Source organism: Crinia signifera, chromosome 6 (assembly GCF_055691185.1).
Source record: "Crinia signifera chromosome 6, ASM5569118v1, whole genome shotgun sequence".
NCBI classification, from domain to species: domain Eukaryota; kingdom Metazoa; phylum Chordata; class Amphibia; order Anura; family Myobatrachidae; genus Crinia; species Crinia signifera.
The window spans coordinates 90,038,146-90,504,849 of NC_139222.1; the positions used below are offsets into that span (position 1 = coordinate 90,038,146).

A 466,704-nucleotide genomic window follows, 5' to 3' on the forward strand; every position below is an offset into this window, starting at 1 on the left:
GCTTAGATAGAATGACCATAATATAGTACAGGTACAATAACCTGTGTGTTGAACATATAGTAAAGGGGAATACACATGGTGAGATATGGGCTATGGCCATTTTTGCCCTTGAAGTGCATAGAGCCGATCTGGACTATATGCACTTGTGTTTGACTTTGCACTTGACATTTTGTGGGATTTGCCCTATATGACAGTCAAAATTGACTTTCCTGCACAGTCTATTTTTAGTTGCGACACCGACATTGCGGGACCGCACATCAGCATGACAAGAAGCACAAACACTGTGCTATTTTGGCTAACTCTTATTACTATATGACTATAGTCAAAATCATTACCCAAAATTCGACCGTTTGTATGCACCTTTATGTGCCTCTTCCATACCGGCTTTGGCAATAACAATGAAAGAGACGATCACATTCCAGAACTGTATTTATTAGTAAAAGCAAATAAGATGGAAATATAGCGAAAGATGTTATTCACAGGACATTTGATCATCATAGGATTGGTGTTGATGGCAGGATAGTTGTTATTCCCAGCAGCATTTACAGGATAGTGCTCTTCATTAGGGGCAGGTGAGGATGGGCAGGTGCCATCATACTGGGCGCTGCAGTTGTGCTCCACTAAAGAACATTACTGCGGCATTTGTTCATTACGAGCAAAAGCCACAGTATTGTACTTACTGGAGCACAACTGCAGCATCCTATATGTCACTGGCACCTACTGGCACATGCACAGCCAGATGACGAAACCCCTCACAAGATGTTGTTCGTACAGTCCTGGGTGACATAGAATGTTACTGTGTGTACTGTTCTCATACACTGGGCACTGCAGTTGTGCTCCACTAAAGAACATTACTGTGGCATTTGTTCATTACGAACAAAAGCCACAGTATTGTACTTACTGGAGCACAATTGCAGTGTCCTTTATGTCATTGTCACCTACTGGCATATGCACAGCCAGACGACGAAACCCCTCACAAGATGTTGTTCGTACAGTCCTGGGTGACATAGAATGTTACTGTGTGTACTGTTCTGATACATTGGGCACTGCAGTTGTGCTCCACTAAAGAACATTACTGTGGCATTTGTTCATTACGAACCAAAGCCACAGTATTGTACTTTAATGTAGCACAATTGCAGTGTCCTTTATGTCATTGTCACCTACTGGCATATGCACAGCCAGACGACGAAACCCCTCACAAGTTGTTGTTTGTGCAGTCCTGGGTGACATAGAAATGCTGCTGCTGTGTGTCCTGTCCTGATAAATCCTCGGGCTACTACCTCGGTGACAGGTAGTGATATATCCACCTCCATAGCTGCCTGTGTCCTTTTTCTAATAATACAGTAGATCTGTTGGAAAACAGATGACATTACTATATAATACACATCTTTCCTCTTTATGTCATCCTCTTTTTCTCTCTGATCATTTGTTTCTGTTTTGCATCCTCATATAATTATCCTCCCTCCTAATATAGGCCCTCATTCTAATTACATCAGTCCCCCGCGTGTTCGCACTGGGGACCGATGTTAGTGTCGTGCGCATGTCCATAATCATTCCCATGTAAATCTGGCCGTGACGCAGGGTGCCAATTGTTACAGGACGTCAGCCACCTGCCTGTCTACGGTCTGGAGCCGCAAATATAAGACAGTGGAGACTGACCTATATTTGCGAGCCCAGAAGAAGTCATATGATGGTCGCCGAGCATTGAATGATTTTTCCCGCTGTGGGAGGGGATACAGCAGCTTTATTTCGGCAGGGCGGGCCCTCTGCGAGCTTACGGAACAGGCTCTTATCATTTTCCCAATACTGGATGTAATATTCTCTTCAACTTGAACCTCGGCAATGTTGGGAGCCACCTGGTTACAGTTGGTGGCCCATATTTTGGCCACAATGATATTAAGCGTCTCAGTTTACAGCTCCATACACAGTAACTAGATCAGTGGTTCCCAAACATTTTCTGCGCCCTAGAGTATCAGACATTATTTTGTGGCACACCTAGGCCAACATTTTCTTACTGAGTACTTCAGAAAAAAACATATGAAATAAAATAAATTGTGTTTATAGCTCATCCTTATGTGGTTAATTACAGGATTTGCTTCTGTTTGTCCACATATTTTTTGTTTGCAAGCCGCCATCACAGGTTTTGCCAATTACATTCACCATAAATAGTTTGAATTGGTCCTCGACCACCAACTCAGGGCACCCCTGCAAGTGCTCGGCGGCACCCCAGGGTACCATGGTACACATAAAAAGGTAGGAGAGGGGAGTGCTGGCGCTCGGGAATTTGGTAAGGATAGTTAGGCGTTGCCATTGAAAAAGTCCTAATCCAGGATGAAACGTGTTTGGCTACATCCCTCATGGTAATTATTTGCTACCCCACTTTTTGCTTCCATTGTTCCAGTTGTTACTGGTAAAACCCTTCACTGGTAATACTTTTATTGTTACTAGCTATCTGTCAATAGTCACAATAAATAGTACCTTTGTAAATACACCAGTTCACCTCTCATTTGTTATACGTGCACCCCCAAGTCCCCTTCCACCCACTACACGGACACATTAATCTCTGGAACCGTGTCAGCACATCAGGACTCGGGGAAGTCACGCATCATCATCCACTGATACATCGGAACCATACGGTAAGCTACTACCACCTTTTTCTACATACCACCTGCATACCCTGAACCACTTACGTTATCTTCGGAGGTTCATCATCTACTCCAGGACTTGACGTGAAGGGATCTGGGTACCGTGACACCACCACCTATCGGTGAGACAACAGGCATTGCCTCACCGTGGGACAGGTTAACATCTACCGTAGTCGGGGATCACCCTCCCATCACCTCCATCATCAACATCCTGCCTACAGATATGGCTCCCAGTTTATACATCATCCCAACACCCAGCCTACAGTTATTGCCCCCTGCTTTCATCATCACAACACCCAGCCCACAGTTATTGCTCCCAGCATCTGACTTTCCATACGCCTAACTATCCTTACCAAACCCCTGAGCGCCAGCACTCCCCTCTCCTACCTTTTCAATTGTACTACTAGGGGGACCGAGACTTCCCCCAAGGAGTGAGGGCTGATAGGGGTTTTCCCTCTGCGCTGTGCAGTCTTTTTTACTATTACCATGGTACACAGTTTGGGAACCACTGAACTAGATGATATATCCTTAACAATAACAACAATCACAATATCAATAACAATAAGTTGTTCATATTGTCCAGTGTGTACGCTCAGTATCGTTATCGATGTATACAGGTCAATGTTGACTTTATTATCAAGGATTGCATGTGCAAGGGGGGGCTGGGTGACATCACTGACTATCGGTAACTATATTGTTCAGCGTCCGTCACTACAGCTGCCCTGACTCAGTGCACAGCAAGACATACATTATATATTGTTCAGCATGTATGCACTTTATCGTTCGCCCGGGAGCTGCACCAATATCGTTTTTTCTGTGTGGTACTATTGGTGACTGCTTCATTTTATTTACTCATTTTTTTTTACGATACTGGTACACACGACTATTGTGTTATAGTTAGGTACACCAAAGATACTGTAGGCCCCCATACACTAGTACAATTTTGGCCGATTTCACCCGATCCCGATGGATGTTTGACATTTTTTTAAATCCCCTCCAAACCGATCAGGGTCCCGTGCGCATCGGGTTGGACCCTACATATTGAACCTGCTGCAGGTTCACTCTATCGGATCAGACCCATCAGTGGCACAATGCAGGTGCTTTTTAGCACCCGTGATGTGTTGGGTCTGATTCCATAGGTATGTGCCATAGGTGAACCCATAATTGAAATACTGAGCATGCGTGCAGTGCGCTTTTGCATGAGCAGTCCATCCAGTTATTAACACCCTGCGGGCATTTGGGGGCCTCCTGACAACGTTTTCTGGACGTTCCCCGACCATCAGGTGGGAGAGGCGCTGACATCATCATCAGCGCCCTCCTTCTCCACACGGCCTTTGCACCGCCGAGCGAGTCCTCAGCGCTTTGAGCAGGGGGAAATCATTGAATGGTGAATGATTTTCATCATATGCATGGCTGTGTACACATTCCCAGCCATGCACAGGGGCAGAGACATGCCGGAGTGCTGTCCCCAGGGAGCAGAATATAGGCCGCAGCCTCTGTAGCAGTGCCAATGGCCCTTCAGATTTGTGAGACTACAAAGTACTGCATGCCAGGGGGTACTTGTATCACCTTATGAAATGGACTGTTCATCACTCTGTTTTTCACCCTCAGGCTAAAACCTGTATGAATAGTACATCATCATGGCATCTGCCTAATGTCAGTAAGTTTATAATATGTGCAATGGGGCTAATTCGGTATAGCTCGCAGTAGTGCGAAAACCGCAATAGGCCATTTTCACACTTCTGCACATGTGAAGTGGCCACAGGGGTCCTACGCAAAGTGTCAAACTGCAATCGCTTTTGTAGGGCGCGGCCTGTTTGGACCATTTTCAGGGTGGCTGTATGACATCACACGCAGCCGCTGTGACCCGAAACATGACAGCGGTGCACCTGCCTTCACAATCCGGCTGTGAGTGCACGTGGGTCCATAATCTCTGTGGTCACAGTGATTTCTGTAGTGCGATCTCAATCTAATTGCGATCACAGGGCAGGACTTTTCATGACAGGTGGCCTTACTCTGTGTTGCATTTTAGCAATACAGCATCTGAAGCTGAATTAGCCCCAATAAGTACAAATGGCTGATTGGGCACTACCCTGTAAAGGTTACTGCTTTATCCATATGACAATATCTCTGTCACTAAATGTTTTACATCTAAAAATAACTTTCTTTTAACCAGAGAAGGAATAAGAACGGCAGCTCAGACATGTCATACTGATAGCAACTGTGATGTTACCTTTGCTGCCTGGGTCAGCTTCAGTCTGATGTTCAGAATCTGTAGGTGGGCCGGAATATCTCTGGGCCGATGCATTCTGGTACTGATATTGCAGGAGGCCTATATTCCAGCAGGGGTTGCATTTGCGTACTGCATAACACAATTAAAATAATTAAAATAATCACAAACTATTAAAGTGTGAGTGTTCAATCCCTACAAAAAGATGTAACCGTACGATTGCTCAGTGGCTAGCATTGCAAGGTCATTGTCATGTGACCTCCCCATATTTGCCCAGGACCCTGTAATATGGGTTACATAGACTTGGAGGAACTGATCTATTTTAACTATAAAACTCCCATTTATCTTACATGCTTTGGGAGTGCACGGGAATATAACATGTATGTGACATGGTCAGTACTAGGTGCATGGTGCCGCTGTTCTGCAGGGACCCCTATGGAGGTGGCTTCCCCCTGGACCAGCAGGTAGGAACTAACAAAAGCACCAGAGCCAATCCCCAAGGGTCAGTAATGTCCCCAACATGGATGAGGAATAAAGAGAAGTGGGATGGGACACGTGGAAGCCTCATACCTTGCTCAGCAATCTCCTCCTTCTCTTTTTCCTGGCGCAGGTATTTTTTCAGTGTTGGTAGATCAGTAATGCACCCGTCCTCCCAGGTAGATGTTTGACCATGGGGATAGGTATAAAGCCTGGATAGCATATATAGTTGTTCTTTGGCAGAGTTGTTGTTATTCACCTGGAAGCAGAAATACATTTTGTAGATAGACCGGAGACGGAATATAAATATGTTCACTTCAAGACTAATGCCAAAGTGTAGATTTGTGGGGATTGCCAGAAGTGCCAAGAGTTAGCGAAGGTAAGCAGTCATTACGTCATCAGTGCCAATGTCAACATTCATGGTGTTGATACCAGAAGGTCACCAATCAGGATGTTTTATTCAATGATAAAATGTCAACATCATTATGTACATATGTAATGCCGATATTGTCATAATACCAACATGTGCATTGTGCTTAGAGTAAGGGGTTAGCGTTTGATTACTCAGTTCAAATCACCGGGACCGAGTCCCCTGTGTACACCCCTTTACTGTTAGGGATAGTAGCAAGGTTAGGGATAGAATCACGGAAAAAAACATTTCATCATTATTAGTGTTGTCATGCTAAGGGATGACCAGCTCAATGCCAACACTATGCACATGTTGACATATTCATTGTAGGTATAGGAATTATGTCAACATTGTCATGTTGACGTTTAGAAAAGTGACATAACACAATGGGTTAAAAATACATCACTGCCCCTCGCCGCGGATCGCAGAGATGCTAGCGCATATGTATTAACATATGCAGCTAGCATCGCAGTTCGGTGATGGAGGCCTCCCGCGATACCTGTTATGTGGTGTATGGGGGTCTTTGTCATCTCCCTGGGTGGCTCCTCCTCCCATCATGCTGGGGAGCCTAAGCAGGCTGTCCCCGGGGTCTCCTCCTCCCACCTGCAGCAGGAAGGATGTCTGGCTGCATTGCTAGGGGGGGAGGAGTTCACCTTCCGGGTCCAGGAGGACCTGGAGGAAGGTAAGCAAGCGGGAGGGGGGTCGGTACCTGCGGCGGGGGTCAGAAAAGGTGGCGTGTTTGCGGTGGGTGGTGATAGAAGCCCATAGGCTTCTATAGGGTATTGTCAGCCAAAGATGGCGATACCCTGCCCTGCGATGATGCATCGGGCGGCTATTAGTACATTAGAAAATGCAGTAAAACCCCAGGAAACTGGGTTTTTATCGCGTTTTTAGCTTAGTACATTCGCTTAATATATTATACCCAGGTGCTCTATTTTCTGTGTCATTCAACCATGAGATGCCCCTGGAAGTTTGCAGAGCCCCTCCAGAGAAGCCCATGTTTGAAAAGAGGAAACACCTGTGTATAATAACATTAGAATACATATATCTGTGTGTGTGTGTGTGTGTGTGTGTGTGTGTGTGTGTGTCTGTGTATATATATATATATGTGTGTGTGTGTGTGTGTGTGTGTGTATTGTAATGTTTTTAAAAATGAATATAAACTAGTCTGTGAACAATCCCATAATCCCAGAGTAAATGTGCAATTGTTACCTCAGTGCTGCGTCCAGTTGGTAGGCGTCCTGTTATAGGCTTGTAGAAATATGTGTATGGATCAAATAAATCCGCTGAAAGAGAATAAACCAATAAATAGGACAAACAGTAAATGTGATATCCTTGACCCTGTGGCCTTGCCTGCAGTTCCTGGGCCCCTACACTGTGACAGGAGCAGAATGTTGCACGTAATGTTACAATGTAGTTCCCGACACTTGTCACTAAGCAGGGGCCGCCATTTTGCTATCATTCCATGGCAGTTGACACCCGGGTGTGTGGTCCACACCCCCTTAGAGCAATTGACAATTTAGACCAGTGCCCCATTGAGGGGGCTTGTCATACTCCACCCAAAGGGCGTGTCTAGTTCCATATATGGAGAGAGTGTGAAAAGAGATTGTGAACGTGGCACCTACAAGTGTGGGTGTGTACTGCTACATAGAAACATTGAAACATAGAATTTGACGGCAGATAAGAACCACTTGGCCCATCTAGTCTGCCTACCACCTCTGATGGGAGGCTATTCCACTTATCTACTACTCTTTCTGTGAAGTAATTCTTCCTCAAATTTCCCCTGAATCTTCCTCCCTCTAGTTTCAGTGCATGTCCTCGTGTTCTGCTGCTCCTCTTCCTGTGAAGAATGTCTCCTACCTGTACCTTGTTAAAACCCATGATATATTTGAAAGTTTCTATCATGTCCCCCCTTTCCCTTCTCTGCTCTAAAGTATACATATTAAGATCTTTTAGTCTTTCCTGGTACGTTTTGTGATGTAGGCCATGCACCATTTTAGTTGCCCTTCTGTGTACAGTCTCTAATGTATTTATATCCTTCTGGAGATATGGCCTCCAGAACTGAACACAATACTCTAGATGAGGTCGTACCAATGACCTATACAGTGGCATTATTACTTCTTTCTTTCTACTGCTGATACCTCTCCCTATGCAACCAAGCATCTGACTTGCCTTCTTCATTGCTTTGTTACATTGCCTACCTGCCTTTAAGTCCCCTGAAATAGTGACACCTAGATCCCTCTCTTCCTCAGTAGTTTCCATTATAGTGCCATTTATACTATATTTAGTCTTTGGATTTTTGCAACCCAAGTGCATGATTTTGCATTTTTTGGCATTAAACTGTAGTTGCCATGCTCTTGACCATTCCTGTAATCTACCTAGATCATCAATCATTTGTTTTACCCCTCCTGGTGTGTCTACCCTGTTGCATACCTTTGTGTCATCTGCAAAAAGGCACATTTTACCCTCAATTCCATTTGCAATATCACCAATAAAGATATTAAAAAGCACTGGTCCAAGTACAGATCCCTGGGGTACTCCACTTGTAACCTTTCCCTCCGTTTACTACAACTCTCTGTTTTCTGTCCTGCAACCACGCTCTTATCCATTCAACTATCTTAGAATCCAATCCCAAGCTTTCAAGTTTATTTAACAGTCTGCGATGTGGGACAGTGTCAAAAGCCTTACTAAAGTCTAGATAAGCTACATCTACAGCCCCACCTTGATCTATTACTTTAGTCACCCAGTCAAAAAAGTCAATAAGATTTGTTTGACATGATCTTCCCCCAGTAAACCCATGCTGTTTTGGATCCTGTAAATTGCTGGTTTTTAGATATTCTACAACTCTTTCTTTTAAGAGTGTTTCCATCAATTTCCCTACTACTGATGTAAGGCTCACTGGTCGATAGTTGCTTACCTCTTCTTTGCTTCCACTTTTGTGCAGTGGGACTACATTCGCTGTTTTCCAGTCCTCTGGGATTACTCCAGTAGCTAGTGACAGGTTGAATAATTCTGTTATTGGTTTTACCAGCTCCCCTTTGAGCTCTTTTAGTATCCTTGGATGTATCCCATCTGGCCCCATTGATTTATCCACTTTCAGTTTTGAGAGTTCTGTGAGGACTTTCTCCTCTGTAAATGTACTTGTTTCTCCCTCAGTTTTCTGACTATACTTGCAACTTAATTGTGGCCCCTTCCCCTCTCTTTCAGCAGTGAATACTGAGCAGAAATAATTATTAATATTATCTGCTATTACATTGTCCCCCTCAAGAAAACTTCCACTCTCTGTCTTTAGTCTTATCATTCCACTTTTTGTTTTTCTCCTTTCACTTATATACCTAAAAAAAGTTTTCCCCCCTTTACCCACTGATTGGGCCATTTTCTCTTCAGCCTGTGCTTTTGCACATCTGATTACCTTCTTAGCCTCCTTCTGTCTAACAAGATACACCTCTTTGTCCTCATTTTTCTGCGTCTGCTTAAATTTCTTAAAGGCCAACTTTTTTGCTTTCACAATACTTGCTACTTCTTTTGCAAACCACAATGGCTTCCTTTTTCGTGTGTTTTTCCTAACTCTTTTGACACAAAGTTCTGTTGCTTTTAGAATTGCACTTTTTAATTTTTCCCACTTATCCTGCACTCCTTCCAAGTTAATCCACTCTGCCAAAGAATCCCTTACAGAGTTTCCCATCTCTACAAAATCAGCCTTCCTAAAATCTAACACCTTTGTTTTTGTGTGCGATGAGTCAGTCTCTGTCTTTATTTTGAACCATACTGCTTGATGGTCACTGGATCCCAGGTTTTCACCCACATTTATGCCAAATATTCTGTCACCATTTGTAAGTATTAAGTCTAATATTGCATCCTTATGAGTGGGCTCCCTCACCAATTGCTGGAGGGATGCTCCTTGCAAGGAATTATCACCTCTCCTTTTAATGCCATTGTATTGATGTCCTGCAATAGGCTCTTGTCAAGTTCCTCTTCCTGACCTGGTGGTCTGTAGATCACCCCTATACGAAAAATCGCCTTCTCCCCTGTTTCTATGGTCACCCAAAGGGCCTCAGTTTTTTCTTCAATACTTTGTATTAAGGTAGTCTTTATACCTTTTTTCCACATATATTGCAACCCCTCCTCCAATTCTTCCCATTCTGTCCTTCCTAAATAAAGTATATCCTGGTATAGCTATGTCCCAGTCATGATTTTCATTGCACCATGTCTCTGTAATAGCCACAATATCCAGTTCATCCCTTGTCATTATTGCAATTAGTTCTGGGATTTTATTTCCTAAGCTTCTAGCATTTGCACACATAGCTCTTAAAGTTGTGTTTGTGCTTCTCCTGCTGCTAGCTATGTTCATCTTTCTGCCTATATCTATTCGGTTTTGATTGGCATTATCTTTTGTTGCAGTGGATAGCTTCCTGTTTCATTTTCCTGCTGAGACAATACCTCTAGGTTGGGGGAGCAGATTTCTTCATTTGGTTCACTGCCCCCCTCTGCTAGTTTAAATAGTTGCTTATGAAGCTTCCAAACTTGTCACTTAATATTCTCGTTCCCCTTGAAGATGGGTGCAAGCCATCACTTTTATATAAGGCTCTGTCTTGCCAGGTAGCTTGACTTTGACCTAAATATCCAAATCTCTCCTCATTGCACCAATTCCTTAGCCAAACATTGAAATTTCTGATTCTCAGAGTTCTATCTTCCCCTTGGTGTACTGGCAATACTTCTGAAAAAGTTACAGTGGTTGCCACCTTGCCATTCTGAGAGGAATCTTTTAAAATGACTTATATCCAAATGTAAAAGCGGTTAGTTAGAGCTACTATACTTGCTAAACTGCTAGGAAATGGTGCTGATGATTCAATGTAAATGTATCTATCTCTCATTCCTTTTTTCCCCCAAAATGTAACAGTGTAATGTGGGCTAGGTGACATGAGGAAGATTGCTAGACTAATTAGGGAGAGAGGGAGATTGCTGCTATTTCAGGGAGTCTCCTGCAGAATGCAGGAGGGGAGGTAACTATGCCTAGCAAGAGTCCTCCATCAGCGGAAATTTTTGTTCACTTTAAAGTATATGTCTGATCATAGGCGTGCGCAGCACATTTTTATTAGGGGGTGCACTGTCAAAACGGTATGCCAAGCACCACCTATTGGGCATGTCTAACACCGCCATTGGGTCTGTCTAACACCGCCAATCAGGCGTGCAATCACTACAATATAAAATGTCTCTCAGCCACACCATAATTCACCTGCCTATTTCAGGTTTAATCTTCAAATTACTCTGTGTAACAGTATGTGCAAAAAAGTCAAAATCATATCTGGATGACACAGATATGTAGTGATATGACAATGGTGTTATACAATTAATAAAGCAAAACACACATAATTGATTGATGGGCGCTTATTTTAATGGAATACAGGTCTAAAAAACAAAAGTCTTTGGTAAAAGGTATTGCTGGTATTACTAGCAGAAATAAGTGTTGGGTGGGGGCACAGCATTAGGGGGTGCCTGTGCACCCTTAACACTCAATGTGCGCACGCCTATGTGTCTGATCAGTTTAGGGTTTTGCAAGTCTGATGATTAATAATCTCCTTTGCCTCCTCCCATATATGTGTTTTGAGAAGGATTATATGTGTTTACAGCCCCCTGTAGCTGGTCTGAGTGGCCCGCCCACCTGCCCGGCGGCTTTGACGGGAGTCAAGTACAGGGGAATTCTCACAATAGGTCGGTAATTCTTGAGAGATTCCTCTTAATCAACAGCAGCCGGAGACTGTCAGTCCTATTCAGCGGCAGCCGCCGGACGTGGGCCGGCTGCAGCAGGACAATTTGTAAGATGCATTTTTACATATGGACCCCGAAGGATTTTTTCCCCATACAAACGGCCCTTGGCACACACACTTCACACTTCTGCACATGTGAAGTGGCCACAGAGGTCCAGAGCAAAGTGTCAAACTGCAATCGCATTTGTAGGGCGCGGCCTGTTTGAACCATTTTCAGGGTGGCTGTATGACATCACACGCAGCCGCTGTGACCCGAAACATGACAGCGGTGCACCTGCCGTCACAATCTGGCTGTGAGTGCACGTGGGTCCATCATCGCTGTGGTCACAGTGATTTCTACAGTGCGATCTCAATCTAATTGCGATCACAGGGCAGGACTTTCCATGACGGGTGGCCTTACTCTGTGCTGCATTTTAGCAATACAGCATCTGAAGCTGAATTAGCCCCAATATGTACAAATGGCTGATTGGGCACTACTCTGTAAAAGGTTCCTGCTTTATCCATATGACAATATCACTGTCACTAAATGTTTTACATCTAAAAATAACTTTCTTTCAACCAGAGAAGGAATAGGAACGGCAGCTCAGTCATGTCATACTGATAGCAACTGTGATGTTACCTTTGCTGCCTGGGTCAGCTTCAGTCTGATGTTCAGAATCTGTAGGTGGGCCAGAATATCTCTGGGCCGATGCATTCTGGTACTGATATTGCAGGAGGCCTATATTCCAGTAGGGGTTGCATTTGCGTACTGCATAACACAATTAAAATAATTAAAATAATCACAAACTATTAAAGTGTGAGTGTTCAATCCCTACAAAAAGATATAACAGTATAAATGCGCAGTGGCTGTAATTGCAGGGTCATTGTCATGTGACCTCCCCATATTTGCCCACAGAGCCGGCCCTAGCCTAAATGATGCCCTTGGCAAGATTTTGGCTGGTGCCACCTAGCACCCTGCTCCCCTTTCCCAGCACCATCAACCCTCATCATAGCAGTCATCATTTTGGTGCTCCTACCCACAATATTTTAATTAGAAACAGTGCACACATTCGGTACGCAGCCCAAACAGGGGTGTGTTCTTGCTGGGGAAGGGGCATGGCCACACAATAGTACCCCCGATTCAAATTATGCCACACATTAGTGCAACTTTATTCACATTACTGTATATCATGCGATGGTGTCCCTTATTCACGTTACATCACACAGTAGTACCACTTTACCTTTTATACATTACTCCTCACATTATTCACATTATACCCTTAGAAAAAAAATCCTGAGAAAATATTGTATTTTAAGCACCTCCATGGCCACACTGCAACCCAGCACAAAGTAGTGTGTGCTGGGCAGAGGAGAACAACTGCAGCTGCTGCTGTCACTTAAGGGGAGGGGGGCTGGGGCCCTCACTGGGCCCTTCCATCAGACTTTGGCTTGGGTAATTTGTACCCCCTACCCCTTTCTCTCAGCACCCCTGATAATACCACACAGTAATGCCCCTTACACATGACACACATTATCAATGTCCTTATAAACATAATGCCCCTTACACATTATGCCAACCTTTATTAATGCCCTTCATACACATAATGACACATAATGCCCCTTACACATACTGTATGTTGCACATTATTACTGCCCTTATACACATGACACACATAATGCCCATTACACATACTGTATGTTGCACATTATTCATGCCCTTATGTAGGAGAAGGCTGTATGAATTATACTTGTCAGTATACATGCCCCTCCTGTTATATTTACGGTTTAATAAATTCAACTATTTTTTTAACATCTGCCTGGACGTCATCTCATTGAAAAGAAACCACTATATGAGGATCCACCGTGAGGCTAATGTAAGCATACAAGTGAGCACTTAAAAGATACCTTGATGTTTTCTACCATCTCTATGAATGTAAGCTTATTGTAAGCACCATTTTTTACGGCCTGCACGAAGGGTGAACCTATAAAGAATAGAACCACCATCTCATATAGGAGGATTCCACATATCATATTTGGGAAGATAGCCCCAATATGAACTTTTGAGAATATATTGCGCTATGTATTTTTCTGTTTATTTGTTTTTTATGTATGGATTGTCCGTGAGAAACCTGATGTGATACTTCCCACTTTTGGGCCACACAAAGCAATGAACACGTAACTATTTTTTTATCATTTGTATCATATTGAGCGCTACTAGGATCGCATCATAAGTCTTTGTTTGTTGATTATTCATGTGGAGGGACTGAACTATCCCTCATTGTTTGTTGTGATCTTTATTGCTGCTCAGGGCGCAGTTGTTACAGTAGAGAAACTTTCTTTGTTTATCATGACACACATAATGCCTGTTACACATGTCGCACAATATTAATGCATTATGCATTTAATGTGTAAGGGGCATTATGTGTGTCATGTATAAATGCATTAATAATGTGCAACACATGTGTTGCACATTATTAATGCATTTATACATGACACACATAATGCCCCTTACACATACGCCGAACACTATTGCACAACTAAAATTTCGTCTTATTTGCATTGTTATGTGACCAGCACACACAAGGAGCTTCCAATGATTAAAATGATATGCCGCATGCCTATATTCTGTGTGCGACTGTGGCTGTACCTGCAGACGGAATGCTATGTTAAAGTGATTTCCATGAATACACTATTTCATATGCAGATACAGCCTCACTCACACACAGAGAATACGCATGCTGCATATCATTTTAATCAGCAGAAGCTTCTGGTGCCCCTAGGCATGCCAAACACCCTAGACATTTGCCTAGTTTGCCTATGCCTAGGGCCGACTCTGTTTGCCCAGGACCCTGTAATACGAGTTACTTAGTCTTGGAGGAAATGATCTATTTTAAGTATAAAACTCCCATTTCTCTTACATGCTTTGGGAGTGCACGGGAATATAACATGGTATGTGACATGGGGCGGGATGTTGTAACATCCGCGCCCATTATCGTCGGCTACCGCATTCTTAATGACGGCATATGCTGTAACATATGCCGTTATTAACGCAAGGGACAGCTCTTGCGATAAGAGCTGTCCCTTGTGATGTGGTGCCGGCACTGGACTTCCGGGTCTGTGACCCGGGAGTCCATCTGCGCATGCGCAGACCCCGGCGCCGGCCGCAGGGCATGCTGGGAGGGATCCGTGACGGATCCCTCAAACAGCGCTGCGGTAAAAAGCCCATAGGCTTCTGCAGGGAATCGCCAGCTTTTGCTGGCGATTCCCTCCGCAGCGCTGGCACTGCGGAGGTGCCATATAGCATATGGAAATGCGGTAAATACCCCGAAAACGGGGTTTTTACCGCTTTTCTGCTTTACAGAATCTCCCCCCATGGTCAGTACTAGGTGCATGGTGCCGCTGTTCTGCAGGGACCCCTAAGGAGGTTGCTTCCCCCTGGACCAGCAGGTAGGAACTAACAAAAGCACCAGAGCCTAAATCCCCAATGGTCAGTAATGTCCCCAACATGGATGAGAAATAAAGAGAAGTGGGATGGGACACGTGGAAGCCACATACCTTGCTCAGCAATCTCCTCCTTCTCTTTTTCCTGGCGCAGGAATTTTTTCAGTGCTGGTAGATCACTAATGCACCCGTCATCCCAGGTAGATGTTACACCATGGGGATAGGTATAAAGCCTGGATAGCATATATATTTGTTGTTTGACAGACTTGTTGTTATTCACCTGGAAGCAGAAATACATTTTGTAGATAGACCGGAGACGGAATATAAATATGTTAATTTCAAGACTAATGCCAAAGTGTAGATTTGTGGGGATTGCCAGAAGTGCCAAGAGTTAGCGAAGGTAAGCAGTCATTACGTCATCAGTGCCAATGTCTTTTGATTACTCAGTTCAAATCACCGGGACCGAGTCCCCTGTGTACACCACTTTACTGTTAGGGATAGTAGCAAGGTTAGGTATAGAATCACGGCAAAAACACATTTCATCATTTTTAGTGTTAAGGGCTGACCAGCTTAATGCCAACACTATGAACATGTTCATTGTTGGTATAGGAATTATGTCAACATTGTCATGTTGACGTTTAGACGAAGTGACATAACACAATGGGTGGGATGTATTAAAATACATCACTGCCCCTCGCCGTGGATCGCAGAGATGCTAGCGCATATGTATTAACATATGCAGCCAGCATCGCAGTGCGGTGATGGAGGCCTCCCGCGATACCTGTTATGTGGTGTACAGGGGTCTTCCTCACCTCCCTGGGTGGCTCCTCCTCCCCTCATGCTGGGAAGCCTAAGCAGGCTGTCCCCGGGGTCTCCTCCTCCCACCTGCAGCCGGAAGGATGTCTGGCTGCGTTGCTAGGGGGAGAGGAGTTCACCTTCCTGGTCCAGGAGGACCTGGAGGAAGGTAAGCAAGCGGGAGGGGGTCTCTACCTGCGGCGGGGGTCAGCGGAGGTGGCGTGTTTGCGGCGGGTGGCGATAGAAGCCCATAGGCTTCTATAGGGTATTGCCAGCCAAAGGTGGCGATACCCTGCACTGCCATGACGTGGCGGGCAGGTATTAGTACATTAGAAAATGCGGTAAAACCCTGGAAACGGGGGTTTTACCGCATTTTTAGCTTAGTACAGACCGCTTAATATATGATACCCAGGTGCTCTATTTTCTGTGTCATTCAACCATGAGATGCCCCTGGAAGTTTGCAGAGCCCCTCCAGAGAAGCCTATGTTTGAAAAGAGGAAACACCTGTGTATAATAACATTAGAATATATATATCTGTGTGTGTGTGTGTGTGTGTGTGTGTGTGCATATATATATGTTTGTGTCTGTATATATATATCTGTGTGTGCATGTTTGTGTGTGTGTGTGTGTGTATTGTAATGTTTTTAATAATGAATATAAACTAGTCTGTGAACAATCCCATAATCCCAGAGTAAATGTGCAATTGTTACCTCAGTGCTGCGTCCGGTTGGTAGGCGTCCTGTTATAGGCTTGTAGAAATATGTGTATGGATCAAATAAATCCGCTGAAAGAGAATAAACCAATAAATAGGACAAACAGTAAATGTGATATCCTTGACCCTGTGGCCTTGCCTGCAGTTCCTGGGCCCCTACACTGTGACAGGAGCAGAATGTTGCACGTAATGTTACAATGTAGCTCCCGACACTTGTCACTAAGCAGGGGCCGCCATTTTGCTATCATTCCATGGCAGTTGACACCTGGGTAAGTGGTCCATACCGCCTTTGAGCAATTGAAAATTTAGACCAGTGCCCCATTGAGGGGGCGTGTCATGCTCCACTCAATGGGCGTGTCTAGTTCCATATATGGAGAGATTGTGAAAAGAGATTGTGAACGTGGCACCTAGAAGTGTGTGTGTGTACTGCTAAATCTGAGAGGAATCTTTTCAAATGACTTATATCCAAATGTAGATGAGCCCCAAAGCAGTTAGTAAGAGTTACTATACTTGGTAAAGTGCTGGGAAATGGTGCTGTTGATTCAATGTAAATATATCTATCTCTCATTCCTTTTTTCCCCAAAAATTTAACATTGTAATGTGGGCTAGGTGACATAAGGAAGATTGCTAGACTAATCAGGGAGAGAGGGAGATTGCTGCTATTTCAGGGAGTCTCCTGCAGAATGCAGGAGGGGAGGTAACTATGCCTAGCAAGAGTCTTCCATCAGCAGAAACTTTTGTTCACTTTAAAGTATATGTCTGATCAGTTTAGGGTTTTGCAAGTCTGATGATTAATAATCTCCTTTGCCTCCTCCCATATATGTGTTTTGAGAAGGATTATATGTGTTTACAGTCCCCTGTAGCCGATCTGAGTGGCCCGCCCACCTGCCCGGCGGCTTTGTTGGGAGTCAAGTACAGGGGAATTCTCACGAGAGGTCGGTAATTCTCGAGATATTCCTCTTAATCAACAGCAGCCGGAGACTGTCAGTCCTATTCGGCAGCAGCCGCCGGAACGTGGGACGGCTGCAGCAGGACAATTTGTAAGATGCATTTTTACATATGGCCCCCGAAGGATTTTTTCCCCATACAAACGGCCCTTGGCACACACACTTCACACTTCTGCACATGTGCAGTGGCCACAGAGGTTCTGCGCAAAGTGTCAAATTGCAATCGCATTTGTAGGACGCTGCCGGCTTGGACCATTTTCAGGGTGGCTGTATGACATCACATGCAGCCGCTGTGACCCGAAACATGACAGCGGTGCACCTGCCTTCACAATCTGGCTGTGAGTGCACCCACGTCCATAATCGCTGTGGTCACAGTGATTTCTGCGGTGCGATCTCAATCTAATTGCAATCACAGGGCAGGACTTTCCATGATGGGTGGCCTTACTCTGTGCTGGATTTTAGCAATACAGCATCTGAAGCTGAATTAACCCCAATATGTACAAATGGCTGATTGGGCACTACTCTGTAAAGGAACCTGCTTTGTCCATATGACAATATCACTGTCACTAAATGTTTTACATCTAAAAATAACTTTCAACCAGAGAAGGAATAAGAACGGCAGCTCAGACATGTCATACTGATAGCAACTGTGATGTTACCTTTGCTGCCTGGGTCAGCTTCAGTCTGATGTTCAGAGTCTGTAGGTGGGCCGGAATATCTCTGGGCCGATGCATTCTGGTACTGATATTGCAGGAGGCCTATATTCCAGCAGGGGTTGCATTTGCGTACTGCATAACACAATTAAAATAATTAAAATAATCACAAACTATTAAAGTGTGAGTGTTCAATCTCTACCAAAAGATGTAACCGTACGATTGCGCAGTGGCTAGCATTGCAGGGTCATTGTCATGTGACCTCCCCATATTTGCCCATTACCCGGTAATATGGGTTACATAGACTTGGAGGAACTGATCTATTTTAACTATAAAACTCTCTTACATGCTTTGGGAGTGCTCGGGAATATAACATGGTATGTGACATGGTAAGTACTAGGTGCATGATGCCGCTGTTCTGCAGGGACCCCTATGGAGGTTGCTTCCCCCTGGACCAGCAGGTGGGAACTAACAAAACCACCAGAGCCAATCCCCAAGGGTCAGTAATGTCCCCAGCATGAATGAGAAATAAAGAGAAGTGGGATGGGACACGTGGAAGCCACATACCTTGCTCAGCAATCTCCTCCTTCTTTTTTTCCTGGCGCAGGAATTTTTTCAGTGCTGGTAGATCACTAATGCACTCGTCATCCCAGGTAGATGTTACACCATAGGGATAGGAAGAAAACCTGGATAGCATATATATTTGTTGTTTGACAGACTTGTTGTTATTCACCTGGAAGCAGAAATACATTTTGTAGATAGACCAGAGACGGAATATAAATATGTTCACTTCAAGACTAATGCCAAAGTGTAGATTTGTGGGGATTGCCAGAAGTGCCAAGAGTTAGCGAAGGTAAGGAGTCATTACGTCATCAGTGCCAATGTTAACATTCATGGTGTTGATACCAGAAGGTTACCAATCAGAATGTTTTATTCAATGATAAAATGTCAACATCATTATGTACATATGTAATGCCGATATTGTCATACCAACATTTGCATTGTGCTTAGAGTAAGGGGTTAGCGTTTGATTACTCAGTTCAAATCACCGGGACCGAGTCCTGTGTGTACACCCCTTTACTGTTAGGGATAGTAGCAAGGGGATGCAGTTACGATCCCGGCAGTCGGGATCCCGGCATTCAGAATCCCGACCGCCGAAATGCCGACACTTTCTCCCTCCTGGGGTGTCCACGACACCCCTGGAGGGAGAATAAATTAGTGTGCCGAGCGTAGCGAGGCTCCGGGCCCGCTGCGTGGCGAGCGCAGCGAGCCCGCAAGGGGGGGCGATCCACGTCCCCCCCTTGTCGGCATTTCGGCTGTCGGGATTCCGGCGTCGGGATTCTGAACGCCGGGATTCAATACTGAATCCGTAGCAAGGTTAGGTATAGAATCACGGCAAAAACACATTTCATTTTTATTAGTGTTGTCATGCTAAGGGCTGACCAACTCAATGCCAACACTATGAACATGTTCACATATTCATTGTAGGTATAGGAATTATGTCAACATTCTCATGTTGACATTTAGAAAAGTGACACAACACAATGGGTGGGATGTATTAAAATGCATCACTGCCCCTCGCCGCGGATCCCAGAGATGCTAGCGCATATGTATTAACATATGCAGCCAGCATCGCAGTGCAGTGATGGAGGCCCCCCGCGATACCTGTGATGTGGTGTACGGCGGTCTTTGTCACCTCCCTGGGTGGCTCCTCCTCCCCTCATGCCCTAAGCAGGCTGTCCCCGGGGTCTCCTCCTCCCACCTGCAGCAGGAAGGATGTCTGGCTGCATTGCTAGGGGGAGAGGAGTTTACATTTCGGGTCCAGGAGGACCTGGAGGAAGGTAAGCAAGCGGGAGGGGGGTCGGTACCTTCGTCGGGAGTCAACGGAGGTGGTGTGTTTGCGGCGGGTGGCGAGAGAAGCCCTGGAAGTTTGCAAAGCCCCTCCAGGGAAGCCCATGTTTGAAAAGAGGAAACACCTGTGTATCATAACATTAGAATATATATATATCTGTGTGTGTGTGTATATATATATATATATATATATATATATATATATATCTGCGTGTGTGTGTGTGTGTGTGTGTGTGTGTGTGTGTCTGTATATATATATATATATATATATCTGTGTTTGTGTGTGTGTGTGTGTGTGTGTGTGTGTGTGTCTGTATATAAAGTATATATGTCTGTGGTGTGTGTGTGTGTGTGTGTGTGTGTGTGTGTGTGTGTGTGTGTGTGTCTGTATATATATATATATATATCTGTGTTTGTGTGTGTGTGTCTGTATATACAGTATATATGTCTGTGGTGTGTGTGTGTGTGTGTGTGTGTATTGTAATGTTTTTAAAAATTAATATAAACTAGTCTGTGAACAATCCCATAATCCCAGAGTAAATGTGTAATTGTTACCTCAGTGCTGCGTCCGGTTGGTAGGCGTCCTGTTATAGGCTTGTAGAAATATGTGTATGGATCAAATAAATCCGCTGAAAGAGAATAAACCAATAAATAGGACAAACAGTAAATGTGATATCATTGACCCTGTGGCCTTGCCTGCAGTTCCTGGGCCCCTACACTGTGACAGGAGCAGGATGTTGCACATAATGTTACAATGTAGCTCCCGACACTTGTCACTAAGCAGGGGCCACCATTTTGCTATCATTCCATGGCAGTTGACACCTGGGTAAGTGGTCCATACCCCCTTTGAGCAATTGAAAATTTAGCACAGTGCCCCATTGAGGGGGCGTGTCACGCTCCACCCAAAGGGCGTGTCTAGTTCCATATATGGAGAGATTGTGAAAAGAGATTGTGAACGTGGCACCTAGAAGTGTGGGTGTGTACTGCTACATCTGAGAGGAATCTTTTCAAATGACTTATATCCAAATGTAGATGAGCCCCAAAGCAGTTAGTAAGAGCTACTATACTTGCTAAAGTGCTGGGAAATGGTGCTGTTGATTCAATGTAAATATATCTATCTCTCATTCCTTTTTTCCCCAAAAATTTAACAGTGTAAACAGTGTAATGTGGGCTAGGTGACATGAGGAAGATTGCTAGACTTATTAGGGAGAGAGGGAGATTGCTGCTATTTCAGGGCGCCTCCTGCAGAATGCAGGAGGGGAGGTAACTATGGCTAGCTAGAGCCCTCCATCAGTACAAAGTTTTGTTCACTTTAAAGTATATGTCTGATCAGTTTAGGGTTTTGCAAGTCTGATGATTAATATGTGTTTTGAGAAGGATTATATGTGTTTACAGCCCCCTGTAGCCGGTCTGAGTGGCCCGCCCACCTGCCCGGTGCCTTTGCCGGGAGTCGAGTACAGGGGAATTCTCACAAGACGTCGGTAATTCTCGAGAGATTCCTTTTAATCAACAGCAGCCGGAGACTGTCAGTTCTATTCAGTGGCAGCCGCCGGAGCGTGGGACGGCTACAGCAGGACAATTTGTAAGATACATTTTTACATTTGGCCCCCGAAGGATTTTTTCCCCAGCACAAAAAAGATTCCCCACCCCTGGTCTAGGGTTTACTACCGTAATGCAAACTATTGTCTTACATCTTTCAGATTCCGCTTGTACGGAATTGCCTGTCATTTACAGATGTGCCCACCTACATTTTGGATTTTTTTCTCAATTTGTCACAACATGTAAAACACGGCTTAGCTGTTTTTCCAAATGTAGCAAGTAGATGGATTCTAAAAAAAAAAATTTTTGCAGCAGTAGAATTTGTATAAAGTAATAGATTAGAGAAGCAAATGTTTACAAAAATACCAAAGCGTCCAAGGTTGCCAAATTGTGCTATACAGTACATGGCAGAATAAAACCAAGATGTATGGTTATTTCTATTCTCCTTATACAGTGACCTGCCATGGACACACATCTTCTTACACCCCCTTTCATCAATCTACTTATATTCATCATTACAGACATTAAAGACCGCAGTTACTGTTATCAGCGGATACTTACTTGGATGTGGGGGTCTTGGCACAGGATGGATGTACATTTGATAATTAGCTTTTACCATTATCAGGGTCGATGTTGCCCATGAAAGTAGATCTTTCATTATTAGCACCGCAAGTCCAAGTCCTGGCAAAAGGAAATAACAACAGAGGACATGCTTGCTTAGATTTTAGTATAAATAACAGATATACTTATAGGAAATACTCACGCAATCTAAGCAGTGATCGCACTTTGCAAAATAACTTGTGAGTCCCTGAGACCCCACATTGGGCTCCTACTCCACTGTTTCTGGGTCCTATGATATAGTAATATTTTTGAGTTCCCCACATAGCATCAGACCACCCAACATGCCACACACACCATGTTTTACTTCCCATGGTGGTTTGGGGCAGGCAGTGCTTGGAGTAGGTATCAGTTGGGGGTTACTGGGGGAAAGGGAAAATGTTTAGGGGCAGACAGTTCTGAGGGAAGGGAATCATTTGCTGGCTGAATGTGTAAGACTGTAAATGACAGAGCTGTGGGATCCAACGATTTACTAAAAGTGAGTTTACTGACAACGATTTTATTTATTTTATTTAAATAGCAGTTGTGTCCTCCTCCAAGCGAGCCAGCACATTGATTGATTGCAGAGTGTTAGCTTCTATGACACCTCCAGCCCCTTGTAGTATGAGAAATGGCTCATGGAGGAAAATACACTATTATATGCTATACAGCTAAGATGACACAACATAATAGTCCAATAAAACACAATAGTCCACTAAAGGCCCATACACAGGGCCAGGCAGGGGGGACGCCCCGGTGCTCACCTGATCCACGAACGGAGCTGGGGTTCCGGGGGCCGGGTGATGGGTGCTGTGGCGTGGGAGGGACCTGGGCTCTGTGGTGGTCCCTCCCGCACCACGGGTGAGGGGCAGGAGGGTTTGCCGGGCGATGTAGAGAGCTGCTGGACACATAACCATTCCACGGGGGCATTAGGAGTTGTGCCGGGTGATGGGCGCTTCGTTGCGGGAGGGACCTTGGTTCGGCCGCATCGCTCCACGGGTAGGAGGGGGCAGGCAGGTTTTGCCGGGTGATGTAAAGAGATGCAGGAAACTTACCCCTGCTGCCGGCGTCCCTGCTGCTGCTCAAAGGGGGGGTGCACGAGTGATGCTCCGGTGGGGGGAGAGAGTTGTGGATGGCGCTGACCTCCATCCAGGGGGTGCTCCAAACTGCCGCCCTCCAGTGGCCGACGCCCTAGGCAAATGCCTAAGGCTGTCTAGTGGTAGCGCCGGCCCTGCCCATACATCAGCAGAAAATCACCTGATGGCTGATTAGCAATGATGCACGCTCCCCCATCACCACTAATGAGATCCCCCATCGGCTGGTTTTACCAGCATATCTAGCGATGGTGGCTGGTTTCTCAGCCATCATCGCTGAGTGTGTGCACACGGCAGCCGGGCTGAGAGATGATACACTTTCAGCCCGCCCGCATGGTGAATGGATTTCTCCCTACGTGCACAGCTGCAAATAAAATTGTAGCTGTACAAATGGGCGGGATTTCACCCAGGTGGCGTAGCATGGTGTTTACCTGATTGCTGGGCTCCGAATATAGGCAGCCCAGCAATCCGTTCTGAATCAGGCCCCAAGAACAGAAATGCACTGAATAAAATGGCTGCTGCTTCCACCCTTGGAATTCAAACCCCATTGTGTAAATAACCTTTTATATGAAAGATTTTCTGCAAAGTCTTTCGCGTCCCAAAAATCTCTTGCTCTTTGGGAAAATAGCGATGTGCGGTGAAAGATATACCTTTCAGAGATTTTGGCAAAGTCTTTTGAAATGAAAATCGGTACTTGTGTATTTTCTGCGTCTGAGTCCCCTTGCGGGGCGCGCTTTGCTCGCCCACGCTGCGGGCTCGGTGGCTCGCTACGCTCGCCACGCTATTTAAAATCAACTCCATGCCAACATGGCGCCGTGAAACTACACAAGTACCTGAAAATCTCCTAGTGTGTATGGGCCTTAAGCTTTGTATGTTAGAAAACTAAGAATTTTTGCCTTACTAACTAGTGGAGCCTCATTATGTTTTAATATAATTTCGCCTAAATGTTTTTTTTATACCTATTGATGGATACTACTCATTTGTTTGGTACATTTCTAGCCAAAAAACTGGAGTTGGGGGCAGGTATAATGGCTGTGTTGGAAGCGTGCAAATGGCCAGTTAGCATACAGTACTTTAAGTTTAATTCTGATGATTTATTTACCAAGTTTATCATTCTAAATGATAGAACTTGAATTAATTTTGCATAGGGGGCGTGGTCACACTTCCTATAATTAGGCCACACCTCCAAACATGTAGCATCGCAGATATTGGTGGCGCAGGTCATCCAGTGTGTATAGGGCTTTTGGAGTCGATTTATTAGAGGTCTGTTTTAATCAGTTCCATATTGAATAAACTTGATCTTAATCGATGTTGGACTTTTTTTCAAAATAAATATATATATATTTTTTAAATGTTTGTAAATGTGAGTTTTAGCCCTGGAAGTCCAGCATCAATTCAGATCAATTTTAATGGATTTGGAATCGATTAAAATCAGCCAAAATCGTCCTTTAGTAAGTATACCCTTGTATATGAATATAGTCTGCCCACACTATACATAATACAGTATAATGCTTTGAGGTGATTATAATAGAATGAACCACAACTTACCAACACACCATGTCAGCAACGTTATAATCCAAATGATGACATCTTCAAATATTCTGAAAATAAATCACAATATTCAGTATAAGTAACTTAGAAATCCAATAAGGTGGTAAGATTTCCACATACTGTAACACGTATAACCACAGCACCTTAGTATTAGATATATGGAATTTGGCACCACACAAGGAATGATCATCTACTGTAAATACATATTGTATGACACAGGGATAATCTAACATGTTATATTATAAAGTAGTAAGGTAGAGGTAGTGATTCATTAGGATTATTTAACTCACGTTAGCACCAACAGGACCAAATTCACAAACTGTAGAAGTCCGATAAACAAGGTTAGGCATTTTTTATCCATTATTGGCAGACAACAAGGGAGGGTCCCCTCCGCTGTCCAGCGCTAACTGCCTTACTGTCCTAACTGACCGGGGGCCTGAGAGGGCAGCAGCCAGTGATCTGTGATGTCACAATCCATGGATGCAGCCTTGCACTGATACAGTAAAGGTGGCCATACACACATGCAGATTTATCTTCAGATCTGGCTGGTTGGAGCAAAAACATGGTTATGGATGAGAGCAAATGACAGTTGACCATATGCTTGGAAATGCTGGGACACTGACAAACTGTCACTCATCCATAACCATGTTTTTGTTCCAACCAGCCAGATCTGAAGATAAATCTTACTAGTCTATGGGCACCTTAAGCCACAGCACACACCTAGTGGCCACAGCTTTAGTATTAAAAAAAAACTCCTACTAAACTGTAAATCAATGTGATATGTATCAGCTTCACCAGTGAATGTCAGGTGGGCATTTGGTTTCTGATGGAAGTTGTTGTGTCCTGACAACTAATGAGCATGAAGCTGTGTTTGACACATAGGGCTATAAATGGTGTTTCATATAGAGTAGCTCAAATTTGGTGCTTGTCAGCCATCATAGGCTCAATGGCAGATACTGTATGGGCCTCTTTCCCCCTGTTTTGGCAAAGAATAAGAGCATCTTTCAGGGGCGTAACTAGAACCTTGTGGGCCCCATAGCAAAAATCGTGAAAGCCCCCCCCCCGCCCCCCCTATTATTGGCATCAAAACGTTGTGTTTTTTTTTTTTTAAAGACGTTGGTCCTCATATGTAAAAAAAAACTGTTCCAACAATTAGTTAGTGACCCCCCCCCCCCCCCCCGTTATCTGTGCATATACAGGCGAGGCAGTGGATTGTTACACACACACACGCCCCCCCCCCACCGACCCACCTCTCCTCACTGCTTGCATCGCCAAGTGTGTATGCATGAATATGGTGTGTATCTCTATGAAAGCCCGTACACCAGTGGCGGTTTTACCTTTGGGCTGCAGCCCCCCCCCACACACACACACACACACACACTGTCTCTGCCTAAGTGAAGTCAGATGCAGTCTGTGAGACTGCTCTGGCTTCAATGTGACTGTCAGTCCGACCTGCCAGTCACTCAAGGCAGTCCCATTAGGAGGTGTTCCCACCCTTCTGGATGCCTCTCTGTGCGCAAATGCGGGGCAGCCCCCAAAATGAGTCTTGCGCATGCACAGTAACGCGTACGATACTACGCATGCGCCGGACCCGGGAACCTGAATAAACCTCCGGGGCTGCTGCAAAGGCAGCCCATGGAGGCGTGAGCCAGCGCATGCGCAGTATGTATGAAGTTACTGCGCATGCGCTGGCCCCGTTTAGGGGACCAGTGGCTGGGACCGGCGGGCAGGTGTGAGAAGCGCAGCATTTAACAGCCCCCCTCCTCCGAAGAGTAAGAGCCACCACTGCCGTACACACTGGCCGATTCTTGCGGGCTGACGATATTGACAGTCCTTGGCATCAGCAAGTGCATACTGTAGTGTATACACTATTTGATGCTACTTGATGTTGGTGGGGAGGCAGGGTGTTAAAGGCTCTCGTTAACAATATACACCCTGCTCAGATGACAGCGGGGATTAGCGCATTCTCAGCTCACAGCACATCAGAACTATACTCCCAGATCTTACTGCTGCTGCTGCCTCTTCTTCAATATATGAATTCTCTTGTCACCACTGGGGCTCCCTCCCTCTACTGAAGCCTACACCCACCCTGCTACCTCCGGTAATCTCCAAACACTACTCCCCAGCCGGCACGCTACACATCCAACCTCCCCACCCGCCCGGCACGCTACACATCTCTCCCTGCCGAGCATGCTACCCATCTCTCCCCAACCGGCACGCTACACATACCCTCCCCTGCATCCCACTACCGCCCGCTACCTCTGGTGAAAAATAAAGATAAAAATAAATTAACTACAGACGGGTGTAGGAGATAGCAAGCTGGTCCTGCTATGGGGCCCCCCAAGCCCCGGGGCCCCATAGCAGCTGCATCCCCTGCACCTTCTGTAGTTACGCCACTGTTTAGGGTTCATACCAGTGTTAATATAGAATGTATGTAATATATGGAATCTGTTGAACTAAATGTGCCCATACACCTGCAGGCACAAATCCCCCAAACTGCTAGCAGACTGATATGTGGGCAGCAATGATTGGTGATGTGTTGGGGGATTGGGAAACTAAGCATGTTAAAAATTCTAGATTCTGTGATCCCTGCAGGATTATCCCCGATCACCCATCAGGCATTCAGGGATTACTCCTGCACACAGTAGGTGTATGGGCACTTTAAGGGGGGCTATCCGGCGGATTGGGATTGAAAATCAGCCTGGGAAAAGTATGGTAGCAGCCCTAATGGGGCGGGTTCTTTTTAGCGGGTGGGGTCTGTTGGCTGGAATTACACCTCCTAAGGCCTGTTTTTGAATTGATCACAATTGCAACCTTCCTTGCATCTTCACTAAAGTCGCATCTGCACTTCTTTGTGCCTGTGACAGAATCCTCTACCCACCACTACATTACTGACCTCTCTGTACCCACCACTACATTACTGACCCCTCCGTACCCACCACTACATCACTGACCCCTCTGTACCCACCACTACATCACTAACCACTCCGTACCGACCACTACATCACTGACCCCCTCCATACCCACCACTACATGACTGACCCCTCCATACCCACCACTACATCACTGACCCCTCCGTAAAGACCACTACATCACTAACCCCTCCGTACCCACCACTACATCACTAACCCCAACGTACCCGCAACTACATCACTAACCCCTCCGTACCCACCACTACATCACTAACCCCTCCGTACCTGCAACTACATCATTAATCCCTTCGTACCCACCACTACATGACTGACCCCTCCATACCCACCACTACATCACTAACCCCTCCGTACCCACCACTACATTACTGAACCCTCCGTACCCACCACTACATCACTAACCACTCCGTACCCACCGCTACATCACTGACCCCCTCCATACCCACCACTACATGACTGACCCCTCCATACCCACCACTACATCACTGACCCCTCTGTAATGACCACTACATCACTGACCCCTCCGTACCCACCACTACATTACTGACCCCTCCGTACCCACCACTACATTACTGACCCCTCGATACCTACCACTACATCACTAACCACTCCGTACCGACCACTACATCACTTACCCCTCCGTACCCACCACTACATCACTAACCCCTCTGTACCCGCAACTACATCATTAATCCCTTCGTACCCACCAATACATCACTAACCCCTCCGTACCCACCACTACATTACTGACCCCTCCGTACCCACCACTACATCACTGACCCCTCCGTAATGACCACTACATCACTACCCCTCCGTATCCACCACTACATCACTAACCCCTCCGTACCCGCCAATACATCACTAACCCCTCCGTACCCACCACTACATCACTAACCCCTCCGTACCCGCAACTACATCATTAATCCCTCCGTACCCACCACTACATTACTGACCCCTCCGTACCCACCACTACATCACTAACCCTCCGTACCCGCAACTTCATCATTAATCCCTCCATACCCACCACTACATCACTGACCCCTTCGTAACGTCCACTACATCACTGACCCCTCCGTACCCACCACTACATCACTAACCCCTCCGTACCCGCCACTACATCACTGACCCCTCCGTTCCCACCACTACATCACTGACCCCTCCGTACCCACCACTACATCACTAACCCCTCCATACCCACCACTATATCACTGACCAATCTATAGCCTACACTACATCACTGACCACTCCATACCCACCACTACATACCTGACCCCTCCGTACCCACAACTACATCACTGACCCCTCCGTACCCACCACTACATCACTGACCCCTCCGTTCCCACCACTACATCGCTGACCCCTCCGTTCCCACCACTACATCACTGACCCCTCCGTACCCACCACTACATCACTAACCCCTCCGTACCCACCACTACATTACTGACCCCTCCGTACCCACCACTACATCACTAACCACTCCGTACCGACCACTACATCACTATTCCCCTCCATACCCACCACTACATGACTGACCCCTCCATACCCACCACTACATCACTGACCCCTCTGTAATGACCACTAAATCACTGACCCCTCCGTACCCACCACTACATTACTGACCCCTCCGTACCCACCTCTACATTACTGACCCCTCGGTACCTACCACTACATCACTAACCACTCCGTACCGACCACTACATCACTTACCCCCTCCATACCCACCACTACATGACTGGCCCCTCCATACCCACCACTACATCACTGACCCCTCCGTAATGACCACTACATCACTGACCCCTCCGTAACGACCACTACATCACTGACCCCTCCGTACCCACCACTACATCACTAACCCCTCCGTACCCGCCACTACATCACTAACCCCTCCGTACCCACCACTACATTACTGACCCCTCCGTACCCACCACTACATCACTGACCCCTCCGTACCCGCCACTACATGACTGACCCCTCTGTTTCCACCACTACTTGACTGACCCCTCCGTTTCCACCACTACTTGACTGACCCCTCCGTACCCGCCACTACATTACTGACCCCTCCGTTCCCACCACTACATCAATGACCCCTCCATTTTCCACCACTACATCGCTGACCCCTCCGTACCCACCACTACATCACTAACCCCTACGTACCCACCACTACATCACTGCCCCCCGTACCCACCACTACATCACTAACCCCTCCATACCCGCCACTATATCACTGACCACTCTATAGCCTACACTACATCACTGACCACTCCATACCCACCACTACATACCTGACTCCTCCGTACCCGCCACTACATCACTGACCCCTCCGTACCCACCACTACATCACTGACCCATCCGTACCCGCCACTACATCACTGACCCCTCCATTTCCACCACTACATTACTGACCCCTCCGTACCCACCACTACATCACTGACCCCTCCGTACCCGCCACTACATCACTGACCCCTCCATTTCCACCACTACATGACTGACCCCTCCGTACCCGCCACTACATCACTGACCCCTCCGTTCCCACCACTACATCGATGACCCCTCCGTTTTTCACCACTACATCACTGACCCCTCCATACCCACCACTACATCACTAACCCCTCCGTACCCACCACTTCATCACTAACCCCTCCGTACCCACCACTTCATCACTAACCCCTCCGTACCCGCCACTACATCACTGACCCCTCCGTTCCCATCACTACATCACTGACCCCCCGTACCCACCACTACATCACTAACCCCTCCATACCCGCCACTATATCACTGACCACTCTATAGCCTACACTACATCACTGACCACTCCATACCCACCACTACATACCTGACTCCTCCGTACCCACCACTACATCACTGACCCCTCCGTACCCGCCACTACATCACTGACCCCTCCGTACCCACCACTACATCACTAACCCCTCCGTACCCACCACTACATCACTAACCCCTCCGTACCCGCCACTACATCGCTGACCCCTCCGTTCCCACCACTAGTTCACTGACCCCGTTAGGCAGCTGGAGGGGATGGTTAGGGTTAGGCTGCCAGAGGGGAGTGATAGGATTTACTATGGGAGCTGATGTTAGGGTTAGGATGCGCAAGGGTAGGGTTAGTGATAACCTACTGGAGGGGAAGGTTAGGACACGGAAGGAGGTTAGGCTACTGGACAGGAGGTTAGGATTAGGGTACTGAAGGAGAGCAGGGGCAAACGCAGGATTTTCAGAAGGGGGTTTCCAGAGGGGCGGAGCAAAGCACAGAGATGGACACTTAGGTGACCCTGTATACACCGGGTCAGTTAAAGTATTATAGATAGACCAAATGTATATAAATAATAATGATAATAATAAAAAATATATGTATACATATATATATATATATATATATATATATATATATACACACAGACACATATATATATATATATATATATATATATATATATATATTATACACATACATATATATATATATATATATATATATATATACTAGAGATGTGCGGGCTCGGATTCCTCAGATCCGAACCAGCACGGACGTCATCAATCCGGGCCCGGATACGAGCAGCGCTCAGCGCTTCCCGCCTTACTCGAATCCGGACGCACGGGCAAAACGTCATCGCCCGGCTTCGGATTCTCGCGAGATCACGGAACACTTAAATTCCGCAACCTCGCGCCGCCATCTTCACTCCAATCTCGGAGAAGGGAAGGGTGTGCTGCTGCTGTGTGTGGTCTCTGCTGGGGCCTGTGCTGCTGTGTACTGTGTCTCTGCTCAGTGATCAAGACATCACCATTGCAAGGATGACTGGTGCTGTGTTCTGTCTCTCCTTTGTGCTGGGGCCTGCCTCTGCTGAGTCTGCTCCTGTATAGTCAGTCACAGTGTAATAGTCCACTGGTGCTGCTAGTGCCACTGCCTGCCCTGCACTGCCTAGTGTCTGCTGCAGTCTGCTCTCTGCTGTTGCCACTGGCTAGTGCCTACCAGTACCTATTGCAGTATATAATTCCAGTGTGCTGTTGTCCTTGGCTATCAGTACCTATCACAGTATATAATTCCAGTTTGCTGTTGCCACTGGCAGTGGCTACCAGTATTTTATTTATTGCAGTATATAATTCTAGTCTGCTGTTGCCACTGGCTACCAGTATTTATCGCAGTATATAATTCTAGTCTGCTGTTGCCGCTGGCTACCAGTATTATTTATCACAGTATATAAAAATCCAGTCTGCTGTTTCCACTGGCTACCAGTATTTATCGCAGTATATAATTCCAGTCTGCTGTTGCCGCTGGCTACCAGTATTATTTATCACAGTATATAAAAATCCAGTCTGCTGTTTCCACTGGCTACCAGTATTTATCGCAGTATATAATTCCAGTCTGCTGTTGCCGCTGGCTACCAGTATTATTTATCACAGTATATAAAAATCCAGTCTGCTGTTTCCACTGGCTACCAGTATTTATCGCAGTATATAATTCCAGTCTGCTGTTGCCGCTGGCTACCAGTATTATTTATCACAGTATATAAAAATCCAGTCTGCTGTTTCCACTGGCTACCAGTATTTATCGCAGTATATAATTCCAGTCTGTTGCCACTGGCTACCAGTATTTATTGCAGTATATAATTCCAATCTGCTGTTTCCACTGGCTACCAGTACTATCAGTCCAGGGGTGCCCACATGTGTGCTGTATCCATCCAGGGGTGCCCACATGTGTGCTGTATTTGTCCAGGGGTGCCCCCATATGTCCTGTATCAGTCCTGGGGTGCCCGCATGTGTGCCGTATAATTCCAGGGGTGCCCCATGTGTCCCATATCAGACCAGGGGAGCTGCCCTTTTTTTTAATGAAAATAAAATTAAGGTTTATTTTTTTTTTTTATACTGCTAGGGCTGTTAAATGCGCTGTAGTCCAGGGGTGAGCCAAGAGTGCTGTATAATTCATGGGGTGTTGCTAAGTAAGGTGTGCTGCTCTTTTTTATAATTAAAAGAATACACATTTTTATTTTTACTGCAGGAATTTGTCTGCCGTATAATTCCATGCCTGCCGCCATGTGTGCCGTAACAGTCCAGGGGTGCCGCCATCTGTGCCGTATAATTCGATGTGTGCTGTATCAGGTCAGGGGTGCCACCATCTGTGCCGTATAATTCCTGGGGTAAGCCAAGTCTGCCGTATAATTCATGGGGTGCTGCCAAGTGTGCTGTATTAGTCCAGGGGTGATGCTAAGCGTGCCATATCAGTCCAGGGGTGATGCTAGGTGTGCCGTATCAGACTAGGGGGATGCTAAGTGTGCCATATCAGTCCAGGGGTAATGCTAAATGTGCCGTATCAGTCCAGGAGTGATGCTACCTGTGCCATATCAGTCCAAGGGTGATGCTAGGTGTGCCATATCAGACTAGGGGGGATGCTAAGTGTGCCATATCAGTCCAGGGGTGATGCTAAATGTGCCGTATCAGTCCAGGGGTGATGCTACCTGTGCCATATCAGTCCAGGGGTAATTCTAGGTGTGCAGTATCAGCCTAGAGGGTATGCTAAGTGTGCCATATCAGTCTAGTGTTTGTGCCGCACACTTGTGTGGCTTATCATAGTTATCCAGCTACCTCGGTGCAACCTTTTGCCCTAAAAACAATATTGTAAGGTGTGAGCTGTTCAGAATAGACTGTAAATGAGTGGAAATTAATGTTATTGAGGTTAATATAGCGTAGGAGCAAAAATAAATAAAAATTATGCGATTTTAGCAGTTTTTATGCTTTTTTAACAAAAAAATCAGAACCCAAAACCCAAGAAATCCAAACACAAAACACTTAGGAGGTGTTTTGGCAAAACCCATTAGAACCCAAAACCTCAAGGTAATCAGAACCCAAAACCCAAAACCCGAAAAGTGGCCGGTGCACATCTCTAATATATACATATACATACATACAGGGGCGTCAACAGCAGTGTAGACCCCTGGGCATGGCAATGTATTGGGGCCCCTACCGATCCTCCAGCGGTAGGGGTGGGGGAAGATTTGATGTCCCGCGGGTGGTAGGGGGTATTATATCAACCCCTCAGCATGTAGGACCTGGATCAGTAATTTCCACTTATTACCCCTTTACTGCACAGATGGTGGGACTAGGGGGCATTGGGCTGAATGAAGGGGCCCTGATACATAACTTCAAGGGTGGTAGAGGATGTTTAATATGCAGAGGAGGGGTGTATAGTGGAGTGGGCTTATTATTCATAATTTTCTGGTGGGAGGACAGCTTGCTTGACTGCAGATATCTCCAATTCCCGTAAATAGATTTCTTAGATTTTAATGGAATTAAGAACTAGAGAATCCCACCTACCAAATGATTTTGGGGACTAGGGGATCAGTGTTCAGGAGGCAGAGCAATCTGCCAACGAGCATATAAAACTACATACCGGAGAAGTAACCAGCTGCTGGAAGGCTGAGATCTCTGGTTCTGGGAACAGTAATGACAAGCTACTAGTGTCCATCAAAGGGGGAGGGTCCCAGATTTAGGAATATACCCTCAGAAAAACTGTAAGTCAGACAGAACCTGAAATATCTGACTGGGAAGAGCAATTAATAGGCTTGGATGGGAACCACTGCTTTGAAGTCAGATATCTCTGGTTCCCAAGGGCCGATTTTTTTTAATTCTTATACCCATGGAATGAGGGGACCCTTAGACTCCTGGGGGGTTTCTGGGTACTCAGAACCCCCCCCCCCCCCCCCCCTGCGTGCGCCACTGGAGAGGTATACACTGTGGGAAGGGAGGGGTTGGGTTAGACTGCAGGAGGTGCTAGGGTTAGACTGTGGGAGGGGGGGTTAGGGTTATTGGCGTAACTATAAATTTTGCTCCCCCCTGCCAAGAAAAGTATTTGGGCCCAATACTCCTCCTCTCCTTCTATTCCCAGTAGTGCAGCTTGCCTCCTGTACTCTTTCTTCCCTGCTCCCTGGGCAGTCACAGGTGATGTCTCTCTGTACAGCCTGTCACCTCCTAATCACCCTCCCTGCTGCGGTCACAGTGCAGGGATGGATCCCAGCAGCATAGCCATCACCCCCACTCACCTTGACTGTTGCTTGTGGACTGTGTTCAGGAGAGGCGTGTGTTCCCGTGATGGTCCATGGTAATGTCAATGAGTCCCTGTAGCTGGCGGTGATGTGCTGTTGGTTATGCTCCTCAATGACGCTCTTGCAGTGCAACAAAGAAAAAAATGCTTGAAATATGACAGACCTCCACTGCACTGACAGCACGCAAACATACACACTGACAGCACGCATACATGCACACTGACAGCACGCAAACATACACACTGACAGCACGCATACATGCACACTGACAGCACGCATACATGCACACTGACAGCACGCATACATGCACACTGACAGCACGCATACATACACACTGACAGCACGCAAACATGCACACTGACAGCACGCAAACATACACACTGACAGCACGCAAACATACACACAGACAGCCCGCAAACATGCACACTGACAGCATACAAACATGCACACTGACAGCCCGCAAACATGCACACTGACCCTACCTGCCTACTTTTGAAAACTCCTCTCCGGGCTTAGTGAAAGGGGGGCTGGACGAGGCTCCGATTTGAGGCCGGGGCGAGGCTGATGTCACTAAGCCCCACACCCACGACAGCCGCATTAATTCACGGGTCCGTAGATGGTGGGAGGGGCTAAATGATGCAAAATGACGCGATTCGTGTCATTTAGCCCCACCCCCTCCCTGCCGACCCGCAAAATTTTGTAATTTATACCGCGGGGTAGGGGGGAGCAGGGGTTGTGGCTACAATGCGGGAGACTTGCCCACCTTCCCGGGGGGCCTGATTTGCTGTCAGGCTGCGGATGCTGCATGAGGGACTGAATTCTGTGTACATCATCACACAGAATGGGCTCATGAGGGGCGGAGCTTAGCGGGTCATGAAGGGGCGGAGCTTAGTGGGCCATGAAGGGGCGGAGCTTAGCGGGTGAAGGAAGGGGGGTTGGGGCTGCCCAGCTTGTGTTGAGCACTGACTGACTGGCTGTTGCGTGCAGGCACATTCCTTTCCGAGTTCTCTTTAAACTCCTCACCACCACCTACAAGGCTCTCTCCTTCTCCACCGCTCCTTACCTCTCTTCACTGATCTCTATCCACACTCCCTCCCGTCCTCTTCGCTCCATCACTGACCGCCGACTGACCTCTCACCTAATCACCTCCTCCCACTCCCGTGTCCAAGACTTCTCTCGCGCTGCCCCCCTGCACTGGAACAACCTCCCGCCACCCATCAGGCTTTCTGATTCCCTTACCTCCTTCAAGCGCTCCCTCAAAACCCACTTTTTTCGACTAGCCTATCCCTCCTCCTAACCTCTTTTGATCCTCCTATCCTGCCTCCGTTCCCCTCCGTTCCTACTTATCCTATTGTTTTTCGTTCGTCCACCCACCTATTTTTAGTATGTTAACTCTTATGAGTAGGGCCCTCCTTCCTCACGTACTCACCCTACCTCTTTACCTCACCTGTGTTCCTGTCCTGTTCTTCCCTTCCTCTACTTCATCTTCAGTCTCCTCGACAATTTTGACACCTACTTCTGAACTGATGCTGATTTTAGTTCTACCAGCTATACCCCTATTTATACTGTATTTTTCAACACACCCTGTACGTTACCTCGTAAATTTTTTGTTTGCTATGTACGGCGCTGCGGACACTTTGCGGCGCCTTATAAATAAACGTACTACTACTACTACAAGCCTTTGTACAGTTCTCCTCACCTTCCTTTCAGTTTCCACACAAGTCATCAGTGTTAAGCTCCAGCCCCAAGTACCACAGAGGAGCTGATGCTGCTAAGGCAGCTTATCAGTGCTGCTTCTACTGCAGGGCCGTAACTACCTTTGTGTGCCAATGGTGCCTTGCCCACAGCGCATTAGCACTGGGTGTGCACCATCTGGCAGAACCACTCTCCTTCTGCCCACTGCTGCCCTGTATGCTGTGTGTGGTGGCGCCATGTATGGGGACCCTGCTGGCCCTCCGCAGCCATAAGTTACTTGCTTTCAGGCAACAGGGCACCCTCTCTTCAAGGAGGAGCCACAGACTGCCAGACGCCAGCAGCCGGGACAGCATCCTGACCACGCTCTCCCCCATTAACATGGAGAGGCAGAAGAAGATCAAGCAGTTGCACATTATACACCTGGAGGAGAAGTTGCGGGACCTGAAGAGCAAAAAATGGCGGCACCCTGGAGGAGAAGCAGCTGAAGGACTGGGTGCAGGAGCTCCCCACACACAGCTGCCAACTGCTGCTGGGGGGGAAGGGACACTCAGTTTTCTGAGAGCCCCAGCACAGCCTGTCCCGGTGTCTACCAGCACCCCCCTCAGGTGGCCCCATCCTCCAAACCCCAAGGGGGTAGAAGAGAGGGGCAAGAAGCTCAGCCCACTGCAAAGATCTGAACCTACTGAAGGGGGTAAGAACTGATGCCATTGATTGTTGAGGGGGGCCAAGAACTACGGTGTGTGGCATAATGTGTAATAGGCATTACGGTGTGTGACATAATGTTTAATAGGCATTATGGTTTGTGGCATAATGTGTAATGGGCATTACGGTGTGCGGTACAATATGTAATGTGCATTACGATGTGTGGCCTAAAGTGTAATGGAAAAAAGGGTGTGTGGCATAATGTTTAATAAGCATTACAATGTGTGGTATAATATGTAATAGGTATTGCAGTGTGTGGTATAATGTGTAATGGGAATAACAGACACTGCTGTACGGTGTAATGTGAATTGGTACTGATATATGGCCACGGCCCTTCCCCACGAAGTCTTGGCAAAGTTTTGCTCAATATTTAGCGTATGCTTTCGGAACGCTCTGGCCCTATTCTCAGTATAGGGGGCACCAATTAAAGTGGCATGCAAAGGAGTTCGGCTGCATAATAGTGGCATGTGGAGAAGGTCATGTCATATGTGCTATAACCAGAGCTGTTGATACTTAAAACAATCCTTAGCATGTATGACAGCAGATAACTGTCACGCTCCCCCGGACCGCGGGGGTCTCTTACCGGGTCCGGGGTCCAGCGTGGGGCGGTAGGCGAGTCCGGGGCCCGGGCGGCAGCGTCTCAGCGGTGATCTGAGACAGCCGTCTGGGCAGCAGTTCCCTGGCAGCAGCAGGGATCTCCGTGCGGCGTTCACCGCCGCGCACACTTCCGGGTTGGCGGGCGCGCGTCCACTAGGGGCGCGTGCGCCGCGCCGTGCACAATTTAAAGAGACAGGCAGGAAATTAGGGGTTTTACCTGCAGGGATAAAAGGAAGTCCCTGACAGGTAAACCCCGCCAGAGTATAGGTTCACACCTGCTCCAGCGTCCTTGTGCATTGTATCCTGATCATTACTATCATACAGACCCCGGCTTGTTTTCCTGACCATTCTCTTGTCTTATCCCATTGTACCTGCATCCGAGTTACCCCGTGTATGACCTTGGCTAAACCTCCTCGACCATTCTCTCAGTCTCATCCCTTTGTCCCGCGAAAAGTGCTTCCAGTGTATGACCCGGCTCGGCTTTGGATTCCCCCTTGTCTTCTCCCTCGTGTACCTTCTGACCCTACTGTGAACGACCCGGCTAGACGACCACGTTACCATATTCCCATAACCACCACCAACTCACACGGGAAACCTGACCAGAGGGCCGCGACCGACGTGTCGGGCGCCTCTGAAGCCCAAATCCCGCTTGGAGGGGTCACTGGCAGAAAACCCCCGGCACGGTTAGACTCCGCGCCTCTGTGTCAGGTCAAGCCAATTCCCGAGTTGGTGGGAATCATACTATTTGTGACAATAACATAGTGGAAAATCTATGGTTCTGCAAACCTCTAAGCATTTTGCCATCACCATACTATTGTATGGCGACAGAAGATAATTCAGATTTATCACAAAATGATAAGCGCACTTTTGCTGCTTATGGCTTTTCACATATGGGCAGGAGATGTGGGCTGGTAGAGAAGCCAGGGCCACTTGCTTGTGTTTGGCCCCTGGGCTGAAAGTTGCCAGCCAGCCCCTGCAGACAGCATTACACTGTGTTAAGGCAGGGGTGGCCAAACCTGTCCTCAAGATCTACCAACGGTGCATGTTTTCCAGGCAACCTATGGGTCTTTAGTAGGAATGAATGCAGCAGGTTTTACAATGTGACAGTTAGTAATGACTACAGCTGTGCACCAGCTAGGTTAACTGGAAAACGTGGACCGTTGGTAGATCTCGAGTTCCGGTTTGGTCACCCCTGTGTTAAGGGGTGTACACATGGGTCGATTCTTCTAAGTGATTTTGACTACATTGTCAAAATTCACTTAAGGTGCCCATATACGTGGCGATGCCGGCGTGCGTTTTGTGCTAAAATAGCATTGCATCACATTGCATGTCTTGTGCATGCCTTGTGAAGGTAATGTGATGCGATACGATAAAAAGACAGTACAAAAAGTATGTGGGTACTTGTTTCCTAGCACGGCGCCCACGATTTTCAATCGTATGGCATCTTATGCATTGTATCGCATATAGCCGCGATATGCGATGCGATTTTTTATTGTATAAGCACCCTAATGGTTGCTTACAATGTTAAATGCACCCCCACGCCACCCCCACTATCAACGCCAACCCGAAGCGTGGCGAGCGTAGCGAGCCCACGAGGGGTGGCGGTACGCGTCCTCCGACCTTTTCATACCCCCACTATCCATGTCGGCGTGGAGTTGATTTTATATAGTGAGCGAGCGCAGCGCAGCGAGCCCCGCGAGGGGATGCGTATTACTTTACATGTATTCCGCATCCCCTCGCGGGGCTCGCTGCACTCGCCACGCTTCGGGCACGGTGGCTCGCCACACTATATCAAATCAACTCCACGCCGACGTGGATGATAGGGATATGAAAAGGTCAGGGGACGCATTCCGCCGCCCCTTGCGGGCTCGCTACGCTCGCTGCGCTTCGGGTTGGCGTTGATAGTGGGGGTGGCGTGGGGGTGCTTTTAACATTGTAAGCACCTATTACGGTGCTTATACAATTAATAATCTTATAGGGGGGCCATTTAACATTGAAAGCACCCATTAGGGTGCTTATACAATTTAAAATCGTATCCCATCGCATTGTATACATTGCATCGCCGGGATCGCTATGTGTATGGGCACCTTTAGTAGGTTTGCCTGAAGTGTCCCATGTGTACACAGTGGGCGATAGCGATGCAAGGCCCCGCAGCGTCACTGTAGCCCAGCCAAATAGACAGTGCTGGCAGGAATATTCTTGCTACGCTGGGTATTTGGACATGGATCCTGAGGTTGGCAGGATGTAGTTAGCCATCTCTCTGACCGCTTAACTACATCTTGATACACACACACAGGGCTCAGCTGAAATTGTGAGTCCTGTGTGTACATGACTTAATATAGAATAACCTAGTGGGGCGACGGGAGGTTTGTGCTGAGCGATCTAGCTAAGCACAGATCACTAAACACACAGAGCTGCACCAGCGATGTGTGCTGAGTGATCTGTCACAGCCCATGTTCTCAAAAGACAAAACAAGGAAAATGACAGTGGCGTAACTATGCCTCCGCAGCCCCCGCCGTGGCGGGGAGGCGCAGAGTAACTATGGGCGCCGGGGGGGCTGCGGTGCTATAGTTACCCGCTGCGCTGCTGCCCGGCCGCATCTGTGGTCACTGTCCCGTCACTCGCTCCCGGCGCCTGCTCCTGCTGATAATGAAAACTGACACTTAGAAAATGTCTGCCCCCGTATTGCAGACAGTTTTGGCAGCCATTTTCTAAGAGTCACTTTTCATTATCAGCAGGAGCCGGCGCCGGGAGCGAGTGACGGGACAGTGACCGCAGAAGCGCCCGGGCAGCAGCGCAGCGGAGACTGGAGCAGCGCAGCGGAGACTGAGGGAGACTGGACGGGACAGTGACCGCAGATGCGGCTCTGTCAGGTATGGGTATGGGGAGGGGAGGGAGAGAGAGAGGGGGAGGGGGGGCGCCGAAAAAGTTTGGCGGGGGGGCGCAAAATATATAGTTACGCCACTCAGGGGCGGATCCAGGATAAAATGACAGGGGGGGCACCATGATAAAAAAGGGTTTGGGTGGGGGAGGGGCGGTGTTAGTGGTGCCAGTGTACATGCTAAGAGAGCGGCAGGAGAGGGTGGGAATGGAATTAAAAATAGGCCCTGGCATTTAAAGTACGCAGTCCCACCATGGCGACAAAAGTGAAGGATGTATTTGTGCGCGCGCCAAAGGCGCCATTATACTTGCCCCTTACACATGATGCCAAATGGAATGAGCCAAAATTCAAATAATGAAACATGGATTGTGTCAAAATTCACATAATGCCACATGGATTGCGCCAAAATTTACATAATAACACACACGGATTGAGCCAAAATTCACATAATGCCAAATGGATTGTGTCAAAATTCACATAATGCCACACGGATTGAGCCAAATGCATAAAATGCCATACGGATTGAGCCAAAATTCACATAATGCCACACGGATTGAGCCAAAATTCACATAATGCCACACGGATTGGGAAAAAATTCACATAATGCCACATGGATTGAACCAAAATTCACATAATGCCACATAGATTGAGCCAAAATTCACATAATGCCACACGGATTGAGCCAAAATTCACATAATGCCACACGGATTGAGCCAAAATTCACATAATGCCACACAGATTGAGCCAAAATTCACATAATGCCACACGGATTGGGAAAAAATTCACATAATGCCACATGGATTGAACCAAAATTCACATAATGCCACATAGATTGAGCCAAAATTCACATAATGCCACACGGATTGAGACAAAATTCACATAATGCCACATGGATTGAGCCAGAATTCACATAATGCCACACAGACTAAGCCAAAATTCACAATACACTTCATAAACAGGGACATTGTCCACCAAAGGCGCGCATTAAACATTTACACCATAATGTCCATTACACGTTATGTTACATGCCATTATGTCCATTATGTGTTATGCCAAACACCATAATGCCTATTAAAAAATTATGCTTCATAAGTGCTGCTTCTCTACATGCTCATTGCCAGAGGTTCCATGCTCGTTGCCATGTCGGATTACATGCTCATTGCCAAGGGGGAATACATGCTCGTGGTAAATGGGGAACAGCCGCCGCCAGGCAGAAGTGATAGCCACTGACAGTGTCAGAGCCTGGCTGTATTCAGAGCACTGCAGGTCCCGGCTATTTGAAATAATACCCCTTTCACACCAGAAAATGCATTCCCAGGTTGGCCCCTTTTACACCAGCCTAGTCCCTGAATTTTCTGGTGTGAGGGGGAGAGAAAACCACCCCTCCCCCTTTAACCAGCTATCTCATTTAACCGGCTATATCTTCGAAACCAACTAACCCATTTACATGAGACAAGTATTATATTGAACAACTTTTGAGTGGGCTTTGAATGATTTTGGTCCAGTGAAACTGGAACGTTTGGTTCCAGAGTAATCTGCCCTCAAAAACATGAACAGCCATGAAATTAAATTTCAAAAATAAAAAAATCAGTTTACACGCAATATCTCTGGAACTGATTAACCGATTTGGACCAGCCTGGTATCATATTGAAGGCCTAGCGATTTGGAATTGAATTAAATCAACCACAAGCTTCTGTGATGCCAGGGCGGGAACTGGAAGCCGTCGGAACCGGGTGGGGGTCGGAATTGACAGGTCCCATATTATCCTATGGGGAAAAAACATTACAGGTTTGCCAGGCGATATCTCCGGTTCCCGGGGGGGCTAGAGACACGGGGCTGGGCTCGTTGGAAAGCCCTGGTCCTCAGCTACAGAATAAATGACAGGGGGGGCACGTGCCCGGGTGCCCCCCCCCCCCCCCTGAATCCGCCACTGACGCCACTGGGCAATGAGTAGATATTTCACGCATGCTTGAAATATCGAGCCCGACGATAGAGGCCAGGGGGGACGCGCATTGCAATCACTATGGTGCACACACACACACAGCGGTGTGCATACACACAGTGGTATTTATTGCTTTTTACCAGCAGTAAATAAGTTAGTTGGATTTGTTATGTAATAGCTGATGTAATGCTAAGGTAGAGGAATGCCGGTACCTTTATATACTGTAGATATCAGAAAGGATATACAGGCTGGACAGGAGCTACTAACTTGTAATACACATTAAGCATAAGCCACCTTTCTACAGGATGCAATCAAAATCCTTACATAATCCCTATAAATCCCAGAGGTAAGTATGGAGGTGTTACGGTTTAGCACTAAGGGGAATGTTAGACTGTGGGTGTGTGTATGAGGTGGGGTAAGGGTTAGGCTGCGGGTGGGTGAGGATTAAGATTAGGCTTCGGAAGGAGACGGTTAGGGTTAGGTTACAGGCATGGGCGCTGACAGATCAGCCTGGCCCGGTAAAATTATGGGGCCTGGCCAGGCCTCCTCCTTAAAAAAAAATGACATAGATGGAGCGGCCATTAGTGCCGCGCAGGGTAGACGTTGGTGTTTCCGCATGCAGGGAGGAAGACAAGACAGGCTCCCACTGCTTCTATTCCCCCTTAGCACATAGCAACTGAGCAGCATGTGCTGGGATGGAGAGAGAGGCTGCTGCAGCAACAGTTCTCTCTCAGGCCCTGCAACACATGAGGGGGAGCAGTACTGGGGCTCCTCCAACAAACCAGGGTCTGGGTAAAGAGTACCTGCATCCCCCCCTTCTCAGCACCACTGGTTACTAGAGGAGAGGGGAAGGTTAGAGTTAGTCTGCAGGAGGAGTTGGTTAGGATTAGGGTGAAAATACTTACTGGGATTCATCATGATTCCGCTGTCAGCCTTCTAATTTTGTACCCAACCCCCATTTTACACATCCATTGCTGATTCACTGCCTCAAGCATAGTAGGGTTCTTAAGCTGTGATGACAAGGTATGCAGAGGCTTGTGGTTCCAATTCAGCTGGACAATCTACACAATGCCTATAACATACTTGCCTACCCTCTCGGAATGGCCCAGAGGCTCCTCTGAAAATCAGGTAGCCCTCCCATCCCCCCCAGAGAGGTAGGCAAATCTCCAAAATCTCCCCTGGACCCCTGCACCCCCCTTGGACACTGGGATACCGGCAATCACAGCAGATCTGGGAGGGGGCAGGGCTAGAAAGACTGGGTTATTTTGTTTCATTTTGCACACTCTTCGTGGACCCACAAACCATTCCATTTGGCTGGAATGGGGGTGATGCTTGATGATATCAGCCCGCCACGCACAGTGCACATCATGAGTCCTCTCCAGCCTTTTCCCAGAGAGGTGTAAAGTAGGTACGTATTGCTTCTAAATTAACCTGACAGGAAGTAATGGCTTCTGTCAGGCATGCTGGGAGTTTGCTGTTTCCATGAATTCAGTCTAGTCTATTCTGTGATGCTGAATACATGTTCTGCTTCAGTCTTGATGTCGTTCCAGTCCTTCTAAACATCTACAGTGCTGACCTTTGCTGTGTAATAGAAAAGTGTGAGGGGTTGGCTATCTTTTGCATGTGAAAACTTGCACACAGGGCCGGCGCTACCCACTCAGCGGCTCCTGCGGTGCAGGGAGGCGCCGGACTGAAGAGGCGCTCAAGCTTCTCCCTGCACTACCACTCTGCTTATGCCGGGACACGGTGCCTCCAATACTGCGCCTGTCATACAGACAGCGGTGCCAGAAGCACAGTAACAACGCAGAGCTGATTACCGCATCGGCTATCGCTTAATCGGGTCTTCCCCACCGCGAGTGTCCCAGTTACCAGTATTTTCAGCAATAACCTGGACACTGCTGGGGCAGCTGCATTGTTGCTGTGCTTTGCGCTGCCTGTGTGACATGCGCAGGACACGCCTGGAACTGCAGCTACAGCATGGACCAGCCCTGCTTTCTCTTCACTGCATGGGGTATGTGTACTGGGCTGTCTGCCACCAACCCCAAAACTGCTGGGAAAGGGGGTAGGGGTAGGTTGTCTGGTAATAACCACTTGCTGAGTGCTTGTAATAATATGTAATAGGCATTACGGTTGTGGCATAATTTGTAATAGGCATTACAGTGGGTTATAACATGTAATAGGAATTATGGTGTGTGACAATGTGTTATGGGCACTACGGTGTGTGGCAATCATGTGTAATAGGATTTACAGTGTAAATTACAGTGTAAATTTTGCCACGCACCTACGGCGCGCACTATCACTGGTTTTGGTGTCTGTGTGTGGGGGGGGGGGGGGAGGGGGATGGTACCAATTTGTTTTCTAACACAGGGCATATCTACATATGGTATTGCTGCTACTAAGCCCATTATGTGTTTTTTCATCATGCGCCTTCAGCAGGCATTGAGGGCGCAAATTTTTAGTTTGCAGGGGGGCGCCGAACACCCTAGCACCGGCTCTGCTTGCACACAAAAAAAATCAATACTTTATACAATAAAAAAAATCCCAATATTTTGTTGGAGAGAATTAGTAGCAGGTGCCAGTGATATATAGACCACGTAACTCTTCATGTGAATATAATGAGGAGCGGTCTGGCTGATTGAGGAGTAGTTCTAATATGTTTATATAGCATTACATTTTGTGCTGAGAAGATTTATTTGCAGATATGCAATTACATAGCTCAAACAAGTGATTCATATGCAAACTTTATTTTTCATTACTCAGTTAGAACTCACTGTTTGAATATCAAATAAAAAGAAAGCTCACTGAATTTCAATTGGAGGTGATATAGGGGGAAAAACATTCAGTTATTTGGAATCCTGCATAAACAGCAATGTCACGGGCAGTTAAGGAACTTTCTGAAGCACCTAGGAGGTGCTTCAGAAAATATGCAATTGAAGGTAAAAAACCTTAATATTAAAGTGACCAATCGTCCTCCTTTAGGGATGACAGTCCTTCTTTTGTAAGTTCTGTCCTCCCTCTAAAAGTGTCCTCCTTTATGTCCTCTTTATTGCCCTATAAATGTCTAATTAGCCCTTAATACTATTGCTGCGGTGATGGCTTCTGCGATCAAACCTCTGTGATCGCGCAGTGCTGTTCCTTTCTCGGGCTCAAACAGTAGCTTCTGCACATGTGCACTAGCACTGTACGCGGCCATAATATAATAGTCACCCGCCCGCAGCAGCAGCACCCAGACTCCAGCTAGCTGCACAGCATGCCCAGGCCCTGTCTTGGAGGAGGATGTAAGAGACAGCTCAGGGCACAGTGAACATATTGGAAATGGGGGCAGCAGAGAATGGGGAAAGGGGGGAGAGATATGTCAGTGCTGATATGTGTAAAAATGTTTTAAATGGGGATGTACAAAATGGGGTTGGCTTTTAATTTTCACTGTCTGGGTCCCATGGACCTTTCACAGTACTGCTGCTTCAGTTCCATATGGTCCCCAGACTGTCACATTGGAGATACATAGTCAGATACTGCTGGAGAGATGCCAGACACAGATGTAGTCTCTGAGATGGTAACTAAATACTTTGTAAGCTGTTGTGTGCCACCTACCCCCCACCTTTCCCTGTACACACCTACCTCCATTACACCCTGCCAATAGGTTCTCATATCCCCCTCCTTCTTCGCTGTTGCAGGGCCGGATTAAGGTTTGTGGGGGCAATGGACAAGATTGATGCCCCCCACCCACGGGGGCAGGTGGTACCTGGGCAGCGGGGATCCATGCAGCGCTGGGGATGCAGCAGGGTTCCTGCGGCAGATGGGCAGTCAGCTGCAGGGTCCCTGCACTGATGGGAACAAGTAGCGCTACTAGTTTCCATCTACCGCAGGGACCCTGCCGCTGACTTCCCATCCGCCGCAGGACCCCGCTACTGACTGCAGTGCCCAGTTGCCGCAGGGACCCCCTGCCCGCCCTGCACTGCCTGACCCCGCTGCCTGCCACCCACCTACCACCGCCGCAGCATGGCCAGTGTAGGGCCCTTTGATGTGTGGGGGCCCCGGGGCAACGGCCCCTGTCGCCCTGTGCTCAATCCGGTCCTGCGCTGTTGTGAAGTGAGCACAGCCATGGGCACTCATTGCAACAACATACTACTAACTGTCTTGTTTTTCTTTAGTGTGGGTGGTGGGAGGCAGGTTGCTGGGGGCTCAAAGCATATGCTTGCACCTGGGCCTACAAGTCGCTCATTCCACCACTGCCCACCCTGCTAGTCTGTATAAGTTTGTTTCTTGTTTCTTTTATTTATGATTTTTTTTTCAATGTATTTGTGTCCTCCTTTTCATTGTAAAAAAAGTTGGTCACCTTATTAATATTGTAATCCACATATTGTAATCCACACGTGCAGGACTGTCAAGAGATGAGATGGACCAGGGTACTTGGGGGTTTGTGGACAAATTGGCCTTTTATGTTTTATGGTGTGTACACACAGTGCGATATGGCTTCCGATGTTGCCGATATAGTGCACATCAGAAGCTATATCGCATGCCGATTGTGTACTTTTCAGGGCTTGCGAGCCTGATGCGCTGCCGATGCGCGCTCCCAAGTGAGCGCAAATCAGCAGCGACATAGTGAGGTCAGGCAAGACTATATAGTGCAGATCTGCACTATATTGTCTTTGTGCCTTATACTCACATAGCTCCGCGGCCAGAGGGGCTTCTCCTGGGGCTGCAGGGCTGATGCGCAGTGACCCGTAAGTCCGCCGTATAGAGGAGGGCGGGGGGTGTGGCCTCTGATGTATGCGGCGGGGGGAAGCTGTTGCTGTGCTGCGGCCCCGGGTGTCGCAGCACCCTGCCATCTGTGCCCCTGTCCGGCTCCTGGTGACAGGTACTGTCCTCTCCTCTTCTCTCCTTCATGCCGTGCGATGCGAGTCCCGATGCGATCAGATCGCATCGGGACTCGCATCGCACGGCATGCCGACCGTGTGTACACACCATTAAAGTAGTATGTGCTCTGGAAGAGCTTAAGAAAGAGGCTGCTGCTGCTCAGTGCCAGCAGCCTCCATGGACTCTCCACAGCCCAGAGCATTGTGTGCCCCTTACCCAAAGTGCTACTTCCCATGCTCCTGCAGCCAGCCTGGGTAAGTATTACCCACTCTATGCTATGCCTGAACACCTAAATTAAAACAAATGTTTTTTAATGACCAAAGGATTATGTTTATATGGTCGATAGACTGGTACTTTAAAAATACAGTTCTTGAGACACACACATGTACATTTATTACTGACTGACACATTATAAAATATCCACAGTTCTGTGATGAGTCCTAGAATGCAGGTGCTGTTAGTGTGTCCCGAGGACTGGATTCAATGAGTACTCTATAGAAAATGAGGTTAAAATGACCTAACAAAAGCAGAGTTTCTCAACATCAACTCTCACATTTTTTCAACAGTTTATTGTATTAGGGATTTCGGTCTGTGGAAGTAGGTGGGTTATTTACTGACCAAGCAAAATGGATTAATTTACCTGTGCAGGATTAAAGAAATCCATTAACAATGACCTGTTTCAAATTTAAAGCCTACACAACTCCTACTGAATTCATAGGATGTGTATTTTACCGCAGCTGGAGTGCCACAGGTTACCTTCCCCTGTTGAAGTGTATCCAAGTTTATTTAATCCTGATTTTTGTGGGATTGCTGGTCTTTTATTTTCTTTTTTAAACAACATATTGGAACAAATTTTTTGTGATCATTTAGTGGAAAACACTTTTCTTGTATTCAGCACAATAAGCCATGAAGAGAGAAAAGTCACCTCATTTACATCATTGAAGGAATGTATTTAGAGAGCTTTCCAGGATTTTATCAAGATGTGTAGCTTATATATGAATGATTACACTCTGGGAGGAAAGGAGCCTTCCCTGTGATATGCTCACTCCAATGTCAGGACTCCTGCAGATTAAGGGCCTTTTATGAGAAGAAAGTGATCAGGCGTGCCAAGGCACAAGCTGAGGAGAAAATGGCTCAGTCGGTAGATAAAGGAAACAAAACTTTTTTTAAGTATATAAATGAAAGGAGAATATCAAATGGAGGAATAATAAGACTGCGGACAGACACTGAGAATTTGGTGGAGGGAGACAAGGCAATTGCAGATCATCTAAATAATTACTTTTGCTCTGTATTCACTATAGAAGGAGAAGGGAAGGGACCACAGTTAAGTTGCAAGGACATTCATAAAAATAAGGTAGATGGAGGTACATTTACTAGGGAGAAAGTCCTAACAGAACTTTCAAGACTGAAAGTGGATAAATCAATGGGGCCAGACGGAGTGCATCCAAGGATACTAAAAGAACTAAAAGATGTGTTGGTAGCGCCATTAACAGATTTATTCAATCAGTCACTCAGAGGCAGAACTCTGGGAGGCAATGGAGTCATCTGCCGCCGGGCTCCTGCTCCCAAGGGGGGACCTCTCCTCCCCATCAAGTTTGAATCAGTTAATTGAAAGCAGTTGATATTGCTAATGTGGCTGACTCCTCCTTCTGACATCATTTTTGCAAGTATCACACCCTGTATTAGATACCATGACCTTACTGGAGACAGACACCTTACTGATTGAGCTACTTGGGGGGGGGGGGGGTACCAATACTTATCTTGCCTCCGGGCAACTTGGATGAACTTACGCCACTGCAGTCACTAGATACAGGTGCAGTTCCAGAGGACTGGAGAAAAGCAAATGTAGTTCCACTGCACAAAAGCGGAAGCAAAGAAGAAGCAAGTAACTACAGACCAGTGAGCCTTACATCAGTAGTAGGGAAAATAATGGAAACACTATTAAAAGAAAGAATAGTGGAATATCTTAAATTAAACAACTTACAGGATCCAAAACAGCATGGTTTTACTGCAGGGAGATCATGCCAAACAAGTCTCATTGACTTTTTTGACTCCGTGACCAAAATACTAGATGAAGGGGGGGCTGTAGATGTGGCATATCTAGACTTTAGTAAGGCATTTGACACTGTCCCACATCGCAGGCTGCTAAATAAACTTGAAAGTGTGGGATTGGATTATAAAACAATTAAATGGATAAGAACCTGGTTGCAGGATAGGAAACAGACAGTTGTCGTAAATGGAGTGCATTCTATGGAGGGACATGTTACCAGAGGAGTACCCCAGGGATCTGTACTTGGACCAGTGCTCTTTAATATCTTTGTTAGTGACATTGCAAATGGTATTGAAGGGAAAGTATGCCTTTTTGCAGATGATACAAAGATATGCAACAGAGTAGACACACCAGGAGGGGTAAATCAAATGACTGATGATCTAAGTAAACTTGAGAATTGGTCAAGAGAATGGCAACTACAGTTTAATGCTAAAAAATGCAAAATTATGCACTTGGGACTCAAAAACCCAAAGGCTCAATATAGTATCAAGGGTACTATAATGGAAACTACTGAGGAGGAAAGAGATCTAGGAGTCACTATTTCAAGTGACTTAAAGGCAGGGAGGCAATGTAACAAAGCAATGAGGAAGGCTAGTCAGATGCTTGGTTGCATAGGGAGAGGAATCAGTAGCAGAAAAAAAGACGTAATAATGCCACTTTATAGGTCATTGGTACGACCTCATCTGGAATACTGTGTCCAGTTCTGGAGACCATATCTTCAGAAGGATATAAATACATTGGAGAGTGTACAAAGAAGGGCAACTAAAATGGTGCATGGCCTACATCACAAAACTTACCTGGATAGACTAAAAGATCTTAACATGTATAGTTTGGAGCAGAGAAGGGAAAGGGGGGACATGATAGAAATCTTCAAATATATCAAGGGTTTTAACATAGTACAAGTGGGAAATTTTCTTCAAAGGAAAACAAGTAATAAAACACGAGGACATGCACTGAAACTGGAGGGAGGTAGGTTCAGGGGAAATGTTAGAAAGAATTACTTCACAGAAAGGGTAGTGGATAAGTGGAATAGCCTCCCATCAGAGGTGGTAGAGGCTAAGACAGTAGAACAATTTAAACATGCTTGGGATAGGCATATGAATATCCTTACAAAGAAATAAGGATTAAAAAGGGTTGAGTTTACCTGAAGGGTAAAAAAGGGGCAGACTAGATGGGCCAAATGGTTCTTATCTGCCGTCAAATTCTATGTTCTATGTTCTAAGTGAGGCTAATGTCATATAGGCAGGGCCGCCAATAGGGGGGGTCTGTGGGGACTGGAGTCCCAGGCCCTGACAGACAGGGGGCCCGGGTGTCAGACTCGACCATCCTTCAATAAAAGCCTGGGCAGAATTTTAAATTTATTGCCACTCGCAAGCTAACTCAATGCGGCAGCCAATCAGGATCTGCCACATTGGCGGCTGCTGATTGGCTGCCAGTTCATGAAGCTCAGATTGGCTCATTGTTGGCTCCGTATTTAATATGGTTACAGCCCGCCGTCACTCTCTCAATTGCAGCTGGTGCGCGGTTGAAAGCCCCTGATCATAGCACGCCGGCTGCTCTGCGACACCATGAGAGATAGGGGGCTCGTAGGCATTCAAAAGTGCCCCCTTCTCTCCTCCATTCCTTCCACCCACTGGTCATGGGATACGGAGATAGCCAGAGCAGGGAGGAGAGCAGTGTTATCTGGCAGAAGTGGACGGTGCGCCTGAGGCTCAATGACGGAGCCTCAGACGCAGCTGGAGTGTATCACTCAGCTGATACAGAGGTGCTGATTCATGGCAGACTGAGCCAGTGATCCTTCCTATAATGTGCTGCCCAGCTCCAAGGAGTAGCCAGATCAAAGGCAGCAAACAAGTGGCAGAGAATGGAGTCCAACCCCGCAAGGAAACAGAGCAGAGACTGCAGAGGACTGCAAACAGGTCTGTAGAGTTTTGGCACTTCATACACACATTTCTGAGGAACCATTCCCTCTAGTGCCTAACCTCCTACAGCCTAATCCCCACCCAGTGCCAAACCGAACACTCACTCTAGTGCCTAACTCTAAACCTACCACAGCCTAACCATCCTCAAAGGCCTTACCCCCTTCCCATAACATTATTGCCATGTTTCCAAGAGGGAACTTTTGCCTTTTTAACTAACATTTATAAGATACATGTCTGACCCTGCTTATATGGCCTACTTCTTAACGTCTGCAGAGGCTGCTGGGAATTGTGGTTGGCCTGTGTAATGGGTTGAGGCTATTTTACCTTTCAATGTATGATCTGAACGAATTTGTTCACTTGTGGGCTTGCTTTGCTTACCACAGGTTATTATTTCCATAAGATGATCATGTGCCAAAGTCCTTTCAGCGAATGGGATCTGGTCTCTACCCTGTATAAGGACATAAACATGCACAGTGTCACGTAATACTACCAGGTGGAAGTCATGCCCACATCAGAAGCTACAAAGGTGAGAATGATAGGAGTCTGGGGGGAGCGGTGTATGTGATCCTTATAAATCCTACCTCCCATCTTTGATACTTCACCATGTTCTAATGGATGTGGGTCACATTGCCAAAGGTGTGTTTTGTGCATTTCACATTCTAGGCAGAGCGTTAATGTATAGGAGATACTGCCAACCTTCCAAGCCGTGGGATAATACAGTCCAAATACACAACAACAGGTCGGAGCTCTTAAATCATGATTATAATGACTAAGCCCAGGGTTCTTAGGTTCTAATCCTTTCTCATTACATTACAAATTGTAATTTCAATGTATATTTTATTACCAGGGAATAACATACTTAGGGCCAGATGTACTAAGCTTAAAAAGTGATAAAACGGTGAGTAATAAATATCCAGTCAATCAGCTTCTAACTATGATGATACAGGATTGGTTTGAAAAATGACAGGAGTTGATTGGTTGGTGGTTTATCACTCTCAGTTTTAGCACTTTTTAAGGCTTAAAATACCTGGCCCTAAATTCTATATGACCTAATCTTGGTGTTAGTACCTACAGTGACAGATTTTGACTGTTGGAACTTAAAAAAATGAGTTAGAACCTAATTCTGTTACTTTGGCTGACCTGTGGAAATGTTTGAAAAAGAAAGTTTCATATGTAATTCATACAGGTATATGCAAATGTGTCCTGTTACAGCCCTGCTAAGTAGTGTGTGCACAGCAAGTGCCGGGTCCAGAGACAGATTTAGACCTCCTTGGCCCTAGGCAAGATACCGGCTTAGGACTCTCATCCCTCAAACAATCCTTAGCACTAGTTTTGCTGCTGATTGCAGCTGTCGCCTACTTTTGGAAGTAGGATTAATACCTTTGTCACATTTAAAGTAACCTGACTGCCCACATACAGTGTATGAAGCCATTTTGTGTGTCAAAATTATTTATCCTTTCAAAAAGATTATGGTAGTGTGGGCCGGTCCATGTGATGTAATTATGTCACGCGGTAGTCGTGCAATGCTCATCTGAAAACATTTTGTATGGCCAAAATATCTTCAAAGGGCCCTTTGGGACCAGTTGGTCCTTAGGCAGGTGCCTAGGTTGCCTTGTGGAAAATTTTACTCTGGCTGGCTACCAGAATTTGTGGGTGTGAGCACACACACACACACACACACACCCATAATCCATTCACTTCTTGGGGAAAAGAACGGTTGCAAATTATCAAAGCATAGCAGAAGCAAATGCTGCAATGTTGTAGCAGTACACATCTATATTAAAGGCACAAGGCTCAGATGAAGTCCGTGTGATGAAACGTGTTAAGACATGGCCCAGCACTGACGTTTTGTCCACCCGGTACTGGGAGTGCACAAAGTTGCACTGAGTGTCACCGCTCCAACTAAACCGTGCTGATTGCACTGTAATTATACGCTAGTGAACACAACAGTTGTGCTAACCAACTCTGGACGGGATGTTCTGACATCTGCAGCCCTGTTTCACCCCCCTTTGCCGGCCACCGCATTCTTAATGATCGCATATGCTCTAACATATGCAGTCATTAACGCAAGGGACAGCTCTTGCGATAAGAGCTGTCCCTTGCGATGCGGCGCCGGTGCTGGACTTCCGGGTCTGAGACCCGGGAGTCCATCTGCGCATGTGCACAGCACGGCACCGGCCCCAGGGCATGCTGGGAGGGATCTGTGACGGATCTCTCACACAGCGCTGCGGTAAGAAGAGCATAGGCTTCTGCAGGGAATCGCCAACTTTTGCTGGTGATTCCCTCCGCAGCGCTGACACTGCAGAGGGGGGACAGAGCATACAAAAATGCGATAAAAACCCTGATAACGGTGTTTTTACCACATTTCTGCTTTAGAGATTCTCCCCCTCTATCTGTACGCATCCATTACCTTTGATTGTTGTGGGATCCTGATATTTTTCTAAACTATTCTTTTGATAAACGCACTATGGAGTGCACTTGTTCTTTTTAGAATATATATGTGTGTGTGTGTGTGTGTGTGTGTGTGTGTATACATAGCTTGGCACCAGCAATAATATTGCAATAAGTGGCAATAAAAAAGAATACACTTACCACTGCAGTTTCATAAATAGGCCCAACTGTCTTCGCAAGCACATTTGGTACAGCATGTTTCTGCTGGAGCACCAAGGTCTCACTTTATGATATACTTCGTTTCATTAACTGGTAAGCGGCCTCAAGCCTCCTAGACAGCATTATCAGCTAAGAGTAATAACACAGTACAACAAAAATTCACTATTGAAACAGGTGGGGGAAGAACAACAGTAAAAACAATATCAGTCGAAAATCTCTTCAAGAGAACAGTAAAAACTGACTGTGAACACATTACCCACAGAAGATTGCTTTCTGCTACACATTTCTAACAGTTACATAAATGTTACTTACATAAATGTGTATACTTACATTACAGAAAACTACATTTTCAATGTTCCTTGTAAAACAAGCCGCTAATTTGCTGTCTCGCGTCTCATAATTTGGGTACTTGTCTTAGAGTTAATGATTTTCTATAAAAATAAAATAAAATCTCGACTGGTTTCCCAGAGAGTGCAGAACTTTCATCTTGAAAAACATGTTCGCAGATGAAAAAAAAATTTTTTTTCAAATTTATTTGCCAAGAAAACAAACAAAAAAAATCTTCCTTGTAACAGGCAAAGTAAATAGAATAGTCAAACAACAGACACATTTCGTCCTCTACAGAAGAAAATGTTAAGTTTTTGTACAGTATATTAGCTTTATTCTTTGCAATTTGGTCAATACAATAAATAATCTTTAAAAGTTTTTAATTCGGAGTTTATAGCTTTCTAAATTCTGCAATTTCAATTTGGAATGAATTAATTGCCTACTATTAAATACGGTATAATCTCTTCAACATATAAAATAAATGGTCTTTGTGGAGCTTAATTGAAACGGTTTTCATTAACACAATTTTGTGTAATCAATCTGAGCTTTGGCAAAAACAAAGCATTCTCCTGAATTGTTGCTGAATGCAGGGTGACTAAGGCTTGGTGTTGAAAAAGTCTATTGGGAAAGTAAAATGTAACTTAACAGCTCCTGATTGTTAAGCTACAGTCTGTGTTTAAAAAGGGACAGTTAGTGATAAAGTACCAGGTACTTTGGGGCAGATGTACTATCCCCCCCCCCCCCCTTTGCGCTTCTGAAATAACGTCCCGCTTCTCCTGCATAACGAGGAGAAGCGGGCACTCGTTATGGGGAGATGTATTAACATCCCCCATGCCGATAAGGAGAGCCGTTATCCCCAGCGTTAACGGCTCTCCTTATCGGCTCCCTCGCCGCCCCGCACATGCACACTCGCCGTCGCCCCCCCTGCCCGGCTTAATGGGCATGCGCAAGATCTTGCTAAAACCGCGAGATCTCCAGCGCAGCCCAAGCCAGACGCAGGGCTAGCGTTGTCCCCATAGTGGGGGATAGGACAACGCTAGCCCTGAGCTGGCGAAGCGGCCGGGGCGAATTAACGCCTTGAAGTCTGTTAATACATCGCCCCGGCCTTAATTCCTGGGGGGGATTGCAGGGACAGCCCCGCCGAGCGTAACTCGGCAGGCTGTCACTAGCGCACGTTAGGTGCGTTAGTAATACATAAGCAAAATCGTAATCCCCCCCCAGTTAACCAGCGTTAAGTGCATTTTTGCACTTAACGCTGGTTGATACATCTGCCCCAATATCACTTATCCTCCCTTATCACTGCTTTATACATCTACTCCAATATCACAAGTGAATTAATTAGCTCCATCTTTTCAAATGTGTCTGAATAATGAGTGCACCCGTGCACCTGCCGGGTGAACTAAAACATGAACTGTTGGTGGTAGTTCAGGACCAGGGTTGGGAACCACTGATATAGAACCTGATTACTTGGCCTTAAAGTTAAATAATTTCATCCATTTTTGGAAAGAGATCAAGAAATCTGAGGACAATTTAAGACTGAGGGGGCCTTTGTACAGATGGCCTCAGACCTCCTGGAAGAAAATGGCAAAACATCCCATTCTTATGAGCATTCACCAGTCTCTTTGGCAATATGTCAAGTTTCTGGTGACTGTTCAGCATCCAGGAGGCAGAAAGAGAAGGGCCTCTTGAGAGGATGAGTACTGAAACCTCTGCACTGAGGATCATTCAGGAAAAGATGGAAATATATAATTGTAGACATATTTACAAATATCAGAGATATAAAGTGCATACACATGGAACTATGCTGGAAGCGTTCCGACATCGTTGACAAGTGTATCACATTGTTCACTGTGCGTACATGTGGAACGATTTGATAGGGGATCAATGGGGATTTGATAGGGGATTTCAATGTCCATGTCGACTGTGTCGACATTCGGGTGAAAAGACAGTGAAAAACCCCATGTCGACCTTATGACCCTGGCAACCTTCCCCATGTCGACCTTATGATCCTGTCAACCTAATGACCATGTTGACCTAACCCATGTCGACCTTCAGTCATGTTGACCTTCCTGCATGTCGACCTTCATTAATGTCGACCTTCATGCATGTCGACTTAGTGGTGTCGATCTAATGCTTGTAGACCTATTGCTTGTCTACCCAATGACCCCATTCCATCCATGCATTAGGCATATCTATACATGGACCTACTTCTTCTTTGGAAAAGTGCAGGATCCTGGAGGCTGGTCTACTCTTCAAAGAGCGCAAGAAAGTTCCAGAAATCCACCACATTTGGGAGTCTCCCAGATATTTAAGTATATTAGGCGAGTATACTGTAAATCACACTATTTATTATTATTATTTTGAATTGAATTGCCCTATTTCAGCAGTCAATGGGCCAGATTCTCTAAGCTTCAAAAGTGATAAAATGGAGAGTGATAAACAGCCAGCCAATCAGCTCCTGTCTGACATTTTTCAAACACAGTCTGTGACATGGCAGGTAGGAGCTGATTGGCTGACTGTTTATCACTCTCCATTTTATCACTTTTGAAGCTTAGAGAATCTGGCCCAAGATATGAGATTCCCTATGGGTTTCAGATATAAGATAATAAAAAAAAGTGCTCCAATATGTGTTGTCACAATGGCCAAGAACCAGGCAATAATTGTGTTGGTTTTTTTTGCGTAGTTTTGTGTATCAGCCTGCTACAATAATTATAGAATATTGCTATCCCTATATTTGGAATAGTACATATGTGAGTAGTGGGGAAAATTCTAATAATCTAGCATATTTCGTTCTTGCCTTATTATTGTCAGTCACAAGCCATATACAGCAAATCTCTCCCTGTGGGACGCTGCTCTCTATGATTTAATATATTCCGCATGGAGAATATATACAGAATTTATTATAAGCCCTAATGACTTATTAAATAGGTTTGCATCTGCCAAAGCTGTCTATTTGAATACATCTTGCTATTTGTTTTCCTTTTCTAGGCATGTCATTTCTGTTTCATTATTAATGACAAGTGCTGGATTTGCTAAAATAAATATACAATAATTGTTAAATGAATACACACGTCTACCATATACTTAAATAAAGCAGAAGCCATCGCCTTTTATCAGTTGATTTCCCAGCTCACAGATGCTGCAAACAATTGCTCTTTGTGTTGTCTAAAGTCAGCCGTGGTGCTGGAACCCGTTAAACAAACTGTTAATTGGGTGACAGTTTAGCGCCGTGACACTATGTACAGCAGCTTCGAAAGCTGGTGAATCTTTTATTTTGTATAGGCATATTTGGAAACACTCTCTGTCTAGCCACTGATTAATAAGGAATGAATTCATCTCGGAAGTTGGTTTCTTATGGCAAATGATTTATTGAAAACCAAAAAAAAAAAAAAAAAGATTTGCTGATTCTAAGAGCGGCTTCATCCTGACTTAACAGCGGAAAGATACAGTCCTAAGACGCCGCAGATAAATCTCTATGACAAAAATAGTAAAACTCTTAAGAGCTCGTTTAGAGTAGTCCAGTAAATACCCCGGCAGCAGAACTTACTTATTTCTGTGGTCACACTAAAAACACTGTTATTTATAGTCACCCCCCCCCCCCCCCCCACACACACTCTCACTTTCAATCTTTCCCATTCCATCTCACTATCCCTCACTGAAATACCTGCATTTGACCAACTTGCATTAAAATATGTTTTACTGTAGGTAATTTCCGGGGATGTGGTTGGCAGGTCAACAGTAATATTGACTATTGGTCGATAGGCCAAAGGTTGACACGTGGAAAATGTCGACATACTTTAGCACGTCATGTTCAAAAAGTCAACACTAGCAATGTGTCGACATGGAGAAGGTTGATATTAAAAAAAGTTGATGTGAGCTTTTCAAAAAATTTCCAAAAAAGAAGTTTTGTCATACAGTACTTTAGTATCCAAGTGGACATAGAGTCAAATTATAATAATGTGTCTGAAGCATGTAGAGCAGGGGTGGGCAATAAGTGTCCCTCTAGCTGTTAATGAACTATACATCCCAGAATGCCTTGCATCAGCTTCAGCATGGCCAAATAGCAAAACTAAGGCAGGGCATGCTGTGATGTGTAGTTCATCAACAGCTGGAGGGCCTCTTATTGGAGGGCCACTTATTGTCTACCCCTGATGTAAAGTACACTTATATGGTGTCTATGTCGACACAAAAAGACTGTGAAAAACTCCTTTTCCATGTCGACCGCATGTATCGACCTTTTGACCATGTCGCCTTAAGGTATGTTGACCTTTTTCATGTGTCAATCAATAGTGGTCAACTTATTGACTGTCGACCTTATTACTGTCAACCCTATGACCCATACTCCATTTCTAAACCACAATAAATGTATTTTCAGAAGAAAAAAGATGCTTCATTTGACTGTCAGGCATTGATTAGTGCAATCAGTAAGGGGTGAAAATGATTGCACACTGTGATGGACATAGCTTACGGGATGTAGTCCAAAGGTTGACAGTATCGACGTTGATAATGTTGAAAGCTATGGTGTCAACAGGCGACATGTAAACATTCTCCCAATGTTGACAGGTGAAATATCTACATTGTCAGAATTCCGACATTAGGGTTAGGATGCGGGTGGGAGAGTCAGATTAGGTTGCTTGGGTAGGTTATAGTTAGGTTGTTATGGGGGGGGGGCTAGGTTCTGCACTAAAATGAGTGTTAAGGCAAGGGATAAGGGTTAGGCATGGGGGAAAATGCTCACTTGAACACCGGAGGATCAGTGGTCTGAGCCAGCATTGGTGGTCACATGACCACTGGGACAAGGAAGCTGTCATGGAGCTGCTGCAGTTTTTAGGAACAGAAAAGTCACTGCTGGGCCAACAGAAATTATATGTTGGCAGCGGGGCTGGCACTGCCAGCTCAGCTCAGCCTGCTAATCAGGCCTGACATCCATATATGAATTACCATAGAAATAGAATTTTTGAAACTGGCCTCAGTCATATACTAGTATTTTCTGTCTCACATACAATGTATTACATGTTGTGTGGCTTGGAATCTCGTATATTTAGATGTATGGCAAATACAGTAAGCTAAATTAGTGTTAGAGATATGAAAGGGGGCAGTATAATAATATACAAATAAAGGTTTCTAGATCTGACATTTTATACAAGGCATTCATAGTCGTAATCCTCTATAACTATTAAATGGCATACACATTTGGGGCCAGATGCACTAAGCTTCAAAAGTGATCAAATGGAGAGTGATGAACAGAAAGCCAATCAGCTCCTACCTGCCATGTCACAGGCTGTGTTTGAAAAATGTCAGGCAGAAGCTGATTGTTTGGTTGTTTATCATTTTCCATTTGATCACCTTTGAAGCTGGCCTTAGCATCCTGAAGTAGCTCCAAAACTATGCATATGCCGATGACCTAGAGGCCATTGAGGTGACATGAACCATTGAAAAATTGACTGTATGTATATACCGATGTTTGGAACTTTTTGATTCTGATTGCTATCACTGTAGGAGACAGAACTACCTGGCTAAGGTGCATCGTTTGTTGTTATTTTTTTAGGGAAAAAAGCATCAGTTTATTTTGGGTACATTCGTTGTGGCCTTGTATGACTAAACCCTTTTCTACACGTTATTTCTTTGGTCACTATTGGTACACTATTTAGGATCTATTTCTCAATCTGCACTAAATAATTAATTCTCTGATTGCCTTATCTCTTAAGAGAATTTGTTTGAAGAGACAATTGCCCCTGATGAAGTCTGTTACAGATGAAATGCATTGGGTTTCCTCTGCTATGCACTTATGAAGTGATTGAAGAATACTCCTCTGTGTAATTATATTATATTTTATATTGTATGTAGATAGATAGATCGATAGATAGATATATAGATAGATAAATAGATACATAGTATACAGGGCAATACGGATAGTGTAATGGTCAGCATTACTGCCTCACAGCACTGAGGTCATGGGTTCGATTCCCACCATGGCCCTAACTGTGCGCACTTTGTATATTCTCCCAGTACTTGCGTGGGTTTTACTCTGGGAACTCTGGTTCCTCCCACAATCCAAAAATATACTGGTAGGCTAATTGGCTCCCAACAAATTAACCCTAGAATGTCTGTGTGTGCATGTACATGTGGTAGGGAATATAGATTGTAAGCTCCACTGGGACAGGGACTGATGTGAATGGTCAAATATTCTCTGTAAAGCGCTGTTGAATATGTATGCGCTATATAAGAAACTGTTAATAAATAAATAATAGTATATAAGCCAGACAAACTGGCCACAAGTCAGTAACCACTAAATCAGCGGCCAGAGAAGTACAGTAGGAGAGGCTCTTGTCTTGTTTGCAATGGCAGAATGTCCTGTGGTCACTTCTGGTGTAAATAAATCATAAAGCAAGAAATAGCTTAGAAGGGGCTTTTTCTGTCTGTATGAGCCGGGCTTCTTTTGAAAATCTGCCATGAAAAACATTTTTGGGTACTCTTTACCTAGAACGGCGCCCACGATTGAAATCGCGGGCATCGCGGGTAAAATCGCGGTAATCGCGGGCATCGCGGGTAAATCGCGGGTACATCAAAATCGGGTACCCGCGATTACCGCGATTTTCCCATAGAGAACAATGTTAAAAAGCCTGATTGACCGCGATTTTAGCGTTAAATGCCTCAATGCCCGCGATTTTCCCATAGGAATCAATGTTAAATGGGCTACAGAGCCCAAATAGCCCCAATTAACCCTTAAATGTCCGCCCAAATTTTTAACGCCACCCCACGATCAACGCCAACCCGAAGCGTGGCGAGCGCAGCGAGCCCGCGAGGGGCGGCGGTACGCGTCCTACGACCTTTTCATGCCCTACTATCCACGTCGGCGTGGAGTTGAGAATAGAATAGTGTGGCGAGCGCAGCGAGCCACCGAGCCCGAAGCGTGGCGAGCGCAGCGAGCCCCGCGAGGGGACGCGGATACCTTCACAGTTATACGCGTCCCCTCGCGGGCTTCACAGGTGTCCGCGTGGCCACGGACACCTGTGAAGCCCGCGAGGGGACGCGCTTACCTGTGAAGGTATCCGCGTCCCCTCGCGGGGCTCGCTGCGCTCGCCACGCTTCGGGCTCGGTGGCTCGCTGCGCTCGCCACACTATTCTATTCTCACACCACGCCGACGTGGATAGTAGGGCATGAAAAGGTCGGAGGACGCGTACCGCCGCCCCTCGCGGGCTCGCTGCGCTCGCCACGCTTCGGGTTGGCGTTGATCGTGGGGTGGCGTTAAAAATTTGGGGGGACATTTAAGGGTTAATGGGCTCTGTAGCCCATTTAACATTGATTCCTATGGCCAAATCGGGTGGATTGAGGCATTTAACACTAAAATCGGGTCCATCGCGGCTTTTAACATTGCTTCCTATGGGAAATCGGGAGCATCGCGTCGCGGGCATCGCGGGTACGTTTATGGCCGGCCGCGACGCGACCGACGCGATTTTTCAGGTTTAACATGGTTTTCAATGGGAAAATCGCGGGCATCGCGTCGGTCGCGTCGCGGGCAGGCATAAATGTACCCGCGATGCCCGCGACGGGCGCCGTTCTAGGTAAAGAGTACCCATTTTTGTAACTGTCTCTAGGAAAAATAGGTCATCTGCCAATTGCGTAATCACAGCTCCTGTGCAAGGCAATGATCTTTTTCCAGAAAATATTACTACTGACTATGTTACCTTCAGCTTCAGTCCTTCAAGGTCTAATTACCGCTAGATGAGAAATAAGAGTTTACAGGACATGGACCTGATGGATGAAAGATATGAATACTGTATGAGGAAAACCAAAACAGCATCAGTGTGACAGCTTGTGGCATAATATGAATGGTATGTATATGTTATTTGCATATTACATACTAAATCGGATAGGTAATGTCCTTTGTAAAAGAGCCATGGTGTATATAAAGGACAATAGTGGTGGCTGGTGTGAGTGTACGCATAGACATATAATTATATTCAAGATTGTCCAAGGCAGGTCTTGAGCGATGTTGAGCCGATTTGCCATATCGTAAAGATGAATTACCTACATCGCTCAGTGTGTATGCTCAATGGGGGGTGTTCTGGTTCATTTGCTCGGATGGGACTTTGCATCCTTGCGAGTGACCCAGATCCTGCCTTGCGAATGGTGGTACGTCGGCTCACTATTCGCAAGGCGCGTATGTTCGCAATGACTGTGAATGGATGTTCTACATAAACATCCTTTCGCATGCCACTGGGACCTTCCCACATCTTTCGATGGTCGGCGACCATCAAACGATGTGGAAGATGCATGCATATGTAAGGCTGCTCTGAGCAATATTACATATATAGCAGATGCTTTGCTTTGAGCAAAGAAAAAAATCAATATAAAATAAAATATAATTTTAGCACTCTTAGCTTGGTTAGGCATGCATAGGGTTAATCGTTTTATCTCCCTTTAAGCAACAAGGGTTAGTGACAGTCTCTTGTCAAAGCACTATTATTTTGACTGTTTCTAGCACAAGGTGCAATTCCAATCCGTGCTTGGTATATTCAAAATACACTGTGCAAATCACATACAGGTATAGTATGCTTGTTTATAACTCAGCTGTTAGTTAGTCATTCAGCCAATAGCAAGCTTTGTTAGTCAGACAAATGCAAACAAAGAGTGGTATACTTATGCTCTGTGGCTTGTATGATACTGTATTTGTACTCCACTTTTTAGGGGGATTGGATGCCCCTGCCTCGAGCGGGTTCCTCGAGAGGGATAAATCAAAATGGCACTCCAAAGATAAAGGCAGCAAATCCTGTAAAGAATAAGTCCCTACTAGGACTTGTGGTATATTGTGAAGCAAAAATGACAGGCTTATTGCGCCAACTGGTATCTCACACGACAGAAAATGTCCCAGACGTTCAAGGGTGGATGGTCAGAAGAGAATTCTTGATGATTCCGTTCCCTCCCCCCCCCCCGATGCCAATATGGCAAGAAAATATATGGAAAAGTGGGTCAGTAGGGATCAGGAGGGATGTCAAACTCAAATAGAAGTAGGATAGATCCACCCAAGTGTAAGGGAGGAAATGCTTACATAAGCCAAAGAATGGGTGACTGTTATATTAGTGCTCACTTTCCCCATTACTGTAGAGCAGGGGTCTTCAACCTTTACGACAGTGTGGGCCACATTGAAAAATTCAACGAAGCCCGAGGGCCACTAATTTCTACTGCGGTATTTAGCACAGCCTTTCATAGATAGACATCACAGCCCCCGCATACATAGTTGGCACAGCTGCCCATACACATAAACCCTGCCCCCAATATATAGTCAGCACCAGGGCTATTTCTAGACAATTAGGGTCCCAGTGCAAAAAGAAAAAAAATGCAGCTCCCCCTTATATAATATTAAATTGAAGAAATTCTGTGCGCCGTAGGCGCGCGTTCCCCAAAATGGGCATGGCCTAATTATAAGGGGCGTGGTCTAATTATAAGCATGTGAACTAGCAGGAAAACCATTGCCTGACATTTCACTTTTGCACCCTGCATGACCAGACATTGGTTACCGCAGGAATGGTTGTTGTCCTTCCACGCTTAAGTTGGCTGGCTAAAGGCTGCACAGTGACATATAAACATGAAGGCCCACACAGTGACCTAGTACTCCTCACAAATCAAGCCCAAGCAATGACAGGCTACTTAAATCAATATACACCGTTTATCTGTAATGCCCATTACACATTTTGCCACACACCATGATGCCCATTGCACCTTGCACTATAATGCCCCCAATACTCCTGCTTATACATATAATGCCCGCAGCAGTGCCTCTCATAAAATGCCACCAGTAGTGTCCCTTATAAAATGCCACCAGTAGTGTCCCTCATAAAATGCCACCAGTAGTGTCCCTCATAAAATGCCACCAGTAGTGTCCCTCATAAAATGCCACCAGTAGTGTCCCTCATAAAATGCCACCAGTAGTGTCACTGGTCAGAAAGGGGTAATTCTAGATAGCCAGCACAGCCCCCATAAAGCACAGCCCTTCATAGATAGACAGCACAGCTTCCCCCCAAACATAGGCATCTCCGCACAGCCACTCCCCCCAATTGATAATCAGCACAGCACTGCCAGCCCCCCTCCCCCATAGTCAGCACTGCGCAGCCAGACGCTCCCCTCCCCCAATATTCAGCACAACATTGCAGCCAGCTTACCCCCCCCCCCCCCCGAAAGTCAGCACAGCATTGCAGCCAGCTCACACACCCCCAGTCAGCACCACATTGCAGCCAGCTCACCCCCCCCACTCAGCACCGCATTGCAGGCAGGTAGCTCACCTCCCGCGTCCCCTTAAGAAACCTGCCTTAATCTCCGTGTCCCCTTCAGAGGGCTGCTCCTGCTGGCGGCGGCTGTCTTCAAAGAGAAGGAGGCAGGCAGGGACGGGTGCGCAGCGTCAGAGGTCTGGAGCCGGTTGTCACTCGCACGGCTGTCTTCTCTGAAAGGGCGCGAGCGGGACGTGTGCGCAGCTTCAGGAAATCCACAATGCGCATGTCCCGTCTGCCCCAGCCACTGCGCGTCCTCCTCCGCCGCGTCCCCCATGTAAAGGGATGAGCGCGGAAGGTTTTGGCTTTTTTAAACGGCATTTACAGGCGGGCCAGTCAAAACAACTCAGCGGGCCACTTGTGGCCCGCGGGCCATGGGTTGAAGACCTCTGCTGTAGAGCATGTGTGGGTTAAAAATTAGTGATATACTTTGAAGAACTTGATTCATACAAAAGTGTTTGTTATACAGTATATGTTTTTCCTCTATTTTTTATTTGTGTGTGTTTTTGAGGCATACTGTTGTTATTATTATTTTTTTGTATCCAGTGCTCAATATTAGTTTCTTTTTGACACTTTTTGTGGCATTAAGAAATCGTTATTCAAAAGAATGTGTGGTTCATTTATCGTGACAGTGCTGTTCCGTAAGAATTACAGTGATCTTGCTTTTTCCCCCTGCGCTGGCATTGCGCATGTGCCAACATCTGTCAGAGCATGTGCCAGTGTATGCATCCTACAGAGCCCTCTACCAAGGAGCCTATAAGCTGCAGTGGTGAATGCTCTCTGAAGATGGCGTTTGTTATCTTGGTAAATTTAGCATTAGCCCTTACGGAAACATATGTGAGCTGCTCATTTAAATGAAAGTGCCCCATATATGCAGATGGGGGTAGTTAAATTCCCCGGGTAACCCCCTGAAAAAAGGTGTTGTTATTGTCTGTGCTGCAAATATTATTTAAAAGTCCCCTTTATCTGTATGGTTTGGATAGAAATAAAACATACATAAACTTAAGTTATCGGATGTTAACCTAATAATTAGAATAAAACAAACAAACTTAATATAAAAAGTCTGACTTTTTCTGGGTAATATATGCAGTGATGCCCATAATGACAGAATGTATTATTGCTGATTGCTCTGTATATAATATATTAGCATAAGGCTTCTGTACAGAAATGACAGCACACTGAGGAGACAGAGATTTTATTGGTTGTGTTGGCAATTCCTTATAGCTGTGGTTCATAACTAGCACAATGAATGATGACTTAAATGCAGTCTATTCTTTTACAGTATTATCTGAGTAAAGTCCCTTGTATTACGCATGACTGTAATTTAATAACTGATGCTTGGAAACTACCTGAATGGATAGCTGGCCACAAGGGAGCTTTCCTTCTAAATAAGAGGTGCTCAAATGTGCTTGTTTGACAAAATTAAGATTGCTGCATAAATTGTGACTTCTGTTTGCCAGAAGAAAATCGGAGAAAATACTGCATATTGCTTAATCTTCTTGGCTCAGGAGAGCGTCAGAACAATAAAAGGAGATTGCTCGCTGATTCACATAAAGTAGAATCTAATACCTAATATTCAGTTTTATTGTCACTGTTTATCATGAACATTCCACCGATGTGCCCATTATACCAATGAAATGTTATAAAGAAAATCAGGTACAGCAGTCGCAGGAAGCCATAATAATGTATTTCATTTAATGTATGCCTTACTATTCAAAGCACCATCTGTCTGTTCACATATACTTTATCCATACTGGTAATCTTTACATATCTAGAAACTTTGTAGTGAACTGTAATCAGGGGCTTCATTTGCCCCTATGACACCTGATGCGGCCATAGGTTTGGAGCACAGCTTCATGGGAGGGGGCGTTGCCTTGCAGGAGAGGGTTTGGCTGTGAGCACCACACCTCCATTTTTCATCACTACGAGGGCCAGAAGGTGTGGGCTGCCCCCAGGGTGAGTGCAGATGCTTCACACTGACAGGAGCCAGGTGCTGCTCGCAAAGTAACAGTTCAGCATTTAGCTCCTGTCAGTGATCAGGAGCCAGTACTTTGGCCCAAACCCCTCTAGTGACCGCACTGACTGCAATAGCTATTTTCTAAGAGACTGAATTCCCCTGCAGTGTCCTAGATTCCTCCGGCATGTAGTGTGGCTAATGTAAGTCTTCCTTCCATTCAGGATACTATTACTTATGAGTAGGGAGGCCAATCCCGGGATCGGGATCGGCGGGATCCCGGGATTTAGGCCTAAAATCGACAGGATTTGAATCCCGGGATTGAAGCTTTCAATCCCGGGATTTCGGGATAAGTACCCCAGTGCAAAATGTACTTTTTTTTTTAAAGTCGGGCAGCGCTGAGCACTTTAGAATGGCTCAGATGCTGCCCAGCTGACTGCTACGTACTGTGCCGGGGACCCCCCGGTGGCCGATTCCGCTGTCACTGTGTGCTCTGTGATGACAGGCATGACGGTGCCCAGGCTGCTTAGCGTGACCCCTGACATCACGCCGCGCTGCGCAACCCATCCGCCGCCATGCCTGTCAGTGCACTGAGCAGCACACTGTCGCTCAGCATCGTGCCCGCTGTGCTGCTACCGCCTGCCCGCCCCGCCGCTGGATGGATGGACGGATATCGCTCCTGCTGCTGCCTGTCACCACTACCTCTGTAAATGACAGTGCAGGGCAGGGGGATGGGGTAGAGTGGCGGGCAGGCGGGGCGGAGTTAGAGGGCATTTATATTGATATTTGGTGGGCGGGTCATTTTTTTTTTAATAGGGAGGCCAATCCCGGGATTGAGCATTTTTTCAATCCCGAATCCCGGGATTGAAAAAATGCCCCGGGATTGGCATCCTTACTTATGAGGCCATAGGGTCAAACTGAGTGGAGAAAGAGGGCCTGATTCTTTTGCAATGGTGATGATGGAATGGGTTGATTATTAGCCAGCTGTGCATGCATTACATTCACACTGTGCATACATCATGGTCGCACTGCGTATGTGCCAAGGTACTGCAGATTTGCGATTTCACTCAATAGAGAATCCCGGGACTATTTGCATATTTTACACAGCTGCTGCATATGAGATCAAATCTTTTCCAAGTGGTACATTTGTCCCCATCAGCAGCTGGGACCATCATACAAGCCAACGCCTGGGCCATCAGTACATGCCCCCAATCCTTTTGGGGCCCCTTGCTCTGCATGTAGAAGCAAATGCATAGTTACATTTAAGTTGCCCGTAATTGCTTGTGCATTCTCAGATCTAATTGTATATATTCACCCCAATTCAGAGTTTTACAGCTATCTGCATATAATATGTTTTACATACATTTATCACCATCAGTTGCTAAATAGGGGGCCCTTACAAACCTTTGCTATGGGGCCTACGAATATCTAGGTACGCCTATGGTACTGTATAAAGTATTTAGTGAACCCTACATCTAAACTGAACTACGGAGGTTTGCTTATCTCTATTGAGGGTTACAAATGTTGTATATTTAGAGAGTGAGAATTTTGGAATGCCATAAAACACAACTTTTATTTTAAGTAAATACAGTTACTTTTTGACATTGTATATTTTCTATTTTTTTTAAATTCCTTTGCTATATTTTATTATTTACATAGATCTTTCTTGAATTACTTGACCTACACCAAATGTCGCGGGCTTGTACAAAGTTGAATTTTCAGCAGCTCGACGTTGTAAAACTTCACTAAGGAACTGAAGCAAGACGTCAGGCTGCAAGCTGCTGAGAACATACGCAGTTGTCCTTGAATCCTCAGGATCAGTGACACAGCGCTGAAACTGGTCCCAATAGATAACAGGCAGCTCCTACAAGCAAATAAAATCTAACATTATCATGCAGAGGCAGAACCAAGCTGAGCCGGCAACGAAACCTCTATTTCACCTACAAAACCGATGTAAAGACTGAAGAAGAAAATGTGCATTTGTTTGCCCTGACATCTGTAGCAGAGGAAAAGGCTGGAGGCTTCAGAGTCTCCGCACAAAGCACCATTATCCCGCTTTACCAGAGTTCCATCAAGCATAATAATAGTGAGGCCAGAATGGGAAGTGACTCTTGCAAAAAGCTTCATCCTACATGCACGGCTCTTTAAATGGCCCAAGAGTTACAGCCAATTCACATTCATATGGCCATGGATTCGCCAGTAGAAGCAAACCTTTTGTGGTTCTCATTTCCATAATGTCCTATTGGTAACGGAGTTTTCCATTTAATGGTGCACTTCGAGGTTACTAACACCCTAATGCAGCAGCATCTCACATTGATGTGAGCAGCTAATATACAGGATTATGTGCATCCTGTAGCTAAAAGCAGCAAATACAGTAACTGGTGTATTCCTGAAAGATTTCATTAGATACAGGAGAGAAAACACAGAACTATTCCGTGCACCTCTCTCTCTCTTTAGAACCTGGTAGCGGTTTAATGATGATGAAAAATGACTTGTGTGTTGGAAGCTCAGGGACTCCTATCCGCCATAAATATTCATGTGCTCTCCATCTGCTGTTCTCTCTGCTGGGCCTAGGGTCTGCCACACGATTGCTTAGATGCAGAAAAAAACTTCCTGAAAGTACATTCTCTGAAGTCACTAAACTTCCCAGAGTGACAGCTTGTCTTTTTTATCACTCAACAAGCTTAAACATCGATCAAATTGGAGGGTGACTATAGGCGTTACACTCATATGACATCCCTGAGTTACCCTGTCCCTGTTACACAATTCAAGTGTAGCTCTAATTGACTGCCGGCCGGCACCACATTTGAAATGTGCTGCCCAGGAGATAGCCTTACATGGCACTGCAGCAATATGTTGTGGGGCGGGACATATTGCTGCGAGTGGGTGGTGATGACATTCTGTTCAGTCTGCAGGTCCATGTCGTGGATGTGTTTAGTAATAATCTCATCTAGACTTCACATCTAACGAGATTCGTACAATTGGTAGTTAAAGGAAAATTCTCTGTTTTGCCAATACCTGGGTCAGAGAATTGCAAATAAAACCTTGAGTGCAGAATCCAACGATAGAATCGATGAGGATCAGCAAATCCGGGATTTTTTTCTCAGTGTTTTCCCGATCCACCAATGTTGTGCTCGATGTCCGCTAATTGGAGGATTGGATCACCAACCGATAGAACTGGGAATCGAGCCATAGATATATGGCCGGTGTAAAGCCAATGCCACTTGAGTTCCTGGGTGGCAGAATCGCATGCGATATATCGTATGCAGTCTTTTGCATGTGATATATAACATGCAATGTCATTCCCTGCTGCCAGGAGCCTGTCCAACTTGGAGGTCGGATGTGCAAGCAGGTCCAATCTCGGATCAGATCAGATGTTAAAGACCTGCGATTTGGCTACTTTTTACCTTATTTGTGTATGGTCTCCTGAACACAGCAAGCACAAATTTTGCCTTATACTTGGCATTGCACTAAGGCACCAATACATTAAGTTGTTTGAGTATGAAAAATCTTTTTCTATAGCTACAAACACTTGGCTGTATTTACTTGCGGCAAAAAATCAAGAAAATTAAATAATCTATATTTTGCCAGACATTTACTGGTTAAGTTCTATAGCCAGATGAGGGGAGAAGGGTGATAGGCATTTTGTTAAGAGGAGAACATACGGGAGTAATCACAAGTACATGTTGAATTGAAATATATGTTAATCTCCTTTATTACATTTTGTTTTGTTTCTGTGGTCAGTGTTCGTCAGCTAAAAGCCAAACCTTATCTTAGAAACAGGCCTTTATGTAAGATTCCCCATTTGATAAGAAGGAGTTTTTCCCTCCGCATACAGGATGAAAGCTTAGACAAAAGGAACGTCAGCATGCATTTAAATTAGCCTAAAGCCTCACATTATGCACGCTAAAACACACACCAGATGAGCATTATTTTATCCAGCATCTTCGCTCACTAAGGACCTTATTCTGGTTGATTTGCAAGGCTGCAAATTCAAAGCCTTGTGAGTCCACCAGACAGGCCCTACGAATGCCAATAACCACGCCCCCTCGCACACCGCGTTCGTATACATGGGCTGCAAACAGCTGTTTAACATTAACATCCATACGCAGGCTGTGGGTAAATATCCTCATCATTCGATGGTTGCTGACTATCGAATGATGTGGAAGGCACACGCACATTTAAGGTTACTCTGAGGCAACCTTAGATCAGGCATGTCCAAACTATGGGCCTCCAGCTGTTGTGAAACTACACATCCCAGCATGCCTTGCCATAGTTTTAGCATTCCCTAATAGCAAAATTGTGGCAAGGCATGATGGGATTTGTAGTTTCACAACAGCTGGAAGGCCAGAGTTTGGACATGACTGCCTTAGATGCGCGTGGGCATTCTGAAGGAAGTGGGCAGGCAGATGCCATGTCACAGGGCGATTTCCATGGAAAATGCTGGGCGTTCCTATGGCAGTGACCCCAGGCCACAGCCTTTGGTGCGTGCACCAAGCGAATGAATTTTCACCGTAGCTGCATGCACCCGGCATATGCACATGTGCAAAAATTCTGTACCCGTGCAAACAAATGGTCCTTGCGAAAGGACCAGAATAACTCGGAAATATTACCAGTGCCACGCGCTAGCTCAGGGAGGCAGAGGGAGATCAGGGAGGTAAATGTGTGGCTTAAGGATTGGTGTAGGAAAGAGGGATTCGTGTTCATGGAACACTGGGCGGACTTCTCGGTCAGGCGCCATCTTTTTTGCCGTGATGGATTGCACCTGAACGAGGAGGGGGCTGCGGTGCTGGGGGGAAGGATGGTTAGAGGGTTGGAGGAGATTTTAAACTAGGCGACGGGGGGGTGGGGGCAGCAAGACATTATGGGACCATCAGGGAGAGAAGCCGGACTGGGATCAGGAATCATATGGGGGAAGGAGATGATGGGGGGGGACGGAGACATAGACAAAGTCCTGGGACATAACAAGGGTATTATCGGGGGTAACTCTCAGGGTGCATCAGGAATGTCATGTAATAAAATGTTATGTTGTAACAGTCACGTTACCCCACTACAGTTCTTAGGTACAGATGATCTTAGTATACAGGAAGGAGGGAAGGACAGAGGAAGAATTCCCAGAACTATAAAGAGGGCAGGCAGTGTGCATGGTGGGGAGGCCTGTAGAGAGTCTATTGAAGGGGAGAGGGGAAAGAGGAAGCTAGTAAAGAATTCAAATGGGTCCTGGGGTGAAACTAATCACAATATTAGAGCCATATCTAAAAATAAACATAAATTAAAATGCTTACTGGCTAATGCAAGAAGCTTAGTGAGTAAAATCGGGGAGCTAGAAACGGTGATCAGTAGGGACGACTACGACATCATTGGTATTACAGAAACATGGTGTAATGAGTCGCATGACTGGGCATTAAACATGGAGGGATATACACTCTACAGGAAAGACAGGGAAAATAGAAGGGGCGGGGGTGTGTGCCTATATGTAAATAATAACTTAACATCATGTGAGAAAAATATGAGCACAGACCTGGAAGATGACAACTCGGAGACAGTGTGGGCAGAGATAACCGACAATAATAAAAAAACAAAAAACAAATTTATAATAGGGGTATGCTATAGACCACCAAATATAAACGAAAGGGAAGAGTCTCTTCTTTTAAACCAAATCAAACAAGCATCAAATCAGGGTCAGGTATTAATTATGGGGGATTTTAATTTACCCGACATTGATTGGGAAAACGAAACAGGTAAATCAGCAAGAAGCAATGGGTTCTTAAGCTTACTTAAAGACCAGTTTATTACACAAACGGTGGAAACTCCAACTCGTGATGAGGCACTCTTGGACTTAGTTTTAACAAATAACACAGACTTAGTTTCAAACACAAAAGTAATTGAACAATTAGGGAACAGAGATCACAATATGGTTTCACTGGAAATCAACTTCAGTAAATTACATCAAAAAGGATCTGCAAAAATACTAAACTTCAGAAAAGCGAACTTTGAATTATTCAGGGAAGCCCTAACAGGAATTGGGTGGGAAATGGTTATGGAGGGAAAAAATGCAGAGGAAATGTGGGATACTCTAAAAAAGGTGCTTGATTCACTAACTATTGAATACATTCCTAAAGTAACTAAAGGTAAATTCAACAAAAAAAAGCCACAATGGTTGGACAAAAAAGTAAGGTCAGCTATCAACAATAAAACCAGAGCCTTTAAATTCTATAAAAATAACTTGAATGAGGAGGGGTTCGCAAAATACAAAGAATCAAACAAAACTTGTAAAGGGGTAATCAAAGCAGCTAAAATATTATATGAAGAGTGCATAGCCACTGAAAGCAAAACCAACCCAAAGAAGTTTTTTAAATACATAAATAGTAAACGTTTAATTAAGGAAAACATAGGCCCACTAACTGATACTAGTGGAAAAAGTGTTACTGAGGACAAGGGAAAAGCAAAACTGTTAAATGAGTTCTTCTCATCAGTATTTACTAAGGGAGAGCAGACTGTGGAACGAACATTTACCACAAACGGGACAAATAAGCCAGATCTCATTGTGGATTTCACACCGAAATAAATAATACTGAGGCTAAGCAAACTCAAAACAAATAAATCACCAGGGCCAGATGGGATTCATCCGAGGGTATTAATGGAATTAAGGGATGAACTAGCTACCCCCCTACATTATATCTTTAGCAAGTCACTATCGTCAGGTATAGTACCAAAAGATTGGAGAATAGCAGAGGTAGTGCCAATATTCAAAAAAGGAAAAAAGGAAGATCCCGCTAATTACAGACCCGTTAGTTTAACATCAATTGTGGGTAAACTATTTGAAGGATTTTTAAGGGATGGTATCCAGAAATATTTAGATCATCACAGTCTACTCAGTGCTAACCAACATGGGTTCGTGAAAAATCGTTCATGCCAAACTAATCTACTAGGGTTCTATGAAGAGGTTAGCAAAAACCTCGATAATGGAAATGCTGTAGATGTGATTTTCCTAGATTTCGCTAAAGCATTTGATACTGTCCCACACAAGAGATTGATTAATAAAATGGAGAACCTAGGATTGGGTGAAAATATCTGCAGATGGGTAGGAAATTGGCTATGTAATAGAGAACAAAGAGTGGTTGTGAATGGTGCCGTATCAGATATGATACCGGTACTAAGTGGAGTGCCCCAGGGTTCGGTTTTGGGGCCCATTTTGTTTAACATTTTTATTAACGATATTGGGATAGGGTTACTCAGCAATGTATCCATCTTTGCGGACGATACAAAACTTAGCAAAGTCATCAAATCATCAGAAGATGTCACCATGCTTCAAAATGATCTTGCAATTCTAGATGAGTGGGCAAAAAAATGGAAGATGAGGTTCAATGTAGATAAATGTAAGGTTATGCACCTTGGGAGACACAACCAGTGTGCAAGTTACAACCTTAGCGGAGAGGAACTGGGTAATTCCATACTTGAAAAGGATCTAGGAGTCCAAATAGACAGCAAACTAGGATGTAGTGCCCATTGTAATGTAGCTACAAAAAAGGCCAACAAAATTCTGGCATGTATTAAGAGGGGAATGGAAACTAGGGACTCGAGGGTAATTATGCCACTATATAAAGCATTGGTGAGACCTCACCTAGAGTACGGAGTACAGTTCTGGGCCCCACACTATAAAAAGGACATCATAGAATTAGAAAAAGTCCAAAGGCGAGCAACAAAGCTTATTAGGGGAATGGAGAATTTAAGCTACGGGGAGAGATTAAGCAATTTGGGACTATTTACATTAGAAAAGAGACGTTTAAGGGGGGACATGCTCAACATGTACAAGTATATCAAGGGCCAATATAAGGAACTGTCACGCACCCTCTTTTCTACTAGAAAGGAATCTAGGACGCGAGGGCATGAGTATAGATTAGAAGAAAAAAGATTTCATTCAGCTAGTAGAATGAATTTCTTTACGGTCAGAACAGTCAAACTCTGGAACTCTCTTCCCAGAGAGGTGGTAACGGCTGGCTCATTAAATGCGTTCAAGCCAAAGTTGGCCAAACATTTACTGGAGAAAAACATCCATGGGTACAAATAAGAAATATAATTTGTCTGTAAAATATCAGAACCTACCAAATCAGCAATGGATATCTATACCAGGTTGAACTAGATGGACGCAAGTCTTTTTTCAGCCTTACCTACTATGTAACTATGTAACTATGTAACCCCCTAAGTTACAAAATGGAAAACCACTTTGAAAAACACTGTACCTTATTCCCATATTTTATATCTCTTAAATTCGCCTTGTTACCAATGCAAAGTAGGGCGCTTTGGTATCATTAGTACGAGACGTGAGTGAGAAGTGGTTAGCTGTGTGTTTATTTTTTTCCCAAAGTTTTTCTTGAGATGGTTCATGATCTATCTCCAGCTGCCGAGTACGAGGGAAGATTTACTAACGATGACGTTAAATCATTGTCTTTGTCGCATGCTTGCTAGAAATTAAAAGCGTAAAGGACTTTTTTTTCTCCCCTTTCCTTTTAGATGCAATTGAACAATGATGTCTCTCTGAAAATCTAATTAAACGGAGACACTCTCTGGGTTTAAACAAGCCAGCGAGGAAAAATGAATGCATTCAATTTGCCTGATATAGCTGCTTGGCATAATTAAGGCATTTTCTGGTCATTTCGGAAAAATTATTTTACCTCTCTTCATTATCCTTTGCCTGTTCCTCGTAGCAGGTTATTACAAATAAAACACACAAAGACATTTACCGGGGGCAAGGAGAGTATCCACCCCATTTAAACTGGAGTATTTAGCATATCTGAAATGTGTTTTGCTCACGTCCATTCACTATATAAAAGAAACCTGCATTTGGCTGACACATCATTAATGAATCCTCTAATAGCCCACAATTTCGGATGCTGATCAAAGGCATGTGCAGGGTCTTGTTAAAAGGTATGTGTGAACCAAAAACTCCATACACACACACACACACTCTGTGGCCAGTCCTGGTATCTCCTCCCCCAGGTTCCCTGCTGACCGCAGATGGTGTGCTTCTCCTCCAACTACAGGTTGAGTATCCCCTATCCGAAATGCTCGAAACCACGAGCATTCCGGATAGGGGAATTTTCCGGTTTTTGGAATAAATTTTTGTAGCCATACTTACCTGTCCCCTGAAGGTGTCCGGTGGTCCCTCGGTGTCTGCGCAGTCCCCGGGCGTCCACAGCAGGCCTCCGGCATCTTCTCCTGGTCTCCAGCGGTCCCAGGAATGCATTGCGCGAGTGTGCGCGCGCACCGGTGACGTCACCGGCGCGCGCGCACACTCGCGCAATGCATTCCTGGGACCGCTGGAGACCCTGGAGAAGATGCCGGAGGCCTGCTGTGGACGCCCTGGGACTTGGTAAGTATGAAAAGAGGGTTAGGGGGGGTTAAAAAAAAAAAAAAAAATTCGAATGATTCCAAAAACCACGGTTTTTGGAATAATTCGGATAGGGGATGCACGGATAGGGGATACTCAATCTGTACTACATGGGAGCCAGTTCTGAATAATTTGGTCTCATTGTAGTAGCCCCTTGGCTTGCTGCATTCTTCTGCTGCATTGCTTTGACTATGCCTTTCCACACAGATAAGGAGACCTTTTTGATCAGTGTAGGGTTGAAAGAGGCTGCCATAATGGGATTGTGGGGCAGGTACACAGCTTGCACACCCTGTGCACACGCCTACGTTGAAATCTAAACTTTGTTCCTGCTCTGCTCATAATTTGTAACCAAGGGCCCATATAAGATCAAGCCATAACCCCCATATAACAACAGACCATAAACCCTTTAGTATTCGTTGAATGGGTTATGTCCTCCTTTAAGCATATAACAATAGTAAACTAAAAGTGTTTGTCACTATGGCCCACAGCAAGGATGGTGTAATGGTTAGCATTACTGTCTCACAGCACTGAGGTCATGGGTTTGATTCCCACCGTGGCCCTAACTGTGTGGAGTTTGTATATTCTCCCCATGCTTGTGTGGGTTTCCTCCAGGTACTCCAGTTTCCTCCCACAATCCAAATGTAAATGGGCTCCCAACAAAATGAATCCTAAATTTAATGTAAGTGCGTGTACATGTGGTAGGGAATATAGATTGTAAGCTCCACTGGGGCAGGGACTGATGTGAGTGTTCAAATATTCTCTGTAAAGCGCTGCGGAATATGTATGCGCTATATAAATAACTGTTAACAAATAAATCATAATAAATATGTAGCTCTTACTATCAATAGATGACGAGAGCGATACTGTTCCCAATACTGGCAATGGGGATCCAGGGCAGCCTTTCCAGCTTCATAGAAGACTTCTGGACATTGCCGAGTCCCCACCAGTAATGCACACGGGCAGACTGTCCATCGCTCATGCGCATGACACCAAAAGCCCATTGCTGGCAGGAATAAGCTGGTATCAACAAAAAAGAGGATGCCAAGGAGGAGGGAGACATTGCTGGACCTCGCCAGAAAGGTAAGTAGATCTGTATACCAGCTGCATTAGCATCACTGTGATATTAATGTATGTCACTGGTATTAAGACACGTTCCTAAATGGGGCCCTAAATTACTGAGTTATGTATTCTTTCCTACTGCATTTATGCATGAGTAGATACTGTACTGCCATGAGCCATGGGTACAGTACTATACCCTGCACCACATTCCTTTCCTCTTCTGCCATTTTGCTATGAGCAAAATAGCTGAATCCACAGTTTCTCAGGTTGCTGCTGCTGGCAAAACTGAGGCCCGTGTAAATATAGCCACTTTTACCATTGGGAGAACTGTACGTTATGTGTCAAGTATTCAGAGCAGCAGAGGGTCAGTATAAATATTACAGCAAGGGGACACACAAATTTGGAATTCTGCACTTACTATACAGTAGCGGACACTTTCTTGAAGGATACAGCTCATGGATGTAGGTTCTGTGTGAAGATTTAATAGTCTGAGGACACCAAAAACAGGTCACTATTACAGAGCCACAGCCAGCGAAAGAATATTGAGCTGTATTTATCATTATAACAAGTAAATGTCCCAAGGTAAAAAGTCCTATGCAATGTATTATAAGCAGCTAGTAGAGAGTTAAGTCCAGGGTACGGTGTCCCCACACCGAAAAACAATGGATGGGCAGGTAAGTATTGGAGATACTTACAGATAGGATTTATCCCACCACCAGCACCTCGAAGGAAAATATCCACCATACGCCCCTTAAGGGTGATGAACATCTCCTCTTCTCCAATATAGAATGCTTAATGAGGATCATTTCATATACACCTTCCCATCAATATGGATAAAGGACTCCGTGGAGTAGGAGGACCCACATAAAGAATGGAGAAAGTGGAATTTAGTGTAATAACATATTTTTAATGACATCATGGATGACAAATGGTAAAAACAAAACAATGGTATCCTTTTCCTAAAGAAAGGGGTAGAGTTTACCAGAATGGTTGGTGAACCAGGTGAACAGGGCTCTCAGTAGGGCATGGGTGGAGATAAGGTGGTGTAAAGTCCCGGGAAGTCCCCACTCAGTGTAGCTGCTGAGAGTCCCCCTTTCCAAAAGGCTGTGGAACAACTCCAACGCATTTCAAACCTTTAACCAGGTTCTTTTTCAAGGAGAAAGTATGTCAGTATGTACCCTCTGGCTTAATAAACACCCACAGGAAACGTCTTGACAAAAGGCTTCCACAGGTGTGGGCTTTGCAAAGCGTGTAAAGAAGTTAAAAGTAATGGTGCCAGTAAATTAGCAGACATTGTAATTAATGGTGCTAAATTTATCTTTGAAGACTGCATGACTCCTATATTGCAGAAGAGGAGACGCTCATCACCCTTAAGGGGCGTACTGTATAGTAAATATTTTCCTTCGAGGCGCTTGTGGTGGGATCAATCCTATCTGTATTTCTCATTAGGCTACAGATTGCAAATATACTGTCTCTGTATTGCCCTGTCAGTTCAGATTAAGTCTGTCTGAGCAGTTGAAAAATATCCTTAACCAATACCTCGCACCAGAAACCTTAGATCTGGTGTAGTTACTCATCAAGTTTAGCATATTACAGAAAGAAGACAGGAGCTGAGATTTTATCATCTCTTCAGATAGTCATTGCTCTTTATTTCCATTATCAGGAGCCATACGTACAGGATCCCATAGGTGGCTAGGTCAATGAGACCCCCCTCACATTTTCTTATTTGTTTCTAATGAGCTTCGCCAGGCAGTTTTGTGTAAGGTTCATGAGAATTGGTTATCAGTACATCTTGACATTCTTAAAACCATTTAGCTATTGTTTCCAGTTGTATGAGACCTTCTTTTAAAAAAGGATTTTAGGGAATGTGTCAGTTGATGCTGTTATTAGTCTCCAATAGACCAGAGACACCATTTATCTCTGGATTTTTGCCGTCGAATTGTCTCCTTGTATAGATGTTCTAACCATCTTATTAGTCACAGGTCATAGATTCATTACAATAAGTCGATCTGTGTCCCTCATTGTATTACTTTACTTTTTGTTCAGTAAGTAGTTATTTGCAGATTTTGTAGAACTTGTTGTTTAAATGTAATATTCAGCTTTTTCTTCTCTCTATCATACACAGAACGAACTGACCATCAAATTCTGGAACAATGCTAACCACATATTCTTTGGTATTTACTGTGATGCTAACCAAAATATGCCACGTACTATCAAGACATGTTCTTTTTTTTTTTTTTTTATTGAAGAACTGTACAAACATACAATAATCACAGTGGAAAACAAAAGTTTTCGGTTATGCACATGTAAACAAATATTCAATTGTAAGCAAATGAATCATTAAAATACAAAAAGAAGAAAATTGATGTTCAATTGTTATTTGAGTGGTGAACTATACATGTAATATAATCAGTCGAAACACAACAAGGCACTTCAAAGAGGAGAACATGGGAGAGCTTATGTATTTCACAGAAAAGAACAGATTTAGAATGGAGGCGTGCCCAAATGTAGGGTCTCTGGGTTATACCAAGAGGTTAGTTGCCCAGCTTGCCTAAGGGGGTCCTTCATTATGGAAGGCAATGACTTAACATGGGGCATCCAGATGGCAAAGAATTTTTTTGTTCTTATTTCTTTATTCAGAGACATTTCTAGCCAGTCCATTTGAAAAAGGTATGTAACCCTAGGCTCCAGCAGCTCTAAATTGCTAAGTTATGTATTATTTTCTATTTATATATTAAACATTTGTCTTCTGGTCCATTGCTATGAGCAATATGAGAGGTGTCTGCCTTGGGGTATTAATTGCAGTGCAACCAAATAAAGTAGGTAGCTCTATTTTTTCACATATATAGCTGTAGTTTAGGCTGTGAGGTTGTCTTCTCTTGTCATTCTTGCATAATTCTGACCCTACTGCCTTGAAACTCACTTTCTTGATTGCCACCTGTCCTGACCTTTTGCCAAGAATAGTTTAAGCCTACAATGTAAAAAAGAGGGAGATGTTCAATAAATATGATATTTAAAACCATGCTATTTCACCTTCAGTGGTGAATACGATTTAATGCCCCAATGTACACAAAAGGAGTTAACCGTAACCTGCGATATCAGTAATAGGTGCACAGTATAGGTGATTGAGACATTTTACTGATGTCAAGCAATTTACTTAAAAAGTGCACAGTTATAATAAAAAAAGGGGGGCATACAGATAGAATTGCATAAAATATTCATCTAGTGCTCTCAGGCAATGATAACAGAAACAAAAAATAAGGTGTATAACACAAAGTGCCCAGTGTAACCTTTACAACATATATCAATTGAATTCTGAGTCACCGTTTTTTGATGTACAAATGGAAATAATTTCACCACATAGATACTTGGATGTCTCAGTATTCAGAAATGATGGATGCAATATGCAGATGATAACACAGCATAAAAGATAACCCCACAGTGGCAAGCAGCTGGGTCAGATGTAATAAGTAGGCTCAGTCACAGGTCCATTAGCCAGTCTGGAACAGGAGATGGAGTCCGCATCTGAAGCATCGCGATGACCAATAGAAGCCTTTCTCTGAGGGACAATCCTGGTAACTCTCAACGCAATTCAGATCTTCCTTATGACACCATAAATGGTCCAAAAATGGAGCAGCCTCCTTGAAAGTCAACCCAAGAGTATTCCTACAGGAAGAATATAATAAAATAAGGATATGGTACCCTCTACTTATACCCTGTATCAATAAATGTGACATTCTCATAGTCATGAGAATATTGAAGATGATGAACGTCCTGGAAGGCCTTGCACATCAAAGACAAATGAAAATGTGGAAAAAAATTAGAAAATTGTTTGAATTGACTGTTGGCTCATCCCAGTGATAGCATATCTCTGAAATATCCACAAATAAACTGTTAGGTAGGTTTTGCATCAAGATCTTAACAGGACAAATGTTTGTGCTGAGATGATTCCCAGGCTTCTCAGAAGGATAATCAGAAGTGAATTCAGGCACAAATTTTCGAACAAATTCAAGCAAATTCACATTTTATGTGATGAAACATAAATCTTCAGTACAATCCAAGACAAAACATCAATCCATGCAACACCATAATCACCAAGAATGAAGAAAGCACGTAAAAACAAATCCAAACTCAAAGCCTTTGTATCTTTTCTTTGGTATTAATGATGTTATTTTAGCAGACTGGGTACCGAAAATTGCAACAGTTAATTAGCATTACTACAAAAATGTTCTAGCAACTTCATTAGAACATTATGGGAAAGCAGCAAAGGAAAGACCGGAGTTGTGGAAATCTGGTTTCATCCTCGCTCAGCACCAGTGCATCGGCACACACAGCTCTATCTGTTAAAAAGTTCTTGGCCAGAAACAGATTGTTGTGCTATAAAATCCTCCATACTTGCCAAATCCAGCCTCACCTGACTCCTTATCCCATTAGTCAAATCTGTAGTCAAGCAAACCTGTTAATGGTGTAAAGAAGAAAACAACTGAGCTGTTTGGGCAGCCGACAGATAACGAGCAACAGTACGGCTTTGACCGATAGGAAATATGAATGCGGAATGTGTATATAGGATAGGAGTACATAGAATTCGGGTGGAGTTAAAATGTACTTACTATAATTAAATGTAAATAAGAGCCCCAGTCTCATTATTTAAAACTAATACATCAATATTACATTTTCATTTTTAGCACCAATGCGTGCATTTAGCCACAAGGATCAAGGGCATATCTAACATTTATAATTAAAATCAATTTACTGTAAACTACAATTCTTAAATTATAATGATATGCTTCATAATTAAGACAACTGTGCAGGAAACTAGCACAGAGACACACACTTAAATGATGAACCGCCTGCCAAGAAAAGGAATGTGGTCATCAATGTGATAATCTGCTCAATACCATAATTTGCATGTACTGTACTGTAATTTCCAGAATTTAGAAGTTCCTTCAGGTGTGGATTGCCTATAGGCCATACTGGTGTGGTATGACTGGCCTAAAGGGGGGATCCCGACGGTCAGAATCCCGACATCGGAATCCCAACTGCCGGTGCTCCGACAGGGGTGAGTGCAAAGAAGCCCCTTGTGGGATAGGTGGCTCGCTTCGCTCGCCCCAGGTTCTATTCTCCCTCTATGGGGGTCATGGACCCCCACATGGAGAATAGTCCTTGCCAGCTGGGATCCCTCCTGTTGGAGCACAGACAGTCGGCACTTCGACGTCGGGATGCTGACCATCGGGATCCAACCTATTGGGCAGTCATCGGGCACCCCATCATACTGGTACTTTTCCCAGTAGGCTGGTAATATGGGTTTTTCCATCAAGTACCGTATTTTAATATTTACTTACTTCAGTATGGGCAGTAGGTGACATAGACAGTCAACGCTCAACCAACTGGGGGTATATTTGCTAAAGTGCAGTTTATAAAAAGTGTAGCTATTGCTCATAGCAACCAATCAGAGTCTACTCATCATTTACCTAGCATCATCTAAAAGATAATAGCTAACATTTGATTGGTTGCTATAGGCACATTCAAAGTTTTTTTCATTGCCACTTTAGGTTCCCAATCCACGACGAGTACCTTCTACACTGCACCACTGCTAAGTATTAGCAGATGCTGTGGTTATTGTGAAAGATCACAAAACGATCACCCTAGGGCAGGGCTGGGCAACACCGGCCCTCCAGATGTTGATGAACTACACATCCCAGCATGCCTTGCATCAGTTTCAGTATGGCCACATAGCAAAACTAATGCAAAGTATCCTGGGATGTGTAGTTCATTAACATCTGGAGGGCCGGTGCTGCCCAGCCCTGCTCTAGGGTCTGGTTGGCTAATATGCATGACTAGTTGGTGTGAAACTTGTGGATGTTGCTTTATTTTGGCCTCTTGCCTCAAGTCTCCAAATGAGTGTCCTTGGCAGAGGATTCTGGGTATTTTGTCATATTCTGGTTGAATGCACAATAGCATAACTGTCATTTCAGTGGATGTGCTGGGCTCTGCTCACGTCTATATTCTCTCATTCAATGTTGAACAGTAAACAAATTATGAGTTAAAGGACAGAATTTCTGCTTCAGCGGACATGAGCATTTGCTGTGTTTCCTGGCCAGTGCTGCAGATCTGACAGTGGCTCCTGGTTTTATTTTTACACATCCCGCTCGCTGAATTATTTATTGCCTTGTTTCATTCTCCGAACCAAAAATTAATAATAAAACTTCTATTTTTGGTACCGGTGAAGCAAAAGTGACGGGATGTTTTTTCCCCAAACAGTGTTGCATATAATATGACTGCATTGACCGCATGCTTGGCGTGTTTAGCAATAAACACTTTAAACTAACTGTATGCAAAGACACGGACATACTTCTGCATTTCCAGAATCTAGAAATCTGCATCCAGCACTTTTTGCCTCATACTGATAGAAATGGTCCACCTGTCTGCATTAAAGCTGTTTATATATTTTATTAAAAATCATTTTGTTTCATGGGAGTTTATTTGCCGTGTCTCATAATTATTTATGAGACCTATTTTTTTGGCCCTAGCAGCGTTGTGCTGTGTAACAAAAAAATACAGCGGCACTCCACTTTTACCACTTAAACTCTAGGGTAAGGGTTGACAAAAGGTGGTCCCCCAACTACACATCCCATCATGCATTGCCTTTGTTTTGCTATTTGGCCATGCTAAAATTGATGCAAGGCATGCTGGGATGAGTAGTTCAACAATATCTGGAGGGACGCTTATTGCCCACCCCTGAGCTAGGGTGTACAGTACAGTATCTACCATAATGGCAGGGGATGCAGATATGTAACTTCTAGGGTGTACTAGGGTATACAGTATCTACTATAATAGCAGGGGATGCAAATATGTAACTATCATAGTAGAAGTCGAGGTGGCTGTATTACTAATACCCCTTTCATTGTGAGAGACTTAAGCCAGTCCAATAACTTGGGAAAAAGTATAAGTGTCGTGTACACTTTGAGTTGCATTTTGGAAATTTCTCCATGGACTTTCTAAATATAGCATATATTAGATATCTGACCCTTTGCTCTATAACTTTTGTGAGTCCTTATCAACTTTCAAATGAACCTTTGATGAACCTAGTCATACTACAGCTACTTATGTTATCCTTTAACAGTGAGACAGTACATTACTGTATTCTGTCCTTTGGTGGATCTTTGGTGGAAAAATGAGGCCTCAGTTTTTTTCTTATAAAGTTTTAATGATATGTTGAAATATAATTGGCTGCAAGAGACCTAACAGAAACCTTCAGTGAATTACTTTTGTTATGCAATAAGGTTGACTTACATTTTTAAGAAAGAGTAAAATAAAAACAAACAACAAAGACCCAACTTTAAATTAGATCATTGCTTCACTCTTCTTCAGCCCTCTACTAAAGAAGCAATGCAACTTGGGCATGCACAACTAAGCCTCAGGCAAAGAGCACGAAGACTATGAATTAAACTTTGCCCCTAATGCACCATTTCTTTTCATCTTCTATCTGTGCCATCTGGCTGTAAAACAATTGTACCTACTGTAACTTCTAGAGGGGTTAAATTAGCATTTGCTACTCACTCTCCACCAGGTCCAAGCAAACGAGATCTGTTCCCATTACTGTAACATAAACCATAGTTGCCTACCCTCCTGCATTCTGCAGCAATCTCCCTCTCTCCCACTTTAGTCTAGCAATCTCCCTCATGTCACCTAGCCCACATTACAATGTTACATTTTTGGGGAAAAAGGAATGAGAGATTGATACATTTACATTGAATCATCAGCACCATTTCCCAGCACTTTACCAAGTATAGTAGCTCTTACTAACTGCTTTGGGCTCATCTACATTTGGATAGAAGCCATTTTACAAGATTTTTCTCAGATGTAACAGTACACACCCACGCTTCTAGGTGCCACGTTCACAATCTCTCCATATATGGAACTAGACACACCCTTTGGGTGGAGCATGACACGCCCCCTCAATGGGAAGCTGTGCAAAATTCTACTACCAACTACAATCTCCCTGAAACTGGTTTTCAAAAGTAGGCAAGTATGACATAAACCAATGGTTCTATATTGGCTACAACAACAAACAAAACATCATCCACATTATGACTGGAATACTGTACCTCATAAGTGTTAGCCTGGGAGAGTTGTTTTAGCCATTGTTTCCAGAAGGTAGTGTAAGTTCAAGTGATTCTTCTCCAGTATTCCACCACATAACCTACAGTTCCCTGATGTCTTCAATTAGGGCTTGTCAAATTGACCTTGTACTTAGGAAAACACTACCAAGAGGAAGGGTCTACCATCTTAACTCCATTCCAACAAAAATGAATACCCTACATTTCAAATCACTGAAACCTTTGACTGGAGAAAGATTGTAAAAATCTTCAGTAAATTAGATTTGTGAGGAGCCTACAATCAGAATTTGTGAAGAAGAGTGAAAGAATGCATTGAATACTTGCAAGTACCTTGTAATGCCATTTGGACTTTGCATTGTGCCATGGGTATTCCAAAGCTTTGTCAATTAACTATTTTGTGATCATCTGTATCAGGTGTGGTCAAATTGGATGATATCTTCATTTTCGCTCAATATTAACACACTCAGAAGATACATTAGTGAAAATTTATTTTGCCTATCACATATCCAACTTTATTTCAAATTGGACATGTCTATTCAACTATCTTTCTATTCCATCGCTTGGCTATTTCATCTTGGGAACCAGCCTTAGTACGGACTATGATAAGTGCAAGCAATTGTAATCTGACCGCAAGCCAACAAATTTAAAAATATCTCAATGCTTTCCTATGGTGCTCCAATATTTACAGAGTTCGTTCTTCTTAAAAATGCCAATACAAGCTTTAACCAGAAAGAGATCTAATCCTAAATCAGGAAATCATGTCCAGAAAAGGCCATAAAAAAGAGGAGGAAAGTCAAAATGACCATTCTCTCTCCACTCCCAGTGCTACTGTATCTTTATAGGCATAAATAATTTGAGAGACACAAACCTCCAGCTGCATGTGATAAAAACACTTGTAGGGATTTGAACATAAAAGTAGCCAAAGTGAAAACACCAATTCACTGTACTCGGGTTTGCTCTGTATTTGGAATTAACCGTCATTTAAAATAATAGGATGCTCTGATACGCATAGTTGAAAAACACAGATTTAAACAAAATTTCAAATATGATATCTACAGTATACAGTATATAACCACATACAAATGAATACAAAAAAATTATACATTTAACAATAATACATATACAAAAATAAATGGTAGGTTTGCTGTCTTTCTTTCATCTGATAAGGCAAGCATCAGGTTAGAGTATTGGTTCCCAAACTGTGTGCCGTGGCACCCTGGGGTGCCGGAGAGCACTTACTGGTGTGCCCTGGGTTGGTGATTCAGGACCAATTCAAATTCTTTGTGGTCAATGGAAAAGGCAAAACCAGTGCTTGTGGCTTCTAATCATAAAATATGTGGACAAACAGAAGCAAATCCTGTCCTGTACCACGTTAATGAATCTAAGGATAACATGCAAACACAATTTATTTCATTGAATATTTTATTCTTAATTTATTAATAAGAAACATTTGGCACAGGGTTCCACAAAAAAAATTCTGATAATATGATATTATGGGCGCTGCGATTCGAAAACATTTGGGAACCACTGGGTTAGAGGTGTCACAAAATGTGATATTTGTAATAATGACAATTCATTACTCTACCTTCTATGCATATGGTAGAATAGCAGGTGATAGGAATATAGGAGAATAACAAAAAAAAGCCCTCAGTTGGGGCTGGGTAGTACAGGGTGGGGGGTTATAGGAGTGGTTTGTTTTGGTCGTTTGGGGTGGGGGGTTGTTTTGGCTTAAAATACAAATGATGGACAGACTTATTTAGCTACTATAGTTATTACTGGTACCGTATATTACTATTATACTACAAACCACGCAAGAGAATGGTGATTTTGTTCTTTTTGTGTGTACATTTTAAGTGTAAACATTTCTTTATTTTCTCTGGGATGCTCTCACAAATTTTACCCGAGTGGCGCCCTTGGGTATCTACATATCCTGTACTGTTTTAAAGAAATGCGACAGTATAGAACATCCTGTTTAAAATCTCCTCTTGTAATCATCACCATGCTGTATATGCCTAACTTTGTGATTCTGTCTGATATACTTACTACCTATGATATATATGTGTGTGTGGGAGGGGTGGGGGGTTGTTTGTTATGTATGTTTGTTTGTTAAAAATGTAATAAAAAATTATTGAAATAAAAACAAAACAGTAACAAAAAATCAGGGTCAACCGGTGAGTCTGTCCCAGATGCTCCTGCAATAAATATATATTTTTCCACCATCTCCAACCAAATGTGTAAGATTGAAATGTTGTGATAGTATTTTCGTAGTAAGACAGTAGTTCAAGAACACCTGAAGAGCAATTTATATTGGGTCTCTATTAAGGAAATACTGAGAGAGTAGAGTAAACAAGCATTCATTTAAAAACTTTAGTCTAGACCAGTGGTTCCCAACCCTGTTCCTCAAGTACCCCCAACAGTGCATGTTTTCCAGGTCACCCGGCAGGTGCACTCATTATTCAGACACATTTTAAAAGATCCACAGGTGGAGCTAATTATGTCACTTGTGATTCTGTGTGGAAACCTGGAAAACGTGCACTGTTGGGGGTACTTGAGGACCAGGGTTGGGAACCACTAGTCTAGACCATTGGTTCCCAAGCTGTGTGCTGTGGCTCCCTGGGGTGCCCCGAGTTGGTGGCCCAGGACCAATTCAAATTATTTATGGTTAATTATTTATAGGCAAAACCAGTGCTGGTGGCTGCCAATCATAAAAAATGAACAAACAGAAGCAAATCCTGCCCTTTACCAAATAACTGACCCTAAGAATCATATATAATGTTATATTTATTCTGCTTTTTTTTGGCCTAGGGGTGCTGTGAAAAAATTCTGACATTCTAGGGTGCTGTGATTCAAAAAAGATTGGGAATCACTGGTCTAGACATAGGCCCTTATTCTGATCGGTGCGGATATTCACGAATTCTTACGGTGCGGGCCGCACGCCACGCTGTGCGGCGGCGTGCGTGCATCGTCCGTAGAAACGCCCACGTGTCCTCCGCATTCGGACGGACTCACTCTTTAAGAACAGGGCGTGTGTACGGACGACATACAAACCGTGCGTGTGTGGTGGAAACGTACAGATTCTTGCACGGTCTTCCCGCACAAGCACGGTCTTACCGCGTCAGAACGTACGGGAAGCTGTCCGTACGCCCCGATGCGGAGTATTTACGCACAATCCAACACTTTTGTACTGAGTACACACAGCGATCACATGACCCACTTAGGCTATTAGGCAACCTCCTGAAAAAGGGATTGTTAGCAATTTCAATCAATTAAATGCTCATCTATACTGACCCACATTCCTACTACATTCATGACACACATTAACCCTTACAGCATGTGACCCTAACATACATCTAGATACACTATGTACATTTTGCTTATTTTAAACATTTTAAACAAGTTACACATATACTTTAGCATGTTAGAAAAAAACACTGACAACTTTCAACTTTAAAGAACGATTTATTAATTACAGAACGGTAAAAAAAAAAAAAAAATCAAATTTCCCCATCAATTATTTCGTCCATTAGGACCAACATTTCCCTCATCAGGCCTCTGACTCTAAGGAGGGCCCCACGGCGACCCTCCTCTGCTTGGGCAGGCTCATCTGTGGAGGAAATTCAAAATGAAAAATGACTAATGATATTCATGCATACATTTAACATAGTCAAACCTACATTTTAAACATGCCTTCTGAGAGGTGTGTGTGTATATATATATATATATATATATATCTATATATAACTATATATATATATACACACATATCTACCTATATATATGAGACATACACCTATACATACATGCATACATACTACATGGAAAGCCTGATTTTGGCCATCTACCCTTTACTCTGTAGAACACCTCACAGTCATACTGCTCCTTCTCAATCCAAACCCACCCATGACTAAGCTCTGAGAAGCATGCCACGCGCTGCACCAATCACAATTCTGCAAACAAAGTTCAGTGTCGGTTATATGATGGAGCCTGGCAGGGGAGTTACACAACTCTCCGGAATGCTCAGTACATTTGTGCAATCAAGCATGGCTTGGCTGCTGATGGTCTGCTCCAGAAATCATTGTCAGAATGCCAGTTAGGGGAAGCTGCAGCACTAACCCACTCCCATGCTCAAAAGCATTACTAAGACCAAATACACACACAATTATGGTGAAAAACATACATGCAGACCGCAGGGGGTGGTTAGCTAGAGGAGGGCCCAGGGGCACTCACCACTTGTTACTCTAGTCTAAGCCACGCCTGGCCATACTCCATTTATGCCATACTGAATCTAGTTTACAAAGATCATTCACCAGTAAACTCTACTCACCTATATGAGCCTACAGATTGTATGCAACCAGCAGGGACATGTAACCCTTACATGAGCAAGTCATCACTTTCTTCCTGGATACAGATTAACTACACAGGTTCAGTGGCACTTCAATTCGACCTGAAAGCCATCCGCACAACCTGTGTCATTAATATGTGTCCAGGATGAAAGGGATGGTTTGGGCACCCTATCTAACCCCAAAGTGTGTCTGTTGCTACCCAATTTGTTGTTTGCCTTTATAGTACAGGTTGAGTATCCCGTATCCAAAATGCTCGGGACCAGGAGAATTTTGGATAACGGATTATTCCGTATTTCGGAATATTTTAATATTTCAATGATGTATTTTAAAGTATCTTGCATTTATGCTGTATAAACACATAATATACACACAAATATATTTTATTACCACATAAAATACACACAAACATATTTTAATTGTTCAAAAAACAAGGTTTCAAAACGTGAAACAAAATGTGTGTACTATCTCAGCACTGAATTTGAATGCCAAGCAATCATTGTCTTGCACATATATAGTGCCAGTTACATATCATGTCCCCAGTGATGCTGTTACATATGTCCCCAGTGAGTTTTTAGCAAAAAAAAAAAAATTTTTCACTTTCTGGAATGTCCGTATTTCGGAATAATTCGGATAACGGATATTCGGATACGGGATACTCGACCTGTATTTTCAAACACATTTGAATCAACAGTGCTACATATCAAATAGTGGATGACAAAAGGAATAACGAATCTTTATGTATACATACCACTTTCGGCCGCCTGCTCCACCTCACAGGCCTCCTCATCCTCCCCCTCTTCCTGGGCCTCCTCGGCCGGCACGACCTCCTCCTCGGCTGCCACCTCTGCCTCCACTGGCCACTCAGCCTCCTCCACTCCATCACTTTCCTCTGCCACCCCCTCTGCATTCTCTTCCTCCTCGCCCATCGCTGGCTCCGCCTCCTCCTGGGCCTGGGGCGCCTCTGCCTCCTCCTGGGCCTGGCCCGCCTCTGCCTCCTCCCGGGCCTGCCTTGCTTGTGCACGTGCTGTGTTTTGGAAAAATCAAAAAAGTGCCAATTAGTGGTAATTTGTATTAAGCCTTATCAACCTATAAATGCAAAGGTTAGAGGTACTGATACTTGTACATGCAAACAGCTCCTCAGTGGCCTTTACAAAACACAGCCTGTAACATGGCAGGTATGCTGTGACATTTGGGCCATTGTAAGCATCACAAGCATTAATCCTCCCCAATAACATATTTTATGACCATTACAGGGTGTCAATCAGGAAGTAGCACTAATATATTGTATGCCATGTTTAACTCATGATCAGGCTGCTGACCTTAGTGGATTAAATAATGTCAGGTAAGCAATCATGTACAAATCCACATTTACTGTTGAAATACTCACATCTAGCAATGCTGGCCCTTATGGTTTGAAGCCTCTCTGGCTCCCTGCGCCGGAGGTCGGACCACCGCCGCTCAAGCTGAGCGATGGTCCGCCGCACATGGGTGCGGGCGTATATCCGCTGGCGGGCCACCGCATAGGCAGAGCGTTTCTGCCTATTCGTTATGAATGGGCCCGCACGACCCAGCCTGGTCTCCATAACGGAGACCAGTGTCCTCAGCTCGGCTGCAGAAAAGGGTGCTGCTCTGCCATAAGCCGCCATCTTAGCAATGGCACAAATCAAACAATCATGTGCTGTCATTGGTTGATCAGAGTGATATTTGGTATTAACTTTATTGTTCATTTGTACACTAACAGCGTGTATGCGCCCGAACAGACGGCTAACCCATTGCATCGCACACCCATCCTAAACAGTGTAAAATAAGATGGAAACACATTATATCTAATCTATAACATTCACCAAACATGGGTCTAAGCAACTGGTGAAATAGTGTGCATCTCTAGACACTTACACCTAACTCCACATGCTGCCATGTGTACACTTACCTTCTACTGGCCCCTACTACAGAGGTGGAATGAAAAGTAGCTAGCATCTAACCTGAATGTGGAGTGCTTTCACATGTGATTTGGATGCTAGCACTGATTACTTGTGGCTAAGTGGTGGACTGGATTGACATATGGAATGAGTAGTGTCAGTTGTACTACATAGCAAACAAGTGCACAGTACAGAAGTACATTCAAATATACATTGCATGTCTGACCTCAGTTGTATTTGGTCATTGGTGTTGGAATCTGCATTTAGCAAATAAATCAGACTTACTGAGTTTGCCATGTTTTTGGGAAATATTTTTCAACACCAAGGGGCAGGACGTATGCGCCGCACGGTTGACGCTGGCGTACGGGACGCGGCCGTACGGAACGCAGGTTGCAGCTGATAAACGCCAATTACAGAAATAGTATTTAAAGTTGTCCTAGAAAGGCAAACAGTTGTTGCAAACATGCCAGGCTCAGAGTCAGAGGAAGACCAGGTGGTGCAGAATCTCTTGGCACGCATGGAGGCCAACACCACCTATGTCCCCCTCAACCCAGAGGACCCAGATGGCCCATCAACATCAGGCCAATCAGCAGCTGGGCCATCCTCAGCTTCAGCAGAATCATTGGGAACACAGCAGGTGGCTTCCCAACAGAGTAGCCAGCCCAGCACTTCAGGTACAGCAACCGGTGGCCGTGGCCGTGGCAGTGCCCGTGCCCGTGGCCGCAGTGGGGCAACACGGGAACCAACAACACGAAACATGGCATATGAACTGCGGGAGCTTGACATCCTGGTGACCCGGGCACGTGATTTAATTGAGTGTCCAGCGGTGAAGTTGACACACACAAGGAGATGGAAGATCTGGGAGGAGATAACGGCGGAGATTAATGCAGTGGCTCCACAAGTTCGTCAGACGGAGCATGTTAAGAAGAGGCAAGTACATGTGTGTTACATTAGAGTAGTACAAGTCCAGTAATGTTTACATTCAATATTAGATGGAGTTGGGCAATGGGTGTTCACGTTGCTTGGAGGCACAGACATGTTGGCCATGACATTGAATTGATAGTTATTGGAGGGTGACTGTTTTTGTATCTTCTAAGGGTTGGTATGAAAAATGAATATAATGTAAGTTTGGTGTCAGTAGGCACATGTTGTATTATGTTTCAGATTGCAATGGGTGCTACAGCAAACATGAGGAGTTACATGTATTAATATGTACACTTTGATTGCAGGTGGCACGACTTCAAAGGCAACCTCAAAAAGAAATTGACCGAGCGGTGGCAACACAGCCAGACCTCTGGGGCTGGCCCCATGCCATCCAAGCTGGAGCTCACCCCCCTGGAAGAGATGGCCCAGTGCTGTATTGCAGTGGAGGAGGTCCGGGGGGTGAGCACTATAGACAGCGAGTCCCCAGCGGAAGTGATGGCTTCTACTCTTGAAGGTAATTATTTGCCAGGCCATAAGTAGATGTTTTAAATTTGGCATGGAATGTGTGGTAATTGGTAATTTCTCGTTCAACAGCATCGCCACCGCTTGGTCAAGATTCTCTTGAGGAGGTTGTGGAGTCTGTGCCACCTGGCCCCAGTAGCAGGCCCGTGCAGCAGCAGCCGGGATTGTCCCCGGCTGAATTGTCCATGTGGGGCCGTGTGCTGGATAGTATTGTGCAGCAGGGAGAGTCGGCATTCGAGCGGGTGCGTAGGGCCGAGGAGGTGCTGCAGGGTTTGACCACCAGCCAGCAGAGTATTGCTGAGAGCCTGCAGGCTATGAGTGCCAGCCAGCAAGCTATGGCTGCCAGCCACCAAGCTATTGCTGGTAGCCTGCAGGTGCTGGCTGATCAAGCCCTGCGGCAAAACGACCTCCTCCTCCGCCATAATGAACTTATGGTGGAGCTAGTTAACAGCAATAGGGCCCTAATGTCACCCGCTTCGGGTGCATTACCAACCTCATCACTCCCTGCTGCCAGAGGGGGAAGAAGATCCACCCCCTCACCAGCATGTGCTCCACATGAGCCACCATCGGACTCTGGCCGTGGATGAGGCAGAAGAGCTGCTGCACGTGGCAAGGAGCCTGCCAGGGGCAAACGTGCTCGCAAATGAACTTGTGTCCCCATTAATCTCCTCCGTTATGTCTTCCCAAATCTTCCATTGAGCTGTGTGTGTCAGCATCCTGTGTCCAAATCCGTGCCCAGGGTCACCACTTTTGCCCGCGGTTCAAATGTCATGTTTGGTTCACCTGTTGCCCTGTTTCGGCTACCATTACTGTGTGCTGTACTTGAAGTGTTGGTGCTGTACTTTTTTGTTGTGAAGCCACCTGATGTGTTCCCAATGATTCTGCTGTGGCTATTTATTATATATTATGTCATTTTTGTCCTGGTATGGTACCATTTGTTTTGTTATGGTTTTGAAATTTGTACCAAAGTTTCTTTAATAAATTTTATGTTGGCCCCCCAAATGTCTGTATTAATTAATACATGCACAAGTACCATGTGTATTAGTATTATTAATATTAAGTTGTGTGCATTATTTGCAGTGTAAAAGTGTGTGACAAGTGCAGCATGTAAAGTTCCCTTTAAGCTGCAATGCTTCCAATTGTAGCAGTGAGAAGCGTGTAATTAACAAGTAATGGGTAAAGTATGTGATTGTATTGTGTTCAGGTGACATTGGTTGAGGTGCGTTCGTCCTGATTAGGCGTTCCGATTGCCTAGCGCATGACCGAGTGGTGTCCGCAAAGCAAGAGTAACCTTTTTGACACCGCACATTTCTTGGTACTTATGTAGTAACTGGGCTGCCGATTTTGAAATCGGGTCCATCGCATCGCATCGCACCCGACCAAATCGCATGCGATGCGATGCGATGCGATGCGATGCGATGGACCCGATTTTTCCATAGGATTCAATGTTAAAATGGACTGAGTCCATTTTAACATGGAATTCAATGGGAAAAAGGGGTCCTTTTCATACCCCTACTATCCAAGTGGGCATGGAGTTGGATATAAACCTGTGGCGAGCGTAGCGAGCCACCGAGCCCGAAGCGTGGCGAGCGTAGCGAGCCCCGCGAGGGGACACAGAATACCGTCCCCTCGCGGGGCTCGCTTCGCTCGCCACGCTTCGGGCTCGGTGGCTCGCTACGCTCGCCACAGGTTTATATCCAACTCCATGCCCACTTGGATAGTAGGGGTATGAAAAGGACCCCTTTTTCCCATTGAATTCCATGTTAAAATGGACTCAGTCCATTTTAACATTGAATCCTATGGAAAAATCGGGTCATCGCATCGCATCGCATCGCATCTGATTGTATGCCTTAACTTAAGGCATACAATCAAAAAATCGGCAGCCCAGATACTACATAAGTACCCATTTCTTTTCTTTTTGCTCGCGTGCATTCGGCGTGCTGTCCGAATGCACGCCTACCAAAATGTGTGTACTCCCCCGTGTCCGCCCATGTTTCCGCCCAGTTTAGCCCACTTTGAAACTACGCCCCTGTGTCATTCCGCATGATGCCCATAACACACCCATATTGCCCGAATGATTGCGGTGCACATTTCTGTACGGTATTAGTGAGAACAAGTACGGAGACCATGCGTGGCACATGCGCGTCGCGTTCGCCACGCATGCGCAGACGGCTAAAAAACGCCATCCGAAAGAATTCGGAAAAGTCCGCACCGATCAGAATAAGGGCCATAATCCGATAAGCATGCAGCTCTCTAGTCTATGCTTCTAAGCAATGGGGAAATGTGACAAGCATTACATCCATTAGCAATTCACAGATAGATGAGTTTCTGAAAGCACTCTGACATGCATAAGATCTTAAATGGTGTGAGGACTATGTGTAAGAACCCCAGCCTTCATATTAAGGGGGAAATTTACTAAAGGAAATGTGTAAAAAATAGGTGTAAAAATAGGTGAATTTGTACCCAGAAATACACTTATTTTTGACATTTTCTATCCCGAAAATATGGCAATTCGTATTGATAGCACATCAATACGAATTGCTGTATTTTCGGGATAGAAAATGTCAAAAATAAGTGTATTTCTGGGTACAAATACACCTATTTTTACACCTATTTTTTACACATTTTCTTTAGTAAATTTCCCCCTAAATGTCTAATTTGTATATAGCATCCAGGTCATAAGCAGTGCCGGATTTGCCACTAGGCCCGTGAGGCACGGGCCTAGGGGCGGCACATATTAAGGGCGGCAGCTAGGCTGCCTAGTCTGGACGGGTGGCATTTAATAGTCAGGGAACATCGGGCAGTCACACAGACCGGCAGCCCGCAGCCCCAGCACCTGATTCTCCGCCGCCACCGCCGGCGCTCACATTGAACATGATGTGGGGTGCAGCGCAGCGCTGCTGCTGAGACACGGCAGACTCTGCAGAAGAACGCTGTGTGTGCGCACCCTGGAGCCGTTAATCAGCCTGTGCTTTTAAGCACAGGCTGGCGGCGACGCATGCACAGGAGGACATCACGGACGCTGAGGCTGCACACAGCGCTGTTCCGCTGCCGCCGGAGAATCGGTTGATGGGGCTGCGGGCTGACAGTCTGTGTGACTGCCCGATGCTCCCAGACTATTGAACGCCACCCGTCCAGACAAGTCCCAGTGCCTCCACAGCCCAGTGCCTCTGCAGCATCAGTATATGTACTGTAAGTTCCACTGATAATTTGTGGCAAAAAGTGCACTTAGAGCAGTGCAATGCTGTGTGTGGGGCCCAGCATACCCTGTGGCTCAGCTGCCGTCACCATGTGGCACTTATAGACTGTGAGGAGCCCTTGCGTCCCTGGCCCCTGCTGCTCCCAAGGGCTCAGGCTGCCCTAGCAAAGCCCGGCCAGGCTCCAGCCCTGTGATTGTGGGCCCACCCTCTTGAGTCCTGTGGCTCTGAGAAATTGCCCCCCTGGCCCCTGCTGCCCTAGCAGGTACCTCCTACTTGGCCTGTTCTCCACAGGGAAGGCTGAGTGACACTGACACCACACAGGTGTCACTGGCTACCTGTCACAGAGACCCCAGACAAAGCATGAAACCCCTGGAATCAAGCATGAAACCCATAGCAACGAGCATGCAAGTAAGTGGCACTTATGTGGCATAATATGTAATAGAGAGTATGGCGTGTGTTATTATATAATGGGCATTACAGTTTTGGTATAACATGTAATGGGCATTACAGTGTTTGGTATAATGTGTAATGGGCAGTACTGTGTTTGGTATAGTGTGTAATGGGCATTACAGTGTTTGGTATAGTGTGTAATGGGCATTACGGTGTTTGGTATAACGAGTAATGGGCATTACAGGGTTTGATATAACGAGTAATGGGCATTACAGGGTTTGGTATAATGTGTAATGGGCATTACAGGGTTTGGTATAACGTGTAATGGGCATTACAGGGTTTGGTATAATGTTATTGGGCATTACAGTGTTTGGTATAACATTTTTATGGGCATTATGGTGTTTGGTATAGCGTGTAATGGGAATTACAACATGTGGTGTAATAGGTATGGCGTGTGGCATAATGTGTAATGGGCATTATGGCATGCGGTATAATATGTAATGGGTGTGTGATGACATCAAGTACATGGTAAAAATAGTTTTGTTTTAATTCAGCATGGTGACTCCTGGAGACTGCTGTCACCATGTTGAATTAATACAACACTATTTTACCAACATGTCAGTCAGTCTCCGAGTGCCGCTGATTTAGGTTTCTATTTGTATATTATCAGGCAGGGTCCGGTTTTAGCTCTACTCTAGGCATATTTTATTATTACAGTATACTGGCAATTGCATAGTTAGGACTTAATAATGAATATGTTAAAATGGGGGGAGGGGGGCGGCCAAAAATGTTGTGCCTAGGGGCGGCCTGTCCAGTAAATTCGCCCCTGGTCATAAGTCAAGAACATGCCTTGCTTCTGTTGAAACAAATAAAAAAACAATGATGTGTTTATTAGAGGAATTATGTGTACATATGCCTCTGTGTCCAGGTGGGCCAGCACCGCACACCTCAAACCCATTTCTTCTGTTTTTTTCCCTGCAATTCATGGGGAACATTTCTGGCATTTTTTGAATTTGCAGTAATGAAATCACCGGGAAAATGGTCAATGTGCCAGTTGTATGGAGTCCTGCACACAGTGTGAGTCAACTAGCGCTCAGAGCAGCTGCCACCTACAGACTAGGGGTGGGGCCCAGATGCCAAAAGCACATTGGCCCCCTCCTCTCTTGATATGCCACTGAAGAATAACTGTAAAATCCGTATTATGGATGAGAGGAGACAGAATAGATGATATTCCTTACCTTTGCAACAGGCAGACAGTCACTAAATTCAGGAATGTTGAGATGCTTGCATTACATTCAGCTATACTGTAAACAACCCAGGTCTATTACACCCAAGCTTTGAGCTGTATTTGTGTGATACACTTTATTATCCTGCGGAACTCATTTTCAGTGATCACACATTGCCAGCAAATGCCAGCTCACTGTTTTGTTCACTCCTAGTAGCTATGGTGAAAAAACAGGTTTCAGTGTACAGCATATTGCAAATGTGAAAAGAAGAACATTGCCCGGGTGTCTATTGCAGAATGCAGACCATAACCCAGGTGCTTGAAAAAAAAGCGGTCGTTTGGCTAATGTGAAAAGAAGAGCCCAGTGCTGGTGACTGTTTCACCATATAGTATTATAATTCATGGCACGGCTAGGCCAAAAGTCTCTTGCTAATAAGTCAGGAGAGAAAAAAATTGTTAGATAAATTGTGTTTAAATCTCTGTCTCCTGTGCTCATTCCAATTTTAACTAAAATCTGTAACCTCTCTTTCTCTACTGGTGTCTTTCCTTCATTGTTCAAACAAGCAGTTATTACTCCGATTCTGAAAAAACAGAATTCTGATCCAAGCTCTCTCTCAAACTACCGTCCCATTTCTCAACTTCCATGCACCTCCAAACTACTTGAAAGACTTGCTTATACTCGCCTCACACACTTTCTTAACTCGCACAACTTAATGGACCCGCATCAGTCAGGCTTTCGTGCCCAACACTCCACAGAGACAGCACTGACTAAAGTTGTGAATGATCTGGTCACTGCTAAGTCTAAAGGCCACTACTCACTACTAATTCTTCTAGATCTCTCTGCTGCTTTTGACACTGTTGATCACACACTTCTCATACAAACACTACAATCCATAGGTCTTAAAGGTACAGCCCTCTCTTGGTTCTCATCCTACCTCTCTAACCGCTCCTTTAGTGTTCGTTTCTCTGATTCTACCTCCTCTTTGCTACCTCTTTCAGTTGGAGTACCTCAGGGTTCAGTTTTAGGTCCCCTGCTTTTCTCAATCTATACCTCATCTCTTGGCAAACTATGGATTTTGGATTTCAGTATCATCTGTATGCGGATGATGCTCAGCTCTACCTATCCTCCCCGGACCTGTCCCCATCTGTATTGAGCCGTGTCTCTGAATGCCTTTCTGCTGTTTCATCCTGGATGTCATCTCGCCACCTCAAACTTAATATCTCGAAAACAGAATTAATTATATTTCCGCCAATAAATAGTAGTTACCAACCTGATATCTCTATCGCTGTTGAGAAGATGACAATCACTCCTACCTCTCAAGCTCGCTGCCTAGGTGTTATCCTTGACTCAGAACTTTCCTTTGTACCCCACATCCAATCTGTCTCAAAATCATGCCACATGCACCTAAAAAACATATTTAAAATTCGCCCTTACCTTACACAAGAAACTGCAAAAACTCTAATCCATGCTCTCATCATCTCACGCATTGATTATTGCAATAGTCTCCTTATTGGCCTTCCCCAATACAGACTCTCACCACTACAGTCCATTATGAATGCAGCTGCAAGGCTAATCTTCCTAGCCAGATGTTCATCGTCTGCAAAGCTACTCTGTCAGTCACTTCATTGGTTACCTGTATTCTACCGTATTCAATACAAAATTCTTCTACTTACACACAAAGTCATAAACCAAACTACACCAACATACATATCTTCTCTTATCTCAAAATATCATCCAACACGACCACTACGCTCCTCCCAAGATCTGCGTCTCTCATCCACACTCATTACCCGCTCCCATTCCCGACTGCAGGACTTTCTTCGTGCTGCACCCACTCTGTGGAATGCCCTCCCAAGCACAATAAGACTCTCCTCCAGTCTCCAAACCTATAAGCGTTTATTGAAGACTCATCTCTTCAGGCAAGCTTATCAAATACCAGAACCAGTCATAGAACCTTGCGTTCTGGTGGAATCGATGCAATAAAGAATACAGTATCTATCCTTATGTATCAATGCCTATTTCCCTATAGATTGTAAGCTTGCGAGCAGGGCCCTCCTACATTTTGACTGTCTGTAAATACCCTGTTTTGTTGTATCACTGTCTGCTATTGTAAAGCGCAACATGCTGCGCTATATAAGAATCTGTTAATAAATAAATAAATAAATGTCATTAATTGTGTGGTGCATTTCAAGATGTGCTTCAGGCTGTCCACATATTTGATAATTGGCAGCCACAAACACTGGTTTTACCTTTATTTATTTGAATTGGCCCTGGCCCTCAATCCAGGGTACCCATGCAAGGGTCCCAAGCCCCCCCCCCCCCCCCCCCCCCCCCTGGGTGCCTATGCATACAATTTGGGAACCCCTTGGCTCAGTGGTGTAACTATAAATTTTGCTCCCCCCCCTACGAAAAAAGTTTGTGACATCCCCCAAGAGGCAGTGCTTGAGCGTGAGACAGAGCAAAATAGAGGAAAGAGAGATTGATTGAGAAGAGGAGCTGTGAGGGGGAGAATGAGAGGGCAGGCGAGATAAGAGAGTGTAAAAGTTGAGAGAGAAAACAAGACCGATGTGTGTGGGAGGGAAAGCAGGAGTTTGATACCTCCAGTAGTGGCACCGGATTTCCACATCAGTGCTGGGTCTCCTTAGCGGAGGTGGGTTCAGCTTGTGGGACCCCTTAGTGGCGCTGGGTCACCACATCACCGTGAGTCCTGCCAGCGGTGCCAGGTCTCTGTCTAACCAGCGCTGCCAGCCTCGGGTCTCCTGCTCAGCACCAGCCACAGCACACCTTCATTTTTCATGCCAGGGCTGGTCAATGTGACATTGAGCCCCAGCAGTGTCAGTGAGAAGAAGGAGAGCAGAGGCTGAATTAGCCAAACAGGCCCCTCCGCCTTCATGGTCTAAACCATAGGCGCTGGCAGCGGAGAGGGAGAGAAGGTGCGGGAGGTGGGGGCAGGGTAAGAAATTAGGCTGCTCAAGTTCTGTAACTTCAGTGTGCCCAGCAGGCGCTGGTTCCCCCAAGTCACCACGGAGCTGCGGCACCAGAAATACGCCACTACCTTGGCTAGTGTTTGAAGCAGGCCCAAGTCCAGGTGTCTAATACAAAAAGAATCCCCAGTCCAGATGGTTATTATTTATTGACTTTATTTATATATATATATATATATATATATCTTTGTTGTGCTTTACTTTGGAAACAGTGATAAAACAAACTGGGTAGCTACAGGCAGTCAAAAATGTAGGTGGGCCCTGCTCGCAGAAAGCAGACACCACCCTAGGTGGTTAACGTATAAAGCAAACCCCAGTCCAAGTAGTTAGTGTAGAAATCAGACCTCAGTCCAGGTGTAAATGTGAAAAGCAGACCCAAGTCCAGGTGGTTAGTGAAGGAGGCAGACCCCAGTCCAGGTGGTTATTTTAGAAAGTAGACATCAGTCTAGGTCAGTGGTTCCCAACCCTGGTCCTCAAGTACCCCCAACAGTGCATGTTTTCCAGGTCTCCGCACAGAATCACAATGGACATAATTAGCTCCACCTGTGGATCTTTTAAAATGTGTCTGAATAATCTGTGCACCTGCTGGGTGACCTTGAAAACATGCACTGTTGAGGGCCAGGGTTGGGTCACCTGGTCTAGGTGGTTAGCGTAGAAAGCAGATCCCGGTCCAGGTGGTTCTTGTAGAAACTGAAGCAGACCTCAGTCCAGGTGGTTAGAGTAGAATGTAGACCTCAGTCAAAGTGGTAAGAGTAGAAAGTAGACCCCAGTCCATTGGTTTGCACTACAGTCAACACTTTTTGACAAATGTAATAACAGTATGTGACTGTGTTATTGCTTTCTTTAATAAACTATTTTTCCAGCTGCAGAAATGTTTTGATACAAAGTTTAGTTTATTTTTCTAGTTGTTGAAAACCCACAAACATTTATTTAGCTGAGACATTCAGCAGGAGGACTATCCATGTTTCATATGTGGATGGAATATAATAACCACAAAGCAGCTTGTGTCCTGAACAATCACATTCGTGCGCCATCAGCCGGCAGACTTATTTTCTATACCGCTATTCAATTATTTCCAGAATGCTTTTTAAGTGTCCTGTGCACTGGTAACGGTGACCTCTCATATTAGTTTTTGCTGTGGAATTATGATTGTGTGTTACATACCCGGAGCTGTCTGATGCGGTTAGTGACTGGAAATAAATTAAGCGCAGTAAATGAATTGTGTATTTTCATTCTGTGAACACACTGCGGGTTACGGAGCTAAAATCAGGCAGCGATTCTCCATTTCATGTTTGAAGTCAAATAATTCAGTTTCCAGATAGAAGATCTTGTTACCTAGCAGAGGAATTCATGTGGAAGTATCAGAATCTGTAATGAGACAATCCTGGTGTACAGTATACAGGGTTTATAGCTTTTAACAAAATGTTCCCAATTGCAGAGAAAAGTCTGAATTTCATCAGCACCTATCGCAGCAATAAAACTGGCATTTATCACGACTTAGGGGTTTATTCTAGTTCATTCTTTCTGACAAAATCCTTCTTAGATGGACAAAACCATGTGCACTGCAGGGGGGCAGATGTAACATGTGCAGAGAGAATTAGATTTGGGTGAGTTATTTTGTTTCTGTGCAGGGAAAAAACTGACTGCATGATTTTACACTTCAATATAGATCTCACTTTGAAGAAAAACCCCATCCAAATCTAATTCTCTCTGCACAAATTACATCTGCCCCACCCGCAGTGCACATGGTTTTGTCCATCTAAGAAGGATTTTGTCAAAAAGAATGGACTAGAATAACCCCCAATGTAACAAATGGTAGAGCAGTGATACTTACAGTGGCGCACACAAGTGGAGTTTCTGCTTGCCCATTAAATCTCCCTTAGAATGACCTTTTTTTTAGTCAGACAGCTTTTTTCCACATCATAATGAATGGGGGCTTCACAATCGGAGCTGCTGTGGATGTGCCAGGGTAAGATACCCCCTTTACCTCTAAAGTAGGTACAGGCTGGTTGGCAATTGGCTTATGCCCCTGTTTCTTCCCATCCTCACTATCTTTTCAGCCTCATTCCTTCCCTGTATTACTCCAACCGTATCCTTACCTATTGCTCTTCAGCGCCATCCTTCTCATTCCTGTTTCTCTCAGCCTTTCCTCAGAATCTAAGCGCCCATCACATATGCTCCTTACACCCTTCTCTGTCACAGGGCCTGGAATGTGTAGCAGATCTTCAGAGTTCTGTGCAGTCAAGCTCTTAAAAACCCACACCTTTGGTTCAACCACCAAATATGCGCATACATTAGAAAGCTACATCACACCCAATCAGGGGCATCACTGGCCTTGGTGAAGCTAGCCTTAGCCTGGTGTGAGTAAAAGCCTCCTTACCTCTAAAAAGGGGTCATGGCAGCATGGCTTTATAGCTAGGGGCCTGTCTTCATGGCCCGGTCCCTATTGTCTTCATTCTCATGCTGAACCATTTAGCTGTGAGATCATGTTGGGTCTTGCAGTTCCAAAATGGTTGGAGAGCCAGACATGAACTACCATTGATTGTAATATGCAATGGTTAAACAGTAAGTAAACTGTATTTGACATTAATAGATTTGACAAACTATGTATGACTGAGCTGAATATTTGACATGAAATGTGTCCAACATGTCAAGTTGTCATATCAGGAGGTAGCTATCTCAACTAAGACAGAGGGCCAGATTCTCTAAGCTTCAAAAGTGATAAAATGGATGGTGATAAACAGCCAGCCAATCAGCTCCTGCCTGACATTTGGCAGGCAAACGTGGCCAAAGCTGTTTGCACCCATTCGTATAGCAGTTTAGCCGTTACAGCTGAGCTTAGCAAATTTCCCCCTCACTGTTTTTAATTTGACGATACTGTCCTGAAGAAGAGGGAGAGCTTCAGCTATCTTCAATATAGTGGGTGGGGTAATAATTTACTTTTTAATAAAGTTGCAGTGGAACATTAGAGTAACACTGATTGATGTATCAGCAGCTAGACAGTTAAAGCAGTAAGTCTGAGTGACGTTGTACGAAGATTTCCATGTTAGCATCTGAATGTCAAAAACAAGATAATAAACTAATATTAAAGTGTTTCCTCTGCCAGTACAGCCACTGTGGGTGTATGTTTTTCTCTGTTTGGCAGTCAGCCACTGACTTCCCAGTAAATACATAAGTCCGATCCTGCCTGCGGGTATGGCAGTGCATCACTTAGGGAAAGTGCTGTTGTCGAGCTGAAGGTAAAGTAATCCATGCCCTCTAATGTGTCCGCTGAGGATGAAAATCCTCTGACTGTCAAGTGCTAGCGCATGCAGAGCCTACGATTTTTTTCTTACTGTTAATACAAATGACCTTTCTTATATATCCCCTGACTGTTCTTATGTCCCAGAGAATCATCTACTGTACTTAGTCTGAGACACCTAGAGATGCTGGGACATTAATACTGAGCTAGCACACGGAGATTAATCAAAGTGGTTATTTTTGTTTTGGTTTAAAATAGATTATTTTGCTCAGAGGCAGTTTTGCTGCGATGTATTTATATCATAGCTATGCTGGTACCTTCTGCACATACAAGACACTTGCCAGTCCTGCATCTTCCAGCAAGCTATATACTGCAGACAAAGTTAAGCAAAGCTGAGGGTACTTGAACCCTGAGGTTATCAGTTCATCAGTGGACATTGAGAATGTTATTTTTTTTTATTTTACGTTTTTTCAGCTAAGTGGTATCAGGGGAAATTTACTAACGAAAATATGCCTAAAATAGGCGTATTCGTATAAGAAAATATGCCTATTTTATGCGTATTTGTATTTTCGGCATTTACTATGCCGAAAATATGTCAATTAATATTCGTATACATGGCACATTCGTATTCGTATTTACGAATACGTATGTATACGCCATGGAAATAATACGACTAGGAATCACCATTCATTCGAATGGCGATTACTAATTTTCTAAGCGGCCGTATGTAAATTATTGCCCCTAATTCCCGTGAAACTACACCTGGCAGAAGCCTGCATGGATCAGTCAGATCTGAGCAGGCTTCCGTGTAAAGAAGTAGGGAAAATAAATAAATAACCATAACCAGCCCCAGGCTCAAAGAGGTTGTAAAAAATCAGGGAACAAACCGAGTAGGGATTCCCCGTATTTTGAAAACCAGCACCAGGCCCAACCAGCCAGCAGGGCAATGCCACAGACAGGGGAGAATTTTTATACAAGTCCCCCCGGTCGAGCATTAATCCCCTCACCAGTCACAGCCAGGGTAGGGATCCTGGAGAAGTGGAGACCCCCAATGAAGGGGTCCCCCCTCCAGAATTTACCTGCCCAGGCTGAAGCCTGGGACTGTCCCCGGTGCACCGGGCTGATGTTGGTGTAAAAAATTGAAAAATCCATTGTATATTGCTGTGGAACTACAAGTCCCAGCAAGCCTGCAAGTCCCAGCATGCGGGACTTGCAGGCTTGCATTAAAGGGCACACTGGGACTTGTGGTCCCACAACAGTACAATAGATATATAAAAACACACACACCATTAAAGTACAACTCTATTACATCCACAGCCCACACATACAGATACTTACCTACCTTGACACGTAGGTAGGTTTCCTCTGTCCGGCAGTCCTGAAGAAAATCCATATGTGGTACCTATGGAAGGAAACCATACTCATGGGGGTGAGTGTGAATTATGAAGATGAATATACAAATATATGAAGATCATCTTTAAAGAAAAGAGGATGTTACATATAGTTACATAGTATGTGAGGCTGAATAACGACTTGCGTCCATCTAGTTCGACCTATGTTTATAGTAGCTAATCCCTTGTTGTATAGTATGTTATGATATTTTAAAGACATATTTTGTTACTTATTCATACCCATGGATGTTTTTAACCAATAGATGTTTATCCAACCTTATTTTAAACATATTTATAGTGTCTCCCGACACCACTTCTCCAGGAAGAGAGTTCCAAAGTTTGACTGCTCTGACTGTAAAGAAATTTTTTCTTATAGATGAGCAATATTTTTTTTCTTCTAATCTAAACTCGTGCCCTCGCGTCCTAGATTCCTTTCTGGTAGAAAAAAAGGTGTTTGACAGTTCCTTATATTGGCCCCTAATATATTTATACATGTTGAGCATATCCCCCCTTAAACGTCTTTTCTCTAGTGTAAATAGTCCCAAATTGTTTAATCTTTCCTCATAGTTTTTAGTGCAGGGCCCAGAACTGCAGGGGCCCAGAACTGCACTGCATATTAGAGGTGCGGTCTAACCAATGATTTGTACAGAGGCATAATTACTTTTGAGTCCCTAGTTTCCATGCCCCTTTTAATACATGCAAGAATTTTGTTGGCCTTTTTTGTTGCTATATTACATTGAGCACTACACCCCAGTTTGTTGTCTATTTGGACTCCTAGATACTTTTCGAGTACTGATTTACCCAATTCATCCCCACTTAGGTTATAACTAGCACACTGGTTATGTCTCCCAAGGTGCATGACCTTGCATTTGTTCACAATAACTCTGCTCAGTTTTGTATCGTCCGCAAAGATGGATACATTGCTGTGTAACCCCATCCTAATATCGTTAATAAAAATGTTAAATAAAATGGGCCCAAGAACCGAACCCTGTGGCACTCCACTTAGTACTGGTATCATATTAGATACAGCACTGTTCACGACCACTCTTTGTTCTCTATTACACAGCCAGTTCCCTACCCATCTACAGATATTTGCCCCTAATCCCATGTCCTCCATTTTATTTATCAACCTCTTGTGTGGTACTGTGTCGAAGGCTTTAGCAAAATCTAGGAAAATCACATCTACAGCGTTTCTATAATCAAGGTTTTTGCTAACCTCATCATAGAAACCAAGTAGATTAGTTTGGCATGAACGATTTTTCATGAACCCATGCTGGTTATTACTGAGTAAACTATGAAGGTCTAAGTATTCCTGGATACCATCTCTTAAAAATTCTTCAAATAGTTTACCCACTATTGATGTTAAACTAACAGGTCTGTAATTAGCGGGATCCTCCTTTTTTCCTTTTTTGAATAATGGCACTACCTCTGCTATTCTCCAGTCTTTCGGTACCTTTCCTGATAATAGTGAATTATCAAATATATAATGTAGAGGGGAAGCTAATTCCTCCCTTAATTCCATTAGTACCCTAGGATGAATCCCATCCGGCCCAGGTGATTTATTTGTTTTGATTTTGCTGAGCCTCAAAATTATTTCCTTAGTAGAGAATTCAATATTGAGATCCGGCTTGTTCATCCCATTTGTGGTATGTGTGCGTTCCACAGTCTGCTCTCCCTTAGTAAACACTGATGAGAAGAACTAATTTAACTGTTCTGCTTTTCCCTTGTCCTCCGTAAAACTTTTTCCATTGATATCGGTTAGTGGGCCTATGTTGTCCCTAATTATACGTTTACTATTTATGTATTTGAAAAACTTCTTGGGGTTAGTTTTACTTTCAGTGGCTATGCGCTCTTCATAATCCCTTTTAGCTACTTTGATTGCCTCTTTGCAAATTTTGTTTGATTCTTTGTATTTGGTGAACGCCTCCTCATTTAAGTTATTTTTATAGAATTAAAATGCTCTTGTTTTATTGTTGATTACTGACCTAACTTTTTTGTCCAACAACGGTGGCTTTTTTTTTATTGAATTTACCCTTAGTTACTTTGGCACCGTGAACAAGCCCACAAGGCGAAACGATATCGTTGGCAGCAAAATGGTCCCACTGTGCGCACAGTGGGGACCGTGAGGTATTTTTTCCGACATTATCTCCTACAGCAGCTATCAGTAGCAGTCCAATCGTTGACCTCCTGCAAAGGACACAGCCGCTACAAGTTGCGGGGCGGACTTCCAGCCGACTGCAGCGGGTTCTCAGCGGGAAACACATACTTTGCAAATTTACCTACTGACGGGTAAACTATCAGCCGGCATAGACAGGACGCTGCGGCATAGAGACACAGCGCAAGCCAGCGGGGACCTAGCCATACTGTGGCGTACACTACCCCTGTTTAACATCACACCGAGAGTGGTAATGTAAAAATCTACCTAACTGGCTATACTACATACGTACATTTGTGTGTGCGAACCATTTATAAAATCTCCACAAAAGTATAATTGTTTTACTGAAGTACTGTTACCCAGTTGCTGATATTTCTAAATGTTTGTTTTCATTATTAAGGTCGGATAGACTGTTACTTAAATGATTTTGCTTTTTTCCACATATTTCACAAACTAACTATTGATGTTTATTTGAGAAACACACTTCAAGAATCCTGGTGTATTAAAAATCCTGGTGCATCGAATGGTCACAGTATATCTTATACAGTGGAATATATCTTTAAAGAATCCCAAACCTGGCAGACAGACAGTCCAGTCTGATGCAAGGGGGACACATAGAGATTACACGCTGTTTCTATAATCCATTAACAGTACCCCATATGACGTAATATAAAGGTTTATGCACACGTCTACTCAATTACATGGTACTCAATTGAATTCTTCTATCATTGTATTTCTCTCTGAGCATCTTTCTCTGAATATCTTGAGTACACTCATCGGCTTCGGGCAGAAAAATAGGATAAGCCGAAAGCAGTAACTCTCTATCCCTGCTAAAGAGTTCTGAGACAGAGTACAGGCACCAGAATCACCCTCTCCTCTATAAAGGTTATATGAGAGAGTTATTAAGAGTGCTATATGGCTAGCTCTACGCAGGTCTTTTCAGACTGTATTCTCCCTATACTACTTCTTTCTTTCTTTTATATAGACTATTAGGTGTTTGGAAGAAACTCTTGCTACATCTGATGTAATTACAACATGATGTTGCACAGCAAGTATTTCTGCACCTGCACCTGGGTCAGTACCCCTGGGCCCCCCTCTTCTACAGAGTAATGGAGTAAGGTACATAGGGACAGACAGAGGCTTTTCATGTGGTATTTATATATATATATATATATATATATATATATATATATATATATATATATATATATATATACAATACCAACACCAGTGGCACTCGGGTGTATCCAATAATGACAACACACAGCGGTGTTTTAACGACGTTTCATTTCTCTAAACGGAAATTTCATCAGGTTACAAACAATGTGCATACACGTGCTTACCTTATACCCCTCCGATGGTCACACAGGCAGCGTCATTCGGGGCGTCATCCGGCCTCTCCGGTAACGTGCGTCGCCAGTCTGACGTCACCGCGTTCCCTGCACGCAGCGGGGCTAGTCACAAACCTCCGCCAGGCTCTGGGTCCTTTACTGATGACGTCATTACGCTTCTTCACGCAGCTTGGAGTTGATTGGATCCTGCACCCGACGTGCTGTTACCCTGTCGCCATGGAAACATAAATACATACAATAAAATATACAGTACACAACAAACAGTGATACAGTGCTACAAGTTAATGAAATGCATAAGGGCAAAGTTATTTAAGCAATACAAATTACGCAAAATGCACAAAGATAAATCAAATTAACACCGCAACATCACATCCCCCTTAAATGGAATGTGATGATGCCGCTGGGTTTCTGGAACTATACTCATACAACCAACCCTCAATATGAAATATTATTTAAAGAGGTATCGTCTTTTACAGAAGAGACACATACATATACTCTATGGTTCCCTTGTCAAAGGCAAACAGAAGTAAGTATCTACATACATCAAAGAAAACAAGATAATGGAACCATATCATTTAAACCCTTTGGATGTAGCACGTTAAGGCGATGGATCCAACGTGCCTCACATCTCAAAAGGGCTGCACCTCTATCGTCACCTCGAATTGATCGTTCGACATGGTCGATCATTCGGTACCTAAGGCTGGTTAAATTGTGTCTCGCCTGGGCAAAATGGCGGGCAACAGGTTGCTCGCTACTGCCCGAAAGGAGAGCAGCCTTGATGGCAGAGCGATGCCCTGCCATACGCTCTTTGAACTTCCTTGTGGTCTTACCTATGTAGGTAAGACCACAAGGACAAATGATTTGGTACACCACGTGACTGCTTTCGCAAGTCAAGTGGTGTCTGATCTGGTAGACATTTCCATCATGGGGGTGATGAAATTTGTCCCCAGTAATCAAAAATTTGCATGTAGTACATGAACATTTGAAACAACCCCATCTTTTCTTTAAGAAATTCTTTGATGGAGGTACTCCTTTCCCGGCTATGTCGGATCTAACTAGAATATCTTTCAAGTTTTTTGGCCTGGAGAAACATGGCATCAGCCTTGTCTGTTCCAGACCTAGATGTGGATCCGATTGTATGATCCTCCAGTTAGCTTTGGCAGTCTTGTTCAGTTTCTCAGTAAGAACATTATATTGACAGACCCACGGTATGATTTTTGATTTTGGATCTTCTTTTCTGTTACTTGTTAAGAGTTGCTCACGGGTCTTGGATAATGCTTTATTCTTCGTATTCAACAAATCTCGCCAATGATAACCCCGTTCAATGAATCTGGAGATCAAGTCGTCGATGTGTTGGGTAGCCGTGATGATGTTAGTATTAATACGGATTATCCTTAACATCTGGGAGTACGGCAGACTGGACTTGAATTTTGTAGGGTGGAAGCTCCTATTATGTAAGAAGGTATTTCGATCAGTGTCCTTTGAGAACACCGTTGTCTCAATTCCTTCTGCACCTAAAGAGATCCGCACGTCCAGGAAATCGATGTGTTGTTGATGCATCTGGAACGTGAATTTGACTGGACTGGTGCTGTTATTATGAGCTTCCATAATAGATTCAAAATGTTCCTTGGTGCCACTCCAGAAGATCAATAGGTCGTCAATATAACGGGTGAAAAAAATAATATTACTGGAAATATTGCTATCAGAAAAGAAAAGTTCCTCCTCGACCCCAAACATAAAAATATTTGCGTAGGTCGGTGCTACTGATGACCCCATAGCACAGCCTCTTGACTGAAGATAAAACTCATTATCAAAAAGGAAAAAAATTTTTGTTAAAATTAATTCTAGAAGATGCAAGAGGATATTAATGGATTCTGATGAAAAGCTGCTGGAAGAGGTTAACAAACGGTGCACTGCCGCTAAACCCTCTACATGTGGTATTATAGTGTAGAGACTTGAAACGTCGGCAGTGATGAGCCAGAGATTATCAGGAAGATTGGTTAATTTCTGTCATTTTTGTAATAGTGAGGTTGTATCCAATAAAAAATTTGGATGCGTTTGAATCAGGGGTTGTAGTACAGAATCCAGAAACACAGATGATGGCTGAAACAGGGATCCACGGGCTGATATTATAGGCCTGCCTGGTGGTGGCAGGCCCTTGTGGACCTTCGGAAGAGTATAAATTAATGGTACCAGAGGAAATTGAGGAATAAGAACATCATAAATTTCATCGCTGATAACAGAAGCATCTCGAGCAAGGATCAGGGTTTCTTTTAATTCTTTAAGAAATGTTGGTGTTGGATCTCCCTTTAATTTCTGATATACACCTGGTTCTGCGAGTTGTCTCTGAATTTCTTGTCTATAATCTGTGATATTCTGCAAAACAATGGCTCCTCCTTTATCCGCAGGGCGAATAATTAGGGATGTGTTCTTGCGGAGACCAGACAATGCCTTGCGTTCAGAAAGCGATAAGTTGTGATGATGTTTTGTTTCCGATGTTTGAATCTCCTTTGACTCTTTATCGATCAATCTCATATAAGTCTTGATACTTGCGTTGTTTGAAAGAGGATCGAACTGGGATGGAGCTTTAAACTGTTTTAATTTCTCTGGTAACTGTTGTTTAGGTATGGTCGTTATGACTTTATTATTAAAAAATTCCTTGAGCTTCAGTTTCCTTTGTAACTGCATCTTCTCCACTTGCCAGCGTAGGTCATCAAATTCATGTGTCGGAATAAACGACAGACCTTTTGATAATAATGATTTTTCTGGTGCTGACAAATCATGGCTAGACAAATTGAAGATTAATTCTTCTTGTTTAAGCTTGGTGGTTTTCTTGTATTGACTCTGGCGCTTCCACTGGCCTCCCCTTCTGGTTGATCGTTTTTTGGAGGACCGCGGGTACGAGTTATCATGCTGAGGGGTGCTGATGGACCTCTGCGACGTCTCCTCCTCTTATCGCCATCACTTGCAGAGCTGTTATCTCCCGCAGATGTATCGGTGTCGATAGTTGTTCTGGGGTATCTTTGGCGGCGAAAGGGAGGGCGTCTATTCTCGTTATCAGTAACATGATTGCCGGAGAGCCATCTATAGACCTGGTGGTTCTCGTAGTCCTTAGTGACTTTGGTCAACTTTTCTTTTTTAAATTTTATAAGGTCTCTTTTATAGATGGTGATTTGGTTACTGAGTTTCTCCAGCCAATCAGTATTGGAGTCAGACGTCAATATGGGCATATTGATTTTCTCAAATGCATCGATCTTGGCTTTAGTGCTGATTACCTCTTTGTTGGAAAAGTCAATAACTAACAGCATCAGATCTGATGAGCACTTATTCAATATGGAAACCCATTTACAACAGAAATTTGGATCGAAACGGCCAATCGTGGGGCAGTTACGGATCCGGAAGCCGCGTGGGATCATCCTTGTTTTAAAATAATCACTAAGCGTGATGGCATGTAACTCAAAGTCAATTTCACGTTTTTTCAGTCTCATTAGGTCATTATATATCGATTCCGGTGAATGTGCTTCCTCCATGTCAACAAATTTACCCTTGCGCAGGATGCCCTCTGTCTCGGATTCCGAGTAACTGAAGAATTCCTGTACAGGGACTAGAAGAGGATTGAAAACATCATGGTCGGCTGCCTGTGAGGCCGTCATCTTCCCACTTCAATCCAAAGTCCTGCACTGTACCACTGTCTATCACAATCACCCGTGTGTTACACACAACACAGTGATGAGGGTATGTGAGAGGACAACAGGAGGAGATATAAGCCTGAGCAATCCAGTGGAAGATATAAACAAATATACAGGTGCCTTGCTCTGGTCCAGTCCAGCGGGCTGTTCCAATAATACTTCTGCAGTAGAGCTGGCACTCTTCCAATGAAGAAAACTTGGCCCCGGTGCCTACAAATCACAGCAGCGCTGTGACCAAATATACAATACCAACACCAGTGGCACTCGGGTGTATCCAATAATGACAACACACAGCAGTGTTTTAACGACGTTTCATTTCTCTAAACGGAAATTTCATCAGGTTACAAACAATGTGCATACACGTGCTTACCTTATACCCCTCCGATGGTCACACAGGCAGCGTCATTCGGGGCGTCATCCGGCCTCTCCGGTAACGTGCGTCGCCAGTCTGACGTCACCGCGTTCCCTGCACGCAGCGGGGCTAGTCACAAACCTCCGCCAGGCTCTGGGTCCTTTACTGATGACGTCATTACGCTTCTTCACGCAGCTTGGAGTTGATTGGATCCTGCACCCGACGTGCTGTTACCCTGTCGCCATGGAAACATAAATACATACAATAAAATATACAGTACACAACAAACAGTGATACAGTGCTACAAGTTAATGAAATGCATAAGGGCAAAGTTATTTAAGCAATACAAATTACGCAAAATGCACAAAGATAAATCAAATTAACACCGCAACATCACATCCCCCTTAAATGGAATGTGATGATGCCGCTGGGTTTCTGGAACTATACTCATACAACCAACCCTCAATATGAAATATTATTTAAAGAGGTATCGTCTTTTACAGAAGAGACACATACATATACTCTATGGTTCCCTTGTCAAAGGCAAACAGAAGTTAGTATCTACATACATCAAAGAAAACAAGATAATGGAACCATATCATTTAAACCCTTTGGATGTAGCACGTTAAGGCGATGGATCCAACGTGCCTCACATCTCAAAAGGGCTGCACCTCTATCGCCACCTCGAATTGATCGTTCGACATGGTCGATCATTCGGTACCTAAGGCTGGTTAAATTGTGTCTCGCCTGGGCAAAATGGCGGGCAACAGGTTGCTCGCTACTGCCCGAAAGGAGAGCAGCCTTGATGGCAGAGCGATGCCCTGCCATACGCTCTTTGAACTTCCTTGTGGTCTTACCTATGTAGGTAAGACCACAAGGACAAATGTAGGTAAGACCACAAGGAAGTTCAAAGAGCGTATGGCAGGGCATCGCTCTGCCATCAAGGCTGCTCTCCTTTCGGGCAGTAGCGAGCAACCTGTTGCCCGCCATTTTGCCCAGGCGAGACACAATTTAACCAGCCTTAGGTACCGAATGATCGACCATGTCGAACGATCAATTTGAGGTGGCGATAGAGGTGCAGCCCTTTTGAGATGTGAGGCACGTTGGATCCATCGCCTTAACGTGCTACATCCAAAGGGTTTAAATGATATGGTTCCATTATCTTGTTTTCTTTGATGTATGTAGATACTAACTTCTGTTTGCCTTTGACAAGGGAACCATAGAGTATATGTATGTGTCTCTTCTGTAAAAGACGATACCTCTTTAAATAATATTTCATATTGAGGGTTGGTTGTATGAGTATAGTTCCAGAAACCCAGCGGCATCATCAAATTCCATTTAAGGGGGATGTGATGTTGCGGTGTTAATTTGATTTATCTTTGTGCATTTTGCGTAATTTGTATTGCTTAAATAACTTTGCCCTTATGCATTTCATTAACTTGTAGCACTGTATCACTGTTTGTTGTGTACTGTATATTTTATTGTATGTATTTATGTTTCCATGGCGACAGGGTAACAGCACGTCGGGTGCAGGATCCAATCAACTCCAAGCTGCGTGAAGAAGCGTAATGACGTCATCAGTAAAGGACCCAGAGCCTGGCGGAGGTTTGTGACTAGCCCCGCTGCGTGCAGGGAACGCGGTGACGTCAGACTGGCGACGCACGTTACCGGAGAGGCCGGATGACGCCCCGAATGACGCTGCCTGTGTGACCATCGGAGGGGTATAAGGTAAGCACGTGTATGCACATTGTTTGTAACCTGATGAAATTTCCGTTTAGAGAAATGAAACGTCGTTAAAACACCGCTGTGTGTTGTCATTATTGGATACACCCGAGTGCCACTGGTGTTGGTATTGTATATTTGGTCACAGCGCTGCTGTGATTTGTAGGCACCGGGGCCAAGTTTTCTTCATTGGAAGAGTGCCAGCTCTACTGCAGAAGTATTATTGGAACAGCCCGCTGGACTGGACCAGAGCAAGGCACCTGTATATTTGTTTATATCTTCCACTGGATTGCTCAGGCTTATATCTCCTCCTGTTGTCCTCTCACATACCCTCATCACTGTGTTGTGTGTAACACACGGGTGATTGTGATAGACAGTGGTACAGTGCAGGACTTTGGATTGAAGTGGGAAGATGACGGCCTCACAGGCAGCCGACCATGATGTTTTCAATCCTCTTCTAGTCCCTGTACAGGAATTCTTCAGTTACTCGGAATCCGAGACAGAGGGCATCCTGCGCAAGGGTAAATTTGTTGACATGGAGGAAGCACATTCACCGGAATCGATATATAATGACCTGATGAGACTGAAAAAACGTGAAATTGACTTTGAGTTACATGCCATCACGCTTAGTGATTTTTTTAAAACAAGGATGATCCCACGCGGCTTCCGGATCCGTAACTGCCCCACGATTGGCCGTTTCGATCCAAATTTCTGTTGTAAATGGGTTTCCATATTGAATAAGTGCTCATCAGATCTGATGCTGTTAGTTATTGACTTTTCCAACAAAGAGGTAATCAGCACTAAAGCCAAGATCGATGCATTTGAGAAAATCAATATGCCCATATTGACGTCTGACTCCAATACTGATTGGCTGGAGAAACTCAGTAACCAAATCACCATCTATAAAAGAGACCTTATAAAATTTAAAAAAGAAAAGTTGACCAAAGTCACTAAGGACTACGAGAACCACCAGGTCTATAGATGGCTCTCCGGCAATCATGTTACTGATAACGAGAATAGACGCCCTCCCTTTCGCCGCCAAAGATACCCCAGAACAACTATCGACACTGATACATCTGCGGGAGATAACAGCTCTGCAAGTGATGGCGATAAGAGGAGGAGACGTCGCAGAGGTCCATCAGCACCCCTCAGCATGATAACTCGTACCCGCGGTCCTCCAAAAAACGATCAACCAGAAGGGGAGGCCAGTGGAAGCGCCAGAGTCAATACAAGAAAACCACCAAGCTTAAACAAGAAGAATTAATCTTCAATTTGTCTAGCCATGATTTGTCAGCACCAGAAAAATCATTATTATCAAAAGGTCTGTCGTTTATTCCGACACATGAATTTGATGACCTACGCTGGCAAGTGGAGAAGACGCAGTTACAAAGGAAACTGAAGCTCAAGGAATTTTTTAATAATAAAGTCATAACGACCATACCTAAACAACAGTTACCAGAGAAATTAAAACAGTTTAAAGCTCCATCCCAGTTCGATCCTCTTTCAAACATCGCAAGTATCAAGACTTATATGAGATTGATCGATAAAGAGTCAAAGGAGATTCAAACATCGGAAACAAAACATCATCACAACTTATCGCTTTCTGAACGCAAGGCATTGTCTGGTCTCCGCAAGAACACATCCCTAATTATTCGCCCTGCGGATAAAGGAGGAGCCATTGTTTTGCAGAATATCACAGATTATAGACAAGAAATTCAGAGACAACTCGCAGAACCAGGTGTATATCAGAAATTAATGGGAGATCCAACACCAACATTTCTTAAAGAATTAAAAGAAACCCTGATCCTTGCTCGAGATGCTTCTGTTATCAGCGATGAAATTTATGATGTTCTTATTCCTCAATTTCCTCTGGTACCATTAATTTATACTCTTCCGAAGGTCCACAAGGGCCTGCCACCACCAGGCAGGCCTATAATATCAGCCCGTGGATCCCTGTTTCAGCCATCATCTGTGTTTCTGGATTCTGTACTACAACCCCTGATTCAAACGCATCCAAATTTTTTATTGGATACAACCTCACTATTACAAAAATTACAGAAATTAACCAATCTTCCTGATAATCTCTGGCTCATCACTGCCGACGTTTCAAGCCTCTACACTATAATACCACATGTAGAGGGTTTAGCGGCAGTGCACCGTTTGTTAACCTCTTCCAGCAGCTTTTCATCAGAATCCATTAATATCCTCTTGCATCTTCTAGAATTAATTTTAACAAAATTTTTTTTCCTTTTTGATAATGAGTTTTATCTTCAGTCAAGAGGCTGTGCTATGGGGTCATCAGTAGCACCGACCTACGCAAATATTTTTATGTTTGGGGTCGAGGAGGAACTTTTCTTTTCTGATAGCAATATTTCCAGTAATATTATTTTTTTCACCCGTTATATTGACGACCTATTGATCTTCTGGAGTGGCACCAAGGAACATTTTGAATCTATTATGGAAGCTCATAATAACAGCACCAGTCCAGTCAAATTCACGTTCCAAATGCATCAACAACACATCGATTTCCTGGACGTGCGGATCTCTTTAGGTGCAGAAGGAATTGAGACAACGGTGTTCTCAAAGGACACTGATCGAAATACCTTCTTACATAATAGGAGCTTCCACCCTACAAAATTCAAGTCCAGTCTGCCGTACTCCCAGATGTTAAGGATAATCCGTATTAATACTAACATCATCACGGCTACCCAACAAATCGACGACTTGATCTCCAGATTCATTGAACGGGGTTATCATTGGCGAGATTTGTTGAATACGAAGAATAAAGCATTATCCAAGACCCGTGAGCAACTCTTAACAAGTAACAGAAAAGAAGATCCAAAATCAAAAATCATACCGTGGGTCTGTCAATATAATGTTCTTACTGAGAAACTGAACAAGACTGCCAAAGCTAACTGGAGGATCATACAATCGGATCCACATCTAGGTCTGGAACAGACAAGGCTGATGCCATGTTTCTCCAGGCCAAAAAACTTGAAAGATATTCTAGTTAGATCCGACATAGCCGGGAAAGGAGTACCTCCATCAAAGAATTTCTTAAAGAAAAGATGGGGTTGTTTCAAATGTTCATGTACTACATGCAAATTTTTGATTACTGGGGACAAATTTCATCACCCCCATGATGGAAATGTCTACCAGATCAGACACCACTTGACTTGCGAAAGCAGTCACGTGGTGTACCAAATCATTTGTCCTTGTGGTCTTACCTACATAGGTAAGACCACAAGGAAGTTCAAAGAGCGTATGGCAGGGCATCGCTCTGCCATCAAGGCTGCTCTCCTTTCGGGCAGTAGCGAGCAACCTGTTGCCCGCCATTTTGCCCAGGCGAGACACAATTTAACCAGCCTTAGGTACCGAATGATCGACCATGTCGAACGATCAATTCGAGGTGGCGATAGAGGTGCAGCCCTTTTGAGATGTGAGGCACGTTGGATCCATCGCCTTAACGTGCTACATCCAAAGGGTTTAAATGATATGGTTCCATTATCTTGTTTTCTTTGATGTATGTAGATACTAACTTCTGTTTGCCTTTGACAAGGGAACCATAGAGTATATGTATGTGTCTCTTCTGTAAAAGACGATACCTCTTTAAATAATATTTTATTGAGGGTTGGTTGTATGAGTATAGTTCCAGAAACCCAGCGGCATCATCACATTCCATTTAAGGGGGATGTGATGTTGCGGTGTTAATTTGATTTATCTTTGTGCATTTTGCGTAATTTGTATTGCTTAAATAACTTTGCCCTTATGCATTTCATTAACTTGTAGCACTGTATCACTGTTTGTTGTGTACTGTATATTTTATTGTATGTATTTATGTTTCCATGGCGACAGGGTAACAGCACGTCGGGTGCAGGATCCAATCAACTCCAAGCTGCGTGAAGAAGCGTAATGACGTCATCAGTAAAGGACCCAGAGCCTGGCGGAGGTTTGTGACTAGCCCCGCTGCGTGCAGGGAACGCGGTGACGTCAGACTGGCGACGCACGTTACCGGAGAGGCCGGATGACGCCCCGAATGACGCTGCCTGTGTGACCATCGGAGGGGTATAAGGTAAGCACGTGTATGCACATTGTTTGTAACCTGATGAAATTTCCGTTTAGAGAAATGAAACGTCGTTAAAACACCGCTGTGTGTTGTCATTATTGGATACACCCGAGTGCCACTGGTGTTGGTATTGTATATTTGGTCACAGCGCTGCTGTGATTTGTAGGCACCGGGGCCAAGTTTTCTTCATTGGAAGAGTGCCAGCTCTACTGCAGAAGTATATATATATATATATATATATATATATATATATATATATATATATATATATATATATATATATAGAGATGAATCTTTTCCTGCTTACTCTATTCTAATAAATGTATCAGTATTAATATATCACTTTACTCACAGTAAGGTAATTACCTGCTATATAGTCAGATCAAGTGCATATATTAAATGTAACTTTAACATACAGCACATAGGCCCTTATTCTGATCGGTGCAGACTTTTCGGAATTCTTTCGGATGGCATTTTTTAGCAGTCTGCGCATGCGTGGAGAACGCTACGCGCATGTGCCACGCATGGTCTCCGTACTTGTTCTCATGAATACCGTACATAAATGTGCACCGCAATCACTCGGCCAATATGGGTGTGTTATGGGCGTCATGCGGAATGACACAGGGGCGTAGTTTCAAAGTGGGCTAAACTGGGCGGAAACATGGGCGGACACGGGGGAGTACACACATTTTGGTAGGCGTGCATTCGGACAGCACGCCGAATGCACGCGAGCGAAAATGGAAGAAATGTGCGGTGTACAAAAGGTTACTCTTGCTTTGCGGACACCACTCGGTCATGCGCTAGGCAATCGGAACGCTTAATCAGGACGAACGCACCTCAACCAATGTCACCTGAACCCAATACAATCACATACTTTACCCATTACTTGTTAATTACACGCTTCTCACTGCTACAATTGGAAGCATTGCAGCTTAAAGGGAACATTACATGCTGCACTTGTCACACACTTTTACACTGCAAATAATCAACACAACTTAATATTAATAATACTAATACACATGGCACTTGTGCATGTATCAATTAATACAGACATTTGGGGGGCCAACATAACATTTATTAAACAAACTTTGGTACAAATTTCAAAACCATATCAAAACAAATGGTACCATACCAGGACAAAAATGACATAATACATAATAAATAGCCACAGCAGAATCATTGGGAACACATCAGGTGGCTTCACAACAAAAGTACAGCACCAACACTTCAAGTACAGCACACAGTAATGGTAGCCGAAACAGGGCAACAGGGGAACCAAACATGACATTTGAACCGCGGGCAAAAGTGGTGACCCTGGGCACGGATTTGGACACAGGATGCTGACACACACAGCTCAATGGAAGATTTGGGAAGACATAACGGAGGAGATTAATGGGGACACAAGTTCATTTGCGAGCACGTTTGCCCCTGGCAGGCTCCTTGCCACGTGCAGCAGCTCTTCGACCTCGTCCACGGCCAGAGTCCGATGGTGGCTCATGTGGAGCACGTGCTGGTGAGGGGGTGGATCTTCTTCCCCCTCTGGCAGCAGGGAGTGATGAGGTTGGTAATGCACCCGAAGCGGGTGACATTAGGGCCCTATTGCTGTTAACTAGCTTCACCATAAGTTCATTATGGCGGAGGAGGAGGTCGTTTTGCCGCAGGGCTTGATCAGCCAGCACCTGCAGGCTACCAGCAATAGCTTGGTGGCTGCCAGCCATAGCTTGCTGGCTGGCACTCATAGCCTGCAGGCTCTCAGCAATACTCTGCTGGCTGCTGGTCAAACCCTGCAGCACCTCCTCGGCCCTACGCACCCGCTCGAATGCCGACTCTCCCTGCTGCACAATACTATCCAGCACATGGCCCCACATGGACAATTCAGCCGCAGACAATCCCGGCGGCTGCTGCACGGGCCTGCTACTGGGGCAAGGTGGCACAGACTCCACAACCTCCTCAAGAGAATCTTGACCAAGCGGTGGCGATGCTGTTGAACAAGAAAATTCCAATTACCACACATTCCATGCAAAATGTAAAACATCTACTTATGGCCTGGCAAATAATTACCTTCAAGAGTAGAAGCCATCACTTCCGCTGGGGACTCGCTGTCTATAGTGCTCACCCCCCGGACCTCCTCCACTGCTATACAGCACTGGGCCATCTCTTCCAGGGGGGTGAGCTCCAGCTTGGCAGGCATGGGGCCAGCCCCAGAGGTCTGGCTGTGTTGCCACCGCTCGGTCAATTTCTTCTTGAGGTTGCCTTTGAAGTCGTGCCACCTGCAATCAAAGTGTACATATTAATACATGTAACTCCTCATGTTTGCTGTAGCACCCATTGCAATCTGAAACATAATACAACATGTGCCTACTGACACCAAACTTACATTATATTCTTTTTTCAAACCAACCCTTAGAAGATACAAAAACAGTCACCCTCCAATAACTATCAATTCAATGTCATGGCCAACATGTCTGTGCGTCCAAGCAACGTGAACACCCATTGGCCAACTCCATCTAATATTGAATGTAAACATTACTGGACTTGTACTACTCTAATGTTACACACATGTACTTGCCTCTTCTTAACGTGCTCCGTCTGACGAACTTGTGGAGCCACTGCATTAATCTCCGCCGTTATCTCCTCCCAGATCTTCCATCTCCTTGTGTGTGTCAACTTCACCACTGGACACTCAATTAAATCACGTGCCCGGGTCACCAGGATGTCAAGCTCCCGCGGTTCATATGCCATGTTTCGTGTTGTTGGTTCCCGTGTTGCCCCACTGCGGCCACGGGCACGGGCACGGGCACTGCCACGGCCACGGCCACCGGTTGCTGTACCTGAAGTGCTGGGCTGGCTACTCTGTTGGGAAGCCACCTGCTGTGTTCCCAATGATTCTGCTGAAGCTGAGGATGGCCCAGCAGCTGATTGGCCTGATGTTGATGGGCCATGAGGGTCCTCTGGGTTGAGGGGGACATAGGTGGTGTTAGCCTCCATGCGTGCCAAGAGATTCTGCACCACCTGGTCTTCTTCTGAGTCTGAGCCTGGCATGTTTGCAACAACTGTTTGCCTTTCTAGGACAACTTTAAATACTATTTCTGTAATTGGCTTTAATCAGCTGCAACCTGCGTTCCGTACGGCCGCGTCCCGTACGCCAGCGTCAACCGTGCGGCGCATACGGCCCGCCCATTGGTGTTGACAAATAATTCACAAAAACATGGAAAACTCAGTAAGTCTGATTTATTTGCTAAATGCAGATTCCAACACCAATGACCAAATACAACTGTGGTCAGACATGCTATGTATATTTGCATGTACTTCTGTACTGTGCACTTGTTTGCTATGTAGTACAACTGACACTACTCATTCCATATGTCAATCCAGTCCACCACTTAGCCACAAGTAATCAGTGCTAGCATCCAAATCACATGTGAAAGCACTCCACATTCAGGTTAGATGCTAGCTACTTTTCATTCCACCTCTGTAGTAGGGGCCAGTAGAAGGTAAGTGTACACATGGCAGCATGTGGAGTTAGGTGTAAGTGTCTAGAGATGCACACTATTTAACCTGTTGCTTATACCCATGTTTGGTGAATGTTATAGATTAGATATAATATGTTACCATCATATTTTACACTGTTTAGGATGGGTGTGCGATGCAATGGGTTAGCCGTCTGTTCGGGCGCATACACGCTGTTAGTGTAAAAATGAACAATAAAGTTAATACCAAATATCACTCTGATCAACCAATGACAGCACATGATTGTTTGATGTGTGCCATTGCTAAGATGGCGGCTTATGGCAGAGCAGCACCCTTCTCTGCAGCCGAGCTGAAGACACTGGTCTCCGTTATGGAGACCAGGCTGGGTCGTGCGGGCCCATTCATCACCAATAGGCAGAAACGCTCTGCCTATGCGGTGGTCCGCCGGCGGATATACGCCCGCACCCAAGTGCGGCGGACCATCGTGCAGCTTGAGCGGCGGTGGTCCGACCTCCGGCGCAGGGAGCCAGAGAGGCTTCAAGCCATAAGGGCCAGCATTGCGAGATGTGAGTATTTCAACAGTAAATGTGGATTTGTACATGATTGCTTACCTGACATTATTTAATCCACTAAGGTCAGCAGCCTGATCATGAGTTAAACATGCCATACAATATATGAGTGCTACTTCCTGATTGACACCCTGTAATGGTCATAAAATATGTTATTGGGGAGGATTAATGCTTGTGATGCTTACAATGGCCCAAATGTCACAGCATACCTGCCATGTTACAGGCTGTGTTTTGTAAAGGCCACTGAGGAGCTGTTTGCATGTACAAGTATCAGTACCTCTAACCTTAGCATTTATAGGTTGATAAGGCTTATTACAAATTACCACTAATTGGCACTTTTTTCATTTTTCCCAAACACAGCACGTGCACGAGCAAGGCAGGCCCGGGAGGAGGCAGAGGCAGGTCTGGCACAGGAGGAGGCAGAGGCAGGTCTGGCACAGGAGGAGGCAGAGGCAGGTCTGGCACAGGAGGAGGCGGAGCCAGCGATGGCCGAGGAGGAAGAGATTGAGGAAGGGGTGGAGGAGGCTGAGTGGCCAGTGGAGGCAGAGGTGGCAGCCGAGGAGGAGGTCGTGGCGGCCGCGGAGGCCCAGGAAGAGGGGGAGGATGAGGAGGCCTGTGTGGTTGAGCAGGCGGCCGAAAGTGGTATGTATACATAAAGATTCGTTCTTCCTTTTGTCATCCACTATTTGATATGTAGCACTGTTGATTCAAATGTGTTTGAAAATACTATAAAGCCAAACAACAAATTGGGTAGCAACAGACACACTTTGGGGTTAGATAGGGTGGCCAAACCATCCCTTTCATCCTGGACACATATTAATGACACAGGTTGTGCGGATGGCTTTCAGGTCGAATTGAAGTGCCACTGAACCTGTGTAGTTAATCTGTATCCAGGAAGAAAGTGATGAGTTGCTCATGTAAGGGTTACATGTCCCTGCTGGTTGCATACAATCTGTAGGCTCATATAGGTGAGTAGAGTTTACTGGCGAATGATCTTTGTTAACTAGATTCAGTATGGCATAAATGGAGTATGGCCAGGCGTGGCTTAGACTGGAGTAACAAGTGGTGAGTGCCCCTGGGCCCTCCTCTAGCTAACCACCCCCTGCGGTCTGCATGTATGTTTTTCACCATAATTGTGTGTTGATTTGGTGTTAGTAATGCTTTTGAGCATGGGAGTGGGTTAGTGCTGCAGCTTCCCCTAACTGGCATTCTGACAATGATTTATGGAGCAGACCATCAGCAGGCAAGCCATGCTTGATTGCACAAATGTACTGAGCATTCCTGAGAGTTGTGTAACTCCCCTGCCAGGCTCCATCATATAACAGACACTGAACTTTGTTTGCCGAATTGTGATTGGTGCAGCGCGTGGCATGCTTCTCAGAGCTTAGTCATGGGTGGGTTTGGATGGAGAAGGAGCAGTATGACTGTGAGGTGTTCTACAGAGTAAAGGGTAGAGGGCCAAAATCTGCCTTTCCATGTAGTATGTATGCATGTATGTATAGGTGTATGTCTCATATATATAGGTAGATATGTGTGTGTATATATATATATAGTTATATATATATATATATATACACACACACCTCGCAGAATGCATGTTTAAAATGTAGCTTTGACTATGTTAAATGTATGCATGAATATCATTAGTCATTTTTCATTGTTAATTTCCTCCACAGATGAGCCTGGCCAAGCAGAGGAGGGTCGCCGTGGGGCCCTCGTAAGACTGCGAGGCCTCATGCGCCTCATGCTGGAGGAAATGGACCGCCTAATAGATGCGGAGGATTAAATTATTGTTTTGTTGGCATTTGTTTAATAATAAATCGTTATTTAAAGTTCAAAGTTGTCAGTGTTTTTTTCTAACATGCTAAAGTATATGTGTAAGTTGTTAAGGTACTCTTTACCTAGATGGGCGCCCGCGATTGAAATCGCGGGCGTCGGGGGTAAAAATCGCGGTCATCGCGGGCATCGCGGGTAAATCGCGGGTACATAAAAATCTGCTACCCGCGATGACCGCGATTTTCCCATAGGGAACAATGTTAAAAAGGCTGATTGAGCGCGATTTTCATGTAAAATGCCTCAATGCCCGCGATTTGGCCATAGGAATCAATGTTAAATGGGCTACAGAGCCCAAATAGGCACAATTAACCCTTAAATGTCCCCCCACATTTTTAACGCCACCCCACGATCCACGCCAACCCGAAGCGTGGCGAGCGCAGCGAGCCCGCGAGGGGCGGCGGTACGCGTCCTCCGACCTTTTCATGCCCTACTATCCACTAGGGCGTGGAGTGAGAATAGAATAGTGTGGCGAGCGCAGCGAGCCACCGAGCCCGAAGCGTGGCGAGCGCAGCGAGCCCCGCGAGAGGGGACGCGGATACCTTCACAGGTAGACGCGTCCCCTCGCGGGCTTCACAGGTGTCCGCGTCGCCACGGACACCTGTGAAGCCCGCGAGGGGACGCGTATAACTGTGAAGGTATCCGCGTCCCCTCGCGGGGCTCGCTGCGCTCGCCACGCTTCGGGCTCGGTGGCTCGCTGCGCTCGCCACACTATTCTATTCTCACTCCATGCCCTAGTGGATAGTAGGGCATGAAAAGGTCGGAGGACGCGTACCGCCGCCCCTCGCGGGCGCGCTGCGCTCGCCACGCTTCGGGTTGGCGTGGATCGTGGGGTGGCGTTAAAAATTTGGGGGGACATTTAAGGGTTAATTGTGCTTATTTGGGCTCTGTGGCCCATTTAACATTGATTCCTATGGCCAAATCGGGTCCATTGAGGCATTTAACAGTAAAATCGTGTCCATCGGGCCTTTTAACATTGATTCCTATGGCAAATCGGGAGCATCGCGTCGCGGGCATCGCGGGTACATTTATGGCCGGCCGCGACGCGACCGACACGATTTCCATGTTTAACATGGGTTTCAATGGGAAATCGCGGGCATCGCATCGGTCGCGTCGCGGCCAGACATAAATGTACCCGCGATCACCACGACGGGCGCCCATCTAGGTAAAGAGTACCGTTGTTTAAAATGTTTAAAATAAGCAAAATGTACATAGTGTATATAGATGTATGTTAGGGTCACATGCTGTAAGGGTTAATGTGTGTCATGAATGTAGTAGGAATGTGGGTCAGTATAGATGAGCATTTAATTGATTGAAATTGCTAACAATCCCTTTTTCAGGAGGTTGCCTAATAGCCTAAGTGGGTCATGTGATCGCTGTGTGTACTCAGTACAAAAGTGTTGGATTGTGCGTAAATACTCCGCATTGGGGCGTACGGACAGCTTTCCGTACGTTCTCACGAGGTAAGACCGTGCTTGTGCGGGAAGACCGTGCAAGAATCTGTACGTTTCCCCCGCACACGCACGGTTTGTATGTCGTCCGTACACACGCCCTGTTCTTAAAGAGTGAGTCCGTCCGAATGCGGAGGACACGTGGGCGTTTCTACGGACGATGCCCGCACGCTGCCGCACAGCGATGCGTGCGGCCCGCACCGTAAGAATTCGGGAATATCCGCACCGATCAGAATAAGGCCCATAGTCTGCGGTAGATTGGATAATTGACTACTTGATTTGGAGGCAGTAAATTGGTAATACCATAGAGATATATGAAGGATACCTCACAGATCAGAAATTGGCACATTATTGCTTAATCTGTTAATTGCGCTATATTTTTTACAGCAAAACGCGGTGTCTTAGGGCAGTATTCAATGAGAAAATTGTCCGTGTTTTATGGAGAATTTTTGCTTTTTTCGCCTTGGACGGAGCATTTTGCTCTCCAAAAGCGAGCAACCCTATTCAATGTGAAATATTCTCCGTCTTTCTAAGTGATTTTCTCCGTGTCTCTCCGTGTAGCAATTCTCCATCTTTTGATGGGGAGCTGGAATGTGAACTTTTAAACTAAAAGGTTTTTTTTTTTAATTTTGGTGTCAAAAAATCAGGGTTTTTTTTCTGTGAAGGGGCATGTTATTTTTATTCATGTGCTTATAGCACATGAATATATATTTAATTTTAAAAAAATATATATTTTTTAGATATTCATATATTCACTGCACCCGATCGTTAATATGCACGATCGGGTGCAGTGAATACTGGGCCCCCCGCTGGCTATAGGGGGGGGGCAGCCTGTGCTGCCTGGGTCCTGGGGAGCCCCCCTCCCCACCACATTCCCCTGGAGCAGCCAGGGAGACTTTAATCTCTCTGGCTGCTTCCGTCCCCCGGCTCCCTGAAAGCTCCCTGCCGCGGACGCTCGTCCGCTGCAGGGGTTAAGACTCGCCGCGAGTGGCGGCGAACATCAGCCACATTGAATAGTAGATAAAGTGCCGTGACGGAGAATCTCCAAACATGGAGAATCTCCGCAAAAAACACTGAGAGTGCATGGAGAGCGAAATAAAACGCTCTCCATGCACGGAGAATTTTCTCATTGAATACTGCCCTTAATCATTGAATCTAACATAATATATGAACACTGTTTGTATTAAGTGTTATATGTTGTTTTATGTCCGTTTTACTAAATGAAATTTTTTTTTTATATTTGATGATACAGATACTTATACAGTATCTTGTAGATAACAAGCAGGGCCCCAACAAAAAGAGTTTCTTTCTGTCCTTTGTTTTTCACTATTGATCAAACTCTAAGGGAGCACCACCAGAACACAATATCCCACGTCCTAATTATATAATAAGCATGGATGGGGTAACCATAGCATCACATATATGTTTTTCCTTCTTGAATTCTGGTTTAATAAATTGATTATAGCTTGTGCGACGTAGCAAACCGCTTTCCCTTACTGTACTTACTTTAGGAATGTATTTAATAGTTAATGATTTGAGTATATTTTTTAGAGTATCCCACATTTCCTCAGCATTTATACCCTCAAAAACTGTTTCCCACACATGTGATGTTAGTGTATTAGAATGCTTAATATTTGTAGACACTCCCTTACTAATGTGTGTAAGCCTTAATCTTCGGTGATGGTCCCTATGACCAGGAGAATGTTGAGAAGCAGGGCCGCTAACAGGGGGGTGCCAGGGGTAAAATTGTCCCGGGCAGCTGCCCACAGTGGCACGCCCCCCCCCCCCACACCCGCACAAATGCCCCCACCCAGCTAGGGACGGTTTATAATTGGGGCACAGGGGGTCATTACCACTGGGCCCCCCTCTTCTACAGAGTAATGGAGTAAGGTACAGAGGGACAGACAGAGGCTTTTCATGTGGTATTTTATATATATATATATATATATATATATATATATATATATTAGGGGGATGGGGGGGGCGGCGGCACTCAGCAAATGAATAAGACCAGGACTCTGGTAGTAGTCACCAACGTTTCTGAGCCAGTGCGGCTCTTTTATCAAGGTGCAGAAGACGATATATATATATATATATATATATTTAGATGAATCCCCTTCCCCCTGCAGTTGACCATTGACCAAGTTTATACTGATTTTACTCTGTGTTTTGACAGTGTATTATTCTCCCATGCAGTTTGCGGCCAGTAATGACAAGTAGGAAGGGGCCCCCTTTCTAAAGTGCCCAGGGCCCCCCAAACGCTTAATCCGGCTCTGCACCCGGCGCTGGCGACCAGGCTTGCACAATACACAGTGCAGCCTGCAGAGCCTAGGATACAGAGGGGCTCGGCAGGCTGCACTGTGCAGTGAGTGCTCCGAGCCCCAAGTCCCGGGAGAAGATGCTGCTGCGCCGCCGACACAACCGCTGGTAAGTAATTGGGGTGGGGGAAGCAGGGTGCCGGCACGCGAGGGGGGGGTGCTGGCACGAGCGAGGGGGGGTGCCGCCATATATATATATATATATATATATATATATATATATAGAGAGAGAGAGAGAGAGCGCAGCAAACATGGGTTTGGCACTCCCTCTAACGAGTATGTAATGGGGTCGGTGCCTTCACTGAAGAAAGATGCAGGGACGCGGTGGTGCGACACTCATAACCAGATATCAATCAATGGAAGCAATGCCAGTGGAATAAATTTTTCATCAGGTTACAAAATTGGAACAAAATAACACATACCTTTATAGAGCTATAACACCGGGGAAGTGAAGCTGAGATGCCCTGGGCTGGAGATCCACCCACCCGCCGTGTGAGAAAGACGTCACATGTCGGGATTACGTACAGCACAGGAAGGGGACCTAGTTACCATAGTAATGATAACAACAACAGGGAGAATAATGATATATTGGGTAAAACCAGATACACATATAGTTAAATGTGCATAAAAGGAGCTGTGGCATATATTGATTTGTCAGCTTCACTTGCGCTCGGAACCAACATATAAACATTACAGTCTCAACATTAATGGAAGCAAAAGATTACTGTATTTGCATTATAAAGTACATTGCAAAGTTAACCCTTTAAGCATTGAATATGAAACATACAATATAACATGCTACATAGAATACACTAGCAGATTACTAAAACATGTTAAAGCTATAATCAAAATCAGGCTTTACTAGGCAGAGGAGGAAGAGTCAATGTCTAAATCTGCAAAAGAGATCTGTTCATTAAGGCCCCTAGGGCAATTGTTTCAAGGTAATGTATCCATCGTGCCTCGCAGTGCAATAGCTGTGCACCACGATTGCCACCGCCAAGATTTGCGGGTACGCAATCAATCGTCCTATAGCGTAAACTATTTAAAGTATGCTTGTTCAATTTGCCACTGGAGGTCGTCAAATGCTACCATTGGCACAAAAGAGAGACCATGGCTAAGAAGAAGAAATATTAAAGATTAAGCTTTCTTGTTACTCGGTGGCCAGCCTGGACGACCTCTGCCTTTTCCACTGTTGGCCACATCTGGTGTAGCGCCCTTTTTGCCTGTTTTGACACCACTGCGTCTTGCCCACATAATAACCCCTAAAGGGGCATTGGAAGGGTTAACTTGATGGAAATCGCTGTTAAAGCTGGCATTATTCTGTGAAGATTCGGTTTCAAACTGACTAGCAGGTTTACATGATGATCGTTTATTGCGGCAAAGAAAGGCCTTTTGCTGTCATCACCAGAATTACCAGCCAGCCATTTGTAGACTGTGTGCCTGTCATAATCACCTTATAAATATATATGTATAATATATATATATACACATATACAGATATATACTGTGTATATATATATATATATATATATATATATATATATAATGTGACAAGGAATCAAATACACTGGACACAGATGCTGTCTGAGGCTTTATTTGCTGCAGGAAACAGCATTCCACTATGTTCACAGGGTAACAGTATAGCACCATACAGATGTCAGCAGCACAGTTGACCAAAATCCTCACAGCTTCCCATTGTCCTATTATAGCCTGCACCCCCAGCCTGTCACCTGGGCAGCTATTCCACCATCAGGAGCAATTACCCTCTGCCCTGGATACTTTTCTGCAGGTCCTACTCTATTGCTCAAAATAATTACCATAAACATAGCCGTCACATTAGTGTTAGAATTCAGGCATGCTATCTGGTCTAAAGCTTACAGCAATTTTGCCTTTTAAAGGTGAAGCAATTACCAAAGCATTGATCAATACATGAGCTAAATCTCCAGTGTTTATTATTGTTAGTTAATTCAGTGAATGCAGAGCACCTGTAATTTATATTTAAACAATGTCACAAACCATAGGGCACCCCAAATCTAGGAATGGTGAATGCCGATGATAAATGTTTGATATACAGTATATACTGTATATATGAACAATCCAGAAAACTATCTTTTATTAAACAGCCTGAATATTAATAGAACAGAAGGTTCCAAAACTCCCCCATTATTCAGTAGTGCAGGTTTTAATGATATCCATGGTTGGGCACAGTAAGTTTGATTTAACCAACTGGACTAAAGTATGGACATCCTTCAATCTGGACATTAATGGCAGAGTTTGGGAATCCCTACACTGGTTGTACAGTATGTTTCTGTCCCTGTAGGCTTTGTGAGAATCAGTATCTTGCTTTCAGAAATTACATCCTTTCCCTCATTACCATCTCCAAATAAAAAAATTCCCAGAAACCTTAGTAATGTTAAGTCTAATTGACAACTGTCAGCCTGGCCTGTAGTAAATGTGTCACTGTACAGGGGTTACTTGTAACATAGAGCACCAAACGACCCAACAGGAAACATCACTTGTCTGCATTATTTATTATGACTCATTAACCATGGCATGCTGAGTTTTCAGCTTTAATCTAATTAGTGGACTTTAAACATCCTGTTATTATGACAGAGCAATGTTCTGTTCCATTTAAAAAGAATAAAATACATGAGCTGAATCCAAAACCCCTTGCCTTTCCCACACAGAACATTGCAAAAGCATGTGTCCACCACCCATACTAAGCAGAGCTACCGCAAAGGAGCCTTCACCAGAATCTGTTTTTAATTTTTTTAATACAAAATATTTTAAAAATTAAGACTATATTAAGACTCTGTGAAGATCTATGCAAGACACTTGTTTGTTCCTGCTTATCTGTACATGTCAAATTGCTTGTCACATGCCATTCACTGATACCGTTACACTGTACCATTCTATTTACAATACCTAACCTACAGTAAATGTAAGCCAGGATGGGTGGAGTTTCCAATGTCAATCTTTTGGACCGGCATAAATCTATTTGTAAAACCAGAGGGGAATGGTCAGGGACTGCACACAGCTTATAGTCTGCATATAAAAATGTTGGGCGCAAGACAGGGGAAGCAAAGGCTAGGTCAATATTGGATGACCTTTAATAAAATTGGACAATCCCGATGTAACCTGATCCCAACTACCTTGAAGAGCCCCCTATCTATCAACAGTTGGGTCCATTACAGCATTGAAATCTCCAAACAAAGTACCGGTGTGTTGGGGGACCTGGCCATAAAGGAAGCAGCATGCTTGAGAACATCAAATGCAAATCGCAGGAGATACACTGCCAAAATAAATAAAGGGGCCAAGGAAATAGTAAATTCAAGAAAGACTAACCAACCATAAGGGCCAGTTAGCACTGATTTCAGTATAAACAGCACCAACTTATTAATTAGAATAGACACCCCCCTAGAAGTGGAAGTATAGGTGGAGTGTTAGGCCCATCCTACCCAAGGATGTTTAAGTATAAGGGTCTTACTCCCCACTAGATGTGTCTCAGCCAAACAAGATTTATCAAGGCCATATTGAAGAAGCAGTTTGACAACTAGGGACCGCTTTAGACAATCATTAATACCCCTAACATGTAGTGTATATCGGCAAAATAGAATAGTTGAGGTAAGGGGTAAGAGAAAACAAGACAAGAGAAAAAAACACTACCACAACAGGACAAAGCTAACAGAGTCCCCACCATCCTCCACGCTGTACACCACCGGAACCATGCTATTCTTAGCCTCATAACTTAACTAACCCAGAATCCTTCAGGATTCAAACAAAACAAATACAAACTATAGCCATCATTGCAATGGGGATCTCCATCATATAATAGAGAAGAAAAGACCTTGAAACCCATAATGTAAAGCCAACCTACAGTAGGATGGAACTCAGAACCTTTTAACAACTTGATTGTAGCATATTGAAAGAGACTAGAGACATTTGCTAAATCTAAATCAATAGTACAGTAGTGAAATAACAGTTGCATGAAATACTGTAATGAGCATTCAACTTCATGGAGAAAAAAAAAATAGTGAGCTATATCATCAATCAGTATCAAGTTGTCTGCGTCCAGGCATATGGAGGTTCTGCCAGGAATTTTGGGTACTTGTGTAATATCTGGGCGCCTGATATTAAGATTGTATGCCTTCACTTAAGGCATACAATCAGATGCGATGCGACGCGATTTGCGGCAAAATCATGTCGAATCGCATCGCATGCGACCAAATCGGCCGCGATGCGATGCGATCGACCTGATTTTTCCATATAATCAATGTTAAATGTTCCCAAATGGTCCCTGAGATCCGATTTACCATTAGGGGCAATGTTAAATGCCCCACATGGCCCCCCCATTAGGTGTATTAGCCCAAATGCCCCCGCATTGTTAACGACACCCCACCATCAACACCAACCCGAAGCGTGGCGAGCGCAGCGAGCCCGCGAGGGACCGCGGTATGGGTCCTCCAACTTATTTCATACCCCCACTATCCACGTCGGCGTGGAGCTGATCTTATAAAGTGTGGCGAGCGCAGCGAGGGGACGACGAAAACGAGCCCAAAGCGTGGTGAGCGTCCGCGAACTACATGCTAAGTAATCCGCGTCCCCTAGCGGGGCTCACTGCGCTCGCCACGCTTCGGGCTCATTTTCGGCAGGGGCTCACTGCGCTCGCCACACTTTATAAAATCAACTCCACGCCAACGTAGATAGTGGGGGTATGACATAAGTCGGAGGACGCGTACCGCCGCCCCTCGCGGGCTCGCGGCGTTCGCCACGCTTCAGGTTGGCATTGATTGTGGGGTGTCGTTAACAATGAGGGGGCATACACCAAAATGGGGGGGCCTGGGGGGCATTTAACATTGCCCCTAATGGGAAATCGGGTCTCAGGGACCATTTGGGAACATTTAACATTGATTCCTATGAAAAATCGTGTCGATCGCATCGCGGCCGATTTGGTCGCATGCGCTGCGATTCAACGTGATTTTTCTGACCCGATGAAAAAATCGGGCGCCCAGATATTACAAAAGTACCGAATTTTGTAACATCATCTGCCACTACTTGCAGTTCGGAGGGGAAGATTATGGCATATGGAAGGTTTAACTCCCGGAGACGACACTTGATGGGGAGGAATTTAGCCCTATCTTTCTGCACCTCCATAGCAAAGTCTGAAAACACTGAAATATTTGTCCCATTATGATTCAAGGGACCCTTCACGTGTAACTGCGTCCCGATCTTGGTACTGTAACAACTTGGCAATGAAGGTACGAGGAGGAGCTCCATGAGGAAGAGGACGGGATAGGATACGATGTGCTTGTTCAAGAGCAAAATGTGGGGTAAAAGAGTCCCGACCATAAGTGTCAATGAGACATTTTTCCAAAAAGAATTCTGGTGTGCGGTCACACCAGCAGGGCACCGGGTAAGGAGATGTGCCAGAGGAGCAAAGGAATGCACCCCCGAGCCATCCAACAGTGCAGCAGTGGTTCCGGGAGCAGTTGCATGCACAGCCAGCTCAAGGGGACAGCACACTGGATCTCAGGAGGTCAGGGCAGAATATAAACGTAGAGAGCCCACAGGAACTGCTGCCTACTTCATTGCAGACGCAGCCACACCTATAGTATACAGGATAATGATAGTACAGTGTTTGATATAAAGATGTTAACCCATGGGCACAGAGTGCAATAGTTCTTATAGTACACTAGAGATATGATACATGTGGCTTATGAAGACCGCGCATTTCAATTACAATGGTGTCTGTGTATAGTTCTGTTTAACAGCACATGATATAGCAAGGACAGCAAGCAACACCATACACAGTGGATGAATATATAGCTAAGCATAGGTGAGGCACACCTCTATACTAACTTGCTGTAACACATCTGTACACAACACAACAGGCCATAGTGTGAACAAAGAACCTTTATGATAGATATACAAAACATACAAGTCACTTTTACAAGTACAATAGGCCTTGCCTGCTCACACCCATACAACATATACAGTATATTGTATGAATGTATGTAGTGTATGTCATATGTTGGTGAATACATTTGCAATGTTAATGTCATTTGCGCTCTATAGAGGAAAATGATGTAAACAATTGTCTTCACAAAGAAACTGGTATTGTAAAAGATTGTTATCATCCTAACCATGGTGTATTTTGTTTTCTTTCTTCTAAGAGATGGTTCAGATGTACTAAAGCCCTAACATTGCGGTATATGGTTTTATTCCCTCTGTTATTGTTAGACTAACCCTGAATGGTGATTTTTAACTTACTGTATGTGGATGACCTAGATTGTAATTTGTATTATTAAAGTAATAGTAGTGATAATAATAATAATAATAATAATAATAATAATAATAATATTAGAAATAATTATTACATGGTCATTTATATACTTATTTCACTACTATGAAATTCCCTACCCTTTGACACAGTTCCAGAATTAAATTAATAGTATTCTCAGTGAATTCATAGGCTTAGCAGCTTGACAACCAGCCCAGCATTACTTTTAGTATTAAATGGAGGCCAATTTCCCCTCAACAATATCCAACAATAAAGTAATATCAATCACATCCATTCATCCATACAAATTATTATTGTTTCTTATATAGCGCAGCATATTCCGTTGCGCTTTACAAAAGGAGACAGTGATACAACAAAAAGGGTATTTACAGATAGTCAAAAGGTAGGAGGGCCCTACTCGCAAGCTTACAATCTATAGGGAAATAGGCATTGATACATAAGGATAGATACTGTATTCTTTATTGCATCGATTCCACCAGAATGCAAGGTTCTGTGACTGGTTCTGGAATTTGATAAGCTTGCCTGAAGTGATGAGTTTTCAGGGAACGTTTATAGGTTTGGAGACTGGGGGAGAGTCTTATTGGGCCTTATTCTAGTTCACTCTTTCTTAGATGGACAAAACCATGTGCACTGCAGGGGGGCAGATGTAAAATGTGCAGAGAGAATTAGATTTGGGTGAGTTATTTGTTTCTGTGCAGGACAAATACTGGCTGCTTTATTTTTACACTGCAATATTGATCTAACTTTGAAGTAAAACACCACCCAAATCTAATTCTCTCTGCACAAGTAACATCTACCCCACCTGCAGTGCACATGGTTTTGTCCATCTAAGAAGGATTTTGTCAGAAAGAGTGAACTAGAATAAGGCCCTTTGTGGTTGGGAGGGTATTCCACAGAGTGGGTGCAGCCCGAAGAAAGTCTTGCAATCGGGAATGGGAACAAGTAATGAGTGTGGATGAGAGACGCAGATCTTGGGAGGAGCATAGAGGTCAGGTTGGAAGATACTTTGAGATAAGAGAAGATATGTATGTTGGTGTAGTTTGGTTTATGGCTTTGTGTGTAATACCCTATTCTCACTGCTGCAAAAACCTGGGTATTTCCAGGGGAAAGCAGAAAATTCCCGTGTTGTGTCTCTGTGTGAAAGGTCTTTATGAAATTCCTGGGTGTTATGCCCCTGGGAATTAGACACAGGTTTTTTGCAGGGTTTTTCCTGGGTAATACACAGGTGTACGACAGTCTGAACAGCACAGACCCGTGTTTTTCACACATGATGCCAAAAAACAAGCTCATTGGGGGATGTAATCAGGTGACATGTGACGTCCATTATAAAGGAACGCGTGAGGGTCCGGAACAGCCGGGACTCAGGAAAGTACGTATATAGTGAAAAGCACTTTATTGTACATATGAATAAAATATGTTCATAAAAACAGAAATGTCTTGTCATTATTATTATTATTTTATTAAATGGGGTAATAGCCATGATAAAATCTATGCAGTTTGCTGGGGAACAAAGGCCTATTTAAAATGACATCATCTTTAGCCAGCCAATAAAAGCTGCTTTTTAAACAGCCAATCACAGCAATTTTTACAAAATTCCCACCAGCAAATCAAAGCTGCTATTACATTCCACACACTTGTTGGAAGACAGACCATGGAAAGCAGTGTGAAAGGGGTAGACACGGGAAATTCCCATGTCTGAGGTGCAGTGTGAAGGGGGTCTGTTGAGCTGACAATCTATCTCCCGCCAAAAACACGGGAACAAAAACCTGAGATTTTGCAGGGCCGGCAATAAGAACGCAGCATCAGTAAAATAATTTTGTATTGAGTACGGTAGAATACAAGTAACCAATGAAGTGACTGACAGAGTAGCTTTGCAGACGATGAACATCTTGGTAAGAAGATTAGCCTCCCAGCTGCATTCATGATGGACTGTAGTGGTGAGAGTCTGTGAGATGATGAGAGCATGGATTAGAGTTTATGCAGTGTCTTGTGTAAGGTAAGGGCGAATTTGAATATGTTTTTTAGGTGCATGTGGCATGATTTTGAGACAGATTGAATGTGGGGTACAAAGTAAAGAGTCAAGGATAACACCTAGGCAGCGAGCTTTAGAGGTAGGAGTGATTGTCATATTCTCAACAACAATAGAGATATCAGGTTGGTAGCTACTATTTAATGGCAGAAATATAATTAATTCTGTTTTTGAGATATTAAGTTTGTGGTGGCGAGATGACATCCAGGATGAAACAGCAGAAAGGCATTCAGAGACACGGCTCAATATAGATGAGGACAGGTCAGTGGAGGATAGGTAGAGCTGAGTATCATCCGCATACAGATGATACTGAAATCCAAAAGAGCTGATTAGTTTTCCAAGAGAGGAGGTATAGATTGAGAAAAGCAGAGGACCTAAAACTGAACCCTGAGGTACTCCAACTGAAAGAGGTATTGAAGAGGAGGTAGAATCAGAGAAAGGAACACTAAAGGTGTGGTTAGATAGGTAGGATGAGAACCAAGAGAGGGCTGTGTCTTTAAGACCTAGGGATTGTAGTGTTTGTATGAAAAGTGTGTGGTCAACAGTGTCAAAAGCAGCAGAGATCTAGAAGAATTAGTAGTGAATAGTGGTCTTTAGACTTAGCAGTGACCAGATCATTCACAACTTTAGTCAGTGCTGTCTCTGTGGAGTGTTGGGCATGAAAGCCTGACTAAAGCGGGTCCAGTAAGTTGTGCGAGTTAAGAAAGTGTGTGAGCTGAGTGTAGGCAAGTCTTTCAAGTAGTTTGGAGGTGCATGGAAGTTGAGAGATGGGACGGTAGTTTGAGAGAGCTTGGGTCAGAATTTTGTCTTCCTACCAATTAATCCTAAATCATAGGTGTTATGAAATCGATTTTTTTTGCTGCAAGTTCATCTTTATCTACTGAACTGATTCATTGGAATGTTACTGTAGACAGTTTGATTGATGATCATTGTTGGTTAGTACATACAGTAGCTATATACATTGCATTGTATTTTCTCCATAGGATCAAATTTGCCATAAATCAGATGGTGAGATCTTCACACTGACATATTAAGATGTTGACATTACTTGGGCCAAATCTGGTCCCCATGGCTGTCCCCCATGGCTGTCCCTATAACTTGCAGAAAGAAATAGCCATGAAATCATAACATTTTTTTAAGCAGAATTTGTTATATACCCTTACCAAAGAAAGTACACTGTTGAAATAGTAATTTCTAGTTATAGTACACAATTTTCTACAGCTTCTGCTGATGATATAGTATTGTGAATAGTGAAGTCACATCAATGGTGCAGAGTAATTGTCTTCCTAGTTGATTGATTATAGATAGTATCCTTAATATATCTGTAGTGTCTTACGAGTACTTTAGCCAATATATTGAGACAAATAGGAAGTTAGATAGGTATTATGTGTCTATCAGTGGTTTTGTTGTTTTTATGTATTTTTGGCAAGCAGTAAAAAACTGGGATCACTGGACGTTTGTTGAAGAGAAATCCATACTCCTGTGTTGTGAGTATGCCTTTTGTTTGACCTTAATCTAATAGTGTTTTTAAGACTTTTTGAAAGTCCTTTGTTGAATCTGTGGTAAGTAGTTTATATGGTGTTGTGCCTCTTAATATTATACATACAGATAGTGGTAGATGCTCAAATTAGTTCAGTAAATCTTTTCAGGTGCATGCAAGGGAGAGGTTAATACTTAGTAAGTAACAAGACATTGGTTCCCCCGACACACTGAATAGTTTTAGCAACCAATCTTGAACACTACATGATAATAGAATTCAGAGATATTGGTTACATATACCTGCGCAGGTGTATGACATGCCCCCAAGCCGCGTCAAGGCTTCTCTGTATATTGGGGGTCCCTAGCGCTATATCTAGGTGCAGGGTGTGGCACCCCAAAAACTATCATAAGCTAGGAGGCCCAGCATGGCATGCCAGTGAGATACTAAGTGTTAATAATTAGTGATAGGAAGCCGAAGCTATACATAAGGAGAGAGATAAATGAAATGTAATTAAAATAAGAGAGAGATAGTGTTAGTGAGGGAAAAGTGTTAATAGAATGTAAGGGCATGCCACACTGAAGCCACCCAGCCCAACCAGTCCAGGGGCACCGCACCCCACACCACTGTTACCCTAAATTGGGTCTACAATTATATTATTGTATAATATATTAATAAAAATATTATGTATGCTTCTTGAATGTAATCTCTCTTGTTAAGTAGTTACTATTGCCACACCCTGCTGGTTTGATTGTGACATTTTTGCATTTACTTACTAGATCCTCTAGTGCAGTGGTTCGCAAACTCGGCTCTCAGGACCCCACACAGTTCACATTTTCCAGGTCTATCGAAGGGTGCATTCATTACTCACTGACACATTTTAAAAGATCCACAGGTGGAGCTAATTATTTAACTTAATTCTGTGAGGAGATCTGCAAAACATGCACTGTGCAGTGTCCTGAGGACTGACTTTGAGAACCTGTGCTTTACCGCAACTTGTTTTGCTTTTGTGATGTTTGATTTTAAGTGTATTATCTGTGTTTTTGTCTTTTAGTACCATGGTTTCACATGTACCTATCAGGTGCCTTAAGTGTAGATCTGAATGAAGGTAGCCTCTGTCTTTGGTTTGTACAGATGGAGCCCCTCTCATTGTTGTCCGGCTCTCGCCAGACTGTCCCCACTGGCGGAGAGGGACTCCATTAGACTGGGACGCGCACACGCGTCCCAGTCTCTCAGTGGCTGGGCAGCAGCATCCTGCCCTTCTCCACTTCGGGGAGATGGGCAGGGTTGGGGGGGGCAGCGGGGGAGGCGGTGGATGTCGGTGGGGAGCTCCGTTCCCACAGCGCGTGCGCCCACCCTGGTGGGAGCTGGAGGCTGGAGACCTGCTACAACTGATGTGGGATTGTGGTTGCTACGATAGTACTTTTTCAGTGTCCTTTGCCCAACAAATTTGTGTATAACAAGATATGTTTCCTATTTGTTAAATCCTTTGCTATGGGCGAATTTCAGCGCCTTCTATAAAAGTGAGGTAGGGTTTGTTGGTAATGTTATAACAGGTACATTGAAGATACCTGTTGTTTCAGCGATATTACTGGTCTTTCTAGTGCCGTGTTACCTTTTGGTGTCACCTCCACTGCATCCTCTTCTAGTTGGTATAACTTTTTTCGTTGTTGGGGGTTTCTTGGTTCAGATGTGACTGTTTATACATTTTATTGGAAACACAGAAATAAAATGACAGTGACAAGATTGTGACAAGGAAATAATCTCAATGTGCATATTGGGGTAATTCAGACCTGATCTCACGGCTGCAAATGTGCAACGGCTAGCGATCAGGTAGACGCCGTCCCGCTATAGTGAAATCCCACCTTGCAAATGAATGTGTACGCTGTGCGAATGGAAGTGTATGCCGCACGAAGACTTTCCAACTTTGCAAAAATGTTTATATCCATTTGTAAGACACTCGCCAGCGAATGATTTTTTTTCACTTGTCACCAATTATCTCCGGCTCAGAGTATTCAGGGACTTACTCAGTGGCTGTGATCAGCCTGACTGAGGCTGGGGCTGACATCACACACCCTCCCCTAACAGGTTTTGGCATGCCTGCGTTTCCACTGTCCCTCCCAGCATTTTTTTCCATCATGCCTAACGTTTTCCTTAACCCCCACAGATGTCTACTTTCTGTCATACTCCTTGCAGGGTGCTAGCGAAGGAAATAAGCAGCAACATTTTATCACAGTCATACGATCAGGTCTGAATTACCCCCATGGACTGTACAGGTCTCACTGTGATCCTCAGTATGACTTGCAGCTACAAAAGTCCCACTTCTGCAGCTCTCCAGAATCCTGTGGTTATTTGCAAACAGACCATGTTACACTAAAGCTGACTACACACTTGTCAATCGTGGATTGTGGCCGACAGTTGGCAGACAGAATGATGTCAGTCAGCTGTACACACTACTAATCATTATTATGCACGACCACACAATATATATTATTCAGTGGCCACATATTGGAGAATGCTATAAGGCGCCCAAGGGATTATGGGGGCAGATGTATTAAGCCTGGCGAAGAGATAAACTGGAGATAAAGTGGAGAAAAAGTGGAAGGAGATAAAGCATCAGCCAATCATCTCCCAACTGTCATATTTCAAACACTGCTGATTGGCTGGTGCATTATCTCCTTCCACATTTTCTCCACTTTATCTCGAGTTTATCTCTTCGCTAGGCTTAATACATCTGCCCCTATGTTGGTTGCCTTGCGTTGTTACCCTTACATTACTTCCTAGAAATAATTCACACGGACACCTTATCTAAAAATAAGACTCAGACAACCATGGCATAAGTTTAAAATGGTCAAGTTATTTATTTAGGTGGTATGACCCTTGTTAGTCTATCAAAGGGATGGCCAAGAAACCACTTGAGACCAGCACCAGTCTTAGGTGTATGCCAATGGCAGCGACTGCATCGCTCCAATCTAACAAACACACCCCTTACGCCAGGTACAGCCTGCACCGTGACGGCTCCCCGCCCCCTCTCAGGTAGGGCGCGGACACCTCAAGGAAGTGCCCACCGTCCCCGCTCAGTTCGGGACTCGCCCACCGTCCTGGCAAGGGGGGGTAATACCGCACGGTGACCACCTGGCACCTCACCCGACTGCTGGTCGAGAGCGCCTTCTCGCCGATTTTTAAACTAAAATTTAATTTCTGAATTGTTTGGACAGCCCGAAGGCAATGAGCACCAGAGAGAAGAAGGAAAAGAAGGGATGGGAGGGTGGGGATCCGGATTCCAAGAGGAAGTTCCTACCCCAGAGCTGGACCCTATATACCCTGCTTAAGCTACCTCCCCTCTCGGTGCTGATTGGCCCAGATGCACCACATGCTAACCTGCCTATGAATCACACACTGCTCTGTGCTGCATTACAATCTGCGTTTAACCCCCAAATCCCCGGGCTCTTAACTGCACTCTGGCCTATGCTGCCCTCGTTTTGCCTAAGGCGCCCAAGGGATTATGTTGGTTGCCTTGCGTTGTTACCCTTACATTACTTCCTAGAAATAATTCACACGGACACCTTATCTAAAAATAAGACTCAGACAACCATGGCATAAGTTTAAAATGGTCAAGTTATTTATTTAGGTGGTATGACCCTTGTTAGTCTATCAAAGGGATGGCCAAGAAAGCACTTGAGACCAGCACCAGTCAGAGGTGTATGCCAATGGCAGCGACTGCATCGCTCCAATCTAACAAACACACCCCTTACGCAAGGTACAGCCTGCACCGTGACGGCTCCCCGCCCCCTCTAAGGTAGGGCGCGGACACCTCAAGGAAGTGCCCACCGTCCCCGCTCAGTTCGGGACTCGCCCACCGTCCTGGCAAGGGGGGGTAATACCGCACGGTGACCACCTGACACCTCACCCGACTGCTGGTCGAGAGCGCCTTCTCGCCACTGCCGAGGTTCCCAAGACATAACACAAGGTCGCCCGGGACCAGGCCCGCCACCCCTCAACTAGACCTACATGCCTACCTATTGCTGAGTTATGCAAGAAAAGATGTCACCCAGGAAAACCTCCATGCCCGCGTCAGACAGGTGAACCCCGTCAGACCTGAACAGATGGGCCGACTCCCTGACTATCGTGGGGTGCCGTACTGCCCTACCCCCCATGGCGTGTACCCTCCGGAAAACAGCATGGTTAACCTTCCACCTTGCCCTATCCATGGCAACTGCATTCCTGCAGCCCCGCCACTAAAGACGGGGGACAATGTCGGACCACACTATCAGCACACCTGGCCAAAGGGCCGCAATGCGCTCTAGGTCTGCAGTTATGCTGCAAATGAGGGAGAGCCCCGTATTTTTAACCAGGTCGTTGCCCCCCAGGTGTATTATCAGTGTGTCGGGGCGCCCTGAGCTGCGGGCCTTGGCAACCAGGAGGCTATAAAGCCCAACCCACCGAAGTCCCCTAACCCCAAACCACTGGACTGAGTCGGCTCGTAGAAGGCCTGAAGCCCTGGAGGCCATGGGATGCCTGGCCGCCCAAAAAATATAGGAGTGATCCACTACCCAAACTATCCCCCCGAGGTGGTGAGGAAAGGGAAGGGGCTGAAAAAGAAGAAACCTAACGTTAACATCAATATAATTTATACTGTAACACAACCAGAATGCAAGATACAGCCCAAGTGAAGGTGAAAAACTTAAAAAACCTTCGGTGAACTTTGGTGACAGCCGAATTGAATTAGTTCTACCTCGAAGGAAAAAGTAAAAAATTCACTCCACACCGTCGATTCCAGAACGCTAGCCGTTCCAGAACCGATTGTAAACTTACGTTTTTGGGCTGGCGCAACAGGCGCATACTACAACTTATCTACCTTATCTATCTTATCTAATCTTACATATTTCTTATAAGCCGATGACTTCCACCTTCCGACCTTCTGTACGCACGTTGCAGCCCCTATGCGAAAAGAGTGTGTCCCGTAGTCCTGTGCCCGCAGGCCTAGGTCGGTCAAGCACCGCCAAATGGCTTGGTCCACACTGGCTCGCTGGGTGGCCCAACTGCCCTTCCCCAACTGGTCAGTTTTGGATCTCTGAATCCTACACAGAACATGGTCCTCATGGAGAACCACGTCCTCAGACCGCAGACCAGACTGGGCCTTCTTACTAGCAGCTACTAATTCTCCGATCCTGAATGCTCCAAAGAAGGCGAATGAAAAAGCAACCTTCAGCAGCGCAGCCTCGAAAGCGCTGTCAGCCACTTTTTCCAGACAGGCTACTAATTCACCCAGCATGCGCTCATCTATTGGCCGCCGAGTGTCAGGAGGCACTGGCCGCTGCTTTGCCCAGCCCCTTAAAGCCTTTGCCAAAATAAATGACCCTGTGTGATCCCGCTCCCCCCTCAAACGGGCGTGGAAAGCTATACCTGCCAAAGCCGCCGCCATAGCCGACTTCGACCTGCCCCTTCTGAAATGGCCCCAGACAAATGTGAGCAACCGGTCCTCGACCGACTTACCGCAAGCGTCAGGTGCCGACTGAAACTCCTCCCAGTCCCTCCAGGCCACCGTGTAAGCCCTGCGTGTGGAGGGCGCCAGTGACAGCAGTGCCAAACCCGTCATGCCGATTCTATGATCTGCCATACAAGATTTGGACACCTAAGCCCCAAGAGTGACGCTTCCGGAGCCAGCTCCCGAAACTTTGTGAACTGAAACCTAGACAGGGCGTCAGCTATGGTGTTTTCTATGCCGGGGACATGCCTAGCTCGGAAATGAATGTTGTTCCTCAGGCAATGGAGCACAAGGTAACGTAGTAGCCTAAGTGCCTCCGGGGAAGACGCCCTCTGATTGTTGATGGCGTGAACCACCCCCAGGTTGTCGCACCAGAACACTATGTTCCGATTCGCCAATGTTGGGGCCCATAACTACACCGATACAATAATGGGAAACAGCTCCAACAGTAAAAGATTGCCCGTGAAACCCCTGTCAATCCATGACTGCGGCCACTGCGAGACACACCATTCCCCTTGGAAATAGGCCCCGAATCCTGTGGATCCAGCAGCGTCTGTGAAGAGCTGCAGCTCCTTGTTGGATTCCGGGTCTGTGGGCCATATTAGCTCTCTATTGAATTGCCCCAGAAATGCAGACCACACTGCCAGGTCGTCCCGCATTTCCCGCGACAGCCTGACCATGTGGTGGGGGTCCCGTACCCCCGCCGTGGCCCTCTCAAGCTTGCGGCAGAAGACCCTACCCATGGGAATGATGCGGCAGGCAAAATTAAAGGACCCTAGCAGGGACTGTAATAGTCTCAGCTGTATCCTCTTCCTTTGCAAGCACTCAACTATTAACCCTTGGAGCTTTGTCACCTTATCCTCAGGTAAGCGGCAGCATCCCGCGGCCGAGTCTATCTCTATACCTAAGTAAGATAGGACCCTCGTGGGACCCTCCGTCTTGTCTGCGGCAATGGGGACCCCCAACTCCGCCAGCAGGGAAACCGCTCGGGACAAAATATTTGCGCATGTGCTGTCGTCTCCTGGTCCCACAAAGAGAAAGTCATCCAGGTAATGGGCTACGCCCGCACATCCAGTACTGCTCTGTATGCACCAGTGCAGAAACGTACTGAATTTCTCGAAGTAGGAGCAGGAGACAGAACAGCCCATTGGTAGGCACTTATCAATGTAAGAGCCCCCATCTAACCTGAAACCCATGAACCTGAAGGAACTGGGGTGCAATGGGAGGAGCCTAAACGCGGACTCAATATCCAGTTTGGCCATAAGGGCTCCCTGGCCAAAACCCCGGACTATGTCCAGCACCTCATCAAACAGTTGGTAGTGGACACTACAGAACTCGTCTGGAATGGCGTCGTTTATTGACGCACCGTGGGGGTGTGACAGGTGTTGTATTAACCTGTATTTTCCTGGGGTCTTCTTAGGGACCACCCCGAGTGGTGAAAAACACATGTCCGGTAGGGGGTCCCCCTGGAAGGGGCCCACCATCCTGCCCAGGGCCACCTCAGCCTGAACCTTCTGGCGGACCACCTCGGGGAAATCCCTGGCGGACTTGAGATTCCTGATGGAGGAAACTCTGATTCCGTCGGGGATAGGGAGGGGAAAACCGAAACTAAAACCGTCCAATAAAAACCGTGCGTCTGCCCTGTTGGGGTATGCCATTAACTTGCGTGCCAGGGCTTCTAACACAATGGGGGATGGGGCCTTACTTTCCGCTAGTGCCGGTGTCCCCTTGGTCACCGCCTTTGCCTGCCGACCTGCAAGATTTGGAAGGGTGCCCCCCCCCCCCCCCCCCCGCAGTTACTGCAGTCGTGACGGAAACGGCACTTGGCGCCCCTGTCACATTTGCCCTCGTTAAATGCAAAGCACTTCCCTTTGCCGCCGGCTTTGGAACCGGGTTTCGTTGCTGGAAACGGCTTCCTGCTTGAGCTTTCTGAGCTATGCTGCCCCTTCCCTATGACCTCGAGCCATATCTCCACGTGCTTACAGCCCATGGGCATGACCCTGGACCCGGCATGGGCAAGGCGGAATTTCTCATCGTAATTCCGCCACGCTTGACCCTTATAGTCTATGAACGTCTCGTTCACCAGAAACAGGTAGCGCAAGACGTTCGCGTGTTCACCCGCCCGTGTGCTTAGGTAACAAGAGGAGAAGATCAGGAAACCTTTAAGCCAATTGTGGAAGCCTTTGAAGGCCGCCTCACTACCGCTACCCGCCTTCTTGGCTGCCTCAAAATCTTTTTTCATGTCGACTGTTAGTGTGAAAAAGTCGACAAACTTACCCCTCTTGATTTTGTCCTTTACCCCTTTACGCATGCACCGAGACACGGCGGTATTGGTGCAATGGACCATATCGCCTGCCGGGGGAACTACTTCCTGCTCCGCCTCCTTCCTAGCCCGCTTAGTGCCCCCTACTTTCTTAGCTACCGCGCGCGCAACCATCTTTGCAAACTTGCGCGGGCGCTTGGGGGACCCAGACTCGTCACTGCTAGCCGACGAGTGGGAGGAAGAGGATGCACACTCAGAAGTATCATCATGCTCACCGTCTCCTGAAGCCTCGCCTTGAACCACGGGGTCCTCCCGCGGCGTGGCCACCGGCCTTGCGGAAGTAGATGCTTCTGGTCCGGATGTAGAAGCCGGGGTCTCGATCCGCATGGCAGCGGGCGCTGGACCCCTGGATGGGGCTGGAGCAGCCACTGGTGTTGCTGGCCGAGATTCAGGAGCACTCCTGGACCGCTCTGTGTCTTCCTCTTGAGACGACCCTCCGAAGACGACACTCGCACCACCGACTGAGGATACCTCGGGAGACAGAGGGGCAGTGTTAGGACCATATCCTGAACCCGTCACCCTCCCCGATCCCCCTGCCGTTGTACCAGAGCTCCCCGGGCCCCCAGTCGCATAAACCTGGTTGACCTGTTGAGCCTGGGTATACATACTGGGGTGCGTATAGGCCACCCCTTGAAACGCCTGCTGTTGCCCCCCCAGGACCTGGGGGTTTGGTGCACCAGCACCCTGCCATGCCCCCCCAAAATACCCCCCCGGGGAACCCCCCAGCAGGCCCAGCTGTTTGGGGGAAGTAAGGGAAAGGGGCCGGCTGGTTCCCTGCATATGGCCCATACTGAGGGTTAGGCATGGGATACCGCGAGTACCCCCCTGTAGTCGGGGCGGGAAACGCCCACTGCTGCTGCTGCTGCTGCAAGGGGGGTTGCATATATGCTTGCTGGCCCGCCCCGAAACCTGCCTGGCCAAACCCCTGGGGTCCCCCCTGCCCCGCCGGAGCCCCGACGAAAACCTGAGGGGCCGCAGGGAAGGGCTGCTGGCCCTGATGCCATTGCTGCTGTGGGGCCTGCCACCCCTGAAAGGGGGCGGCACCGCCGTCTACCCAGCCGCCGACGAAAGCGCCCCCACGGCCACCGTCCCAGCCCAGGGGGAGGAGGGGCCCCCTCACCGGGGCCATGATGTTTGCTAAGGAAGCCAGAGGGACCTGCCCTGCGACGCGCTGACCCCCTGCCCTTACCGGAAGAGGGCTCCATGTGGGGCCCCCTGTTATGACCTGCAGCGGGCTTCCTGGCCCCTGTGCTAACGGGGTACTGGTTCTGGGGGGCACCCCCCCATCTGCCCCGCTGCGCGCAATCCCACTATCACTCACCCCGCTGCCTGATGCATGCGGGGTGACGTTCACAGCCTCCCCAGCCTGCCCTGGCCTTAGGACGCCAGTAGATGGCGCCAAAGCTCTGTCCCCAGCAGCGCTACTCGCTGCTGGGCGCACTGTGTGCGCGGAGGAAGCAGCATGCTCCCCGCTCACAGCATAGCCCTGCTGAGCCGGGGAGCCGCTTCTGCGTGTGGGGGAAACCTGTCCCCCTGTGCCTGACAACGCAGGAGACGGCGCGCGCACCCGCGATGACGCGGTCGCGGCCGTCCTGCTACCTCCCCTCCCGCCGCCGCGCGCTGGCACAGTGACCAGCGGGCGGGAGGCGTCTGCCAACCACCGTGGAGGTGGTGCAGATCTCTTGGGGCGGCCGGACATGTTGCAGCTGCGCGAGGGATACAAGGCCTACAATAACTAAAAGGTACTTAGCTTCGCGTGCTGCACTGTGTAGATCCGGATTCCAAGAGGAAGTTCCTACCCCAGAGCTGGACCCTATATACCCTGCTTAAGCTACCTCCCCTCTCGGTGCTGATTGGCCCAGATGCACCACATGCTAACCTGCCTATGAATCACACACTGCTCTGTGCTGCATTACAATCTGCGTTTAACCCCCAAATCCCCGGGCTCTTAACTGCACTCTGGCCTATGCTGCCCTCGTTTTGCCTTGTTACTTATAGATATGTTCAGATCTTCCTGTACTGCAAGGATGCAAGGAGCGAGACTCGAGAGTGTGTAATAGTGAGTACACACTAGATGATGTGGATGATTTGTAGTTCCAATTAGGCTCAAATCAACAAATCTTCCAATATACAGTATCAAGTAATGTGTACCCAGCTTTACAACAACCGCACTGCTAACAAGAGGATGTTTGAGGTTCTGTTTCTTCATCGATGTGGCAACTCTGATAACAGACAGAGAATTGCATTTAGCCAAATGGCATTTAATTCTGAATACACATCTAAGCTGGGTACACACTGAAGCGATATGTACCCAGCTGATATGTCAGAACGACATATCAGAACCTAGGTACACATTGAGCGATGTTAGAGAAGGACAGAACGATCGCTGTTCCATCCTTCTTTAACATGGATTGTGTTGCACGTAAAGTCACTAGGTGTTATATGCGGCACATCAGACCTAGCATTATCGCAATCAACCGCAGAAGCGTATACACACTTAACTGAGTGTTATGCGCAATTGCCAAACTGTCCGATCGGACAACATATTGCCCAGTATGTACCCCGCTAAAGTGTTCTGTGCATATCATAGTTGCCGACTTCTCAGCTCTCCTTTGCTGGAGAGGGCAGCTTAGATAGCTCCGCCCATGATCCCGCCTCCTTTATGATACATAAATGGGGCGGGCCATGGGTGGAGCTATCCAAATTACATTTGAGAGAATACCGTAGCTCACGCTCCCCAGTCTCCGCGGCGGCTGTCATTTAAGAGGACAGCGACGCCGGGTATGTCAAGATGACATCATGCTGGTCGCTGCTGGCACCTGCCCCCGGTACTTTAAGCATGCGCAGTCCAATTTTTCAGCAAGAAGGCTGAAAAACCGGGAGGATCCCGGGACTTTCCGGGGGACCGGGAGAAAGATTAAAAAAGCGGGACACTCCCGCTAAAAGCAGGAGGGTAGGCAACTATGGTGCATATGCTTTACATACAGTATACTGTTTTCAGTGGTTTGACTAGATATTTGTAGGCCCCATAGCAAAGGTTTGCATGGGCCCCTTTGTACAACCCAATGTTGAAAAAATGTATATAGCACATATTACTTTTATAGGGAAGGAAGGAGGGCCCCATAGCTGCTGCACTCCCTGCACCTATTGTAGTTACGACCTTGGCTGTTTTTTTTACTGTATAAACTGTGTGTTCTGTGGATACATACCCTGCTTGTTTTCTATGGCTGTACTACTATGTTCAGACCCCCTACTGACCCTCTACACGGGGGACACAATGCTCTACACCTGGACTTTCCTCTCAATGTATAATTGCCATCACTTGCTTTTAAACATTTTTCTTATCAATTAACCTGTTTGAAACAGGTGATGGCAATCATGCATTGAGGGAAGTCCAGGAGCAGAGCATTGCGTCTCTTCTGGAGAGGGTCATGTTGGGAGGTATGTTATTATCTATACACATTCTTTGTTTTACATGCACTTGTCCTTCTGTAAATAGGCGATATATGTACTGTTATTATTTTGAATACTGTGCATTGACTGTGTCTGAACCCCATACCGTCCACACCCACACAGCGGCCAGAGACAGGTGGATACGCCTTTTCTCAGGAGGTGCTCCATGTCTCCGCCTAGTGGGCGGTATGGGGCGGTGCTGCTGCCGGTAGCTGCTGCCGGGGATCTCTCACACACAGCAGCAGCCGCTGGGCCGTCAGCTCTCCGGCTCGTTCTGTTCAGTGACGGTGCCCGGGCTGTGACACCTGCGCCGAAGTTGGGCTGCACTGATAGCAGCCGCGACTCTGCACTGGGTGCCGGAGGCAGAGTGCAGGGAGCTGCGCTAATTGGGGGAGCTGTCAGATCATGCAGGTACTGTACCGGTGCTATATACATCTGTAACTAGCAACAACGACTGCATACATCTGTGTATATACATACTGCACTCTATACAACTATTGTGTGACTGTGTACATGTGCAGCTACAGGGACTGTATAAAACGGTATGCATGCATATATTGTGGAATTGTATAACTATAGGGACTGTATAGCTCTGTACGTATACATATACTGTAGTATTAAAGTATAACGCTACCTATGCAGTTATAGGGACTTTATAGCTATGTATGTATACAGGTATGTATACATATATTGTATAACTACATATGCAGCCTTAGGCACTGTATAGCTCTGTATGTATGTATACATATAGTATAACTCCATAGGGACTCTATAGCTATCTATGTATGTATACATACTGTATACAACTCTACAAATGCAGCTATAGGGACTGTATGGCTCCGTATGTATACATATATAATTATTGTATAACTACATATGTAGCTATACGGAGTGTATCAATATACTGCTAGTAGCTGTATTGAATAAATGATATGCAGCTGAGCTGTATGAACTATATAACTGTAGATATACTGTATGACCGATTGTGTATGCACCTATAGGAACTGTGTTACTGCTATATGAGTGTATATATTTAAGTGTATTTGTGTACATATGCAGCAATGGAAACTATATAGCCACATGCAAGTATATGAACTGTATAACTATGCAGCCATGGGGACTTTATAAGTTTGTGTGTATTTCAGTGTATAGATGTGCACAACTAGGAACTGCGTAAGTGAATACTCAGACCACTTGGCTGTAGAGAAATATATGATTGTGTAAATTAAGCTGCAGGGACTATAACTTAATGTTTTTGAATATATTATAATTGTATATGCCGCTATATCTGATTTTTTTTGTGTGTGTACATACAGGGATGTATAACTTTATATACAAAATGATTGTATAACTTTGTATATGCAACTATTGGAACTGTAACATTTTATAATTGTGTATAGAGTAAACAGCATTGGCTTTTTTTATGTGCACTGTATGAATTACAGTATATATGCAAACTCTATTATACACTTGAACCATACAATAATGGGTTCATACCCTATGTTGCATGTTTTCCTGCAGACTCTTCTCCTCTTCCTTTATTATAATTTAGAACACTTACTGTATATATACTGTAATATCGGTTCACCGCTGTGTTTTATTCCAGATACAATATTATACAAATGGATGATTCCATGGTAACAAACGTTACATGTTTGACTAAAAAGATCATGTGAAATGTATTAATTGAGCATGTGTCTGATTATTTTGTGCAAACTAAAGGTTGTTGGTGTGGTACGTTATGTGCTTTAATTTTGATGCAAAGCTTGTCATGAAAACTGGTAACAAACATTACCCGAAAAGGACTTTTTCACGGAATGACCCAAAATACATTGTGCTCAGTCTGTCTATCTCCCCCCCCACACACACACTGTATTGATATGAACCCCATTTTTCTCTTTACTCCTATACTATCTGCTTGTCCCTGTTTTACCAAAAGTATTTTAACATTGAATAATTTCATCTTCGCGTGTTGAAATTCTGTATAGACACTCTCATTCATCATGGCTTATCAATGAATAAACTCTGCTGCTGCTATACAAGTCCATTGAGTGCACCGTCTTATTGATCTCTACAAATTGGGGCTCTCATGGAAACATTTCTTACAGATAAATATACACATGCACCATCTCATATGGCTTACATTCTAATTATATCAATACTACATCCTCTATAGTTACCATCCTCTGACCAATATATCCCCATAAGGAAATATTATCCAGTTGCTATGAAGTGAGTAAAAGGTTATACACCTCAGTGCTGTTCCTTTCCAAGCTTCATGGGGTAAACCAGTGATGGCTAGCCTTGACACTCCAGCTGTTGTTGAACTACACATCCCAGCATGCCCTGCATCAATTTTAGCATGGCCAAATAGTAAAACTGTAGCAGGGCATGCTGGGATGTGTAGTTCAACAACAGCTGGAGTGTCAAGGTTAGCCATCACTGGGGTAAACATACATTTGTCCTTCTGCTGCACCCATATTCTGCATTATTGGTAAGTTAATGATAATTGTGCTTTTAAAATCTGCAATACAGTATGCAGGTAATGATAATGTTTGATAGCAAAGTTGTGTGCTGTTTGTATTAGATCTTTATTCAACGCATGAAGCATTCTGTTGGCTTCATGGCACTGGAAATCATATTTATATGATGTAGAGCAGTGGTTCCCAACCCTGGTCCTCAAGGACCCCCAACAGTGCACATTTTCCAGGTCTCCACACAGAATCACAGGCAAAATATTTACAGTAGCTCCACCTGTGGTTCTTTTAAAATGTGCCTGAATAATGAGTACACCTGCCGGGTGACCTGGAAAGCGTGCACTGTTGGGGGTACTTGAGGACCAGGGTTGGGAACCACTGATGTACAGTAGAGTGAGAGTTTGTTTGATCACAAAAGGCTTCAGTGTTTTATAGTGTGTGGGAACATGGAAGGTTGAGATCATATTTTCTCAGGCAGTACAAATCTGCCCATGGGGCTTCCAGTTGTTTGCACATTAGCAGATCGCCATGTGCGCTATTCCATAGACACTAATTATGCACAGGCACTTAATTGCCCCCTGGGGTTACAGAGGGGTGAGCAGGGTAGTGAGATCCAGCCACAGTATAAATGGTTAATGCGCACATGAAGCTGGTTCCTACTGATGAGAGCAGTTAGTTTATAGAAATGGGACTCTATGCTCATAATGTCAGGGGTACTATCTATTTATGTTTTAGTACAGTGACATTTTTACTATGTTTTTAAAACATCTTTAACAAAAATCATATTTATTTATTATTGAAAGAAATGGTGGTCTGAAATTGTTCTCACTGTAGATGTTTTCCTTCTGTTTGTTTTGTTGTGTATTTATGGAAAAAAATGTTTTCTCATTATCAGTAATTGTATCTGGTTGTTAGGTCCAGTCAATAGGTGGACCACTATTGGTCGACAGGCAAAATGTTGACATGCACTAGGACAGGTTGCTGCAAGCAATATGTCGACATAGCAATGGTCAATGCATGAAAATGTTGACATAAGTCACATCTCAACATATATCATTGATAATATAGTGGGTACATACTTAACGATATGAATGATGATATTGTTAACAATATCCTTATCCTGCATATCGTTCAAGAACCTCGTGTAGTTTGTACCCAGCTCCACAAAACTTTGATCAGAGAAAGAGAAATCACCAGGTAGTTAGGAGGTAAGTACATTTTCTAAAAGTGAATGGGTTGGGATCATTGGGTCGACCATTGAGGGTTGACACAAGCTTTAGGTCGACATGGGATGTTCAGGTTTTTTGTACCGAATGTCGACACAGTTGACAGGGCAACTGTATCGGTGCACTGCGCACGCCATACTCCAGGGCATGGTTTCTCGCTACGCTCAGCACACTATATTTTGTACTTCCTCCACACCCTAGTGGATGGTAGGGCATGAAATACTAGATGTTGGCACATGTCGGTTAAAAAAACGTGAGAAACCCATGTCGACATAATAACACGGTCGACCTAATGAATGTCGACCTAGTGACCGTGTACAAAGTGAATTTGGACTTTTTGTGAAAGTTGATATCTGTAACACACAGCCTTGGATATTTCAATCCTCTAATCTTCCTCCTTGTAAAACTGTTACAACATTATTGCGAAATTGACACAAAAATACTGTAGCTGCCTCATTACTTATAAAAATGTTCATTGGTGCAGCATCTACAGTTTGTCAGTTGTCTTCTGATAAGACACAATGGTGATATTTTCTACATTTAAAAAGTCTTGATGTTCCACAAATGTCTTTCATGACATTTAAAAAAAAAAATTAATTATTATGGACCTTATTCTAGTCCACACGCTGCGCTGCGAATTTTGGTACCTTAGCTTTGTGTGTTCCCTGTACATGGACATGGTGGGCAGCTGCCTGCCCCCTCCAGCTGCGTCACTGCCTAATTTCCTTGGGAACGCCCAGCGTTTTCATGGGAACACCCATGAAATGCTGGGTGCTCCTGTGGCTGCGTCCACTCGCCACCGCCCCATGCCTTCCGCCCGCACTGGTGGATGCGAACGGTACGGCAAGCTAGTAGTTCGCCATTCCCGCTCGCACCTAGTATATGCACATGCACAAAAATGCGCACAGCTAAAACATCTGTTCCCCATTGCAATGCGTGTTGGACCGAGCAAATCCGAATAACCCCTTATATCCGCGCAGGTATACCTAATTGTGTGACATAAACATCAAGCACTCCTAGTTCTTGTGTTTATGTAAGCACCCCATAAAATCATACTTCTCTTACATTTGTGGATACTGTTGTCAAAAAGAGGGAGGAAAAGGGAGGAAAAAGTATATCAGGAAGATTCTGTTCTGCCTGCCCAAGATCACCACTTCCTTGGTTTAAACATTTCCATATATTTGTTTTAACTACTGCTAATGGCTAATGCTAGACATACACTAGTGCGATTTGGCCACTTTTCACCCCATTTCGATTGATAAGGCTTAAAAATTAGGCGAAAGTGGACAAAGCCCATGCGTTTAACATCCGATGCGCGGTCGGAGATCTGAGATGCTGCACGTTCGACCTCCGACTTGAATAGTCTCCCAGCAGCGGGGATAGGAATGCATATGGGACCTTATTCAGGTTTGTCTGTGCATATGGACCCCTTCATTCTCAAGGGGTCCGATGTTTTGCGTCTGCAGATGCCTGTGGTAATTTCTGAGCATGTCCAGACGCAGGTCACGTGTACCCACCCAGTTTGCTGGGTGCACGCACCTGTCCCTGGTGGAGGGCGTGGTTGCGGTCCATTAGCATATGGGAACACCCAGCATTTCATTGGCGTTCCCATGAGACATCACTGGATGTCAGCTGCCTGCCCACTTCCCTCCCGAGCGTCCACGTATATATGTAAGTGACTTCAGAGTCACTTTTATATGTGTACGCCTTCACCGTCATTCCATGGTCGCCGTCACAAGCCTGCTAATGGATGTTACTGTGCTCGCCCTGCGAGCGAATCACCCTTTCCACCTGTACCACCATTCACAAGGCGGGATCTGGTTGACCGGCAAGGATGCGAATTCGCAACCAGAATAACCCCCAAGATATATTGTATACAAAAGGACCACATACGATATATCATATGTCATCTTGCTGCCCAGGTGGTTCAAGGGGGATTGGCTGCGACTTCTCCCCATGGAGTAGTCGAAGTAGTGTATGGGGCCTCAAGACTTTTGAGTTGTTCGTAGCATTCTTGTGTATAATTATTATTATTATTTAATTTTTACACTGATTTAACAAATAATAGAAATATGCCTTTTTTTTGTACAACTGCAACTGGATAATGCAACAAGGACTCCACTCTATCATTCAAGGTACAGTATGTAGATGTACTAACAGAACCTAACAATAGTGTTCCTCTTTAATGGAGTGAGTAATACTGTATAAGAAAGCACCATAAGGAAATCCATAAATATGAAATATTCTATAAGGTAACATTTTCCTTAATCTCCCCACAGTGTGATGGTGAGAGTTGGTTATAATGGAGGAACTAACCCCTAGTAGTAATGTGCATACTCCAGATAAGCTTACACTGTACATGCTTATAAGGTGTGTCTGTTCAGAAATACGTCACTCACTGTTGCTTTCACAAACAGAATGCAGACAGACTGGTACAGGAAAGACATAGTAGATTATTCGGTACTCTTTACCTAGAAGGGCGCCCGTCGCGGGCATCGCGGGTACATTTATGTATGGCCGCGACGCGACCGACGCGATGCCCGCGATTTCCCATTGAAACCAATGTTAAACTTTGAAATCGTGTCGGTCGCGTCGCGGCCGTCCATAAATGTACCCGCGATGCCCGCGACGCAATGCTCCCGATTTCCCATAGGAATCCATGTTAAAAGGCGCGATGGACCCGATTTTACTGTTAAATGGCTCAATCCACCCGATTTGGCCATAGGAATCAATGTTAAATGGGCCACAGAGCCCATTAACCCTTAAATGTCCCCCCAAATTTTTAACGCCACCCCACGATCCACGCCAACCCGAAGCGTGGCGAGCGCAGCGAGCCCGCGAGGGGCGGCGGTACGCGTCCTCCGACCTTTTCATGCCCTACTATCCACTAGGGCGTGGTGTGAGAATATAATAGTGTGGCGAGCGCAGCGAGCCACCGAGCCCGAAGCGTGGCGAGCGGACGCGGATACCTTCACAGGTAGACGCGTCCCCTCGCGGGCTTCACAGGTGTCCGTGGCAAGGTGGACACCTGTGAAGCCCGCGAGGGGACGCGTCTACCTGTGAAGGCATCCGCGTCCCCTCGCGGGGCTCGCTGCGCTCGCCACGCTTCGGGCTCGGTGGCTCGCTGCGCTCGCCACACTATTATATTCTCACACCACGCCCTAGTGGATAGTAGGGCATGAAAAGGTCGGAGGACGCGTACCGCCGCCCCTCGCGGGCTCGCTGCGCTCGCCACGCTTCGGGTTGGCGTGGATCGTGGGGTGGCGTTAAACATTTGGGGGGACATTCAAGGGTTAATTTGGCCTATTTGGCCCCAAATCGGGTCCATTGAGGCATTTAACAGTAAAATCGCGGTCAATCAGCCGTTTTAACATTGTTCCCTATGGGAAAATCGCGGTGATCGCGGGCATCGTGGCCATCCCGATTTACCCGCGATGACCGCGATCACCGCGATTTTTACCCCCGACGCCCGCGATTTCAATCGCTGGCGCCGTTCTAGGTAAAGAGTACCGATTATTCTTCTAGAATGAGTGGTATAGTTTGTTGCCATTCTCTCACCCTAAGAATGTCCACATGATTGTAAACGTCGCCAGGCAGAAGCCAAAAAACCATCCCTGGTGGTCTAGTGGTGTCTTATCTGGTCCAACGGGTCTGGCAGCTCCAGCAGTGTCTTCCAGCATCGGTGGTTAGGTGATGATGGCCCTTCTGGTAGTGATTCTGACTAATCCTTACCTACCCTCCCACAGCCTATGCCTCACCCTAGTGCACACACACTGACTAATTTGTTTAGAAATGGAGGACAGATCCCTCCGTGTGCATGCCACTGAGTGATGCGCATTGCCATTGCCTGACTAGATCTTCACTACATGTAGGGGGTGATTCTGATTCATGCGCTCTCATGCGAATTCCCTTGGGAGCGCAATATTTTTAATGTGTGCATACGCTATATGCGAGCGTCCATGACGAACAGAATGTTCGCTGGGCTCTCGCACACAAGACTGCGGCCGAGGGGAGCGGGCCTGGGGATTCACCCGTAGGAACGCACAGCGTTTTCATGGGCATTCTCATGAAAATGCCTCGATGATGACATCACGGGAAGTCAGCTGCCCGCCCTATCCTCCCACAGTATACACGTAAAACTAAGACACCTGAGAGTGTCTTAGTTTTGTGTGTACTGACCACATCATTCGATGGTCAGTGGCTGCAAAACGATGTTTATGCAAAACATCCATTTGCAGCCATACATGGATTGTGGCGTGCGAGGGGGGGGCAGATATCCCTGCAGTTGGGCTTAAAAAGACACGCAGCACTGCGAACTTCGCATCGCTACGTGTCAACCAAAATCACCCCTGTAGTCAGAATCTAGTCAAATCGCCTTTGTTTTTAACAGAGAACACTGGTTAGCACAGATCGCAAATACACACATCGCTATGTGTGTATGGAAGATCTAGCAAGCCCTGTGTGCTGAGTGATCGGACTGGACTAGATCGCTCAGCACACAAGGCTTATATACATTGCCCCGTGTGTATGAGCCTTTAGCCTATCACACACATGTTGCCATTTCAGACAGCTGTGAGAACATATCAACTTTCTGCACACACAGAAATGCTCAATGTCAACATTTCAACAATGTCCACATTCTACATTTATGCAACGCTTCATAGTGCTTATATTTTGGGCAAAAACCACTAGGGGGGTATTTAATCCCGGGTTACAACTGTTGGTACCCCCTGACAGTCATGCTGACAGTCATGACAATGGCCCGTTTTTGGCCCGCTCGCCTGTTTATCGGCAGGCGGGATTCAATGTCCCACCTGCTGATCTGCGAAAAGGGGGCATGTCCGCATATACGGCTGTGGATTGTCGAGATACAGCCGTGATCTCCACAATCCATGGCCTTCTTGGCAAAACAGGCCTGATGGCTTTTAAAGTCTGGTCCGTTCTGACGCAATGTTTCTTCAATGCTGTCGGGAAAGACTGCATTGAATAGGGGCCAGACACTATTTCCCCCATCAGAAATATTGGCGGGGATTGAATACCCCTCTAGATGTGAATAACTCTCGCCTTTAGGTGTGGTAAGCATATGCATTGCCTTTTTGTATTTCTGTACTACCATAAGACTACTTGTTCATCACTGCTTTGTGGCTGAGTTGTGAGTCTGTGATCAGCTATTGAGTCTTACTGCATCCTGGCCTCCCTTATATTCAGTGATCTTGTGATTGTCGAGCTGCGGCTCCCATTTATACTTAATCCATCCTAAGTCAATTTCAGGATGAATTGTGCAGTTGTGCAAGCCAGGAATAGCAGCCTTACTGCAATCTGCAAATGATTGGAAACCTCTATATCACACATACAGTTGTCCCTTGTGTACGCCCAGTGACAAGGCTGCATGGAAGCCTCTATAAATCACTACGTGCAGGGTAATGCATTTTAAATATTTGGGATTCATAATCCCTGGGAGGCCATTCATGAGGTTTATGTCCAAACACAGACCTGAGTTCTTGACCTCTTCTTACAGATTAATTGATGGATGTTTAAGAAAACAATACCCTGCGGTGATGTTATATAGTCCTCTTATGTTCTGTTGATTCACCACAGCTTGCCAATCATACTGGATGCTCCGTGCCCTAAATACTCAGACAGAAATAGCATACTTTGATTTCTGGTTTTTGGATCAAAGTGGATTTTTATCAAGTCTGAATCATTTATCGTTTACTAATGGCTGTCTCTAAATTAATCTGAGCATACTGTAGCTTGCTGGAAATACTGTAAGTGCTCTGTCTACTACAGATATGAGCTGAAATCCATCCCTGTATATCATTGACTGTATCTTCTATCTACGCAGTCAATAGAAATGTGCCAGTGACTATGCACCAACCGGCCTGTCACTAATATTTCAGGGATTGTTCACCAAACCGTCAATCAGAAGTATTTCTTGGTAACTTGAGACACAATCATAAGTTAAGGAAGTACAACGATGTGCTAATGTTACAATTAATTACAACTTTGTTGTAAAACACACTATATATTCATTAATTAATCTAGAATTGCTTCTATTTTTAAACACTATTCAAGTTTTGGTGTCATGGTAAATTCAATAGGCACTTGTGACATGGTGGCAGAGCGTGCACCCGTAAATATGAAATTCAATTAGGACTTGCACTATGAATGTGCAACTTTTTTTCATAGTAAGTAGGCAAAAGAGCATGAAACAGTAGGGGAAATTGTGGACCTCCAGAATGATATTCAAATAAGACAGCAGGACCATATAGAAGGCTGTCATTGACCATAAGGAAAGCACTGAAGGTTCCTTTTAGGTTTCAAATGACTGATTATAGCATTTTTCATTAACACCTTCACTAGTGTGTGTAGTGTGCTCAACACAGGGCAGTTTTTTTTTTTGGGGGGGGGGGGGGGGGCGCGCTCCCAATAAAAAAAAAAACCCACAGTGTTTTCCAGGACCGGGCAGCGCTGCTATGCACTAAATCAGCCACGGCCTATCCCCCAGAACACCGGCTGTGTGACCTTAGCAAGTTCACGCCACACACAGCCAGGAGGGGGAGACAGTGGCAATCCCGGGAATGCTAGTGTTACCACTGAAGCCTAGCCCGGAACATCTCCAGGATTGCCAGTGAAGGGGTTTAATAGTAGATCATACTTTCATACTTTTCTACTCCTTTGTCCGGGAGGGAACATTCTGGTGAGTGCATGGGGATGGGACCAGCAGGACATTGCAGGCATTGTAGAGCGTGGATCAAAACTATAATAAAAACTGCGCTTATAGTATAGGTGCATGATGGTCTGAATCACTGCTCAACACAAGTGTAAATTAATTAATAACCTTTTAATAGAATCAATAATAATTTCCAATGAATAGTCGGCCGCCTATCATTAAAACTTCAAATATATTATATTATTGTAGAGCGTGGGCTAGGATGAAAGCTTACATGGACAATGCCTTACCCACATGCAAAATGAATTGTCCAATGGTATCATAACTGTTGTATGGTGTAGACTGGAAGGTGCCATAAAGTGATTGCAAAAAAGGAGCTGTTTGAAAAAGCATGTATTGGGAGTATCCAGGCCCTGTCTGGGAAAGTTGCTGCATACCCAATAACAAATACACAGCTTCAGAGTCCATGTTTGGTTGGATTTGAGGAGAATGGATGAAGTCGACCCAAGGTTACCGCAACTGTTGATGGTTGCATCGATATTGCAGTGTGTGCAGTTTCCATCGATGTTGCACAGACCACCGTAGTGAAAGTGGGTGTCTCCGCACTCCTATACCTCATCGCTTTAGTGGAACACAAAGGGAAGGCTGAGATTATCATATGCATATTTCGGCAACTGCTGTTGAGACATCAGCTGCAGTTGTGGCTGCATTACTAACCATCTCTGAATGAGGCCATGTCCCCACATTTTTACAATAAAACAAAGATTTTTTTCCTACCTGTTCATCTCCACTTGCTGGGAAAAGCACTGCTACTTTTACATTCAATTGCAGCTGCGATGTGATTGCAAATTCACTGCAAAAATTGTTTGGGGCAACCAACTTGCATTTAATTGAACTCATTTGATGATCCATGTATAAATATGTAAAAATGTAATTGAAAATCTACTGGCCGCACCACGGTTGGTGACACCAGGTACAAGTCAAGAATCCACCTGCTTACGCAGAGGGAGGGTAAAAGAAATCCAGGGGTGTGGCTTCACGTTAGGCCCTGTTTGCATAGGAATTGGAAAGTTGCCTCATGGGAAGCCCATCTCCTATTTACATTACTCTGGGTTGTTCCCAGAATCACTGCCTGCTCCTTCTCAGTGACAGAAGCCAAATGCTGCTGTATACTGTCACACTGCTCCTGTCACTGCAGAGAAGCTGCCATTTTTGATGCCTCTGGAGAATCTCACCCAAAAAAATCATAAATTTGAAATGACACCAGTATCGCTTGTTGTCACAGACAAATCTGAAATATAGATGACCTAACCAATGGTAAAGGGAAAAATCTAGAAAGCAAAAATAGATCCTGTCTTTGTGGCAAATGAACATGTATACCCAAGTATTAAATTTATTAAATTTATTACATTTATTACATTTACATGGATCTGTAAACTTAAAACTGGCCTTTGTTCAGCCCCACTGAAGCTACTGTATGAACAAACACTGACTCATTTCAAACTTGCTGTATTTTTTTTTTTTTAGTTATTTATTTTTAACCCACGTCAGCAGTGTATTAGGTTCTGTTAAACGAAGATGCTTTTTGGCAGAAGATTCTATTTTAGTGTAGCAGAAATGCAGCTGCAAGACAACCCTGAAAGATAACCAGTTCCTCTGTTGTGCAGGGTGAATTTGTGTGGCGCTGAAGATATTTTTGATATTTGCATTGCATTGCATTTTTGATATTTGTTTGATATTTGCTGTTTTCCTGCATCTTTCATTATGGTAGAGCATTCTCACTTGTAAGAAGAAAACGGCAGGGTATTATATGATGTGTTCTTGAGGTCTATACTCACTCATATAACTCGCAGCGAGTTTAATGTAAGTATTGGGAGCATGCATCATGCTTCCTTACTTACTTATCACATCTGAAAAGACTGTGCAGAGACACTGTAAGATAGATTCCCTGCTTTTTCAGAGCCATACACTACGGCAACGTTTCCAAGGGAAGAAGTCACAACAGATCCCCATTGAAGAGAATCTCATACAATATATTGTATGCTTTCCAATTCCCTTCTGTTGAGTCGGATGTGCAGCATGTCCAAACATCATATCTGATATCAAACACATGTGATTTTGCCACTTTTCACATGATTCTTGGACCCAACAGTCAGGGTGAAAAGTAGCCAAATTGCACTAGTGTGCAGCCAGCCACAAGATTTCACAGAGTGTGGGGGATCTGATTTTGCTTCTCATTCCCTCTGTGTTTTCTTGCCACCACTCATTTGCTTAGGCCTTCTCATTTTCTGGATGCTTGGATCACCACAGTACAGGCACAACTTACTCTTTAACCTCCTTTCCCTCTCCTTGAGAGGTAGACCTGACTTCCCCATCTCCACAGGTTCTTTGGGCAGTTCAAACGTGCATTTAAAATGAGCAGCAAGCTTAAAGCTGAAGCAATGAGAAACGGCATACCAAACACAGGTCATGTCCTCTGTCTGGGTTTAATGGTACAGGCATTGGTATACACGGGGTAGAGCTGGACGTACATTGTGCAAGGTAGAGATATAAAATCGGCAAGCCAGGTCAGAACCAACAGTGGCATACCTGGGAGGAGGCAGAATCGGGTCTCAAGGAAGCCAAGCAGGAACCGGCAAACAGTAGGTGGAGTTAGGTCACTAAGATCAGTAACAAGTAGCCAATAGCAAATACGCTGGAGCTATTTGGAGGTATGAGCGTATACTCGGACACAGGTGTGATCCCAGGTACTTCCTCTTATAGGCAGAATACAAATCTGGCACCAATAATAACTTTTGGCTCATCTGGCCCTTTAAATGTCACACTGGGTGCTATGAAGCTGACGGAGGTAGGAGCCAGAAGAGAAGACACTAGCAGCAGGAGGTGGCGACTCCCTGCCCTTCACCGGTTGGGACACCAGTGTTGCCATACCCGGAAAGTTGGCTCCGTGATTGGCCACACTGTGACGACAGACTTGCTTTAAAATCCAGTCTGGCTATGACTATGGAAATGATAGTAAATTAAAATACTCCAAAATGATACAGAAAATGGACATCGCAGGTTATTAGCAATAAAGGAAATCTATCCATGTAATTAATTTACTTATGTTCAAAATGAAAATATTGCTACATTTATTGGCTTATTATTCATAATACAATGTACAGTATCATAACTTTAATCTTGATGAAATTTGAAAATCCGTTAAAACTGTAGTCCTGACCCAGGAGCAGAAAAAAATATGGTATAAAAGAATCTTTACTACCACAGGCAGCAGGTTTCTTCATGGCTGGACCAAAGCAACACCTCCATGAAGCACATCCAGATAGCACTGCACACGGCATGGTTTGCGCATTACAGTGACCGTGCATGTACTCAGCGTGATGGTGTAGTGAGGTGAGAGTGCATAGTTATCATGCTGTAGTGAAATGGTATATACTGTGTAGCCCTGTGCCACCTACACACTAGTGAGCAGCAGATACCACAGTGTGTGTAACTACAATGGCTGCACTCAGAATGACATTTGTCTGGGGGCTGCCCTGCGGGAGGGTTTGCTTTTCGAATTATACATTTTTTTTTTTTGGTGGCTTTAGTTGAATAATGGTTAAATTGTTTTGATTAAGATGTGAGTTTTCAAGGTGCCCCCTTCTCCACCCTCCCACAGATCGGATTATACATTAAATACACAAACATTCCACACTTAAAAGGGATTTGGGGCATTTTGGCTGGCATTAAATGGTAAAATGACATGTTAAGTGGGGAATGTAAATCTTGTGCTTTGTTACCTGGCCCCTGGCATGAGTGGCGCGGTCCCAGCAGCTGGGTCTTTCATTGCATTCTCTTCACGTTGGGAGGAATGCCGGAGCTGCTTTGCATAGCTATACATATCTTGATTTGTCTTGCACTGCGGCTGAACTGGGATTTGTCCTGGTTTTGTTCAGCGAGTGCTCCAGCAGAGATTTGCAGAAAGGAGCCCTGTATTTCCAATTAACTCCTTCTATAATCTCTTTTTAGAACTTCATAAGCATGCCCGTTGAGAGGTTGTAATATCAGCGAGGCCATGTGTAAATCGGCAGGCATCTGCTTGACATCATTTTAATCGCATAAAAGGCTTCTTGGGTATAAATCATGTTTCGCTGAATTTGCTGGTACAAAAACTGTACGAGCGGCTCTCGGAGTAGCTGTTTCTATGTTCGAAACTGCACATTTCATTTAATTATTTATTATTTTGGGACAAATTTGAATAAGCATTCCAGTTTATTTTAGCAATGCCAGTAGGTAATTCTGGGGCAGATTTATTAAGCTCGGTGAAGTGATAAACTGTCTGGTTTTTATCACAGGCCAATCAGCTCCTACCTGTCATTTTTCAAACTAAGGGCGGGATTTATCAATACTCGCATTTCTGTAGTGAAGTGGAGTCCTTTTTTTCGTGCTGTTTTCGCAGGCTTTTTGCGGAGTTTTCCGCGTTATGTATGATTTTTCCCCTTGTTTCTTAGGTCTGCGGTAATGCAGACCTCCGTCGGAATCTTTTCGGTTTTTTTTTTGTGCGCATGCGCAGATGCGTCCTGCTGCTGGCTGGGTTTCCCCGGCTCGCAGCGCTCAGCTTTTGTTTGACTTGCTGGCGAACTGCAGTTGTGACATTTCAATTATTAAAGTATAATGTATTTTTACAGTGTGTTATTTACCTTATGAAAAAAGGTTGTGCTGTGGGATGTATTTTACTTGTATGGGAGGCAAGATTGGTTCTTTTTTGGAAGGTGTGAGGCACAGATCATCAGGGCTAGGCAAGAGGCAGTGTGCCTCACACCTCACTGCCTCTTGCCTAGCCCTGATGATCTGTGCCTCACACCTTCCAAAAAAGAACCAATCTTGCCTCCCATACAAGTAAAATACATCCCACAGCACAACCTTTTTTCATAAGGTAAATAACACACTGTAAAAATACATTATACTTTAATAATTGAACTGTCACAACTGCAGTTCGCCAGCAATATAAGGCGAATTATATGGAAGAGAAGCTGAGCGCTGCGAGTGTTAATACATCACACAGCGCTTCAGCTACAATGCTGTCCAATGGGAGGATGTTTCGCGCCGGAAACTCCGCGATACTTCAACCCGGCGGAGTTTTTTCAACAACAGAAAACGAAAACTTTATTAATACATCAGGCGAACAAGTGACGAACGCGAAAACGGGATGTCAACGCCACGGTAAGCGTTGATACATCCCGCCCTAAGCCTGTAACTTCACAGGTAGGAGCTGATTGGCCGGTATAAAAAACAGTTTGTCACTTCACCGAGCTTAATAAATCTACCCCTCTGTGTTTTTAGATATTAAGTACGTGTTTACTCTGCAGGGTAAATCTACTTATATGGGAGTTCTATAGGAGTTGGGATGTAGCCCATAGCAACCAATAATATTCTGTTATCTTCTAAACGGTGCTAAATATATAAGAAGTAGGCTTGGATTGGTTTCTATGGGGAACTCCCATCTCCGTAAACTTACCTGCCTGTCCAGAGGGGGCAGTCACAGAGAAATTTAGAACGTGGAAGGAGCCACCTAGGCAGAAGTCTCTAAACCGGGGTGGTCAAGTCTTTGGGATACAGTAACTAGGTTGGCACTATTTAAGGTTGACATGCATTGGGTCAATCACTGAAGGTGGACATGAGTTTTTTTCATATATATATTTTTGTGCCGACGGGCGGTATTTCATACCCTACCATCCACTATGGCGTGATGGGAACATAAAATTGTGCCGAGCACAGCAAGGCACCGTGCTCGAAGCTAGGCAAACCATGCTAGGGGACATGGTACACTTTGTTGGTGTGCATGTCGACATTCCAGGGCAAAAAAATAAATGTGAAACATATGTCGACATTTTAACTGTCAGCCTTCCCATTGTCGACGTAATGCTTGTGTAAACATTCCGACCCTGTGGACCTTAGCCAGGTCGACCTATTTCATGTGTCAACCTAAGCCCTATCGACCTAAATGGGCTTGACGCAATGACCCATACCCATGTCTTGCCACAGTGTGTTCCGCTTATCTGTTAAGTGGAATGTGCTTGGTGTAGAGCAGCTCCAGGTGGTGCATGTGAGGTGGAGTGTGGCCCAGCACTGTGCATGTCCTGAGCAGAGGCCACAGATAAATAGCTCTACATTTCATTGCCAGTTGGTAAAATATACCGGTACTTTGCAAAAAACAAACGCACAACATTGTAACTCGTGTCACATATTCACATTTATAGATGCATGTTCTCCGCATACAGTATATTTATTTCTGGTCATTTGTCTATTGTTTTTAGATGGTGATGCTGTTGAATCAATGATTCTAATTAAACATTGAGCCCCAAATAAGAATTAACAACTGTTGCACAAATCTACTTTTATTATAATTATTATTATGAGGCAGGAAAAAGCACAGTGAGATTCTTCTCCTCTTCCTCCCTGTGGAGACCATCCTCCATCATTGTAGGTTGCACAGTGTACTAGACTGACCTGAATTACTTTCCTTTAGACCTTACTGAGAATCTGCCTCACTTATTTCTACCCGAACAGGAAGTCTAATTTTTTTTTTTTGTTACCAATAACAACAGGGAAGAAGAAAATGATGGAAAATTACAAATGGTTTCTAAAAGGGGGTGAGGGTCATGGTTCTATAAAAGTAACATATAACTCCTAATATGCTTTTACCTATACTATAATTTGAGGGATGTTTCACGGCACGCTGAGGGGGGAGTGGAAATCATGTGTTAATGCAAAGATGAATCAGGCTATGTAAAAGCTTCTTGTTTTTCACAATGTAAATGTCAGAAGAAAATGCCGGTAAGAATATACAGTATAATCATTTTATTTTGGAAAGCTACATCTGTCATTCAAATGCACTACCATCTACTCTGTACATTTACCCTGCTCTAGCCAGAACCTAAGGCACACATCGTAAAACATAGGGCCCGGTTCAGTTCTATACAGTGTTAATAGGTGGTCCCAGAGCTATTCAGTTATCTTCATGGCTAGTTGGAATATGCCAGTACTCCCACCTTAAGCAGGGTTTTTAGTTGTGAGAACTGACATTCTATGACTTAAGTGCCTGCCGCATTGCTGTTTACGCCATAGTTACCTCCCCTCCTGCATTCTGCAGGAGACTCCCTGAAATAACAGCAATCTCCCTCATTTCATCTAGCCCATATTACACTGTTACATTTTTGGGGAATGAGAGACAGATAAATTTACATTGAATCATCAGCACAATTTCCCAGCACTTTAGCAAGTACAGTAGCTCTAACTGCTTTGGGGCTCATCTACATTTGGATATAAGTAATTTTAAAAGATTCCTTTCAGATGTAGCAATACACACCCACGCTTCTAGGTGCCACGTTCACAATCTCTCCATATATGGAACTAGACACGCCCTTTGGGTGGTGCATGACACGCCCCCTCAATGGAGCACTGTGCAAAATTCTACTATAATCTCCCTGAAACTAGTTTTCAAATTTTAGGCAAGTATGGTTTACGCTGGATGCAGGAAACAGCATTGCGGCGCTAATTTAGTCGGATTTCTACTCACACCTCAGAATGGTGCTTAACAGCACGGCCAATGGTATAGCTCTGGGAATTGAATTGAGCACATTGAGACTGAAGTGCTGCCAACTTGTGGTGGCTTGTTATATATACTGTATAACAGTGTAAAACTAGTATAGCATATTCAAAAGGAACTAAGAAATAGCTAGAGCACAATGCACAGACTCTAATATAGAAATGCTGTGCATTGAATGCCTTATTCGGAGGTGGACTCTAATGGTGCTGCCACTCCCATTGCTCTATAATTTATTGATTGATCTACTGTTTGTTGTTATACTTGGCTCAGGAAGCTGAGGGAACTTCATTCTGGCCACCTGGATTACTGTTGGGATGTTCTGCTCTTCTGGGGCTACTTGAGCAACTTCAACAGGTTTATTCAATTCTTCTTCTGGTATGGAAATACAGTTGTGTAACTAATCAATATGGCGTTGCCACTTTAGGATGCTTTTCCACCATTTAGAACAATGATCCCTTGGAACAACCCTCTTCTGATCAATCTGGTGCCAATATAGGACCTTATTGCGGTTGACTCGCAAAGATAAATTTCACGGCCTTGGGAGTCCACCAAACGCTGCCCACCTGGACGGCCGTCCCCTCTCGCACACCGCGATCCCCCGCAGGCATGAGAATGGATGTTTTGCATAAACTTTCATTCGCAGCCTTGCGTGCGGGGACAAAATCATTTGATGGTCGCAGACCATCAAATGATTTTGCAAGTGATTGCAGATCTAAGACACATCTGCGTTGTCTTAAATCTGCGGGCGCCCTGTGCGGGAAGCGTTTGGGCAGCTGACATCAACTGCCTGCCCCTCACATGTGCTTCACGAGCGCATTAGCATGGGAATGCCCATGAAATGCTGGGCTTTCTCATGGGCGCAGCCTGTCGCCCCCCCCCCCCCCGCTAGGTGCGAACAGGGTTGCACTGCTTGCACCATGCGTCAAACGTAAAACATTGCTCCCCCATGCGAAGCACTAGAATAACCCCCATAGTGTGTAAGGCTTTTTATGACCTTTTTAGATAATGTTCACTTGATCGGTCACACACCGTGGTGGCTCCAGATTGGGACTGCAGCACCGTTTAAAATTTCTAATAGGGGTGCCACATCAACCGCTAGTGAGTCGGTTTGAAGTGGCAGTAGCTGCAGCTCCTCTATATGAATTTTAAACTGTGCTGCAGCCCCAGCTCTGGAGTTGGCACTGGTCACACAGCTGAAGACTGCTGTTGGTTTTCAGTAGCTCTAACCTGAACTGAAGAGCACGGCTGAGGATTAGCATTGCCAGAGTTTGATTGGTTACAAAGTGTGTGGCGTGGCCGTATGTGAATATAAAGGAAGCAAGCTCTTTGATTATTGGACATGCCTGACATACTTTGACAAACTGTTCAATACATTTGTGGTCACATGGTAAGGGGTAGAAGTTATGTGACAAGTGCTGTTTCCCTTCCACAATCTTGTAGTCACATCTGGTGCTAAATGTAATAGTGTCTGAGTTCAGCGGCCGTGCGGGTTGCCGGAAGAAATTGGATGTTGTGTTTTTGTTTTTAAAGGGGCAATCCTTTACAAGGCATTGTTTGCATCTGGCCCCTTGCACATATACTCTTGACAGTTATAAAGTTCTTATTTTTATATTCACTTGTAATTCGTCCGACCTTTTGATCATTTTTATGTGAGCTTAACTGCACATTTGTATTCCTTTCCTGCATACACAATGGGCAATTCTTTTGAAATGATATTGCTCAATTTGGCAATTCTGAGAAATATAATTTGAAATATTTCTCAGTGTTTACACTATGAACAACGAATGATGTGCACTCTCAACCCGGGTTGACCCTTTCACACAGGAAAAAAAGGACCCATGTTGAATGGCAAATTACCAGGTAGAACCGCTGTTTTTCTGTGTGAAACGGGTATAACAGATGTTTTTAAGGGTCAATCATCTAAAAGGGCGAGCCTCGGTGATGCCTGCAAGTCTCAGGCGATTACATTTACCCCAGACACAGAAGTGCTGCAACTGTGGCTTGTCATACAGTATTGCATCAAAGAGAGTAAAAGTAATTTAATCATGAATTGTAGTGATTTAATACAAACATTTAACTAGAACAAAATGCACATATTCGGCACATTAATGTAGCTTTCTGCAATATTAAATATAACAGGCTGCACTGGTTCTTCTCACAGATCCAAAGCTAAAACAAAATTTTAATTTTAAAATGGTGAAGACAATTCTGCAGGGAATAAATATGGATGAACAGCGGTCAGAGAGTTCTAGAATATAATTCCTTTATTAAGGTGTGTACACACTTGTACAATTTAGACTATATTACAATTTAGACTATCTGCATACAAGTGTACACACTTGTACAATCTGCATGAAATCCAGATGAGATTTGGACTATATAGTCAAAATCTCATCTGGATCTCATGCAGATTGTATGGGTTTTATCCCAAGCGATCCAGATGCGTTCAAGATGCGCGCTCCCATATTTCAGCCAGAAAGTCTTCTCTGCATGGACTATATAGTGCAGATCTGCACTATATAGTCTAAATTGTATGCTGATAGTCTAAATTGTAATCTCATCTGGATCTCATGCAGATTGTACAAGTGTGTACACAGACTATATAGTGCAGATCTGCACTATATAGTCTATGCAGCCAAGACTTTCTGGCTGCGATACAGGAGCGCGCATCGAGATTGCATCTGGATCGCAAGCGATAAAACCCACTCATCTGGATCTCATGCAGATTGTACAAGTGTGAGTCTCACAATGGAGAAATTCACATTTACAGCAAAGTGCATAGTAGAGATAGACTGTAGAAGCCAGCTTGTCTGGCTGAAAAACAGCATAAACTCACCTGGCTATTGGCAGGAATCCTTAGCTCACACACTTGATCTGGGCTTGAGGGTTCGGCTTGTCTTGATTGACGGGTTGGCTGATTTGAATGACGGTTCAGGATAGGCTGGTTGAGGTCAGAGGTGGAGATTGATGGGGTGATGTTCTTGGTTCCAGAAGATTCTGCCTCTTGCTTCAGGAAACGTTGGACTGTTGAGTACAGAAAAACTTTTACCTTGTGTTAGAGATCTAATATTTCTCATATTCTTTCTACCTATCTTTTTCCACTCTCACCCCATTTGTCTATACTCTTATCGCTAAACTACCATCACCACTTTAAAATCTTTCCCTCTCTCTATAATACTAGGAAACTGTTTTATTGTGTGCCCATGTCAGCCAGGCCTAAGCGCACTGCGGGGGCTCCCGCTAGATACGCTGAGCTGGGTGAGCCTGGGGAGTCGGGCAGGCTCAGAGCCAGGCCTCCATCCAGGGGCGGCGAGAGGGGGCTATCCCCTTCTCCTAGAAGGAAGGCTGCCGGAGCGCAGGGGCAACCGCCCGCTCCGGCGGTTATCAGAATCAGGCAGGGCAGGGCTGAGCGGCGTGGCGGTGCTGCCGGAGGCTCAGGAATCCCTCCGGCAGCCCGCTCACGCCAGACACGCACGGGGGGGCGGGCGGCTGGTAGTTATGTGCCGGCATCCGTCCCCGCTGCCGGAGCGCAGGCACGACCGCCCGCTCCGGCTGTTACCATGATAGTGCAGGGCAGAGCTGAGCGACGTCGCGGTGCTGCCGGAGGCTCAGGAATCCCTCCGGCAGCCCGCTCACGTCAGACACGCGCGGGGGGGCGGGCGGCTAGAAGTGATGTGCCGGTACCCGTCCCCGCCGCGTTGAACATAGGCAAGCGTCGGAGATCAGGCGCTAGGCCTGAGGCATCCGTAGGAGCAGCTGAGTTGGATGCGGGTGCCAGGAGTCAGTCTGGGCCCGCATCCGCGCGTCAGACAGGCAGGGCAAAGCAGGCAGGGCGCAAAGGTCGGGGGACCGGAGCGCATAATAAAAACAATAGGGGGGGTGCAGTGCCTATGAGCACTGGGCGTCTAATGGCCGCCGGGGTTAGAAATGGCCGCAGGGGTGCAGCCAGAGATGCTGCTGAGGGTGTTGCAGGCACTTCTATGCCTGGAGCGCCCTCTGGTGTTGAAAGGGGGAATAGCAGGAGGTCCAAGAAAAAAGGAAATAATAAGAATGTGGCAGCAGCGCCATCTTGTGGTACTAATTATAATGGCAACCCCAGGGAGCAATTTATTACCGACATGAGGCATAAGTTAACTGATGCCGAATTTGAAATGTTTAAGGCGGCCGTAGCCGCGTGGCAGGAGAATAGCGAGGATTCGGCCGAATCCGTATCCTCATGCACTAACTCAGGTGAGGGGGATTCGCAAAGCAGCGAATCCGGTCCACAAGGGCAAGCTCCATTTGCTGTTTCAAACGGAGAAGACGAGGGTAGCTACGGGGACCAACAAAGTGATTCTGAAATGAATCCTGTAGAAGGGGTTAGAAATTCTAACGCCAGATCTAGACGGGCAGCGAGGAGAAGGTTGGTCGCGGAGAAGGCTAGGGAAACCATTATGGCGCCACAAGGGGCCAGGACGCAACCGGGTCGCTCATATGCAGACGCGGTTGCAGGGAGGAACACAGAGGGTAACACCGTGTCATTAGACACATCGGCGCTTACATCTATATGCGCAGCGGTGGTGTCGGCAGTGGCTCCTCTGTTAACCACTGGGACAGGTGGGCAGGGGGGAAATGCCACTTCGACAACTTTGGAGTCAGTATCTGACCTCATAGCCAAAGCGATAGCTCCGACTATTACTGCGGCGCGAGGGGGAAATGTCATTTCCTCTGCTGAAAGGGTTTCGCCGAATGTTCCACCTGTGTTGGGGGTTGTTAACGAACCTCTATTGACAGGTCAAGATTCCACGGAACAAGTCATGGAAGGCCCATCGTCGAGTAGAGGTGACGGTGAACGTAGAAGAAGAAGGGCAGCATCATCTGACACTGGTGAGTCCACGAATGATCCTGACTGGTCAGAGGATGATAATGCAGGGTCTAGCAGTGGGGGGTCAGAGGATTCATCAGTAGAGAAGAAAGCTAAGAGGAAAAGATCTGCAAAGTCTCGTAAGAGACGGCGCAGAAATGAGACCTCTGATTCCTCATTGGCATCGACGTCTTCCGAGGATAAGTCATCTTCGGACGGCGTCGCGAGGAGGCGAAGGCGGAAAAGGCGTAGAGAATATCGGTCCCATAGCTCAGGATCCTCTAACGTATCGGTCGAGTCCGATGCGGTCCAATGCGCAAACACCGCTGTTAAGCGGGGTTTGCGTCCTAGGGCTAGGGATAGGATCAGAAAAGGGCGCTATGTAGATATCTTTGCGTTAACAAGCAAGGATAGGCGGGCCCTTCTAGCCGCAAGGAAGAAAGGACCAGCTAGCGAGGATGCCTTTCGTACTTATAATAATTGGGTGAGAGGCATACTTATTTTTGCGGCCTGTTATTTAGAGACACATCCGGATGAGTATGTGAACCTGGTAAGATACCAGTTCCTTATTCATAAACTCTACACCTCTTACGTCGGACCCGGTTGGCGGGTCTATGACGAAGAGTTTAGGAGAAAGCAGCATGGCCGGGAGGTGTACGATTTCGGTAAGAAAGACGTGGAATTATACGGCGAAGTTGCCGAATCGGCTACACCTATTAGGGCTCCTGAGAATAAGGGGTGGGTAAGGCAGTATGGGAGCAGGCCTTACAATAATATTAATAAGGGTAGTAATGCGAAACATGGCCATGGTAGGTGCTACTCATTTAATAATGGGCAGTGCAACCTGGGTAACCGGTGTCGTTTTCGGCACCTTTGTATCAGATGCGGAGGTCAACACGCAATCAAGGATTGCACAAAACCTCCAACTGGTGGGGGAGGTGGGGCTCAATCCACGACAAAACAAAGCCGCGGTCCAGCGGCACCTGTCGTTGGATAGAGCCCCAACTCCAATTGTATTGGTCAGGATGTTACCATGGCTGGAACGGTATCCGGACAGAGATGGAGCAATATTTTTGCAGTCCGGATTTTCAGAGGGTTTTCAATTACCTGTTTCCGCTCCAATTAGTACGGGTAGTAAGGGAAACTTACGCTCGGCCATGGAACACCCTGACATAATATCACAAAAAGTCGAAGCCGAGGTAAAATTAGGTCGCATGGCAGGCCCGTTTGCAACACCACCAGTTGAGGGACTAATTTTGTCCCCTATTGGGGTGGTGCCCAAAAAAGTTAAGGGAAAGTTCAGGCTGATTCAGCATCTTTCTTGTCCTAGAGGGTCGTCTGTCAATGACGCCATCGATGATGAATTATGCACTGTTAATTATTGTTTATTTGAGGATGCTATAGGCATCATTAATAAAATTGGTCCTGGTGCCCTCATGTGCAAATTGGATGTTGAATCAGCTTTTAGACTATTACCTTTGCATAAGAACGCATTTCGGTACATGGGATTTAAATTAAATGGGGGCTTTTACATAGATAAATGTTTGCCCATGGGTTGCTCCATTTCATGCGCTTATTTTGAGCGCTTCAGCACATTTTTGCAGTGGTGCCTGCAGGAAGTGTCGGGAGTTGACAGCATTACTCATTATTTGGACGACTTTCTTTTAGTGGGTCCTCCGAATTCTGACCTGTGCCTTAGTTTACTAGAAGCAGCACTTGAGTTATTTAGGGATTTCGGGGTTCCCGTGGCAGGGGAAAAAACCGAGGGACCTACTACTGATTTGGTGTACCTCGGAATTGAAATTGATTCTGATCGAGGTCTGTGTAAACTTCCACTAGATAAAGTACACCGGTTACATGACGAAATAACTTATGCCATCGCGGCTGCTAAGTTAACACTTAGACAGGCCCAATCTTTATTGGGCCTGTTTAATTTCGCATGCAGAGTAATACCCATGGGCAAAATATTTTGTAGAAAGCTGCAGCGAGCGACCGTCGGGATTCGCAAACCCCACCATTTTCTACGTCTATCTTCAGAAATGAAGAGGGATCTGAAAGTGTGGGAAATGTTTCTGGATAATTTCAACGGCATATGCATATGGCAAGCTCCAGCCGTGGCAAATGCGGAGTTGGAATTATATACGGATGCAGCAGGATCTTCCGGATTCGGCGCATTTTATGCGGGACGTTGGTGCGCAGAGGCTTGGCCCGAATCTTGGGCACGAGACGGCATGACCAAGAATATGCTATTATTGGAAATATTTCCAATAATGGTCGCCTTAGAGCTCTGGGGCGCGGAATTGGGAAACAGGGAGGTTGTCTTTTGGTGTGATAACTTAGGGGTGGTCCAATCCATTGCACAACTAAGGTCAACCTCTCTCCCAGTTTTGCGCATTCTAGCACGGATAGTGTTGCTGTGCTTGGCGAACAATATTACGTTGCGAGCCAAGCACGTTCCTGGCGTACTTAATGAAGTAGCAGATGCATTGTCCCGTTTCGAATGGGGAAGATTCAGGCAACTTGTGCCGCTAGCCCAGAAGTATGGTGAACAATGTCCATCTTTTTTATGGCAGGTGCCTCTGGAGGGGTAGAGGAGCTGGCCCTGCGGTCGCTAGCGCCAGCAACATTTAGAGCTTATCTGGCCTCATGGGAGCGCTGGAGTGAGTTCTTGCTGGAACAGGGTGGCACAGGTAAGAGCTATAAGCGTCTTATTAATGCCTATGTATGGAGCCTGTACACGGAGGGTAAGTCCAGAAGTTTTGTTGGACGCTCTCTGGCAGGCATATCATTCTTTTTGCGTCTTGGTGGGAAGAGAGACATCACCAAGTCTTTCTTGCTTTCCAGGATGCTAAAGGGATGGGCCAGAGCCAGGCCGGTTTTGCCCGACAGGCGACGGCCGATTGATGCCAGCCTGTTGCGTCGAATCTCGAGGTCCTTAAGAGTGATTTGCTCAAACGATTACGAGGTTCGACTTTTCAGGCTGGCCTTTGCCATGGCTTTCCATGGGGCGTTCAGAGTAGGCGAGTTGGTGTCCGCAACCAGGGCATCTCCCTCGCCTATGCTGTTCGGCCACGTCGACGTGCACCACGACGGTTTATGGTGCAAGATTCAGCGCTCAAAGACCGACGTAGCGGGCAGGGGGCAGTGGGTCCATTTGGGTCGGAGTGGCGATCGCCGGATTTGTCCGGTGGCGGCGGCTCTGGCTTACGTGGAGTTGCGGCCTCAATTGCCCGGGGCCTGGCTGATGCACATCGACGGGTCCCCACTTACTAACTTCCAGTTCAGGTCGGTTTTCAGGCGCTGTATATTGCATCAGGGTCTTTCTCCAGCCGACTTTGGGACACACTCTTTTCGTATCGGCGCCGCTTCGGCAGCCGCTGCGGCGGGTTGGTCTCAGGTCGACATACGAGCACTCGGAAGATGGCGGTCTGGTGCATTTAAGCGATACATCAGGCCGACATAATCCAGTGAGCCCATTTGAGGAGTAGCCGCTCGCCCAAACACGCTTTAGTGTTTGAGGGGCCTTGAGGAATTTTTTGTGTTATCACCAGTCTTAAATTAGGCTCTAGCCAACTGGTGGAAGATTTGTGTTTTTTGCCTCAAGTCAAATCGGGTGACCCCCCCCCCCCCCTCCCACCTTAGATTAAGGTACAACAGGTAGGGTTTATACATAATTCAAGTGGGTCAATAATCAAATTAGTCTTAAATAGATCACCTAAATCACATTCCTAATAGTTATCAACGATTTAATATAGAACTGCAAAATCACCTTTAAGGGAATCTCCCGGGACCCCCCTTTAAAATGTTGCCAGATGTTTGCCATTATTTCAAATTTTCTAACGGTATATATCATTTCAACTTACAGGTCAACGCTTGGACACCAATATTATTTGGATGGTGGGACATTCATTTATTTATTGGTTGTCCTTGTCCCAGGTCACCACGGATACGGAACGTTTCCCTGAGACGCGATTTATCCGTTGGCTGGGACGTAGAGGTATGAGGTGGTCCGCGTTGAGGGGTCTCTTGGATGAGTCAGTTAGGGCGTTTGGTTACCCAATGTTTGTCATCATCCACTTGGGGGGCAACGACCTCACGCATAATTCCGGTCTCAATATTCGATTTGAGATTAGGAATTTATTGCTGGACCTGATCAGAGAATGGAGATTTTGCCGTTTCTTCTGGGCAGAGATTATACCTAGGAGGGTTTGGAGAGATGCACTCAATCCGGGCGCCATTGATTTGGTACGTAGGCGGATCAATTCCGTGGTCGGCAGGGCTATAGCAACTGAGGGCGGAGTGGTCGTCAGGCATGAGGCCATTTCCTTTAGAAACGAGACCCTGTACAGGCCGGATGGGGTGCATCTCTCTTTAGTCGGGATGGATTTGTTTTTCCAGAATTTAATAGACGCATTGAGAAGTTTAGAGGTTTAGCTGAGGGAGTATTCGAAATTAGGTTGGTGGCGGGTCAGTTCAAGCTGAACTGATATGGCGGAAAGAACGGTAATTAAATTAGAGCTGTATTTACACTTAGATGCTGGTTGATGTCGGGATCTGGGCATCACCGACCCAGGTGGGCCCACATCTGGACCTTAACGATCATCTACTTCGGATAGCGTAAATTCTGGCGGACATTTGTAGTTTAGGGCAGGTGGCCCAATTTTTTGATGACTCGGGCAGAGTGGTGAGCTCTGCCTTAGTGCTATTTGCAAGGTCAGGGGCAGAAGGTCAACCCCCTGGCCTTAAGGGCAATTGGCCCCTTTTGAAAAGTCCGCTTCATAATTGAGCCGTTGTCTTGGACGCTGGCAGGTGGCCGGTCCTTGGCAATTAAGGGCAATTGGCCCTTAGATCCGGAGTTTGTTATTTTTATTACTTTGTTATTTTCCAGCAATGTTATTTATTTTGCATGCCGTTCTTTGCCCGCCACCTTAGTTAGAGCAGGGACATAAATTTTAGTTAGATTCAAATAGGCCGCCCCTGCTCAAAATAAATAAGCCGTCCCTTTTAAGCCCATTCAGTTGTACGCGTCTTTATTTCTTAGATAAGTGGGGTGAGTGTGGATGAATGCCTATGTCTGTGTGGAGTTTAAGACTGTAGAAGCCAGCTTGTCTGGCTGAAAAACAGCATAAACTCACCTGGCTATTGGCAGGAATCCTTAGCTCACACACTTGATCTGGGCTTGAGGGTTCGGCTTGTCTTGATTGACGGGTTGGCTGATTTGAATGACGGTTCAGGATAGGCTGGTTGAGGTCAGAGGTGGAGATTGATGGGGTGATGTTCTTGGTTCCAGAAGATTCTGCCTCTTGCTTCAGGAAACGTTGCCCTCCCGCCCGCCCCATTTATTAGTCAGAATTAGTTGTTGAGAAGTCGTTTGCATTATTCGTTTAGTTGTTGTCGGCTTATTTTGTGTTGGCGGAAAGAACGGTAATTAAATTAGAGCTGTATTTACACTTAGATGCTGGTTGATGTCGGGATCTGGGCATCACCGACCCAGGTGGGCCCACATCTGGACCTTAACGATCATCTACTTCGGATAGCGTAAATTCTGGCGGACATTTGTAGTTTAGGGCAGGTGGCCCAATTTTTTGATGACTCGGGCAGAGTGGTGAGCTCTGCCTTAGTGCTATTTGCAAGGTCAGGGGCAGAAGGTCAACCCCCTGGCCTTAAGGGCAATTGGCCCCTTTTGAAAAGTCCGCTTCATAATTGAGCCGTTGTCTTTGACGCTGGCAGGTGGCCGGTCCTTGGCAATTAAGGGCAATTGGCCCTTAGATCCGGAGTTTGTTATTTTTATTACTTTGTTATTTTCCAGCAATGTTATTTATTTTGCATGCCGTTCTTTGCCCGCCACCTTAGTTAGAGCAGGGACATAAATTTTAGTTAGATTCAAATAGGCCGCCCCTGCTCAAAATAAATAAGCCGTCCCTTTTAAGCCCATTCAGTTGTACGCGTCTTTATTTCTTAGATAAGTGGGGTGAGTGTGGATGAATGCCTATGTCTGTGTGGAGTTTAAGAATAAATAGCATAATAAAAACACACACACAAAAAATAATAAATAAATAAGAGAAACCAAAACAAAGAATAATTGAGTTGAAAACAATTAAAAATATGGTTTTGTTGTCTAAAAGTACCAAAACACAAGGGGGAAAAACATAGTTGGCAGACAGAATACCGATGCTGTCATTCTGAAGGAGGGTATACCGACAGGGGTCATGTAAGTATACTTAACTTCCCCCTGCTCACCCTAACCCCCTACATCCTGACACTATCCCCCCTGTTGGTGCCTAACCCTCGCCACCTAAACCTAACACCTCTGTCGCTCAGCCTAACCCTAAACCCCATTCTAAGTGCCTAAACCTACCTGCAGCCTAACCCTAATCTTCCCCTCCCTGCAGCAATACACTAGTGCCTAATTCGCCCCGCATACTCACCAATCAGGATGCCGACTGTTGATATTCTGATGCTCGGAGATCCAGCACTGGTCTTCTGAAGTCAGTGGGATGTCTGCGTCCGTATACTGAACGCTGGGATGCTAACTGCATCCCTTCTATAGAACACAATACATGCATACAATAAATAAATAAATCAACAAACCTTTTCAAGTTTTGTATTACAGAATTCCATGTCTCCTAGGAAAATGGCTATATGGGTCTGCGCTGGTTTTGGTTAGGGTTGCATGAAGAATAGTGATATTATACTGTAGGCCACGCATGTCCAAACTATGGCCCTCCAGCTGTAGGGAAACTACAAGTCCCATCGTGCCTTGCCACAGTTTTGCTATTAGGGAATGCTAAAACTATGGCAAGGCATGCTGGGATGTGTAGTTTCAGCTGGAAGGCCACAATTTGGACATGCCTGCTGTAGGTGGTAGAGCAGGTTGAAAGAACATTTTAATTTTGGTTTGGAAGTTTGCACTTTTGCTATCTGTAGTCTCTAATATGAGGTGTTTCCTTAAATATTTTAAACTGCTACAAATTGTAGCGCTTTGTACACTATTAGCAAATTAAGATACAAAAATCCCCCAAAATATAAAAGTAGGGTAAAAATTCCTAACTTTTATATAGTCTATCCCTCCCCTCCCATAGTGCCTAACCTTCACTTTCCCATAGCCTATCTCTCCCATTAATGCCTAACCCTAACCTTTCCCTCCTGTAGCCTAACCCCAACCCTGAAAGTCAGTGCAAAAGTGTTGGCATTCCCATTTTAACCATGTTGACATTGTGCACGTCGATATTTCCACAATGTAGACATCATAACTGCTGGCAATGTATATGTTGATGTCATGATTACAAGCCTTCCATCTGGATAACGTGTAAATTAATGTCAGAATTGTACTATTTCTTAAATGCCCTTGTTATTAAAAGTGGCTAATGTAATAGATAAGTGAATGAATTCTATTTGCAATCCAAGGTGATTGCAGTAATAGCCAGACATGATTCATGCTGTGATCTCTGACTTTAGTACTGTAGCATCCTTCCTCGTAACTTTCCTGTGTGTTTCCTGTCAACATTGCAGAAAATACAGAGGAGGAATAATTGCTGACTGCACCAATCTCCACACCAAAAAAAATGGAGAGCAGTTGTTCTGATGGCTAATATTTCGCATATTAGGTTTTACAAGGTAGCGGCCCTATAATGAAGTATTTAATGAAGTTAGGAAGAAGTACTTTTTACATACTCTTGATAAACCTGATGCCTTTGCAGATGTGTATTCATTAGAGGAGACGTGTCATACATTTCCATGAAGTCCTCCTTGGACAGCTGTTTTAAATATCTAGAGACAGCTTTGCTCTGACTTACAGTATATGGATGATATAATGAATGATATTTCTCATTATAGATCGTACAGTGTGTGCTGGGCTTTAGGAGATGATGGGCTGCCCATGTTGTCAGCTTTGACTAGTTTATAAGCATTATTATCATAAGCATTACCCTCGCATGGCTTCTTCACTCGTCATTACGGAAGCCAGTTCCGTGGCATTTTTTCAATCCCGGAATTCCTGGAATTGGCATCCCTAAGCGAAAAAATGCCCCACATTAACTTACTCTGGGGGAGTGGGGGAGCAGGTGGAGGCAGTGGCGGTACAGCAGTGTGGACTGTGCATCATGACCTAGTCACACTGTGCAGGCTCCACGCCGGGGTCAAGAACAGCTGGGCAGCGCCTAAGCAAGTGCTAAGAGCTGCCTGGCATTAGACTGTGTATGCGCAGTCTAATCCAAAAATCCTGGGATTGGATGCTCCAATCCCAGGATTGAAATCCCAGACATTTTGAGGCCAAACTGGGATCCCGTCAATCCTGATCGCAGGATTGTCCACTCTACTCGCCATGCTTCGGGTCTGTTGGCACACTTTACTGACCAATCGGAGTCCACATGGATCCCAAAGTATAAAATAGTCCAAAAATTTAAAGAAAACATCATGAAAACCTTTTGTTGCCCTTTTCATGTGTCGACCATTTGCTTATGTCGACATTTTGTTATTGCTGACCTAGTGCATGTTGGCCTTTTTTCAATGTCGACCTGTCATGAACTGTCAACCTAGAGACTTACCTGAGGAGGATCCTTTGTCTTTGGGGTCTGCCTGTGGAGGTTGGTGTTCCCACGGATACCCGCACAGCTGCCTGTTAGTATGTCTGACCCTGGGAGTGCCTCTGACCAACATTCTCACAGTTCCCTTCTTGTCTGAGCTTGAGAGTTTGCCAGGGGCCTCTAAAGCTTTAGGTATGCCATCGTTACTAATGTTAGATTTTTATTATAGGGCAGATGAAATAAATATCCTGAGAATGAAAAATAAGATTAATGCTTGCATACACTATTTAAATTTATATATTTATATATATATATATATATATATATATATAATGTGTATATATCTATCTCACACACACACACCTGGAGGACTGGATGCAATTGCTGCAGAGAATAGGGGCACTCAGAGGCTGGAAAATAACAAACTTTGTATCAAAATATGAGGTGCATTAAAAGATCCGACATTTCGGGGGTAACACCCCTTTTTCAAGGTGCATAATTGGTCATCATCAGTGCCCCTGCAAAAATTGCTTTCACTTTCTGTTTCGAACTTGCTGGATATGGAGATAGGGAGCTATGAAGAATGTCCATCCAGATACCTCCATACTCTTAACTTCCATTCCTACTGTAGAAGGACTATACATTTTCCATCACCCAGATTCTAGAGGCTTCAATACCAATCCTAAGGGTACCATCCTAGGGTACCATGAAAGGATAATCAGGTGGCTTCACCTGGCTATTACAGTAGGTTTATTAGGTCTTATCATATAAATGCTAAATCTGCCCTAGTTGATCACATGAGTGTTGCAGAGGTATTTGTTAGAGATAAGACCTGCAACTATTGACCAATGCTCTTCGGGCTAGATTTCCATTCTTGGCAGTTTTGACCCCAACATTTAAAATTGCAACAATAATAAAATATTAACCCTCCTAAAATTACTGAAGTTTTCGATTTCAGGGTCTGCTGAGAATCTCCAGCTTGTTGAAGCTAATGGGTTGCAGTGGAGAGGGTAGGCTTATGAGGAACAAAGCTGATGTCGATAATTTGGAGACCGTAGAATTCTGGGGAACAGAAAAAGAGCCTCTCTGTGATACACCGGCAGAGAAACACATTTTCAACTTGTGTAATGTTTTACTAGGAATGGGGACACTTTAAACCGCATCCATACACGTGAGGTCACTAAAATTATTTATAATCCGAGACCAGTAACCTATTCTGGACCTCGCGTGGCATCGCATGATAGAGGGTTCTTTTTTGGCTGCTAAAAACAGATTATGATTGGAGCATGCTAAAATGATCGCAGCCAATTGGATACCCCCTTAAATAATTCCATCTCCTTTTATATTGGGGGTATATTGCAGCGTGTACTGTACTGAAGCGTTGAAATGCTTCAAATGATTCATACTGGTGCTGTTATTTGAAGGAATATATTGCTCTATCTATATATTGGTTACTAAAGGGAAAAAAAAAAAGCTATGTTGTAAGACTTGATGTTTTCGAGGAAGTTTATTTTTTTGTATTATTTATCTAAGGCGGCATAGTTATGCAATGTGATTAAACAGCAGGATTTCTAAAATATTTGTGGCTTGGTTACAACAGCCTTCTTGTCAGGCAGTTACTTTATTGGAGGAAAGCAGTTCTTATCCAACCACCCCCAGATAGGAGCGTATGGTAATAGTTTGCATTCTTAGCTATCACTTAAGTTTTTACTTCCAAACGCTTCCTTATCCTTTTTTCTGTTGTGCAATATACAGCTGACACCGTTATTGGGAAATAAATAGTTCATAGGTTTCTCCTTTCTCAAATGCTAAAGATGTCTTAGGGGTTTATTCTAGTTCATTCTTTCTGACAAAATCCTTCTTAGATGGACAAAACCATGTGCACTTCAGGGGGGCAGATGTAACATGTGCAGAGAGAATTAGATTTGGGTGAGTTTTTTTGTTTCTGTGCAGGGAAAATACTGACTGCATGATTTTACACTGCAATATAGATCTCACTTTGAAGTAAAACCCCACCCAAATCTAATTCTCTCTGCACAAGTTACATCTGCCCCACCCGCAGTGCACATGGTTTTGTCCATCTAAGAAGGATTTTGTCAGAAAGAATGAACTAGAATAACCCCCTTAGTGACAATGACATTACAGTATGTGTAAATTGTAATTAGAATTTTTGCTGCAGATTAGATGAGATTTGGATGCCCAATTCTTATTTTGGATGGTACTGTAGCACTGCATGGGTACTACAATTAGATCAGTTTCTCGTTTTTAGGTAAAAGTCAGGTTATGTGACCGTTATAGGAGGGGGGAGAGGGGGGTGGACAGTGCTTGAAGTATCGTATACCGGCACACTTCAAGCACTGATTCTAAACAAAAAATGTGGGAAATAAAGTAATGGGTTCTCACAGAAATTGCTACTACTGTACAAGCATCAGCTTGTGGTGGCATTACAGTATTGTATGGTTCCTTTACATAGCAAACAAACATAGGCTTATCATACAAACCTAGGCCTGTATTGCCTATGGGGACTGGGGCCGTTAAAAATAGATGCCCCATCCAAAGTCTGTGCTTATAGCACCACGGATCAGCTATCAGGGATCACACAGGCAGTGAGCGTAGTGCATAAAAAAAAAAAAAACTCACAATCTACAGGTTCCAGCAAGCCCTGCTGTCATGCCTGAAGTATTTGGGTAAGTAAGCAAATAATAAAACACTTAACAAGGCCAAAATGTAATATCTCTAAAAATAAATAATGAAATACCTGTGGTTATCTGAAAAACAATTATAATGTATTTAAAATATTCTTCTCTACAGAAAAAGGAGCGGTATACAAATTAATGTATTGACTTGAATGGGAACCATTGGTAGAAACAAATTTTCTGTGGAGCAAGTCAGCGCAAATTCAATTGATCAGGGTGCAGCCCACTAAGACATAAAGGGAAGGTACACCACCTTCCAAAACAAATGCAAAAAGGAACCTCTAACCTGTCGGCCCTGGTGGATTTTTATTTACAACCATTGGTGAGTAGAACCAACTCCTTTTTAAAAGACACAGGAGATGTGCTGCGGAAAATGAACATAATTGAATGGACAGATGATTGCTACCTAGGAAGTGCAGATGTGAGTACATTGTACACCATTATTGATTGGGCAAAGGGGCATGAAGCAATTAAATTCTTTTTAAATAAAAGTGACTATTCAGAAGAATTGCAAGATTTTATATTGGAGTCCATTTTATTCATTTTATCGAACAATTATTTTTATTTTAATGGCAGCTATTACCTTCAAATTAAGGGTACTGCCATGGGCACCTGGTTTGCCCCCAGCTACGCCAACCTCTTTATGGCTTATTGGGAAACAGGGGCAGTGGATGAGAGGTTGGTGGAGGGGGCAGACCTGGTAGCCTGGTGGCGTTTTATTGACGATATTTTATTTATATGGAAAGGTGAAGAAACGCTGCTAAAGAATTTTTGTGACTTTTTAAATTTGAACGATTTTAATATCAAATTGGTTTTTAATATAAGTAAGTCAAATTTGGTTTTTTTGGATCTTAACATCTATATAGAAGATGGCAAAATTAATACCAAGACCCACCGAAAGGAGACTGACTCCAATTCTTACATCCATAAAAATAGTGAACACCATGAAAGATGGTTAAACAGTATCCCGGTTGGGCAATACATGCGCCTTAAGAGAAACTGCACACAACAGGTGGAATTGGAGGAACAATTCAAGGAAATTGATCAAAGATTTGTTCAAAAAGGGTATAGCCAAAAAGACTTACTTGAATCAAAAGAAAAAGTCAATAAAATGAATAGAACCGATCTTCTAAAAATCAAACCGAAAAAGGATGATAAAAATGGTCCAAACTATACAGAATGGGCTTTTTTTACCCAATATGGTGCTCACCACAAGAAAGTGGAAACCATTTTTAAAAAAAATTGGCGGATCCTGTTAGATGATCCAGTCTTGGGAAAAGCCATGCCAGAAAAACCAAGATTCATCTACAGGCGAGCACCATCACTGAAAAACTTTTTAGTAAAAAGTGCACTACCAGAAAAAATTGGGGGCAGTGATCGCAACAAAGGCTTTCACCGTTGCGGATCATGCCTCATGTGCAAAGCTACAAATACTAAACCATTCGAAAAAAAAGCAACACATTTTGAGGTAATGGGAGTCAAATACAAAATTAACCAATTTATCACATGTCACACACGTAATGTAATTTATTTATTGGAGTGTGAGTGTAATAAAATCTATATTGGTAAAACTACCCGAAACCTCAAAACAAGGTCTGCTGAACACATCTATAATATAAGAAAAGGATGTGCCACCCACCCACTCTCTGACCATTTTTTGAAAAACCACCATAAATGTGAAGGAGCAATAAAGAGATTTTTGGGGATACAACAGGTGGTCACCAATTGGAAGACCAGGGATTTAGAGACAAGATTGGCTAAAAATGAGATGAAGTGGATCTTCACTCTTAATAGCCTCTACCCCAATGGTCATAATGCAGACTTCGAACTCAAATGGTTTTTAGATTAAGGTTTTAGATTCTGTACTTTTACTGTTCTTCTTTCTTAACATTTTTTATGATGTTTTTATATTGTTTTTAATATGCTTCCCTTAATTAATTCTAACGATTGTTTTTTTATTATATATCTCTTACATGTTACTCCGGAATATTGATGGGAAAACCTAATGGAGAGAGACCATCCCGGTAAATAGGGATGGACTATGCAGGAATACCAAGTACTGCACAGAAGGTATTGAGGATGAGTCTCACTCCATTAGCCAAGAATAAAAGATTACCCAGTACATGCCCTGAAGTTTGCCCTTAACAAAGATGGCGGACGGAGCGCAAAAAGTATGTCTAAACTGCTCACTTGAAAACAGAGAATCTGAGGTATTAAAATTAACAAAGAAACAATCGGACAAGAGAAGTAACGTGGGCGTTCAAGACGCAGAGAGTAGAATGAGTCTCTTTGAGGGATTAACTGCTGTAACATTACCGCTATGATCGCTAAAACCGGAAGCGATCATCCCTTCTAATCAGTGGAACGCAACCGGAAGTCTAGCTGGAACGCAAGGAAGTTCCGGCCCGGGAAAATCTCGGAACTCCGATTGGTCAGCACCTAGCCCTAGTCCCAGGAAATGGGTATAAAAGACGATAAGATCATACAAGTATCCACACACAGCTTGATAAAGGAGACAGAGGATCTCCGAAACGCGTTGCTGCTTTGGATACTTACCGCTTTACCCCTGTGCAATACTCACATGGCACTTTGGAAGCACTGGACACTTTAAGCACAAGCACTTTTCTTGGGAGGACTCGATTAAGCCGACTGCGGTGGTGCCGCAGATTCTCCAGCAGGAGCATAGCCCACCGCAACCCATTTTTCTGGTGAGATCTTGATCCCCCCACTTGTGTTGGACTGTAAACAACTGTCTGTGCATGACTATCATTGGAAGGAACTTTGAGTGTCTGCCTCATTTATGGTTTACCACATTTGTTTGTTTATTTTTATTTATGCTAATGTCACAATAAATTTCTGAAAATATATTCAGATTACATCTTATTGAGAAAGGGTTGCGCCAAACATAGACATATTCTGTTCCTTTTTGAATGGGAACCAGCTAGTGATGCATATGGAGTGGTATGCACGACCCGTAAGCACTGCAGTTTTACAGAACCCTGCTTTATGCTATAGCTGACAGTACGGGGAAGGGTAATAAGGGGTGTGGCTGCCAAAGTAGGGGTGTGGCCCTGTATCCTGGAACCCCGTTTTTAGTCACTCCGAAGGTACTCCCCCCCCCCCCCCCCCCCCGAGACCACTGACCACTCCGTATACAGGGCCTAATTCAGGTTGGTTTGCCTCTCTCTCTGTACATGTTATATCTGCCCCATTTGCAGTGCACATGGTTTTGTCCATTAAAGGAGTTTGCTTTTGCAAACCAACCTGAATCATCCCCCACAGTGCTGTCTCCTACACGTTGCCAGGAGTTGGGTTCTGCTTGCAATGTACAGTGCAGCATCCGGCTAGTGTTACTGAGGAGTCAGCACTTTGATGTCAACCCATGGTGGGTGACACCCAATTGCAACCCAAACCCTACCTGGGGGACACCACTCCCTCTAGCGTCATTTTATGCCGACATGTTCAAAATACTTAGTCAAAATGTTGACATGTTAAAATGTCGCCAAGAGTTTTAAAGGAATTTTTCCCCAAACATCTTAACATAGTAAGGTTGAATAACGACGTTCCTCCATCAAGTTCAACCTGTTCTAACAAGATTATTAAGGACTTCATATTTTACCATACCAGTGGACCTGCCGAGCACACTGTGCCTAAACCATAGCGAGCGTAGTGAGCCATGCGAGAGGAAGCAGTACACTTAGACCCTGTCCATGTTTACTCATGTCGACATTGACATGAAACCTGTGTGGGCGAACACGCGCTTCGAGGGGGGAGGCGGGCGGCCGGACATTCGCCACATGGGGTTGGGTGGACTGATTTTGCAGCCTTGCGAATCAACCAAAATAACCCCCTTAGTCTATGACCTATGTTCTCAGATCCAACTCTGGGACATGACCCCAAAGTGGGTAGCGACCATCTCAGCATGGGGTTACGACTTTGTGTTACTATCAGGCTGATAACATCTTTAATCTCTGTCAGTTATCCAAGCAGTCAGAAAAATCTGTTGAATTGTCTGTTACCTCAGACTCCTCGCATCATTTTGTGCCTCTGCAATGCTGCCGCGCATGTGCTGACCAATTTCTGGGCTCTGTAATAATGTTTATTGCTTGATGGGATCCCAGAGAAAAATAGTTTGAGAACCCCCCCTGGTCTAGGGTATTCATTATACAGTGATGTTTACACTGTCCAAGTTTTACATTTTAATTAATGTTAAGCAAATACAGTATAGCTGGTATCTACCATCATTGATTTATATGTGAATGTCATTATAAACTTGTAGACAATGGTAGATTCCAAAAAGCAAAACTAAAACCTACATATCGGGGGATCTCCTGCAGTTCCTCGTTATGTTATCAGGAACTATCTCATTCTACATTTCTCCTTGAGTGATTTTTAAGTAGGCCGCTGGCATCCTCTAGATGCAGGAGAATTTGCCAGAACTTATTAAGCTGGATAGTACAGAGCAATTAATACATAGGAGAAGCCGCGCCGAGGCAGAGACACAGGATTCTGTTTGAACACAAAAATGATTTCAAAGAAAGGCTTGGTTCACCACAAGTTCACGTAAAATGCCAGCGTTTGGGATTTGGGTCGTGACTTAACCTCTTTATTCCGCTTTGATCTCCTGTCTCTTAATGGTTGCTAAACTCTGTAAAGGTAAAGTCCCTGTGGAAACAAGGAATGATTAAACCTGGGATCTTAAGCTACTATTAAAATGCGTCGGATTTATATTGTCTGAGAGGCTCTAGAAGTTTGGTCATTAGGGGTTTGCCTGTCAGTTACTGCTCTCTGGGCTGCGAGTGTTCGGAGCGATCATGTAAACGCCAATGCGCTGAAAGCACGGAATGATTTTTCCACCCGCTCGCATTGCTGAGTAAGCCAGGACTCATTCGGCACTGCGAAGGCCGTGGGAGAAGGAGGTCGTTGATGCCGTCAGCGGTCCTCCCTCCCGATGGCTGGGGAAAGGCTGCAGTTTTCTAGGGGATGCCAAGAAAATGGCGGTGGCACGCCCCCAATCATCTGCTCGCCGCCTTCAGTTGGTTGGCTCGCACATGCGCACTGGACCGTGTGCACGCGTGGTCGTTCGATTATCGTTTGGGCTGCAAATTCACAGCCCGGCGAATGGGCCTGAATCAAGCCTATGAGTCTGTATATTGCAAACTGTCCTCTTTTTCTTGGGTTGAGAAATATATATTTGTAGAAATCGATAAATGATGTATCATTTTAAAGATTAAATTCTCCGCTTCTTATGAATTGTCAATTTAGAATTGCACATTGTATGGTTTGTAAAAAAAAATTACTTTTAACCCTAGAGTTCTTTCCCTGTATGCGTCGATACGACGCCACGAAGTGACCAGTTTTGCTGGGCTACTCGATTGCACAAACCACCAACCTCTGTATAAAATTAATCCACACGTATTTTATCCACATGCTAAATTTTCGCACGGGCCACCTTGTTTTCTTAATTAATAAAATGCGATCTGCCATTTTTTGTGTTAGGTTATTTATGTGTAATGGTTCTTATTTGCTTATTAAACTGTATTCTTTGCTATGTGCCTGATTCAGAGTGGATTGCTGATGCGCAAATTCGGTTACCCAATTAATGTGCATGCGTAGGGATCGTAGCATGCATTCTCAAGCCAAATTAGTGTAAATATCTAATCGCAATCCCCTCACAATTTGATTGACAGGAAACCAGTGTGTGGGGGTGGAAACCCGACTTCTTCTGGATGGGTCAGAAAAAACCGTCCCAGAATTCTGGAAAGGTCATACTGTACTTACTCACATTTGTACACACTGCTGAAATAATTTGATGGTGAGGGAATTGTGTATGGATGTGCAACAGAATACCGGATTGCTACATTTTTTCAATTCATTCACAGATTTACACAGGGTGGTTTTTCGCTCTGTCTGGGAGGTGGCTAACCACTTACTGTCATCTGCAAATTTGCATATCTGCAATCGACTCTGCATCAGGACCAATGTTTTTAAGCAAGTGATGGAGTCTGTATCAAGGTGTATGCATAAGGTGCAATGTATTCTAGTAGATGCGCATAAATGCCTCCTTTTGCTAAAGCTTGGATATGAATGGACCTTAAGGTTTTGGATTAGACATAGAGAATAAACTAAAATATTTTTAATTGCACTGCCCGTGGTGCATTCTGGTGTGGTGCCAAAGAACAGCATGTGGATTGTTAAAGTTTAGTTTTGCATTAATGGGTGCCCTCTCTTGTTTGCTATGCAAGTTACTATATATATATATATATATATATATATATATATATATATATATATATATATATATATATATATATATATATCTCTATATCTCAAATTGTCCTGGAAGGGAAATGGGTACACGTCCTGGATGGGTGGGTTCTGTTATTTTGAGCATGGAACACTGATGTTTGGTTCATGTGGATGAATGTTTGTCATGTTTGTTTTTTAAATGACACCACAAATATATATTATTAATTGCTTAAGGAAATTTTGCCAACATTTAAAAGGATCTGTTGTCTCTTTATTTCACTGGTATGTGGTACATTTAGTGATGCGGATAACACACTGTGGTGCATCAGGAGACTATACTGCTTCATTTGACCGAGTCTGTATACAAAGCACAGCTTCAGAGACTCAGGTGCATATAATGTTGCATACTGTATAAAATGAAACGGCACAGTCTTCTGGTGCATTCTAATCACATTGTATTGTAACTAAGATGCATTTTGGGGTAAAAATCTGCCCGGCCCTAACAGAATCTCACGGGACCTGGCGTGCAGAGAGGGGCTGTTTGGAGCAGTGTAGGAGGGAGGATACATCTATATCTTCTGCTCTGCACCAAATTCCTACAAATCTGAACATCTGAATTCAGTGAATTGGAAATGTAGGGACCACAATAGGCCAATGATGGAGAAACCAAATGTATCTGTGTAGGTGCAAACTAGACCTTCCACATAGTCAGGAAAGATGACTACAATATGAAATATGACAAATGTGGGCGTCAGCATGATCATCTTACTAGTTACCAGCCTATCAAATTGACTGAACAACATTACATTAATGGCAGCCACGACAGCTGTGCACTCCTGAACAGAGCAATACTTGAATTGCTCCATCAAAGGCCATTTAGTGGCCTCTGATGATCAACACACTTGAATTCCCCCCGTAAAGGTGAGGAGCAGTGTAAGCCTTTTGTTATACTGAATTCTTATTTGGAGCTTTTAAATTTTTCCAGATATTTGTATAGCTGCATACTTCCAGCTGGTAGAACATACAATTTGGCCCTGTCGCAGGTTTACTACGGAAGAAAACAATGGGGGTTATTCTGGTTCACTCGCAAAGGCAAATTCACTCTCTAATGGACTTAACCATATGCACTGCAGGTGGGTCTGATGTAGAAAAGAGAGTTAGATATGGGTGTTATATTGTTTCTGTGCAGGGTAAATACTGGCTGCATTATTTTTACACTGCAGTATAGATCAGTTTGAAGTTCAAACCCCACCCAAATCTAACCCTCTCTGCACGTGTTACATCTTCCCCACCTGCAGTGCACATGGTTTTGTCCATTAGAGAGTGAATTTACCTTTGCGAGTGAACCAGAATAACCCCCAATCTGCAGCAAAATGTGTCTCCTGCTAACCAGTTGTGGTTGAAGATATAATCTGGCATGTGTAAAAAAGCCCGCTGCCTTTTACCCAGCCAACACATAGCAATCATTCTTTCAGACTAATATAGTGACTGGAATAATTACTCTGTTTATTCTTTGTTGTGTCATTTCGGGATTAAACCGCAGCAGCTTTATGTATAAGTTGAATAGCAGGTTATTCGTTTGGAAGACAGCACTCATAAAATATTTTGCTATTGTGGTATTGTTAGAACATTTCCTATACAAGTATTTGGTTCCCATTGAAAACATCATTTTCTGACAAAGTGCTGACATGATGTTATTAATCAGATAACTGGTTTCTCTGCTCCCTGGAAGCGCGATAAAGGTCTTCAGACTCGATGGTTATGAAAACTGGAGGCAGATGTCATTCTTTATGTTGCCAGACACTGGCAGCCATGGGTGGAGGGAGATGAAGAATGATGGGATATTACCACTGACGCATGCTATTCTTCTATACAGTAACAGAAGAGCTTCAAGTATCAAAATATAACTCTTTGATTATTGCTTATTTAAAGCCTGTAATTTGACAAAGACATCAACCCATTTTACTTAAAGCGGTCAGGTGAATTTAGGAGAAACCAAAGTGTTTCAGGTGACTGCTGACTTGTTCATCCCCTTTTTCTATAGAACCCGTGTGCCACTAACATCTCAGGCACAGCTGTCGTCATTGCTACATTTCTCTTCTGATTGTAAGTTCTGAAAAGGGCTCATTTGTCCTGGTCCGTGTATTGGGAAAACTAAATTCCTTTTACCATGAAATCCCAGAATTCAGGATTGAAAAATGGCCAATCCTGAGATTGGCTTCCCTTATAAAAAAAAAAAAGCCCCTTTATGGCAGGGTGCGGGCGGCAGTAGCTGGGATTTGGGTGGGTGGGCAGCCGGGTAAGTGGGGGCCGGGGAATGCAGCTAGAGGCGTACCTGGGAGCCGGGCCAAGGCATGCAGTGCGGCTGTGCATCCTTCGGCAGTGCGGCTGTTCATCCTGCGCAGCATGACCTGACAGTCACGCTGCGCAGTGCTGCAGGCCAGGCATCGGGAACAGCCGAGCAGCCGCTGAGTGGGTGCTCAGACGCTGCCCGGCATTAGACTTCGCATGCGCAGTCTAATTCCAATATCCCAGGATTTTAAACTCCAACCCCAGGTTTGAAATCCCAGCATTTTTGGGGACAAATCCCAGGACCCCGTTGATCCCGATCCCAGTATAGGCCACACTAGTGTTGTGTATATGTGGACAAAATAGTTGCACATCATACGCAGTTCTTTAAGGGCATACACACGTATTTCCCTTCACCTTTCCAGTGTCTAGATCGTCCATACCCACACATAGCGATCTGCGCTATCCAAAGTTTTGCATGCACTTGCTAGGTGATCTAACTAGATTTTGCCTACATGTGCTAAAGATCTAAACCCGAGATGGCGACTTGCGGGGCCATGCATCACCATCGCTATGAGGTGTACACATTGAGCAATGTGTGCTTAATTTCTAAGCGACCTAGACAGATCACTTAGAAAATCGGCAAAAATCACCACATGCCTATGCCCCCTTAGAAAACATGATATTTCTTAAAGTATTCACAATATCAGCCACATCACTTAATAGAAGTTTGTGGTGGAAACTCCTTAGATGATGCCCAATGTATAATCTATAAAGAAATCTGCTTATACTCATACTTTTCTGCTAGGTCTAATTTATGTAGATTTAGAGCCCCTTATTTAGTTCTGTCCAATGTTTGATGGTTGTGTACAGTATGTAAAATTAATACATCGGGTGTTTGGTCGCAGGCGCAGAGAGAGGGTGGGTTAGATACAAAGGGATGGTCATTGAACAGTTATGGCTTGGAAATAGTGATGTGATGTGTCCTCGTATATCTAGATTCAATACACCATGTAAGGAACGATCCCTGACAAGTGTGAGCTGTCGGGTCTCATGCCCCTAACGCAGGGTTGCCAACCCTCCCGGAATGGCCGGGAGGATCCCGAAAATCGGGTCCCCCTCCCGACCCCCCGGAACGGGGGGCAACCCTCCCAGATTCTGGCTGTCCCCTCCCCCCCCCCCTCATGTACCTGGTGGTGGAGGAGGCTTTAAATTGCCGCGATTTGCGGCATTTCGTCGAAAGGGGCGGGGCTAAAGATGCAATGTGCAAATTGCGCCTATTTAGCCCCGCCCCCTAATCGGAGACCCGCATATTGCGGTATTTCCATTACTGGGGGCAGGGACTGATGATGTCTCCATCAGGCCCCACCCCCAGAAGTGATGTTGACAGTCTCCTCTCTGGGGTTCTCCCGGAGAGGAGATTGTAAAAGTCGACAACCCTGCTCTAACGTCGGTTATATATATATCTGGAGAGAAGGGGATGGAAGGAAGCGCTATATAGTGCAATATTATTTTGGTAAAAAGAGTTTATTCTATGCACATAAAACTGAACCAACGATACACTGCTCGTACCATTAAGTTCCTCAGTGTGGGCTATAAATACCACATGGTGTATAAGATAATAAAACCCGGTCACCGTCTGTCCTTGATGCTGCCTCCTGGCAGGGTCCGCTCTGTCACCTTAGCGCATACAGCACTTCACGGTAGAAGATCAGTGTGTACCCCTTAGCTTCCACGCAGCAGGACTTCAGACTCGGTGTGTCAGTTTGCGTCAGGTAAGACACGCCCAAACGCGTTTCGCTTGTGGCTTCGTCAGTGGGCTCAGGTGACAGAGCGGACCCTGCCAGGAGGCAGCATTTAAGGACAGACGGTGACCGGGTGACCGGGTTTTATTATCTTATACACCATGTGGTATTTATAGCCCACACTGAGGAACTTAATGGTACGAGCAGTGTATCGTTGGTTCAGTTTTATGTGCATAGAATAAACTCTTTTTACCAAAATAATTTCTCTTTCAATGGTCCTGGTGACACAGCTCAACACTGGGATGTAGGAGGGTCCGAAGGAGCCAGGCACCTATCCTAAAGCTTTAGAGGGTAGGCTCCTCCCCTACTGCATCCCTGGACTCTTCAGTTCGTGTTAGGTGCCCACTGGAGTGGGTGCTATTCTAAAGGGCTGCAGGAGCAGCCGAAGAATTAGAGTAGTTAGGGGATTTTTATTATTTTATTAACTATTACCCTAGCTAGGTAGGCACAGTGTGAGGATTTTCATAGTGAATCCTCACACTGCTAGCGCAGCAGGAGCTGACAGAAGCGCGTCCTGTCAGCTCTCTGTGCACAGGGTTGACTCTGTCTGGTCTCCCTGTGCTGCGCTTACAGCCTCTATTAAGAGGCTGCCTGGGCTCCGGAGTAGCCTGAAACCGGCTCCACGTTTAGGTGGGGATCATGGGGGACAGGCGCTCCGTGATGGCGGCGGCCATTTTATGCGGAGCTTACACGCTGAGCTCCTGACTGAGAGGACAGCAGCGCTGTGACAGGCATGTTCCAAGTGGTCCCCATTTGAGGGGGAGATACTGGAACAAGGAAATCCTACCTAAGGAGCGGCTAGCTGGGGGTGGTTGGCGCCAAAAGGTCACGGACCCCGCAGCAGCAGGGACTTTGGTCTCTTCCTTCACTCTGACTTTGGCGCCTTTCAGAACGCTTGCAGCGGAGCTGAGCTGGCTTATTGATCCTGGCAGAGTGACTTGGATTTCCTGGGCATCGCTTCCCCGCAGTTGAAACCTACAGACAGCTAAGTGATTGGGTGCATTGACTTTGTATAAACGCTTGTACAATTGTTTGCACTGTGTATATTTAGATATATATATATACGCTTCACTTGCATCATGTCTGAGCATCAGGCTGTGGTTTTGGGGGAGGGAGTCCTTAGTGCACTGAGCGCGTGCAATGTTTGCACACAAAAGTTTGTCCCTGAGCAGATGGCCAAGGGGGGCTTATGTATTACTTGCGCTGATGTGAGACCCATGGGCAGTGAACACCATAGGGGAGAGCAGAGTGAACCTGCGTGGGCCAGTGCCCTAGGCAGGTCGGTAAACGCTTTGGTGCAGCTTCTGGACAGGCAGAGTGATGTGCTGGTAGAATCACAGAGACCTATGCCATCATCTCAGCAGTCGTCTGGCTCCTTACCTCTTACCCAGGCAGATCCTGCACTTATTCAGGTGATGCAGGATACTGCTAAGGGGATCAACAGATTCAGTGAAATACTGGACAAAATGGATGAGGTTACAGGGACCCCTAAAAGGTCTTATGCTATGCCTAATGTGTTAGAGGAAGAGGAAGGAGAGTATACTGACACACCCTGGGACCAGGGTGATGATTTTGAAGAGACCTCTGCTGCTGGTATAGAGGATCTTATTGTGGCTGTAAAACAGGCGTTAAAACTGTCTGTTGAGGATAAGACCCCTGTTAAGGGTGTTTTTAAGCGACAGCGAAAGGAGGCTGTTACTTTTCCCTCAGATGAGGGGTTACAGGAACTATTGGAAGGGGCTTGGAAAACCCCAGATAAGAGGCTACAGATGCCTAAAAGATTCCTTAGTCTGTACCCCATGCCGGAGTCTCATTCTGAACTCTGGGAAAAGGTGCCTGTTGTGGATGCTTCTGTGGCACGCTTATCAAAAGCTACGGTATTACCTGTACAGGGTGGTGCAGCTTTTAAAGATGCTGTGGATAAAAAGCTAGAGGGAAACCTCAAGGCTATTTTTGAAGGGGTGGGGTTTACCCTGCGTCCCCTTATTGCTTCAGCCTGGGTCTCTAAGGCCATTATAGAGTGGGCTGGTGAGCTATGCACCATGCTGCAGGCTGACCACGGTGCTTTGCTGGTAGCAGAAAAGATTAAGGCCGCTGCAGAATATGCGGTGGAAGCAGAGGAGGAAGCTCTTAAAATGGCTACCAGAGTATCCACAGTCTCCATAAATGCCAGGAGGGTACTCTGGCTTAAGGCCTGGGAAGCGGACAATGAGTCCAAAAAGGCCTTAGAAATGTTAGCTTTCAAGGGAAAGTTACTTTTTGGTTCTGAGCTTGAGGAGATTATAAAACAAGCCACAGGCGGCAAGAGTACGTTTCTGCCGGCCTCCTCAACAAAGCAGTCATCCAGATTTGCTGCTTTTAGGCCGTCCTTTCGGCCCTCCCCTAGAGGTGGTGCGTCCTTTCGGGGACAATCGTTCAGGGGAAAGTTCCAGAACTCCAGGGGCAAATCCCAAAGGTCCAAGTTTGGCTCTTTCAATAAGAAGCCTGCCTCTAAAGGAGAGGAAAAACCCTCCGCATGACTGCCAGGGGATCAGCCCGGCAGGGATAAAGGTGGGGGGGCGTCTTACACACTTCAGAGACGCTTGGGCTTCTCTAGACCAGGATACCTGGGTCTTAGAGATTATTACCCAGGGTTACAAAATCCCTTTCAGAGGGCGGCCTCCAAAGAGGTTCATCTCCACACCCATACCAAAGCAGGCGCTCCTGCGCACAGCTCTTATGAGAGCGGCTCATTCCCTTTTGGAAAAAGGGGTGGTAGTCCCGGTTCCCAGGGCAGAGTGGAAGAAAGGATTTTACTCCACGCTGTTCCTGGTGCCCAAACCAGACGGGTCTTTCAGACCAATACTAAATTTGAAGTTCTTAAATGTTCACCTTTGGGTAGACCATTTCAAAATGGAGTCTTTGAGAACTGTACTCCTGAGTCTGGACCAGGGAGAATTTCTGGCGTCCATGGATGTCCAGGACGCATATCTGCACGTTCCCATTCACCCGGAACATCAGATGCTGTTGAGATTTGCCATAGGAGACCTGCATTTACAGTTCCGGGCGTTACCCTTTGGCCTAGCAACCGCGCCAAGGGTATTTACAAAAATAATGTCTGTGATGGCGGCAGTGCTGAGGCTCAGGGGAATCACAGTAATACCCTATTTGGACGATCTCCTGTTCAAAGCAGAATCAGCAACACTGCTTCAAAGTCATTTAAAAGAGGCCATCAGTTTTTTGCAGGCTCACGGCTGGATTTTAAACTTACAAAAATCTCAGTTGGTACCATCACAGAGGATCCAGTTCTTGGGAGTCATACTGGATACCCATCTCCATCGGGTATTCCTCCCGGAGATAAAGGCCAGGGACCTGGTCAATCTAGTTCAGGAGATCCTCAGTGCTCCGAGCTTGTCAGTATGGAGGTGCCTCAAACTCCTGGGGAAAATGGTGGCGTCATTCGAAACGCTTCAATTTGCCAGGTTCCACTCTCGAGTATTCCAATGGAACATTTTGTCAGCCTGGTCAGGAAACACTTTGACCATGAAGACGGAGTTGATAGTGCTGTCCGCAGACACTCGGGACTCCTTGAAATGGTGGACAGAGGTAGATTCCCTTCAGTGGGGTCGGTCATTACAGACCTGGGACTGGTTGATAGTAACTACCGATGCCAGTCTCAGGGGCTGGGGGGCAGTAGCCCTGGATCTCAGGCTGCAGGGCCTGTGGACGGCAGAGGAATCAGCGTTGCCAATAAACATCTTGGAGCTGAGAGCTGTCTGGAAAGTGATTTCCTTGGCGGGAGACAGGTTAAGGAACTCCCCCTTGAGGATTCAGACCGACAATGCCACAGCTGTGGCGTATCTGAATCACCAGGGAGGTACTCGCAGCAGATTGGCCATGTGGGAGGTGTCCAGAATCTTTCTATGGGCGGAACAGAATGTTCCTGCAGTATCGGCTATATTCATTCCAGGAGTGGAGAATATAGAAGCAGACTTCCTGAGCAGGGAGGAGCTCAAGGAAGGAGAATGGAGCCTACACCCTCAGGTGTTTCACCAGATCACTGCAATGTGGGGAACTCCGGATTTGGACCTAATGGCATCCAGGTTCAACCATCAGGTGCCCAGGTTCTATGCCAGAACGAGAGATCCGCTAGCAGAGGCAGTGGATGCCATGACTACCCATTGGCAGGGAGATCTTCTTTATGCATTCCCTCCTATTCCGATGTTAGCAAGACTGTTAAAGAGGGTACAGGACCAGAAGGTCCCGGTGATCCTTGTGGCCCCAGATTGGCCAAGGAGGTCTTGGTATTCGAGGCTTCAGAGGTTATCAGTGGATTCATGGCGTCTACCTCTGAGACCAGACCTGTTAAGACAAGGCCCATTCAATCATCTGGATTCCGATCGATTGATTTTGACGGCTTGGTTATTGAAACCGCCATTTTAAAAAAGAAAGGATTTTCTGACGCAGTAGTGCAGACTATGATAAAAGCCAGAAAGGCTGTTTCTTCTGCAAATTATTATAGAGTCTGGAAGACTTATATTAGATGGTGTGAGAGGCAAAAAGCTCACACATCTCACTTCAAATTATCAAAAATGTTGGATTTTTTACAAGATGGATTTTCTTCGGGCCTAAGTCTTCAGTCGTTGAAGGTGCAGATTTCGGCCTTGTCCATCTATTTTCAAAAAAGAATTGCCATTTTACCGGAGATTCAAACTTTTTTACAAGGGGTATCCAAACTGAAACCCCCTTACAAGCAACCAGTAGCACCTTGGGACCTGTCACTGGTTTTGGATTGCCTTCAGAAGGCACCTTTTGAGCCTTTGAGGTCGGCTGACTTTAAGTTTCTCACGTGGAAGTTAGTGTTTTTGTTAGCAGTAGCATCTGCTAAGAGGGTGTCTGAGTTGGGAGCCTTGTCATGCAAATCTCCCTTCTTAATCTTTCACGATGACAGGGCTGTTCTGAGAACAGTGCCCCAATTTTTACCGAAGGTAGTCTCTGCCTTCCATTTAAATCAGGAGATAGTTCTACCTGTGTTTCAACCCCCAGAGGGTTCCAAGAAAAGGGACAAGTTGAAGACTTTGGATGTTGTGCGTGCCTTACGCATATATGTGGACAGAGTGAAGAGTGTTAGAAAGACTGACACTTTATTGGTATTGTATGACGTACATAAAATTGGTTGGCCTGCATCTAAGCAGACCATTGCTAGGTGGTTGCGATCTGTGATAGCTTTTGCATACACCAAAGTGGGTAGGCCTGTACCGGCCAGAATTAATGCGCATACCACCAGGTCAGTTGCTACCTCTTGGGCGGTCCGACATGGGGCCACAGCGGAGCAGGTTTGCAGAGCTGCCACTTGGTCATCTGTTCACACATTTGCCAAATTCTATAGATTCCATGAGTTCGCGTCGGAGGACGCATCATTCGGGCGAGCAGTGCTGAGAGCTGCAGACCTGAGCGTACCCTCCCAAAGGACCGGCTCTGGAACGTCCCAGTGTTGAGCTGTGTCACCAGGACCATTGAAAGAGAAAAAGGGATTTTTGTAAGAACTTACCGTTCGAATCCCTTTCTCTGATATGGTCCTGGTGACACAGCGATCCCTCCCTTACGCTCAGTAAGTATGCCAGAATTTCATGATGTTCATGTTAAAATGGTTAAAAGTTAACAGTTTCTGTTATAAAATGTGCATATAATATGTGCAGGTGTTTGTACTGAGTTAATGTATTCCAGTGGCTTTGAAAGTTGAACTGAAGAGTCCAGGGATGCAGTAGGGGAGGAGCCTACCCTCTAAAGCTTTAGGATAGGTGCCTGGCTCCTTCGGACCCTCCTACATCCCAGTGTTGAGCTGTGTCACCAGGACCATATCAGAGAAAGGGATTCGAACGGTAAGTTCTTACAAAAATCCCTTTATTGCACTATATAGCGCTTCCTTCCATCCCCTTCTCTCTAGATAAAAATTGGTTCTGTTTGGATCCCAGGACCCTATCCAGGTTGGAAGCAGCGGTCAGCTAAATCAGTGATCTAGTGCTACTTGGAAACTGAAGGACAACATTGTCTGATGAACTGTCTTTGTATGAGTATCCATTACTGGACTTTTTAAAAGAACCCAGGCAGTTAAGCTAGCGCACCTCCATACCCCCTTTGCAAATTATATATATATATATATATATATATATATATATATATATATATATATATATATATATATATATATGTGTGTGTGTAGAAAGAAATTGGAGAAAAAGCGCAGATATGAGCAAAGTGTAAAACAAATTTTACTAAAAGTGCAGGCTCACATACATCATAGATAACAGCAAACAGCTTGCCACAGTGATATCCAACACGGTGCACCAACGACTTGAATAGCCGGGACCAGCCTTTTCGCCGCCGCCAGGGCCTCCGTGGTCAGGAACTCCAAAAGCACAGCGTTGTCGTTTTAGGCCACGCCCAACCGGTTTCGTCATCTGGGGACTTCGTCAGGGGGTATATATATATTATATAATTTTTTTTATTTATTTTTTTGCCATCTTAATCACAACACAGTGTGACTAATACACACCAGGAGACTGAGCTGATTCATTTTGTTATGTGAAAAGGAAAAAGACAGATGCCTTCGTATCTGAAGAGGGCGCCTGTATAATCCTGCTTTGTCAAGCTGCAACAAAAACAAGGGGTGTCACTCCCTTACAAGTAAACAATAGGCAAAAGATGGTTGCGCTACACACTAAATAAAGGTATGCAATTTAGTTAAAATTCAAATAACATTTATTGGACATAGACAAATTAAAAGGTGAGCTTAATAGCTAAAAAAAAATAAAAAAAATATAATAAACATGAAAATAATTGCTGCGATGATTTGTGCACATTTTAGTGAGATTCTCAAAGTCACCTTACATTCGGGTGTGTCCTGTTCTTTTTTGGCCCAAAAAGATGTTATATGTCCTGATATTGGTGGGTGTCGGGAGTATGTTGTGGCCCTCCACTATGCTTCCTCCAACCTGGGTGGTAAGGATGGCATTTCCTCCACAGGGATGGATAAATTGGCAAATTACAGAGGTGGCGTTCCTCCACAAGAAGCAGTTGAGCCTGTGTTGCGATCCTGCAGTCCGGGGCTGCACAATTTTTAACTTGTTGTTACTCCACTTATTCGTTTGGCACCTGGAGACACTCTCTGGAATGGATGACTGGTGGCAGCAATTCTGGTATACCAATGGCCAACGCGTTTCGCTGCTCCTGTAGCTTTTTTAAGGTGGTTTGTTGGGTACACAGTGTGGGTATAAATACCCTAAGTGATTAAAACATTATGCACACCTGATATTACCTAATTAACTTTGGACATTCACAAACTACAATTGTAGGTATATGAGAGTGAATAGGAGATAGATCTTAATACACTCTTATATTAGAAGTAAAAAAAACGAGGCTCAAGCAGCCCATACACGCTGCTATAAGGACTGACCCGATGTGTGCTTTGAGGTGCGCGCTCCCGCGCACCTCATCGCACAGTACAAAACGTATGTGCTTGCACATACTTTTTGTACCTAGTTCTCATCAAATAGCATCGCATTGCATGCACAACGTGTGCACATACAATGCAATGCGATTTGATCCGTGCTAGTACAGCACGGAACGCACGCTCACAAAGCAGCGTCTATGGGCAGCATTAGAAATAGTAAAAAAGTACTTATTATTTAATATTAAAATTAGGAAGCTACTCAGCGTCCCCGCACTTCAGGTTACTTCCGGTTTGAGTGGAACGCAGATGAATCGCAGACTTGCGGGAAATATCGGCATAGTTATTATTTTTATAGTTTGGAGATATCACTCCTTTTGGCCCTTCTGAATATATATATTTTTTTAATTGTTTAGTGTGTATGCTCAGTAAAGTCAATGATGTGCATCGTTAATGACCCCCCCCACACACACACACACATAGTGTCTGTACAGCATGGCCAATTAAACCTTATTGCCAACGAGGCATGCTATCAGCGGGGGGCCAGGTGCCATCACTGAACAATATCGCTAAGTGTGTACACTCAATATCATTTGCTCAGGAGTTCAAAGGAAAACACTGCCAATATCTCTCATGTAGCATATGGCCTAGTGTGTACGGGGCTTATTACAAGTTTGCATCGTATGTATTTATTTTAACTTTCTCTTCTCAGGTTATAAATCTTTGTAGCTTGGCTCCCAGTTCAAGCCATAAGTGATGTCTACTGTGGTATCCTGACAACAGAGGAACTGTTTCTGTTAACATCAAGGATAATGTTCCAAAATAAGGTCTAATTCTAACACAAGAATAGAATTAGGATTCTCTGATCCCCAGTCAACAATGGCTGGAAATATACAGTATGTGGCTTAAAAGGAAATCCAGAGTTGTCTACTTCAAAAGCTGCATTTGCTGTCTGGCATCTCAGTCCTGTCCACTCTTTGAACCTCTTCTGGAGTGTAATCTTATTATGTGCCATTGGAATGTACTTCCTTAAGGCAGATCAAAGATAAACTAGTAGCCTCCATCTCTCAAATGAGACCTTCCTTTACCACCCATACTTTAATAATGAAACAGAGAGACCAGGTAGAGTGGAAAATAGACTTATTATAGGACATAGTATATCAGCGGAAACTACTGATAGTAAAACCCAGATGCCAAGAAGACTATAGTTTATATTTGGCACCAACAATAAAAATTAGCGTAAGATCTCTGGGTTGCTCCATTGATAATGAAAGGCTGGTGGGGACAAAAATTTGGTCATGTATGGGAGCATATGACAATCAACCATCCACTTCCGAATACTGGAAGATAGACAAAACAATTTGTTTGGATAAATTTGTTTCATGATGATGATGATGATGACTCGTATCATGTATGGCTGTGTGTGTGGTACAAAATTTGTACCACACACATCCATACTTGGTCATCATCATCAATGTGTGTGGTATAGCCATTGATAATGTGACGTTCAAGCAACTATTAGTGTCCGTATTTCAAAATGATATACTGTAGTGGCAGTCTGCAAGTTTTTTGACAGGAGCCTATAACCAGGCAATGAATCTCTGCGCCACAGTGGCCGTACAGACAACTAGTCAACTCTACTGAAGAAGAGGGTGGACTTGATGGCGGGGCCCTGGGCATCACGTAGGGAAGCGTGTTATACCCAAGGGCCTGACGTGCTACACTGCATCAGGTCCTTGAACACTACAGTCCTGTAACACACACAGCTAGGCCTGCATATAGAATCTATATATAGATTATATATGCAATGAATTTAAATTACTGGGAGTAATGGACAGATATTGATTTATATGAATGCTTGTCTTAGTCTTGGCAGCACGACCGTCCATTACCCCCAGTAATTTAATTTTTACCATGGATTGGTGAAAACAGACGTGGATTGACGAAAAAATTGACGAAAAGCGGCCCTGAATTCGACAATCCGCAGTCAAAGCAGATTTAAAAAAAAAAAGTCACATCTGACACCCTTCAATGCTGTTGTTAATGACAACATTGAACATGTGAGTGACAATATTTCCCCTGTCCGGAAATATTAGCACATATTGAATCCCCCCCCCCCCCCCAAAAAAAAAAAAATTGGGTTGGGTTGGGCTATGCAGTGGCATTTTTATTGTTGCAATAATGCAAATTGACTATATTATCTCTATTGTAAAGTTATGTCCCTAAAAAGAATTGGCTGGCATACGGTCAAGATCCAGGCAGTCGGGATCCGGACAGTCAGAAGACCCACAGCGGGATCCTGACGACCAGAATCCGTACAGGGGTTGTGGTTACTGTAAGACACTAGGTGGAGGGTTAAGGTTAGGCTAAGGTGATGGATATGGATAGGCTGTGGGGGAAATGGGTTAGGGTTAGTGTTAATGTATTTACCAAGGATGTGTGGGTATTCATTCTGTCTGTTGGGATTGCGCTGTTGGTCTTCTGACTGTCAGGATCTCGACTGCCAGGATTTTGGTATCCAGTTAGATACTCTATTGTGAGCTTATCCAAAATTTGAAATGGATTTACTGCTTGTACAGTATGTGTATATGCTATATTTATGTACTGAGAGTAGTATAATGCTTGAATAGGAGATTGGAGGACTGATCATGTCATGTAAACGGCAATTCATGCCAATGATCAAAAGAACTGTGCATACCTCTGAGTTGCAGTGCGCATGTGTCTCGATTCTAATTCGCGGGATGGGCGGGGGTCCTCCTCTGGCCGCATCTAGCTGCAAGCAGGCACACGCCCAGAGCAGGATCTCTGAGCAGTAGTAGTCAGCCACGCTTACAGCAGCAGCTTCGTTTCCACGCAGAGGCGCATTATATGCGCCACATTCCGTTTGATTTAGGATCGTATGGACAGGTGAAATGCATGTATTTGCATCTTCTCACATTCTAGGGGGGTATTAAATGTTTTGGTCACGGCTGTCGGGCTCAAGAAGGGGGCGTGGTCACAAGAAGCAGCCGTGAATCGTCGAGCTGCGACCGGGAGCTCATCGATTCCCGACTGCTTGAAAAGTCGGGCTAGTTCTGCCGAGATCCCCTGTTCGATGCTGTCCAGGAAGTCAGCATTGAATAGGGCCCCGCAGCCATCTCCTCCATTGGGAGATGGCTGAGGGAGATTGAATATTCCTCTCTGTATGCATCTGACACAGAATGAGAAAGCTACTTTGTCACTGCCCTAAAATGGTGCAGATATCATGTTGGATAGATTTTCAGTCTAAACATGTCAGATGCTTCAAGAAGCATTTATATCTTTAGGACTTTGCATGCTTTGTAGACGTTAACTATGTTCCAGCTTGAAAGTAATTAGTCAGGACAGCTCCAAATGATGACAGCATGTGACACGCCAAGGTCTGCTGTAATGAATGAGTCACAACTACTAATGTGTCAGCGAGCGGGTGCCAAAGCCCGATTCCTACTTTACCGAGTTCTGTGGTGCTGGTCGCCCCAGGCTGTGGCAGTACCGTTGCAGGCAGGTGCTGGCCAGCACCCACCCTAATAAACTGACGGAGGTTGCCCTCCTGGAATGTCTCTCTCTTGGATGCTGCTGTGTGACTCTGGTTCTAGGTGGCCATACCTACTATATAAAAGTGAAAGCTTGTCCTTCTGTCTGTCTTTCTATACAAATCCACGGTTTAAACATGGTCAAATACAATCTGTGAACAAGTACTGCGGGGGTAACACACCCTTAGCAACCCTAGGGTTTAGGCAGCAGCACAGAGTATTTCAGCATACAGCATAACTCTGGAATGACTGGAACACTTTACACCAAACCTGGTACACATATCAGTTACAATCTGTGAACAAATACAATGGGGGTAACACACCCCTAGCACCAATAGGGGTGGGGCAGCAGCACAGGCTACAGATGGAGTCCCTCTCCGTCAGCGCTCGCCAGCAGGGAGGTTCTGGTGAGCGCTGATAGTGAATGAGAGGGGCTCCATCTGTAGTCTGTGCGCCCCCTTCCAACGGCTGGCGGGGGCAGGCAATGGAATCTCCAGCCCCTGCAATTGAAAGGCTGGTTCCATCTGTATATCAGGACATGCATGATAAGTCAATGATGACAGGGCTGCATGTGACAGGGACAGTGGGTTACATCCTCTCTGGATGAGTATTTCTAAATTTTTTTTAGACCATGAACTATATCCGTGACTTGCTCAGTCTCTCTCCCTGGATTTTACTACTCCTGTTTATATTATGTTGTTGTCTTCTGCAACATTATGCCTTTATTTTTATTTTTTTATAAAAATCTTTTTTTTGCATTTAAATAAGATGTTGCTGGCTTTCATTCCTCTAGATGATGCCTTTTTGACCCCCGTTTAGACTGACTTCTCCTTGGCAAAGATACATATATATGTATATGTGTGTGTATAAATATATATATATTTTTTTATATTAAATGACATATTAATGCATTTCTTGTCCATGCGTATATTAAATGTGTTTCAAATGACAATACACGATGGCATTCCTACTTGTACAGATAAGCCCAAGATGTAAACCCTAATGCCTTGGAGGAGCCCAGGTGTTCTCCCCCTTAATATATTCCTGGCACTTCTCCTTACTGTTACTAAGTGATGGATTGTTGTGAACATGGCTTCTTTTAATATTAATTAGGCAGAATCGCCATCATACAAAACGAAACATGTTTCCCAGCTTCCCTCAGTCTGTGATTTCTGACAGTGCCAAAAATGAGTATTTCACTGCTAATCACACACTAACTTGTGCGTAGAAACCCGGAGCTGAGCCACATTGCCAGAGCTGCCGCTGCATTGTGCCTGTCTGCAGACAGATTAGGGAATTGTGTATAACGAGCATGGTGGGGCCTGTATAACTCTGGATAGAGAGTCACAGTCTCGGCCATGTTTACAGCTACAGAAGTTATGTACATCTAGCGGGTCATTTTGGGCACAATAACTACCCAGCAGATACAGTGCATTTATAAATCATAGGCTGAACCCCCACGTGTATGACTAGAGCGTACAGAAGAATCGTGAAGATCAGATACTAAATAATCTGTTATTTTCTTGCCTAGTTTACACAGCCTAGTGTTGTGTGGAGTTTTCTTTAGCAAATGAAGTTAGCACTTGTGAGCAAAGGGAATTGCATCAACCCTGTTTCCTAAAGCCCTGTGTACGCAGTGCGGAATGAGTCTGTTGTCTCATTTCACATATTGTTCTATAGAAGCTCAGAAAGGGGGGTCTGTTTTGATGTACAGGGCAGGTGCAATAGTATATTATCCAATATAGATAGTTATATTTTATACAAAATTAATTAATTGTCCTTGAAAGGTTATTCTGTGTCTCACCACACATAATTTCATGCCGATGTTGCCTCAGAAATGTTATATTTCCATTCCATAAAACAAGGAATGCAATGGTTTTAGTCACAGCAAATGAAGAGGGCTATCCCATTAACTGTGATTATTGATCGTAGGTAATTGCTTCACTGGGCAGTGTCCTATTAGCCTGATAAGCCAGCACGAGCCACATCTTAATGGGGATTTTGTTTCACCTGCCTAAGGAAGGCCAAGCAAAATCCCGAATAAGTGTTGACTTTCCGGTGGCTGCAGTGGTGAAAACATACAGGTTTCACTAAACCTGTGTGTTTTTGAACAAAAAAAATATTTGTTTAAGGGAGATCTAATAAAACATCACCAGAAATTCCAGTTATTCATTCACAATATTTAATTGCATCTGATTGGATACACTTTGGGAGACGTGTCAATCCACAGAGCAAAATAAAATGAGGCGTTACAATCAGGCAGCCTTAAAAATGGCAGCAAGAAGCTGCTTTGTTTTTACTTTATCTCTCTCTGCTTTCTCTCTCTGTGCTCGGTGTAATACATCTCCCCCTGTATGACAGTCATGCCCATCTGCAGGCAGCAACAGAACCAGCAAATGGGATGGACTTTTCCACCTAAATAAAGACCATTGCTATCTATGTGAGAGAACTTGTGCGGCTGTAGCTTTATCAGATACTCGAACTCTGCTTTGCTGATGTGTTGCGTTCTGGAAAATAGGAGTCAATTGATTTTTCCTTTTCTTTTTTCTATGGTCTTAAAACCTTGCTTAAAGGGCCCTTCTTTACTGGTAGCACCAACCAGAGCTCAGCCTGTAATGGCTTACATTTGTTTTCGTTTCCAGTTCTGCAATGCTTAGAGGACAGAGCATATCAGAAGTGTTCTGTCAATGACAAGAACCCAGCTTGCATTTCCTCACTGCTGACTGCAACATGACAACAGTTCTTTAATAATTAATACTAAGGGTAGACAAAACACAGCTAAATACACATATGGAGAAGTTTAATCACAGCCAATTCATAGCATTCAGCATAAACACAAATGCCTCCCATTTATATACATTCTATATAAAGCTCTTTATATTATGCTTGGGAGCAGTGAAGTAGGATGGATTTGTATTGCGCTGTTGTGGTTTTGTTGGTGTATAAGTCCTGATCTGCTGAAGCTGCTTCTTGGTTTCTTTCAATCTTTGGGTTGTCAAAATGAACTGAGACCTCAATATATCCGCAAATAACTACAACCACAGTTGGTCAAGCTCAATAAACACCAATACATTTTTAGATCAGTAGGGGCCCAACGCCCAGGAGTCCATGTTCCCTTGAACTCACCTGACAGCTTTTCGGAAGTCCTTCCATCGGATTTGGCACTTGATGTGCAATTTTTACATGTGATTTATCCAGGCCATGTACATTTGGAGCCAGTTTCTTTCAGCAGGGATCTGGCGGTCGGATCACCAACCCCCAGCCGCCGGAAGAGGATACTTGCGCGGTCACTGTCCGCCAGTCCCCAGCGCCTCCCCAACCCCCCCGCCTAACCCTGCCCATCTCCCTGAAGTGGAGACGGGCAGGGCTCCTGTCCCTCGCCACCCGAAAACTGGGACGCGCGTCCGTGTGAGATGCTCGCGCCTCCCACTCAGATGGAGCAACTCTCCGCCTGGCGATCGCCAGCGGGTTGCATTCAGTTGAGTCCCTGGCGCTGGCTGAGAGGCACTCCATCTGTACATGTCGACACCTTGATATGGTCCGCATACTCAAGGATGATAAGGTCGACATGAGTTTTTCACGTTTTGGTGTCTGTCAATATGGACACCATATAAGTGTACCGCGTCCCCTGGCCTGGCTCAGCACAGGATTATATTCTCACTCTGGGCGGGATGTATCAATATTCACTTTTCTGTAGTGAAGTGGACTCCGTTTTTTCGCGCTTTTTTCGCGATTCTTTTGCGATGATTTTCGCGTTATTTACGATGTTTTTATGCATATCTTTGGTCCGCGCTAATGCAGACCTCTCCCGAAATCTTTTCGTTTTTTTTTTTTTTCACTGCGCATGCGCGATGACGTTTTTTTATTGTCATGCGCAGATGCGCTCAGGGGCTGGGCGGGTTTTCGCGCGTTTGCATCAGGACTCACCCCATTCGTCATCTCTCCCCTATCACCTCCGCCCCATTGTGCCTCACACCTCGCCCTAATAGTAACCCTCACCTTTTACCTTTCACCACAAACTAACATGCCCCACAACTCTTAAATAACATGCCTCTCACCACAACCCAACTCACATCTTGCCCTACTTTGAATATGCCCTCGTATGCCACACTCCTCACCCACCCTTATCCCATCTGTCACAGTGCCTCACACCTAAAAAGCCTCCTGCTTGCTCTGTGCCTCACACACACACACCTCGCCCATGTGGGCAGACCGCCCTGCCCTACTTTGAATATGCCCTCATATGCCACCCTCCTCACCCACCTTTACCCTAATCCCATCTGGCACACGGCTCACTGCACAGTGCCTCACACCTCAATGGCTCCTGGTGCCTCTTGTCCACATAAAAAACCAGGACAACCGTTACATTCACCTCCAGAAGAAATTACCTTACACTTTACCCTGACAGGACACAACAGTTCGCCAGCAATATAAGGCGAATTATATAGAAGAGAAGCTGAGCGCTGCGAATGTTAATACATCACACAGCGCTTCAGCTACAATGCTGTCCAATGGGAGGATTTGTCGCGCCGGAAACTCCGCGATACTTCCACCCGGCGGAGTTTTTTCAACAACTGAAAACGAAAACTTTATTAATACATCAGGCGAACAAGTGACGAACGCGAAAACGGGATGTCAACGCCACGGTAAGCGTTGATACATCCCGCCCTCTATGTCCACTTGGATGGTAAAGTATGAAAATCCACTTAAAAAAAAAATATAGTGAAAAACTCATGTTGACCATGTCTATGTCGACCATAAGCTTGTGATGACCCTTTGTCATTGTCGACCTAGTCACTGTCGACCATTCGTTATTGACATAGTGGCTGTCGACCTAGACATTGTCTGCCTGTTGATCGCATACCGCTCTTGTGAGGTATTATTGCTGTTGGAATAAAACATGCTATATTTTCCCAAGAATCTGGAAAACCAGTAGGCGTGCCTGAGGGCTTAGGGGAGGGTGTGTGACGTCCGCTTCTGGCCTGGATATGCCTTTCTCCATCAGACCGCCGAGTAGGTAGCCTGTGGTGACTTGTACCCAGTGTAAAAGGTCAGTCGATGGTGAGCCTGTTACGATGTTTTTTTGACAAATTCGCTCGGATTCGAATAGATTTTTAGCCATACCCATCCATTCGCACAGCAAGCACATTCATTTGTCCGCTGCAAATTCACGGCTGAATTACCCCCATTATATGCTGATTCTCAGAGTAAATGATGATGACGACAAAGGCACTTGGTGATATTGGCTAGCAGAAGCTATAGTGGTTTACTTGTAAATACTTCTGCCTAAAAGAGAATCCAGCATAATGAGGTACTGTATAGCGGAAAGCAAAATAACTTACATAAAAACAGTTTTTAATGAGTATATGAAGATCCATGTCTGTCTTTTGGTATTAGCGTGGGCATTTTGGCACAATCCAACATGGCAGCTCGTACGCCTGGTATCCCAGATACATCATCTTGCTGATAAGCGTCTTGTTTTCCTGCTGTGAGAACGGGTTGCTCTATTTTATTCTTTAGTGGAATTGGAATTTAATTAAATCTGTAGCGGCCTGTATTGTTCACTTGCTAATGACCCATTTAACCCCCAGGTTCATTCTTTGTGTCCTGGTGTCCTGGGAAAAGGCATACGGTTCATTTACTGGTGACAGAGCCTCAGAAATGTCCCCTTATGTATATTATTTCAGCAGTGTGTGTTTTCCATAGCACTTCCAGCTAATGGGCCAGCAGACGGAAGTGGCAGAATTTGAATGAGGGGCTTTTTTCAGTGTCTCTGCTGCAAAATTAATGTGCATGAATAAGCTTTTGTAGCTGTTGGCTGATTATTGATCTATACCCTGTGCAATAAACAAACTGTGTAGTACTTCCAAAAGCACGGTATAAAAGAGCCCCTGAACACATTTTTTGCATTACCATGATATTGCAGAATGCCTGGATTGTGTTGCTCTTTCTATTGAGCATGTTTTTCAATATTTACAGCCTCAAGTGGAAAAGACTGAGGTGAATTGGGCAAAAGATATCAGCAAAAAAAAAAAAAAGGTTCCATTTGAAATGCAGATGTGTCTCCGTACATTGCAGCTTCACTAGTGCCAAACAGGCCCACTCTGAGCTCCAGGGCCTGGTAGACTAAGCCGCACCAAGTGTCTTTTTCCATCAAAATTAATTTAATTCAAACAGATAAAATTACTAGAAACCACAAAACTACTTTGCTAGGTTGCACTGATCAGTTAGGTGTGTATAAATAAGCGGTGTAGTCTGAATCTGTATCCTGTTGTGCTTAATCTGCACCTTTGTACATGTTTAAACTAATTTCTGTGTGGTGAAAGTCACAGGGGGAAATTTACTATAATGGCCGATTTACAGCCGATCCCATGTACGACCGGAATCGTCCGTAATCGGCCAAAAATATGAATGGAGAATACAACTGCCGTATTCTCCGGATTTGTATTTTCTGATGGTGAAGTGATTTGTATTTGGCTGCTGAGTTAACTGGCAGCCAAATACGTATGACCCGCCAGCATCACATGGATCAGTCCTATCATTGCGATGCTTCTCTGTGTCTATATCCAGCACCTGGCTCTTAAAGCCGGTCCTGGTTACAGAAATACAAGGAGGGGAAAGCTGGGGCCCTGTATTTCTATAACCAATACCAGGCACTTGGCCCAGACCTGGTTCCCAAAATACAGGAAACAAAAGGAGTAGGGGTCCCCCCGTATTCCGGAAACCAGCAACGGGCTCAAACAGCCAGCGGTGTCATTCCACTTTTTACATAAGGCCGGGGAGGCCAAAGCATGAGCAACCTGTCTGGTCAGCCTGGGCCAGGTCCATCCCCCCCACCCCACCCCAATAACCAAATAAAGGGGTCTCCTCTCCAGGCGAAGCCCGGGACTGTCCCTGCCATTGCTGTCCCCATGGCATGTCTAGAAAGGCTGTTTAACGCGAAAGTAGGCTAGATGTATCTTGTGTCAATGTGTTTGGAGAGAGCCACCTGTCTCACTATCGAATAGAAGACTTGAGGTCCAGAATAAACCGTCATATGGTTGTCAGATTATTACAGAACTAATTGGGTGGATGATTTTGTTAGTGTAAACCAAATTGCTGACCAGTCACGTATAGGATTTATGTAAACATGGCATATGTCCCACATGGCCACATAGCAAAAGATATTCTATACTATTTAGATAGGATAAAACAAATATATCACTGAATCACATCATTTTTTTTTTATTTTTTGTTATTTCTTTGAATGATTTTTAGCATTCTGTTTAAGTTACAATTACATCAGTGAACTGGTCCTCTGAGGGGAATACCACCGGTCCTATGGATAACATCAGTCATGGATAATGCAGGAAATGCTGACATTATCTGGGGATAATTTAACGGCACATTATATAATTGTATTAGGAAGATTTCCTCTCTAAGCTGATTATTTTCAGTATAAGAGTTTGGGGTATTTTGTTATCAGTGTCCCACAGATCAATCCGGATTGTTCTGTCAAGGTCTGTTAGGTCGGCACAGACCTGCTGTGGTGGTCTTTTAACCTGAGGGGTTTCTGCAGTAAAGCAGTGGGGTTCTCTGTCCCATTTGCACAGAACAATAGCGTTGACTAGTGTAATCTTGTGTCATATTTATTTAGGATTTAGTTTTGTAATAGACACTGGTGGTACCACACTGTGTTACCAAAAGGAATCTCGCGCATCTGCAGCATTTATTCATACAGTGTATGTCATACCTCATTTTTACATTGTAGCACTTTTAATATATTATGTTCTGCCCATATTGTATCACCACTGTTAATATTTCTTAAAGTTTTACTTTTAGTTATCATTATTACACAAAGGTGAGCTTTCACCCCGTGTTGTGCTATTTGCTGTGTGTTTCATCGGTTATTGGGCGAGATGTACTAAGCCTTGAAAAGTGATAAAATGGAGAGTGATAAACCACCAACCAATCAGCTCCTACTGTACCTGTAATTTTTCAAACATGACAGGTAGGAGCTGATTGGTTGGTGGTTTTATCACTCTCCATTTTATCACTTTTCAAGCTTGGTACATCTGGCCCATTATAGTATAGACTATGGTTTGCTTATGCCCAGACATTACTGAAAGAGCACATGCTAGAGCTGGAAACAAAAATCAATGTTTAAAGCAAAAGTTTCAGAAGTACCATCAATGCTGTATAACCATCTGGTTATACACCATCAATGGTAAAAGTATCCAACATTGACTATATACCATCAACCATTTTGAATCCTCTAAATGGTTGATAACCATCCCTAGTATAAAGGGAAATATATCTTATTGCATATTGCTCCACTTCTGGAACCAGGCTGTACTCTAGTTATAAGGTCCCGCCGCTCCTGTCATTGCAAAATTAAGTGACTTGCGGATCCTTGATGCAGTTCACATCATGCTAGCCTCGCCTAACCCCTATGGAGCCACAATATTGGGTATTAAATCCCCATCCTGACCATTTCTTTATCAAATGGGTGGATGTGAGAGATCCACCCACTCTTCTGGGGTTGGTGTAGACTACCCAAAAAATTTGATGGGTCCATTTTTGTGAGTCTAAAGTAGGTAAGTCCTCAGCTGGTGAGAGGTCTTTGAAACTATTTAATTTAAGCCACCTTCTCTGGTGTAAACCAATCAGTATATATATATATATATATATATATATATCCAATATGAAAAAATGACGGCACTCAGAAGACTGTTTCAAAATCAACAAGTTTGTATTGAAGTGTAAAGGGGGCCCAGTGGTCGAAGTGGAAAATTTGAAGTGGGGGATATGGAAAAGTAAAGAGTGAATATAGTGCGCACCTTCGGACACCCCCCTGTCCATCAACGTCCCCTGCCAGACTGCCCCGTTGTACAGGGGTATTACAAAAGCACAATATGTGCTGCTGAGTGATCAGAGAGCATCCTGAGGCGGAAAAAAAACTTTTTCTTTTTATCTTCAGATTAAAGTGGGGGTATGCCATACCCCCGTATACCGCCCCACTTCGACCACTGTATATATATATATATATATATATATATATCCAGGAAATTAGGTATATCTGCATTATATTCTCACATATTTACACTCTCTTTAAACCATAATCATGTAGAGATGTCACTAATATATTGTCATTTTTTTTTTATCTTGCAGTTGGGAGTTCCCTAATGTATGTTGTGGGACTGGAGGTAAGCAAATATTTTTTTTCCTGTGAATTTTGTTTCTGTGAGACTGCATTGCTAGCCCAGAAGATGTAAGATCTACAGTATATCTATACATGTGGAGACACACTGGCCGACTGACTGGCAGGCCAGAGGCTTTGGTAAAGTGGCCGGTATCTAAAATCCCCCCCTGCTCCAGTATCTCAGGGAGATTAAACCTCTGTGAAATCTTCCTCCAGTTAGTAATTTCACACTCCAGAGACAACTGTGCACAGTTTACTGCACTCAAATCTCATTTTAATAACATGTTTTTCCAGCCTCAAACGCTGAATTAATTCTTTGAAAATGAAGAAAAAAAGAAAAATACAAATCTTTTCTTCTGCTGCAGTGTATGTAACAGGTCTGATTTTCTGACTTTAGTTTTTCCCAGTCTTTTTCTTGTGTACTTTTCTTTGTTATCCGATTTAAATTATTTATATTTCTTGCTAAATTATGTTAGGAAGCAGAAATAATGAGCATACAGAAATTTACAGAAATGCTCCGAAAATCAGACTTAATTAACGCTACAGGATGCAAATTCTACAAATCACTCTGCAAGAGTCTTACATAATTGTAGTTTCTGTCTTCGTAGTTACATAAGTAAAGCAATGAAGTTTAATCAGTGATGTGATAAAGCAATAAAGTGTGTGAACTATAATAGAAAGATAGATCTAGAATTAACATTTAATGTTATTCATTGTTAATTTGCATTGGATTTTGCTGAGAGTTGGAGGGTGGGATTGAGCCTAAACTTCAGTAAATAGCCAGGTTGTTAAGGCCCCCATACACTATGCGATTTTGGGCCGATTTCACCCGAATTCAATATTATATGTGTAATACAGATGTCTGTGTGTCGGCATCATTGTGTTAGTGTGTTACCATATGTATGCGTGCCGGCATCCATGTGTCATCATGTCAGGGTTACTGTGTCAGTGTCCATGTATCTGCATATGTCTGTGTCGGCATCAGTATGTCTGCATCTGTCTATGTGTCAGCATTGGTGTGTCGGTATGTTAGTATTGTTAGTATCTGTCTGTGTGTCAGCGTGTTTGGGGTTAATGTGTCAGTGTCCTTTGGCTGTGTGAGCTCCTGTGTGTTGGCATCAGCGTGTCGGCTTCTGTCTATGTGTCAGCATAATTGTGTCCATTTCTTAGCATCTGTCTGTATGTCGGCATCAGTGTGTCAAAATGTCAGGGTTACTGTGTTAATCTCCATGTTTCAGCATCTGTCTGTGTGTAGGCATCACTGTGTCCACATCTGTCCATGTGTCAACATTAGTGTGTCAGGGGGTTGCTACATATATAACCCGCTTATACCCAAATAGCTGCCTGTATACCCCTTAACACTGGACGGCCCTCTAATTGGCCGAGGCTGCTGAGACTGAGAGCTTTCTCAGCCAATCAGCGGCCTCACATTCAGGCGGACGCTGATTGGCGGAGAGAGCTCTCTCTCAGCGGCCTCAGCCAATCAGAGGGCCATCCAGTGTTTCAAAGTCATATGCTGCCACTGCTGAGTCCCGCCGCCTGACAGCTCCGGTCCCCAGCCAGGTATGTACACCGCTCCCCGCCAGCGCTCCTGTCCTCCGCTGCCGCCACCGTGCGCTCCTGTTCTCCGCCAGCTCCGGTCCCCACCAGAGCTCCGGTCCTCAGCCGCCGCCAGCTCCGGTCCCTGCTGCCAGCTCCGGTCACCGCTCTAGTCCCAACGCTGATTGCATTTGAGCAATCGCATGTGGTTAAAAACCACATGCGATTGCTCATGCAATTCGATAAATATTATGTGCAGCTCATAATATCTATCGATGCGATATTCGACGGCATACCTGCGCATCGCGTCGAATGTCCCCTTCAAAATGCATGCAATCATTCGATTTATCGGCCAGATGTGGCCGAAATCGAATGATTTCATGCAATATCTCACAATATCTCACATATGTATGGGCAGCATAATACCTGCAAGGTATAGCACTGTTCAGGCCACTCCCTAGGGCCATCCCATCAGATAAATCTCATGGCACATCCAATTTGCATCAGATAAATCACGTGATTAATCACATGTGATAAATCACATGTGATTTATCTGACACAAATTGGATGTAAAAAAATGGCACATCAAGTGTCAAATTGTATGTAGGCCTCCTGGGAAGCTGCCGGGGAAGTTCAAGGGAAATCAGATGCAATTTTACAGGTCAGATAAATCTCATAGTGTATGGGGGCCTTTAGATCTCGGGCCTTCTCTGAGGTGTTACTCATACAGTTGTGCCTTAAGGTTACAGTTCATTTGTCCAACTATTTCTTACGTTATGTACAGAAACTAAAGCTACCAGCGAGTATTACATTTATTGCCTACAGTAGCTCAAGGTTTCACAGCGCCTAGACCCATGATGGCTAACCTATGACACGCGTGTCACTCGTGACATGCCAAGGCACTTTGATTGACACGCAGACACATGTCCGTCTGACCAACCGGAGCGGAGAGTGAACACCCGGAAGTGTGCAAGGGAAGCGGCTACCTTTTTACAAGTCCCTCAAGCTGCCAGTGTTTATTTATTGACAGTTTCTTATATAGCGCAGCAGATTCCGTTGCGCTTTACCATTTTAAACAGAGATAAAACAAACTGGGTAACAACAGACAGACTTGGAGGTAGGAGGGCCCTGCTGCAAGCTTACAATCTATAGGGATATAGGAGGGAAACACAAGGACAGGCATCAGTAATAGCATAGCAGTCCCACCAAGGTGCACGTCCAGAAGAAAAGCTATAGAATACATACTGTAAGTGCCTCAGAGGGTTATGCATGTGGACTTTAAATATGATAGACTTGCCTGAAGAGGTGAGTTTTCAGGGAACACTTGAAAGTTTGGAGGCTAGTGGAGAGTCTTATTGTGCGTGGAAGGGCATTCCAATAGGATGGGAGCAGCCCGATGAAAGTCCTGTAATAGTGAATGGGAGCTAGTGATCTGTGCAGAAGAGAGACGCAGATCTTGTGCAGAGCGGCGTGGTCGAGATGGGAGATATTTTGTGATAAGTAAAGAGATATATTCTGGTGCAGTATGCATTCCACCCCTGCCTTATAGATTGAGGTTGGTATTCAATGTTGTGCACTATTTTGGACAGGTGAAACAGCCGCCTGTTCAATGCTGCCATTTCCGACAGAATTAAAGTCGGATTTTGATAAAACAGAACCGACTTTAAAACAAGTCGGATCTGTTTTATCTGAAACTGCCATGGAATGTTGAATTTACGACTGATTATCTCACTAATCCACGGCCCTTTTGGACTGACACGCCCACTTTTCACCAATTGACAGGAGGAACATTGAATACTGCGTGTCGAGTTGCAGGCAAGCTGACCGAAACCGGCCTAGGATTCTGACAATCCGAATCCCACATTGAACCAAAGATTGTGGTTCAAGGCAGAGGCGTAACTCTGGGAGGCAATTTTGGAGTCATCTGCCACTGGGCTCCTGCTACCAAGGGGACACATCTCCCCTATATTGTTTGAATCAGTGTATTTGTCGATATCTTCTGTGGTTGACTTCCCCCTCCTAGCAGGACAATGAATGTGACACACTACTACTACTATTGTCACACCCTGTATTAGAACCTGTGAACCTATGGTGGGGGGAGGCACCAATATTTATCTTGCCTCCGGGCAACTGGGACAAACTTACATCACTGGTCCAAGGTGCATATGTTGTGATACACCACCTGTGATCCCCAGGCTACCTCTCTGGGATGTGGGCAATACCCAAGAAGGGGAACCTTGCCCATGCAGATTTTATATCTGTATATTAAGAAAACAGCTATACATAGTGTACAACAGTTATCAATTAAACGATTTGAGCGCTGGCCATATGTAAAAATATATTTCTTTATTTCTGTCTTCTAGCACATCTCTGAAAGACACAAATATGGTTACAGCAAGCTTCTCCTCTACCTCCTGCTTAAATACTTGACTTAGGGGGCGATTCTCGAACACAGAAATGCGGTAAAAACCCCGTTATCGGGGTTTTTACTGCATTTCTGTATGTTCTGTCCCCACTCCGCAGTGTCACCGCTGCAGAGGGAATCGCCAGCAAAAGCTGGGGATTCGCCACCGTCTCCGCCCTGCCAGGCGGAGACGGGGCGGACGGGTAATGGTACATAGGAAAATACTGTAAAACCCCCGTTTTACTGCATTTTCCCTTTAGTACCTCCCGCCCTTAAAGCCCAGTTACAATAAATGTTTTGCACCTTACATATATAGGTCAACTTGGTCCTTTGCTGGCTAGTGCCTGTAGTTCACTATGACATTTCTCACTGCTCTTATCTGTGTATCTTTACACCTAGTGAAAGTACCTTATTCCTCCTTTGTGTGCTAATACGCTCTGCCTTTATTTTTTCTCCTCTCATGTAATGTACAAAATGCCTCACACCCAGTTTGCCTCTCTCTGTTCTCTAAAGGGGCCTACTGTGGCGACTGTGCTGAGCGATATGAATGTTGGTAGATCGCTCAGCACATATCGTGGCGCAGCGATGTGTCAGCGATGCTTGCTGAGCGATCTGTCAGGGCCAGTGTTCTCCGGTGAGAACACTGGCACTGACCAGCAATGTAACTAGATTTATCAAGAATGCTGAATATTAATCGCTGGGCTATAGCAATGCCACGGTCCGCGCATCGCTATTGCTACGGCCCCTGCACATGGAGCGATGTAGGGGCATTTTCTAAGTGATCTAGTTAGATGCCCCATTGCTGGCAGCAATGTTCAGATATTCACACACACACACATCTGTACCCCTTCACAAGGGGCATCAGTATACAGACACACAGTCAGCATTGTACTCTTACCTGCACATATGCAGATCATATCTCTACTACAGGGATTTCTCCTATAGCCACCTCACTGCTCTAAAAGTGACCCAATCTAATGGCTGCTGTGTGATTTCATTTATAGGGGACTCCTCTTCCTCCTAATAGCAGGGCCGTTTCTAGAGGCGGACAAGCCGTGCAGCAGCCCGGGGCGCCGCACGGCTTGTCCGCCTCTGTTAACAGCCGGGGCGCCCGTCAGCTCCCCCTAACGCTGCTGCCTCCCTTCTTCCCCCTCTCCCCGGCCGCCACAAGCGCCGCTCAAGCGCCCAGCTGATTTCCCAGGGAAGGGGAGCGCATCGCGCGCCTCTCCTTCCCCTCGCTCACTGGGCTGTCAGCCAATAAGTGAGCTCGCGGGCCGGCAGCCAATCAGGAGCCAGCCCGCGAGCTATGAATGGCTGACGGCTCAGCTACACACAGTGAAGGAGAGGCGTGCGATGCGCTCCGCTCCCCTCCCCTCCCCAGGAAAGCAAAGCAGCAGCAGCAACAACAACGATGGCAGCGGAGGGGGAGACCCAGTCAGTGAGTTGTGCTGCTTCTAGCACTTTGGGGCATATGTGTGACACTGTGGGGGCATATGTGTGGCACTTTGGGGGAATATGTGGCACTGTGGGGGCATATGTGTGGCACTGTTGGGGCGTATCCGTGGCACCGTGGGGGCATATCCGTGGCACCGTGGGGGCATATGTGTGCCACTGTGGGGGCATATGTGTGCCACTGTGGGGGCATATTTGGCACTGTGGGGCATATATGTGTGGCACTGTGGGGGCATATGTGTATGGCACTGTGGGGGCATATATGTATGGCACTGTGTGGGCATATATGTATGGCACTGTGGGGGCATATCTGGCACTTGGGGCATATTAGTAAATGGCATCTGTTGTGCGGCAGCGGCGCGTGGGTCAGAATGTGTAATAGGCATTACGGTGTGGGGAGTAATTGTTTAATTGCCATCAGTGTGGGGTCTAATGGGCATCATGGTGTGCGACATAATGTGTAATTGTCATCACGGTGTGTGTGACATGATGTGTAATTGTCATCATGGTGTGCGACATAATTTGTAATTGTCAACACGGTATGCGGCGTCATGTGTAATTGGCATCATGGATAAATAGTGTATAATGATTTAAGTAGCCTGTCATTGTTTGGCCTTGATCTGTGAAGCGTACTAGGGGCGGGATGTACTAATGGGAAAATGCGGTAAAACACCCGTTTTACCGTATTTTCCTATGTATCAATACCCGTCCGCCCCGTTTTCGCTAGGCACGGTATCGCCACATTGGTGTCTTTCGCCGCCCGCCGTCTGCCGTCCGCGCGCCCCCCCCTCCCCCTCCCGTCCCCCCCCCCCCTCCCGTCCTCCTTTGATCTCCTCCCCCAGGTGTCACAGCCGGCAGGACATCCGGCTGCAGGGGGGAGGAGGAGACGCAGGGGGACACTGGCAGCCGCCGGGATGTGACGGAGACCCCCGCAGACCACATCACAGGTATCGCGGGGGTCTCTGTCACCGCAACCCGATGTTAGCCGCATATGTGTACCTATGCGGCAGCATCGCGGCGGCTGCCAGGCGAAGGGCGGCGATGTATATTAATACATCCTGCCCTACGTCACTGTATGGGCCTTTATATTTTTATGTCACTGTGTGGCCTTCAGCCCGCCAACTTAAGTGCGGGAGGACAATGACAATTCCTGCGGTAACCAATGTCGGGACATGCAGGTTGCAAAAGTGAGATTAAGGTAATAGTTTTCCTGCTAGACCACGACCCTTATATTAAACCACACCCCTTTTAAAATAAACCACACCCCCTACTTCGACGCGCGCGCCGAAGGCGCGTGCAATTTCTTCTATGTCATGTTATGTATTTGGGGGGGGGGGGGGGCGCATTTTTCTTTCTTTGCCCTGGGAGCTAAATTGTCTAGAAACGGCCCTGCTAATAGCAATACTTATACAGCTCTTACTCTTTCTGGGGTGCTGCAGTATTGCGGACAGGGGTCAAATTAGCAATGAGGTCACCCTTACGCAGGGCCGGATTAAAGGGGGGGCAAAGGTGGTCAGTACCCCTGGGCCCCCCTCTAGCTAATGGCCCCCTGTGGTTGGCATGTATTTAAAAAAAAAAAAATTAGCCAAAGGTCTTGTGCATGGGTGTGGGGTAGTGCTGTAGCTTCACCTATCTGCCAATGTGACAATGATTAATGGTGCTGAGCATCGGGTGTCAAGGCACACTGACTGCACAAGTGTGCAGTGCATCACTGGGAGTTGACTAAGTCCCATGACACTTTGCACAAGAAGGCAGAGGCACAGAGGTTTGTGCTGAGCTCTGATTGGTGGAGCTCCATTACATGCTTCTCAGGCCCATGGAGGACAGCAGCAGCAACCTAGTCATGGGAGGGTTTTTAATCAGAGGCAGCACTGAGCATACAGTGTAAGGTGCAGAGGGACAAACACAGGCTTTTCATGTGGTATGTATGTATATATGTGTGTGTGTGTGTGTGTGTATGTGTATATATATATATATATATATACCCCCTACCCATTGACCAAGTTCATACTGCCTTTACTCTGTGTTTTGACAGTGTAATATACTCCCATGCAGTTTGTGGCCAGTAATGACAAGTGCAAGGGGGGCCCTCTGTCTAAAGTGCCCCGGGCCCCGCAAAGGCTTAATCTGGCACTGCCCTTAGGCACAACATTATTGGTTGCTTATAATCACATCTCAGCCTCTTTCACGCTGGGGCTGATCCCGGTGCCTTTAGGACACAGGTTCTCAAAGTCGGTCCTCAGGAACCCCACACAGTGCATGTTTCCTCAAAGAATCAAGTAAAATGAGCTCCACCTGTAGATCTTTTAAAATGTGCCAATGATTAATGAATGCATCTGTCGGGTGACCTGGAAAAGGTGAACTGTGTGGGGTCCTGTGGACTGAGTTTGAGAACCAATGCTCTAGGCTACCAAGCAGTCTCAACCTCATCCCCTACAATACGGTAATCCTCACATATATACATACTTGAAAATCCCCACTCCATACAAAATGAAGAAAACTTTGACCTAATACATAGTTATCTTTCTGTAAGAGAAAGAGAGTACTGGAATGCACTGGCACATTTCATGAGATGAAAGAGACGTTGGCTGATTATTCATAATCACAGCTAGAAGATATCTGACATGAAATAGAATGTGTGATGCATGTAGCTAAACTCAGAGATGGGGAATGATATTTGGTTCCAGGCCTGCCAATTCCCAATTGTGTGCGTTAGAGGTATGCAGCCTGTGAGTTTCCAGCTATTGTAAGGCATGGAAGTGCTGGCTATAATTGCACAACAGCTGAGAGTACCAGGTGTGTATGCCTTATATGTTGCAGTCAGGCCATTAAAGCACCACCGCTTAATTATCAGACCTCCCTTCCTTCTCTGTAACCTGACATATGAAAGAAGAGGGGGGGGCACATTTTCCATATATTTTCTTTTAATTGTAAAAGAACTTATCCAGAAACTGCATTTCCCTGTATTATGCTGTAGTGCCATAGTAATAACAAAACCTTCCGTCATGATTACTGAGGATGGATACGTTTTGGAATACAAGGACACACACCTCCCAACATGACCCTCTCCAGGAGGGACAGAATGCTCAATTCCTGGACTTTCCTCTTTATTTATGATTGCCAGCACCTGTTGTGGAACACCTTTCTTATCCATTAACCTGTTCAAAACAGGTGATGCCAATAATAAATTAAGGGAGAAGTACAACAAATTGTTTAAATAATCTGCGCCACAGGACTGCAGCAGGGTCTGCACCAGGGATTACCAATCCCAAAACACGATATCCAAGCAAAAAATGATGAAGACACTTGCGCTGTCCTATACTACTGGTCTCCCCAAGCTGGAACCTGGTAGACGTCACTCCAATATGAGGGTGAGGGTAGGGCAAATAGACCACATACGAGGGATTAACCCCCTGTAACTGACCTCTCTGCAAAGCCCTATAGGCACGTAAAGGTTTCTTTTTCCAAATCTCTCTCCAGCCTTTCACTCTAAACAGATTAGAGCTCACCTTATATCTGTGCCCTATGGTCCACAAAAGGTTTCTTTCACTCTGGTCAGTCGGCGGATAGCCCAATTCACTCGGATCCAGATAAGTGGAAAAAACTTTTTATTCGGGTCACAGCAGATATGTACAATCCATAAAAAATGCAGTGAGTGGGAAGTGGTGGACTTGTTCCCTTTGGACCCCCTCAGTGCATTGACCCCCTTTTTTATTGGCTTTTGCCATTTTTAAATTTTATCTGCATTTTTTATGGATTGTACATATCTGCTGTGACCCGAATAAAAAGTTTTTTCCACTTATCTGGATCCGAGTGAATTGGGCTATCCGCCGACTGACCAGAGTGAAAGAAACCTTTTGTGGACCATAGGGCACAGATATAAGGTGAGCTCTAATCTGTTTAGAGTGAAAGGCTGGAGAGAGATTTGGAAAAAGAAACCTTTACGTGCCTATAGGGCTTTGCAGAGAGGTCAGTTACAGGGGGTTAATCCCTCGTATGTGGTCTATTTGCCCTACCCTCACCCTCATATTGGAGTGACGTCTACCAGGTTCCAGCTTGGGGAGACCAGTAGTATAGGACAGCGCAAGTGTCTTCATCATTTTTTGCTTAAATTAAGGGAGAAGTCCAGAAACAGAGCAATGTGACCCTCCTGGAGAGGGTCATGTTGGGAGGTATGAGGAGTGGGAGTATGCGGGTATAGTGGGTCTGCCTCCTTGCTGGGTCTGCCTCCTTCCTCTTGTGCCAGCCTTTCTCTCCCCCAAGCAGCCAGCACATGCTGCTATCTGCTATTTGCAGGTCTGCATTGGTTGGGTGGAAAAGGAAGGGCTTCTGCCGCTGAGCAACAGCTGTCCTGTGCCTGCAGAAGGGAAGATGTGGTCAAACTGATGGTCCCCCCCCCCCCCCCCCCCAGATTGAGGGGCAAATGGCGCCCCAAGTGTATTATTTTATTTATTAAAGTTTTTTGGGGGAAAGGGACTTGGTCACAGCTCCTGCAATTAGGCTACACCTCCTGCATTACCATGGCCCGCCTTCCCTACGCCCCTTATACTCCCTATGAATTTTGCCTCTCTTTACATCTTTAGATACAGTATATGGATAGACTCCTAATCTAAAGGCAATTAATATATTGTAGTGATTTTTTTTATGTAGTAAATGACACAGGGGTGAAGAATTTGCACTGCCGGCTTACAGTATGTAGCTGCCGGCTTATGTAGCTATTTGGTTTTTCTTTGCTTATTGACTTTGAGGGATTTTGTGTGATTGTTCCTCACAGGCCTACATACTACACTACATGGAAGAAAGTCATTGGACACCACATGTCAACGGAAACCATGTGTTTATTTACAATCAATAGAAATAACAGCAGCTACTCGCTGTGGTCAACTTTCCACAAGTTCGTGTAGCACACATAGTGGGATATTGTGCCATTCCTCCTGCAGTACAGTCACCAACTGTGGTAGTGTAGAAGGGCGAGGCAATCGCGACCGCAACCTGCGCTCAAGTTCGTCCCACAGATGTTCTATGGGGTTCAAATCAGGGCTTTGCGCAGGCCACGCTAGTCGGGTGACACGATTTTCGTCATACCACTCCATTGTAGCCCTCGAAACATGACACGTTGCATTGTCGTCCTGGAGCACACAATCGTCGTTCCCATACAAACGCCACAACTTAGGTAACATGGAGTTATCCAGAATATCTCGGTAGGTCGCTGATGTCATGTTCCCATGCACCTGCACGAGTGAGCCACGCCATGCCAGCAGAAACAACCCCAGAACATGATGCCTCCACCTCCAAATTTTACTGTTGGCACTACACATTCGGGTAACAGGCTTTCTCCAGGCAATCACCATACCCACATTCTTCCATCTGATCGAAACAATGTGAAGCGTGATTTATCGCTCCATAGGACTTGTTTCCATTGCTCCACCGTCCAATTTTTCCGCTCCTTACACCAACAAAGTCTCCGTGGTGTATTGGTTTTTGTGATCAGAGGCTTGTGAGCTGCAGCTCGACCATGATAACCAAGTGCGTTCCTGTCCGTCATTTTATCAGCAAATGATCTGCTACGACGCTTGCTTCCATATTTATACATGTAGGAAGAGTCCATATTCACTTTGTCAGGAAGATTCCATTATTTCAGAGTTAAACCAGGGTGTCCAATGACTTTCTTCCACTTAGTGTATAAGTTATGTGATGTTTGGGTCAGATACTGTATACAGTTGTTCCTTGTATTAGTGTATCATTTTAATTGGATCTAAATTAATCTGGGCTTTTTCTCTGCCATAATGGAACTAATTTAGTTTAGTATTTTTCTGTGTTTTTGGTGGAGTGTTTTGGATCATCATCCAGTTATGAAATCCATTTTTTGTTTTTCTTCATATTGTATTAGTATCTCTTACTATATATTGGAAATACTTGTTGGAACAATGTGTTACTAATGATTGCTGGGTGAAAACATTGATGGTTTTCCTGCCAGTGGTTTAATACCACTGATGTTAACCACCAGCGGTGACCATCGAAGGCAACTATTGATGGTGAACCCACTGAGGGTCATCCTGAGGAGGAATTAAAATGTTGACTGCCTGTTGGTTATTGCCCATTATGAGCCATTTTGGCCACTGGTGCTCCTCCTGCATAATAAATGAGAATCCCTCAGTCATATTCAAATATCTAGTGGAAAGCATTTCCAGAGGTGGAGGATGTCGTAATCGCAAAACTATGTACGTACCTACATTTGGGTATTATCTATAGTTTTCGGATTACTTACTTTTGTGTACAAGTTTTGAAGAGCTTATTTTTGTCTACAGGTTTCAAATGGCTTATTGATAACAATAGAGAATCCGTTACCAAGGTTACAGGTCCTCCTTAACACCGGAGAAGACTCCTGTATGTTTCTTTTTTCGTTTTTTGCTGTGCTCTGGCCTCAAGGGCTTGTGCATGGATTAACTCCTTAGCAGTGTTGGGGCTCACGTTGCAAAGAGCAAGAATATAATATGTTTTTTCAGTTCTAGAAAATCTCCCCACTGTTTGCTTATGTTAAATAGTCACATCGTGCATTTTATCTATAATTAAGTCTTACGTTAACAGAGTTGAGGTCTTTTCAAGGGGCGATTTTTCTTTCTCTCATCCACTCACGGATGTCCTCTTGTTCTGGTCTATATACAGTCATTGTCTAACCGTAAACATTATTCTTACATAATTGCTACAGAGACTCCGTAATATATCTATAGCAACACATTGTACTTTATACCAACAATGAGATTACTCCCTCTGGTCACTTGGATGAAAATACAAGTCCGAAATGGCAGTGGCGTATAGGATTACGGATTCAGAAAATATATGGTCCAAGGTGTATGGTACTTTATTTCCCATACGGACTCTCCAATATTTTATTTATTTTTCTATTTAACATTTTGTTTAATTACTTTAGTTATATTGTGAAAAATGACTGATTTCCCCCCCCCCCCTCACCCATCGAATCCCTTAGTTGCCAAATATTCAGTGATGCAGAACAACGCAAAATTCACAAACCTTTTATGTGACTTCTCATTTACATGTCAATGTTGCAATCAACATGCAAATCCTGTAGTTTACATGGAACTAATTTGTATTCTTAATTTCCATTGCCCTTGTAATCTATTTCCCCCCCCCCCCCCCTTTCAAACTCAGACATGTTCTTTTGGGCTGGAGAGGATACAGTATTCGCTCACAGCGGCTGGAGCTGTGTTAAGTATCAGATTAGGGCTAAATTATTCGCAGCTGCTCCAGAGCGAGCGCCTCTGTGCTGTGAATGATTCATGTGGTCAGCTTCTCGCTGTGTTGTCAAGAGCCTGTCGAGACCTTCGCAGTATGAAGAAAGGAGTCTAATTTGTCAGAGAGGGGAGAAGAAGAGACTTGTTTGCCATCAAAGAGAAAGGAGAATTAGATCATTTTGTGGGTCTGACATGCCGCTTCTCCCTGGACACTTGGTAGCAGGAAGAATAGGTCCCAGCTCTGCATTCCTGATTAGTATAGAAGGGTGATAAAGGATAACTGTTTCTGGGCTGGAGAGGCTCTGAGCTCTCTGTAATCGATTGCATTCCTTATTAGAGCTCAAAAAACAACTACGGTATTGTAGCCAACCATTTTGAACCTCTGCAGTGATCACCTTCTTGTGTTTCCATCCCAGTATCCCCGGAAACATTCCGTAAATGGAGGATATGGTCCGCAGGATGAATACCATGGCAGAAGTGGCAGATAGGGCTGTAGATATTTGGCAACACACTGTAAGAAAATAAAAATGCCCGCACTAAACCAGTACAAAAGAAAAATGGCCGCCCTATTCTAGACCAAAAAATATCTTGGACACAAACCAAGGATTCAATATATCTATGATTTAACCTTTTTATTATAGTTCAGTGTTTGCTAATTTACTTACACAAGTGTTGTCACTCTGCACAATATATTGTTCTCAATCAGGCATTAATCCCACATATAAGATTACTTTCTCTTTAAATGTAATGTTCCTCTTCTAACTCATTTTTCTTAGCTATACTCATACAAAAAATAATCTCCTCTTCAATACTTTTCTAGAGGGCACTCAACTGCCAGAAAGAAGAGAGGGGATATATGGTGCTAGAGCCCACACCAAACACATTGTTTGGCTGCCAGAAACCATATGCTACACAGATACCAGTTAACACCTATCATTAAGTCATATAACTGCAGTTGGAGAAGAAGTAGGCAGGTGTCACAGTGAAAAAAGAGCTCACAGATGTTCCAAAACATCTCTGCTTACTGTACCATGTGACCTTTCAGCTCTTATCTTATTCTATTGATATTAAAGGGGAAATATACTAAGATGTGTATTATACTTCACATGTGATGTTGCAATGGGCAACCAATCAGATCCTGTCTAATATCTTCTAGAGGGTGCTAAATAAATAAGAAGTAGATTCTGATTGGTTGCCCATAGCAACATCACATGTGAAGTAGAATACACATCTTTGTAAATTTCCCCCTCAATATCAATGACGTGGTAATCAAAAAACAGCCAGGAGCCAGTTTGGACAGATCCTGTTTTGTGGACTGGTTGCATAACCCCAGTTATACCAGTTGTTTCTTGTTGGCTGACCACTGACTCACAATCACCTCTTTGGTCTTCAAAAGCAACAAAATTATCAGAGTTGTTTATGGATAGTGTACAGTACTTGCATTTTAAATATGACTGCACAGAAATATATTTGCTGGTGCCCCAAGGTGTTTCCAATGCTACTGGTTGATGCTGAGCATTAATAACCAGTTTGGACTCAATATAATAGAGCCTAAAATGGTTGTGAACTCTTTCCTGCCATGTATAGTGCACGCTTGCATCCCATGTGTGAGCTACACACCATTAAACTTCCCACAATTTTGCACTGAAGAAAACAGTGCGTGAGATATACTCCTATGCATGAAGGAGCTGTATCTCAGAGAGTACTTCACTGCTGGCTTAGCTTTTTCCCCAATAAATTCTTTTTAAATAAAATTCTTTGTGTAACATAAAATATTAACTGTCTCAAGAAAGGAGAAAGGACATTGTAGAATGAAGCAATTAATCTATGTAGTTCTGTGATATGTTAATTTGAAGACTTTGACCTTCTCTGTAGATTTCCGTTCAACAATATCCCAGTGACATTGACAGATTCGCCCATACATTCCCACGTACGTAGGCACAAAACCTTCACTCGTTTTGGCCTCTAAAAGAGATCTACATTGACATTGCAATTTTATGCTTAAGTTAACTAAACTTTCCCAAATTATTATGCCCTCGGACTGCTCTGACAATGAACATTTTTACAGGACCCCAGCAAGTTACTGTAGGACAGTATCGGGTATGGATCATGGGATAGGCAAGCATTAGGTCGACATGGGTTAGGTCGACATGGTCATTATGCCGACACGTGCATAATGTCGACATGGGGAGGGTGAACAGTCAAAAAGTCGAAATGGGGTTTTTCACTCTTTTTTTTTTTTTTTTTACCTAAATGTAGGCATTCTAATTTATTCTCCCACTAGTGGATGGTAGGGCATGAAATACAGTGCCACCTGTTGGCTCAAAAAAAAAAAAAGTAATGCTTGTGTCAACCTTTCGTCATGTTGGCCTTCATGCATGTCGACCTTCCCCTTGTTGACTTAATGACGTATCCCATTGTTCAACTAAATTTGCTCATTCAAATGGATTTAACCAATTTGTCTGTGACTATTGTCTCTTTCCCAGTGTTTGGGAGCAAATGGTGATCCAGATTTTTGTCCGTCCCCCCCCCCCCCACAGATTGGACAGATACATCTTTGTGTGTATACCCAGCTTTAAGTAACCCCATACAGTAATATATTAAGGATTTCTGTCTGTGGAAGCAGGTGGGATAATTACTGACCCAGCAATATAGATTGTCTCACCTGTGCATGATTAACCCCTTCCTGACAGAGCTAGTTTTTGCGTTCCTGACAGAGCCATTTTTTTCAAATCTGACATGTCTCACTTAAGTGGGGATAACTTTTTTTTGCTTTTACTTATCCCAGTGATTTTGAGATTGTTTTTTCGTGACACATTGTACTTCAAGTTAGTGGTAAATTTTCGTCGATACGGTCTGTGTTTTTTTGTGAAAAATACCAAAATATCGTGAAAAAATGGAAAATTTAGCGATTTGCAAAATGTTAAATTTTCTGCTTGTGAGACAAATAATCTTACCACTCAAAATAGTGAATAACTAACATAGACCATATGTCTACTTTATGTTGACATCATTATTTCAACTTCCTTTTAATTTTTTTGGACACTAGGAGGCTTACAATATGAATAGCAAATTCTCAATTTTTCAAGAAAATTTCAAACACTGATTTTTTTAGGGACCAGTTCAGTTCTGATGTGACTTTGAGGGACTTGTATGTGAGACACCCCCATAAATGATGCCATTTCAAAAACTGCACCCCTCACAGTATTCAAAACAGCATTTTGGAAGTTTGTTAACCCTTTAGGTGTTTCACAGGAATTAAAACAAAGTGTAGGTGAAATTTCAAAATTTCTTTTTTTTTGCAGATTTGCAATTTTAATACATTTTTCTAAGGAACACAGTACATTTTACTAGAGAAATGTGACTAAAAATTGATTCCCCCAATTCTTTTGTTTTCATAAATATCCTATATGTGGCCCTAGTGTGCACGGTGACCAAACCACAGGCTTCATAATAGAAGGAGCACCTACTTGATTTTGGAGCCTCCTTTTTATGAGATTATTTTTTAGGCACCATGTAGGTTTCTAGGCACCATAACATGCTAAAAGTTAGGAACCCCCCCACAAGTGACCCCATTTTGCAAACTACACCCCTCAGGGAATTCATCTAGGGGTATAGTGTACATTTCAAACCCGCAGGGGTTTCACCAATTGTGGTACAACTGGGCAGTGAAAATGAAAAATTATTTTTTTTACACAAAAATGCAGTTCTGGCTCCAAATTTGTCATTTTCAGAAGGTATGAAGGAGACAAAGCACCCCAAAATCTGTGCCCCAATTTCTCCCGAGTACGGCAATGCCTCACATGTGACCAAAAAATACCAGTTGGGTGCATGGCAGGACTCAAAAGGGAAGGAGTGATTTTTGGATTTTGCAGCTCAGATTCTGGTGGAATTTTGGTGGGTGCTATGTCGCATTAGCAAGACCCCCCAAGCACCAATACAGTGGAACCCCCCCACAAGTCACCCCATTTTGAAAACTACACCCCTCAGGGAATTCATCTAGGGGTATAGTGTACATTTCAAACCCCCAGGGGTTTCACCAATTTTGATACAAGTGGGCAGTGAAAATGAAAAATTACATTTTTTTACACAAAAATGCAGTTCTGGCTCACAATTTTTCATTTTCAGAAGGTATGAAGGAGAAAAAGCACCCCAAAATCTGTGCCCCAATTTCTCCCGAGTACGGCAATGCCTCACATGTGACCAAAAAATACCAGTTGGGTGCATGGCAGGACTCAGAAGGGAAGGAGTGATTTTTGGATTTTGCAGCACAGATTCTGGTGGAATGAATGGTGGGTGCTATGTTGCACCAATACAGTGGAACCCCCCCACAAGTCACCCCATTTTGCAAACTACACCCCTCAGGGAATTCATCTAGGGGTATAGTGTACATTTCAAACCCCCAGGGGTTTCACCAATTTTGATACAAGTGGGCAGTGAAAATGAAAAATTACATTTTTTTACACAAAAATGCAGTTCTGGCTCACAATTTTTCATTTTCAGAAGGTATGAAGGAGAAAAAGCACCCCAAAATATGTGCCCCAATTTCTTCCGAGTACGGCAATGCCTCACATGTGACCAAAAAATACCAGTTGGGTGCATGGCAGGACTCAGAACGGAAGGAGTGATTTTTGGATTTTGCGGCTCAGATTCTGGTGGAATTTTGGTGGGTGCTATGTCGCATTAGCAAGACCCCCCAAGCACCAATACAGTGGAACCCCCCCACAAGTCACCCCATTTTGCAAACTACACCCCTCAGGGAATTCATCTAGGGGTATAGTGTACATTTAAAACCCCCAGGGGTTTCACCAATTTTGATACAAGTGGGCAGTGAACATGAAAAATTACATTTTTTACACAAAAATGCAGTTCTGGCTCAAAATTTTTCATTTTCAGAAGATATGAAGGAGAAAAAGCACCCCAAAATCTGTGCCCCAATTTCTCCCGAGTACGGCAATGCCTCACATGTGACCAAAAAATACCAGTTGGGTGCATGGCAGGACTCAAAAGGGAAGGAGTGATTTTTGGATTTTGCAGCTCAGATTCTGGTGGAATTTTGGTGGGTGCTATGTCGCATTAGCAAGACCCCCCAAGCACCAATACAGTGGAACCCCCCCACAAGTCACCCCATTTTGCAAACTACACCCCTCAGGGAATTCATCTAGGGGTATAGTGTACATTTCAAACCCCCAGGGGTTTCACCAATTTTGATACAAGTGGGCAGTGAAAATGAAAAATTACATTTTTTTACACAAAAATGCAGTTCTGGCTCAAAATTTTTCATTTTCAGAAGGTATGAAGGAGAAAAAGCACCCCAAAATCTGTGCCCCAATTTCTCCCGAGTACGGCAATGCCTCACATGTGACCAAAAAATACCAGTTGGGTGCATGGCAGGACTCAGAACGGAAGGAGTGATTTTTGGATTTTGCGGCTCAGATTCTGGTGGAATTTTGGTGGGTGCTATGTCGCATTAGCAAGACCCCCCAAGCACCAATACAGTGGAACCCCCCCACAAGTCACCCCATTTTGCAAACTACACCCCTCAGGGAATTCATCTAGGGGTATAGTGTACATTTAAAACCCCCAGGGGTTTCACCAATTTTGATACAAGTGGGCAGTGAACATGAAAAATTACATTTTTTACACAAAAATGCAGTTCTGGCTCAAAATTTTTCATTTTCAGAAGATATGAAGGAGAAAAAGCACCCCAAAATCTGTGCCCCAATTTCTCCCGAGTACGGCAATGCCTCACATGTGACCAAAAAATACCAGTTGGGTGCATGGCAGGACTCAAAAGGGAAGGAGTGATTTTTGGATTTTGCAGCTCAGATTCTGGTGGAATTTTGGTGGGTGCTATGTCGCATTAGCAAGACCCCCCAAGCACCAATACAGTGGAACCCCCCCACAAGTCACCCCATTTTGCAAACTACACCCCTCAGGGAATTCATCTAGGGGTATAGTGTACATTTAAAACCCCCAGGGGTTTCACCAATTTTGATACAAGTGGGCAGTGAAAAAGAAAAATTACATTTTTTACACAAAAATGCAGTTCTGGCTCAAAATTTTTCATTTTCAGAAGGTATGAAGGAGAAAAAGCACCCCAAAATCTGTGCCCCAATTTCTCCCGAGTACGGCAATGCCTCACATGTGACCAAAAAATACCAGTTGGGTGCATGGCAGGACTCAGAAGGGAAGGAGTGATTTTTGGATTTTGCAGCACAGATTCTGGTGGAATGAATGGTGGGTGCTATGTTGCACCAATACAGTGGAACCCCCCCACAAGTCACCCCATTTTGCAAACTACACCCCTCAGGGAATTCATCTAGGGGTATAGTGTACATTTCAAACCCCCAGGGGTTTCACCAATTTTGATACAAGTGGGCAGTGAAAATGAAAAATTACATTTTTTTACACAAAAATGCAGTTCTGGCTCAAAATATTTCATTTTCAGAAGGTATGAAGGAGAAAAAGCACCCCAAAATCTGTGCCCCAATTTCTCCCGAGTACGGCAATGCCTCATGTGTGACCAAAAAGTGGCAGGACTCAGAAGGGAAGGAGTGATATTTGGAGTTTGCAGCACAAATTCTGGTGGAATGATGGTGGGTGCTATGTCGCATTAGCAAGACCCCCCAAGCACCAATACAGTGGACCCCCCCCACAAGTGACCCCATTTTGCAAACTACACCCCTCAGGGAATTCATCTAGGGGTATAGTGTACATTTCAAACCCCCAGGGGTTTCACCAATTTTGATAAAACTGGGCAGTGAACATGAAAAATTACATTTTTTTACACAAAAATGCAGTTCTGGCTCAAAATTTTTCATTTTCACAAGGAATGAAGGAGAAAAAGCACCCCAAAATCTGTGCCCCAATATCTCCCGAGTACGGCAATGCCTCACATGTGACCAAAAAATACCAGTTGGGTGCATGGCAGGACTCAGAAGGGAAGGAGTGATTTTTGGATTTTGCGGCTCAGATTCTGGTGGAATGAATGGTGGGTGCTATGTGGCATTAGCAAGACCCCCGAAGCACGGTGAAATGATGAACCTAATATTCCATAGATGTGTGGTATATTTTAAAACACTCCTTTATACATAGGCCGGGTTTGTCGGGGCAAGTGTCACACTGGAAAATAGTTTGCTTTCTTATTCCCTTTTTATAGCAAACTTTGCACCTTTTTTGTGTCCTGCCCTTTTTTCCAGTGGAGGGGATTTCATCAGGAAAATGCTGCCCTGGTACAATACGGGGGCCAGTACTAGAAGTACTGGGGCCCTCTGCCTGCTGGTTCCCAAATATTAGGCCCTTTATGACTTCCTCTTGAAAGTGCATAAATGTCCCCCTCTGGCCGGTAGAACGGAATAGCACGTAAGCGTTATACAGTGCCATCTGGATGATATACACGGCCACCTTCTTGTACCAGATTTTTGTTTTCCGCAGGGCACTGTACGGCTTCAGTACCTGATCTGAAAGATCCACTCCGCCCATGTACCTATTGTAATCCAGGATACAATTAGGTTTGGAGGTGTGGGTACTGGTACCTCGTACAGGGACGGAGGTGGTACTGTCTCCGTGAATTGTTGTCAGTATAAGGACATCCCTCTTGTCCTTATATTTGACCAACAACATATTTTCGGTGCATATTCCCCTGCTTTCACCCCTTCTCATTACTTGGGCAATGTGCGTTTTTGGGAGGCCTCTTTGGTTCTTGCGCACAGTACCGCAAGCTGCTGTACCTCTTGAACCAAGGGCCTTAAACAGGGGGATGCTGGTGTAAAAGTTATCCACATAGAGGTGATAACCTTTATCCAGGAAGGGGTGCACTAAATCCCAGACAATTTTCCCACTAACACCTACGAGGGAGGGGGGGCATTCTGGCGGTTGAATTCTTGAATCCTTCCCTTCATAAACCCTAAACCTGTGGGTGTACCCTGAGGTGCTTTCACACAGCTTATACATTTTTATGCCATACCTTGCCCTCTTACTGGGAAGGTACTGGCGGAATTTAACCCTTCCTTTAAAATGTATAAGGGACTCGTCGATACAAATAAATTTTTCAGGGATGTACACCTCTTCAAATTTGGCACTGAAATGATCAATGACCGGCCTGACTTTGAATAGCCGGTCAAAGGTGGGATCATCTCTGGGTGGGCACTGTGCATTATCGGTGTAATGTATAAATTTAAGAATTGTCTCAAATCGAGTCCGGGGCATGGCCATACGGTAAAATGGAGTACTGTACAGAACATCTGTACTCCAATATTGCCTAATTTCTGGCTTTTTTACTATGCCCATATGAAACACCAGACCCCAAAACGTCATCATCTCTACTGCATCTACAGGGGTCCACCTAGCAAATGATGACGTGGGGTTTTGAGCAATAAACTGCTGGGCATATAAATTAGTTTGGTCCACCATTAAATTTATAAAATCATCAGAGAAAAATAATTTGAAAAAGTCAATTTCTCTGAGACCTGTGGAATCAAATTGGATTCCTGGCATGGCCAAAAACTCAGGAACCTGGGGCTCAAAATTGTCTGGTGGTGGGGTCCATACTAGATCAATTATTGGGGGGGGAATCTCAGCTGATCTACGGGGGCGTCTTTGAGGGGGTCCCTCATCAGCAGAGGAGGAAGAGGAGCTTAAGGCAAATCCTTCAAATTCCCCGCTTGCATCACTGCCTGTGTCAGAGTCAGAAGCAAGCATGGCATATGCCTCCTCCACTGAATACATTCTCCTGGATGATTGGGAGGACATTTGGGAGGACATTTGGGAGGACATTTGGGATGCCATTTTTATTTTTGTGTTACCGGTAGTGAAATGTTTCAACACGTGTATAGTGTAGGGGGGGGCACAAACTTTATTTCAATCCGGGGGGTATGTAGTGTGTAGTGTGTATGTGGTGCAGAAAAAAAAAAAAATGCTTTATACCAATAAAAAAAAAAAAAATGAAGGGGTTAAAAAAAAAAAAAATTGAAGGGGTTAAAAAAAAAAAAAAGGAAGGGGTTAAAAAAAAAAAAGGTCCTGCGCCAAAAATTGAGCACAGATGTTGGTCAGTAACGTCTGTCACTGAACAGCGCTCAAAGGCAACAGGAATTTGATCAAAAAAAAAATAAAAATAGATCAACCCTGTGCCGAAAAAGATGATCAGTGATGTACGTCACTGATCAGCGCACAGCGGCCACAGGACACCCACAAAATCACAGTGTGTGTAAAAAAAAAAATTAAAAAAATACCCCACAGCACACACACAAAAAAAAAGGTGATCAGTGATGCGACACTGATTACCAGTGAGGTGCAGCAGGTGCACAACCTTTGGTGCAACTGACAGGTATATATAAAAAAAAAAAAACCTCTGTACCCCCAAAAAAGTTGCTGATCACCTCAGATATAGTGATCAGCACAAAAGGCGGGGACAGCAGACACAAAATTTAGCACTCTCTATCACTATCTCTCTCTATCTCTCACTATCTAACACTATCTAACACTCTATGACACTGCAGCAGCAGCACTCACAGGTATATCTATATATAAAAAAAAACCTGCGCCCCCAAAAAGTTACTGATCAGTTAATTTATACTGATCAGCACAAAAGGAGGGGGCAGCAGTCAGTTATATAAAAAATATATAGCACAATCTGTCACTATCTCTCTCTATCTCTCTCTCTCTATCTCTCTCTATCTCTCTATAACTATCACACTGCAGCAGCACAAAATATAGCACTCTGTCAGTAGGCCTCTCTCTCTATCTCTCTCTCTCTATCTCTCTCTCTCTATCTATAACTATATCACACTGCAGCAGCACAAAATATAGCACTCTCTGACACTATCTCTCTCTCTATCTCTCTCTATCTCTCTCTATCTCTCTCTATCTCTCTCTTTCTATCTCTCTCTATCTCTCTCTCTCTATCTATCTCTATCTATCTCTCTATCTATCTAGCTAATACTAATACAGTGCAGCAGCACAATATCACAGTATGGCACAATTAAAGCACAGGATCCAGGATCCAGGAAGCAATCAGCAATCAGCAGCGATCAGGTAAGTATTGCAGCAAGTATTTCTGGTCAGTATGGCGGCAGGGGGGTACGGTGACCGCACTGCACGCTTTCCAGACCGGAATGGCGTCTGCAGTGCAGTCACCGTTAGTTTAAATCTCCCTCCTTGGCTGTGATTGGTCCGTCGGTCCGACGGACCAATCACGGCCTTTGGGGGCGGGCGGGGTGAGGTGGGGTGACACCAGTGTCACCCTTACACCCCGCGGTGATTGGTGCTGTACTTTACAGCACCAATCACCTCTGATCCCGTGTCACCGGCGAACGTTATTCGCCGGTGACACAGGAAAACGCTGTGAATGGCTGTTCACACTGAACAGCCAATCACAGCGATCGCCGACGGGGGGGCGGCATCGCAGCCCCCCCGGGGCATGCACGGACATGTCTGCTGTCAGGGACAGCAGACATGTTGAAACTGTCACCGCGTCTATAGACGCGGTGACAGTTTAAATCAATGACGTACATTTACGCCATGTGTCGGGAAGTGCTTCCCGACCATGACGTAAATGTACGTCAAATGTCGGGAAGGGGTTAAAGAAAGCCACAAAACAAACCAATGGTTTATATCTTGTCATTTTATCACCGCAGATGGGAAAGTTTGAGTTGCCAAATGTAATTCTTCGTGGTATCAGTTTAGAGAGAGAAAGGGGTATATTCAATTCCGACATTCATTTGTCGGAATGGATCTGACATGCCCTTTTCAATCAGCAGGCAAATCTAACTACCGGATTTGGCTGCTGCTCAAACAGCTGGGACCAGGTGAGCGAGGAGGCGGCAGGAGGTGGATGAGAGGCAGTACAGCTAAGAAGGCACCGGCTGAGCTGCTGCTGCTACAGTGGAAGCGGGTGAGTGTCGGGAGGAGGCTGCGGGAGGCGGATGGTAGGACGAGGATGGGTGAGCTGCTGCTGCTTACCAAGCGCCATCCTCCCTGCCTCATGGTTTTGTCCATCTGCAAAATTTGAGGGTTTGAATTCTGTTCTATAAGCACACTGAATTGCGATACTGAATTTTACCTGGATTTATAGAGGAACAGTTCAGTGTTTGGAAGTAGTACTGGTAGTTAAGGGCTTGGTGATCTCATTGAGATGTGAGCATGTCAGTGATTTGTAAGCATTTTCCCGTTTCTAGTGTTGATGCCTCGGGAGCATTTCCTGCACACAGATCCAAGTCTGGCTGACTAGGTAACAATTATCCTAATTACACCATGTGGTTGTGTTGTTGTACCTTATACCCAAGGCAACCACACAGACACTGACATATATTATTTACAAGTCATCTTTCATATCTGTTGTGGGAGCTGTCAAAACATCACTTGGAAGGAACTGATACCGGCAATGAACATTTCCATAGATGGGGGAGCTCATCTCTTATCTGAGACATAGGTGGACAGTCTTTGTTTAGCGCTGCTTATGCTCTGTGTTTCCACTTACAGTACATACTTCTCGTTCTTAAATATGTTCTCTTGCTTATACAATGGGGTCTATTCAATGCTGTGGGTGAGCGATGACAGCAAGCAGAGCTTCCTGTCAGTATTCAACTCACCCCCCTCATACGCCAATTCCCCCTCGCTCCGTTTTTTGAGCAAGGGGGAATCGGCATATGTGGCTGCAGAAGCAGCGAGACTCGTGGCTAAATACAGAGGGTTCGCTACATTAGCCGCGGGTCTCGCTGTTTGAGGGATTCCCCCGGTACGTTGAATAGGGCGAGCGGCCGGCGAGGGGGTAAAACAGTGATGATTGCTGGTTTTCTGCGTTCCTCGCTGTTTAACCCCCTAGCCGGCCGTGGCGAGCGGCATTGAATGTACCCAATGTATGTTCATCGGTGTGTGCAGCAGAACTAAAAGCCAGTGCCTCATTGTGAGTTATTGAGATAGAGTTCACCATTTTTTGAGTAAGGTGACACTGGATATGGTGTACAAGCATTTTGGGCAGCCACAGCTTAGCTGTTATTAATTTACAGGAAGGAAAGCTTTTGTGGGGTACATTCTGGTGTGAATTTTTGGGGTACGGCACAAGCATGCGCACAGCATCTATTCAGGGAGACAGACGGGATGGGGGCATGGCCAGCAGCTCACAGAGTACCGCCCATGCTCCATACAGTGATTTAAATGTTGGAGTAGAGCTGCAATCATAGACCACGTGGCGCCCCCTGGCTGCGAGGTCATGCCCCGACTTTTAGGAATCCCAGCTTGCAAAGTTGGGAAGTATGGGCTAGTAGCATATCCCTTTAATTCGGCGCACAGGCTAATGGCTCATCTGGAACAATTTGTGTGGGGGAACACATGTTGATGTGTAAACTTGTACATACTGTACAGGCAAGTGTACTTGTTTTGCCATATCACCATAATATACATGGCACATACATATATGTTGGGGTATATTTACTAACATGGGAGTTATGTTGCAGATGCTATGGGTAACCAATCAGATTATATCAATTAGCTCTTTGAAGATGCTAAATAAATAAGAAATGTATTTAGCATCTTATTTAGTTAGATTCTTATTGGTTGCTAATCCCTATCTTGTTTGTTTGTTCCAGAGCTCACTTTGGTGCAGGAGATCTGTCTGACGTGGAACAGATCCTTGCATATGCTTACCACTGCATATTTTACAATCCTGTCTATCCACCCTTTGGGCACATCCTACTTCTAAATGTCCCTTTGCCATCCTAGTGCCAATGAATCACGCCCATTCAACTGCAGGTGAAATGCAACCAAGATGCACATGACTATGAATTATAAATCGATCATAATTGTTTTAAGGGTCTGATTCAGAGTTGTACAGATGTGTCCTCATACATTTTATGGCTGCTCCAAATAGCCCCTCTTGGTACCCCATGTCACATGAGAAACTTCTCAGGCCCATGGAGGATAGCAGCAGCAGCGACGACTGTTCTTTTAGTATAAATAAATCCAAATACACCCAAGTCCATTAATTGAAGTTTAGATGAATATTGCACCCAGAAAAAGAACAGTCGCTGTGAGCGATACTGGCATTTTTACCGGATGTTTTTAGGATCTCTCACACTAACTTTGGCACTCAAAGGGTTAAATAGGCTTCTTTTTTCATCATCAACGAACTCTTTAAAAAGTTATAAAACTTTATACGTAAACAAGACTTCAATCCATAACTAATTAATTCCCGCGTCTATATATATCTAAATTATTGTCGTCTTTACAAACAACTTTGGATCACGAGTCAAATAATTATGTTCCTCTGTGAGATCGCCCTGAAGGGCTCTTTTAATCTGCATTTCTGGCATGTAAGTGAGGTTACTGGTTATGGCAATTACAGACTAATTAGAGTTGTGATTTAAATTTCTCTTTGTCAAAGTGATTTTTTAAATAATTTGGTTTATTCCGTTAGGGCATATGGGTGAATACAAACATGCTTAGCACTCACAAAATGATTCCATCCTGTTGTGCATTCAAAGGGACAATAGCCAGACCCTTGTTGGCTGATGAAAATTTTTGGAATGGGTTCTTCAGTCTGTGTTATTATGGACCGTTTCCTGCTGCATTCTGGGGCCTGAGACAAAACATTTGCAGAAGAGTATTGGCATCAACTAGAGGTTAAAGCCTTTATAATGTATGACTTACAGCAGGGGTAGCCGACTCCAGTCCTCGAGAGCTACAACAGTTAATATTTTCCAGGTCTCCTCACAGAATCACAAGTTAAGCAATTATCTCTACCTGTGGATCTTTTGTAATTTGTCTGTAATGAGTGCACCTGCAAGGTGGTCTGGAAAACATGAACTGTTGGTAGCTCTCGAGGACTGGAGTTGGCTACCCCTGACTCACAGCAATTTTGCAATTGTTTCCTTTGCTGACAGAAGTTACTTTGATGATGGTGCATTTTGCACTGCTGTGTGTACTGGTCGAAATGATAATTGTACATTGGTGGAAATAATACAGTGCTCTAATTCTGTGTGCTTTATAAAATTTGAATTCCGGCTGTTAAGTTACAGTCAGAAGAAACGATAACGGCCCAGGAATTCGACTGTCAGGACATCTCAGATTGAATTCCCCCCCCTCAGGCTCTGTCTGTTTATAATAGACCTGGGATAATACTTGTATATATGCTACAGGTAAATCCATTAGCCTTATTTTATTTTATACAGCCCATAGGTGGCACTCAAAGGTGTTGGGCACACTTTATACATGAGGTAGTGGAATAACGGTTATAGCCATGAGGACACCAGGAAACGAACACTACTCTAATATGATTAACAAGGAATCCTGGGATATGGTGAACAGGGAACCCTGTGTGTCTCTTCAAGGCCGGCTGCTCACATGTCTAATGGTTCTCACTACCTTCTAGGAAGTGCTGTCATTCTATCCACATTCATCATTTGTACAGAGTCATTTCCAGCGTTTCTCCAAAGAGAGGAAAAAGTTCAGCAAAATTGAAATAAATGAGCAGTTATTGAAATGTTAGACTGGGAGACATGTCGCCGGTGACACAGTAAGTGTGGTTCACAGACCAGAACTGATAGACTGCATTAACTGTGCACAGTACATCAATACAGAATCACTTTAGTCATGTCGCCATTAGAGTTCTCCAGCCAAAGTCTTTTTCTTCTTAATTTTCAGGTAAGATGGCAATTGTAGAAATGGGACATTACTGCAGAAGCTCAATAGGAAAATGGAACATATTGTTAGTGCTTTCATGAATACATTATTGTTACAGCTCCAACCAATGCACCCTGAAATTGCCAGCAATCAGTCCCTGCTCACTTTACCAGGCTGTCGGACCCACTCACCCAAAGCCCCCTATTGGCTGCTGCCCCCTTCCAAACCCCGCAGCACATGCAATATGCAGCTGTACCCCCCCTCCCTCCTCTCGTTCTGTGAGGGCAACAGTTCCTGGTTGGTGTGCGTTATGATCATACTGGTGCTTGTGTGGGTCTGCACTTCACGTCTTTATGGTGTGACAGTGTGGTCATCTCTTATTGGCAGCCCATCTAGTGGTCAGTGGCAGCAGAGGTTCGAGCACCTTGTGCAGTCACTTGCCCCTAGAAACGGCACTGCCAACACCTTTTTTTGTGATGCATGAATTGCTTTTCATAATTCACATGAACAAATTCAGAATTCAGGATCTGTTCCAAATGTGCATAGAGCACACATGATCAGCCCATTGTGGGGACATGACTAAAACCTAACATTTTGCTATTCCTGCCCCAAACCGATCCTTTCTTCCTTAAAACAGAGATGGACTTTGAATGGTTCAACACTGATGATCTCCATAGATTCATGGATGGTTTGGTGCATTGAGATGGACTTTAATGATATTATAATATTTGATGCATAGAATGTTTAAGAATGTTATTCATATGGAGTTTGAATATATATACAGGTTGAGTATCCCTTATCCGAAATGCTTGGGACCACGAGCATGCCGGATAAGGGATTTTTCCTGTTTTTTTGCAATTTAAAAAAAAAAACTTACCTGTTCCCTGGTGGTGCCCCTATGGTCCCCCGGCGTCCACGGCAGGCATTCAGAATCGTCTCCGGCGTCTTCAGCAATTCCAGGAGTCCATTGCATGAGTTCCCAGGCACTCTGGTTACGTCACCGGCGCGCACTTGCGCAATGCACTCCTGGGACCGCTGGAGACGCTGCTGAAGGCCTGCCATGGACGCCGGGGGACTTGGTAAGTATAGTAAAGGGTCGGAGGACTTGAATTATTTCGAAAAAAACCACAGTAACCGAATACCAGCAAAGAACAATTAGTTACATAGTAGTTAAGGCTGAAAAAAGACTTGCGTCCATCTAGTTCAACATTGGTTTATTAGCTTAACCCTTGGTTTATGTGAATACTGATATTTTAAAGACAGATTGTTATTCTTATTTGTGCCCCTAGATGTTTTTTAACCAATAAATGTTTGTTCAACCTTATTTTAAACGTATTTATTGTGTCTGCCAACACCACCTCACCAGGATGAGAGTTCCATAGTTTGGTTGCACTGACCGTGAAAATTTTTTCCTTCTAAGGGAACGAAATCTTTTTTCTTCTAATCTTAACTCGTGCTCACGTGTCCTAGAGTCCTTTTTTTGAGTAAAAAGGGTGATTGTCAGTTGGGTATATTGGCCCCTGATATATTTGTCCATGTCAACCCTTAAACGTCTCTTCTCCAGCATAAACAATTCCAATTTGTTCAATATGTCCTCATAGCTTAAATTCTCCATTCCCTTTATTAGATTTGTTGCTCTTCTTTGGATTCTTTCCAGTTCTATGATGTCCTTTTTATAGTGCGGGGCCCAGAATTGTACTCCATATTCAAGATGTGGTCTAACCAATGCTTTGTACAGTGGCATAATTTGAGTCCCTAGTTTCCATACCCCTTTTTATACATGCTAGTATCCTGTTGGCCTTGTTTGTTACTATATGACATTGAGCACTGCACCCCAATTTATCTATTTGGACTCCTAGATCCTTTTCAAGTTCTGAAATACCCAGTGCCTCCCGCTTAGGTTATAACTAGCACATTGGTTATGTCTCCCAAGGTGCATAACCTTGCATTTATCCACATTGAACCTCATTTTCCACTTTTTTGCCCATTCATTTAGTTTATTAAGATCATTCTGAAGCGCGGAGACATCCTTGGTTGATCTAATTACTGTGCTCAATTTTGTGTCATCAGCAAAGATGGAAACTTTTTATTACCACCCCAATATCGTTAATAAATATGGTAAATAAAATTTGCCCTAGTACAACTCTTGTGGCACTCCACTAAGTACTGGTATCATATTTGATACTGCGCCATTCACAACCACTCTCTGTTCTGTATTACACAGACAGTTCCCTACCCATCTACAAATTCTTACCCCTAGTCCCAGTTCCTCCATTTTGTTTATCAACCTCTTGTGTGGCACTGTATCAAAGGCCATAGCAAAATCTAATAAGACCATGTCTACAGCATTTCCGTTTTCAAGATATTTGCTGACATCCTCTAAAAGCCTAGTAAATTTGTTTGGCATGAACAATTTTTCACAAACCCATGTTAGTTGATACTAATTAAACTATGAAGAGCTAAATATTCCTGGATACCATCCCTTAAAAATCCCTCAAATAAATGTACCCACTATTGATGTTAAGCTCACAGGCCTGTAATTAGCTGGGTGTAAGTGAGTTATCAAAAACGTTATACAGAGGGGTTACTAATTACTCCCTTGGTTCCATTAGTACCCTAGGATGAATCCCATCTGAGCCTGGTGATTTGTTTGTTTTGATTTTCCCGAGCCGAAATTTTATCTTGTGTCGTGAAAGCAATATTAAGATCTGGCTTGCTCGTTCCATTTGTGGTACCTGTAAGTTCCACTGTCGGTTCTCCCCTGGTAAACACTGATGAGAAAAATTTGTTTAACACTTTTCCCTTATCCTCTGTAAAGCTTTTACCATCCATATTGGTTAATGGGCCCATGTTCTCTTTTATTATTCGTTTACTATTGATGTGTTTAAAAAAACTTCTTGGGATTGGTTTTGTTTTCAGAGGCTATTGTATTGTTCTCAGAAAAGGTGTTGCTGCTAAGTCACTCTCATCCTAAGTGAGTGTATGCTGTATGTTTAAAGCTGTGGGGTCCAAAGTTTAAGGTTTGTGTACAGCTTATTATTTTGCATTAAAGTAATCTATGACCCCCTCAGTATCTGAAAGGTTTTATTAAATATATACATTGCATGAATACTTAGGCACATTATTTTCACATGTGGACTTTCTAGGTTGAGCACATTTTATTGGTATAATGTATGCAACATATTGATTTGTACACAGTGGGGTGATTCCGCTGTGCACACCCTACCTGCAGGCCTCTAAACGAGTGAGCGTCTTTCTGAGCTATTCAATTGTTGTTCCAATCAGCCACCCATTAGCATTGATTGAGTAAAGTCCAGGTTTGGGCACTTTGTGAGCCCAAACTATGGACTTTTCATGCATTTTTTACCTAAGGACGCTGTTGGGGAGAAAATGGGTGTGCTGATGGTTTTCTGATCGGAGCAACAATTGAATACTGTAGCTCAAAGAGATTCCAATTCACTTAGACGCCCAGCAGGTGTGTCCTACATTTGAACTGACCCCAGTGAGTGCCAAGCCTGCTATGCTGATAGGAATGGTTGAGGCTGTTATGGCACAATGCAGTGCATTTTAAATAACGCCAATATATGACCCATTGTCCTGAATTTGTTGTAACGAGCTCTATTTTTTTTACTTTGCGGAACTTTTTTATCTGTATTTACATTCTAAATGTTCCTGCTTTGCATGGGATGCAATATTTTACTAATTTCACTTTACTGACCTGTGTGTCAATCTTACATGGTGGTCTGAAAGCTTTATTCCTTTTTCTCTTTACTTTCCCCCGCAACATTCCAGCAATTCTCTCCTCACAACACAAGAATGGACTATGACAATGAGCCATTAAAGGTCATCATACAATACAGAGCAGGGTGTGACTGTGTGGATGGAGCTGTGGGTAGTTTGTATATTTTAGACCACCTAGTTCAGATGAATATTTGGTTTTGTGTTGAGGGTTCCTCATGCATTGCTCTCCATTAGGAGCTAAAGATTAACACTGTGCCCATTATTTTTTTTTTCTAATACTGAATGTTTATTCTCTGCAACACAGTTATAAGTCTGATCATGTCTGAGCCGGAGATATTGATCGGAGCAGTGTACTGCACTATTAAAATCTCTCTCTGTAGTTTATTTCCCCTGGAATGAATATATTGCACCTGTCTCTGTTTAGTGACTACGCCGACCTCCTTGTCTTGTTTTCATGATATTTTACAGCAAGCCAAGTTATTGCAGTATGTCACTGCTACTGCTAGACATATATATGTGTGTGTGTGTGTGTGTGTGTGTGTGTGTGTGTGTGTGTGTGTGTGTATATATATATATATATATATATATATATATATATATATATATATATATATAGCAATCCAAATAAGTGTGTGTGTGTGTGTGTGTGTGTGTGTGTGTATATATATATATATATATATATATATATATATATATATATATATATATATATATATATATATATATATATATATATATATAGCAATCCAAATAAGGAACGTCACTCCAGGTCTTTGTGCAAAAAAATTAAGTTTTTACTAAGTGCCCTTAGTGGAACTTAGTAAAAACTTATTTTTTTTGCACAATGACCTGGAGTGACGTTCCTTATTTGGATTGCTGTATATGCATGGGGGTGACCCCATAATTGGACGAGCACCCGGGCAAGTACCAAAATGACTTGGTGGGCAGTGCCGGACCCTTGCAAAGAGTATATATATATATATATATATATATATATATATATATATATATATATATATATATATATATATATATATATAGTGTGTCTATTAAATTCCAGTACTGTACGTGTAGTTAATGAATGAAAATGTTTAGGAACGCATCATCATGCGGATGTGATAGCGGATGTGATAGCGTAACCAATGATGTAACAAAGCTGTAACAAATGTAATTGTATTTATTATTTAAATGTTGGCCACAGACCTGATGCATTTATACTGGTCTATTTATTATTATTAATTGTATTAAAGCAATCAATTGCTTTTTTAGTAAAATCTATACAGTGATGTCAATTGGATATGGCAAACGTTGATAATGGTTTTTGCATATGCATTCTGCAAATGATACTCTGCATTGCGTTTTATTTTTTTTCGTCTTCATCACTTTTTTCGTCTTCATTGTCCTCCTCCTCCTTCTGAATTTCTTTTTTAGCTTAAATGAGCTTTACATGTTTCCTCCTGTTTTTTTCTGATATACTGTATTGTTATTTTTAGAGCAACTGCAGCTTTGATAAATCAAGTCGTCTAATGCCCCTGATGAAGTCACGTGGTTGACGAAACGCGTTGGGCCTGTCGTTATACTGAATTATCACAGATGCTGTCAAATTGATTCATGTATATGATTATATTATCACTGTATTTTTTATGAGCCGTGTTGTTGGCTTTTATTAAATTTTTGATTGTGTAAAAAAAGTTGTGTACTTTCACCTTCTAGCGCACTCTGTTCCTGTTTTGTATTTCTATCTGTTCTGGGTCTCAGCTAACAGGGGACTCTCAGAGTTGCTGCTATCTTTAGAATTGGGCGCGGACTTTTGGGTTTCTTTTGTCTTCTTTGTGTCTATTTTTTGTTAGCTACCCAAAAACCGCTGCCGCTGCAATATGCCACTGTTCAAAGATAGAACCAAAAGGAGCTATAATGTAAAGAGCATTTTTGATGAAGAGGAATTTGAGTTGGATATGGAGGACGATGGAGATGACTACTTTGGGCATCTTAATGCCCTAGAGAAATTAGCCACTAAAGAATTAAAAGGGTGGTATGACATCGCCACGCTGGAAAAGTACCTCGAGGTGAACAGGATCCCGAGAGGTCTACGCCTTCAGAAAACGCCAACTTATGGCATCGACAATCCAGCCTTCCTCAAAATCTGGAACGCCATTCTTGATGAGTGTTCGGCTAAACTCATGACAGCGTTAATTAACGAAAGAAAAACTGAATTAGTGACATTGGAAAGTGAGATGGGTAGAATTGAAGGACTCTTGGTGAAATTCGACTCAAGTGAGGAATTTAAAAGGGACATTTCAGATTTGCAGTCTAAATTGGATACCCTGGAAAAAGAAATCATCCTGCGGAAACAAAAAAAGTTCATAAGAGACAAAAGGGACTATATCAGTGGCCATATTCACATTTGGCCAAATGAGAATAGGAACCCTGATATTCCATCTAGGAGATATCGTCCAGCTAATAATAACTCCAATTGGGAAAAACCAAGACGGGGCCCATTCTGGGATAGAGAAGATAACATCTCTCGACCATTGAACCACTATCATAATAACTATCAAGGTCAGAGACCAAATGAAAGGTACAATGAAAGACCGAGAAGACATGAGTACCGCGATCAGAGGGATGATTACCATCAAAGAAGAAGGTTTAGGGACAGAATACCATCTTATCAAGATTCCTACCAACAACAGCGAAATGATAGGTTCAGATCCCCTTCTCCTCACCGGAATCAAAAACATTTTTTAGATGTAGAACAAGATTCGGGCCCTCCACACCGTACTGTGCGGGAAGAATTGTACACCCGTCTGGAATCCCCACATGGCCTGAAGCGCAGACTAAATGGAGACCCAGAGGGTGCAGAGGGGGTAAGCGGCTCTCCAAAGAAGAAAAGAGGTCCAGCCTTACCATCGCTAGGACCGGAGTTATTAACAACTCAACGAAAGAACTATCTACTGAAGAGAACACGCTATTAAATAAAGGCCTTAAGTTTGCGCCAGACGGCCATGTCAATCACTTCAATCTGTTTATCGACCTGAATAAATACATCAGAAACCTCACAGTTCAACGTCACTTCTTAAAGAACCAATCCAATGCTATCAAAACTGACAAAACCACCGACGTCAAGCCCTTAGTAGCCCCGGTTTCACATTTTTATCCGGTGGAATCTAGAGGAAGTCACCTGAATATCTTCTACGAAGCAGTCAGTGAAGATTTCAGGACTATAAAACCCAATAAACATCTACCAAAAAATCTAAACCCTCAAGAGAATAGAGCTTTGAAAACATTGAAGAGTGATGAAAATACAATTATTAAGAGTGCGGATAAGGGTGGAGCCGTCGTACTTCAGAATAGGTCTGATTACCTCACTGAGGCTGAAAAAATTCTAAGCGATGAATCCACCTACAAAAAAATTCCCGAGAATCCGTCCATGGTTTTTCAAGGCGAGTTAGAGTTACTCCTTTTTTCAGGCCTACAAAATGGGGTCCTTTGTAAGGAGGAATTTGATTATATCAATACAAAATTCCCAGTACTCCCAATTTTTTATCATACTCCGAAGGTCCATAAGGATAAGGATCGACCTCCGGGACGCCCCATAATAGCCGGTGTAAACTCTCTGACCGCCAACCTTTCTCACTTCCTTGATCTAAAACTGCAACCTTATGTCATGCAGAATATCTCTCATCTGAAGGATAGTTCCTCGGTTCTACAGTTGCTCAAAGGCAAAATTTGGTCAATGGACTATTGTTGGCTCACCATTGACGTGCAAGGTCTCTATTCGTCAATTCCCCACAGTAAAGGAGTTGAGTCTGTTGAAAAAATCTTAAGAAGTGACCTGAAAAATACTGACTCTGAAATATCGTTCCTCGTCAACAGCATGAAGTTCATCCTAACCCATAATCTCTTTGAGTTTAACAATGAGTTTTATATTCAACAACAAGGCACAGCTATGGGGACGAAGTTTGCCCCGGCATATGCAAATCTCCATATGCGTGCCTGGGAAGAACAGTTCGTCTATGGATCACGTTTTGAAGCAAATATCATCTTGTACAAAAGATACATAGACGATCTTTTACTGATCTGGCAAGGAGATGAGTCAAGTATTGAAGATTTTATGTCACATATACATGATAACGACTTCAACCTTAAATTTACATATAAATCAAATCCCACTAAGATCGAATATCTGGATTTGGAGTTGGAAGGAGTACCCGGTAAGGAAATTGCTACCCGCACATATTTTAAATCGGTAGATGCCAATAGCTTCATTCCTGCAACGAGTTGCCATTTTCCTGCCTGGAAGAACAGCGTGCCATTCGCACAGTTTTTGAGGATCAGACGTAACTGTAATGATGACAGTGAGTTCTGGTCCCAATCACAATTACTCTTTGACCGCTTTGTGGAAAGGGGATATAAAGTGGAGTTTGTAGAAGAGGCCAGAGGTAAAGCCTTTGCTCATCAAAGGGAGGAGTTGTTATCTAAAATCAGCAAACCTCAAAGGGAACCCACAAGTAGACCTTTTGTGACGCAATTTAATTGCGAGAACCATCAAATCAAAAGAGTACTTGAGAAACACTGGTCTATTCTTCTACGAGATCCAGTACTTGGTCCACATTTGCCCCCAAGGCCTAATATGGTTTACCGACGGGCGAAGAATCTCAAATCAATTTTGGCTCCAAGTCGAATGAAACCATTAACTACCACAACTCCAAAAGTGGTCCACTTTTTAAACAAAAAACCAGGAGTGTTGCCTTGCAATAAATGTATTTGTTGCCCCCATTTGGAGAAAGCCCCTTTCCACCACATCATGGAAAACGGCAGAGAGTATAAAATTAAAGACGCAGTGACCTGTAACTCTGATTTTGTCATTTATAAAATCACCTGTAGCTGTAATTTGATTTATATCGGGAAGACCATAAGACAGGTCAAGTTGAGAATACAGGAGCATATGCGTAACATCAAGAACAGAGTTAAAGTACACAGCTTGCCCAGGCATTACCTGGAGAAACACAATTCTTTGGTTACAAGAGAGAATTTTAAATTCACCATTTTAGAACATGTCCCATCAAATCCTAGAGGTGGGGACAGAGGCCGTGAATTAATTAAAAAGGAAAGTTTTTGGATTTACTCCTTAAATTCCTTAACCCCGAAAGGACTGAACGAGGGCATAGATATAGTGGCCTTCTTATAATCCTCCTTTCTTTCGTCTGTAGCCCTTGGTCCCCTGTCTCCTTATCATCCTCTATTGTTCATATACTTCTTGGACTTTTTTATAGGCCTTTTTGAATTGAATAGGTTGTTTATATACTGAGCAAATTTCGATGGAAATGGGACGATGATGTACTGGTAGGAGCGTAATAACCACTTTTGTCCACTAACTTGTTATGAGTGATAATGGGGACCTTCTATGTTGTCCTCCCCACTCCTTAGTGTTATTAGGTCACTACCCACTTCTTTTGGGGCATTATTTATTTAGTTTTTGGATTAAATGAGGTTAGATTAGTTAATATATTTAATTTATTATTAAATTTAATTTATATATTTTTCATCATTAACTAATTAATTGTCAATTTATTTACACGATTAGTATTTATTAGGATATTTTTAGTATATTTTATACACACACACACACATATTTGATAGGTCATTATAAAATAAAAATAATATATTGAGTTATACACATTTAGTTTAAAATAGATATTCTGTATCACTTTATCCATGAGGGGTTTAATATAATGTTATAGTCTTATAATTATGGCTATTAATATAAATACACGGTAATTAATATAAATATATGTGTAGGGGATCTTGTATTTTTATAATTGTTAGCACTCCTTTAAAATTGTATATTTCTCCCTTAAAGGAAGGGTTAATGTGACTTATTGTTTTTCGGATGGGTATTTTTGCCCATATTGAAGCCGCTGGAGGCTATACTGTGGGAGCTTCCTGGTACCATACTTAAGATGGCGGCGATTTGAACCGCTTGGCATATTTATAGGACGTTATAGGGGACGCATTTGCGTTCCATCAGTAGTAGTTGGCATCGGCTTATAATGCTCGGCGTTCGCGCCGTCTATTACAGCCCTTAGAGGGCGCAGTGACGCCATCCACGAGTGACGGGGCGACGCTTATGCGTTCCACCCCGATCCAAAATGGCGCCGGTTTGGAACGCACGGCGGGAGCGCCGTGCGTTCCTGTCTAAAATAAAGTATTCTTTTGGGTACTATATAATAGCGGAATTTTAGTCAGTCCATTAGCATGGTGATTAGTGATCAGGCCCGCATGTAAAGAGCCCTAAATACCATTAATAACCTTTTTCACTTCTCATAATTGAAAGGAAGTGATGTCATAGGCTTGGGCCTATATATAGCTTCCTGTTAGTACAGGGATTCACTTGGCTGTTTGGATACAGTGTGACAAGCGTCCAGTTACCCAGGTTTATGTGAGTATTGGCTTCTTTATATAGGCTCCTGCTAGTAATCATGGTCCCATATAGTTTTTTTCTGTATGTAATTTTATTTTGATTGGACATTTATTTCTTGCTTTTCTAAGTGGATTCTTGGATGAATTGTATTGCTGACATCTGTAATAGAGTGGGATTTTTTGAGATTTGTACCAGTGAAAACTGACAAGAGCTCTGTCAGTTGGTGTAATGTAAGTTCTACCCCAGTCCACCTTACACTTGACCCACACTTTAGGTGCCGGTGGTGGTTACAATTATAGAGATGAGAAATTGAATCTAATTTGCCAATTGTATACATTTTCCCATCCAGATCATTACCCACTTAATTTGTTTATACTCAGTCAATTTGAGACACTGCAAGAAGGTATTGTTTTTTATGTATTCTCTCTGTATGTATGTATTTTATTAAGAAATTTTTCATGTACGTTTTTAGTAATTGTATTTATTATTTAAATGTTGGCCACAGACCTGATGCATTTATACTGGTCTATTTATTATTATTAATTGTATTAAAGCAATCAATTGCTTTTTTAGTAAAATCTATACAGTGATGTCAATTGGATATGGCAAACGTTGATAATGGTTTTTGCATATGCATTCTGCAAATGATACTCTGCATTGCGTTTTATTTTTTTTCGTCTTCATCACTTTTTTCGTCTTCATTGTCCTCCTCCTCCTTCTGAATTTCTTTTTTAGCTTAAATGAGCTTTACATGTTTCCTCCTGTTTTTTTCTGATATACTGTATTGTTATTTTTAGAGCAACTGCAGCTTTGATAAATCAAGTCGTCTAATGCCCCTGATGAAGTCACGTGGTTGACGAAACGCGTTGGGCCTGTCGTTATACTGAATTATCACAGATGCTGTCAAATTGATTCATGTATATGATTATATTATCACTGTATTTTTTATGAGCCGTGTTGTTGGCTTTTATTAAATTTTTGATTGTGTAAAAAAAGTTGTGTACTTTCACCTTCTAGCGCACTCTGTTCCTGTTTTGTATTTCTATCTGTTCTGGGTCTCAGCTAACAGGGGACTCTCAGAGTTGCTGCTATCTTTAGAATTGGGCGCGGACTTTTGGGTTTCTTTTGTCTTCTTTATATATATATATATATATATATATATATATATATATAGCAATCCAAATAAGGAACGTCACTCCAGGTCTTTGTGCAAAAAAATTAAGTTTTTACTAAGTGCCCTTAGTGGAACTTAGTAAAAACTTATTTTTTTTGCACAATGACCTGGAGTGACGTTCCTTATTTGGATTGCTGTATATGCATGGGGGTGACCCCATAATTGGACGAGCACCCGGGCAAGTACCAAAATGACTTGGTGGGCAGTGCCGGACCCTTGCAAAGAGTATATATATATATATATATATATATATATATATATATATATATATATAGTGTGTCTATTAAATTCCAGTACTGTACGTGTAGTTAATGAATGAAAATGTTTAGGAACGCATCATCATGCGGATGTGATAGCGGATGTGATAGCGTAACCAATGATGTAACAAAGCTGTAACAAATGCGCAGTGATTGCATCAGCATTTCTGGTTTGGAGAAGGTAAACGCAGGTGGTTCATTAGAGCGCGTGTCACAGTCGGCGATGGAGTAAAGCATGAATATCAAGTTTTGTTTCAAAATTGGGAAAACGCTGAGTGAAGTTTGTTAAACGAGTACACCGTGTGCGACCGAATATGGATAAAGGCAGCTGGCTCCTACTGCACGACAACGCAAGGCCCCATTGTGCTCTCAATGTGAAGTGCTTTTTGGCAAAACATGACATCGTAGAGGTTAATCATCCTCCGTATTCTCCTGATTTGTCACCTCCTGACTTTTACTCGTTCCCAAAACTTAAGACTGCTCTGAAAGGGCATCGACTTCAGGACGTAGAGGACATAAAGAAAAACGTAACCGCTCAACTTCGAAGCATATATTCAGAGGACTACGAAACGTGTTTCCAGAATTTGTACCGCCGTGCACAAAAGTGTGTGAGTGCCGGAGGTGATTATTTTGAGCACTATTAAACTTATGTTTGTTTTTTATTATATCCGTTGTATTAGCCCCAGTCCTGGAATTTAATAGACACACCTTGTATGTATGTGTGTGTGTGTGTGTGTGTGTGTATATATATGTGTGTATATGTGTGTATATATATATATATATATACATATATATATTACACACTATTAAACATGCTCAAAGCAAATGCTTCGAAAGCTAGTCTGCTAGCTTGTGATTGCCTCTGCGTGCATGCGTGAGTGAGAGATGTAGTTTTAATCTCTGCCAACAGATGGCAGTGTTTTTGAGACACACAAACAGACACAACGCACACACATATACTGTATGTGCCTATATGTATGTATGTGTGTGTGTGTGTGTGTGTGTGTGTGTGTGTGTATGTGTGTATATATATATATATATATATATATATTAGTCATACTTAACTATATATTATATAGTAAACTATATATATATATATATATATATATATTAATATACTCGTGTATTGTGCACTAATATACTTGACAATAAAGTGATATATAAACAGCAGGTAATCGGAACTCCACAATAGGGAACCCAATTGCCGAGGTGCCTTCCAATAGATAACATATACCACAGCAACACCCAGCACCAACAACGGCGATGAGATGAATGAGGCAGCACTCCACGGACTTGTGCAATAATTTGAAGTTATATTTAGTGCATAAAAGTAGCGGGCAAAGTGTGCACTATGTACTATTGAAGACCTGATGAAAAGACCTCACCGGTCCGGGACTCCTGCTTTTGTCCAAATGATCTTTATATTAAAGTTGCTTGGGTGCCCTCTGTGGGCAAGGTGATCCCCATATAGGTATAGAAATAATGAGTGCCGCTATTATTTCTATACATATATATATATATATATAAATAAAAAATTTTCTGGTGGTACTCCAAATAACTTGTAGCCAGTTATTTGGAGTGCCACCTTTGTAGCCAGTTATTTGGAGTGTCACCAGAAAATCGTCTTTTTAATGGGGACCAGTGCTTGCTGGATCCAGGTTGGGCACCCAAACCTACAGTACTTTATATTTTGTGCGGCAGTGCAGCTCGAACCATTGGAGATTATACATATATATATATAAATTAGTGATAGATTTATATATATTTCGCTATTTCTAGAATATGTCATCAGAAATATATTTTATAAAGTATTTGCTTGATCATTTTTTTCCCATATGTAGTATTACACTACCATGCTGCAGGTTGAGAGTGTATCATGAGGAATCGCTGGGGGAAGTTACGGTTTCAAGTAATAAAAAATAATTATAAAAATGAATAATCACATCCGCTGTGTCATTATTATTTGTAACAACTAAGTGTGTTCAGTCTGTGAGGTGTTTAATTATTAACTGGCAGCAAACTTGTGATTCCCAGTACTGTCTTGGAAGAATATTTCACTGTTACAGAGCTGATAAACAACAAGAAAACATTCTACATGTAATGAAACCCATGAGCCAAGCCAGAGCAGACAGAGGTGCAGGCTGTAGTTACATACACATATACTGAGTATATAAGACTTGAAAACCGCCAATAAACTGAAACGTCATAAGCAAGCAGCTTTATTTCTCTGAACAAGCAGTCTGAGTGCCGCACCTCTGCACCTAGATATAGTGCTAGGGACCCCCAATACACAGAGAAGCCTTGATGAGGGCTTGGGGGCATATCATACACCTGCGCAGGTATATGTAACCAATATCTCTGAATTCTGTTATCATGTAGTGTTCAAGACTGTTACTAATGCCATTCAGTGAGCTGAGGGAAACAATGACTTATATATATATATATATATATATATATATATATCTTAAGGCCCATCTACAGAAAAAAATGTTTTCATTTAATGGGCCTTTAACACCTTCGGTGGTATAACCGGAAACTTCTCGGGATGAGCTGTGCTACAGGATCAGGACCGGACTCTCCTGACAAATTTCTGTGCATGCCACTAAAGAAAAATGGTAGGTTGCACCAGTCAGCGGTGAACAACTGTTGCACCAGCATCCCCCTGTCGCTGACCCCCCCCTGTTGTTGATCCTCCCGGTCACCGACCCTCCTCGTTGCTGCTCGAGGTTTGGCCGCATTCGGGTGTCCAAACACAGGAATGCCTGAACAGACAAATGGCTGAGCGCCCGAACACCTAAGCGCCCGCAAACAGCGAACCCAGCAGCAGAGCAGCAGCTTCAGAAACAGTCTGTGTGCCGGCATACAGCCCCTGCAAAAAAAAAATTCTTACAGGAGAGTGGCCATGCCCTCCCATTGACCACGCCCTTTTTACCCCGGGGCCCAGTAGCGCTTTCAGCAGCCCTGGTTGTATTCAGAAAGTCATAAGCTTTCCAACAACATATCACAAGGCATGAAAACAACAGAAATAGCATGGACACTTATGACAGCACCCTTAGTTGAGTTGTCTGGTTAAATCCATCTTTGAACTTATATATATTATGGTAATCTACATACCACAATATATACATATATATATATGTGTGTGTGTGTATTTATATATATATATATATATATATATATATATATATATATACTGTATATATAAAAAGGACAAAGATACCCAAAAGTCCGCGCCCAATTTAAGAATAGCAGCAACTCTGAGAGTCCCCTGTTAGCTGAGACCCAAAACAGATAGAAATACAGAACAGGAACAGAGTGCGCTAGAAGGTGAAAGTACACAACTTTTTTTTTTTTACACAATAAAAAATTTAATAAAAGCCAACACCACGGCTCATAGAAAATACAGTGATAATATAGTCATATATAAGAATCAGTTTGACAACATCTGTGAAAATTCAGTACAACGACAGGCCCAACGCGTTTCGTCAACCACGTGACTTCATCAGGGGCATTAGACGACTTGATTTATCAAAGCTGCAGTTGCTCTTCTTGCAGTGTCTCAAATTGACTGAGCATAAACAATTTAAGTGGGTAATGATATTACACCAACTGACTGAGCTCTTGTCAGTTCTCAATGGTACACTTCTCAAAAAATCCCACTCTATTACAGATGTCAGCAATACAATTCATCCAAGAATCCAATAAACCTGGGTAACTGGAAGCTTGTCACACTGTATCCAAACAGCCAAGTTATCCATTGAGAGACCTATTAATGGCCAAGTAGAGGGTACGGTCTATTTCCAGACAACAGTGTCTTGCTAACAACCAAAAGACGGAGGGTGACCGCACCATTAAAAAGATACCATGGGTTAATCGTTCTAGTACCAGCAGTGATCGCATTAAAAAGCGTGTAAAGAAATTCTGGCCCAACACTGATCACTGATCGGGAACTGCCATCCCTTACAGGTGTTCGACTGATGCCAGCATATTCACGTAGCTTGAACCTTAGGGATCATTTGGTAAAGTTGGATGTGTCAGAACTTACTAGGAAAACTCCATCCACCCATTTCCTGTCAAAGCCTAATGGGTGCTACCGCTGTATTGGCTGCACTACGTGTAACTCATTACTTATGGGTAATCACGTGGTGCATCCATACAGTGGTAAGAAATTTTATATACAGCACGTCATTACATGTACCACAAGATTTGTTATATATGTGATATTTTGTCCCTGCGGACATCTTTATGTAGGAAAAACTGACACTACCCTGCGTGAAAGGATGGCTAACCACAGGGCTGCCATCCGTGCGGCGCTATCCACAGGCACCAGTGACCAACCTGTGGCCCGACATTGGGCAGAAGCGGGGCACACGATGGCGATGCTGAGAATTAAACTGATAGACCACTTACCACCATTAGAAAGAGGTGGAGACAGGAGTAAACTACTTTTGCGTATGGAAAGCAAATGGATTATGAGATTGGATACATTGTCCCCTAAAGGACTTAATGAGAAACTTGGCTTACATTGTTTCCTATAAAAGTAGCCACTTTCATAATCCATTCTCTACTTGCTTATTTGTCTATTAGTGTAATGCAGTTATGAATATACGTACATTTATTATTAAAGAATATATATGATATGTTATATGCTACATATTGTACAATTATAAATGTAATAAGCATTAAGATATGTGGATGTTTTGTAACTACTCTTTATTATGAGAGTCATTTTAATTGGTGACAGGTGGTGGCCAGAGCTGCTGATCACCCTGGTGGGGGTGTGCACTGACTAGGTACTCACCTAGCTGTGCATAATTACCAGTTGGTTGTGACTGCGGTGAAGGCTGCTACCCTATTGGTGGAGGCGTGTCCTATGTGTGGTTTTATATGTGGTGTATGACCATTTGTACTTTGCTCCCTGATGACGGAGTATCCACCCCGAAACCTGTTGGAATAAAGTTACAGTTTACCTGCATACAAGTCTCGTGAGTGCTGCTGCTTTCTTTACTATTATATATATATAGATGGAATATCGGTATTGCGCTCCTAGGTAAATCTTTTGATTACTCAATTCAGTATATTATTAACTTAAATTGAAAAATGGCCGCCAACCCTGTCCCGATCCTTTGCCTGATCAACAATGGTGCGATATAGATAAAGTTTCCACTCTCCAGATAGAGATCATAACAGATCTGCTGGTAAACTACAAGCCAAAGTCACTCATTTAGTTGTGAAAATTGTTGTCCAAAATGGATGACCACTCCGTTAATTATCCCATCTCCAAATCATTAGGCAGCATAATTTACCAAGTGACCAAGTCCAATGATGGAATAAGTTGTAGTTTTTACCACAATCTTGTTAATAAGGGAGGTGGGTATACCTAGATGACTGTTGGCAAGTCAAGCCACTTTAAAAGTTCTCTGGAGTGTTGCAAAGAGAGGATATCCACTTGTCCTTATGTCTAGAATACAAGATAACAAGAGTGCGATCCTCAGAGTATTTGAGTGTCAAGGATATGGGCCTCAAGCTCTGGTATACTGTATGAGCCCCCCTGTTTCATCAGAAGCAGCTGCTCAGATGAGCAGTTACTGGGGAAATCAAAGTTGATGATGATGGGCGCTATGTTCCGAAAACCAAAATTTTCCATATGGTAAACAGAACATAATAATAATAATTTGTATTAGTTACCTAATTCAATCATAGAAGCAATCTGCCAATATATAAGCATTTTTTTTTGGGGAAAAGAAATATGCTACATAAGTGGGTAATAACTGTTATAACATGTTACCTTCCAGCTTTATTACATGCAGTACACCCTTATAAAGGTTAAAAGTGTCAACTGTATATCCCATTAAAACCCTTGAGATAAATTCATGTTGCGCTTATACAGGTGATCAGAGGAATAGCTGGAAAAAAGTTATATCAATTTTTATTAAATGTGTCACTGGTGTTGCACCAGTGGCACATTTAATAAAAATTGATATAACTTTTTGTTATGTATGAAATGGTAAAAAATGGGTTTATTTATAAAATACAATACAATAATGCATATAAAAAATTGGTCAATTTTGCTGCACTGTACCCATATCAAGCCTGTGAGTGTCACACCAGGAAGCCTAGGACTCCTTATTGGCTGTCCCTCTTACACTCACCTCCCACATAGGGTATGCTTTTTTTGCATTTTATGAAGTTTACTATTGAATTGTTTTATGTGCATTATTGTATTAATAAACCTATGTTTTACCATTTCATACATCGTTGGGCCACTGGCTTCCTGTTACCTTTTCTGACATATATTCTCCCCAGGGTGTAGGGATCACCCCAAAAGGAAAGCCTAGGCTGCAACAGTTCGGAGCGCAATTTGATACCTCTCACACCATATCTTTACATTGAAATATTTAATAAAAGGTTATGATTGACTCAAAACAATATGAGTGAATTTTATTATGTTTTTTTCTTTTTTTTTATATTTCACCAGTGTTACTACATAGAAAAGTAGGTGATCTTCCATATGTAGAGTAAATGATATCTTTAATGAAGACAAACAGGCATGTTTCTTCTTGGCATTAAGAATGTGAAAGGTGCAGTGGTAATATTCCAGCATAGGGGTATATGTAATTACCCATGATCATTGATTGCGGGTAATGCAGTGGTTACTAGCGGTAACCAGCTGTTCTCTTGGCTTCCTGTCAGTCAAGTTGCAAGGGGAAAGCAAAAAAAGTAATTGCTGATTTTTGTCGCTGTTTGGCCTAATTGATCACCTTTGCGAATTCTAACAATAATCATCAGCGTTAAATAACCCCCTTAATAAGTACTGCACTTGGTTTGATTACGACATGTGTGCACAAGCAGGGATATTCCTAAAACCTAGACTGTTGAGGTGCCTTCATGACCGTATTTGGAACCAGTGGGGTAATTGATTCACCGCAGGTTATCCAATTGTAACTGATAACAGTCGTCTCCCGCCACCCATTGTGACAATACTAATCGCATACAGTATGAAATCATTTCCACAAAGGTTAGCTCTCCTGGGGCGGGTTGTACTAACGGGAAAATGCGGTAAAACACCCGTTTTACCGCATTTTCCTATGTATCAATACCCGTCCGCCCCGTTTTCGCAAGGGAGGGTATCGCCACCCTCTGGGTGGCGATACCCTATAGAAGCCTATGGGCTTCTTTCGCCGTCCGACGTCCGCGCGCCCACCCCCTCCCGTCCTCCTTTGATCTCCTCCTCCCCCTGGTGTCACAGCCGGCAGGACATCCGGCTTCAGGGGGGAGGAGGAGACACAGGGGGATGCTGGCAGCCGCCGGGAGGTGGCGGAGACCCCCGCAGCCCACATCACAGGTATCGCGGGGGTCTCCGTTACCGCAGCCCGATGCTGGCCGCATATGTTAGTACATATGCGGTAGCATCGCGGCGGCTGCCGTGCGAAGGGCGGAGATGTATGTTGATACATCCCGCCCCTGATGAGATGCCCTTTGCAATGAGCTTCAGTCCCTTGACTTGCAGGTTTGTGACCCAAGAGTCCCTCTGCACATGCACAGAGTGACTATAGTGGTCACGGGGCATGCTGGGAGGATCCAATTGGATTCCTTACACAGCATGAAGCAGGAGGAAGCTTATAGACTTCTTTAGCCCCAGTGTTGGGGCATTATTACGTTTGGAAATACGGTAAAACACCATAAAACAGGGGTTTTACCACGTTTTGGCTTTAGTACAGTACATCCCACTCTTCAACTACTTCGAATAAATGACAATGGTGCTTATTTGTTATAAATAATTTGATCTTTTATATTGTATTTTTGCATTTTTAGCATCAATATTTGAACACTTTCTCCTCATAGCACGGTATTATAAGTATATGTATATAATGGCATTTCATGTTAAATAAGTATACAACAGTTCTAGGTTCTCGCATCTACTAGAATGAAATGGACAATAGGAAGACAGCTTTGCAATAAGCTTAAAATCCCAGTGTTCTCTGTATTATACCAGGGCAGACACTGATGAATGCATACTCATTGTACCTAATCCCAGCACGGAATAAAGCAAGTTTATTTATAGTTAAACCATTTATCTTGATGTTTATTATTAGCAAGTCAGGGAGGATTTAGCAATTTACAGGGTCACTTGTTTACTTGAATGGTGGGTAATTGGAGAGCAACCAGACAGAAAATTATATATAAGCAACATTTACACACCGAAAAATACTGAGGAAAAAATCTGCAATATATTGAACATTAGGGGCGAGATGTAATAGAATGCAAATTTTAGACTCTTGCAAATTTTTTGCAAAAAGCCGCTGAATTCGCACATTTTCCGAAAATCGCACATATAATAGGATGCGAATTGCCATGAAAATCGCACATTTTGAACTGTCTTTTTTTTTTTCTTAACACTTCAATTCGCATCCAAATTTATTCCCCTTATAAAGTATACAACTTGCAAATATAATAGGGTCCGATTTTTGGTAAACGTTGCCAAAAATCGTAACAAAATAGACCAGGTTCTGACTGGCGAACTTGACAGGACCATGCACAGATCATTGATAATTGTGCATGGTTCTGTATTAAAAAACGTGTAAAAGTTTATTAACCCCTTCACGACAATTGACGTATATATACGTCATGGTCGGGAAGTACTTCCCGACCGTTGACGTATATATACGTCATGGCTTCAAACTGTCACTGCGTCTAGAGACGCAGTGACAGTTAGGTGATGTCTGCTGTCCCTGACAGCAGACATCCCCCCTCGCCGCCCGGGGGGGGCAGGGATGCCCCCACCGGACGGCGATCGCTGTGATTGGCTGTTCAAATCTGAACAGTCAATCACAGCGTTTCCTGTGTTACCGGCGGCTAAGCCGCTCGGTAACACAGAAAACGGTGGTGATCGGTGCAGCACCGATCACCACCGAGCGGCAGCACCCCCCTCCCACCCGCCGGGCACTCACCCGGCAGCAGCAGCAGCTCCCCCGGCTCCAACGCTACGTCCGGAGCGCACGCTGCGCTCCCCTCCTCCCCCCTCCCCCCCGCAGCAGCAGCAGCAGCAGCAGCAGCATCATGCTGCTGCTGAAAAAGTTAAAAATAAAATAAAATAAAAAAATAATGTGCAAATGTGTGTATATATATATATATATATACACACACACATATATATATATATATATGTGTGTGTGTATATATATGTATATATATGTATATATATATATATATATATATATATACACATATATATATATATATATATATGTGTGTGTGTGTGTGTGTGTGTGTGTGTGTGTGTGTGCGTATACCGCACCGATCACCAACGATCGCCAGCCCCCCCCCCCTCCCACCCGGCAGCCCCCCTCCCTCCCACCCACCCGGCTGCCGCAGCGCCAGCACCCCTCCCACCCCCCCGCCAGCCGCAGCGCCAGCCCCCCTCCCAAAGCTGGTGACCAAAATGGGGTCACTTGTGGGGGGGTTCCACTGTATTGGTGCTTCGGGGGTCTTGCTAATGCGACATAGCACCCGCCATTCATTCCACCACCAAAAATCACTCCTTCCCTTCTGAGTCCTGCCATGCACCCAACTGGTATTTTTTGGTCACATGTGAGGCATTGCCGTACCCGGGAGAAATTGGGGCACAGATTTTGGGGTGCTTTGTCTCCTTCATTCCTTGTGAAAATTAAAAATTTTGAGCCAGAACTGCATTTTTGTGTAAAAAATTAAATTTTTTTACACAAAAATGCAGATCTGGCTCAAAATTTTTCATTTTCACAAGGAATGAAGGAGACAAAGCACCCCAAAATCTGTGCCCCAATTTCTCCCGGGTACGGCAATGCCTCACATGTGACCAAAAAATACCAGTTGGGTGCATGGCAGGACTCAGAAGGGAAGGAGTGATTTTTGGATTTTGCAGCACAGATTCTGGTTGAATGACCCCCGAAACACCCATACAGTGGAACCCCCCCCACAAGTGACCCCATTTTGCAAACTACACCCCTCAGGGAATTCATCTAGGGGTATAGAGTACATTTCAAACCCCCCGGGGTTTCACCAATTTTGATACAACTGAGCTGTGAAAATGAAAAATTATTTTTTTTTCATTTTCACTGCCCAGTTGTACCACAATTGGTGAAACCCCTGGGGGTTTGAAATGTACACTATACCCCTAGATGAATTCCCTGAGGGGTGTAGTTTGCAAAATGGGGTCACTTGTGGGGGGGTTCCTAACTTTTAGCATCTTATGGTGCCTAGAAACCTACATGGTGCCTAAAAAATAATCTCATAAAAAGGAGGCTCCAAAATCAAGTAGGTGCTCCTTCTATTATGAAGCCTGTGGTTTGGTCACCGTGCACACTAGGGCCACATATAGGATATTTATGAAAACCAAAGAATTGGGGGAATCAATTTTTAGTCACATTTCTCTAGTAAAATGTACTGTGTTCCTTAGAAAAATGTATTAAAATTGCAAATCTGCAAAAAAAAAGAAATTTTGAAATTTCACCTACACTTTGTTTTAATTCCTGTGAAACACCTAAAGGGTTAACAAACTTCCAAAATGCTGTTTTGAATACTGTGAGGGGTGCAGTTTTTGAAATGGCATCATTTATGGGAGTGTCTCACATACAAGTCCCTCAAAGTCACATCAGAACTGAACTGGTCCCTAAAAAAATCAGTGTTTGAAATTTTCTTGAAAATTTGAGAATTTGCTAGTCATATTTGAAGCCTCCTAGTGTCCAAAAAAATGAAAAGGGGGTGGAAATAATGATTGCAACATAAAGTAGACATATGGTCTTTGTTAGTTATTAACTATTTTGAGTGGTATGATTATTTGTCTCACAAGCAGAAAATGTGACATTTTGCATATTGCTAAATTTTCCATTTTTTCACGATATTTTGGTATTTTTCACAAAAAAACACAGACTGTATCGACCCAAATTTACCACTAACTTGAAGTACAATGTGTCACGAGAAAACAATCTCAAAATCACTGGGATAAGTAAAAGCAAAAAAAAGTTATCCCCACTTAAGTGAGACATGTCAGATTTGAAAAAAAGGGCTCTGTCATGAAGGCACAAACTGGCTCTGTCATGAAGGGGTTAAAAAAATGGTGTGGGGTCCCCCGTCCTGAGCATAACCAGCCCCAGGCTCATTGAGCCGGACCTAGTTCCAAAAATACGGGGGGATGAAAAACTGGGGGTCCCCCATATTTTGTAACCAGCACTGGGGTCCAATAGCCCGCGGTGTAATGCGGGCATGTAAAGTGCCCCGGCCATGCCATGCTGGTCAGCCCTGGATGGGGTACCTGGGGGGATGGGGACCCCTTCAATAAAGGGGTTCCCCCCAGGCTTCACCCATCCAGGGCTAAAGCCCCAGTTGTCCCCGGCGTCCCTAGGAAATGTACGCTGGGTTTATACGTGTAAAATTAAATAAAATAAAAACATTACTTTTTACAGTCAAACTACAAGTACCAGCAGGCCTCCCCATCTGCTGGGACTTGGTGAACCACAAGTCCCAGCATGTGGGACATTAATGGGCCCCCTTGGACTTGTAGTTCCCCTGTGTAAACGAATGACACTCTGCTGCCTCCTTGCAGTGACATCACTGACTGCAGGGTGAGGGGGCTTCCTCTGCACTAATGACAGCGGGGATCTCCGCTGCCATAGTGCTGTATAAGGTATGTCTGATAAAAAAAATACAATAGTAGATCAAATAATCCATAAGTAAGCATAGTAATTCTAATATATTCATGTATGTAAACAAACAAAAAAAACGCTAGTGTGCTAAATACATTTCAGGTGTGTATGGGGGCCTTAAATCTGAGGAAAAATCATCACAATGAAGTAAAAAAGTAGCAAAGTTAAGAGACAAGAAAGGCACAAACTAGCAAAATACTTATGCTTAATCTGCAAATAACTAGTACACCATTTGTAAACACAAAATTGTGGAAAAAATGGCAGGAGACCTCAGACTGATTTTAGAGTGTGAAAGTTTTCTGCGTTTTTAGTTGTTTTTTTTTATGGGTCGGCCAAAGAGCACTATTCATGCTCTTCCCCACAATTGTGCCATATTACTCCCAATCAAATATTTTGTCCATTTGTAGCTTTTGTAACAAGAAAGACTTCCCCCTATAAATGCTCTTTCTAGATTCTTATCTCAGTTGAATATGACTATACTGTACCACAAAATTTCATTTTTGCATGTCATGTAAATATATATATATATATATATATATATATATATATATATATATATATATAGTCCAAATGGACAATGGCACTCGCTATAAACACAATCCTGGTCCTGTTGCCCTCCGCAATTAGGAGCACTCGGTCCCCACAAATAGACAATGTCCGGCGGCACTCAGGAACTAAGCCGCCGGACATTGTCTATCTATCTATATATATATATATATATATATATATATATATATATATATATATATATATATATATATATATATATATGGCTTAACCCTGTCTCAGTACTTTAAAGAAAAGCTCATACCCCGCGGTTTCCGCATCCGGAACCAACCAACAGTTGGACGTTTTAATGCTATTTTTTGCACACAGTGGTTCCAGATTCTAAACGACTGTTCGTTTCAATTAATGATTCTGGTAATCGAGCAAGTTAATGCTGATTTGGTTCTACTTGACAGGGAGATCGAATTGTGTGAAACATCAGGTCTGGATGCCCTTAAAGCTGATACCTCCCAGGATTGGCTCAACAAAATTGAAACCAACTTAAGCCAATTTCACGCTGAATTACTGTCCTTTAAAAAAAGCAAATATAGGGCAGTTAAAGACGATTATAAGGAGTTGAGAGTTTACAGCTGGCTACAAGGGGGTGACACTAGAACCCCTTGGAGGGTGACCAACAAGTCTCGTAGGGCTCGTGTCAATAGGAATTATACAGACATCGATTCGCACACCTCAGCTAGCGATTCCGACTCACAGAAGCACCCTTTTCAGAAGGGTACGGTAACAAGGTCCAAGTACAAAGGGCCAAACCTTGCAGAAGGGGAGGGATTAAACATAAACCCCAGAAAATCAACGAACAAAGACAGAAGGAAGTAGTTATTTTTAATTTGTCAGGGTACACGCCCACACCTTCAGAGATGGCGGTTCTTTCCAAAGGGTTATCTTTTGTTAAAACCCACAAACAAGATCTCTTCGATTTGAAGTCGAGTTATTTAAGTTTCATCGCCTATTAAAACTCAGAGACTACTTTTGTACCCGAGAATCTACTACTGTAGATCCTGTTAAGTTCAAACCCAGGAGCACATTTGATCCACCTGGCACCAATCCTCAGATTGAGACATTTATCAACCTTGTCAGGAAGGATGTCATTCCTTATATGAACAAACAGAAGGTATCTTTCTCTAATTTGACCAGGGATGAAAACCTGTCCCTTAAGTCCCTTAAAGATAACTATGATGTAATCATCCGCCCCTCCGATAAGGGGGGCGATATTGTTTTACTCAATAAGGTTGATTACGTGGGAGAGATTAACAGGCGGCTCACAGACAAAGGCTGCTATAAGATGCTACTATATGACCCCACGTACTCCTATAAAAAAGAGTTAGATGCCATCATCCTCTTAGGGTTGAACAACAGATGGATTGATGAACCTACTTCCTTTTTCCTTACCCAAAGTCATCCTAGGTTGCCCTTGATATATGTACTTCCCAAGGTGCATAAAACCTTGGTTAGTCCCCCAGGACGACCTATAATTTCGTCCTGTGGCTCACTCTGTCAGCCAGTGTCGCAGTACATCGACTTCTGGCTTCAGCCGATTGTACAACGCATGAGGTACTTTGTGAAAGACACTACAGATTTTATTCTTAAAATCAATGCACTTGGCACTTTACCTGAGAATAGCTTGTTGGTCACCCTAGACATTACGGGCCTTTATACGAATATCATGCATCAAGAGGGCATCGATGCGATGCGGGCTTCAGTCTTCTCCAGTCCACACTATCAGGGTCCAGTTATTGAATTTCTGTTACTGCTTTTGGATTTTATTTTGAAGAAGAATTATTTTCTTTTTCAGAATTCTTTTTATTTTCAGCTAAGGGGTAAGTCTATGGGGTCAAATATGGCCCCCTCATATGCCAACCTTTTCATGTACATCTATGAAATCGAACATATTATGTCACACCCCATGTTTTTACAATTTATCCATTTTTACATTAGAAATATTGACGATTTATTTTTAGTGTGGACTGGGGGAGTTGATCGCCTTACCGCTTTCATTGATGCATTGAATGCCTTGCCGACCACCATCAGGTTTACACTGTCTTACAGTGAAACCACCATCAATTATCTTGATATGTGTGTTTTCAAGAAAATGGATAAATTGTCTACTAGAATCTATCGAAAAGAGACAGACAAAAATACCCTTCTTTCAGCGGACCGCTTCCACCCCTTCCCCTGAAGCATGGACTACCTCTTTCCCAGCTTTTAAGGGTGGTCCGTGTCACATCTGAGGAAGAAGAGTTGTTTCCAGCCCTCAAAGAGATGGGGACACGGTTTATCGACAGAGGATATGACTCTAAGGAAATTGACGATGCTATTTCACATTGTATGAACTTACCTAGGGAACAATCCCTTGCCAAAAAGACCAAGGATGTACAAGGAGAGAGACTCATTTTTTTCTACTACCTTTTCCATTGCTTCGAAGCACATCTGCCAGACGGTTTTGAAGCATTGGCATATAGTGCAGAGTGATGAACGGATTGGCCTGGCTTGTGCCAATACACCTCTTTTTGTTATAAAAGGAGCAATAACATCAAGAATATTGTGGCAAAGCCTGACATTGGGACCAATAAGAATCAAACCTGGCTGATAACAAAACCAGGAGTTACAAAATGCCACGGATGCGTCAATTGCCAATTTATCCGTTCAGGAGACTCCTTCACAGATCCCGCACTTGGTAAAAAATATGATATACACTTCCACCTTACATGTGAAACCCGGTACGTCATTATGTGCCCATGTAAAATGGTTTATGTGGGGAAGACCATTCGTCTTTTGAAAGAGCGCATAAATCAACACAGGTCGTCTCTTAAAAAGGCTTTATCCAGCATTGATAGCAACACTCCACCTGTTGCTAGGCATTTTTTTCTCAAAAAACACACCTTACGGGACTTCAGCTTCATGCCTATAGACCACGTCCCACCCCTGAGACGGGGCGGAGATAGGGACAAGCTCCTCCTTCAGAGGGAGTGTATGTGGATTCACAGGCTCCGCTCTGTTGCTCCTTTCGGTCTAAATGAGGAATTATCACTGAATTATTTTCTGCAGTGATGATGGTCGGCATGGCTCTTTTTGCATCATGGTTGTACATATATGATCTGACTATTTTCTTCTACATTTATGATCTAATTGTTTTTTGTAATTTTTTTCATGTATTTTCTATGTATTTTTCATGTATTTCGTCTCCCTGTCAGTCTGTGTATTGTTCATTGTGCGTGTGTGTATACCCAGCGGGGACTTGTGTTTATGGCCATTTAAAACATCCACCCCACCACATATACTTAAGGATCTTTCGTGGCGCCTCTTGGTTCAGAATTTTTTGGTAATTAGTAGCCCGATTCCTCCTCTTAGTACAGCGTCTGTTTGTTTACATTAGTGGTTGCCATGACGATAGCTCTATGCCGGAGCATCACGTGACCCAGCATCGGCTGATGCGGGCCGTGGCTTCCGGCGGGATCACGTCATGACGCCGCTACCGGATGTGCATCACGGCACTTCCGGTTTTGTTCTTCCGTGTTTTTTTGCCGCCGTACACACGTGGGTGTGTTTGTTTTCTCAGCCAATCACACTGTTCCTTGCTGGGTATATATTACCTTGTTGTATCACTGGTCAATAGCACATGATTAAGGTGCATACTGGCACCGAAACGGCCGTTGTGGAATGACCTATCTGTGGGGGAGAACCATGTCTGCTAAGTATTCCCATCTTTTGGATACATTTGAATTTGTCTGATGGACTCCTCTTGTTGATTATTTTTGTCACTCTTGCACTTTATATGCCATAAACTTTTTTTTTTGCTTGAACAAAATCTGTGGCAGGCATGGTAAGCGTGACATGGCAATGCATTTGCTTACCCTGAAAACACAAAACGGGTACGGATGGGAGGGACGTTTCCAATGAGCTTTTTCACTTTTCAGAAATGTTTTCCACAGGGAACGCTGCTCCCTTTTACCGTCTGGGTTTCATTCTCATTTCACATAAATCTATAATTAAAAAATTAAGTCTGAATCTGCTAAAAGAGTGAATAATAAGGTAACATCTGTGTTTTCTTTTTCTTCTGTTGTCTGATAGATAATACATTTTGTGTTCAAGAGATTTCTGAATTAAGATCCAGAACAGCTTAGATCACAGAAGGTTTTTCTTCAAATGCTCTTGATGGAAAGATCTTTTTTATCTACAGACACATTATCATATGCGGCAGATGGATAAAATGTAAAACGCAGAAGCCGGCTGACATTATTTCTTTGTGACATTGGATATTGGGGTCAGCCAGTGCATCCGTTCCGTGGTAAACAGTTGGCAATGTATGCAAATGTATGTCTAACAAGTCTGCCGCGCCGAAGTGCAGGTTGACTATTTCTGGATGCCTGCGTCCCCTGAATCCCTCTGCGAATTAAATCATTTAATACCTGAAATGGAAAAAGTCCGTCTAATCTTCCTTTTGAATGAGCCGTGAAATAGGATCAGTAAATGCCTGACATGTGAAGAGGTTAGCATGGCTTAGTTCCAGGATAGTGGGATAAAAGAATAGATGTTATCACGTCTTGCTAAGAGCTGTTATTAATATGTAGTTTGGAGATGAGAAAAGGAAGAAGTTTAACCTAAACAAAATGTACTGGCGCACATGGAAGCCCCCACCTAACAAGCTCATTCTTCTGATTTTGCCCCTCGTTCCGCACTTCTCTCTTTTACATAATTGATTTTCCGCCATAGCCTCGCTCTTACAGATTTCATACAATATTCCAGGTACTGCTGAGCACAAATAATGGGTGGCTGCCTTGTTGAACTTTCTTTTTTCTGCCCCCCCTTCACCAGCCAAATGCCTGTGAACATCAATTCGCAAGCGGGCATACAGGTGAAAAATCATTGGATAGTTGCCTACCATCCAATTTTTTTTTTTTTTACCTGTTCGCAAATAAAAGTCAATGTAGACTGACTTTTATTTGCCTCGGATAGGGCTGAAATCAGGGTGGGTGACTTTGGCCCCCGCAGGCTTTAGCCTGCCTCCGTTTGCGTGGGTGCACTCACCGTTTTTTTGTGGTCACGCCCAGGAAACACTGCGTGTTCCCATGCAATAGCCCTCTGTCTGCTCCTCCTCTGTATTAAAGCCTCGGCTAGTGTGATACGCGCAAAAGGCTTTTGCACAGCTAGCCTGCACATGTGTATATTTGCCGACCCTAAATCGGTCCCCGACCGAACTTGCTTTTCAGCGATAAAACCTGAATCATCCCGTATGGGTGGTGATAGGGCACCTTGCGATAAAAATGTATAAGTGACAAATTATGTAGTATATATTCTGTAACTTTGATCACTGTTAAATGTGTTTTAGGTGTGCACACACGCCATCATTAATGATATTTATAATAACAATATCGTTAACGATATATCATGCAATCCCCTTCAAACTCCTCATACTCACATACAGGGCAGTCTCTAATTCCACTGCTCCATATATATCAAACCTTATCTCCATTCATACTCCCTCCCGACCTCTTTGGTCGACTGGCGATTGTCGACTCTCCGCAACCCTGCTCACTGCTTCCCATGCTAAAGCTCAGGACTTTGCCCGTGCTGCACCCCGTCAGTGGAACGCACTCCCTAGCTCGCAGACCTTGCAAAGCTTCAAACGGGCGCTGAAAACTCACCTATTCATCAAAGCGTACCCTTCCGATGCATAACTTAGTCCTGAGGCTTGTCCTCTAACCCCTGCAACACGCGTTGACCGTCTCTGCCTGCTTACATCTTGCCATCAACCAACCTCCCACCTGCTTGCACCTTATGTAATCGATCTGTTGCCCCTACCTACTAGATCGTAAGCTCTTCAGAGCAGGGCCCTCTTCCCTCCTGTCGTCTAAAACCTCTTCTCTTCACATTTCACTCACAGCTTTCCCATACTCAAACACCCAGTGTCCATCCTTGACCACCAACCCCTAGTAGTACGTTGATCGAGTCCTCACTTACTTACATTTAAGCTGTAATGCGTATTGAACTGTGGCAATCATTTTACCTGTAATCTATTTCTGTTATTTATTTAATGTAATGTTAAGCTTTGTCTCCCTGTACTGTTCCTTTGTACAACACTTGTGGCGCCTTTATAAATAAAATAATAATAGTGCATATGGTCTAGTTTGTACGCTTTTCATGGACGCTTGCACAGTTTAAAGATATACTCCGTCATTTGAACAGTCCAATTTTTACTATATCCTCAAAGACAGCATGTTCAGCCCCGGGGGCAGGGTGATATCACTGAGCGAAATCGTTAAGTATGTATGTACTATTTATACCCCGTTCTCACTGCAGCCAAATTCCCAGGTCTAGCATGTAGACCCGGGAATTTTCCTTTTAACACGGGATTTTTGGCAGTGTGAATGGGTCGCATATCTGGATCTCATACACGGGTAAAATCCTTCTTTTTACCTGTGTCTGAGATCTGGATATGCAGACATGGGTTGACCCGTTCATACTGCCGAAAAACCCGTGTTTAAAGGCAAATTCCTGGGTAGAACTTCTTCATCCGGGAATTTGCCTTGCAGTGAGAACGGGGGTCGAGCACTGGCAATCCAATCAGTGAGAACACGGCATTAGTTTGCAGTAGTTTGCCTGGGGGCTCCGCCGATATCGTTAACGAAACGTATAGTTTGTACCCAGCTTTAGTTATACTTATTTTGTCAATACCATTTATAGTTGGATTTATTGATGTCTTATAGACGAGTGTTTGAAAGGCTTTATATATGTAAGATTACATTTCCGTGTTGTTACATGCATGTTGCTATCTCTTTATCTGTATTTTACTTTTTTATTTCTTTATAAAATATTAAACACTGAGCGACAATTTTGCTACAGCAAAAAAGTTCAACATTTTAATTTCCCCCTAATTAAACTTCACATCATGGGTTCAAGCTCTCGCCCCAGGCTTTGTCACTTTATTCCATGCTTAATGAAGACAATTTGTATTACCACTAATGTATTCGCCTGGCAGAACTGAATTCTCTCCTCGAACAGATTATTATCTTGCACTCGATGACTTCACGTTGTTTGTAATTAAGAGCCTAAAGCCCGTACCTGATGCAGTGAAATGAGCAATAAACACAGGTCAGCATGCAGCTGCACAAGTCCCTGGTGACTTATGCGCGTGCACACCTAATAATTCTGTCTGTCTCAACCAAGTCACATTTTGTAGAAGCGGATGAAAGTCACAGTTTTCCACAATGTTTATTGTTGTTGGATTTGTATGTAGGCCGAGAGGTCTAATGAGGTCTGCAAAGTTATTAGTTCATGTTTGTTCTTTTATCATACGTGTGACTTGCCGACATCTCAGTTTTTATGATTAAAAAAACTGGCCTAGCCAGAGTCTTTTGGTGTGTAGTGTTCATGTGGTGAGATCGGGATAATGGGCAATTTTAACTAACCGATTTTGGCTAACTGCACTTCAGATTTACTTTAGATTTACACTATCTTGCTATTTGGCCCCTATGCCAAATGCATTCTGCAAGCGACACAGGGCCTAATTCGGTACTGCTTACTTAACGCGTGCATTAAACTATTTACTTAACTGTCAGTGTATTGGGGGGAGGGGGGCACTTCTATATTTGTAACATAATTACAGTATGATCCAAGTAAAAGGGCTTCCGAAACAGGCCATGACCATGCTAACCAAGTCCTTGTATTTTAGATATAATTCCTAGTTTTTGATTGTTCCTATCAGGTTAGGTTAAACTGCTTGTTCAACTAGAGTTGTGGCCCCTAAGTTATGACTCACTTAATACTGCTGACAACCCAATTGGACCAGCATCCCCTCATCCCGTTATCTCACTCTGGGGAGTTCCAGTCAACCAGCTCCTAATTGCAGTTATTCAAATGGAGCCTGTTGACAGGAGCTGATTGGCTGGTACTTTATCTCTGTCCACATTATCTCCACCCAAGGCTTAGTACATCTGTCCCTCTGTTACTTCCCATTTATTCCATAGCAGAAGAAATTAGTAATTTTCCTACTTTAAAAACAAAAACAAAAAAAAAAACTAATCCCTCCAGCAGTCCAGTTAGAGCACATCTTCCCAATGACGCAGGCTAGGCTGAAGGTTATATTTGGAAGGCGAAATAATATATAAATGTACACTATGAAACTGTAAGATTTGAGTTAATGAAATGAATATGCCTCAGTGCAATACTGCATAATGGCTTTTTCTTACATTTCATTGTAACTTCATCATTTCATCTTTGAAGGAATAGTGACGGATGCTGGGCTTATTCCAGTGTCTCTACATTCTCCTGTCATGTGGCTTTAACATCATGTTTAAGTTGTATGCGAGTGCTATCGTGCACCCAAGTGACTAATCATATAGCACAAATTGCACAATGAAGTTCAGCTGTTACTCTTGAATATAGAAATATTAAAATATATGTTGCATTTAAAATACATGGCGGGATGTACTAAGCATTGCATCCGCTCTAAGGTACATCCGACTTCTTCTTCTTAGGCACATACAGTACTGGCATTAATCATGCAGATATTTACTGTATCTAGAAATGTGCAAAGGATAGATTTCCTGATAAGAGCTGTCCTTTGCAATAGCGACACTTACGGGTTTAGGACCCGGGAGCCCGTATGCACATGCACAGTGTGACGCAAGGGACACAGTAGATGCTGGGAGGGACCTAGTTTGATCCCTCTCTGGGGAAATTGTGAAGAGAAGCCTATAGGCTTCTATTGGGTAACACCAATTACATATTACCCGCTGGGTCCAAGCACCCCAATGTATGGCATCCTGGAGCTTGGTACATATGAGAATCGGGAACAAATTCTGAAAACAACATCCCATCCACAGCAGCAGGTGGGCTACGCATGTTCTGTAGCACCTGCAACATGGTGGAGGTTGGATGAAGCTGGCTTAATCTGTATATTAGTTTATAGTAGTCCAGTGCACATTGCATTACACCCATGTAGGTTTCTTCTGATAAAGATTATGTAAATACCGAGGCTTATATCTGTGCATTTGCTTTTCAAGATGTTGTAATCCAGCGCATATAATTGATGTAATGATCGCAAATGCTATGAATGTTGTCATCACACGTCTGCAGACACAGACAAATATTAGAATGCTGATTAGTGTGACAGATGTGTGTATTCTGTGTAATTATTGCACGCTCTGTATTGCACAATCTGTTGGCTGAGAACAAAATATGCATCTAAAGATATGGCTGTTCTCTGTCATGATTCTCATTCATATTGGAAACGGCTCCGTTAACCTCAATTACATCCGCAATAACTAGTTTGTATGTGTTACTAGACTCTGCCTCGTGCTGTTAGGGTCACAGATTCACAAATGCAGGTTAATGGCTGCTCTGTCACACCCTGGCTTAGTAAGCATTCAAAGAGAAAAATCTGCAAATCTTCTCTTTAATATCCTGCGTGTTCGTTTTATAAAGGTTTAGGAGGCCGAATCTGGCACTTAAACAGAATAAGATGGCTTTTGGGAAGCAATTGCTTCAGCTGTGCAGCCAAGCTACAGTACAGTACCTTCTCCCCCCTGACAGATTGCCAGCGCTTACAGCGTATATATGTAGTCTGATGCTGGTGTGGCTCCCTACCCTTTACCTCCTACTATTGCTAAATGTTTACAGTGCACCACAGCTCTTAACACCCTGTTCAACTACCATACCTTTTCCCCGGCTGCACAATGTACAGCTCTTGTTAACAACTCAGTGCAGCATTGGGGAGAGGCAAGCATTGAAAAGAGGCCATCAGATGTGTCCACCGTAGCACTCAGACAGCTCTTTTATACCCACCTTTATAGCATACCTAGCTCTGTGGGGGCATATCTGGCACTGGGGGTATACCTGGCTCTGTGGGGGCATACCTAGCTCTGTGGGGGCATATGTCTGGCACTGGGGGCATATCTGGCACTGTGGGGGCATATCTGGCTCTGTGGGGGCATACCTAGCTCTGTGGGGGCATATCTGGTACTGTCTGGCACTGTCAGGCATATGTGTGGCACTGTGGGGGCATATCTGGCACTGGGGGCATGTGTGGCACTGTGCACTGGGGGCATGTCTGGCACTGGGGGCATACTTAGCACTGTGGGGGAATATATGTGTGGCACTGTGGGGGCATATATGTGCACAAGCCCAAACAGAAATGTCATTGTGTTTTAAAGTTTTGTCATATGGCCACGCCCCTAACCAAACCCATTTTTCAACACGCGCCTTCGGCGCGTGGCACAGTACCACTGAGACGTTTTTTTCTACTTGCACCACTGCTCCCCAAATCTTCCCCAGCCAATGGCTATATCTTTTCCAGATCCTCATTCACTTAATTTGGGTAATATACTCTGGGCCAGATGTACTAAGCTTGAAAAAGGATAAGATGGCGATTGATAAATTCCCAACGAATCAGCTCCTAATTGTCATGTCCCAGGCTGGGTTTGAAAATTTACAGTTATCAGCTGATTGGATGGTCATTTATCACTCTCCATTTTATCACTTTTTAATGCTTCGTACATCTCTCCCCTTGTGGGGTAGCAGTGGCCAAACCGGCCTTCGAGATCTACTAACAGTCCATAATTTTCAAACCAACTGTGGATTGATAGAATGTGTCAGTTAGTAATGACTACACCTGTGCCCCAGCCAGGTGGCATGGAAAACATGACCGTTACTAATGGCTACAACTGTGCACCAGCTATATGGTCTGGAAAAAGTGACCTGTTGGTACAGTACATTTTGAGAACTGGTTTGGCCAGCCTCGCTGTGGAGCATATGTAATAGGGTCCAAGTTTGCTGGATGCTGGCCCATCTTTGATTTTTTTTTATTTTTTTTTTAAGTGGCAATCATTTACAAAGTAAAACCATGCCTTGTAAATGATTGCTGCTTTAAAAAAAAAAAAAAAGTGTGAAATTGTCTGGCATCCTGTGCATTCGGACCTTAGTACATATGCCCCTGTTTATATTCTGCTAAATCGAGAGAAGAAATGCCCTGGTTCAGGGTATTTAAAGTGTGTTATGTGTGTGTTAATATGTATGTAAGCTTATTTATTATGGCAGTTTATGAAACAAGGAATGTTTCTTGTTTTACTCTTATTAGCAAGAATGTATGAAACGCACCTGCAGGAAAATTCAGCCATAATAACAGACCGCAGGCAGAATATTGATCAAATGGAACCCATTATTTTGAACGTGTTGTTTGTGTTTACGAGAACTACACATTTTATACCATTTTATTATTTGTCTGCTTTTTGTTTCAGCGTTTTACAACTGCTTTTAAAGTCCTCACATAAAAGATGCAATTCAAAAAAATGGAAGTTGTTTTAGCATCATCCGACTGCTGACTAAATTGTTTGAAACAATGCATCTTCTGTTATTTTAGGGGATAAAAAAAAAAGACCGATGGAATTTTTCATCTGACTGTTCATTCACTGTAAAGGACTTTGTCAGTGGAGTATCGGCTTTCCGCTTGGCACTTTAATAGATAGAGAAAAAAAAAGACCAAAAATGAACTTATTGGTAATTCAGGAATGCTGTTTCTGCTGGGGTTTGATTTTCATTACAAGACGTTTCAAGGACAGAGTGGGAGCCTGTGTTTCTTGTAATAAAACCTCATAATCAATTTTATATTATGTATTTAATGTCATGCAGAAAGATGGTGGTTCGGAAACAGCGCAGCGGCTGGGGATCAGGTGACTCGTTGAATTAGGTAAAGTGCCTGTTAAGGATGCATACTTATAACTGTGGTTTTAATATTTGTTCCTAAGATAAGAGTGGTCTTGTACTGGTTGGTGTCTGTTCCTTTTTAAGAATTGATATTTTTAAGGGGTACATATCTTACACTTCTAAATATGGTAGACGTTTTCATAAAGTAAAAAAGACAGGAGAGCATATTCAATAAGCCATGGGACTTGCCCTGAGCTATTCCATTACTGGCGCTATCCAACATGGTAAGCCCCAGAGAACTTACCATGTGGGGGTCATTCCTTAGCTTCGGACACTTAACCCGGGACCTATGGGTTATTGTGCATTAGCCGCGGCCTACACTGCATCAAAATTGCAACATACTGTAATTGGATGTGTGTGTTAAACTCTAAACAAAAATTAATAGTTACGCCACATCTATTGAGTCCTTCAGAAGGAAAACTTAACACTGTAATGTAAAGAAGTGTATTCAGTGGGAGGAGATTGAGCTTTGATGTAACATTTATTCCTTATTGCGTCTTGGTACACCAAGGTTGTGCAGGCATTGTGTAAAGTGCAGAGCATTAGTACTTTGTGGCATTCGACGCACCTCCAACCAGATCTGAATTAGGCCCATAGTGCGGAGATTAGGGTACAGTGCTTCCTGTATAGTAGGTGCTTTGTTAATCCAACATTTTGTGGGTTCATTATGATTTCCCAACAGTTGGAATCCCACCAGCAGGATTCTGGCCACCGTAATGCTGGCAGCGGGGAAGTACAACAAGACCCTGTGTGGGCCCCCCACAAGAGAGAATAGACCACATCTGAATTAGGCCCAGAGTGCGGAGAGTAGGGGGTAACTTCATGTAGGTTCTTTTTTGTTAATACCTCATTTTATGTGGGGCCAGTATGATTTCTCGACAGCAGGGAATGCCGGCAGTGGGGGAGCGTAACGAGGACCCTTAAGGGACCCCCACAAGGGAGAGTAGACCCTGTTTGTTGGGAATCCGACTGGCAGTAATGACGGTAGTTGTAATATTGGCGTCAGCAACCTGACCCCCGGGACCCCAACTGTCGGCACATTAACTACATGCCTTTCGTGTGCCTCATAAATGACTGCTACAATTTCCAGGTCTGTGAAAAGGGGTATTTCCTTGCTGAGTGCCCCTCTCCATTAACATGTAAGCTCTCACAAGCAGGGCACTCTCTCCCCACCTGTGCTTTTTCCTCTCTTAGAATATATGTACAGAATGTGTGGCTGTGTATTTTGGGTTTGTGCCCAAATGAAACACATTACAAATATAACTCTCTGTCCCCACATATGGTAGTTTTAACATATAAATTAAGCTAAACTTTGCGGTGCTCAATACAGAAACCTAAACTGTAAATGAATGAAGGTGTTGTCCCCAGAATGGGACACAATGGTTTCCAGGGATCGTAGGTGCGAACCGTGAAATACGCTTAGCCGATAAGTGGCCACTTCTCCATAATTAAAGATGCAGATACCGTCTGTATTACTTACAATTAACAAATGACCGTAATGAGTTTGAGATTAGCTAAACAAGACATGGCCACCCATCGGACTGATTCATCAATGTCATTTGTCCTTTCACCGCTTACAAAGGGATTTTCTGAAGGGGGTCTTCGCTGCCAGTGTTTTACCATCGATTTAGAAATAAAGTAACCACTTTTTAATTAAAATGCTTCTGCATGTGTGTGAAGTTATGGCATTGCAACAATGACTTCATTTCTTGCATAGAGACGGTTAGATGGGAAGAATGTGAGCTCAGATTCGCTTACACAGAATAGCAGACAGCTGCTTTTAGGGGGAGATGTACTAAACCTTGGAGAAAAATAATGTGGAGAGAGATACAGTACTAAGTCAGCTCTAACTGGCATTTTTAAAACAGATGTTAAAATGCCAGTTATGGGGTCTACATGGGACAATTTGATGCATTTTCTAGGCGATAGCGTAGCCCTGTGCGTTGCTATGACTTGCCAATTAATAGCCAGCATGCTGGATAAATCTAGTAATATCACTTGGCAGGGCCAGTGTTCTCACCGGAGAACACAGGACCTAACAGATCGCTCAGCACTGACACATCGCTGCGTGCTGAGCGATCTTGCTGAATGTTCTGAGCGATCTAGCATCACTCATATCGTACAGCAAATCTCCCCAAATTTCATACACCTGATTAAAATTTCTCAGGCACTTTTTATAAACTTTAATTATTCCGTTTTACATTGTGGATAATAATAAAAAATAAATGATGAAAGACCCTAATAAAACTACAAGATCAACTTTTATGTTCACTCTCCTCAAATAAATGATTTTCCCCTTTACTCCATTTTCAGGCATATATACGTAAACTATGTAGATTTGTACTTATCTAACGCCATGGTGTGGTTACATTGATATTACTCCGAATCTGCCATTATAATTTCCCCCCATTATGATAAATGTGTGTAGGATCAGTCAGGTGCTGAATTGTAGCATAACCCAGCAGGAACAATTATCTGTGTATTATGGGGGTTATTCTGGTTGATTCGCAAGGCTGCAAATTCACCAGACACCGCCCTGTGAATGCCGATACACGACCCCCCCCCCTTTGTACGCCGTGTTTGTACACACGGGCTGCGAATGGATGTGGAACACCCGCATCATTCAATGGTCGCTGACCATCAAATAACATGTAAGGCACACGCACATCTACGGTTACTCTGAGGTAACCGTAGATGTGTGTGGGCATTCAGAAGGAAGTGGGTGGGCAGCTGACTTTCATGGAGAAGCCCAGTGTATTCATTGGAACGCCCATGAAACGCTGGGCATTCCCATGTGCACAACTATCTGCCACAGCCCACGGTGCGTGCATCCAGCGAATAGTCTGTTCGCCGTGGCATATGCACATGTGCAGAAATGCGTCTGTCAATATGCAAAACATCAGTCCCTGTGCGAATGTACGTCCTTGCGAACGGACCAGAATAACCCCCTATGTGTGTACCATACATTGCTTTAGGTAAATAATGGCTGCTGGCTCTGCATTAGTTTCATCTCTGGTCGGGAAGACTTTCAACATCTGATCTGCCGAGCACTAGCCTGGGGTATAAATTTCATGCCTTATGTGTGAATACTGCCGAGGGACATAAATTAATGCAATTAGGATAGCCCAAGAAGGCCTAATGATGCATTATTAATTGGACAGATCATTAAACAGGAGCAGGAATACTGAAAAAGCCCGTGTCGAGTGCATTACCATGACCGTGAGCGGAGCCCCATCGGGGCATTTATCACCTGAGGTCATTAAGCTGGAGGGAGTTGTGTAACAATATGCTCATAAGCTGTAACAATCTCTGACTGAGGATCCATCACATGCACACGGGAACTATCATCTATGCCAGGCTTGGCCAACCTGTGACTAACTTAGCTGTTGTGGCACTGCAAGACCCAGAATGCCCTGTAACAGTTTTGCTATTCTGAGTGCTAAAACTGTGGCAAGGCATTCTGAGATATGTAGTTTCACATCATCTGGAGAGCTACAAATTAGCCATGGCCTGCTCTATGTCGTATGTTGGAGTGGGGTGTATGAGTGTAGGTGGGTCATATGAGAGGAACGAGTGGTCGTTAATACAAGATGTGCTGAAGCCGCTGACCTGGATATAAGTTACAGAACTATGCATCTCTACCCAGAACTGAGGGGAGCCCACTTTCCCAGTCCGTGCCCCCATACGTAGATGTGAGTGGGCACCATATTGGTCTCACCAGTGTCAGATCATTGGTCATGAACATCCTTGTTCAACATGCTTGAAAGATATACAAACATTAAAACATGATATGTGGCTAGTGGCTAGCGGCTAGTATGCAATTAAATTCCTCAGCTTGTCGTGGTCTTTTATAATCTGCAAGAAGAACAGGTTTGTGGCGGGTTTTATCCGCATCAAGGGTTCTGATTTTCTCGTTTTTGAAAATATCCTTAAAAGATTAGATTTTTTTTTTTTACTTTAAGCATTGCTGTTTTATGGCTGAATATATATATTATAAAATATTGTAAGACTTATGCTTGAAATTGGTTCAGATATCATCTTATGTTTTCCATAAGTCTCTTCCCAAATACTACGAATGCACTTCTGTGAATAAGGATTCGGACGATAGGCACGAAATTGCCTAGGTCGGCATGGCAATGGTCAACACGTGAATTCAAATTCCTGATTTACCTGGTTACTGTATATGATAATGAGCCATCTCTCCGCTATACATGTGTGGTCAGCCCGCAGTGGCGTAGCTATAGCCCCGCAGCCCCCGCGGTAGCAGGGAGGCGCTGAGGGGCTCTGGGCGCCGGGGGGTCTGCAGGACTATTATTACTCACTGCCAGCGCATGTGCCGGGTCCCAGCTCTCCCGGCAACTGCTGCAGCGCTGCTAATACAAAAAGTGACACTCGAAAATGGCTGCCCCCATACTGCAGACATTTTCCAAGTGTCACTTTTCAGTAGCAGCAGTAGCCGGGAGAGCCGGGACCAGGGGGGTGGGGTTGTTTACCCTAGGGGGGGCGCCCCCCTGCATTTTCGGCAGGGGGGCGCAGAATTATTAGTTACGCCACTGTCAGCCGTCATTGGAATTTCTGCAAATTCAGCTCATTCACTTTCTCTGTTAATAGAAACTAAGTCAATATCGAAGTGAAAAGTCCTGTGTTAGGATTTATGCATGATGCAGTACAGTATATTAGATATTAAAGCTAATACATATACTAAATATATAATGCAAATATATAAAGTTATTCGAGGTTGTAGTAATTGTCAGGAGGCTCATTTATTGCTTATGCTAGGACCATGGAATACAGATCTCCCATTTAGTTTGTAAGATCTCATGTGCAGGGCCCCCTTGCTCATGTGCTGTTCCCTCTCCTGCTTACACCATCATCTACTCAACCTTGCCAACAGCTGCACTGATCCTTTGGGCCTGGCACAATACAATGTGCCATCCTTACATACTAAGCGATGCAGTGGACAATTATGCAATGTATCCCTGCCTGCCGCATTTAAAATACATAGCGTCATTCCCAGCAGGCCCCCAACTGGAAGACTCTGAGAACGACCCCAAGGAGAGCATGGTCGCTAGTTTTGTGCCTGATATTTTGTTAAGACCTGCATCAGAGTGCAATACGGTCCAATTAATCATCTATCATGTACTCAGATTAACACTGTGCACCTCGTCTATTATATCTATTCGTTTTAATTTTGGGACCTTCCTCAACATTAAATGCAGCCCACAACCATGTTCTACACAAGTGTTAGGCAGCTGCTGTGGGACATCACTGTGGCTGGGGAGGCCTCTTGTACTCTTACACATCCACTTGCATGAGACTGCACAGCGGAAAAATCAGCGTAGCAAGGAGATCCGGTAAAGGGGGGCGGGGGGGGGGGCAGCGTTAATAGGCAGCTAATATACGGCCTGTATCGGGGCCCTAAGTCTAGAAGAGTTCAACTACTGTATGTATCTCCAATTTACATAAACACTATGCTGTTGACAAATCTTATTTTGAAATAGTAATAATAGTGTTTTGTGCCATTTAATTTCTGTTGTAATTAGATATTTAATATCCTGTATTGCACAATTATGTATTAGTGTCCTACTGAAGAATGTGTTTAAAGTTCACGATATTACAATCTCATTATAGCAAAGGGTATACAGTATTTTCAAAATAAATAACCTTTTAGCAAACAAGGCTAATTTAGTTGGGAAAAGCATCAAATATAATGTGATTCTGTGTGCCCAGGAGCGAGCAGCATCCAGCGTCCTTTGCGTTTTATACATGCATGCTGCAAGGTCACGTCTAAGGGCCTGATTCAGACCTGGTTGCAAGGCTGCAATTTTTGCTGATGGACAAAACCATGCTGCACTGCAGGTGGGGCAGATGTAACATGTGCAGAGAGAGTTAGATTTGGGGGAGTTCTTTTGTTTATGTGCAGGGTAAATACTGATCTCTCAGCCAATCCGTTTTGAATAGGAATTTTCAATTCTCTGCCGCCCGCTGCATCCAGCACCAAATTGGCCTGCTCAGTGCTACACGGGAGAAGGGATCAAATGCGCATGCACATTTCGATCCCATAATCCCGGTAAAAAATGCCCGGTAAAAAATGCCCTAAATCCCGGGATCCCGCCGATCCCGGGATTGGCATCCCTAGTGCCACTGATGGCTGCAAAGCCTGTCCGACCTCTGACTCCGATCCAATGTGCATGGGACCATGAATCAGATCCGATACCGTGTCATTCACTGATTTGATCAAATTTTACTTGATTTATTGGCCTGATCCTCCAGAATCAGGTGAAATCTGGCCCAAATCGCGTAGTGTATGGGGGCCTTAAGATTGGGTAGCAAAGCATTCCTTTTGGCAGGTCAGAGGTGTCACAGGCTCCTACACTGATTTGACCCTACATCCTATACTTATATTTGAGGATCCATAGAGTAACCCTAACCTGAGGCTGCACATATAGAGGGGGATCAGGGAAAGAAGCCAGTAAGCTTACAATCGATAGGTCAGGTCTGTTGAACAATGTTTGAGTCCCACAGGACATCAGAGTATGTTTGCAGAATAGGATTATCCAGCTTAGTAGAGGTGCACCCATCTGTGAATGGGCTTTTTCAGCAAGATTATGCCCCATTTAACAAGGCTGGGAAAGCACTGGAATTGTTCTAGGAACATAACCGTAATTCCGCAGTCACTAGGTCTTATCCATTACAGCTGTGGGGTTAGATGATGCAGACTTTTTGGCGGTCCTGTGGGACTCATTGACGTAGACATGCATTAGAATACCAGTGCTGCACTTTCTACACGTAGTTTAGTCACACATATCATAAAAGTTTATAGGATGCAGTCTTTTTTTTTTTTTTTTTTTTACTTGTGTTTTATTTTCATCCTTAGGAGGTACATGGTGGGCCCTTACTATAAGAAACACACAGATGAGATTAAATGGGAAGCGATTTTAGTAAGGCTCCGAAATCGCACTTTATCGCATTTTTCAAAATTGCAAATTTTGGATGAATTTGACTACTTAATGAGATGCGAAGTTGCGACAAAAACTGCGATATGGTGCGATTTTTAGTCATGAACATTTTGAACATGAAAACGTGCGAGTTTGAGGACATGGTAATGTGCGTTTTTGTGTAAAAAATTGAAAAAAATGGCAGTGAGTCCCCCCCCCCCCTTCCTGAGCATAAGCAGCCCAGGGCTCATTGAGTTGGACCTGGTTCCAAAAATATGGGGGACAAAACGTAGGCGTTTCCCGTATTTCTGACACCAGCCCCGGACTCTTGGACCAGTCCTGGTTCTAAAAATATGGGGGACAAAAAACTGGAACCAGCACCGGGCTCCAACAGCCACGGTGTCATGCCAAAGCCAGGGACACTTTTTTTTTTCATAAGGTCCCCCGGCCGTACCATGCTGGGACTTGACAAACCACAAGTCCCAGCATTTGGGGCATTAATGGGCCCCCTTGGACCTGTAGTCCACCTGTAAAAAGAATGTTTAAAAAAAAACACAGAGAAAAGTTAAAGTTTATTATACACACATTAATTTTACACCACTATACTTACCAATCCAGGCTCCAGCAATTCCCCTGCAGCAGCTCACCTTGCACTGACTGTGGGGGTGAGCCGGCCTCCTCTGTTGTAATGACAATGGAGAATCATACGGTCACTGTGCTTTAGAAGCACTCAGACCTGATTGGCTGTTGCCAATCAAGGCTGAGTGCTTCTATAGCACAGTGACAGCGTGATTCCCCACTGTCCATTACAACGGAGAAAGCCGGAATCTTCCTGCTCTGCAGACTGTGTGTGTGTGCCATCGGATGCGCCAACAGTACAGATTCGCTGTGTGCAAGGCATCAGGGGCGCCACCCAGCCCAGGTAAAAATGGGGCATAGCCAATGGGAGAGGGGCGTGGTCACACCCCTGTAAAAGAAAAACACAGCAGGGGGCTGTGGTGGGTAGGCTTTAGGCCGACCTGCAATTTGTACACCCGTTCAGGGAGAGAGGACAGTCTGCTGCAGCTGCTTCTCTCCCCCGCTTAGATTGCAGCACTGATCAGTGTGTGTGCTGGGCTAGAGAGAGAGATTGCGCTACAGCGGCAGCCTAGCCTGTCTACTTCCACTTGCCCAGCGGTCTGCAGAAGGGGAGGTAGGGAGTGGGACACATGCCCCTGCATCAGACCCGGGCCAGGGTAAAAAGTGCCCGTCCCTCTCTGCACCACTGACTGGCACACACCTAGTTTAGGCCTTGGTGGTAGTAGTAATAATAATATCCTAAGATTAAAGCAAAATAGTTATCTGTTTTCAACATAAAAAAAGTACATAATGTAAAAAAAACAAGATGTACCGTACAGTATGTCATTAACAGTAAGGACAGAGTGGTGCAATCTGTAATGCTGTTATGATGCACTTGTAGAATGATTTATACTTTTTGTTGCTTTGTGATTGGGTTCTGCAGCAATCTCTAAAGTGATCCAGTCCAGCTGTATTTCTATTACTGTATGTCATTCAGAGATCTCTGTTCCTGCAGTGGTAGCCATTAATAATGTCAGGTCACTCTGTGTTGTATTCAGTGGTGTAGGTAGGTTCCACGGTGCCCGGAGCAAGGGCATGTCTCGCGCCCCCCCCCCCCCCCCCCCGATTTGTAGTGGATGGGGCTCTTGCGCGGCAAAAAGGGGGCATTCAATGAGCCACCAGGACCCTTTCCCAGCGCACTCATTGGCACCTGCGCTTCCTGCCGGCTGACTTCAGTCACAGGAAACACCCACTACCACTGCACCATCCCAATCACAAGCACAGCATACACCCCCCCCCCCCCCGACTCCAGTCACTGGTTACGCGCATGCTGCATGCGATATGCTGGATAATTCCTGTTATACCCCCTTCACCCAAGCTGCAAGCCAGCCGCTCTGCACATACCTGCACTCACTCCCCCCACCCCCCCCCCCCCACCTCCCGGGCACCGATTTGCTCTGTGAAGCACAGTACCTAGCCTGCTTACTCCAGGTTGTTTCCCAGAGTTTCTTGCTCAAAGCCAGGGGTTACATGCTCTTTGCCATTGTGGGGGAAGGGAGGAGTGTTAAGTTTTTGTTTCCACAGGGGTTACATGCTCCTTGCCCAGAACCCCGAGGCGACTTGCGCAGGCAAACTGCTAGTTACATCGGTACTCTTTACATAGCACGGCGCCCACGATTTTGATCGTGGGCATCGCAGGTAAAAAAATCGCGGGCATTGAATGCACTAAAAATCGGGTGCGACGCGATGCCTGCGATTTCCCATAGGGAACAATGTTAAATGTCTCAATTGACCCGATTTTCCTGTTCAATGCCTCAATTGACCCGATTTTTCCATAGGAAACAATGTTAAATGGCCCACAGAGGCCAAATAGCCACCCTGAAGTGTGAAATGGCCCCCACAATTGTTAACGCCACCCCACGATCAACGTGAACCCGAAGCGTGGCGAGCGGCGGCGGTACGCGTCCTACGACCTTTTCATACCCCCACTATCCACGTCGGCGTGGAGTTGAGAATCGAATAGTGTGGCGAGCGCACGCGGATACCTTCACAGGTAAACGCGTCCCTTCGCGGGCTTCACAGGTATCCGCGTCCCCTCGCGGGGCTCGCTGCGCTCGCCACGCTTCGGGCTCGCTGCGCTCGCCACACTATTCTATTCTCAACTCCACGCCGACATGGATAGTGGGGGTATGAAAAGGTCGTAGGACGAGTACCGCCGCCCCTCGCGGGCTCGCTGCGCTCGCCACGCTTCGGGTTCACGTTAATCGTGGGGTGGCGTTAACAATTGTGGGGGCCATTTCACACTTCAGGGTGCCTATTTGGCCTCTGTGGCCCATTTAACATATTTTCCTATGGAAAAATCGGGTCAATTGAGGCATTGAACAGGAAAATCGGGTCAATTGAGACATTTAACATTGTTCCCTATGGGAAATCGCGGGCATCGCGTCGGTCGCGTCGCACCCGATTTTTTAGTGCATTCAATGCCCGCGATGGCCGCGATGGGCGCCGTGCTAAGTAAAGAGTACCGTTACATCTCTGGTGGGGACATTTACCCTACCAAATCTGTGTGCTTCTGAGTGTCCCTGCTGGGTAAAAACGGGGGTGGGGGGTGTTAGGTTCCTGGCTCAGTGCTATTGCAGGCTGAGGTTTGCTGGCTTCCCTGCTCAGCGCTGCCGGGGCAACAGGAGCTCAGCACTGCTGCCAGGTGGGGGAACTGGACTCTGGTGGCAGCTTACCTGCTCATCGGTGCAGCTGGGTAGGGAGACAGGACTCTGGCATGAGAGCTTTCTGGGTCAGCGGCACGCTGCTGCCGGGTGGGGGGACGTGCCTCATGTGTGACAGCTTTCCGGCTAGAGATGGGCAAAACGGGTCACTAATGAGAGCTGCTGGGATCCAGCAGATCAGTCAATGAAAAAATCCGTATCTTTTAGGCGGGCCAACGATTCACTTTGAAAGATGGGGTAATTTGATAATAATGAAGCATAAATTTGTTTTACAATCATTTATTGCCATTTTTTTTTACTTTTTTTTTAAACAGTGAGCTGAACAAATAAGAACATACATAACCGAGTAAAACACTCATCGATGGCTGGGTGCAGAATCGCCATCGATGGTAACCATCGATGGCGTCTGCACCGATGGCCATCCCTAGCAGCAGCAGCCTTGTTATTCTTTCTTTTAATTGCAGTCACAGCACTGAACTCAATCTCTAGATTTAGTACATCTCAGCTGCCACAGGTGGCAGTGCTGAGCATAGGCAAATGCATTGTAACTAAAAACGAAACTGAAAGTAAAAGAACGACGGATCACCTTTTTGGGATCGGCGGCTCACTCGTTCTTTAATGGGATCCGTTCAAAGGATTTGCTTCGTTCACGAACGACCCTTCTCTATTTCCGGCTCAGCTGCGCACATCCCTGCACTTGTCTCACACTCCACCACCTCCTCCCGCCGGCTAGCGCTATACATGGTGCGGCACCCCTGTGACAGTTTGGGAACCACTGGACGGTTAAAGCAGTCGGCACCGCTGATTGACAGCTTGGGACAGCGTGTCCCGAATCCCTGCACAGCGGGGTTTTTTTCACTGGCGCTCCCTGCAGGCAGCATGCTTACGCCACTGAGCGGGGGTGCTGGGGAGTAGGGATGGCCATCGTTGCCATTGCCATCGATGGTTGCCATCTATGGCAATTCGGCAACTGGCCATCGATAGTGCTTAACTATGCAATGGATGACCATCAATATTTTTACATATCGATGGTCATCCATTGTGTTTGATTGATAGGCCTGTGGGCCAATCAAAACACGGGGGCGGGACTTTGCGGTTGTCGGGGGCGGAGCTATGCTCCGTGTCCCAGCACTTTGGAAAAAAAAAAAGCAAAACATCGTTTTGCTATTCCATCGATGGAGGGAAACCATCTGGTACTCCCCCATCGATGGCAAAAGTATTCGACATCGACCATGAACCATCGATGATTTTGAATCATCGATGGTCGATGGCCATCCCTACTGGGGAGTGGGCGAGCATTGGCTGGGGAGCCGGTGGCAAAGTGCACAGCTCCGGCGCCTGGTGACATTCCTGCGCCCGGAGCCTGGGCTCCACCCTAGCAACGCCTCTGGTTGTATTGTGAAGGCTCTGTTGTGTACACTTTCTGCGTCTTTTTCTTATTGAATAATTGTCTTCTCATCCTAAACTCCCTGACGCTGGTGATATACATTGATAAGCCAGAGAATCAGACAACATCTCCAGACATGCACTAACTGGGGTTGCTAGTCCATTATATCTTTTGCATAGTTTCAAAAGCTAATAAGATCTTTTTCATGTTAGGTTCCAGCCTACAGTACTCTCAGCAGGGTGCACAATAATTAAAATAGTTTATTTATAGTTCAAGTTTATTAAACTTCTTTGTTTTTTTTTTCTCCACTGTTTTTTTTTTTACTATGTTTATTCATAATAGATCCTAATATACAGTTGTGTGCAGAAATGATGAGATTATCATTATTATTATTTTTATCATTATTGTTATCCTTTATGTATATGGCGCCACAAGGTATCCACAGCGCCCAATTACAGAGCACATACGAGTAAGCAAAACAGGAAACCGAGACTGGAGAGTACATGGTACATAAACATAGCTGCATCAGCAGACACTGAAATAAGTATCATGAACAACGCAGGATTTGGTGCCATCGAAAATGGTTTAAGTGAGAGAAAGAAAAGCACAAAGTGGGTCTTGAGAGCCTGTTTGAAGTTTCACAAAGCGTTTGATGGGGAGAGGTAGAGAATTATAGTGAAAAGGAGCAGCACGTGAAAAGTCTAGTTTCCAATGATAGTCTCCTTGTCTTGCTTGACGTACAGTTCTACCATCCCGCCGCTGCAAATCTTTAGTGCTGATCTGTCATTTTACATTAGTAATATTATAGCCATTAGACATGTTCATTCTAGAGCAGTGAACAAGTTATTTGGACTCTTGGGACCATTGTGGGAGAGCCTTAAAACCAAACATACCAGTATGTATTGGACTTCAAATGATTGATCCTTTTAACTATATTACTTAGTGTAATTCCAGATCGCTTACTTACTGGTTGCACTGGCCATGACAGATATACAGACTACAATATATATACATTTTTTTTTCTAACATATATCAGCATGAGGGTAACTCCTGCAGTTTTTCATTTTCTATCAGCAGTATTCTATTATGCCAGTGCGAAAAAATTATATTTTTTACCAATGTTTTACCAGTATTTATTTTTATTTTTGCCGGGCTATGCTATTTGGTTTGCCTGATAAAAAGCACAAGCTCTCCCGAAAACACACAGGTTCAGTTGAAACTATGTAACTATGTTTTCGACCTCCCTGTTTTCTGGGATTTTGTTTCACCTGCCCCAGGCAGGCAAAACAATACTGCTGATCATGGGTAAATGCTTGCTCTGGGATATTTAATTAGCCCCGAAAAGCCAGACGTGCCACGATTTATCAGGGTTATTGTTTCACCTGCCTGATGCAAGCAAAACAAAATCCCCAAAAGCAGTCCCGTTTTCAGTCAAAATCACACAGGTATCACTGAGCATGTTTTTTTTTCAAAAGAACTTGTGTTTTTTTTAAAAAGCAATCCAAATTAGTTAACTGATAAAAAAAACATTGTTAAAACATTGGCAAAAAGTGCAAAACAACCTGTTTTTCACACCTGTTTTTTGTGCATAACAGGATTTTGCTGATAATATTCTAACCCTATTTTTTTGTTCCTGGTATATGACCCCAAGTTCTGATTGATGAGATAAATCTATCTAGAGAGATGGGTGCTGCAGAGAAAGTTGCAGGATTGCAATGATGAATTAATTAATATGAACTCATTGTTACATGTGTTTGATGTTCAGGTAAATTAGCCTTTAAAATGAGAGTGAAAATTCTAATACTGCATCAGTTATTTTAAATGACTGGTGAATTATATTTGAATAAATAATAGACTTAAAAATCATATCAAGTGCCAAGAGTTCATATTAAATGGATCATCCAGTGCTTTAGGGTACTATAAATCATCTAGTATAATCCCGTTACATATGTGGTTTCCACATATTTATAGTAATGGCATGATTAATTAGAAGTGGCCTAGTATTCAATGATCTCTGAATTTTACCTGCTGGAACCAACCCCATCTATGGGAAGGAGGTCCAGTATTGCGAATAGGATCCCTAAGCAGACTCCGCACTGTGAGCCATATGGCCATGCATGTGCGGTATCTTAGGCCACATGTGCAGTTGGCTGGATCATTAGTGGGAACGGGAATGGTAACATTTATAAAATGGAAATTACTGTTTGTTGTGTGCTTTATATGGAATGCTTTCCATTGAACCAATAGAAAATTGTTGGCTTTATACAGCAGTCTCTGATCCTCCTCCGTTTCAGGGTAACAAATGTACTTCAGGTATGGGTCATGGGGTCGACTACAAGAAGGGCGACAGTCATTCCAGATGGAGGCGGCCTTGTCTTTGCAGGGGCTGGCGAAACTATCGCCAGCTCCCGCCAAGGTGCACCTTGCCGCCCCAACTCCCCTCCCACCCCCCGGCCCAGTCAGATGTAGCGCCTCTCCGCCAGCGATCGACAGCGGGGACATTCTGGAGATCCCCGGCGCTGAAAGAGAGGCGTTCCATCTGTAGGTCAAATGCTATTGGGTGACAGGCCATCAACACATTAAAAAGGTTGATGTGGCTTATGTCGAAAGGTCGACACGTGTCCGCTCGCATGGCCGGCTTCACTCGTCATGCTTTCAGCAAGGTGGCTCGCTACACTCGACATATATTCTCCCTTATCATGTCATGGGGACCTTTCCCCAGTGTTGACCTATTGCTTGTGTCGTCCTTTTGACCATTTCGACCTAAGGAATGTCAACTTTTTTCAAGTGCTGCGCTGTTGCCTGATGACCAATAGTTTTTCGGCCTATTGATTGTCGGCCTATTTGTTGTCGACCTGCACTTCAGGGGTGTATTTTGTTAGAAGGCCACAATGTCACGTAACTCCTCTCCTTGGTGACAGAATGTCACGTCTATAATCTACACAAAAGTATAGATTGTGGCCAACGTCCTGACCATAGAGGTTTGATCTAAAAATAACATCTGCTGTCACAGGACTCTGACCACATGTATGACTGCACATTTTTTACTTAGAAGTATTTAGTAGTTGGAATAAAACATATAGGGCAACATTTACTAAGAATACAAATACATATTGGTCGTATTCATCTTTTATATACGACTGAATATGACTGTTATCGGTGGATAATTTACAAAGGTGTCGGATTGTTGAGATTCGTATTTTCGATGTCGTATGGAGGTTTATTTGTATTTGGCAGCCATATATACGACAGTCGGCACGCATAAGTCAGATCTGTGCAGGCTTCAGTGTAAAAAAATAAAATACCCCCCCCCCCCCCTCCATAATTTTTAAAACCAGCACCAGGCTTAAGGGCCAGTCCTGGTTCCCAAAATACGAGGGACAAAATGAGTAGGGGTCCCCATTATTTTGAGAACAAGCACTGGGCCCAATATATAAGGTTCCATGGCCAAAGCATTATTCTCTCTGACCGGTCAGCCCATGCTGATGCCCGGTGCTGGTCCCGATGCCCCAAGGGTGGGACCCTTTCATTGAGGGGGTCCCCACTCCCCCAGGATCCCTGCCTGGGCTGACCGATCAGGGGGTTAATGGTTTGGCCAAGGGACCCTATATAATAAGTGTCCTCCCGCTGTGCCATTACCCTGCTGGCTGGTAGGGCCTGGTGTTGGTTCTCAAAATACAGAGGACTCAAAATTACGGGGAACCCCTACTTAAATTGTTCCCTGGATTTTGAAATCTAGGACCAGCTCTTTGGGCCGGGGACTGGTTATGGCCGTGGGGACCCCATGCCGTTTTTTAAAATTATTAATTTATTCTAACTTTTTTAACTTTATATATATATATATATATATATATATATATATATATATATATATATATATATATATATATATTACATACAGCCGCTAAGTAAATAAGTAATCAACCTTCGATGGTGATTCCTACTCATATTCTTTCGTTGGCGTATTTATTCGTATTCCATAAATACGATTACGAATGTGCCATGAATACGAATATGAATTGTCGTGGTTTTGTTAGTAAATTTCCCCCATAATCCGTTAGATACTGTGTTGCCAGCTCCGTGATCGATGCCCGGAGGCTCTAGTGTTGCCGTGTTCAGCATCTTAAACCGTGTTTGGGCACCTGAGTGACAGCAGGGATTAAACAGGTCATCTCTCTCCTCGCCAAGGCACACATAGTAATCAATGCAGCTGGGCCGTGGCACACAACATCCCGGGGTAACAACTGACACATGTAAGCAGGGACCTAATGATTGTGTGTCTCTCCAAAGCTAACATACACTTTTACCGCTTAAGTGATAGGACTGTCTGACACTTTCTGCAGAGGTGACATGAAGCTGATTTCTCCCATCTCTCCCAGTGTTCAGTATAATAGAAAATCAGACAGCGGATACAAGGCCCACAGAGACTGAGCTGCAGCTGAAATCTATAAAAAATATATAAAAAGAACTTTCTTAGCAAACTCTAGTTCTCTCGTAGATTAAAGAAGGTGCAAAGGCCAAGCATCCAGCTTCCCCCGGGCTTTAATAAACGGCTGTGTGAACTTTTCACACAATACCCATATGCCACAGAGAACAGCTCTGATGCCTGCTAACTACTGTATCTCCTGACAGTCCCGGCATCTAGAGACAAGATCATGGAGGGAGCGAAAACTGTTGTTTATTCTATATGAAAGAAATCTCCTCTGATCCCAATCCAGGTTCATTTTGCCGTAAAATAAATGACTGCTTTAGATCTTAACAGTTGCATAAGATAAATCTTGCTTTTAGTATAGGCTTCCTTTTACTTGGTTGGGTAGGTTTAGAGTCCCTTTCTATAAAAGTCACCGGACTTCTTCAGCCACAGCTGCTGGCATATTTATATCATTCTTATCCTTCCCTACACAAAGGGGCCCATTCAGACCTGATCGCATGGCCCGAAATTGACACAGCGGCGATTATCGATCAACTGCGCATACGTACATCCCATAGCACGCATGGCAAGGCCGTGTTCCTATGAAATTCTGATAATTTTTCTATCCGTGCGGCATTTGCAAGGTGATTGACAGGATGTAGGCGTCTGGGGCGGAAACCAGCTGTTTCATGGGAATGTTCAGAAAAACGCTAGCCGTGCCTAGGAAAACCCTGGGAGTATACGGGAGAATGCTAGGCATGCCTGACCGTTTTAGGGCAGCGTGCATTACATCCGCTCCAGGTCTGACAGTTGGGGTTTGGATCAGTGGCGGATTATCCATGGGATGACGGGCAGTTGCCCTGGGGCCCCCACACCCACCACCCACTGCTGCGGTGGCAAGTGGATGGCAGGCATCAGGTTTTGTCAGTGTGGAGTCTGGTGGCACTGGCGGACAAGGGGTCTCTGCGGCAGATGGGAACTAGTAGTTCCCATCTGCTGCAGGTACCCCAACGCTGAGTGCCCATCTGCCGCAGGGCCCCCCTGTCCGCCAGCATTACACAGACCCCGCTGCCCGGATCCCTGCGCTGCCCCGGTGCAGGGGGGGAGTGTTAATGCCTCAGTCCCGGGGGGGTGGGTGGCTGTGGTGCCTCTGTCGGGGGGCCCCACAACAGACCTTTTTTGTCCAGGCCCCCCACAGCACTTAATCATGATACCACACCCACAGACAGCCCACCTTCCTGTTGGTCGCGCCCCCTATGTCCCTACCATGCTGCCCACTCCTGGAGGTGGAGGAGGCAGTAAAGTACTGATTAAAAATGCTTGTAGCCATAAAGGATATTATTTGTAAATATGTCCCCTTGTATCATCCTTCAACATCATCACAACTTAAAGCTCAGTACTATATAAGCAAGAATCAATTATTCATCTTAACCCCATTATTTTTTTAATAATCGTCTTAAGCAGAATAGTTTTGTGTTAGAAGTGTGTCACTTCCCGCTGTGATCTGACTAAGCTACTTGCTATAAGCATCGTGACACCTGAACTGCAAAATTTGGTTATTCCGTTACTTGATCCTGGCATACTATATTGCATGTGTAAATAGGTTGAATAAGTAACTGTATCACCTTCATGAGAAAAGGAAACAGGAAATGTTATCATGCCATAAGGATGTCCCTGTTCCATTTCTGGGAAATACATCGTTCAGCAGCTATTAATAAACCATGCAGCTTGCGACTTTATCTTCTCTCTCAGGAGCTTCTGGAAAGCAGAGACCGCAGTAACAACTGCTCCCCTTCAGGTTAACAGTAGATTTTGCACTTGGTCATTGATAAAGTGCCTGATGTATGAAGTACTGATATATATGCAGCTAGCCAAGGACTGTATTACTGTGCATGTGGCTGAGTCGCAGGGCCTTTGTGATGTTGCTCGCAGGGAGGATCTGGACGCAGAGTGAGGGCCAGATGCATTAAGCTTCAAAAGTGATAAAATGGAGAGTGATAAACAGCCAGCCAATCAGCTCCTACCTGCCATGTCACAGATTGTGTTATCACTCTCCATTTTAACACTTTTGAAGCTTAGTGCATCTGACCCAATATGACAGGGACCATTTGGGGACGGTAACAGTGAGATTGCGGTGGTTAGAAAGGCAACCATTTTATAGGCTTATGGGACAGAAGGCCATTAATGAACTGATCTGTGTCTGATGCTGCAACATTCTACTCAGTCGCTTGGGTTTGCAAAACCGCCAGTGGTACTATAGTACAAGTAACATTCTATTCTACCCAAATCACATCAACCCTCTGACTGTGGGTTATGTGCGGTGTGGGGGTTTCCGACAATCCAGGAGACTTTCCCACTCTTCTGAGGGGCGTTAGACCCACCAGTTTTTTTTGTGAGCCTCTCAGCAGCCAGTCCAGGGGAGAGAAGCAGGTATGCATCTCCACCTTGTTCTTGATTTAGAGGAGAATTTCCTACTTAAAACATTTTAATTACCTGCTCGTTGCTAGGGTTTTCATGCCCATTACTAGGGTTTTTTGTTGGACCATGAACAGGTAGAAGAGGCAGTTTCTTTGCTTTCCCACATGGCCCTGCTTCCGGCGGGGGATGGAGCATAGTGAGGGAGCGGAGAAGAAGAGGCTCGGCTAGGACTGGGTAAGGAGTCAGCTTCTTAGCATCCTCACTCTGCACTGCTTCCCACCATTCCTGCTGACGTGGGCAGGGGGAATGCACTACTGTTGGCTGTGTCGGGGGTAGACGCGCTGCTGCTCTGGGGGGTGATGACACACACATGCTGCTACTGACTCCGGCAGGGGAAACCCTCCTTCTGACACCAGCGGGGAGGCGCACTCCTCTTGACGACTGTGGGATCTGTGTTTTGTTGCTGAAGCCGGCTGCAGACTAGGTGTGTGCCAGCGGATGTGCCCACAGTGCAGATCCGCTGTGGGCAAGGAACCACTGGCACACACCTAGTTATAGCCCTGGTCGACCCAGGGTATAAGCATTGGTGCATTCACATCGGACCTTGCCCTGGGTCCATACGTCACCAACCTGGCAATAAACTGGGTCCGAGGTGCGATGTGAAAGGGGTATAAGTCTGGAACTACCCAGTTTGTTTTACCACTTTTTTTTTTACTATTGTAAAGCACAATGGATTTTGCTGTGCTACATAATAAACATAATAAAGTAATAAACAATAGCTGCAGACATTGACGGGTTCTTGCCAAGTTAAGTTTTTCCTTTTAAGTGATTGTCACCTTAAAACAAACTCTCCGGGATCCCGGCGATGCTTACAGATTGCAGGCTATTACATGTACCCCAGGATGTGCATACATCATACACTACTCTGCACGTGGAGACTTTTTGAGTAATTTCACTGTAGTTCATCAGGCTGTAAATATGAGCCTTATTGTTCAGGTATAAAGTAAGCACTGTGCCATTGTCTCAGTAATTTGGAATTAATCTTCACCCCCTACCCCACACCCACCCACCTACCTTGTGTTTTAATATCCGAGCTGCATTCTCACCATTGCTTTGGCTTCTTCTTCCCTGGCAGAAATCTGCTTTGTGGAATGTTGTCAAAAATGTTTGTCGCTCGGCACAATCTGGGTTTTCTCCATGCCAAGTCCCATTCCTTGCCCTGCTGATATAATTGGGGTGAGGGGGCTGAGCCCACAACCTGGAACAGGCTTAATAGGGAAGCAGAGACCAAAAGGATTAGAGAGTTCTTATTGAAATGGGAGAAATGCTCAGGATTCAGGTTACCCAGCTAGGATAATTCCCCCTTTTTATTTTTCATATGAATGCCACATTACATTTGCACATTCTCTTCTAAGTGAGAATTTTAAGGGAGAAAAAATAAATTCATCTGACCACACACACATTCACAGAGTGGAGAAAGCCATTTTGTGGGTTTTTCCAATATGCAGTCTAACCGCGTTCACCAGTTAAATTGATACGATATTGGAAACAGAGATAGGAGCATCAACACCTGATATTTAGATATTAGCCTCCCCTTGAGGCTCACATGCGATCTGGCACTTGATGTGCCATTTTTACATGCAATAAATCGCATGCAATTTATTGCATGTAGTTCTCTCGAAGAGCTGCTGCGGTGGCGGGAGGAGGGCAGCTGGGTGCGGCGAGCTGGTGGTGATGGCGGGCAGAGGGGACCGTCTGAGCGGTGGCGGCTGGAGCTTGTAGCTGCATTTTGCCGGCCTGCGGGATGCGGCTGCTGAATATTTTGAAATGGCTGGCCGGCCGGCCGTTGATTTAAAAATATTCAGCAGCCGTATCCCACCACCTGGCAAAATGCCGCTACAAGCTTCAGCAGCCACCCAGCCGCTGCTTGGATGGACCCCGCTGCCTGCCACCAGCTGGCCGACCCCTCATCCCCCCCCCCCGCCCCGCTCTGTGGGTGAATAAGGTGATATCCCTGTCACTCCATTACTATTCTTTTTGAGGTTCTAGTACTGAGTGACTGATGTACACCTTAAAGGCCTGAATTATGTTTGCAAGTAAAGCAAATAGATTATCAAATCATTGGCAAAGCCATGCTGCACTACATGTGATGTAGAGTCAAAATAAAGCTGCCTAACATTTGTGGACTACATGCAAAAATAGCCAGTAATTACCCTGCACAGAAAAAATAAGACTCCCCCAAAACAAAATATCTCTGCACATTACATTAGCCCCCCTGCTGTGCAACATGGTTTTGCCCAATTGCTTAAGAATTTTCTTTACTTACAAATATGAATCAGGCTCGACGTCAATGTCAAGAAAAGGTCTGTCTGCTTACCTTTTACAAAAAGGACTCATTTTCCTTGACACCGGATTAGTTATGTTGTCATATTCCCTGGTCTATGAGAATCTGACAACTGCGAGCTCAAGGTGTCTGTATGTCAGTAAGAGGAATTAATGGCCCCAAGGCATCAGAGCAGAAGGCTAGCACTCATTTCTAAAGCATTTTAATGCTAACAAAGCATGAACGATATTGATTGAGTTAACAAATATTTTTATAGATTTACATGAGGATTTAAGAACATGTCTGTGCAAAGGAGACCGTATTATGCAATGGTTATACAATACATTCTGGCGGCTTTTCTTCCAGTTTCCTAATATAACATTCTTGTGTCAGATAAGAAATACGTGTGTTGTCGAGCAGGGAAAGGCAATGTAGCTCCGGAAACCATCCACATGTTTTCCTTAGACTTATTTCCTGAAAGTCTCCACGTTGTAGTGTAAACAGTCTAGGGCATGAACTGTGTATATAGAAATTCTATTATTTCTACCTGGTTCAGATATGGTCATCTTTCATAAGAAAATATTGTATTGCTTTTGGAGTCATCTGTTGACAAAAGATGCATTGGACGGTGCAGCATCAGATCACTGTCGGGACTATCAATTGCGGTGCTCACAGACCTTGGCCATCTGCACTCAGCTTACTCAGAATGACCTACAGAACTGCCAGAATATGCAGCTCCTGGCCCAGCCACGCATATAAAATGTATAGGGGGGAATTGAATATCTGCCCTCTTTCATTATTATGTGTTACATCCTTACTGTAGAATGGTTTCACCTTTCTCCCATGTATCTTTTTCCGCCCTACCAAACTATAATGTTGTTGTTTTATCTTAGAAGGGAGGTTCGTTTGATAAACTGTAATACTGTTTTTACATTGCAGAAATGGGTAATGACACGGTATTCCTAAATGGGACTTTAAAACGGGTCTGAGCCTTGAGACCTTTCACATTGCAGGTGAAAACCGTTTTAAAAATCATTTAATACCATTCAAACATTCAAGCCGTTTAACCCCCAAGGGACACGTTTCAAGCCATTGAAATAGAGCCATTCACAATGCCTAAAAAACGGCTTTAAAACGTGTAGGACTCTGCTTTTTAACCGTGTTGAAATACCAGTTAACTTTAACCGGTAAGTCAACTCTGGCACTTTCACATTGCAGCCTTAAACGTTTTAAAATGGGAAAAAAAACGGCAATATACCGTTTTAAAAGTGCGATGTGAAAGGGGTATCACTAAAAATGTAAAAACTGTATATTTGCATTGTGTTAAGATCCCCCCCCCCCTCACCAAAAAAAAAAAAAAAAAAAAGAGAAAACTTTATTTGATCCTACAACAAACACTGACACACCAATCATTGCCTCACTACAATGTTCCAAAGTTGTCTAGATTGAATTCCTTATTTTCCTTTTGGGCTTGTTTTAATAATACATGTCTCTTAAGCCCACTCTAGAAGATCAATTACTTCATTATTTGGACTGCTCAGCATTAAATCCTTATTTTTAGGTCATTGTGACCAGCATTCACAGTTTCCCACCACGTTTAATCATTTATTAACTTAAGAGCGCAGGGAATACAGCTATCCTATTGATTGTATACTTTTATTTCTAACCTTTAGAAAGTGATTTCTTCATGAAGGGTGAAGCTTAGTACAATATACTGTATAAGGAAATTGTATGAAAGTGTCAGATTTGATGTACACAATGCTGATATTTACGGCATTTACTGATCATCGCCCGACTGGCCATGTGTCATGGTCGCACTGGGCAAGTTAACTCATACTTACCCACTCTCCAGCTGCCCTGTGTGTAAGGGGGCAGCCAAATTGGGGAAACATGGGGCATGGCCTCACAACAGGTGGGTGGTGTGGGGGGTGGCGTGGATTCATGACTGCATCATCGGGGTCCCGCCCCCTTCTATTCAATTCTATATTACCATTAGCAGGGGAGAAGCCTCACAGGACCATCCAGTTTCATGGATGGCTTCAGGGGGGGTGGAGGGGCACAGGAGACTTGTCTTTCTTTCCGGGACTGACACCTGCTTTTTTTTTTTTTTTTTTTAAGCCTCCTATCCGATCTAAAAGATAAGGCAAGTTTGAGGTATCTTTGTGATGATGTTTGGCAAGTAGGCATATTTGCATAGCGATTGTCAGTCAGGGTCGGTTTGGGAGAGGTAACGGGGAGTGGCGTCAATGCCATAGTCATGTTGTGTTCATTATAGAGCCTAATACTATGGTTGTAGAATCACCACTGGGGGCAGCCATGTAAATCCAGAACTGTGGCTAGCTCTAGGATGTGTTCCACGCTGCCCAACAACTACAATCCTGTACACAGTAAAGATGGCGCTGGCATCTAATGTCCTGTGGCCATTCTGCATGACCATAGAGTACTTGAGTTGATGATGAGGATCTATAACAAAGGCCATGTATTTCTATGCAGTTTTTTGGATCTGTAAAGCCACCGATCGGCATCTCAATACTTTTCCAGATGGCCACAGCATGGACATATTTTCCCACATTAGCTGCATATGGGATCACAGTTACGAATGTATTCGTGTATGTCTGAACCAAGCCCTGATATTGTCAGTTTTATTTTAATCATGCTGAATAGAAGGCACATATCAGTTGTGACCTTTGTGTGAAGGACCCAGGAGATCAGCAGTTTCAGAGATACCCAAAACACCGCTAGCACCAACAATCATTCTACGGTCAATGTCCTTTCGATTGCATTCTTTTGTCTGTTCTGGTATATGATCTGTAGAACAACTGAACATCTTGACCATATCTACACGCTTTTATACAGTACAGTACATTGAATGTATGCCTCATGATTGAATGATTAGAATTTTGCAACTAGGCAGATGCAGATTGATTGGATCTGTCTTTCCATGCACTTAACCAGACTTGTGGGAGTATCATGGGATTGTTTTAGGCATGTATTGACCATTTTAGGGTACATTTACTAAGATGGGAGTTTTATTAAGGTTGGATGTTGAGCATAGCAATCAATAAGATCCCATCTTCAGTAGAACTCTAACCATCTTAGTAAATTTACCCCTTTGTGTGGTTCTGTGTCTTGGGTAACTGGAAGGTAATCCTACTGTAGTAATGATGTCAGTTGTGGCGTCTGCCATTAAATTAATGGGCGGCACCTGTGTCTGTTTGAACACACATGATACCACGCATTCAACAGATGGATAATTCTTGTTAGCAAAAAGTAGTGAATCCAAGCTCTTCAGTTGCCCTTAAGTATAGCTATCTTCTAAAGCAGACGCAACCATGTCTGCATTTTTTGGTGCAGTCACATCTGCTTTGTGCTAATGTCATATTTTTGGGTGGAGTCACATCTGCTTTATGCTAATGTCACGATAAACCCCTTCCCGGGGGTACATCTGTGCATCTGAATGTGCACAGACTTAGACGCCCACTTTCTGCATTCATAGATGCTGAATTACCACCTGTGCATCTTTAGGCACACTATTGAAACTGCCATAGGACAGGTTCAGTTTTCTGTCTGTGGGGGTTATTCAGACCTGACTGGTGCTGTGCAAATTCGCACAGTGACCGATTATCGAAAGACTGCGTATGCATTGGATCATAGTGCACATGCACAATGCCAAACAGCAACGAAAATCAGTGATTACTCTATCACATAGTAACAGCATACAGTAGCTACAAAGGTAATAGAATTCATATTATTTTCTTTGCTCACTGATGTTCCAGTAAGCACTTGGGAAGCTTTCAATTATTAAAGAAACTAATTTAACATCTTCCTATTAACATTTCTGCCACTACAGAATATCTTGGCATGAATAAATCATTAAAAACATAGGGACAACTCGATAGGCGCTTGTACCGCTAAACTAGCAAAGCGATAATATGCTCTCAGGTGAGGTACATATACAAAGGGTGACATGCCTGTCTCTTCTGTCACCAACCAAATTCTATCCAGCTGTTTGTTCCCTAGTACTGTGTTCTATTCGGAAGTTGTAAGAAATATTCCCAAAATGCGACTTATCGTGTTTTTATGCTAGAGTCATGGATACCAGACTTGCTAGACACTTGCCAATCTTATCTGCTCTCTCAGAATTCAGATACACGGTGAAATAACATAAGACTGTCTCCATACCGCAAAACATTTTCATATGTTAAGCGTTTTCCAGAAAGGGGCGTGGCTGCCATAAAGTGGGGTGTTGCTTTGTGGAGATCGCCACTATCGCAAGGTCACGCTCCCATTTTGCCGCTGTGGGGGTATGGCCAGCGCTGAGTGAGCTACTGACCATGCTACTGAACTAGTGTCCATTATACAGTACATTGTGCATGCCAGCCAGCAAGTACCAGTAATCAATCTATTCTCTGCACTTCATTCAGATCATACGTGCCTATGCTCCCAGAACAGCCGGAAGGTTCCGGAAAATCAGGTGGTGCTTCTGGCCTCCCGGAAGACTGGACTGGTGTAACAGTCAGAAGCCACCTGCCCGCAATCTCCCACAGTAACCAACACTGCCCGATGAAGTAGGCAGTCTGATGACGCTCTTCATGCCGAATCGTGCCATTGTTAATGTTTTGTCCCCTCCCTCACAATGCCAATAATAGAGGCATTGTTTAGTTAGGCAGCAATGAAGTGATCACACACTCTCGCCCCTGTTATTCCCATTTTTTTTACATTACATTCTCTTGCCAAGTTCGCCATGCCATGCCTCCCCCTCTTTCTGTGCCGGTCCTAGGGCATCATTTCCCTGAATGTATAGAACACAATTCTCCTGGCAGAAAATTATTTTGTATTTCCATTAGTTTAAAAAAAAATTGTAAACCCAATAACAATGTACTGTATGTATACCCAACAAAATGCAGGTGCAATACTGACTATTATACTTACCACTGTTCTTCTTATTTTAAGAAGAAGCATTATTAAATAAGCACATAGAGTATTTCAAGAATGCAAACAAAAAGGTTTAGTATGTAATTAAAGATTTGTTTTTTACTCCTTCAGGTTTCCCAAGAGTGGGGGGGTCAGTGTTCTTTGTACATACCCAATACTCATGGCGTGCAAGCCCTTATACCTAGTAATTATACCTCCTGAGTGTGCAATCGGCTAGAAAGGTTTTGGCAGGCAGCGGATCCAGTGCAGGTGTTTGCTGGAGTGTATAAATGTATTTAAATGCAGCTACTTAGGTGTAAGTAATTGGCCTATACAGGAACAGAGCTCAAATGGCAGGAGCTGTGTGCACTTACATAATGGCATCTGGTGTAGCGAGGAAAAAGAATGCAGGGACTGACCTTACTACCCAGGAGCTCCATCAGATCAGATAATCGGAAGTTCTGTAAGTTACATTAAAGCCATTTAGTACTGAAGTGTTTGACAGCTTAATGGGGTTAGGAGACACCCCCTAATAACCCAGTTTGTAGACAAGAGCAGTGTTTGTGCCTGTGATTGCTATTGACACTGTAGACAGAAAAAAAAATGATGAGTTGTTCAATTATTGTTTGTCTCTTAAACTGTAGCTCAATTATATTTAGAGATACCTTTTTGACTTTTTCTTGCATGCACGGGATATACTGCATGACACAAATTCTTCTACAGGAAAAAGGGAACTTCCAAAATATACATTAACCTCCTGATAGAATTATTATCATAAAAAAAGCAAGTCTCACAGCATGCGTAGGAACATGGCTGTAAACCATAGCAGCAAATTGGGTGCTATGGATTTTCTTTTTGTACAGTTGTGCCCCCAGATCTAGAGATGCCACCACCAGTTTAACTGTTATTTACTGGACTCTTCTTTTCATGTAAAGGGCCAATGTATTTTAGTTTTGTTACCTGTGGGGACCAGTGTGATTGTTTTTTTATATGGGGGCCAATAGGTTTTTTTCCCCTGTGGGGGGGGGGGGGGCGGCAATGTGTTTTGCCCTGTGGGGATCTCATGCTGTGCCTTGGCAATTTTAAAATCTTATTTAGTGTGACGCAAGGTAAAAAAGTTGAAAATCACTGGTTTAGGTCCGCACGGTCTTGAGCGAATTCTGTCCAGGGACCAATGTTTCAGGTCTGCGTATGGGCAAAAATACGCATGTGCAGACCCGCTGTGCAAACACCTTCGACAAGTATCACACTCGTTGAGGCTTTCACACCGATTGGGGTTGGATGGTGGTGGATAATAGGCTGGAACATGGTAACACGTTTCCTGGGCATCTCCACCAAAATGGTGGGTGCGCCCAGAAAAACGCAGTGTGTCCCCATGCAAACACCGGCGTGTCGAAGCCTGCTTGGGGTGAGCTGCTGACGTCACATCATGTCAGCGCCTGCCCCGAATTCCGCCATATCCATGGCAAATAAAAGACATTCCAGACTGACTTATTTGCGAACGGAAAATCGAAAAATCATTTGATAGTCAGCGACCATGGAAATATTTTTCGTCCACTCGGCTGCATGCAAAATGATATGTAAGCGTACACATCCACTCGCATGAAAACGCGGACATTCGGTCAGTGTGCATTGTGTACAGATTAAGGACTCTCTCGAGCACTGCTGTTTGTTCCCTGCAGGGGAGAATAGGAGTCTGTTTGTTACATAGCGCAGCATATTCCATTGCACTTTACAATAGGAGACAGTGATACATCAAACTGGGTATTAACAGACAGTCAGAAGGTATTAGGGCCCTGCTCTCAAGCTTACAATCCATAGGGAAATTAGCATTGATACACAAGCATAGATATTCTTTATTGGGTCCTTGTTTAGTTTCACGGCGGCAGCATGGCCGCCCGCTACTTCCGGGTTCGGCGCTCGGAAAACTATCTAAAATAAAGTCCATGCCAACGTGAATTGGTTCATACCCCCACTATCCACGTTGGCATGGAGTTGATTTTAGATAGCGTGGCGAGCGTAGCGAGCCACCGAGCCTGTAGCGCGGGCAAGCAAAGCGTGGGCGAGCGAAGCGAGCTCCGCAAGGGGACACAGACGCTGCTGCGACTGAGACGCTGCCGCTGTGAAACTAAACAAGTACCCTTTATTGCATGAAGTCTACCAGAATGCAAAGGTTCCTGGTGTGCTGTATGATTCGGTGACCTATCAGTTTGGCCAGGGTTCAGGAGAATGGAAAGTGTAAAAAAGAAAGAGAGAGGATAAGTGTGGTCTGTACAGTGGGGATGTGATTGATAGGAAAGGTATATGAAGGGTATGTGGCTGGTTCTGGAATTTGATAGGCTTGTCTGAAGAGGTGAGTTTTCAGGGAACGCTTTTAGATTTGGAGACTAGAGGAGAGTCTTGTGCATGGGAGAGCATTCCTGCAATCAGGAATGGGAGTGGTTGAGATACGTAGATCTTGTGAGGATCAAAGAGGTTGGGTTGGAAGATAATTTGAGATAAGAGAAGAGATGTACGTTGGTGCAGTTTGGTTTATGGCCTTGTGTGTAAGTAAGTATTCTGTATTGAATACAGTAGAATACAGGTAACTGTAATGAGTATTGAGCAATATGCAGCACAAGTCCCTACTGTTTCATACATGTTCATATACAGGAAAATATTTATCAGACCATAGATAATGTTGAAAAGTCTCCCATAGCAACAATCATGTTTTATAACGAGGAAGTATCATATACTGTAAATAAATGAATGCAATTAATTTAATTGTCTAAACAAAAATATACATGTTTTTTTAATTTGTATGTTGTTTTGTATGCTCTTCCTCCTCATGTATGTTGCGTTATGAGGCCCCTTATCTCCAGTATGTTGCGTTATGATGCTCCTCCTCTCATGAATGTTCTGTGATGATGCCCACTCTAACATGTATGTTGTGTGATGAGCCCCCCTCCTACATATGTTCTGTGATGAGGCCTCTCCTCTCATGTATGTTATTTTATGAGAGTTCTCTCATACAGTATACCCTGTGTTGTGATGCACCTACTCGTATATACAAATGTATATTGTTATGAAGCCTCTCCTCACGTGTAGCTCCTCTCATGTTTATGAAACTCCTCTTTTCATGCTTGATAATGTTTATTATTACGTACAAATGTTGCTGTTTTGAGAGGTGGATGTTTGAGAATTTCTGAAAGCATCTGCCAGTCGGTAATATTTAGCTTTCCTCTGTTATCACAGGTGTAACTCCTGGTCACCTTGTTGACGATTGCACAGGAATTTGAAGAAGGTGTTCATGACGAGGTACTGTTTGATTATTACACATTTAATGAGACCAGTGCATTGTGTACAGCTATTTACATATTTATCATGTACATACTTCCCAACAGTCCCGATTTTATCGGGACAGTCCCGATTGCCAGGGCCTGTCCCGCTGTCCCACCCGTGGGCGGCAGTGTCCCGCGGTGTGGGGGGGCTGTTGGGAGTCCCCGCTGTCAGCTGCAAAGCATCGGGGAATAAACGCTGTGCGCATGCGCACAGCGTCTATTCCCGCAGCCAGGGGGCTGGGGGCATGGCTAGAGGCTCACAGAGCCTCTGGGTCATGCCCCCATAGCTGCAAAATGGGGGCGTGGCCTCACGGGAGAGCCGCGAGTATAGGCCACGCCCCAAATTAGGCCACGCCCCCAGTGATTTAGTGAAAGGATGTGGGTATGGAGGGCATAAACATGAGTACACGATCAAATAAATACAAATACCAATAATGGAACAAGGTGTGGTACAACTGTAAGCATGCAAAGCAGTTTTTAGAAAATAAACTGAAATACAAATTGGAAAAAGTTCTAAAACCTCCTGAGGTGATGAACATCATGATGTAATGGGATGTGGGTGTGAGAAGGGTGCAGGGCCTGCTGTATTGCAGGTGTGGTCTTACTACACCTGCACTCTCACCTTCATCCCATATGAGTAACAGGCAGTCCTGGTATACCAACTGGACATGGACACATGGATCTAGAAGGAAGCAGATGACAACCATCCTTCCCGAGATTCTGCGGTACTAACTGACTCCATCGCAAGTTCGGTGCTGTGAATATATGTTCCCGGAATCGTTCCTCTGCCGCAGCTGCTGTATTCTAGGTGCTGAGAGCAAACCTGCTTTCCCAGCACCAGGACACATTTCCACATAGGCATAATTATTATATTGGGTGAGAGAGGGTTTCTGGTTATTATGTGAATGTGAAATATTGATGGCTGTGTCCCTTAAACACTGGACCGAAAAGGGTAACATATTTTACATGAGAATGTCTCTTGCTGGCATAATGTCTATAGATTTTGTTACCTTTTGCTTTGCAGAGTTCAGGAAATAAATAGCACATTGTACTGCTCCCTTTAAAAACTGATGCGAAAACCACATTGGAGTTGATCATATTATCTGCATAGGGTGTGAGGTGCCTTTCCAACAGCGTTTAAAGGCCGACAATGGCACCCGATTTTTGTGAACTTCAGACGGTTTCAGCCTCAATTCATTGAAATTGCTCACTGAAAAAACACACTTTTCTTCAATTTCCGGCCTCCATAAAGTGCGATCGCTGCTGTCATGATTCGCATTGGCAAATTAATTGCAACTAATAGGATCGACCCCATTGTATATAAATATTGCCATTATACCCTTGAGTGCAACCAGCAACATATATTACTTGAATAAAAGACTACAGGCTGGCAGAGGCACGTGCTGGGATATGACAACACCCAGCTCTGCAATGCTGAACACTGCTTTTATGTCATTTATTTAGCTCTATGCATTTGGAGACTTAGAGTAGCAGCATCCATAGAATTTGAGGAAAACTCTGTGTAATGTCATTGCATACCTCCCAACTGTCCCAAATCCTTGGTTTCCGGGGACGTTCCCGCATCCCTCCCGTGGCCAGCAGTGTCCCCCCTGTAAATTGCTGACCAGCGCTGAATAGATGCTCAGTCAGAGGAGCTGGGGGCATGGCTAGAGGCTCACAGAGCATGGCCTCACGGGGGCGTGGCCTCACTGATGTCACAATTATAGACCAGGCCCCCTTACGTGGTGAGCCACATCCCCTACTTTCGGGCACACGCCTATGAGGCGCGCCATGGTCCCTCCTTGCAACACCTGAAATAGTCCTTGTGACTGAAGCCAGCTAAAACAAAAGGCATAGGAATTATTTATTAACACCAGCCCAGTCGCAGCAAGAGCTGTGTGCATTTTTCTTAATAAAAAAAAAAAAAGAACTGCCAAGCAGCTAAGCAATACTGTCAGTAGCTCCTTTATACTGCAGAATGCAGCATGGCCCCAAGTTGCTTCCCCCACCATCGCTTGTCATCTGCCTGCATTGGAGAGTGTTTCCACTTGCTGATGCTGGCACCCCACTGGGTTGCTGCTGCTGCTGCCGCCGATATTGGCGGCAACGGTGATTGTCTAGTGTATACTCAGGATTAGAAGTGATCTTTCCATGTGCAGGGAGCCTCTTATTTCTCTCCGCAGTCATTAGCGCATTTCTAAATGACCAAGGCCTCTCAGAAGAGAGGAGGAATAGCGTGCAATTTCTTGGGGAAATGGTGAACTGTTCTGGTGCAGCGGTACTGTACTATGTTCATTCGTAAATTTTTCTCCTAATGTATTTTACCTTTATGGTGTTTACTTTGATTTAAAAAAGAAAGGTTAGTTTTAATTGCAAAAGTATTTGAAGTTTGAATATATATTTAGAACTTAATCAGTCAATATAATCAATACTAGCAACAAAGGATTGGATGTTCCCTCTACCGGTGCCCTTAAAAGATCATAAACAAAGGATGTATACACTATTTACAGAAATCAAATTAATAATTTCTGTAGATTTGATTGGAACACATTACAAATATTCAATAATAATTGGCAACAGTAAAGTGATGTATATTTTTCAGCATAATACTATTAAAATTTTGTTCAATAAACTAAAGTTATGTACTCTAGGTATGCTTTGGAATGGTTAATATATTTAACTACCAGATTATTTTTATAGTGTCTATTCAATTCAATGTATATAGTAAATATCTACATTTGGGGACATTTAGGGCGTATTCAATGCCCCGCCGCTATTTCCGACGGGGGAAATACCGGCGGGTGCCTATTCAATTCTGTCTTTCCAGAGAGCATTGAACAGGCATCTCGGCAGAACGGACCCGTTCCATCGAGAACGGCCGTGGATTGTCGATTGTCGAGCTCAGGGCCGTATCTCAACGATCCACAGCCGTTTCTCGCAGACATGCCCCCTTTTCGGGGCTCTGCAGGTGGTAGAATGAATCCCGTCTGCCGAATCTTAGTCGAGCGGGCCGAGAATGGGCCAGGGTCATGCCTGACGTGACGCTCCAGCAGTTGTGACCCGGGATTAAATACCCCCTTAGCGCTAAGAGCTCCAATAGTTAATTTCTATAAAACATTCAACCTTGAATCCCTAACGCATAACCTTTAACTACAACCAACACTAAGATTAACAACATTCGATTCCCACCATGTAAAACTTATGTACAGGTAGGTGTAAAATAATTGACACCGACACATTAAGGCTTGACTTAAAAAGGTAATCGCTTTTAATTCAAATTGGTAATTGACCTAATGAGGGAAAGGTGGCCAGGAGACGCTGCATTCCTGCTCTAGCTTGGTTTACCCTTAGAGGACTACTAAAACCTCTTCCTCAATTGATGCATCTATCGTCGCGGGGGTTCACCTAGCACCTCTTGGACCAGACCGGATGTTAACCGCACAACCAATGACCAGGTCCCCTCACATCGAGCAGGATAAATGAATTGAGGATAGATGCCTCATAATGAGTATATATGTCCTAAAAGCCACAAAAAATGCAGTGTTCCCCCGATCCGGCACAAACACAAAGTAGTGACAAGTAAGAAAAACAAAGGAAAGGAATATTCCCAAGAAACCTTTTGCCTCTGAGGGCTTCTTTATAAACTCATACTCAAAGTAACCTCCCCTGACTGGGATTGACTAGCCCCCATGACAGGCAGAAAACCCTAACCAGTTCTGCCCCAGTGACAAGCTTGTCACTTGACCTTCATAGAAAAAACAAACAGGATTCTTAACTCCTCTCATGCCGATTTGGCCCTCGCTTGTTCTTGTGGGTATTTTTGTGTCAGTATATATTCTATATGTATTTTGTTTTGCCAGTGCTCATGCCATCATGGTGAGTGTGGCACTGTGACAGGTATGTGTGTGTTTTCATAGCTGGCTGCTGCTGCAGGGGTAAAAGCTATGCTCTGATTGGCTCTATGAGAAAGTGACAAAGACAATCAAAACTTTCAGTGTTCTCATTTGCTGAACAGCAGCCTATAAGAGTGAGGGCCATCTTTTCACAGCATACACTTCGTAGCGTGCTACAGCTCAATTAAAGATCTAAGAGGACACATCTGTATGAGCCTTACATATGCAGAAATAGAACTGCAAGACATTGTCTCCAGATGGAACAGAAAATTAAAGGAGTAAACCCAACTAACAAGGCTGTTTGCTGACTCCCGAAACAACAAGTTTATTGGGGGGGAGTAGATATTTGCAATAGGATAAGTTCTCACTACACTCATTCAATCAAATATCACAAATTGTACTATAGGATTGCCTTCCATTTTCTTAATGTTTCCATAGTAAAACATATGGATCCTTTTCAAATATGGTGAGAAAATAAATATGAGAATTCAAAGTGGTAATTACAGCAACATTAATTCCAATGGGCAAAAACACCCATAAAAAATGGAAGACCTAACTCTAAGGTGGAAACACTACCGAAAAAAGCAAAAGTTTGTCAAAAGGTTATAGCTGATATAACATTGGATGGAGTTGGACATTGAGGATAATACAGACCTGATGGCACAAGCATAAATATGCTCATGGGCTGCTTGTTTGGCAGGAAGTAAGCGTCTGGGGGAGGTAACTGGCCATTTAGTTGGAGTGCTAAGAAAAAAACGGAGGCATGCACATTTGTCCGGCACAGCGGGCACATTAATTCGCTAGGCGGGATTTCACTCTAGCATCTTAACTGGACTCTGGCCGCTGCAAATTCAGGGCTGGGCGATCCGCTCTGAATCTGCACCATTATACAGAAAAACGGATCTTGAAAATATTCCACATTTCACATTTTTTTTAATTGTTCTTTAGGTACTTATATGTTAGTTGGGCGCCCACTATAGTTAGTACGCTCATACCCCCACTATCCATGTCGGCGCGGAGTTGATTTTTTAAAGTGTGGCGAGCCACCGAGCCCGAAGCGCGGCGAGCGTACGCGGAAAACTAAGCAAATAGCTTAGTGGGCGCCCAACTAACATATAAGTACCGTTCTTTATTATCTGTTCAATAAAAAGTAATAAAACATTTTTTCTTTATTCTATATCTCTAAAATGATAAATTTGCCCCTGAACAGGTTAAATTTTCATCAAAGTATTCTTCATCTCACGGCTATTCTCTTATCTTGATTGAAGAGTGAATGGTAACATTCCTTCTGTGGGAGAAGCCAAGACATAAACACAGCTAATAGACTTTAGATTGCGAGCAACTAAAAGTATTTGATTACACTGCAGACAATATCCATGGAAAGCCGCAGACGGTCATGTTGATGGTGTAATATTGTATTTTCTGCCGGCTACTAGAGGAGAATAGAGTATTAAATGCCAAAACATGTTTATGCTCAGCCTGATTACTGAAGGGGGATGCCAAATTTATGACCTCAAAAAAATGTAGTCTGGAGACACGAAACTTGTTTTCTTGTCAACTAGATCTATATTCTAACATCTCTGAGTGACCTGGTGCAGCTATTGTTTGTTTACTCAATGATGGTGTTTGCCAATAGAACCAGATTTTCCCATATTCCTTTTACTTGTTCTTACAATACCAGGGAAAATGTCTTCAACTTCTGTTACCTCTAAGAGCTCATGTCTGAGAACAAGTTTTTAGAACATTAAGCACTATTTTTCACCTCAATATTATCTAGTGTTTGTCTGGAAGGCCAATCATATTACACCTTCCCTATCACAGGCCCCAGCACCTTCAGTCGTCATTCAGAGACTGTGACTAATGACTAATGAATGACCCGGCAACCAGCAGGCCAGGGATAGGAAGGTACAGAGAAGAAGAAGGGTCATAGAGAGATTTGGGTGATTGGGGAGCAACAGAGAAACAGCAAAGATGTGACACTAGACAACAACCAGTATATGGAGACCTGCAAAATGGTGTGCACATGTTACATCTGCCCCATCTGAAATGCAGCATGGTTTTGCCCAGTTTCATACTTTTTTCTTTGCCAACAAAGCGGAATCAGGCACAAGGTCCATATTATAAATTGTTGATCACTTAGATAGAATCTATTGCACACATTGGTCCCAGGTGGTCTTTTCATCATGCTTGGTACATATGGGGGCCAGGACCTGTCTTTTTGATGCTAAATAGGTATTAGAAGAATGTAACAGCTTATTGAAGTCTGTCCAAATTTTCTGTGGGTATTGAGATGTTCAACATGTTCCTGTCTAGTGCAAATGTTACACATATTTATACACTCTTCTTATCTTACATCACAATGTACTATAGTACTGTTGAGCTCATCTGTAATATAAGCTGTAATCTCCACAGTATCTCTGGGATAAATGGTTAGCAGTGTCCCCCAAAGTGGATCAATGAGAATTGTAAGTGATTGTAGATTGAGTGGTTAAATTGGAGGGCGTGTGACGTGGCTTGGCATTGTGGATTGTAAGAATGAGATTGTAATGTAAATAATTAGTTGATGAACTAAGGGTCCTTATTCTGGTTCACTTACAAAGCAAATTCTCTCTCTAATGGACAAAACCATGTGCACTGCAGGTGGGGCTGATTTAACGTGCATAGAGTCAGATTTGGGTGAGTTATTTTGTTTCTGTACAGAGTAAATACTGGCTGCTTTATTTTTACACTTCAATATAGATATCTGTTTGAAGTTAAAAACCCCACCCAAATCTAACTCTCTGCACATGTTACATCTGCCCCACCTGCAGTGCACATGGTTTTGTCCATTAGAGATCATTTGCTTTTGCGAATGAACCAGAATCAGGCCCTAAAGGAGAAGGAGGTTTTTTGGCCCTTATTCAGACCTGATCGCAGTACAAATTTGTTCTCAAAATGGGCAAAACCATGTGCACTGCAGGTGGGGCAGATGTAACATGAGCAGAGAGAGTTACATTTAGGTGGAGTGTGTTGAAACTGAATTCTAATTTGCAGTGTAAAAATAATGCAGCGAGAATTTACCCTGCACAGAAACATAATAACTCTCCCAAATCTAACTCTCTCTGCACATGTTACATCTGCCCCACCTGCAGTGCACATGGTTTTTCCCATTTTTGAGAACAAATTTGCACTGCAATCAGATCTGAATAAGGGCATTTGTGTAACATTTATAGTTGGAATTTAGTGGTAGAAGAATGCACTTCCTTCCTTGATAGTGGAGAAAATAGGCTGTATATATGGTTAAGGATGTTGGAAGAGTAATCAGAAAGAAGATGGCAGATGAGCATTTTATGAAAGATACAATGTAATATAAACAGGATTGCAGACCTCATTAAAGCTACAAAGGGTTTTGCTCTGTCTGCAGATGTCACCCACCTCTTCTTAATTTGTGTTTGGACTTATTCCATTACTCACTGAAGCTAAGAAGAGTAAAGTTTCTCCAGAGTGTGTGAAGGGTGACATCAGATAATAGCTTCATTTAGAAATTCCATCACAAATAGTGAGCATTGAAGTCATTGATGCATAATGCATCTGAGGTCCAGCCTGGTAATCGCACCCTGCCTAGTGGACAGATAAGTCCAGACATTAGTTTGGTATTTTTGGTTCTGTACACCACACACAAAGGGGCTATATTTACTAAAGGTTGTAAAAATGAAGAAAAAAAAGGTGACGCTGCCCATAGCAGACAACCAGATTCTGTCGATCATTTTCTAGGATGCAATAGAGAAATGATCGAAATAATCTGATTGGTTGCTATGGGCAACGTCACCACTTTTCATTTTTAGAAGCGTTAGTAAATTTACACCCAAGTGTAAGAAGTTGGAAGCATAAGGCGGATCTGGATCTGCATATGGATGAAGGGTGTGCACTTATGAAAAAGCATATTTTAGACTAAAGGAACATTGATTCATTGAAGGGGATACGGTCACTAGGTCTCCAGAAACTAGGTCGACAAGCATTAGGTCAACACCACTAGGTTGACATGCATGAAAGTTGACATGACTGAAGGTCGACATGGGTTAGGTCAACTGATCATTAGGTCAACATGGAGAAGGTCCACAGACAGAAGGTTGACATGGGGTTTTTCACTTCTTTTTTTTTAAGCTGACATGCGGTATTTCATGCCCTACCATCCACTGGGGCATGGTGGGAGAATAAAATAGTGTGCCAAGCAAAGCAAGTCACTGTGCCTGAAGCAAGGGCACAGTGCCCATGTCGCCACTAATGTCAGTGTCCCAAGTCGACATTTTGACTGTTAACCTTCCCCATGTTGACCTAATGCTTGTGTTGACCTAGTGACCATTAAACCTAACTCATGTCAACCTTCAGTCATGTTGTCCTTCATGCATGTCGACTTCCATGTCGACCTAGTGGTGTCAACCTAATGCTTGTCGACCTAGTTGCTGTCTATACATTCATCCCATTACCATCAAAGCTTTGAGAGCTAAAATACCAACCAATCAGTTGTTAGCTCTCAAACACTTCCTGTAAAATGGCAGTAGAAGTTTGGTTGGTACTTTATCTCTCTAGCTCTATTTCCAATTTTTGATAAATCTCGCCCTAAAACGTATAAGCACTGAATGAGGAATTTCACAAGTTGTGGTGTCTGCCAGATACTTGCCAAAAACTACTGTAGGTGTGTGAGTTTCGTTCAGCTGTTTTTCTTTAGTTTTTTTTTTCTAGAGTGTTTAATATAATTTGGAAATGTGTTTTATGCTTTGTGTAGACGGCCTAATGAGAATCCAAAATTACTTGTATAAATTGTCCTTGCCTGTCCTATTTCCCTTCAGTCCTCATCATCATCTCATTGAACCCGGTCAGACCTTATCGCAGTTGGCGTCCTTTTTACGTATGTAATTGCAAGAAGAACCGGCTCATTAAGACAGAGATCAAAATATTCCTGTAACTGGTTACATTACTTTGTGCCTGTTAGTCGTAAATATACAGAATGGGCATTGTACACGGTATTGTGGCATTATCTGTTATACAGTCGTTCAGTTTCAAATTAATATTATGCTTTCCATCTGCATGAATGTGAATGCCATCTGAAAACCCAGTGCGAGGAGATATGACATTCAGATGTAATAAACTAAGCTGTACAATAAGTTCATATGGAAATCTCACTGGCCACAATGCCTGGGAAATGAAAGGTGTAACCTGTAATTCATTCTCAAAAACATTATAATGAAAAATAAAAAAATTGCATGCGGTCAAATAAACAAAGCAAATAAAACAAACAGGTTTTCAAGTACAACTGATGTGTCATAGTACATTAGACATACCTCTTATTGTTGTTGGGGGGGGGGGGGCAGAAAGGGAACATGGCCTTGTTATTATGGGGGCATGAGCAGCATTCTATGAGCTGCTGGCATGCCCCTGTCCCTCTGTCTCCCATGAATAGATGCGGTGTGCATGCACACAGCTGAGCAGAGCAGCAAGGAACAGTGTTTTCCCAACTGACCCCATCGCAGACACTGCTGTCTGTGGGTGGGACGCTCGAAGACGGAACTGTCCTGCCAAAATTGGGAAATTTGGGAAGTAACACAGAAGGCCTGCATTTCTAGGAAGCAAGCGAGATATTGGAGATTCATCTACTCTTCTGTTGGAGTGGGAAACTGCCCAAAAATTGGGTGATCAACTTTTAGAAGAGTAGGCATTCTTGCCCTGTGAACGTCGTGCCCCAAACCTCTAACCTGATGATGTCCCATTGATGGGGCAGTGCCACCGATACCAGGAAGTGGAGCACTACCCAGAACATCCTTAGTGTTCCCTCAAATTATATTTTGTAGGTAACCTTACTCTGACACACAGGACTATGATGTATTTTCTACAGTGCATTGCTGTTAATAATCTGGTACATTATCATACATGGACTAACAGTATTTACTATATGTATGAAGGGGCCCAGACCATACACTCTCTAATGGTTATCCAAACCTCTGTGCCATCTGGACACCCCCCCCCCCTCCGGAGACCAGGCACACCCCAAAGCATGGGATGCTACCACCCTACTGGGCGGGCCTTTTATGCCCCAGTTCAACACTGGGTGCACGTACCCCTATGGGCATGATTCTATGTAAAATGCAGTGTCAATGCCACATGCTGTTGGCCGATGCTTTCACTCCCAGGGCCATATGCACGAGCTTCAAAAAGTGGAAAATGATAATGCACCAGCCAATCGGCTGCTAACTTTGATGTTACAGGCTGGGTTTGAATAAGCAACAGCAGTTGGTTGGCTGATTGTTTCTAACTTTCCACTTTATCGCTTTTTAAAGCTTGATGCATCTGGCCCCTATTTTACGTAGCACATGCCTCCTGATTGTCAGCTGAAATACAGTACAGAAACCGACGTATGGTCTGGAAGTCACTGCTCTCTCCTGGGAGGTTACGGGCGGTGGATAAGCCTATGTTGCAGAAAGTGGATTCATCCAAAGATACTGTTCAGCTGAAGCAGGATTCCATACTTCCATATATTTAGCAGGGTATTCGCCTGAACATTTGACTTGTCTTAGAGCCCAGTACAGCAGTGAATGAAATATTCCTTCTTGAGCTTGAGTAATACATCTGCAACAGCGTTGGTTTCAATCAGTGGATCAATGCGTTAGAAACCTGCTGCTATCAATGCTAGATTTCTGACACCAGGTAATGTGGGCATTGGAGCTGCAGAACTGTGTGTGTGTGTGTGTGTGTGTGTGTGTTTGTGTGTATGTGAGTGTGTGTTGAGTATCCCTTATCTAAATTGCTCGGGATCAGAATAATTTTAGATAACGGATTATCCTGGATTTCAGAATATTTTTATACTTCAATGATGTATCTTGAGGTATTTTGCATTTATGTTGTATAAGCACATCAAACACACAAATATATTTTATTTGTGCATAAAACAAGGTTTTAAACATGAAACAGTTTGTGTACAATCTCTGGTACTGAATTTGAATCCCAAGCAATAAGTTTGCAAAAAGTAGTGCTGTTATAGATGTCCCCAGTAGTGCTGTTAGTCTCAGTCTCCAGTCTCCAGTATTGGTGTATTCAGACACTGGAGACTGTCATAGAGGTGTAATTTGACACCATACAACACATTTGAGTGCAATGTGACATCATACAGCATTGATGTTTGTTTTATAGAAACTCTCTTCATGTGACGTATGTTTGAACATTGAGGTGCCAATAAAGGTCCAATCCCATGCCGTGCGATTTAAAGGTGTTGGAACTATTATCCCTGATGAAGTCACTTTGGTGACGAAACGCGTTGGGTCTGTTCCCATGTTTTTATGAAACAGATTGAAAATCACCATGTCTGAGATACTGAATTTCGAATTATTTTAATAAAAATTTGTTTTTTTTATCAACCGTTGTATTTATTTAAAAACAATTGTACATTAAGGTGAGAGTAGCGCACTTTACATTTTCCTACCATGTATGTGTGTGTGTATGTGTATGTGTATGTGTATGTATATATATATATATATATATATATAGATCTATATCTATCATCCTATGTCTGTGCCATCCTGGCTGCAACTATAATTTATTGGCTATTGCCGACATTTTTGTGTTTTGTCTTATTCCAACAATAAAGCCCAGGGCTAAATTTCCCTCCCAACGTCAGTGTTTGAGCAAGATGTTTTGGAAACAATACGCTTTAAGCAATAAGTCTCTGCCAATTCTGCAAGCATATCACATGTCAGTGATTTCACCCCTCTCCACTTTCCAGGCTTGTGCTGTAGATGCCTGTGCTTTCCCTGCATGCAGCTGTGCTCTGCATCATTCAGAAATATGATGATGAGTTGATGAGTGATTAATGGGGGTCTGGGTACACGGTGGTATAAAGTAGCATAGGCACAGTGCAGCACCCACACTCAGACATGGGACATTACATCACACAGCTAATTATCCCATAATTTATAGTTCTACAGGGGGATTCCACACATATCTGTTATCATGTGTGACTTTAATGTAATAACAGAAAAGGGAATTGCCAAACTTTAGAGACCCTATAGGATCTACCATGGATTTATAATTTGGGATGTAAATATCTCAGTCTTTGGGGTTGATGGTGCTCCTTGGTGTCATCAAAATGAAGCACAAATATACAACATTAATTAAATGACTCCCCAATAAGTAAAGTTGAAGCTGCAGAGGATCCTCGTAGCTATTGGTTGATATGAGCCTGCCACTACTGGAGCATGCACTTATAAAGACACAGCCGGTAGGAGCAAACCTAATGGCAATTTTCCTTTGGTTTTGCAATACAGTCATCCATTCACTATACAAAAACAAAACAAAACTGAAAGTAACTGACAAAATGGCCGATTTTTAGAACATCTGCCCACAAGCCATTACTGCTAAATGAATAGAAACCCCACAAAGCCAACTGCAAACTCGACCCAAACAATAGACCTGCATCTGGCAGTCAAGTTGGTGTGAGAACAGCACAGATCACTATGATCTGTGCAGGCTTCATTGTATTAATATTGTTAAGTGATCTGGAGTTGCATCCCGGAGGATTGGCCAAGCGTGTACCAAGCTTTATTCTATGGGCTAATCTGAGAGCCTAAATCATGGTAAAAATCATACGATTATCCAAGTTATCAGATGTTTGGTCTGAGAATTGCATAGTGTATAGTCCAATAATTAGTTGGCTGCATCTTTTATTGTATGTACTGTAAAAAAAAAAAAATCTTCAAGTAAAGCCGAGATGTACCCATTACAAGATGCACCCTAGTTTGCACAAGTAGCATATATGCAAGGCCTACATCAGTCGTACTTGCACAAAGTTATACATACATGATGCTTACCTACAACTGAGATGAAGGTAGGCAGAGATGGGGTCAGGGCCTGGCTAGTTGTGCTAGTAAGCCCCGCCCCCTCACTCAAAAATGCCACAATTCATGCATATTTCAGTGAGGGTCAGGGCTAAAATTACAATATTAGGCCTCTCCCCCTCATTGGTGACCACATGTGTTTGTTATTCTCTTCTCTTATACTGCCCAAGCCAAACCAGCACAGACAGCTGGATCGCTGCAACAATGAGCGTGGCTACAACTGTACTGTTCAAGAATATGTTGTAAAGTAAAAATTGCATTCGCCGTTCAGTTTTATACTATTGTAAAATAATATAATAAAGCAGATCTATTATTACCTCTTGTATATGAATGAAAATAGCCAAATTATGATTATAATATAATTTTTGAGATTCCCCACAAACCTTCTAATTTTAACAATTAAAATGATGTCCTTTTGTTCAATTAGCAGAGCGGTTTTACAAACACTTTTCTAAGTAGCTCTTCAGGCCATAATGTATGTGGAATTTGTGGCGATTAGACAATATGGAGTCTTGGTTGTGTGATTAGTACCCGTTAAATTGGGCAAGTGCTAGTGCATCAAGATATCGAATTAGAGAGAATCACAATGTTTTGGTGTATGGGCTACAACTTTTTGCAGATGATACAAAGATATGCAACAGAGTAGACACACCAGGAGGGGTAAATCAAATGACTGATGATCTAAGTAAACTTGAGAATTGGTCAAGAGAATGGGAACTACAGTTTAATGCTAAAAAATGCAAAATTATGCACTTGGGACTCAAAAACCCAAAGGCTCAATATAGTATCAAGGGTACTATAATGGAAACTACTGAGGAGGAAAGAGATCTAGGAGTCACTATTTCAAGTGACTTAAAGGCAGGGAGGCAATGTAACAAAGCAATGAGGAAGGCTAGTCAGATGCTTGGTTGCATAGGGAGAGGAATCAGTAGCAGAAAAAAAGACATAATAATGCCACTTTATAGGTCATTGGTACGACCTCATCTGGAATACTGTGTCCAGTTCATTGGAGAATGTACAAAGAAGGGCAACTAAAATGGTTCAAGGCCTACATCACAAAACTTACCTGGATAGACTAAAAGATCTTAACATGTATAGTTTGGAGCAGAGAAGGGAAAGGGGGGACATGATAGAAATCTTCAAATATATCAAGGGTTTTAACATAGTACAGGTGGGAAATTTTCTTCAAAGGAAAACAAGTAATAAAACACGAGGACATGCACTGAAACTGGAGGGAGGTAGGTTCAGGGGAAATGTTAGAAAGAATTACTTCACAGAAAGGGTAGTGGATAAGTGGAATAGCCTCCCATCAGAGGTGGTAGAGGCTAAGACAGTAGAACAATTTAAACATGCTTGGGATAGGCATATGAATATCCTTACAAAGAAATAAGGATTAAAAAGGGTTGAGTTTACCTGAAGGGTAAAAAAGGGACAGACTAGATGGGCCAAATGGTTCTTATCTGCCGTCAAATTCTATGTTTCTATGAAAAATGGCCAAACCATATTTTTGGGGGATTACTTAGGGCTGCATTAGTCTACTTTACCGGTGTCCTCATTGGGATACTCCAGAAACATGCAATTTAACATGTACAATATTTCTCATTTATACTTGGGGTTTCCATCATTATGCAGCTTTATAAAACCTAATTGAATTGAAGATCTTTCTTTATTCCAACAAGGAAGCCATTAAGGGGTCCATTTATCATTTAATACCTGCAGCTAAATCCCCAAAACATCAGTTTTCAGGGGTTGGCTGTGAATATCAAGTCCCCCAGTGCATGTATCCCGAAAAGTGCGCAGCAGTTATTTCCGATACCTGCACCGGTCCCTCCTGCCTCACCGGCAGCCGCATCTCCCATAGGTTTCAATATCGGGCAGCATCACATCAGGTCCCTGGAGTACCGCCATTTGGGCTATCACTATCAGAAATGGTGGTAGCCCATTGTAGCCGATGGACTACTTACCGCATCACCAGTGGGGTCAGCAGGGAGATACATTTGAATGTTAGGATCGTATGTTACAATGTGATCCTGGGTGATCAGATTTCACCCAAATCACATTGTATATGGCATCCTCCTTAAATGGGCCCCTAAGTGAGTTATATATTCCTCCATCAGAGTTTCCAATATAGCATCATCAAATTGCTAAATATCACTTCTTCCTTTAAGGCAGGCATGTCCAACCTGCGGCCCTCCAACTGTTGTGAAACTACACATCCCAGCATGCCTTGCCATAGTATTGCTATTAGGGAATGCTAAAACTATGGCAAGGCATGCTGGGATGTGTAGTTGCACAACAGCTGGAGGGCCGCAGGTTGGACATGCCTGCTTTAAGGGCATATATCTTGGAGAAGTACAATCCACCTTAGTGGCGTAGATCTTATGTGTGCTCATTTATACCCAGCTTATTTAAATGCAAAGTACAGTAGAAAGCTGATATATCCCAAATCAACAGAAATAAGCTCTATTATTGTATGCTGCAATATCTACCAGTGACAAGCATACACTGGCTGACAATGAGGAGGTTAGTTGGATTTAGGGGATCCGTATTTTTGCCTCTGTAAAAGGACAACACAGTACAGTAGCGCCCCTTAGCTATGTACAAGGGCATTGGTCGGTTGTCAGAAGATGCAGTCTACTCATACAACCAACCTTACTACTTATATTCACTACTATTGTACCAGTGGCGTAAGTTCGCCCCAGTTGCCCGGAGGCAAGATAAATATTGCCCCCCCCCCCCCCCCCCCCCACACACACACACACACACACACACACACACGCACAGCACTTTAGATAAATATATGTATGTATGCATGCATGTGTGTAAGTATGTATGTTATGTATAAAATAGAGTGTGATGTCTACGGTCCTACTTGAAGGGGAAGTCAGCCACAGAAGTGATATTGAAGCCAGGCTGCAGGTGACTCCATTGTCTCCCAGAGTTACGCCTCTGTATTGTACACCTGGTAATAACTGAGACACTAGGCCGCCTGGCAGAATCTCACTGCATGAATGATCAGGGTCCTGTAGCTGGTGTTGGGGAATGGAAGAGAGGACCAGCAAGCTGGGAATTTTAATAAGGATGTGTGAAGGGCAATCTGTGTGTGTATTGTCTCTTATTTCTGTGTTGGTGATTTGGGAATAGTGCAGAAATGTATTAAAATGATAAAAAATGACTTTGTAAATATAGCAATTATTCAAGTAAATTGTCACACGGTATTTTCAAATACAAATGCAATTTATCATTACATGCAATTCAAAGAGAGGCGCAGGAAACACTAGATAGGGAGTTTTTCTCATACCTGATATAAAGGTGCTGAAGACATTATAACCGACTGTGCACCTGCCAAGCCTGTTATTGCTGTGTATTTTGGGCTTCTCAATGCATTTAGATTTCCCATTGTGCTACTAAATACACATTATTGAGTTTACAACACATTGGGCAACTTCTAAAGCTAGTATTAACATACACTTAAAATTTGACTTAATTATCATTCAGAACTTGCCTTAGTTCATGTGTCCTCCGATAAACTTCACTAGATTATTACTCTTGTGTGCCACCTACTGGTAACTGGCTGCAGTTTTTAGCAATATTTCAATATATTTATTTTTTGGGCGTTTCTTAACTTATTTATTACAAACTACATCATTAAAACAAATACAATCTCTAAACGGGTATGGGTCATTAGGTCACCAGCAAGTAGGTCCACATGACTTAAGGTCGGCATGCAGAAAGGCTGACATGACTAAAGGTCAAACATGGGTTAGGTCGACAGGGTCATTAGGTCGACATACGTAAGGCCAACAGTGTAATACCACTTTCACATCGCCGACACGTTTTAAAAACCGGTATTTTAAAACGGTAATTGAAACGGGTCAGAGCCTTAACATTGCCGCAGATTACCGTTTTAAATACCGGTTAAGTCTCATTCAACATAGCAGTGAAACCGGTTCATCACGAACACGTTTCAAGCCAGAGTGTCAACATTGCCTGTCATTTTGCTCTGTAGCTTGAGTTGTTTGCCTGAAATACAGTTTCAGACACATTGTACACATTCACATTGCACAAAAAACGGCAAGGAACCGTGTAGGACTCTGCTTTTTACACGGTTCGAAATGCCAGTTAACTTTAAACGGTAAATCGGCTGTGGTGCATTCACAGTGCAGGCTTAAACGTTTTAAAAAGGGAAAAAAACGGCAATTTACCGTTTTAAAAGTGCGATGTGAAAGGGGTATAAAGGTCGACTTTTTATCTCCCTAATGTCGACACAGTCAACATAAACACTAAAATGTAGTACCGAGTCCCATCGCATGGTTCGCTGTGCTCGCCATACTTCGGGCACGGTGCCTCGCTACGCTCGGCACACTATTTTATCCTCCCGCCATGCCCTAGTGCAGGCATTCCCAACCACGGTCCTCAAGGCACACCAACAGTGCAGGTTTTAGTGATATCCAAGCTTGAGCACAGGTGACTTAATTAGTATCTGAGGGATTCTGATTAGACCATCTGTGCTGAAGCCTGGATATCTATAAAACCTGCACTGTTGGTGTGCCTTGAGGACCGTGGTTGGGAATGCCTGCCATAGTGGATGGTAGGACATGAAATACCGCCTGTCGTAAAATGTCCTGTAGACATAAACACTAAAATGTAGTACTGAGTCCCCTCGCATGGTTCGCTGTGATCGCCATACTTCAGACGCGGTGCCACGCTACGCTCAGCACACTATTTTATTCTCCCACCACGCCCTAGTGGATGGTAGGGCATGAAATACCGCCTGTTGGCACATGTCGGCTCAAAAAACAGTAAAAAAAAATAATGTGGACCTGTTAACTGTTGACCATCCCCATGTCAGCCCAATGACCCTGTCGACCTAACCCATGTTGAGCTAATGCTTGTCAACGTGCTTGGTGGTGACCCAATGACCGTATCCCCTCTAAACTTGGGAAGTGTTGTTTATTGTTATTGCCATGTAAGTCTCTCTATCAAGTATACATTTTATGTTTTATCCCTGGGCAACTCTCTCTCTCTGATAATATAAATACAAGGTAAAGAGCATAGAAACCAGAGGTAAAGAAATGTTCAAGCCATTATGACCCTGTTTAAGCTGATTTGACAGTTTACAATCTGCGTTAAATTTGAATAATTAAAAATTTTTATGGTGGATTTTGAGCTGCAAACCGTACTATTCCAAGGTTCCATTTAAAATAAATCTAACATACTTTTAGATTAATTTAAAATGTTTCATATGTCTAAAACAAAAAAGCCAACCATTTATGTGGTAACCTCAACACCAGGCCAGTAATGCAACTAATAGAGAATGCACACCACAAATTTCAAAATGCAAGTTGGAATTCGGGTAAAGGGTTGATAACAAAACCTGTACATCGGATACATTTAATTGAGATCCCAATGGGTTCAAAATTCTCTTTCTAGCATAGTAGTCCACTTATTGCAAGAGCAGTACTTGCAAGAACTATGCATAATTCCTGCATCCATTTTGCTGGCCTCCATGATGTCCTCAGTCTCCATTACTTATGTCAGTTATGCTAAGTGGATGGGATGGAGTAGCATCATTTTAAATCCATTACCCTGAATCTTGCATTACCCCTGAGAGGTGCCCATTTCATGTCTAACAGTCCCTCCACCAGAATGGTTACAGAGCTCCCAATTGCATATTTTCTAAGTCTGCATTCTTTTTCCCTTGCTTAATTTTCTTGTGTATTTGTCTGGTGCTATGGCATAAAGTAACTACTATGCCTAGCTGGTGGTGGGGCACAGTCTGGAGTATGTATTCTTCCAGGAACGTCTTGTGCCCTTACTCTCAGGGTAAGGAGAAAGTAACTTGAACAATAGAGCCAAATACTTATTTTCTATTATAAAAGGTGCCAGTTACTTTTAAGGTTAAGTTTTGTGTACCCCGTATTGTTCTAATCTGTGCCAAATGTATTGTGCTGCAAACCACTTGTAGCGCCCTATAAATAAAATATAATAATTTATAATACTGCCCTAAGTTATTATGAGACCAGTAGATTCCACCTTTAGGATAAATGTGTATACATATTTATTATTTTCTGAATTAATTTAATTGATTTATTTTCTGATTCTGGAACTAAATTAGAAGAATTAGAATTGATATTAAAAACAAATAAACAGGTGCCAGCGCTGCATACCCCAGAGCCCACCCTCAACAAGAGCACTCAGTAAAGCAAAAAGAAAAGGTTCCTTAAATAATGTGCTAGTGCAGGACCCCACTTACTCCCCACTAGCCCTCGTCACACCTCATAGCTGCACTTGTGGTCTTCCGTTTGCCCTGCTTAAGCAGCAGAGGTCACAAGTGTGAGGTAATGTTTGCAGAGGGAACTCTGCGAAAGCCAGCCTTGCACACAAAATCTATACACTGTCATTTAGAATGAGACGTCAGTGCTGCCTGGCTGGAAGCGCTGAATGAATTGGCACAGGACTTTTAAACCTGCAGCTGGCTCCCTGAGGAATCCCAGCTCGTGACATCGTCTGGGAGGGCCCTGGGGCGGGAGAGTCCCTCTGCACTCTCCATTCTCATCACACAAGACGACGTATGCTAGGAAATGGGCTCCTGCACTAGCCTACAGGTTACAACCATCCCTCCTCCTTCACGTATAAGAAGCCACCAGCCTGCCACACAGGGACCAGTTATGCCTCTCTAAGGTACTGGGTGTGCAGAATAAACTCTTCCTAAAAAAGAGTGGTCTCTGCTTCGGAATGGAGAGCTGGATGTGGCTGTGATGAGTTGACAGAGGGACAAATCAGCAGAGTACTGTCCAAATACCCTATCACTACTGGGTAAGTGCCAGTCATCAGGTCACTATGGTTACACAGAGGTTACATTGCATTAGGCTTTATGCAATTGTATACAGGACAGTGTTGGTGTGGTACTATGTCTCTGGGGACAATATGACAAAGCTTTCTGTAGAGCATTTATGTATTCTACAGTACCGTATGCAAATATGATACACATGTCCTATAAGTGTTCAGCAGTATTCTGTTTATTGCTACTTCAGTAATAATAGCAGATCAGAATATTGTGTTACCGAGCAATGAGTGCAGGGTTGGTTTTTACCTTTGTCTATAGAGTGTAAGCTCCAGTGAGTAGATTTTTCTGTAATGATTTCTGTTGTGTACTGCGTTAAGTTATATGTTTTTGCTGCTTAGATAATATACTACTACAGGTCGAGTATCCCGTATCCGAATATCCGTTATCCGAATTATTCCGAAATACGGACATTCCAGAAAGTGAAAAAAATTTTTTTTTTTGCTAAAAACTCACTGGGGACATATGTAACAGCATCACTGGGAACATGATATGTAACTGGCACTATATATGTGCAAGACAATGATTGCTTGGCATTCAAATTCAGTGCTGAGATAGTACACACATTTTGTTTCACGTTTTGAAACCTTGTTTTTTGAACAATTAAAATATGTTTGTGTGTATTTTATGTGGTAATAAAATATATTTGTGTGTATATTATGTGTTTATACAGCATAAATGCAAGATACTTGAAAATACATCAGTGAAATATTAAAATATTCCGAAATACGGAATAATCCGTTATCCAAAATTCTCCTGGTCCCGAGCATTTTGGATACGGGATACTCAACCTGTATATAGTTTATAGTATATTTATTTATAATGTCTGTACAATTGCTTTGTTTGGAAGTGAGAGTGAGTTGTTAATCTTTATCATGTTTTTGCCAGTCACATGACCTGTTGTACAAAGCAATGCGGCGAATGCCATTTTGATCATCTCGTTAAAGCATGTGAATGTCTCATGTACCCCCAAATCATTTAGGAGGGAAAACTGCTGTTCTAATACATGGCAAAGAAAATTAAATTAAAAAGTATGGTAAAGTGAGTGAATTAATCTCAGTATCTAATATGTGTACATGCATACTCCTTACAAAAGTTATTTTGTATAAGAAATCGCCTGTGGATTTGTGCTTTTGAGAATCAGAATCCTCTTTATTGGCCAGGTATACTTGCGTATGCTTGGAATTTTTTTGTGGTAACAGTGCAGCATCAATCAGGGAACACAAGGGGGGTGGGAAGAGAGGCATAAACATACATCACATACATTTCACATATATCTAGAACAGTTCGAGTTAGTATTTGGTACGTTCAATACGGTTTAGTTGGTGGACAGCTATTGGGAAGAAGCCTTTTGTAGTTCTTGTCGTCTTTGCTGGGATGGACCTAAAACGTCTGCCTGACGGAAGGGGTTCAAACAGGTTGTGGCCAGGGTGTAGCTTGTCCGCCAAGATCTTTCCTGCACGCTTATTGACCCTGGCTTTTGCAATGATCTAAACCTCTCCCTTAGTTTGCTTATACTTTACACTAAGATGATAAGAGGACCTATGGGGGTTATACTGATTCCATCGGAAAGGCACAATCACTCTCTAATGGACAAAACCATATCCACTGCAGGTTGGGCTGATGTAACATGTGCAGAGAGAGTTAGATTTGGGTGGGGGTGTACTTCAAAGTGAATCTATATTGCAGTGTAAAAAATTAAGCCACCAGTATTTACCCTGCACAGAAACAATAAAACACCCTAATCTAACTCTCTGCACATGTTACATCAGCCCCACCTGCAGTGCATTTGCCCATTAGAGAGTGATTGTGCCTTTCCGAGTGAATCAGAATAACCCCCTATGTCCCAAGTTTGTTATCGTTTCTATTGTAGGAGTGGAAATATTTTTGATACCTTATTGATTCGATTTTTCCTGCGTGTTTGAGACAACGTTGCTTGTAAGTCAAAATATAATAAAGCACATCTTTATAATGCAGAAGTACATATTGTGCAGTATACATGCATAGGGTTATGTCATAGGACACACTGGAATTGTTACCACAACAGATGCCAGTTTCACGTGTTTCGTTTTATATCCCACTTCTGGCATTAGCTGTTTGTACAGTAATCAGGCCAGATATATATATATATATATAGGAAGAAACAGACTGGCACTCGAGGGTCTTTGTAAAAAAACAGTGTATTCACAGCAAGTGAAAAGACATCCAATATATATATATATATAGGCACTGTGTTAATACAATTTCAGATACAGACCTCAACATTCCCTACAGCTCAGGATGAAATGTTCTCCAGAATGATGTACGGTATCACACATTTGTCATCTCACTAGCTGGTGATAATAGATATGTATTGCTGGGGTCAGCAGGGGTCTCAAGATCGACGAGCATGCCTTTAAAAGGTTTATTGTGTAAAGATTTATTCTTTGAGGCTTATCAATACAATTAGCTGAAATGTGTTGTCGTCAGGTCTTCATGGACACGCAGTGATTAGGGCTGACATTGCCGCTTATTGAAATATTGATTTTCTTCCCTCCGGTGACGTGGTAGACACAATCTACGCATCTCTTCTGTTGGATAATACTGATAACAGTGGTGACTGCATCACTGGAGGAATTCCTGGGCCCTTGGGAGGTCATGATGTTGGATACTTCAATATTGACCTTTTTTATTTTTCAATTGCTGTTTAGACCACCGCTGGCAAAGTTTTTATGCAATTTGGCTTGAGAATTAAAGATCATTTCGTATGACAGGTTAATGCCTGGTACTTTGTAGTGTCATCTTAGTCTATACTGCCTGGTGTCTTCCACACTGTCACATTGTTGTTTCCTCTGTCTATCTGGAGAAGATAAAGGTTGATTTCTGTAATCTCCAGAAACGTCCTCTTCTATGATTGTATCCGCTGACTTTGCCCTTTGAGTACCAAGTGTATTTTGTCAAAATAGGTGTGGCAAGCAAACATTATTACTCATCATAATGAGCTGTAAGTTTTACTTTATATAGAAAACAATCTTTTTTACACAACATTTTTTATTTGAATTTATATAACAAATGTGAGCGGCGCTGGCATTTTCAGCGGATATTTTGCACATCTATCACAGAGATGTTGGAACTCAAAGGGTTACAACAAACTGGAGTCTAGAATTGAGGTTTCTAGTAAAGATTCAGCGCCATTCTGGAAGCCATAACTGTGGTAAAGTACAGTAGTTGTGGCTTTCTATATCTTGTAGCTTTTGGCCAGCAGGACATACTTGGGCTTTACTCCACAGATTTCCATAGCTGCTATAAAGTAAATGATATATCTGAGGCTGTGTGTTTGTAAGAGAGAGGATAACAGCCACATACAGTACTGTACTATCTCAGAATCAATGGTTTAACACTATGCGGGTGGAAATTTACTAAGAATGCGAATACGACTTGGTCATTCTTATTATACCTGGAAAATAAAGTGTATTTTCAAGGCATATTTTACTGGCAATTAGCTGCCATATCCTGCTTATTACTGGCCGTATATTGTATACGGCCTCTTAGTAAATTAGGAATCACCATTCTTTTGAACGGTGATTCCTATTCGTATTCTTTCGGTGGCGTATACATTCGTATTCGTAAATATGAATATGAATGTGCAATGAATACGAATATGAATTGCGGTATTTTCCGCATGGTAAATGCCGAAAATATGAATACGCAAAACATAGGCATTTTTTAAATACGAATACGCCTATTTTATGCATATTTTTGTTAGTAAATTTCGCCCTATATATTTTAATGATTGACCTCTTACTGGTTATTGGATAGTCCAATGAACTATGTTGTTCAGAAATATTTATCACCAAAAATAAGCAAATCAGAAGGAATATTAAAGAGGTTTCATTATTTTAATGTGATTATCTTTTGTATTTTATATAATCGGCATCTATTGGGCTACAATCTTTTCTCTACTGTCACGTTTTTGTCTCATCAAAGTGAATGCAAATTCTCAGTAAAACAGTGGTTGAAATGGAAATTTTGAAGTGGGGGGTATAGAAAAGTGAAGGGTGTAGTTATGTGCGCACGTTCTGGAAAGGGGATGTGGCCTCCTAAAAGGGGTGTGTCCTTTAATGTAGTGTACCACCCCATATACACCCCTTATACACATTATGCAACACAACAGTAGACCCCCTGATATTTGCCGCTTAAACATTATGACACATGGAATGAGCCAAAATTCACATTATTCCACATAAAATAAGTCAAAATTTACATTATGCCTACCCGGATTGAGCCAACATTTACGTTATGCCACACAGATTGAGCTAAAATTCACATGATGCCAAATAGAATAACTCAACATTTACATTATGCCATCTGTAATAAGAGTAAATTGAAATTATGCCACCAGGATTGAGCCTAAATTCACGTTATGCCCCACGGATTGAGCCAAAATTCACATTATGCCCCACGGATATAGCCAATATTCGCGTTATGCCACTTCATCTGTTAATATGTACAGTACATGTTCATATCCCCCAACTGTCCGGCTTTTCGCGGGACCATCCCAGGTTTTTTTTTCTGGAGGGGGCCAGTCTCATGTCCTGCCTGCCCGGCAGTGTCCCGTGGTGGTGGGCCGCAGTTGGGAGTCCCCCCTGTCTGCCGCTGCCAGTGGGGAATGGACACTGCGCACATTGTCTATTCAGAGAGGCAGAGGGGCTAGGGGCATGTCCAGCAGCTTACACAGCGCTGGCCATGCCTCCGTAGTGATGGAGAATGGGGGCGTGACCTGCAGTCACAGCATCCCCACAAGCCCACGCGCCTTTGTCATAGCCCAGCATCTCTAATGTAAAGAGTGATGTTTTGATGCATCTGCGATTGGAATAAGATGGTTGCTACACTGAGATTGGCTTCCCTAATAAAAAAGAAAACACCCCGGGAAGGTGGGCCGTGGAGTCAGGCCGGGTGAGCGAGCCAGGCTGATGGAGGCTTGCTGGGTGGGTGGGTGAGCCGGGCTGATGGAGCCAGGGCTGGTGGGCGAGCTGTGTGGCTCAGGATGGAGGTGCTGTGCGGACCTCTGACATTGTCACGCTGCGCAGAGCCACACTGCTGGGGACGGGAGAAGCCGGGCATCATATGAGCACCCACTCAGGCGCTGCCCGGCATTAGACTGCGCATGCACGGGATTGGAACTCAAATCTCAAGATTGAAATCCCGGGAACCGGTTGATCCAGGGATTGGCCACCCTACTTGGGAGGCTTCCTGTCACAGCTGTTAATAGATGCTGTACACATATGCACAATGTGTCTATTCATGGGAGACAGAGGGATTGGGGGCATCCGAGCAGAGTTCTGGGCATCCCCCACCCATGACGAATATGGGTGTTGTGGCTAGCAAACCACATCCCCTTTTACATAGGGGTCCCGACTTACCAATTCCAAATGTTGGAAGGTATGCATATGTGGATGTTGGCATATTTAGATATGGTTCGATTTCTTTCCATTCTTATAAGTCTTTACAATTTTCTCTGTGATTTCAGTTGATTGGGCAGATTTAGTTCACTTCAAAGCTATTGTTTCTTTATTTGATTGTTTTACCAAGGGGCCACTCAAGCCCACCCCTGATTGTCTTCTCAAGAGATTATTGAGGACATGTAATAGACATGTTTGCACCCAATAACTGTGGCCAAGACATATATTCTCCTCGGTTCCCTGTGCGAGGAGCTCTGTCTGGAAAATGTGATGTCAGCTGTAGATGTTGTGATGTAATGTCTTCATAAATACATAGACATTGGTGCAGAGTATTCCCTCTGAAGCCTAGGTCTGTTGATAAATGGCTGGTATTAATTAAACAAGCACCAAAGAGGAGGCCTGCTGATGAGAATCCCATTAAACCATTCTTTGCCCAGAGTAAAGGAGATTAATGTTTCATTCAGAGAGCTTTGTATTGTGACTAACATGAGTTATAGTAACTCTCATTACTAGCTGAGAATCGCAGCTGGTAACATTAATTAATATTAACTGGTGCTACTTAATTTCCTTTCAAATGTGTGACATATTTATTATATGTTAATTTTTCAATATATTTTATTGCTTGGGAAGGAACACTGCAGTGTAGATCAATCTGGTCTTTTTCTATTGAACGTTTCATGTTATCTGCAGTATTGGAAGACCTAAAAAGGCCAAAAGTATTCCTCCCCACTGTTCCTATTACAGCGTGACAATAACACTAATTGGACACTGTCCCACTGTATCACCCGTGGGTTTCTGCTCTGATTTGAAAAGCAGCCAGAGCTTTTATTAGTGCAGGGAGGGGAGCCCAATACTACCTAGCTGTTCAGGGAGTGGTAGGCATGCCCCCAAAATGACAAAAACGGAGGTCGCAGTGCTAGGTTTTGCGCTCCTATGCTCAGGCTCGCCTACCCCTCCAAGGGGAGTTTTGGCAGCTACCGTATCTTCGGTGCAGCAGGTTCCAACTCCAGTTTGGGGCCTTGGGCTCACAATGACAGCTACAAGTCACAACAACATTTTGAACATACATTTTACAGTATGCCACATTCTGCAGGTGTTTAATGTACTGCAAAATATATTTTAGACATGTTGTAAAAGCTTACATTAGCCAAGGACGTATCATACAGCCAGATGTCTTTATCACCCATTACGCCTCAACCTCCTTCCCAGTGTGACATGCGACTCCCGTGAGCCCTCTCTTTGTAAAACCTGCTTTTCATTGTCATATGAACCCACCATCCATCCCATTGTCACATATGATGAATTTTCTCCTCCCTATTCACACATATGATCACTACATCCATCTCATTGTTGCTCATTGCCCCCACATTCCAATTCTTACACATGACCATGGTCGCCTCTTCACCTTTGAGCTGTTTTGGTCACCTGCTCCATTGCTAAATTCTTGCCAAAGTAAGGAAGAATTGGAGTATTGCAGGTGAAGAAGGAAAGTAAGAAACAGAAGGGTATTTGTAGAGTTATTACTGTGAAACGTTAAATAAAATTCTATGTGCATAGAAAGGAAATGGGAAAAGATATGTTTGTGATGGTATGTGATACAGTATATTGTGGCAGGGACAGCATACTTTCACATGAGGGTAATGTGGAAGATCCAGTCCAGGAATTAGAACAGCAGCAGGGCTGGAGAAATCCATACCGGGTTTTCCTGGGATGTATTGGGAATCTCTGGCTGATTAGCAGCAGCTGGTGCTTCCTGTTATATGTGTGTTCATGACAGAAGGTTGGTGTTCCCAATGGCAGTTAGTGCCAACAATGGCAGAAATGCCATTGTTGTAACTTAAAAAATGCCATTCTGTTATCCTGGGTTGCTGTCTACCTGCTCAGGATAAAGAACCAGACTTCATAGTTAACTGGTGTATGGGATTTCTCCTCACAATATTGGGGGAATTTACTAAGATAGGCATTCTATTTCACATGGGATGTTGCCAGTAGCGCACGCAGGGGGGGTTTCCGAGTACCCAGAAACCCCCCCCAGAATTCTAAGGACCCTAGGCTGAAAGCTGAGGGGCCCCTCTTTCCATGGGTATAAGAATTTAAAAAATTGGCCCTTGGGAACCGGAGATATCTGACTTCAAAGCAGTGGTCCCCATCCAAGCCTGTTAATTGCTCTTCCCAGTCAGATCTTTCAGGTTCTGTCTAACTTAGAGATTTTCTGAGAAAATATTCCAAAAGCTGGTACTCTGCTTCTTTGATGAACATTAGTAGCTTGTCTCTACTGTTCCCAGAACCAGAGATATCAGCCTTCCAGCAGCTGGTTACTGCTCCAGCTCCACACACCTGGTATGTAGTTTTATATGCTCATTGGCAGATTGCTCTGCCTCCTGAACTCTCATCCCCTAGTGCCCAATACCATTTGGTAGGTGGGATTCTCTAGTTTTTAATTCCATTACAATCTAAGAAATCTATTTTCGGGAACTGGAGATATTTGCAGTCAAGCAAGCTTTCCTCCCACCAGAAAGTTGTGAATAATAAGCCCACTCCACTATACTATACAGTACATCCCTCCTCTGCATATTAAACATCCTCTACCACCCTGGAAGTTATGTATCAGGGCCCTTTCATTCAGCCCAATGCCCCCTTCTCCCACCCCATCTCCCACCCCATCTCCCACCATCTGTACAGTAAAGGGGTAATTAGTGGAAATTACTGATCAAGGCCATACATGCTGAGTGGTTGATGTAATCAACGCTTCCCCCACCCCTACCGCTGGAGGATCGGTAGGGGGCCCCAATACATTGCTATGCCCAGGGGTCTACACTGCTGTTGATGCCCCTGTATGTATATGTATGCATGTATGTATGTGTATGTATATATATATATATATATATATATTATTATTATTATTATTATTATTATTATTATTATTATTATTATTATTTATATATATTTGGTCTATATCTATAATACTTTAACTGACCCGGCATATACTGGGTCACCTAAGTGTCCATCTCCGTGCTTTGCTCCGCCCCTCTGGAAACCCCCTTCTGAAAATCCTGCGTTTGCCACTGGATGTTGCTATGGAAAACCAATCAGATCCTGTCTATTATGTTCTAGAAGGTGCTAAATAAATAAAAAGTAGATTAGACACCTAATCACCCACTCCCACTCCTGTGTCCAACACTTCTCTTGCGCTGCCCCCTGCACTGGAACAACCTCCTGCCACCCATCAGGCTTTCTGATTCACTTACCTCCTTCAAGCGCTCCCTCAAAACCCACTTCCGACTAGCCTATCCCTCCTCCTCCTAACCTCTTTCGCTCCTCCTATCCTGCCTACCCTACCCGGGGCAAACGCAGGATTTTCAGAAGGGGGTTTCCAGAGGGGCGGAGCAAAGCACGGAGATGGACACTTAGGTGACCCAGTATATGCCGGGTCAGTTAAAGTATTATAGAGACCAAATGTATATAAATAATAATAACAATAATAATTATATATATATATATATATAAAAATATATATATATATACATAACAGCAGTGTAGACCCCTCGGCATAGAAATATATTATGGCCCCTACCTATCCTCCAGCGGTAGGGGTGGGGGGTGCTATGAGCGGAAGATTTGATGTCCCGCGGGTGGTAGGGGGTATTATATCAACAGCTCAGCATGTAGGGCCTGGATCAGTAATTACCACTAATTACCCCATTACTGCACAGATGGTGGGAGATGAGGTGGGAGAAGGGGGCATTGGGCTGAATGAAGGGGTCCTGATGCATAACTTCCAGGGTGGTAGAGGATGTTTAATACGCAGAGGAGGGGTGTATAGTGGAGTGAGCTTATTATTCATAATTTTCTGGTGGGAGGACAGCTTGCTTGACTGCAGATATCCCCAGTTCCCGGAACTAGATTTCTTATATTTTGGAATGGAATTAAAAACTAGAGAATCCCACCTACCAAATGGTATTGGGCACTAGGGGATCAGAGTTCAGGAGGCAGAGCAATCTGCCAACGAGTATATAAAACTACATACCAGGTGTGTGGAGCTGGAGCAGAAACCAGCTGCTTGAAGGCTGATATCTCTGATTCTGGGCACAGTAGAGACCAGCTTCTAAAGTCCCTCAAAGGGGGAGAGTCCCAGCTTTTGGAATATACCCTCAGAAAAACACTAAGTCAGACCTGAAACATCTGACTGGGGAGAGCAATTAACAGGCTTGGATGGGGACCACTGCTTTGAAGTCAGATATCTCTGTTTCCCCAGGGCCGATTTTTAAAATTCTTGTACCCATGGAAATAGGGGACCCACAGCTTTCAGAATAGGGCCCTTAGAAACCCCCCCTGCGTGCCCTACTGTCTACCCCTCCATCCATTCCCATCCGTTCCTACTTATCCTATTGTTTTTCGTTCGTCCACCCACCTTCTTTTAGTCTGTTAACTATGAGTAGGGCCCTCCTTCCTCACATACTCACCCTACCTCTCTACCTCACCAGCGCTCCTGCCCTGTTCTTCCCTTCCTCTACTTCATCTTTAGTCTCCTCGACAATTTCGACACCTACTTCAGAACTGATGCTGATTTTAGTTCTACCAGCTATACCCCTATTTATGCTGTATTTTTCAACACACCCTGTAAGTTACCTTGTCATTTGTTTTTTTGTTTGCTATGTACGGTGCTGCGGACACTTTGTGGCGCCTTATAAATAAACAAACTACTACTACTTCAGACACTTCCAGATGGCTATGTCATTTTCTATACTGTGAAATAATTTGAGTACTGTACCAAGAGCAGGGGCACAGAACACTTGTACTTCAGGTTCCTTCTGTTACACCAGAGGAAATAGTGCTCATTGCTGTAGCTGTTGAATTATAAACATGATTAGGTTATAGAGCTAAGGAAAGGCCCTGGTTTCCACACCCTTCCTGTTGTGCTGTGAGGGCTAGATCAGTATCTCACACTGTGTTTGTGACAAACCCACATTATTAGTCGGTTAAAAAGAACATGTAATTTTGGGGAACCATTCTCACGGCATGCTTTGAGTTGAGTAGTAATTAGAAAGGACATTCGACCCACACATTATATACAACTGTTGCAGTACAGTATTATGAAAGTTCAAATGTTAATGTATTTTCTTGTTTCTGTGCAATATTGAATCATTTATATAGGAGTCTTATAATGAGAGGAGTTTAAATAGAATGTCTATGTACTTATTGTAATGACTGATGCCAGGGTTGGCGCAACACGTATCTTGCAGGCGTTACTTGATGTTGAAGGGATGTAGCTGGGTGGCAATGGGGCTGTTATGATCCGCCTCTGGTGGGTCTTTGTAAATGCAGCCTGACTCTTGTATTTGTTCAGTTTCACCTGTCATATAAGTAGGCAATTAGCACTCTGCCTTGTGTGTCAGGCTGCTCACCTGCAGTGACTTTCCTCATTAAGAAGGCTTGTCCATTCTAGCTGTTCTGATTGGACATTGCTCCCTATATTACCCAGCCTGCCCTCTGGGCTGAATATGCTGCTTGTTTTAAGCTATTGCAGCAGATCATACAGAGCTCTTGCCTGTATACCCTGATCCTATCCAGTCCTGTGTTCACCTACCTGCATTCTGTTTCTCAAAGTTTGTTTGGTACTTGTGTACTTTCACGGCTCCCATCACATGCCATCGCATGCCATATGTAGTAGCATGCGATGCGATTTTACTGTGGTTTTATGCATTTTTGGTAACAATCGCATGCGATCTGATGCGATGCGATGTCATTTTTCACTGAAATTATGGACATGAGTTGAAATCATGTAAAATGCACCCCAAATGTCATTTTTCACACTGTACCACCCCCACTATCAACGCCAACCCGAAGCGTGGCGAGCGGCGGCGGTACGCGTCCTATGCCCTTTTCATACCCCCAATATCCACGTCGGCATGGAGTTGAGAATAGAAAGTGTGGCGAGCGCAGCGAGCCACCGAGCCCGAAGCGTGGCGAGTGGATGAGGATACCTTTTACAGGTATCCGTGTCCCCTTGCGGGCTTCACAGGTATCCGTGTCCCCTTGCGGGGCTTGGTTGCTCGTCACACTTTGTATTCTCAACTACACGCCGACCTGGATAGTGGGGGTATGAAAAGGTCGTAGGACGCGTACCGCCGCCCCTCGCTGCGCTCGCCACACTTCGGGTTGGCGTTGATAGTGGGGGTGGTACAATGTGAAAAATGACATTTGGGGTGCATTTTACATGATTTTAACTCCTGTCCATAATTTCAGTGAAAAATGACATCGCATCGCATCAGATCGCATGCGATGCGATTTTTCCCTGTACGATGCACATCGTGGGAGCCGTGATTGTACACAAGTACCGTTTGTTTAACCCTTCATGTGCCTGTGCTGTGTATCCTGGGATTATTCCGGTGTCCTGTTTGTAACTAGTACTGCCCCACAGTCTGGACTCGCTGTATGTCCCTCTGTGTCACTGTGTCTATTCTGCGTTTGCGGGTTCTGTAACCAGTCTTTTTGTCTTCCAGTGTGTTGTCCCTTAGTACTACACTAATACTGTCTTCTCACTGCGAGTGAGAAATACATGGCTTTTACCCGGCATTAAAATGCCGCGGACTGCAGGGACGGACCCCCGTTCTTCACCCGGGAATTTTCCTTGCAGTGAGAAGTTCTACCCGGTAATTTGCCTTTTAACATGGGTTTTTATGCAGTCAGAACGGGTCAACCCGTGTCTGCATACCCGCATCTCAAATACAGGTAAAAAGAAGGGTTTTACCCGTATATGAGATCCGGGTATGCGTCCGGGTATGTTCACACTGCAAAAAAAAAGTGTTAAAAGGCAAATTTCTGGGTCAACATGCTAGACCCAGGAATTTTCCTGCAGTGAGAACGGGGTATTAGATGCTTTTAGTGGGGGCCAGTCAGGATCCCGACAGGCATTCACCCGACGTCGGGATCCCGACTGTCAAAACACAGACAGCCGGGTTCCCGACTGCCATCGGTTATTTTCCCTCGTGGGGGTCCACGACCCCCATAGAGGGAGAATAGAATAGGTGGCTTGTGTAGTGAGCCACCGTGCCCGCAGCATTGCGAGCGCAGCGTGGCGAGCGCAGCGAACCCGCAAGGGGCTTAGTTGCGCTCACCATGCTGTCTGGGTCCGGCCAGTCGAGATCCCGACGTCAGGATAATGACTGTCGGGATCTCAACTGTTGGACCCCTATACCACACCCCTTTTAGTGACCAGCCATTGTGGTTCACTACTCTGTACTTATGTCTACAGTACAGTGTCACTAGTGGGTAACATCCGCAACAATGGTCCGATGCCATTGTAGTATATCTTTGTTCTGTTCTGTTCTGTCCTGTGTGTCTGGTCCTTCCTTTTCCCAGTCTGGCTCCAATCCTGTATTTGCCTTGCCCATCCTCCTATAGCAGCCTTGTCCCTGTAAGGGTAATTTGCCCTCACAAAAGTGGCTGTTATAGGTGAAGCCTTAACCTGCAGGAGGCTTTAAGGACTCCTGGGCAAGTGCAACAGCGCCACCTATACCACCTTGTTGGCATCCCTAACAGGGGCCTTTGCACATAGGTAAAGACAAGTGTGGAGGAATGGTAGGGTATGAAGAGTTGTGTGTACACATAATTACACTATTTTTTCAGATGCATCTCTTCCACCAAGGAAGGAATTTGCAATTGTACAGATAGGAGCGGGATGGTCATATAGATATGCACAACTCAGTTTACGGAATAATATCCTTGTTTTATTCTATGCGCACAGTGTGTAAGTGATTATGGCCAGCTTGCCTATATATCTTGTGCTTCTTGTATGGCTCAGATGCTGCATCACCTGGTATGCCTCTGGGTGGAATGAAATATACTATGAACCTATTGTTATGTGAGGTTTCAGCTTTAGTACACTGCATTGTCCCCAATTTGTTTAATATCTTCTAGGCATTGCCTCTGTCTCCCAGGGTAACCTATATGGCATGTAGAAAATGGCTGTCTTGTCTGGTAAATTTCATGGGTGAGTTATAATACAGATGTGTCCCTCTACAGTGTGCTATATTGGGATTGTAATGTGAACGCATCGCAGTACGTTGTGAGTGTTCACATCGGAGCCGGGTCAAATTGAAATGTATAGGAGCTTGGCGCATGAGCACACAGATTCCCATTCAAGTCCATGTCATGGTAGGAACGTTGTATGCCGGGCTGACCTTGCTAAAATGCATTTGCCTCTTTACCCCAAAATATAAGTAAAAATAGCATTTATGGCGCTTTGAAATGGTGCATGTACTTTATAGTAGCAAATCACAAGGAGGGTGGGACTTCGTGTAATTACTCCGTAACGCCCCTCGCCACCAGCGCCTCCACCACATAGACAGAGGAGGTCCCTGCAGCCGCTTGTTGGCAGCAGCCTCCTTGCAGTCACTGCAATCCAGGCTGCGAACGTAAAAGGTAGCTAACAGGTAGTGGGGGGAGCAGCTGAGCTAGGGCCCCGAGGCCCCTTCAACTGTAATCCCCTTCCTCTCTCTGACACTGTCAATTATGAAAGTTCCCTGGAGACGGATCTAACAGTGAAACCGTAAATAATCCCAGTTACAACAGACCAGGCACCTTGGCACTACAGGTCTCCTTCATCCTCTGCCACTTTTAGTCTGTAGCTCTCAGGGGCAAACGCAGGATTTTCAGAAGGGGGTTTCCAGAGGGGTGGAGCAAAGCACAGAGATGGACACTTAGGTGACCCAGTATATGCCGGGTCAGTTAAAGTATTATAGATAGACCAAATGTATATAAATAATAATAATATATATATATACATACATACATACATACATACAGATGGGGCAGGTCCCATCCTTGCTGGCGGGTCGCCAGAACGTACGCGCTGGCGACCCGCCAGCAGCCACGCCAGCGGGGAGACTGAGACGCGTGTGCGTCTCACGCGCACGCGCGTCTCAGTCTCCGTCGCTGGCGCGACGGAAACCCTGTCCGTCTCCGCCTCAGGGAGACGGACAGGGTTAGGGGGGGGTTAGGGGGGGTGCGGGCAGTCGGCGGGGACCCCGGGTTACCGCCGGCAAGCCGGCGGGGACCCGGGGAAACGTATGGAAGCGCCGTCGGAAGGGGACGCGCGCGCCTCTCGTGCGCGCGCGTCCCCTTCTCACGATCGCCATGGCGCTGGCGGGGGATGGCGGCTGGCGACGCCAGCGCCATCCCCTGCCAAGATGGGAAAAGACCCATCTGTACATACATACAGGGGCGTCAACAGCAGTGTATGACCCCTGGGCATAGCAATGAATTGGGGCCCCTACCGATCCTCCAGCGGTAGGGGGTGGGGAAAGATTTGATGTCCTGCGGGTGGTAGGGGGTATTATATCAACCGCTCTGCATGTAGGGCCTGGATCAGTAATTTCCACTAATTACCCCTTTACTGCACAGATGGTGCGAGATGAGGTGGGAGAAGAAGGCATTGGGCTGAATGAAGGGGCTCTGATATATAACTTCCAGGGTGGTAGAGGATGTGTAATATGCAGAGGAGGGGTGTATAGTGGAGTGGGCTCATTATTCATAATTTTCTGGTGGGAGGACAGCTTGCTTGACTGCAGATATCTCCAGTTCCCAGAAATAGATTTCTTAGATTGGAATGGAAAAACTAGAGAATCCCACCTACCAAATGGTATTGGGGACTAGGGCATCAGAGTTCAGGAGGCAGAGCAATCTGCCAACGAGAACATAAAACTACATACCAGGTGTGTGGAGCTGGAGCAGTAACCAGCTGCTGGAAGGCTGATATCTCTGGTTTTGGGAACAATAGAGACAAGCTGCTAGTGTCCCTCAAAGGGGAAGAGTCCCAGCTTTTGGAATATACCCTCAGAAAAATTCTAAGTGAGACAGAACCTGAAATATCTGACTGGGAATAACAATTAACAGGCTTGGATGGGGACCACTACTTCGAAGTCCGATATCTCCGGTTCCCAAGGGCCGATTTTTACAATTCTTATACCCATGGAAAGAGGGGACCCTCAGCTTTCAGAAAAGGGCCCTTAGACTCCTGGGGGGGTTTCTGGGTACTCAGAAACCCCCCCTGCGTGCGCTACTGGCTCTGAATCACAATAAGGGGCGAATTTGCTAATGCCACTAAAATCTAAGAGGTGATGTTGCCCATTTCAACCAATCAAATTCGGTCTATAATTTCTCTATTATTTTTAAACGCTTTAGAACATTTACCCCTGAGAAAAAAAACACTGTTAAGTTATACAAAATAATGATTCATCTTGACAACAGTGTGTAGGACAGGTCCCTCAGCACCTACAAGGCCCTGGATCAGCACCACCAGCAAATCACTTCAGAGCGATGCATTGGGAGACTTTGGAAGGGGTGATGGAGGATTGCCAGTTCTCCCTCACCACCTCTAAGTTCTACCACTGCCTGCCCCTATATAGACATGTTTATATAACCGTATCCCTGAGGGACTAACAGAGACGGATTTAAGCCCATGTCTCAGTTCATAGAACTCATGTTTTGCTTAATGCTGTACAGTAAAGTCCCAATTTTGAGCTGCCAGATCCTCTTGGATGAAAGGCTGCACTCTCATAGTAGCACTGAGATGAGATCTCATGATCTTTGTCAGCTGAGATGGCGCCACCAATTTTCTACCATTTAAAAGTGATTTTGTTGTTTCCCTGGATGTGGTATCTGGGCTGTACTTTATGCTGGCAGTGGAAGTGATCATTTCTCCCCACTCAGTAAAGCTGTCTGAAATAGCCCCTGTATCGTCTGACTGGGCTGCCTGTGAGTAACACTAGAATTCATTGCCTTTTTCTTTTTTTTATATTTATTATTTTTCTGGGCTTTTGTCCAGACTGACAAAGGCAAGCCTGACATATTAAAAACGTAATTATTTCACTTTTGTGTCCAACTTGGAGGCCGCCCAAGCTTTCAGTGCTGAAAACAAGCTTGCCTCTTACCATGGAATCCTGACGCTTTATAGCAGGGAACATGTGAGAAGTTGTTTGTGCAGAATATATGGTTACACGCTTCTTGCATCTTATTTACACCTTTCGTGCCATAGTGATCCCTGCCACAGCCCAGCCAGCTTCTTTTAATATGACATCAGAATGGTAAATGTATTCATGATCATTATCTTAACAAGCATTCATCTGCAAACACTTTGGGTGAGATTTAATAGGATGAGAGATTCAGAAAGTGAGAGATTTGGTAAGAAATTTCCAGTTTTTTTTAAAGAGGCGATCATTTACACTTCAAAATCAATCTGGTTTAGCAGTGTAAATGATTGCCCCTTTAAAAAAACTGGAGATTTCTTACCAAATCTCTCACTTTCTGAATCACTCATCCTATTAAATCTCACCCTTTCTGTGGTGCACATAGCACTGGAAAACTCCCCCATTGCAGGTACTGTATTACTTACCCTGGAACCTGGCCCGGTTTTAGAACAAGATGGAATAAAAATATGTCTCCTAGCATGAGGGTGAATTAGAAGGCAGGGCCTGACTCGCAGTCGCCGGGAAAGTGCCTGTAGGTGCTGTCATCTGTGGAATCCAGATTTAGGGCCTTATTCTAGTTCACACTTTCTGACAAAATCCTTCTTCCTATTGTCAATGTTATTGTAGGCACTTGCGCAAGTTCCGTGCTAGTTGCAAGAAAACCAGCTTCCCTCTCGCTTGTTCATGGGCTTCAATGTGATGCCCATGATACCCCCACAAGTTAGGGTGATTGAAACATCGCCTTCCATTTACCATAATGCTCAATTTTTATTCAACTTAGAATAGGACAGCCATGTGCAGTTACAATATCAACTGTCATCCAGACTACCATCAGGAGGGTGATGCCGGAATGTCGACATTGATGAGAACGCCAGCTCCAGAATCCCTACTAACAGCATCCTTAACATATATACTTACCTGGCCACTGTCCAGAATTCCTCCATTGGGATGCCGGGATCGACATTCTGACCACTGGCCTCCCCAACGCTGGTCATCCATACAGTATGTATTCCATCTGAATAGCAGTTCCGTAACTAGGGGTATGCGAACAGTGCCAGAGCGCACAGTCAGCACCCCTCAGTCTCTGCATCTGCCTAGCTGGGGACCTGTATAAACACCCTGCAGCCAGTATCGCTGCTGCATATCGCTGTGATGCTCAGATCACTTGGAGATAGCCCTGAAATCTCCCCGTGTGTACGGGCCTTTATTCTTCTGTCGTCTCGATCGTTGACTGATAGTGGAAAACCAAAATAAAAAATGTTTCCATTTGCGGATTGCTGAACAGTTTTAGCTGAACATATGCTCAGAATGCTATTGTGTGATGGGTAATATATCACAGAGCTGTCTGTTGTCTGGCAATGCTTATACAAGGAGCAACCACTCAGACACGCTTTTCAGTTCTTTTAACATGCACGTCTGTAATGCGGTTATAGCATATTTAACCCGTTAGTACTACCCTGTAACTGGAAAGCATGTCACGGTTTAGTGATGATTCGCATTTCCCAACTCCAGAGGAAAAAACGAAGCGTAATGATTCAAGAACCATAGTGGCGGATTTTAAAAACACAGGGGCAGATGTATTAAGCCTGGAGAAGAGATAAACTGGAGATAAAGTGAAATACCAGCCAATCAGCTCCCAACTGTCATTTTCAAACAAAGTTCATTGGCTGGTGCTCCTTTCACTTTATCTCCAGTTTATCTCTTCTCCCAGCTTAATACATCTGCCCCACAGAAACCTGAATATGGCAGCAGATCATAACCACTCTAGCTTGGCCCTTTTTTAACCTCATTCTAACCTCGTTCCCTATTAGAACCTTGGGGCAGATTTCACACGTGACATTCAATTAATATTCTTGATATCATTGCTGTTCTAGCTCCTAACTGTCACGTGTTTGAAAAATGACAGGAGCTGATTGGCTGGAGCACCATTTATGATTTGCAATGAGTTCTTTGTACAGACAACCATATGTCTACCCCAAGAATATCTCAATAAATGTACTGTATTAGCCTCTACCACCTCTGACAAGAGGGGTATGGGTCGTAGGGTCGACAGAACTTCTGTCGACCGTCATTAGGTTGACCACTATAGCTCGACACATGAAATAGGTTTACAAGCATTAGGTGGACAGTTGGACACAAGCATTAGGACGACATGAAAAAGGTCAACATGAGGGGGTTTATTTAAAGTTTTTTCTGTTGTCAACTTAAGTTGACACCGTATAAGTGTACCACAGTCTCGTATGTCTCGCTTCGCTCGCCATTCTTCTTGCACTATTATATTCTCACTCTATGCCCACTTGGATAGTAAAGTATGAGTAACTCAATGACCTTTTCTATGTCGACCTGTTTGTGTTGACCTAATGATCATGTTGACCTAATGCATGTCAACTGTAGGTCTACAAGCATTAGGTTGATGGTCATTAGGGCAACCACTATAGGTCAACAGTCGACATGAAATAATATGTCGACTGTTGGCCTATAGTGGTTGCCCTAATGACTATGGACCTAATGCTTGTAGACCTACAGTAATGGCCGCAAGCAACCAAGCATTATTTCCAGTTATTTATATAGCGCACACATATTCCGAAGCGCTGTACAGAGAATATTTGAACATTCACATCAGTCCCTGCCCCAGTGGAGCTTACAATCTATATTCCCTACCACATATACATGCACACACAAGCATTCTAGGGTTAATTTTGTTGGGAGCCAATTAGCCTACCGGTATATTTTTGGAATGTGGGAGGAAACTGGAGAAAACCCATGCAAGCACGGGGAGAATATACAAACTCTGCACAGTTAAAGCCATGTTGGGAACAAACCCATGACCTCATCACTGTAAGGCAGTATGCTAACCATTACACCATCCGTGCTGCCCATTAGGCTGACTTGCCTTCCTCATTGCTCTTAGATGTTCATGATTTCAATATATTGATTACATTAGTGATTACTTGTGGGCTTCTGTGAGATTGGAAATTACATTTGCAATATTTGTGTGCTTAAGTGATCGAGTGGGACAATATGGAATCAGAAGCTGCTTCATGTTCCTTGGGCCCTGGTCATGTAGGGCTTTGAAACTCAGTAAGCCAATCTTGAAGATGATGCGCCATCTTACAGGCAACCAGTGAAGGGAATAGAGAATGGCTGTTTTGTGGCTAGAACGGGTCTATCTAGAGTTCTAGACAGTGTAGATCTTCCATGCCACCGCTGTTGTACTGTAGAAACACAAATGTGGACATAACCTTCACACTATCGTCACTCATCCTTTTTTCCTGTTTTCTCACAAAGGTCATGGTCATTAATAGAAATCCATTGTCACATTAATAGGTTTGATATGTTACTCAGCTGATTCAGAAAAGGACTGAATTTGATATCATAGGAGCAGAAGATATGTGGTGGAAAAAGAGATGCTAGAATATTGATACTGGTGGTCCAAGTTCTTAGCAGAATAATTTAGGAGCGGTAGCACGTGTAGTCTAATATGGTCTGTGTCTTATACAGAGTATGGGCAAGTACTGTTAAGAATCAGAAATAGTAACTGGCAATCCAAAATCAAGCCTTAACATAATGGTCAGCCGCAGTGTTGGCAAAGCATATCACCTTGCCAGCTTAATATAATGGAAGACACAGATGGGAAGTTGGCAACAGGCAGTTGCAACTGGACCAAACTTCCCAATACCCAAGCTTTCCCTTTAATCTAGGACAGGGGTAGCCAACTCAGTCCTCGAGCGCTACCAACAGTTAACGTTTTCCAGGTCTCCTCACAGAGTCACAAGCGAAATAATTAGCTCCACCTGTGGATCATTTATAATGTGTCGGTGAGTAATGAATACACCTGTGCCTCAAACTAGGTGATCTAGAAAATGTAAACTGTTGGTAGCTCTCGAGGACTGGAGTTGGCTACCCTAGGAGTTACGCATGTTCTGTAGCAAATTAAAACCAGGTGAAATGCAGGCTTGACGTCAGCATGGTAAGCAACCAAGTTCTTCTGGTCCTGTGGAAGGAATGAGGTTTATTTATATATAGAATGTTGCTACAGATCCAATGTAAAAGCATGTTAACTGCTATGTATTGCCACTGTGTAATTGACAGCATTTACGGATAGTGGGCGATGGTAATTTCCGGCTGTTGGAAAGTTTGTTAATCAAAGTGGAAAAGGTCTGTACTCTTTGCCAACCAATCTAATTAAAGTGTAGATTATTGTGCGGCCACAGCTAAGCTCTGTGCACAGCACCATTCACTGCTCCCAAGCAGGTGGCCAGTAATTGTGAATAAGTCCCGGTAATTGTACCGTTACAGCTGTACAGTGTGAAATCAGGGCTGATTCTAGCTTGTAAGAAACCATGGACAGATGTAAAAGTCTTGCCTGATATAACCCGTGGCGTCCAACAAGTCTCACTTCACTCCCGTCGAGCTGGCAAATAACTGCAGGTCTCCAAATGCATAACGTATTCAGCAAAGTACAGGAGATAAGACGTTCTGTACAAAGAGAAATAATAGACATTAATAATCCATACATGGTTAATTCATGGCATGTCCTCCTGGCTGTGGTGAATATGGCCAATTAATAAAGGATTAGGAGAAAATTATAGCGCTTGCTCCTGAGTGAAATTATTTCGTTATTTGGTCATATTATTGTATTCGGATAATGTGCCTATGAATAGAGTGGCACTGTTCCTGCCCCTCAAGAGGTCCCTGTGAATATTCTTCTTGGCAGCAGCAACATAAAAACACATTTTCAGCAAATTGTAGTCACTAGACCAGTGGGTTTTTTTACGCTTGGTCCTCCAGACCCCAGCCAGCTTATGCATTCCAGGTCACTGTTGGATCTCTAACCTTGGTCATACACCTGTGCACCAGGTACATGACCTGGAAAATGTACACTGGTATGGGGTCTTGAGGACTGGGGTTGCGAAAACTATCATTACATTTCCGTTTTTAGGTAGGATTTGCTGAGCTACTATGGTGCCAATAGTTGGATGTCAAAAGAAAAGGTCACTTCTCAATTATGCAAAGATGTTTCATTATTGTTTTGGATCCGAATAGAGTTGTGATCTCCTAATTTTTTATTACTACCCCAGTGATTCACAAACGCTGTCCTTAACCCTTTGAGTGCCAACATCTCTGTGAGAGATGTTCAAAATATCCACTAGAAATGCCAGCGTCGCTCACATTTGTTATATAAATTCACTATAAAAAATATTGTGTGAAAAAAAGATGATATTTCCTACATAAGGTAAACATTACAGGTCATTATGATGAATAAAAATGTTTACATGGCAAATTTTACACCTACAGATTGGAGCCCCTCTCTTTCATTGCCGGCGCTCGCCAGAACATCCCCGCTGGCGAGCTTTGGCAGAGAGGGACTCCATCAGACTGGGAGGAGCATGCGTCTGTCACTCGGCGGCTGGGCAGCGTGACCCTGCCCGTCTCCGCTTCAGGGAGATGGGCAGGGTTGGGGCGGTGGGGGCCGGCGATGGGGACCGGGAAGGCGTCGGCCAGGAGCTCCGTCGAAATGGGCCGCGTGAGCGTCTCGTGCACGTCTCGTGCGCACGCACCCCTTCCGACGGCAGGCGGGGGCTGGCGATAGAATCACCAGTCCCTGCAAGCATGTGGCTGACTCCAGCTGTATTTTGCCAAATTCACTTGACACTCAGAGGGTTAAAGCACCCCAATGGTAGAGGTTGTGAGCATATCCATGGCTGATATCATTAAAACTTGGGGTCTGATTCAGGTTCACTTGCTAAGCATTGGTTGTTCGCTGCTTAGCGAGCGGGTTAACACTGCCTGTCGAACACCTCAAGCAGGCATCACCACACCTGCTTCTACAGGGGAACGCCCAACATTTTTATTGATTTCAGTAATGCATAAATGTTTAGAATTGTATATACTGTATAATATCTCCGTTGTCAGTAAATGCTCCTAATACGATCCGTTAACATTATTTCCAGACTTAAAAACCATACAGGAGATTTGATATACAGCCCAGTCTCACTAGATATTCAGTCAGGAGATTATTCAGTAAAGTCAGATAAGCACCAGTAAGTCCAACTAATTGCATTTTCTGTTCTGTTCTTATTTTCAGTTGTCAAACTTGTAACAAACAAAATAACATTAGAACTGTTTGATTGAAATTATGCTAATTTCTGCTTATTTTGCTGAGTTACTTATGGGGTTTAGCCATTAACCCCTTTAATGCCAATGACCTCTTCATGGGTATTTCTTATTGACGTTTGGCTAATTTAAGTGGCTTAACATAAGTGTGGGTCACGCTCAGACCACTCACATTCACGTTCTCACTGCCAGTAATTTCCTGTGTCGTGTCTCAGTGTGTACTCCATGGTGCATGATCCCAACCGGAGGAAGAGTGGTGGTGCCCGTATGGACAATTAAAGCTGCTCTTTAAACAGCCAATAAAAGCTGTTCTTTGATTCCTCACACTTGTTGGCAGGGCAGATCAGGGAAGCAGTGTGAACGGGGCAGACACAGAAATTTCCCAGGTCTAAGGTGCCTTATGAACGGGTTCTGTGAGCGGAGATCATCTGTGCCCCACCAAAAACCTGGGTGTTTGCAGGGACGCAATGAGAACATGGTATAAGACTTGCCAGAAATACTTAAACTTATGTGCAGGACTGATCTGGTGTACAGTTTTATATATATATATATATATATATATATATATATATATATATATATATATACATACATACAAAAGAGCTTTGGCACTCTGGAGGAAGGGTATCAGCTTTGGGGGTGCCTTACTGACAGAGTCAATATGGGTGGGTGATGTTCTGCAGGGCACCTGCACACCCTCTACCCGCAGCCCACATCCTGATGAAATGGCCGGTTGGGCCATGAAACGTCGATGCCACCTGGAGCACCTGTAATGTATTCTTTTTACTAAAGATCTTTTACTACTATTGGAGAGTGCCGACTCTGATTTTTTGCTTACGCAGAACATCACCCACCCATATATATATATATATATATATATATATATATATATATATATATATATATATATATATATATATATATTAGGTGATTCATCACACCCTACTGGCGCTCTCTTAACACTGTCATAAGGGGCTGCGCCCCCCTAATTTGTGAACGTTTGTATATGAGAAATATGGTTAGAATTGTATGTAAGATGCCTGTATTGCAACTTGAGTTATAGGTGAAATGTGTTGAATAGAGAGCATATGATGTGTGTATTGTTTTGTTTAATTAAAAAGCGGTTACAGAGTAAGATGTACATTGATAGTGTGGATGATACAGTGACATTTATGGGTGTGTGTGCAAAAGTATAGTAGGGTGTTTTTGAGTAAGCGGCTCCCCACTGGCGGAGGTCACGACACAGGAAAACTGGAGGCTGGGTAGTGATAGGGGTGTGTGGGCATAAGGGGGACTAAAGAGGAGGGTAGGGGACACTGTGCAGCTTCTGCCAGTGGGTGAGGGTCCAGCGTGGCAGAACGGTGGCCTGAGTCAGTGTCTCCTCCTACTGGGTGGGAGTTAGGGTGCATGAGAGCAGGAGGCTGGGTGGTAAAGCATGATAGGGTAATGTGGGCAACACAGGGTGAGCGGGTCCCCACTGGCGGAAGTTACGGGGCAGGAGAACAGGAGGCAGGGCAGTGATAGAGGTGTGTGGGCATGAGGGGTAGTAAAGGCTTTTGCCTGTTGCAGAGTAGGGATGGGCATTGGTGTAGACACCATCGATGGTTGGCATTGATGGCGATTTTGCACCCTGCCATCGATAGTAGTAAAATATTACTTGGATAACCATTGATGGTCATCCATTATATCTAGAAAAGGGTTGCCCAGATGGGAAAATCAGGCGCAGTTTTGCTTATGTATGTAAATTTATTGGTAAAAAAATTAAATTAAATATACACTCAAATCCACAGCTTATGTGCTGCTCCCAACAAAAGACTACTGAGCCTTGCTGGTAAACAAAAAACACAAAATAAAGAGAGCGCACTGTGTTGATCTTTTGTTATTAGATTTTTTACTTGATTAATATTTTTAATATAATAAGTACACCTTAAAATATACAATTACAGATATGCCCAAGTACATCGTGGCTGCGTTGCGCATAAAGTGCGCTATGCAAATCGCGCATGGATCGCGCCTGCTCCTTGCGCTCAAGTCCCGTTATAGATCGTGTTATAACGTAACGTAATCTTGTAAATGTAACCTGCAGTTACACTCATTGACCACCAGATGTCACTTTTCCCAAACAGTACAGCGCATGCGTAAAAATCTCTTCTACAAAACAGTGGCTGCCACGACTTTTCACTACGGATTTTGTCCTTACTTTACAGACAGAGTGTTTGTATTTATTCGCAGAAGCAGCTACGTACGGTCATTTATGTAATTGGTACAGAAGCCATGCTAACCTTTGCTATTGCTGGATGACTACTTAAAACATTATTTGAGGACCTACAGTATCATACTTTACACTACGGATGTTGTCCTTACTTTACGGACAGAGTTTTTGTATTTTATTCGCAGCCGCAGGGACGTATGGTCATGTATGTAATTGGTGCAGAAGCCATGCTAACCATCTGCTATTGCTATAATCACAGGCAACAGTGGCCTAGCGGGTAGAGGCACAGCTTCACTATGTCAGTATCAGTAGTTCGATCCTCAGTTGGCTACAATATATTTTCATTTTTTAAATGTACTTTTTTTTTTAAACCAATACAGGTACTGTAGTTACAGTATTTGGTGCTTACAGTATCAAATTCTTTCGGACTTTTCCACAAACAAAAATTCACAATGGCAGGCCGCCATGTACACGATAGTTAATACCCATACATACTGCGCTACAGAGAACGGTTTTTTTTCGCAAAATAGATTTAGCTTTTCAGGTAAAAGTCCTTGCTTTGAGGACCGTGTTTCGGGATTAAATTCGCTTCTCCAGCTTTTCAAGGCTACACATGTCCCTGGTTCAGAGTGCTACTGTGTGAACATACAGTAGAAGCCATGCTAACCTTTGCTAAACAGCCACAACTTTTCACTACGGATTTTGTCCTTACTTTACGGACAGAGTGTTTGTATTTATTCGCAGAAGCAGCTACGTACGGTCATTTATGTAATTGGTACAGAAGCCATGCTAACCTTTGCTATTGCTGGATGACTACTTAAAACATTATTTGAGGACCTACAGTATCATACTTTACACTACTGTATGTTCACACAGTAGCACTCTGAACCAGGGACATGTGTAGCCTTGAAAAGCTGGAGAAGCGAATTTAATCCCGAAACACGGTCCTCAAAGCAAGGACTTTTACCTGAAAAGCTACAGTACTGTAAATCTATTTTGCGAAAAAAACCGTTCTCTGTAGCGCAGTATGTATGGGTATTAACTATCGTGTACATGGCGGCCTGCCATTGTGAATTTTTGTTTGTGGAAAAGTCCGAAAGAATTTGATAAGCACCAACTACTGTAACTACAGTACCTGTATTGGTTTAAAAAAAAAAAAAGTACGTTTAAAAAATGAAAATATATTGTAACCAACTGAGGATCGAACTACTGATACTGACATACTGTACAGTAGTGAAGCTGTGCCTCTACCCGCTAGCCCACTGTTGCCTGTGATTATAGCAATAGCAGATGGTAAGCATGGCTTCTGCACCAATTACATACAGTACATGACCATACAGTACGTCACTGCGGCTGCGAATAAAATACAAAAACTCTGTCCGTAAAGTAAGGACAAAATCCGTAGTGTATAGTATGATACTGTAGGTCCTCAAATAATGTTTTAAGTAGTCATCCAGCAATAGCAAAGGTTAGCATGGCTTCTGTACCAATTACATAAATGACCGTAAGTAGCTGCTTCTGCGAATAAATACAAACACTCTGTCTGTAAAGTTAGGACAAAATCCGTAGTGAAAAGTCGTGGCTGTTTAGCAAAGGTTAGCATGGCTTCTATGTTCACACAGTAGCACTCTGAACCAGGGACATGTAGAGCCTTGAAAATCTGGAGAAGCAAATTTAATCCCGAAACACGGTCCTCAAAGCAAGGACTTTTACCTGAAAAGCTAAATCTATTTTGCGGAAAAAAAAACCGTTCTCTGTAGCGCAGTATGTATGGGTATTAACTATCGTGTACATGGAGGCCTGCCATTGTGAATTTTTGTTTGTGGAAAAGTCCGAAAGAATTTGATAAGCACCAACTACTGTAACTACAGTACCTGTATTGGTTTAAAAAAAAAAAAAGTATGTTTAAAAAATGAAAATATATTGTAACCAACTGAGGATCGAACTACTGATACTGACATAGTGAAGCTGTGCCTCTACCCGCTAGGCCACTGTTGCCTGTGATTATCTTCGCTCCCTTGGTGTGTGATATACTGTACAGCAACGTCCAATACAAGACATGCCCCATAAAGTACAGTACTGTATGACATGCTCCGTATGATACTGTAGGTCTTCAAATAATGTTTGAAGTAGTCATCCAGCAATAGCAAAGGTTAGCATGGCTTCTGCACCAATAACATAAATTACCGTACGTCACTGCGGCTGCGAATAATATAAAATAACTCTATCCGTAAAGTAAGGACAAAATCCGTAGTGTAAAGTATGATACTGTAGGTCCTCAAATAATGTTTTAAGTAGTCATCCAGCAATAGCAAAGGTTAGCATGGCTTCTGTACCAATTACATACATGACCATACGTCACTGCAGCTGCGAATAAAATACAAAAACTCTGTCCGTAAAGTAAGGACAAAATCCGTAGCGTAAAGTCTTAACGTGGAGCATTAGTCACCCAGTGGTTAAACTATGTATTACATGGCGTGGTACATAACGCAGGACATAACGCAATCTGCAACTCGCGAGTCAGAGCCCTCAAAAGCGCGTTGTAAACCACGATGTACCTGGCCATATCTGTATGCATACGTGCATATACACAATAAAAATTATACACTTTAAAATAGATAATGCATTCCGACTAGCACCAAAAAATGGCCCAAGTTCATAATCAATTGCCAACTTAGTATAGAGCTCCCAAATAATAACTTCATTCGGAAGTGACATTCATTATACCCATTTGGGAGCTCTATACTAAGTTGGCAATTGATTATGAACTTGGGCCATTTTTTGGTGCTAGTCGGAATGCATTATCTATTTTAAAGTGTATAATTTTTATTGTGTATATGCACGTATGCATAATTGTATATTTTAAGGTGTACTTATTATATTAAAAATATTAATCAAGTAAAAAATCTAATAACAAAAGATCAACACAGTGCGCTCTCTTTATTTTGTGTTTTTTGTTATCCATTATATCTGACTGAATAGGCCATGGGACAATCAGAACTCGGTGGCGGGACTGTCCGGTGTGGGGGGGGCGGAGCTATACTCCGTGTCCCGGCACCATAAAAAATGTGAAACTTGATTGGTTCTCCTTTGCCATCGATGTAGGGAAACCATCTGGTCCTCCCACATTGATGGCAAAAGTATTCAACATCGGCCATAAACCATCGATGATTTGAAATCATTGATGGTCGATGGGCATCCCTAGAACTGGAGGAGGGGGAGGGACAGTATGCAGCTCCCGGCAGTGGGTGAGCGTCTCCTCCCACTGGGAGGGAGTAAGGGGGTGCATGAGAGCAGGAGGCTGTATAATAGTGGTATGTGGGCAAGACATTAATAAAAGTTGTGGCACTGGTGCAGAGGACCGTGGGGGCACTTCTGGCAGTGGGGGAACCTGCAGCGCAGCAGCCAGGGCCGGGTTTCCCACCTAGGGCCGGCACCTGCTTGTGGCGGTACAGGATCCCCCATTCTCACAGGGGTATGTGAAATGCGAGAGCGGGGTCGCTGGGGGATGGAATTGCCGGAAGGGGGTCAGGGGGGTCTGCAAATTGCGGGAGGGTGCGGGGGTCCGCAAATCGCGGGAGCCGTGAATCAAGGGAGGGGAGGCGCAGGGGGGGTAGAATCACCGGGGGGGTGCAGGGGTCCGCAAATCACGGGAGGGGGTGGGGGTCCGCAAATCACGGGAGGGGGGCTGGGGAGTGACGTGAATCGCGGGAGGGGGTGGGGGTCCGCAAATCACGGGAGGGGGGGCTGGGGAGTGACGTGAATCGCCGGGAGGAGGCGCGGGGGGTGCCGTAAATCGCAGAAGGGGGGGTCTGCAAATCGCGGGGGGTGCCGCGAATTGCGGGAGGGGGGGGGGGGGGAATCGTGAATCGCAGGAGGGGGTCGCGGGGGTGCCATGAATCGCGGGGGCCCGCGAATCGCGCGGGGGGGGGTTGCAGGCAGACCTGTCGTTCACCTGGTGGCTGTGGAGTAGCAGTGTCTTTGCCTGGCAGCATGGGGAGGCAGAGGGTGTCTGGCACTCTGGGCTGGTTCTCCGTCACTATGTGAGTGTGTGTGGGCGGAGTCAGAGGCTCCACCCAGCTTTATAGTCACACTCACACATTGAGTGACAGATGTAGCCAAATATATAAGATATATATATATATATTTTTTTTTATATTTCAGTCCCAGTGTTTATAACTAACTGTCCCTTACAAAACTGAGTGGAGCGAGAATATGTTTCTTGCCCAGCAGGTGGTTTATAAATTACTCCCACAACCCAGCTGAAGTTTATTACGTTATTTTAAACTCCTGCAGGGAACTCATGAAATATAGATCTGCTAGTTGTATTTAATACTAGAGCCAGGACTGTGACCTGTGAGTGACAGGCAATTGTTCAGTATAATGTATTATTCTCCCTTGTGTCTGAAGGCAGAGTGTGTACCCAAAGTCAAAACTATTGAATGAGTAGATAGCACTTCATTTTCATACTTTTACCTCTTTGCAATTGTTGATGCAGTCTTGTTTTTTTAAAACCCTTAGTTCTGATGTGAATTAAAGGTTCCATCATGTGTAACTGAATAATGGAAAATTCTAAATACAAATCCTTACTTTGGGTCAGCCCAGTGGCTCTCAGACCTTTGTCTGCGTTTCCCCCATAGAGCGTTACACCAGCTTCTTCTGGCATTACCCTATAGAAGCCTATGGGCTTCTTATTGAATCCCCGCTGCGATGCCCATGCCTTAGCCCCTCACCTGCAGTGCTGTCTGCCTGATTCCAGTGACCTCCTCCCCAGCAGCAGTACTTCCATTTCCAGATGCATGGAGGAGGAGTAGCCTGAAAGTCCCTGCAGCAGGAGGCTCCGGGTGTAGGAGGTGGAGGGCAGGCACCCTCTCACCCAGTGCAGGTGGATTTGCAAAGGGCAGCTCTTTTCGCAAGAGCTGTCCTTTGTGATACTTATTTCATATGTTAATACATAGAAAATCCGAAGGCTGAATAAGCAGGGAGGAGGCATGAACCACTAAAGGGTGCTTGCATACTGACACTTTTGTCAGTAGGTCAGGGGTATGCAAATGAGTTAGCGGATAGGCCAATCAGGGTGTTTAGGGAGGAGTAGGCAGGATAGAAATGATCACGTATTAGAGTGATCTTCCTCTTTCCTTCAGAAGCCCCACCCTCCCATCCCTATCTCTTTTTTCTCGGCGGCGGTAAAGAAAGGTCATCTTGAGTATTTGTGTGTGTACATAGATAGTGGGTGCGCTCTCCCCGACATTGATTGTCATGAGCCATGCTTCTGCACGGGAGATGGCCACACCAGAGAGTGATCAACAGCAGTGTATGTATGATATGGTGATGTTTACCCCCCACTTTTCCTTTCTTGACCGTTCTTTGGTGCCGCCACCATTTTGATAGTCTATATAAGTTGTCAAAATAAATTTGACTTTCAAGTTTTTAAACGCCAGCACTTGTGTCTGTGTCTTTATTTGTAGTGTTAAGGTATGGTTAAGTTAAGTTTAAGTATGGTTTAGGTTTAATAAAGTGTTGGGCAGAGAGATACCCGATGGTGAGTTCAATGCAATTAGTATCAATGCGATATGTGGCAAGATGTACTGCAATTGGCAATTTTTCTGTTAAGGAGTAGTTTTGTGCATCGAGTGGCCACGCCGATGTGTCCTGCTGCTGCAACAGTCAGGTTAAACTGCCCTTCTAGTCACAACTAGAGGGCTATTCTAATTTCTTTGGTCATTTCTGTGCATTTGCAGATGCAGGGTGCGTGTGGGCACGGCGAACTACGTGTCCGCCATGCTTGCTCGCACTTAGCAGTGCGGACAAGGGGCATGGGTGGGCAGCGGGGCACTTCCCATGCAAATCGCTTTGTGGCGGCACCATAAAGGTGTCTCTGATCTGAGTGAGCTGGAGAAATCATTTAATGGTCGCCAACCATTGAATGATTTGTCCCCCGCACCAAAGGATGCGAATGGCTGATTCTACATATCATCCAGTCACAGCTGTGCAGGGGGATCGCAGGTGCGGCACTGCGGGCGGCGTTTGGTCCAGACACAATGCTGCGAAATTTGGTGTGCTCCCACTGTCATCCATTTCTGGGGGTGGGTGCTATCTGCTGCCAACGCTGACCTGCACCAGGGGGGAACTACTTGCGCCCACTGCCGCAGCTAACCTACACCAGGATGGGGGTGTTCTAGTAGAGTGAGGGAGCTTACCCCCTTCACTGGCCGGCTGGGATGGTTACAAGCAGTGTTCCCTCTAAGCTGTGCGCATGTGCGCGCGCACACAACTCGGCGAGCGTGCGCACAGACATTACAACAGAGCGCACAAAGCAACAGTGGTCCCTTTTTGCAGTTGTGGACTCAATTAATGTGTGTTACACCCAATAACACCCAATAACTACATTGTGTGCTGTGTTTTGAATGTTTAATATAATTAAAAGTAAAGTTAACACAAATGCTGAACGTCATTTTCCAGTTATATAGAAGTGACGCACAAAAATTTAAATTTCCTTCCAAAGTTGCACAGCCAAAATCTTTTACCGCACGCAGCCTTCGTAAAATTAGAGGGAATATTGGTTACAAGGCAGGCAGCTAGGTCTTTCTTGCTCCTCGCAGAGGGTGGCAGCTTCTTTGCTGCTGCTTCTCTCCTGCAACTCAATGCTCTGGCCCTGGCTGGCATTTCTCATGAGCCATTTGTCATGTGACTCATAATGAACAGAGGATAGAGGAGGAAGGACATCTGTAAATGTTGGTAGTCAAAGAAGTAGGTAGAGTGTTTGATGTTTTAAGGAAACCACAAAACAGTTGCAGCTTGTGATCAGACAGACGAGACGTTTATGTGTTTATTCTGACTGTCACGGCATGGTTAACCCTCTCCTTGTATTCTTTACAGAACTGGTGAACACCAGAGAGACACAACGTGGTAGAGTTGTGAGTCGGACCAGCCAATGATGGCGTATCAGCGGATTGCTCTCCTTGGGCTTTTAATAGTGATTCTAATGCCAGCAATTGAGGGGAATTCCCCTCTCCTCTCCAAACAGCGCCTTAAAGGAAGATTTCAAAGGGACCGAAGAAATATCCGTCCAAACATCATTCTTGTCCTGACAGATGACCAGGATGTAGAACTTGGTATGTAGTGTATTTCATATCTTTCACCATAAAATATTGGGGACTTGATGTTGGGAATGAAGGGTTTGGTCACCTCAAAAAAGGGCTCCGTCATTTTTCCATATACATTTTATTCATTTTCACACCAAAAATTAGACCTGTCAGTGATCACATCCAAATAACAAATCAGAATGATAATGCATAGGTCCAAGTTTTTAAAAAGACAGATCAGATTGATTCGAAAGCAACATCAATAATAACAATAGTTGTAAACAGAATTATACAAGTAATGGGCTTCAACTTTTACTTAAGGGGGCTGTAACCTCAAACCTTTTCCTTGTTTTATTTTGTCTAGTACAGCTGAATACTTTTGATATTAGTAAGATAATTATGATCTATTATTTAAAAGGTGCCATAAGTGTTCTGTTATGCCTTACAAAGTGGATAACCACATTCACATTTTCTTTATGTTCAGGCTACAGGTATGTCCTCAAGCACTTTGCATACAGGCTCTTATGCTGTGTACACACGGTCCGATTTCCTTTCCGATGTTGACGATATAGTCAACATCGGATCGGCATCGGATCAACATCGGATGCAGATTGCAAGGGTTTTAACCCTTGCGATCCCGATCCGATCCCGATGCGCGTTCACGTATCGGAAGCCAGAAAGTCTTGGCTGCCTTGTCTATATAGTGCAGATCTGCATTATGTAGTCAAGATAGGATGCAAATCGGATGTGCCTTAAGATCCTATCCATGATCCTATCTGATCAGATTGTGGATAGGATCTTAAGGCACATCTACCGTGTGTACACACCATTAGTCTGGTTCACTCGCCAAGGCAAATTCCTTCTGCAGTGCAGGGGGGGGGGGGGGGGGGGGTGCAGATGTAACAGGTGCAGAGAGAGTTACATTTGGGTGAGTTATTTTGTTTCTGTGCATGGAAAATACTGACTGCTTTATTTTTACACTGCAATATAGATCTCACTTTGAAGTAGGCTGTCGGATGGGGTCCCGACAGTCGGGATCCCGACAGTCATTAACCCGACGTCGGGATCCCGACTGTTAAAACACCGATGGCCGGGTTCCCGACGGCCGTCGGCTATTTTCCCTCATAGGGGGAGAATAGAATAAGTGGCGAGCGTAGCTCGCCACCGTGCCCGCAGTGTGGCGAGTGCAGCGAGCCCGCAAGGGGCTTTGTTACGCTGGCCACGCTGTCTGACACCAGCCAGTCGGGATAATGACTGTCGGGATCCCGACTGTCGGAGAAACATACCACACCCTTTGAAGTAAACCCCACCCAAATGTAATTCTCTCTGCACAAGTTACATCTGCCCCACCTGCAGTGCACATGGTTTTGTCCATTTGAGAAGGAATTTGCCTTTGCGAGTGAACCAGAATAAGGGCCACAGATTCAGAGGCTTAATTGCATACAGATATAGCAGTGGAGGATTTTACCTATAGGCTACAGGAGTTACCCCCCCCCCCCCCCCCCCCCCCCCCCAGGTAAAATCCATCACTGTGCCCTTAATAAGTGAAGCAAGAATGCAGTCTGAAAGACTGCACTGGCTTCACTGTGACCTAGCAGTGGCTTCCTATTGGAAGTTCAACCTGTCAGTCAACCAATGCAATCCCATTTGGAGGTGTTCCCTCCCTCAGGGATGCCTGCAGCCCATAGGATCCGGGGTCTGCGCATATGCTGGTCCCAGCGCTTGTCCTTTGCAGAGTACTGTCACCGATACTGTATTTTAGCTTCTATGAGCTGCTGTCGCAGCAGTCCATAGAAGCTTGGGGCCAGTACATACGCTGTACCGATGAAACTACTGCACATGCAGGGACCAGCGGGGCAGCCGCAGAGGGGGAGGGGGAGGGTGGGGGTGGCATCGCAGCCTGTATGAGAAAAGATCTGTATGTTCACTTGTGTATTCCATATATGATTGCCCAGGCCCGGGCTTGCTGGAGGGGCCCCTACAATTGAAATTCATTTTTATTTTAGTCCAAGTGGATGGTAAAGAATGAAAAAGTCACAAATAATATTGGGAAAAAGTCTTGGCAACCTTTTCACAGGGCTATTGCATGTTGACTTGTTGCATCCTTTTGACCCTGTCAACCTATTACATGTCAACTTTTGAGGTTGTCCTATTGAGTGTCTATGTAGACACTGTAGATATGTATATCGGGAACCATCTGCAAGCATATTTACTAACCCTGGCTCATTCTGAAACATGTACACCAGCATCTCCCTGTGACGGCTGCCACAGCGGTACCCATCTGACAACCCGACCGCCCATCCTCCCACCAATCCTGTACACAGTAGCCAATAGCCGGCTCTGTGTACAGTCAAGTGAATCTGTCTCTGTCTGTCATCGCTGCGCGTGTGCTGCGGCTGACTCGCCTCCAGTGCTCAGCCAGCCAGCAGCGGTATTAGTGCACCGGGTAGGTGCCGGTGCCCACATAGACCCCGCTGCTGCTTGCTCCCTCAAGCGGCAGCGGGGGCTGCCTTACAGTAGTTACACCACTTATTCTGTCATAGACAAATACAGGGTGGAGACTCATTTAGTCAGCAGCTCAAATCATGTCTTTAATAGTAGTATATAATAATTTAGACCCCTCTCCCGGCGAAGGGTGAACAGGGGTCGCATTCTATACATCACATGTGAAGGGACTGCATTTGATGTATCGCTTGCAAACCTGCTGCCTGGGATGGTCCTGGGCGGCTTGTGGGGGTTCAGATGGACATACACTGCTGCGATGCATCGCAGTAGTGTATGTCCAGCTTAAAACTGCTTGAAACCGTGTTCATTCACCCAGGTCAGACTTGAGGTTTTGGTGTGAAAAGGGGTATGATAACAAGATGCCTCCTTCTCCTAAATGAGGAGGGAAGCCCAATTTAGTATTACTCATGTACAAAGATAGCTGATCCCTGACAATAGGAGGCGTTCTTACCATTGCATGTAAAGACAAAGTTGTATTTCTTTGGAGGCTGGTGGATACAGTGTGCTGCCATCTCACCCCGTAGTGTACAAGTTACTGCTCAGCCTCCGTCTGCCAATACGGGCTCCAGAAATAAGAATCGGCGTAAATAAAAAGCTTATGCTCTGGGAACTGTGATTCTCACTCAGCAATTTCAGCCTGCAGCATGTTGGTTGCTTGTCACTAATATCCATAAAGGGTGACACATCTCCAGGATTTCTTATTTTATTTTTGCAGAAAAGCATATTACCCTCCTCGACTAGAATCCATCTGCATCTCTCATGCTGGCGCAATGCATTAACCGCCACATTAAGGCTCTTTAATACAGAGTTACTGAGCCATCAAATCCCCAGACAGAAATGTGTGTCTACATACACTTGTCAAATCTGCTAACACTATTGATTGAGCCGCTGCCTTCATTATGTAGACTGGTGACATTAGGACAATTTCATTCTCCGGTTAGATGGAGATTGCTCATGCTCTTGTTTTGCCTAGGGGATCATTAGTTATTCCACGCTTCCAACAAACTTTTTCAAGTGTTTACAATCAGCAGAAACCAGTGTATTTTTCATTACTGTATCAATAAACATGGAATGACAGTCCTGCTAATCGGGCTACTTTCCAGTCTACAAGAATTACTCTAGTGTACTGACCCCTGCTAGCCCCCTTATTGAATCATAAGTACAGGCTGTGACATATTTACTGCATTGTATGCTGGCAATCAGAGATGGACACTTTAAACAGGGACACAGCTGCTGTGCGCAAATATGCTAATGCCTGCTAGAGGCGCCTGATGGAACGGGCGCCTCCTGTCAGCATCTCAGATCCAACGGCTGCTCCACAGATACAGCATCGGATCACCATCATGATGGTGGCAGCGTCGGCCATCTGAGTGTCTTACTCAGAATAGCTGCCTCCTGTCTGCTTACGGGAACAGTAAATTACCAATGAAGACACTGGGCCCTCCACTCTGAAGAAAACAGGGCCACCATGCTCTTGTTTTCTGGAAATGATAGCAATACTGACCCCAGGTGGTTTCTAAAGGCTAGTTGGCATATTTACAAATTATTAAGTTTCAATCCCGATAGAAGTTTTAATTACTGTCATTCTTGGTAATAATACATTAGCATGCCCCTAAATGTAGTAAAGTCCCATGCAGAGAAGGGCTCTAAATGTATTTTGTCCTTGCAATGTGTAAAGGAGGGAGATCACAGAAGCAACCAGTAGACCACACGTGCAATGACCATTGCCGAGGAGGTTGGTAAGTTGGGTTGTCCTGGGCAGAACCCTCTTCCAATCATTTTTGGAAAATAGTAACCCTTAGGCAGGGGCAAACTAGACCTACAGTATTGATATACCATAGCAAAATTTACCACCAACATGCAGTATTTCGTGTGGAGTAAGCTTTCACTAGGAAAAATTCATTTGTAGTTTGGCCATAATGACAGTAAATAATCTCATGTTTGCACTATCTGCCTGCTAACGTACAGGATTAAGTGCATGTTGATTAGCATACAATATTATGCATATATCAGTAAAAATGCTCTACATATGGGAAGTGTTTGTAAATTATATATTAGCCTGTGCAAGATTGAAAACAATTCAAAGCATAAAATAATATAAACCAAAAAAAAAAAAAAAAACTATTCTCGCTCCCAGGTACTCCCTGAAACTTCCAACCAATTAGAGCTCATTGCTTTATTTTTTTATTTGCTATTTGCCTTTTTATAGGGGAGGGGGTAATTGATTCTCAGGTTTACCAAACAACTGTACCCAATAGTTCCTCCTGCCTAATGGTGCCCACACACGCACCGATCCCGGCGGTGCGATGCTATGCGATGGGGTGCGCGCTCCCACGGCACCTCATCGCACAGTACAAAAAGTATGTGCTGCACATACTTTTTGTACTAGATTTTTATCGCATACGATGCAATGCTATGTGTGCTAGTTAAGCACAGAACGCACGCCGGGATCGATGCGTCTGTGGGCACCTTAAGCCGTATGTAGTTTAAGGTGCCAACTGCCACACCTTGCCATTATTATGTTATTGCCAGACAGAATTATCCAGAGGAAAAAATGTCAGCAAATATTTTCAGAACAAAAACTATTTTTATATTATATATGGTGTTTTCTGTATACATCAAAATCGGGTGTATTCTAATTATTGGCTTCTATTAGTTACCAAGGATTATACACAGTTTAGGTGTATTCTGTTTCTTTGTCTACTTTTTCATGTTAAAGATTGTGGTGATTAAATATTAGTTTGTTTGGCTGCAGGTTTAAATATTTAAAGCTGGCCTACTTCTGAGTGCTTGGAAGTGTTCCGGATTCAGGTCTGGGACTGATCTGTCACTGTGCATTAGTTTGTTTGCTACATGCGGGGATTAGATCATATGTTTTCATGGTGATGATGGATGAGTTAGGAGCTTTTATTAATGCAACTGACTATTCTCCGGGGGAGATTTTACATGTACACAACCTTGTCTGCACAGACGCTTCTGTCAAATCCAGCCAATCTGTTTTAATGTTGAGTTTAAAAAAAATAATAATGCAGTGTCCTTTTCTAAGGGCTGGACAGCACAGTAGTGGATGCATTTTGACATGTGTGCTTTAGTGTGTGCAGGAACTGGGTGGCACCATTATCTTCTATGATGATTATGATGCATTTTCATTAAAATCAACAGCTGGTTTTTATATTGCAAAAAAACTGGAGAGTGCTTCCTGATTCTCTCTCTCTCTCTCTCTCTCTCTGTCTCTTTATATTTTATATATATATATATATATATATATATATATATATATATATATATATATATATATATATATATACAATCTAAATAAAGGTGTCACTCCGTGTCACTTTTACTGTTGCCTATGGCGTTTCGGGACAAGCCTGTCTTCAGGACATACACATATATATTTATTTCAATGATTTAGTGGTTAATAACAGTGAATGATGGAAACATGTCCTAGCTAGAGAAATATACAGCACTTAGTAAAGACATTGGGCGAGATTCTCTATTACAGAAATGCGGTAAAAACCCCGTTATCGGGGTTTTTACCGCATTTCTGTATTCTCTAACCTCCCTCCGCAGTGTCACCGCTGCGGAGGGAATCGCCAGCAAAAGCTGGCGGTTCCCTGCAGAAGCCTATGGGCTTCTTACCGCAGCGGTGTGTGAGGGATCCGTCACGGATCCCTCCCAGCATGCCCTGCGGCCGGCGCGTCAGTCTGCGCATGCGCAGACGGACTCCCGGGTCATAGACCTGGAAGTCCAGCAACGGCGCCGCATCGCAAGGGAGAGCTGTCCCTTGCGTTAATGACCGCATATTTTAGAGAATATGCGGTCATTAGAAATGCAATGCCCGGCGAAGAGGGCTGCGTATTTTAGAGAATCCCGCCCATTTACTTAATGGTAATTGTTTTGATGTCTAACTCTTCGTTTTATCTCCAGGTTCCATGCAAGTGATGAACAAGACAAAACGTATTATGGAGCAAGGAGGGACCCATTTTATCAATGCGTTTGTTACAACACCCATGTGTTGCCCCTCTCGTTCGTCCATACTGACAGGGAAGTATGTCCACAACCATAACACCTACACCAACAACGAGAACTGCTCCTCGCCATCCTGGCAAGCACAACACGAGCCCCACACCTTCTCCGTGTACCTCAACAACACCGGCTATAGGACAGGTAAGAGCACCAGCAATTATAGGCAATGTGAGTTCTCTTCCATTCACGTATGCTCAGAATAGAGTGTTGACTAATGAAATGATTGGTGTGTGTGTAAGGGGGGTGTATGAAATGTAATAAACTTGTCTAAACTGGAGAGTTTAAAGCAGGCATGTCCAACGTTGGCCCTCCAGATGTTGTGAAACTACACATCCCAGCATGCTTTGCAATAGTTTTAGCATTCTCTAATAGCAAAACTGTGGCAAAGCATGCTGGGATGTGTAGTTTCACAACATCTGGAGGGCCAAGGTTGGACATGCATGGTTTAAAGGATTCACTTGAAGGTTTTGGGGGCTATAAAAAACATATTGTGTGTGTGTGTGTATATATACAGTATACAGGTTAAGTATCCCTTATCTGAAATGCTCAGGACCACAAGCATTTTGGATAAGGGATTTTTTCTATTTTTTGGAATTATTTTTTTCCATACTTGGTCCCCAGGTGGTGCCCCGATGGTCCTCCGATGTCCACGGTGTCCCCCGGCATCCACAGTGGCCTTCAGAATCCTCTTCAGCATCATCTCCGGTCCCAGGGGTGCATTGCATGACTGGTGACATCACCGGCGTGACCGCGTACTCGCGGCAATACACCACTGGGACCAGAGGTGCCACTGAAGAGGATTCTGAAGGCCGCTGTGGACATCGGGGGACTGCATTCTTCACAGATTTACTCCATCATGGCAGGATGTACCATTCAACTTAAGTTGTATGCTATAAATCTTGACACTTATCGCCTGCATAGTGGCATTTATTTACACCTTATGCAAGAAAGAATGCAATTAAAAATGCAAAAGATAGCTCTTATAAGAAGAGCTGACATTAGCTTTATGAAAACTTCCAGGGTTCTGACCGATATCTGCTGCAGAACACTTTTATGCATATGAGGATTGTGTCAAACCTTTAAAAAATGGTGTCTGATTGTGTGTCTCTGAAATACCGCCATCTGTTGGCGGTAAGTAAAACTGCATCTCCTTCTCTCTCACACATGCCCAAACAGAGAGGCAATCACAAGGTAGCAGACTAGCTTTCGAAGCATTTGTTTCGAGCTGCCTTACTAGTGTCTATATAATACTTCATTTTACAAAATCTAGAACTCCTTTCCTTTCCATTTTTCTTATCTCTAACCATTCCTCATTTCGTTCCTTTCATACAGTCCCTACAACCTGTGGCTCCATGTTTGTATGAATACGTAATGATTTATTTTATCCTCATTGTGTGTGTTGAATTTGTGAATCAGAGAGAAATAAAGTGTAGCCAGAGGCTATAGAGACCAGAGAGTGCTCCGTGTCTGCAGTTTTCTAACCAGAGTTATTGAATTGCTTTTGGTGGCTGATGTACAGTACAGTACAGTGGGGAGCACTAAATATTTAGATGTTCAGGGATCTCCTGCCATATAGCCCTATGAGGGTTTTATAATGTTAGCCAACTCTCAGAACTTGCATCCTTATTATCAAGATGTACAAAAACAGAGAAAGACAGATGTTTGGCAGCACTTAACTATTCCAGATTGGAGAACTGTTACTTGGAGGTTTTTGTAGCCCAGAACCAGTGAGTAAACAGATTGATATTTTGGCTCTATTTGTTGTTGACAAGGTTTTAAAATTGCAACCTCTTTGGGTTAAATGTATCCCAAACATCTATGTCTAGGGAAACGGTTGATAATTGAATATCAGAATGATGTTTCTATCAAAATTTTTCATTTGCCCTCATATAATTGTACAGTTCCTGGCCTTTATTTACTCACCGATATGAAGATGTCACAACATTTTCAGTATACATACTAACAATTGGTGATCCTGAAAATGTATCATTAAGTCATCTATGAAGTCATCACAAACTGCAGGCAAAACTTATTTTTTTGTATGACTGCCAGGCTGGCCAAACTGGCCTTAGAGATCTAGCAATGGTTTATGTTTTCCAGGCCACCTGTACAGATCCGTACAATGTGTCAGTTAGGAGTTAATGCAGAACAAGTTTGATAATGTGACAGTTAGTAATGACTGCACCTGTGCTCCAGCTAGGTGGTCTGGTGATCTTGAGGACTGGTTTGGAGATCCCTACTGTGTGCCATTGTTATTGGTGTATGCAGTGCCATCGAGAAGGGGAGGGGCTACCTTTTGCTGGGTCTGATGGAGGGAGCCAGGTCCCACGCCCCCTCTCCTGCTGCAGAGACCGTGCAGCAGCAGCCTGTTCGCCAGCACACCCCCTGCAAATGCAATTTTTTTTTTTTACAGGATTGTGGCCACACCCCCACCACTGACCATGCCCCCTCAGTTAGCCATGCCCCCTTTAAATCGGGGCCCGGCAGCACTGTAAAGCTGTCTTTCATTTCTTGAAGGGTTTATTTGCCTCTACTCTCCCAGCATTATCTCGTAGTGTGCCCTTTTACCTGAAACATTGATTTTTCGCTGTGTTGAATTAATCCTCTGTGGCAGTTAATATAAATGTACACCGTGCAATACTTTTATAAAACATTATTATTAGATAAGATAACAAATGATTTGGATGTAGTAGGAGGAATTCTGGGCATAAATGACATTCTATTTATGAGCCTGGGGATATTGGCTGACAAATTGCGAACAGCTTTCTTGTACCTCTTTAACAAGCACAAATGCCAACAAATTTGCATCCCTAATTGCATTTATGTTCTTTTCAGGAAGGGAAGCAGGTTTAGGAGAATTATTTTAATAAGCTTGAAATAACTTACACTTGCCTATTATCTTTATTTGAGACAGCTTGCAGAAACCAGTGTGTTCTCACTTGTCAATGTTTAGTATATTTAGTTAATCGCTTATCATCTCCGATATCACCTACACAGTAGAACATAGGCCCTTATTCTGATTGATGCGGACTTTACCGCGTTCTTACGGATAGCGTCTTTACGGCGTCTGCGCATGCGTGGAGAACGCTACGCGCATGTGCCACGCCTTGACTCGGTACCAGTTCGGACAAAGCCCGTCCAAAACTGGTCCCCGCAATCAGTCGGGAAATAGGGGCGTATTATGGGCGTCATGCGGAATGACACATGGGCGTAGTTTCAAAGTGGGCAAAACGGGGCGGAAACATGGGCGGACACGGGGGAGTACACTTATGTTGGGGGGCGTACATTCGGAAACCACTCCGAATGCACGCGAGCAAAAAGGGCTGAAATGTGCGGTGTCCACAAGTGTACTATTGCTTTGCGGACACCACTCGTTCATGCGGTAGGCGAACGTACGCCTAATGACTACAACCATTAACACCTGAACCCAATACAATCTACTCCTTTACTCATTACTCACTAATAGGACGCTTGTCAGTGCTTTAATTGAAACCATTGCTGCTTCAAGGAAACCTTACTCATCAGCCACATATGCTGTACTCTGTAATACCGTGCCGAATCGGAGTGTTTCTCCCGCACACGCATGGTTTGTATGTCGTCCGTAAACACGCCCTGTTCTTAAAGAGTGAGTCCGTCCGAATGCGGAGGACACGTGGGCGTTTCTACGGACGATGGCCGCATGCGGCAAAACACCGTGGCGTGCGGACCGCTCCGTAAGAATGCGGGAATTTCCGCACAGATCAGAATAAGGGCCATAATGTGGTCGTAGTCAAAGGTTTTCGGGTCATAGTGGTCGTGGCACACTACATGTTTACATAGTAAAACTTCTTGGTTGGGGGAAAAACCAATGTAGAATTGGCGTTGGTTTCCTGTTCACTCAGTAATATGATTATCCAGTAGCTCATATATATGGAATATGAAAAGAAAAACAGATGGACAATTATTAATTTTTTGAATCTGTGTATCAACAGTCCAAAAAGTCAAAGGGCTAGTTTGACCCAAGGAAAGAATTCGCAAACAGAAATTGCACCCTCACTCACACAGAGGGATGGGTGTACAAACACATCAGGGTATCTTTGAACTTGAAAAAACACCTCCGTGTGTAATGGGTGGTAGAAATGGGGTCGTACCGTACTCACATGTACGAACACAGCCGTAATCACATAGAGGTATCTTTGGGATCCCAACAATGATGATGGGTAGGGATAATACCCAATGACTCCAAAATGTCCCAGTATAACCAAATGTGGTCTTCTTATGTGTATTGGGACTATTTATTAATGTGTGATAAACCAAGTCACAATTTGGAGTTCCGCTGTGCCGGCGTGCACAGACAAAGCAGTGTCACACTTACTGTACGCATATAGATCTAGGGTTGAGTAGTAAAAGAATGACTGCACTCTTAACACCAGTATTGTTCACCTGATCATGAAATATTCACTAATACCCCTTTCAGACATAAAAGTCTGAAAATCTGTATTTCAAATGCCGTGTCATTTTGACAGAGCAGCCTGACCTCCCTTCACACAGAAGAACAAATTACCGGGTTGAACATTTCTACCTGGTAATTTGCTGAATAACACGGGTATTTCTTCTTTGTGAAAGGGTCAACCCAGGTCATAAATCCCGTGTCCTTGACCATGGTCAATTCCAGGGTCGGAGACCAGGGATTTACAACATGGGTGTGCCCTTTCACATAGAAAAAGGACCCGTGTTATTCATGAAATTACCGGTTAGAACTGCTTCACCCAGTAATTTCATTTTCTGTCTGAAAGGGGTATAACTATCAATGAAAGCAATTTTTCTTTCACTGTGATAAGTCCTCACCTCTCAGGTAATGGTGGTATGTTATTATGGGCCAGATGCACTAAGCTTCAAAAGTGATAAAATGGAGAGTGATAAACAACCAGCCAATCAGCTCCTACCTACCGTGTCAGACTGTGTTTGAAAAATGTCAAGCAGGAGCCGATTGGCTGGCTGTTTATCACTCTCCATTTTATCACTTCTGAAGCTTAGTGCATCTGGCCCTATGACACTAATATGTTTTTTTTTTCTGGATTAATATTGCAGTTTATTCGCATTAAGACCTAGTGAGTGCCTTATTTAAAAAAAAATATATATATATATTATTAATTACTGTAGTGTGCTGCTGACCAATTTCAACCCCAGAGCAGATATTGGGGCAGATGTCAGGTAAGATCATTGGGGTAGATGTATTAAGCTTTAACAAGAGATAAATACAAGGGTGATAAAGAGAGGTAAACATTCAGCCAGTCACCTCCTAACTGCCATGCTGTGTTTGAAAATAGTCTGTAAGGAGCTGATTGGCTGGACGTTTATCTCTCTTTATCACCCTTATTTATTTATTAACAGTTTCTTATATAGCGCATACATATTCCGCAGCGCTTTACAGAGTATATAGTTGAACATTCACATCAGTCCCTGCTCCAGTGGAGCTTACAATCTATATTCCCTACCACATGTACACGCGCACACAGACATTCTAGGGTTCATTTTTTTTTTCCTTTTGTTGGAAGCCTATTGACCTACCAGTATATTCTTGGATTGTGGGAGGAAACCGGAGTAAACCCACGCAAACACGGGGAGAATATACAAACTCTGCACAGTTAGAGCCATGGTTGGAATCGAACCCATGACCTCAGCGCTGTGAGGCAGTAATGCTAACCATTACACCATCCGTGATGCCCATGCATTTAACTCTTGTTAAGGCTTAATACATCTGCCCCAATGATCTTACCTGACTCTTCCCCAGTGTATGTATTTGTGACAAAGGCAGGTGGGCTGCTGAGTCCTGCCAAAGTGCCACTACCCTGTCACTGTTGATAGGACATTTACATAATATAACATAAAGTGACTTTAGCAATTTACAAAAGGCCCCGATGTTCACTGCTTTGCAAGCCTAACACCACCCGTTTGTTTGCCCACCACCACTACTCCCTCAATACTGCTAATGGATGTTTTGCATCCATTCGCAGACTTGCGTGCAAGACCGAAATCATTTGAAGGTCACCGACCAGGCCGGATTAAAGCAGGGGCAAAAGGGGTCAGTACCCCTGGGCCCCACTCTAGCTAGGGACCCCCTTGTGGTTGGCATGTATTTAAAAAAAATGTTAGCTTAAGGTTTTGTGCATGCGAGTAGGGTAGTGCTGCAGCTTCACCTATCTGCCAATGTGACAATGATTAATGGTGCTGAGCATCAGAAGCCAAGACACACTGACCGCACAAGTGTACAGTGCATTACTGGGAGTTGACTCAGTCCCATGACACTTTGCACAAGAGGGCAGAGGCTGAGAGGTTTGTGCTGAGCTTTAATTGGTGGAGCTCATAACATGCTTCTCAGGCCCATGGAGGACAGCAGCAGCCTAGTCATGGGAGGGTTTTTAATCAGAGGCAGCATTGTGACTGTGAGGTCTCCTACAGTCCTACACAGTAAGGTGCAGAGGGACAAACACAGATTTTCATGTGGTATGTATGTGTGTGTATATATCCCCCTGCAGTTACCCATTGACAAAGTTTATACTGCCTTTACTCTACGTTTTGACAGTGTAATATTCTCCCATGCAGCTTACGGCCAGTAATGACAAGTGCAAGCCCCCCCCTGTCTAAAGTGCCCCGGGTCCCCCGAAGGCTTAATCTGGCACTGGTCATCGACCATCGAATGATTTTTGTAGCGCTCACAAATTTAAGTCAGTCTCTGCTGACTTAGATTAGTGGCGCACTGCTCCGAGAACAAAGCAGGCAGCTGACATTCTCCCTGACTGCCTCCTGCATGCCCCAGTCCCCCTCCCCCTGCTGCGAGCACCAATGAGACTATGCAACTCTCCAAGGGCGCCCACAGCGATCATGCGCAGGCCGTCATCATCGGTCCCCATTGCGAAGAGACCAGAATGACCCCTAAAGTGTAGGCGAGTCAGTGTCACCATTTGCAATGCAGCTGCAGAAACTCCTGGAAAGGAGAATGCTGGAGATCTGCATAGCTTTATTGGTTATTTTTTTTCTCCCTCAGCCGACATATATACATACTGTAAGTCTGATCCCTACGGGGCTGGTAGACCAGACTCCTTTAATAATTCATGGCATGGTTGACCAGGTCTATTCAGAGAGGGGAAAACATGATGCTGGTATTGAGAAACTGCCAATAAATATACTTGTGTACGTGCTATACTGTACCTCATAGTGGGATCATGCTCCCTTAGGCCAGTGACCATAGATGCAACAGCACCATCTGGCGTGGACTTAGTGTAAACTTCAACTCTAATTTATAACATTGTGCGACTTCGGCGGCGCAGAACATGGGCAACATGTAGCTATATAGAAGTAGATTTACTAAAGCTTCTAAAGTAGACCAGAGGCGATGTTGCCCATATCAACCAATCAGATTCTGACATTTTCTAGAATGCATTATAAAAATGAGAAACACAATCTGATTGGTTGCTATAGACAACATCACCAGTTGTCTGTTTTAGAAGCTTTAGAAAATCTACCCCATGGTGTGTGTGTGTTTTGACGAGATTGAAAATCTAAAACATGGGCACTCAACACTGGCCCTCCAGATACTGGGGAAATACACATCCCAGCCTGACTCGTTACATTTTCATGTCCTAATAGAAAAACTGTGGTAGGGCATGGGACATGATGGGAATCGTCGTTCTACTGCAGATGGAGAACAGCATGATAAATCCCCTTGATCTACAATATCTACAGATCTACGGTACCTGGATTTCACGAAGCTCAAGCCAAACATAATTCCCTCTAAGTTTCTTCTTGGCTTGGAACAGGCATTTTTGTTGGATTTTATGCTTATTCCTTGCAGATATTTACAACCAAGACCTGATTACTTTTGACTGATCAGGCTAATAAATAAATAAAAAGTTACAAATACAGTATAGAGCATCTGTTAAGGGTTTCAACAATCTGGGGAGTTGGAAGGTATGCGTGAGAATTTGAGAGGTCTCTGTGTAGCATAAGATGATAGATTATTGGAGTCTTTCTGCAGAATTTTATGAAAGGTTTTTGTCAGGACTGCAGTGAGGCTCCTGGTGGGGATATCCAGTGGTAGAACCTGGGTTCACAATTTGGTTCTCCATCATCTGATTCTGTTATGCTGTAAACAAAGATCTTGCAGTAGGTGGGCCACAGCATCTTGTAACTTTGATAGTGAACCATCCCTTTGCTGTGGTTCTCTAAATTCGGAGCCTAGTGGCAACACTCTAAAGAACACTTGATGAGTAGCTATAGTCTCTTTCTGTTTGATTTCCAATAGTTCAAACTTCTTTTTAGAGGTTAGATCTTGTGGCCATAGTGCAAAGATGCTGCACTTCAGCAATAGTCACAGTGTGTGTCACAGCAGAGCCACAGAATTGTCCCTCAGCAAAAGAGAATGGCCAGGAGAAAGACAATGCAAGTGTCACAGAGGTCTGCAGGAAACAGCAGTAGGGGATCAGGGGATGAAGCCTTCAGGGAGTTGCAAGTACACAGCATGAGAGGGTTCTTGCCTGAGTCATTGATGCCACTTGTTTGATTGCTAAATGCAATGTTGCCCAGCAGAGATTATTCTCCTCAGGAACCTCAGCAGAGCAAATAAGCACTGAATACGATAGGAGATCTCAGTGTGAGCAGAAAGTTGGCTAAACATCTACAGCCAACTGGAGCGACTACTAATGTTGTAGTATCAGCACTGCACTGCAAGTCCAATGCAGTAGCACTTGTACTGATAAGGGACCGTTCCAAGTGTGTTAATAAGACTAGACTAGACTTGTAGCCAATGAGCATTAGAATAATCAAAAGGCTAGACTAGACAATGTTTTGCTAGGATCAAAACCTTTAGTACAAATACACTATTATGGCAGATTATAAATATATTCTGTTCCAGTGACAGCTATGTTATTTGGAACCCAGAATTTCCAATGATGTCAGACATTGAGTTAGGTCATATTTTGGTAGAGAAAATGTGCATATTATAGAAAGTGTTTTTACGCTCATACCAGCTGCTTTCCTATAAAAAGGAGTTGGCACATTCGCAGTTGGCACATTTGTATTGCAAATACCGTATGACTTAAAACTAAGTGGTTATTGTAAACGGCATTAAGGTTCTGGCCCCTGCTATGGGGACCATGTCATACTGGATTAATACTCATGTAGTTATCAGCATCACACATTATTCATTGCTACGATTATCATATGTTCATCAGAATTACTACCATTAAGATTATAATCGAAAAGCATACGGAATTCAGAAATAAAATTTAACCTGGTAACGCTTGATAACAATCCCCAGTGTTGAGGACAATGATAGGCAGCTGCAACTTTACATTGTTAAAATTTAGATGAAATATTATTTTGTGCGTTTGTTAGGTTTTTTTGGTAACAACACTACTTAAGACACTTGTTACTTAGTAATACTGTATTACTCAGCAAGGTCTGCAAAGTAAGGAGGTGCTAGGCTAGAGTATGGTAGGGGAATGGGGTTTGGCACGAAATAAATCTGAGGGTTAGACAAGGGTTATCTTCCTTGCATAAACCAGAAGTTGTGCTTGCATATCTATTGTTGTTTTGACATCCTTTACTATTGTGTAAATGGTTTTGGATTACATAGAAAATACTAATACTTGACTTAAGCAGATCCGTTATCTGTTGGTAAGAGATCCACCAATAACATAGCCTTCTTTCCCCTATATTACACATATGCGGCTCTCTCAGGTGAAAAAAATATAAAGGCTGAGATCTCCAAGGACTCTGCCAGGCACTGCATAAGCTACTGCCACCGTGGAGTTGGGAGTGGGATGTCATCAGTCACACCCCCTCGTCTTTACAGCTTACCTCTTGCTATCACATTTGCTATTTAAGTCCTACAAGTTGAAGACCCAATGGAGATGGGGAATGGTGTTTTGGTAAGAAAGCCCAAACACCAGTATGTGACATGTGAGAGGGATCCCTTAGCAGAACCCATATCAATCAGTGCTGGCCTCTGGAGCCGCTGCCATATTATCAGGGATAAAATCTTGACTGCTCCCAGGAACATATCAGCCAGCTGACAGTGATGCCACCAAGTACCCAGAGCTGCAGCATCTGTAAGTGAGCTTGGCTGTTCCTGTATGCTATGGAGGGGTTGATCACCCTCTTTGCCCTCCTCTAGATCCGCCACTACATAAACCTATATTAAGAGATTAAAATGTAATACGTCTGGACGCAAATAAAATCCCACCGTAGGACTTCATGTTTAACCACCAATAGGGTTACGTGTTCAATTCATAACATGAAAGCCTATCAGGTGGGGAGCACCCCTGGTGCTCTCTCCTGAGAGGTTGAGGGGAGTCCATTGACTGAAGTAATTTTAACTATTGTGTTCAGTTGTGGGCACCGCACTGGAGAAACGGAGGTTGAGAGGTGATATGATTAGTATGTTCAAATACAGGATTGGGAATCATATGGAACTGGGACATGATTTGTTCACTAACAGGCCTATACTTAGGACACGCGGGCATGTACTGAGGCTCGAGGAAAATAAATTTTGTAGTAAAATAAGAAGCGGATTCTTCACCATTAGAGCAGTAAAATTCTGGAACTCATTGCCAGTTAGGGTTATTACAGAAACTACTGTTAATGAATTTAAATCTAAACTGGATACATTTCTGGCCACTAAGGGAATCTTATAGATATGACTAATACCCTTTTACACCAAAAACCCTGGTCGGACCCTGGTCTTTGAACGCTGGAGTTTCCAGGGTCTGACCCTGCTTTATACCCCATTTACACAGCACTTAGACCTGGGTCGGACCTGGGTCTGCACCATTTACACTTAACCTGGGTCAGCCCTGCCTTTTCTTAAAAATGCTTGCTCGTTGCCAAGGGGGTATAAAATATGTATTATATATATAAATATATATATATATATATATAAATATAATATATACATATATATATTTATTTAAATATAATATATATATATATATATAAATATAATATATATATATATATATATAAATATATATATATATATATATATATATATAATAGCTTGTCGGTGTCATCTGTGGATTGATCCGGCCGTTCCTCCCGAGGATACCGTGAGCAGTTTTGCCGTGGCTATTTGTATATGCCGTGTGGTAACCAGTCCACAGTGCTATTTTATATGGTACTAGTCTCTTGACATACTTTATCCAGGAGACTGTTTTGTCTCAATTAAACTATATCTCGTTTAATGCACCATGAGGCGCACCTTCTCCATTCTTTTCTAGATCTTTCCCCCTCTGTGGATTCCAGAGATTGCCTCTGAGAGAAAGGTTGCTGCACCACTGTATCAAGTGGATGGTGTCTGAACTTTTGATTTGAGATCATCAGTGGACTTTTTTACTGGTCTTAGCTTGATGTTATAAGCGCATGATTTTATATTCTTTTTACATATATAAATATATATATATAGAGAGCAACGAGGGTCCGGCACTCCCAGGAATGAAAGGTAACTGTGTCGGTGCCTTCACAGCTGTAAGCAATACAGTGAGGAACGAAGATTAGGCCAGTTGTATAGTCTATGACTATACAACTGGCCTAATCGTGCTTACTGAAATATTGGTCGTGAGTGCCGCACTTTCGTTCCTCACTATATATATATATATATATATATATATATATATATAAATATTACTACTACTTGAATAACAGGGGGTAGATGGGGGAAGCTGTCACCGGGTGCTGGGAGGAGGGGGGCCCTGCGGCTGCTGAGGGGCTGGGGGGGTACCTGTCAGCCTGAGGTCGGAGGGGGGTGTCTGCAGCTGCTGAGGGGAGGTGGGGGTACCTGTCAGACTGAGGTCGATGTGCGCCGCAGTCCCTGTCCCCGGGTGCTCCCCCGCAGCGGCAAAGTTCCTGCGGCGAATGTACAGTCAGTGCCGGGGGTCCCTCCAGCGCATGGGAACTAGTACTAGTTCCCATGCGCTGGAGGGACCGCCGACACTGACTGTCCATTCGCCGCAGGGACCGGCTGCCGGGGGGGAGTTACAGCAGCAGCGGCGCACATTATCCCTCACACTGACCGGTACCCCCACCTCCCCTCAGCAGCTACCAACAGGTACCAGCAGGTACCAACACCCCCCTCCGACCAGCACCCGGGGACAGCGGCGGCGCCGCACATCGACCTCAGGCTGACAGGTACCCCCCCTCCCCTCAGCAGGCGCAGGGACCCCCCTTCCTGCAGCAGCTGGGCACAGCTTTCCCAGCGCTGCACGCTGTGGACCCGCTGCGGGTGCCTGGACCCGCAGCGGGACCATTTACACCAGCATTTACACGGTTCCTATCCTGGGTAGAGGACCCGTGTAAATGGACACGGATATACCCTATTTACACCGCCGGTGATCCGGGTCTGACCCGCCGCTGACCCGGATTTTTCGGCGGTGTAAAAGGGGTATTAGATAGGTTGACCTCGATTTACTAACGTATTTTTTCAGCCTTAATTACTATGTTACTATGGGCCTTATTCAGATCTGTGCGGCCGGAGCCGCACACGGTGCTCCGGCCGCACAAACCAATCCCCGCCCACGATACGGATCGCCACGGCCGTCCGTACACGGACGGCTGGCAATCCGCAAGAAAATGGTGGGGCGTACGCCTCCACCATGGTGGGAGCTGCCCCCTGCATTCGATGGTCGGCGACCATCGAAGGCAGGGCCGCACGCCCCACCAGGTCCCGCAAGCTGAGACCACACGGACAATCGTCCGTGTGATAGCTTGTATGGGGGCTGAGAGCTGACATCCGGCGACGTCAGCTTTCCGCCCCCATCACTGGCGTCATACCCTCATTAGCATGCATACGCCCCGCGTTTGCATGGGAACGCCCATGAAACGCGGGGCGTATGCATAGGGAAATGAGGGTATGAAGCCCCTCACGCCCCTATACGCCCCCTTTGCGGCGGACGAACTACGTCTGCGGCGAATTGGGCTGCACATGCGCAGATTGACCTCTGCGCATGTGCAGACTGAAAACATCGGCGGTACGGCCGCACGCGGGCCGTACCGCACGATTCAGAATAAGGGCCTATGTTACTATGTAACTATGGTCTGGCTGTGTTATTATTTGGGCATAGGTTCTGCTGTGGGACTACAAGTCCCAGTGGGACCATTAATGTCTCACATGCTGGGACTTGTGGTACTCCACGTCCTTGCATGCAGGGGAGGCTTGTTGGGACTTGTAGTTCCACAACAAAACCCAAAACTTTATTTTTATAATCAAATTGTTACACTTAAAAAATTTGGCACCCAATGCCCATGGGTGTCGGTGATAGCCCTGCCCAGTGTTGGCTTGGCGGGGCCCACTTTATTGCAGGGGGTCCCCACTCCCCAGAATCATCTGATTCTGTTATGCTGTAAACAAAGATCTTGCAGTAGGTGGGCCACAGCATCTTGTAACTTTGATAGTGAACCATCCCTTTGCTGTGGTTCTCTAAATTCGGAGCCTAGTGGCAACACTCTAAAGAACACTTGATGAGTAGCTATAGTCTCTTTCTGTTTGATTTCCAATAGTTCAAACTTCTTTTTAGAGGTTAGATCTTGTGGCCATAGTGCAAAGATGCTGCACTTCAGCAATAGTCACAGTGTGTGTCACAGCAGAGCCACAGAATTGTCCCTCAGCAAAAGAGAATGGCCAGGAGAAAGACAATGCAAGTGTCACAGAGGTCTGCAGGAAACAGCAGTAGGGGATCAGGGGATGAAGCCTTCAGGGAGTTGCAAGTACACAGCATGAGAGGGTTCTTGCCTGAGTCATTGATGCCACTTGTTTGATTGCTAAATGCAATGGTTGCCCAGCACAGATTATTCTCCTCAGGAACCTCAGCAGAGCAAATAAGCACTGAATACGATAGGAGATCTCAGTGTGAGCAGAAGGTTGGCTAAACCTCTACAGCCAACTGGAGCAACTACTAATGTTGTAGTACCAGCACTGCACTGCAAGTCCACTGTGGTAGCACTTGTACTGATAAGAGACCATTCCAAGTGTGTTAATAAGACTAGACTAGACTTGTAGCCAATGAGCATTAGAATAATCAAAAGACTAGACAATGTTTAGCTAGGATCAAAACCTTTAGTACAAATACACTATTATGGCAGATTATAAATATATTCTGTTCCAGTGACAGCTATGTTATTTGGAACCCAGAATTTCCAATGATGTCAGACCTTGAGTTAGGTCATATTTTGGTAGAGAAAATGTGCATATTATAGAAAGTGTTTTTACGCTCATACCAGCTGCTTTCCTATAAAAAGGAGTTGGCACATTCGCAGTTGGCACATTTGTATTGCAAATACCGTATGACTTAAAACTAAGTGGTTATTGTAAACGGCATTAAGGTTCTGGCCCATGCTATGGGGACCATGTCATACTGGATTGATACTCATGTAGTTATCAGCATCACACATTATTCATTGCTACGATTATCATATGTTCATTAGAATTACTACCATTAAGATTATAATCGAAAAGCATACGGAATTCAGAAATAGAATTTAACCTGGTAACTCTTGATAACAATCCCCAGTGTTGAGGACAATGATAGGCAGCTGCAACTTTACATTGTTAAAATTTAGATGAAATATTATTTTGTGCGTTTGTTAGGTTTTTTTGGTAACAACACTACTTAAGACACTTGTTACTTAGAGTAATACTGTATTACTCAGCAAGGTCTGCAAAGAAAGGAGGCGCTAGGCTAGAGTATGGTAGGGGAATGGGGTTTGGCACGAAATAGATCTGAGGGTTAGACAAGGGTTATCTTCCTTGCATAAACCAGAAGTTGTGCTGCATATCTATTATTATTTTGACATCCTTTCCTATTGTGTAAATGGTTTTGGATTACATAGAAAATACTAATAATGACTTAAGCAGATCCCTGTTGGTAAGAGATCCCCCAATGACATAGCCTTCTTTCCCCTATATTACACACATGCAGCTCTCTCAGGTGAAAACATATAAAGGCTGAGATCTCCAAGGACTCTGCCAGGCACTGCATAAGCTACTGCCACCGTAGAGTTGGGCGTGGGATGTCATCAGTCACACCCCCTCGTCTTTACAGCTTACCTCTTGCTATCACATTTGCTATTTAAGACATACAAGTTGGGGGCGTGGCCTAGCGGGCAAACAGGGAAGACGTCCATTACATCTGCTCCTGTGCCCACGCCGAATTAAGGTGCCAATCCGACCTTACCTGACCACCTGAGAGACCCCAGCTCGGTACACAACCTCCTCCCAGCTGCCAGAGTACCGGGGACTCGAGCCGCGGAGCCGGACGGTGCCTCCGGGCGCCGTTGCGGGTTGCGGCCTAGTCCGCGACGAGAAGCCGGGACCTCCGTTTGGGAAGCGGTGCCGACGGCGGGCGAAGGAGTTCCCCCTGACGACGCAGACGGACCAGCGGAGGGCGAGGAAGCACGATCCTTGGCACCCCGCCAGGAAGATCACAGCAACGCCGAGAGGAGAGCCCGACCCGCCGCGTGACGCCAGAGAGGGTGAGTCGGGACTGAGACACGCAGAGTGCCAGACGCGGAGTGGACGGCTGCAGCGGGGAGACCAGACCACACGAACGGAGGTTGGAAACTCCTGGACAGGGAGGCTGGGGGACCAAGCAACTGCCTGACTAATAGCCCCATAAGCCGACAGAGGGGGTTTCACAGCGGCAACCCTTCAGCCACACAGGGGGGGAGGCAGCCACAGAGACTAACAATAGCAGGCCCAGGACTAGCAAACAAAGCCCCCTGATCGAGAGATTGAGAGGCTGTGAGGCCAGGACCATCCTCCGCAGTAGATCCTGGGAAGCTGTAGTCACCCAGGACAGAAGTAATATATAATACTGCAGTCACTGGCGACTCTGCAGGAACCCCACAGAGCTGACCATAGCCCAAACAGGATCTGTTTCAGCCCAGAAGGTCCCGTGCCATCCCTAAGGGAAGAGGGAGTAACACACCCCGTCGGCTGATCGGGGGAGGCCCACCCTGCGCCAGCACCCGGCACAGACTGCATGACAGAGGCAGCTGGTCGCCCAGACAAACCCAGAGCTCACCTTGAGCCAACAGTGTGGCCATATTCCCTGAAAGTACAGGCGGCTCATTCACATGCGCCTCTACAGGATGACCATGTGATGATTGGCCCCTAAAGGTCCCCAGTCTACCCCTCGAATCATTATAATGCAGACGAAGCAACAGCCTTAACCCCTCGTATGAGTCAGAGATATATGCCCTGAGCCGCTAGATTAAGAGCATACAGTTTCTCCCGAGTGCCCTACGGAGTCTGTGTCAGATTTCTAAGTCGTGATATCAAAAAATGCCTCCTAAGAGACCCAAGACACCCAAACCAGTCTCCCAGGTTCCGTTTTTCAGGCCGTCCCCCAGAAGTCAGGGCAGCAAAACGGAGCCCCTCTCCACATCATCCTCCCCGCCCGACCCCACACCGATACTAGACGCCACTCCATCTATTCTAGTCTCTCAACAAAAGCTAGATAGCAGGCCAGAAGTGGCCGACGATGCGGCCTTAACAGTGGGGACCCTCAAACTGCTGCTCAATCAAATGAAGGAGGAGGTTTCATCAGAAATTCGATCATCCCTACAGATCTGCCAGCGTTCTATTGACGAATTAGGAGACCGCACAAATGAGCTGGAAACTAAAATGGGAGAAATAGTCGGCTCCCACAACACCCTTATAGACTCCCACTCGGCACTGGAAGAAGAGGTGGCGGCCCTGCGGGAGAAACTGGTCAACATGGAAGATAGATCACGGAGGAATAACCTCAAAATACGTGGCATTCCAGAGAACATCTCCAACAGCGGCCTCCATGACTACGTCATCAACATCTTCAAAAAGCTATTACCCTCGGTGACCCCTGCTGACCTCTTGCTGGACCGCATTCACAGGTTACCAAAGGCGAGGACTGCGCCCGAGGGAGTCCCTAGAGATGTGTTAATGAGAGTGCATTTTTTCCATGTAAAAGAAGCCCTCCTCAAGGCTGCAAGGCCCTCTGCAGACTCTGCGGAGGCCTTGGGGTCGCTTCAGCTATTCGGAGACCTCTCAAGAGATACCCTTATTAACAGACGCTCCTTCACGCCGGTCACAACGGCCCTTCGCAAGGCTAATATAATATACAGATGGGGTTTCCCGACCCGCCTTTTAATACAACGGGAAGGTTCCACAATTGCAGTTTCTTCTGTGGAGGACGGATTGAAATTGGTGTCCAGTTGGAAGCTGCAGGACGCCTCACCGGAGGCCTCCCCGAGCCAGCGACTTCAGCAGGACTGGTCGCTGGTAGGGTAGCTCCGGAATAGATCAGGGTCCACACACCCCCTTGCTGGACACTTTCCCCCCAGCCACCCTCATCGACCATAGACTTTAGATGGCAGAACAGAGTCGGGGATATCGGTGGGAGGTGTCCATCCTAAACAGTTTGTCTAAATCTAACGGTCACCTAATGTGGTCTGTGGGCCCTATGGCCCTCACAAGCTTGGTTTGGTAGGCCTGGCGTGCCCTATACACCCTTCTATTTATCTGTCATTACAGCTGTAGGAGGTCGGACCCTCACATGCCAGGCTCTTCCTGTTTCAGTTTAAGGGTCACTTAGAAACTGCGTGACTCGGGATTGTTGAAGTTCATTTCTTATATGTTAAGGTTGAAAAAAAAAAAAAAGAGGGAAAAAATATACACAGATTAAGGTTTATTGGTTGCCTCACTATATCTGTGTTGGTTCTTTTTTGTAGTTTTCTTGTGTTACCTTTTGCGAGGGGCGACTGGGCCCAAACCCACTACCCCCAAGATACTCAACACGGTTGGGGTGGTCTTGGACAGACCCCTCACTACGACCCCACCTGGGGTCGCCTGTCTATTTCTTCTCTCTGTCTTTTCAACCCCCCCTATCTCATCCCCACCCCATGTGTCTTGTCCCCATGTTTGTCCTTACAGAGTAGCTTATATTGTGAATGTACCTCCATATGCTAAATCTCATTTGGTTAGACGTAACTTTAAGCGGGTTCTAGATGTGTTATAAATGATTAATGTTATGTCTTTGAATGCTAAAGGTCTGAATTCGCCCCAAAAAAGGAAGTTAGCGCTGGCTTATTTCCACAAGCAGAAAGCCCATCTCGTTGCCATACAGGAGACTCACTTTATTAAAACAGCACCACCTAGATTCTTTAACCATAGATTTCCCCAGTGTTACACGGCCAATGGCCCCCACAAAAAGGCGGGTGTCGCTATACTAGTGTCTGCTAACTGTTCCTTTGTAGTGTCCTCCCAGCATGCAGACCCAGAGGGTAGATTCCTAATATTAGTGGGTAACTTAGAGGGAGTAGAAACCACCCTGTTACGCCCCTAACACCAGACAGATTACATTTATTAGAGCTCTCCTCACCACCATACAGAAATACGCCAAAGGTGCATTGTTAGTGTTAGGGGACTTCAATATAGTCCCTGACCCAATTATGGACAAATCACACACCCCAGGACATAGAACAGCCCAGCCCCCGGTCCACTCTAAGAAATTCATGCAGCTCATTAAGGAATACGACATGTATGATGTATGGCGCGCCAGACACCCGGGCGTGAGGGATTACTCCTTTTTCTCCCACCCCCACCGGACATACTCGAGAATTGATCTCGCCTTAGCTGACAAGTGGACCCTAGCCTCCATCCGCAAAGCTGACATACTCCCCATCACCTGGTCCGATCACTCCCCCCTATGTTTGAAGTGGGAACTGACCTCATTTAGGTCTACCCCGGGTCCATGGCGTCTGGCCTGACTCAAATGGACACTAAGAACTCCATTAGAGATGCCCTATCCCTATATATCACCACCAACGACCCATCCGATACTAGCATACTCACACACTGGTGCGCCCTAAAGGCCGTAGTGAGAGGTGCGGCAATACAGGCCGCTGCCAGAGCAAAAAAAAAGGAGGCGAGGGAGATGTTGGAGGCAGAGACAGAACTGGTCAAACTAGAAGCAGCCCACAAGAATAACCCCTCGGATGAGGCTATATATGCTGCTCTTGCGCGAACTAGAGATAAGGTCAATGCGTCAGCTTTCAGTGAAGTACAAAAAAATATCTCTAAACTAAACCAGAGCTTCTACCTATTTGGCAACAAGGCGGGGAGATTGCTCGCCAGGAAATTGAGAGGCAGAAGGACCAAGGCAAGAATAGACCTTTTGGTAAATGCAAGGGGAGCTAGGGTCACTGACCCCTTCCAAGTAGCAAACACTTTCGCAGAATACTATGCTAAACTGTATAATCTAAGAGAGGACCCCCTCACCCCACAACCCTCGAAGGCTGACATCACTGCTTTTCTGGACGAAATAGACCTCCCTGGGTTAAGGTCCGAAGCCTGCCAAGCCCTTAATGCCCCCTGGTCCCTGCCAGAGGTAGAGGCTGCAATAGACGCCCTGCCTAACAACAAGGCGCCGGGTCCAGATGCGTACCCGTCTAACTTCTACAAATGCTTTAAATCTGAATTAAGCCCGATCTTACTGCAAGTATTTAATAAGGCCTCTCAATCCGGGGAATTCCCTGGTGAAATGCTCGAGGCTAGAATAGTCACGATCCCCAAACCTGGGAAGCCCTCCACGGCAGTCCAGAACTACAGACCCATCGCCCTATTAAACACAGATTTGAAATTGTACGCAAAATTAATAGCTAATAGGTTGGCCCCGCTGCTCCCCTCCCTGGTAAAAATTGATCAGGTCGGTTTCATACTGGGCAGGCAGGCTCCGGACAACACTCGGAGAGTACTAAATGTAGTTGAAGTATGTGAGCAAGCCCAGTCTCCGTTGTTATTGCTGTCACTAGACGCCGAAAAGGCTTTTGACAGGCTGCATTGGGGATACCTGAGGGAAGTTCTGACACGTTTTGGAATTCAGGGGAGGATGTTAGACTCGATATTTGCTCTTTACTCCCACCCATCTGCGAGAGTGTTTGTGAACGGAACCATCTCTAGTAGCTTCCAGATAACAAACGGCACCAGACAGGGGTGCCCTTTATCCCCTTTAATATTTGTATTAGCTATAGAGCCACTTGCAGAGAAGATCAGGTCAGACAGCCGAATAGTCGGACCAGCCATAGGGAGAATTTTACATAAAATCTGTTTATTTGCGGACGACGTCCTCCTTTGCCTCCAAAAGCTAGACACTTCCCTGCCCGCGCTACACGAGATCCTAGATGCGTACTCCGCAATCTCATATTATAAACTTAACACCACCAAGACAGAGGCCTTTCCCCTAAATATACCCGATACAGAGTTAGCTCGTCTGAAAGATCAATATCGGTACGCATGGCAGGGAAGGGCGATTAAATACCTGGGAGTGTTAATATCTCGGGAGACCCACCTGATGGATTGTAATTTCCTGCCGTTGATTGGTGCACTCCAAAAACTAATAACGGAATGGTTCATGCATGAAATTTCGTGGATGGGCAGACTGGCAGCATCCAAAATGGTCCTCCTCCCGAAACTCCTACTTATTTCGGTCAATCCCCAGAAAACCTCCCAGGTCTTTATTGTGCAAAATTAACGCCATCTTTACAAAATACATATGGAAGGGATCACGTCCACGGGTGTCTAAAAAATACTTAGCTCTGCCAAAGGTCCTAGGGGGGGGAGGTTTTCCGGATGTGGAGGTGTATCAGGCCGCGTGCCTATTGAGCCAGGTCGGGGATTGGTACGTCTCCGGATCCTCAAAACCGTGGGTCGTTATAGAACGCTCGTTAGCCTCTAACATTCCGTTGGTGGACCTACTATGGGTCCCCCTGCGGGCTATCCAGAAAAAAACGGAATTAAGTTCAGCGACAAAAGCTACCTTGGAGGTGTGGCATGGGGCACTCGCCAGTATGGGCGGGCTAAGCCTGCCAAATATAGAGATCTCTCTGGTGGCCATTTCTAAACTTATCCCCAACCTAAATTTGAACCCGTGGATTATCGCAGGGATTTCTACCCTGGGCCAATTAATGCAAGGAGACTCTCTACAACAGTTTTCTGATCTTCAGGAGAAGTACGGGCTGCCTAAGAGTGAGTTTTACAAGTACCTTCAACTACGCCACTGGCTTATGGCTAACAGGGAAGGCCCGGTACCCATGGTGCCTGCTCCCAAAGTCCTCACCTCTAAGTTAAACAGCAAGTCGCACAAAGGGGGTATTTCACGATGGTATAACTACTTCATCTCCGTAACAAAAAAAGGGAAACTACCAGTGCAGATCAAGTGGGAGGCGGACCTCAATTTTTCTCTTAGTGAGGAAGTTTGGGACACTGTTTTCCACACAGGATTTAAAATGTCTAAATGCATTCAACATACGGAAATGTTTTTTAAACTCTGTCATAGATCATATTTTACCCCGACTAGACTACATGCCATTTGGCCAAACGTTTCCCCCCAGTGTTGGAGGAAGTGCGGCAACGTAGGCACACTGCTACATACATTTTGGCAGTGCCCCGTGCTGGCCCCTTTCTGGTCGGAGGTGTCCTTGCTGGCTAATACTGTCCTTAGATTCCAGGTTCACCTGACCCCAGTGTTGGCTCTTCTCCACTATTCCGATACACTTTCAGGGGGAGACATATACATACTGAGGCATATCCTCATAGCCGCCAAGGCAGCTATTGGCTGTCTGTGGAAGTCGGAGGGGGTGCCTCTGGTTAGTCAGGTAGTGAGCAAGGTGCACAACCACTTCCTATATGAAACAACAAATGCTAGGTACTCAACATCGAAGGCATTGATTCACCTGAAATGGCTCAAGTGGGCAGAATTTCGAGAAACTCAGGGCCTCACCCTAACTAGAATAGATATATGGGACGGAAACACCTTAACATCTCCCCCGCATTCGTAAGAATAATAGCATATACTTGAACTTTCAAGATCCTTGTACATATCGCTACGTGTATAACTCCCCCTCCCCCCCCCCCCATGTCTTTCTCCCCAATGTGTCTCTGTAAACCTGTCCTGGTACGGCCCACTTTTCTGTCTTTTTTACCTCCCTGTCTTCTGCACTCTTCTTTCTCTTCCTATCTTATTTCTTTAAGTAAAACTCAGGTCAAACCTCTGCGCAGGTTTAAACCCCTTAGTCGCTTAAATTACCACTAGCCACCTGTACTATGTGATTTGTTATGTGTGTATTATATGGTAATTGCCTTATGATGTTTATACCAAATCTATGGAAGAATTAACTACTTGACCTAATAAAAATTTATTATTGAAAAAAAAAAAAGACATACAAGTTGAAGACCCAATGGAGATGGGGAATGGTGTTTTGGTAAGAAAGCCCGGTACTTATGAGTTATCTGGGCGCCCGATTTTTTGATTGTATGCCTTAAGTTAAGGCATACAATCAGATGCGATGCGATATCGCATCGCATCGCATCGCATGCGACCATCGGATGCGATGACCCGATTTTTCCATAGGAATCAATGTTAAAATGGACAGAATCCATTTTAACATGGAATTCAATGGGAAAAAGGGGTCCTTTTCATACCCCTACTATCCAAGTGGGCATGGAGTTGGATATAAACCTGTGGCGAGCGTAGCGAGCCACCGAGCCCGAAGCGTGGCGAGCGAAGCGAGCCCCGCGAGGGGACGGTATTCTATGTCCCCTCGCGGGGCTCGCTACGCTCGCCACGCTTCGGGCTCGGTGGCTCGCTACGCTCGCCACAGGTTTATATCCAACTCCATGCCCACTTGGATAGTAGGGGTATGAAAAGGACCCCTTTTTCCCATTGAATTCCATGTTAAAATGGATTCTGTCCATTTTAACATTGATTCCTATGGAAAAATCGGGTCATCGCATCGCATCGCATCGCATCGATGGTCGCATGCGATGCGATGCGATGTGGCCGATCCGACCCGATTTAGAAATCGGGCGCCCGGATAACTCATAAGTACCGAAAGCCCAAACACCAGTATGTGAGAGGGATCCCTTAGCAGAACCCATATCAATCAGTGCTGGCCTCTGGAGCCGCTGCCATATTATCAGGGATAAAATCTTGACTGCTCACAGGAACATATCAGCCAGCTGACAGTGATGCCACCAAGTACCGAGAGCTGCAGCATCTGTAAGTGAGCTTGGCAGTTCCTGTATGCTATGGAGGGGTTGATCACCCTCTTTGCCCTCCTCTAGATCCGCCACTACATAAACCTATATTAAGAGATTAAAATGTAATACGTCTGGACACAAATAAAATCCCACCGTAGGACTTCATGTTTAACTTTTAAAATAGAATCCTATGGTGAGAACCACCCATAGGCTTACGTGTTCAATTCATAACATGAAAGCCTATGGAAGAGCGTGCAGCCTATCAGGTGGGGAGCACCGCTGTCGCTCTCTCCTGAGAGGTTGAGGGGGTTCCATTGACTGAAGTCATTTTAACTATTTTGTTTAGTTGTGGGCACCGCACCTTAAAAAGGACATAAATGAATTGGAACAGGTACAGAGAAGGGCGACTAAGCTAGTAAAGGTCTTGAATCACTAGAATACAAAGATAGGTTAACCAGGCTGAATATATTTTCACTGGAGAAACGGAGGTTGAGGTGATATGATTAGTATGTTCAAATACAGGATTGGGAATCATATGGGACTGGGAGATGATTTGTTAACTACCAGGCCTATACTTAGGACACGTGGGCATGTACTGAGGCTCGAGGAAAATAAATTTCGTAGTGAAATAAGAAGCGGATTCTTCACCATTAGAGCAGTAAAATTCTGGAACTCATTGCCGGTGGGGGTTATTACAGTAACTACTGTTAATGAATTTAAATCTAAACAGGATACATTTCTGGCCACTAAGGGAATCCTATAGATATGACTTACTCAAGTCAGTAGTTACAAGTTAGATAGGTTGACCTCGATGGACTAACATATTTTTTCAGCCTTAATTACTATATTACTATGTAACTATGGTCTGGGCATAGGTTCTGCTGTGGGACTACAAGTCCCAGTGGGACCATTAATGTCTCACATGCTGGGACTTGTGGTACTCCACGTCCTTGCATGCAGGGACAACAAAACCCAAAACTTTATTTTTATAATCGAATTGTTACACTTTAAAAATTTGGCACCCAATGCCCATGGGTGTCGGTGATAGCCCTGCCCAGTGGTGGCTTGGCGGGGACCCCTTTATTGCAGGGGTCCCCACTCCCCCATGGTCTCGGCCAGGGCTGACCAGCTAGGGTGATAATGCTTTGGATGGGGAACTTATGTAAAAAGTCTACCTCCGGCTGTGGCATTACACCGCTTGCTGCTGATTAAAAAAATATGAGGGTCCCCTGTGTTTTTATAACCTGGGCCAGTCCAAGGGCCCATTGCTGGTTTATGAATTATGGGGGGGGACCTTAATCATTTTATTCCCCTGTTTTATTCCCCCTGTTTTTCAAGAGCCCGGGCTGGTTATACTTGTGGTGGGGACCCCACGACATTCTTTTTATTATTTATTTATTCTTCGTTTTACACACAGAAGCTTACGCAGATCTCACTGATCTGTGCAGGCATCAGCAAATACGGATGGAACATGTGGTCTATTTCCATTAGTATTTTGAGCAGAATTCACGGACGAATTCAGCTGTACGAATAATTGTAAATCAGACGATCTGATAATACTCTGTGGCCATTTGCGGCTGAGTTCTGTCAATGGTCTAATTATCTGTACAGCCGAATTTGTCTGAGCTTGCAGTTAGTGACAACCGCAAGTCAGCCGAATTTGGCTGTACGAATAGACATCGATAGAACTCAGACGCAAATGGCCATAGAGTTCTATCAGGCGTACCTATTCGATTTTAATAAATTTTCCTCTGTATCAATGCCTGTTAAGTGTCATTTACCAGGTGAGAAAGGGGGCTCTAATTTAATATCTCTGGGCATTAAATCTTAAGGCTTCCATCCTATACATACCTAGTCAATTATTGAACTTTGAACTTTTTGAATTCCCTGTGTTAGAAATCTTATTTTACTCTCTCGTTTACACCCCCAATTCTCTCTGTTGATTGCCAGGAACAAGTGTATATGTGCCCTAAAAGGCTACGTTGTATTCTTCTGGAGATAAAGATTTGTTAAAATTGCTTTTAAAATATGTTTCCACTACAAGGCAGCAGAGAAAACTAATATCAGTGATTTGATGATCTTATCAGCTAGCAAACGTGAAATTAAATCAAAATGAAATTTTCTTCAGCGGAATAGTGATCACATCTCTGATTATACATGAAACAATTATAGAAAGCCAGAACTAAGTAACTGTACAGACTGCAATGTAATATTCCAAATTATCCGTACACAGTACTGTAGCGAAGATGATCTGATCAGGCTTTAGCTGAGGACCCCTTACATATCATATGGGTATTGTGTGTTATTGGAAACAGAGGCGTAACTCTGGAGGCAATGGGGATATTTGCCGTCGGGCTCCTTCTCCGAAGTGGGCACCTTTCATCCCCTGATAGTTCAAATCAGTTAAATTCGAGCCATCAATATCACTTCTGTGGCTGACTCCCCCTCCTAGCAGGACCATAGACGTCACACTCTCTTTATTTTAAACATAATATACATAACATACATACACACATGCATACATATATTTATATAAGGTTGTGTGTGTGTGTGTGTGTGTGTGTTTGTTTGGGTGGGCACCAATATTTATCTTGCCTCCGGTCAACTGGGACGAACTTACGCCAATGATTAAAGCGTCTATTAAATATATGAAAAAAGTTTTATTCTGTTATAACATTTGAACTGCATCTAACAAGGGTAACTTATATGAAACCAATAGCTGAAATATAATATGCCATTATCAAATATCAATGTTCTACAGCTCTAGTCATTCATTCACTCTGAAAGCTATTGTCTAGCGAAGTTAAATAACATATCTGCGTAACACAAAAGATTGTTCTCTGCGGCTGATAAATTCCAGAGATATTTCTGTGAGTGAAATCTCTCTTAATTCTTCAGTGTGGGACAATCATGATTAAAAATCTGAATCTCCATTTCCAGTCTATCGCATTACTAATATATTCTGTTATGTGAATAAACAAACTAGTGAATGGTATTAATTATCCACACAGAATTAATGGAATGTAAGTGTTTGTTTTGTTTTCCTACAGAATGTGATAGAGCGTTTCTAAATTGGCCCAAATCACAAATATATTGAGCAATTTGTATGAAACCAAATGTTTGGCAGGATTGAATCTAAGGTACCAGATATTTTGAACATGCTGGGAATTGGCAGCACTAAATGATCTGATTTGATCTGATCTTGAACTGAGTTGTGATCTACTTCATTGGAGGAGGAGGAGGACTGCTGACGCTGCACTGCTCATGGTCTCCGCACCTGTGTTCAGTGCAGAATAGATGGCCGCTACATGTGCATGAGCATTATTGGCAACGTTACTACTACGGAGGACAATTCCGGGATTGGCTTCCCTAATGTGAAAACCTGTCCCGGCCGCCCTCATATTTACTTACATCTGCTGTGGATCCAGGCGGGAGGTTGAATGCCACCAGGGTGGGTGGACGGGCTCTTGAAGGCAGGAGGGCAGTGTGCCAAGTGTCAACTGTGTGGCCTGCACAGTGTGACCTCTGATGCCGTCACACTGTGCAGAGCCGCACTGCCAGGAACAAGAGAAGCCGGCCAGCGTCTGAGCATCCGCTCAGATGCTGCCCGACATTAGACTCTGCATGGGCAGTCTAATACCGAAATCCCAGGATGGGAGACTCCATCCCGGGATTGAAATCCCGCTGTTTTAGGGGCCAAATCCCAGGATACCAGCGATCCCGGGATTGGCCACCCAAGTTACTATGGGCTTCTTCGACCTTCTGTTAATGACCTTTTTGGTGTCAACCAAAAGGACTGATAACCTAGAGATGTGACAGCTACCATACAGTAGCTGTCACATGTCACACTCATATTTTGAAAAGTGGCCAAATTTAAACCATAAACCATTATTCGGCCCAAAAAAGTATATCCTGGTGTGTGTCTATTACTGGTAAAGGGATCACAGCTTTATAGATCATACATGTTTATTGTTGTTCCGTTACTAGACTCACCATCAGCATTATCCCATGAATGCCCTTGGCTTGTGGCTAGATTACAATGTGTTTTTCACATTTGCTAGACAACCCCTTATACAGCTTAGAATTGTCCAACATATAAGATTGTAAGAAAAATTTAAAATATTTTCAAAAGGGTTAATTGTGTAACTAAAGTGCCTGTTAGACATCTGTGTAGATTGGCCACACACAACAGTCATATAATCCAGAGCACAAACTGTACTTCTCTATCACTCGGCCTGAAGTCGCCTATTGACATCATGTTTTCCCCTCTCTTGTTTTGTATTCTAGCTTTCTTTGGCAAATACCTGAACGAATATAACGGGTCATATGTGCCCCCTGGCTGGAAAGAGTGGGTCGGACTTGTTAAAAATTCTCGTTTTTACAACTACACACTCTGTCGCAATGGTGTGAAGGAGAAGCATGGATTTGATTACTCCAAGGTGAGCTAATCCCACAAACCTTGTGCTTTGGCTTGTTCTACAAATAAAACTAAATACAATATATTGTGTATATATCGCTGCGCCTTCAGTGCTTATAAGTGTTCTAACTTTGTACTAGATAAAGCAGTATTTCAGGCTTATAGTAATGTCTTTTGTGTTCCTCCCTCTGTCCAATCCTGCTCCTTCACGTTTTAAGGCTCGACCAACAGCAGTGGACCCCAGGGGATGTGGGTAGGCAGATGTGTAGGAGATAATCTGAAATCTAAATATATATCTATGCAAATATGGTGACCAGTGGAAAAAAATGTGACCAATAAAAATATATACAGTGTAGTATCCCTTATTCAAAATGCTCGGGACCACGAGCATTTCGAATAAGGGATTATTCTGTTTTTTGGATTTTTTTTTTAACATACTTACTGTATCTTGTCCCCCAGCATCCACTGCAGCCTTTAATATCTTCTTCAGCGGTCCCAGGGTGCATTGCGCGAGTTTGTACGTGCGCCGTTGATGTCACCGCCACGCACTTGCATCCGTTGCAAGTGGGACCGTTGAAGATGCTGAAGAAGATCCTGAAGGCTGAATTTGGTGAGTATGAAAAAAGGGGCGGAGAATCTGAAATATTCTAAAAAAAAAAACCACAGTTTATGGAATATTTCGGATAAGAGATCTACGGATACAGGAGATTCAACCTGTATTGTGGTGACCAGTGAGATAATATATTATTATAAAGGGGTTATATTAGTGTAAAAAAATGTGCAGCTCTATAGCATTAGTGTGACAAAAAAAATTGGTGAATAACTATACCCCAAAGTAGTTTGTGATATACTGTCACCACAGGGTGGTATCAAAAATACATACGTCTCACAAAGTGATGTGAATAGGACGCACAAGCAGCAAATGCTGATTGAAATATGTGGCATGCCTATATTCTGTGTGTGACCGCGGCTATATCTGCATAGAAAATGTTAAAGCACACACTTCTCATACAAACACTACAATCCATAGGTCTTAAAGACACAGCCCTCTCTTGGTTCTCATCCTACCTCTCTAACCGCTCCTTTAGTGTTCGTTTCTCTGATTCTACCTCCTCTTCGCTACCTCTTTCAGTTGGAGTACCTCAGGGTTCAGTTTTAGGTCCCCTGCTTTTCTCAATCTATACCTCATCTCTTGGCAAACTAATCAGCTCCTTTGGATTTCAGTATCATCTGTATGCGGATGATACTCAGCTCTACCTATCCTCCCCGGACCTGTCGCCATCTGTATTGAAGCGTGTCTCTGAATGCCTTTCTGCTGTTTCATCCTGGATGTCATCTCGCCACCTCAAACTTAATATCTCAAAAACAGAATTAATTATATTTCCGCCAATAAATAGTAGTTACCAACCTGATATCTCTATCACTGTTGAGAAGATGACAATCACTCCTACCTCTCAAGCTCGCTGCCTAGGTGTTATCCTTGACTCAGAACTTTCCTTTGTACCCCACATTCAATCTGTCTCAAAATCATGCCACATGCACCTAAAAAACATATTTAAAATTCGCCCTTACCTTACACAAGACACTGCAAAAACTCTAATCCATGCTCTCATCATCTCACGCATTGATTATTGCAATAGTCTCCTTATTGGCCTTCCCCAATACAGACTCTCACCACTACAGTCCATTATGAATGCAGCTGCAAGGCTAATCTTCCTAGCCAGACGTTCATCGTCTGCAAAGCTACTCTGTCAGTCACTTCATTGGTTACCTGTATTCTACCGTATTCAATACAAAATTCTTTTACTTACACACAAAGCCATAAACCAAACTACACCAACATACATATCCTCTCTTATCTCAAAATATCATCCAACACGGCCTCTACGCTCCTCCCAAGATCTGCGTCTCTCATCCACACTCATTACCCGCTCCCATTCCCGACTGCAGGACTTTCTTCGGGCTGCACCCACTCTGTGGAATGCCCTCCCAAGCACAATAAGACTCTCCTCCAGTCTCCAAACCTATAAGCGTTCCCTGAAGACTCATCTCTTCAGGCAAGCTTATCAAATTCCAGAACCAGTCATAGAACCTTGCGTTCTGGTGGAATTGATGCAATAAAGAATACAGTATCTATCCTTATGTATCAATGCCTATTTCCCTATAGATTGTAAGCTTGCGAGCAGGGCCCTCCTACATTTTGACTGTCTGTAAATACCCTGTTTTGTTGTTTCACTGTCTGCTATTGTAAAGCGCAACGGAATATGCTGCGCTATATAAGAAACTGTTAATAAATAAATAAATAAATAAAGCATGCTGTATATAATTTAAATCAGCATAAGCTGCTTGTGTGTCCTCTTCGCATCACTTTGCAAATAAAGTGTATTTTAACAGAAAAAAATCGCACAAGAAGACACCAGTCACATGGAGCTCATGTGTAAAGTGTCTTGTAGCACATGGAGGATAGGTATATGTGGACAAATCCTGCTTTTGCCATCTTGATAGTATGTCACTGAAATGATTGTTAGCTTGTGAGTAGGGCCCTGTTTTCTAAACTATTATTCAGTCTTATTACTATTTTGTTCCCAAACATAAACTGCAACAAAATATGCTGCTTCTATATAAATACCTGTTGTTGATGATGATAATGATAATAGTAATAATAATGAACTGTGCTGCAATTCCTAAGTAAATAGGAGTTTGATATACAGTATTTGGGAGATCAAATGTAATACAGATGCCTTCATTTCTACCAATAGTTCTACCAATAGTTCTTGTGTTTGTGGAAATTAATAGAATGGTGGTTAAGCAAATACCTCCTCTCTATTAGTGATGAGAATTAATTATTATTACCGGGAGTATCATGTACCATGTTCCTGATCATTTTTTTAAACTTTTTTTTAAGTCTCCTAGCAACTTCATTGACACAATGGGCAGTATTCAATGAGAAAAATTCTCAGTGTTTTATGGAGAATTTGTGATTTGTTCGCCTTGGACGGAGCATTTTGCTCTCCAAAAGCGAGCAACCCTATTCAATGTGAAATATTCTCCGTCTTTCTAAGTGATTTTCTCCGTGTCTCTCCGTGTAGCAATTCTCCATCTTTTGATGGGGAGCTGGAATGTGAACTTATAAACTAAAAGGGTTTTTTTTAATTTTGGTGTAAAAAAATCAGTTATTTTTTTCTGTGAAGGGGCATGTTATTTTTATTCATGTGCTTATAGCACATGAATATATATTTAATTAAAAAAAAATATATATTTTTTTTACACAGTGCAGCCAGCAGGGGGCCGGAGCGCTCGAGCCGCTCATTAGATATTCATATATTCACTGCACCCGATCGTTAATATGCACGATCGGGTGCAGTGAATATTGGGTCCCCCGCTGGCTATAGGGGGAATCAGCCTGTGCTGCCTGGGTCCCGGGGAGCCCCCTACCCTCCACATTCCTCTGGTCGAGTGGCGGCGAGTCTTAAATACATTGAATAGTGGGAGCAGGAGGCTCCGGAACAGGGAGAATCTCCGCTAAAACACGGAGAGTGCATGGAGAGCGAAATAAAACGCTCTCCATGCACGGAGAACTTTCTCATTGAATACTGCCCAATGAGATGATTGACTCTAGGGCAGTGGTTCCCGAACTGTGTGCTGTGGCTCCCTGGGGTGCCTCGGGACACTTGCAGGGGTGACACGGGTCAGGGCCGCCACTAGAAATGTTGGGGCCCGGGCCGCCAGCGGCACAGCGCCATACCTCCGGCTGGCCTCCCCCCCGCCCCGCATGACAGCAACCCGCCTCCCCCTACCCCATCCCCATTACTTACCATCACCCACAGCGCGCATCATCCTCTGGCTCCTTCGGTGTCCACAGTCAGGTCCGGCACGCACACTGCAGCCTGCAGAGAGCCGAGCCACTCTGTGTCCTAGGCTCGGCGCTCTGCAGGCTGCACTGTGTATTGTGCGTGCCTGGGCGCCGGGTGGGGGTGGCTGAGTGCGGAGGTCTGTGGGCAGCTGCCCGGGCCCCTACAGAGGCCTGGGATAGCTGTACCCAGGGCACCCCCCTGTTGGCGGCCCTGCCACGGGTTAGTGGTCCAGGACCAATTCAAATTATTTATAATCAATTATTTATGGACAAAACCAGTGCTGGTGGCTGCCAATCATAAATATGTGTACAATCAGAAGCAAATCCTGCCCTTAACCACATAACTGAACCTAAAAAGCACATTCTTTATATGCACAGTTTACTTAATTTTATATATATTTTTGGGGCCTAGGGGTGCCATGGAAAAATTCTGATACTCAAGGGTGCCGTGATTCGAAAAAGATTGGGAACCCCTGTAGGGTCAATATGAGTTTAGTATAGTAGGTATAGTGAATAGTAAAAATAATATTCCAAGCACCAGCATGCCAAGACTTGTGTCCAGTCTTGCTGATAAAGTTTGGGTAACCTGGATAATGAAATACTGTATATACAGCTCACACATCATTTTATTTTGATTAAAGGACTACTTGACAGACCTCATCACAAACAACAGCATTAACTTCTTCCGCACCTCAAAGAAAATGTATCCACACCGACCAGTATTGATGGTCCTCAGCCATGCTGCCCCTCATGGACCTGAGGACTCAGCCCCTCAGTATTCCCAGATGTTCTCAAATGCTTCTCAACACATGTAAGTACAGTGTGTGTTCCTCGCTGTTTATGTTCTTTGGACTGTATGCATATACAATATATATCTATTGCATTTCTAAACAAGCTCTTCTTCTGGTTGACATGCTTGGGCGCGAATTTTCACTTGGACCGATGTTCTGCGCATGTGCCGGGGGTGGAGGAGCATGTGGTGCCGACCGGGGTCATTAGCATATGTGAACACCCAGCGTTTCATGGGCGTTCCCATAAAAACACTGGGTGTACACATGCTAATGCATTTGTGACGCACGTGTGGGGGGGGGGGGGCGGACAGCTGACATAACTTCACCATCATTCGATGGTCGGTGGCCATTAAAAGAAGTGGAGGTTCCCACTGGCGTGCGAATGGTTGTCTATGTAAAACATCCATTCGCATACCGGGCAAACAAACCCTGTGTGCGAAGGGGGGTGGGCATACCCCCATTCGCAGGGCAGGTTCTGGATGACTCGCAAGGGTGTGAATACACACACGAGTGAGTCAACCACAATAAGGGCCTAGGTGTTGCTTGAAAAAGTATTTTGAGAATAAGCTACATTACTTTATAGAATAGTCAAGAGTAGGAATTGGGTTGCATGATCATTTTAGAGGCTCATGTGCCTTGGTTAAATCTCTGCTTGGTCTACTATAGATATCAATAACATTGTTCAACATAAAATACTTTGAAAGCCACTCAAATTAGTAATGTCCTTCAGTTGCTGAAAGGGAGGGGGTTGTTCTAGATTAGAAAGTAACATAAAACATGTTTTCCCCTAGCATACGTAGGGGTTTTAGCAATAAGATTTGAAAAATCACATGGTAGTAGGTAATACAGAGATCGTGTTAAACATATTTATTAAATGATTTGTAGTAAAGTTAATCATCTAGATCAGCGGTTCCCAACCGGTGGTACGCGTACCCCTGGGGGTACACGGTGGCCGTCTTGGGGGTACGCAGCAGCTTATCCTGTATTGGCTACAGAATGCTCCCCGCAACTTCTGCGTTAGCCCGCACGGGGATATGTGGCGGCCCGTCCTGTAATGGCTGCAGAAGTCAGGCGGGTTGCCGGGGAGACAGACGCAGCCGGGTTGCTGAGGAGACGAAGACGCATCGCATCACTTCCGCCTCCGGCTCCACCATCTGGGCAACTCCTAGGAAGCTCCTCGGCCTCCTCCTCCGCAGGATCTGGCCCACAAACATTGCTGGTGGAGTGGGCGGCTGCAGCGAGAATTATCGAGGGATCGAGGAAGCCTACAAGCCCAGGTTACTAACACATGTTTTGAAAAAATTATGTGTGTGCAGTGGTGGGCTGCGGGACTATTATTACTCACTGCGCCGTCCCGCCGAAAATGCATTTTCGGCGGGGGGGGGGGGGGGGAGGGGGGCGCAGAATTAGTAGTTACACCACTCTGTGTGTGTGTATACACACACACACAGGTACATGGGGGAAAGGCACTCTTCTTACTAATTACAATGGGGTGACCGGTATGTACATAAATGTATTACCTCATCAAATGTGGGCAATCCAAAGATCTTCCACTCTGAATCAGGGACCAGCACTCCCAGTATCAATATATATATATATAAAGCAAATTTTATTAATCAATCAATGTAAACAGTGGTATGTAGAAACAGTACTTCACTAGGCAGCAGCTGAAGACATGCGAAACATTGTGGCTCCGGTACAACCCTGACGGGATGGGTGGGGGTGATTTGACACAAGGGGGGTACTCATAATTTAAAAGCCTAATTAAGGGGTACGGCAGAGAAAAAAGGTTGGGAACCACTGATCTAGATCTATGGGGGCATCCTATTAGCTGCAATAACCAGTTTTTGCAGAAAAAAAAGAGCGAAAACTGATCCTTTTTTTTTTTCAAAAGCTGCTTGATCGCAGCTATCCAATTGCTTGCATGCAATAGATCATCATAGTGGTTATTGCAAATCTCTCTTTACCTACTCTGAGCTGGTGAGGAGTTGGGGGAAATCCCTATTTTTGGGTAAAAACATCAGAACCCCTTGTCTCCTTAACCCTTTCAGTGCCAAGTGAATTTGTCAAAATAGGTGTGGACATTGCCAAACAAACCTGTAAGTTTTACTTTATATAGTCTTGCTTTTACACGTTTTTATTTGAATTTATATAACAAATGTGAGTGACACTGGCATTTTTAGGGGATATTTTGCACAACTCTCACATATGTTGGCACTCAAAGGGTTAATGACCGATCAGGCACTTTGAAGTTTTAAATGATTTTTAATTAGTCAATAATGAGATAGTCAGCTTTTAGGTGAAAAAAGCGATGGAATTGGGGATACAAGTGTGGGGTACTTTATCAGTGGACAAATAGTTTTTAGGCTTGCAGGTAGGAGTAATCAGTTGTTAAGTTATTGACATTTTATTTGCCTTCAATTGACCTACTGTAACTATATACTTTTTTATGTACCCCATATTTAATAAGCATATTTATTTTACACAAAAAAGCTTGTTTTTTTTAAATATATATATATATATATATAGATACAGAAGTACCAACACACTCGCCATTCCTAGGAATGGGGTGCAAACAGCACCCACGACCCAGGTTGGGGTGCAGTGGCCTGTGACCACACACTCTAGTAAATACAAACACAGGGGGCCCAGCACTCACTACAACAAACTAACTCACCTTAACATTCAAATAATCAATAAATAAATAATGGGGTTTTAGTTCATGAATTGATCAATGCATTTAAGCTTGCAGCCCATCGCCAAGGGACCCCATTTCACTGCAAGTCCTACACTAACTGGTTTTCTTGGGAACCTGGCACCTGCTTACACATCATAGCTAAAATGAACATGTGTTTTTTCTCTGGGTTAATGCTCAACTGCCAAGTAACATGGCTTTTATAAGGTGAGACAATCCCAAACACAGAACCTGAATTAGTATTAAAGGGGCAGCTGTCACAGGTTTCAGGTAAATGAGCTTATCAAGGGTGCATGAGAAAGCTATGATCACAGTAACAGAAGTTAATTAAAAATCAACCCAAATATATAGATACAGAAGTACCAACACACTCGCCATTCCTAGGAATGGGGTGCAAACAGCACCCACATCCCAGGGTGGGGTGCGGTGGCCTGTGACCACACACTCTAGTAAATACAAACACAGGGGGCCCAGCACTCACTACAACAAACTAACTCACCTTAACATTCAAATAATCAATAAATAAATAATAGGGTTTTAGTTCATGAATTGATCAATGCATTTAAGCTTGCAGCCCATAGCTATGATGTGTAAGCAGATGCCAGGTTCCCAAGAAAACTAGTTAGTGTAGGACTTGCAGTGAAATGGGGTCCCTTGGCGATGGGCTGCAAGCTTAAATGCATTGATCAATTCATGAACTAAAACCACATTATTTATTTAATTGATTATTTGAATGTTAAGGTGAGTTAGTTTGTTGTAGTGAGTGCTGGGCCCCCTGTGTTTGTATATATATATATATATATATATATATATATATATATACACACATCAATCAACGGCTCAAACAGACTTTTTTCAAATAAAACACTGCACACTCAGGCTGATAACTGTTAGCTGACAGTTATCAGCCTGAGTGTGCAGTGTTTTATTTGAAAAAAGTCAGTTTGAGCCGTCGATTGATGTGTGTGTATATATACTTGCAAGGGAGGACTGAGCTCCGGACGCCAGTATTGAGTTATACTTCAGAGTGCCGGCTGGGTGATAAAAAATATATATATGTAGCCTCACTAGTAGGGGGCTAAGTGCTACAAGCGACCTTCTGTTGTTTAGGATTAGCGCAAATCTAAGAATCTTGTGTGTTATATATATATATATATATATATATATATATGTTTGCAGCCATATAGCACATTCTAAGTCCCCCACATCTTTTTATTATGCCCTCTGATATACATCTATACTGTTATTCTATGTTACTTTGCCATTTTGGGGGGGTACAGGCTGATTGCCATTTTTTTCACCTGAACACATCACAGGTCTGGCGTTTTAGTGATTTTCTAATAGGATAGGTTTATTTTCTAATAGGAAAGGTTAAAAAACAGGAGAGCGAATACCCATAAAAAGTGTTTTTTTTTATTTATTTAGGCAATAGGTAAGATAACTTTACATGCAATTGCGGATCGCGTTATCACAGCTAATAGGATACTTCCCTATATGCTTAAGAAATGGTTAATGCAATTATTATTTTAATATTGTTTTTTTAAAGGGGGGAATTCAATTAATGGCAAAGAAAATGTTTCTCTGATATTTGGAGGGGGGGGGGGGGGGGGGGGGGCGCTATCCTATTGGGTAACCCGAAAGAAAAAACAACAACATTTTCTTACAAAAATACACAGTATCAGTGAGGCAAGAGATAAATAATCTACCTATCTAAAATAATAAACTGAGGCTTGGACCAATTTATTGGGGATAATTGAAGAGGCAGGGATGAATAAATTAGTCACAACAAAGCATTGTGGCTATTTTAGTTCCCCCTATATGGTTTATTAATTCACGTGTCCTGTTGATGTTCTATACAGTTATCAAAATTTCCCATTATTATTCTTTCCCAGTATTTTTCTGTTCTTTGTCTTATTCTTCTTCTACACCTCTGTTTTATTCAGTGTCATTGTTCTTTCCCATTATTATTCTGAAAAAAGTAGCATTATGTTTATTTTTCTTGGAAATTATTAGTTATATTCATAGTATTATCCTGGTAATATTCTGTCTGTTTATTTTTTGTACAGTTATTATTATAAAGCAGCATTATTATAGTGTCCCATTATTATATTGCACAGTTATTCTGTATATTTATCAAATGTCTCATTATTCCATCCTGGTGTCCTGTTTTTTTTTTCTGACTTATTATTCTATACTGTTTTATTCAGTCACTTTATTCTTTCCCATTAATATTCTGCACATGTATTTGTACTAGACTATAGTTCTCTTTCTGTCAAATATTATTTTTAGAGTATTATTCTTTACATTTGTTATTCAGTAACATTATTTTTAGTTTATATTGTGTTTAATTATTAAACTGTTCCATTATTATTCTTTCCTGGTATTTTTCTGTTCAATTATTTGTCTGTTGCATTATTATTCTATACTGTTTCTATTCAGTCACTTGTTCTTTCCCATTAATATTCTATACAAGTAGTATATAGTCTATCGTTTTTTCTGTCATGTTTATATACCTAGTACTATCCTGGTATCAATTTGTCCAGTTATTTTTCCATACAGTAATTCAGGGCCTATAGTGGCCCTGGAGAGGTGGTGGAACTAATTTCCCTTTCCTGGATGGAGGTTGCTGGGGGGGGAGTGACAGGCAGCCACTCACCTCCATCCAGGGGGGTTCCCTGCTCCCGACTACAGCCCTCCAGGGGCCGGCGCCCTAGGCAAATTCCTTAAGCTGCCTAGTGGTTGCGCCGGCCCTGCCAGTTCCTGCCTCTGAAAAACATTCCCACCGCAGATGCTGCCACCACCATGCTTCACTTTGGTATTAGCCTGGTGATGAGCGGTGCCTCTCTTTAACCTACCAGGGCAGGTTTGTCCTGTCCCAGCAAAACCCACCACAGATCGTTGGAGCCTCCCCCTGCCCCCCCCCCCCCCCTAACCTTCGCTCCGACGTTTGGACGCCGGAGGCTGAGCCACCGCTGCCCCAGCCGCCAGTCACTGCAGTGACCTAAGGTGGAAGGCTCAGGGATGTTTGCTTGGGAGGACTCGGGCGCCTGAACTCCTGAGCGCTCCCGAGTCCCCCCGAGCCGCCCCTAACATCCCAGAGCCTGCCGCCTACGTCACTGCTGTAAAATGAATGGCGGCTGGTGGCTGGGGAAGGGGCAGGGGTCATGTGAGCTCTTGCTTAGCAGAGGTGATGGAAGGGGGGGGGGGGTTCTAGAGGTGGTACAGCGCAGCTGAGCCCGGAAAACTTCCGGGCATACCTCCCAAGGGGTTAAAATATTACTATAAAGTGTTTAGTAAAGTTTTTTTCATTGTGTTTTCTTTATGTCTAAAAAATGCTGATTCAGTTTCCATGTCAAGTCTAGCATTAGCGATATACAAAATATAACTATGTAATCTTTATTTTATAATGCACATTTCTTTAAGAGCATATCAGCATAAAACACTATTAATCTACATTTATAAAATTGCTGTTAAAATGTGTTTTCCAGCTGAAATTATAGTAATGACATTTAAAAGCGGCAGTCTATCAAATAACAAGTGCCTCACAATTATCTGTCTGCGTACGAGTCAGTGGAAGTCATTTTATGTACCTTGCAGAACAGGTTATTTACACTCCATATATCGGTGGTACACAAATGTTTGCCACTTACTTCCCTGCTGTGATGACTAGTTATATTATTATTCCTGTAGTTTTATAGATTCTAGTTTCACTCCAGACTTCATTGCATCCAAGTTAAAGCATTAAGTACATTTACAGTACTTTAACTATGCATTTAATTTACTGTGGCAGAAACCCAGAAATGACTTGTCATGCACATGCACAAGTTACAGCCCCACCTGCTCATTTCTGGCTCAGAGATACATTTTGTTTCAAGAGATATCTTGTCAGTGATGATAGTGGTGCACAGTACGACTCGTAGCCTAGTCTTCCCAAGGCAATGCCTGCTGCTTTTTCTGGATGTGTTCGTTTCACGTTGCTTTATAGTCCATGATGCTCAGAGACCAGTAGATGATATTACTCAAATAAAATAACAAAACCGTACTATTTTAAATGTGCATTCCGTTGACTGTCAAAATCAGATTTGGATTGTGGATTTGTTCAGCATCACTCGTGATGCACCATCTGCTGGCAAAATATGCGCCAAAACCTAAGGACCCTGCTGCATCAGTAAATAGCTGCAGAACAGTGTTAAGGCCCCCATACGCTATGTGATTTGGTCCCGATTTCACCCAATTCAGATGAATCGGGCAGTGAAATTGGGCAAAATCGCAGGTCTAGGCATGCGGTCCGATCTAATGCGCGGTCCTGTGCACATCGGATCGGAGTCGAGAGTTCGGACCAGCTGCACAGAAGATTTGCTAAATCTGTGCAGCCGGGCAGGGGATGCTGTGAGGTGGGCAGGGGACGCTGCGAGGTGACTGGCGGGGGACACAGAGGCGGCGGGCGCCAGGCAGGGGGAGCCTGAGCAGGGAGCTGTCAGTGGCGTGCTGCAAGGAGATAAAATAAAGCACCTACAATGAATGGTCAGCCTGTGATTGGCTGAGTGCTCTCACGAGAGAGCGTTAAGCCAATCACTGGCTCCCCATTCATTGTATGTGCTTTTTTTTTTATCTTGCAGCACTGAAAGCTCCCTGCCCCGGCTCCCCCTGCCCAGGTCTCCGTTACCCTCACCGACATCTTCCACCTCTGTGTCCCCCGCAGCGTCCCCTGCCCACTACCTCTGCCCTATTCGCAGCGCCCCCCGCCTCACAGCATCCCCCGCCACCTCGATGTCCGCAGCCCCCTTGCTACCTCCACCTTGCAGCTCCCCGGGAGTTGTATATGATAAATCGCATGGTATTTATCATATGCAAAACTTGGCACATCAAGTGCCTAATCGTGCGTCCCCCTCCTGGGGAGCTGCAGGGGAAACCAGGTCCGATTTGTCCTTAGGACAAATCGGACTAATGTACAGTATGGGGGCCTTTAGAAACCTGCCTCTCTGGACATATTCTGACCCCATTGAATTCAATCAAAAATTGTTCCAAGTGGCCAAGTCAGTTCCCCTATGCCTTCTCTTTCTAGATTTTTTATTACATGACTTCTTTCTCCCACTATCCGAACCATCCGTAGATCTAGTGCTACTAGACAGGGACTTGTTTGAAATGGAGCTAGTCTCCAATTCAAAATCGGGATCCAAAGAAGGCTCGCCACATCCATGACTCCCAGCACTTGGCTCAGCCCTGGGGCATGATGAATCCCTACACGACCTGCCACCGCTACGAAGAGGAACTCCATCTCTCAACGCAGGTGGAACGGTGGACCACGTTCTGCCTCCCCAAGTGTAACTTGAAGCTCTTTCCATTTCGTTGACTACTGAGCCTTCTGTGGACACAGAATCGAAAGCATCTACAGACAACACATCAACCCTAGCCAAACTGCCTGAAGGTACCGCTGAATTAACCCCAGCAGATAATGTAGACAAAACTGGAGCCAGAGCCTGAGTAATTGCTCCAGCTAAATGCTCAGAACCTTGTCCTGCACTATTAACATTACTCTGCCCACCTGGACCGGCGGTTAGCAGAGGAACTACAGCTTGCACTACTGCTGCGCAAATCGTTGAAATGGCAGATGCATTTAAATCACCAGTTGCTGCCGGATGCGCAATAGCTCTAACCGCATCCACGTAGGATACCCCCTCCCTGCGCAAGCCTCTACTACCACTTCTGGGAACCAGTGGATCCAAGCTTGCTTCCTGACCTGCTGTTCCTTCAAATAGACGCCGTGCTGGATGATGGCGTATATATCTCCTAACTCTAGCATTGGTGGGTGCAGTGTTTTGCTGACCAGGATCATCCCCTATGGGGACATGACAGGCAGCCACATCCGCGCGCCTTCTCGCTGCACACTGGCATCTATTACTTCTAGATACACCTGGAGAATTGTCAGCATCATCTGGCAAAATGATTTACCCCAGAGAAAAGATAGAAATACAGAATCAGAATAGATACAAGAATTAAAAAGCCAGAGAAGAGAGAATAAAAGATAGAAATTAAGATATAGCGGATAGAAAATCAAACCAGACAGATATATGAAGAGCAGTCAGCAATAGCTTACTTAACCCTCCAACAATCATACTGTAAAAGAGGCAGAAGCTTCTAGAAACCAAAGCTAAGAGACTAACCTATAGCTCCGCCCCTGAACAATAAACCAATAAAGAGCAACATCACTATACCACCTGTCAGAGGGCCCTGATGGAGTGCACAGTGTACAGACCCGTGAGTTTGTGCTGCTCAGACATAGATCATGTTCTGCACAGTCTTTACTGTGGCAGAAACCCAGAAATGACTTGTCATGCACATGCACAAGTTACAGCCCCACCTGCTCATTTCTGGCTCAGATACATTTTATTTCAAGAGATATCTGGTCAGTAATGATAGTGGTGCACAGTACGACTCGTAGCCTAGTGTTCCCAAGGCAATGCCTGCTGCTTTTTCTGGATGTGTTAGTTTCACGTTGCTTTATAGTCCATGATGCTCAGAGACCAGTAGATGATAATACTCAAATAAAATAACAAAACCTTACTATTTTAAATGTGCATTCTGTTGACTGTCAACATGAGATTTGGATTGCTGGCCGTCACAAACCTGACTAGCAGCAAGAGACCAGCGCCAGAAAGTTGACATTGATGAGAATGCTGGCACCATAATCCCGATTGTAAATATGTGGGGCGATGTAGCATTAGGCCAGGGAAAAGGGGGGTTTCAGGTTCAGGCACTAGGGGGGCCTTAGGGTTATGCTGCTGGTAGGGACAGTTAGGGTAGAGGGGTGACAGGGGCTACTGGCAACTTTTTGCTTGGGGGGCAAATTCAATCAAATGGCACTTGGGAGGGCTGGTAGAAAAAGCAGCCCTTCCTGCATACTGTATGTTCCTATTTACCCCTAAACAGCTGTCTCGTTGGAGGTAATGCAATTGTTATTTGTGAGACGTAATTAATGGACATCTGACCAAGCAATTTAATTGTTCTGAGTGGCTATTAATTATCGCTCTTATTGCGCCCACACAAACCCACGTTTGGTTGCCCAAACCACAGACTTTTCATACATTTCTGTTATCTACCTCAGGAGGCTGCAAGATGTGTTTTCCCACAGCATGCACGCCCAGATGGAACAGCAATTGAATTGCTCCTTTGGGTACCCACAATTATATCGCCCACTTGAGTCCTCTTTGAATATGCAGAGAAATATGAATGAGTCCACTTATGCAGCTTCTCGGAAATCTCACATAAGGTTTCCCTTGAACTCCCTGGCACCTTCCCGGGCAGCAGGATTGCATAGGATACACCATATGCAGTTTTTCTGCATACAATGTATTTTTAAGTTATGCGATCCCAGCAAGGGCTAAGGGATCTTACAAATCTGTAGTGTAGCCCTTGCGATCTTAGGCTTTAATCTGATGCACACTGGTCCGCACAAAGGATTAGAATCGGAGACAAAACACATATGATTTGACACATTTCGTTTGATTTCTTGGTCCAATCTGACAAAATCGAGTAAAAAGTGCCCAAATCGTATAAGTGTATGGGGGGGGGGGGGCCCTTTAGTGCCAGCTCATTCCATATAACACTGTGCCACTTGCAGCTTACAATGAGCTCACTCTCATCGACCCCCTCATAATTCACTCACAGACCCTCTCACTGTCCACTTTAAGGAACTTACTGGAACTAACTTTAATGAACTAACCCTTCATAGCACTCAAAGCCCCTTTCACTGTCCACCTCACAGCATCCCTCATTCAATGTCCACATCAGAGCAACTCCTGGCCCTCTCATGGTCCATGCCACAGCACTCTCTCCCACCCATTGAATTTGTGGTCATTGCTCATCTCCCTCCCTGAATCTCTCCATGGCCTCCCTTAGTGACACCCTCCCGTTCCATGGCCCCAATACTCAGCTTCCTCTGTCTCTTCATGATATTATTCTCTCCATTACAGCCACACTTGACTTACCTCAACTGCTCTAGTCCCTGGTTCTTTGGCTTGCTGTGTGTGCTGATCTCCTCATAATCGTAGTGGTGGCTCCTCCTCTATCCTGCAGAGACAGACAGTCTCAGCACTTGATCGGGTCTATGGAAGAACAGTACAGAATATGCAGCTGAACTGGCTATTAGGGTTCAAGAGGACAGACAGCACTGCTCTGCTGCTGCTAAGCTTACTTGTGGGAGCATGTACTGATTACTGTGCTTTGGGTAGCTGAGAGACCGTCATCATTGCAGTACACCATGGCACTGGGTGTGTACAGCTGCTCACGTCTTCACCAACTAGTCTGTTCTCAACGTTGGCAGTGGATCAGCGGTTGGTCAGGCCACTTGTGGTGGTGGTCAACAGGCCATATTTCATCCACCCCATAGTTTAACCATTCCCAGAGTGGCCATGGAGCAGGAAAAGTAAACTTCTGACCGCTGACATCCACACTGCTAGTCATCTGAAGGTATCCTGCGGTTTCCATTGACACACATTAGAGATGTGTACACATAAACCTATCATCATATATCGCTAAATAGGCCTGTTTTTGCACACCATGGTTTTTGCAGCTTTGTCTTAAAATATCAAAAGAAAATGGAAATCCAATCTCCAATTATACACTCCCGCTGCTTCTGTTATCCTCACAACAAAAATAGTACAACCAGTACTTTTTCACAAAATTACTTCAGAACTCGAACTTTTCTTTGGGAAAGCGCTGTGTGATATATCCAGTTATATTTATTAAGATTTTTCTTATTCCATTATTATATAGAGAAGCATAGTCCTTTTATAAATCAAAAAATAATTGTTCAATCTATTGCGACAGTCACAAAATATAATGCATAAAAAACTAAAATAATATATAAGTGTGCAGAAAAAATCAGCAGTTCTTTTTCTGATTTTTACAATAAGAATCCTTTGGCCTAAGGGTGCATTGAAAAAAATTCTGATACACTCGGGTGCCAAGATTCAAAAAAGTTTTTATTTATTAATCTTTTTTTTCTTCTGCAAATTTCACCTTAATTTTAGTTTTATATAAAGTTGGAGGAAATTTCGTAAAAATCTCCAAGCCCTAACATTTGCATCAGCTCCACATTCTGCTTGCTTTTCCATACCTCTGAATGGAAATATGATCTGCCCATATTTAAACTTCAAATGATGCATCTTTTAGACCAAGTTCTTCTAAAATAACCTCATCTTCGTTATTAGAGGCTTTGGTCCATTTCCTGTACTGCTGCTCGGCCCTTCCTGACGTCTGACTGGCAGAGCAGAACTTGGGATCAGCTTATGTGATCATAATATGGACTGCATGGAGAAAGAGAAAAATGAATAGAACAGAAAATAAGATGAATAAAACTTACATCTGTTCAGGGATCTCTGATTTGTGGGCTGCAGTTGTAACCAGATTAGCTGAAGATGTGTGGTCAGCTGAGGTGCAGTAAAGGTCCCTTCTGGCACTCGACCCAAACAATGTGTGGCTTATGTAATACAGTGCTTCAGATATTTGCAAACCTGATGATCACAGTCATCCTGATTTGGATGGAAAATCTGCGGTTTCTGGGCATGCAGCAGCTTCATGGTGCCCTTTATACTGCATGCCACGCAAAGGGTTAAGGGTCCACTTAAGGGAGTCTGTTTATTGTGTTGTATTCAGTGCCGTCAAGAGGGGGGGAGCGGGTACTTTTTACACGGGCCCGGGTCTTGTGCCCCCCTCCCCCGCTGCAGAGACCGGGCAGTGAGTAGAACAGTGGCTCTCAAACTTGGTCCACACAGTTCACGTTTTCTAGGACACCCACAGGGGCACTTATTATTGACTGACACATTTTAACAGATCCACAGGTGGAGCTAATTATTTCACTTGATTTTGTGAGGAGACCTGCAAAACATGCACTGTGTGGGGTCCCGAGAACTGACTTTGAGAACCTGTGGTGTGGAAAATAGAGGCTTCCGCAGCAGCATGGCCTCTCCCCCATTTAGAACATGCTACTCAGTGCCGTGTGCTGAGTGGGGGGAGAGGCAGCTGCAGCAGCAGCCTGTGTGCACAGCCCGCACCCCCTGCAAAAAAAAATTTCATGTTGACCATGCCCCATTTTTACCAGGTCCCAGTGGTGCTTTCAAAAGTCCTGGTTGTCTTCAAAAAGTCATAAGCTTTCCAATGACATATTTCAATTCATGAAAACAACAGAAATAGCATGGACACTTATGACTGCACCCTCAAGGGGTCGTCCGATTAAACCCATCTTTGAACTTAGCTTGTCCCTTAAGATGAAAAGGTTTACATAAACATCCATTCGCAGGCTGTGGGGAACACCCACATCATTCGATGGTCGTGACCATCGAATGATGTGGAAGGTGTGCGCATATCTAAGGTTACTCTCAGGTAACCTTAGATGTGCGTGCACATTTGCCAGGAAGTGGGCCTGCAGCTGACATCCAGTGACTGCCCACCCCTGGCACCCACTTCATGGCCAATTACCCTGGGAATGGCCAATGTTTTCATGGGAACGCCTATGGAACGCTGGGCCTTCCCATTGGCAGAACTATCCGCCGCTGCCCCCCCCCCCCCCCCCCGCCTGCATTGTAGGGTGCGTGCGCCCGGTTAACACCCTGTTAGCCATGGCCGCACGCAACCTGCTTCTGCACAGACGCACAACATGGTCCCCCGTGCGAACACATGGGGGATCCGAATGAATCAGAATAATGGCCTATATCTGTATATGGAGCAGAACAGAACCTGGAAAAAAGCTGCGGCTGCTACATTGTAGCGTATTGTATACAATTTCAGAGACTCAGTCACACAAAGATACACAAGTGTCACATATCAAATCACTCAGCACAGTCTCCTGGTGCTGCATCTTAGCCACACTGCATCTAAGCCATATTTTCTGGAAAAAGACACCCAAAGTGCTGGGGGGGCTGTTTGGCACAACTGCACCAATGATATATGAGAACACGTTTCAATCTCTTTACATAGCAACTTCGAAAACTTTTTTAAAGTTGCTGCTACATTTATAATGGTTTCCTTTTATTGCAAGTATAAGTGCAGAGCACTTTTTTTTTTTTTATACACCCTTTCCGGTTTTCTTTTGAATTTGTTAATATGCCTAAATCTGTGATCTCTGTCTACTCATTATTTGTCCCAATAAGCACAAGATCATATTTGTTGCATTTGGTCAAATTGTATATGGATCTGTTATTTGCTGCGGAAGGCCACTTATTTAATCTGCTGTTGCGTAAGTTCAAATAATCATAAACTAAAATAACCTACAAGTCGCAAGCATTAGCTTTACATGAAATACATCCAAATCTGTTGGCCCAATCTTTGCTATAACATATATTTTTAATTCTTATAGTTAGGGCTTAAAGTGGTCCTGAAGGAGTGGTGGCACACATTTACCCCCAATAAGTGGAGCCTGGGCCAGTGCCAGGGTTTTTTAGCACCACCTGCAACCTACAATTTTTTGCCCTACCTCCAATGCTTTATAAAAGGGACAGTGGTTTCACAAGGGAGGATTACACAATAGCATAGGCGTGCGCAGCCCATTTTATTAGGGGGTGCATCGTCAAAGGGGTGTGTCTAGCGCCACCTATTGGGCGTGTCTAGCATTGCCCATTGGGTGTGTCTAACCGCCAATCATGCATGTTTACCATCATCTATTGGTACTCGCTACAAAATAAAATGTCTCTCAGCCAGAACATAATCTCTGGCCTGTTTCAGTTTTAATATTCTTATTACTCTGTATAACAGTACATGCATATAAAGTTAAAAAAATATGGATTATGCAGGTATGTAGTGATATGACAACGATCTAGTACAATTAACAATGCAAAACACACAATTGATTGATGGGCACTAATTTTAATGGAATACAGGTCTAAAAAGACCTGTATTCCATTAAAATTTAAAAGACTTTGGTAAAAGGTATTACTGGTATTGCTAGTGGCCTTGTCCATAAGGGTGGGCACAGCATTTGGGGGTGCCTGTGCACCCCTAACACTCAATGTGCGCACACCTATGCACAATAGTATCCCCTATTCAAATTATTCCACATAGTAGCACAATCATATTCACATTACTCTGCATTTAGTGTCCCTAATTAATATTACACCACATAGTAGTGCCACTTATTCACGTGCCGTTACCCAGTAGTACTCCTTATACATGTATGCCACACAGTAGTGTTGCTTACACATAAGGGCCCACAGTAGTATTGCTGCTTCTTCACATAATGCCCATAGCAGTAGTACCCCTTACACAAAATGTTCACAGTAAGTGCCCCTTATACACATATCTGTCTCTGTCCCTCAAGCAGCTCACCACCTGTGTCTCTCTAGCAGCTTCTTCTCCTCTCTAGCAGCTTCTTCTCCTCTCTAGCAGCTTCTTCTCCTCTCTAGCAGCTTCTTCTCCTCTCTGTGTTCCTCTTGCTTTGTCTCACCTTGCACAAATTAGTGGTTCTTCACTTCAGTGGATGTGACTGCATGGCATAACATACACCGTGCTTAAAAAGGAGTGCTGGGACAGTCTTTTCTATTGGAATTACTTCTCATTGCATTAGTAAAGGTGGAATGGAGTGCCCCCTTCCATTACAGGTGGCGGAACTCAGTTCCACCTCCAAAATAAAAAAAAAAAATAGCCTTGTTTCAAATCCCAAAATGTACAGCAGCCAGAGCCTTCCTCGTTTTTCAATAACGGAATCTTTGCCGAGTCTTACTCCATTTGTATTAATAGGCACAGGTATTAGGGAGTGGCAGAAAAGGCAGCAGGTGAATAATGAGCATATATGAAATGAAGAACTGTTGTGATGGTGGCTCTCTCTCTAGTTAATGTGCTATAGAATGAGGAATTCTAATTACTGGTGACAGGTCCACTTACGCACAGACAAGAGGGTTATTGAGTGTGCTGTGAGTGTATAGTGTTTCCTTGCCGGGCTGGCACATCTGATACAGATCAGACAGTTAACAGACTGTGTCAGTACAATTTAGAGAAGTGCAGACTGGCTGACATACAGCTAGGGAAATGTATCCACATAGAACAATATGTCTCATATTCCAGAACGACTCATACGTGGAGGACCCACACAGACCTCAAAACCCAGTGAAGGGGATTTGTATAATGTAAGAGGAGGCTGATCTGCTCTCCTCATTGTTTGGAATTTTATTTTGTATAATATGATCTGACAGTATCATATTATACATGTAGAGTTGGATGCTATTTATTCCAGAAGCGCAGATTTACGTCCATAAAATCACACAGTTTGTAGAATATTTAGGATTACCGGCGTCTTATGCCAAATGTGCATATTTTGTCAATTACACTACAAGCATAAGATGCGCATTAAATGTATATGCTAGCAGTGTATCATTTCTTTGTATATTTCTACACAGTTGGGATTCCCCCGTGGTCAGATCAATGCACCACTTCCACGTTGTGTCTCCATAAGGATAAGTCCCTATCACCTATATATAAAATGCATTTAGCATGCTGGCAATCGGGATGACGACGGTTGAAATCTTGGTGCCGGAATCTCTGGAGATGTCTGCACTGGTATCCCGATAGCTGCCATCCCAATATAAACTTTGTTGAGGTCTCCTAGCGGGGATCAGGGCGATGGGTCAGCACAATAAGATTGACATATACAAAATGTTGAAATCGAAAATGGTCTACATGTAGATTACGATTGGGAACGGTAACTTTTAGTGAGGCAGCAGTAGTGGAGCAAGGCACCTGGCCAGAAGTATGGCGGGTAAAACAGGACACTAAATGGGGGTCCATGTGCGCAGATGTTGACACGAACACCAAAAAAAGGTGAAAAGGTCATGTTTGACTTTTTCTGTGTTGACCTTTTGCTTGTTGCATTTAGACCATTTGGGGTTGACCTAATTCTAGTTAACCTTATGATCCACACCCTCCTAGTATTCGGTTGCGGGGTTGGTGGTGGGAGGGGGGTATGGATTAGGCACTTGGGGGGCTAGGGTTGGGGTGAGGTCAGGGATAGGCTGCATGGAAGGAATGGTTAGGTCTCCACTTTAAATAGAGGGGGTTAAGGTTTGGCACAAAGGGTTAGGATTATAATAGCAAGAAGGGGAGGGATAGGGTTAGGCAACAGGTAGGGAGGGTTTGGGTTATGTGTGTGTGTGTGTGTGTGTGTGTGTGTGTGTGTGTGTGTGTGTGTTATTGGTTTTCACAAAGTTTGCTGCTTCAATGTTTTTAGACCTTTTTTTATTTATTTTTTTATAATGTTTTTAGACCTTTTTTGTCAGATGTTACTATGGTATACTGAAGTAAAATGATAAAGTCCCCTATACACTATGCCGGTTTGTCCTTAGGACAATTCACACCCAATTTCCCTTGATCCTCTCCCGGCAGCTTCCCAAAATGGCTCACATCTGATCTGGCCCTTGTTGTGTAATTTTTACATGTGATAAATTGCATGCGACTCCCAGAGAGCTGCAGACGGGTGGCAGGAGAATTTAAAAAAAAAAAAACATACAAAAGAATGGGTGGCCGCTGATTCTTTTGTATTGGTGTTTAAATCTCCTACCTGCCGCCTACCACCGCAGGGGATGCAGATCGGGGAGAGCGCATCTCCTGCACTGCGCTTCCCACTGGCACACACCTATGGATGCGATAAATCGTTGACTGCTGCACATACCATTTATCTTATGTGCAGCCCATCCAACTCCGATCTGATGTGCAAGGGACCCCAAATTGGATCGGATATCGTACACATGCCGATTTCACCCACATTCTTGGCCCAAACCGCTGGAATCGGGGGAAATTGGGCCCAAATTGCATAGGGTAGGGGATCTTAAGCGTTTCATAAGTGTCGAAGGCTTTTATGAACAATTATAATAAGTTTATGCAAGCAGTCAATATTTGTAGTGTTGACCATTCATTTTCAAGACCTCTGCAATTCCCCGTTGTATGATGATCACACAAATGCTCTTAACCCTTTATAACCTTTTGATTGTTTTTTTCGCTGTATGTAGTGAATGACGCTGGTAAAGTAACTAATCCCCCCAAAATATGATTTGGTCATTATCTTATTTTAGTATCTTTGGTATATTTAGTACATGTTTATGCCAAAACACTGCGATTCATTGTAATTTGATATTTTGATTCAAGCATCTACTGGAAAATTTTCATACATTAAAATGGACATGAGGATTTGAATGGTGACCCTCAAAACAATATATTTTTTAATTTTGTCCATTTAAGTGGGCAAGGGTTCATAAAGGGTTAACATAATCAGTGCCTCCATACAGGATAACTTATTTTTGACACATTTTTTTTTCTGACCAATGAAGAGAAACAGTGTGAAATTGTATTCTCACATCTGGTATATTGTTATCATACCACCCGATTTTCACAGGACAGTGCCTTTTTTGGGGGGGGGGGGGGGGGGGTGGCGGCTGTCACTATGTCCTACCAACAGGCAGGTGAATAAATGCTGTGCGCATGCTGTCTATTGACGGGAGACAGAGGGACTGGGGCCATGGCCAGCAGCCCATATAGTGATGAAAATAGGGGCGTGGCTCATAGCCGTGGCATTTGCATGAGGCCATACCTCCTTTTGTAGAGGCCTCTGTGGCTTGCTCGGGAGTCGCACTTCATTTGCTAACAATGTTGGGAAGCATGAATACAGTATATTCCTTTTAATGTATGATCAGGATGGGCTTTTATAAATGATTGCCCATTTATGGTACTTTGCAAACAGTTTGTAGGACACACTTCTCTTCATGTAATCTGGAACAATCACATTGTGACGCGTTTCTGTCATTGACAAGAGCATGGTGACATATATTACAATTCTGGAATTACATCTTTTTATACTGTTGTACAAGCCTAGGGGCAAATAGATGTTCTGAATGTGCAATGAATTCCTGCCGAGTTATGCTTATTGAAAACACTTCTCTGCTGCCCTGGAGGTCGGCTCTTACAAATGTGTTTGCCAGGAAAGCGGAAAGCTATATATTTTAGGACAAGCTGAAGTGGAGCTGGAAGGTCTTTTCAGCCATTCTTCCAACATGCAGTGCCAGTCAAACACATACACAGAATATGCCAGCACATTCACTTTATTTCATATGCATACATGACCGTATTCTAGTTGGCATGCGCCCTGCGCGTTGGCACAGCGGAGCGATGTTGAGAAACTGTGCATGCGCATTATTTGCATGTGCAGCCACCTGGTGCGAGCAGGCGCGGCAAATTGCTTATTCGCCATCCCGGTTGCACCTAGCAGTGTGTGTGTGTGTGGGGGGGTGGCCTGGGGTGGCGGCGAGGGGTCGCGCCCATGGGGACGGCCAGTGGCCCTTACTGAGATCTGATTGCAGTACAAATTTGTTCTCAAAATGGGCAAGACCATGTGCACTGCTGGTGGGGCAGATGTAACATGTGCAGAGAGAGTTCAATTTGGGTGGGGTGTGTTGAAACTGAAATCTAAATTGCAGTGTAAAAATAATGCATTCAGTATTTACGCTGCACAGAAACAAAATAACTCGTACAAATCTAACTATCTCTATACATGTTACATCTGCCCCACCTGCAGTGCACATGGTTTTGCCCATTTTGAGATCAGATCTGAATAAGGGCCAGTGTTTTATGGGCGTTCCCATGGAAATTCAGTCAAGACGACCGCAAGTGCTGTAGAAATCATTTGATGGTCACAGACCACTTAATGATTTTGCCCCTGTTATGCTAAACATCCATTGGCATACGTGCTGGTAAATCAACGTGTAGGGGGCGGACATTTGTGCGGGCGGAGTTTAAATAACACGTGACATTATGTGCCTGCCAAACTACTCCTTCCCGGAGGACGGGGCAGCAAAGTTTTTAAGTATGGTACAATATGTGCACTTGTACCAGCCCCATACTTAACCATCAACACATAACCTCGCGTCTCTGCATGCGCTCTATGCAAAAATGTGCCATTTGTGTCCGGCCAACAGATTTGTCCAACTTATAATTAGGTGTGTACAGTATGCCTCATTGTCTGCGATATTTCCATGTTTGTTATGGGACACAATTAATTAACTAGAGCTCGCTTGTCTTTCAGAACCCCTAGTTACAACTATGCGCCAAACCCAGACAAGCATTGGATAATGAGATACACAGGCCCAATGATGCCTATTCACATGGAATTCACCAATATCCTCCAGCGAAGGCGTCTGCAGACACTAATGTCAGTTGAAGATTCAATGGAGAAGGTACAGGTTCCATACGTATATAATACAGCAATGGTACTGGATATGTATTACTCTTCTAGCTCCTTATTATGGACTTCCGTGCTTACATAAATGGGTGCATATTTAGATAATACTGTTTATGGTGCATGTTGGCTGATTCCAGTTAGCTGCGCCAGCTGGTGTAGCATACTGACATTTTTCTTAACATTTTCATCTTATTTGCACAACACCACTCTGTCTGTCAATCGGTTTTAAATGTTTACAAAGTGGCAGATTAAGCACAATGGAACTTGCTTTGGAAAAAAAAGCCATTCCATTATTGCACTTTTGGTTTATAAAGTTAGACTCAGTTGCACACAGATACACAAAATTCGTTTATCGAATGAATCGGTGCAGTCTCTTCAAGTGGTTTTGTGGCATCACTTTCAAGCACAAGCAGAGTGAGTTCAACGGTACATGACGCGTTCATGCTTGGTGTGACTGCAGCCAAAATTGTTTGAAGACCTATCTGTACCGTGACTTGTTCTTGAATGTAATACCCAATCTGTTTTTTGTATCTTACATATCTCTGTTAGAAAAGCTGTTAGCGGTTGTGCATGTTCAGCCATTACTCTGGGTATTTTTTATAAAAAGTACCCCAATAAGGCTGCGGAGTGGCATTGTACTGATGGAGCTTTCTTGCAAGCTTTGTCCTTGTATGAGATAATTGATACATCCATGTGATGTAATCAGTTACAGGTAGGGTCTCCCTTGGGGCCGCAAGCATTTTGGATAAGGTTTTTTTGGGGGATTTTTGGAATATATTTTTTTCTTTCATACTTACCCAGTCCCCTGGTGGTCCCCCGACGTCCAAGGCGGCCTTCAGGATCCTCTTCAGTAGCATTTCCTGTCCCAGGGGTGCATTGCCTGAGTGCACCGGTGACATCACCGGCACGCCCGTGCATTCGCGCAATGCACCTCTGGGACCAGAGATGCCACTGAAGAGGATGCTGGAGGCCACCTTGGATATTGGGGGACAAGGTAAGTATGAAAAAAAGGGGTGGGGGAGGAAAAAAAACAAAAATATTCTGAAAAAAACACGGTTTTTCGATCGTTCGTTTTTTTTTTTAATACGCGATAAGGGAAACCGACCTAAATTGTATTGCGGATTGGGGCAATATTATCACAGCACATTGGCATCTGATGCGGATAGTAATAAATCGTCCCCGTATCTGTTTTTTATCCTTATTTTCCTGTTCCCTCTTTTCACAAGTCTCGTCTCCAGTGGTCATTCTTTCAGGCATTTGAGGGAATTACCACTTACAGCAAATGCAGTGATTAGCAAATATTTGTACCATCTATAGTCCTAAAATGAGAATTAACAAACCAAATTGAGAATTTTGGACATGCGATAGAAATGTGCCTATTTTGTTAGTTATTGTTTTTTAAGATATTTAAAATGTTTTGGGTTTGATCACTGCTGTATTCGTACCCTGACTTTTATTTTATTGTTCCATATTTCTGGGTTTCTTATTTTTTGATTCCATTTTATAATAAGGAGTGAGAATTGCATTAAAGGTATTTTATTCCTCTAAATTATGAGCAGGCGGCCCAAGAGGCAGCTTAATCTTTTCTATTCTGCTCTAATGTTTTATTAATCTGCAAAGCAGACAGTTTACTGTTTTTATTTACTGAGTTAATAAAAGTGATTCAAATTCTGGGTCCTCACACGGCAGCAGAAACACACGTGGAATATTGATGTCCTCGCGTATCAGAGATAATCCTTTCTGCTCCACTATTTAGAGTTGCTTAACATGTAGAAGTGTTGAGTTTTTGTTTCCTAAAACCTCAGATAACATTTAATTTGTACAGGTAACCTAATTGTAAAATGTACTTCAAGGCAACTACTGTATCTCTGAGATAAGGCATGGCCTTTTGAACAACCTATGTTCTCCTTTTCACTAAAAATTGGAGCTGAATTGTTGAAAATGATCAACGGTTTAGTCCAGTGGTTCGCAAACTGTGAGCCAAATGTATTAAGCATTAACAAGTGATAAAGAGGAGAGTCAAAAAGAGTGATCAAGTATCAGCCAATTAGCTCATAACTGTCATTTTTTTTAAACACTGCATGTAATATGGCAGTTAGGAGCAGATTTCATGGTGTTTTACCATTCTCCGCTTTATCCATTTTAAAGGCTTAATACATTTGGCCCTTAGTGCCGTGGCAGGCCTCGATACACTTTGTATGGGAGCCAAGGCTTGGTGGTCCGGGATCGCTTCAGATTATTTATTTATGGTCAATGTGATAGGCAATATCAGTGCTTGTCGCTCCCATTATATAGTACTGTATGTGGACAAACAGTAGTGAATCCTGTCTCTCACAACATAAACGAACCGAAAGATAATCTATAAATACAATTTACTTAATTTAATATCTTTTAGTTTCTCAATAAGAAACTTTTGGCCTAGGGTGCTGTAAAACAAATTATGATACTCTAATGCACAATGATACAAAAAAGTTTGGGAATCACTGATTAGTCATCTCTATCTGTGATTTGTACTATTCAATTATGGAGTTAAATGAAACAAACAAAAACTAACCAAAAAAATCACATTTCTCTCTGCTTCTCTTTAAAGGTCTCTAGTGTTTGGGTTTTTCCCTGTCTTTTAAAGGGGTAACATGCTGGAGAAACTCTTCACAGGGTTTCTCTTGAGAAAGCTTTGACATGCAAAGCCTACAGAAGCCTATTTAAGATGTATCACATTGGGACACATACCACCATAGTCCCCTTATTGCTATAACTGGCCAGGCCACTGACAAAATGCTTTACTTAATTAATTTCAGAGAAGTGCAAAATTATAATTTTTTGTTTCACTATTTTAAAAAAAACCTTATTTTTATCTTCAGTGTAATTGGAACTGGAAGTCTAGGTTACCCGCAATATAGACAAATAAAAAGGGCAGTTGAGCGTCCGGGTTCACAGCGAAGTTTCCCGGTAGGCCTGAAAATAGCCCAAAGCCTATTTTGTTTGCGGACATGTGGCCACATTCCCCACATGACAGACAGCCCACCACACTCATTGCATTGTCCTCATTCATTCTTTTATTCCACCTTTGCAGTATAGTAACTCTTCCACCGCTTTTGCTCTTGTAGGTACAAATGACTCAAAATAATTTTGTTTCTGCTGTTGTATCTTCAGATCTATAATATGCTGGTGGAGATGGATGAGCTGGACAACACATACATCATTTACACAGCTGATCATGGATACCACATTGGCCAGTTCGGGCTGGTGAAGGGAAAGTCTATGCCATATGAATTTGACATCCGTGTGCCTTTCTATATCCGTGGACCCAACGTGGATGCAGGTTCTTTGTAAGCATTTCTCCTAATTTGGAAGTGATGTACAGTACAGAGCTGGTCCTATTAGTAGTCACTTCTGTCAGTGCCACCGTTCCTGAGACCTGGAACCCCATAATGCTGATCCTACAGTCAGATTTGTTCAGGATGTGGTACTTATTAATTGATTCACCCAATTCGATGTTTCTGAAGCCAACAGTAGTCTGCATTCAGCAACGCCCCTTGTCAATGCATCGAATGAGTACAAAAATGCACTCTGTAAAAATTAAAAAGTAAAACAGTAATGAGTAGATTTCTCTTCAAACATGTTAAGGTGGTCTTCAAAACTAATCTGATGGATTTGTAGTACAGCACCGATAAAGCTTTGGGAAATCCAGTTGTACACACAAGGTCCTGGTAGCTTTTCTAATGCAGTAGTGCAGCTTTAACCTTTTTATATGTTGCATAAATAAAAAAAGAAAAAGGTGTGTGTAATGTAAATATATTCTGCTGATGATTATTGCAGAACATTTGTCACATTCTTAAAAGATACTTTAGTTACACAAGTGAGGCTGAACTGAAAATTGTGTTAATATAAAAAAGTGAAAAGTGCATTGGGCGAACCATGGCAGTGTGTGGTGCAATACCAAGGTTGTTTGTGGTATGCGTTGGGTGCATTTTATAAATGATTTCCATTACCGCTCAGTGATTCAGCTGTTTATCTTGTAAGTAAAAACCAAGTTATTGATTTTTGATGTTACTGAACCTTTAAATAGCAGAATTATGTTCTTTTATCTTCCTGCCAGGAATCAGCAGATTGTGCTTAATATTGACCTTGCTCCCACAATCCTGGATATCGCTGGCCTGGATATTCCTCAGGACATGGATGGAAAGTCCATATTGAAACTGCTTGACACAGAAAGACCAGTCAATAGGTGGGGATGCCAACATGTGAATTTGTTATTATCTACTATTGATATAAAGTATTTCAGGCAAAGAGTGTACAGAGTAATAGGACAAGGAAAGAAAAAGTATGTCACGACGTGGTGCACCTAATTGACTTAACACGAATAAAAGTTAACTTTTATTAACATTATTTAAGATAACAAAATATAAAAAAACACAGACAAAACAACATAAATGGTGTGTTTAAAAACGGTGGCTCATGGAAATCGCACAATTTCAGACAATTTCAATATGGTTTATCCAGGAATAGGTGGCCAACATTAGTACTTTATATATTTATATCTCTTGGCTTATTTTCTCCAGTATACAGGTACATGGAATTGTGTATTATACAATGCAGAAGTGTCCGTCCAGTGTGGTGCAGAAGAAAATTGCCCACTAGTTATCTGTATGTTTGGTGTGATCACCTAATGCCGTCTTTATAGATTATAAAGTGTGGTTAACACCTAAATGCATTTGTAGCACTGTTATATTGAGGTTTTTCTGTTGAATTTGTCTCTCCAGCACCACACAGTGTAGGATACTGCCTTGACACTTTCTAAAAGAAGTCGCATATATTGTTGCAAAATTATACTAAAATCATACTCCCAGGAGGGAAAATATCTAAGCAACTTTGAGACATTTTTTGGAAACATTACAAAGTGCCTCATTTCCAATATATTGCCTCAAACAGTTGACATGGACTAATGTATGTGTTGACTGTTTTGATGTGATACAAAAAAGAAAATGCAAGCAGCATTGTGTCAAACTGGTTCCTCCTACATGACACGATATATTATGTGAGACAGACAAGAAAACAGTTGCACATACTGTACGTGTGCAAAAAACTCTACTAGTCACATCCTCACTTCTATAATCACTTGGGCAGCCTACTAACTCTCATCACTGTGACAAATTTAAAGGAGTAGTCTAGCCCCAAAATTATATATTATATGTGATAAATCTGAAACTGGTCGACATTTGTGTTGACTGTCCTAAATAGAATCTCTCTCCCCCTTTTTTTCGCGCAACATATGACCTACTGAGCGATACCTTAGGTGAAGGAAAAACATTCTAACATGTCACATTTCCACCAGGGTGACTATTTGAGAAGTCTACTAACTGTTTGAGATTCTCCAAAAGTGATTTAAAGGGACAATCTAGTCCTACATTGTATGTGACAAATTGACACAGGTTGAAGACCAATGTCAACTCTCTCTATCAGCAAGTATAAGCTGAAAGTGATACAATAATACAAATGTAATAAACCTCAGTGTATCACACCAATAAATGTGCCACACCAAACATACAGATAACTAGTGGGCAATTTTCTTCTGCACCACACTGGACGGACACTTCTGCATTGTATAATACACAATTCCGTGTACCTGTATACTGGAGAAAATAAGCCAAGAGATATAAATATATAAAGTACTAATGTTGGCCACCTATTCCTGGATAAAACCATATTGAAATTGTCTGAAATTGTGCAATTTCCGTGAGCCAATGTTTTTAAACACACCATTTATGTTGTTTTGTCTGTGTTTTTTTATATTTTGCTATCTTAAATAATGTTAATAAAAGTTAACTTTTATTCGTGTTAAGTCAATTAGGTGCACCACGTCGTGATATACTTTATCTTTCCTTGTTCTATGTACAATCAATATGTCCAATGGTAGCGCACCCTCCGCAGAAACAGAATAAGGAGCATTCTTGTCCTTTCTGTTCATTGGGGGTCCACCTGTTATCCTCCAGAATTAATGAGGGTCCTGTGCGAGTAACACATCGTTTGTGTCTACAGAGTAATAGGGCCTACACACATGCCAATATTAAAGCATTTTCTAAGCGACTTTTGCTTATTTAGGCAAAGTCGCTTAGAAAATGCCCCTACATCGGTGTGTTTGCGTAGGGGCTATAGCACCAGCAATGCGCGTCCCCGCACGTCTCTGCTGCTGGCCGAGATTGATGAGCAGTGTCCATCAATATCGGCATCGCCAGTGTTCTCTCACCGGAAAACACTGGTGCTGTCAGCTCGCTCTGTGTGTGGGCTGTCAGCTCTGTGTGCTGGGCGACAGAGGAGCAGAACGGCCGCAGAGTAGCAGCAAAGCTAGGTCGCCCTACACACATCGGCATAATGATGATCTGCAAATAATGGATATAGTCATAGTCTGTGGATAACAAGGAAATCTTGGTTCGATGGTGTAGCCATATACAAAATCAACAAGTAACTGTCAGGATGGAAGTTTATAGTGTTTAAAAATAAAAAGTGGCATATGTAATATTTATTAATTATGTGTAATATTGACTAATTCTGCCCATACATCGAACGGGCAAATCACCAATTCCCAATGCCGTGCGAGACACTAATCATCAATTTGATTCACCAATCTTGGGGACTCTGCGATGTGTTGATTTCTCAAGCAGTCGACAAAATACAAGATCACAATGCCTAACTTGGCAATTCCGATAATTTTCACGTCTGAATAGAGGACTCTAGATTGTCCAACATGTTGGATTTTGTCCATCAGCTGACCCAGTCATCCACAGAAGGGGAGATTGCCCCAGTTAATTGCTGATGTATGGGCTCACTTAATTTATTCATACTCAATTTAGTACATTCAGCCTGTAAATGCCCAAAACAACATCTAGTGATCCTGATAAATCACATTTGGGGACTAGTGGATCTATCTAGGAGCACACTGATTTTTAAAATGTCTTGATCAAAGTTTTATAGCTGAACATGGCTCAGAATGAATTGTTAAATGTTACACAGTTCTTTGTTGCACAGCTTGTTATTCTTGAATGTCACACAAATTGATCATTACATAAGCCAGTGGTTACCATGGTAACAAACATTCGAAAACTACACTAGATTGGATAATGATCACATCAAAGGCAGCCGATCAGACGGTAATTGCCCTTTAGCTTGACGCCTCTGCCACGTTAATGAAAGACTCCAGGCCCTAAGACTAATCCATTTCCCCTAAATATATAGATGCTCATGAACTGCTAAACTTCTAAATCTGCTTTTAGTTGATGAAGTTATCACTGGAACCTCAGAAGGCGGCTCCTTCATTCTGGTCATACTTGTTCTGTCCTTATTACCGCATGATCACCAAGTGAAGTCATATGCACTCTACTTTAATGAAAACAATATATGATTAGATTAGTGGGGCATTCCCATTATTTCTCATTCATTACATATTTTAATACCTTTGTGTAAATAGATGTGAATACTTCATTACTTTTTTTAAATCCAGCAGGACTCCTGGCTATAAACATCAGTTGCGAATTCGCACCCTTGTGAGTGAACCAGATCCCGCTTTGCGAATGGTGGTATGCCGGCACACCATTTGCAATGCGCAGGGCCAGCAACAGAAATCTTGGGGCCCGGTACAATGATATCTCTGGGGCCCCCCCTAACCACATCCCCTTGAGCAGAACATTTTTAGTATATTGCAAATTTAGTATACTGCATATTAAATGTGTGTTTTTTATTGTTACAAAAGAAACATAATTCATAATCACTAATATTGGAGGAGGTCCGGGTAAGTACCCTTACAGGAATCCATGCGGGTGCCTTTATAAACCATAGCTAGGTACTGCACTGCCGCAGCAATGCTTACAGCCCCTGAGCCACTCAAAAGTTTGGGGCCACTCACAAGCTTGGGCACAGGTGTCCCCTTTGACCCCCCTGTCGCCTGCCCTGGTAATGCATGTGCGTTCGCATTGGTTGCGAAGGGATGTTTTACTTAAACAACTTTGCAGCCTGTGGGGTAACACCCACATCATTCAATGGTCGACGACCATCGAATGATGTGGAACGTGCACGCAGATCTAAGGTTGCTCAGAGCAAACTTAGATCTGTGTGCATAGGCAAATCTAGAAATATAGTAGTGGGTGGTCCCAGATCCAAATACTAAAGCAAGTTGGACCTTTGTGCGGTGAAGCTGCGTGGCTAAAGGGGCGTGGCCACATGGAAAGGAGGCGTGTCATCACAAAAAGTGCATTGGTATTACACATTAGACCACACACCATACTGCCCATTACACATTTTAGCAAACTCCATAATACCCATTACAAATAACGCCACACGCCGTATTGCCAATTGCACATAAGGCCACACATTGTAATGCCCATTCCATACCACATCCCCACACCCCCTCCCACACTCCCAGTAATGCTCTGCGGGGTGGGCATCGGCGGCAGCACCAACAGTGCAGGTGACTGGGGCCCTTAATGACAGGGGATAGTGTATGAATACAGGCTGCGATCGGGGGGGGGGGGGGTGTGCCAGCGCCGGGCAGCACTGTGACTATACAGCCAGGCAGCGCACGGCTCTTGATGCCCAGCTGTCATTTCAAATTGTGTGTGCGGCGGCCGACGGTCTAATGGGTGGTCCAGTGCACCCCCGGACCACCCCTTAGATTCGCCTATGTCTGTGTGCACATTCGGAGGGAAGTTGGTGGGCAACTGACATCCAGTGATGTCAGTTGTCCGCCCTGTGCACCCACATCATCAGGCCATTAGCATGAGAAAGCCCAGCGTTCTCATGGGAACACCCATAAAACACTGGGCGTTTCCATATGCTAATGGGCCACACCACACCCCCTCCGTAAGCATGGGTGGGTGCGTGCACCCAGCTAACAGTTTGTTTGCTGTGGATGCACACACCCAGCGCATGCACATGTACAGAAATGCGCAAAGAGTAAGGTCCATAGTTATACGCACTGATCATCTTCAATCATTATATTTTTTCAAATGAGTTTTATGTGCACAAATATAGTCAAATACAGGATTGTGTGTACTGCCATTTGCCCATCTTAACCTGTAAATATTTTTCCTTTTTCAATAAGGTTTCAAGTTCCAAAAAAAGTCAAAGTTTGGAGAGATTCATTTCTGGTGGAACGAGGGTGAGTATCATTTTCCTCTGTGCAGGAACCTTCAGCAGATGTGCTCTTTCTATAGGTAACCGGGGAAGAGTATATTGAGCACACAGTAATGTGCCCGTAGCTTTTGGTTGGGTTTATATCTAATCACAGTATGATTTTAAAACAAAAATTGGAATAATCCATTTTATCTGCTGTCGTAGTTTCCCCTTAATTATCTTGTTTTCTGTCGTGTTCTTAGCTGTCCATTGCTAACACAAACCTATACATTGTTCTATACTTTAGCTATAGTAGTATACAGGGATGATTTGGTCTGAATTCAGTGGTCATGAAAATACGATTCAGGGGGAATCATGATGCGGCATCTGGGGGAGGGAGGGCTTGATGCCGAGTAGGAGCACGGGGGGCTTCATGCTGCCGCCGCTGAGTCGGACCTGGTTCCAGCATGTCCTGTCACAGTATTACTATTAAGGAATGATAAAACTGTGGCAGGTCATGCTGGGATCTGTACTTTCACAATAGCTAAAGAGCCATAGGTTGGCCAAGGTTAATGTACAATATTAAAGATTAGTTGACAGAAGGTTCTGTGATGTGAGTGAACCATTAATTAGCTTCCTTGAGAGGGTAGGTGTATTAACCCCTTGAGTGGTGGGTTTTGCTGGGGCAGGACAAACCTACCAGGGCAGGTTTGTCCTGCCCCAGCAAAACCCACCACAGGACATTGGAAGCCATCCCCCGTGTCCCCCCCCCCCCTCACCTCGGCTCCAGTGTTTGTATGCCGGAGCTTCCCTGCCACCGCTGCCTTAGCCGACTCTCACATTCAGCGGTGACGTCGGCGGCAGGCTAGGGAATGTTCGCGGCGGCTCGGGAGGACTCGGGTGCCTGATCGCTCCCGAGTCCCCAAACCCGAGCCTGCATGGCGGCTGGGTCAGGGGAGCTCCGTCGTACGCCGGAGCAAAGGTGATGGGGGGAGACTGGGGGGGGGGGTGCAATGGGGGAGGGCTCTAGAGGTGCTGCGCCAGTGGTGAACACCACTGGCGCTCACCTATTCTATATTAGTGGTATGCCTGGAAATTTTCCGGGACAGCCCGCTGCAGCAGCGCAGCTGAGCCCGGAAAATGGGGTTAAGAGTGGAGAAGTGGGGCAGTGTAGAAGTGGTCCATAGCATCCATTCAATGTTAGAGTAACATTTATAAAGTACATACTGTAGTACTGAATGATATGTAGAAGCTGATTGGTTGTTATAGGCAACGTTAACCAGGAACTCCTCCCTCGCTTATTTCTCTGTTTTTAAAATATGCTGGTTTCCATTTTGCAGTAAACTGCTGCATAAGAGGGAGCCTGAAAAGTTGGATGCACAGGAAGAAAATTTTTTGCCCAAGTATCAGCGTGTGAAAGACTTATGTCAGCGAGCAGAGTATCAGACCGCTTGTGAGCAGCTCGGTCAGGTAAATATTGAGGGCACCACAAGGTCCGTTATTCCTCTCTTAATCGTCTGCCAGGCTCTGCGGCTAAGCTTTACACTTGCTCATATTACTAATACTGTAAGGGACTTGCAAGTACCATTGTTTTTTGTTTACATACTGTAATACATCTTTATTTTTAACTAGCTGCATTTTCCACAAGGAGCTTTTCCTGCATCTCCAAGTTCTCCATCAAACAATTCAAAGTCTCCAAACTTATCCCTCCATATTTTTGCTTAGTTTGGAGTCATGTACATGATTGGATGGGTTTACAGGGACATGTCTCTCTGTCTGTCCATCCAAACCGAAATCTTGGTTATACTCTCCATGAAGACATCTGCTTACAGGCATCCTACCACTATATCCTGACGTAGCTCATTAGCGAAGCGTACGCCGACCGTACACTTCGTGGGCTACCCCCACTCCCTTACCCCCATTGAAATGTAATGATTTTGATCTGTCTAGTTTAAACGAATTAGTACCGAGCGGCGCGTGTAGCTCACAGCCCGTTGGCTGTGTTGTGCACCCTGCCAGTCGTGAGTGCGAGACCGCTGCACCCGGGTCCTGCATTGTGAGACGGCGCGTCATTACCAGGCGCTCCGGGACACTCGGAGGTGAGCGGCAACATTGGTACGCCGGTCAAAGTGTGAGAGTTCTGCACGGAGAGTTGCCGTTATTCAAATACGGCAATCTCTGGTGCAAACACCACCCATAGAGGTGAAATCGATTACTTATCTATTCACCCTAACCGTGCGCTAACTAACGCACCCTCAGTGAGCCTAGTGTATTGGTCTATTAATAGGGCCGCACGAGTACCCGCAAGAATCACCCTGTATGTGAAAGAGATTCAAGTGACTTGTGTGAAACTCTATTAGCTCACTGTACCGCCGCATATCAGATTATCTGTTTCATTTAATCCATACTAGACTGATCACAGGAATCCAATACCGCATTAATTACATAGGGAGTTAGGGGTCCCACGTCGTAAGGGTAATCTAATACCCTTTTTAAACTAACGTCTATGTGTATTTTCATGTTTTGTGTCTTTTATTTCGCTATTTTTAACCAATCATAATAAAGGTTACATTTTAATACCAATCCTCTCTGGTGCACCGCACAGTGACATATCTTTCTGTCTTTGATGTCCACTATATCCTGTTGAGTATTGCATTCACACATGGGAGTTGATTCAAATGGAGGTATCCTTTTATTAGCAGTACTTTAACGCTGCCAATAGTTTCACCAGGGGCTATTCTATTATGCCCGATGCCAGTGTCTTATTTCCCTGCATGCCCACATCTATCTAGTAGTACTGTATGCTTCGTGTGCCTCAGTGCAATAAAAACGGCCATAATAACCATCTGTCATTAATACTTTGAGTGCCAACATCTCTGTGGGAGATGCACAAAATTATCAGTTAAAAATGACAACAGCTCTTTGAGAGATATGCAAAATGTTGGGTAAAAATGCCAGCGTCGCTCGCATATGTTATATAAGTTCTAATAAAAACCGTTGTGTAAAAAAAAATATTACATTACAGGACATTATGATGGCTAAAAATGTTTGCTTTGTTCATTTTTACACCTATTTCGACAAATTTACTTGGCACTCAGAGGGTTAATTGAGATTTCATTTTGTATTTATCGGCCAAAAATGCATCAGGGCTCCCATGAGTGAGACGGGTCGGTCTCTTAGTACAGATCCAAAGGGTGAGTTTTTACATACAGCACATGTGCAGTTATTTCCACATTCATGGCAATATCTGTCATATTCTGAGTCGGACAGATTCTAGTGTTGATTCTAATAATGGTTGTGGCGACTGGTGGAAACTCAATGGGAAACACGGCTTTCCACTTGCATGTACCCAAACCTAAGCCCCATGGAATCTTGCATTAGCATACTCACTAAAACGGCCTTCTGCAGCTGCCAACAACTACAGCCACTGTGACAAAGAATGATCCCCAATAGTGTCAGGAGAATGAATGTTAAGGTAGAATGTATTCTTGAAGGCGGCTGAGACCAGCTGTATTTGATGCTTATGAAATAAATCACTGTAGCACTTCATAATGAAATTCATCTGGTAAAGGGCTTCATAGAGAGTGTGTGCTTAGTAGTTGCACTTGCAGTTTGGTCTGATGACATCAGCACCAAATTCCAAGATGGCATTTCACCATCTCGCTGTTTGCCTTATTTACAGATCCTACACAAAGAAGTGTCGTACGGTGCAGAATAATGGATTTGTACTTTCTTTTGCTGAACATTTGCTAGATAACCATATGTATAAATGAGTCAGTGGTCCCCATGCAGGGATGAAGGAAGTACGCACTGAATGTAGATAAACAAATGATCAGAAACAGCTGTTCTACCAGTAGTGGGATGGATCCTGGTGTCACTGTCACGCCAGTGCAGGAGAAGGTTTCTATTCAGAGAATGAGGAACTCTGAAAACGTCTCGTAGATCAAGAGCTGCCATTAGTATCTATTAGATCCTGTAAATGGAAACGTTTGCAGGTGCTGGAGGAAACAGGCACGTAATGGGTAAATGGGTTCATGGGGTTCTCCAGCCACTTCTAGAAGGTGAAGACCCTATAGGTTAACCTGTGTGTGCCTGTTATCTGTTGTTACTTGTCTAATAAATCTAATAGCTGCACTTGTTTTTTAGAGATCTTTTACAGTTTTCAGTGATCCTCATACTGAACGGTGCAGGCATTTTTCTGCTTGCGTTCTGCTAGTGACTTTCAGTAATGCTGCACATTAGAGTATAGGTTTTCTGATATCTGACGTTCTAAAGCTTAATTGTTACTACAAATGGGATATTACAGTGGTTCCCAAAACTGTGGCACGCTGGGGTGCTGCAGAGCACTTGCAGATGTGCCCTGGATTGGTGGTCCATGACCAATTCAAATTATTTATGACTAATGTAATAGGCAAATTATGGACAAACAGAATATTGTAGTACAGATCTGTCCTTATACATCTAGCCTTAATGCGCCATGCACTGCGAGACGCCGAGCGCCTGTGAGCCGGCAGCTCTGCTAATGTCGGACATCTTTGTTTAATAAATATGCATCTTATTTACATTGCCACGCAAACAGGACACACAAGCCACTTCTGGTTTAAAATCATATGTGACATGCCTACTGTATATTCTGTGTGTGAGTGTGACTGTGGGGGAGATTCTCTAAGGTGAAAATGCGGTAAAAACCCAGTTATCGGGGTTATTACCGCATTTTGGGATGCTCTAAGCATCCCCCGCCGGGTAACCCGGCGGGGGGGCATCGCCAGAAAAATCTGGCGATGCCCCATAGAAGCCAATGGGCTTCTAACGCGAACCCACCGCCGCCCCGCACGGACCTCCGCCACCCCGCATCGCCCCCTCACCTGTGTCCGGGCAGCACAGAGCTGTGCTGCCCGGACCTGTGACCTCCTCCCTGCACTGATCCTCTTCCGGGTGCAGGGAGGAGGAGAGCCCGGCGCAGCAGCGCTGGGTGTGGGAGGGAGGGGGGACCTGCTGGGACCCGGCGACTCTCACCGCAAAGGACAGCTCTTAACGCAAGAGCTGTCCTTTGCAATAATTATCGCATATGTTAGAACATATGCGATAATTATAATTGTGATGGGCGGCGAAGGGGGGGCGGAGAGTTTTAGAGAATCTCCCCCTGTATCTGAATAAAATGACTACAGTATGTTAGTGTTTTCTAGAAAACATTGTAACAGCATTTTGTGTGCAGATACAGCTACAGTCACACATATGTATGCAGCATATCATTTTAATTAACAGTCTGCTTGTGTGTCATATTTGCATAGCGATGCAAATAAGACACCTTTTAATGGAAAAATTTGAACGAACCTAAGCTCAGTGCTACCAAGTTATTCCACAGCATTGTACACTAGCAGGGCTATTTAGCAGGACTGCATCAGTGATGTAGCTGGACACATCTGTAAGTGTAACCAGGCGGTGTTCAGAGGGTGGTGTTGGGGCTATACTGTACATATAGGCCCTTATTCTGGTTCACTCGCAAAGGCAAATTCCTTCTCTAATGGACAAACCATGTGTACTGCAGGTGGGGCAGATGTAAAATGTGCAGAGAGTCAAATTTGGGAGAGTTATTTTGTTTCTGTGCAGGGAAAATACTGACTGTTTTATTTTTACACTGCAATATACTGTAAATATCACTTTGAAGTAAAACCAAACCCAAATCTAACTCTCTCTGCACATGTTACATCTTCCCCCCCCCCCCCCTGCAGTGCGCATAGTTTTGTCGGTACTTGTGTATTATCACGGCGCCCCCGATATTGATAGCACAATGTTTTTATCGCATCGCATGCCATACACCCGATGGCATGCGATGCGATTTTAGCCCCCTATTCGATTAAAAATTGTATAAGCAACCTAATTTGTGCTTTTAAGCACGCTAATGGGTGCTTACAATGTTAAATGCACCCCCACGCCACCCCCCACTATAAACGTGAACCCGAAGCGTGGCGAGCGCAGCGGTACGCATCCTACGACCTTTTCATACCCCCACTATCCACGTCGGTGTGGAGTTGATTATATAAAGTGTGGCGAGTGCAGCGAGCCCGAAGCGTGACGAGGGGACGCGTATACCTCTGAAGTTATGCGCGTCCGCTCGCCACGCTTCGGGCTCGGTGGCTCGCAGCGCTCTCCACACTTTATAAAGTCAAGTGGGGTATGAAAAGGTCGTAGGACGCGTACCGCCGCCCCTCGTGGGCTCGCTGCGCTCGCCACGCTTGGGGTTCTCGTTTATAGTGGGGGGGTGGCGTGGGGTTGCATTTAACATTGTAAGTCGGTGTTCCCCAAGGGTCAGTCCTTGGCCCTCTCCTCTTCTCCCTCTACACCACCTCTCTGGGCACCCTCATCAGCTCCTATGGTTTTCATTACCACCTTTATGCTGATGATACCCTAATCTATCTCTCCTCCCCTGACCTATCCCCATCACTCCTGTCCAAGGTCTCCGAATGCCTCACGGTCATCTCAGCCTGGATGACCCAACGCTTCCTGAAAATAAACATGGCTAAAACTGAACTTCTAATCTTCCATCCCCCGAACATCGCCTCTTCTCCCACTATCTCCATCAGCATTGGTGAAACCGAGATCACCTCCACCGACCAAACGCGCTGCCTCGGTGTCATCATTGACTCCTCCCTCTCTTTCACCCCCACATTCGTGCTCTCTCACAGTCTTGCCGCTTTCACCTACGCAACATCTCACGCATTAGACCATTCCTCTCCACTGACGCGACCAAAATTCTCATTCACTCTCTTGTCATCTCCCGCCTTGACTACTGCAACATCCTTCTCTCCGGGCTACCTCTCACCCGCCTCGCACCTCTCCAATCCATTCTTAACGCTGCTGCTAGGCTCATCTTCCTCTCCCGCCGCTCTACCTCTGCCTCCCCCCTCTGTCTATCTCTTCACTGGCTCCCCATTCCTTTCCGAGTTCTCTTTAAACTCCTCACCACCACCTACAAGGCTCTCTCCTCCTCCACCGCTCCTTACCTCTCTTCACTGATCTCTATCCACACTCCCTCCCGTCCTCTTCGCTCCACCGCTGACCGCCGACTGACCTCTCACCTAATCACCTCCTCCCACTCCCGTGTCCAAGACTTCTCTCGCGCTGCCCCCCTGCACTGGAACAACCTCCCGCCACCCATCAGGCTTTCTGATTCCCTTACCTCCTTCAAGCGCTCCCTCAAAACCCACTTTTTTCGACTAGCCGATACCCTCCTCCTAACCTCTTTTGATCCTCCTATACTGCCTCCGTTCCCCTCCGTTCCTACTTATCCTGTTGTTTTTCGTTTGTCCACCCACCTATTTTTAGTATGTTAACTCTTATGAGTAGGGTCCTCCTGCCTCACGTACTCACCCTACCTCATTACCTCACCTGTGCTCCTGTCCTGTTCTTCCCTTCCTCTACTTCATCTTCAGTCTCCTCGACAATTTTGACACCTACTTCTGAACTGATGCTGATTTTATTTCTACCAGCTATACCCCTATTTATACTGTATTTTTCAACACACCCTGTACGTTACCTTGTCATTTGTTTTTTGTTTGCTATGTATGGCGCTGCGGACACTTTGCGGCGCCTTATAAATAAACGTACTACTACTACTAAGCACCCATTAGGGTGCATTTAACATTGTAAGCACTCATTAGGGTGCTTATACAATTTTTAATCGCATCCCATCGCATCCCATTGCATTGTATGGCATTGTATGCCATATACAATGTCATATAATTTTAAAACTGTATGACATTGTAGAACATCGCGCGATATCGCATCGCATACCATCGCATGCCTTATGGTATGCGATGCGATTGGCGCCGTGATAATACACAAGTACCGTTTTGTCCATTTGAAAAGGAATTTGCCTTTGCGAGTGAACCAGAATAATGGCCATAATTCCAGCCTTAGCATATTTCTACAGCACGGGTGGCCAAACCGGTCCTCGAGATCTACCAACGGTTCACGTTTTCCATATCACCTAGTTGGTGAACAGCTGTAGTCATTTCTAAATGTCACATTTTTAAACCTGCTGCATTCATTCCTACTATAGAGCCACAGTTTGCCTGAAACACATGAACTTTTGGTAGATCTTGAGGACAGGTTTGGCCACCCCTGCTCTGCAGAGAACGTCTGGCCATCCTGTACATCCCATAACTAAATCACCCTAATATTTCATGTTTACTGTTCCCTAGAAATGGCAGTGTGTGGAGGACGCCACCGGAAAGCTGCGACTACACAAGTGCAAGGGAATGGCAAGCCTGTCTGCTGCCCCCAACAGCAAGAAGAAATCCCCTAATCTCATGAGCAATTACTATACTACCAACAGCGATGAATGCAACTGTGATGCAATAAGCTACAAGATGGCCCAAATGGGCCGGCACAAGAAACTGCTAACAAAGAAAAGTGAGTCCCAGAGCCGTCTAATATCTGTAGTAGTTTATCTGAGAGTGGCAGGTACTGGTAAATGGTGTGTAACTCTGTCACAGGGCACCTGTCACAATAAACATTTCCAGTTTAGTAATATATAGAAAATGACAGCTTTCTTCATTGTTGCTGTTGCTGAAATTATTTTGATGTCTTCTTTATGAATGTCTTCCATTGCATTTCCTAATCTTTTTTTAGAATAGTGATGTCAGTGTGTATGTTCTGTGTGCTGCACATATGTACATATAGGGCTGTATATTCTGTATGAAAAGTACATGTACAGTAAATCAAAAGACTAGAACATGTCCAGGCTGTCAATTCCCCCTTCCCGTTACCTTGAAAACGAAAAGTTTTTTTTTTCTTGCATTCTTTAATTTGGTTCTCATTTCGGAGAAGTGTTAATATTTCGTCACTGTACGATACTTGGCTAAAGCAGCGTTTTCTAAAGCCGTAGTGAAGTTATCACAATATTGTCACCTTGAGAGGCGCCCGGATCTTGTTGAGAAGCTGTAAATCTGGAGGGGGGCAGGAAGGTATTTTCCATAGTAACAACTCTGGAAAGCAATCAACCTTTTGACACATTGATTTATTATTATCTTTTTCCCTACCTGCATTTTATAACCGATGATATATGTCTGGTACCCAGACTCAATTCTACACAATGGCTGACAAAGTGCCCATCAGGAAAGTAATAATCCCTTTATTGTTAATGGAAACATGAAGAAAAAAGTACTATATTTAAAACAAAGATAATCATCAATTTGTGTTGAAGTCTACACACAGATTAAAACATAATTAAAAAGACAGTAATTGATGATCTAAATAGACCAGCTTGTGCAGATGGACATTGTACTTTTCACCTGTTCCTTTCAACTTTGCTCCACTACTCTTGGGTTGGATAGAGAACATTGGGAAACAGCTGCTGGCCAATCGTTCCTCAGGTTGTCTCTAGGAATTGACGTCTGGCGTTTAGCCGGGCACTCTGGAAACATTGGTCCTCATTCACATATGTACACAAACGCTGACACAGCTGCTATCTGCATAGCTTTGCAGCAAATGCTGTGTGAAGATATGCAGATGTGTACTAAAATGTCTACTGAGAGCATCTGAAATCTACCGCTTGTGTACGATGACACAGACACCAGACACACATCAGCCAGGAAATGGTCACACAGCATGGCTATCAGAAGTAAGATGCCAGAGCCGTTTTAACGGCATACAAAATTGCAGTTGCAAAACTTGTCCTAAAACGGTTACAAGACCCCTGCGTTTGAGTTTCCACTCCCCTGTAATGCTCAGTGACTGTCAAATCTCACTGTAACCACCATTTTAAGACCATGCACAGTGTGACTTATGTGCATATGCAGTGGTAAAGAATCACACCACTACTAACAACATCAGCATTGCGTCCATCTCTGAATCAGACCCACTTTTTTTTTGTATTAGCGCTATATGCTTTGGATATCAGCCTCCTTTCTTGCTGTCGGGCTGATACATTTTCCAGTTGTTGAATCAGAGAAGTGATAGGCAAAACCAGTGCTTCTGACTTTCTGTCATAAAATATGTGGAGAACCAAAGTAAATCTTGTCACAGCTATTACTTTATGATAATACCACTACATCAGCCCTATTTTAACTGTAGGTTCTCCATTTTGCCTCCTGTATGAGTGATTTGTGTCTATGTATTTATGGGACCACTTTAAGCAACATGTCCGCACCACTCCCATAATACGAAGTATCGCCATAGGTGCCGATTCTGTGGGTGCTCAAGGGCCCGAGCGCCCACGGAAATTGATGAGCACCCACGAGTCCGAGTCCCGCTGCTGGGCCACCATATTAACTTGCTAATTTGCGGCTGCAGCACCCACATCGCCGGACCCGCCACCTGGGAAACAGTATGCCGGAGTACCTGCTCTGTGGGGGCATTTATGTATGTGGAACTCTGTTGCTGTAATTTGAATATTGGAGACAACTGTGCTCCATAATATAAATTTGTATTATTTTGTGGCCACACCCCTTCCCCATGAAGCCACTCCTCTGTATTTTTGGCTTGAGCACCCACCAGCAAAAACATAAATCGGCACCTATGAGTATCTCCTTATATCTAAATAGCCACCTCCCCTTTTTAGTCACTTCCCAGGAACACCCAATACATTGCTACTACATGTCTGAGACCAGCGCCACTGAATCAGTACATTGACTCAGACAACTCAATACGCATGCACAGTGCGACTTAGATGCATGCGCAGTGGAAAAACATTGCTCCACTGCATCCGACATCAGTAATGCACCCGACTCAGAATCAGGCCTACATCTTTATAGACTGGGGAATCTTCTCTAGCACAGATTAACAGAATCTAGAACAGGGATAGCCAACTCCTGGCCTCGGGAGCTACCAACAGTTCACGTTTTCCAGCTCACCTCGCAGATACACAGGTGCACTCATTACTGACTAATACTGTACATTTTATTAGATCCGCAGGTGGAGCTGGATACTTCACTTGCGATTCTGTGAGGAGATCTGGAAAACGTTAACTGTTGGTAGCTATCGAGGACTGGAGTTGGCTACCCCTGATCTAGAATGAGCGCTTGATAAAAGTAGAAGATTATTTGCTGGACCAAAAGAATATAGCATGCAAATCGCTCTGCACTGTTAGCCCCATGCATTTTATTGCTTACTAGGGTGATATTAGGAACTGCGGTTCAGTGAGTATTTGCTATACAACCCACAGGAATTTTGAGTCATGATTTGGCCAATATAATATCAACTGTAGTGAAAGTTGTTTGGCCCATGTTTGGTACACTGTTTATAACTGCTGTCTGCCAGCTAGAAAGTATTTCCCATACCATTTACCCTATCAGTACCAAGCCTGTCTGAGCTGGCATGGTTCTAATACAGTAGTACGTGGAATTGTGTAGTAGTAGTAGTCGTAGTAGTAGTAGTGTGGCTTTACAAATTCTTCTCAGGAGGAAGAAAGTGGCTCCATCTGTTTAACGCAGGGTATATATTTTCTTTGTGTGTATCTTTATATTGGAGGCATAGCATTGCCTCTTCCTGACACGTAATAGTTCTGCTAAATACATATATATTTTTTGTTGCAGTTTTTTGCGTGAAGATTTTATCCCCTTTAGCTCTATCTATACAACTGCCCATCTGTCCATCCGGTACTTGTTTCCTAGCACGGTGCCCATCGTGGGACGCGACGACGCGATTTTTGGCTATTTTTAGCTTTTTTCCCAGACAATTAAAAAATCGGGTCCATGGCATGCGATGCGACTGTCGCGATTTAACATTGAATGCATTGTACTCAATGTTAAATATCCTATGTAAAATCGGGTCCATTGTATGCCATTATAATGGCATACAATGCGACCAATGCGATGGACCTGATTTTACATAGGGAACAATGTTAAATGGGCCAATGGACCCGATTTTTTTTATTGTATACCCACCCTGATGGGTAATTTGTATGTGAAATGCCCCCCCCCCCCCCATTGTTAACGCCACCCCACGATCAACGCCAACCCAAAGCGCGGCGAGCGGCGGCGGTGGTATGTGTCCGACGACCTTTTCATACCCCACTATCCACGTCGGCGCGGAGTTGATTTTATATAGTGGCGAGCGCACGCGTAATACCTGTGAGGTAATGCGCGGGGCTCGCCACGCTTCGGGCTCGGTGGCTCGCTGCACTCGCCACACTATATTAAAATCAACTCCACGCCGACGTGGATAGTGGGGGTATGAAAAGGTCGGAGGACGCGTACCGCTGCCGCTCGCCACGCTTCAGGTTGGCTTTCATCGTGGGGTGGCGTTAACAATGGGGGGGCATTTGACCCATCAGGGTGGGTATACAATGCAAATTGGGGTCTGGGGGGCATTTAACATTGGGCCAATGTAAAATTGGGTCTCAGGGACCATTTTACATTGGTTCCAATGTAAAAATCGCATCAATCGCATGCGATTTGGTTGCATACGATGGACGCAATTTTTTTTGACCCGATGGATAAAATTAAAATCGTTGGCACCGTACTAGGAAACAAGTACCATCCATCTATGGGAAAAATGTTATAGGGTGTGAGAATCAGAAAGTAAAAGATTTTGGTAGAGTTTTCCCATTTTTTTTTTTTTAAAGCAGCAATCACTTACATGGCAAAATGAACCCCCCAGTGTAAATGATTGCCGTTTAAAAAAAAAGGGATAACTCAGTTTCTGATGATCGTACTCTCCTTTTGGCCCTATGTGTGTAAAATAGAACAAGTAGTCATCTTTCCACATTGTATTACCTTAGAACAGACATTCAGTTTATTGTGTGTGTGTGTGTGTGTGTGTGTTGAGGATGAACAAATATTCACATAAATAAACGATTAGAAATGCTTTTGATGATAAATTGTGCGCTAATTAGAAACAGTCAAAATAATGCACTAATTGGAGGTTTCACCAGACAGCGGCTGTCATGTGTGCAGAACTTACAGTATGTAAATTTGTCCCACCAGACATTTAGAGGGAATCAATGATATACTGTACAGCCAAATTCTCTCATTTGAACAGAAGAACAGATCATTTGTATAACAGAGGTGAACAACAGAACAGTAATAGCAGCGCGTTACATTTGGGAACTTCTTTAAACTAAATTCCAATGATATCAAATGAGTATACAAATTAAAGTAACCAATATGATACCCTGAAATCTTTGAAAGATTAAAACTTGCTTTACTTATTATTGCATGCATGACTGACCTATTATGCTTCATCTACAGTACATGTATGTATTTGATCTTAATATAAAGAAGTGGACTAAACTGTAACACCAAGGGCCAGATGTACTAAGCTTGAAAAGTGATAAAATGGAGAGTGATAAACCACCAGCCAATCAGCTTCTACCTGTCATGTTACAGGCTGTGTTTGAAAAATGACAGGTAGGAGCTGATTGGTTGGTGGTTTATCACTCTCCACTTAATCACTTGTCATGGCTTAGTACATCTCGCCATTAAACACTTAAATAAAAGGTTTAAAAAGTGCGTTATTTAACCAGCTTATGAAAAATGAGATATATATATATATGAAAGATCACTACCAAAGATGGATGGTTTGATATTAGTGGGTTTCTACCATTCTGCTAAATTACTAATTTACCATGATACTTGACAATTCGTATGTTATACTAAGCAGGATCAGCATTGTGCTGCTGGCGTACTCTTCCCTGCTGTTTCAAAGCGCACAGTGTATATGAACAGCCCAGCGCCATCACAAAGCTGAAAGATCGTGTTTGCATGAACTGCATATGTAGCTAGCAAATGTAAATAGTAATTGTTATTGAGGGTCTCTGATCACATGCACTGGAATGCGGCGAAGAAGAAAACTTCTAGCTCTAGATTCTAGCTGAAGAGAACACTGTTTGTGCGGTTCCCGATAATGTAATGCAGATTTGTAGATTATCTGTCTTGTAATACTAGCATTGTTATCGCTTGCTTGAAGCAGGCAGCGTGCATCTGATTTTCATCTGCACAGTCATTTTTTTTTTCGGCTTTAGAAATAGAATTACCCATTTGGTAACAAATGTGGTCACAGTTTGCCACCTTGTGGATGTTATGGGGTGTTACAAATTCAATGCACTGACAACATTAATAAGGTCATTTCCAACACTTGTATTACATTTCTGTGCATTAATGGAGCAAACATGAATTTTACATGAGCCCAATTTGAAATTCACTATTAACCACAACATCAATGAACCTCATGTGTTTATTAGGAAAGAGACCACAAGCTTCTATAGTGCTGCCTTTCTCCTTTCCTTATAAGGGCTATTTCACACGCTCTGGCTCCTGCTGGGCGGCGAAATCCTGCACGGCCAAAAGCCATGCCGCACACAGTAGTGTGAATGGACATTCACATGGGACGGCCACGGCCCGGCCGCCCGGTTGCGGCCGGATCCCACCACTGGAAGGGACGACTCCCGGGCTGTAGCCATCCCTACCATTGTAAACTGCTGTGTGCTGCACGGCTTGCTGGCTGTGCAGGGTTTAGCCGCCCGGCAGGAGCTGGAGCGTGTGAAATAGCCCTAACCCTCATTTAATAGGCACAGCTTATAGGCCAATAGTACTGTACATGTGATGCAGTGCTAACCGCTGTGCAGCCCGAAACCTGTAGGGATGCAGTCATGAAGTCGACAGTGACAATTTAAACACACACGATTTCAACACACAGTTACGATGTCGACTTAGTTAAAATGTTGACATAATACATGGTGATATTTGTAGAATGTTCATATATGAAACTTCGACATTGAGATGTTGACAGTTCCTTCAGGGTTTGTCATAGACTAATATTAAAATCACAGTGTTCACATTCCATCCATGTCAACATTCCATTAGTTTTGACGGTACTTGTTTCCTAGCACGGCCACACCGATGTTGATCGGGTCGGTCGCATCGATCGCATTGCATGTGACCAAATCGCATGCGATGCAACTGACGCGAAGGTCCCGATTTGATTGAAATGTGAATAGGGTATGAAAAGGTCGGAGGACGCATACCGCCGCCCCTCGCGGGCTCGCTACGCTCGCCACGCTTCGGGTTGGCGTCAATCGTGGGGTGACGTTCACAATGGGGGGGGGCATATACAATGAGAAATGGGCCATATTGGCCCATCTCCCATTGTTAGCTATGTAAAATGTGCTTAATCGCGTCCATCGCATCTTGTGCCATTATAATGGCACAAGACCGACACGATGAACGTGATTACAATGTTAAAAATATTTTAACATTGAACCCTATGGGAAAATTGGGTGCATCGCGTCGGTTGCGTCGCGTGCCATGTTAATGCACCCGACCACGCGATGGACCCGATTTTGCCTTTACCCCCGATGGCCCCGATTTACTTTGAAATTAGGTCCATTTTGCCAGCAATCGTGTACCTTAAGTTAAGGTACACAATTACCCCCGATGGTGGCCGTGCTAGGAAACAAGTACCGTTTTGACATAATAATAAACATGTTGACAAGTTCAAAGTCAGCATGAGGCTCATATCAACATTATGAATGAAGGCATCGGGGGCACTTCAATTATACCTTTTTTGCACCAAAATCCCGGATCCGACTCGGTATTTGGAACACTCTCTTCCAATCCGGGATTTGCCCCGTTTACACTGCGGTGCCGACCCGGGTCCTCCCTGTGTTCCACCCTGATCAGGACCAGGGTAGAATTTGCCTATGCTGTACTTGAATGTCTATACACACATAATTTTTTGTTCCTGCATTATTGTATATTAATATTCTTTACATGTATTACTACACCAATATATTCTGTAGCACTGTACAACAAAGGATACAAAATTAACGTAAATAGGTAACAAGACCGGGGAATAATCATACTGTACTGTATATACTGTATATTATTTTTTCAGTGCTGTTTGCTGATGCAGCCAAGTTTAGCCTATTTGTTTATGTACTCTGTAATTGGCCGCTGTGAATCCCTTGTGGCGCCATATACATTAAGAATTCTAATGTCACTTTTGTATCTGCTGTTGTTCCAGAGTACAAGGCCAGTTACCTGAGGAATCGTTCTGCCCGCTCTGTGTCTATTGAAGTGGCCAGGAAGATCTTTAACCAGCATATAGAGCAAGAGTATCAGCCTATAGGGAAGACAAATGTCAGCAAGAGCCAGGTGTCTGAGCTGGATGATGATGATGATGAGGATAAAGACGCAGAAGATTTCAGTGGAACTGGAGGACTCACTAATGAGCTTATCATACCCAGCTCTCTCAAAGTGACACACCGGTAATAACCGCCGGTGCTCTAGAGACCACGTCATACATCAGTATTGTATTGGGACCAAGGCCAAATCTACCATTGGGCAGCTGCTTAGGAGCTCCAGAATCTAGGGGGGCACCTCTGTCTATCTAAAGGCCCCCATACATCAGAAAGATATTGTACCCAATCGTACAATCTCAACTGGTTGTATGACTGATTGTATGACAGACTGTGTGTCCAAAAACCACCAACGACTGCCGGGGAGTTGAAGGGAAGACAGGTCTTTCTGATGTATGGCCACCTTAAGACACCACCTCCACACTTTCATCTGAGGCCCTGGAAAGTCAGTATTGGGTGGAGGTGGGAGCAATAAACTGAAGTTTTGCCTAGGGTGCCGAAAAAACCTTGCAGCGGTCTTGATCAGGACTGTAGTTGGTTATATGAACCAGTGAATGGGGGATGTACTGTATATTACATATTGTATCTCACTAATTCCCTATTTTCTATACAGGTGCCACATCTTACCAAATGACACCGTAAAGTGTGATCTAGATCTATACAAATCTCTGCAGGCCTGGAAAGATCACAAGCTCCACATCGACCATGAGGTAATTACAAAAATGTTTTCTGTATTTGGGAATATATACACTTTCATAGCAGCCATATGAGGGGGAGTTGTGTTAGAGATAAGATGGAGAGGGGTAAAAAACTGCCTGATCAACGCCTGTCAGTTGGGAGCTGATTGATCGGTACTTATCTCTCTATCCAAGCTTTAATACATCTCCCCATTTAGAAACAGAAGTGTCTTGAGGCATAAATAACTCGCCTTCCTGCTATTACCCTGTAGATATTTTAATATATGAAAGTATGAAATTAGTTGAAGCAACTCAAACAATATATCCAGAAAATAAACACTGGGGTAGATCATATGTATGAAGCAGTAATAAGGGAGAAGTGAGACAGAGAAGTGGCCAATGGCAACCAATCAGCTGCTCTGTATAATTTTATAGGTATTTATGTAATATCTGGGCTCCCGTTTTTCTTATGAGACCGCGTCCCCTCGCCACGCTCGGGCACGGTGGCTTGCTGCGTTCGCCACACTATATAACATCAACTCCATGCGTAGTTGGATAGTAGGGGTATGAAAAAATGGGGTACATTTAACATGGGAGCCCAGATAATACATAAGTACCATTTTATATTATGCAAATTATAGTTGTTACTTCAGTGCTGATTGGTTGCCATGGGCCCATACTCCTACATTATCACTAATACATACAACTACCCCACAGTACCAGCTACAGAGTGAGAGCTACAAGTAGAACAACAAATAGCTCAGTAGGAAATTCTCTTAGGTCCACCAGCATATGGAGATTTAAAACAGTGTTTAAGGCTTGGTAAACCAAGCTAAGTATATTTTTTTCCATTTTAAGGGCGTTCGTATCATTATCAGTCATTGTAACATAATACTCCTCACACACATTGTACTCTGCTTAGATTTTCTGGAAATGCCATTAGTTTGGGCAGCAACAAAAATATATTTATTTTAATTAAAATTAATAGAAAGTAAGCTAAAATCAAATTTGTATATATATTTTTTTTATCATCTTCCAAAAACCGGAAACAAAGGTATTCATTATAAAATCTTAACTTGAAGCATTCTTTTTGTAAGTTTAAATGGAATTGCATTAAAATATGTAAATATCATATTATAGCCCAACTGCCAACATCGGAGAGTTCTGTGTGGGCCAGTGGAGGGCGCTGATAACATGAAACAGGGTTGTTTGACACCAGGGAACAGCTGAACCAGAGGATTGGCGGAGAACAGAAACAGGGGTACCGGTCAGCCTGGGGGCCGGTGATGACTGTCGACGGCCTGGGCGCCGGAGATGGTTGTCGACAGCCTGGGCGCCAGCGATGGTTGTCGACGGCCTGGGCGCCGGAGATGGCTGTCGAGGGCCTGGGCGCCGGAGATGGCTGTCGAGGGCCTGGGCGCCGGAGATGGCTGTCGAGGGCCTGGGCGCCGGAGATGGCTGTCGACGGCCTGGCAGCCGGAGATGGCTGTCGACGGCCTGGGAGCCAGTAGTAGGTAGCTGGCCTAGGAGCAAGTGGTAACCACTGCTGGTGATGGCTGGATGCAACTCAACCGCTGAGATAGAATTAGATGGGAGGCAAACTGGCAGGTGGTGGGTTAACCAGCAACAAGGCTTGAGCAACAGGTCACAGGTGGAGATAATGCTGGAATACAGGATAGCCTGGAGCCTAGGAACTCTGACTCTGGAGACAAGCACACAGGGAACAGAACAGTTGTTCAAGGCAATTTGGAATGCTGGGAGCCTTGCTTATATCCCTCTTGCTTTGATGCTGCGGCTTGCAGCCAATCACATCTATCAGAACCAGGAAGTACCTGTGTACACCTTGGTCCAGAGACCAGGTGTACAGGTCAGAGATCAGGACAGCTGGCAGTGGAATTGGATCAACCTTTCAGCTGACTACAGGTGTCATGGCGGCGCCAATGCAAGAAGGGACCACTGTGGAATCGGTGTGGGACATAGGGGTCATGGCGCCATGGGCTGGGCTGCGGTCAAGAAGTTGACTATAACACGATTGTATTTTAGATTGAAACATTACAGAATAAGATAAAAAACCTGAGGGAGGTCAGAGGACACCTTAAGAAGAAGAGGCCGGAAGACTGTGACTGCAGTAAAATCAGGTACTTACTGGAAATCAGATGGATTGTCTGGTGATTTCTGTTATTTCAATTTACCTTAGGTAATCAGAGCTACTGATGGATGGAACATACAACATGTCATAGACAAAGTAGAATAAGCAAACATGTCCCCAAATCAAACTATGGCCCTCAGTCAGGTTGAACCGTATATGCTAAGCTGCTCAGCACGTGATCCTTAGTGATGCAGCATTATGATTGCTAGAACATTGCGACCATCAGTTACAGACGCAGTATTTGGCCTTGTCTTACATTACGATTTACCCAATTGCAGGCCACCTCCGCTCCTGTCCCTCCTCTTGAATGCCTCTGCCTTGCCAAAGTCTGTTTTTTGCATTCTTTATGTACAATAAAGATCTGCCTTTTTCATCAAAACATGGGTGCAGTGTGTGCCCATGACACCCTGCACCCATTATGGATGCACCACTGCCCAGTAAAAATACAGTATAGTTGATACATTTGTACTTTCTTGTTTAGCCAAATATGTAGCCATATATTTTTTTTAAATGTTGTTATCGTACAGAATCTATAAAGGCTGTTGTCTCTGAAACCATACCTTCCAACTGTCTCGCTTTTCGCGGGACTGTCCCGTTTTTTGGAGACGTTACCATGTCCCTCCAGAGGCCGACAGTGTCCCGTGTTGGGAGGCAATTGGCATGCCCCCTTGCCGCTAGGCCGTGCCCCAAAATTCTGGCCACTTGCCTTCAGCGTGCGCAGTGTCAGAGTTGGGAGGTGAAGAGTAACCACCAACACTGACATTACTGTTAAGATAATACTAATTCTATTCAATTTACACATGAACTTCTAGTGCAGGCTCATAAGCCCCATCTAATAACCTGACAGAATCTACATGCAAGAAGATTTATATACATTTAATAAAACTAAGCATCCTACAGTATGTGTTCTCTGCTCTGTGCTCTTTTTAAGAGATTTTAAATATCCAAGTCTATAGAGAGTTAAACTGTACATCTACATGAAATACATAGCTTTTTGTAGTTCCCTTGCAAAACAATTTAAAATAAATTTTCTATTATATATTGTAGCACCAAGCAGTAGTTGATTTCCGACTAGGCAAGTGAGGCATGTGCTTAGGACTGAAACTTGCTGGGGGAATGCTCACTTGCATAAGATCATGCTAGGCCGATGGACAAATTAGGCCAGGTGGTTCTTTTTTTTGTCCTTTTTGTGGTGGAGGTGGTTGCTACATGAAATGGGCAGTGACAGTACCAGGTCCAACAAGTCTGCCAGATTATTTGGTTCTTTTAGCCCTGTGCAATACCGGCAACTTAACATCACCCATCAAAAATAAGATTTCCTATTATTTATGTTATGTAGCTCATAAAAAAACCTCAGTCACTGCTTCACTAGTGTATTTTCCTCCATGTACACTTTTGCTCCCGGTAGTGCCGTTTGGTGCACCAAGTTGGAGCGCCAGGCTGCAGTGGACTGCTGGCTAATTTATTTTCAATCAGTTGCAGAGGCAACTTGGGCACACGCATGCAGCGGCGGGTGCCCCGTTGAGGTGGAGAATGGATGATGCTGGCTCCACCTGTATATCGAACGATTATTATAGTTTGAATATACTACAGTAATTACAATCTACAATATGATTACTTTTACATGCAGCCTTCAGCTCTGTAAGTTCTGAACATGTTTCACTTCTACTCTCCCTATCCTTCCGAAACATACTATATTCTTCCTCTACATGGCATGTCTTTCCTAAACATACGGATGGAGCCAGGCTCATCAAGCCCACTCTCGGTGAGCCATTCAATAAGCTCGCTCAGCCCATTCTCAGCAATGGATGCACGAGCATGTGAGATGCTCGCTCGTCCACGTGTGCTGGCGCGTTAGCCGTCAGGAATGTATCACTGACACACACGAGGAGCACGGCTCCATCCGTACAATATGCTTTCTCTGCTTGTCATGTCTTTCCTAAACAATCTTTTAACCTTACTAAATATGTTTTATCCATCTTAAACACACAAAAGCCTACATAAACACTCTACATCCTTCCCAAACACACTATGTACCAAACCTAAACCTGCTGTACCCTAACAAAACACACAACGTTCTTCGTAAATAAATAAATGCACCAATAAGCACAGTAGAATAGTAATTTACTAAAAGAAATAACTGCTCACATACATTGAGGTAAGAATATATAAGCTTGCCAGATCACAGCATGGCGTGGCTTCAGTGGTCTGACGTGAAGTCGTCTATTGCATCCACCGGTGATAAGCAAGTGCAGCAGCTGGGCTGTGGAGTATATGTGAGAGCGTCCTGCCTCCGTCTGCCACGTTGGAATAGCGGCCTATCCCTTCCACATGATTGTGCTATGATTGGATGCCATGCTGTGATCTGGCAAGCTTATATATTCTTACCTTAATGTATGTGAGCAGTTATTTATTTGGCCACAATCGCATTGATCTTGTGCCCTTAATAGTGGTATGCGATGGCCCCCGACGCGATGGACCCGATTTCCCATTGAAATGCATTGAAAAGTTTAAAAATCGCGTCGGTCGCGTCGCATGCGGCTAAATAAGCATTAAATGGTCCCGACGCGATGGCCCCGATTTCCCATAGGGAACAATGTTAAATGGTTCAATTTACCCAAATCAACAGGGAACAATGTTAAATGGTCCAGAAAGCCCCAAAAACACCCCAGAACAGTGAAATGGCCCCCCAAAATTAGTTAACGCCACCCCACGATCAACGTGAACCCGAAGCGTGGCGAGCGCAGTGAGCCCGCGAGGGGCGGCGGTACGCGTCCTCCGACCTTTTCATACCCCCACTATCCACGTCGGCGTGGAGTTGAGAATAGAATAGTGTGGCGAGCGCAGCGAGCCACCGAGCCCGAAGCGTGGCGAGCACAGCGAGCCCCGCGAGGGGACGCGGATACCTTCACAGGTAAACGCGTCCCCTCGCGGGCTTCACAGGTGTCCGCGTCGCCACGGACACCTGTGAAGCCCGCGAGGGGACGCGTATAACTGTGAAGGTATCCGCGTCCCCTCGCGGGGCTCGCTGCGCTCGCCACGCTTCGGGCTCGGTGGCTCATTGCGCTCGCCACACTATTCTATTCTCAACTCCACGCCGACGTGGATAGTGGGGGTATGAAAAGGTCGGAGGACGCGTACCGCCGCCCCTCACGGGCTCGCTGCGCTCGCCACGCTTCGGGTTCACGTTGATCGTGGGGTGGCGTTAACTAATTTTGGGGGGCCATTTCACTGTTCTGGGGTGTTTTGGGGGGTTTCTGGACCATTTAACATTGTTCCCTGTTCATTTGGGTAAATTGAGGCATTTAACATTGTTCCCTATGGGAAATCGGGGGCATCGCGTCGGGACCATCGCATGCGATTTTTTAGCACGCATGCGATGCGACCGATGAGATTTTTTTACCTGCGATGCCCCCGATTAGAATCGGTGTGGCCGTGCTAGTAAACAAGTACCATTTATTTTAGTAAATTACTATTCTACTGTGCTCATTGGTGCATTTCTGTCTATCTTTTGTACATGTACCCCTATTGATCATTGGTAATGATCTCTGAGAGCGATTGCACACATTGATGGACTTAAGGTGCGTACACACATACAGATTTTCTGTCTGATCTATCTGGTGGGAACAAAAACCTGGAAATGTATGGGAGCAACTGACAATCAAAAAATTGTTACCAAACTTGAAAGCAGACAGTGATCAGTCAGACAAATTGTTTAAATCATTCTGATATAACAAATTTATCAAATCAGATATCTTTTCCTGTTTTCCTGCATTTGGGTGGAAATTTTTGATTGTCATATGCTCCCATACATTTCCAGGTTTTTGTTCCCACCAGATAGATCAGACCGAAAAATCTGTACGTGTGTACGCACCTCTACTTTGGATACATCTGTGAATTTACAAGGACTCTGGGTATATCTGTCGTCTGTGTGTGTATATATGTGTATATATATATATATATATATATATATATATATATGTATATATGTATGTATATATATATATATATATATATATATATATATATGTATGTGTATATATATATATATATATATATGTACACACACACATATGTACACACACATGCATACACTGTACCCAACCTTAACAAGCTATACCCTACCTAGATACACTACATCCTTCCTAAACAAACTGTATCCTTCCAAAACATAGTATATAGGCAACCTAAACCATCCATCTATGTCTCCATTACTCTTTTGTTTGGAAGACTACTAGGTTTTATTACTATACATTTGATAGATCTTTTACTTTACTTTATTATCCCTGTTTTCACTGATTGGATGAGTGTATGGTATTGAGCCATTCTAGAGCTATGCATTGGTCATGTAGCAGTGATGGCATACATAGCAAAATGTTACGGAGAACGTTTCCGCGGCACCTCTAGCCACTAGGCTTGTTTCAGGACTATAAATAGTTATCTCCGATTATACGATCTTGGGATCTAGGGTCATATATAAAAATGTTCCCTCTTTTTACATTAATGTATTGTTCTTACAGTTACCATATCAAGCATAAGAAAGGAAAGCTGAAGAATAGGGGAACCATAATTCACCCCTTTAAGTAAGTAATACAGCTAGTAGTTTACATCACTGGAGGCTTTCTAATAATATCATTAAGAAATCTAGGTCACATCTCCGGAATATCGCTAGACCTCGCTTTGTCATCCATTAATATTAGGGTCAGTTATGGAAATGAGTGTCAAAAAGTGCACCAACATGTTTTTATACTTAAATTATTTCCAATATATTTTTTATGGTTTCCTCTTGGTGGGGTGGGGGGTGGGGGGGGGGGGGTAGGGTAGCTATGGGTTTACCAGGCTCAAGTACTAACATGAAGTTACTGTAAATATAAATGTCTCTGTGGGTGACACATAACCACTCATACACCCGCTACATGTAAATATGTCTGTGTTGTTATCTGCAATGTTCAATATTGTGTGTCATGACTGTGACACTTGCACACAGGAAATCCCTGAAAGAACACGATAAAGTTTGGCTTCTGCGGGAACAGAGACGTAAGAAAAAGCTGCGGAAACTGCTGAAGAGGCTTAAAAATAATGACACATGCAGCATGCCAGGCCTCACCTGCTTCACCCATGACAATCAACACTGGCAGACCGCCCCCTTCTGGACATGTAAGGACTCATTAGCATTGTCACACCTGCATACCACCAGTAGCTTAGACGTTAACTAGATCCTTACATTGAACTGGTACAGCTTTCATGCAGAAGAAAACCTTCTTGGGGTTTGGCCTCATTCGGCCTCTGTTGTGCTTTCAGTTCTCTGCTATTAGAAATTATGGGCGATGCTGAAGGAATTGTTACTCTGCAGCTGCTCTGTACTCGCTTCAGGAGAGTTTTATGTTCTTTGCTGGAGTGAGCTGCACTCCGGTCACTGTTTTTCTTGAGTACAAATATGATTTAGGGTGTGAACTAAGTTAAATGATAATTAAGGAACGGGAAAGCAGCTATTAACCTAAATATACATTGCAAGAATGATCTACATATACTTCGTCTACCATCACCGTAGTCTTTAGTACATGGGAGGAACTCTCAGTATATATTACACATTTCATACTCACAATACACACCAATGTAATTATTCCACAGGTCTGTGCTCTTCAATGCTGTCACTATTTTCTCCTGTGTAGTGGGACCTTTCTGCGCTTGTACAAGTGCTAACAACAACACCTACTGGTGTCTGAGGACCATTAATGAGACCCATAACTTCCTCTTCTGTGAATTTGCCACTGGCTTCTTGGAGTATTTTGACCTCAATATTGATCCATACCAGGTAACGTAGGAATGTCTACTCATGGTGGGTTATCTTGTTATTCATATAGCTAAGCTTAGAAGAGCCACTATTGTTCAGTATGATATATTTGTTTATTCTGTGAGCGTCTACTTTCATTTCATAGACTGTGCTAAATAAATGGCAGGCCCTGATTGGTTGTTTTGGGTAACTCTGCCATTTTATCTCTCTCTATGATTTCATACATCTTCCCTTGTTGTTGGAACCACAAACCCCAGATTACAGTGGCAAACGCAGGACTTTTAGAGAGGAGGGGGGTTTCCAAATGTAATCCAAAATCTCCCACTCTGCATTGCAGTAAGAACCGGAATCTGGGGGAATGATAAAAGCCCTAAAATTGGTCTTTTTATACACTGGATACTGTATGGAATACAGCATTAATATTTAACAGCACAGATGGTTTATAGTGTAGGCTGTTGCAAACATTTAAATAAGATAAGTGGTCAGGGAAAGGTTAAACAAAATAAATAAATACACAAACATTATAGAACCCTTACTGCACTTTCTAAGCTCACAATCTCCCACTTCATGGTAAGGTTCCGGTCTCTTCCTCCTGGCAGCTACTCTCTGGTCCATTGTTTGAGGGCTCAGATCCACACATACAGTAAATGTGGTAGAAGAAGCTGGTACACTAGGCATGTGCAGTAGCTCTGCATGATGTGGTGGAAGCTCTATTGATCATATTATATACCAGTGCTATTGTCATATTTTAAGGCACTTGCCAGGAGAAGGGGGGTTTCCAGGACATAGGCGTTTGCCTATGAGATTACGCTGCCAGCTAGATATCTGAAATACTACAGCGACTTTGGTGTTATATGTTGCCTTCAGACAGCAATCTGGTGTAATTGTGAAGGTGATGGGTATACTGAGATCACTTTCTCTCATTGTCCCCGCCAGCTGATTAATGCAGTAAATACTCTGGGCCGTGAGGTGCTCAATCAGTTACATGTCCAGCTGATGGAACTGCGGAGCTGTAAGGGGTCCAGGCAGTGTAATCCCCGGACAAGCAGCATAGAACTCGGTAAGTTACTCATCTAAATATGAAAATACTGCCATCTAATGGTTGTTTGCTGGTAATGGCTGTAATTTTGCCGCTTAATAATAATAAGGTATTTCTAATTCATCTAGCATAATGTTTTTCATTTACAAATCACCCAATTTGTCACACATTCCATAGATTGTAATCCCAGCATCATATTTATAAATCTTTTGCAACCTCGTACTAATGGCTACAACTGAGGAAATTCCTTCAGACAACTATTTTGTCCAGCTCATTGGGGTAAATTTAGTAAGAATCATGTATGAACTGTGTTTGACCAAGATTAAACACCATGGTGATCGCTCAAACAGGGGTGTGACTTATATATAAATATAAACACAGGAATTTACTATGCCCCTGTGTTGTAGTGGCTTGTGTTTTCCGATGGTGTATGCATTTGTATTTGCTTGCGTTGTTTCAGTCAAGAATGACCAAACCCTGCCGTAAATGGGTTCAGTCTGTATTTGGCAGTTGCGCCTAGATTTTTTCTTGGGCTATGTTTGCAAAATGTAGGAGTACATGGAAGCCGCTTTCAATCATTTCCATTGGTTAAAAGTGTCACATGCCAGTGACATGCCAGAGCCTTCTAAATAAACCGCAGCTGCTGATGGTCACGATGTTCCTCTTCGCAGTTTGATGAGATTGCAAATGCAGACAGGTGGGTGGTATGCACCTCCTCCTGCATTTGCATTGCTTAAGGATCGCATGTTCTAAGCTGTTGCAAGCAACTTAGCATAAGCAAGCCTTACTGGATGTGGGTCTATGTACAGCAAATCTGTTGTAATCTGTTTGCAAAAATGCCTAAACACTTCAGAGTTTGCAAACTCCGGCCTAGATGATTCTTATTAAATGTATCCTATTGAATACACCTTGTTGACTCCAGGGCTTAAAGTGGTCCTGGAGAGGTGGGGAGACTCATTTCCCTCTACCACCTTATGCCCTCTCCCTACCCTACCTAGTGTTCATTCTAGCACCCGTTATCTTTGAAAACCTATGCAGTTCCTCTTCCCTGCCTGAGGTGTCACTGTCTGCTGTAGTGCTTCTAGCACAGTGTGGTCTGTATATCAGCACTGATAAGCAAACCAGACCTGTGCTAGAAACACCACAGCAGACACCGACACCCCAGGCAGGGAAGAGGAACAACATGGGTTTTCAAAGATAGTGGGTGCTAGAATGAACACTACCTATCCTACCCCCAATTAGACAGAGACAGGGCCAGTGGTTAGATGTACTGTGCAGGCCCAAGGTGGAGGTTGAACTAATTCCATCTCACCACTAGAGGTGGTGGAGCTCAGTTCCCTCTTTTACACCTGGTCATCCGCTTCTATTTCTGTTGGAAATGTGTTGCCATTTTACCTATACTTAAACATTTTTTTTTTTATATAAACTTGTCTGAAACAAGAAAATTCCCAGTCAGGAACAATTGGAACATCCTGAAACACACAATGTACAAAATTAACTTTTTTTTTTTTTCCTAGGTCTGAATGATGAAAGTTTTGAACAGTACAAGTAAGTTCCTACTGTATCTACTCACAGGGAATTCTCTTCCTATCGCTAAGGTTGTCTTTTTTTTTTACTAATTTTGTTACTAAATTGATACTTTTGTCTATTCTCTGCTGCCATTGCCAGTCTGCTGCTAATTTCTAATATATAAGGCTAATAGGGTGAAGCAGTAGTCACTTAAGAAGTGATGAATGTGATCAATGTGTTATTAGGCTAGTGGGGGGGGTGTCTAGTAACTGCTCAAACTCTTCATTTTTTGTTGCCTTCAAAGGCGGTTTGTAACCTGAAATTAGCCAACATGATAACATTTGAAGTGTTGGACACTATCCATATCAATGATTTCCAGCATGTGACCACTTCAGCTTGGGATATATGGTTCCCAGCAAAATGTGGTGCTTTAATACTGTATGTATGACTGCAAGATAAAGAATTCTGAAGGACACATTTTTTTCAGGTGATTGTTCCAATCAAATTGCAACTGGTTCTATTTCTGTATCGCAGTCCAAAATTCAAATAGTGGAGCCAACTGCCAGTGGGACCATGTGGGTTAACAGTTGGTGTGGCTCCCACCCCTGGAGCTGCCACTGCTTGTCACTCAGGCGGTTCTGGTTGAGGAATCCTACCCAGCATTTGGCCTATCACAGCTAACTGTCCAGAGTGAATGGTGCCAGCCATTCCAGCCAGCGACCACAACCCAAAGAGCAAATTAAAACAATATCATGGGCTGGATGTAGTAGCGCCCGAGTTAAGCAGCCTTGCGGGTTGCCGACCAAATGTAGACATTTTTTTAAAGGGGCAATCATTTACAAGGCATGGTCAAATGCCGCTGAACTCGGACACTTTTACATCCACCCTATGTCTACTTCTAGAGCTGAAACTCACTTTTATACAGTAAAATTGAGCCTCACCTTCTTGCATGTCTTAAACTAATATCTCTATCTATCTATCTATCTGTCTATCTATCCATCAGTAGCTCCTGCTATATATGCATACTGTTTTTAGGCTTTCACTCTTGGTGATGGGTTACTGTTTTTTCTCCTGCTTGAAAACTAGGCAACTTCAGCGTCGAAAGTGGCCAAAAGCGAAGAGACCCACTTCTAAATCCTTGTGAGTTTTAGAACACCTGTCTCTATACTACAGGCTACTGTATATTCGTGATGTCTACTTCCTAAACCATTTCAGAAGAATGTATTCCATGTAATCACATGAAAAGGAGAGTAATCCCTTTATGGGTTTTTCTATAAATTGTTCCCTCTCAGACAATTTTAACAATATTATTTAATAAGGACCTAGGGCAAGGTCATTCTTCACTTGTAATTAGCTTGAGCTGCTAGAAAGGCGTTTCACAATATATTGCAGTGTACTAACAGCACTGTCCAATTAGGATCACGACATCATTGAGCAGGTGTAGTGCTGCAGATTTCTCCCAACATTGCTGTCTACTGATGAGTATATAAGGTGTAGCAGGCAATGCTCTGAATCTCGTATGATACCCTGTCATGTGATTGGTGATGAGGAAAGTATTTCTTATAGTCTGTCCCTGCTGCGGAGTCTGCTCAAAATGTTTATTGACATTGGAGGTTAGTTGTTGGCTGAGCAGAGAACAACTTCCATCTGGGCCCCTGCTCTCCGTCAGCATTGCTAACATATTGGTCATTATTAAAATGCCGATATCCTTTCGAACCATGTCTCATAAGTGCTTGTCCTCATTTACATTACCACTAATCTAGACCATGCATTTGTGTGGGTGCGTACTCTACAGATCCGGGAATATCAAACCATGTGCTACTTATCAAATCCTTCCCTGGGCAAAAGGTGGGAGAAGGGTGATCATGCCTGGAAGCCTTTCAATGTGACAGTTCCGATTTATGTTTACTTATATTTGTTAAGTGTCAAATATAAGAATTTAAAGGTATTTGTTTCCTAGAACGGCCACACCGATTTTGATCGGGTCGGAAAAATCGCGTCGATCGCATCGCATGCGACCAACGCGATGGACCCGATTTTTACATTGATTGAAATGTGAATAGGGTCCCTGGGACCCTATTGTACATTGGATTCAATGTAAAATTGTCCCCAGACCCCAATTTTAACCCCACGATTGACGCCAACCCGAAGCGTAGTGAGCCCGAGAGGGGCGGCGGTGCACGTCCTCCGACCTTTTCATACCCCTACTATCCACGTCGGCGTGGAGTAGAGAATATAAAGTGTGGCGAGTGCAGCGAGGCGAGCGGACGCGCATAACTGCACAGGTATACGCGTCCCCTCACGGGGCTCGCTGCGCTCGCCACGCTTCGGGCTCGGTGGCTCGCTGCGCTCGCCACACTTTATATTCTCAACTCCACGCCAACGTGGATAGTAGGGGTATGAAAAGGTCGGAGGACGCGTCAATCGTGGGGTGACGTTCACAATGGGGGGGGGGCATATACAATGAGAAATGGCCCATATTGGGCCATTTCCCATTTTTTGCTATGTAAAATGTGCTTAATCACGTCCATCGTATCTTGTGCCATTATAATGGCACAAGACCGACGCGATGAACGCGATTACAATGTTAAAAATATTTTAACATTGAACCCTATGGCAAAATCGGGTCCATCGCGTCGGTCGCGTGCCACGTTAATGCACGCGACCGACGCGATTTTGCCTTTGCCGGCAAAATTGATCTGATTTCAAAGAAAATCGGGTCCATTGCGTTAATCGTGTACCTTAAGTTAAGGTACACGATTACTCCCGATTGTGGCCGTTCTAGGAAACAAGTACCGAATTTAATATTGAATACAATCTTATGGTTACCTATTGAAGGAAGATATACTTGTGTGCATAGGTAGAACATGTTCCCCACACTGTGGGTACTCGACTTCCATACTTCATATAAGTCCTATATGGGGCCTGACTTGTACATTGTTTCCACAGCATTAAGCATGAGCCCAGTTATATTAAAAGCATACATCCCTTTCCCCAAACCTTCTCATTAAAAGCTGAATAAAAAATCACGTACAATGGTGATACTTTGCGGTATACGGAGGTCATGCAACTATGTAACATTGTCTATTCTGTATCCTGCAGAGACCAGTTATGGGAAGGTTGGGAAGGATAACCCTCCACGTTGGAAGCCATTGCTAAAGAACTTGAAGCATTGTTAACACTTGAAGCTGTCCATCAGGATTCTAGTAGACAATTCTTCAGACTGAATTGACTGTGGGTAGATAGTCTGCACTGTGGAAAGATTTAGAGACAGCAAAGCTACTTGTGACTAATGACGCGACCAGAGGTGCAAATTCCTCTCTAAAAACTCAATTTTTGCACCTGTAATTTTATTTTTGCCTCATACATTCCTGCTGCCGGGTGGGTGAAAAAGGGGGATTGGGGGGCGGGGGGATTTGCTTCATTTTTAAGCACCACTATAATGCCCAGAGCAGACCAGAGAAACAGGATCATCCTTCAGCCACCAATAGGAAACCCGTTCTCCACTTACAGAGACTATGGGAGTGACATGGATTGAGACACATACTGCTGCTCGAAGGGAAGTGTACCCATAATGCATCCCATGCGACAACAGTACGCATCAAAATACCACTAGTCAGGTAAATAAACTAGCCAGACTTCAATGGAAGTCATGTAAATAGACACCAGTGTCTGATATTGAGATGGCGCTTGTTTGGGCAATTGTGGGATAAAACAATAAGGAAAAAATAAGAATAAATAAAGAAATCACTCCATTTATTCAATGGTTATTTGTTGTTGCATAATAAAATTTCTGATCAACTTTTACTACATGCTTAAGAAGCCATTCTTTTGTACAGACACGGATGTATTGTACATGCTCTTATAGATCCTTAGTGTAATAATTTGCGCTACTGGAAAATAGATAATGGCTTTTTAACTTTAATGAATGGGAGTGGGGGATACATCTTCAGACAGATTGTTATTATGCTTTATACACTATGGGCCTGATTCACGTTTGATTGGTCCCCGGCGTATTCGCACCTGGTTCCGATGTTTTCATTCTGCACATGTATATAAGGGAAGATGGGCATGCGCATGGCCACTGTGCGGCTGCCTTTTGGGATTTGGGGGGGTGTATGGAGGCGGTCAGGTGACTGGTGCATGGGACACTCAGCGTTTCCTGGAATAATTGCTGTGCATTCTTGAGCTTTGTTAAGAACATTAATTTAAATTCAATACTGAATACTTGCACATTCACAGTATTCCTGCATCGCTACAGGCTGACTTTTTTTTTTTTTTTGCCTTGTAATGCTGAAGGTTTGCCTATCCCTGTTCTACAGAGTAACTAATGTAGGGTACACACCAGGACGATTTCCCCCAAAATGACCCAATTTACATACAATCTCGACCGATTGTATGTAAATTGGGCATGTTTTGGCCCATTTCTGATCCGATCCGATGCACGGGTCATTAGGTTGTTTCTCAGATCCTACCTGCAGCAGGTAGGATCTGTAAACGGCCATTCTAGTGGGTATGGGTCGCGATAGGATCGGCCCGGATCAGATGCAGATCCTGAGCTCCACAGATGGTCAGCGGCTCGCATGATCGTCTTATGACCAGTGCACGATCTGCATCATTCTGGTGTGTACCCAGCATTAGAGTACTAATAATGGAGATAGAAAACTTTTATGAAAAACAAAACAATGCTTGTATTGCCTATTGTGTATAGACCCCTAGAAAGAGTTACCAAGGTAAATCGGGCACATTAGATACGGGGTGTGTGGTCAAGCAGCTAACTCAAGGCAAGGTCAGTTCCCAAGCACATTAATATACAAAGACAAACAGAAGAGTTGCACTTATAACCAGGGCTATTTTTCTGCAGGCTCCAGCAGGAACTGTGGCCCTTATTCTAGTTCTTTCGGACAAAATATTTCTTAGATGGACAAAACCATGTGCACTGCAAGGGGGCAGGTGTTACTTGTGCAGAGATAATTAGATTTGGGTGGGGTTTTACACCTGCCTCACCTGCAGTGCACATGGTTTTGTCCATCTAAGAAATATTTTGTCAGAAAGAGTGAACTAGAATAAGGGCCACAGTTCCTGCTGGAGCCTGCAGAAAAATAGCCCTGCTTATAATGATCCAGTCGATTTTAAAAATCATTATTAGCGCTACTCTTCTGTTTGTTTTTGTATACCCCTAGAAAGGGTTTTATCCAGAAAAAATGTTTATGGAGCCCGATTCTACTCATTGGCATCCACAAAAAAAAGTTATAATTATTGGGTCTAACACCTGATCTGATAAATGTCCAGTAGTAATCACGGATATCTGATGACAGGCAAATGAATCTATCAATGTGTACAAGTTTTTAGTATAGACATTTTTAACATAGTAGCTTATAATTGTAATTATACTTAACATCTTTACAACAGCTACATAACTATTGGATGATATCATAATAAACATGTTTCATGGGAGTATATCATAATGTGAATAATAAACAGTGTGTGACATCACTCCCCTTGACCCAAGAGACCCCCTTTTTTTCGGTCTGGTAAGGTTAAAATGAATGTGCCAAATACCAATTGTGTAAATTGCTTTGAATAAGTTACAAGTAAATGCGCTCTGCCAATTCTCTATGTCCCCCTAAAAGTGCATTGACAAAATTAACTAATCTAGTTAACCAATTTTCTGGCAAGGAAACACTTAGTTAATACTGGAGCCAATAAAATTTTTATAGTTACATATTGAATTACAGACACCGATACCATGGGCCCAATTCAGATTCATTCATCCGGGTCAGAACATGTGCACTGTTTCTCGCAGCCTGATTGGCAGGGAGTGGGTGGATCCCAGGCATTTCATGGGTGCGCCCAACAAAACACTGGGAGTGCCTGGGAAAATGCAGGCCTGTTAAGGTTCGCTGCGAGGGAGATGCATGAAGCATCTCCTGCAAACCCCTTTTGTAAAGCAGGATTTGTGGGGTGGTGGCTACATGCTCCGAAACACTCATAGCCTGGCAAGCAGGTCTGAATCAGGCCCATGTCTGTGACAGGAGAGTACTTATATTGCAGTATACAAAGATTGACACAGCTATTTTGTGAGCTATACACTACATTATACAATAGCTGGTTACTAAAGCTTAAAGATGAGGTCACCCTATGAAATGCATGTATCGGGGTTTTGGGTGGGTGGGTGTAAAGTTGCCTGTGTATTAAACGCTGATATTACTGAATCATATGGGCCAAGACAAACATGGCTTCATGTAAGTGCTTAAACCTGGCCTTGATACCTCAGCGGAAGCTATAATATGGTGGTATATGAAAAATGACATAAGCATCAGAATATCTATTTTGGTAGAAAATGAAAACATCAGAACAAACACAATTTCTGCTTCAAACGTTATGTGGTTACCAAAAATGTATCCCAGGTTTAAAAGAACTTCATTCTGGTGCCTTATTAAAGCATTGGTTGTGTATCCTCCATTTAGGCTAAAAGGAAGATTTTGAAACTGACCCAATGTCTGATTTCAAATTTAAAAATTTGTGAAAAACACATGCCAGAGTTGAAAAATGTGAATTCTGCTGACTGGTAACTATATAGAATTATGTGATAGTGGTTTATGAAAAATTGCATAGACCCTGAATCCTACAGGGTAAATTTACTAAGATTGGAGTTCTATTGAAGATGGGATGTTGCCCATAGCAACCAATCCATCTTCAATAGAACTCCTATTTTCGTAAATGTACCTCTACATTTTGGCTGAAAATAAAAATATCAAATCTGTTTAATTTTCTGCTTTCAAATCTTGCTAGTTTACTGCATGCCAGAGTTAAAAGTTGATTTTAATGCCTGGTCTTTGCATATGAGCAAATAATGTTGTGGTTGGGTTATATAAAATAATCCATAAACCCTCCATTTTGGCTGCAAATGAAATTAAACTGACAAAATGTATGATTTAACCTTTAGTTATCCATCCAAAATGCATCCCAGAGTTGAAAGAAATTGATTCTGGTACACTGGCATATCTATAATGGGTGAAAGGTGTGTATTGCGCATGGTCCTCTGGTTGCCAACACACTGGACATCCTATACCCATGTAATTATACTCACCTCTCCAATGGTGGGGCACTGGTTGTACATTGACAACAATCACTGGAAAAATGGCCACCATAGCCGTTTTCCAGGGATTTGCACATTCATAGTAGTCTCTGTCACAATACCAGAGGGACCAATTGCAGCCTGCACACAGGCCCAGTCCTCTCTTAAAGCACTTATCTTTCAGGGGTAGATTTATTAAGCTTGGTGAAGTGATAAAGTGTCTGGTTTTTATCACCATCCAATCAGCTCCTACCTGTTACTTTTCAAACCAAGCCTGTAACTTCACAGTTAGTAGCTGATTGGCCGGTGATCAAAACCAGACACTTTATCACTTCACCAAGCTTAATAAATCTGCGCCTCTGTTATCTGGTTTTAGCATAGATGCTAATAGCATGGTAGCTGTGTATAGTAGGTTTCACAAGCTCCAAACCCACATTTTTTGCTGAAAATGTAAATTTAAAACTAATACAATTTCTGTTTTCAATTTTGTAACCCATCCAAAATGCATTCCAGAATTCAGTACTTATGTAGTATCTGGGCGCCCGATTTTGTGATTGTATGACTTACCTTAAGGCATACAATCAGATGCGATTCGACGCGATTTTTCATAGGATTCAATGTTAACAAGATCCTGTTCATTTCCCCACTATCCAAGTGGGCATAGAGTTGATTTTATATAGCGTGGCGAGCGCAGCGACCCACCGAGCCCCGCGGAAAACATTTTAAGTAATCCGCTGCGCTCGCCACACTATATAAAATCAACTCTATGCCCACTTGGATAGTGGGGAAATGAACAGGATCTTGTTAACATTGAATCCTATGAAAAATCGCATCGCATGCGATCTCGTATGCAATTTCAATGGAATTCGATGTGATTTTCCGACCCGATCTTAAAATCAGACGCCCAGATACTACATAAGTACCCAGAATTCAAAGATGTTGGTTCTGGTGCTTGGTTTTAGCATAGGTGCTTAAAACACGATGGTTGTATATGGAAGTTTAAATAAGCCTCGGACCCTCCATTATAGCTGAAAAAAACAAATTTCAAAACAAACAGTTTCTGCTTTACATTTTAGATATCCATCCAAAATGCATTCCACGATTCAGAAGCATGGTTTTAGCATAGGAACTAATTGTGTGGTATTAGCCTATGCAAATTTCTGTACATCCCATTGGCTAAAAATGAAAATAATCAAACGGAAACAATCTATGCTATAAAATTGAGAAATGCATTTAAAATACATTCCAGAGTTGAAAGAAGTGGATTCTAGTCAGTGCATAGTTCTGGCTTAGAAAATAATTGTGTTATTGTAAAATTTTGGACATTTCTATAGGCTGCAGACATTGGATTTTGGATGAAAATTCAAATGTCGAAAGTGAAACAATGTCTTTTTTAAAATTTTATTTATGCATCTAAAATGCATCCAAGAGTTGTACAAAAAAAAAAAAGTTTTCTGGTGTCTGCTTTTAGAATAGGAGCTAATTGTGTGACGGTAGCATATGAGAATTTCTATAGATTCTGGACCCACTATTTTTGCTCAAATTGAAAATGTCAAAACAAATCCAATTACTGCTAGAATTTATAGATATACATCCAAAATGTAACTCAGTTGAAAGAAGTAGATTCTGGTACAGGGGTTCCACATAGCAGCAATATAAATAAATAGCAGCAAATTGTGTAGTGGTAGCCTAAGAAAAATTATATAGGTCCCAGATCCTTCATTTTGGCTAAAAGCGAAAATCTAAAAACTTACATAATTATGTTTTACATTTTAGTTATCCATCCAAAATACATCCCAGAACTGAGCATAGTTGACTCTGCCACCTTGTTTTAGCACATTAGCACAGGAGCTCATTGTGCTTTGATAGTATATGAACATTTTTATACTGTAGGTCCTTTATACATTTTCCTTTTCAGCCAAAATTAAGGGTAAACTGACAATTTCTGCTGTTCATTTTTGTGATCCAAACAAAGCATCCCAAAGTTGAAAAGTGGATTCTGCCTCCTTGTTTTAGCATATGAGCTCATAACAAATAGTAGTACAATATATGACAGATTACATAAGCCTTAGATCATACATTTTGGCTTAAATTAAAAATATCTAAATTTTAACTGTCAAAACTGACATAATTTCTGCTTTAAACTTTAGTTACCCATCCAAGCAATTTCTGCTATAATCTTTGGGTTCCCATCTAAAATGCATCCCAGAGTTGAAAATTTTATATTGTTGCCTGGTTTTAGCATAGGATAAAAAATTTGATGGTGGCTGAAAATTTCAAATATACCCCATTTTTTTTCTGTAAACTTTAGATAGCAATCCAATGTGCATCCCAGAGTTGAAAAAGTTTATTTTGATGCCTGGTTTTAGCATAAAAGCTAATAATGTGATGTGGTATATGACAAAATATGCTCTATTTTGGCTGAAAATCTAAAAATAATTATAATAATATTATTTTTTTGCTGTAAATTTTAGTATGCAATTTGGATTGTTACCTAGAGTTGAAATAAGGCTTTTGATGCCTGGTTTCACAATGGAGTTTATTCATTTAATGTGATATATGAAAAAAATAAATAGGCCCTCTGTTCTGGCAAAAATTTTTAATTTCAGAACAGACCCAATTTATGTCTAAAACTTCAGGTAACTATTCAAAATGCATCACATAGCTGAAAATTACATTTTAAAAATGCCCCAATTGTTCCTGTAATCTTTGATTACCTAACCATAAATGCATTCTAGAGGTGAAAGAAGTTCATTTTGATGGCTGCCTTTAGTATAAAAGCTTATAATGTGATGGGGGTAGAGGTAAATTGAAAAAGACAGGCCTGGAACCCTCCATTTTGGCTAAAAATGTCAATTTAAAAAAATGCCCCAGTTTCTTCTGTAAACTTTTAAAAGCAAATCCAAAATGCATTCCAGAGCTGAAAGAATTTATTTTGGTGCATGGCTTTAGAATAGGTTCTAATAATGTGATGTGATATATGCCAAAATATATAGGTCTTGGACCTTCCATTGAGAAAAATGTAAATTTCAGAAATGCCCAGTTTATGCTGTAATCTTTGAGTACCCATTCCAAATGCTTTCCACGCCCTCCATTTTGTCTGAAAATGAAAATCTCAAAACGGACTTAATTCAATTTTTTTTTAAATGTTTATTTTAATGCCTGTTTTAGCAAAGGAGCTAATAATGTGATGGTGGTATAGCTTACCCTTATGGCCAGTAAGATACACACAATTATTGAATGATTGTTTATTTACTTAGAAACACAGCCACCAATAATAAGTGTTGTTGATTTCTAGTGATCTGGACACTAGTTCAACAACTACTAAGTAAAAAAGGATTCATCACATTCCTTGGTTCTTACTGGCATTCAGGTCATTCATTGCTAATCATACTTTTAATTCATGAATTGTTTATGATATGTGTGTGTTTGTTAATACATTTTATTATATTGTGTATCCCTTGAGAGCCCCACAGTCTTTTTTCTATTTCTCTTTTGTGTAATTGGGGGTTGGCAATCCCCCCTACGTGGTGGCTGCAGGAGATCACAACACATCGCCATATATTTTTGTCTACATTAATTTTTTGCCAGAGTTGAAAGTAGTTTATTTGATGCCTGGTTTAAGCATAGGAGCTAACAAAGTGTTGGTGGTATATGAAAACAAAAAAATACATAGGCCTCAGACATTCTATTTTGTCTGTAAATATCTAAATTGACCTAAAATGTGTTGTAAAATTAAGCTACCTATGAAAAATGCATCCTAGAATTGAAAAGTTTATTTTGATGCCTGGTTTTAACATAAGAGCTAATAATAATGTGATGTGGCATATTTAAATTAAAACTGTCCATTTTGGCTGCATGAAAATGTAAACCTTAAGGTGCCATACACTAGTAAGATTTATCTTCAGATCTGGCTGGTTAGAACAAAAACATGATAATGGATGAGTGACAGTTTGTCAGTTTTCCAGCATTTCAAAGCAAATGGTCAACTGTCATTTGCTCACATCCATAACCATGTTTTTGTTCCAACCAGCCAGATCTGAAGATAAATCTGCATGTGTACCTTATGGTACCTATTGAAATGCGTTAGACAAATTAAATTAAGTTTATTTTGGTACCTGGTTTTATTATATGAAAAAATACTTAAACCTCAAACCCTTCATTTTGGCTCAAAACTAACTTAATTTGTGTTTAAAATTTTAGTTACCATTTCTAACTGCATCCCAGAGTTGAAAGAAGTTTACTTTGATGCCTGGTTTTAACATTGTATCTAATAATATGAGGTATATTTAAAAACACAAAGGAGTTGGACCATCCATTTTGGCTGAAAATGAAAATTGCAAAAAACATTTTTGCTTTAATGTTTGGGTATCCATCCAAAATGTATCCCAGAGTTGAAAGAAGTTTAGGTACTTAGATGTTAATTGGGTGCCCAATTAGCATACGTATGGTAACTTAGGAAAATTGCATCGCATGAGCCATTTTAAGGGCCGTGCGATGCGATTTTCCTATGTAATTAATTCACTGCTCTCTTAGCGCTGGTGGATCGCATCGCACCTCTCACAAAATAGCATGCGATTTTCTAGGGTTTAAGATGCCATGACATTAGGTATACAATAATAGCATTCTACTATCCACGCCACCCCGAAGCGTGGCGAGCGGTGGTGGAATGTGTCCTCCGACCTAGTCATACCCCCCACTATCCACGTTGGTATGGAGTTGATTTTATAGTGTGGTGAGCGCATCGAGCCACCGAGCTCGAAGTGCTGCGATCGCAGCGAGCACCACGCGGGGCTCGCCGTGCTTCGGGCTTGGTGGCTCGCTGCACTCACCACGCTTCAGTCTCGGTGGCTCGGCACACTATATAAAATCAACTCCACGCCAATGTGGATAGTGGGGGTATGAAAAGGTTGGAGGACACGTTCCGCTGCCGCCGCTCGCCCCGCTGCGGGGTGGCGTGGATAGTGGGGGGTGCCTAAAACCTTGTATGTCATACAATGCTATTATTGTATACCTAATGTCATGGCATCGTATACCCTATAAAATAGCATGCGATTTTGCGGGAGGTGCGATGCGATCAGATCCCCTGGGGCAAAGAGAGCAGTGAATAAATTGGTACTTATGTAGTATCTGGGCTGCCGATTTTGTGATTGTATGCCTTACCTTAAGGCATACAATCAGATGCGATGCGATTTTGCATAGGATTCAATGTTAAGAAGGTCCTGTTCATTTCCCCACTATCCAAGTGGGCATAGAGTTGATTTTATATAGCGTGGCGAGCCACCGAGCCCGAAGCGTGGCGAGCGAACGCATATTTCTTAAAGTATTCTGTGTCCCCTTGCGGGGCTCGCCACGCTTCGGGCTCGGTGGCTCGCTACGCTCGCCGCAGATTTATATCCAACTCCATGCCCACTTGGATAGTGGGGAAAGGAAAAGGACCCCTTTTTCCCATTGAATTCTATGTTAAAATGGACTCAGACCATTTTAACATTGAATCCTATGGAAAAATCTTGACCATCGCATCGTATACGATTTGGTCGCATGCGATGCAATGCGATTTCTAAATCGGACGCCCAGATACTACATAAGAACCAATAAATTAAATAGGAAAATCGCATCGCATGGCCCTTAAAATGGCCCGGATACCCCTTATTCCTCATAAAATAACTGGACAAAGTGGCTAATATTGTCCCCAGACCCATCGCACACTGATGCGGCATCTACCTCAGACCCCTTCATTTAATATTGTTGTGCCATTATGTATTCATGTGATTTGTTTGTATTTTAATTAAAAATGTGTTTATTCACAATTGTTTAGCGCTGCTTTCTATGCCTCTGGGATCTTTCCATTAGCATATTTTTCAATTGGTGAGGACAATCAAAGCAGCTGCTATTAGAGAAGACACACACTATCAAGCGCTCAGAAATATAACTTAGGTTATCTCTTCAGCACAACAGAGATACTTGCTTACTGTGAATGGGATCCCAGCAACAGGTTTAGACATGCCCCTAAAACAGCAATGATAAACCTTTTGCCACCAGTTGGGTGTGGTATGGGATTCTGACTGTCTCCGTTACCACCAATAAATTGCTCATACCTATTAATTCACTTTGCGAATAGATCCTCTCTGCAGCCGCATTTGCTATATCACCAAGTGCACAATGCGGCCGTGAAACATGCAAAGTAAACCGATAGTCGCTCCAAAAATATCAGAATTGCGTACACTTCTGAATCATGCCTTATGTTACCGAACAGTGGTGGTGGTGGTGTATTACACCAATGTGTCCTTTACAAGCCTCTTGTCTACATTTCTGAAGCGTCTTCGTGCCAATTGAATGCTGAAATTCCTCCCTTTCACTAAATAACATTGACAATTCAAATGGTTTATCACCGCCTCGATCTCTCATCTAAAGTTATGGGAGAACTTTCTGATAATCAATGTTTTTTTATTGTGCTCAGTAAGGTTTCGTTTAAACTATTGGGTGTGACCCGTAAATTCAGTTTCAGCACTGAAACTGGTCAGTTTCCGCTCATTGCAGCTTGCTACCCACACAGGTCGGGGTGTGTGAGCGAAAATGGAGGCGCCGGCAGCCGATAACTCTAATAAGGCAACAATTGAATAGCTCCATTGGGTACCATCTGCTGGCTAAGAAACAACTGAAGTTTGAAACAGTGACAAGACCATGTTTAAATAGAAACCTTTATTTACATTAATATTAAACACTGAGGGAACATTGAGAAGAGCAGTTTTGTTCATGTGTTATCATCACAAACCATCCCATTGTTTGTAATAAAAGTTTCAACCGAATTTTGGTAAGTGGTCCATATAGTAAGCTGAGGCATGTCCTGTACTTATCGCCTCAGGGCTGTGACACAAACTTCCACACACATGAAAAATTTAACACAAAAATCATTACACACTCATTTGTCTAGCTCTAAAGACTGGAAGAATACATCTTATTTTGATCCACCTCCCTTGATTGCTTGCACACAATTTAAGCCAATCCCCTTTATTTTTATAAAATAAGCAATTGTATGTGTATAGGATCACATTATGTGCATCAGACCACCATATTTTGAAAATGTCCCCTGGAAAACATCACATCAGGAGGTGCACATTAAAGCAGTTGCTAATGAATAAGTACTACACACCAGCGCATTCATTCAAAATTCCTGTCTCTATTGGCAAACTATATAAAAGGAGTTTTCTAACCCCAAAATCTTACAATGAACTTTGCATGTATTTCAATGTAAAAAAAAAAAGAAAATGTAAATTAAAAAAAAAATCAGTTTGGAATATTCAGTAACATTTATCTTCTTCGTGGTTTCAGACCCTTAAGTAAATTACTTTTATGAAACCTAGCCATAATCATCATGTGTTGATTATGTAAATGCAGTCAAACTTATGAACATAATTTTTTTTTTTAAGGTTCAAAACATTTCATTGATTAACTTTATGAATCCTGTATGAATGCATGCATAAATTTAATTGGATTTTAACGAAAAGCTGTTTAATTGGTGGACAATTAACATAAACCTTCAGAAACTAAATTCCGAAACTTTCTCACAATTTTGTTTTTGTATATCACAACTTGTGTGTATTAGGGCCTAAGATTTTATTTCCTTGGGGAAAACTTTATAGGAGGGGGCATTGTTTAGGAAGCCGTTAGAAGAAAATAGGCAAGTTTCTTTTTTCTGGCTGAATATTTTATTAAACGGGCGA

At 43.9% G+C, this 466,704-nt stretch overlaps 2 protein-coding genes across 6 annotated transcripts; one reads left to right on the plus strand and one right to left on the minus strand.

Moving 5' to 3' along the window:
- Nucleotides 1–937: 937 nt before the first annotated feature.
- Nucleotides 938–25,124, minus strand: LOC146007013 (uncharacterized). The gene is made up of 13 exons (XM_083145416.1): nt 24,979–25,124; nt 24,686–24,738; nt 22,008–22,127; nt 20,463–20,536; nt 18,624–18,789; nt 18,063–18,191; nt 16,455–16,528; nt 15,064–15,229; nt 12,149–12,277; nt 6,974–7,047; nt 5,446–5,611; nt 4,879–5,007; nt 938–1,349 (listed from the first exon to the last, which is right to left on the minus strand). Exons 1-13 carry the CDS (start codon nt 25,047–25,049, stop codon nt 1,333–1,335), a joined length of 1,368 nt encoding a protein of 455 aa, XP_083001542.1. The 5' UTR covers nt 25,050–25,124; the 3' UTR covers nt 938–1,332.
- Nucleotides 25,125–149,440: 124,316 nt separating this feature from the next.
- Nucleotides 149,441–455,706, plus strand: SULF2 (sulfatase 2). Of its 5 annotated transcripts, XM_083146420.1 has the most exons (23): nt 149,442–149,643; nt 213,737–213,771; nt 305,479–305,541; nt 356,788–357,023; nt 363,429–363,668; nt 390,862–391,013; nt 395,486–395,655; nt 415,390–415,540; nt 418,699–418,874; nt 419,645–419,773; nt 424,640–424,696; nt 425,991–426,120; nt 432,855–433,065; nt 440,617–440,860; nt 441,345–441,441; nt 443,452–443,546; nt 448,078–448,140; nt 448,545–448,714; nt 449,230–449,372; nt 450,288–450,411; nt 451,908–451,938; nt 452,986–453,039; nt 455,002–455,706. In XM_083146420.1, exons 4-23 carry the CDS (start codon nt 356,843–356,845, stop codon nt 455,030–455,032), a joined length of 2,649 nt encoding a protein of 882 aa, XP_083002546.1. In that variant the 5' UTR covers nt 149,442–149,643; nt 213,737–213,771; nt 305,479–305,541; nt 356,788–356,842; the 3' UTR covers nt 455,033–455,706. The 5 variants fall into 5 exon arrangements, with proteins under 5 accessions (XP_083002551.1, XP_083002546.1, XP_083002547.1 ...); XM_083146425.1 differs by lacking the exon at nt 448,078–448,140 and having other exon boundaries at nt 149,441–149,643; XM_083146421.1 differs by lacking the exon at nt 305,479–305,541.
- The last annotated feature ends 10,998 nt before the right edge of the window (nt 455,707–466,704 follow it).

What these genes read in the sequence shown, in the direction of transcription:
- LOC146007013 (XM_083145416.1), bottom strand. Translation starts at nt 25,049, where the DNA reads ATGGATAAAAAATGCCTAACCTTGTTTATCGGACTTCTACAGTTTGTG. An exon ending in CAACCGGACGCAGCACTGAG is followed by an intron (nt 15,230 to 16,454) that starts GTAACAATTGCA and finishes TTCTGCTTCCAG; the next exon opens with GTGAATAACAACAAGTCTGT. An exon ending in GGAGGAGATTGCTGAGCAAG is followed by an intron (nt 12,278 to 15,063) that starts GTATGTGGCTTC and finishes TGTGTTATGCAG; the next exon opens with TACGCAAATGCAACCCCTAC.
- SULF2 (XM_083146420.1), top strand. Translation starts at nt 356,843, where the DNA reads ATGATGGCGTATCAGCGGATTGCTCTCCTTGGGCTTTTAATAGTGATT. An exon ending in ATGGATTTGATTACTCCAAG is followed by an intron (nt 391,014 to 395,485) that starts GTGAGCTAATCC and finishes TTTTGATTAAAG; the next exon opens with GACTACTTGACAGACCTCAT. An exon ending in TCATTTCTGGTGGAACGAGG is followed by an intron (nt 424,697 to 425,990) that starts GTGAGTATCATT and finishes TCCATTTTGCAG; the next exon opens with TAAACTGCTGCATAAGAGGG.